This window comes from Hesperophylax consimilis, chromosome 30, assembly GCF_061612785.1.
Source record: "Hesperophylax consimilis isolate HC1 chromosome 30, BYU_Hcon_1.0, whole genome shotgun sequence".
NCBI lineage: Eukaryota > Metazoa > Arthropoda > Insecta > Trichoptera > Limnephilidae > Hesperophylax > Hesperophylax consimilis.
Window position 1 is genome coordinate 13,261,112 of NC_142865.1, and position 487,587 is coordinate 13,748,698.

At 34.3% G+C, this 487,587-nt stretch overlaps 1 protein-coding gene, 1 long non-coding RNA gene and 2 other non-coding genes across 5 annotated transcripts; all 4 read right to left on the bottom strand.

Annotated features, from left to right (window-relative positions):
• Positions 1-22,617: 22,617 nt before the first annotated feature.
• LOC149409661 (uncharacterized) lies at positions 22,618-485,816 on the bottom strand. 2 transcript variants are annotated; one of them, XR_016305149.1, is made up of 3 exons: positions 485,690-485,816; positions 462,661-462,774; positions 22,618-22,656 (listed from the first exon to the last, which is right to left on the bottom strand). It is a non-coding gene; the product is annotated as an uncharacterized LOC149409661 (long non-coding RNA). The 2 variants fall into 2 exon arrangements; XR_016305148.1 differs by lacking the exon at positions 22,618-22,656 and adding an exon at positions 78,579-78,679.
• Positions 129,891-129,964, bottom strand: TRNAN-GUU (transfer RNA asparagine (anticodon GUU)). Its single transcript has one exon. It is a non-coding gene; the product is annotated as a tRNA-Asn (tRNA).
• TRNAA-GGC (transfer RNA alanine (anticodon GGC)) lies at positions 157,129-157,200 on the bottom strand. The gene has a single exon. It is a non-coding gene; the product is annotated as a tRNA-Ala (tRNA).
• LOC149409664 (uncharacterized) lies at positions 198,255-250,445 on the bottom strand. Its single transcript, XM_089649435.1, has 3 exons — positions 250,036-250,445; positions 249,257-249,519; positions 198,255-198,432 (listed from the first exon to the last, which is right to left on the bottom strand). Exons 1-3 carry the CDS (start codon positions 250,177-250,179, stop codon positions 198,255-198,257), a joined length of 585 nt encoding a protein of 194 aa, XP_089505561.1. The 5' UTR covers positions 250,180-250,445.
• Positions 485,817-487,587: the final 1,771 nt, after the last annotated feature.

Below are 487,587 nucleotides of genomic sequence, written 5' to 3' on the forward strand. Positions count from 1 at the left end.
AAAAAGAGGCGAACAATCAATAAAGCTATAATAAGCGATTCATAAATATAAATTTGAAACAGAAAAGTCAGAAAAAGATACTGCCTTGCCTATTGCCTTGCTGGGGCACTTCCTGGGTTCAAGTCCTAGATGTGACCGTGTCTCTTTGTGTTTCAAGTTTTCGTTTATGAATCGTTAATATTGTCTTCAATAATTAAGTATTGCAATTTGAGGTTTTTACTAATTAATTAATTCCAAAAATAAAACAATAATTATTAGCAGTCCCGATTAATTCCCGTCGGCGGCACTTATTTTTTCTCGGAAGATTTTTCAATTTATATATAGAGTTTAGCCTAACCATTATTGCTTATAATAATTCGTTATCTTGTGCTTTGCTTAAAAACCTTGTCTTGTAATAACATAATTTTATTTTTAATAAAAAATAATCAATAAAGGCATTGATAATTTTATGGAGATATATTTTATGTGCGGAGTCTCTTATTTGTATTATTTGAAGACTTATTTATTATTTGTCAAGACGGGAAGACTTATTTATTATATGAATTATTTATTTGTCAAGACTGGAAGACTTATATATTTATTTGTCACGACGGGAAGACTTATTTATTATTTGTATTATTTATTTGTCAAGACGGGAAGACTTATTTGTTATTTGTATCATTTATTTGTAAAGACGGGAAGACTTATTTATTATTTTAAACAGCTTCACATTTATCTTTTTTTAATCCAAGCATATTACCTTTTACTACGGTAACCAAAATAACATAATTTTTTCCTGTATTTTCCAAGTAAAATATTCCGATCATTGTCATAACGATGAAAATAAACGGCCTTTCGTCGCAGTGACAGAATGATAAACTTTCGACCTACATTAAAATTCATAATAGAATATTTTCTCGTGTACCCGAATCCCCCTCCGTGGTTTGCTGCCGGCGGTACAAATGACTTTGTAAACACTGCTAACCGACCAACAGAACATATGTTCACGTCAAATTTCGGAAATATCTCGCACGCGTTCAAAACCCTCACTAAAATGTGTAAAAACTCAAGAGCGAAAATGTGTAAAAATTGAATTGACATAATATAATGTACAAGGCGGCATTTTTAAAACGTAATAATAATAGCATATCATTAAAATAGAAGACATTAACAGAAGGTGTTTGTGGTAGTCGATCATCCTTGTTGATCCTGTAGTGAATCAGTGTTATGGTATGTTAGTTATTTCAATAATATCATTGAAGAAGAAGAAAATACTAATAAACCTAAACGAAACATGAAACAGAACAACACCCAGAAAAATAAAAAGGTAACGCTCTCAACTGGGAATCGAAGCCAGGATCTCCGTCTTACTGAGACAACGCCTCACTCAAACGAGACACTCTCTAGGTTAAAAAATAAGTTGTAGATGAAAGAGTTAACTCTGACGAGTGCTTAGTAACTCGAAGCACTTGGGGGACCTTTCTAAAAAATAAGTTGCAGATGAAAGAGTTAACTCTGACGAGTGCTTAGTAACTCGAAGCGCTTGGGGAACTTTTCTATAAAATAAGTTGTAGATGAAAGAGTTAACTCTGACGAGTGCTTAGTAACTCGAAGCACTAGGGGGACCTTTCTAAAAAATAAGTTGCAGATGAAAGAGTTAACTCTGACGAGTGCTTAGTAACTCGAAGCGCTTGGGGAACTTTTCTATAAAATAAGTTGTAGATGAAAGAGTTAACTCTGACGAGTGCTTAGTAACTCGAAGCGCTTGGGGGACTTTTCTATAAAATAAAAATATGTTTCTAATTTTATAAACATCTTTATCACAAAATAAATAATATTAAATAGTACAACATCTATCGAAAAATAATAAACTAACTAACCAACACGCCGTTTCCCCGCAGGGGTAGGCAGAGAGGACGGACCGCTAAACAACTCGGTCTTGACACACAATCCTCGCCTCATTCACATTCGTACATCGTCAAATACATACTCTTCTATTATTCTGATTCTTGACACGGCCTGACTCAAGTATCTGATTCACGTGATGTCTTCTTCGGGCGTCCCCGACTTCTGCTACCCTTAAATATATTTTATATTAACTGAAGTCCTCAGCTTTGCCCGGGATGTACAAGAGGTTTTTCGAAAACAGACAGACACTTCAACTGACCTTCCTCTTGTTTTGAAGGTCAAGTATAACCTACATCATGTAAAAACATTGAAATTACAACTAATAAAAATAAAAAATAAAATTCAAAAATTGTGCCAAATTTCGTCAACCTCGGAATACCAGCCCGCAACAGACAATCTTCATTATATAAATAAAACAGAGATATTTGTACTTACATACCTTTTTTATTGTTAAAATTTATTTATTGTACGATAAAAAAATAAATATTAACGATCGATGATCGTTGACGTTGCCATCATAATATGATTATGAATATATTTTATAAAAATCATAATACTTTTCATTAGAATTTCTCATTCAGCAAATAACACGATCAAAGTAAATGCATTTTCAATTATGACTTTTTGTAAACATGGGCGACCATTGTTTATTTATTAATGAGGAAAAACAAAACGGAATAATGGGCACACAAGTGGAAAAACGCAATAGCGAATATGTTTATTAGATCCACGAATAACACAGATGACCGCTGTGGCGCAAAGGTAACTTTTGTTGAACCTTGACACAGAGGTCGCTTTTGAAATATGGCGAGAGCAAATTAATTCAGAAATAGAATTTACAAACCAAAACATTTTTTTTTAATTATTGCACGACAGATTATTCCAATGCAGTTAAAGCACCACATTAAAACGAAGTATAGCAACATAAGCATAACGTCTAGTTCACCTTCCAGTATATACCTAAATATTGTTTGAATTGGCATCAGCCCTCATAAGTGACTACATCTAATCAGCCAAGAGAAATGGACCATCAATAGAGTTAAACACCATGTTAAAACGATGTATTGCAAGATATGCATAACGTCTAGTTAACCATCCAGCATCGAAATATTGTTTGAAATGGCATCCTTGTTTAGTGACCAGATGATCAGCCACGTACTTCTCAAATTTTTCTATACCTTCACAACTTCAGCCTTAGATTACACAATAATTGAATATAGGTAGTTGGAGCGGTTTCTTGCGCGGATTACATAAAACAAACACATCGCGAATATTACGCGAAAACAATTTCTTTTTCAAAAGCATAAAATTCAGTTAGCGCGAAAATAATATAAATCTCGCCCTCAGCCGCGCGCCGTCGCATTAATTGCCAAACACAACTTGTAAGGTGCGTAATAAATCGCAGTTCCGATGCGTGTACCCGACGCACATACAAACGCAGTTAATAAGAGAACAAATAAATAAATAAACTTCACGCCCCCTACCGAATTTCACGGGAGCAATGCCCCACGTCGGGCGCCAAAGTGCTTAGGAAAAATATACGCGCGGAACATTACAATTTAATTCAAATGCAGTTTTTCGCGCCGCAAGATTGTAAATCTTGTCGCGTACACCATTCCGAATCATTTCTCGGAGAAACTCCGAAAGAAACTTCACGGAGAGTGTTCTAGATTCTGGAAGGCTGTACGTCAGCGAAAGATGACGTATTCGGATGCAGTTGATAGAGCTGGCAATGTGTATGACGCGAAACGGAATTGTGTCACAAACGCAATGAGAAAAATGAAAACATATTTTCAATGACGATAACACCGTGCAACCAAAAAAACCACTTAGTAAACAATTACGTTATATAGGTGGCATACAGAAGTATCAGTAATTTAATCAACCCGAGACAGTAGAGTAGCGCTATCTCCAGGTTATTTGTTCCAGACTGCAATCGGGAGGGTGAAAATTGCCCTAATTATAGCCAAGTTCCGATAGGAGGGATCCAAAAGAAGAACACCTTCTCCAATTGGCCGAGAATACCACCTATTGACGTGAGAATATAAACCTTAGCTTTATAGAATATACAGACCTTTTCACTGAACACAACTACTGTTAAAAAGAGAGTTCTTCAGATTCTAGTCGCGCGTCTTCCGACCACCTCAATATATTCTTCATAAAGCCAGCAGACAAACACAAGTATGAATCCATTTCCATAATCACCCAGAAACAGTAACACGCCACAGAGAGTAACGCATTTAGTTTGCTTTCAAAGGCAAGACTATAAACTAAGCATATTAGTAGGATAAAATTCCATGTTTGTCAGTTTTTGGTAGACCCGTTCAAGCTGTCGTCAAATTGGCAGACGCACACATGTGTCAATGAATTACGGCGAGAAAAACACTTGTGCTTATTTCTCGAAGAATATAAAAGCGCTGTGACTCAGATAAAAAAATAAAACACAAGAAGCGTGGGCGGCAGTTCTCTCGGAATTAGTCTATTTCTCGCAATAAACTAGACGAAAAACGACGAAACTCGGAACTCACATAAAGAGTCCATAAAAGAAAGTTAAATTATATTTTACTTGATTTTATCTTTAGTTGATGATGACGAAGGAAAAAAATACTATTGAAATATAAATGTTTACTACGGCTGCGAGGCCTTTTACGGCTTTGAGGTCTATCAACGCTATATCTAAAGATCTCAGTGGAAGAGCAGATTAAGATCAAATAACAATGAATCCTTTAAGTTTGTTGATATAATACTTTTTTTAATATTCATTCAGGATTGCTTAACATGTAATGTAGCGTATTAAATAAAGTATTTTATTAAATGGTTAGGGGTTTATCAACTCCACGACTCGTTTGCCAAAAAAATAACGAAAAAGCCGAAAGGTCAAAAGTGTCGTTGGCTTTGCAAAAAGGAAATAAATCCGACTCAGGAAGACATCCTTGCGGTACGCCATATTTCTTTCATTCCTGGTCATAAAAGCGAATGAAAACACGTGTAATGATGCAAATATAAAGCAATATTTTACGTTTTTCTCTGAATGCATTCAACCGAACGAAAAAAATAATATAATGGAGTAACAGAGGGAGGTACATTTCAATATTATTATTTGTGTACCTAGTATTGGTGTAGTACAGGATTTTCCAATAAGAGGTGTTATTTTGAATAGCCCGCTATTTCGGTAGATGTTACTTTTGAAGCTGTCATTTTTTGAAATTTGACAAGAAGAAACTACGCCATTGATAAAAATTGAACGATACACGCTTCAACAACGCATTGAAATTATTAAAATTCACTTGAGTGAATCAAATGCAAATCATCTTGAGTGATGAGGCCCATTTCCACCTTTTTTCCACAACAAGCAAAATTGTCGCATCTGGGGCTCGGAAAACCCAAGAGTTATTATTGAAAAGCCTCTCTATCCTCAACGTGTGACTGTTTGGTGCGGTTTATGGTCCGGCGGAGTCATTGGATCTTACTTTTTCGAAAATGAGGCTGGAGCAACAGTTACGGTGAATGGATTGCGCTATCGAGAGATGATTAATGATTTTTTATGGCCGGAATTGGATGGTATTGATCTGGACAACGTTTAATTTCAACAAGACGGCAATACGTGCCACACAAGCAACGAAACCATTGATCTTTTACGATTGAATATCAAAATAACACCTCTTATTGGAAAACCCTATGTGTGTAACCTAGGTTTTTTTTACATTAATACTACAAAGGAGGCCCTGAGAAATATAATTCATCAGTGCCTGTCATCTTTGGGGTGTCATCAGGGGATGCCGTGCTGTGAGGGTATTTTTAGGGAAAATAAGGAGAGGAAGTTCAGGGAAGGGAAAGGTATGAGGGGTGGGTAGAAATCTAGGGATCAGCGTGTTCAGGAGTGACGGACTAATATTAATCCATCCCGCTGCAGCGCAAGGCGATGGATCAAGAGAGACCAGTTGGAGAGGTGAAAGGGTCTCCCCAAACCGGCCTCTTCACAGATCCGGCACCACACGCAGCTTGTGGGGAGGCGCATCCTGAACACACCTCACCCGATGAACCCGGGCAACCCTGTGACCGAGGTAGAAATAAAAAAAAAATCAATAAAATAATGCAAAAAATATATAATGTCAGTTCAGGAGTAACATAACAAAATTTATAACCTTAGATGGATACCTCACATCAAACAAATCACAAATAAACTTCTCAAAACAATACACATTTTCCTAAACATAAGAAACATATATAAAATAAAACAATTGAAAACAATATATTTTGCACTTTGCCAATCATTAATAGAATATGGAATTATTGCTTGGGGAGGAGCAACAAACTCGGCTATCAATTACATAGAAACCGCACAGAAAACGATCTTAAAGATAATACTAAAAAAACATAGACTGACTGATACAGACCAAATATTCAACAGCTGTGACGTACTAGATATACGCCAATAATACGTTAAAACACTACTAAACTACATTTTTGACAAAAAAAATAAATTTCAACATACACAAAATAACACTAACAGACCAGTTAGACAAGCGTACAAAGAAAACATAAAAACTCCGACAGTAAATTCAAGCTTTGGACAAAGACACTACCAATACCATGCTATAAAAGCTTTCAACAGTCTAAAAATTGAAATTAAAATTGAGGAAAATAAAAATAAATTCACACACAAAATTACTAAATGGATTAAAGAACAAAAAAGACAATTTTACCAAAATTTCATAGCATAAAATAAAAATAAAACCTACAAGTACACACAAAACCAATATAAACACACATCACTCACAAACACACAAGATTATAAATATATTAAATGTATTATTTTATCTTATATTGAAGTTTGTATTTAGATTATATTTTCATATTATAAAATGAAGGCCTCAGCACGGGCAAGCCAGTGAGGCCAACATTACTGGAAAACTTTGAAATGTAAAAAAATATTGTACCAAATAAAATACCAAATAAATAGCTCCATTAATTATTACGCCATTCCCGGAAGGGGTTTGAAGATAGGATAGAACACCTTGTAACTTTGTTAGGGGAGAAAGAATTTGAATCGGGAAGTCACGGTCTCAAGGCGATTCTTATTAGTCAGAATAACGGATAACTTTAAGAAGCGAGTGTTTTTTCTATCCATCACTACCTGTAGTCCATCACAAATGTAGATAGATTTTTTCTCTTATTTAGAAAGGCAAGTGTCAAAATTTCATCAAGAATCAAAATTCTGTTTTAAGGTATGGGAAAGGGGGACGGGGTGGTTTTATGAAAGCTCATGTAGACAGTGATCTTCATCTTGTTTGAAGGTCAAGCGTGCACAATTTCATCAACTTCAGAATAAAACTGTAGATTTGTATAAAAAAATCACGCCGCCCACCACAATGTCACTTATTTACATAAATAGATGAAAACGCTAATCAGAACAGTTGTGACTGAATAGTAATGAGTTAACTAACTAACTAACCATCATGCCGTTACCGCAGGGGTAGACAGAGAGGACGGCCCGCCAAACGCTCGGTGTTAGCACACACTTCTTGCCACATTCATACATACTCTTCTATTATTATGACTCTTGACATAGCCCGACTCAAGTATCTGATTCATGTCTTCCTCGGGCGTCCCCGACTTCTGCTACCATTCATACTTATATTCTCCTTATACTCCTTTATTCGCTCATTCGCTCTACATGGCCAAACCATCTAAGCGTCCCTCTCTTAATCTTAATGAGTTAATGACCATAATATTAAAAAAAATATATACATAATATTTCCGAGATTCACCAAATTGTACAAAAATTTCGGACGACATAAAAACATGTCCCAAAAAAGTATAAGCACTAATAATTTAGCCAAATACCGGAACGACAATAAATTGCCATGCTAACGATGATCTACGCTTTCTACAAATGGATCCCCTTTTTCGTCTAAAAGGCCATAAACTCGGCGGAGAGGATCTGTGGACCGAAATGGTCCCGTTACGGATGCTGCAGGACACGTGTTCGGTGTTCGCACCCGCTTCTCTGAGAGCCGCCCACTCTGAGATGATTGGCCACTTTGTTAAATGACGTCTGATTTATAATTATGTCGCTGGGTTTTTCAAAGTAGGAAAGGTTTTAATAAATTTAAAGGTTTTTTATTTATATGTTATTTAAAAATAATTATTTTAGTTCCACTAATCAGCTTTAGGACCTGTCAGCTTTGGGGATGCTGGGTTGGATGAAAGCTGCTATAGTATGATTTTATATATGATCTGACAACAGCGAGGGCATAAGTGAAGTGTGAGGTGAATAAGTTATAAGGTTTCATTTTAAAACATTGTGTAAATTAGGTCATTTTCATTATCCAATTTGTATGTAGGCCGTTGTGCAAAGCTACAAAAAAAATTTAAAAACAACATCGAGTTAAAATTACATAAAAAAAATAGGTTTTTATTTTATTTTTGGAATAACTTAATGAGTAAAACCTCAAATTGTAATATTTATCTTGCATAAAAAGTCAATAGATGTCACACATTAAAATAGAAATAAGATATATTCTTCTAAGACACTATCTAGATTGCATTTAGTTCGGGTTGAATCTTGCGATCATACATTAAAAAAAATGTGCGGTGAGAAAATGAAGACAATGTTCTTATTCGAAGTATGATGCAATTAAATATGACCGAAGGGGATAGGGTCCCATTAGCTCAGTTGGTAGAGCGGCGCCCCGGTAATTTATTTATTTATTTATACGCCCATTGGGCTTTTACATATAAAGTTCATAAAAAAAATAATATTCTGAAGATTGCAAGTTCACAAAAGTAATAGTAAAAATACATATAACCATATCCATTTGACATATTATAACAGCAAGTAAATAGTGCAAAAATAAGAATATTCCTACTCCTAAGTTATACAGACTTAAATTAGTTAATAGGAAATGTAAAGTTTATATGTAAATGCTAGGTAGTGGCAGCAGTAACATGATACAATACGACACATAGTGTATGAGGCCTTTGAGTTAGAAAGTTAATGCAAAGTATAAGACCGTATATTTTTCTGTGTCAAACTTTCGTTCAGGAATCGCTAATTTTGTCTTCAATAGTAAAAATAAATAGCTTTCCAGAATTAAGTACACAGTAGTTAACAACAATAATGATTTATGAAAATACGAAATTACGATCATTGAAATTAAACACTGGAACGAAGTGCAAATTTTATTCATCTATTTAAATATATTATTCTTCTAGCGACAGGCAGTAAGCCGAAAACAACTGAGGAACTGCATCATTTAGATCAGTGGTTCCCAATTCTGGCTAGAAGGGGTAAGCTAGTTTGGGCTCTTCATGAAAAACTACTACTACTTGGGAACAACTCATCTAGATACGAGATTTAAATAATAATAATTATTATTTTTATTCCAGAATGTGGGGAGGTTAGTGCAATCCCACACGTCCCATATATATACAGGGTGTATCGGCACTAACCCGACAAACTTTAACCAGCTATTACTTAGCACATTTGGAGTAAAAAATGTTATGGGAACTTTGCTGTCCGGTAGCATTTTTTTTTCAATTAAAAACAAAAAAATTAAAAATTTCCACACTAAATCACTGTCATTGGCATTGCTTTTCGTGTTCAACAGCTGTTATAAGCAAGTATGTCGAAAAGCGTCTTCGCTCTTTCGCACACACTAAATAATAATAGTTAAAAATGAGACGAATGGTGCCGTGCCATTTCGTTGCGATTGTAAAACTGCGCCAATGTAGGTACACACGTGCATTATTCAACGGAATTCGAATAAAATATTGCCAGATGGGTTTTCAAACTTTGACAAAGGATAAAACAGTGGTGACATGTGTTGAAAATATGAATATTAAATTTTTTATTAAAAAAAAACTTTACCGGACAGCAAAGTGCACATAAGATTTTTTACTCGAAATATGCTAAGGAATAGCTGGTTAAAGTTTGTCGGGTACGTGCCGATACACCCTGTATATATATATATATATATACATATTTTTTGTGCAGTAGGTATGTGAAAAATGAAAAAAAATATATGACAAAGAATAAATTAACAACAAAGTAATTAACAACTATGCAGGGCGTGGTCTTGAGTGAGCTTGGGCCCAGCGCTCACTCAGGAGTGGCGCTTGGTGCTGGTAGGCTGCGGTCACCAACGTGTTGGCGGAGGCCATTAGCCGCATCCTGGCTCCAGTGACCCGGTGTCTCATCAGGCCGGCAAATCCATTTAGTCTTAATTCTGTGAACATTGTCGATGCGCTGCTGTATCTTCGGTATCCAAATAAAATGAGTAAAAATCTTTTCTTGTATACGCCTTGATATTAAGATATATTTAGAAAATAAATCTATGCCCATCGGTTAACAATTTTTCACAGAAATTTTTTAAATACATTATAGGTAAAAGCGCCCCTGAGGTGATATCTCACAAAAGCGGCGCTATACAAATTGTCCAATATTATTATTATTATTACGTAGTTTATATTACACCAAATATAAATTTATGCAAACTATCGTCTATAAACCGGTCCCAAAATATCTCTCCCGCCTGCCGTAAGCCATTATCGTAAAACTCGACCGAAAAAAATGTGTAAACGATATGTTTTCATGTAACAAATACTAAATAGTGCTCGGTCGGCCGCCGAGAGATACGGCGCGTGCGGGCCGGGTAGGTGCAGGTGCAGGGCACCTTCAAATAGTCCCGAAGACGAGAAGCTTCAGTCTCTCGAAACATCGTTAAAACCAAATGTTTACATTATTATTATTATCTGAGAGAAAGCCGAACGGATATATAAATAATTATTCCAAGCTGACGGTGAAGAGATGAACGAAAGAAGCCAATATGATTTACGACTAATTTATAAATATTTATTAAATTATTTACACATGGAATAAACAATATAATTTCCCGTCTTATTTTTCGAAGAATATTTATAATTTATTATTATATTTATTTTTGGTTTGAAAATTTGGTCGCCTAGAAATGTTTCAGATGCTTTAATTAAATACTGCGAGTAGAATACATCTTGGCCTTTGAAATGATCGAGTATTTTTTAGATAAGTCTTTTTATAAGCCCAGAAAAAAATAGTGTAAAGGCCTATGAAAACTGCTTTAAAGTTCAAAATCTCCTACTTACGAACCCATTTTCGGTTATGATTTTATTGTATAATGTAGCAAATTAAGTTATTTATAAAATGATCGAAAAAAATTAAATATTTATGCCTGAACATCCACAAAATAAAATAAAAGGCACTTTTTGGCCATGTTTTTTTCATGCATAAATCAAAACAGGTGGATGGTTAGAAGCGGGAATTTAAGCCTCATCGCCATCTACGTAAGGGTGTTGATAGCACCTCAATTTAAAATATTATACGACGTAGTCCATCGCCTTAAAATAGTGGCGTTGACCTAGAAGTTCCTGTCAGAAACAGCTGTGCAAATTGAACTTACCAAACACGATGGTCAAAAAAATACCTAATTAATTTATTTTTCATTCTGGATACGTGATGATCACCTTCGATGATCTTTATAAAAGTAGCTGCACAGCTGTCAAGGACATATATATGGATTGGTTTGTAACAGAGTAGGCCAACGCATCGGGTTCACGCTCAAGCGTCGCGGCTTCAATCTTTTGCTAACTAAGTCCTCAATCATTGCAAGAGCAACAAATTCCCACCATAATAACCCGGGAAAGTTGGTAATTCTTATAAAAATAAATGCATTGATGTACAGAAAATAGTGTAGAGAAGCAATAATATGATTTTGGCGGACGAATCAGTGAAACGAAACAAACAAATAAATGAAATTATAAAAAACGAACATGTTACAATTTCATTGTTTGGTAAACAAGCTCTTGGTGGAATCATTTTTTTGTATCTTTTTATTAAGTAATAAAAAAATACATTTTTATATCTAGTATAAACCTTTTAAAAACTTATTTCTATGACATTAAGAAAACTTTAAAATACACCTACAACTTATTCTTTATAGTATTTAGGCATAACCCACGAAAAGCAGCATAACATCTGTCGGTAGTTCATTAAAAATTTTAAATCCTTTAAAATAGAGATTATTTTGGGTTCCCGACAAATTTTTGAAGTTTTTGGAAGTCTTAAAATCTCCACAATTTTTTTTGAGAAAACAACAAATCTTTCGGACATAATATTAGTATATATTCTTATTGGGTACAGTAAAAAGCAAACATTTAGTTTCTTATTCGCACGAAATCTGTAGCGAAATAACATTTTCATATTATTATTACCCTTGTGATTTTATTCTGTTCGAGGAAAACGTTTTCATATTTGAATTGGCAGTTGCTTCGCCTAGGAAATTGTTTGCCATAAAAACCCAAGCGGAGCACCATTTGGAATCTGCTTGAATCCAAATAAGTTTGACTTCGTTTAAGCGTGTTTCTATACCACGTAATTCTGGCGAATCAGATACTTGAGTCTATAAGATTAGTTAGTTAGTTATACTCTCAAGAATAGGAATTTCAGTCTAAAAATAAAGAGAAGAAGCAAAAATTTGTTTCATAGCTGTCATAATACAAAACTTTTCCTTTTTTATTACGCTATACAAAACGTTTCCGACTTTTATGACGAGGCATTAAAAAAGTCACATTAATTCTCTATTAATCGTGGGTTGAGAGAATAAAGAAGTTGGAAGAAATCAAGAAAGAGCTCGAGAAAAATCGCGAGGGAACATTTCTGCCGACAGGTGTCTCCGGAGCGTACGAAGAAATTGTATTGAAAATGAAAACACTCATACAACAAAATAAAATAATAAGTTCATTTTCCTGTACGTGACGGTTGTCGCGAAATGTCTGAATTTTGCAACGACGTGACACCATCTGATTGCCATTGCAGGTCAGAATCAAAATGAAAAATCGATATTATTGCGTAAATATGAACTGATAAAAAGTCATGTTTTAACGAAAATCTTAAGGGGAACGATTGCGCGGCCTTTTTCATACAAAACTTTTGGATTTGAAACCAAAATACCCAACCAAACTGAATAATTATTTTTTTAATCAAAGGGTGTAGCAAAAACCTAGTACGGATATATGCTACATTATTTATTTGTGTTTCAAATTATAAAATATGGGCAACTAAACAAATCGATCTTTCACAAGAGAGGAAACTATAGTTTCATAAAAAAAAAATATATTAACTTAACTATTATGCTGTTTTTGAATTTTGAATTTTCAAACGACTGATTTATGTTGGAACTCAAATTTGTGGTATATATATTTAACATTCAGACACAAAAACGCCATATTTAAAATGTTTTATTATTGTAGAAAGTGGTTTGACATATTTAATAAAATAAAATAAAATACTTTTTGTTTTAAAACCACGAGTTTTTAATAATTTTTATCACCGGCCGGTTTCGCTTTACTCAAGCATCTTCAGGGTACAAATTATTACTAATTACGAGTAAAGCGAAACCGGCCGGTTAAAAAATTATTAAAAACTCGTGGTTTTAAAACAAAAAGTATTTTATTTTATTTTATTAAAATGTTTTAATTTAAATTTATATTTCATTGTATTTACGAAGTAGGTTGCGAAAGATTAATTTTTAATAATTACAAAAAACATTCTCTCCTTTCTTTCCTCAAAAAGACCCTCCACACAGCATCCCAAAATATGAAGTCCTGAGGGAAAGTATTTTCCTCAGGGCCTGCTGTGTGGGGTTAATGTAAAAAAAGCTTTTTATGAAAAACACAATAACGGAAAAATAGACATATTGGATAGTGCCAAAAGCGAATTTAGTTCTAGTCGTTATCACGTGACACCTTCAGTCCTTTAATCTGTCAGTTCGGCCGTTCCAGTCGGTGTCGTGTCAGAGCGGCGCACAGTGGGCTGAAAATCGCCTTTCATAGACATAGAGACTTGAATTTTCAAGGGTATTTTTTTGGCTAGAAATGGATTCTGCTGATCATTACTATGCTATAAAATTTCGTACGAAGCAATTTCGTGTACAAATGAAGGAGTTATCATTTTTTAAAGAAAAATTTGTATGGCACTGACATTAAAAATGAGGCTATCTCTGGAATCATAAGGTTGGCCATTCTATCCATACACACAGATATACTACTATTTATATGTAGTTTTTTGACATACATACTTCGTATTGTGGCGCAACTTGCGATATATTTTTTTTAAATCCTCAAAGTTGAAAAAAAAATTTAATGTTGATGATTCATTTTAATGCTTAATGATCAGCAGAATCTATTTCTAGCCAAAAAAAAATACCCTTGAAAATTCAAGTCTCTATGTATATGAAAGGCGATTTTCAGCCCACTGTGCGGCGGGTGTCAGAGTCAAGCGTCAAACATCGCCCGTCAGTCAGACTGTACGACATACGTCAGAAGCCGGCCAGCGAGCGCCGGAACGCTCGACCGACATAACTGCAAGCGCTGATGTGACGGTTTTATACTTGGTATAAGTTATATTATCAAAGCTTATTAGATGGTGTGACAAGACTTGAGTCGCAATGGTTGGGAAATTGTAAATTCAAGATATTAATTTACCTTCAGCGTGCCAATAATTCCATTCTTTTTTAGTAATAAGCTCACCGCACTTGCCTTGACTTTATGGTACGTTGTTGGTATGTATGGTATCCGTGGATATGCTCCTAGACGGAGATGTGCAAAATGGGTACCCAAAACCATTTGAAATGCAAAATGGATATGGGTCAAAACTTTTCCATTTCATAATGCAAAATGCAAAATGGTTTTTAGAAAAGCATTTCAAATGCAAAATACCTATTTTGAAAATGCATTGAAAATGCAAAATGGTTTCTCATTCAAACAATTAAAATAATTACAGAATTTTTAAACAATTTTGTCATTTAATAATGGACATCAATGTAGAACAAACATATTATGATGGTAAATCATTTACATGATGTTAAATCCAAAAACACCACGACTACAGATTATGAAACCACAAAAAAATTGCGCGGGACTAATGTTGCCAACGAAAAAACATAGAAACTACTATCTAACATTTAATATTACAGCTTCATGGCCCCATGTTCAGTATTTGAATCAGTATTTTTTGTAATGGTATCACTCAATTGCCAGGGCTCCTACCAGGGAGCAACTTGACAAATATAAATTATCTCTAATAGCGAGGTTGAGGACCGACTGATATTTGGGGCTTATGAAAAAAAGATGAGTGGAGAAAGTAGGAAGAATGTTGCAAAAAAGCATTTAAAATGCAAAATGGTTTTTAGAAAAGCATTTAAAATGCAAAATGGAAAATACCCATTTTGCATTTTGCATTTCCATTTGAAATGGATTTATTTGAAATAAAGCACATCTCTGCTCCTAGCACACTAAAATATATTTAATTCGCTTGGAAAGCAAACACTGAATCCTAATATAATTCTAGCTTGTCGTTTCGTCACTTGCAAACATATTTATTTTATCTGTGAAAGAGCCAAAATTTCATTTCAAATGTCATCATTTCGATTTTCATTTATTTACAGGAAATCCTTATATGACTTATTTTTATAGTGAAAAACAATTATTTTGCCGAAAATTTTTACAATATCATTAAAGAATAATTATAATAATAATAACATTAAGGAGAAACAATTTTTCTCTAAATGTAATTAGCTACCCTGGGGAAAATTTAGGATAAATATATAAAATTAATAAATATAAATAAATCAACTCATTATCTGGTAAGATGATACAATTTAAAAAAAAACATAATTTAATAAAACATAGTGGTTTCACAGAAATCGTTTTACATTCCTTAATGTTGTGCGGAGAAATATGATATAAACGGCGTTAGAAAGAGAAAAGACCATGCTTTATATTCAAATCTAGAAGTTTACCACAGAAAAATTCAAATGTGCATCTTTACAAAACCAAAGGTATCGACCATAATTTGAAAAAAATGAGAAATTTGTAATAATTTTTTTTATATGAAACGGCAAAAAAATAATATGACTGTAAAGTTTGAAATATATTTGTCTAAAAAAATGTGTTTTTTAATATTTTTTCACTATCAGTAATTTGGGTTACAGAAAACGTAAAATGAGCCATTTAATTTTATTTTTTATGCTCGCAGTAAAAAAATTTACATTGAAAAAATATATGTTTATTTCTAATAATAAAATATGAGAGCGTATGTCATCACCTTTCTAAAACTGTTTTAAGTTTTCGAATACGTTAAGAAATATTCAATTTATTTAGTTTTTATTGCAAAGCCGAAAAACTCTGACCGTCTGACAGAACATGACAGGCATGAGGAGTTTGAATATTTTTTACTGAGTAGATTTCAATTTTCTACAATTACCTACAGTTGTGACAGACAGTTTATAATCTATTTTGGATGCCTTGCACTTAAATTAGTGCATCTCATTGCTAATGTACATTTTTGTATCGTGTTTAATTAATACATCTCCCAATAATCGTTTGGTGTAAACGGCAAACCTCTGAGTTCAAGAAAGGTTGTAATAAATATTACATTTCACAATGGCTTTGTTTGACCCGTCGAACAAAAAACAAGAAAGCCCGCTCGGCAGCCGTACGTAATTATTGGGTAATTAGGCTACTGCCATTTTACACATTAAACGCGAGTACAAAGGGGAAAAAGTACGGAGCAGGAGCAGAGTGTAGGAAGAACGAAGTTGATGTAATTATCAAAGTAAAAGGGGGAATTGAAAACGAAGATCAAATTTTTACATTTTCAGAAATTGAAGTTCAAATATAAAGACGCGGAAGGACAAGAATACAAATGTCATAGGTGTGAATGATTTATACCCTCTTCTGATTTGTTTTTATATGAATAAGTGTAATAAGTTGAGTATTTAAGCGATAGATGGCGCTAGTCATAAAGCTTACTCCAGAGTCCGTCAGATGTCGCTAGAGTGTAACAGATTGTGAGGTTATAGTGACAGGGAACAAGCTTCTCGAACGAGAGAATTACCAACCCTCAGGTAATGAACAGTGTAGCTAAATCCAGACCTATTATTACTAACGTAAATAAACACAATTATAAGTAGAACCTTTTACTTTTTAACAAAGAGTTTCCAACACTTAAATCTGCAAAGTAAGGCAGATATAACAAGTTACAAGAGTTCAGAGTCAGTAGAATGATGGCATCCCCACATGGGGAGTTTTATGAGGATGAAAGGAGCAGGAAGGGAAGGAGATAGCGAAAAGAGCGTTTGGAAAGTACCTGGCTATTCACAACCGGTGACTAAACATAACAATTTTATTTTATTTTATTTTATTTTTATGTGAATACCGCTGCTCGCAACCGTCTGGAGCCAAAGATACTGTGGCCTCCCCTATTGGGTTATGTTGTGAAGCTGAAGGTACTGGGGAGAGGAAGAAAGTGGGGGACTACCTGCCTATTCAGATCTGATCACCAAACACAGCTCAAGCCATTTTAAGCAACGTTTCAATTCTGAATTGTGGTCTTACAACAACGCGATACTGAGAGTATCTTCCACTCTAGAAAGTGCCGCAAATATACCATATATTATTTTAAATGATTTAATCGTGAAATAACACATATTAATAAAATAAAATTTACTTGCGCACGCCCATATAAACCAGCGACCCCGGGATTTCCAGTCGAGAACCTTACCCTCGACCACGGAGGCCGTCGAAATAAAATAAAAAAGTAATTTTAATCAACGTTTCAATACTGAATGGTGGTATTTAACCATTTAACCAAAAAACAAATTGCTGGGTTTCAAACTAGTCACCGATAGGTCCATTATTATAATTTATATTTGAAATAATTCGAAGATTACCGTTTTCCCCAAAAACCCAAGCAAAAGCAAAACGTTCATCGATTCTAAATTGATAACTAGAATCATTCTCAACTCCATCTCCCTTAAAATAAGAAGTGACAATATAATCCCCAATCAATAAGATCCGATAATTAAATGATCCTATAAATAAATGATTCGACGGAAATAAATTGATCCCCGCGGTAATAACAGTGTTTCTTCGACAGTTGCGCTGTTTGCAATCGTTTAAATCAGTGGTTTCCAACCTAGGCCATATCGACCACGAATGAGCCATTTAAGCCGCCTTTGGGGCGATCAAGAGTAAAAAAAAATGCTCTGATGGGCGATTTTAAAGTGATTTTAGGCAATGAGCATACTTTTTGCGCGTAATTTATCATAAACATAGTAGATAATTCAGAGCATTTTTGTTGAGATCTATTTACGTTATGTATGTAAGGTTGAAGATGTGTTCGGTGTTGAAATTAAACCATGTATTATTTTATAATAGATTTATTCTGTTGCCGGGATAAAACAACCGTGAATAAATTTCAACAATATTTTATATATCACACAAGTAAATAATTAATCACAACAGACAGAGCAAGGATTATTTAAGTAATCGCGGCGCGAAAGGATTAAGTTGTTTTGATTAGGGCGTTAAAGATATGTAGAAAGTAGACTGCCTGAGTACCTTCCCGCTGAAGCTTATATAAGGTGCGAATGCATCGAGAATCATCCAGCGGGTAGGTAGATGGGCAGTACCTACGGTGTTCGCTAGTAGGTTCCAATGCCATTCATGTTGCACCTAAGAACGTTCCCTAACATTCTAGTTAATATCGCTACAATATGTTGCCGCCCGTAACGCTGAAGATTCTAGCGGTCGCCAAATGCCTGTAGGAATAGCATGGTAGTTTCCGGTACCGTACGGCTTGACCTCTAGGCAACGGCCGAAGTGTCCAGTAGGTTCTACGACGACTTAGGTACCTAGTAGTGGCGTACCACTACAGATGCAATTTTAAATGTGACTTACCGGACTATAAGAACGAACAGCAAGTATTGGTTTGTCCTTGGGTCAAGTAAAAAAATCATCTGCGACGCTTTCTTTGTACTGGCTGCGATCAATAATTTGGATGGTTTGCGTTTTATAGGAGATGTGCTTCAAAAAAATTGGAAACCCCTGGTTTAACTAACGATACCTAGGAAACCAACTGATCAAATATTTACGTTGGCGTAATTATTATTACGGATTTCACCGGGAGAGTACCCACCAACGTATAAATGAAAACGTGGTATCGGGATTACCGAATACCTACTACAGAATAACAGTATTGTCAGGGATACTGCTTTTTCCAGAAGTAAAATGTTATGGAAAGTTGCTCCCCAGAAATTATTTAAAAAAACACAAACAAAAAAAAGATAAAATTATCTTTCGGTGTATGCATTTAAAATAAACATTACTATTTATAAATAATTTAATTTTTAATATCAAACGAGAAAAATGTTGTCAAAAACGCTAACCACATTTTTACTTAAATTTATACTCCAATCATAGAAAAAATGAGAGAACTCGATATATCGAAAAAACGTTCGTTTTGTTTGGGGAATTTGTAAGAAAACTGTACCTTCACTTGTATCTCGTTTTTAAAGTTAAACTGATTGTTACGGTAGCGCCGAGAAATTTGAATTATTTATTCACTTTGGTTATTTTTAGGATTTTATTAATGGATTGCAGTTGAGGCAATTTGGAAAGAACTATTATTTCTCTTTTTAACGTCAAAAATTAAGTATTTTTACATGAAAGGAAAAAAGATAAAAATACTTTCATAAAATATGGACGCCTGGTCATATTTGACCCTCAAACGCTGGAGGGGTTAAAATTGAAATAAATTGAATAAAATAAATAACGACAAAAGCTTTACGCAAGTCAAACGCAAACGCACAACGCTTCACATAGATGCCAACGGAAATGAAATATTAAATTAACATTACTTCGCAAAACCAAACATCAACCCGAAAACCCGTTCTTATGAGACCGTAAAGCAGATTTTATTCGTCCGAGTCGCTTTTAATTCCGTGAATCTTTTATGGAGAAATAATAAGAGTAGTACTAAGGGTTGTGCGCAAGGGAACGAGATGTTACTGCATAATACATCCGAAACGGATTAACAAGTCATTATGGGCCGGTGATTGTTTTCGGGGCTTCATCACGACTTCGTTAATTTATCACGAAGGGAGATCGTGGGTTAGGAGAAGTGGGCCGCTAAAGAGTGGCGAGAGGAATTTATTTAAGAGTTAGTCAAATTCATGTAGGAACCTTGCAAGCTCGTCTGGACGAAATCCGCTTGTCCGCACAACGCACGTGGCATATACATAATTTAGCAGTCAAAAAGGGCAAAATAAAGTGTATAAAATTTAGTTATGACTATGAAGACAGAATATTATATTCGGTGTCCGGACAAAATAGACGTAGTAATGAATATGAATTATTTGGTGACCGGATAAATCATCAAAATTATAATTCATCACATCTTTAAAAAGTTATATAGAGTCATCAAAAAGTGATGAAACAAAAACTTTATTAACTGGGTTAAGTAGGTTAGGTTAAAAAAAAATTTTTTTTCATCGTTTTTAATGACTATATACCACTTTTAAAAGTGTGTTGCATAGTCCACTGTGTTGAGTTAGCATGGAACCGAGTTATTTATTTATTTTATTTTAGTTATTTGTACATATTTAAAGTTTACAAATTACTTACAATGTAGTTTTAATGGTTTCCGGCGACCCATTATAATATTTCATCACTTTTTAGAATGATTTGAGTACTGGCCTAGTCCTTTTTTGGTAGTCTGATTTCTTTGTACGTCCTCGTGCTATGTCTGTGAACGTCGTTGCTGTATATCATTCTGTTTGAAAAGTATTTTGGTAACAGGTTATATATTATTTTATGTATAAATATCATCGCGTTCAAGGTCAGCATCTGTTTCATCTGTTAACCAATTGGATACTCTAACATTGAAGTTACTTTTGAAAATCTATTTCTCCTAAGTATTATTCTCATGGCTCTATTTTGGAGAATTTATTTAGGGCGATGCACTACGTCGTGTAATATTTAGAATCGAGCCGCTATCAATAACAACCCTTACGTAGATGGCGATAAGGCTTAAATTCCCGCATCTAACCATCCACCTGTTTTGATTTATGCATGAAAAAAACATGGCCAAAAAGTGCCTTTTATTTTATATTGTGGATGTTCAGGCATAAATATTTAATTTTTTTTCGATCATTTTATAAATAACTTAATTTGCTACATTATACAATAAAATCATAACCGAAAATGGGTTCGTAAGTAGGAGATTTTGAACTTTAAAGCAGTTTTCATAGGCCTTTACATTATTTTTTTCTGGGCTTATAACAAGACTTATCTAAAAAATACTCGATTATTTCAAAGGCCAAGATGTATTCTACTCGCAGTATTTAATTAAAGCATGTGAAACATTCCTAGGCGACCAAATTTTCAAACCAAAAACACATGATTTTGCATTACTACGTATGGCATCGCCTTAAACACTGTACATACAAAACATGATAGTGAATATATGCATAGTAAATTGTATTTCTTAGTCCTCCTCACTAGGGTGACATGTGCTGAGGCGGATTAAAGTTATTCATTTCTGTTTTATTAGTTTTCTATGTATTTTTAATGTTTTTTTCAGTTTTTTTTTTCATTAATCTCTTTCAGCCGAGTTTTTATTCTTGATTTGTAATCATTCAAATTTTCTATTCGCTTTATATCTAAAGGAAGGATATCGTGGGGTTTTGTCGCAAAATAAATGTAGTTTCTTTGTCCGAATGTGGTTTTATGACTTGGAATATTTGTAATGACATTGTAATTTGATCTAGCGTAATGAATACGCGATATTGCAGAGGATTCAGTATTTTAGTTTTGATAGTATATTTTTATCAGATATTTGTTGTACATTTGGTACATCAAAACTATCGAAAATTTCATTAGAAGGCGTTCTTATGGGTAGTTAAAAAATGGAGCAATAATTTAGAGTATATTAGTGATTGTAGTTTTTCTGGAAATTTATAATTTAAAATTTTAATATTTTTTCCGGAGACAGAGATTTTCTTTTGTTTTTACTCAGTCCAGTTTAATCTAGTATAAATCCTAAGGACGGGTTCTTTCACAGAATTTCAGTTCAAAGTTACTTCTCAAGTTTCGTAAAGGTTATTTTCAAGATATGTTATTATTTCAGTTTTATGAAACACCTGGATAGTAATGATATAATAACAGAACTGGAATAGAAAAATCACACAACTTGAAAATCAACTTTAAAATTTGATGAATTGTTCAAATTCTGTGAAACAACCTATCCTAAGTATTTCATCGTATCAGTAGCATTTTCAATTATAAATTAATGTATAATACCTAACATGCAATGTGTAAAAAACGTACCGTACCTATGAGATGGACGTCGTAGAAATCAAACTTAGTTTTAATATACTGCAAAAGTTTAGTATAATGCATCACTTAAAAAAATATACATATTTATGTAATTAAAACCTTAATCCAATTATCAAGATATAATACGTATCAATGAATAAATTCAAGTTAATTGTTAGAAAAAAAAATAATGTTAATACCTTTGGGTATATTAAAAAATTGTAAAAATGAGAGATTTCTTACAATCAAACTGAATTGTACTGAGTTTTGTAAGACACTATATAAAATACAAATGTAAAAACAACTGAATAAATAAATATTTAAAAAAACATCGATTTTAATTTTACGTTCACTGCATGTCTTATGCTCGACTAAACATTTTGTTTTTATTTTTATTTAATTTAAGCTTATTTATTTGAAGCCATTTTGAAAATTTTTCCAGTTCCAGGGTGTTTAATCTCGAAAATATTGTGATGTGTGTAGTATATATTTAAAAAAATATATTAATATCGTGAAACTTACCAAATCGGAAGGTGAATTTAAATAATCTTAGTAAAGGTTGGGAAAACTCACCTGTAACAAAAAGAAAAATCATGAATTAATAATAATATCATTTTTAATAAATGTATTAATAAAGTTTATTATAAAACCTATTAATAATAATTATATTCTAATAATAACATAAACTTTATAAAACAGTACATATTTAAAAAAAACATCGTAATATTATAGTGACAATTACAGGATAACAAAAGCATCACTGAATAGATAATGAGAGAAGATAACAAGAAAATAGAAGACCTTATGAAATAGAACTTAATAATTATATATAAATTGCAAAGATATACGAATATATTCTATTTTTTATGAAGCTAAATAAGTAATCTTAAAAATAAATAAAAAAATTATATGAGGCTTTCCTGTAAATAAATACACATTTTTTACTTTCACCAATGTGGCGAAACGAGATATTGGAAAAATATTATGATACTTGCACTCCTTGCCAATAAATTTCCTTGCTAAATAAATAATATCTAAATACGCCATTAAGTTACAAAATACAATAAAACCGGTGTATATCGGCACACTACGGGTACACACGTCAGTAATCCGCGGTGGATTTTTCAGCACACTACGGGTACAAACGTCAGAAATCCACGGTGGATTTCTTGGCACAGGGTTAATACCCACATAAGTAGTTCTGTAACTACTAACCCCATATAATATCTAGAACCGCATAGTTTCTCCTCAGCATCCTTGTTATAACAAGGAACTAGAAGCACATTGAGATCAAGATGCACGGCCGGGCACGTGCCAAGTGCCAAGTGCCAAGTAGGGGGCAAAATTGAATTTTGGCGAGGAACGGAAGTGGGATCAAACTGGAGTAGCAGATATCTTCAGTCTGTATACAAACACATAAACTTACACACATACACGCAAACGGGAAGGCGGGAAAACGTGACACTTTTCCAAGATGGCGCAGATGGGCTGATGATCATTTGGGTAGAAATAGTAAAAATAATAGTTAATATAGAATGGCAGAGACTTCATTATAACTAAAATTTCAAAGTTTGTTCCTACTAGTGCCAGTGTTATTTAGAGAATGATAGAAGTCGGGGACGCCCTAGAAAAACATGGATAATACAATCTCGAAACATTGCCGAGTCCTCTAGTAATTATTAATTAAAGTATCATATGATTTTTTTTATTTTATTCTATTTTGTACACGGTGTCCGGAAACTCGTATTACGTGCTGGAAACACACTTGAAGTCGATTTTGTGACAAAATTTTATTTTATTAAAGTTTATAAATCGAGCCTCAAGTTTAAATTGTCAATGTCAGATTTGAAAAAAAAATCGGTTGCTAGGGAGTTAATACGAGCTATTGTATTTTAAAATGCTTCGAAGAATAGCTCCCGAATTGGACTGAATAGTGAATTGTATGACGTCACGAGACACCATTCAACACGTTCACCTTGAAAAGTTACCAAAATTCACATTGAAAGCTAATAACTTCTTTATTTTTGGATTCATCGAAAAACTAATAATTTTCCTGGCTCTCAACTCTTTAAATTAATATGATACATTTTCATCAAAATAAACAAACAAAAAATTGACGACCTAATTCAGACGTGATTTCTCTAGCATAAACTGAAAATTGCGATGTTAAAACAAAGTTAATGAATAATAAAAACTTACGAAAGAACGATCAAAAATAATTCTAGATACAATAGAATTTACAACACGAATGAAAAGAAGAAAAAAATCAACGAAGCGCTTACAAAATATTCAAATACTTTCACAAGAAAAAACTACCCATCATAATATTTCATTCGGTTAACGCCGCAGATTCAATTCAAGGGATGAGAAAATGTTTTTATTTTATTTCTTTAACGCGTTATTTCTATTATGCAAATTGTATCGTTTACCGCAATTGGGATTCGTGGCAGTCCCCATTAGAGTGGTCGGTCTGCAATTTGTACTCCATTACATTGTATTCAGTCATCCCTTGCGGGGTATCACTCATGTTCAACCCCTCATGAAGAAGTGCGGGTAGAATATAATGTATGTATTCAGTGTAATGACGGTACAGAATAATCTCAGATAATAATGATAACACTACGAAGAGCTTGAAATGAATTTTACATTATGTACGTATGTCGTATGTATATAGTCGTACAATAAGCAAGAACTTGAATAGCATGCAGAATATTTATTTATTTTTCGGAATAACTTTATTGAGTAAAACCTCGAATTGTAATATTTAATTATTGAAGACAATATTAGCGATTTCTAAACGAAAATCTGAAACAGAAAAATCAGAAAAGGATACGCTCACATCTAGGACTCGAACCCAGGACCCTTGTCTTGCCGGGACACCGCTCTACCACTGAGCTAATGGGACCCTATCCCCCTCGGTCACTTTTAATTGTATCATACTTCGAATAAGAACTACCAACATTGTCTTCATTTTTTTTCACCTGCAAGACAAGGGTCCTGGGTTCGAGTCCTAGATGTGAGCGTATCCTTTTCTGATTTTTCTGTTTCAGATATTCGTTTAGAAATCGCTAATATTGTCTTCAATAATTAAATGTAGAATATTTGGTTACATTATACGAATGCCAATATTCATCTCCAAACCGGGATTGTAACTGCCAATGCCTCGAAAAATTAAATAAAAACTAACCTTTCACATATTAATAATACCAAAAATATGATTCGTAAATCTATATACTTTTTTCAAACATATTTGCAAGTTCCTCAATATAAAACTTTTAAAATCGGTATATTTTTACTCTCTCTGCCAATCACACATAAAATACGGAATTAAGGCTTGGGGTAGTGCGTCCTCTACCGCCCTCGATCCCATCATTACCTCCTCAGGCCTCTGACATACTTTGAAATAAGATTGGAGTATTTCCGCATAGCAATAAAATCTAAATAAGCAATAGCAATAAAATCTTTTGGACGAAAAACTAAGTTTCACCAATCATATCCATCAAATTGTGAACAAAGGTATGAAAACACTAGGCTTCGTATTAAGAACAACTAAAAACTTTAATTCTTTACAAGCCATTAAACAATTATACGTATCTCTAGTAAGAAGTCTAATTGAATATAACTCAGTAGTTTGGTCTCCATCTTACAAAATTCACATTAACAACATTGAGCGAATACAAAAAATATTTCTACGTTTTATAAATTTTAAATTAAATATCCCTGTCGCAGACTTAAAATACAATTTTTTATTAAATACTCTAAAAATACATACATTAGAAGATAGACGTAAAATAAACGATTTAACGTTCTTATTCAAAATACTTAACTCTAAATTCGACTGTTGTGAACTCCTGCAACTTATAAACATACATACACCCACAGTAACAACACGACAAAATACAATATTCTACAGCAGCACACATAAGCGTAACTACATTGCCCACTCTCCGATACAACGGCTTCACACCATGGGAAATCATTACTTGGGTGATGTTGACATATTCAATACCAACTTGGCAAGTTTTGTGGATCATTTAAAACATTTATTTCAACAATACTCCTAAACACATCATGTAAACCTACAAATAGCTGTAATTTTCTGTTTTTTTGTTTCTTGTGTTTGTATGACTTGTTGCATAGCTTTTATCAAATGTAATTTTATTCTTATTTTTTATGTTTCAAAGTATCTTTCAAATTAAAATTATACTACCAACCATGTAAAAGCCCTCTGGGCGTTAAATAAATAAAAATAAATAAATAACTAGAATATTTCTGACGTATCTTACTTTTGGTCCTTTCGTATTGAAATAATTAATGAAAATATCACCAAGTTTCAAAATACTTTTTCAAATTGCTTTCGGAACGTTTGGTTTCATAAGGTGGACATTTTTATTCTTCCGTGGTTTTTTTTGGTGTTTCTTTATCCATAAAAATTTGCAGTTTTTTACATTATTATTACAGTTTTTTGTGGTCTACAGCCACCATACTAGGATCATGCCCGTATTATGGTAGCAACTTCTGGATTTGAATATAAAGCGTGGTGTTTTCTCTTTCTAACACCGTTTAGATCACATTTCTCATCATGACAACGATTTCAATGAGATCGATTTCTATGAATTGTTACCAAAAGCGAACAAGTTAGACTGAAGGATTACTAACTACTAAGGCACCAAATAGTTCTGAAACTTACTCTTTCTGTCAGCACTGATAGGATATTTAACACTATTAACGTTGTGGATATACAGCAGAACTTTGCTCAAATACATTCTGGTAAATTTGCACAAAACACAAATAAAATCAAAGAATAAAGAGCTTTGGAAAGAATTAAAAAAAATATATATTTAAGGTATGTAAGTAGTAAGGTATGTAATATAAATTTTATGATTTTAAAGTAAGATTAATTTACAAACATACTTTATTGGAAGCGAGGTCTATTACTGTTCAAGTTGATTTGAGAAATAAACTACTTGTCTTGAAAATTCGACAATTTGATCACAAGCAGATAATAAAGTAAACTAAATAAGAAGAAAACAGAAAGAGGCATAAGTTTTTCCTTCCGAGTATAAATTGCCGTTTCATGGGCTAGCCATTCACCCCCTAATGATCTGCCTTTCACGCCGCAGGCTGTACTACCCTAAGAGAAAGGAAATTTTATATGGTAGCAACAGTGTTAAACAGGGTGGCTATTTGAACCTTATGAATATAGGACCTCAAAGCTCGGCTGTGAAAAACAAACGTTACCTAGATTGAAAACCTACAAATAATTTATTTATTTTATTGAACAAGAAGATAACTAACTAACCATCACACCGTTTCCCCGAAGGGGTAGGCAGAGAGGACGGACCCCCAAACAACTCGGTCTTGGCACACACTTCTTCCCTCATTCGCATTCATACATCGTCTCATACATACTCCTCTATTATTCTGACTCGTGACATGTCATATATTCTCCTTACACTCCTTTCTTCGCTCATTTGCTCTACATGCCACAAACCATCTAAGCGTCCCTTTAATAATCTTACTCATTACGCTTACATCAGCCTTGCACTCTTTGCGGATCTCCACATTTCTCACAAGATCATACATGGTTTTACGACACATAAGCCTCAGGGATCTCATTTCTACAGCATTCACTCTAGAAGAAGAAGATAATACTTGTAAATCTAAACAAGACATGAAACAGAAAAAGACAAAGAAAAATAAAACAACGGTTTCAACTGGGAATCGAACCCAAGATGTCTGTCCTGCCAGGACAACGTCTTTATCTACTCGACCATTGGGACCTAATAATTACACGTCATTTTGTCAAATATTTCGAAATTCGACTTGGATGTGCAGACGCATTAGCAGCCAAGATCCCGGGCACCCACGCTAGGTCACCAAACCAAGAGAACTTGGGGTGAAATTTGGCAGAGGTGTTGATTATTGAATAAATGGTTGTGAAATGAATTTTGATTATTTATTAATTATCTATGTTTATTTATTTATTTACTGGACAATTTGTATAGCGCCGCTTTTGTGAGATATCACCTCAGGGGCGCTTTACAGTTGATGCAGGTATTACAAAAAATATAAATATTGCAAAAATAAAGTGAAGTTAAGTTAAGTAAAATGAAGTACAGGAACAGGTGACAAGAAGACTCTGCAGCGAAAGAGTCCACCGCGTCCACCAACAGTGCCAGCACGAGGTTCGTCATCCGTCCAGGTATGTGTCTGCTTGGCAGCACCGCTGTGACGTTCGACGAAGATATAAAATGGAGACTCTGCAGCAAGAATCCTATGTGGTGAAGAAACTGGACCAGCTGCTGCAGCGAGAGAGTCCACCGCGTCCACCAACAGTGCCAGCACGAGGTTCGTCATCCATCCAGGTGTTTGTCTGCTGCTTATAAAGCGCTAACACCTCACATAGATAAGAGACCCTGGCGGCACTGCTGTGACGTTCGGCAATTCCGTCATTCATCTCCATGTAATCCTGTTCCTGGTGATTGTTGAAGTGGTGCATTCTGTCCGCAATAAAAAGCGACGGTCGGGATAATAAATTACCCTGGGCTTATCAAAACACTTGCCTTCAGAGTTACCGAGAATTCCGTTGAAAATATCTGGGGTGCATTTACCGATCGACGTTCGTTTCGAATGACGAATATTTTGGAGCAAAATTTCCGAATATTCACTTTCCAAACACTGCACTCAAATCACATATTATAAAATTCAAATAACTGGTTGTTAAGTTTATTTTTATTTAAGTTAAAATGTTGATTAATTGATTTTTAAAAATAATTTCAAAGGGATGTTGCCTCATTTCCCTTAAAAATATTTTTAAAAAAACACAAAGCGGTTGGAGGACGCGTTAGGACGCGTCCGTCTGCCACGAAGGGCGCTATACATCTCTAAGCAAATTTATTTATTACACCACTTAAAGCCAAAATAAATCACTTTCAACATAAATGATTTAAAGACAGAGAAAGTTATTTAAAATTTCAACTAGTAAAAGTAACGGTTTTATCTCCCCTTAAGCTTATTCAATTTACTGAAATATTCTCTCTTGTAACAAAATGTAAAAACTGTAAATGACGAGCGCTTTAAAACTAGTGTAAATTTCACTTCACTTCCGAGTTTATTCGGGTCTGTGTTCTGCACACAGGAGAGACAATTCCTAGAAGTTACCTATAATTATCTATTGAAAGAACTTGACTTTTGAAAATTTACATAAAATCTTTAGAAGCACCTGTGCTTTAGTAATTGACCATCTGCACAAGATAGAATTCGATATTTCGACACACGGACACGTCAACAACACATTTCAGTAAGTGTGATCTATACCGATTGAAAGGAAAACATTTATTTTATGTACACACACTTTTAGAATAAAAATTTACATACGTAAAAAATGTTTAAAAAAAATAAGTTTAGGGAAACCACAAAAGGCACTACTGCCTGTGCGTGGGTAAAATACAAAATAAGAAAAATAAATAAACTTATTAAACAAAATAAAATACAAAATCAAACGAGTTGTAATGTAAATTTACGTTGAATTAAAGTAAAGTTACGGTGTAGTAATGTAATATTGTTGTGAAGAAGTGAAAATATTTACATGGTGTTTATAGTGCAGTTGAGTGGTTTCGGTTTCAGTCTGTATTTTGGAGTCAGTATTTTATCTATTTCTGATCTCCCTACGTTTTGTATCTAGCTTTTTATTCGAGAGTTAAATGCTATAATATTTTTGTAAGTTTTGAACAAGAGTGGGATATTGATGTAGAGTTTATTACCATAATTTTTGGGAACATTTTTTCCCAAATTTTGTATTTATAGTTGCTTGTTGGATATGTTTTTGACCGTGAGATCTAGTGTTTCTAATATACATGTTAGTTGTTATTCCTTGTTTTTTTTTATATATTTATTTATGAATATTAAAGAGTATAAAGTAAGGGAAAATAATTGAGCTTACTTCGGGGAAACGGACGGTGGACACACTATAAGTTTATCTGTCCAGAGGTTCTACAGATCCCGTAGTTAATATCTTACTGTCGGAACAAGCGACTAGTACCAAAACCTCCTAGATCCCAAGGCTGGGACACTCATTCAAAGCAGCCTCCTAACTTGTATAAGATTTAAGAAATACTTTCGTCGTAAGTTTTTTTGTTCAATTTATTAAAACATCTTAAAATGTATAACAAATAAATAAAAATACATTTTTGAAGGTTTCCTCACAAGAAGGAGGCTGATTTGTTCAGTGTCCCGGCATTGTGATCTGGGGGGTTGTGCTAGTACTACCTGCTACTTACTCTGCGGGTAAATTTAATAAAGAAAATAATATAAAACAAGAACAAAGAAATTTCACTTTTATATTTGGCCTTTAAGGAGTTTTTGAGAGACGAATCATCAAGATTAAAGGGTGTTTGAAACACGTTTCAAGATGGTTTCGCGTCTCTTCTTGGAGTGTTTCATTCAGAAAAAAATGTAACTACAATGGAAAGTATAAAACGTTACTAGGGGGATGATAATGCCGATGGTTGGACTGTTCCATAATTGGGTTGCCTAATAATAAGAAAATATATTGTCAGCCGAAGGGTGTAAGTATGGCTTTATTCCAAATTTATGGGAATATTTTAAAGAATTTGCAATGAAATTTAAAGAGACTGTCTTGAAAGTTTAGTAAGATAATACGCGAGTAAAGTTAGTACTTTTTTTAAGATCTCTGGTATAGGATTGTTCACAATCTGCATAAACAAAATGAAAATTAATTTAATTTAAAAAATAGCGCGAAATATTTATTTGTAGGGTTAAACCTAAAAAGATTATCATGCTAATTTCGGTAAGAGGTAGAAGTTATTTGGCCTTACTTAATACAAAGATAAAGCGAATAGAAATATGGGATAAGGATAGGAGGTTCTCTCGATACATTCTATACTAATGCATTAATTTGTATGTCGTTAGTTATACATGTGGGCAAATGATGAAGTTGCTCATTCTTCCCTTCGAAGACTTGACATAATTATTTAATTAAACAAAAACGTACTCGATATGAATAACCTATAAATATACACATAAGAGTATATCTTCATTTTGGCTTAATTTTGCGAGACAATTAACTTATCTATTTGTATTGTAATGTCATCTACCAATAGGATGCATGATCTGGCAATAAGTTTGGGGGGTACTATTGACATATTTATTGACTCCATTTATAGAATTAAGCGTAATCAATACCAACACTTTGTTGAATCTTACAAATTATAATAGCGTTGGTAATTTAGTTTTAGTCATTTTTCTTATATGTAGTATTGTTCTAGTATCTATATTATTAATGTTACTGTTACATGTTTTAAAAATATTATTTTATACTCATTAGATTTAATTTTTTTTTTTGTATAATTTTCGATATGCTACTAGATACAATTCTGTTTTAAAATGCAGGTAAAAGGCTGGGCGTTATACCTAATAAAATAAATAAAAATAAAACTTGTAATTAAACTTCTCCGTCATTTACAATCTGTATGTAGATAATCATCGATATACATCGAACGTATAAAAAATGGACTAATGAAAATTCCTCTATCAGCTTTGAAAATTAAATTTGCTTCCGGCTCAAATCTGATATTCAGGAGTATTATGATTGCAGAGAAGGTATTCACTGAACACAACTGAAAGGATAACTGCTAATTCAATCATTTTTATTCGCCCGCCTTCAATACGATTTATAACGTAATAATAATCAATGCGAGCGTGACGGGAAGAGCAGGCTGAGTACATACCCATTGAATGGGGAAAGAGACAAAACTAGGGAAGGAGCAGAGGGAGAAAACCAAGATTACTAAAAGTGAATATTTTGTTAAACATATATATACATATGGGTTTTAACGGATGTACTTAACATACTTTAAACAGTGATTCCCGGCATTATTGGAGTAAAAAATGTTAATAAAGTTTTAATGACTTTTGTACGTATATATTTTTTTATTCCAAATGTTGTCACTAGTCACTCAGCCAAGTAGCAGCCCAAACCCTCACTCCGACCCCAACTGTCCAACGCCTACTGATTTTTTTAAATATTTGAAGAAAAAAATTATTTCATGTACTTTTTTTACCCCGAATAATGTCAGGAATCACTGGTTAAAATAAGTAAAATGCGTCTCTTAAGACCCCGTATATACCGTCATACACAGTGATTCAGGATCATGCCGCGAAACTTCGGCGTGTGATTGATTATTCATAAAAAAATTGTGTTAAAATTTTTTTTCCATCAGTACCAAAATAAAAAAAAGTTATGATAAAACGTCTTCACCAAGCGTTCGTATAAACGCATCTTTATAATTATTATTTCTCCGCGCTCGGTCAGATGTTCTAGTGTTCTGATTTTGAATTTACCATATTTTAAACAAAAATTGGAACATGCTTTTAGAAATGAATAACCGCTGTTACTAGGCACGTACCAAACGCTTCTCAGATGTTATCCGAACACGTGCTTACGACTCGCAAAAGTAAAGCTGCGATGACAACAGATAATTTCTATTACAATTCTTCGTTATGATTTTTTTCTTAGATTATTATGAATAATCAGCCCCCACAGTTTCGCGGCATGAGCGTGGAACACATAATACATCAGCGGTGTCAGGACAACATTGCACAGGCGTGACCAGTGATAGAATTGCATACGGAGAAAATTACACGCGGACGAAAGCTCAAGTGGAGGGAATTCCTCCCACTAAAATAACACATCACATATAATTCATCCCACTAAAATACATCTCACTTATAATTCCTCCCACTAAAATTACACATCACACATAATTTCTCCCACTAAAATTACACATCACACATAATTTCTCCCACTACAATTTCACAACACACATAATTCATACCACTAAAATTACACATCATATTTAATTCATCCCACTAAAATACACCTCACATATAATTACTCCCACTAAAAATACACATCACACATAATTCCTCCCACTAACATTACACATCACACATAATTTCTCACACTAAAATTACACATCACACATAATTCATCCCACTAAAATTACACATCATATATAATTCATCCCACTAAAATACACCTCACACATAATTCCTCCTACTAAAATTACACCTCACATATAATTTGTGTGCTAAATAAATTTCATATTATTGGTTGACTTTTAGTTACTTTCAAAAACTTTTGATAAAATCAATGACAAAAAAATTCGAACGCTTTTATAAAATTAACCTCTTTTATGTGAAACCCGCATACCCAAATTGGGGTATGTGTGAGGCTGAAGATAGTGGGGAGGGGAAGGAATGGGGAAGAGGAAGCTAAGGAAGTACCTGGCTATTCGGATATGGTAACTTAACACGGCCAAAGCCATTTCTGAATGTTGGTTTTACACCAGGGCGATACTGAGAGTATCTTCCACTGTGGAACGTGCCGCAAATATACTATATATTATTTTAAATTGTGAAATGACACAAATTAATCAGTTGAAATTTACTTGCGAACGCCGGGATTTGAACCCGCGACCTCCGGCTTGCTAATCAAGAGCCTTACCCCTCGACCACGGAGGCCCGTCAAAAACAATCCTTGACAAATCAGTTCCAATTTTGAAAATAAGCCAATAATTATAAATAATTTTCAGTCAAATATTATATTAGAGGTACCTAGGTACTGCATTCTTCAGATTCACACAATCAGTTTCAATTTTGAAAAAGACACTGAAATTCGAAGCAAATTTGAGTTAATTGAACCACATTTCACACAGGACTAACTAAATTTGTAGCACAGACAACCGTCATTAGTATTGTATCAATTTTCAATCGAACCTCTTTATATAGTTTCAAGCTCGGGGTTGTCGACTACTGGCTTAAAACGTAGAGAAAACTGTGAATAGAGAGCCTGCAAGAGTAATTAGTGATAATTCCAATGTGAAGGATGAATGCGCCCAAGGAATTTTAATTAAGCGCACAAGTAGGTTATTAAAACACGGGAGTAGACACTCTAGGGAGTACCAGCCCACTATGCCTACCACTGAAGAGGAAAACTGCTAGAAGTGCGGCCGTGAGCCTTAAGTAGACCCAACTTTTCATTACATCTTATCTCTCTTATTCCTCACAAGTGGCGGTTTTCTTTAGGGTGCGTCTGTGCAGTGAACTCCAATGTATATTAAAATTGTTATTTCAATTTCTACAGCGTTTTCGAATAAGAGGTGTTATTTTGAATAGCCCGCTATTTCTGTAGATGTTACTATTGAAGCTGCCATTTTTTGACATTTGACAAGTAGAAACTACGCCATTAATAAAAATGGAACGATACACGCTTCAACAACGCATTGAAATTATTAAAATTCACTTGAGTGAATCAAATGCAAATCATCTTGAGTGATGAGGCCCATTTCCACCTCGGTGGCTTCGTCAACAAGCAAAATTGTCGCATCTGGGGCTCGGAAAACCCAAGAGTTATTGTTGAAAAGCCTTTCTATCCTCAACGTGTGACTGTTTGGTGCTCTTTATGGTCTAGCGGAGTCATTGGACCTTACTTTTTCTAAAATGAGGCTGGAGCAACAGTTACGGTGAATGGATTGCGCTATCGACAGATGATTAATGATTTTTTATGGCCGGAATTGGATGGTATTGATCTGGACAACGTTTCCGTTCAACAAGACGGCGCTACGTGCCACACAAGCAACGAAACCATTGATCTTTTACGATTGAATATCAGAATAACACCTCTTATTGGAAAACCCTGTACATAGTCAATTTATTGGTATTTTAAACTTTTACGTAGACCTCTCACGTGTAAGAATGTCAATTCATAGAAAATCTTAGACGTATGAGCCAGTGTTTGTCGATTTCTTATTTATTGCATTATCAATATCGGTCTAGCTATCAAAAGCGCGCCCGTGGTCGTAAAATCAGTACAAATCATCGGTAGTTACACCTATCAATACGATATTGTAAAGTTATCGATTTTATCGTTCTAGATCATCTGGACTCTAGGAGGAATCGAAAGGTCTTATATAAACTGCCGACAGCAGTATTTTTCATACATTGCATTATCAATATCGGTCTAGCTATCAAAAGCGCGACCGTGCTTAAGAAATCGGTATGAATCATCGGTAGTTACGATTATTTCTTCGTGCTAGACACCCTGGGCTCTAGGAGAAAACGAAAGGACTTATATTGACCTGCCGACAACAGTATTTTTCGAAGCGGGATATATCACATTCCCAGGGATTACGTGTTCAGTGTTGCCTGTGTGAAGGTAGTGACGGTAGGTGAGGGTTGGTTATTTTAATATGAAGCGATGCTTTCCAAACCAGACGCGATTAAAATATGATATAAATTTAGAAGGGATGGATTTAGACTGTCACTTTGAGTCGTAATTAGAAAGGTGGAAGAATTTGAAATTGTCAAATACTTTGCCAGAATTTGTTGAATGACGTGAGGCTTCATTTTGTCGTTTGGATGAAGAGGTTGTCTTCTACAGACGATTATATTTTAATATAAAGGACGCACAATTTATACTATCTACATAGCTATAAAGGTATTTCAAATTAATTTGTAGGTTTGAATATTATCCCTTGACAGGATGCAGAGACATCCACCGTAGATTTATAATAATGTATCTTAATATTATTCTGGATTGTCGTTACGTCACTTGCAAATATGTTTATTTTATCTGTGAAAAAGCGCTAATAATTTTCATTTTCAAGTCACAGTACTGTATTTATTTACAGAAAATACCTCAACTTTTTTTATTTTAAGGAGCGCTTATTTAAGTGGATAATATAATAAATCTCAAAAATTTATTCGTAAGTCTTCATCACATTACATTTTTTAAACATTTCCCTGAACATGTAAACAGCTATCCTGGAGAAACTAGTGACTGGATAACTCATAAAAATGACAATTCAACACATCTTCAAAAAGTGATATAAATTAATGAAAAAAAAATAGGTTAATTAGGTTAGGTTTATAGGTTATTTTTTTTCATCGCTTGTTATGGCTTTATAACATTTTTTAGGCCACCTCTGTGAACTCTTCCTTGGCGGAGCGTTCAGGGAACAAAGGGGGTTTGGAGAGGATATATATACACTGTGGAATCAGAAGACAAAGCCTCATATCCAATGACAACCCTGATGAACTTCATAAAAGGGACCGGACGACTGTTTATTTATTTATTTAATATCAACGGTATAAATATACCATAAACAATAAATCAAATACAATGACATCAGAAAGTATAAAATGATAGAAACTCTATAATGATATTAAAGTAAGAGATGCAGGTACACGCAAAACTACAAAAAAGTAGACTTTCTAGGTTTAATTAATATTTATTGAAAATATATGATGCAGTTAAATAGATTCGCCACATCTGCTTATCTATTACTTTGACGGCCGGCGTGGTCTAGTGGTATACGCTTTTGACTACAGATCCGAAGGTCGCGGGTTCGAACCCGGCGTGCGCAAATAAATTTTATTTGATTAATTTGTGTTATTTCACAATTAATTAATTTAAAATAATATATAGTATATTTGCGGCACGTTCCAGAGTGGAAGATACTCTCAGTATCGCCCTGGTGTAAGACCACCATTCAGAATTGAAACGTTGCTTGAAATGGCTTTAGCCGTGTTTGGTGACCAGATCTGAATAGCCAGGTACTTCCCCACCTTCCTCTTCCCCATCTCCCTCCCCTCCCCAATACCCTCAGCCTCACAACATACCCCAATTGGGGATGCCATAGTCTCACTGGCTCCAGACGGGAGCAGTTGGGACTCTTGTGCGGTAATACTGTAAAAAAAAAAAAAAAAAAAAAAAAAAAAAAAAAAAAAAAAAAAAAAAAAAAAAAAAAAAAAAAAAAAAAAAAAAAAAAAAAAAAAACTTCATGTAATTTAGGTATAAGTGAGTATTTTCAATGCTCAACCCTGGTATTGATACATTTAAACATTATTTTGGAACGAGTAGCTCGCGCAAGTACATGAAATTCATTGAGGTTAAGTAAATTAGGGCTGCCTATACTACCAATTACGATTTTGAACATTTTAAAGGAATGAGGAGATAGCACAATGGGCATTTGGCCTAAGTGTTCACGGGAACTATTTATATGTAAACCGTCTCCGCTCTATTATAAAAATATATATATTTAAAGAGGTATGTTGAATTGTTACTGTGTTGAGTTATCATGGAAACATTACACAGATTTCCCAAATACAATACCTTGACATCTACCATAAACGTACATTTTATCTAAAATCAATTCAACCCAGAAAACCCCTTTTCCTGTAATCACACAACAATTCCCATAGTAGTATTACAATACAATATAATTTAAATTACTAACCTTAACAAGATAGTAAATCATTCCATACACCGATATCAACATTAAACAGATTTCCCAAATACAATACGTGGACATTAACGTACATTTTAATCGGAAAATGAGTTATTCGATATCACTACCTAACTACCTTACCTAAACTATCTTACCTATTCTGTCGGGGTAATTAATTTACAAAGTTCGTCGGGTCGGGATACACCTACCGAACCTGTGGTAATTTAACGTATTTATATCAGGTATATAATAATTCATCACGTATCGACACTAGGTAGATACGTTTTAAGGTTTCGGCACCCTGATACGGCGATTCGAAGATAATACGGAGCGTTTGCGGTAGAATTGCGGAAGGGATTCGCTGAAAATATGTAGATATTTATAGACGAAACACAGGTACATATTTATGACGGCTCTTTCATACGATATAATTAAGTTACTGAGGGAATTTTCTTCAATTACTCTCTGATCGTAGTTTTTCTTCGCTAAAATTCTTAAATGATAAAAATTATCCCTGATCACTCTCCACAATTGACACTTGCGGGAAAGGATAAAACTGAATACCAAGGGGGGAAAAGGGGTCAGTTAAAATCCTAAATTGAAGAAACAATGTTATCTAGTGCCATTACTATGTATCTTTCATACTTCAAGGTTGTTTTAGCATCAACCATTGATATCATGAACTGTGACGGTTAATTTGATTGTTTATGGCAGGCAAGAATCATGGGGGTTCGAGGGCAAATAGACGATTTTTTTTTCATCGCATAAAACATTAAGGCGATGCCATACGTAATAATGCAAAATCATGTGTTTTTGGTTTGAAAATTTGGTCGCCTAGAAATGTTTCAGATGCTTTAATTAAATACTGAGAGTAGAATATATCTTGTCCTTTGACAAAATCGAGTATTTTTTAGATAAGTCTTTTTATAAGCCCAGAAAAAAATGATGTATAAGGCCTATGAAAACTGCTTTAAAGTTCAATATCTCCTACTTACGAACCCATTTTCGGTTATGATTTTACTGTATAATGTGGAAAATTAAGTTATTTATAAAATGATCGAAAATTGTTTTTGATAGCGGCTCAATTAAAAATATTACACGACGTAGTGCATCGCCTTAACAACGAATGTCATTGGCAAAATACAGACTTTAAAATTTAAATTCTGATTTTCGAAATTTTTTCTTCAATAATTCAAATTCCTTGCTTTTCGACCAATAAGAACGCTTTATTATTTTATCATGGTCGCATAGCTTAGTTCAAAATAATAGCACACTGTAGTTCACCTTTTCTAACCATGTTTCCTTAGTTTGACTCCACCCCCATCCAAATCTACACCCCTAATATCAAAACTGCTAGTAAAATTTTACGTTAGTTTTACAAACGCTAGTTATGGCTACGCAGTAAGCGTTCAAAAAGAAGAAGAAGATGGTTTTAAAGGTATATTTATACATAAGTGAATACAAAAGTTAGAGGAAACGTGCTAATATTAAAATAAAACGATAGTAATTAAGCGAAAATTGTGAATAAAACACGACTGGTTTAAAATAAAACAAAAATCTCTCGACAAATGCCTAAACTGAATTTTTCATACCTATAACATTTTAACACCTTTTCTGTATATTTTATCCTGTTTAAATCAAGTGCTTTCTATTATTGTAGCATTCTATGCCTTAAGAAAATTTCAGCTGTATCACATTCAATGTCGTTTTGTATACATATTGTTGTGTTTTTAAATGTAATACTAATATTCGCCTATGTACCACTTGTGTACTTATAATCTCATGTGTCACATTATTGTAAAAGCCTTTTATGGCGTTTAATAAATAAATAAAAAATAAATAAAAAAAATAACATGTTAAATAACGGATAAAAGCGTTTTTTATAAACATTTTATAGCATTCTTTGAGATTTGTTTTCAATCGTGAGAATTTCGTATAATTACCGTTTCGGCTCTACAAATGTACAGATATTATCTTCAAAAACAATATAAGTATATATGTTTTTAGGAACTTAAAAACTTAAAACGTCTTTCTCATAATAGATAATACGGGAGGGATCGTAACAGGTTAATAGAAAACGTAGCACATAATCACGCATTATGTAGAAAACGGCCGTAATACCACAGTATTAGTGGCTGGCAGATTTTTAAACCCCCTGGGATTAGGGAAGTATTACTATCGTATTAAGACGGAGATCACGGACTTTGTTAACAATCTGCTTGATTTGACAAATATCGATCGCTCGCGCAATGAAAATGTAAAAAAGCAGTAATACCCATTGGCAGCACTATCAGATGTATAATTTAAATTGAAATATCTATTTAGCAAAGCAAATACAGAACGCATAATCAAATTGGCCAAATTTCGAAGATATTCAAAGCAGACCGGGTCAGAATCATCTAAAGAATCGTGAGGTTAGCAACTAAACGCGAAATGCAAAAATGACCGTGTTCTTGAGGATTGGAACAAAATGATGCGAGCCTGAAATTTTTTGCATTTTGCATTATTACGAGTAAATATTTTAACCCTAGCAGTATACGACCCTCTTCACCGTTATGGCAGCGCTGCAGCGGCGTATTAGGGAATCTTTATAAGAACTGAATGTGTTCAGCAAAAATATGTTATAAATCGGTAGAAATTCGGAATGCGGGGGCTTAATGACTCGGACGAACGTGCCTAAATCGGCAGCACATTATAAAAAGTAAGTAATAAATGTACATTTATAAATTAAACTCGTCAAAAACAAAATACAGGGTTTCCAATAAGAGGTGTTATTTTGATATTCAATCGTAAAAGCTCAATGGTTTCGTTGCTTGTGTGGCACGTAGCGCCGTCTTGTTGAAAGTAAACGTTGTCCAGATCAATACCATCCATTTCCGGCCATAAAAAATCATTAATCATCTCTCGATAGCGCAATCCATTCACCGTAACTGTTGCTCCAGCCTCATTTTCGAAAAAGTAAGGTCCAATGACTCCGCGGACCATAAACTGCACCAAACAGTCACACGTTGAGGATAGAGAGGCTTTTTAACAAAAACTATTGGGTTTGCCGTTTTCCGTTTGGGTCGAGCCCCAGATGCGACAATTTCGCTTGTTGACGAAACCACCGAGGTGGAAATGGGCCTCATCTCTCAAGATGATTTGCATTTGATTCACTCAAGTGAATTTTAATAATTTCAATGCGTTGTTGAAGCGTGTATCGTTCCATTTTTATTAATGGCGTAGTTTCTACTTGTCAAATGTTCAAAAATGATAGCTTCAGAAGTAACATCTACCGAAATAGAGGGGTATTCAAAATAACACCTCTTATTGGAAAACCCTGTAGTACAATAAGCGCTACTGAATGTAAAATATGTAAATCAACCATTTCAGGAAAGAGAAAATGTATCATATTGATTTAAAATGAGCCGAAAACCGTAAGGGGAGAGGTATTATTTCAAGTCAAACCAATTTTAGAAAATATATTACTATTTTCGCTGGAAAATCCCCATTATTTAAGAAATGTGCGGAGTAGTGCGAAGTAAGAGGCATTTCCACGAGCCTAATGAAATCTGGTAATTTGCAGGGAAAACAGATTATTCATTTGTAACTGCGAAGGCTGGGGCCGTAACTAAATGATTGGAGGAATGAACAGTGTAAGGTCATTCAGCATTCTAATGGCCCACCAAAAGTACTTACTACTTGAAATAGCACATACCGTTAACTCTTGACTCCGTAGGTATTGCAGCGCTACTGAAATATTCATGAAGGAGCAAGTGGATTCTTTTAGAACACTGCCGCAACCGCGAAGGAAACCTATTGCGCAGACTATAACGAAAATAGAACAGTTTCACTAAAGCAACAAAACTTTATAACCGACAGGTCTGGCGCCATGAAATTTGACAAACCCTAAACTCTACTTCTGTCATGTAGTGTAATTTTGTAATGTAATTATGTAATGTAATTTCATGCTGTAAGACGAACTACCAAAATAATTCTATATACAGGAGTCCGGGGTAAAATGCGCTAACTTCAGGGGGTGATTCTACATGATAGCACAAGTAAAAAAATGATAAATCACTTTATTCTAAATTCAAACGTTTTAAGGTAGTTTTTAAGTAAAAATGTTGAATTCTTTGTATGGGAAAATAAATTTTCTTCTATGGAAAAATATTTTTGTATGGGAAAATAAACATTGGAATTTCGTATTATTATTGGAGTTATTATGTTTTTTCCTTCTACCATTATAGAATGACCTCCCGAACTTAGCGCACTTTATGAAATGTGTAGGTATAATTCTTTTATTTAAAATTTTATTTATTTATTTATTACACGCCCTAGTGGACTTTTCTTTAAAAAAAATACAAGCATTTTGTATCAGAGTAAACACTTAAAAATTAATACAATAAAGCATTATTTAAACGTAATGACAAAAATGAATCCTCACGCATACAATTGAGTTTAAAAGATTCAACAAAACAAAATAGTAGAAGCGGAGAAGTTATATGGGTACATAAGTCTATTTGTGTCTAGAAAAATAAAAGTGATAGAATATACAACATTTATACTTATTAGTTTTCAAATGAAATATATCACCCAGATCAGAATATTTGTTTCCGAGATTGTGAAGTCTCGGAATCGGAGAATTTTGGTAAGCTAGTGTCCTGGTGTTATTGAAGTAAAAAGGTAAGAAATGGCGGCATGATATTTTGGGAACATGGATATTGATACATTGAAGTAATTCGGGACAGTCAATTTTAAAATGTAGTATTCTTTGTAACAGTATTAAATCTGTCCTTATTCTTCTTTCTGAAAGTTTCAATAGAGATATTTTATCCAAGAGGTAATTGTAATTTATGTTTTGTATAGGAATATGCAATTTATAATTTATAAACCTTAGAAACTTCCGTTGAATCTTTTCAATATTATCTGAATGAATATTGAAAAATGGAGACCATAACGTAGAGTTATACTCAAGTTGGCATCTGACAAGGGTTTTATATAACATAATAAATGTTCCTAAATTATTGAAATCTTTTCCAGCTCTCAAAACAAAGCGAAGAGTCTTTAGGGCGAATTTTTGACGAATGTCGTAATTTTTCAACTTTACTAACGGTTTGTTATTTGTTTTTGGGGTGTTATGCCGTGTTGCGCTAACTCCTTCTTTAGCCAACGTTTCGGACAACATTGCAGTGTCCATCATCAGGGCAGATGTGTTATTGTACAATAACACATCTGCCCTGATGATGGACACTGCAATGTTGTCCGAAACGTTGGCTAAAGAAGGAGTTAGCGCAACACGGCATAACACCCCAAAAACAAATAACAAAAATACTTTTGGCCGTGAAAATCTTAAATCATATTTTACTAACGGTATTCATTTGAAATGTATATTTCTGATCGTCTATAAATTAAATACGTTTGTTTTCGAAAGGCAATGATCCTGAGAAAAATCTTTATTTTTATAAATACTTTCAGCTTCACAAATCCTACAATTTTTGTAATATCCCGTGATTTATAGTAGCAAATAAACATGTAAGAGGTGACATTATTGTGTCATGTTACGTTGAAACAACAAAATATTAATAGCAAAGCAGAAGTGTATATATAAAGGTCGGTTCCATGATAACTATTCAATATGACTATGACTATTCAACACACCTTTAAAAAGTGATATAAAGTCATTAAAAACGATTAAATTTTTTTTTAAACCTAACCTAACCTAACCTACTTAACCCAATTATTAAAGTTTTTGTTTCATCTCTTTCCATGACTTTATATAACTTTTTAAAGATGTGGTGAATTATCATATTGATAATTTATCCGGTCACCAAAAGGTCATGGGGCAGTTCACCATTTTGTGACTGCATCAATAGATAGTTGCTAAACTGTAAATTAACTTTGAAATTTGATAAATTCTGTGAAACGATTGGTCCTTGGTTTATCTCCCTGGAATAGGTAGCTGGGGGCTTTACAATCCGGACACAGCGTGCGTTTTTAAATGGTATTTAAAGTCTTATCGCTGCGATCCGATTTGGCCGGGGAAGCTGGCTGTGACCGTATCAGTATTGTTTGGCATCCACCCCCGGACGACAGAAGAGATATTACACTAAATAATAGCACCTGGGATGTGGCATAGGCAACGTTACGTAACGTGTGAATTAAAAAAAAAACGTTAATTCCTTTCGACAAAGGCAGTAGTCCCACGGGTCGGTAGTTGGTAGGGGATCGACAAAAACCGAGTGTCGTAAAGACGCGATGTATGTTGCATGATCCTCGGCACACGGCAGATAAGCTATGTAGCTTGTACTTTGGAAAAATGTCGGTATTGCAGATTTCTGTTTTCGCATTACCACCTTCACACTAAATGTCATTATCTTAATAAGATAATGATAATTAGAGACCGGATTATATGCAACAAAAATAGCCCAAAATATGCATGCAAATATGCAATAAAAATAGCTAAAATATGCACGAAAATCCATAAAAAGGGTCAAAATATGCAACATGATGAACATACAGGAAGTCGTATTTTTACATATTTTTATTTTATTTTAGTAAGCTATTAGTTCTCAAGGATAACAATTATATTTTCGAAAATATCAATTATAAAATATATTTAACAATAAAATTTAGAATTTACCTTTAAAAACGTATATGACTAAGTACAGTTCTAAATGTTCTGTAGACAAATTGTGTCTACGATCGCTTAATATATTTTTGTAAGCGGAAAAGGAACGTTCTACGTCTACTGATGTGGCTGGACAGAATTTAAATTTGGGTGCGATTTTTGAACTTATTGTTCCGGGCAACATTTCACCTGCCCCGTTGATGAAGTTATCAATTTGGCACAAAGGTTCAAACCCTGGGTTATTATTCAGTATGTTTTCAAATTTTTCTTTGAGTTTACTCGGGAATAGCTTTGGCAACGAGGAATTCATGAGGCGAATTTCCTTCATAACCTGAATAGATGCATTCAACGCCAATCCATGAGTTTCAAGCGTTTTTATACTTGCAGGTATGTAGGCGAAATGAGTGGTAATCATAGCTAGGTTTTTTTTAATACTGGCGTCGTCAAATGATTCTTTGCACTGGAAAACTGCCAAAGCCTCTGCACTATCGAAGTCATTGATAACACCCTAGATGGCTTCAAAATGTTCATGGTAAAACATCGCAGCTTCGATCCATATACCCCAACGTGTTATTATTGGCTCAGGAGGTAAAGGGATATTTGGCAGTTTTAATTGTAGGCCTTTATATGAGCAGGCGCCTTAAAAGACACTTTCTTTGCTGATGAAATCAGGTTATTTACATTCGCAAACGTGGATCTCACTTCTTCGGCGAGTCTGTGAATTCCGTGAGCAAAACACGTCACATGAATCAAATTGGGAAAAAATACTTGGAGGGCTTTGCCTGCTTTGAACATATAGGGGGCAGCATCTGAGAGCAACACATACACATTTTCATCCGCAGAAGATTCAGGAAATATTTTTTTTATACCCTCATTTACAAATCTGGCGATCGTAGAATGATTTGCCTTTTCAAGTTCTCTGCAGGCCACCAAATAGGAAGGTGAAGGTTCAAGTTTTAATGCACCAACAATCAAATTTGCAATGTAACGGCCGCAAGTGTCGGTGGTTTCGTCAGCTGAAATCCATATGATGTTATCCTTGAGTTCATTGCGTATTTCTTCCAGCACATGTAGATAAATTGATGGTATGTAATTTTTACGTAAAGTAGATTCATCCGGTATATTTTGATTAATGCAATATTTTCTGAGAAAATCCTTCAAGGCAGGATTTGTCAGTTTGTATAAAGGGATATTGCTTGCAAGAAATGCTTCACATAGATCCATGCTAAAGTGATTTTGTTGTTTACCTTTGGAGGTTACTTCACTGTTACTGCTACTTGCCACTGTAAAAACTTGCTGTCGTGGGCCCTTCTTCTGCACTCCTGCGATATGAACACTGGTTTTGACATGCTGGTCTATTTGGAACTTTTTTGTGCTAGAAATGTTTTTCTCGCAAACTCGGCAGTATAAAACTTTTCCGTCGTATGTAAATATTCCAGGATATCCACGTATGGGCACTTTTTTTATCAGGGGGCATGGTTCACTTTCACAATGTGCAAACAAACAAAACACTAGACGAAACTCTAAAGAACAGCGCGTGCGACCAGTCAAAAACAAAATTCGCAATTCACTGAATTACCATAAAAATATACCAAATCACCCCTCATACGAATGAATGAATTGTTTTCGGCAATTAGCCGAATTAAGCCGAGTAGGCGCGAGCGCAGGCGAAGATGAGAGAGGTTCCCCCCCCCCTCCGGCCGCCGGCCGTAGCGATCAGTAAGATCAGTTATCAGTTCTTCGCTCAGCTTCGCTGGCCGCGCGCCTTGCTATCTGACGTCTATAGTGTCGCTATGTGAGGCATCTGAACGATATCAAGCGTAAATATGCAAGATCTCAAATTATTTGCTAAAATATGCAACTACCGCTGAAAAGGGTCTAAATATGCATTTGCATATGCAAATATGCAAATGCATATAATCCGGTCTCTAATGATAATAAATAAATAATATAAAAAATAATGATAAGTAAATCAATTTGACTATAATATAGTCAAATTGATTTACGAGTGCTATTGTAATAGGTTATTTAATATTTGAACATAAATTATAATTTAATACGTGAAATATCACGGATACTTATAATTCTAATTTTTAAAAACCCAGATAAAATAATTTCCTGTTTAAATATTATGTTATAGGTAGGTACATAATTTATTTCGTGTCTGAATCCTTTACAAAATGATATACAATTTTGAAAATGAACTTTCAATAAAATATTCAAAGCATATCCGAGTTATAGAGTTCATCGAACCAGAGTTACAGACAGACGCACAAGCGAAATAAGTATTTTTTATAATTTATGAGCGGCCGGCATTCGTCTGTTTTCGTCGACCCATTTAGTTGTCATTTCTCCTAGTTTCATTCACATTCATAGTTTCTTATATGCAAACTTCTGTTATTTCGAATATACTATACTTGATTATAAAGCATATATTTAAAGAAACATTTTTTTTAAATTTCAAACCAAAAAAATACACACATAACTTGTGGATATATATAGATCTGTGGGCTCTCGGAATAAAGCAAACGGTTTTTGTCGATACTTTACCGACCTGTGGGACGACGCTCTTAATGTGAAGGATTTAAACAGGGCAGGCTTTCAACGATTTCAAATAGTAGAAATTACAAGGGAATTTACACATCCTTTGTTTAACAGTAAATTCTAGAAGCACATTTCCATGTTTATCTAAGAATATAATTGTTCTGTGGCGAATAATGAACTTGAGCATGATAATACTATACTATTTTCATTACACATGAACTTAATATTATAATATACGCACAGTACATGACGTTATCAACTGAAGTTTCGACATAATGATATAAAGCAAGTTAGTACAGCCACTCGTACCTACGGAGTTCAATATACAAAAGCTAACAGAATTCCGAAGACTCTTCGGAGTTACCTAATTAGGAATGCTGAACATGTTTACAAACAAGGATAACATTATAATACGGTTTAGTAAGAGAGAGTCTAGGAGGAAAGGATTTGTTCTATTCCTAGAAGTCTAGAGGATGCTGCGAACGTGGCACAACAGATGACCGCTGGAATTACAAGATCATGGAAAAGGCATCATTGGAATTAGCAGAAGACGTCCACAAATGAGATGACTACCTGAAAAATGGCCGGCTGTTGCTTTTTAAAGTGATTACCTCACAAACAAGATTATTGACGGACTCCGCGGGCGAGGGGTAAGGCTCTCGACTACTAATCATGAGGTCGCAGGTTCATATCAAAAATTATTATTTTTTTTATATTTTTTTTTATATTCTAGATAAAAGAAAATTACATTTTTCACTTATTTAACTAGAAATAACATATATATATTACACATAAATATATTACACACTGATATTATTCACTTTCATTGTTTTGTTGATTGAGCATAAAACTGAACAATTTTTTTTTTAAATGTACCTATACTTTTTTCATTTTTAATTTCGTCTGGGAGGCAATTGTATATGTTGCTCCCCTCGTAACCAATGGATTGCTTGCCATAATGAGTATGTATGGTGTTTAAATGTATTTTATCGTGTTGCCGTGTAAATTGTGTGTGTACTTGGGACGTTTTAATGAGTTCTGTATTTGTATGTATGAGTTTATTATTTATTTTGTAAATAAGAAGACATGTATTATATTCATATAATTTCCTTAATTTTAATAGTTTTGTTTCTATTTATAATTTTTTTGTTGATGTTCTAGATTTGAAGTGAAATAGTTTTTTGATTACTTTGTTTTGTGTTACCTGTAGTTCGTTTATATATGTTTCACATGTATTTCCCCAGATTTCAACCAAGTAGTTTAAATGTGAGTGTACGAGGCTATAATATAAACCTTTTTTAATTTTATTTGGTAACAGATATGATATCCGTCTGAATACGCTAATTACGGGGTGATTTTATCTTTAATATCTTGAATATGCTGTTTAAAAGTTAGGTGTTTATCAATGCACAGTCCAAGATATTTCTCCTGTATCAGGATTTGCAGGTTGATTAATAGTATACATGCTGTATGCTGTAGACGTTGACTGAATAACTATAGAAGTAGATTGAATGCTATATAAATGAGATCCCTGAGGTGTATGTGTGGCAAAACAAAAGCGTAATGAGTAAGATTAAGAAACGGACGGTTAGATTGTTTTTGAATGTTGAGCGAATGAACAAAGAAAGGAGTGTAAGGAGAATATATGACACGAATGTGAATGGTAGAAGAAGTCAGAGACGCCCGAGAAAGACATGGCACGATCAAGTGAACCAGATACTAAAATTACCCATCAGAACCCCCTCAAAAGATATTTTTAAGTGTGACATTCTAAATTTAAAACAAAATATGCCAAGAATATTTTAATACATCATTTTAAAAACAGAAAATCTTCTAATGAAACTCGGATACATGATACAAGAGCCTCAAAAAGGGATATACGAGATGTTCCAAAATTCAAGACAAGTTTTGGCCAAAGAAACCACATATATCTGGCAACCAAACTTTACAACATCTTTCCTCCAAGTTTGAAAAAGATAGAAAAGATAAATAAGCAAAATCAAAACATGGGTGAAAGAAATTAATGCAGACATACTAGAAAATGTATTAAAAACATCATAGAAACTAAATAACAGAAAATCAAAGAAATCTACCAGTCCGCCTCAGCACAGGACTACCTAGTGAGGAGGACTAAGAACAAACAGATGAAATATTATAGATTATCATATATTGTAACTCTCATCAAACCTGTAATTAAATAGACACTAATAAAAAATAAAATAAAATAGTAAAAAGATACTTGGGTCAAGCTATATCAAGGGTGGAATATCAGAAGAGTATGTATAAGACGATATTTAAATGTGAACGAAGCAAGGAATGTGTGCCAAAACCGAGTTGTTTGACGGTCCGTTTCCTCTGCCCACCCCTGCGGAGAAACGGTGCGACTGTCAGTTAGTCATATTTGCGACACGTTCCTGAGTGGAACTCTCACTACCTATGGCTAGAGATGGCAAAATTTCGTTTTAACTAAAAACGCGAAAAAATATTTATGTTTCGAAAATAGGGCATTTATAAGTTTTCTTTGCGTTTCAAGGCATTTGAAAGTGTTTCCAGTGATTTCTATTTCGCGAATTAACGCGAAAAACGTGATTTTGGCCGTATTTCAGCTAAATTATTCTATTTAGCGAAATTGGCGCGAATTTCCCGAAAATACCGGGTATTAAAATAATATGTGAGAATTTCAAAAAATCAATATGTACATTACGATTTTTTATAATTTTGTTTTTTTTTTTTTTTTTTTTTTTTTTTTTATTAAATTTAATATAATTACATTTATTACAATATAAGATATGGGTAGTCCCACAAAGCTGTGATAATCAGCTTGTCTGTAGGTTCTACCATTTAATGTTATAACATAATACACATTAGCTTAAGTTTAAATATTAATACCAAATATAATGTTTAGGATAGATAAACGTTTTGTTCATTTATTAACCACTTTTTTGTCAGTTTAGGGCAGGGTTCCTCATTATTTTTCAAGTTAAAGTTTTCGTTAAATTTGTTATAAATCACAGGTATCAAATAGTCAAGTGTTCTGCTACCATACTTATTTGATATTATATTTACTATTTTATGTGTAAATATTTAATATTTTTGTACTGTAGGCTAAAATTGCTTTTTGACATTACACAAATTGTGCGAAATAAATTACGCCTATTGATGTTAATCGCAATCTGCATTTGTTGTGTTTGTGTTCGACCCGTACTTAGAGTTTCCTTCCTTATTAATTTAATATTAAAATTAATTATTTATAATCTTTCACATGGAAATACTTGCAAATGAAGGTAAACATATATTTTACCAAAAATACTTAAAATATGCGTTAAAAACACTCAGGAAATACATTTTTTTTCTATATTGCTGCAAAACGCTAAATTATGCCTCAAAATGCTATAAAACGCTAAATTTCCAATTTTTAATGCTAAAAAATCTGAAAATTAATGCTAAATTTTGCCATCTCTACCTATGGCCCATTAAAAATGGAAACGTTACTTGAAATGTCTATCGTGTTTGGTGACCAGATCTGAATAGCCAGGGACTTCCCCCATCTCCTTACCTCCCCGCTACTTTAAGCCTCACAACATACCCAAATTGGGGATGACATAGTATCATTGGCTACAGGTATTAACATAATTTAAAAATAAAACAAGAACGTTTTGCAGATGGCCCTGATGTAAGCCAAAATTCGATAGGAAAGGGCACTACAAAATTCCCGACTGCTAGTGGAGATCTTTGCTTTAAATTACCTAAGCCGTTTTATTTTTATTTTTTTTATTTATTTCTATACATACATTACAGTGTCTACCAAATATTTACATTTGTATATAATACATAAATTTAGAACTGTTGTTAATAAGGTGGTTATGTTTACATGGTACATGTATTTATTTTCTTATATAAGTGTAAGTTGGGATTTTAAATTTTTTAATGGTTATTGTACATTGTTATTTAAAGAAAAAGGAAAAAATATTTATTTATATGCACATATATACATACACCCATGTATACATGCATGTACACTTACACAACCAGAAAAGAGAGTTATGTATTTGATCTTTTCCTGCATAATAGCATGTCTTAGACTTTTAAAAAAAAAAATTTTGTTTTTCTTTTATTTTTATTTCTTCTTTATTCTTTTTATTTTTTTTTGTCTTCTGCTTTCTACTTTAACATTTTTATATTTTCTATTTCCATTATAATTCATTCTAATATAATCTTTCATACTTTAAACATGTATAAATATTTAATTCATATATTAACACTAGACCTCACATACTAACTATATACCACTGGTCGCCACGAGACAGGCAGTCGCCTAGTGTGGTGATTTAATGAATCACATGTAAGAAAATGTATTATTGTATTATCATGTATTCTATAAATAAATAAATACACATACATACATAAATACACATATATGCATGCATACACACATATAAATAAACACATGTATACATACATACGTTCACATTCATCCATGATTATGTTTGGTTTGGTGTTATAATGTTTTGTATAAAGTGGATATCTTGTTTGTTGATCCAGGCTGTGATCAGTTTTTTGTGGAATGTTTGTGTATGTATTTCCCATTACTAGTAGTTTCAGAGTGGTGGGCATACAATTAAAAAGTTTTGTAGCGTTAAACTTGAAGTGTCTTTGTCCGTGTGTGGTGTATGTTATCGGTATGTATGTTTGATGACTAGATTTTGATAACCAGGTGCTTTACAACTATCATCTAACTCATCTTCTTCCCCTCCACATCTCCTTAAGCCACCCCCATGTTGGGACTGATTTTTTTTTATTTGAACACAAACGCATAATAAATATAATGGTAAATAATGAATATTTATTTGAATGAGCAAAACGGAGTTCCCACTCAGTGTTGGAAAAAACGTTTCGAATATGTTTACATCACGATACGTATCGGAAAACACAGAAAACAGACGGGAAGGCGATAAGCGGAAAATGCGATACACAAAAATAAAACAAAAAGCCTGCGACATATCGCCGCGAGGCAAAAATAGAAAAAAGCAAAGGGGAAAATGTGAGAGAAAATTTCCATAGAAAACCTCCCATAAATATAAAAATTGCGACGGGCAACGCTAATCTCTTATCAACGGACGGGAAATTCCCAGATTATACCCGTACAGGAAAATCGCAGCTGACAATAGAAACTTTTTCCTCATATTTGGGGAAATTTTATGAATATTTTGCAGGGACATATAAAGATGCGTATCGCAAATTTATGAAGGGATGGTTGTGATTTTTATTAACAGATAAGGGACGTAAATAAGCCAAGCTTAAACAAAGATAAATGGGATGTCAGATTTCAATATTAAACAGGACCCTTTGAAGCCGTTACATATATCTCAATTGAATCAGCAGAGAATAAAATCCTATAAAGGAATAATTTATTTTTTAATGGTGCGCTGTGGAGTTATGAAACCAAACCAGATATATAATAATTATTAACTGACCGTAGAGAAGCCCTGTTTTAACTCAACCGTTTTAATTTCAATTTGTTTGTACGTTCCGTTTCCGTTTCAAATTGGTGGCCGTTTTAATAGTTCAGTAGAGATTCTTTTTTCAAACGTGAAATCGTCGGGTTTATTTGGACTCTTTCATTCGCATTTTTTCAATATTATGGTACTTACCTCTGCCAGAAGAAAGTTTGGAGATAGAATTGTCATTGCAATAGTGACGTTCCTTTAGACAAATTATATAACTCCTTATTTGAAATTTAAAAAAATGTTACATAAAATATATGCTTTATATTCGGAATAACAAAAGTTTGTATATAAGACACTATGAATGTGAATGAAACAAGAAGAAAGGCGTCAGCCTCACAAGATCTCTTTTGTCTACTCTCAGTAAATTATCAAAAATGCAAATTTTGGCTGTGCATCTGTCTCTAGCTCTGGTTCGATGAACTCTGGAACTTGAATTTTTTTTAAATTGGAAAGCATTATGCTCCTTGGTTCGCCCCCATCTTGAATATGCTTGTGTTATTTGGTCTCATTTTTATGCTGCCCACATTCGACGCATTGAATCTATTCAACATCGGTTCTTAAGAGGGATTGCTAGGAGGCTAGGTTTAGAAAATGGCAAATACTCATACGATGAAATTGAACTAACTCTAAACCTCTCTCCTTTGGAAGTCCGTCGGGAAAGAAATTACCTCATTTGCTTCTTCAAAATTATGGTACTCGTATTATTGATTCACCTACTCTACTGCAACTCATTCCCTTCAATATCCCCTCGCACAGACTCAGAAATAATAAACTGCTCTTCCTCAACCATCATTCGACAAATTATGGATATTATTCACCACTGTCCAGAATGTGTAGACTGGTCAACTTAAGTCAAAACCTTAACTTTTTGGGATAAGTCTTAATGATTTTTGCCAGTCGCTAAACAAATGACGGAATATTTAAGTGTCCTGTGTAGGGTTGCCATCCGTCCCGATATATCGGGACTGTCACCTTTATTGAGCTATCTGTCCCGACGTCCCGAAAAAAGCCTTAAATGTCCCGATTGAAATTACGCAATGCAAATTTTAATTTTCCGTACGTCCCATAGCCCAGAGACTGTGGAGTCGATTTTACAGTGTCAAGTCAATTATAACATGACTTGTACAGAGTTCTACAATTATGTTGAAAGGTACCCAGAATTATTGAGAAAAGCGAAATCTTCTGAAAAGTATGGCCAGCCAAGTACTTCTGCTAGTACCAATTAAAGTAACCTATAAAACAAACATATTTACTTACTTATTATAAAATAAAGAAATTGTTTAAGTATTACAACATTTTTATTTGCTCCATCCTGAAACGTCCCGACGAGACCCTGGCCGAATATGGCAACCCTAGTCCTGTGGTCCTGACCCACGGCGTATTCTTGACTTGATTCGACTTGTCACTTTATTTTATTATACATATTATATCTGCCTTATGTCTTTGCTTTCATGTACCTTTGTCTACTCCTGTATTTTTCTTTTTACTTTATTCGTGTTATTATTTTGTAATTTGGACGATGACCGTTAGTAAATAAATAAATAAATGTCAAGTATTCAGACAAGAAATAAATTAGGTCCGTACCTATAACATAATATTTAAACAGGAAATTATTTTAACTGGGTTTTTCGAAATTGTAATTGTAATATCCCGTGATTTGTCACGCGTCTGCGCTAGAAAATAATCAAACACACAAACTTCGGCTGTCGATGCATGGGTGCATGCGTGAAGCAATGCCTGCATATTCCCACGTAATGCGTAAAATTATTCAGTTCAATGAATTTTCCAAATATAAACTGAATCTGAAGTAAATCATATCAAACAGTTTTACTTGGGTTATGTCTCAATGTTGTGAAGTACAAATATTAGTACGTAGAATAGAATATTCTTAAAATATTGAAGACAATATTAGTGATTTTTAAACGAAAATCTGAAACAGAAAAATCAGAAAGGGAAACGGTCACATCTGGGACTCGAACCCAGGACCCTTGTCTTTCCGGGACAATGCTCTACCAACTGCGCTAATGGGACCCTATTCCCCTCGGTCACTTTTAACTGTATCATACTTCGAATAAGAACTACCAACATTGTCTTCATTTTTTCACCGCACATTTTTATTGGCAACTATCTTTATGCATGATCGCAAGATTCAGATTTTTCTGTTTCAGATTTTCGTTTAAAAATCACTAATATTGTCTTCAATATTTAAATATTACAATTTGAGGTTTTACTCAATAAAGTTATTCCGAAAAAATTAATAAGAATATTCTTAAGTAGTTTTAGACTAGATATAAAATGTTAAATATTATAACTACATAAAATATACATTAAAAAAAGACAAGTGACACAGTACGTGCCAACATTACTTTATTAATTCAAAGTTCTTTATTTGAAACGTGTATTTCTTTTGTTCAAATTTTTGACAGATGTCGTAAGTTACTGACATTCGAAAGGTAAATTTCTTAAAATATTTTTTAATAAATACTTTCAGCTAATATAAATTATAATATCACGTGCTTTTCACGGGTCTACGCTAGTAAAACACATAATTATGAAAAGCCTGCATGATTCGGTAAACACCGTTAAATCATCATATTAGTCACTCCCTAATGAACCAAAGCTTCTCAAAACTCGAAGCATAATCCTTCACACTTTCAAACAACAAATAAGGGCGAAGAAGAGGACTACTACGAATTATAAGTGCGTAATTACTTCAACAGAGTGGCTACAATTATTCAACCTGACAAGACGAGGGATGAGCAATGGTGACGAAAAATAAGAGCGAAAGTCAGAGGCGGACTAAGAATCAAATTAGGCCTAAAATATAATACAGAGACCAAAGCTTTTGAAGTTAGGGTATTTTCTAGAGGGGAGTATGAAAATTGGTCTGGAAGAGACCAAAGTTAAAGGAAGGACGAAATTCAAAGGTTTACGATACATTTAGAGAATGTCAAGAGCTCCATCCTGACACAGTAAAGTGTTAGCAACGCGTTACCTAGAAATATGTCCGTACTTAGGACTGAGGCCAACGGAAGTGGCGCCATCTGTGATCCGATACAGTTTTATTCACTCACACGTAAAAATCGTCCGAAATTCGCTCTACTGAATAATATGTTCACTATGATATTTTTGACGCGTGTGTCAAACCAGTCATGGGCATCTTCATTGAAGGCGCTGGTCGTAAGTGTAACTAAAAAATGTAGCTTCGGCCTACTTTCAAAATGGAGGCAAATATTAAATAATTACAACTTCTGCGATTATGATAGTAATTGTGTTATTGTCATCCACACTCCAGATACATCTGACATGTATTATACCGAGTTACATTGAGAGTCAATGTTATAAAGATATAAAAAAGGAAAAAAAATGATTCCTGTAGAACTGAAACATGCGAAATTTGATAGTACATTAATATTAAAAAGAGATTGGTCCAACTGTCACAACCACAAATCTTACATAATATCACATCACCCAAGTATTGACTGTCTCCATTCGCGCCCTTGTTAATAATCGTGCATTGTACCTAATTGACGCGGGTCCATTGAAACCTGATTGTCCTGATTTAGTGTAGTAAACTGATATTCTTGATTGTTGATTATTGCAGCCCGAACAAATGCAAGCCCGTCGGCACTTCCATATTCTGTCGCTGGTTCAATCCGCCCTCGTCAGAACCGTACCAAGTCACATCCTAGTAGTTGGAGAAGAAACGGGGGGGAACACGAATTAGCGAGTATTAATTATGACGCGGTGAGGATCACAATCTGTCACTCGTATGACAGCCCCTGAAAACACTGAGTAATAATTCACCGGGGAAAAGCGCCCGCGCCCGTGGTTTGAGTGCCCCTGACGAAAAGTGGCACTTTCAAAGCCATTCTATTGAATTGAACTTGAGATATGTTTTGAATGGGAATAATATTATACAATACAGAATAAGACATATTGATTCAAGTTTATTTATTTAGCAGAACCACTATCGTATAATGTAAGGACGAATTATTCAACGTAGGTAGTTCACTTTTAGGATTATCTGTTGCGGGAAGATCTTTGAGTCTTCGTCGGTCCTTTGAAAGCCATCGAATTGAATTGTACTTGAGATATGTTTTGTCTGTAGAATAAAAGAGATTTGATACAACTTGCGTAATGTATAGGTAGGCTTTTAAATCCATCAAGATATCAACTCAGCTTCGTAGGTCGATGTTTAAATCGAATTGAACCTAATCCACTTTCAGGACATTATGATTCGTTGCGGGAAGACCGTTCAGTGATCGGCGATCATTTGAAAACCATTGAATTAAATTGTTGTTGAGAAATGTTTTGAAAGCGATGTTATTGGAACAATATGCGAAGTTATTATAACAGGATTAATAGAATTTTATTTATTTAGCAGAAATCATATCGTTCGACGAATACAAGGACGGTTTTTTTTTATAGAATTTGAACAATTCATCAAATTTCAATGTTTTCAAAGTTCTGTGAAAGTCCTATTGAAGTTCTGTTGCTATCCGAGTACATACTGTGAAACAAGCGGCACAGGATGAATTATTATTAATAATAATAATAAATTTATTTCACATAAAAATCATACAATAAAACATGCGGAAACTTTGACTAGCCAACTAGGAATGGATCCTGTTTTAGGCCAGTCAAATTGACAAGTTTAGTTCATATTATAATTTAGCACTTAATATAAAACAAAACCGGTAGAGTAAAGTAAAAAAAAAAACAGGAGTTATAAGGTAGAAAAAATGGGAAGGGAAGTTTATAATATAGTTGGATGATTAGAAAATAATCGATAGCATTGATAAATAAAGTACAGATTAATACAGAATTGACAATTGTGTTCGGAGGTGATAAATATGTGTTTTTGTATTGTATGGACTTTAAAAAATTATGTATCAGTGTTTAACTTTAACTATGATTTTTTTAAATTCTGTGAAACCACCCGTCCTTACGTAACATAGGTTGAATATTTATAAAACTAATTGAACTTTGCAGGGAGATAATAATTGAAACTTCAGCATCTCAGCTAAGAGATGATGATGCTGATACAATACAAAAAAAAATCAAGTTTTTTTTTTTACGAAGATGTAGATTTTTTTAGATAGATGGATTGAGAAAGGAGTGTGTATGAATCGTAAGAAGCAGTTCCAAGAAATATAGTCCAGTCAAGATGTACATCCGTGCTTGCAAAAGGTCCAGTCATTCTGAATTTTTTATATGTTGTTAGGACCTAAACCAGTATTAAAAAAAAAAATTTGCAACTTCGAAAGTGCTGTGCGAGCGGCGGTGGACCTAAAAAACCAGGAAATTTTCGGATTTTTTTCAGTTTTTGCTCAATATCTCAGTAAAGGAAGGGTCTGACCGGTGTAGTCTACATATATACTTTTAAAGAAAACTAAATTTGCTATAATTTGAGACCAAAGCAAGCTATATAAAACCATTGGTTTTCAAGATACAGTTCTTCAAAAATAGGCAATTTTTTCGAAATGGTCACTTATTTTGTAAAATAATTTCTAAAATTCGCATCTCACGTCAAATATTGTATGAAATAAAGTTGTTGTAAATTTAATAAGCTTTTATTTGAGACTAGATTGATATCTGTAGACTAAACGGTTCTCTCAAAAATGGCAGATAACCAAAAACAGTCATAAGTGGGTTTTGGGTGAAATGCAAATAAACTGTTCTCGCGTCTTTTTATGGTTTTATTGTGCTGCGAAGTAAATCCATTAATCATCGTGGGTTTATCCTAGGGTTATAATATAATTACGACTATTTCAAATTTTAAGTACCCATCAGTACCTATACCCATGGGTACCCATATGAATGGGCACGCATATTCACGAGCTGTTCGAGCCCACATTTTGGCAAACCTCACACTGGCCAGCATTGTTTTTTATCAGGTTGACATAACTCTTGAGGAGCGAGACGAGACTGCAAAATTGCTGCGAGACACTGAAAGGTCTCTCACTAAATCAGCAGAAGAAATTGATACCTACCAAATACTAAAGGCAAAATTTAAAAGTGCCTTAGAGAAAATTAAAGCGAATGGTCCAACATTACAGTTGTGGGTCCAATACTTTCGTATGACCACTTTGATAAAACTACTCATCCAGGCAGAGCGTGCTGGTGATTGGAACCTTCATTTGTACACTGTCCACAAGATGCTCCCTTTTTTCCACGCAGCTGGACATTTTTTGTATGCCAAGAGCGCGCACCTCTATCTTCAGGATATGATGGCTCTATAAGATCGGATGGATAAAAGTGAATACGACATGTTCACAAAAGGATCCTTCACCATTTGCCGGTCTGACAAGTTTTGGTCTGGGCTGTGGTCAGACCTAACAATTGAGCAGAAACTGATGCAATCCATGAAAACCTACGGTGGGTTGACCCAAGGAAGAGGAATCTCCGAAAGTGTTCTGGCAAGGTGGACAACAGGAATGGTGTTTATGTTGAACATTTGTGAAGAACTGGAAAGTTTTTGCAGCTTATCATGTCATACTAGAGAGCAGCATGTAGACATGAGACCTTCTCGAATCATCCGAGATAATAGTGATGTGGAAAAACTAAAAAACTGGTTTGCTCTCCACCCTTCATTTCCCAAAACTGACAGTTTAATTTCTATCAGTAGTGGTTTACTGGCAGGTCCTGAAATTAATTGCCACACAGCCCAGAGAGTTGGAACGGAAGGAGTAATGAAAATTGTGGGGAAAATGTACGACAAGGTAGTAATAAAACGGAAAAAAAAGTTACCACACTGGCATCGATCACCTCAACCGTTAAACTGCCGGACAAAAACAGAAGAGTGGCTGTGGATCCGCTCACAATTTTCCAGCGAGTGTATATTGCAAAGAAATCTGAATAGGATTTACAGGATGACCTTAAGTATGAGTTGGCCCCGTTCCCGATGTCTCTGTTCAATGAACAAGGGATGCGCAAGGGCACAAAATCTACTCTGTACTCTGCCTTTACTCCTCTTTCCAGCCACACGCCGATAGATGCCAGCACTCACGTCATTTTGGATGTTGGCTACCTCTTGCACAAGGTCGTGTGGCAGCGGAAAAGCACGGTTCGAGCACTTTTGGCGCGTTATACCACCTACGTCCAAAACCACTTTGGGAAGAACGTCTCCATCGTTTTTGACGGCTACCCCGAAGATGCTACCAAAAAAAACACCAAAACAGCGGAACGACTCCGGCGCTACGCAGCTCATTCCAGCTACGAATTCACTTTCGATGAATCCACAGTAATTCAAATTGCTCAAGAGCATGTTTTGGGCAATGAAAACAATAAGAGACGCCTTATAACTCTTCTCTGTGACGCCTTTCAGAAGGAGGGAGTAGAAGTGGCTGTTGCCGAAGAAGATGCTGATCGAGAGATCGTCATGAAGGCGTTATCAAAAAGAGCAGATGCCAATCGGGTCGTCATAGTGGGAGAAGATGTCGACCTGCTCGTGCTTCTCAATGGTTTAGGCGCTGAAGAGACAAACGTCTATCTTCAGAAGAGCACGAAGGGTGAAACTGGTTGCTGTCACTACTCTACGACCTCCTACAACAACCAGGACTCCCGACAATTACCAGGAACGGTACTATTTACCCACGCGTTTGCCGGGTGCGATACCACCTAAGCACCGTTTGGCCAAGGAAACACCAAAATCAGCACACTTCTGAGCAAGAGTGAACCACTTGCTGAGCAAGTGGAGGTCTTCCTTCGGCCAGACTCTACCCCACAAGCCGTGAGTGAAGCAGGCATCAAGTGCTTCGTGGCTCTATATGGGGGTGACATCGCGAGGGATACTTTGGATTTCCTGAGGTATAAGACGTTTGTCACTTCAACAAACATAAACCTCGCCCGTTTGCCACCGACGGAAGATGCTGCAGGCCACCATGCAGCAAGGTGCTACCTCCAAGTGCAGAAGTGGCGGGGAGTCAACTTGAATCCCACTGAATGGGGGTGGAAGCTGTCTTCTCAAGGACTCACCCCCATCCCCACCACGATGGATCCCGCACCACCTGCCCTTTTGCGAAAAATTTCGTGTAAATGCAATAAAGGATGCTCTGGGAGCTGCTCGTGTAGAAAGGCTGGGCTCCACTGCTCAGTCCTCTGTCAGTCATGCGGTGGCAAATTTTGCATTAACGTCCCGGATGTGGAGCTGAAATGCTCGGACGATGAAGATGACCCGACTACAGACTGGGCGCCTCTCCCAGCTAAGATAAAAAGAAATACATGATTTGGCAACCAAGACACAATACCTACATGATTTATATTAGTTTTATTTTTTGTGTACATGTAATTTGTCCTTATAGTAGGTACCATGATGTTTGTACAAGCATTTTGGTATGTAGGTATATAAAACAATGTTTGAAGATGACGTAATTCCCGATAGATGTAATATCTTTTATTTTTTTCATCAAAAATCTGTTAACTGTTTGATAAATAAAACCATAAAAAGACGCGAGAACAGTTTATTTGCATTTCACCCAAAACCCACTTATGACTGTTTTTGGTTATCTGCCATTTTTGAGAGAACCGTTAAGTCTACAGATATCAATCTAGTTTTAAATGAAAGCTAATTAAATTTACAACAACTTTATTTCATACAATATTTGACGTGAGATGCGTATTTTAGAAATTATTTTACAAAATAAGTGACCATTTCGAAAAAATTTCACTTTTTGGAAAAAATTGCCTATTTTTGAAGAACTGTATCTTGAAAAACAATGGTTTTATATAGCTTGCTTTGGTCTCGAATTATAGCAAATTTAGTTTTCTTTAAAAGTATATATACCAACTACACCGGTCAGACCCTTCCTTTACTGAGATATTGAGCATAAAATGAAAAAAAACGAAAATTTCCTGGTTTTTTAGGTCCACCGCCGCTCGCACAGCACTTTCGAAGTTGCAAAATTTTTTTTTTAATACTGGTTTAGGTCCTAACAACATATAAAAAATTCAGAATGACTGGACCTTTTGCAAGCACAACCCCCTTTTCATGTTTAACTTGACTGGACTAATAGTCATGTGGCGGTAAAATGAACAATAACGAAAAAATTTCAAAATAATACAAAATTAAAAATACGTCCGAACTGGGGTAGATATCGGAATACACATTCATGGAGATAGAGGTCATCCCCTCGTTACCATTTAGCCCTAAATTACTCCGTTACCTATTCAGTTCGGTCCATCTATTTTGGATGTAGATATCTCAATATATATTTGGATCACCCAGTATACCGAAGTTCAAGTATACCAATTAGATATTCTGTGTGGAGAATAAATTATCTGGAATTCAATGTTTTTTTTTTATCTGTTTCGAATACCAAAAACTTCAGCAAAATTAAATTATCCCGATACTAGTAGAGACTTTCTGATCTTAATGAATGTTTTATAAAATTTGGGTCCCAACGCCTGTGTCAGATTTCGATAATTTAAGTTAGAATGTATTATGAAATATGTAAAATTTAAAGCTATAAATACCTACAAACCCGTTCAAGGTTGATAAAAATGTGTCCTAGCTATAATGTGTATATCAAAATAATTTTTCATCATATCGTAGGCCAAGGAATCGACAATTGCCTTTCGCGAAAAGATCACATATTTGACACTTTCTAGAATTGATATTAATTAGCATGTATCATTTTCAACGCCCTCGAGGTGATTTTAGACGAAAACGGCCAAATAAAAAATAAAAAAAATTAGCGAAATATTATTATGAAAATCTTGACACTTCTCAAACAACAATTGATAGGATATTTTACTAACGCCTTTTATCACGCCGTGTTCCCGATGGGTAGGCAGAGAGGACAGACCGCCGAACAACTCAGTCTTGGCACACACTTCTTGCCTCATTCACATTCATACATACTCTTCTATAATTCTGACTCTTGACATAGCTTGACTCAAGTATCTGGTACACTTGATCGTGCCATGTCTTTCTTGGGCGACCCCGACTTCTTCTATCACTCACATTTGCGTCATATATTCTCCTTACACTCCTTTCTTCATTCATTCGCTCTACATGGCCAAACCGTCCCCTTCTTAATCTTACTCCTTACGCTTTTTTTATTTTTTTTTTTATAGTGTCACCTCACAAGAGTCCCAACTGCTCCCGTCTGGAGCCAGTGAGACTATGGCATCCCCAATTGGGGGATGTTGTGAGGCTGAAGGTAAGTGGGGAAGGGAAAGAGGAAGGTGGGGAAGTACCTGGCTATTCAGATCTAGTCACTAAACACGGCTAAAGCCATTTGGAGCAACGTTTCAATTCTGAATGGTGGTCTTACACCAGGGCGATACTGGTAGTATCTTCCACTCTGGAACGTGCCGCAAATATACTATATATTATATTTTAATTAATTAATTGTGAAATAACACAAATTAATCAAATAAAATTTATTTGCGCACGCCGGGTTCGAACCCGCGACCTTCGGAATGGCAGTCCAATGCGTTACCACTGGACTATGCCGGCCGTCACGCTTACATCAGCCTTGCATTCTTTGCGGATTCTCCACATCGTAAATGGTGTTACCACACATACGCCTCAGGGATCTCATGTCTACAGCATTCAGTCTACTTTAATCCTTCCTCCGCCAGTTCCATGTATTACTGCTATACATCAGGGTAGGTACCAGCACTCCACTGTGGACTACTAGCTTCGATATTTTAACACATCATTTTCTAGAGTTAGCTTTAAAAACAGGAAAGTTGTATAAAATCCATTTATACGTTAACAATATTTAGGATTCGAAATGCATGTACCAACCAGCAACAGAATCTAGTCGAATCATTTATTTTTATACTTTCGTTTCTTTGAACCATAAAATCCAAGAATCTTATGTGTTAACACCACTTTAACAAAAGGCAAAACAAAATAAATCATTCATAAAATCCTCGAAATTCCGTAACTCAAAAATAAAATCTTTGTATTCTTGGTGAGCCGATACATCGTCCTTTTAGGGCTCGCAACGCCAAATACACGAAATGCTAAAATCCTGAATTCGCACGAGTTATTCGACAGTCACTAATGCGGGGCCGAGGCACGCAAGAAGCAGTAATAATAATAATAGTAGTAGTACTAATGCAGAAGAACAAGAAGGCTTTGAATATAAATACGGAGGCCCGCACGATTGATGCCGGCCCATGAAATAATATGCAGGACGGAAATGTTGCTTCGCAGTAGACTCGGCTCGCAAGCGCTGCGTGCATTGGGTACAGTGTTGCCAACTCAACTACTTCAAAATATGCTAGAGTGATGGGAAAAATATGCCAGAAAAATGCTAAATTACTTTAAAAAATGCCAAAAAGAAGCTAACATAAATTTAACTTAGAAATAAAATATCAATATCTTCATCTTCTTCTTCTTAATTAACAGCAGCTGATGTGGAAGGCTGAGAGACGGAGTCGTAACTTTCTTTGGTCCCAATGCAGCGTAGTACTTCGTCAGGAACAGTGTAAGAATAACAGCACTTTCCTGCTCTCTTTAGGCCATATCTTACGTACAAAATGACATTCAGGGTTCTCACCGCCAAACGATTTCGGAGTTTTGTTTTTATAGTATAGAGAATCAACAAACGCCCGAAAAACTGTTGTCCATAGTGCAAGTGAGGTGAGGAGACCGACAAAGTTATCGATATCATTTTTGTTAGTTAAAAAATTGGTTTTTATTATTTTCATGTTTTTGTAAAAATAAGCCAAATAAATATATATGCTAAAAGCATAATAGTTATGCTAAACATGGAGTAATTATGCCAAATTTAGCATATAATATGCTTACTTGGCAACACTGATTGGGTACGTATTGTGCTACGTATACATCCGCGACCCGAACTGCCGAACTGAACCGCAACTTATGGGAAAGAAACGAAGCAACCGCAAATGGCGCGAAACCAGTAAACGCGAGCCGCTTGCAGTTGATTCGTTCCTTTCCCGTAATTCGTGGTACGGTTCGCGTTTCGGTTCGCAAATGTATACGTACCTTTGCAGAATCATATTAATGCTTCCACTTCCAACTCTCGACGGTTGCAATTCCACACACTTTTAAAAAGTGATATAGTCACTAAAAGCGATGAAAAAAAAACTGACTCGTAGACTTAACCCGCAACCTATTGAACCTGGTTTTTTATTCATCACTTTTCATGACTTTTCACACCTTTCAAAAGTGGGTTTCGACCCATTGTTGCCATTGTCCCGATTGTCCGATTATTCATAATAATAATAATATATAATATGAAAGTTATAATTGGTAAGAATAATAATTTAAATACATTAAAATTCAGCTGTATATCTGTAACGACTGTGCAATCCAATTTTATCCTAATTTGCGTAAAAAATAAAACTACAATATATTTTGTCGAATTATGGTTTTATTATCTAGAGTTCTAGAGGAAGAAGGGAAAATAATAAATATAACGAAGTAGATTACCACAATCTCAAATTTAAACAATGTTCTAGTCGCCTCTATCTTTCTACTTAGGTATTAAGCGATGCGATACCATACGAGTGTGCTACCCCAGCCAGGAGCAATAGGCTCAGCCACACGTACACTTCGGAGCGGCGGTACCACGCGGCACTCCAGGCCGTCACGCAAAAAAGTCTCAAAATAGACTGCTCTATACTTAACTTTCCTGCGCGGTGGCCAGGAGTGGCGCGTAGTATCGCCGCTCCGAAGTGTACGTGTGGCAGAGCCCGTGCTAGTATTATACAGGATGTATCGGCACGTACCCGACAAATTTTAACCAGCTATTCCTTAGCATATTTGGAGTAAAAAATCTTATGTGCACTTTGCTGTCCGGTAACGTTTTTTTTTAATAAAAAATTTACTATTCATATTTTCACCACATGTCACCACTGTTTTATCCTTTGTCAAAGTTTGAAAACCCATCTGGCAATATTTTATTCGATTTCCGTTGAATAATGCACGTGTGTACCTATATTGGCGCACTTTTACAATCACAACGAAATGGCACGGAACCATTCGTCTCATTTTTAACTATTATTATTTAGTGTGTGCGAAGGAGCGAAGACGCTTTTCGACATACTTGCTTATAACAGCTGTTGAACCCGAAAAGCAATGCCATTGACAGTGATGTAGTGTGGAAATTTTTAATTTTTTTGTTTTTAATTGAAAAAAAATACTACCGGACAGCAAAGTGCCCATAACATTTTTTACTCCAAATGTGCTAAGGAATAGCTGGTTAAAGTTTGTCGGGTTAGTGCCGATACAACCTGTATAAAATATGTCATTCAAGTAGCTTGCGTTGCAAATTCAAAGAGGATAAATAAATTGCTTTCAAGTTAAGAAAATTTGAAAGCAGCGAACATTAAGATAAATAGGCCTAGTCTACTTCTCGAACTGCAGAAGTCCATCATTTTCCCATCGTTCAAGGCGGACACTTGTTACCACGAGGGGTGTGGGAGAACGACCCCGACCCCGAGCGACCGAAGGGGGCGGCGGGAAGGAGATGGGGAGGGTAACGGGATGATTTACGACAGTGGAGAATTTCAATAAGGCCATCCTTTGAGCTGGATGAAATTTTTAAAAAGGACACTTAGTAACGCAGCCATTAGCTCCGCAAAGAAACCGTGAATTAGCGTTTTTCTACGGAGCATAAATACAGTGAGGCGAAGCGCTGTTGCTTATTTATTTATTTTATTTATTATGCGGTCACAACAGAAGGCGCGGAAGCTAGGAAATTTTATGTTGAGGCTCGATGTATTTTATATACTAGCTAGATATATTTAGCTCGTTTGATGCAATAACGACATAAGCCAAACATAACCAATATATTCATATAATGAAATAATGACTTATTTGGTCAAAATAAACTATTTTTATTTTCCTTTTACTAGTAGGACTACATACCTGAACTACCAAAAGTAGACGCAAGACAGCAGTAAGGACGGGTTGTTTCACGAAATTTTAACAATACATTAATTTTCTTAAAGTGTGCCATTCAAGTTCTGTTATTAAATTATTATGGGCCAATTGCTTCACAGAACTAAAATGATAACACAACTTGAATAGAACTTTTGAAGAACTTGAAAATTAATTGTGAAATTTGATGAAATGTTCAAATTCTATCCCAAGTGTCCGTATTGTTTTACAATTACTAAAAATATTTAAAACCTGTTTTCGTCATTATTGCAGCAAACGAGCGATATTTTGAAAGGGAAGCCAATACATAAACATGATGTTAAAAGAACACCCCCTCAAGTTTTGTCCGCTGGAGGCAATCGTCTATATTTTTCGAATATGAAGGGGTTTACCTACTCGTAGATAAATCTTAGAAAATCTTCAAATCAACTTTTTTCTTGTATTTTTCTTATAAATAACTTGGTGATCGCCTTAACTATCAAGATTTTAAAGTTCTTATTTGTTTCGTATGGTGTGGGGGTTCCGAGGGGAAGATCTAGGTCAGTGAGCCAGTCTAGGGCCTCAGGCTTCGCCCTGTGGACTTCATCAATCCCCCCGAGGAATTAATGCGGCGAGCATTCTTTAACCACGTGTCCGGTGGTCTGTACCGCACCGCATTCACACATCGCCGACTCTAAGGCCCCACATGTGCATCATGTGGGCACAGCGGCTGTAAGAGAACCTTATCCTATTGATGGCGGACCAGAGTTTACGAGGCAGTGAGAATCCAGGGTGCCTCGTAATGGGATTTTTTGAAGTAAAGTTTTCGTTTTCTAATACTTGGGAATCTTCACTTTGGTGTCGTGTTTTGGTGCAATCCTTATTCCCGCGACAAATATCACAAATACAGTGACAGTCCCAATTTTGGTGGTCTTGCCTTGTTTGAGAACCATTATTATTATTAATTATAATTTATTATTATTTATTTAATTAAAGGCCCATTGAGCTCTTACATACATATACATAAAAAAGTAAGGAGTATAAGTGGGTATACGAGTATAACAATATCATAATAACAAACCGAGGAAATTAAGGATTAAAAATTGAATATATCGAACGAGCATGTATTATTCCCCAGATGATGTACAAGAATTGTGCATAAAATTGGTGCGATGAGCAACGACATGAAATGGAGCATGGAGTATAGTGTTGAATTTATTGGATATACGATAATTAATTATGCTCGTGAGATCAGGGATGTCTAAACGTCCAATAATTATTTTAAATTGTTAGAAGTTTTCTTGAGTACAATTCTTACGTCTGGAACCCACATTACAATATTTAAGGAATAGCTATTACAAAGAATACAAAATAAATTCTTACGCTTCCAAGGACGGGTTGTTTCAGAGATTTTAAACAATTCTTAAAATTTAAAAGTTGATTTTCAAGTTCTGTGAAAGGTCTGTCAAGAAACTGGCCTATTATGATAGGACTGGCCTATTGTGGGGAATCCAGTACTGAGTGAGCAATACCCCACACAAAAAGCATTCTGAAATTTAGGGAAATATAAAAATTTCGGGCATAACATCACTGCTGATGTAGCACCCATAAATATTTTGACGATTTACCGATTTTTATATCTAATTTAGCGATATTTTTCAGCCAAATCTACCGATTTTCACTCTCGCGGTATGACATCACTGGTCCCCAGATCACAATGCATTATGTCTCATTGTTCATTATCTTGTTATAACTTGCATAGTCACAACCAAGACACCTGCAGCTTACTTTCAAAGGATTTGGCATAAAACATACATTTTAAGAAACAGTACCGCTGTCTCTGACGTAAATACAACATCACTTAAGAAATTGACTTAGCTCTTTAAAGCGTTCGCGTTGCATAAACACAACTATGGCATATTGAAAACAGTAATAATTCCTACAAAGTGTGCGGAACCAACACAATGTTTTATGTTGCATATTATTTTACGTTTGTTTGAGCTTTACTCTCAGAGAACAAAGGATAGTTACGATTTAGCAAGATTTTAACTGTTAGCCTTCGGACGACTGATTTTTGATGCTACTAAAACTTCACCAGTGTGGAGCAGGCATTATGTTATTTCTTCTCACGAAAACACATATAGCCTGACGAATTTAATTTTTCATGCGGCAAAAGAGAAACAACAGAAAGAACTTAATTTTTTTGGCAAACGTTTTTATATCCATAATATGTACAGTGAGTGATGCCCCCATGTATCGATCTGTACCTTGATTCTCAGGACTCTGAAGTGTATGTTACAGGTATCACAGGTATGTTACAGGAGTTAGGTTGAATACAGCACTTACTTGCACAGATCCAACGCTTGCACAGCATTTGTCAAACATGTTATTCGACTTCTAAAAGAAAGTTAAAGAGAAAATTGGAAAAGGTTATTTTAACAATGAAAACAACACGCTGTATACCTTTTCATTCTTCGATGATCGCATACTAAGTGAACTTGTTGTACCTTTCTAGCTAAAAACAAAAAGTAGACGTTAGAGCCCGTTCTCACGGCAGTACGTCTTTAACGTATCACCGCACGTCACAGACGGATACGTGATTTGCAATCCGTGAAGAAAAAATATTATTCCCTATCAGCCGAAAGAGTCCAGTATCTATACTAACTTTGTAAAATCACCATCGGAGGAAAACCAGAAGATACTGGGTGCGTTCACTTCACGACGAAATACGAAAGACGAATCGCAAAAAAACACAGGTTCACTAATGTGAACTCGATCATATATCTTCGCACGTTTTCAAAAACCGGATACGTCTTCTTTTGCTGACAAAGACGTATGTCGCGAAGTGACGTAATGCGTCATTTTTCACGACACGTTATTAAGGCGATGCCATACGTCGTATAATATTTTGAATCGAGCCGCCATCCATAACACTCCTTACGTAGATGGCGATAAGGCTTAAATTCCCGCTTAACACCATCCAGCTGTTTTGATTTAGGCAAGAAAAAAACATGGCCAAAAAGTGTCTTTTATTTAATTTTGTGGAGGTTCAGGCATAAATATTTAAATGTTTTCCGATCATTTTATAAAGAACTTAATTTGCCACATTATACAATAAAACCATAACCGAAAATGGGTTCGTAAGTAGGAAATTTTGAACTTTAAAGCCGTTTTCATAGGCCTTATAAATTATTTTTTCTGGGCTTATAAAAAGACTTATGTAAAAAATACTCGATTATTTCAAAGGCCAAGATGTATTATACTCGCGGTCAGTGGCGGCCAGCTAATATGTGCTCCCGAGCGCCGAACAACCAACAAGATTTCCGACATGGCTAATCACAATACGAAACTCGGTTCGTTTATAATATCTCATTCAAAAGGTACCTACTTATTAGGCGCGCTTAACTTGCAGACCGACTTTGACTTGTGCCTATGTTCGTAGCAGTTCGTTTTCGATTGCGATCCAAAATTTAACTGCTTTGTCGCATATTCTGTGGAACAGTCGAAAGCGTGGGTACATACCAGTGCATACTATTCTTTGCAAATAATACCATATCATGGACGGCGTTCGGGGTTTTACCACCACATCAGAAGGAACGGTTTATTCAGTAGAAAGTTAAACTAAAACGCGTATGTTTTATATTAAACTTGACACTGTACAAAACATGATAGTGAATATATGTATAGTAAATTGTATTTCTTAGTCCTCCTCACTAGGGTGACCTGTGCTGAGGCGGACTAAAGTAATTCATTTCTGTTTTATTAGTTTTCTATGTATCTATTTTTAAGGTTTTTTTCAGTTTTTTTTTTCATTAATCTCTATAGAAGTTTTTAGGCCACTAAAAAATCTTAAATAAATAATGATAATTTTTTTATTATCTTCCTTTTTGTGTAACAAATAGAGATAGTGATATCCTCACTGGGATCTCCGTTGCGAAGGATTTCATTTATCTATTAGGAGGATGGATAATCACGGTGTTTTTTTTATTGAAGGTTGAGTGGTTTCGGTTTCAGTCTGATCTGGTGTTAATATATTTTATATCTCCGACTCCCTTGTCTTGTGTTGCTTTTATTTGAGATTTAAATATTATAAAATTGTTGTTTAGTACCACAGTAAAAGAACTTTTTTTGCCCAAAATAACAAACTAACTAACCATCACGCCGTTTCTCCACTGGGGTAGGCAGAGAGGACGGACCGCCAAACAACTCGGTCTTGACACACACTCCTTGCCTTATTCACATTCATACGTCGTTTCAAACATTCTCTTATATTATTCTGACTCTTGACATGGCCTGATTCACTTGATCGTGTCATGTCTTCCTCAGGCATCCCCGACTTGCTGCCATTCACATTAAATGTTTGCCCAATAATTACGTTAAATACGTACTGCCGTGGGAACGGGCTCAAAGCAATGCAAAATACTGTTTTTGAATTACGTTTGAAAAAAAATAACTATCGGAATTGTGGGTATAATAACACGGGCATTAGCCTAGTATGGTAGTTAAAAATGTCTAAAAATGTAACATGTAAACATTTATTAAATAATAAAAAATAAAAAAATAAAATTATGCACATTTTGTGTATTGACACACAATTCTAAGATTATGTTGTTTGAATCAACCCTAATTATTACGCGAACTGTGTCTTACAATGGTGCTCATTATATTCAACATTGGCATTGGTCTCTTCTGTGGTTTAAAATAATTTTGCAGAGTGTATTTCATCTAAAAATATAACACAGGTATCTCATGATTGAAGGTGGTAATATTCAGTAAAAATAACCCGGAAAATTGCTTTTCATCCAAAGTGCTCAGTTTAGTAGAACAACCTCCTGGGAAGTTTCGTAATTTTCTTTAATTAAAATTAACTCCTTGGCGTTGAAAGAGCTACTAGCAGAACCACCGATTATTATCATTGTTAGCAAAAAAATCATACGGGAAATGCTAAACAAACAATAGAAGCCTTTTTAAAGAACGCAGTTGTTGTTTTGTATGTCAATGCATTAATTATCAAAAAATAATAGTTCAATTCAGACTTTAATTAGTGCATCACTACAGTCGAGTTTCGGCATAAAAAGATATAAGAAAAATGTGATCGTATTGATGATAACAAACTGTGATTTACCATTTATTTATTTTTATTTATTTTATTTGGTACAATATTTTTTACATTTTAAGTTTTCCAGTAATGTAGGCCTCACTGGGTGGCTTGCCCGTGCTGAGGCCTTCATTTTATAATATGAAAATATAATATACATAATACATTTAAAGAGAAAATAATACATTTAAAATTAAAAATACATAATAATATATTTAAAAATAAAAAAAATAATACATTGAAAATAATCTTGTGTGTTTTTGAGTGATGTGTGTTTATATTGGTTTTGTGTGTTACGTGTAGGTTTTGTTTTTATTTTATGATATGACATTTTGGTAATATTGTCTTTTTTGTTCTTTAATCCATTTTTTAATTTTGTGTGTGAATTTATTTTTATTTTCCTCAATTTTAATTTCAAATTTTACACTGTTGAAAGCTTTTATAGCATGGTATTGGTAGTGTCTTTGTCCAAAGCTTGAATTTATTGTCGGAGTTTTTATGTTTTCTTTGTACGCTAGTCTAACTGGTCTGTTAGTGTTATTTTGTGTATGTTGAAATTTATTTTTTTGTCAAAAATGTATTATTAAATGTATCAATATTACCTATTTGCCCCTAAAATCAGTAAAAATCGATGTTTTTAACCCTTCAGGCCAGTGGCATATTGACCGTTATATTTCTATATGCTGTCCTAAAGACGGAGAATTTGTGGGTATTTCTGCTTTCAATAAAATCCAAATAAATGGTTTATTTTATGATGTATTCGAAAACTAAATACTGTTTTTGAAATGAGAATACGCTTATTATTAGAAATAAAGGATCGTTTTTAAAACATTAAAATTTTAAAATTAAACATAAAAAAGTTGATATACCTATATATAAACTAAAATAACTGAAAAAAAACACGTTTTATTAGACAAATGCATCATAAACATTACTGCAACCACATTTTTATTTTCATTTCATGTAAATTTTAATCATTATGTGATTAACTTCTATATTTGAATATAAGGCTTGGTGTTTTCTCTTTCCAACACCGTTTAGTTCATATTTCTAACTATGACGGTAAGGGAGACGCAACGATTTCTGTAAGACCATATGCGCTGTTCCGAAAATCTAACAAATTAACTCTACGGGTAATAGCGGTTTATTTCCAAAACCGAACAAATTAACCTGAGAAATTAGTGGCATATAGGTACCTACATTAATTAAAAAAAAAAAACTATTAATAAAAAAGCACGTATCCGTACTATATATTTGATATACCTTATGATTAAAAAATATATATGCTGTTAAAATATGACGCACTGTTTGGTGCGGTTTGAGGTCCGGCGGAGTCATTGGACCTTACTTTTTCGAAAATGAGGCTGGAGCAACAGTTACGGTGAATGGATTGCGCTATCGAGAGATGATTAATGATTTTTTATGGCCGGAATTGGATGGCATTGATCTGGACAACGTTTACTTTCAACAAGACGGCGCTACGTGCCACACAAGCAACGAAACCATTGATCTTTTACGATTGAATATCAAAATAACACCTCTTATTGGAAAACCCAGTAATAAGTATTGTCTGAAAAAGGCCGCGCAGCAGGAACAATCAAAAACAGAACATCATCAAAATATTTTCGACAACTGCGGGAGCCTTTCGTTCTTTCATATCCACCATTACTTTTGTGTTCCCCAAACGAAGTCCACGATGAAAAATTAATTGGAAACGCCGGAACCGCAGAACATAAAACACATAGAAGGGTGATCTATACCGATTTGAAAGAAAACCTAGGTCTAAAAAGACCTTTCGATTTCGAGCCTTCAGACAGGCGAATAAAATTGATGTTCTGTTCAGAAAGGACTTAGATATTTATTTATAATCATTAAAGGTACATTTTGGCTGTCCGTGCGTGGTTGTTTGTGCCCGTGAAATCTGCTTTGAATTAAAATGTCACTTCATAAATTGGAACTGATTGTGCGAAGAAAGCAGACAAGCTATAATATAACCTACATATTATATAAAATTTCAACAAAAACATATTTTAATTGCATTTAAATTTTTAGTTATCGTTTTCCGAATTATAATAATATCTCGTGACTTTTCACGAGTCTGCGCTAGTACATAAATTACTAATTTTGTTTGTATATGATATGCGTTTGTTAATCCTGCATGATATATCTGGTTCAATTAATGAATTTGCTGTGAATTTAAGTATCATTCTCAAAATTGGAAATGATCGTTTGAAGTCCTCTGAAAAGCGATAAAATAGGTTGAAATTATTTTAACGGTCATTTTCAAAATCGGAACTGACTCACAGACTCTCTTCAATCTTGTGATTTTCTGCGCTAAGAATAATATGATAACAGTTCATTTCAAAGCGCAGTTTTGTGAGCTTTGAAATTTGTTCATGAATTTCATCCGAAGTGGAATAAAATTTATCTTTCTTCTGTCACACGGAAACGTTCACAACACACTTTTGTCAATTGTCTTCAGTGGCCGAAACATTGCATCGACGTGCATTCAATTTTCTGTGCAGTTTGCAATGACACGTAGTCTGAAAATATGGTCACGCCTCAACCAACCGTTGTTGTCCAGTTGGAACAATGACCAATTCTAATTGAGCGTATCAGAATAAACCGGGGATAGCGTCATAACAGCATTTTTCAATTACAGGAAATTCTATGAAATTTTCAATCGGTGCACGTTTGCTGGAAATGAAATTGTGTTTTGTTTACGAAAAGCGTCCAACGCAAGCAATTTTATTTTATCACTAGCGCAGACTCATGAAACATAACTGGATTGTCTGAATTCTCGCCATATCAGTTCCAATTTTGAAAATGGAAATTAAAATAATTTTCTGTTCATAATATTAATTTTCAAATACGTGTATTATCGCTTTTTTGAACTCTTCAAAGAGACAGATCCAATTTTGAAAATGTAAGTGTCATTTCGTGTTGTTTCTCAGAATTTGAACAATATATTTCAAGGTAAAAAATTCATGTTCTATTGCAATTCTGTTAATATTTCATCAAGGGTCGACTGTTTTACAGTAATTACAATAATAACAGAACTTGAATAGGACTTTCAAAGATCTTCAATATTAATTCTGAAAATTGATGAATACTTAAATTCTGTAAAACAATCCGTCCTTAAATTCATAGCAAATTTGAGTTCTGGAGTTCATCATTGAACCAGAGATACAGACAGTAACTCAATATTTTAGACTTCAATTGTAGTTCAATTTATGAAGTGTTTCTTAATACGGAATTGTGAATACGGCACAAGAGTCCCAACTTCTCGGAGCCAGGGGGACCATCATCAACCGAGGTATGCTGTGAAGTTGAAGCGTGCGGGTAGGGGGAGTGAGATAAGGTAAAATTAAGTATGAGGCTATTTAGATCTGGTTACTATACACGACTAAAGCCATTTCAAGCAAGGCACGTTTCGATTTTGAATGGTGCTCCTTCACCGGGGCCACATAAATAGTATCTACTAAACTTGAGCATGATGAAATAGGTCATTATTTTTTCAGCACATGCTAAGTCATTTAAAAATTAAATCACAATTTATTTTGTTACAAGGTAATTCCGAAAGCTTTCAAATTTCCTTCGCTAACGAATTTCAGCAGGTGTATCGTAAAATATTATCAGAAAACGTATACCAAAACAAGTCATAAACCATTCTCAGTTAATTAAACCTTCATATATTCATTTACGGCTCGTTTCTATAAGGGTGGCTATATTCCCGCGGGGGCTGAGAGGGTATTTGGAGAGGGAAGAGGTTGTATACAAAACGCTTACAGGAAACGGATAAGTTAAACAATTACGTTCGTATCCGAAACGGAAACGAATTTATATTCAATGGACGAGATTAGAAGATATATTTAGCATATTATGAATATTTTATTAAGATTTTAGTAGTTGGATGAAATTCTGCCCCAGGTACTTGTAGTATTGTATATTTGTATGTCGTTCTTTGTTCCAGAGTGAAAGTATAAGAAAATGTTTTGAAAGGGTGATATACAGGGTGTCCGGAAACTCGTAGTACAAGCGGGAAACTGGTGAATCTACATCACATTTGGAGTCGATTTTGTAGTATAATTTTTTTTTATTTGAGCTTTCGTTATCGAGTAAATCGAGTTTGAAGTTGATTTTTTTTTTTTTTTTTTTTTTTTTTTAATCAAATTCTTATAAATTATTACTGAAGATCAAAGTACCCAACTAATTAAAACTATTTGAAAGTAAAACAAATGAAGAAACTCGGATTTGAAGCATTATTTTGAAATCACCCTTCATTTAACCCGGTGTAATCATAAAATATTTCTGCTCTGCAGGGTTAAAACATCTGTTATTCAACCCTAAACACCAGAAAAAACTTTAACCCTAAAATAGCCGAAAAATTTTTTTTTTTGGTTTTTTTTTTTTTTTGAAAATGCTCAAAAAAAAAAACTTTATGTTTTTTTGGGTTCCCCATGTGGTGTAGATTCTCCAGTTCCCCGCTTGTACTACGAGTTTCCGGACACCGTGTATAAAGAAGAATGTTAGAGGGTGCGAGCTAGTAAAAAAAAGATTATAATTAATAGGCGTAAGCGAAAATACTTAATAAAGCATGACTTATTTAAAATTAGCATTTAAATAAACACTATGAATTTTTCATAACATTTTAAATAAAATTACCAAATGTGGTTTACGTAATTTTCGGAGCATACTTCGCGATTTTTTTCTATAAAGAGAATCTGATATAATTAATTACTTTTTCAACTCAAATAAATAAATAGATTAAAAAAACACACAATTTTTAAGAGCTTAAAAAATTTAAATGTTTAAAGGGAAATATTATATACATCGGTAAAATTCGGAATAGTGGACAAAAATTGATATCGCTGCAATCGTTTAAAAGATTTTATTTTTTGCAAGGAAGATAATTTATTAAAAGGAGATGTTTTGTGTATCCATCCGTCAGACTATAAACTACAACATTATTTTTGTATTATTGCAGATTGGATAATTTTTGGTAAAGTTATGATGCCTGGTTTTCATCGGTAGTCCATTTACACCCGTAAAAAATGATGTTAATATTAAAAGTATTTTTTCTTCTTCTTACAGTTGAAAAGTTATAATATATTTTTGAATTTACTCGGTTTTCAGTACGCTCGTCAGTCCTTAACTTAAAACTAATTTTAATTAATTTTAACCATTTTTTTTATTTTTTTTATTACAAGATAATACATTATAAAATGATAACAAAGTTATAATGTTTTATTCCCAGTGAGTTTATAAAACTCATTTCGGGAAAGACAACATTAGATGAAGAAAAATAAAGAAAAAATAATAAAACAAGAAAAATACATAAAATACATTAAAATAAATAAACGCAGATGTTATTATGGAGTTCCAGAGAAAGATTGTGTTAGTCATTAATGAAACTGCTAAGGAAATAGCTTTTAAGAGCTTTTGCCAATGATTTTTTGTTCGTTGCCGGAAGTTTTAAATTACTAGGTAATGCGTTATATTGCTTATGAATTAATAAATTTATTTGAATTTATAAATGTTAACTCATCTTGATAATTTAATTTAAAAAAAACTTTTTATAATAATTCAGAAAAAAAACATCACACACTCTGGCAAAAAGGGTAGGTACAATTTACTTTAATGAATAAATTATATATACCATCATCATGTCACGTTTGAAGGTTCGTTCAAAAATAGCCACAGCACTAAAAATAATTGAATCGATTTCTAAAAGGCAGCCGATAAGTATTAGCAAGTAATCGACCCCTTTCCGTTAATTGAAGCGGATGTAGGTTAGCATTTAATTTAAGGCCCTCAGGAGTCGAAGTTCGAACTGATGGGGGGAAGTGTAAGGGGTGGTAACGGTGGCTGTAGTGGGGCGAGGAGGTAATTCGATTAAGTTCGACGCCATGTCTCGTTGGAATGAGGTTGAAACAAGGATAGATTTCTGAAGAACACAATAAGAACGATTGAATCTTTTATTTAACTTCTAGGAAAGACACCAATAAAATAATAACACGAGTATATTTTGTAAACTAGTAACTTCGTTGATAATCTTTTTTTGTAAAACGCAAAGTTGTTTAAAAGTTCATATTGTATTTATTTATTGCTAAGCCTGTATCGAGGTTGACAATTTGCATTTGAGTGAAGCAAACATAGCGTAATCACAAACATAGAGTAATACTACATACAAACACAAAATATTTCAAAGGGAAAGAACATAAATATGTATTAGATGAGTCACCAAATGGGTAAATTGACAGTATATTGTAACAATATTTGAACCATAACTACTTATTATTCATTATTCCCAAGAAGAAACAAATAGATAATAAAGACAGCTAGGGTGACTCAGTAATTCAGTTATTAGCAAATGGAAAAAAATCGGTCGATGTGATAAATAATAACAATAATTGGATAATTTGTACAGCGCCACAAACTAAAACTTATGTGGGTATTCCTTATAATGTCTCCTAATCTAATCCTGAGATTACACAAAGCTTTTACACAAGCATTTTTGGTCACCAGTAAAAGGGGTTATTAACGGTAAGTTTTTGTACCGTAAAGGTCACTAATAAATGAAACGCGGTAACATTATAATGTTTCATTGTTGGGGTGGCGGAAAACGCGTTTTCCACATTAATTATTCACATTTATGCACTGCGCGTAACAAGTTAATAAATAATGAGTACAACAAGTTAATAAATAATTAATACGACGCCAGGACGTACAGCGTTGTGTCCTTGCTCCGAACATACCAGGGGTAGATAATAATTTGTCACAATATAGCCATTTGTCAAGAGCATTACGATTCACCCAATAGTCTCCCGATCAGATGCGGCTCATGACTGAAATCAAAATGTATCTAGTATCTAATATAGGTTAAGCGAATTAATTAATACAGAAACTGCAATTCATTCACTAAGATGCATTTATACAATAATTCTACATAGCCAGCTTTCGCAAAATCATCTCGATGGTAAAGTACACGTAATTCATCGCTGAAAATCTCGCGAAACCCTTTAAATTCACCGCGCACGAGTGCCAATGTGTGAATGTTATGGCGCTAACATTCTAAACTTATTATTCCTAAACGAATTCCTTCCAGAGAAACGCATTGGATTACGCGTGACCAAAGTGGTGCAGAATTAAGTGGCCTTTGCGTATTCGTCGGTAGAGCACGGGATGAGTTATATACCTGGACTGCTCCAATAAGTGATTTGCCGTTATGAGCGCAGTCTGTCTCGCTCTTGTCACCTTTCGGTGGACCAATTTGTCTCGATGCCGCCCGAAGTTGTCCCCCGTGTAGAGTGGTAAAACAAAGTTTTGTGTGTAACGAAATATGAACGACTCGTTTTCGCTAGCGCGGGAGTCGTGTACTAGGAGATAACTCAAATAATGACCTGAAGATATCAGATTTTAAACAAGTAGTATTTCGTGTAATAATCGTTGATTTGATCTCGCTCTTCGACGGTATATTTGAACAGCATTACAAAGGAAGTCTGTATATATTTTTTAAAATTTGGCTGCAGCTTGCCGACCAATGCAGAGGGTAGGGGGATGATAACAGCGATATAATACAACTTACGGATCGATGATGAAGGGTGGTTTTCGTGGGTTGTCAATGTTGAAATTACTAGCTGTAGCGTAGAAATTTAGGGGATGAAGACTTACCTGTGGAAAAGAGAGAACAATACATTAGATGGTTCATCATTTTAAAAGAGAGAAGGCAATAAAAAAATCGATTCGTAAAAAGTAAACATAAATTCTGTCTTTCATTTTCAAACTGAAGCACAATGGGCGAAATGGTGATTCTAGCTGTAATTACGATCCTAAATCAAAGCCCGCAAATTCCAAGAAAAATTATTCAGTGTTAAGTGCTGGTTGGATACATTGGTGTATCAATAAGGGATTAGAGCACGTAGTCATTAAAAGTAAGCCGATAAACAAGCAATTTGTTGAATGTTTTCTATGAGCGTGTGGTAAGACGATTCCAAAGTATACATATCATAAGTATAGGATCAAAATACGAATTTCACGTATTTAAAATATTTTTTTATGGATCATCGCGATTTTTTAAGGAAAGTAAAAGATTTTCACATTTCATTCGCATACAATTGAAATTGCATTCAAATCGCAACCATAGAAAGACAACCCTTCAAAGAGTTAAAACATATGTAAGAACGGAGAGAGTAATAAGAACAAATTGATAACAAATTAAATTGTATCAATTAAAGCGTAGGTAGGTAAGTAGATTTATTTACAAGTTCGTATTTCATTTGGTTCATTCACAAATATACTAAAAAAACGTTACAAATTCTATAAAAGATATTTTATTTAATCAACGCTAGAATCGATATTTCAATCCGTGTGCGAATATTCTAATATACAGTACCTATCCCTAAACCTACAAAGGATAGTAATAGGTATGAATCTCTCAACTTTTCAATCATTTTTAAGGGTTGTTTTGGATTTCAAACAATTGGAAATGCCAACAATAGAAAACCAAACCTAAGCAGAGAATAAGAAGAAAAATGGTTTATAAATCAAACGGAATCCAATTTACGAGAATAATCAACTTATGTAGTAGGTATACAAGAATGAATTTTGTATAACAAGGAGGTACATACTTAGGGCGTCACACGTCGTTCGTCAAACGTAAGTACGCGTTTTTGTCAAACGTCAGCCAGGCATAAAACACGTCTTAGGGTGAAAGAGCTGTGGAGGGTATTTTGAAAAACAGGTTACCTGGAAAACCAATGTTTTTAGAAATCGAGAAAATTCTGAACGATGATTTTCAATTTGGGAGGCGGGTATAGGTGACGCCGCCCCGGGAATCATTTATTGGATAACCAACACCTCTGCCATAGATCACCTCAAGTGGTTTGCTAAGTTTAGTGACGCACGTTCAGGTAAGCAGGGTTCCCGGGTGTTGTTTTTCTAGGTCTTGGCGGCGGATACGTCTGCCCACTTGACCATTGAGACCATTTGACCTCTCTTTTTCAATCCATCGCCTTGAACCGCAGTGGGAGGGATGGATTCATACGTCCGCCATTTCTGGACACTCTGACACCTAGATTCCTACCCAACCCTCATACCTTTTCCTTCCCTAAACTACCTCTCCTACCTTTCCTTGAAAAGACCCTCCACACGGCATCTCTAAGGATGATATAGGCCGTGAGGAAAATAATTTCTCTGGGAGCAAAAGTAAAAGTCTCTGAATTTGAGGCTTACTGAGCACACCTTGCAACCGCTGAAATCACGGCTTAAAAAACCAGGAAAAGATTCGGTCGCATCTAGGAAATGAACTCAGGACCTCAGCCTTGCCGGGGCTTTGCTTTGCCACTGAGCTAATCCAACACTATTCCCTTCTAACTTTATCATACTTCGAACAAGAACTATCAACAGCATCTTCATTTTCTTAACTCATCCATCTTTATATATGATTGCAAGATTGTTTCAGAACTAAATGCAATCTAAATAGTGTCATGGTTTTCATTGTTTGGTTCATTGCTATTAAATAATCTGATCCTGTTCCTCACACCCTACGATTAAATAATCTACCAAGACGAGATTTCCTAAATACGAGATCACCCACCTCCTCCCCACCGGCAGATTACGCTCGTGGTAAAAGCAATTTAAAAATCTGCTTACCGCGGTATATAATAATGTATTGTGTAATACTTTGCCTTCGAAAGAAAATCTACATACGCAATATTATTAGAAATGGTACAGCACCGCGAAGGACGTAAACTAGGAGGTAAACACAAATAAAAATTCCTTAAAATAATGGTTTTGGAAACTTTAAATAAATTATGAAGAGTCCTCGCCTACCTCTTTTCGATCACATTGCCTCCCCAACCCCTCAGTCTCCGCAACATACCCCCATAGGGGATGTCTTAGTCACTAAAACATCCCCGATGAACTAAGACTTAGTGCAATAAAATCCCCCCTGAATTAAACATAAAATCTTGTAATATTTACTACATAGGCCCAATAATAATTAAATGGTTGATTGGACTGGGCAGAGGAGAATCTGAAAAAATGTTAAAAAACGTCACATAATAAATAGACATAGTATAGACATAGACTAATCACACACTATATGTATCTTCCACTATTCTAATTATTGCTCATACACAACAGCTCAAGTTCGATTCTATCATAAGATTGTAACGATTAAACATCACAAATTAAAACATTAATGAGATAAATTATAGACACAGACAAATCACACACTTACTTTCACATATTTTTGTTCCTTGGAACGGGCAATTTGCCTAGTTAGGAAACAATAATTTCGACCTGATAAGGTACAATAATCTATAATCACTAAAAATATTTTAATTATATCTTGTATCATATTGTACTGTGTGTAAATCCAAAGGAATAAATAAATAAATAAAATAAAATTGTAAAACAACTGACTGCGGTGATTTGGGAGCAGATGGGAATCTTGTGTGGTATTTATACAAAACAAATCTTGGCACTGAGGACAATTCTTTTATGTGAAAAAGCAACAAATTACATTTTGTTAGTGCCTAGGGGATGCTTTATTAAATTATAAAACGCCTACAAAAAATATAAATTTCAGAAAGTTAATTATACTCTCATTGGCTATTTTGTATGAATACCGCACAAGTCCCAACTGCTCCCAATCGGGTACTATCGGCTACTGTCGGGTATAGGTAAGTATATGTTCCGAATAATTTCTAAGGGTATAACATGGGTTGTATTTTTTCTAAATAAATGAAAATAAGGGTATAATTTTGCTGATTTATTAAAATCAGATTGCAGGCCGTTTCCCGTTAAACTTTTAGCACATTCCAAACACATTGGAACAAGTATTTCTGCACCTGCATTTGCCCTAATAATATATAATGATGAACTGCGAAATTTTTAATGTTTAATGTAAAATATTCTTCTTCTTACAACATGTGTAATTGTAATTTGTTGTTCTTTTCTACCAAATATATATAGTATGCAATGCAACGAACAGTTAATGTTTTAAAACTTTATTATTATATTTTTCCGACTTTATGTCCGGGTTAAATCTTCCCCATAGGAAAAACTAAACCCTTCCACACACTTTTCCACAAATGATCATCTAGTCAATCCACATTATGCATTATATAAGCAAAATAAATACAAAACAATACAAGAACAACACGTCAACTCACCAGAGATCAAATGGTAAAATAATTCACCGACTCCAAATATTTTCCTATCAGAGGGTTCGGCTCGGTAGAACTCCTAACAGGGCCTATAAATCCTAATGATCCTTCAACATGAATATTTAAAAAATCTTTCGTAATCCTACATCTCTTTAAAATGACTGATTTTTGCATTTTAATATATAAATTTTTTGATAGATCTAATACGCCTAAATTTTTAATGAGAGAGCTAGCTATAATGTAAGTAGCCGAAATAACAAATAACAAATCTCTAATTTTATTATTATTATTATTTTAATTTTCAAAAACTCTTTGAGTATTAAACTATTTTTTGTTTTATTCTTTCTATCTCTTTCTTTTTTCACTTTAGTTGTACAAATATGTATGTTTCCTGTTTTCAACAGGATTATCAATAATTTGAAGAGATTCTCAATAAATTAGTATCCACACTCATACTACCTCAAAGAGACAAAAGGAATGTCAATAAATAGACCATTCAAACGGCATAGCCAAAGATGACATAGGCCCTGAGGATTTTTTTTCTTCAGGACCTCCTGTTTGGAGCTAATGTAACAATCATTTCACAAAATATCCACTATATGAATGCTTCAATAATATTACTCAAGGAGTTAATACGGTAAAGAGATAAATAATACATCGATATTGGCCTAAATATCACTAAAAACAAACTAGAAACACTATTTGAAACCCTGAACAAACTTAAAATCGTGTCAATACAAAACACGAAACAGAAAGCTAATAAATCATAGGCGGGACCCTTATCAGCACGGAGCACACGACCCACCAAAGTGGATTAGAATATAAACAAAGTACTGTGACATTTAAAGAACATGAGCGGGGGTTTACCTACATGAAAACATCACATAAGCAAGTCAAGTAACCCCGAAAGTTAAGCAATGTTTATGTTAGTCAGATATTATCGGTTTATAATTTTGACTATATCGCAATATAGTCTTTTTGGCGTCTTTTTCGTAATTCATTATTTTATTTTATTCAGGAACCGTACAGTATACTCGTATAATGGTGAATATAAAATAAACAAGGTTTTTAAACATCGGAAAATTGTATTTTTGCACTTTGATTCAATAAAATAACAGTGTTGACGAGATTCTAACATTTTACATAGTGTTTTTCGATGTCATAAGCGGGTAATCTTAACACTCAGTCCCAGTGTTAATTCAAATTAACATGAACTTAGTGAATTTTTTTACCGTAACGATAGCGATTTAGAAAAGCCATGTTTTTGTTTTCTTAAAGCTTGTAATCTTATTCCCGCCACAACAACGATAAATATTTGTCATCTGCTGATTGCGAGTTTCTGCCGTCATTGGTTACTTAATTTAAGGTAAGATATCAATATTTTCTACTCGAATTACAAATATTTTAACGCATTAAGATGTGTTCTATGTTCTATAATAATAACATCAGTTCAATTCACTGTTCACGGTAATTAGCCATAATATTGTAAATGAATTTCAATGTTCATTCAAATTAACACTGGTAGTGACGGACATGTGTTCGACTAGTATGGCGAATTTTTAAACATTTATTATCCTAGATTATTTCTTTATTTCTGAATTATTTTTAGTTAAAATGTTATTTGTTTGTACCTTAGAGATTATCACTACATAGTAAATGTGCATTTTTGACATGAAACAGTTATTTATATTACTTTTTTGTTATGTTTATTTTACCTTACTATTTATAAAATACTCTCTGACGTCCAATGTTAATCCAAATAAAAATAGAATAATTAAAAAAAAAATTAAATATCAAAAATTTTCAATGATTTTCTGAGGTATTATCAAGCTTTACATATTTTATATATGAGTAAACAATAATGCGGGTGTGAAAGGGTTAAGAATAAAAAACGTCTCCCATACAAAATACAGCACCGGTTGATTAAAAAACATAGGCCGACTGGTGACTTGTGACGTCACGGGTCACGTCCATAGAGTGTTTTTAAGTGACAAGAAAATTATTTTAACTGTAAAAAATATAACAATAAAAAAAATGTAAAAAGGTTTTAAGTTAGACGGTCATTATTGATTAAAACAAAAAAAAAAAAAAAAATGGACTGCAGTTCCTCATTACAAGATTATCCAACTAAACTGTTGTTAGTGGGAAGATTTGTGTAAGACGTGACAGAAGAATACTTGATTGGTACGAGCTCAGTTATAGGTGAAGATTGCCTCGATTATTGCTAAAAAGTTGAGCCATGAATATTTTTCATTCATTCAAGACCTTGCCTTCAAGCGTACATCTGATTACAGATAGATTCATGGTTACTTTTCTACAAGCCATACAGAAAAAAATATAACTCTCAGCGCAAAACCATAAAGCGTTTATATTTGAATATAATACTATTTTTTTAAATTAAAATGCTTTAACGGTCGTCACAAAAATAATGGAAAATTTACAATTGCTGTTAAGAGCAATCATTTAACTATAATAATAAATTAATATGGCAGCAATTTGCGATAAGATTAATAATAATTATTATTTATTACCACTAGCCGAATGCCAACAGCAATATTAATAGTATCGTTATTTAGTTTATTTATTAATCCCGCCAACAATGAGTATCGTGAAATAAAACAAAGCGAAATTAATTTGCCGGCTTTGATTTGAATATTGTTTTAATGCGCTCGGAACAATGAGTTTCAATTCGGAAAAATAAACAAGCGGTCTGGACTTTAACAAAACAAGTTATTATTAATTTATGAGTCGAAATGTACAAAGGGTTATAATTTCTTACGAGGCAATGGTTAAGAAATTGGCAACCTTCGTGGTTAAAACACCGAACTTGGAAGGTGACGATGTTTGGATCGATTCCACTCGAAATTAATAAAAAATCATTGCAAACAATAAAATTCCAAAAAAAATCTCTTCTTTTTACTAATGTTTAGAAAATATAGTGTACAAGGGGTTTAGCTTTTCCCATTTACTTCTTTTTTGAAAACCCGTTTGAAAAAAAAAACTGGAATCTAGAAAATTTAATTTTGAACAAAAATAACATTCGTTAGGGTGGCCACCCCAGATAAAGGGCCGCGGACCCGATCTAAGCCGCAGTTGAAATATAAATTTTAATGGAATACCAACGGGTATTAAAAACGTTAGATTCAAAATCAACGACAAATACTTAATAAATAACCAAAAATATATCCGGTTAACAATAACTTTATTAGCTATCCCGCAGCCAAGTGGGGGGGAGTAGGCAGAAGCCAAAATTACTATCCTCCTTATATTAGCTTAAATACTTGACATATCATTTTAGTATTACACGTATTCCTGCGCAAATACATAAGTTACCATTAATAGTTGGGATTTCTATAGTTTAAAAGCCCATAAGACAGAAAAATCATTTTCAATTTGAAAATCATGAACAATTTTCAAATTTCGAACATGAAATTAAAGTTCTGTTATTATTTCATCATGGGCCGGTTGTTTCACAGTACTTGGAATAGGACTTCCACAGAACTTGAATAATAAGAAATTTATATGTTTGAAATTTAAGCCTCCGCATTTCGAATTTCTATTTCACATTTCTCTTGAACCCGATTGAAGATCATGTCTGTACATTTGTAGAGCCGAAACGGAAATTATATGAAATTGTGCTCCGAAAATTATTAAAAACACATTGTGTTCTGTTATTTAACATGTTAAAGGTATGCAAAAAATCAAATTGGAACTTTAAATGCAAATTTTAAGATATTTTTGCTATATTTTAAATCGTGTTTTATCAAACATGTTCACAATTTCCGCTTAAGGCGATGCACTACGTCGTGTAATATTTTAAACTGAGCCGCTATCAATAACAACCCTTACGTAAATGGCGATAAGGTTTAAATTCCCGCTTAACACCATCCGCCTGTTTTGATTTATGCAAGAAAAAAACATGGCCAAAAAGTGCCTTTTATTTTATTTTGTGGATGTTCAGGCATAAATATTTAATTTTTTTCGATCATTTTATAAATAACTTAATTTGCCACATTATACAATAAAATCATAACCGAAAATGGGTTTATAAGTAGGAGATTTTGAACTTTAAAGCAGTTTTCATAGGCCTTTACATTATTTTTTTCTGGGCTTATAAAAAGACTTATCTAAAAAATACTCGATTATTTCAAAGGCCAAGATTTATTCTACTCTCAGTATTTAATTAAGCATCTGAAACATTTCTAGGCGACCAAATTTTGAAACCAAAAACACATGATTTTGCATTACTACGTATGGCATCGCCTTAATTATTATTATTTTTAATACGAACGCACTCCCTGTAACATTCGTATTTTCATATCTCTCTTACTTCTTCTTTTTGAACGCTTACTAAGGAGCCTTAATGAATTTTTAAAATTCTGTGAAACAACCCGTCCTAAGAATTACACACTCAGGGTTCACACCCTTCGCAACGTGGGCCCTCTTTAAGCTGCTTATCGCCTTTTTAGTACTCTCTGGCCGTAGTTGTAATTTGATTTTCATTTTAGAGAACCTGGTTCAGATTCAATATTAACCATAAATACTTGAATAAAAAATAATAATGCTATCAAGAATTACATATTATAGGTATTGTTTAGGGAGGTCCCTCCCTACCTCTATTTTCGGACCCCTATATACAGGGTTTTCTAATAAGAGGTGTTATTTTGAATAGCCCGCTATTTCGGTAGATGTTACTTTTGAAGCTGTCATTTTTTGACATTTGACAAGTAGAAACTACGTCATTAATAAAAATGGAACGATACACGCTTCAACAACGCATTGAAATTATTAAAATTCACTTGAGTGAATCAAATGCAAATCATCTTGAGTGATGAGGCCCATTGTCGCATCTGGGGCTCTGAAAACCAAAGAGTTATTGTTGAAAAGCCTCTCTATTCTCAACGTGTGAATGTTTGGTGCGGTTTATGGTCCGGCGGAGTCATTGGACCTTACTTTTTCGAAAATGAGGCTGGAGCAACCAGTTACGGTGAATGGATTGCGCTATCGAGAGATGATTCATGTTTTTTTATGGCCGCAATTGGATGGTATTGATCTGGACAACGTTTACTTTCAACAAGACGGCGCTACGTGCCACATAAGCAACGAAACCATTGATCTTTTATGATTGAATATCAAAATAACACTTCTTATTGGAAAACCCTGTATAAGCCGCTTACATTCTTTTCAGTACACACTGGTCGCAGAGTTGTAATTTAACCGAATACGAACACAATGAGCTGTAAAATAAGCACAAAGAGCAAACATTGATTCGAGGAGAACGAATGAATGAATGATAAGGTGCAAAATTATTTTGACGATTGGTAAAATATAATAAATTAATTAATTCTAACTTGTTTAAACGCCACCTTGGTAGAATGAACGATTCCCGCAGTCAAGCGGTTACGACACGTGGATGCATCATATAAAAGCTACAACAGCATAATCTCTGTAATAGAAAACACTATAAACCGAACCTACTTATCCGAACCACCGGTTGACAGGTAAATATCAGACGCGTTATCCATTTGAGATATTTCGGCAGCACGACTATAAGTCAGCGATTTAACTAACTCTCTTCAATATTGTTTTAAAGTTAAATGTCTTATTTTCGTCGATTGACAGCAAATACTATTAAACAAGCAATATTTATTTGATAAAATTGCGCCGCGAAACGGCGCTTGTGGTTGCCTCCTTTCGTTCTTTTTGCATAATACGTGGTTCGGTTCGCAAACGATTACATATAAACAAACACACTTTGCTCGATCAAAAGGAAGTACAAGCATTTGATTTAATTAGTATACGTTTTTTCGATAAAAACAATGCACGACCTTTGAACTTAAAAATAATACTGATATGAGTGAGGTAAATAGCTGTCGTATTGTCACAAATCGTCGGGCATTTACCGAGCATCCGAGCCCTAAAAAATTTTCCGAATGGATAACACGTCTGGTATTTACGAATATGCTGACCCCGGTGGGTGGTTGGAAAACAAAAGATGTTAACCATTGAAGAAAATCGTGTATTCTAAAGACATTAGAAAGTGGAAAGAGTTGTACGAAGTTAGCAAGGAATATAAAATTGGTAAAACCAACGTATCCGATTAATAAGAAAAAAATGATAAAATTTCGACTATTTACGTAAATTTCTCAAATGTTCCGAAAATCCAGCTGTTTCTTAAAGATTTCAGTAATCCGAAAATTCTTTAAACCGAACGGGCCACATTTTTAATTATTCGGATTATTTGGACTAAACTTCACCTACATATATGAAGAATGAGTTAATGGTGAATGTAAGTCTAAAGTCATGGTGTTTGAAAGAGACAGTACGAAAACAGCGTGCAATATAGTTGTGAATGAGGAATACTTGGAGCAGGTGGATGAGTTTGTGCATTTGGGCGGTATGTTTACGAGAGATGGAAAGGATGACAGAAATATTGAAAGAAGGGTAAATGCAGGTAACTACATTAATGGAGGACTGAAAGCAGTTGGCGCTAACAAAAAATGGTACGAAGAAGCGAAGCTAGAAATTCCCAATGGAGTGCTGGTACCTACCCTGATGTACGGCAGTGAGGCATGGAACTGGCAGAGAAAGGATGAAAGTAGACTGAATGGTGAAGAAATAAGATCCCTGAGGCGAGTGTGTAGTAAAATCATGTATGATGGTGTGAGAAATGTGGAAATCCGCAAAGAGTGTAAGGCTGATTTAAGCGTAATGAGTAAAATTAAGAAAGAGACGCTTTGATTGTTTGGGCATGTAGAGCGAATGAGCGGAGAAAGGAGTGTAAGGTGAATATATGACGCAAATGCGAATGGTAGCAGAAGGATGCCAGAGGAAGACATGGCACGATCAATTTTATTTTTGGACATTGCTGTAGTTTAAGGTTATTTTGTGTGGCATTTCCACCTTCAACATTTTTCTGTATGGAATTTAATAAAACAAAATCACTATGCAAACAATATAAAATAATAATTACAAAACGAAAAACAGCATAGTATATCCGAGTTAATGTAACTTGAAAACTCGTCTATAAATTCAATGAAGTGTGTGGGCATAGAAATATCCGTCTGAAACAGTAAAGTATAATAAGAGGATTGCAGTAGGATGAGGATAAGTAGATATTCCATAGGTAGCAGATCATGAATAAATATGCTTTTCCAAAGTTCATTCAACTGATAAAAGCCAGAAAAAGAAAAAATATTCAAGTTGGAAAGAAAAATGTGCTGGTTATAGTACCAGGGTACATTCCTTTGAACAAAAAGCCGATGGTTCCTGAAACAAACAACTCAAAACAAATAACTACAAACCTTTACGGTAAATTCATTTGGCCTGAGTGGAATGGGAGAAACGTATAACGTTGGCCTAATAGAAATGCTATACGTTTCTAAAACTATACGGGTATTTTAAGGTATGTTTAACCATTTGTTACCCACAAAGTTTGCAATGGAAAAATTGGATTGGAAAAAATATATTTATTTTCATTTAATGGATATTATCAAAAATAAAATACTGCAAAAAAAAACAACCCACAAAAAACAATGTTTTTTAAATCATAAATACATCTATTTAAAAATGACTTTTAAAAATTAAAAACCAAAAATAATTGGTTTGAATATTGACTACTGTAGGTGATTTTCGCCAAAAGAGGATAGAATGCATTGTTATCAACAACGAGGGTACCTGACGACTTTCAGCTCAATTGGATGTCGGAAAGTGTGTAAATTTGCGCTTCCAAGATGTGCATTCATTCATTGCAAATAGATGTATTTAAAAAGGAAATAACCGACATTTTTTTACTGACGTATTGCGCAGTTGTTGTACGAGTCACTATTGGCTACAATATCCCAGTAACCCCCTCACAACACTACCCTTACAAGGCGTTGGTTAGCATTAACATTAACACATAAAGCCGACACGGCGTAGTGCAGAGGGTGTGACTCGAAGAACGTTTTCAATAGTAAACAATGAAATATCTCACTACATGAAAACTTTCTTGTATCCATTTTGACGTTTTACAAACTATTGCGAGTGGGTAACAGGTAAAAATTAGGGTAAAACCGCACGAGTCGCCTGCAGGGCACAGCAGAAACAAGAAAACAAGCTAAAGCCATCTTAAGCAACATTTCGATTTTAAAGGGTTGTCATCTATAAAGCAATTAAACATAAGTATATTGATTACTTCGGGGCTAATATTTAAGACATCAAAACATTAAAGCCATTAAGACCACCCCTTTATTTATTATAAAGCCTTTTTAATGGCATTCTAGGACGGTCCTAACACATTATAATATTTCATCAGCGACATGCTGGATTTATTTCCTCATTTAACAATACCATTATTATTTTTGTATCAGCAAAAAAAAAACATTTCAAAAGAAATATTCCGTACGGCCGGATGAGTTTCGTTTTAGGGAATATGACTCTAATTGCTTTTTAGATAAATGTTCAACAAACTTTCGTCGGGAGAATAATTTTTAAGAAATTTTGAAATACATTTTGAAAAGAAAATCTGAGAGCATCACATTTATCAAATGAAGGTATCTGTTTACCTACTTGCAGTGGCATTTCGGAGATTTTATCACTAAATATAACCCGTAAACGGAAATAAAAAGTGGCACACTATTTATATAAAACTGACCAACACCAACGTCAACTTTAGAAAAATGTTTTTCTATCATAATTATTGTATTGTATTGAATTACCTGCAATAGTTTATTTATTTTTACAGTTTGGAATAATTCTCAAACGAATGTTTGAAACAGGAAAATCAGAAAAAGGTCCTTAGTTCAATTCCTAGGTGCGACCGTAAGTTTTTCATTTGAGAATCGCTAATATTGTTGTCAATGATTTGAATTTTATTTATTTTTATTACAGATATGAATTATTTAAAAAAACAGTTAAAAACCCTGCTCTATATTTTATAGGTAGGTACACACACAGTCAATTTCTGATTTTTACTACTTTAAACGTGTAGGTATTTATTTCAATGAGTGCCTAAATCTGTACTCATCTGCCCCGATGAAGATACACTGTGCTGTCTGAAACATTGAAGGGAAGCAGGGCAACAAGCACAACAACCCAACAATTATTCAGGATAATACTTTTGGACGTGAAAATCTAAAATCATATTTAACCAAACATTCATTAAGCACACACGAACAATCCATAATTTAAATCCATTTAAATAAAAATTAACTTGTGTAATTCTCTCTGTATGTAATTTTCTATAAGTGTATTTGCCGTCTATGTGTCATCCTGACAATGTAATCAATACCAATGTACGTGAAATTCACGCCAGTGTAATTTCATCGCACCCTGTATCTGTATAATATAGAGGAAGGAACATTGACTATATCATGCCTTGTACTCTGGAATATAAACGGTTCCCATTATAAAGATGAGTCCTATATTAAATCCCCGTCATTGCGAGGAATTTTCCTCTTTTTGATACTACTTTCTATCCCATTGTCAAAATTATATTTTCATTTTAAGTTATTAAGAAAAAATCCTCTTTATCAACGAATAAATTTTACATTAAATACTAGCAAAGACTCGTCAAAAATCAGGGGATATTATAATAAGATGTGTGAGCTGAAAGTATATATATAACATATTTGCCACAGGATCATTTGCTATGAAAAAAATTATTAGACGATCAGAAAGTTACTTTTCGAACGATCTCTTTAAGTAAACTTTAAAGAATAAAGATATTGGAGAAAATTAAATCAAGTTGTTAATTACGTACCATCTCCCCCTGCTGGGTGTAATATATCTAATATATCTCACTTATCTTAATAAGGTGTTCATTAAGAGGAAGCTACAAGCCAACAATTTGTATATTCTTGGTATATCTTATATCGTAGGTAATAGGCATTAAAATCGCTTGACAAAAGGAGTCTAGAAACGTTCGATTTCAAGCAAAAAACTGTTTTTTTTATTTATTTTGTAAATAATTTTATAAGAAAGCAAAAAAGTTAATCAAGTGAAACAGTCACAGATAATCTGGATATAATACTGTATTTTTTTTAAATTGTTTCCTTTACGCGTTCGTACATTTCTATTTGAAAAAATATTTTGTTAGTAGTTTGCATTTATTGAGTTTTTTTTTGAGTAATTTATTTTTTATTTGTATTCTACTCGAGCGAAGCGATAGGAAAACCTTCAATTTATCTAAAGCATATTTTTTTGTATCCATAATGTGCACCAATTCGTTATAAAGATTAATAAAAATAGTGATTCGGCATTAAGCCTCGTCTTAAGGAGTTATTTTCACAAAAGTGTTTTTATGTTTATGTTTTTTTCTGTATGTAACATGAATTTTATGTGGAAACTTTACTAGATAATGCAAACACGTAAAATTTAATTATTTATACAAAATTGTAAAACTGTTTGACAATGCAGGAATACCTAATATGAAATAGCTGTTTAAAACAACAAACCAAAAATAATTGATGGAAGATTACAGTTTAAAATAATATTGTAAACAATAAAAATATGTACAAAAGAGTAAAAACAGTACCTTTCAATCTGCTAAGTGATGGTGTTCACAAAAAATACCTTGAGAGTAAGTATCCATTACTTGAATTCGTACAAAAGGGATCTTACAGAAATCATTACTTTCATAATATCTCCAAGCGACCGAACACTCTTAGTTTTATGAAACGATGTTGTAAGCATTAAGAGGAACGTCTGCTCGGTCTTTTTCAAACAAAACTTAAGTTTGGATTTGAGGTCGAAATACCCAACCAAATATGTAAATAAAAATTTTAAGGCGATGCACTACGTCGTGTAATATTTTAAATTGAGCCGCTATCAATAACAACCCTTACGTAGATGGCGATAAGGTTTAAATTCCCGCAAAACACCATCCGCCTGTTTTGATTTATGCAAGAAAAATACATGGCCAAAAAGTGCCTTTTATTTTATTTTGTGGATGTTCAGGCATAAATATTTAATTATTTTTCGATCATTTTATAAACAACTTAATTTTCCACACTATACAATAAAATCATAACCGAAAATTGGTTCGTAAGTAGGAGATTTTGAACTTTAACGCAGTTTTCATAGACCTTATACATTATTTTTTTCTGGGCTCATAAAAAGACTTATCTAAAAAATACTCGATTATTTCAAAGGCAAAGATGTATTCTACTCGCGGTATTTAATTAAAGCATCTGAAACATTTCTAGGCGACCAAATTTTAAAACCAAAAACACATGATTTTACATTACTACGTATGGCATCGCCTTAATGTTCGTTTGTTCAAAATCTTAAATCTCGGAAAGTTCTTTACCGATTGCTTCGGAATTTTGACACAACTTTGCTTTCGAATACGCATGTTTTTTAACGTACCTATTTTATATAGATGTCACCTGCGACAAGATGTTTACAAGTCTGTTTGATGTTTACAAGCCATTAAACTATTATACGTATCTCTAGTAAGAAGTCTAATTGAATATAACTCAGTAGTTTGGTCTCCATCTTACAAAATTCACATTAATAACATTGAGCGAATACAAAAAAAAATTCTACGTTTTATAAATTTTAAATTAAATATTTCTGTCGAAGACTTAAAATACAATTTCTTATTAAATACTCTAAAAATACATACATTAGAAGATAGACGTAAAATAAACGATTTAACGTTCTTATTCAAAATACTTAACTCTAAATTCGACTGTTGTGAACTCCTGCAACTTATAAACATACATACACCCACAGTAACAACACGACAAAATACAATATTCTACAGCAGCACACATAAGCGTAACTACATTGCCCACTCTCCGATACAACGACTTCACACCACGGGAAATCATTACTTGGGTGATGTTGATATATTCAATACCAACTTGGCAAGTTTTGTGGATCATTTAAAACATTTATTTCAACAATACTCCTAAACATATCATATAAACCTACAAATGGCTGTAATTTTCTGTTTTTGTTTCTTGTGTTTATATGACTTGTTGCATAGCTTTCATCAAATGTAAATTTTTTATGTTTCAATGTATCTGTCAAATTAAAATTATACTACCAACCATGTAAAAGCCCTCTGGGCGTTAAATAAATAAATAAAAAATAAAAGCAACAAACGCTTTTGTTTCTCTATCTGCACAGACACTGGGCCACAACAATAGATGGACAGTTAGTCAAATAATATACTGTTTAATAGCAAGGTATAGCAAATATCTAGTACAGATATGTGCTATTAATTTAAATGTTTCAAATTATAAAAAACGCTATTAAAAAAAAATCTTTAGGTATTTTAGAAGCAACTTTGGCATTTTTGTGAGTAATGTAATTATTAAAAAAAATGCTCTATTTGCCATAAAAATATGATCAAATGTAAATTTAAAAAGCGTTTTCAAGAGCGTTAATTTAAATTACAAATGACCGATTTAGGTTTGAAAATAAATTTGCTGTATGTATATAAATTTTAAAAAATTTACAAAAAAAACCGCTTTAAATACAATGTTTTAATTTGAAATTTTATATTATCACGTATTTTTTTTAATAATTACAATTATCTCACAAAAACTGCCAAAGTAGCCTCTAAAATCGGTAAAAATCAAATTCTTCTTTCATATCCCATATTATATCATAATTCAATACACACAAAAAAAATAGCACATATCCGTACTAGATATTCGCTATTCCATTTAATAAAAAATGATTATTTAGTTTGTTTGGTTATTTTGGCTTCAAATCCAAATTTAAATTTTGTATGAAAAAGGTCGAGCAGCCGTTCCTCTTAAGGTTCAGAATTCGATGGTTGTTAAGACGTTATACTTTATGTAGCGAGACAATAAAAGCACGAGATTTTTCCCCGTCAACATTATCCGAAATCCGACCGAGATTTCGCCTCTCGTTGAGCCGATGCGCCCTTTTAGGACCTTATCTCCTCCGCTTCGACATGACCGTAAACTGGCACGCTTTATGCCCTCCATTACCAGGGCAGGTTTTAAAATTCGAAAATTCGAGCAGAGAAATTCAGGTGCATCACGCGAACCCGAAAATCCTAGTTCCTTGATTATGTAATCATAATACGTGTTGGAGATTTGGGTCACAATAAAGATTGTAGTAACAAGTGCTACATCAAAACTAAACGCAGAAAACACTTAATTGAAGATTGACACTGTAACGCTATCCGAAATCCGAGGTGGATAGCCAAACATTGTTAATAAATAAATAAATTTCTCATTAACATTCACACATCATCTCATACGTACTCTTCTACTATTCTGACACTTGACATGGCCCGACTCACACACACACTTTACACGGCAACACGATAAAATACATTTAAACACCATGCATACTCATTATGGCAAGCAATCCATTGGTTACGAGGGGAGCAACATATATAATTGCCTCCCAGATGAAATTAAAAATGAAAAAAGTATAGGTACATTTAAAAAAAAATTGTTCAGTTTTATGCTCAATCAACAAAACAATGAAAGTGAATAATATCGGTGTGTAATATATTTATGTGTAATATATATGTTATTTCCAGAGATGTGCTTTATTTCAAATAAATCCATTTCAAATGGAAATGCTAAATGCAAAATTGGTATTTTCCATTTTGCATTTTAAATGCTTTTCTCAATGCATTTTCCATTTTAAATGCTTTTTTGCAACATTCTTCCTACTATCTCCACTCATCTTTTTTTCATAAGCCCCAAATATCAGTCGGTCCTCAACCTCGCTATGAGAGATAATTTACATTTGTCAAGTTGCTCCCTGGTAAGAGCCCTGGCAATTTAGTGAAACCATTACAAAAAATACTGAACATGGGGCCATGACGGTGTAATATTAAATGTTAGATAGCAGTTTCTATGTTTTTACGTTGGCAACATTAGTCCCGCGCAAATTTTTTTGTGGTTTCATAATCTGTAGTCGTTGTGTTTTTGGATTTACCATCATGTAATATATTTGTTCTACATTGATGTCCATTACTAAATGACAAAATTGTTTAAAAATTCTATAATTATTTCAATTGTTTGATCTGAGAAACCATTTTTCATTTTCAATGCATTTTGAAAATAGGTATTTTGCATTTTGCATTTGAAATGCTTTTCCTAAAACCATTTTGTATTTTGCATTTTCAAATGGAAAAGTTTTGACCCATTTCCATTTTGCATTTCAAATGGTTTTGGGTACCCATTTTCCACATCTCTGGTTATTTCTAGTTAAATAAGTGAAAAATGTAATTTTCTTTTATCTAGAATAAAAATATAAAAAAATGAAAAGTATCTGATTCACTCGATCGTGCCATTTCTTCCTCAGGCGTCACCAACTTCTTCTACCATTCACATTTGCCTCATATATTCTCATTACACTCTTACAATCTTAGCGTCCCTTTATTCATCTTAATCATTAAGCTTACATTAGCCTTGCATTCTCTACACTTCTCACACGATCATACATGGTTTTACCCACAGACATAGGAATTAATAGACGAGAAGATAATGGCGAGGGGTAAAATCAACTGTTGAAGAACGAAGGGAGTGAAGCTGACTGTGATTCGTCAATAAATCAATCTGACAGTAAATAGGCATCTCGAATTATAATATCACCATTTACTTCTTAAAAGTAAAACCTGCTTTTGAATGAATAGACATTTTTACATGGGAGCGCAAATTACTCGCCACGTTATGAACAAATTTGCGAAGTCCAAATTCGGCAAAAAAATTCGGTTCTATTTTCAGAGTCGAATATTTCGCTTAAGTATTTAGTTAAGACACTTTTATAAATGTTCATAATTTACTTCCCAGCAACCAACCAGCTTTGTGTTTCGCGTCCAGACGTTTCTCGATGTGTTAGTAACAACTGATTCATATTATACGATGTGAATATGCTTAAAATAAAGTAAAATAATGCTTATATATGGAATGTAATACGAAAATTGGGTTTATTCTCTTTTTCACATCTATTTTTACAAGTTTTCATAGTACAAGTCAACATTTTGCCGTGTTATTTCGTAAAATGAACCGATGATGCCTCGACCATAGTTCGCACAAGAATGATGACGTCACGTTTTCAAATTTCACTTGAGGCCATACGCGAGCACAGCCGGCGCCAATGGAACCGGTATGGGGAGTGGGGATAATACGCTTTTAATCACTTAGGGCAGGTCTACTAATATTCATATGTCTATGGTTTTACCACACTCACGCTTCAGATATCTCATTTCTACAGCATTCAGTCTACTTCCTTTGCGAGTTCCATGCCTCATGCCATACTTCAGGGTAGATACCAGCACTCCATTGTAGATTGCTAATCTTGCTTCATTGGACCATTTTCTGTTCTGTGCCAACCGCATTCGGAGTTACCGATACAGTTTTCGACAAGGCTCGCTATTCATCAAGGAATTACCAAAAACTGATAACGATTATACTTTTGGCCGTCAAAATCTGAAAACGTATCATATTTAAACCACTTCAAATCGTACAATATTCAAGATGAATCAACAATCTAATCTCGTGCATTCATTAGTTTATAAGACAAGGTTTTTTATGCATAGCACACAAGATAACAAATTATTATAAGCAGTAATTAGGCGCTTGAAATATCCATATAAATTGACAATATCTCCCGAGTAAAAATATTGGATGATGTATAAAAAATTTGTATGGATATTTCAAGCGACTAATTATTATTGCTTGTATTATTTTTTTTCCTCGTCTTATAAATATTAGTTTATCATTAAAAAAATAATAATATTTGACAAGTCAAAATATTTTACCAACAAATGAAGATATATTATGTCTCGACGTGGGAAATTTAGCACTAACAAAGCCTTTCCTACAAAATAAAATTGGTTGTTTACAGGTGAAAAAAATATAATAAGCAGTAATATTGTTGATTGAAGTTCTATTGCATATTGAATTATTTGGCGTGTTGGAAATAAGCCGACGTAGCTTTGTGGTTCAGAGCACCTGACCGGACATCAGAAGGTGTGGGTTCAATTCCCGTCGGCAGCATTTATTTTTACTCGGGAGTTATTTTCAATTTGTGTGGATATTTCAAGCGACTAATTTATTGCTTGTAATAATTTGTCGTGCATTAATATTCTTATTTTTATCTCTTCTGTTTTATAAAGTTTAATAACTAAGTACTATATTATTTAAGTTATATTTTTATTTTCAGTTAGTTTCTTTCTTATACTAATGATATTTGTAATACGTTATTTATTTAAGTAAACTTGACCATCGGGACCTATTTATTAAACGTGATATTTGTCAATATAATATTTCAATTTTAGCATTAACAATATTATCTTGCAACTAATCTTTTTATAGTTATATTTCTGTTTGGTGTTGATGTCATTTACAGAAGTTTATTATATTTCTCTTCGGTTTTGTACAGATTATTCGCACATTTCAGAACACCTTCGTAACCTTCACTGGCTCAAGTGCCCTGAAAGAATCCAGTACAAACTGTGCTGGATGGTGTTTAAATCCATCAATGAAATGCCCCCACCCTACATCTCTGAACTATGCGTCCCGGAAAACACTGGTCTGAGGCAGTCAACACTTAGATCAGCAACATCATCAGCTGTAACCTAAACGCAAGCCAAATACTAAGTTTGGTGATCACGCTTCCGGAGTATCTGGGCCGAAGGCTTGGAATAAACTCCCTCCGGAACTAAGATCCATAACAAGTCCAACAGAATTCAGGTCTTAACTAAAAACTTACCTTTTTAAGCTGTCATTCCCTTAAATTAAATATACTATTCCTAAGAGAAAGTCCAGTTATTTTCAATTTTCCAATTATGTCCTAAATCCTGTATCTAAATTTTGCTAATAAACAATTAGATAATGTTAATTAAGTGTTAATCTCAAGTGACCTACCAGGTAAGTATGTTACCTACTGTATATTATCTTCATAAATAAGTATATTATATATTTGTACAGCGCCCTTTAGGTGATTTTGCACAATAAAAATCATCCAAATATTATGAGTAATAGTAAGAATCGTGGCTCCCTTATCAGGCACAAGAGCTCCTCTTTTCTGATAAGGTATACATGACCATATATGAACCTTAATATTATATTTTGCAAAATATGTATGTATTAATGTAACCCATATGATGTATATTAAAATAATAAAAAAAAAAAAAAAAATATTATTATTATTTATAAGTTATGAGTTATGATGCCAAAAAAATGAAGATGAAATAAATGTTCCATGTAACAAATAAATCACTTCTACATTGAAAAATAATCACATTTAGACCACTTCAAACCATGATATTTACATTATACACATTATTACAAGTATACAAAGACACTCGCGTAAATTGAAGAGAATTTTCATAAAACTTCTCCTCTCATTACACTCAAACACTTAGTTCCTGCGCATCATCAGAATAATTTATTCATCTCGCTGACAGGAGTCGAGAAGTGGTTAGTCGACGGTGAGCGCTTTGGGAGAGGAAATAGGGATATTATGTGAGGAAGGAAATCCAGGACGTAATGTAGGCTGGATAAGGACACGTCTTTAGAGGACTACAGATTGGCGATAAAGTAAATACGAAATTAAATTAAATACGTGAGTACTGCACACGAACATGATATAAAGTATTGCTAATGTATTAAGAATCTCTTCAAATTATTCGTAATCCCGTTAACAAAGGGACTGCAGGCCATTAACGAATGAATTGATAGGTTTCATAAAAGTATTTTTTTTATAGGTTTGATAGGTGTTCTAATAGTTTAGCATGTGTTATCACGATATCGGAACACGTGTTCACAAAAATGATAATATTTCCGCATTTCGTCATTGTATATTATCAACACAAGTGCAGGTGCATGAAAACGTGTTCCGATGTGTTAGGAATTTACTAAAAGTTTATCAGGAAAGGCCTGCAATCTCGTTTTTAACAGGATTACAAAAAAATTAAATATATTTTCAATAAATTAGAAATACTGATTTTTATCTGTGCACAAGAGTCCCAATTGCTAGAGACTGTGGCACTCGCAATTGCAATATATCTAAAAGTCCGGCAATCATAGATCCATGGGAATATTCTAAGGCTGAGCTGGGGAAGAGGAAGTTAGGAAAGTTTCTGGCTATTCAGACCTTGTGACCAAAAACGTCTAAAGCCATTTAAAGCAACGTTTCGATTCTAAACGGTGAAATGACTTTAAGCGCACTTGAAGTGAAATGACACTAAACTGCGCTATATAAATGGTATATTATTATTAAGGGAGAAAACGATTTCTATGAGTTGTTTCCAAAAGCGTTCAAATTGACTGAACAGCTGCAAAACCGAACAAATTAAGCCTTGAGGGTAAATCTAATTGATTTGTCAGTATTTTCTATAGATTTCCTTATATATAATGAATAATTTTCTCTTCTATCAACATAATAATCTTAACAATCCTTAGATTTGTTTTGTGTCGCTCTCTCGCGTGGGATTTTGGCATAATTTACAAAGTACACGGTGTTCTTTAAGTGTTAATTTGTTTTGTTTTTTATTTAATTTGTGTTTTATAGTGCGAAATGTTTATGCAAATTTCAGTGGGTATCGTGATAAAAAAATTCTCGGAGAATTTTGAATTTTACTACCTCCTGTTTATTGCGTGTACACTCATTAAGATTCTCGCGTTGTAACACTTACGTGTTTAATTAAATCTAATCCTTGAAATGCTGTCAACTTTTGTTAAATTTGTCGGCGATGTACAGTTCTATGTCTGCAACTATTATTATTATGCAATTTATTATTCTCCAGCTTGAAATCTGTGATTATTGTTAATTTAAAAATTTTAACTTAAAAGTTTATATCGACTTGCTTACACACAAATTTAGAATAGTCGCGAACCAAATGAAATCCTTAACTTTACTAAAAATGTATGTCAAGGCGATGCACTACATCATAACCGAAAACGGGTTCGTAAGTAGGAGATTTTTAACTTTAAAGCAGTTTTCATAGGCCTTATACATTATTTTTTTCTGGGCTTATAAAAAGACTTATCTAAAAAAAACTCGATTATTTCAAAGGCTAAGACGTATTCTACTCGCAGTATTTAATTAAAGCATCTGAAACATGTCTAGGCGACCAAATTTTCAAACCAAAAACACATGATTTTGCATTACTACGTATGGCATCGCCTTAAATTATTTATTTAAACAGAAAAATAATAGGACTTGAAGACCTCCGTGGTCGAGGGGTAAGGCTCTCGTCTAGCAAACCGGAGGTCGCGGGTTAAAGCCCCGGCATGCGCAAGTAAATATTATTTGATTAATTTAGTGTTATTTCACAATTTTCTCATTTAAAATAATGTTCAGTAAATTTGCGGCACGTTCCAGAGTGTAAGATGCTCTCAGTATCGCCCTGGTGTAACTAACTAACTAACCATCACGCACATTCCCCGCAGGGGTAGGCAGAGAGGACGGACCGCCAAACAACTCGGTCTTGGCACACACTCCTTGCCTCATTCACATTCATGTAAATCCTCGACTTTATATTGCCGTTAAATAAAAAATAAAAATAAATAGTTGTCTCCATTAGATATTTATGTTGAAATCAGGTATTTTGTAAAGAGCCTTTGCATGCAGCGGAATTCGATTATTTTTATTATTTTCAGATTTTAGACAAGTAAAGAAAATCAGGTAACTTGCCATCGGTACGTGCCAAGGGTACGGGATCGTTCAATAGTGTTAAATATTAAAATGAATAATGCAACTCTTAACCTATAATTAGCGCTATCCGGCAAGTAAACGATCAATAAAATAACAGTTAAACTAATTGGCACTGAAAGCCTTCTTTATCCTCTAATTAGCGCTAATGTCGTGAAAAATTAGACAGATGTGAGAAATGTAAAAGATAAGGGTTCCGACTGTTCGGAGCCAGTAGGATTATGGCATCGGGGTGGAGTGGGTGGACAAGGAGATGGAGAAGAGGACGGCGGTGCTAAGTTTAATAGTTAGACTAATATACTTAATAGTTAGTTAGTTAGACGGCTACACCAGAACTAAACGCCGAAAACCACATTAAGAGGATTAACGCTTGCAAAACGGAATCACTTCTACGTACATAAACACACTTCACCACAAATCTGATGAGGCTGTCAATATGACTACTTAACGCACGGAGAAAAATGAGAAAGTATAGCTAATTTATTAAGAATCTCTTCAAATTATTGCTAATCCGGTTAAATACGGAATTGCAGGATTTTCAAATGGTCAGGTGATCAAGTGTCAAGTGATCAGGTTTCCTCGTAAAATGTTAGTAAATTACAAATATAAAACAAAATGCAAAAATATTGGTATTTCGTGAGCACGTGTTACGACATGGTGTAAATATATTCATAATTCACTAAAAGTTTATCAGGAAACCTGTCAATTCCTACAAACCCGTTTTTAACCGGTTAAATAATTTTAAATAATTTAGTTTACCAATAATTTGAAGAGATTCTTAATAAATTATCAATACTTACTTCATTCTTCTTCATCATTTTTCTCCTTGCGCTCTCCGAAACGTTGGCTAAAGAAGAACGAAGTGCAACACGGCATAATAACCCAAAAATGAATCACGATAATACTGTCTAATCGATAATCTTAATCATATCCGGAAAAGAGGAAGTTTTAGAAGATGTTTTTACTTATGGTGATATTCATTTTTCGGGTATCATGCCGTGTTGCGCTACCTCCTTCTTTAGACAACGTTTCGGACAGCATTACAGTATCCATCATCAGGGCAGATGTTTTCACTATACATTTTTAGTATACTTACTTATTTTGTCAATTGTTTGTGAATAGAGTAGGAATAATAATCCGAGATGAGAAAACAAAAATATTGTTTCGATTTTTCGACCGACAGATGCAAATAATGCAGAAAGGGAACATTGAACAAGTAAGCCAAGGACAATACTTTGTAGATTAAAAAGTGATACAAAAAAGACCATTTCACAAACAAAAAGAGAGAAACTTTTAAGAGTTCAATTTCATTTGCATTTTGAGTGGGTATAAATAGATTGGGCAAAAATATCTTGACAACAAAAGATGCACAGCTTCCAACAGTACAATCCATTCTCAAACAGAAATACCTAATATACTCCAGTTTATTCCGTTACCGGAATAATCATACTCGAATAAAACCCGCCTCTCCGAGAGAAGTAGTTCTAACGCGAATTTATGCAAAAGAGAGGAATGTGAATCCTTCGTTTGTACTCCCGCCTGTGTGAGAGACGAGCGGAACGCAAGCAGAAAGTAGAAACGCTTGTAGCTCCCGACAATCACTTTGGAGTGTCGGCGGCACGGTACTGCCAAAGTGCAGTTCAAGCTCTCTTCGGGGTGAATCTCTCGAGCAGACGTTTATTAGAATTATTATTCTTCAATGCTTGTTTTGAGATAACTTTGTGTTGTGGAGGTTTGCTCTGTTGCTTTGGTTATATTACATAATTTGTTTAATGTTGTGCGTATTAATAGTTTACAGTAACATACCGGAATAAAAAATAAAATTCATAAAACTTACGCGAGATCTATGACTCATTGAAAGATTTAAATCCAAAATCAATTTCTTTTTTTGGATTTTTCGAGACTACAAAAAGCCCAAACAAGACACTCAAAATCACTTTTTACTAAATTTTATAATGATTTTCCTATTAGAAACATCTTCTCTAACCTACAAATTTGTACCTATGCAACACACATATACGTACAAAAATCGCCTAACACGTAAGGCATTCCCACATTCAATTTAAGCATTAGTGTTTCATAAGGGATGACAAATTGATTATGTTTAACACCTCTGGTCACGTAGTGCTTTGTCACGAAACATCAAGAATCGCTGAATCACGCTGTGCTATATCTGTCACCAATAGATACGTCCTCACGACCTCATAAAACTCGTTCTTCTTTTTTATTTAGGTTAGACAAATGGTGTAAAAAGCCTTAGAAAGAGAGAACACAAAGCTTTTTCTTTGAATTTAAAAGTTATCCATAAGTATACGTTAAAAAATTTGACATTGAAATTCAAGCAAGAATATTTCTAAGTAAAACTCTAATCTGACATTTCTAGACCCTATAGATTAACGCTTACGAGGGGTTAAAGAACACTGATGACAAATAAACAAACAAAACTTCTATACAAACTAAAAATAAAAATAAAAACATAAATCTAAGAAACCGTACTAAATAATGATTGAACAATGTCCGTCAGCTATCCGTCACCACCGGAAGATGTCAGGAGTCGCCGTTAAAACATTCATCGTTCTATTTTCAAATCCATCTGCGGCACTTCAGACGGCCAGACCGAAGTGCTGCTCCAACTTCTCTACAGTATAGACCAGGGTTCGGCAAACAACGGCACGCGGGCCAAATGATTTACAGAGGATACATACCGCCAAAAAATTCGGTCTTGGCAGATACTCCTCGCTTCATTCTCATTCACACTATTTTGACATTTGACGTGGCCTGACTCAAATAAATTGATTCACTTCCTCTGGAGTCCCCGAATTCTACCATTCACGTTCGCGTCAAATATTCTCCAAAGCAAAGAAAAAATTAAAATTTCGCACTATAAGAAAAAAGCCGATAGTACATTAACCAAAATATCTTAAAAAATGTCATTTATATCAAAACAGCCAGTGTCCAACTCTCTGTGAAACAAAAGAAACAAAAAAATAGTTTGACATCTCCGTTCCATTATTTGATCTGCTGTCTATTTATCGGTGGCTGAGAGATTTAAGTGTCACGTTGTTGGTAGGCAAATCCGGACACGTCATGTTGCATAAGCTATCTGCGTCTCCAGTCCTCAAGTTCAGTCCTGTCCACTTTTCTCTTCTTTCATCCTTAATTTCTCAAATTCTCATTAGGATGAAACAATAGGAATTGGAATTAGGAACTTTTATGTCAACACAGACAATACATAAAATATAAAATTTTGGACTGACTGTGAATTATTTTAAGTAAATACATTAAAATCAATCAATTGCCTTCTAATTTTAAGTGTATCAATGTTGTAATATTTAGGGTGTATGACCATGAAGATAAGATGGTCATAAAGATCATAATAAGCATTTTTTAAACAGATTTTAAGCTATTTTCATAGTGGCTTTGATTTGCAATAACGCGAATTCCAAATAGTGCTTCCACATTCCAGTTTACTAATAATTATAGCGTTGTTAACCCTTAATATGCCAAGAGATCCACGGTGGATTTCCTAATAGCTCACTGCACTTGCTTTGATTTTATGGTATTTAGAAACATAAGAGCTGTAATAAACCTTTGTTTTCGCTTAGCGAGGAAATAATGTAGGTATATAATATTTATTAAGATTATTCTAGCTTGTCGCCTCGTCACTTGCAAATATGTTTATTTTATCTACGAAAAGTGCGTGGCAAAATTCCATATCAAATACCATATTTTTATTTCATTACATTTCCTTTATAACATTAGAGAGAATTTTTTTTCTCTAAATCTCTAAATATAAGAAGCTCTAGGGAAACAACACAGGATTGACATATACTCTTTCAATAAATAATCAATATAACACATTATCTGGTAAGTCGTTCATATTCACAAAAACATAATTTTGCAAACAAAAAATAAGTTATTACGAAAATCGTGTCAGCCAGTGTGCGGCTGGCGATTGGCATTTAATCCCCTGTATACGAAAGGTTACATCAAATAAATGACTTTACAAGAGTTTGTCGAGCCCTGTTTAGACTCCACATTACTGATTGCTGCTTTTCTCTCACTGAATATGCGATTAGCTACGGACTACGGACGGAGAGTGACTGGAAATAGATCTGGAGGAATGTTAGCGACGGATTGTCAGAACTATTGTTGTGTTTGATTTATTGTGGTGATATTTGTATTGTGAATCACTCAATATGTTATGCTCTTTGATGCGAATCTTTCAAAGCAAAAACGAATTTATTAGCAAGCGTTTTGCTTACTAATTAAGAGCAAAATGTAAGGTTTGCCCAGTTGATAATCGAGGGGAAGGTTAACGGAAGACGTCGCACTTCATGGCTTATGGGTGTTTTACACTATGCTTTTATTCATACCGATCCCCATATGGAAACTATTTTGGGACTCATATGTATAATCTTTCCTTTCCTCGATCGTTATTTCCATACTTGCAATTTCATATAGATAGTTGCCATCAGTGGCGGCACGTGACTTTTGAGTGTGATAATGTGCTAAAGTTTGAAATATTCGACATTATTGATGTTGTTTAGTTCAAACCAATTTGTTTTTTTTATTTTTTAATAATTTTTTTGTTGAAAATTTTGAGGAAAAACGAATTTTCGGAAAAAACCCTAGTACACACAAAAGTCACGAACCAGCAGTTGCCATTAGAGAAGAAAATTTATTAAATAATATTTTGGGACGGTACTAAATTTTCAAAAAATGAGATTTTGAACAAAATTATACTATATCACACAACATCTGTCAGTTGCTTTTGCCTTTGCAGTCAATAAATCATTTAAAAAACACAGAGAATTCATAAAACAAGTTCACAATCATTAATAAACACATATTATAGTTTTGTTTAATCGTTATCGAGTTTAATTTGTAGAACTCCATTTTAATTATATGTTTTTCTTTTATATTAACATTCAATTTATAACACAAAAAACTTTATTAAAAAACAATTTCTGTTTTTTTAATAAAGTAATAAACGTAATAATTATCATTATTACGGTTGACATCTGTTAAGCATTCTGAAGGCATTATCAAACTGCCAGTTATTCCGTCATTATCAGAAAGAAAAATCACATTGTAATAATTTTATCAACATTTTAAATATAAAACGAATTATATTTTTACTACAAAGTGTTAGCGTATTGACATCATAATGAGGTAATTTATTATACCTGCACGTTTCGACGCTTAAATACCACTTTACAACTTTATTAAGTCTTTTTTAGTAGTTTTTACATATGCATCGTAAAAATTATAAATTAATACAGTATATATTTACTATACATAACTAAACAATCTCAGTAACAATCTTTTGTATTTGTTAAGTAATAAATTAAATTCCACTGACTCAGTATAATTATTTAAGTATTCTGGGCAATGAGGAATACACATGGGAGTACCAGAATCTCTGCACTGAAATAAAGACTTCTAGTATTACGTAGTGGAATCCGAAAGCTTATCAAATGCATCATTTAGAATGGTATATATAAATACCAAGTCAGTGATAATACTTATGTGAGTCAATTTAAGCATATTCATTTCATTTAAAGGAGTGTTGTAGTTCAACAAAATTGCTGGAATACCATAGACATATGAATATTAGTAGACCTGCCCTAAGTGATTAAAAGCGTATTATCCCCACTCCCCATACCGGTTCCATTGGAGCCGGCTGGGCTCGCGTATGGCCTCAAGTGAAATTTGAAAACGTGACGTCATCATTCTTGTGCGAACTATGGTCGAGGCATCATCGGTTCATTTTACGAAATAACACGGCAAAATGTTGACTTGTGATATGAAAACTTGTAAAAATAGACGTGAAAAAGAGAATAAACCCAATTGTCGTATTACATTCCATAAGTAAGCATTATTTTACTTTATTTTAAGCTTATTCACACCGTATTATATGGATCAGTTTTAGAAACAAATACTATCACATCACAATGTAGCGATTCTCAAGTGTGCTCATCGTTGTTTACTGGGGTAAGTAAATTATGAAACATTTGTAAAAGTGTCTTAACTAAATACTCTGAAACTAACTACGACTCTGCAAACAGAAGAAATTTACTTTGCCGAATTTGGACTTCGTAAATTAGTTCATAACGTGGCGAGTAATTTGCGCTCCCATGTAAAAATGTCTATTCATTCAAAAGCAGATTTTACTTTTAAGAAGTAAATGGTGATATTATAATGCGAGATGCCTATTTACTGTCAGATTGATTTATTGACGAATCACAGTCAGCTTAACCCCCTTCGTTCTTCAACAGTTGATTTTACCCCTCGCCATTATCTTCTCGTCTATTAATTCCTATGTCTGTGTGGAATACCAATTTTAAAACTTACAAAACATAAGAATTTATTTTGTATTCTTTCAATAGCTTGTACACGAACATTGAAATGTGGGTTCCATACGGGAGAATTGAATTCATGTTGACTTCCAACAAAGGCAAAATATAACAGTTTAATACACTTAGGACGGGTTGTTTTGGAGAATTTGAAGAATTCTTTAAATTTCAAAGTTAATTTTCAAGTTCTGTGAAAGATTTTTTCAAGTTCTGTTATTATTTCAGTTCTGTCAAGCAACTAGCCTATACTGATTTAATAACAGAACTTGAATAAGACTTTCACAGAACCCGAAAATGAACGTTGAAATTTGATGAATTGTTCAAATTCTCCGAAACAACCCGTCTGTTTTTGTTGAAATTTCTAGTTAACGTAGTTATAAAAACCAACATTTGTAATCCTAAATATTGTCTCTCTTCCACTCTGAAACAAGGTGCAAATTAAAATACCATGTTTTATTTAAATTTCCCATATGGAATAAATAACGCTTACCCGCTTACCGCTGAGCCATGGAGGTTGCCGATCAATTGTATAATCTCCTTTTTTTACAACAAAACCTTCAATTTCCACAGCAGTCTTTCAGAAGTTTAATAAGAGGATCTAAAACTTACCTGCGAACAAGAGAAATAAAGACGTTAGATATCTTGTAAATAATATCCGACACAAGAAGCTTACAATGGTTGACTTAACAGTATTACGTTATCAGTAAACATTTCAATGTCCTCAGACAATCGGCTTATACCAAGTAAGCGGTTAACATGAGATTTTTGAATACATTACTACTGAAAGGACTTCTGCATAAGTCAATGAACTTATAATACCCAGACTTATTCTAATGCAAGGCCAGCAGTATATGCACGGTGTCCGGAAACCAGTAGTACAAGCGGGAAACTGATGAAACTATATCACATTATTTGAATTCGATTTTGTGGTAGGTATAACTTTTTGATTTGAACTTTCTTTTTCACCAGTAGATTCACCAGTTTTCCGGTTTTAGTACGAGTTTCCGGACACCGCGTATTGAAATAAATATTCAGAAATTATTATTCAAGAAAGCGCCCTCGAGGTGATTTTGCACAAAAACGGCGTTAAACAAATTATCCAAATATTATTTTCGTGATTCGTAAAACGATGAGCAGATTATTTTATTTATTTATTTCTAACAAAACACATTTGGCAAAATACATATATTTAGACAATAGATAGGTAGTCCCGCGAAGCCGCATGGCTGCTTGTCTGCAGGTTCTACCTCAATATAAATCCATTTATATACAAAGATATACATACTTTCAACGGTACAAAAATATTTTAATAGCCTTCCCGAAGAATAAAATAAAAAAATAACATATTTGGTATCATTCAAGAAAAATGTCAAATTATTCTTAAAGTTTACAACCTCACCTTTTTTATAACCTATACAATTGCACGCTCTTTTCTAATTAGCAGCAAAAATTTATGGTGTTCTGCAAAACGCGTTGACCATTGATAAATAAATACATTATGCACTACAAGCGACTGATTTATGGGAATTATCTAGGTACTATACAGCATTTTATTTAAACAACCATGGCGGCTACGTAGTCTATTCCACCCAGCACCAAAGCTATCGAGTGGTTTACGCGACAAATACACCTACGTCATTTTCAAAAAAGACAAAAAATCTAAAAGTTCTGGAGCTAAATGACTGCACAGTGCACATCCAATATAAAGTAACAGAGCCATGTGGAGTGCAGCCAAAGATCTACTGAAAACATAAGTCGTTCCACCAACTTGATTGTACCTACATCTTATACGTTTTGTTAATCTGTCGGAGATAATAAAGAAGTTGGTACAGCGGTGGAATGTTTCTTGGCTCGCCAAGATGCTAGGCCACAATGGTTTCGAGTTGCTATCTTGTGTAAATATATAAGGCTGTTTGTTTATCAGTGGAGGCAATTTCAGCATTAATAAAGGGAGATACTAAATCTAAGATGATAATGAATCACAGTGAGTCATAAATATGACCATCATCATTTTTTCAGACTGATTCGTGGATGGTTTGAAAACTCGGTCATCATGGAGAGCATTAATTTCTATGTTCCCGATGATTATCTCCGTCACCGACAACATAGACTATTTAATCTCCCGGCCTGCAGAACTAACTTGCCAATGGTCATGCCTGTGGGGAGAGCAATCTTGCTGTTGAACAGAATCAATTATTTAGCAGCAATGAAGCTGCCTTTAAAAAGCAAGCTATATTATTACTAGTATAGTTGATAGGTATACCCCTGTTTATATTAATGTAAGAATTTTTATTACTGAATGTATTTTAAAAACGCAATAAAATCAACATTATTGTAATGTTTTTAAAATGAATAAACTGAATTGAATTGAATTGAATCATGTATCGGTCAGCGATTTCTTCAATTCTTCCTAATCGACGTGCCATTTCTTGGCGTAGGTCGGTGATATTCATTTTGAAAGCAAGTGCTAGAAACAATGGATGTTAATAATAGCAGCAGTATTCTGAAATACTAATTGCCCATACATAAATATTATGAATAAGCGACAGAGCATTTAACGCGCTGGGTTCAAATTCTTAGAATGACCTGCCATTAAGTCAGAGGTCAGAAACTAGCTTTGAAAACAAGAGCAATTCGCAAGCACTGACTAGCACGGCTAGCAAGCCGAAGGTTGCGGGTTCAAGTAAACACAGTAAACCAGCGTGCGCAAGTAAATTTTATTTGATTAATTTGTTTTATTTCACAATTTATTAATTCAAAATAATATAAAGTATACTTGCAGAACGTTCCAGAGTGGAAGATACTCTCAGTATCGCCATGGTGTGGTAAGACCACCATTCGAAATTGAAAATTGAAATGGCTTTAGCCGAATTTGGTGTTCATTCAGGAATAGCCAGGTACTTTCCCATCACCTTCCCCTCCCCATTACATTCAGCCTCACAACATACCCCCAATAGGGGATGCAATAGTCTCACCGGCTCCAAAGGGTCGGGAGCAGTTGGGACTCTTGTGCGGAATTCACATTGAATTACTACAGACATGTAGCACTAAACATCTTTTTCCTTCTTGAGTAAACTTTGGAAAAAAATTCAAAGTTACTATTCAAGGTTTGTTATTATCCAAAAACCGGCCCATGATGAAATAATGACAACTTGAATAAAACTTTCACAGAATGTAAATTTCATCATTTAAATTTGATGAATTGTTCAAATTCTGCGAAACCACCCGTTATTATAGTGTTCATCATGGAATATATTATGCAGAGAAATGTAATTCGAATGTGTTGCACTGAGGGGATGATTCAGGTTCTACTTAAGGATGGACTTGACCTTAAAATTAATGACGAAATGGGCGTTTCAGGTTCTACTTAAGAATAAGGAATTGTCCTTAACCTAAAAATTAACGACTGAATGGGCGATTCCGAAGGATAGGAAATTGTCCAAAATCTTCAAAATCCAGTTTTTTCGGATGACATCGAAAAAGTGGTTAATTTTAAGGAGAAGGACAATACCGCAATAATTAATCCTCGATAATAAATATTGTTTCAAACTAATAATATAACCTCTCTAAGTTGAGCCCTATTTTTTTAACCACCTTGGTTGAGGTTTTAAGCCTGTGACAGACCACGCTATATTTTCGTGGGCTGGCCTGTTTCAGCGTATCGCTCGCTATACATTCGCATTGGTAGTGTATCCAAAATGATTTTTTCTTTTGTAATTTCGATTTTTTATTTCAAGATTTTCAGGAAATTTCAGTTTGACTGAAATTTGATTTCCAGAAAATCTTCATACAAAAAAACGTATTTTCGAAAGAAAAAAAAATCCTTTTCAGCTACAACATTTTTTGAAATATTTAGCACTCTAGTACATCCAAAAGTCGCGAGCCACCACTGAGTGTATGGCGAGAGATATGCTTAAATAGACTAAGCCATGATGCGTAATGTATCGTCTACCTATTTCTCAGAAAAAAAACTTATTTATATCACAATACATAACTCGAAATGAAATTTCTCCGTATCGGAAGAATTATAACAGAATTACAAGATTATTTTCCGAGTTTCTCCTCTATACAATTACACGATGCGTACAATATTGTAAGCTCTTAGCAATCATATTACTTTCAGTTACAATGGAATCCAAAAGCTTTGAAGAGGGCTTGCTGAATTATTCTGCGCAAATAGGTTGCTGCGAAGGCTCTTGTACAATAAATAAAATAATTATATCGGGAATGGAAAACGATTCTTTCGCGAAAACTGAGTCGGAGAATGTTTTTTAAAATTGTACTTTGTACTCCGAGGAATTTAAGGAAGGCTTACCGATAAAAATACATGAATATTACAAAAATTGCTGCAGCGAAAACTTTCATTCGAGAATCAAATTTGTATACTTCGTACGAGGATTTTTCGTTTACTTTTGTACTAACCCTTTAAAACTGTGGGAAAATAGATACCACATATTTTCATAATTTGCTAACGTGCTGAGGGAGGAGTATCATTACCACAAAATACTACAGAACATACATATTAACAGTCAAAAAGTGTATATCATGTTTAAAAAAAAATTAGAGTGACAGCTATCAATGTTATTCTGTGTCATTTGCGCAAGTTTGTCGTGCTTTGGAGGAAGTTTTGTCCAGAATTTTTGCAAAAAATCCGGTAAATGCTTTTTATGGAGTAATTTGTATAGTTGAGAGTTGATCTCTTAGTGAAAGTTTTTTTTTTTTTTTTTTATATATTTACTCCACACAGGAGGCCCCGAAGAAAATAATTTCCCTCAGGGCCTATGTCATCTTTGGGGATGCTGTGTGGAGGGTCTTTTTGTGGAGAGGAAGGAGTGAACATGGGTCTTGAAGAGTCCCATGTTGTAGGAGGGAGGAAACACAGAGGCCGGCAGTTCGTTCCACAGCCGAGCTGTTGAACTTAAGAACGAATCGTAGAAGCGACCCGTTCTCATGTGACAAGTGTCAACTGTGTACAAATGTTGGGCGCGCGTTTGGCGTGTATCCCGACTACGCACCGGTGCCGAAGGGATCAATGACGCTAGTTCCTCAGAGCATCTTCCATTGTAATACCGATAGAACAAGGACAGCATACCTACCTGACGCCTGTGCTCTAAAGATTGCAGTCTGTTTGTTAAGATTGGGGAATCTATCAAACGGACCGCCCGTTTCTGCACAGAGTCAAGGGTTTTTTTCAGGTATTTTGGGGCTCCAGACCAGAGATGGCTGCCAAATTCGACAGTAGGGCGCACTTGCGATTTGTACAGGGTGAGCAGTTGTGTACTATTAAAGTATCTGCGGGCCCTGTACAGTACGCCCAGCTTCTGAGAGGCCAACTTTACTCTGGCTTCGATGGAGCCCCCGTACCTGAGCTGGTCACTTATAGTTACACCAAGCATATCAATGGAAGGCCTGTTCGGAAGATTGCTTCCGTTGAAGGAGACTAGATTATCATTTGGATCCCTTTTAGACGTAATCAGACAGGATTGGGTCTTTGAAACATTAAATTCGACGAGATTATTTTTACCCCAGGAGGAAATACTCTCGAGATAACCGTCCATTCTCTGCTTCAAAGCCCTCCGAGCCGTTGGAGTTTGTGTGCCCTTTGGGGGCTTGTCAAACAAAAAGTTATCATGAACTGTACTGTCATCCGCGTAACAATGAATCGGTGCACATGTCAAAAGGTCATTGATGTGCAACAAAAACAAAGTCGGAGACAGAACCGATCCCTGTGGGACGCCAGCATTTATAGAGTGCGAGGAAGAGGTGAAACCGTCAGCAACCGCCTGAATCGACCTATCCCTTAAAAAGTCAGCAATCCACGTACACAGGGATGCGGGAAGTCCGTAAGAATGCAATTTGTTGACAAGTCCTCGGTGCCAGACCCGGTCAAAGGCCTTGGATATGTCTAGTGCGACCGTTTGGGTCTCACCGTGACCTTCCAGGCACCGCCCCCAAACATGCGTCACATACGCGAGAAGATCACCGCACGAGCGGTTCCGCCGGAATCCGTATTGACGGTCGTTGATAATTTTGTTCTTCTCGAGGTATGTGAGCAGTTTGTCGTTGATCACTCGTTCCATCACACAAATCGAAAGTCTACTGATTGTAATATTGTGTATTGTCCTAACGGGATTCTGGGAGATTATGTACCACATAATTTACCAAAAAAAAGGTGGTAAAAAATATGCACGTTTTCCTTATCTCATCAGGCCTTCCAAAGAACTCCAGCAAGGAGGGTTTAAGGCCCGTCAATTTTGGCAAATGTAGCGTGGATGGTTTTATTAAGAGATATTGAAAAAGGGAAGAAAACAGAGAAGTCGGTAAAGCATTCCACAGCCGTTGAGCATAATAACTTCAAATCGATGTGGAAAATTACCGTTAACTGCGCACACAAGGCTCGCGTTTAGCGTGTCTCCCGGTGTAAAAGGTTTCACAGTGTTCCTTCGAAGCACCTTTAATTAAAATAACCATATAATAAACACTTTAATTTCATCAGACATACCTATATGTTGCGCATTCCGTTCGTTTATTTAGGAGAATCTATCAAACAAATTACCATGTTAAACAAAAATTTATTATTTTCAGAGTCTTGAATTCAAAAGAAAAAATACTTAACGATAAAGTGTTCACTGTTCTTTTCATCTTTGATACAGGGATGAAGATGGTTCTAAGTGTGTATTTTGTCGCATGGTATTTATTTGTGATAATGTAAGATAAAAAATACTGTCACTGAGCAACAGATATTGACAATAGTAACGAATTGGAAATACCCAATCATATTTCTGTGCTCCTGATATTTCGTTCAAGCTGTGAAAATTTTACACAAAATAACTACGTCATTTCTGAGCCCCTGATATTTTGTGCCTGTTGATAAGTTCACGTTTTGAGGTTTATTTTATTAAAAAAATACATAGCGCAGACCCGTGAATATTTACGGGATATTATAATCTCAAGACCATTAAAATAATTTTCTGTCGAAATATTACAATATTAAGGGCAGATAATACAATCCCATCTGAATTATTGTACAAGTGTAATTTTTCTGAGTAACAAAACACAAATGAAGAGAATGTAAATAATCCAGAAGAGAGGCATGAGGTCAATACTGTGTTGTAGCAGGTACACCAGGATAAAAACCATGCAACGTCAACTCAATCCTTAAAGTTTGTGGCAACGATTAGTTTATAATACCTAAGTGTTTATTTACAAGTTAAAAAATAAAATGTTACCTGACTTTATGTCAAAGAATGTTAGAATTAATAGTACAGTTCATTTAAATCCTATGAGAAACTGCAACGATTTTAGGCTTCCTAAAACACATTAATCGGGAACACAAAACAATATTTATTATAAAGGTTTTAAAATGTTCAATGAACTCTCGGTAATTGTTAAGGAAGCTAAAGTCTTGCAGTTTTTCGTGGATTATGCCTTAATGTGTGAAGTCCAAATTTTAGTATGTAAGTAGTAAATAATAATATAGTAGTCCTAGAAAATAATATATTAGGAATAAGATGTAAAATTTTATAACTAAATAAAATGTACAATAAAAAAAGAAAGTGTACTTTATTTCGCGTCTGAATTTTTCACACAATCAGTTCCAATTTTGAAAATGATACTTAAATTCAAACCAAAAATTCATTTGAGATTGAGAAATTAGTATTTTTGATATCTTCGTCGGATCTTAAAAAAAAGAACTCGGTAAATTATTTGCTAAATTTGCTAAACAGAAAAAAATAAGAAATTACAGCGATAGAGACGTAACTCCATTTTACAGATTGTATTCCAGTTTATATTTAGTTAGATACATTCCTCCCATTCTGGGGTGGTCAGTAGCAGCCAAAGATATTAGAAGAACGAGATGTGCTATGAGCAGTTCATACTGTGTGGAATTGTTTTGCCGAGTGTCGCCGGTTTTGTTCACCAATACTACTGCACACCTTCGCTTACGCTAAGGTATCCGCACTAATACATACAACAGATTTCTGTGCGTACACGTCCCGATACCGTTCAAAGTACCCTAATTAGGTAGTACTCCGCCTACGGTCCAGCGGCCAACATAGCACATCTCGTTCTTCTAATATCTTTGGTAGCAGCAATAGTTTCACTAAGGGTGGGTATTGAAACAACCCTTTAAATGTTAAAGTTCAACAGACGGGGCGGGAATTAGGACAACAATAGACAGTGGGCGAGCCCGGCCAGCATCTTGGAAATACATCCAGATTGTTCCACATTCATTTATACTGCGGTACTAGAAATCCATGAAGGAATTTTGTGGGCGAATTGAACAATATTGGAACAATTATAAGATAATATTACGAAACCTATATAAAAAGAGATTCATGATTTCATTGAATTTATTACAATAACTTTTGAAGGTAACATCACATCAACGTAATATTTGATCATGGTAGAAGAAATATACATAAATATACCACCTTGGATTTTTCTATAGACCTTTTTAAGATATACAATTCCGTAGCACATTACTTTAAGGCGATGCCATACGTAGTAATGCAATATCATGTGTTTTTGGTTTGAAAATTTGGTTGCCTAGAAATGTTTCAGATGCTTTAATTAAATAACTGCGAGTAGAATACATCTTGGCCTTTGAAATAATCGAGTATTTTTTAGATAAGTCTTTTTATAAGCTCAGAAAAAAATAATGTATAAGGCCTATTAAAACTGCTTTAAAGTTCAAAATCTCTTACTTACGAACCCATTTTCGGTTATAATTTTATTGTATAATGTGGCAAATTAAATTATTTATAAAATGATCGAAAAAAAATTTAATATTTACGCCTGAACATCCACAAAATAAAATAAAAGACACTTTTTAGCCATGTTTTTTTCTTGCATAAATCAAAGCAGGCGGATGGTGTTAAGCGGGAATTTAAACCTTATCGCCATCTAAGTAAGGGTTGTTATTGATAGCGGCTCAATTTAAAATATTACACGACGTAGTGCATCGCCTTAAAGTGAAAACCCTATCAAAATCCGTTGGGTACTTAAGAAAAAATAAGCGCCAAGTCAAACACGGGGATAGCGACTTTATTTTATACTATATAGAGATTTATTACGACGTCAAAGTTAGAAACATTACGACTCAATAACATCACTAATTATTTCGAACCGTCGAGCCACGTTCTGAGAGGGTAAGCGGAGATGATGGGGCTCACGACAACTCATTTAGATCACCCGACTATTTCCCTGACAACTTCGCACTCGGACCCATCAATCATTTTAATGAGGTGCACCACACTCAACAATGGACCACGTAACGAACCGAAAAAACAACTAAAAAATTAACTTGTAAATTTAACTTGTTAATTTGCATTCTACGAAAAACGCTGCAAAAATAATACCTACAATCAATCATTATAATGATCTGAAAACTAAACAATGGTCAACTGAAGAAAGTTGAAAAATTGGTGGCGGAAAAAAATTGAATAAATTGTAAACTATTCATAAGGTACCTTACCAAGGAAATATAAATGTACAGAAGACTGCAAAATATATTTAACAAACGCATCAAACATACTAATTTCGGAAGTGGGTCTATCTGTGAGTTGTAATGCTCGAATTTGTTTTGAATTTAAGTGCGAGTTTCAATATTGGAACTGATTGTAATGATGTACATACTTCTTTAGCCAACGTTTCGAATTGCATTACAGAGTCTATCATCAGGGCAGATGTGTAGATGTGTGTGTTCTAGAGTTCATTGAACCGGAGCTAACAGACACACATCCAAAATTAGTATTTTTGTGTAGACTGTGGGAACAAACACAATATCACACCTGCCCCGATGATGGACACTGTAATGGTGTCCGAAACGTTGGCTAAAGGAGATAGCGCAACACGGCATAGTATCCAAATAAATCACTATAGTACTTAATTTAATAAAAATCTCAAATCATATAAGAAACTGATTGTGTTAAGAATTCAGACAAGCGATTAAGTACCTGACCTACCATTAATATAATACTATTTTAATTCTATATTTGAAATGTATATTCTTTTGTTTAAATTTCTTAGGGTTAACCTTAACGAGTAAAGTACGATTTCGTGTTTGTCGTTATGAATATGAATAAATAATTTGGTCCGTATAAAAACAATTACTTTAAGAGAGGCATACAAATAAAATATTGGATTGGACCACCGATATAACATTGTATTTGTCTGTTTTTCTTGAAAGAATCGAGTTTTTACACGGACAAAAACTATTAATTAATATTCTAGAGGCGCAAAAAAAGAATTGATCTTAATATTTTGAAGCATAACTTGCGAGTGTTTTTTTCTAAAATAACTAAATTGGCGACATATAAAAAATAGCAGTTTATGAATAATTTTATGTTTACCCTAAACATTAGCTATAGGTTGTTTTTTTAGATAGGATAAATGTTATTTATATTATAGGTAGAGACACCCATTCATAGCTTTAATTTTTAAGAAATGCAGCATTAATTATTGAAAAAATAGCTTTTATAGCTTTAATTTTGCATTTTCATAGCGTTTGTAGCTAAATAGGAAAAAGTCAAGGAATGGGTGTCGGCAAGGGGGAAAAACAATTAAATTAGCAAAATAACTAACATGATTATTATATTATTGATTGAAACTCAACATGGCACATGTTTCTACAATAGAGCGTGTCATGTTCGTTCTACGATCTGTCAATACAAGATTATAGCGACTAAAAAATCTTTTTTATTGTCGCTAAAAACACCATTTATCGCTTTAATTCGCGAAAATATCGTTAATGCTATGAGTGGGTGTCTCTATCTACAGGTAGGTTTTTTAGCTAGGTTAGATGTTAGCTATAGGTAGGTTTTTTAGCTGGGTTAGATGTTAGCTAAAGGTAGGTTTTTTAGCCAGGTTAGATGTTAGTTATATATAGGTTTTTTAGCTAGGTTAGATGTTAGCTAAAGGTAGGTTTTTTAGCCAGGTTAGATGTTAGTTATATATAGTTTTTTTAGCTAGGTTATATGTTAGCTATAAGTAGGTTTTTTAGCGAGGTTAGATGTTAGTTTAAAGTAGGTTTTTTAGCTAGGTTAGATATTAGCTATAGGTAGGTTTTTTAGCCAAGTTAGATGTTAGCTATAGGTAGGTTTTTAGCTAGGTTAGATGTTAGCTATAGGTAAATTTTTAGCTAAGTTAGATGTTAGCTATAGGCAGGTTTTTTAGTTAGTTTAGATGTTAGCTATATGTAGGATTTTTCTGGTTGTTTTGATTTTATTTGGACAACCTACAACTTTTAATGGTTTCTTATTAATTATTTTATCAAGACACTGAACGATTTTTAAAATAATGATTTGTTTACATTAAATAATGGAAATTTAAAAAAAAACTTGTGACGTCGCGATTTCACAATTGTACACAACAAAAACATTATAGGTATATTTAACGTTCCAATATTTCTGCAGCTGGCTGGCGGAACAGAACAACAGTCATAAACAAACATAAGATTCTTATAATAATGCGCTACATAATGCTTACAATATTTCAGCAGAACTGACGAAATTCAACAGGTGGATATCGTTAACTTTATTTCTATTACAAGAGATATCCTCTCGTTCGTCTCATTTTTTACAAGAGTATCATTAAAATGACAGCATTATGCTACGTATAAAGAGGACAATATTTCCGCGAGCCGAGCCACGCTTCAAGCCTGTGACAGACGACGCTATATTCTCGTGGGTCGGCTTATTTCAGCATATCTTTTAATCAATTAATCCCAATGGGAATGTATGGCGAGCAATATGCTTAAATAAGACAATCCATGATGCGTTTAGCGAAATCTGTCAGCCCCATTGTGAGAAAGGAACGAAACAACCGCAAACCTTAACCTTACAAGCTATAAATTATTATCTTTTTGGTAAACTAATGTTTAAGACAAGATTTTTTTATGCATAGCACAAAGGGTAACAATTATTTTACAAGCAATAATTATTCGCCTGAAACACTCATCCACATTGAAAAATCTCCTGATAAAAGATACATAACGCCAACGGGACACATATAAAATAAAGTTGGTTGTTTCAGGTGGAAAAAAAATGTAACAAGTAGTAATTGTTGAATGAAACACTAGTATATATTGAATTCTTTCGCGGATAAGAGATAAGCCCCCATAGCTCAGTGGTCAGAGCTGTCGACCGGTCTCGTTGGCGTCATGTATCTTTTATCAGGAGATTGTTCAATGTGGATGAGTGTTTCAGGCTAATAATTATTGCTTGTAAAATAATTGTTACAAGCTATAATCAAAAGACGCATATGATCTTATGATAGATATCCTGTCTTTTATTATACTACAATATTCTGTTTTACATAATTCTGATCTGTTCATTCTGTCCATTTCTTAACACAAGGCGGAAAACTATAATTGGTTGTATTTTTTGTATAATGTAAGACATGATAATATTCAACAGTTGACATCAAAAACAACATCACAAAGATAACTAAATAAATAACGTTATAGTGATTAACTTCAGGTTAGCGTGCCTCCTTCTATGGCCAACGTTACAGTGTCCACCTTCAGGGCAGATATGTAGATTTCCAGTCACGACGGATACTGTAACGTTGCCAAAACGTGTGCAAAAACAGTTGTGTGGTGGTTTATGCTCTCTGTCCACTCCTGCGGCGAAACAGTGTGATGGTTAGTTGGTTAAAAGTTAGTTCGTTAGTAGGGGTGCCAACGAATTAACGCTGTGTATTTTTGTTTGTTGCTGTCTGTATCAGTGTTTTTAAAACATTGACAAGCGATCTGCGAATGTCAATGTCAATGTACCCCTAAATGGGAAGGTTGTGATAGACTCAACTAAAAGTCGATAAAATTATCTTAAAATTTAAATTTAAGGCGTCAAAAGTACAGACGACAGTCACCAAAGAGTTAAGCAGGCTACGAGTTTGCCAGTAAACCACCTCAACCAAGGTCGGGACACTTAACCAGGGTGTTGAAGTTTGAAGTTGAAGTCACTTGACTTTCTTTAACCAGTGATCCTGACATTATTTAGAGTAAATATAATATACCTTCCAATTCCTGTTAATTAAACTTAAGAGGAAGCTACAAGCCAAAAATGTGTATATTCTTGGTATACCTTATATTGTAGGTAATAGGCATTAAAATCGCTTGACAAGCGGAGTCTAGAAACGTTCGATTTCAAGCACAAACTGGTTTTTATTTATTTTGTAAATAATTTTAAAGAAAGCAAAAAAGTTAATCAAGTGAAACTGTCACAGATAATCTTAGCTATAATACTGTATTTTTTAAACGTTGTTTCCTTCACGCGTTCATACCTATTGAACAAATATTTTTTTTAGTAGTTAACATTTATATTTTTATTTGTATTCTACCTTAAATTTTTCAAAAGCATATTTTTTGGTATTCATAATGTACACCAATTCGTTATAAAGATTAATAAAAATAGTGATTTAGCATTAAGCTTCGCCTTAATACAAATCATGTCAAATTCGTGTTGAAATAAGAAGCCATTTGCAAAAACTAAAGAACCTTCCGATAGGGTGATGAATTTAAATAAGAGGCCAACGAGAATCATCCTGGCCTGGGTTGCGATGGTATTGCTGCCAGTCTCGCGTCCAATGGACCAAAACCGTTAACGATCCCTGGGACCCGAGAGACCAATAACGTGTGTCGCGTTGGGACATTAGGCCAACAATGACGGGACAAGACAAAGAGAGATTATTAGGAGGTAAGACTTCGCAGTTAATAATACTATTATTATTGCGGATGTAATATTCGTAAGCAGGTATACTAGATTGTTTGGCTGGCATCAAAGAACCATTTTAATGTACGTAGACACATGAAGAAAATGAGTGTTGCTAATTTATTAAATATCTCTTCAAATTATTCGTAATCCGGTTTAAAATTGTATTGCATGCCCTGAACATAAATTGAAAGGTTTCCTGATAAAATTTTAATAAAATACGAATAATTTGAAGAGATGTTTAATAAATTACCCACATGAGTGTTGCTAATTTATTAAACATCTCTTCAAATTATTCGTAATCCGGTTTAAAATTGTTTTGCAGGCCCTGAACATGGATTGAAAGGTTTTCTGATAAAATTTTAATAAAATACGAATGTATTATATATGTTCCTAAAAAAACAAATATTTCGTCTCTATAAATCGTCACTTTGGTTAGACAAATTTCTAACTGAACAATACCTTATTCTGAGTTATGGGGTTCCTAACATTACACTGTTAATTTCTCATAACGTCTATAACAAATGCTGAATTTATGGTTTGATCTAATATATAATATTTTAGTTCTCCATTGTAAACTAAGAAATTTTTAAATTGCGTGTTTATTTTAGATTCTAGAACTTGTGAAGTTAGAACCTTGTTCGACCAGCAAGGACACAATATTTCACTTTACAAGTTCTAACGTTACTTGGAACCTTATTCAACAAGTCTGAATAGTTTTTGCTGCTGTGATACTATGAACTGTAAAAATTAAAGTACGCATTATTGGTGTAATATATTTGTATTGAAAACTAGATTACTTAAAAATTTATTTAATTAATTTATTTATTGGAGTCTTTTCTTTTCTTTCGAATTTTATCTTTCGTTTTCGAGTAAATCGTGCCCGAAGTTGGATTTTTTTACGTCAAATTTGATAAAAAAATTGTTCACCATGTGGTCACTATCTGCTGTTTATAGTATTTTAAAATGTGTTGAAGCACAGACCCGGCTCCAAAACATAACCGTTCAGTTGCGAAAAAAGGAATAAAATTGAAAAAAATATAATATATCGGAAAGCTAATATCGAAAAAGAGGTTTTCTTGGGTTCTCCGTGTGATATAAATTGTAGATGTTAGCACTAGTTGACGGTTGATGCTGAATTCCCAGTTTCTGTAAAGTGATCATCGTCATTTCGTCATTATATATTATCAAAGCAAACTCAGGTGCATGAACACCTGTTCCGATATATTAGGAATTAACAAAAGTTTAAATATTGAAGACAATATTAGTGATTTCTAAACGAAAATCTGAAACAGAAAAATCAGAAAAGGAAACGGTCACATCTGGGACTCGAACCCAGGACCCTTGTCTTTCCGTGACAGTGCTCTACCAACTGAGCTAATGGGACCCTATTCCCCTCGGTCATTTTTAACTGTGTCATACTTCGAATAAGAACTACTATGATACAGTTAAAAAGTATGATACGGATAAAAATGACCGAGGGGAATAGGGTCTCATTAGCTCAGTTGGTAGAGCACTGTCACGGAAAGACAAGGGTCCTGGGTTCGAGTCCCAGATGTGACCGTTTCCTTTTCTGATTTTTCTGTTTCAGATTTTCGTTTAAAAATCACTAATATTGTCTTCAATATTTAAATATTACAATTTGAGGTTTTACTCAATAAAGTCATTCCAAAAAATAAATAACAAAAGTTTGTTAGGAAACGGCCTGCAATCCCCTTTTTTACAAGATTACCTACCAATAATTTGAAGAGATTAATATTATTTTTTAATAAAGATAAACTTATGTTTACAAGACAAGGTTTTTCATGCAAAGACTATTATAAGCAATAATTATTAGCCTGATTCTGAAACACAGAAATACCTATAAATTGAAAAATCTTCGGAGAAAAATAAATGTCGACGACGCACAGTGGGCTGAAAATCGCCTTTCATAGCCATAGAGACTTGAATTTTCAAGGGTATTTTTTTGGCTAGAAATGGATTCTGCTGATCATTACTATGCTATAAAATTTCGTACGAAGCAATTGCGTGTAAAAATGAAGGAGTCATCATTTTTTTAAGAACAATTTGTATGGCACTGACATTAAAATGAGGCTATCTCTGGAATCATAAGGTTGACCATTATATCCTTAGACACAGATATACTATTATTTATTTGTATTTTTTTACATACTTCGTATTGTGGCGCAACTTGCGATTTTTTTTTTAAATCCTCAAAGTTTGAAAAAAAACTTTTTTATGTTGATGATTCATTTTAATGCTTAAATGCTTTACATATGAGTATGCTTTGTCTAGTTTAAAATATGTTATTTATACTGCAAGCCTAAAAAAGCGACGGGAATTGAATCCGCACCCTTCTGATTGCCGGTCAGTTTGATTTTTGACAAATATTTGAAAATTCGACGCATGAGGAATGCAGTTATCCTTTCATCGCCTCACTTTTTAACAGACAGACCATATTTTACGCTTTTAATTAAATAATTATTTTTAAATTTTCGGTGTTTTTTTTTTGCTTATGTGCTAATTTAAATTGTATGTAATTTGATTTTTATTCATCAGTGACCGCACCTGGTAAACTATTTAATGGTGTTTAAAAATATGCATGACATTTTCATCGGTTCAAATGTGAATGTGGACTAGAGGTGGGTCCTATGAGTAGGTACTTTTCGTTACTGGGTACAATGAAATACCGGTGACAAAATACTCAAAAGTATTTTTAATACCGACCTGAGGATTGATTCGGAATAAGTCCTGAATTCTGTCCACATATTTCCCACAATTTTTTCTACGTAAGCTTGATTCCCCCACTAATTGTTCGAAATCCATGGGGGGGGGGGGGGTTGTTAGAGAATTTCTGTAAAACATAATATTAAAAATATATATATATATATATATTAAAAAAATTAAAAAAAAAAAACATAAATCATATTTACTGTTAGTTACTATCACTACAGAATTTCATTGTATAACATTCTAACTCATATTCACGACTGTTTGTTGAATTTACATTCGTATTATTATTTTTCTTATTTGCTGCTTTATTCTGTTTTTTTTCCTATTTTTATTAAATATTCTAGTTTACAGGTTATTTTTATGTTTCTAAATATCCATCTGTGAACATTAATAATTGGTCTGTTTTTTTGTTATACTCTTATGTATATTGTATTACTAAGACTGTTTATGTTCCTCAAATAAATAAATAATTCCCCACTTGTGAAATTATGAAAATGAAAAAAATTTCCCCACAAACAAATATTCATATGTGAAAAATACCCGTCAAAAATACCAACTAAATATACACAACTAAATATACACATCAAAATTACCCATCAAAAATACCTGGTAAATGTACCTATTAAAAATATTTAGTCTCGGTATAAAATACTTGTAAGTATTTTGGAGATTTGTCACAAGTACAAAGTATCGCATGAAAATACCCGGTACTTTTACTGGGTAAGATAAATACGCCTCACCTCTAATGTGGACCAGAGTTGTCAATGCATATGAAATGCATATGAAATATCCACAAGAGATGAAGAGATGTTCAAATTCCCCACAAGTTCCTTTACCTCCAAAATGAAAAAAAATTGTATTAATACTAATGATAAGAGTTTATTCCAGAATGTATGCAGGGGTAGTGCAATGCAATACATTCTATATTTAACTTTTGAAATTAGAATTTATTTTTTATTATCTAGTCATTTTCGGATTTTAACATTTACTTGCGCACACCGTGAAATGAACCCGCGAACTCCGGATTGTTCAGTACGATACAGTACAATACAGTAATACCTATTCACATAGTGGTCACCTTCCGAAATCGTTAAATCCATGTGACGGAAACTGCCGAACATAGTCGAAACGTGCCGAAGTCTAGTCTCCAACTGTCGAACATAAATCATTGGAGCACTGTCAGCTCCCTGGTGAAATGACTGTGCTATGACGGTTCCGGAGCGCGAAGTCCAGCGATAAACAACTTTCTGTAGCTTATTTAGTAGAAAATAAAAACCCGCTGTCGTAGTTTGAAAACTTCAACGGTTCTTTTTGAAAATAACAGAGGGCGCCACTTCCGTTTACAACAATCGTAAACTATACAGTCATTAAGAAAATAATAATCATATTATTAATAACTTTTAATTATTCGGAATCTAAAAAAACATACATTTTTATATCAAATAATGTATCATGTTTTAACAATGCGTATTTAACTATATATCTACCGTAAAACATTAACCCTTACCACTCCATTATTTTTTTAATATTTTTTATTAGCCAACTCCAATTTAAATAGTGGCAAAACATTGATTTATTGATAGGCAGTTACAAAAAAATCCGTTAAAAACTCATTCGTTATGATTTATACTTCAAATAAAAAAACAGTTTACAGAAAACATTATGGACTAATTATATTTTTGCATAGTATGGTACTTTTTAAAATATTCTCCAGGATGGAGACCAGGTTTTCTGGAACAGGTCTCACAAAACCACACTGTTTTGCATCTTCCTTCTGTGCTGTTAACACTACCATCATCAGGATCTTCAAAATCACAAGCAACAGGCTCGTACTCACTTTTTTTTTTTTTTTTTTTTTATAGTGAATACCTCACAAGAGTCCCAACTACTCCCGTCTGGAGCCAGTGAGACTATGGCATTCCCAATTGGGGGATGTTGTGAGGCTGAAGGTAAGTGGGGAAGGGAAAGAGGAAGGTGGGGAAGTACCTGGCTATTTAGATCTAGTCACTAAACACGGCTAAAGCCATTTGGAGCAACGTTTCAATTCTGAATGGTGGTCTTACACCAGGGCGATACTGGTAGTATCTTCCACTCTGGAACGTGCCGCAAATATGCTATATATTATTTTAATTAATTAATTGTGAAATAACACAAATTAATCAAATAAAATTTATTTGCGCACGCCGGGTTCGAACCCGCGACCTTCGGAATGGCAGTCCAATGCGTTACCACTGGACTATGCCGGCCGTCACTGTAACTTTTATAAGATTCATCTTCCGAAAACACCTGCTATTCACATAACATATCACGCCAAGGTCCCGCCATTTTAGCTTATGTGAATTTGCATCTTAATTAACCCTTAACACTCTAATATATATATTATTAACCCTTAACACTCATTTGTCTGATGCCAGCCGACATCACTATTTGTACGCTTCAACTCAGTTGTCGGCTGGCGGCCGACAAGATAAGACGTGCGCGCGCGGTGTATTTTCGTGCGTAAAACTTTACACGTGACGTTGTTTCTTGTGATTATTCGATAAAAAAAAATTAATTCAGGTTTTCATAAGATTTTGTCGGGTGCCAGCCTACATCACTATTTGTACGCTTCCACTCACTACAAGATAAGACGTGCGCGCGTGGTGTATTTTTGTGCGTAAAACTTTACACTTGACGTTGTTTCTTGTGATTATTCGATAAAAAACATTTAAATTCACGTTTTCATAAGATTTTGACTGTTTTCCGTTTTTATTTTTTATTTTACTACAAAATATCCTTTGCAAATTCACATAACCTAAAATGTCGGGAACTTGGCGTGATATGGCATCTGAATACCAAGTGTTTTCGGAAGATGAATCTTATGAAAGTGACAGTGAGTACGAGCCTGTTGCTTGTGATTTTGAAGATCCTGATGATGGTAGTGTTAACAGCACAGAAGGAAGACGAGAAACAGTGAGGTTTTGTGAGACCTGTTCCAGAAAACCTGGTCTCCATCCTGGAGAATATTTTAAAAAGTACCATACTATGCAAAAATATAATTAGTCCATAATGTTTTCTGTAAACTGTTTTTTATTTGAAGTATAAATCATAAGAATGAATAGCAGCTAGCAGCCTTCGGGACTTGGGTTGTGCACCACTGTCCTAGCACCATACATCACACGAACCGCCTCAACTTGCTCCATTGTTCGTCCGCCACTGCCGTGTCACTCCGGGCGCCGTATTGTTGTCATGTTGCTATGAGAGGCATTAGTATGAATATAATATTAGGTACAAGAGGTGATCTCGAAGATGATGACATGAGGCGGCCGGACTCTTGTACTCTTAGAACTGTGAAAATTAATACAAATTGTAAATTGCGGAAATAACTTGCAGAATAAGGAGAACAAATGAAATCATTGCAAAGAGTCCCTCTTCAACTAACAACTAATGTAATTCCACTTAGAGATTTGTTTTACTCTTACTAAGGCAAATAAATACATATTACTAAAAGATTATTCATTGGATGAGATGATATTGATATATCTAAAAGAAACATGAAACGGAACAACACACACAAATTTAAAAGTGTTTCATGTTTTGATTAGATTTATTAGTATTATCCCATTCTCCAATGATATCTTTTACATGGATGGGTATAACCTAAGAAAAGGTTGTTCCTAAATAATTATTTATTCAAAACATCAACATTTTCACAATTGATAGGAATACAAGTTAGAGAAGTTATTATCTATTAAATATTGATTATTGGATTATTTTTTCACACTGTGCACCACAACATCAATATTCAGTCCCAATTTGGGCCCGAAATGGCTTTTATATGAGGATATATATTTTAAGTAAATAAAATTCATTGATAAAAAAACTATAAAAAATATGTTTTTTCCCATTTTTAATTTTTAAATGATTACTGAAGGGGTTAAGAATTATACGTATAATAATATTTGGCTAATTTATATAGCGCCGTTTTCATGGGAAAAAAACCTCAAAGGCGCTGTACCAATATATTTCTTTAATAGTAAATAGTAGGTTTAATTAATGAAAATAAACTCTTTTTTATTTTTCGAAATAACTTTATTGAGTAAAACCTCAAATTGTAATATTTAATTATTGAAGACAATATTAGCGATTTCTAAACGAAAATCTGAAACGGAAAAATCAGAAAAGGATACGGTCACATCTAGGACTCGAACCCAGGACCCTTGTCTTTCGTCCTGGGTTCGAGTCCTAGATGTGACCGTATCCTTTTCTGATTTTTCTGTTTCAGATTTTCGTTTAGAAATCGCTAATATTGTCTTTAATAATTAAATAAAATAATCTCTATTTTAAAGGATTTAAGATTTTTAATGAGCTACCAACAGAAGATGTTAAAGAAGCTAAAAGCCTTACTGCTTTTCTTGGGTTATGCCTTAATAAAGAAGAAGTTTTAGATGTATTAGATATAAAAATGTAATTTTTTATAAATAAATAAAAAAAATAAAAATTATGATAACTGGTACCTATCAAATTCTTTATGGGTTAATTTGATAAAGTAGGTAATATTTATCTAGCAATGAGGAAAACTTATTTATTAAATAAAATAATTAATTATTTTAGCGAAGCCTTTAACAATATCACGAAAGAATCAGAAATTATTGATATAAAAGAAGAAAAGAAAAAAATCTTTTATAACTATGGTAAAGCGTAATAATTATTTCCTTAAATAATAAATTAATTCAACCTATCTTTGAAACGCTTTGATACGTAGGTACTTGAAACGCTATAAATAACCCACATGTATGTATAAAAAAATAAGGTTGTACGTTGTGGGTTATATTCATTAGTAATTTTACTTCAGGTGCCCGAAACTAGAAGTTGAATTAATAAAGTGTCGTAAAAACTATAGGCTTAAACAAAAAAAGAAAGGTAGTTATTTCATAAAGAGAGGAACATAATCATTTCAATAAAGTGGCAAAATGTCAACACGGAATATTTGTTTTATCAAAGACTAAAGTAATTGCTTTCTTCGATAATTAAATAACAATTTATTAAAAGCATGTACATAACTGAAACTTCATTTATATTTGCAATTTATTTATAATTAGTAATACCAATTTGGTTCATATACCATAATACGTTATATTAAAGAAGTTATTTAATGAAATTATTCTAATAGTTGGAATCTGGTGATGTTGATTTACTGAGAAAAAAAAAATCAAAAAAATAAAAGTTAGTAAGATAAAATTAAAAAGATAAAAAAAATTAAAAAAAGCTAAAAAAATATCGCCCCCGGGTGGACTCGAACCACCAACCTTTCGGTTAACAGCCGAACGCGCTAACCAATTGCGCCACGGAGGCCATGCAAGCTAGCGACAAAATAAGCGTATTTATACCAAGGCGCTCTCAGATAACCGCGCGCTAACGAAAATAAACACGCATACGTCATACTTTACAAGCGTCGATTGCTTCACGCATAATTTATTAATTATTAATAAGTGATCATTTTTTTTAATAACCCATTTTAATTATAATAATATGAAATTTTTCAATAGGTAGAACGATTTTTAAGACAAATAAAAAAATATTTATGGATGTTTTAATTTTTTTTTCATATTATTTTTTTTACTATTTATTATTACCTTATTAAAAAATATTATTTAAAATTTACGGAAGTATTTTTAAATTAGAGTAGCATTTTATTCATTAATAAAAATAAAAATGCGTCAGGATTGTTAAAAAAAAAAAATGGCGGATTGAGGATTCGAACCTCGGACCTCTGAGTTATGGGCATACGTCAACCGTTCAGAACAAAATTGTATAATTTGAAAAAATGTTAGGCGTTATTGGTTGAAATTTAAATGGCTTTAGTGTTTTTTTATGTAGGTATATGTGTATTTAATATAAATAAGTATTTAATGTGTATCATTTTAATTTAAAGAAACTTAACATTGGATAGTAAATAAAATAAAAATGTATTACCTTTATAATTAAAAAAATAAAGTTATATGAATTATGGCTAAAAGTATTAACACATTTGAAGATTTATTAAGGCCCTTTTTAGGGTTTTTACATATGAATAGTAAAAAATATTTGCTATAGATAACTAAATTATCTCGGTAACTATTGTTGTTATCAAATTTAATTTGTAGAACTGCGATTTAAAGTTTTTCTATTATATATTTAACAGTTTTATTATTTAGCTTATAAAAAAATCTGTTTATTTGTAAGCAAGTCATGCTGTGCAATAATAATTAATTAAATAATAACATTATTCATTTTTATGTATGATTTATTTTATTTAGGAGAAATCAACAGTTTAATGGCGATTTGTAAAAGGGACAATCCTTGGAAATTTTAAAGGGTATTTTTCCCGTGTTTTAGACTCAGTTCCATATAGGTAAACCACCCAAGGTGTAACCTAAAAAACAGATCAACAACCGCTGCACATTTCATACAGATAAAATAAAATAACATAACCTGTGTAAAAGTATACCTAGCCATAAGTAGATAAAATAGGACAAACTAATTTAATATAACCACAGCAAATTGCACATACATAACAATACAATCTAATCTAACCATTGCACATTGCATAGATAAAAAATAGAACAACCTAATGTAATATAGCCATAGCGAATTTTAGGTAATTGAAATTGGACAATCTACTCTAATCATTGCACATTGTAGGTAAGTATATACGATGAAAAATGAGTATTACTAATTTATTAAGAGGAAGCTACAAGCCAAAAATGTGTATATTCTTGGTATACCTTATATCGTAGGTAATAGGCATAAAAATAGCTTGACAAACGGAGTCTAGAAACGTTCGATTTCAATCATAAAACTGTTTTTTTTTATTTATTTTGTAAATAATTTTATAAGAAAGCAAAAAAGTTAATCACGTGAAACTGTCACAGATAATCTTAGCTATAATACTATTTTTTTAAGTTGCTTCCTTTATGCGTTAATACATTTCTACTGAAAAAAAAAAATTTTTTAGTAGTTTGCATTTATATTTTTTATTGAGTAATTTATTTTTTTTATTTGTATTCTACTTACGCGAAACGATAGGAAAACCTTCAATTTATCTAAAGCATATTTTTTTGGTATTCATAATGTACACCAATTCGTTATAAAGATCAATCAAAATAGTGATTTGGCATTAAGCTTCGCCTTAAAAATCTTTTCACAATATTGGTAATCCGGTTAAAATCGGGATTGCAGGCCGTTTTCTGTTATTTTTTTCAGTAAATTCCTAATTTATCGGAACACGTGTTATGCACCTGCATTTGTCTTGATAATATTTAATGACGAAATGTCAAAATATTTAGATTTTTGTGAACACGTGTTAGTACAAATAGTTTCTCAGGAAATCTATTCATTCATTTGTTAAGGGCCTGCAATTCCCTTTTTAGCCAGATTACCAAAAATTTTAAGATATTCTTAATAAATTAGCAATACTCATTTTTCTATGTGATTCCTATGTCTGTGGTGTAGGTACATAAATATGACAACCTAATCTAACCACACATTGCAGTAAGATAGAATAGGACAACCTAACATAATATAGCCAGCAAATTTTAGGTAAATAAAATATTACAATCTATGCTAACTATTGCACATTATATGTAGCTATATAAAGTAGGACAACCTAATCTAACCACACAACGCAGATCGATAGAATAGGATGACCTAACTTAAGCCAGCGAATTTTAGGTAAATAAAATAGGACAATCTATATTAACTAATGCACATTATAGGTAGATATACAAAGTAGGATAACCTAATCTACTTGGTGTAACTATAAGTGACCAGCTCAGGTACGGGGGCTCCATCGAAGCCAGAGTAAAGTTGGCCTCTCAGAAGCTGGGCGTACTGTACAGGGCCCGCAGATACTTTAATAGTACACAACTGCTGACCCTGTACAAATCGCAAGTGGACCCTACTGTCGAATTTGGCAGCCATCTCTGGTCCGGAGCCCCTAAATACCTGAAAAAAACCCTTGACTCTGTGCAGAAACGGGCGGTCCGTTTGATAGATTCCCCAATCTTAACAAACGGACTGCAATCTTTAGAGCACAGGCGTCAGGTAGGTATGCTGTCCTTGTTCTATCGGTATTACAATGGAAGATGCTCTGAGGAACTAGCGTAGCGTCGTTGATCCCTTCGGCACCGGTGCGTAGTCGGGATACACGCCAAACGCGCGCCCAACATTTGTACACGGTTGACATTTGTCACATGAGAACGGGTCGCTTCTACGATTCGTTCTTAGGTTCAACAGCTCGGCTGTGGAACGAACTGCCGGCCTCTGTGTTTCCTCCCTCCTACAACTTGGGACTCTTCAAGACCCATGTTCACTCCTTCCTCTCCACAAAAAGACCCTCCACACAGCATCCCCAAAGATGACATAGGCCTTGAGGGAAATTATTTTCTTCAGGGCCTCCTGTGTGGAGTTAATATAAAACAAAACAAAAAAATAACCACACATTGCAGGTCGACAGTATAGGACAACCTAACTTAATATAGCCAGCGAATATTAGGTAAATAAAATAGGACAATCTATGCTAACTATTGCATATTATAGGTAGATATATAAAGTGGCACAACCTAATCTAATATAGCCATAGCGAATTTTAGGTAAATGCATCTTGTAGGTGGTAGGTACATAAAATAAACCATTGCACATTGTTTCAAGTTGTTAGATATCTGATATTCTAGTGTTGGCTCAGTTCTAGGATGGTGATAAGGTCACAGAGGCGATAAAGACCGCATTGTCAGACTGGAAGACAAATTGAAATTCAAATAATTGAGGACAAACTATCTAACAGTGTAATTATATTACTACAAGACAAGTGTCAATTCGGAGAATGTCACAGACGGAAGTGCGGGTTAAATTGAATCTAATTAAAATGATTGCATAACACTTGTTAGAATATAACATTACAATAATTAATGTTATCACCTTGGCAATAGTGCAGAGCCGGGCAAACAAGAGAACGCACTGATGGCTGATGTGCAGAAACAGAATTTGAAAACATTACCAATTCAAGATTCTCGAAACATTCCGAATAACTTCGGTAAAGCTGCGCAGTAAACGAAGGCCAATGCACATTCTTTAGTTTTCCAAGCTCTACAGATCGACACATGCCAAAAAAGTATTGCCACTAAAGAAATAATGTTATTTGTTATTCAACTGAACAATACTTTAAAATCAAACTGTATCGATAATACATTCGGAAGGCGGCACAGCTGTCACGCGTAATAAAAATTACACAGCAGAACTTGTTTACAGTAAACCATTTTAAGGTTAAACTCAACGCTCGTTGTATTCTACGTGTTCACAGATGGCGTTAATTAATTAATTTTGTTTAAATACGCTTTTGAAAGGTATTGCTTTACAATATTAAGACAAATCATTTGTTTGCGCCCGTATATACGCAATATGAATATGAATCAATAGTTTTGTTCGTTAAAAGACTTAATTCTTTCGAGAAAGGCACACAAATACAATATTTTACCGATGATTCAATCCAATATTGTATTTGTATGCCTTTCTCGATAGAATTGAGTTTTTATATGGACAAAACTATTTATTCATATTCATATTGCGTATATGAGGGCGCTAACAAATAATTTGTCTTAATACTGTAAAGCAATACCTTGCAAAAGCGTATTTAAACAAAATTAATTAATTAACGCCATCTGTGAACACGTAGAATACAACGAGCGTTGCGTTTAACCTTAATCTCTAAATAGTATAAAATAAAGTCACTAACTGCGTCTGTTTGTGCGGTTAGGATTTTGATAGCTATCCGGTAACATTTTTTTAATTAAAAATTTATTATTCATATTTTCACCACATGTCACCAATGTTTTATCCTTTGTCAAAGTTTGAAAACCCGTCTGGCAATATTTTGTTCGAGTTTCGTTGAATAATGTACGTATGTACCTACATTGGCGCGCTTTTACAATCACAACGAAATGGCATGGCACCATTCGTCTCATTTTTAACTATTATTATTTAGTGTGTATGAAAGAGCGAGGACACTTTTTGACACACTTGCTAATAACAGCTGTTGAACACGAGAAGCAATTCAAATGACAGTGACGGAGTGTGGATTTTTTATTTATTTTTTGTTTTTAATGGAAAAAAAATGTTACCGGACAGCAAAGCGCACATTACATTTTTTACTCCAAATGTGCTGAGGAATAGCTGGTTAAAGTTTGTCGGGTACTTGCCGATACACCTGTATACATACATATAATCCATGCAGATTATAATTATAGAAAGTGGAGAAAAATCGACGTTTTTCACAGAACTCCGAGCAACGACGGGTACGTGTCGGCTTTTTTTTATTATTATTATTATTTTTTATTTTTTTTTATTATTTTTTTTTTTATTTTTTTTTTTTTATTGAATAAATAGTTAATACGTATCAACAAACAAGTCCTGCTAAGCCAATTGAATTGGCTTGTCAACAGGTGCTTAAAGTTTAGTTACCTACATATACATTTTTATAAGTTATAATTTACATCTTATATCTACAGAATCAACAATTTTTTCATACGATTTTTCATACATATTAAAGTAAATATTTTTTTCCGATAGCCAATTTTTCACCATATATTTAACCTTATTAGTTAATAATATTCAATGCCCAGACTTGCGGCATAAGATTCAGTTTAATGTACTCGCGCGCTCCTCACGCTTTTCTGTCCTATTCAAAGTAGATCGATGCAAAACCGTCTAGTCAATTTAATTTAATTTACCTATTTCAATGTCACCATTCACAAACAAAATAATATCATAGGTAAATTAATGATATCGACATTTTTAATGTAACTAATTCGATGATTAAAACATACTAAAATAAAAAAAATTATATTTAAGATATTATTTATGAAAATATGTTTCAGATCTTTAATTAAATACTGCGAGTCGAATACATCTTGGCCTTTGAAATAATCGAGTATTTTTTAGATAAGTATTTTTATAAGCCCAGAAAAAAATAATGTAAAGGCCTATGAAAACTGCTTTAAAGTTCAAAATGTCCTACTTAAGAACCCATTTTCGGTTATGATTTTATTGTATAATGTGGCAAATTATTGATTATAAAATGATCGAAAAAAATTAAATATTTATGCCTGAACATCCACAAAATAAAATAAAAGGCACTTTTTGGCCATGTTTTTTTCTTTGCATAAATCAAAACAGGCGGATGGTGTTAAGCGGGAATTTAAACCTTATAGCCATCTACATAAGGGTTGTTATTAATACCGGCTCAATTTAAAATATTACACGACGTAGTGCATCGCCTTAAAGATTTTTTTTTTTGCAACCATTTTGTAATCAAAATTGTAAACATTTACGTAATGTAAAAGCCCCCATGGGCACATGATAATATTATTTACCAACCAATAGATTTCTCAACCAACCGATAGATTTTCTCAGGAGAAACATTTAACCTATTTCGATTATTTTGAAGTCGAGTCTCGAGCAAAAGCGATTAGAGAAAAGTCAACAAACAAACGCTTTCGGTTTGTACATTAAAAATATTATGATTGAGTAGTAATTATTTTTGCCTGTGGCGCGTGGCCTCTTGTGTTTACGCTGACGCTTTTCAATTACAGCAGAGTAAACAATAAAATTATTTTTATTTGAATTCGGAACATTCCTCTACTCGAGATAACGCATATCTACCGTTACTGCTACATAAACCAATTTCTTTATTGTCTTTTTAAAAAACGTCTATTTAAATTTCACTTTTGTTTTCGGTAATAAATTAATGCAAATCTTGGAAGTGGAATTTAACCCACTTCAAGACATCCAATCGAGCTGAAACTCAGCAGATAGACTCGTTGTCGAAGATACTTGGTGGTAATAGTACGCACACGCAGTTTTCTACGCGTTTCTCTGAAACCGGATGACATTATAGCAGTTAACATACAAAAAAAAATGTCGGTCCTATCCGATCGGCATTTGGCTCAGTTGGTACAGTTGTCGACACCAGTTCCTGGGTAGGAAAGTTCAATACTCAGTCAAGCCAATTATTTAAGTTTTAAAAGACACTGCCCTCACCCAAATTCGAAATTATTGATCCAACAAAAATATTGAGCGATTATATTATAATATAAGTGTAGGTATAATCATATGTATTTAAATTAACTTTTAAAATGACCCCACCTTTTTCCAATTGTTAATATGTATTCGGTGACCGGATAAATCATCACAATGATAATTCATCACATCTTTAAAAAGTTATAGTATAAAGACATGGAAAGTGATGAAACAAAAACTTTATTAACTGGGTTAAGTAGGTTAGGTTAGGTTAAAAAAAAAATTTCATCGTTTTTAATGAATTTATATCACTTTTTAAAAGTGTGTTGAATTGTCACTGTGTTGAGTTATCATGGAACCATGTATTCTTGGTTATAGTTGCAAATTTCTTAAATAAAGATATTTTCATTATTATTATATGGTTATAAAAAAAAATATGTTAAAAAAAACTTTGTTCTTACGGGTTGATTTTTTATACTGTGAAATAACATATAAAACTTTAATTTTAATAATTTGCGGATGTCCTGCTAATCCGCGATTTCTGGGTTCGGAGATAATGAACTTAATTATGAAGAAGATAGATACTAATAAATGTAAATGAAACATGAAATGAAAAGACATAGCTATAAGAGCTATTATAAAACTTTACTAATGCTTTTGGTTTAACCAAACCTCCCCCTCTCATCTTCTTTCCCTCCCTACTTCCTGCAGCATCACAATACTTCCCAAAACGAGGAGCGTTTTTTTTTCAAAACTCAACAACGCTGGACCGAATATTTCCGTATGTGAATACTAGGCAACATATTTTATTTTTATTTTTTAGACACCCCTGCCATAGGTCACCCCAAGTAGTTCGTTACGTTTGGTGACTTAGTAGGGGTGCCCGGGTTCATGGGGTGATGTTTGTCTAGGTCTTGGCGGCAGATGCGTTTTCCAACCTACAGAGGGGCGAGTCGGATCGGGAGACTGGTTGAAGGAGATCTTTTGTCCTCTCTATCCGGACTCTCTCGATCCATCGCCTTCCACCGCGGTGGGAGGGATGCATTCATACGTACGTCACTCCTGGACACCATTGACCCCTTGATTCCTACCCACCCCTCATACCCTTTTCCTTCCCAGAACTTTTCCGTGGGCAGTTGATACGTTTGTGCGGTATTCTTATGAAAAAAGAATTCATTTCTTTTCTTTCATCCTCAATAAAATACCACTTAAAAATACAAGTAACATCGAACGAATTAAAATGTCAACAATTCGCTCTAAAATTACCTATACTAAATTTAATCACCATAGTTGATGGGTTAATGGTAAATATAATAAAAATTATGAGGTGGCAACACTGAAATGGTTCAACCTACTTCATCACCATTGTTTACACATGTGCAAACTGTTTTATGAATTTTATGGAAACATTATGATGTTTAAAGTTTATTTGATTTATCGTATGATTCGCTCGTTTGAAAGAACGCTGAAGAACTACTACACAGAGATTTGCAATCAAAGAAATAAGCAGATATGAAAGCCGAATAAATTGTTTACCGGGTCAATGGAGTGTATATCAAATGTGAGGTTTTGATTTCGTACAAACAGAGTAAATTTTGATAATATGTAATATAATTTTGGTTAAGTCTGCACAAAATACTAGACTATCCGTACTAGTTTAGTATCCGTACTAGAGATATTTGCTATTCGTGCTAGATATTTGCTATCCGTACTAGTTTAGTATTCGTACTAGTTTAGTATCCGTACTAGATATTTGCTATTCGTACTAGTTTAGTATTCGTACTAGTTTAGTATCCGTAATAGATATTTGCTACACATTTTGATTAAAAAAATAATTAATGTAATTGGAATTATTATTTATATATATTTTTTATTATGTTTTCAAAGATATGTCCATCAATGTAATATATCATTAAAGAAGAAAATAATACCAATAACATCTAAACGACATATCTTATCAAGAACTTGGAACCTGTTAGAACTTATGATCTCATTTCAAATCAATTCACTAATCACGATTCTTAATCTTCTAGTACATAGTAAGTTAGTCAATGGTACCTGGCTATTGGAAGCGCCGCAAGGCAGCGGAGTCAAATCACCCGATGAAACACGTGCCTGAATACCTGAGTTTGCAATTAACCCCAGAATCAAAGGGGCTTTGGGTAGCCGTCGCTCGGGACATAAGTCGCATAAGGACCCCGTGAACTCTGTGTCCTCTGATTGAATGTCAGCAACTGGAAGACTTAACCACATCTTCACATCAAATTGTAGGTATAAACCATAGATATCCAAATTAATATACGAGCCAATCAGGGAAAGGGGAACAAACCAAATTACGCGGTGATTTATAAATACAATTAATTAGGTCCCATTAGGTCCTCGAAAATAAAAACTGCTCACGAATTACTAGTCCTTTTTAAGATGGCGCGCAAATTGCTGGCTGCGTAAAAAAACTTAACTACTACATATCCCAAATCGGGTAAACAAAAGTTCGGGCTTGTTTTAAAAACTTTATATTATAATAATTAAAATAAAATAACTTTGTTTAAATACCACTTTATAATTATGTATACCCACAAAGTGTTTGCTACAAGTGAAAAAAAAAAAAAAAAACTTTATATTATGTTCCACTGTTTGGTTAGCCACTGACAAATGTGTAATAATTTACTGACCTCACTCAATTTTAGCGTCGCTATGCCAAATGAAAGAACATTCAGAATCTGCGTAGAAAAAATCCACAACAGACATACTTGATATGTATATTGTATATTATACTGTGAAGTATTTACCATTTCAAGTAGGTATCGAATGCGTTGGTATTTTGCCATTACTTATTAGTTTTTTTTTCTTTAGATACAAGAGACATTTTTTTTTTTACTTTATTTATTTTCATTTCTTTACACATATTATACATATTAATAGATAGTATAAAATAACATAATATATAATACCAAATAGTTTACAAAAAGAAATGAAAACCCACTAAGGCACTGACTGCCTGAGTGTGGGTAATATAAAACGATTACTATTTTTCAAGTACCTAAAGTATAATATACATTAGTAGAAAAAGTTTTTTTGTTTGTTTATAGTTATTATAAAAAGTAAAGAGAAAACATTATGTACAATAGTTTATAAAGTTTCAGCAAGTGAGTTGTAGAAAGGATAAATAAATTTATAGTAAAAGCGTTTCAATATCTGCGTCAATCAGCCATAATTTTACCTCTTTAATATATTCTATCTTTTTATTTATCATTTGAGTTTGTAGTGGTAGAAGGTTAAATGTACGAGGACCAATGAAACTGCTATGCGTCTGCATTAATTTAGTATTGGTTTGGGGGGTGTAAAATATATTATTTGTTCTTTTGCTCATTCTGTTTTCATTTATTTTGAAATTGTTTTTGTTTTTAAATAGATATTTCATAGTTTGTAATATAAATAATTTACGAATGTTAAATAATTTAGATTCCTTGTATAATAGGTCGGTCGAAAATGTTTTATTTTTGTTATATATGACTTTAATTATGTGCTTTTGAATTATTTGTAGAGGCTTAATAAATGTATCAGGTGCACCACCCCATCCTATTATGCCATACGTGATTGCAGATTGCACCAGGGAGAAGTAGATCATTTTCAATTTTTCAGCGTTTAAAATTTCCTTGAGTCTATAAAATATGTAGGTTAGATATCTTAGTTTAGAGGTGGTTTGATTAATATGAGATTTCCAATTAAGATTAATATCTATTGATACTCCTAAATATTTTATATTTTTGACATTAGCGAGTTCGTTGCACAGGAAGCACATTTCTTGATTGCAAGTTGTATTATGGATTCTAATTTTAAGGTTGTCTTTTGGTTTGTTTTTGATGTTTTTATAAAAAGGTAAGTAAAATGTTTTGCTGTAGTTTAAGACAAGTTTGTTGTATTTTAACCATTTTGAAACAAGTGAAATACATACAGTTGCATTCGAAAAAGATTATTTTACTTCTTTCTTTTAAACTTCTATTTTATAATACATATCAGTATTTTTATATATATTTATTTTTTATATACCTTACGAATAAATTATGGTCTTACTGGTTTGCAACAAACATGAAAAATTGTATGCATATACAAATGTACAATGTACATACTTACTTTATATTTGAAACTTTGCTTTATTTACAGTATGAGTTGTTATTATTTGGATTTGATGTTAATCTTAGAATTATAATTTGATTTTTTTTTGTATGTAGTTATGCTATTATCAATGTACAGGGTTTTCCAATAAGAGTTGTTATTTTGATATTCAATCGTAAAAGATCAATGGTTTCGTTGCTTGTGAAGCACGTAGCGCCGTCTTGTTGAAAGAAAACGTTGTCCAGATCGATACCGTCCAATTCCGGCCATAAAAAATCATTAATCATCTCTCGATAGCGCAAACCATTCACCGTAACTGTTGCTCCAGCCTCATTTTTGAAAAAGTAAGGTCCAATGACTCCGCCGGACCATAAACCGCACAAAACAGTCACACGTTGAGGATAGAGAGGCTTTCCAACAATAACTCTTGGGTTTTCCGAGCCCCAGATGCGATAATTTTGCTTGTTGACGAAGCCATCGAGGTGGAAATGGGCCTCATCACTCAAGATGATTTGCATTTGATTCACTCAAGTGAATTTTAATAATTTCAACGCGTAGTTGAAGCGTGTATCGTTCCATTTTTATTAATGGCGTAGTTTCTACTTGTCAAATGTAAAAAAATGACAGCTTCAAAAGTAACATCTACCGAAATAGCGAGCTATTCAAAATAACACCTCTTAAAGGAAAACCCTGTATTATTATGTTCAGTGGTGTAAGGATAACCGATATCTGTTATAATATTGAATGATTAATAATTCTGAATCTAATTCAAAATTATAAAAAAATCAACCAAAAAATACGTATAAAAGTTGTTTTATCGACATTCTTAATTAACCCTTCCGAAATATCGAACCGAAGAAATGCGTACATCACAAATTAATGCACGAGAATAGAATGTATCGAGAGCATCTCCTATTCCCCATCCTATCTTCCTCTTCCTCTCTCTCTTCCCATTACCTTCTTGTTAGTTTAATATAAAATAAAATTCCTCTAACAAATATTAGCATAAGAAACATTTTAGGCTTAACCCTATTCCACTTATAATAAAAGCTACTAATAAATAATGTCAGAATTTAAAAACCACTCGGAAAAAAGCAACCCACAAAAAACAAAGTTTTTTGTTGAATGCTTTAAAACTTTAAAAAATGGTGTGACTGAGGATTGAACCTACCTACCCAGGAATGAGGATCGACAACACTACAAACCTCGACAATTATCGATCGGGTAGGACCGACATTTATTTGGTATATTTACTGTAGCAATGTAATCCGATTTCAGAGAAATGCTTATAAGTCATCCACAACAAGACTACCTGCCGAGTTTCAGTTCAATCCGATGTCAGGAAGTGGGTTCATTTCCGCTTCCAAGATTTGCATTCAGTCACTACCGAAAAAAAAATTTAAAAAATTAAAATAGGCGTAATTAAAAACACCGGCTTGAGTTTTGAAGGTCCTAGTTTTACTTGCCGGCTTCCTCGTGATTTAGGTTCTTGCATAATATATTATTATGACTCGCGTAGTCAAAGAATTTGTAGTTGGAACCAAGATAAAAACAATTGTTTTCTTAAGGCGATGCCATACGTATTAATAATGCAAAATCATGTGTTTTTGGTTTGAAAATTTGGTCGCCTAGAAATGCTTCAGATGCTTTAATTAAATACAGCGAGTAGAATACATCTTGGCCTTTGAAATAATCGAGTATTTTTTAGATAAGTCTTTTTATAAGCCCAGAAAAAAATAGTGTAAAAGCCTATGAAAACTGCTTTAAAGTTCAAAATATCCTTCTTACGAACCCATTTTCGGTTATGATTTTATTGTATAGTGTGGAAAATTAAGTTATTTTTAAAATGATCGAAAAAAAATTAAATATTTATGCCTGAACATCCACAAAATAAAATAAAAGGCACTTTTCGGCCATGTTTTTTTCTTGCATAAATCAAAACAGGCGGATTGTGTTAAGCGGGAATTTAAACCTTATCGCCATCTACATAAGGGTTGTTGTCTGCAATAGCGGCTCAATTTAAAATATTACATGACGTAGTGCATCGCCTTAATGAAGTAAACGACATTTTTGTCAGTTCAAGAAAGATTTCAAAGCTTATAACGAAATTTATGAAAAGATGAAAACGTTGAGTTGTCCTGTGGAGTAAATTTCAGAGACAAAATAAAATGTGTAAGTACATATTTTGTATAACACCAGAGCTCACCGATCAAGAGTTTTTTACTGCTTCAGACGATATGATTTATAGATTCAATTAATTTAACAACATTAGAATAAAATGTAAGGAATTGAGGGAGAAAATGTTGTGTTGTAAAGAAGGCCAGCAATGCCTCATCTGGGCTTTGTCCCATCTATTACCAGTCGCCCTCTATTCACAAGTTAATTGAAATTGAAATTATGATAAATCCAGGGGCGTGCCGCAGCAGAATCACTAGGGTTGCCAGATGTCGGGTTTTGGACCGGACAAAACGGTTTTTTGAACGGCTGTCAGGTCTAGAAAATTTCGGAAAACCGGTCAATAGAATGTCCGGTTTTTTTTAAATACACGACATAATATACCTCACTCGCGAGATAATTTACAGAGCAAAAGCCGTGAGCGATTCTGGCGGGTTGTAGCAAGACTTGCTCAAATCTGTTTGAAAATGGTACAATATGTGTGCAGTGTTCCCGTCTCCAATGCCTTCGTAGAAAGAGTTTTTAGTGTAATGGGTAATGTATGGACTGACGAAAGAAATCTACTATGTGTGAATACCGTAAAAAGCGAATTACATGTTTCCTTCAATTTAATTTTTTTTTGCCATTCTACAAATAATTCAACACTCCTCACACACCAACAGTAAACCAGTTTTTAATTCTGACATACACCAGCACAAAACACGAACACAAAATCAAATACATTTATCGTCATCTACTTACACGACCTAATTTGGAATTAACTCCTTACAATACTTTGCACATAAACAATATAACGCATTACCTAGAAATGTAAAACTTCCGGCAACGAACAAAAAAACATTGGCAAAAGCTCTCAAAAGCTATTTCCTTAGCAATTTCATAAATGACTAACACAATCTTTCTCTAGAACTCCATAATAACATCTGCGTTTATTTATTTTAATGTATTTTATTTATTTGTCTTGTCCTTAATCTAATGTTGTCTTTCCCGAAATGAGTTTTATAAACTCACTGGGAATAATACATTATTGCTTTGTTTTCATTTTTTAATGTATTATCTTGTAATAAAATAAAATAAATGTCAGTTGCACTGATTTAAATATACAATTTCAGGCAATAAACGATTATTTAAAGTACTAGCATCTAGTGGCAAATATGTTAAAAAGTGATTGTATGCTTACCAATAGCAATAATAAATATAAGTTTTAATGTTTACCAAGTGTTTCATTGTGTTCATCCTCAGAAATTTTCGGTAATTTTCTGTGTTTGTTTTGGCCAAAATCAAAGGGGTTTATGATTATCAAATGACCCTTTGATTTTCGACAGTAAAATGATTTTCGATAAAAAATGTTCGGTTTTTTTATCTGGACTATCTGGCAACCCTAAGTAACACCAGCGGCTAGCATCTGTCCAGGGGCGTACCGTAAGGTTTGCCACCGCCAAAGTGAGTAGGAAGGAACCAGTTACTTGCATTATAACCGTCTGCGCTAGTCTTAGAGAATATTGCCGCTACAGTTTGTAATATTGAATTTCTAATTTAATTAAGACGACAGTGGCCGAGTGGCGGCAATACTGGGGATTACATACAGGGATGTTTATAACTGTTTGTAGAATTTATTAAAAGCAGATACGAGCTTCATTGGACTAACTAATTCAGTAAGAAATTGTGAAATAAGAAATTGGCACCATTAATCATTGATATTGAATTTAGTGGAATAATTCTTTTAACGTGATTTATTTATTTATTCAAACGCCATATAATGGCTTTTACAATACAGTGGTAATCGAATTACAAGCGTACAGTGATAAACAGGATAATAATAGCAATAAATTAAAGAACAATTAATGTGTAAACAAAAACACCATTGCAAGTGATGCAGTTATTAATATAAGTGCTGTAAGACAATGCATAATTCAAAATAAATATATACCAGTGTAACTATAGTTGGAACTACTTTATACTAGGTTTGTATAAGACGAAGTATGAGGTGTCTATGATAATAGTCAGTAGTGAGTTTATTGTTACCCACAAAATTAATTGTAATTGGAACTCAACAAAGAGTAGGCATCGAATCAACATAATATTTAATCCCTAAAGCCTCTGACATTTTGCCATGCTCTTACGAGAAGTGTCAGAATATATTTTCACGTTACATTTGATTCCCGATAAATGCGTTATTTCTTACGTATTTCAAAATACAATACTGTTCCTAGAAGCAGACTCTTTCAGATTTTAGCATTAAATATTTATTGTTATTAAGTTTAATTTGTAGAACTCCATTTTATTTTTTTATTTTTTATATATACAATAATATTATTATTGGGTTTATAAAAACAGTTTATTTTTAAACAAGTTCTGCTGTGTAATTATTATTACGCGTGACAGCTGTTTCGCCCTCTGAAGGCATTATCAAACTGTCAGACTGTCACAGTTTGATAATGCCTTCAGAGGGCGAAACAGCTGTCACGCGTAATAATAATTACACAGCAGAACTTGTTTAAAAATAAACTGTTTTTATAAACCCAATAATTTAGCATTAAAAATCAACGTCAGTATTTAAAAAAAATATTAAATTCAAACAAAGATAAAGTTTTTAAAATCACTTAACGATGGTTAACTAAACGAATTTAATTGGACAAAGGCTTTATAAAAGTTATTGTCACTTCTCTTGCTTTTCATTTAATATAAAATATATCTCTTAATAGTATAAAATAAAGTCGTTCTCCGCATCTGTCTGTTTGTGCGCTTAGTTCTTCTAAACTACGCAACGGAAATTGATGGGGTTTTTATCATTTAGAGAATTTCTTCCGGAAGGTTTATATAATAATAATATATTTATTTAAGAAATTTGCAACTATATCTAAGAACACATGTTAACAAATGGAAAAAGTTAAAGTTTCTCATAACCTGCCTCACTAGGCTAGCGGCTAGCCTGTATCGAAGCAGCCATTTTAAAACTTAATTTGCTGTCATACCCTTAAATTAAATATACCATTCCTAAATCCTGTATCTAAATTTCGCTAATAAACAATTAGTTAATGTTAATTAAGTGTTAACCTCAAGTGACCTACCAGGTAAGTATTGTACTGTATATTATCTCCATATATAGTTAGTAATAACATAGATCATTGTAGAAACGTATAATATATTTGTACGGCGCTATACAAATCATCCAAATATTATTATTATTATTATAAAATACATATGAGTATATCTACATTTATATTATAATATAATCGCTCAATATTTTTGTTGGATCAATAATTTCGAATTTGGGTGAGGGCACTAGTAAAGGCCCTATTATTATTTTTTATCCAAAGTATAATGTTCTTTTTGAAATTTGTTTGAGTATCACATTTTTTGTGTTCTCTGGAAGAGTATTGCACAATCTTGTTGCAATAAACCTAAAATTCTTTGATCGAAGCAGTATGCATAACAGGAATTTTGAATAAATCTTTGTTATTGTTTCGAGTACAGCGAGTATTTAAACTGCATATTATATTCATAGAAAGTAGAGAAAAGACGGTGTTTTGTAATCAAGTCATAAAAAAATATTTTCTGAAGCTTACATTGCTAACACTGGGTAAACCTAATGAGATACCTTATAACAATGTGCTACGGAATTGTATATCTTACAGTCTACAGAAAAGTCCACGGTGGTACATCCTAAGGATAACCCCCAGCCACGCCGGGTTTATGTCAGCTTGTTTATTTAAAAAAAATAAACCTTCACAAATATATTTCAAATGTATTTTTAATGCAAACTGAAAGCGCGGTATTGTCTCTTTCTAACACTGTTTAAATTATATTTCTCACCCTAATACAAAATGAGATGGCAAAACTTTTACGAGGCCGTACCAGCCTGGAATATATCTCAAAAAAAAAATGTATCTCGTCTGTGAAGAATATCTACCAGAATTGTCCAAGGGGTTGATCATTGATCCCTTCGGCACCGGTGCGTAGTCGGGATACACGCCAAACGCGCGCCCAATATTTGTACACGGTTGACATTTGTCACATGAGAACGGGTCGCTTCTACGATTCGTTCTTAAGTTCAACAGCTCGGCTGTGGAACGAACTGCCGGCCTCTGTGTTTCCTCCCTCAGGGTGGCCACAAAAAACGGATTTCAAAATTCCCTGATAATTCCAGGTTTTCCAGGGCAGTTTCTATATTTTTCCCTGATATGTTTTATTTGGTATAAGGACATATCGTTCAAAATTTTATTTTTGAAACACGATTTTCATCTACGCCAGAAAATTAGAACAGATACATAAATAAAGGGAATTCCGTCATCTAAAGCATTTATTATTTCCTTGCACCACAATGATCTATTCAAAACAAAATACACTTATTACAAATTTATGATATTTCGCCTGAAGACAATTTGTGTACAAATGAAAAGACCAGACAAAAATAGACAAATAAACAAAAGTAAGTACAGTAGAACCCCGATAATTCGAAAAAACGCGTAATTCGAAATTTTAGCCAAAAAAATTTCCGCAGAAAATTTTTTTCATACAATTTTTTTTTTAATTCGAAATTCGTTAGTTCGTAATTCGAAATTTATTTTTGTCCGCGCACGAAAATTTGTTCGTGAAATTCGAAAAAATTTGATTTTTGCGAAAATAAATCATAATATTTCGTAAATCTGAATCTAAAAGTCAGCCGTGGCGGTAAAACGCCGAAAAATTTTTACGTGGTTATACATCGTCCTAATTAGTATTATTATTTTGTAAATCTGAATCGATTTACACTGGAATGTTGTATTTTTTCAAATTTATTTCGAATATCCGAGTTTGAAGGGCCGAGAAAATACGTTTTACGCGGATATATGTCATATTTTTACGAGTTTACACCAAATATCTGTATTTAAAGGGTCAGCCGCGACGAAACTCGGCCGCGAAATTTCGATTTACGCGTAAATGTATCGTATATTTACGAATTTATTTCGAATATTTGAATTTAAATGGCCCGCTGCGACGGAAATCGGCCGCGAAATCTCGATTTACGTGTAAATATATCGTATTTTTACGAATTTATTTCGAATATCTGAATTTTAAAAGGCCCGCCGCGACGGAAATCGGACGCGAAATTTCAATTTACGCGGAAATATATCGTATTTTTACTAACTTTACTTCGAATATCCGAGTTAAAAAATACGGCGCGACGGAAATCGGCCGAAAAATTTCGATTCACGCCGAAATATGACATATTTTTACGAATTTACTTCAAATATCTGAACTTAAAAGGCCGGCCGCGACGAAAAACTGCCGATAAAATTCGATTTACGCGGAAATATTTCATATTTTTACGAATTTACATCAAATATCTTAATTTAAAGGGTCGGCCGCGCATTCTCGATTTACACGGAAATATATCGTATTTTTGCGTTTTTTTTTCGAATCTGAATTTTAGGAGCCGGCCGCGACGAAATACGGCCGCGAATTCTCGTTTAACGCGGAAATATATCGTATTTTTACGAATTTAAATTCAGATATTTGAAATAATGGGCCGGCTGCGACGGAAAATTACCGCGAAATCTCGATTTACGCGGAAATATATAGCATTTTTACGAATTTATTGCGAATATCTGAATTTAAAGGACCCGCCGCTACGGTAATCGGCAGCGAAAATAAAGAAATAATTGGTATTAATACGAATTTACAACTAAAATACCACCCGGATTTGAAGAGGCGGCCGAGAAAATCGATTTTCGGCGTATTTTTTTTTTTTTTTTCATAAAAATTCGAATTACGTGGGAATTCGTTAATTCGAAATTTGATTTTTGATGTCCCGTGGATTTCGAATTTACGAGGTTCTACTGTATTGACGCTTTGTAAAAATGTTGATAATGATGATCTTTAAATTTTATTACGACCGTACTGGGTGTCCGACCCTTTTGACACTTTGTTGTAACTTTGCTAGCTTTTTCTTTACAGATTTCGCACCTACATAGTATAGGGGAAAAAAGGCGGGTGGTTTACAACATGATTGTGTTGCAAGGGCTATTTACGAAAATAATAATAAAAAATACCTACTTATCTAGTTTGTCTTTGTCGGCATATCTTTTGTTACACACGCCGCTAGTAAAAGTAATAAAACACAACTTTGGGACTTCACAAATCGTAAATAACGAATTTCGTTTTATTTTTGGAATTCCCTGATATTTTAAGAATATTTTAAAATTCCCTGACATTTCCCTGATAATTCCCGGTTCGGTAAAATTCCCTGATAATTCCCGGTTTTCCCGGTTTTCCAGGTCTGTGGCCACCCTGTCCCTCCTAGAACATGGGACTCTTCAAGACCAATGTTCACTCCTTCCTCTCCACAAAAAGACCCTCCACACAGCATCCCCAAAGATGACATAGGCCCTGAGGGAAATTATTTTCTTCAGGGCCTCCTGTGTGGAGTTAATATAAAAAAGGGGTTAATCGTTTAAGATACTGATGATTTTTTTCCTATCCTAATGGAGGTTGGCTTACACCAAGAAAATCTTCACCCAGCAAACATCAACTTGAAACACTGACAACAATCTTCCTCGGTTTAATTAAAATCCACAACACATAGTTTCTGGTGCTCCCCTCCTGTGGTCATTCCCGTTACCACCCTATACATTCCAGCCGTATTAACATCCCAGTATTATTCAGTGACGTTACACAATTTAGTGTATTATAATAATTCGCTGAGGGGGGGTTTAATATACTTCCCTTAGCGTGGTCTTAGCTTTATTAATATGCTTGAATTAGAAGTTACTGTACCACACAGGCCAGACGAAACAGTGTTGAGCAGAGACTGAGTGAAAAATAATCCTTAATTAGCAAAATTTATGTTAATTTTATCTAATATTGCGGCACAACGTTGGCGGGATTTTGCAAAAATTATTACAGCAATCTGTTCTCAGCGGAGAATTTTTAGTAGAAATAATGTACCGCACTTGCTTGTTATTGAAACAAAGTTGACATTACTGATCGTTTGGTAACGCGGTTAAAAATAGCTGTAACGAAATGGGTAAAATGCACAATTCAATTGAAGAGTGATTTTCATATATCTATATCTACATAATACTGAATTACCATGTTATATCATTTGTATCAATGAAAGTCCGTATACACGGTGTCCGGAACTTGCAGCACAAGCGGGAACATCACATTATTAGTAGATTTTATAGAATAAAACTTGTTTGATTTGAGTTTTTAGTTTTCCAGTGAAACTTTTTTTAATTATTGAAGACAATATTAGCGATTTCTAAACGAAAATCTGAAACAGAAAAATCAGAAAAGGATACGGTCACATCTAGGACTCGAACCTACGACCCTTGTCTTTCCGGGACACCGCTCTACCAACTGAGCTAATGGGACCCTATCCCCCTCGGTCACTCTTTTAACTGTATCATACTTCGAATAAGAACTACCAACATTGTCTTCATTTTTTCACTGCACATTTTTATTGACAAAAATAAGATAGGTTTATCTAAAAAGACGCTGTCTAGATTGAATTTAGTTCGGGTTGAATCTTGCGATCATACATAAAGATGGTTAAAATATTGTATCTCCAAATTTGAACGAAAAAAAGGTTATTGAAATTTACTTGATTATAGCCTATAATTTTTTGGGTTCAAACATTGCACCTTTTAAACCTACAGTCCCATTGTAAATCCTCCAGACAATGATTTTATAATATTTAATATTTGGCTAATTTATATAGCGCCGTTTTCGTGAGAAATCACCTCAAGGGCGCTGAGCACAGACATTGTATTACCTTTACAATTATATATATACATATATATAATTTATATTTACATTTATGCTAAACGAAAGTCTATGCCAAAATATTGTATTTACATCAGACACTGTAATATAGAACTAAAAACTTATTTTTATATTACACAATGTATTTTTTTAAGTTCTCCAATCATTATGTTAGTTTTCTCATATATGGTATGATGTACGGTTATACAATATTTTAACTCTAAGTCATCGAAAAAAAAACCAGTGACATTATTGTTTAATCATTTAAGTAAATTTTAATTACTTAAGTACCCAACTACCCAATACGTTTCTAGTTAAATTCAAATCACACTCCACGAGTTTTACATTCCGTACGAATAATATTCAATTACTTTCCACGAAATCTTATTCATATTTTGCACGAACGTGCAACAGCAATAATATACAGGGTGTCCGGAAACTCGTAGTACAAGCGGGAAACTGGTGAATCTACATCACATTTGGAGTCGATTTTGTAGTATATTTTTTTTTGATTTGAGCTTTCGTTATCGAGTAAATCGAGTTAGAAGTTGATTATAAATTATTACTGAAGATCAAAGTACCCAACTAATTAAAACTATTTGAAAGTAAAACAAATGAAGAAACTCGGATTTGAAGCATTATTTTGAAATCACCCTTCATTTAACCCGGTGTAATCATAAAATATTTCTGCTCTGCAGGGTTAAAACATCTGTTGTTCAACCCTAAACACCAGAAAAAACTTTAACCCTAAAATAGCCGAAAAATATTTTTTTTTGGTTTTTTTTTTTTTTTTTGTGAAAATGCTCAAAAAAAAAAATTTTATGTTTTTTTGGGTTCCCCATGTGGTGTTGATTCTCCAGTTTCCCGCTTGTACTACGAGTTTCCGGACACCGTGTATACGTGTTATAATAATAACATGGGACGAATAACTCACTCACACGTGAACAATTACCACTGAAGATATAAACCGACAGAGGTGTGTTGTGGGCGTGTTTGTTCCCGAAGTAACGGTCTCCATGGACGGAGGGTAAGACTCTCGACTAGCAATCCGAAGGTAGAAGGTTCAAATCCCAGCGTGCGGAAGTACATTTTATTTGATGAATTTGTGTTATTTTACAATTTATTCATTTAAAATAATATACAACATACTTGCGGAACGTTTCAGAGTGGATGATACTCTCAGTATCGCCCTAGTGTTAGATTGATATATTCAGAATTGAAAAGTTGCTTGAAATGGTTTTAGCCGTGTTTGGTAACATTTCGCCGGAGTCAGTTTTACTGACTCCGGCGGTTGGGAGCAGTTGTGACTCCTCAAACGAGCTGCCGGCCTCTGTGTTTCCTCCCTCCTTCAACACGGGACTCTTCAAGACCCATGTTCACTCCTTCCTCTCCACAAAAAAGACCCTCCACACAGCATCCCCAAAGATGACATAGGCCCTGAGGGAAATTATTTTCTTCAGGGCCTCCTGTGTGGAGTTAATATAAAAAATAAAAAATAAGAAAAAGCTGAAGCGTAACTTTAATTATTGAAGACAATATTAGCGATTCTTAAACGGAAATTTTGAAAATCTCCTTCGGTCATATGTAAATGAATCACACTTCGAATAAGAACTACCAACATTATCTTCATTTTCTCACCGCACATTTTTATTGACAACTATCTTTATGTATGATCACAAGATTCAACTCGAACTAAATGCAATCTAGACTATCGCTAATATTGTCAGATATTGTCTAAACAGATAATTCACTGGACTGTCTGGGGCCTAGGAGTCGGTGGAATCGGTGTTCAAATCGGTATAGAGATACTTCTAGATATTTTTTATTCAGTGTCAATTACGCATTAAAGTCACGATTCCACAGATCTCAGGTCTGTTTTGTGGAACGTTGGATTTAAGACTTTATTTTCTTCCACTGGTGGAACTGATAGAGAAGTAATCGCATTGCTTTGATTTCAGCCAGAAAATAAGGCGAACATTATGCCTAACAGTGATATCGCGTAATGGAGCCCATTGGAACAGAGCATGCAAAATTACCGATAAATCGATTTAAATATGAATATCGGTAATTTAGTCATTAGTTTGTCGGTAATATTAAGAGGCATGATAAATGCAAGATTACTCAAATAAAAATAAATGATAATATATGTGAAGATTAATGTTACAGAAGAAGACGTCGCATTTCATGGCTTCGTAATCTAGGTGACTGTTACGAGTGCAGTTGTTCGGGGCTGCAGACTGCAGATTGAAAATTGCTATGATGTTAGTCAACTTACGATAGGAGAGAGCACCAGAAGGAGTTAATTTATAAGTAATTTTTGTATTTTTTTACAAATTTCACTTACCCGATTTCAAAAATATAATGTAATATATCTGGAACTTACCTGGAACAAAAAGAGAAGAGAAAATTAACAAAAACATTTAGAAGTTTTCAAGTCAATTAAAAACACTTTTAATTGCGCTTATAGTGGATAGTTATTAATTTATTAATTTTGAGTTAACCATCTATGGACCCCATCCCCACTTTAATCAGTCTCAAGCAATTTTCCAAATTGAGGAAGCCCTAGACCCACTAGCTCCGGGCAATTAGTAATCTTGCGCGGCAAAACAAGAATTTAATAAAAAATTTGCTACTCTTAATTTAACTCAAAACCGTGAATGAATATTTCAAAAGGAAATAATTTCTGATTATTGAAGACAATATTAGCGATTTCTAAACGAAAATCTGAAACAGAAAAATCAGAAAAGGATATGGTCACATCTAGGACTCTAACCCAGGACCCTTGCATTGACGGGGCACCGCTCTACCACTGAGCTAATGACCCCCTATCCGCTTCGGTCACTTTTAACTGTATCATACTTCGAATAAGAACTACCAACAATGTCTTCATTTTTTCACCGCATGTTATTTATTGGCAACTATCTTTATGTATGATCGCAAGATTCAACCCGAACTAAATGCAATCTAGACAGCGTCTTTTTAGATAAACCTATCTTATTTGATATAAATAATTTCATTTCAACCACATCTAAAATGACGTTTTCTCCAACTTTTTGATTTTTGGCCGCTTTAACCTACAAAATAACCTTTAAATATTCTAAAATAATCACGCGAAAACACGAACACATACACTTAAACAATTTGCAAATCGTTAAACAATATATAAAACAAACTCTTCAGTAAACCCAGATACCCCCACGGAAAAACTATGCCAAGAAATGAACTTATAGAAAATTAGAAAATTGTACAAATATAACATAATATGCCTTTTAATTACGATCACTCGTTATTTACATCAACTAAAAAATTATGAACTAATTTGGCTTTGAATGTGTCAAAATTAAAATCGAAAATATCAGTGACATCTATTACTTCATTACCTACTTTATGTATTATCTCCATAACAGAATTGAACACGAAGTTATTGTTGGTAAATAATATATTCTATCTAGTATGCTTCGGAGGTACGTACAGGTAGATTATAATGACAACAAATTAAAGTATAAAATATATTCCATCTAGTATGCTTTGGGGGTACATACAGGTAGATATAATGACAAAAAATGTAAGTATAAAATATATTCCATCCAGTATGCTTCGGAGGTACATACAGGTAGGTATAATGACAACAAATGTAAGTTTAAAATATATTCCATCTAGTATGCTTCGGAGGCACATACAAGAAGATATAATTACAACAAATGTAAGTATAAAATATATTCCATCTAGTATGCTTCGGAGGTACATGCAGGTAGATTAAATGACAACAAATTTAAGTATAAAATATATTCCATCTAGTGTGCTTCGGAGATAATGACAACAAATGTAAGCATAATATCAATCTTAATATTATTACAACAAATTTTCAAAACTCTCATGTAAATAATTTTTTTAGGAAAGACAAGTGACGCAAGGATGAATTTTATCGGCGATGATAAAAATAAAGCAACCTTCAAGTAATGACAATCTGTCATGTGTTGGGAGTGGGATAAACCCTCAACAAAAGGATTATTTACTACCCCTAAAATCCGAAATCAAATAAAACGGTACCACATGCAAAAAAATAACTGAGTGCGGTTGACGTGTGTTTCGGATCAGGCCAATCTACGGAATAGATAGGACTTCAATATACTTTTTCTAAGACATTGACGAACGTTTTGTATGATTCACAAGAAAGATAAGAAAAGATAATTCAAGTTTTAACGTAACACATGCTTCTTTAGGGTAAATATTATTACGTAAATAAACGGTTTTAGAAAATTAATCTAATTAACCATCACAAGGGTAGGCAGAGAGGATAGAACGCCAAACAACTCGGTCTTGGTAAACATTGCTTGCTACGTTCACATTCATACATTGTCTCATGCATAACCGTAATGTACCAATGATTCAATCCAATATTGTATTTGTATGCCTTTCTCGAAAGAATTGGGATTTTTAACGAACAAAACTATTCATTCATATTCATATTGCGTATGTACAGGCGCAAAAATATGATTTGTTTTAATAATGCAAAGCAATACCTTGCAAAAAGAGTATTTAAAAAAATAGTAATAATAACGCCATTTATGAACATGTGCGTTTGACCTTAATTTTTAATTAATTTAATTATTAATCAGGGAAAATTATTCAAAATTTCAAAATGGTATTTACAAATTTGAGAAAAGTGTGTTGTATGGATGTAGGTAGGTACCTACCTGCCTAGTAGATAGTAGTAAATCAAAGTATACAATAAAAAATACGAATATTAATAAAAGATTATTAAAAAATAATCGTAGAACAATGATGAGTGGTTTTACGGGTATTACAATAAAGCCTGCTCACCTACGCATCAGTGCACTAGCGGAAACTCGGCGGACAAGAGCGGAACACCCGTTCACAGTTGACGTCGGCACCACGAGAACTTTTTCATAATACGGCACGCGTGTGGAACAACTATTTACAATCTTCTTTCTTATTCATTTTACAGGTAACCTCTCTCACAACTTCGGCCGATCGGATGGCGATATAGTTCCCCTGGCTTTACACTGCACAGAAAGAATGGGGAACGCTTCCCATTCCCATTTTATTCTTAAGCATTCATACCTCAATTTGTCAGAAAGTCTGACAATTGAAGAGTATTTCCGCTTCTCGATTAAATCTAAATAAATGGTAACGAATTATTAGAAGCAATAATTAGTCGTCTGAAATATTCATAAAAATTGTAAATATCTCCCGAGTAAAAATAAATGCCGCGGACGGGAATTGAACCCGCACCTGCTGATATCCGGTCAGGTGCTCTGGACCACTGAGCTACGTCGGCTTATTTTCAACAATCCAAATAATTCAATATGTACTAGTACTTCAATCAACAATTACAGCTTATTATATTTTTTCACGTGTAAATTACAGCTTATTATATTTTTTTCACGTGTAAACAACCAACTTTATTTTTGTAGGAAAAGCTTTATTAGTCCAAAATTTCCCACAAGATGGCGTCGAGAGATATTATATCTACATTTGTTGGAGAAATATTTTGACTTTTCAAATATTATAATTTTATTATGATGATAAACGTTGGCGGCATTTATTTTTACTCGGGCGATATTTTCAATTTGTATGGATTGCTTATAATAATTTGTTATCCTTTCTGCTATGCACCTTGTATTATAAACATTAGTTTATCATTATAGAAAAATAATAAATAAATGGGATATTTCTAAACGTATTCGAAAAATAAAAACTGTTTTTGAAAGGTGATGAAATAAGCTTTCAAATTGTTTCATTCAAAATAAACATTTCATTTTGAAATCAAGCATAAAAAAAGTTTAAAAATGGCTCACCTTACATTTTTTCGTCTTAACATTGAAATAAAATTACTGATTTTAAACACATATTTTATCAGACAAATGTATTATAAACATTATTGTTACATCAGTAATCAGAGTGATTAAAAAATTAAATGATCATTTTTAAACAATCCTCGCATTTGAATAATTTAAAAGTAAATGTAGCATAACATTAACTATAAATCAATAGTTACTTCAGTAAAAAAAAACCAGTAATACCCTACAAAGAAAAAAATATTGTCGAAGCAGAAAAGTGAAAAAAATTTTTAAACGCTTCTTTATAAAAAATGGCATAGATACGGTTAGGTTAGGTGCTTGTAGATAATTACGCTTGGCGGAAACATGAAAAATAAATCGGAGAGATACAGAAGTGCAATTCTCTGTCTAATAAAATACAAAATACGTTACATAAGTCATTACCAAACTGCAGCAGATAATAATTATGCACAATGCCTGGTTTTCACGATTGGCCATGCGAACATTGGGCGCAAATTGCAGATGGAGACGATTTAATATAATCATATATTATCAATTATTGAAGACAATATTAGCTATTTCTAAACGAAAATCTGAAACAGAAAAATCAGAAAAGGATACGGTCACATCTAGGACTCGAACCCAGGACCCTTGCCTTGCCGGGGCAACGCTCTACCACTGAGCTAACGGGACCCTATCCCCCTCGGTCACTTTTAACTGTATCATACTTCGAATAAGAACTACCAACAATGTCTTCATTTTTCACCGCACATTGTTTATTGGCAACTATTTTTATGTATGATCGCAATTTGAGGTTTTACTCAAGAAAGTTATTAGTTATTACAAAAAAATAAACATATATTATCAGTTTGATAATGAATTTTTAGAAAAAGCTGTCACGCGTAGTAATAATTAAAGAGCAGAATCTGTTTACAAATAAACTGTGATTTTGTAAATTGAATACTAACATTATTGGATATATAAAAGAAAAAAAACATAAAAGAGAGAAATCTTCCTGTTTCAGAATCAGAGATGTGCTTTATTTCAATTAAATCCATTTCAAATGGAAATGCAAAATGCATATTTTCCATTTTGCATTTTAAATGCTTTTCTCAATGCATTTTCCATTTTAAATGTTTTTTTGCAACATTCTTCATACTTTCTCCACTCATCTTTTTTTCATAAGCCCCAAATATCAGTCAGTCCTCAACCTCGCTATGAGAGATAATTTACATTTGTCAAGTTGCTCCCTGGTAGGAGCCCTGGCAATTGAGTGATACCATTACAAAAAATACTGATTCAAATACTGAATATGGCCATGACGCTGTAATATTAAAAGTTAGATAGCAGTTTCTATGTTTTTACGTTGGCAACATTAGTCCCGCGCAAATTTTTTTTGGTTTCATAATCTGTAGTCGTAGTGTTTTTGGATTTACCATCATGTAATATGTTTGTTCGACATTGATGTCCATTATCAAATGACAAAATTGTTTAAAATCCTATAAATATTTTAACTAAGCATTTTGAAAATAGGTATTTTGCATTTTGCATTTGAAATGCTTTTCTAAAATCCATTTTGCATTTTGCATTTTCAAATGGAAAAGTTTTGACCCATTTCCATTTTTCATTTGAAATGGTTTTGGGTACCCATTTTGCACATCTCTGAACAGAATCAATTCGTATATCGATATAGAGTCAGTAAAGTTGATTTTAAACGACAAGCCTTGCTGCTGCTAATTATATTTAAAAGATTTAGTTTATTTTATAAATTACATACTTTTGCATTCTACATGGAGAAAACTTACTGATATTGTTAACTAGCTGTACCCCGCCACGCGTTGCGGTTGCTCAGTCTGACTTTTTTTATTTTTTATTTTTTATTTTTTTTTATAGTGAATACCTCACAAGAGTCCCAACTGCTCCCGTCTGGAGCCAGTGAGACTATGGCATCCCCAATTGGGGGATGTTGTGAGGCTGAAGGTAAGTGGGGAAGGGAAAGAGGAAGGTGGGGAAGTACCTGGCTATTCAGATCTAGTCACTAAACACGGCTAAAGCCATTTGGAGCAACGTTTCAATTCTGAATGGTGGTCTTACACCAGGGCGATACTGGTAGTATCTTCCACTCTGGAACGTGCCGCAAATATACTATATATTATTTTAATTAATTAATTGTGAAATAACACAAATTAATCAAATAAAATTTATTTGCGCACGCCGGGTTCGAACCCGCGACCTTCGGAATGGCAGTCCAATGCGTTACCACTGGACTACTCGCCCTTCCCTGTGCAGATAGGGAAACAATAGCGCGTGTCACTTTAACGTCCAACAGAAGGCGCTGTTTTTAAACAAAAAAAAACATGTTTTTACCGGTCACATATTTATAATATAGGTATATAAAAACACACGCGTGTTGTGTAAAAATTTCAAAGCAATCGGTGAAAAATTTTCAGAGACTTAAGATTATGAAGAAACGAACATTTACATTTTTATTTATATTTATATAGATTTATTGAGAAACTCTTAAAATTATTCGTTTTCCGTTTAAAAACGGGATGGCAAGCCCTCAACGGATGAATCGATATGTTTCCTGATAAACTATTAATAAAATACCAATGATTTGTCACGATGTCGGGACACATGTTCATAAAAATCCTAACATTTCAGCATTTCGCATGTGTCATTATTATATTATTAATAAAAACATGTTCCGATATTATTACAAATTTACTTTAAGTTTGTCAGGAAGTGGCCTGCATTCCCTTTTTCAATACATCAGCAATACTCATTTTTCTCCGCGTATATTTCATATTGCTTTTTAATATGATTTAAAACGCATTAAAATGTAAATTTTGTAACGTTTTAAAAATAATAATATTAAACATTTTATTGAAATATAAACCCGACTTACGTTATTCTCAGCATTTTGAATCGGAAATATGTGTATATTAACAAAAAAAAAATCAAGATATAATCGTTACACCTGGTACCAGAGTCAACTTGTTACATTTCCAATATCAAACATTAAAAAAAAGGTAATCGCAAGTAATTCTGAAACATATTACCGTGTAAGGCAAATTCAATAATTTCCATGCGTGGATACAAGCCGTTTGCACCGTGCAATGTGAATGTTTGGAGAAATGCACGCTGCATTCTCTGCACTGGTTGCAGTAGTATGCACCTACCAGTTGTATTAATGCCGTTTACCTTCCCAACAGCCCACGTCCATTTTAAACTGGCTTATATTATGATACTCGCACATGTAGCATGGGCGCAGCGAACGAAAGGGCAGTTTGGGTTAACGCATAGGAATCTTTCCTGCCAGGGGTCTTACCAGACAAACTTTCCTCCCTATATACTAGTTCTCAATTAGGGCGGTATTAATTAAATAAACAGCATAGAACTTGTTCTTTTTTTGCATTGCTTATATGCCCTACATTTTTGTTTTATATAAATTTAACATTTTTAAATTTTTAACCAGGTGTCTAAAAACGTACCGTTTTTTATCTTATTTTAGACAATACACACTAAATTAATGCTTCTCCAACAATATTTATCTAAATTTAACATTTCCTAATTTTCTCTCAATAACATGGCAATGAAATATGTTTACTGTACATTCCTGTCACCTACCTTAGAACAGGTCACACCTAGTGAGATAGATTATGTAAAACATACAATTAAATTATATAGATAATTACTTATGGTAACTTCTAATCATGTTAACCTCTTATTTTATGTAAAAAGATAAGAACTGTTTTTCAAAAAACGCCGATTTATAAAAAAAAAAAAAATTATATTAAAATTATTATTAGTGTATAACCTTTTCCCCGCCTTGCAATACACGTATTCGTAAATCTTCATTAAAATTTTTTTTTATGTATAATTTCTTATTTGTTTGTAATCTAAAAGAAATTTAATAAGGAAATTATTAATATTCATGTTTAAATACGAAATCGACCAAATAATGTGCGTAGCTCATGATAGATATACTTATGACAGCAGATTACAGCGTTGAAGTAAGATCATTTTACAGTTTCCAAATAGTAAAGTTAAGTTATCTCACTCCATACTTCATTGATAAAAATAGTATAAATATAAAACTACATATAGATGATACGAAACAATGAAAGAAAAAAGAATATAAATAACGAGTTATAAATAGTGATTTTTGGCATTGACATGCCTCTTGAATTCTTCAAGGCTACTATTAAAAATATCGATAGTCTTGGAGGCGTTGTTTAACAGCGCCATACCTCGTGTCATGCTAGCCGAGCCAGTATGTCCGTTCTGCCAAGTGGCAGAATCTAATCCTCTTGCTACTCTCTGTGAGAGTTCTAGAAGATTAGAGACGGTGGACTTATTTGATAGAAATCCGTGTTGGTTTCCTCAAAGAAACGGTTTAATTTGTTGTTTAGCTTTTCGCAAATTATTGTTTCGAATATTTTTGGGAGTATTGACAAAACCGCTACTGGTCTATAGTTCTGGACGTCCGTTTTTGTTCCAGATTTATGTATCGGGCTAACCTTGGTAAGTTTCCAGGATTACTCCGGGCAAAGAGAGGGGGTCAATTATTTAATTAAGTCGATTGCCCAGGGGCTGAAAAAGTCTCGAGTACGCGACTGGCGCAGAGTACAGTGGTAGCCACGGTCCGCTGGGCCATTGCATATTTAATCCGGATCTCACCGATGCTGCAGTTGGGTCAGAATGCAAATTGCACTAACGGGATGAACGAACTTGCTTCCAAAAGGATATTGGCGATGCTGTAGTGGAATAGTGAAATTCAACAAAACAACTTATTTCACAAAAAATATTTTACTATTAAATATAACACTGAAGAAGAATATAATACTAATAAATCTAAACGAGGAAGACACACAAAAAATAAACAGATAACGGTCACAACTAGGAATCGAACCCAGGATCTATTGTTAAATATAATGTCAAGCAATTTCATTAAAATTGGTTAATGTGCACTCGTGTGTGTGCATGAGTGCCACCAAAGGTTTATAAATGCATTGTCATTGACAACGAGTCGATCTGCCGAGTTTCAGCTCGATCGGAAGTCGGGAAGTGGGTTAATTTCCACTTCATTTATTCATCAAAACAAAACAAAATTGAAATTAAAATAGATGTATTTAATTTAATTTAAATATATTCATTCTATTTTAAGTATCCATATTAAAGGTTTAGTATAATATATTATATATACATTTGAGTTGTCTATGGTTTTATTTAACTAATTTTATTTTAGCAATTTTTTAATCCATTTAACTTTGATTGTTTTCTTATGAAAACGTTAGCTGAGCGAAATATTGTAAATTCTACAAGATAAACCTTTAAACAAAGATTACTTTGTAACTTGACAATGACTTCTTAACAATAAAGGATTTACAATTTAAAAGTAGTTATCGAACGTCTTACCAAATTTCCACAGTAATAATTAAATCTGTTACCTATTGAATAGTTTCAGATAAAAAGTTCGTTGGAACTACGTCGCAAAAACCATTACCTTACTTCTTTAAACATAATCGATTATAAAAACCCCATTAAGTCTGGTAAACTTTTAAATAGGAGTTTAAACCGTAATCAATTTCCAAAGTTTTATTTGTTTTTTTTTTCTTAAACAACGTTATTGTAAACAAGTATTATTCTTGAATATCAAACAGGAACAGAGTTGATGATAGATACAAACCGCCATACTACGTGGCAACATTAGCTAGGTGTAAACTAATAAACATACATTAATCATTATTTGATTTGCCATCATATCGACTGCGGAAAATTATTTTTTTCGGCAAAAATACTTACCATTACTAGTGATGGGTAAATTCCCAGGAAATTATTTTTAGGGAATATTTTCGACACTGGGAATATTGCGGGATTTAAAAAAAATCTAAATGGTGAAATCCCTGTGACACAGTTGTGTCTCGATTGTATGCGTTTTACCTAAATTCACTTTGAAAGCACATAACTTCGTCATTTTTAGAGATATCGAAATACTAATTTTAATGTGGTTATTAACTTTTTGAATATAATACATTTTCACAAAAAAGACAACATTCCCGACTTTGGGGAATTTACATCAGGACGGGGAATATTCCCGGTTGCACATCACTAACCATGACTGAAACAAACAGGTCTCCAAATACCGGTAAGGGCCCGTATTATGATATCTAGATGTTGTGGCCGATAGTAGAAATTCCAAGATTCCGAGACCTGCCAATTTAGTTATCTGCCCGCTAAGGTGGTTCTATCAGGAATAATAAATTATTAGTGGGAGGTGAAGCTGTCAGATAGGTTACCTGATAATGGCAGATGGTACGCATAATCATTCCTAATTGGAGGAAGAAAATTTGCAAGTATCGCATTGAAAAATGCTGTTATTTATAAAACGTTAATTCTACAAATTCGTGAATGTTTTCGTTGGCTGATTTAATTTTTTCATATTGGAATAATATGGTTCTATCTTCTATGTGATAGAGCACTGTTATGATATAATCAAATATAACATAGCTTCCTATAGAGCACATTATCGCATAACATCACTGTGATCCAGATGGAGCCTTGCTAATCTAATGAAATAATAATAATATTTAATAAAAATAACAGCATGTGCAACATGTCATTTAAGATTTAAAAAATATATATTATTCAAAGGTAGCGATTGTCTTGCTATCTGTGACTCGATATCTAATCGTTGCAAACATACATGGCTCTTTTACAGAAAACAAAAATAAGTAAAAAGAGAACTATTGCATTCTTATCTGCAACTTACAACACCTTTTCTAAGTATGTAAAAAAACGACTTAAACTATTAAAATTCAATATCATTCAAAAGAACGAAAATCAATATATTTCTCACATTACACAATAAAGGCAAGCGTTTGGTAAAGAACACTTGCTTTTATCCCGACTAACAATATTCAGGACAAGATTTGGTAATTAGAACTCTAATTGTGATACTTTTACAAGCATTCAAAGAGAAACATCTTCCACCGGTTTACTCAAAACTCACAAAGTAGGGAACAATGTATAATATAAAAAGAATTCCATACAACAGTCACTTAACAGATAATTCCTAGAATTGTGATCTAAACCGAATTGAAAGGAAACTGGTGTCGCCAGTTTACATAATATAATAATATTAGAAGCACAATGGAATACAATAAGAGTACAATACAACAAAGATCATAGATAATTGTTTCGGTTACCGAGGTCGTGGGTCGAGGTCGTGCATTGCCAGCAAGATGTTTACGTTTAAAATCAATTATTTTTATGCTACAATGAGGCCATAAAATGACAAATTAATTTTTTCAAATTTTATAAAACTCCCAAAATTCGCAATCCGTTAACACCCCAATATAAAACAAATGATAATTCAAAATCCCCATGAAGGGCGATGAACTTACGGCGTAATTTATTTATCTCCTGCCATGTTATGTCAATATGGATATATTGAACACTTAAATAAAAAATAAATACCAACTTTACTTTCGCCAATAATCTTATAATAAATGTTACATCAATAGTTATTTGTAGCTAGGTACCTACCATTCTCTTCGTTCGTTTTTACTGTTTTCCAGTTCGTATTATATTCTTTGTACTGCGTTATAAGATTATAGTATGTAAACGAATGATAAATATAAAAAAATATCTACCTATCTTCCCCAATTTACTTTCTTATAAAAAGTGTGTTTATCTGAAGTGGCCAGATAAGTTTGTTTTCTGATAGAGATAGATATTAGATAGAGCTCAGGAAATCAAAATTGTACAGCGCCCTAATGGTGGTTTTTTACAAAAATTGTGCTATACAAATTATTATCACTGTTACATTGTACAATACTTGCATGTAGCCCTGAATAATAATAATAATAATATTTGGCTACTTTATATAGCGCCGTTTTCGTGAGAAATCACCTCAAGGGCGCTGTACAAATATATTTCTTAAATATTTAATAAAGGATTAAAGGAATAAAGGATTAATAATTTATATATTTAGAAATAACGGCACAAGTGCGAATGATAGTTATTGACAGCCATAGTACAACAAAGAAAGAAGAAAGAAAAGAAAAATGATAAGATTATATAAGTTTAAAAGACAAAAAAAGAAAAAATAATATACATGAGAAAAAAGTTAATGAACAAAAATTAAGAAGAAACAAAAACAAAACAAAAAACCCGATATGCAGTGACCTCATTAAAATATGCACTTATAAAATGTTTAATTATTAAAGCTTTATACATTAATAGAGGCATATTAAAAACATCAGCTAACATAGCATATGAGATACCAATGGTAAAATACCAATCTATTAACAACAGAATTGTAGCCAAAAACCGTAGTTTAATTGTGAGAATAATACATACTAGGGAAACATTGATCTAAGGGCAGGAAATTGAAATTAATTAATATTATTATATTGCGTAACAACAGACTTTGCGACTTTCAAAATGATCGTTATTTAAAAAGTTTGATCAATTTCACCAGAAGTAGGGGAAACTTGATCTTACATCTGTGTCTTGAACACATAGACACGGCCACGAGACATTTCTATCGGTTTATTTCTTCAGTGTATACAGTCCTACATATTGAGAAATAATGTAAACGTTTTGGATGGATACCATACTGCATGAAATTCGGTAAAGAATAGTTCTATATCTGTTGTGATGCCTGGCACGCTTTGCATTGTAACATTCTAAGTTTTAAGGTTAGCATTAGGTATTTATTATTTGTAGACAAGAAGAAAACGTCTCGCTCCAGTCAAGCGGCACTGAATTAAAAAGCGCATCGGATAGGGGAACACCGACTGTAATACATACTACTTGCATAAATCAAAATGTAAAACAACTTTAGTAAGATAATTAGATGACAAGGTAACTAAAGATGTAACGGTTAATTGTAGTGACGGTAACGGGCCTTAAAGATATAGTTTTTTTAAACTTCTTTGTGGTGAAATACTTAACCTGGTTAAAGAAATAGACCCATAAATATCAATAAGGGTTCACACTTATTATGTCCAGATAAGGTTGCAGATAGAGGAAGCAACGAAGATGCAAAAACCTACAAATATCTTTACTAGTAGTTCTGGGAACAATAGACCTCGCGTCCAAAAAAGTGTGTATCTAATTTTATCTTATTTCACAAATCAAAACCAAAATTTCCTTTGAGATCATAAAAGCTGTAAGTACAGGGTTTTCCAATAAGAGGTGTTATTTTGATAAGCCCGCTATTTCGGTAGATGTTACTTTTGAAGCTGTCATTTTTAGACATTTGACAAGTAGAAACTACGCCATTAATAAAAATGGAACGATACACGCTTCAACAACGCATTGAAATGATTAAAATTCACTTGAGTGAATCAAATGCAAATTATCTTGAGTGATTAGGCCCATTTCCACCTCGGTGGCTTCGTCAACAAGCAAAATTGTCGCATATGGGGCTCGGAAAACCCAAGAGTTATTGTTGAAAAGCCTCTCTATCATCAGCAATTACATTGCGAACTCCCCAATACAACGGTTTCACACTATCGGAAAAAAATACTTAGGTGATGTCGATAAATTTAAGATTAACTATGCGAATCTTGTGGATCACGTAAAAGACTTATTTCAACACTATTCCTAAATGGACGTCGTATGTTTGTAAACCAATCAAATCGCTGTATTTTTTAATTTATGTTCTTGTTCTTTTTAATTTTGTTTTTGTTAATTTTATTTTTATTATTTCTTTCTCATGTTTCAAAATTGTCTGTCATCAAAATTGTACCACCTACATGTAAAAGTCCTCTGGGCGTTAAATAAATAAATAGATTAACATTAGAGAGAGAAAAAACTGCACACATTTTTTATTAATATATAAACGCATTATCTGGTAAGAAGTTAAAATTTATAAAAAATCATCTTGCTAAAAAAAAGTTATTACGAAAATAGTGTCAGCTGATGTACGGCATCCTAAGGGTTAAAACTAGCATAGTCATAGTATTGCTAAGCATTCGGTTCTTAGTAATTATGAGTTAAATTTGAGAGGAAAACTGGACCTAAGTATACGAATGAGTTCATTATAAGTTCGCTCAATTCAATTGGTGAAACCCGACCAGTGATATCTATAAACTGCGGTCAAGATGCAAAGGAAACGTCGCATCTTAATTAATCGAATCGTTAGTCACTACAGCAAGAAGGTAGTTTGGTAAAAATAGCAAATGCTCTTTGATCGCTACAGAACACTGAACGGTATAAAATACTAAATCGACAACGTTTGGCAGACATTATATTGTCCAGCATACAGGGTGACTGGAATTTAATATATTAAAAATACAATACCAAAACAAACAATCGTTTTATATTATGTCATTAGGTCTCGCGTTCAAACAGGATATTTTTAATTTTCTCTCATTTAATAAATCAAAACCAAAATTTCCTCTGAAATCATAAAATTTGTAAGTACGTGTTTGTACTTAATACTTAATTATAGGCAAATCTAACATTTAACGTAACATTTTTTTTGTATTCCAAATAAGCAATCATATAATTTTTTTCAAAGAAACCTCACTATCTCAAAGACAATTCTTTTTTCAAACTACAGGGTTTTCCAATGAGAGGTGTTATTTTGAATAGCCCGCTATTTCGGTAGATGTTACTTTTGAAGTTGTCATTTTTTGACATTTGACAATTAGAAACTACGCCATTGATAAAAATGGAACGATACACGATTCAACAACGCATTGAAATTATTAAAATTCACTTGGGTGAATCAAATGCAAATCATCTTGAGTGATGAGGCCCATTTCCACCCCGGTGGCTTCGTCAACAAGCAAAATTGTCGCATCTGGGGCTCGGAAAACCCAAGAGTTTATTTATTTATTTTGTAAGAAACAAACAGCTTTTATATAATATGCAGTGATAGATATAAATATACAAGTTAATTAAAGTCAAGCCACAGAAGTTTTTTATGTTAAAGTGCATTAGAAATGAGGTTTTAGTTTCTTAAAATTAATTTGGTGTTAAAGGAAGGGGAGAGGAAGAGGAAAATAGGAAGAGGATAGGAAGAGGAAAATAGGAAGAGGATAGGAGATGCTGCCGATACATTCCATAATCTCATATTAATATTAATTTATTGTTGAAAAGCCTCTCTATCCTCAACGTGTGACTGTTTGGTGCGGTTTATGGTCCAGCGGAGTCATTGGACCTTACTTTTTCGAAAATGAAGCTGGAGCAACAGTTACGGTGAATGGATCGCTATCGAGAGATGATTAATCATTTTTTATGGCCGGGATTGGATGGTATTGATCTGGACAACGTTTACTTTCAACAAGACGGCGATACGTGCTACACAAGCAACGAAACAATTGATCTTTTACGATTGAATATTAAAATACCACCTCTTATTGGAAAACCTTGTATCTTCAGGCTGGTAGGTAGGTACCATAATATTGAAAAATGAGAATAAGAAAGTCCAAATAAACGCGACGATTTCACATTTGAAAAATAATTTTTATTGAATATTAAAACGGCCACGATCTTGAAACGAAAAAGGAACGTACAAACAATTATTATTTTTATTTTTAAGTGGTGACTAGTCATTATTTTTTTCACACCGAGATTAGTTATTTACAACACATCGATATTAGCACATTCAACTTTACATATTATAGCTGCCACATTTTAGACAAAGACCTAAAATACGCAATATTAATTTTCAATGAGTTCAGATGAAATGAGGTCCTGAGGAAAATAATTTCACTCGGGCCTTTGTCATCTGTAAGGATTCCGTGCATTACATATACAATAGATAATACACACCATTAATGCATTCCCTGTATTTGAAACAAAACTGTTGGGAGGCGAGTTAGCTAAGAGCTTCACAGATGCACTCATAGAGGGCAGTGCAAAGAGCTTGCTTGAAAGTCCGCAAGATGGCAGCTAGTAGCCAGTAGTCGCCAGGGCCAGTTAGGCTGCTTCCTGACAAACTTGGTGTTTGCAGATCTTATTTAGCTAGCTCCTAGTTAGGTCGACCATCGAAGTCACTCTTGTAATACGCGAAGTATTGAATTGATTTAATATGAAGAACTTATTCTCTAAAATCTCCTTCCACGACGTGTTGGAGAACTGTTTATAAGTCGGAACTGACTTATACCTGTGATTCTTGCCTATTTAGTAACTATGCGCTCTCCATAAAATATCATAATGATAATGAAACACAGTTTTGTATTGGAAATTTAAGGCCCGATTGGCCAGACTTTTGGGTCTGTGATCTCCTATACGCGCCTTAAATATTATACATTAAATACCAAACAACCTGTATCTGTATAGTGTATTCCAAACGCGTGCGTGACCCGAACGCTCAATCACAGGCGAGACGAACAAAGAAAGAAGCAATGATCTACGAACAGAGAAGATGAAAATTCTGCGCTATATTTAGCGGCCGCCGATACTTGACACACAACACAACACGGTACGCATGGACGGAGTTCCGGCTAAGCACAGTACAATTGTACATACACTGAACGAACTATAAATACTGCCATAATATCGACGGTGAGAAATACAAAAACGTAAGTACAGGGTTTTCCAATAAGAGGTGTTATTTTGATATTCAATCGTAAAAGATCAATGGTTTCGTTGCTTGTGTGGCACGTAGCGCCGTCTTGTTGAAAGTAAACGTTGTCCAGATCAATACCATCCAATTCCGGCCATAAAAAATCATTAATCATCTCTCGATAGCGCAATCCATTCACCGTAACTGTTGCTCCAGCCTCAATTGTACATACACTGAACGAACTATAAATACTGCCATAATATCGACGGTGAGAAATACAAAAACGTAAGTACAGGGTTTTCCAATAAGAGGTGTTATTTTGATATTCAATCGTAAAAGATCAATGGTTTCGTTGCTTGTGTGGCACGTAGCGCCGTCTTGTTGAAAGTAAACGTTGTCCAGATCAATACCATCCAATTCCGGCCATAAAAAATCATTAATCATCTCTCGATAACGCAATCCATTCACCGTAACTGTTGCTCCAGCCTCATTTTCGAAAAAGTAAGGTCCAATGACTCCGCCGGACCATAAACCGCACCAAACAGTCACACATTGAAGATAGAGAGGCTTTTCAACAATAACTCTTGGGTTTTCCGAGCACCAGATGCGACACTTTGGCTTGTTGACGAAGCCACCGAGGTGGAAATGGGCCTCATCACTCAAGATGATTTGCATTTGATTCACTCAAGTGAATTTTAATAATTTCAATGCGTTGTTGAAGCGTGTATCGTTCCATTTTAATTAATGGCGTAGTTTCTACTTGTCAAATGTCAAAAAATGACAGCTTCAAAAGTAACATCTACCGAAATAGCGGGCTATTCAAAATAACACCTCTTATTGGAAAACCCTGTAGGTTTGCCTGCATAGAAACTCAAATCTCTCAAATAAGGCATGCAAATACAATTTTGGATTGAATCACCTATACGATATTGTATTTGTATGCCTTTCTTGAAGAATTGAGTTTTTATACGCACAAAACTATTTATTCATATTCATATTACGTACGTATTCATATAACATCTACCGAAATAGCGGGCTATTCAAAATAACGCCTCTTATTGGAAAACCCTGTACAAATAATGAGCTTTTAAGTTAATAATTCTATTCGTAACACAAATATGCTCCCCACATACTACGGGTAATAAAATAATTTAAAACTTATCTCATTATATGAATGTAAAAATAGAAATACAAGAACGCATCGTCTCTTACATTTTTAAATATTATGATGCTATGCCGTTTGTCTTGTGAAAGATTAGAAACACAAAAACGTATTTTTTTAAATAATAAACTAATGTTTATAAGACAAGGTTTTTTATGCATGGCACAACGGATAAAAAAATATTATATGCAATAATTATTCGCCTGAAATATGCATAACAATTGAAAATATCTCCGGGGAAAAAATAAATGCTGCTGACGGGAATTGAACCCACAGCCTTCTGACTGCCGGTCAGCTACTCTGAACCTTTTACTCGGAAATTAATAAAAATTAAAAAATATATATATATATATATATTAAAAAAATATTTTCAATTTGTATGGATATTTCAGGCGAATAATTGTGGCTTAAAATAATTTGTCACAGACGAGGTATCATGGGCTTAAATTTTTATTGTATTAGCGGCGGCGTTTATCGCAATAATTTTATTGTCGAATCATTAGTTTTCTCCCTTTTTAACCAGTAGTTTAAACAATACAATTTGTTATTAATTTAATGATATGAATACTAGGAAGCAACTGTCGGGGATCAATTGTCCGAGGGATGAACTGTCCGGGGGATAGTTTGTCCGCGGGAACGGGGAAGAAGTGTCGAGGAATCAACTTTACTATCGGGGGACCAATAATCGTTTCACCGGAAAAACTGTATGTCAGTAGAACATGTAGCATTTTACAACAACATTTTTTTTAGCCTAGAGAAAAGATACGTATTTTGCTAGGTGTGAAATTAGGCCAAAATGTGATAATCCTACTCGCGGTAGATACGCACTTTAACAAAAAAACAAAGCATACAGATTAAAAGGATTGATTTTGAATGTATCTAATAGAAGGAGTTGCATTTTGGATACCGACACGTTTTACCAAAAAAATACCAATCACATTATGTTAAATCACAACGAAACTAAAGAAACCCGCAGCTCTTGCAAGGGAATACTAAAATTAAAAATAAATAAAACACAATGAAAACCCATCCAAACTTCGTTATTTTCCTAGCTCATTCATTCCGGCTCACATTCGTATTTAATTACAAAATTATCCAGCAAAAACAGACCGAGCAGAAACCTCAAATTTTCAACAGACCCTTCCCTAAAATAATAATGAGCCCGTGTGTTACGGCCAACCCCGAACCCAACCTCCGAACCAAAAAGAACTGAGTAACGCATAACACTTTTTCTCTGCACTCGTACGCTTGAATTTCTTCCATGTTAATAATTCAGAAAAGAAATATGCTATGTTCTACGTAAGGATTTAAGAATAAAATTGCAAAACAGAGCAAGAAGATGACTTTTAAAGTGTGATAATCCCGACTGCTCGAAGCCAGTGGCAAACCAATCGAGGGGAGCTTTGTGAAGATGAAGAAAGTAGGTTAGAGGAGAAAGGGAAGAGGAAGGCTGAGAAGTACCTGACAATTCAATTCTGTTATATTTAGATTTATACATTATATGTAAGATCAGTTATTCCAAACATGCGCGTTATCGCCCCTCCCCCAAGAATAGGTATCAAATAATTCAATATGTACTAGTACTTCAATCAACAATTACTGCTTATTATATTTTTTCACCTGTAAACAACCAACTTTATTTGTCGTGTTGGGAATAAGCCGACGTAGCTCAGTGATCCAGAGCACCTGATTGGACATCAGGTGCGGGTTCAATTCCCGTCGGCAGCATTTATTTTTACTCGGGAGATATTTTAAATTAGTATGGATATTTCAGGCGACTAATTAGTGTTTATAATAATTTGTAAAACAATATGGCGTCCAATCTTATTCCAAAACCTTATATCTTATCATAAAAAGATTTTGTGGACTGAAAACAGTTGCGTTGGCCTAGAAATTCCAGACAGAAAGAGCAGTGCATTTTACCCGGAACCAAAGTTATTTTGCCGCTTCAAACTAATATATATTTTTGAGTTATGTTTTTGCATTGATTCTTCCCTCTTTTGGGTGTTATAGAATCACCTTTACATACAATTCCTACGAACCACAATAACTGTCCCTTAACGCACAAACCCAGAGAACAAGAAAATAAACAGATTTGAAAATAACAATCACTTGGCTTTGAACACTAGAGTCCTCCAACAAATCAAACGCAATCTTTCCACTTGACAGAACCCTGTTATTTTTCAGTATGTATGTTTTTACGCAATCCAATTCGTGTCTGGCTTGCTTTCGACTTGAAAAATACATGTTTATCTGCCTACCCGTCAGACGTGCGAGGCGCGGGCCACGGAGTTAAGTGGAAATGTCTAATTCAAATAGATCATAAAAACCAATGGCACTATTATTATTTATTGAAGAGCATTCCAAATGAGGAATTCTAATGTCTGTCCATCATCAGTCTAATTATACATTTTTTAACAGGGTAAAACCGCCGTTCCACTAGGTCGGTATTGGTAGGCAATCGACATAAACCATAAGATCCTGCATAGAAAATACCACACGTTGACCGAAAAAAGTGGTACTAATATGAAACAAATCTATATTAAGGCGATGCCATACGTAGTAATGCAAAATTTTGTGTTTTTGGATTGAAAATTTGGTCGCCTAGAAATGTTTCAGATGCTTTGATTAAATACTGCGAGTAGAATACATCTTGGCCTTTGAAATAGATAATAATAGATAATCGAGTGTTTTTTAGATAAGTCTTTTTATAAGCCCAGAAAAAAATAATGTACAAGGCCTATGAAAACTGCTTTAAAGTTCAAAATCTCCTACTTATGAACCCATTTTCGGTTAAGATTTTATTGTATAATGTGGAAAATTAAGTTATTTATAAAATTATCGAAAAAAAATTCAATATTTATGCCTGAACATCGACAAAATAATATAAAAAGCACTTTTTGGCCATGTTTTTTTGTTGCATAAATCAAAACAGGCGGATGGTGTTAAGCGGGATTTTAAACCTTATCGCCATCTACGTAAGGGTTATTATTGATAGCGGCTCAATTTAAAATAGTACACGACGTAGTGCATCGCCTTAACCCTTTAGGCCTCGGAAGGACATTACAACCACAAACATCATATGCCATTATAGCTTCTGAAGGTCAGATCTGACCGGGGCGTCAATACATTATTAAAGTATTTTAATCTTTTTTTCTGTAATGCGTAGATAGGTGATTTGTTCGTCATTGGAAAGATAAATAATTATTCTTCACAGTGTGTATCAAATATTTATACATTATTACATGAATAAAATTTTTTTAAATTGTTTAAGTCATAATTACGAATTGGCGGCATTTTTTCATTGACTGTCTAAAAAATGATTATTTTTTTTTAACATTTTGAACAGAATTTTTGTTATTTTCAAAATTGGAACTGGTTGCGTAAAGAATTCAGACCATCGATAACTTATGTATAATTTCTACACATAATATAACATTTTGAACAGAAGATTATCTTAGTCATTTTCAAAAATGGAACAGATGTGTCAAGATTTCAGACAAGCGATAAAATACCAACCCACGTAAATTTCTGTGAAACAACTGGGCCTAACTAACTAGATCTCTAAACATAATATTCTGTTATTTTTCAAGGGTCTGCGCTAGTTATGCATAAAATTGATAAAATTTCGAATGGGCTTCTAAACCCTAAACAACCATGTTTTTAACCATATTCAACATAACCACGCTTCTCCCAAAAAGGTATTTAAAGTTTCTTAGCAGGTGGATTAAAAAAACCCAAATAACATTTAAATATAATTATTACACACCATTGGTAACTCTTATGCTATGTTAGCTGATGATTTTAATACGCCTCTATTGAAGTATAAATTTGTACTAATTAAACAATAAAATTAAGCGGTGCACATTTTAACGAGGTCACTGCATAACAGATTTTTCGATTTTGTTTCTTTATTTCTTTCATTAACTTTGTACTAATGTGTATCCTTTTTTCTTTTGTCTTGTTTACTTATGATTAATATTGAAACAGTCTTATGATTATTCCAAATCCCAGTTCCTACTCAAATTGCCCATTCTCTTTTTTTTCGTTCCAAAAAATCTCACCTTGGAAGCAATCAAGAAAAAAGATTTGAAAAAAGACCTACGCCAGTATCATTTAGTTTTAGGTTTAAATTTTCGTTGTCGTTGAAAAGTCCTTTTTATTTTCGCTCCTCGTAACAATTAATCTGAGTAAAATAGTGTAAATTATCATTACCAAGTTAAATACATCAAATAGTGTCGTGCGGTGATTGTAAAAGTGTTCGTATTGTGGAAATCCATAACATGAATGGTTCTTATGAGATGTCCATCTATGAGCAATGAGTAACGTACAGAATCTTCCAGAAACCAACAGGACCCCAAAAGAAACAAACATCATTCACAAGGTTAACGTACAGAATCTTCCAGAAACCAACAGGACCCCACAAGAAACAAACATCATTCACAAGGTTAACGTACAGAATCTTCCAGAAACCAACAGGACCCCACAAGAAACAAACATCATTCACAAGGTTAACTTACAGAATCTTCCAGAAACCAACAGGACCCCACAAGAAACAAACATCATTCAGAAGGTTAACGTACAGAATCTTCCAGAAACCAACAGGATCCCACAAGAAACAAACATCATTCACAAGGCTAACGTACAGAATCTTCCAGAAACCGACAGGACCCCAAAAGAAACAAACATCATTCACAAGTTTAACGTACAGAATCTTCCAGAAACCAACAGGACCCCACAAGAAACAAACATCATTTACAAGGTTAACGTATAGAATGTTCCAGAAACCAACAGGATCCCAAAAGAAACAAACATCATTCACAAGGTAAAGGTCTCCTTTTCATCACTCCTAATATTCCTTGCGATAAATAATCACTTTTTCTCGTTAAAATCCAATCCATTACAAGTACCAATCGTCAGGTACGAAACAACTTATATAAAAAAAAATGTAATCTTATAATTTTTTTTTCTTTCATCTTTCTATATTGTACTATGACTGTCAACAACTATCATGTATGTAAATGGCAATGTGCAGTTAAGTCCAAATAAATAAATAAACAAATAATATTATTATTGTCGGATGTGATAATTGTCCATCATAGGCATTGAAGCACGTTGCATTTTACGATAACACTCTACTTTGTACCTACTTTTATGTATGTTAACATCGCTTCATGACAGTATTGGCATCCCGCCACGTCAACTACTATTCCGTCTAAATACTACTAATTTGATAAACTCCCATCGGCCTGTCAAAATTAATAAGGTCGAATGGTCTGACCAATGGGCTGATTCCACGAAGGGGCAGACAGGCTAGGTGGGATGCCACGCCTCTAGGTCTTGGCAAACAATTTATCTGGGTAATTTTACATTCATACTTTGTGAAAATCAATATAATGTGTTACATACATACCAGAGACAATGCTGACTCAATGTGGCTGAATAAACATATTGTAAGTTGTACGGAGCATACATTTATTCATTTATTAACGCCCTTTTTAGGGGTTTTTACATAGGAATACTAATGTTTGGTGGATGGTTTTTACCCATGGCTGTTTCCAACAGCAACTATCTCGGAAATGCTGGGTATCTGGAACCCAAAAGCTTTTCAGATATAAGCAATATTCGCTGCCGCTGTGGGTAGCGGAAAACATCAAGCCGGATTCCGCCGGGTATTTGTATGAGCTTTCGCGGCTAACGCGAAATTGGAACTCCACCAATTCCGCTTGGATAGGCGGTATATTTCCCTCAGGGCCTGTCATCTTTGGGGATGCTGGGTGTCCTTTTCCACGAGTCATTCACCAAATTTAAGCACAAAGTGTTCTTTAATTGTAACACGTTAACTTTTTTCGTACTATAGTTTTGGTTCCATAATATTTCATCAAAATGAAAATTCAACACACCTCCAAAAAGTGATATAGTTTTTTTAAATTTTTTTATTGAATAAATAGTTAATACATATCAACAAACAAGTCCTGCTAAGCCAATTGAATTGGCTTGTCAACAGGTGCTTAAAGTTTAGTTTTATATACATTTTTATAAGTTATAATTTACATCTTATATCTACAGAATCAACAATTTTTTAATACAATTTTTCATACATATTAAAGTAAATAATTTTTTTCCGATAGCCAATTTTTCACCATATATTTAACCTTATTCATAGATTTACATTGCTTTATAGTGTCGGGTAATAAATTAAATATCTTCGGTAAGTTGTAATGAAAAGTGATGAAACAAAAACTAGGTTTAATAGTTACCTATGTAATCTATTTAACCTAGTTTTTGTTTCATCACTTTTCATGACTTAATATCACTTTTTAGAGGTGCGTTGAATTGTCATTATGATGACATACCCGGTCCCCATACATAACTGCTTCAGTAAAAATATTTAGTATTTATTTAGTGATAAATTTAAGAAAATAAAAATAATAAAGAAATTACTGACTCTGTATAATTATTTCCTTCGGAGTTTAGGAGTACATAATATGATAGAGAAAATCCTTCCGTCCGACCAACAAATAGTTAAATAAGAAAATCTTTTTTTTTTTAAAAGGTGAACAAAAAGTGACAATATGCCCCAGTGGCATTATGCCCCAGTCAGTAACAACTTACCCAAGTGACAATGAGAGACGAGGTAAGTAGTCCCATTTTCCCTGAAAGGAACAACCCGGACGACGTATTTACAAAGCCTATAACTAGTAGACGTTGTACAAGACGGAGACCTAATGAAAAAAATGTTTTCGGCTTCGGCAGACTTCCTGATCTTAGTAAAATATCCAAAAAAAACCGCGAATTTTTTTACATGATTGTTTACTTTTAAAAAATACCACGTTCCACCCTCTCTTCAAATGGCATCAGATTTTTTTTATTTATATACTCGTACATACAGTTTACAGGTAAATGAATGGTAACTGCGAGTAATACAAAAATGTTCATCATATAAAACATGGTAGTAGATTGGAAAATATCAGCAACTGTGTGTAATGTTTTGTGAATACCTCATTAGGAGAACCTGTGATGAGGTATTTACATGTTTTGGTAAAGTGTTATTGTATATTAGGTTAGTAGCAGTTAAATTAAGTTAAACTTTGTAAATAATGTTGTACAAACAAAACAATAGGCTTTGCAGATGATTTTGTACAAAAATAGCTACTTTTTGAATTTTATTTCAAGTATATTTCTAAAATTTAAAATCTATTCTTAAAGTACTATAAAAATATTCTATTACCTACGTACTAATATTTGGACTTAACAATATTGAGACATAACCCCCAAGACTTATGGCTTCCTTAATATTTAAAGGGAGTTAGTTCATTGAACATTTTGAAAGCTTTATAATAAATATTGTTTTGTGTTGCCGATAAATCTGTCTTAGGAAGCCTAAAATCGTTGCAGCTTCTCGTAGGATAGCCTTGGACTGTACTATTAAATTTACTATTTTACTATGTCAGTCGTCACCGCTACTGAAACGGTATAGGCTTTGTAAATATGCGCCCGGGCGAAGAAAGAATGCGATGGATCCCGGATAGCAGATTGAAATCTATCCAACTTTCTAGATGGAGAAACTTCCTTGGTCCTCCCGACAGACACAAAGGCGCCGCGGGAAGCTGGGAAAGTTTTATAGATTCGTTTACGAGATAAATGATGCATATTCTCGGCTGAGATGATATTGCTCAGCCAGCGAAAGCGCGGTGAAATATTATTTCTTTGAGTGTGCAGGACACCTGTATGCCACAGGTAAAATCGAACTTTGTCATGTAAACTCCATTCCCGGTCCGACTGTTGCTCCCAATCAGTGAAACTAGCAAAACTTAACGCGTTTATGAACTGCGAGAAACGATGAAACAATCGCAAACTATTCGCGCTATTTGCAGTTGGTTCGTTCCTTTTCCATGATTCGTGGTTCGACTCGCAAGTGTATACGCGCCAAAATACAACCTGTTTTGCAAATCTTTTTTCCAACCTGCCTTCAACTCCAGCAACAGTGTTACAAATAATAATTCAACTATTCTTACACACTTACATACTACATATGATTATTTGAACAAAATATGGTCATTCGGTTCCATTGATTTAACCGTCGGTCACTTAAAATCTTAAAATTATTAAAAAATATTTTTTAATTTACAGACCAACACGTCTTTATCACGAATTCCCGTATCGCGGGCACCCGATCTTTCTATTTCCCTCCCCACTTTATTCAGCAGCGCAACACATCCCAAATTGAGAAAAACATAGTCCCATTGGTTCCTGGTATGAACCTAGGAACTCTCGTGCGGTAATTACATAAAAAACTTAATTTAATATTAAACGAAGATCTAACAAACAATAATATATAATACAAACCACATTTCTCGTAGGCAGACCTATATTCAATTCCGTCTGTGCAGCTTACGCATTGAAGCAGTTTATTAAGTGTTTTCACTAGACGACATTATCGGTTCGTTGATGAAAGGGGAGGAAATGGAGGTGTAAGAAAGAGTGTCAATATTTTTATTTCATTTACTAGTGAGGGGACAGAATTTCTTGATATAAATGCTACTTTTTTATTTTTTCTGCCCTCCTCTAGTGATATCTTTTCTATGTAGATGGACGGATGTACACTAGGGTGGATCGCCATTGTATGGAATTTTTTATTTTTTATAAATTAGTTTTCGCGGGGTGCGGAATAGATGCTCTAGGTACATACAATGAAGCAAACAAAATATCAATTTAAATTTTTGATAGCAAGTACTGCCCCAAAGCAGTTGAATTTTTTAAAATCTGGTAAAAAATTGTCCCTTTATAAAACAGTTGTGTGTCAATATTAATACTTTAATTTTTACTTTTACATTTTATAATGAATAAAAATTGCCGCGCCTTAAATAATAATATTAAAAAAATGCGATAATATATATTTTCCCGCGAAAATTTGACAAATTGCCGAGTCCACTTTCTCGCGCCTCGCTCGCGCACCGCGCATCTTTAGATCAACCGTCCATATCTCGCAGTACAGTTTCAAGTTTTACTTACTTTGATCTTCCAACTGACCAACATTACTTTGCTTCATCTACTCCTTCTTCTTATGTAATAAATCCAACAGACAATGGACTATCTGTTGTATCCAGAACATTGGATCGATACAGTATTTCTGATCAGGCAGGTGCTGACATCGTCTGCGCTACATTGCAAGATATTCGATTAGTGACAACAGACAACAAACGTGATCGATCGTAATAAGATTCGACGTGCTCGTGCCAAAACTAGGACCACACTGACTGTCATCAACCAGCCCCATTTTGATTTGTGCATTTGCATATCGTTTGATGGTCAAAGGATAAAACATTAATCATGGAGGATGGACGCAGAAAAGTTGTGATAGAAGAACATATCAGTCTATTGAAAGAACCTAGCTCACAATACATTGACCACATGGGCGTTAAGTTCGGCGATGCTAAAACAATAGCTCACAAATTGTGTGCATATTTTGTGGCAAAATCCATTGATTTAGCGTGCATCGTGGCTATCGGATGTGACGGAACAGCAGTTAATACAGGAACTAAGTCTGGCATTATTCGACTTCTTGAAGGAAAATTCCATCATCCACTTCATTTCTCGGTCTTTCAGTTACATGCTAAAGAGTTAAGTTTGAGACACCTTTTCGAATACCTTGATGGATTGACAACGGGTCCTAGAAGCTTTAGCGGCCAACTAGTAAAGTTACTCAAGAACTGTGAACATCTTCCTGTGATAGAATTTCAAACAATATAATGCAACTTACCTATGAACCTTACTTATGAAATAACAAAATCCCGTGACGACCTTAACACAGACCAGTTTTATTTATTGGAAATGTGCCGAGCAATCACCGAAGGACAATGTAATGAAACCTTAGCGAAAAGAAACCCGGGTAAAATCTGTCATTCGCGTTGGTTAACAACAGCCAATACTATTCTTCAACTTTACACATCGACCAAGAATCCGACAGAAATCAGGTGATATTGACTGAATCTGTGCTAAGAGTGTATGCTCCGATGTGGTTTAAAATAAAAACACAACCTTCGAGACAACCAAGAGCAGACTTCAACCGGCGAGATACCTCCACGAAACGATAAAATTGTCTCGTTATCTTCCAGAGCTTTTGAAAAAGGTGGTAGATCCCGTAATTCAACGCATCGGGTATTTTGGCCAAGTAAAAATATACTTATTAGTATGTTAAATGACGAACGAAGACAGATTAGAGAGTTGGCTCTCAGACGGATTCTAAGTATCCGAGAACTTACGTTGGGGTTCTCTCCAATAAGAGTATTTAAGCTACTTACTTTAAATTTCAACACAGAAGACTATATTGTCTTGATCTACTGGGAAAAACCATGAGAAGCACCTCTTACAAAACTGATATCTAGCGAGACAATAATTGATGCCACTGTAGACCACGAAATTATCGAATCCAACATTTTGTTCAAGTTCCGATTGATGCCCTGTCACATGCAAGCCACGGAAAGATGCATCAAAGTGGTAACGGCATCATGCTCTGCTGTTTGTGGCCATGAAAGACGTGAAGGGTGGATACAAAACAAGCTAGAATCTTGTCGTATAATGCCAGTATCAAATTCGAAGAAGGACTATAAAATACAATAACTTTTATGATTTTTGACTATATTTTTTAACAGTGTTTGTGATTTTTTTGTGTAGCAATGGTACTTTTATTGTTTCTTAATTAGTAGATAATATTATTAGTAAATGAAAAGTATTTTTTTAAATATTTTAACTACTTTTATTGAGCAAAGATTAAACCCTTCTTTTTCTAGTTTCACGCTTTTTTTTAAAAATTTGAATTGACTTGGGGCAGTACTTGCACTCAAAATATCTTAATGCTGTCATAATGACTTTTAAAAGTATCCCCATAGAGCATCCATTCCACACCCCGCTGCTAAGAAAAACATAAAAACAAAAAATCGATCCACCCTAATGTACACAAGGGTTAAACTTATGGCTATTGATGTAAAATACAATAGGTTCACCTTGTTTTATTATTTTAAAAACAAACAATACATATGTATACTTTTCTATAAATCCAGCTAACACATTGGGCGCATTTTGCCCCCGTGTTCTAAAATTAATTATGAAACACCCTAATATTATAGAACTTCCGTCTTCTTCCGGCGCTAGTAAAATTAGAAAGAGTATTTATCGATGTATTTTTGATGTAAGTTTCTAGATATATGTCATTGAGACGGTAGTAGTTATAGACCTTAGTCGTAAGTAACTAGATATAAGTCCTAGATGTAAGTCACCAGTTTTAGTATTTATTATTTCATAATATATTTGTACAGCGCCATTGAGGTGCCATTTTTCACGAAAACGGGGCTATATAAATTAGCCAAATATTATTATTATTTAGGTTATCGTGGACTCTCACCTACCAGTGACGTGAATAAAGACTGAAAATCTGTGCCTACAGCAAGAAAGTAGTAAATAATATTATAGTAGTCCTAGAAAATAATATATTAGGTATAAGATGTAAAATTTTATAACTAAATAAAAAATACATAAAAAAACGAACCATAATAATAAATGTAAAGTTCTTTTGAAAAGATTTTAAAATTATTTTTTACAGGTTGATTTGCACTCTCATTTATTACGTTGGACACATCCGCACAAGATGGTAATAAAATAGCCGTATGTATATAATTTTATTTTTTTTTGTTCCACCAAATACCCTTAGAATAGTATACCTGTCATTGGCGGAATCCCTAATAAGATATGGAATAACTTCATGGGGACATTCAACAAAAACAAATCTTCTTTCAGACCAAAATGTACAATATTCTTTGGTAAAATTATTATTAAACAAAACTAAATACGAACAAAGACATGACGTGCCAAAGTCATTACTATACAATTTTGTAAATTTATCATCTGTTCGTGCTTTATTGTGGCTTAAAATTGCGAGTCAACATACATCTCAATCTGAACATAATAGAATAGTGACACATATTCATAATACAAGACAAATTGCAAACGATGGACTTGTAGTTCCCAGATTCCTGAATAAATACGGTCAAAGAACTCTAGAATACATCGTTCCAATAATTTACAACATGTTACCAAACTCAATAAAAAGCTGTGAATTGACTCACAAAAGGAAATGTATGTAAAAAATGGTTATGTGAAAGAATTTTTTTGTACTAATGTAATTATGTGTATATTTTATGTACTTGTTAAAATTGTACATGTATTTAAAAAGTAATTGTTAAAAGAACCCGTTGACAAACTGATATCAATCAGTTTAACGGGACTTAATTGTAAAAAAATGTATTTTTGAAAGTTAATAAATAAAAAGATGAAAAAAATTCAATGCACAATACATACATACCCGAAATTGTAAAACATACACACATTTTTGTTTACAGTGCAAGGCACGCTACTGATAAATACATAGGTTAAGTCATAAAAACATGCATAGTTTTAAGTCGCTAGCTATTAATCTTAGTTATAAGACCCTAGTTATCAATTTATTAATCGAAGTCTTAGTGATAGGGTTAAATGTATAAATTAACTTGTTAAACGCCCTTGGGGTGATTTTCTCCATAAAATGGCGCTATAGAAATAATACGATAATTATTTTGACTGTATTTAAAGTTTGATAATGACATCGAAATCGAAACGGCCCTAGGTACCCCACAAACAATGCAACAAGGAAATTAGCAAAACTTAGTAATCTTAATATATAAAAATCATATTTAAAAAAAAAAAATTACGTGTCACTGTGTTCGTACACGCTAATCTCCGAAACTGCCAACCCGATTTCAATGAAATTTTGTAAATGTTTATGGGTTGGTTTCAGCTTCAAATATATGAAAGTTTTGGACCCAATAGGTAGCGCTGTTGTTGTTGAGATCTAAAAAAAAATTCAATGAAAATTTTATTTTTTTTAAGAATTCTCATCCAAAAATACATCCATCCACAAACTTTAACTTCTCTACATAGAGGGCGGTCTGTGGAAGGACAACTTCTGTATATTGAAAAATACATTACAAATGGTTGAGTTAAATTCTAACTGGTTTCTAATATTAATATATAAAAAAAAATTTCAAAGTTTGTTCTTATTAGTGCCAGGAGTGTTTAGAGATGTTTAAATCGTAGAAGAAGTCGGGGACGCCCGAGGAATACTTAACGCAATATCTCTGCACTGCAATGAGATACGGAGTAGAATTAAAGTCGATGTAATGTAGTTTTTTAACAGTAACATTGTGGTATAAAGTAGTGAATGGTGAAAGAAGACGGAGGCGCCCGAGAAAGACATAAGTACACTAGTAATAATATATTTTACAAAGCTTGCAACTTTGACATTATTAGCGAGTTGGAGAAATTCTTAATTCAACACAAATGAAAGAAAGCAAACACTAACTACAGAATTTCATTATCTTTTAGTACCAGATAAATATTGAAGAGAATTCACCATGGGAAATCTCTACGTGGTTGGAGGAAAATTTACCCAGAAAAACCTTTGCATTATGAAGAAATAAAAATGAATTCAAATATTTCTAACAAAGCATTAACAAAAGTTGCAAAACTCTTACATAAAATTACATTATTATTTTTCCGTCTTCCATTTTTTTTTCCTTTTCTTTCTCTACAAGCAATGATAAAATAAGCATGAGTATTATAATTCAAAACGAGAGCTTTATAAAAACAAAACAATATTAGAAAATTTTCAGACTCGAAATGTAAATATACGGAATATAAAAATAACTTTAAGAGACCCGAAATTTAATTAAAAACTGTGAAAAATTCGTCCCCGTCAAAAAGCGAACAAAATCTTTGTCAAAGGGAAAATTAGCAAATGCTTTAATCATTAATTTCAACCGGTGGCGAAAAAGGATGCAAAAAAGGCTTTGACGGTGTATATTATTCCGTAAAAGTCTCCTTGAAACGGAAGCACACCCAAAGTTTCCACAAAGGGTTGGTTTGGGCATACGAACTAGGGTTGCTACTAAATTATAGTCGATGTTTGATACTACAAATATGTTGTCACCATCGTTGTCCGAAATCAATGAAAAAATTCAGGTATATTTCAGAATTCAATAGGTTATTTAATGTTTATTTCAGACGGTTAGTTATATAAAGTTAGTCGTCAAGTTTTGTATATTTTTTGTTTTTAGATAACTAATAGATAATATTTTCCACAGACACAATGATTTTAGCTACTTATTTCAGCAGTTTCTCAGTAATCAATGTTTTTGAATTTATTATATTATATTTGACCAAAGATCTCATATGTTTATACTACAAAATACCATCATATAAACACAATATGTAACACAATAAGAAACATAATAAACGCAGAATCAGAACGGTTCGTGGTTTTATTTTTTCAATTCTTCTTAATGATTTGAAAACCTATACAAGAATCAAAGGATTGAAACGAAAAACTACACTGGGTGAAAAATAATGTAGAACTTCTTTATAGAATTACTAAAAATATTCTAGAATACCTTTAACGGCAACAGACAATAATGTAAATAAGCATTGCATAGCTAGTCAATTAATTCAACGCTTCAAAAACCTTTTGAATCATCCAAATAATTCACAAAAGTTTATCTTAGCATTAAACTAAGCGTCCATTCTACACATTTCTCCACAAGTGAAGATTCGATGTTTCCCAACAACGATATTGATTTGAAACATCCTAGAATCGACACATCGATGTTCGCACTTCTAATATGGGCCCTATTGGACACCTACTATTTCAAGTTCTTGATTAAGTTACCTAGTCTTTGTCGCGATTGTCAAAAATTCTTTCTCGCATTGTTGGCGAGGAGATGAAAAAATGCCGATATTATAAATTGGATTTTTGTCAGCGACGGATAAAGTTAAGAAATATTATTATCGGTTTACTTCGTTATTGTTCATCGGAATGTATTGAAAAACTTTGCAATTTATTGGCTCTTTGTTAACAGCGAAATTGAATTGATAAAGAAATTGAATTAAAAGCCAATTTAATAGTAGGAATTTCAGTTTTTTTTTCTTTATTCACATAAATATTTTTGTATGAAGTTTTTCATGATTATCGACTACCAGACTAGACACAATAATTAACGTAGTTTTACAGATTGTAACAGCACGTACCCAAAGGATTTCAACCCATCAATTCTTTAGTACATTTGGAGTCAAATATTCATGTCGTTTTGCGTTCACACTGCTACACGTCGCGATGGAATCACGTGATACGCGCTCTGTCTCACATGTTACCGTGCAACTCGAACGAGACTAAGAGCGTATCATGTGACCCGCTGGACTGTACCCAACTACTCAGTTGCAAAAGTGTACAAAACTGGACACTTTTGGAAGATGCCTATGTCCAAAGCTTGACTCCAGAAGGTTTTTTATAAATTTAATATACAGGGTTTTCCAATAAGAGTTGTTATTTTGATATTCAATCGTAAAAGATCAATGGTTTCGTTGCTTGTGTGGCACGTAGCGCCGTCTTGTTGAAATTAAACGTTGTCCACATCAATACCATCCAATTCCGGCCATAAAAAATCATTAATCATCTCTCGATAGCGCAATCCATTCACCGTAACTGTTGCTCCAGCCTCATTTTCAAAAAATTAAGGTCCAATGACTCCGTCGGACCATAAACCGCACCAAACAGTCACACGTTGAGGATAGAGAGGCTTTTCAACAATGTCTCTTGGGTTTTCCGAGCCCCAGATGCGACAATTTTGCTTGTTGACGAAGCCACCGAGGTGGAAATGGGCATCATAACTCAAGATGATTTGCATTCGATTCACTCAAGTGAATTTTAATAATTTCAATGCATTGTTGAAGGGTGTATCGTTCCATTTTTATTAAAGGCGTAGTTTCTACTTGTCAGATGTCAAAAAATGACAGCTTCAAAAGTAAAATCTACCGAAATAGCGGGCTATTCAAAATAACACCTCTAATTGGAAAACCCTGTACTTGTACATATTACAAAACATTAAAAAAACACAGAAAGTTTAAGGCTAGTTAGTCAGGTTTTTTTTAAACAAAACTCCCCAATGCAATTAAGTTAATAAAATTAAAATAAAATAAAATTAAATTATTTCTCATGTATGAATTTGGGAGTAGCGCTATTATGGTTTATAAGTAAGAAAAAATACAATATTTGAAGTACACAAGTTTATGAAGAAGTAGAAGACTCGCACAACTCAACATACCGAGATAGACTTTAAAAGGCACAAATTTTTATGCTACGTAATCACTGATTCAAGAAATAAATTTTAGTATACAACCTTTGAACTCCATCAAATATTCACGTGCAATTTCGGAAAAGATAGACTGCATGAACACTCACCTGTAAGAAAAGAGAAATAAACATAAAAATTAGATTGCAAGTTAAATGTTTTTAAATACAAGAACAATAAAATAATGCGGAGGACACTTGATGATAAAGTGGTAGACAATTTTAATATTGCGCCGGTGAAAGGTCACTTAGGTAACTTAGAAGGGGTTTCCGAGTTCACGAGGTCGGGTTTGTCCAGGTCTTGGCAGCAGATGCGTCTGCCAACCAAGTAATGCATTGCAGTGAGATGGATGGATTTGTACGTCCGATTGACTGAATGACCCCCAGCCCTCATATAAGTTTTCGTCCCAGAACTTCCTCTCCCACTGTTTCTTAAAAAGACAATCCACACACCATCCCTAAGGATTACAAAGGCCATGAGGGAAATTATTTTCCTCAACACCATGAGGAGATAATGCAAAAAATTTGAAAGGTTCTTTGAAATAATTCCCTTAAAGAACAAAATCTGAGCAAAACCCACAAAACGCAGTAACACACATAAGATTATACTGTACCACAGAGGTTCCCAACCTTTTTGTACTATAGAGCACATTCTAAAATATCGGTAGGGTGGCGGGCACCACCTATTTTTAATCGACAAATTCGGGGCAGCAATCGCAATCAAAATGAAAACAACGCGGTTCCAGGCGGGGAATGCTATTTGCACATCACTCCTTGTACATGCCGAAAACCCGAAGTGAGCCGATGATCGTTTGGCTGTCAGTTTGGCTGTCGGGGCCATGCTTATTGCTTTCACTGACAGACAGAGCTGGCAGAGTGGTATACCATGTGTTTTGGCGCCTTCGGCGTTCATCGGCTCAGTTCGTGGCGTTCGTTCACTTTGGGTTTTCTGCGTGTACAAGGAGTGATGTGCAAATAGAACTCTCCGTTCCAGGCTAGCGTGAAGAGTGCTGTCTGGCTCGCCGCTAGACAGATTGCGACAAGTACTGTCAGCAAAGGAACCACTCATATATACAATATCGCAAACATACGAACGTATTTGATAAACCTAGGCACTCAAAAAATTAAAACTCTAACAAATAAATAAAAATAACTGACATTTTTAATAAATGTTTTTGAAAAAATTATTTCACTGTCGAATAGTGGCGGGCACATACGGATCGTTCCGCGGGCGCGATGGTGACCGCGGGCACGGGGTTGGGAACCCCTGCAGTGTACCACATAGTGGAGTATGGCTTACCCAGAGGCCAGCAAAGTAACGTCGTGTAGAGCGGGCCCCTGTGCGGTTACGATAAGGGAATAATAAACGACTGAAAAACCAGCCACCCTCATGTACATGTTAAGCTGACGGTCAAATGATAAAAGGGAATAATTCAAACGTATGAAAAAAGGTAGGTACAGCACAATCGTCTGGAGCCAGTGAGACTATGGCATATCCAAGTAGGGTATGATGTGAGACTGAAGGTAGTAAGGAAGGGAAGAATAGGGGGAAGAGAAATAATATAAGAGTAATACTATTAGTATCGTTATTTTTTAATGATAAACTAATGTTTATAAGAAAAGGTTTTTTATGCATAGCACAAAGGATAACAAATAATTATAAGCAATAATTAGTCGCTTGAAATATCCACACAAATTGAAAATATCTCCCGAGTAAAAATAAATGCCGCCGACCGGATTTGAACCCGCGCCGTCTGATGTCCGGTCAGGTGCTCTGAGACCACTGAGCTACGTCTGCTTGTTTTTATGTGACACCTCACAAGAGCGTCCCTGCCTGTGCAGTGTACAGACAGGGGAACTATGTCACCACCCGGTTGGGCGGCGTTGTGAGGCGGAATAAGGTAGGGGCTGTGGGAAGGGATTTGTTAATGCGGGCCTTGCTTATTGCTTACAATAATTTGTTAACTATAAGTATCGCCCTGGTGAATGACCACAATTACGAGTCGAAATTGCTCGAAATGACTTTGTGTATTGGAATCCGTGTTTGGTGACCAGATCTGTATAGCCAGGTATTTCTCTTCCCCGTCTCCTTCCCTTCACACTACCTTAAGCCTCACAACATACCATAATTTGATATGCCACAATCTCACTGGCTCCAGACGGTTGGATGTAGTTGGGACATTTTGTAAAATTTTATGAATTTGGGATACTCCTTTTTGCCTTTACATCGCCGATAGTATTCTAGGAGTGGTGTGCTGTACATGGGTTAAAAAATACCATACATTACACTTATATCAATTTTTGACCAAAGAAAGGACATATATCATTCGAGAGGAAAGCGGGCATTTGATAAAAACGAGCTCTGTGGCGAATGGGTGCGGGTCGTCGATATTTCATTGAATTGGTATCATGTTTGAGGGGCTCAATTGCTTTATGGCCACAAAATACTCTATATCAAAAATGTTTTTTTACGACAAGTAATTTCAGATGTAGCTTCCATCGCTTTGTGGTAGAAGAGTTTACTTAAGAGGAAGCTACAGCACAAAAGGGGTTTTAATTTTATTTTGTAAACAATTTTATAAGAAAGCAAAAAAGTTAATCAAGGGAAACTGTGACAGATAATCTTAGCTTTGATATTGTATTTTTTAAAGCTATTTTTTTTACGTTTTCAAACATTACATTTTAATTTTTTTATTGATGAAGCTTCAATTTATTATTATTATTTTTTTTTTATTATTTTTTTTTTAGTTAGTTACATTTTTTATATTATAATTTTACTGGTCTTCCATTAAAAGCCTTAGCTTGTGGATGGAAGAAGAGTTAACATATTTTGAGTTATCTAAAGCATATTTTTTTGGTATTCATAATATAAACCAATTTGTTATTAAGATTAATCGAAAATAGTGATTGAGCATAAAGCTTCGCCTTCAGAAAGCTTACGAGGTCTCACTAAATTCAAGGAAAATGGGGAAGCAAAATGACGTTGTTGGTCTTATTGAAAAAAACATATGATCAACAAATTATTATGAACAATAATTATTAGCCTATGAGTAGTATGTAGTAGTAATCGTAGTACGTTGCGAGGCCGAATGTAGCGTGGAGGGGAAGGAGATGGGCAAGAGGAAGGTGGGAAAGTACCAGGCTATTCAGAACTGGTCACCAAACACGTCTAAAGCCTTTTCAAGCAACGTTTCAATTCGGAATGGTGGTCTTACACCAGGGCGATACTGAGAGTATCATCAACTCTGGAACCTGCCGCATATATATTATTTTAAATTAGTAATTTGTGTAACAACACAAATTAATAAAAAAAAATTTTTTGCGCATGCCGGGATTTGAACCCGCGACCTCCCGTTTGCTAGTCGAGAGCCTTACCCCTCGACCAGGGAGGCCGTCATCTTCGAGAAAAATAAATGCCGGTCGGGTGCATTAAGACACTATGCTACGTCGCCTTATTTCAATTTCTCGCACTAGTTCATTTCTACGCTTTGTGATATTCTCAGGTTCGCCGACTGACCCACAATTATTTACTAAAAATGGCTGAGATTTAGATTTGTTTTAGCTGGATCTCTGTATAGCTTTGTTAATGCTTTTGACACCAGGTGCTGCGTTTGATATTTGACCAAACGATCGCTTTGGGTCAAATTTACGACCCATAAACGACCAGCTATATTTTTGTTATCCTACTTAATATAATACACAGGGTTTTCCAATAAGAGGTGTTATTTTGAATAGCCCGGTATTTCGGTAGATGTTACTTTGAAGCTGTCATTTTTTGATATTTGACAAGCAGAAACTACGCCATTAATAAAAATAGAACGATACACGCTTCAACAACGCATTGAAATTATTAAAATTCACTTAAGTGAATCAAATGCAAATCATCTTGAGTGATGAGGCCCATTTCCACCTCGGTGGCTTCGTCAACAAGCAAAATTGTCGCATCTGGGGCTCGGAAAACCCAAGAGTTATTGTTGAAAAGCCTCTCTATCCTCAACATGTAACTGTTTGGTGCGGTTTATGGTCCGGCGGAGTCATTGGACCTTACTTTTTCGAAAATGAGGCTGGAGCAACAGTTGCGCTATCGAGAGATGATTAATGATTTTTTATGGCCGGAATTGGATGGTATTGATCTAGACAACGTTTACTTTCAACAAGACGGCGCTACGTGCCACACAAGCAACGAAACCATTGATCTTTTACGATTGAATATCAAAATAACACCTCTTATTGGAAAACCCTGTAGTTACTCTTTCCTCTCCTTAAATTTAACATCCTCAAAGCTCCTCAAACTTCCTTAATATTAATAAATATATTTAAATTTAAAAAAACACGACTATTTCTCTCTCAACTCACTAAGTCTCTCTTCTCTCTATTCCTTGTCCTCCCATATTTCTCAAGTATTGGAATATTTAAATCTTAAAATTAAATTAAATTCCAAACTTTCAATGACGAAAAGTTTTCAATGATTTTGCAGGTATGTAATCTCGTTATAAATTTGTTCATCTTCTCGTCTTCATTTCCAAGGAGATCTGTAATTTGTGTTTATGGGTCCTTGAGCACTAGAAAATCTCATTTATTAAGATTATTATATTCCCCTTTTGGATATGGCTGTAGTAGACGAGTCCTGGGGGGTGACTTTTCTCTTTTTTTTCGCCAGAACCTTACAGTCGGTTACATTTTTTTCCTCCAAGTATCAGTTTCAATTAAATATTCAACTGAGAAGTTAATCTTCAAGATGTCTTTGAATGTTTTTAAAATATTTGATTGAGGTAATTTATACCCTTAGCATCAATAACGCGGCAAGTCTGTTTACACAAATTGTTTTATGCATCTGACCGATTTCACGTCAAAGTAGACACTGACTGGTATTTAGGCTGGAAATAGTGCCACGCGTACCGTAGATCGATCGACGACGTTATATTGACGAGCATGACCGATGTTATCTTCAATCGTTCGTCTACACATTACGGCAAGCAATCGACGTGCACGCAGCACTATTTACTTTGATGTTGTCGGCGAATCTGAGAATACCACAAAGCATAGAAATGAAATAGTACGTATTCATACATAATTGATTTGAGTTTAAAAACTTAAAACGGGTTTTTTCACGGAATTTGAACAATTCTTCAAATTTCTAGTTGATTTACAAGTTCTGTTAAGGTTCTATTGAGTTCTATTATTATATCATAGTTGCTTCAGTTAAACTGAAATAATAACAGAACTTGAATAGAACTTTCGCAGAACTTGAAAATCATTTACTTGCACGACTAAATTTGGAATTAACTCCTTACAATAAATTGCACAGAAGCAATACAATGCATTACTTAGCAATCTAAAATTTCCGGCAACGGACAAAAAACATTGGCAAAAGCTCTTAAAAGCTTTTTCCTCAGCAGTTTTATTATTTGGAACTCCAAAATAGCTTCTGCGTTTATTTATTTTAATGTATTTATCTTGTCTTATCTTTAATCTAATGTTGTTTTTCCCGAAATGAGTTTTGTAAACTCACTGGTAATAATGTATTATAAATTTACTATCATTTTGTAATGTGTAATAATAAATAAAAATAAAATAAAATAAGACTTTATGAAATTTGGTGAATTGTTCAAATTTTGTGAAAAACACATCCTCGGTGTTCAAGGGAAGTATGGTAAAGACGGTAAAAATTCTGAATGCGGGGTCAAAGTTCAAAGGCCAGAGTCAAAGTTCTCACCACTTTGCCACGCAGCTTGCCAATTCTTATCTGCATCTTAAATTGCTTTTGTAAAGTGATAATGTACCCCAACCCGACGAGTCTACAGTACATAATATATTTGTCTTCAGCCAACAACGACGAGTGAAAAATGTGCGGCGTCCCGACTACGATCATTTAATGAACTTACTTCTAGTTCGATCGCGTTTAAATTATGTGTCACCTTAACTTTTGAAACAGGGATGAGGAAACATTTTAACTTTAATTTATATTTCTTTATTTTTATCTATTTTTGTACTTACCAAAAATACACACATACACTTTTTGTTGTATAAACCGGTGACCGGATAAATCATCACAATGATAATTCATCACATCTTTAAAAAGTTACTTTATTAACTGGGTTAAGTAGGTTAGATAAGGTAAGGTTAAAAAAAAATTTTCATCATTTCTAATCACTTTATATCACTTTTTAAAAGCGTGTTGAATTGTCACTGTGTTGAGTTATCATGGAACCGTATAAACCATATCACGACCTCGTGATGAGCCTGTTTCTACGTGATAGAAATTTAATCATTTTTTGTACATATTAATAAGGAAATGAGAAGAAAAAAGAAATGTATAGAATTCAAAGAAAAAAAATAGAAAAAATAACGATTTTATTGTATTTTTTATTAATTTGCGTTAGTGTATGGAATTTTTATATCATTGATCAATAAAATAACTTCAGTTTAAGACTAAAATAAATAAATAAATAAAAACTATATAATATAAACAGTTCTAATAAATTGCAACCTACTCAAGATTAAGGGTGATTTTTTGTAAATATTTCTAAAGTACATTTAATCACGGAATGGGTATCAATGAAAGCAATAAGAGAAAGTGATGTTACTCAATCTAAACAGCTGAAAGCAAAAATAATAAAAAAACAACCCGTAAAAACAGTGTTTAAATAAAAAATTTCAACTATAATAAATCTACTTTTATTAATAAATTCGTAAGCAGATTTTATTTTCGATGGCTGTAAAGTGACATTACAACGCGAGTTGCCTATATACTGTCAGATTCATTTATTCAAAAATCGCAGAAGACGGAGACGGTTACACCGCCCCCGCGCTGTTTTATCAATTTGAATGTCTATGGGAAGATTCAACGAATTTTGGTAGAACTGTAGATTTTTATCAGTAGATTTATCTAAGTTTCTGTAGGAATTGCGTCACTCACTCAATTTGTTTTTTGTTATTGACAGAAAAGAATAGCAGCAAATAAATAGAAAACTTATAAAATAAGTACATTTTTTTAAATTATCCTGTTGATTATAAAGCCGAAAATCCATTTGTGCGTTAATTTGCGTGCAAAAACTCTTGACCTCTGGCAAATGACATTTAAACAGCTATTTCTGCCTTAGGTATATCGAATCAAATTAAAAATACACAGAGAAAACTTATTGATGTAAAATACAGATAATTTATTAAAAATCTGGTCAAATTATTCGTTTTCGTGTTAAAAACGGGATTGTAGGCCTTTAACGAATGAATTGTTAAAAAATATCTGTTAAAAGCGGATGTTTTTCATGCAAATATTTATATTGACATTGTCGCATTCCGTCGTGATATTTATTAGGAAAAGAACACATGTTTTCGATATATTGTGAATAACTAATAATTTATCAGGAAATTGGCGTGCATGATCATTTTTCCCTTGGACATTTTCAAGTTCAAACAAATTGGAAAATGCGCTATATTCAATAGATCAACGTGAAAAAGATTGCCAGGTAGTTAATCTTCTCTTGGGAGGACCGCGGGCCGTAGGCTGGCCAGCCCTTTTCCACACCCATTAGGCGTGAGTGCTGCGCTCACCCTCGCATTATAAGATACCCTTACCTAATTCGGGGACAAAACATTATTACGAGAATTCGATTGTTAATATCCAATTCAAAGGGCGAGAGGAGTTCGTTAAAAGCATTTTAAAATGTAATTTATTACAATATAACGTGACAAATTATAGGTATCGCGGCGAATATTGATGCGAACACGGTAAGCATTTAGATGCATTGCTTGCAGACAACATGTTTCGAACTTGTTATTCGAGTTCAGAAAAGAAAATTCCCTTTAAAATTATGTAAAAAATTTAGTTTTTTTTTTAATATTAGGTACTGTCTTCGTGTAATCCGGTCATAAGCAGTAAACTTTTGAAGTTAAACTTCTTTACGCGCGTCATGCATTTTCGAGGACCGGAGTAAAACCGACTCATGACCGTCACGAAAAACCGTGATCATTTGGTCGTGGGGGTACGGGACCCCCACCACCGCTCACCGTTCACTGTCGCTCTCTCACCGTAGTCGCTTACTGAGGTGAGGGAGCCACTGACGAACGTTCTCTCTCTCTCTCTTCTCTCTTTTCCTCTCTCTCTAGCCAACGACGCCACGCCAGGCATCAGCTGCTTGCTTCGTGTACTGCGCGATGAGTGTAATACGAGTGAAATACGTAATTGATTGTGGTTTATTCGATTTGGAACAGAGTTTTAGTGTCAAAAATGAGTAGTGACGAGATAGAAGTGAGAAAAACATTCGTGGCACAAGAGGAAATATCCCCTGAAAATCACCAAAGAAGAAGAGAGACTGATTCACACGGTGATGACATTAACGTAAGGTAAACATAACCAAGAAGAGTGGATAAATATCTCACAAAATAGTATTGTTGTTGTAATAGCATGATAGGATTGTTTAACATATTGGCGAGATTCGGATAAGAATGAAAAAAGAGAGAATGAAATGAAAAGAGAGAGAGAAGAATACTAAAAGTTTCACTTCCGTCGTGCGTAGGCTTGCCACACACTGTATTTTTATTTATAGTCCCAACTGCTCGCAACCGTCTGTAGTCAGAGAGACTGCGGCATCCTCCATTGGGCTGAAGGTAGTGAAGAGGGGAAGGAAATGGTGAAGAAGGTAGGGATACCTGGAAAGCACCTGGATATTCAGATCTGGACACTAAACAAGGCAATAGCCATTTCTACAACGTTTCAATTCAAAATGGCAGTCTTACACCAGAGCGATACTGAGAGTATCTTCCACTCCGGACGTGCTATACTGTACATTTTTTTAAATTAATACATTATGAAATAACACAAATTCATCAAATAAAATTTACTAGCGCACGCCAGAATTTGAACCCGCTACCTCCGGATTGCTAGTCGACAACCTTACTCAGTACCTTAAACCTTACATTAGTTTCTTTACTCCACGTTAGTGTGCGATCAAAATATATTTTTTAAATATCTCCGAGATTGTTTGAATGTTGTATGAATACTGTAGCAAATAAGAAAAAAAAAATTGTACCTAATATTTAAAACTGTAACTAATATATAATAATTTCCATATAAATAAAATTGTTAAATGTTCGTTAGTTCAAATTTTTAAGTCTCCAAAAATTCGTCAACGATTGTTTTGAAATTTTGACGCAATATTTGCATTCGAATACGCCTGTGTTTTTATATATATATATATTATATAGCGCCCTTGAGGCGATTTCTCACGAAAACGGCGCTATATAAATTAGCCAAATATTATTAAATATTATAGATGTCTCCATTAATGAATAACTGAACGCAGTTGGCGCTAACAAAAAATTGTCCAGAGAAGCGATGTTAGCAGTCCACAATGGAGTGCTGGTACCTACCCTGATGTACGGAAGTGAGGCATGAAACTGGCCGAGAAAGGATGAAAGTAGATTGAATGCTGTTGAAATAAAATCCCTGAGGCGTATGTGTGGTAAAACCATGTATGATGTGAGAAATGTGGAGATCCACAAAGAGTGCAAGGCTGATGTAAGCGTAATGAATAAGATTAAGAAAGGGGCTCTTAGATGGTTTGGGCATGAAGAGCGAATGAGCGAAGAAAGGATATATGATGCAAATGCGAATGGTAGCAGAAGTCGGGGACGCCCGAGGAAGAGATGGCACGACCAAGTGAATCAGATACTCGAGTCGGGCCATGTCAAGAGTCAGAATAATAGAAGAGTATGTACGAGACGATGTATGAATGTGAAGTGTGTGCCAAGACCGATTTGTTTGGCGGTCCGTCCTCTCTGCCTACACCTGCGGCGAAACGGCGTGGAGGTTAGTTAGTTTAGATGTCACCCGTGAGAGGAATAAAACATGCTATTTTTGAAATAGAGCAAATCTGTTGTGCGTAAAAGCAACACGCGATATTATTTCTCTACCTGCACAAACAGACGCCTCGCGTGGCGGGGCACAGCTAGTATCCTAATAATATTAACAAAATTTCCTTTTAAAATAGAAATAAGTTATTGGGTTTCTTAAAACCCACCTCACCAACAGCGTAGGAATTTGTCACCTCAATAATGCAGGGTTAACTTATTTAAGAAAGTACCTATAATACATAGGCATAAGCAGATAAATTCAGGGTCGCCAATAAACTGCATCATTTATAATATGTTATTTTTACTATTGCACCCGCATTACGGACCCGGGGTTATTACATGAATAAATGAGAATAAACAGGGTCCAAGGGTTGTAAACGTAGTGGAAATTGAAAAAGGTTGTCATTTGCTTTACGGAGGCGACATTCGTTTTACGGCAATTTTTATCTACTTTACAGCGGACGTAAACTGCAATATAAATGAGGTAGGTATACCGGCATTAAAATAATGTGTAATATTTTTAACAAGATACAGACTGACACCTAATGGAGACCTCGCCACCGACATCGATTCATTCACAGCGATACGGGAGAATTTTACAGATATTTCAGACGTCATTTTACGTATCCTTGGTTCGAAACCCGGTTTAATAAGGTTCGATCAAGTAATTAAGTTTGTAATCATGTACTTACATATATACACGTTGTCCGGAAACGAGTGGTACAAAACTGGAGAATTCACATCACATTTGGAGTCGATTTTGTGGTTTATATATATTTTTTAAATTTGATCATCGTTTTCGAGTAAATCGATTGCGAAGTTAAAAGTGGCTTTTAGGTTTTTTTTTAAATCAGTCGCTAGGCGGTTACCACCAGCCTTTTAATATATTTTGAAATGTGTCAAAGCGTAGAGACTGCTCCAAAAGTTTTTTGAATCTTTATTTGACGAAAAAAGAAAAAAAAAATTACCATGTAGGTGATGTAGATTTCATACTTTCCCGCCTGCACTAATATTTTCCGGATACCATCTCGTTCCGTATTGTAAATAATCTCAGTATCGTCCTTGTGACTGACCAGCATTCAGAATCAAAACGTCAATCTTAACAAACATAATCTCAGTCGTCTCCTATCCGTCCAACTTTATTATGTTACCGAAATTACGAATGCCATAGTCTAGTCTAGGTAGCAAAGGGCAATTGGGCCTTTTATTGCGCCAGTTCAAAAAACCTTTTATTTCGTACAGGTCTTGCTTTATTTTATGAACTTTATGTGAGGTTATACTGTCTTGTATAGGGTGAGAAATTTTGCGGCAACGACAGGTGATAAAGGTGGCAATTTGTGGCAAAAAATTGTTCGACAAAGGTGCGAATTTTTACGGCACTACACAGTTCTAAGCATTTTAAAGATTCCTTTGTAAAAACTCCCGACATTTATCTACAACAGCGTTCAGCGGTCGCTCGCAACATTAATAAAACTATTGTTCAACGGAAAGAAAGGAAAAAAAAAACAATAATTCCCTGCATAATTTAAAACGAATTATTTTTGAGGTGAAGTATAAAAAAAAGAAATTTAAAAGCAATATTAAGGGCTTTGGAATATGAGTAGGAATCGAGTACAATAAATTTGAGTGGTACCTTCACCACATCAAATGTGATCTCTGCTGACTTTAGGCTAGACGGGAAAATTGGGCGTAAAATCAGTTCGATAATTCAATACAAACGAATGCTTTATTCATTTCAAAGTACAAACATAATTCGTTCCATCACGAACAATGATGTACACCGTCTACTAAAGTCGGGAATATATTTATTTTTTACTAAGAAAGTTATTCTGAATGAGGTTGACTGTTTTTATGAAAATGTATTATACTTTTGGGGATTTGGCAGTGAGAAAATGAAAGAGGAAGGTTGTGATGTCACAGCGTTTATTTGAGTGAGTCAGTAGCGAAGGTTGTGAGATGACTCCGGACCGATGACGATAATATCAGGTGTAAGTGGCGATGACGACAGTGGAATGGTCGAGGCGGTAAAGTCGGTTCGACACCGCGTTGATGGAGACTGGACTTGAGGATGTGTTCAGCACTGGGGATGATGTGGAGTTTTCCGGGTACTCCAGGTACCGGAAGGATGAAAGTAGATTGGATGCTGTGGAAATTGGATCCCTGAGGCGTATAAAGCTATGTATAATCGTGTGAGAAATTCGGAGATTCGCAAATAAAGCAGGACTGATGCAAGCGCAATGAGTAAGATTAAGAAAGGGACGTTTAGATGCTTTGGGCATGTAGAGCGAATTAATGAATAAAGGGGTGGACGCCCGGGGAAAACATGGCACCAAACACTTCAATCGGGCAATGTCAATAGTCAGAATAACAAAAGAGTATATATGGAGTGAATGAGGCAAGGAGTGTGTGTCAAGACCGAGTTGTTTGGCAGTCTGGGTCTTCTCTGCCTACTCCAGCGTGTTAGTTAGTTAGTTAACTCGGTGGCGCCATGTCGAAGCGATGGTTCTCCGACTTGAACAGGACAAGGGGAAGAAGTTGAGATGGGGTGTGTCTGTAATAATAACTTAAGCCGTAGAAAGAATCGACCAATTCAATAGGCACCTCTACAAAACGGCACAGATACATCCCATAAATTTCTATAATCCATACTTCAGGTTTAGCGAACCACCCCTAAAACGTAAAGGGTAAAACCATCCACCACATTCATATAATGTAATAAAATATAAAGCCTTACAATAAAACACACTCTTTTAGCAATTCGGTATTCGATAGGGGAGAGAACACGCGAATAAATCCGCATTTATTGGTGTCGGATCGACCTTGCGACTCGGATAAGTTCGTTCCCAATACGGCCTCCGAGTGTACTTACCAACCACATTACCATACAAACTCTGCTCTCTTACAATTTTATTTACTCCTGGTAGATTTTTGAGGAAAAAGCGACGGGTAAGCTTATTTAAAGCGTTTTTACGGTGCGAAAACTTTGAACAATTGGCATGGAAACAGATTTTACTAAAATGATTCTAAAAAATGTTTTAATTAAAACTGGTGGTCTTTCCTATAAGAGGTTGGCTATCACCAGGACAATCAATGTGCCGGCTGCAAGCCCGGTTCTGCTGAACTATACTCGCACCAGTAGCAAGGTATTCAACCAAGACCCAGCACATTGCGTCAATTGTTGAAGCTCTGTTGGATATTTACATTCTTAGGCTCGACAGCTGTTCCGCCATACGAAAGCATTGTCAAATTGTAAAAACAGAGAACTTATTTGAGATTATGTATTATAAATTAATTTATCTGCGAATGTATATTTTATTTTAATTGCAGAAACAAACAGTACATAATTACATAGAGGAAAATAGTTACAAAGTTATACAAGTTAATACAATAATTAGTACTAATGACATGTCGTTAGCATATATACATATGTGGTATACTATATATTTTACTTAAGGCGATGGACTACGTCGTGTAATATTTTAAATTGAGGTGCTATCAATAACAACCCTTACGTAGATGGCGATAAGGTTTAAATTCTCGCTTAACACAATCCGCCTGTTTTGATTTATGCAAGAAAAAAACATGGCCAAAAAGTACCTTTTGTTTTATTTTGTGGATGTTCAGGCATAAATATTAAATTTTTTTTCGATCATTTTATAAATAACTTAATTTGCCACACTATACAATAAAATCATAACCGAAAATGGGTTTGTAAGTAGGAGATTTTGAACTTTAAAGCAGTTTTCTTAGGCCTTATACATTATTTTTTTCTGGGCTTATAAAAATACTTGATCATTTCAAAGGCCAAGATGTATTATTTTACTTGCAGTATTTAATTAAAGCATCTGAAACATTTCTAGGCGACCAAAGTTTCAAAACAAAAACACGTGATTTTACATTACTACGTATGGCATCGCCTTAAGTTAAGTTAGTAAGTAAGTTAGGGAAGGAGAGAGGTGTGAGTGTGTGTGTGTGTGTGTGTACGTGTGCATGTGGATGTGTGTGTTATGTGTGGGAATTCAGTGTGCTAAAAAAGTTTTTCTTGAATAGAGAATTTTTCTGGAGAGAATCAAAAAATATATCAGTATTTGTGCTTGTTTGAATTGAGTTGAATGTTTGAAGGATGCGAGAAATGGGGGAATTGGCTGCAGCGTTTGTTTTATTATATTATTAAGTGTTACAGCTTTTTCACCACCCAAAGGCAATTTTTAAACTGTAACTAAAAGAGACGTATCAGCGTAGTGCATCAATTCATTCAGCTCTAATGTTAATGTTTATTTGTTTCCACAAAATTTTATCTAAGAAAGGTTGATTTTATTTTTTCAAAAATTTTATGAACTTTAAAATCAAATCATAGTAGCCACCCAGTTACACATAACACGAAATTATTCGACCCAACCCATTTCAAAAGATATCCATAGAGGTACATTTGCGCGTAGGAAGAAATTAGGAAAAATAATAATAACATCAAACCCAGTGTTAGTTGTGTCCACTGTCCTTAAAATGGCAGCCGTATCATAAAATGTCCGCAACCTTTAAACCCTTCCCGCATTTTAAAGCACACAAAGAGCTTGGAAAATTCACGACGTAATTTTGTCTTGTTGGTCCCCTTATGAATTTCTGCAGTCCTGTTAAGGTTTATGGCGTGGAAAACTAGACACTAGACCAAGCTTTGACAAGAAAACATTTGAAATATTGGTTTATAAGAGCAACCGCAAGATACCCTGAATCGATAGAGGGAAGTTCTTCATCAAACGACACTACGGAGATTATTTAAACATTGTTTCAGGATAACTATACGTTAGGCCAATTATACGTTAAAACACTACTTAACTACATTTTTGACAAAAAAAATAAATTTCAACATACACAAAATAACACAAACAGACCAGTTAGACTATCGTACAAAGAAAACATAAAAACTCCGACAATAAATTCAAGCTTTGGACAAAGACACTACCAATACCATGCTATAAAAGCTTTCAACAGTGTAAGATTTGAAATTAAAATTGAGGAAAATAAAAATAAATTCACACACAAAATTACAAAATGGATTAAAGAACAAAAAAGACAATATTACCAAAATGTCATAGCATAAAATAAAAAGAAAACCTACACGTAACACACAAAACCAATCAAACACACATCACTCACAAACCCACAAGATTATTTTCAATGTATTATTTTTTTAATTTTAAATATATTTTTATGTATTATGTATTTTTAATTTTAAATGTATTATGTAGATTATATTTTCATATTAAAAAAGTATTATATTAGACAAAGAAACTCTGAATTTTTAGCAATAAAATTATATAATAAACTCCCTCTCAACATCAAACAAAGGAAAACGAAAAATAACTACATTGGACATCAAATCTTGGCTTAAGGAAATATCGGAAGAAGAACTAGCTAATATATTTAAAACATCATCTTAGTTGCTGAAAACGTATACTAACATATATAGTCCCCCTCAGCACAGGATCTCCTAGTGAGGAGGACTTCAATGATCTGTTTTAATTTTATATATATATATATATTTTATTTCATGTGCCATACAAAAATGTACCTAACTATTTAAAAAAATAACTAAAAATAAATACATAAATAAAATAAAATGAAGGCCTCAGCACGGGCAAGCCACCCAGTGAGGCCTACATTACTGGAAAACTTAAAATGTAAAAAATATTGTACCAAATAAAAAAAAATAAAAATAAAACTAACTAACTAACCATCACGCCGTTTCCCTGCAGGGGTGGGAGGAGAGGACAGACCGTCAATCAACTCGGTCTTGGAACACACTCCTTGCCTCATTCAAATTCATACTCTTCTATTATTCTGACTCTTGACATGGCCCGACTCTAGTATCTGATTCATTTGGTCGTGCCATGTTTTCCTCGTCCCTAGCTTCTGCTACCTTTCACATTTGCATCGTATATTCTCCTTACACTCCTTTCTTCGCTCATTCGCTCTAAACGCCCAAACCATATGAGTGTCCCTTTCTTGTTCTTACAAATTACGCTTACATCAGCCTTCCAATCTTTGCGGATCTCCACATTTCTCATACGATCATACAAGGCTAATAATTGTTGCATAAAAATAATACTAATATGATCGTTTCCTTTTTTGTGTGAAAATGTAAAAATTATATTTCGATAAGCGCCGATCTACCGGTAATAAACTGAAAAAAAAATCACACAAACACATCGGCTGACATTATACGTACCTCTGAGCAAAAACAGCGTTTATCCGCAATGTTCAACAATAAATTTTATTTAAAAATTCACTCCAAGCACAAAATATTCCACCCCCGTGAACCTAGGGATCCCAACTAAGTGTTTTCCAAATGCGTGGACCTCTAATATCTAAAAACAAAGCTTTACGTGGTCCATTAGAGTATCGTTTCCGTATACGGCGGCAATCTGTTGCTCCGGGTAGCAGAAGTGCGAGGAGATTTCAGTAGGCACACGAGAGGGAAGGAAAGAAAGTAGTATAAAGTTCTTGAAAACACTGCATTATTCAACGGGCGACCGCTGGGTATTGGGAACGTGCCGAAAAATAAAACAAGAAAAAATAAGCACATATTTTAACCCCTAGAGCAATTTTGGGAGATATTTCTCCCAGACAACAAACACCCTTAGTCTTTTTATGAGATATTTCTTCCAGCCTGATCCGGACTTGTTCATCTCATTTTGTTTCAATTTTATATTCTTTATGATATAACAGTCTTCATACATTCATTGACAGTGTTAGAAATGTTTACAACATTGGACCAATAAAATAACGACATTAAAAATTTTGGACTAGTTAAAAAAAAAAACCTAACAATATAGTACAGACAGTTTTGATAAATTACAACCACTTAAAGGTAAACAAAGTGTTTTTTGTAATATTTTATAGAAATAGGATGTAAACATGAAATGGGTATCGATAATAACAATGAGAGAAAGAGATGTCATTCAATTCAAGCTGCTGTTATTGAATTATGCTCTTATTAAAACACACTTCATTCAATTCAAACTGACAGTATAACAGGAAAAAGAAGGAAATGCGATGAAAAAAATATCAATAAAATAATAAGTTTTCTGACATATTCAACAAATGTAATTTTTTCAAGAATGTTATGAATTTAGTCGGGTTCGTGTTAAACAAATCGATGTCTGTTCATAGTAATTAAACATGCTATTTACGGTGAGATATATTATTTAAACAATGTTAGAAAAAGAGAACGCTTTAACATATTAAAGATTACCTTGGAAGCTGCCGAAAAATTAAAAATAACTCTATGAAAAAAACATTTTACATTCGAAAAATATTGGTCAAGATTTGCAATTTTAATATTTTTTAACATAAAATGAAAAGAGGCACTTTGTAATAATAAAATCCGTAAGAGTCTTTCTGCGTTAAAAAACAGCGAATTTATGGCAATCTAATGAATTTTATTCAAGAGAAATACATTGCAAAATATCAGAAACTTCAGGGGTTAAATACGAGAGAAATAAGATAAGCAGGATTTTAATACACGCGAAAGGTTCGGTGGGTCGTAAAGGGCGGTATTCAACAATAAACTGATTGGGAATTTGGTTATAAGAGGGTGGATATTGTGCGCATGCAAAATATAAAGAATCTAGTAAGAAAAGATGTAAGTAAACTTTAGTAAAAAACCTTTTCAAATTCTGGAAAGAGAAAAACAAACAGGTGTGAATGAATGTTTTCGAAAATCCTGTGTGCAAGTTTTTGGAGTCCCAATACGAGGATTTACGCCAATCACTTTGTTTTTATTGTGAACTGTAATCAATATTCGATGTAATTCGACGGCCGGCATAGTCCAGTGGTAACGCATTGGACTGCCATTCCGAAGGTCGCGGGTTCGAACCCGGCGTGCGCAAATAAATTTTATTTGATTAATTTGTGTTATTTCACAATTAATTAATTAAAATAATATATAGTATATTTGCGGCACGTTCCAGAGTGGAAGATACTACCAGTATCGCCCTGGTGTAAGACCACCATTCAGAATTGAAACGTTGCTCCAAATGGCTTTAGCCGTGTTTAGTGACTAGATCTGAATAGCCAGGTACTTCCCCACCTTCCTCTTTCCCTTCCCCACTTACCTTCAGCCTCACAACATCCTCCAATTGGGAATGCCATAGTCTCACTGGCTCCAGACGGGAGCAGTTGGGACTCTTGTGAGGTATTCACTATAAAAAAAAATAAATAAAAATTTGATATAACTAACAATTATTGCTTGTAAAATAATTGTTACCCTTTGTTCTATGCATAGAGTTGATCAACGGTCCCGTTGGCGTCATGTATCTTTTATCAGGAGATTTTTCAATGTGGATGAGTGTTTCAGGCCAATAATTATTGCTTGTAAAATAATTGTTACCCTTTGTTCTATGCATAAAAATCTTGTCTTAAACATAAGTTTACCAAAAAAAAATAATAATTTGATATAACTATTGAGGTAGCTGTGGTTAACAGGCAGGAGCATGATGTATTATCAAGGCAATGATGAAATATTTGGATTTATAAGAACATCCGTTCATGACAATCTGCGTTCGATTTTCATGAACACGTATTACTACATATATTATTTTTTTTTTTATAAAGAAAGACAAACATTCCCGGGTTACGAATAACCTGACAATATTTGAAAATCTCCTACTACCACCACAGTAAACTGAAAATGTTGCTTGTGTTGTGATGGAGGACTTAGCCAGCCGAGGAATTGAACACACTACGCCTGAGTGGGACCCAAGCGCAATGTCAACTCGGCCACCGACCGGTCGACATCATGATACTTAGGCGAAGCTTAGTGCTAAATTTAAATCACTATTTTGATTAATCTTTTTTAACGAATTGGTGTACCTACCTACCTACATTACGAATACCAAATATATGCTTCAGATAAATTGAAGGTTGTCCTATCATTTCGCTTGAGTAGAATAAAAAAATAAAAATAAATACTTAATAAAAAATATTAATGTAAACTACTAAAAAAATTATTTTTTCAATAGAAATGTATGAACGCGTAAAGGAAACAACTTTAAAAAATACAGTATTATAGCTAAGATTATCTGTGACAGTTTCACTTGATTAACTTTTTTTGCTTTCTTATAAAATTATTTACAAAATAAATAAAAACCAGTTTTGTGCTTGAAATCGAACGTTTCTAGACTCCGTTTGTCAAGCGATTTTAATGCCTATGGTTCCATGATTACTCAACACAGTGACTATTCGACACACCTCTAAAAAGTGATATAAAGTCATTAAAAACGACGAAAAAAAAATTAAACCTAACCTTACCTACTTAACCCAGTTAATAAAGTTTTTGTTTCATCAGTTTCCATGACTTTATATAACTTTTTAAAGATGTGATGAATTATCATTTTGATGATTTATCCGGTCACCCTACAATATAAGGTATAACAAGAATATACACGTTTTTGGCTTGTAGTCTCATCTAAATCCAGTTTTCAACCGGAATTAACAACAATTTGAATAGATTATCAATAAATTAGCACTAGTAATTTTTCTCCGTGTACGTTCGGGTCTTACATTCATCAGAGACATACGTTAACACTTATCCCATAGTCTTCGACCTACGTTAATTAAACCAATATTATAAGTCTACGCGTTTACTACTGCCTCTGAAAATCCATGATTACGTCATTTTTACAAGCGGTAAAAGGAAGCTAATCTAGCACGCTTAGCATGACCAGATTTTCTACACTATTCAATAAAACCCTTACGCAGGTAATAAATCATCACAATAAAACACACCGACAAAAGTGATGATAACAGTCGCCGATAAAACTTGTTTACAGCACGTACGAAAAGCACTAAAATATGTTAACTACCTATATTATTTGTGTCGACAACAAATAAGAAAACGTTAACATAAGATTCACTAATTTAAAGAACAAAAAAGTACGGTCGCAAACTGCAGGGGTTATGATTTATGACACGAAGAGATTGAAATCACATACTCGTGTTGATTCTTCGAATTGATACGCCTACGTGAGAAGTTCGATATACGGACCAATCTATATAAATAAAATTGTTCAAAATCTTAAATCTCCGAAAATTCTTCACCGATTGCTTTGAAATTTTGACAAAACGTTGAATTCGAATATGCGTGTGTTTTTATTTACCTACATTACATAGATGACATACGTGCCAAGTAAAAACAATCTTTTTAAAACAGCGCCATCTGTTGGACTTAAAAGCAACACTCGCATAGCGAGCCCTGCCAAGTGGGCTGCTGTTAAGTTCTTGCCAGTATGAAATGTTTAATTGTATAAACGAAAAATAACTACTTTTAATTTAAAAAAATTACGAATTCAGAAAAAATTATACCCGGACATCTTGTTTTTACGCGAATTAAATGTAAAATGTATTCAAGCACGCGATCTCTGGATTCGCAGTCGAGGATCCTAACCACTCGACCACGGAAGTCGGGTATACTTTCGAATTAAAATCCGAAATAAAGTCCTTAAAGTTATTTTAACCCTCAAACCGAGTTAAAAGTTTCCTGATGAAAGTATTCCGGTAGGTACCCAGAAATGGGGTGGTTTACAACATATATAAAAAACATGTAAAAAAAATAGTCTAAAATAAAACCGCTATCCGTGTCTGTCTGTTTGTGCGCTTTGTTCTTCTAAACTATTAAAAAATTATTTAAAACTGTTCTTATTTTTTCATATTTCTCGAGTAAAATTTTTATCTCTAAATTAACTTTCAACAAAAACTTTATATTGCGCTGATGCGATTATTCTTATTTTTATTTCTATTATCCCTAACATTATTATTTTTATTTGTATCCTACCTTATTTTAATATTTTTTTTATCTTTATTTTTACAAGATTCACCTACTTCAACTCCTTTCCTGTATGTAATCATCTACCTAATATTATATATTCAGAATTGGTTATTTATGAAGGGAAAGAACTATTTTAAAGAATGCCTGACAGCATTAAATTAAGTTCGTTTGCTTTATTATTCTTTTTTTTCATTTCAATGCTGTTTAAAATTTTTTTTTGAAATAATTAATTAATTTATCTTTATTTTCATCTCTTTCTTATTTTCAGTTAAACCTATTAAACCTATACCTATTTTACAAATACATTGCATTTCACAAAATAATATATTAACAAATGAAACATGTATTACATTTATACAGGGTGTATCGGCACGTACCCGACAAACTTTAACCAGCTATTCCTTAGCATATTTGGAGTAAAAAATCTAATGTGCACTTTGCTGTCCGGTAACGTTTTTTTTTAATAAAAATTTTACTAAAAATTTTTAATAAAAATTTTACTATTCATATTTTCACCACATGTCACCACTGTTTTATCCTTTGTCAAAGTTTGAAAACCCATCTGGCAATATTTTATACGAATTCCATTGAATAATGTACGTGGTACCTATATTGGCGCACTTTTACAATCACAACGAAATGGCACGGCACCATCCGTCTCATTTTTAACTATTATTATTTAGTGTGTGCGAAAGAGCGAAGACGCTTTTCGACATACTTGCTTATAACAGCTGTTGAACACGAAAAGCAATGCAGTGATGTAGTGTGGAAATTTTTAAGTTTTTAGTTTTTAATTGAAAAAAATGTTACCGGACAACAAAGTGCCCATAACATTTTTTACTCCAAAGTAATAAGGAATATGGTTAAAGTTTGTCGGGTTAGTGCCGATACACCCTGTATAATAATTTTAAAAGTTTTATTTAAAATTCTGATATATAATTATTTTTATGCGTGATAACTGTTTCGCTTTCAAAAACAATGGATTCAGAAGGAGAAAACAAATGGTGAAATAAATTGCGGAAAAATACAAAAAGGCCTTTAACTTAATTTGTAAGGCAGTATATGTATAAAAAAACAGAAGATATCCATTAGTAGCAATATTTTTGGCTTTTTAATAAATAAAAATATAACCGAAGAACGAAATGACTTCTAAATTTTTAGTCCAAATAAGCTTAGGAATCGCTAAAATCAATTAAAGTCTTTTTGTGTACACTATATAGATATATTGCTTAAAACAAAGCATATAATACGTAATTCAATTAAATTTAAACAATGGAATCCAACCCACAAATGAAAACTTTCAAAAACAGTAAATAATAATATTAATTTCAATTTCAACGGGATTCGAATCCGCAACTTACATATCGGGAGAATGGGGTTTGTATTTTGTATAAGGGGTGAAAGGGAGAAGGAAGGCAACCCTTCGCCTCTTCGTTTTCATCTGCAGGGGATGAAACGTCGGCCCGCCCGCGACTAAATTGTGGGGCGCATTTCCATAATAATGCCCGTCCATGAATGCCAATGGGCGGCCCGCCCACACCCCAATTCCGCCCTACACTCCGCCCGATAGTACGATATGGAGAATGGGAAATTGAGGATGTAGTATTTAAGCGGATAAATTGTACAAGTAAAACATTATAATTTTATCATTGTATTATGTGTGACGACTAAAAGATTTAATAGGGCGGGGAAATTCCTGCAGCTCGATTATCCAATTCAGATCGCTCGCTATTGCGATCGAGAGTACGTTCATTGGTCGACTTTCTTATTCTTGAGTCTGGTCGAAGGTACTTAGACGCCGAACGTTATTCCGCTCAAACAACGAGCGGGTCGAACCAAACGACACCAACGTAGTTTTTAGTTTTTGAGATACATGTATTTGAGAATGCACGGAGAGTACCCGCGATTCATGCATCACGAAGATTTGCTTGCCGAAACGCGCTACCAAAGTCTCCACTCGAGGAGGAGTGGGGCCCTTGCAGTAACGGCGTACAAAATTTTTAATAATTTAATAGATAGCCCATACCTTCTGGAATGCTATAAGTTGTTCGTACCGAACAACCACAGCCAGGGACGGCACCATGATCTGATATGTATCCCACGTGGCAGAACGGACGTACTGTCTCGGCATAGCATGACACGAGGTATGGCGCTGTTAAACAACGCCTCCAAGACTATCGATATTTTTAATAGTAGCCTTGAAGAATTCAAGAGGCATGTCAATGCCAAAAATCACTATTTATAACTTGTTATTTCTATTTTTTTTCTTTCATTGTTTCGTATCATCTATATGTAGTTAATGTTACGTGTGTATTGTAAATGGACACACAGTCTGTAATACACAAGCAAAAAAAAAACTTGTGATCAACGGCTGTCAATATCTAGTCTATTGTATCCTAACATAAGGCGATGCCATACGTAGTAATGCAAAATCATGTGTTTTTGGTTTGAAAATGTGGTTGCCTAGATATGTTTCAGATGCTTTAATTAAATACTGCGAGTAGAATACATCTTGGACTTTGAAATAATCGAGTATTTTTTAGATAAGTCTTTTTATAAGCCCAGTAAAAAATAATGTATAAGGCCTATGAAAACTGCTTTAAAGTTCAAAATATCCTACTTACGAACCCATTTTTCGGTTATGATTTTATTGTATAATGTGGCAAATTAAGTTATTTATAAAATGATCGAAAAAAATTACATATTTATGCCTGAACATCCACAAAATAAAATAAAAGGCACTTTTTGGCCATGTTTTTTTCTTGCATAAATCAAAACAGGCGAATGGTATTAAGCGGGAATTTAAACCTTATCGCCATCTACGTAAGGGTTATTATTGATAGCGGCTCAATTTAAAATATTACACGATGTAGTGCATCGCCTTAAGATCGTATCCCACGCGCTCCTCGAAGGACAAGCATCGTATATTTTTACAAAGTTCTTATAAAATCTCATAAAATGGCCGATTTACCGGCGATGTTGGCTTCAATACATAATGTAGAGCAATCTGAAGCAGCTGCTTTGAGACTAATTTGACAGACGAAGACCCTGTCACGAATTATAAGCTTAAGAAAGCCTTAGCACGTCGGCTGGTAGTAATTGTGTCTCTGTTTATACACCCCATCCCGTCCTTCAGCTCTAGATGTCGAAACTAAAGTGAGCACAAAAATGACGCGGTGACGTTTTGTTTATGACATTTAAAACTATCACCAAAATCATATCAACATAGAAAATAAAAAAACTCCAGAAACTTGGACAGTATTCACAGAGCTGCAAATATAACCATCTCGTCAACCCTTCGACATTCAAGAATACTTATAAACGAAATATTCGATAAATTTCGTCGAGACGAAGGGAATTTTTTCGTTCGTTGATGGCGCACAACGAATAACTCTTGATCGCTATTGGAGTATCGAGCCCCAGTAAATAAAGTGGTTCAGTTCACTCTCAACGGAGTAACACAATATTTTAACCAAGCATAATATATTATATTCATTTGTTTATAGTAACTAACTAACCACCACGCTGTTTCCCGGCAGGGGTAGGCAATAGGCATAGAGGGTAGACTGTCACACAACTCTGTCTCGGCACACACTCCTTGCTTCAGTCACACCCACATATCGTCCCATACATTATCTTCTGTTATTCTGTACGTGTTTGTGTTGGTGTTACCTCATGATTTCTTCATCTTCATGTTTGTCAACCTGATCTTAGTGTGTTTTAATTTCGTCATCTTCATGTTTGTTGATTTCCTTATCTTCAAGTTTGTCGACTACAAGTTGTGTTGGTGTTACATCATGTTTTCATCACCTTCATGTTTTTCTACCTCATCTGCGTATCAGTTGATTTCCTCGTCTTCAAGTTTGTCGACCTTATCTTCGTGTGTTTTGATTTCGCCATCTTCATGTTTGTTGATTTCCTCATCTTCAAGTTTGTCGACTGTAAGTTGTGTTGGTGTTACATCATGTTTTCATCACGTTCATTTTTTTCTACCTCATCTTCGTATTAATTGATTTCCTCGTCTTCAACTTTGTCGGCCTTATCTTCGTGTGTTTTGATTTCGCCATCTTCATGTTTATTGATTTCCTCTTCCATCTTCGTGTTTGTAGACCTCATATTTAAGTTTGTTGATTTCCTTATCTTCAAGTTTGTTAATGTAAGCTGTGTTGTTGTTATTACTTAATAATTTGATGATCTCCTCATCTTAGTTTTTACTTTGTCATAGTTTTGGTGTTGAATTAAATATCCTTGGTATTTTTGATTTCATAGCAATTAATAATTAATACTGAGAGTTTTTCCACAGCCAATTTTGAAACAGCGATTATAGGTTCTAGAACGAACGCCGAACCAGACGTAGTTCCATTATACTAAAAAGTCCACTATTACGATTAAATGTCACGCATTTTTTAAAACAAGTCTTATAGGGTTTACAGAACGATCTTTTGCAGAAAGTAACAAGAAGTGAAGGGGGATTTCAAAGGTAAACGAAACAAGAACTTGATATAATTGGCCCAACCAAAGAGTATGGATACTAGAGAGACAGCATGTGAAGTGTGCCCGCGCGCTCCAAGTGTGAATTTTGTGGAATTTTACGGAGACGGCTGACATTAGCTTTTACACCTCGGTCGCGTATTGAGCTCCTAGTAAAACGTTGATAAAACATAGAAAAATGGTCAACTGCGCCGTAAAATTGTGTAAAAGCAATTCTGTGAAGAAAATTAAGAAGAAAGACGGCCTTACCTTTCACATATAAGTATTTAAACACCGCTCAATTAGACATTTTATAGTTAATTTTTTGACGAGTTCATTTCAACCGCCATCACGCCAGCACGCCATCTCGGAACCACGTGGCGGACGAATGTCAATGGGCCGAATCAGTCAACTTATTTTATAATAATTAAAAATTACCAATAAACCTTTATTTTTATTTATTATAACACACGTTTATAATGATTTGTCTTGTATGGTGACCTGATAAATCAACACAACGACGATTCAACACGAATTTTAAAAGTGGTATAAAGTCATGGAAAGTGATGAAACAAAAACTTTATTAACTGGGTTAAGTAGGTTAGGTTAGTTAGGTTTTTTTTCCTTCGTTTTTAATGACTTTATAATGTACTTTTAAAATGTGTGTTGAATTGTCGATGTGTTGATCAGGGAACCGTCTGTATATATATATACCTAGGTCGTACTTTAAATCCTAGTTTTGTGAACAATCGCGCATGTGCGCGCGTCGGTACGACGAGATGTGTGTCACTATTTTAGGTTTTCGATAAATAACTCTTAAAAGTTCACTTGTATCACATTTTATTTTTTTCCGGTGTAGATAAATATTCTAAGATATTCCGTGTTTTTTATCGTATTTTTGGAACCATGGATTGATGTTTATATTTATTCATTTTGTATCATGCCTATAAATTGTGTTTATAACATAATATTTTATTAATTATTTAAAATTGTTATTCATGTCTCCTGTACTTATCTTTAATTTGATTTTTTTTCTTCTTTTTTTTGTTATCACTGTAAAACTGTAGAGTTTTTTTCTTATATTATTTACGACCACTCCTTTCCTTAAAGTCAAGCACCAGCTTCCATAGGGAAATTGTACTATGCAAATCTGTTGATAAAATAAAATAATACTACCTAACTCTATATTATCAAGTTATTCGTAATCCGGAAATTTTTGTCTTTCTTTGAAAATAAATCTTTATATATGTATATATAAGAAATCTCGTGTCATGGTGTTTGTGGTCGCACTCCTCCGAAACGGCTCGACCGATTTTTATGAAAGTTTGTAAGTATATTTTTTAGGTATGAGAATAGGTCGTAAAGTATATTTCTTACCAATAGGTGATTATGTGTCCCTATTCAGAAAAAAATAGGGTGTCCCTATCTAAAAATAATTTATATGGCAGAACAACGTTTCCGGGTCAGCTAGTATATATATAGTTGATACACTGTAACACTGTAAAGTTATTTAATTTGACTTTAATGTCGTTTTTAGTGTTTTTATTAGAGTTTTTTCATCCAACTCTTTCAGCCAGATTTTTATTTTTTATTTGTATTCATGAAACTTTTCCAATATTTTTTTTATCTGGAGGAAGGATGTTGTCAATTTTTGTTACAAAATAAATTAAGTTTCTTCATCGCAATATGGGTTTATAACTTGCAATGTTTTCTGTCTTTTTGATTCGTCTAGTGTGATGGATAAGTTTTAAGTTTTTTCTTATATTATTAACGACAACTCCTTTCCTAAAAGTCAAGCACCAGTTTACATTAGAAAAGAATATAATAATGCACAAAATTGTACTCTGCAAATATGTTGATTATTTAAAATAATTCTATCTAATACAAAAAAAAAATCTATTCAAACTGATGAATTGCGCAATATTAGCACCAAGGAATGGCGCTGCGAGTTTCAGCAAGTTAATAACATTAGTTTTTCACCCAATTGCACTTGCTATACATTCCCTGAAGATTGATACCGATTTATTTGGACGCGCACTACACGATTCGATCATAATCTTGATTTGGCAAAAAAAGAGTTACGTGAAATCAGATTTAGGTAATTTACAATAACATGTATGGTACAATAAATAAATAAACAATATGTATGTCTTTTTTTACTTCCGTTTCTGCACTAGTTAATTTTATATCTTTACCAACATTCTTTGTTTGGCAAATAATGCGTAATGCGCTGTATGCCCAAAATGTGATAAAAAATTAAGGATGTTTTTTTAATAAAAAATAAATAAAATAATGTGCAGCCCGTTCACAGTTCGGCCCTTAACTCTGACCCACGGCCCCCTCCGCGCTCGCTTACCGCTCTTCCCCGTCTCTATCCCCTCCCACAAGGGCGTTGAAAATTATGGGAGCTTCATTGGTTTTGCGTATTATTTAATACATCTCGACAAATTATGCCGCTTCCATTGATCCTAGTTCCATGGGCCCAACAGAAAAGTATCGTAAGTCAGGTAAAATTTAAAAAAAAAACAGTGCAAATCGTAAATACAGCATTTTGAAATAATTCGATAATTTTTTTTACATCTAAAAAGAAAGACAAACATTTCGGGGTTACAAAAAACCTGACAATATTTGAAAATCTCCTACTACCATCACGGTAAGCGGAAAATGTTGGCTGTGTCGTGATGTCGTGGAGGAGATAATTAGCCAGATCTCAGTAGCTCAGTGGTTAGAACGTTGGCCTGGTAGGACAGAGGTCCTGGGTTCGATCTCCAGTTGCGACCGTTACCTATTTTTTATTTACTGTATTTTTTTCATGTTTCATGTAGATACATTAATATTATCTTATTCTTCAATCATTAAATATTATTATCAGCACCCTTGAGGTGATTTTTCACGAAAACGAAAATTATTATTTATTATATCAATCATTAATAATTACATTGATTTGTACATCTAACCTCTAAAATATATTCCAATTAATTAAATGAAAACAAATCTTTAAACGAAGTTTCAATATCCTATTGAAGATATTGTATTTCAATGGAAGATGTTCAGGTGAACTGGCATCATTGTTCCCTTTGGCACCAGTGGCAAACATTTGTTAACAGTTGATATTTTTGTCAAAAAACGGGTTGGTTTTACGACTCGTTCGGGTTTTCAACAACTCGTCTGTGGGATAATTTGCTTCTGCTTCCCTCCTATACAATATGGGTCTCTTCAAGACCAAGTCTCATTCATTCCTGTCCTCAAAGAGACCCTCCACACAACATTCCCAAAGATGACACACAGGAGGTCCAGACGGAAATAATTTCCCTCGGAACCGTTGTAAAAAAAAGTGTTTTCTGATTTTTGTAAATTATTATAATGTTGTTTTTTTAAGACTTGCATTCCTATTCCAGTGTAGTCTTTGAAATATCAGTGTATTAAGTATCCGTTTGTACACCGGGCGGGCACGTTGCCTGTCGAGTGGAAAATTGCAAAATTGCATTCGGGCGCACTACTCACGAGGGCGGCACATTCCGTCGTGACGGGCGGCAAAATATCGCACCGCACACATCGCAAAAAGTCGCACAGCGTACAGCTGCCGATATTAGCACTATGGGAAACCAATTGATATTCATAGCTGAATAAATACAAGTCCCGATATGTGCATTGCACGTATTGTTAAGAGTTGAAAAAAAATCTAATTTGTTTTTGAATATAAGAGATGGCAGCACTTCAGTTTGCAGCTAGTACGTGGAAAGAGTGCATACGAAGGACGTTAAGGTATTAATACATATGGAATGATTTGAACAACAATAGATTGGATTTAATTTTTCGATTTTTTTAAAATTGATAGATTGGCCCTACCACTTTCCACTCAAGTGGAATATATTGCTTAAGTGTTAAAGGACTTAGCTAGCAGACAATTAAACCTGCGATGCCTGGAACCCGACGCATTTGTCCACTCAGCTACTAACTTCACTTTCCTGAAGAAGTTATCTTCCCAGTGTAAACCTGTTTTTGGAACCTAACCTGACTTTTCAACAAATCAAAATAAAATAAATACTCGCAGGCAAGTACCTACCTACATATTTCTTAGAATAATATAATATATTTTTAAACAAACCTCGAGTTCTCTGGACAGTGCATTTGAATGTTGTTGATGAGATTAAATACTGGATCGAAACTTACCTGTGAACAAAAGAAATACAAACATTAGATTTCATGTACAAAAATATTCATAAGAAGTTTATTATATAGTCGGTAAAATCTGTAAAAAATTTAATTTCTTCAGTCAAATCAAATTATGAGAGAACTTATCATCAACAGCGAAGCAAACATGATATTTTAAATATTGACCTTACTAATATTAGAACTTCAAAAAGAATCAAAAAGAAGAATGTCAAAGCCTTTTAACGTACGGTTTATCAGCCTGGGGGGGAGCCGCTGACAAGTTTTTTAAGCCCCTCAACACAACTCATAAAACACTAATTAGGATTATGTTCAAAAAACCATATATACATACAACGGAAAATCTCGTAATTACAAATAATATACTAGATGTTAGGAAAGTATTCATTAACCGTTTGGGTGCCAATCGTCGATTTTCGTCGATTCGTGTTTTAACGAAGATTGCCGATCGTCGATTTCCGTCGATTGCGTCAGTCGTGTTCTGATTCGCGCGAAAAACCTCTGTGCGTAAAATTCTCATTTTTTCGAAACGCCTGGACTTCGGGATCCTCCTCCGCGTGATTCTAAACCAATATTCTTTAATAAAACACCGAAAAAATCATTGAAATCCTTGAAAATTCAAAGAATTTATGGGGTTTTAAAAAAATATATAGTTTCATAAAAAAGAATGTTTTTTTGGTGGCATTTTACAAGCAACTGTATGAATTTTTTTGGCACTCAAACGGTTAAAAAGATCATTCAAATAAACTGCATAAAATCCTCACCATGCCACGTAAATCACCCACATAACACAAGGGCAAAATCACGGAATCATTTTTAGTGCCAAAAATTAATTCAACCTTTGTCAAAAAGCACGAATCCTTCCTAGCACCTTACATCTTCAACACCTTCCTAAAAGAAACCACTTAATGCAACACTCATAAACACCCAAACAGTTTACTTAAACATTTCAACTCATGTTTACTACACAAAAAAGAGCATGCATCAGCAAATTTCTAGCAATCCCTTCTTAGTCTAATTTTCATTCCTTATTTACATACATGTGTTATTTACATTTATAAGGATTTACTCTTTCTTATTAAAACTGCTTATGTTTTACACATGCCTAGTTTATCAATACCTAAATCTGTTGTTTAAACTATTTTTTCATATGTTATTATTATAAGATTTAGACGCTACCATTTTGTAAATTCAAAGTTCCTACGAAATTCCTGTTTTTATGTAACTATGTATGTATGTAACTATATATGGAATGCTCCATGTATATATTGATATATATTTGTATAAATGTATGTATATGTGTAAGCAAATATAATAATATTATGTACCCGCCTCAGAACAGAAATCTTCTAGTGAGGCGGGTTACTTTCATGTTTGTAATATTGATCATGTTATTACAATAAACGCCCGGGTTGCCGGCAATTTAAAAAAAAAAGTGTTCTAAAAAGAGCTGTACCTCATCTGCTTATGCTTGTTATATCAAGAACAAACTGTCCTGAGATTTATAATGATATCTACTACCAAATACTGTTAAATAGTCAAATAAATCAAGGAAAAGTCTGAATTCTTGATTGTTGACAAATAAGTTCCAATTTTTTAAAATAATTAATTATTTTGTTATAGGTGGGTATTTTATCCCTTGTCAGAATCCTACACGCAACTGATTCCAACAATGAAAATGATGCTTAAATTCAAAGCAAATTTGAGAACCAGATATCACGCAGGACTAACTAAGGAACAGTAGAGACATCTGAAACAAGTACGTTTGATAATATATACACAGATTATCTACCTACTTAGTGCAGTTAACACCTGTCAAAATATCTCCCGACCTTTAGTTGAAATTGAAGTTATTTAAAGTTTTAAAATAGTGCAAAAACAAAAAAAACAACAGTAGAAGTGAACAAAACAGTGTTTCCCTGATAAATTCAACATAAATAAAATAAAATAACAATTAAAAACTCTATCTAACTACCTAAAACTGATCAAGAACATTATCTAGTGTCAAATAGTGTTTTCATATATTAAATAGACGCAAAAAGTGATTCTCAAGGAAAATTCATGTGATTTTAAATTATATTCTGATACATTCAACAACAATATAAAAAAGCGAAACTTAAAAAATTCATAAATTATTCGTTATAAATTTAAATAATTATTTAAATATTGTCGTACTACACCATCTATCGACAAATGGACCAAGCGGAATCAGTCACCTACCGAGCAATATCTTTCAAAAACTAGAAGTAAGCCAATAGATGTCACTACAGTGTTAATTTAATAAAAATTTAATATGGAGGAATTAATAGAAAACATAAGAATCGATATTAATAAAATAACAACTGTAAAAGACTCAAAAATAAAACAAAGTATGGAAAACAATATTAAAAAGCTGGAAGAAGCAATAAAATGTGAACAATTAAAACTACAAAATAAAATAATTCAATTGCAAGACCAAATAATTATTAATAATGAAAATTACAGTCAAAAATTAGAAAAAATAATCACAACAAATCAAAATGTTAAAACATACGCTGAAGTTAGCGCGCAACACAAATCTCCGGTTTTATATCCCATTATTATAAGCTCAATAAACGAAAAAGAAGACATCAAGGAAATAATAACTAAGAACGTAAAGATATCAAACACTGGCGTTGGTATTGCTAGCATCAGAAAAACATCGAAAAACCAACTTATAATTAACCTTAATAAAGAAGAAGATAGGATTAAGACAAAAAACGAAATAGAAAAAATGAACCTAGAAGGAATAAACGTGGGCGATTTAAAAAAGAAAAGTCCTTGTATGATTTTCAAAGGAATCGACGAGAATTATAATAATGGAGAATTTATGAATGACTTAATCCTACAAAACGAAGACATAAAAACAATATATATGGAAGAAAAAATTAAAATAAAAGGAACAATCAACATAAAAAAATATAAACAAAAAAACATTATTATCGAATGCACTGGAGACATTAGAAATTTACTAATAAAAAAACAAAAAGTAAACCTGGGTTTCTCCCAAATAAAGGTGGAAGACTGCAACCCACTAATGCAGTGCTTCCACTGCCAAAAATATGGCCACACAGCCACGCGCTGTCTAAGAATAAATGAAAAACCTATTTGCCCTCATTGCGCTGGAGATCACGGCATTAGAGACTGTACAAACAAAACTGAAGTCCCAAAGTGCATAAACTGCACAAATAACAATATTTTGAAAAAAAGTTCTTTTCCAACAAATCATAAAGCAAACAATGAAGAATGCAAACAACGCATAAAAATGTTACAATTTGCAAAGGAACGAATCAATTACAACTAACATGGATGATTACATTGCAAAAAAAATTGACCAAAACTACAACATTGCAGAAGAAATATGCGAAAACGTTACCAAAATTAACAAATGGTGTCAAAATAGGGATTCTACTTTTTTAGTGCTGAATATGAACATAAGAAGTATCTCAAGAAATCTAGATGAATTATTAATACATATTAATAATTTAAATACATCACCGGTGTGCATAGGGTTAACTGAAACACACTCCAACAGCGATCAATACATAAGTGCGCTACCCAACTACCGAGGAATAGCAACTAAAAAATCTATAAACAAAAATAGTGGAATAATTATGTTTGTACGTGACGATTGTGAAGTGATAAACACAGAAGAAGTAAATATTGAATTTGTCAACTGTTTAAAAATAGAAATTAAATTTAAAAATTCTATTTATAGAATCATTTCAATATACCGCACACACAAATCAAACATAACGAATTTTACAAACGAACTTTATCTATACCTGAATAATTTAACAAAGATTTTTACGATTATATGTGGTGACTTTAACATAAATATTTCTAATAACCATAATTCTATAGAAAAAAATAACTTCTTGAACATGATGACTCATCTTAACTTCAAATCGTGCATCAACAACTATACCCGTGAAGTACCAAATCAAACGCCATCTTGTCTAGACCATATTTGGTGTAATGTAAACCTGAATTATATAAAAAATATCAAATCCTCAACCTGGAAGATAAATATAACTGATCATCACGCAACCCTTTTTAACTATGAAACAAAAAATAAAACAAAAAACCTACCTAAATCAAGTACCACAAAAACCACATTAAACTACCAACTATTAGAAAAATCACTCATAACCGAAAAATGGACTGAAATAATAAACAGTGAGTGCGCCAATCAATGTGCATCATTATTTGAAAAAAAATTATCAGAACACATTTTAAATGCCTCTGAAATTAAAAATCTGCATCAAAACTCTAAAACAAAGAAAATAAAACCCTGGATCACTATCGGATTAGTGAAAGCAGTTAGAAAAAAAAACAAACTTTACAAATTAGCTAATCAACCGACTGCCAAAAAATCAATTATTTCTTATTATAAAAAATATAAAAACATCTTAACAACTTTAATTCGAAAAACGAAAAACAGCTACTACTCCCAATTAATTCTAGATGCTAAAAACAATAATAAAAAAATATGGACTACAATAAACGAAATAATAAATAAGAATAGAAAGAACAGTTGTGTATCCGAAATTTCAGATGGGAAAAAAACGTATAATGTCCAACTTGACACCAAAAAATGCTGTAATATTCTAAACAACTATTTTGCAAATGTCGGTAAAAATCTGGCTAACGCCATCAAAACATGTCCCAACAGTAATAAAAAGAATCCCCACGCTTCCCAACACCAATATAATAATTTCAACAAAATAACAGAAACTGATGTCGGAAAAATTATCGATGATTTAAGGGGGGGTTCCACACCCGGTTATGACAACATAGATGTAAACGTATTAAAAACAATGAAACAATATCTAATTTACCCCCTAACTCATATAATAAATACAAGCCTTATAAAAGGTGTATTTCCTGATAACTACAAAAGAACAATAATAACACCGATTTATAAAGCTGACTGCCCAAACGACCCACAAAATTACCGCCCTATATCCCTTTTATCAAATATATCAAAAATATTCGAAAAAATTGTAAAAAATCAAATCTGGTCCTTCCTAGAACAACATAAAATTATTAATTCAAAACAGTATGGTTTCAAAAAAAATACCAGCACCCACGATGCTATTGCAAAAATAACAAATTTTATATATACCGCCCTAGACTCAAATGAAAAATGCATTGGAATATTTATTGACCTTAAAAAAGCATTTGATAGTATTTCACACACTAACTTAATAAAAAAAATAAAATTAATTGGAATAAATGGAACGGTACTATCCTGGATCATAAGCTTTTTGGAAAATAGACCACAGCAAGTAAAATTATTAAATGAATTAAGTGATTCCGAAAGTAATAACTTCTCGATACCACAAGGCACAGTTTTAGGACCACTTTTGTTCATATTATATGTAAATGATATATTTGAAGTTGCTAAATACGGGGAAATTGTCTCATATGCAGATGACACAGTGCTTCTTCTAAAAGCAAACACATGGTTAGAACTGAACAAAAAGGCTAATTCAGACATCAATGAATTGAAAACATGGTTTGACAATAACCTACTAACGTTAAACTCTAAAAAAACACACTACATACCATTTTTCATAAACAAACCAAATACGCCGCATGAAATAAACATTCGAATTCACTCTGCACCAAGCACTCAACAACACCACTGTAACTTACTATGTACTAATATTGAAATTAAAACTTCAACCAAATATCTAGGGATCACTATTGACCAATGCCTAAAATGGATACCACATATAACCATTCTCAAAAACAGAGTACGAAAATTAACCTTAATTTTTAGCTGCTTGAGACATATTCTAAATAAAGAACTACTGAGAATGACGTACTTCGCATTCTGTCAATCCATAATCCAATATGGTATAATAGGATGGGGGGGCGCCTATAAAACTCACACACAACCTCTTTACATTGCGCAAAAACTAATAATTAAAATAATATTAAAGAAATCATTTTTATATTCATCTGAACTCATTTTCAAAGAATTTAAAGTCAGAAAATTAAATACTCTTTTCCTGTATCACGCAACCTTACAAGTTTACAAAGATGATATCCTAAACAAAACCGTACCATTCAAAAACATAGCAAATCTCAGGCAAAAATACATGTTACCAATTCCGATTTGTAAAAAAACTTTGGGTCAGCAAAACTACAAATACTTAGGAACAAATTTCTTCAATAAATTGCCAGAAAATATAAGATCACTAAATGATAGTTTCAAAGAATTCAAAACACAATTAAAAAAATATACTGAAAACCTAAACTAAATTAAAAAAAAATAATAAATAAAAGAAAAACAAAAACAAAAAATTAAAAAATTAAATAAAAATCTAAGAAACTAAATAAATAATACCTCATCCCATACACACAAGCAATTGCTTTTTATGGGAGAACATTGAAAAATAAAAAATTTTAATCATATCATAATATCTTATCTTATTACTAGTGAAATATATATATGTATATCACACATTGTAAATTTGTTTATTGAATAAATTGAATTTGTTTAAAAAAAAAAAAAAAAAAAAAAAATATCTACTCACATTGAACTCTCAGCGTGAAGGACATTATACAATATACATTCTCTTGTACAATAAAAATATAATACAGTACAACAGGAATGCGAAATTTATAAATATAAAATAGATTCGTTCTATTATTCGAATCGAGTCAACCGTAAAGAATCACAAGACGAAATGCATCACGAGAATTATACATTACAGCGACACGTAATCAACATACAACGTGTTAATTAGTGAAATCAAAAACAAGAGATAATTAAACAAAATGTGCTATTTCTTGCTGGGCATGTTTTTACGAGCTTTGAGTACAGAGTGCCTACAAATGAACAGGAAATGTTTGATTAAAAATGATATCTTCGTCAGAGATGTGCTTTATTTCAAATAAATCCATTTCAAATGGAAATGCAAAATGGGTATTTTCCATTTTGCATTTTAAATGCTTTTCTAAAAACCATTTTGCATTTTGCATTTTAAATGCTTTTCACAATGCATTTTCCATTTTAAATGCTTTTTTGCAACATTCTTCCTACTATCTCCACTCATCTTTTTTTCATAAGCCCCAAATATCAGTCGGTCCTCAACCTCGCTATGAGAGATAATTTACATTTGTCAAGTTGCTCCCTGGTAGGAGCCCTGGCAATTGAGTGATAACATTACAAAAAATACTGATTCAAATACTGAACATGGGGCCATGACGCTGTAATATTAAATGTTAGATAGCAGTTTCTATGTTTTTACGTTGGCAACATTAGTCCCGCGCAAATTTTTTGTGGTTTCATAATCTGTAGTCGTGTTGTTTTTGGATTTACCATCATGTAATATGTTTGTTTTACATTGATGTCCATTATTAAATGACAAAATTGTTTAAAAATTCTATAATTATTTTAATTGTTTGAATGAGAAACCATTTTGCATTTTTAATGCATTTTGAAAATAGGTATTTTGCATTTTGCATTTAAAATGCTTTTCTAAAAACCATTTTGCATTTTCAAATGGAAAAGTTTTGACCCATTTCCATTTTGCATTTCAAATGGTTTTGGGTACCCATTTTGCACATCTCTGATCTTCGTACATTACTTGTGAATACAATGGAATTTAATCACTCTTAAGGATTCGACGTTTCACAGAATTTTAAAATTTCATCAAATTTCAAAGTGCTTTGTTAAAATATTTCATAATGGGCCAGTTCACAGTCCTTGGACAATAACAGAACTCGAATGGGACTTTCACATAACTTGAATATTAATTTTGAAATTTGATAAATTCTTCAAATTCTGCGAAACAACCCGTCCTTGATATTTTTAACAATTGAAAAATATATCTTAACTGGCGCAGATAATAGGAATATTATAATTCTTGAATTGATAATTGCACGTTAGCTAAAAAGCGCATACCCTTGAAAAATCATGAAAACTGAGTTTACCTGTCAAGAATAACCCTAAGAAATTTCAAACGAAATACAAATTTCAAATATAGAATTAAAATAATTTTCTGGTTAAAAAATATTTTACAATATGTAGGTCATCGCATGTCTGAATTCTCGACACATCAGTTCTCGAAGATTTTCGGTAAATCATTCGAAAAACTGTAACAATTTGTAAGGACCGTAGAGTTAAATTCAAAGGGGAACAGATTAATTTATGCACAGTGATTTTGCGACCACACGATTCTCGAACATTTATGAATAGTCCCGTTGCACTCTTCGATAAATTTAATCGTCCATTACTGTGACGTTGAGGGCGCAATTCGAATGATTTACAGCCGGGAAGCATTCCGTCTAAATTTATGTCGAACTATTACAGCTGAGGTTCACTCTGAGCTAAGTCACGCTGCGATATAATGCATTGGACAGTGCGCTCCGCTTTCTTAAACAGTCAAAAATGGCAAGAAAAATATTTTTGCACGCACTGTTATTTGTTCAATTTAATTATTTGTATTCAAAATTATTAAATCTCTAATGGACAGCCCTGAATTATTATCAATCACTTAAATGAATGTACCTGCCAGACTTACTGGAAGCAGACACTTTGAAATATAACAATAACCTCGATACCAACTACTCTACTTATTCACCAATTCCAAGCATTTTATCACCTTGCAAACAAACGCTGTTAAGGCGATGCACACGTCGTGTAATATTTTAAATTGAGCAGCTATCAATAACAACCCTTACGTAGATTGCGATAAGGTTTAAATTCCCGCTTAACACCATCCGCCTGTTTTGATTTATGCAAGAAAAAAACATGGCCAAAAAGTGTCTTATTTTATTTTGTCGATGTTCAGGCATAAATATTTGTTTTTTTTTCGATCATTTTATAAATAACTTAATTTGACCCAATATACAATAAAATTATAACCGAAAATGGGTTCGTAAGAAAGAGATTTTGAACATTAAAGCAGTTTTCATAGGCCTTATACATTTTTTTTTTCTGGGCTTATAAAAAAGACTTATCTAAAAAATACTCGATTATTTCAAAGGCCAAGATGTATTCTACTCGCAGTATTTAATTAAAGCATCTGAAACATTTCTAGGCGACCAAATTTTCAAACCAAAAACACATGATCGCCTTAACTTATTGATGTTGGGTTTTGATAATTTTGTGGCCCACAAAAGGCAACTAATTTCAGACCTATTTGCTCGTTATTAACTTTTATTATTTCGTGTCTTTTTTTCTAAATCTTTTCTATATTCCTTCGTACGAGTACATCGCATACTACTTTTTAGTTTTATTTTGTTTTAAGCACACACTTGCATGTATGAATGTATTTAACTGTATGCATGTACGAACATACTTGATTTATATATTCTTATTTTTTGTTGTTGTTTCTCTAAATCGTATAAAATAAAGTCGCTCTACGTGTCTGTCTATTTGTGCGCTCAGTGCTTCTAAACTACGCAACGGATTTTGATAAGGTGTTTTCAATCATTTAGAGAATTTTTTCCGCAAGGTTTACATACATACAATAATAAACAATAATGATAATAATAATATAATACATGCATATTCTATTTATAGAAAGCAGAGAAAAGTCGAAGTTTTATAATCAAGTCGTAAAAATATGTTTTCGGGTACGCTGTACACATTGTTAACGCTGGCTAAGCCTTATGAGATACATCAAAATAATGTACTACGGAATTGTATGTCTTAAAAAGGACTACAATCATAGACATATGAATATTAGTAGACCTGCCCTAAGTGATTAAAAGCGTATTATCCCCACTCCCCATACCGGTTCCATTGGAACCGGCTGTGCTCGCGTATGGCCTCAAGTGAAATTTGAAAACATGACGTCATCATTCTTGTGCGAACTATGGTCGAGGCATCATCGGTTCATTTTACGAAATAACACGGCAAAATGTTGACTTGTGATATGAAAACTTGTAAAAATAGATGTGAAAAAGAGAATAAACCCAATTGTCGTATTACATTCCATAAGTAAGCATTATTTTACTTTATTTTAAGCTTATTCACACCGTATTATATGGATCAGTTTTAGAAACATATACTATCACATCACAATGTAGCGATTCTCAAGTGTGCTCATCGTTGTTTACTGGGGTAAGTAAATTATGAAACATTTGTAAAGGTGTCTTAACTAAATACTCTGAAACTAAATACGACTCTGCAAACAGAAGAAATTTACTTTGCCGAATTTGGACTTCGCAAATTAGTTCATAACGTGGCGAGTAATTTGCGCTCCCATGTAAAAATGTCTATTCATTCAAAAGCAGATTTTACTTTTAAGAAGTAAATGGTGATATTATAATGCGAGATGCCTATTTACTGTCAGATTGATTTATTGACGAATCACAGTCAGCCTTACCCCCTTCGTTCTTCAACAGTTGATTTTACCCCTCGCCATTATCTTCTCGTCTATTAATTCCTATGTCTGTGACTACAATGGTACACATGTCTATCTCCCAAGGATAACCCCCAGCAACGCCGGGTACACGTCAACTAGTTAAAAATAAAAACCTTCTGTTGGCACTGTTATTACGCAGTAAATCATGTAAAATATGTATCATGCACAGACATATGAATATATAGACTAGAAATTAAAGGTGAGGGGTAAAATCAACTGTTGAAGAACGAAGGGGGTAAAGCTGACTGTGATTCGTCAATAAATCAATCTGACAGTATATAGGCATCTCGCATTATAACATCACCATTTAGTTAATAAAATCTGCTTTTGAATGAATAGACATTTTTACATGGGAGCGCAAATTACTCGCCACGTTATGAACAAATTTGCGAAGTCCAAATTCGGCAAAAAAAAATTTCTTCTATTTTCAGAGTCGAATATTTTGTTTACGTATTTAGTTGACACTTTTATAAGGGTTCATAATTTACTTCCCAGTAACAACGATGCGCACACTTGAGATTCGCTACATTCGACCGTTGTTGGCTCGATGTGATAGTATATGTTTCTACAACTGATTCATATTATACGACGTGAATAAGCTTAAAATGATGCTTACATAATATGGAATGTAATACGACAATTGGGTTTATTCTCTTTTTCACATCTATTTTTACAAGTTTTCATATCACAAGCCACTATTTTGCCGTGTTATTTCATAAAATGCCTCGACCATAGCTCGACGCTAGTTCGAACAAGAATGATGACGTCACATTCTCAAGATTCACGGGAAGCCATACGCGAGCCGATCCGGCTCCAATGGAACCGGTATGGGGAGTGGGGAATAATACGCTTTTAATCACTTAGGGCAGGTCTACTAATATTCATATGTCTATGATATCATGTAAAATTGGACAAAGAAGAAATGCAATGAAATGAAAATTGAAATTGATGGCGAAATTATTGAAAATGTTATCGATATTAACTACTTAGATTCCAAACTAACCTTTTAGAGCATGCTGAGTATACTCAAAAGAAAATCAGAAAGAAGGTTTCTTTTTTGGGCAGAACAAATCCATTATTGCTCAAACCTCAACATTATAACATTTAAATCTCAAATAAAAAGCTGGATACTTAATATAGGGAGATCTGAAATAGAAAATATACCGATATCAAACACAGACTAAAAACGAATCTACTAAACTGAACTATACAAAAAAACACTATCTTACTAAGGTAAGTTTTTAGATTCTCACGGCCAAAAGCATTTTTGTTGTTTGTTTTGGGGGTGTTATGCCGTGTTGCGCTAACTCCTTCTTTAGCCGACGTTTCGGACAGCGTTGCAGTGTCCATCATCAGGGCAGATCCGGTAGATCCGAAGATGTGATCCGGTAGATCTACCGGATCTGCCCTGATGATGGACACTGCAACGCTGTCCGAAACGTCGGCTAAAGAAGGAGTTAGCGCAACACGGCATAACACCCCCAAAACAAACAACAAAAAAAACTATCTTACTAATTTTAAAATTATTAAAAAAATATATATTATACATGATAAATGTTTATATATAATTCATATGTTACTTTGTTGTAATATTAATTTCTTATAATTAAATTATAATATGTAAATGAAATCCTCAGCACGGGAGATCCCAGTGAGGATATAATTATCTCTATATGTTTTCTAAGAAAAGAAGACAATAAATCATTATTATAATTATTTTATTTTAACTACTGCTCAACGATTCTTTTCTTATGTAATGACAGTAAAATAAACATATATAATTATTTGGCGGGTTGGGAATAACCCGACGTAGCTCAGTGGTCCAGAGCACCTGACCGGACATCAGAAGATGCGGGTTCTATTCCCATTGGCGGCATTTTAATTTAATAGGGATATATTTTAAATTTGTATGGATATTTCAGGTGAGTAATTAATGCTTATAGTAATTTGTTATCCTTTGTGCTATGCATAAGAACCTTATCTTATAAACATTAGTTTATCATTAAAAAATAACAAAATAAGTTGCTAATTCTCCAAAATAGAACTTAGGCGAAATAGATTTTCAAAAAGTAACTAAAATGTTAAAGAAACTAACTTGACTAACAGTGAAACAGATGGTGAACTTAAACACGATGAGATTTATACACAAAAAAATAAATAAACTTTAACCAAAATATTTTTCAATTAAAATTATGAACAACAAGTACATTCACAAACATAAATCAAGATGTGCAAGGAAATTAGGCTACCAAAAAAGACAAAGCCAATACACAATATAGTTTAATGTACAAATTAATACAATATTATAATGCGCTGCTGGAAAGTCTGCGGTAAGAGTCTATTGGTCTGAGGTACGAGAATACTTTTTGATATGTCGCTGTTTTGCTCGTTGCTCGATAATAATTATTATTATAGTCGCATTATGTTGCGAGTTTAAAATATGTGGGACAAGAAGATAGGAAATTGGAATGTTGGGAAGTTCCTGACCATAAATACGGCTCAGTCAATTTAAGCAGCGTTTAATTTAAATCAAAGCAATGCTTGAATTTGATCGAAGGGAACACAATTCTGAAACTTGTACACTTTCTTCGCCCAGAAATAAAACGTTAAACACAAAGGGCGAATATACTCTATACATACGGTGTCCGGAAACTCGTAGTATAAGCGGAAAACTGATCAATCTAGATCACATTTGGAGCCGGTTCTGCGGTATAAATTAGAGCTATCGTTTTCGGGTAATGGTGCTGACACATTACGCCATACGCATCAACGCAGGGCCTATATCACCATATCGCTCGCCATACAATACCATACAGACATGTCAGACCTGACAGATGATGTGTTATAAGTGCATGATCTGCTAGCCAGGCGATATTTGAAAACGATGTGACCCCCTCTCCTGCCGTAGGGAACTGTCGTGATTACGCGGCTGTCAGTTGTCAAGGTGACAGATCCCGTACAAATAAATGATATTCCGCGGAAGCTCCCCAATTGATCTGACCACCTCTCCTGCCGTAGGGAGAGGAAGGTTATAGAGTAGTGTGACACATTAAGATATAATCTTTATAGGCCACGCCCAAAAATGTGATGTAGATTCACTAGTTTCCGTTTATACTACGTGTTTACGGACAACTGCCTTTAAAACAAGATGAAGGTCAGTGTATAAATGCAATTTCTAAAAAGCACCCCCATCCTTATTCCTTAAAGCAAATAAAGTCCGGGCAACGTTGGGGTGCTTCAGCTAGTTGATAATATTTTTGTTGGCAGATGTGGCGTCACAATACTTACCAATTGATCACGATGGTCAATCAAGTGTATTTATCAATAATTTTAGCGATTTCGTAAGTGTTAGTTTTTTTGCATACTTTTGTTTACTTTTTTGTTGGGTTTCTCCACCTCCGATTGAAATGACATTGTTACGTCATATACTTTTTGATCATCACGTCACTACTCACGGGGCAAATCCGGCATAAATATCAAAGTGCAAACTAAAACTTATTTGAACAATTCATAAAAATAATTTAAAAAAAACTTATCCATTAAAAGTCTTTTGGAGGATTGTGATTATCGCCAATTTCAATGGGTTGTTGGCTGAATTATTATGCAAAAATGAGAATAGGCCACTTGCATGGATTTCATAACGACTTGGAAAAAATCGTGTGGATAGATCTTTTTACTAAGATTACGAAAATGTTAGTAAAATTTTGTAGAAATGTACATTTATTTTTATTTTTAAATAAATAAATCCATTATTTGGGCTCGTGTCGTCACTACATGAAAATGTCCCGTCTACTGAAAATGTTCCTATTAATTTTGTAAAATTCCACACTGATTTAATTTTTTTATATGGCATCACTTTGATTTCAGGCGAATTTTTTAATTCGTTCACTAGATTTATTGTTTTTTCTCTGCGAACTTTTCATTTGGTTTGAATTTTTGACAGATGTGAAGAGAACCCCGTACAATTTAGATGTCGATACGTGTTTTAGAGGTATAATGGTTATGGTGCTGATTTTATCAAAATCAAATTTTATAATATTCTTATTATTATTATAATTTACAAGTACAAGTATATTACATTGGATTTATTAATATAGACGTTGTACATTATAATGATTTATGATCAATAAGATGGATCAAGGAAAAAAATATTTATGAGATGTAATATTTTTGGTATGCCTCGTTATTCTGCTGTGTCATTCGTGTGGAAAACGTTCTTTTTTTAAAAATGATTTTCGGCTATTTAATCATTGTTTTTTCTCACCTATAAAATTATGTCCCGTCTTTCCGGTTTATAAAAAAAGGTCTGATTTTTCGGATTGAAATTTTCAAAAAATCCCCAGGGTTTCAAAAATACGATTAAAAAAATAATAATAGTACAGAATGTCTTAGAATATTTTCCTTAACCGGAAAAAAAATTTATAAAATATGATGCAAGTGGCCTATTCGGATATCTTCAATTTAGTTTTTATTTTAACAAAACTCACGTTACAATAATTTTATGAATAAAACAGATCGCGTACGTTAGAGGAGATTTTAGGGCTAAACCGGCGGCTAGACCACTGGAGATAGAATGAATTATTTGCCGCGCGAGGTATCGCGCGCAGGTTCACAGTGATACCAACCTCACAAGAATGTGGGTAAAAGTAATGTTGTCATTATTTTCGGGAGATGTAGACTCCCTATAATTTACCCTACAGTCTATTATTATGGTTTATGCTTGGAGAAATTCTTCAGAAAATTTAAAAAGTGTTTTTTTTCCGTCGGTTAATCAAAAAGGAATAAAATGATGGTCTTAATACTTAGAGCAGATGGCATAGGAAGCAGTGTCAGGAGAATATACTCACGCCGAGAAAGTGGACGATGGAAAAAGTCTACGACTTTGTAATAAACTCAAAAACAATATTAGGTCTGAGGCAGTCAACTCTTAGATCAGCAACATCATCAGCTGTAGGCAGACTGATGGAACCTAAGCGCAAGCCAAATACTAAGTTTGGTGATCGCGCTTTCGGAGCATCTGGGCCGAAGGCTTGGAAAAAACTCCCCTCGGAACTAAGATCCATAACAAGGCCGACACAATTCAGGTCTAAACTAAAAACTTACATTTTTTTTAAGCTGTCATACCTTTAAATTAAATATACTATTCCTGAAAGAAAGTCCAATTATAACAAATTTTCCAATTATGTCCTAAATTTCGCTAACAAACAATTAGTTAATTAAGTGTTAATCTCAAGTGACATACCAGGTAATTATGGTACTGTATATTATCTCCATATACTATTTCATCCACATACTGTGTGGATCAAATTCAACAATATTTTTATTTATATATGTGTTTTAATCAGTCATTTCCTGCACTATTTACGAGTATAATTTCGTAAATATTGTTATATATGTATGTAAAAGCCTTAATAGGCGTAAAATAAATAAAAAATAAATATATAGTTAGTAGATCATTGTAGAAATGTAGTATATATTTGTACAGCGCCCTTGAGGTGATTTTGCACAAAAACGGCGCTATGTAAATCGTCCAAATATTATTATTATAGCTAGATACTAAATGGAGCGAGAATAAATAAAAATACTAATTTCAGCTGTCGGTGATGAACGTTTAATTTAAAAGATTGGAACTACTTATTATCAATATCAGACAAGCGATAAAGTAGGTACCAATATAATTTAATTAATTAATAAGTATTCGAAAAGAGCATTGTTTTGTTCAAAAATGTTTGACAGGTGCTTATATGAATTAATAGAACGAAGATATGATTTTAATATTTCTTTTTTTGACTGGGCATGGTATGTGGTTTGGGCAAGTAGAGCGAATGAGCGAGGAAAGGAGTCTAAGGAGAATATATGATGCGAATGCGAATGGTAGCAGAAGTCGGGGACGCCCGAGGAAGACATGGCACGATCAAGTGCATCACATACTCGAGTCGGGCCATGTCAAGAGTCAGAACAATAGAAGAGTATGTATGAGACCATGTATGAATGTGAATGAGGCACGAAGAAGTGTGTGCCAAGAACGAGTTGTTTAGCGGTCTGTCCTCTCTGCCTACCCCTGGGGGGAAACGGCGTGATGGTTAGTTAGATAGTTAGTCTATTTTTGATACTGACAATTCGTGAAATTCCATTATATATCAATAATGAAAAAAAAATTAAAGTAGCCTACAAGTATTTAAATTTATTTATTTTTTATAATATTGATTACATTTTATGATTTTGACTGTCCATCTAGGAAGGATTCCCGTTTCAGGACAGTCAAATTTACAGGTTTCAAGTTATCCTAGACGAATACAGGATTTAAGACTAGCTAAAATAAGTATGTTAAAATGAAGATACAAAAAAAGATACATATAGGCGTTCGTGATTTCAAATTACATTTTTTAGTATCATTTCGGAATCAGTCCTGCCTAGATCCAACAACCATTTTGTCACTCTTGGACCGAAGGATGACAATTCACACAGTTTCAGCTGAGAGGGGATTTTATTATATATTTTAGGACCGAGATATGAGAATATTTTTTGATAAGCCGCTCTGTTGCTTGTTGGAACGGAAAGGTCATTCCTTCCTTAGAAGTTAGCTTCTGGTTTGAAGATTGTGTTCGGCTGTTTTCATTTTTTTTTTTTTTATGAACATGGATTACAATTTTTTTATATATATTAAACACCAATGGATTAAATTTTATTGGTTTGCTCATTGCTCATCTGTGAGGAGCTTATATTATCAAGTTTGAGTCATCAACGTTGAAAATCATCCATATCTCGTAATCCCCACTGAGTAGGTAATTCATAGAAGTGTGGTTTAAACCGATGTCGTCAATTCAGGTAAGCCCCAGATAGACCGATGAAATTGTTTATATGGTCATGAAAAAATTTCAATATTTTAAAAAGGAAAAAAAGTAAGCTCCGAAAATTATTAAAAACATGTTTTGTTTTGTTATTTAATATGTTATAGGCATGACAAAATTCACGGTGTATATTTAAATGCAACTAAAGCATTTGTCGAGAGATTTTTACTCTATTTCAAAGGAGTCGTGTTTTATTAAATATTTTCACCATTTTCGCTTAATTATTATCGTTTTTTTAATATTAGCTCCCTCTAATATTCGTATTTACATTTCTCCCTTTCAAATCATCTTTGAACGCTTACTACGGGGCCTTAATGTATAGTGGTCTAAAAATGTACGATGAAATGCCAGAAAGTCTGAAGAATGAATGTATTTGCTTTCATTGTTATTCTTATCGTAAAATATATAATACTACAAACAATGAAATGTAACCGCGCATATGCAGGGTTTTCCAAAAAGAGGTGTTGTTTTGATATTCAATCGTAAAAGATCAATGCTTTCGTTGCTTGTGTGGCACGTGGCACGTAGGTAAACGTTGTCCAGATCAATACCACCCAATTCCGGCCATAAAAAATCATTAATCATCTCTCGAGAGCGCAATCCATTCACCGGAACTTTTGCTCCAGCCTCATTTTCGAAAAAGAAAGGTCCAATGACTCCGCCGGACCATAAACCGCACCAAACAGTTACAAGTTGAGGATAGAGAGGCTTTTCAACAATAACGCTTGGGTTTTCCGAGCCCCGGATGCGACAATTTTGCTTGTTGACGAAGCCACCGAGGTGGTAATGGGCCTCATCACTCAAGATGATTTGCATTTGATTCACTCAAGTGAATTTTAATAATTTCAATGCGTTGTTGGAGCGTGTATCGTTCCATTTTTATTAATGGCGTAGTTTCTACTTGTCAAATGTCAAAAAATGACAGCTTCAAAAGTAACATATACCGAAATAGCGGGCTATTCAAAATAACATCTCTTATTGGAAAACCCTGTATTAGAAAATTAATATATGACATCTTAAAAAAAAAGAAGCCTCATGATATTCATTCGCATTTTCAAGCACCGAAGTTTATTTGATTATACAAGAGTGAGAGTTAGTAGTTTAGTACGTAATTATTATTATTGTGAGCAATTCATGATGATGAGGCAGTGATTTCCATCGTTACACACGTATCATTACTGTCGGGATATAGACACAAATATACATCACAGCAAACAGAACATTAATAGCGTAATACCTGTGGAGGAAAACTTCAGAAAGAGCGATGAAAGAGCGGTGGAACGGTTACATTTTGGAAATACTTATTAGGACCCAGACTTTCTACTGACATATTATAACATACTTCCATTGAACACTTGAAGTGTTCTGGCGTCCGAACAACTCGGGAAGTTTTGAGACAAAAAGTTGATCACCATGTCGAGAAGGTTCGTGCCTGGGGTACGGTCAACCTGGTTAGCTTCAACGTCTGAAAAACTCAAGCGTGTCTGATTTCGGCAAAGAGGGAGATCAATGACTGTCTGGTGCATTTGTTGGAAGCATCCTCCCCAATAAAGAGTCAATTGAAATGCTTGGAGTAAGTATATATAGTAATTAGACCAGCTCAAGTATTCCAAGTAAATCTGGTTTCCAACAAACTGGGAATCTTATATAGTGCTAGCAGATTCTTGAATATATTAATTTATAAAATATACAAAAACATAAAACGAGGACGTGCAATGAAATCAGGCTACCAAAAAAGACAAGGCGAATACTCAGAATAGTATTCTATATAAAGGGATGAAGGACTATAATGCGCTGCCAGAAAGTACCATCTGCACCAATTGGAAGGTTCAAGATGTTGCGTAGGAGCCATATCAAGCAGGAGAAAATATAGCATCTTAAGCCCGCTTGAACTTGATTCTGTGCAAAGGAGGGCGGTCCGTCTGATTGACGATCCGTTGACAAACCGATTGCCATCTCAAATGCACAGACGCAATGTAGGCATGCTGAATCTGTTCTACAGGTATTTTAATGGAGCCTGCTCTAAGGATCTAAAAACATTGATCCCGGTACACCGGTACACATGCGTGAAACTCTACAGACACGGATGATGCTTCATGAGAACGGGTAGTTTCTTCGACTCCTCCTTATGTAAGTTGACTCGTATGTGGAACAAGCTACCGGCATCTGTTTCTCCTCCTTCATATAATCCGGCCCTCTTCATAACCATTATATATCATTATATACCATTATATGCATTATATATCATAGTCATCATAGGTACTATGTAAAACTTTATCGGACTGTCAAGCAGTGTCGCACATTATTATTATACACGCGATTCTCCCATTTATTACTTTTGTTTCCTTTTCATATTATAATAGTATATATTTTATTCTTTTCATTTTCTAATAGTATATACCTTTCTAATTTTTTTTTATTTTATTTTTAACAAACTCTTATTGCCTTTCAGACATTTTATAAGCACTTCATTCTTGCTTATACTACTTTATTGTATATTATTACATATAATTTCTTACTTTGACTTAATACTATACTACAGATTGCTACTTATATTTTATTTATATCTCTTTTTTTCATACTTTTAACCTTAATACTATTTACTGATTATACCATTATACTTACATTTATATTGTTGCATTCCGTATGTTGCTGTACTATTCTCTATGTGAAAATAAATAACCCGCATTAATAAATCCTTTCCTACAGCCCCTAGCTTAACCGCCTCAAAACTTAGTTCCCCTGTCTTGACAATGTACGTACAGGCGCTATTGTGAGGTGTCACACTATATATAAATATTTTTTTTGCTCAAATATCATACTATATAAATTACGTTGTATTGATGGGATACTGGAGTGATTATTTTCTCGTTATTTTTTACACTCAAATACGACGACTATATAATTCAACGCGAATCGAAATCTCATGCAAACAGACGATATGTTTCATTTTTAGTGAAAATCATCTTGTTTTGGTTCCCTTTAGAATTGATTTCATACATTTTCTGTATCCAATTCATGTACACGGTCTACGACGTAATTCTTGCGTTAAACATCCCTTCGATTAGGGCCCGATTTACGAGTGTTTTCTCTGCTGGGCCGTTGCCTTCAGCCAGCTACCAAATGGCGAACGATTTCCGCAACATTTAATATGGAAATCGCTGTAAATAACACTGAACGAGAAGGGGAAGAAGATGGAGGGTTTGTATCGAAGCTTAACTAAAGGGTGAACAGAGAAGAATTATTTTCAAACATACTAATTATTACGGTTGTGGGTCTATCTGTGCGTGATTGTAACTCTTGTTCAATGAACTCGCATTTATCCTTGAAATTAAGTGTCATTTTTTAAAATTGGAACTGAATATGACGAAGAATTCAGACAAGCGATTAAATACCGACCTATATGATATAGTGATTTGTTTTTGGGGTATTATGCCGTGTTTCGTTACCTCCTTCTTTAGCCAACGTTTCGGACAGTATTGCAGTGTCCATCATCAGGGCAGATGTGTACTCTAAGGTTGTGTGCTTATGTATGAAGATGCGCTACCGTGGTGTTCACGTAGAATAAAAAAGGAAGTAGCGAAACACGGCATAATACCCCAAAAACAAATCACTATAATACTTTTGGCCGTGAAAATCTCAAATCATACCTATATGATATTTTAACAGAAAATTATTTCAATTGTAATTTTCAAAATTGACAGACAACACAATGTTTGGTTCGACAAATGATTTTGAATATCCTCATTCCTCGTTAAAAAAAATCTAACATAAAAATTTGGATGAAAAAAGATAATAGAGCTTACACCCCAAATTCGAAGTTATTGATTTAACCAAACCATAATTAGATATTATAAAATAATGCAAAATTATTGCCTCTTCACAGGCTTGCCTCATGAGGAGAGCCATGAGAAACCTCAACTAATTACTACGAGTTTCTATTATTTACATTTTTCATTTTATTTTCCATTGTTCATTTTATGTATCTGATTTATAAACCACTATTCACTATAATATATTGAAACTTTTAGTATGCCAAAACGTCCATTGTAGATTCCCTAGTAGCTCGACACACGTGCCTCGATGTTATGGTATTTTGAACCTTAATATTTTTTTATTCCTTTGGTAAGGAAATAATGTATCTTTATATTATTCTAGTCTGTCGTTTCGTCACTTGCAAACATGTTTATTTTATCTGTATTATTGTATAATGCATTATTTAGGTTTATTACATTTGTTCTACATCCATTTTTATACTCGTTACATAATTCGGCTTTTAAATTTGTTACTTCTGCTTTTTATATTTTAGTCTACATTCACTAAATACTTAGTTGCATATTACCAAATCAATCATCTGTGAACATTTATATGAGGCTTTCCTGTAAATAAATACAGTATAACTTTAAAAGAAAAAGACTAAATACAGGTCTAAACTAAAAACTTACCTTTTTAAGCTCTCGTACCCTTAAATAAAAAATATACCATTCCTGAGAGAAAGTCCAGTTATATTCAATTTTCCAATTATGTCCTAAATCCTGTATCTAGATTTCGCTAATAAACAATTATATAATGTTAATTAAGTGTTAATCTCAAGTGACCTACCAGGTAAGTATTGTACTGTATATTATCTCCATAAATAGTTAAGTAATAACATTTACTACTTACATCTAGAAGTAATATTGTTTAAATCTTGTGTTGTTTCTTTATAAATTATTTACCTTAATTAACATGTACATAATTGAACTAGAATTCCCTCGCCAAACACAAGAGCATTGTCTCTTTATGGTGAGGAAAGGCTACTTTAATTTCTATTGTTTTATATCTTTTTTTATCCCGTATACTTATCTATGTAAAAATATATTTTTTCAAATATTAAACAAACAAACAAAATTAAAAAATTGATCACTGTATTATAGGTTTGTACAGCGCCCTTGAGGTGATTTTGCACAAAAACGGCGCTATACAAGTCATCCAATTATTATTATTTAGTTGTATATTACCAAATCAATCATCTGTGAACATTTGTAATTGGTCTTTTTCTTTTCCATCCTCCTTTGTATATTAAATTAATATTAAGACTGTTTATGTTCCATAAAACCAATAAATAAATGTATGAAAAAGTGCGTCGTAATATTCCATGTCAAATATCAAAACTTTTCATTTTAAAGTTATACTGTATTAATTTACAGAAAAGCCTCATATAATTTATTTTTGTTGTGAAGAAAGTTTATTTAGCTAAATAATTGAGTAAATTTTAAGAATATTTTCGTATATCTTCAACACATAAGGCTGCGAATAACGGGACAAAATTTGTCCCGTATTTCCGCACCCTTTTGTATTTTTATAGCAGTAGAGAATAAAAATATTTCTCTGAATATAAATAGTTATTCTGAGGATATTTACATAAACATCAACTTGCAAAACACGAGTTCTTGCGAAAAAAGTAATTGGCATTTTACCCCCGGCATACTTAGATTATTTGTACAGCGCCGTTTTCATGAGATAATCACCTCAAGAGCGCTTAACAACTTAATGTATGCATTTAATCTATTCCTATCACTTATACTTAAAACTTATTACTAGTGGCTTATAACTTTCATTAATTTCTAGTGATTTACAAGTAATACTTTTAATTATTTTTATAAGCAATAATTATTAGCCTGAAACACTCATCCACATAGAAAAATCTCCTGATAAAAGATACATGACGCCAACGGGACATGAACCCGTGTCCTTTCGATTTCAGTGATGTATCTTTTATCAGGAGATTTTTCAATGTGGATGAGTGTTTCAGGCTAATAATTATTGCTTATAAAAATAATTGTTATCCTTTGTGCTATGCATAGATAAATCTTGTCTTAAACATTAGATTACAAAAAAAAAATAATAATAATTAATACTTTTAATGAGTAGGGTTAACATGCATTTTCAGTTATATTTGCTTATTAATTACAATAAAAATATTATTAATACTCTTTCACCAAAAACACATCGCAAAGATGTCATGAACAAAACCAAGATACAAAATTAGATTTAAATATTTTCGCAAATTTTAGCGGGTAAACACTCTGTATCACTCTGGAAGTAAGCGTTTTTGCTGAGTGAAGTAAAAATACATGACTCGAGAAAGTATGTGGTTAGGAAAATTTGGGTACGAAGAATTATTTCGGCAGATAGATAACTTTATACTCGAGAGAAGAAGCAAGTACGAGATGATTCTAATCTCACGGCGCGTAGTACCTACGCGAAACGAAGTTTTTGATGTCAGCTATAATATATTTACATATTTTTGCTGTTGTGTTTGAGACGGAAAAATGTTTTTGCGCCATGTCATGTCGACGTTCATTGGCGGATACGCAATCGTGCAAGTAACCCGCGACACAATCGGTGTTTGCCTAACGACCCGGAAACATTTAGAGACGGTGGGACCAACGGGAGTAAAAATAAATTGTGGGGAAGGGAGTTTTGTAACTTCTTGTAACACTTAGCGGGAATGGTAGTAACCGTTTTCACAATTTTCTAAAGCACGATGGTGATAAGGAGTATTCATTCCAATCTAATTCGTGAAGTTCATCAATTTTATTTATTTATCTACGCCATAAGATGTATCACACATCAATGTGTGTGTGCTCTAATGATGGTACAATCTTATAATATTAATAGTAGCTGGTTCGAATCAGGTGCGACCAAACTTGATTTTTGTCACAAGTTTTTTTAAAAACCGCGCCACTTACTGCTTATTATTTATACGACCGTAGATTATCAGACCGCTAAAATGTCGCTACCTACGTTCGAATCTTCGTGGGTCTCCGCTGCTCTCGTTCAACTCATAATTATTGCATTTAATTAAAAACCATTCAAAGGCTAATTTCACCACATACATTTTCTGGTCGATCATATCCTGTGCTACTAACCATTCATCCTGTGGTTATGTCTACGGTAACCGGATAAATCATCACAATGATAATTCATCACATCTTTAAAAAGTTATATAAAGTGATGAAACAAAAATTTTATTAACTGGGTTATGTAGTGAGGGTAGGTTAAATTTTTTTTTTCATAGTTTCTAATGACTTTATATCACTTTTTAAAAGTGTGTTGAATTGTCTCTGTGTTGAGTTATCATGGAACCATGTCAACATAACCTGTATGGGGGAGAAAGGAACCACCATCAGTGCTGGGGAAAAATGTTAAGTCGTTGATTCCAATATCTTATAATCAAAATATAGATCAAATATTTAATCTATATTTTGATAATTAAAGATTATAAGACATTAAGATAGACTTTAAATCCTTCTGACCACCTCAACATTTAAAAGAATCATTAGCATTCCACAAACTATCAACATTAGAAGACAGAAAAGATATTTCCGACAAAAAAAATTTTATTCTAAATTATCCACAACGCTGTTGACAAAGACTACCTTCTGGAAAATGTTAACTTCCACGGTCCAGTTCGGAACACACGGTCAAACAAACTATTCCACATCTCACACTCACCAACTAACTACACACACCATTCATTTTTCAGAAGTAAAGTTTTTTTACACCTTTTTTGCTTCTGTTTTGTTTGTTTTTGAACTGGTACATTTTAAATTATGTTAAATCTTTATAAAAAATAAAAAACCTGATGTTTTTAGTTTCATTTTTGTTAAAAAAAACCGAGTATTAAGTGGTTAAATCGTCAAATTCCTTGTGTAGATACATTTAAAAAGAATGTTAAATTATTTCTGCCATCCGAGGATTTTCAACATATTCTTTCATCTTTGTCCTTTTAAATTTTGGCATAATATTTAAAATAAGTTTATTTTTTCATCCTTTATTTTTATAATGTAAATTATTTTTTCTCTCTTTCTTTCTTCTCTATTTTAAGAAATAATAGTTTATTATAATTTTTCTTGCAATTAAATATCAAGGTATATCATGGTCACCCTAAATGTTTACAACACTATACTGTAATGAATAGGCTGATAGGTACCATGTAGGTATCCAATTCGTAGAATCGTCAATGTAACAATATTCTTATCTTAATATATAATCTTTGTGTTATGTTTTTATTATTATTTTGTAAAATTACTAACCTTTCCTTATATGTGGTGTGTACACTAAACTGCGCTATATAAATTCCATGTTATTATTATTATTGCTTCTAATAACTTTAATAACTCTATAAATATAATAAATTCTGGATTCAGATTTTAGGCATTCCTCCGTTATACATCTATGCACTGAATTAAAAAATAATATTTTACATTGTTTTCAAATTCAATTAAAAATCAGAGATTTTTGTTAAAAATAGGGAACAAATACACCAATACAATCAACCGTGTGATACTAATACGCGAAGAGTGTGAGAGGAAAAAAAAGAGGAAATGACACGCTATTGATGTCCCGCTTTAATTCGCTATGCGAGAACATGAGACATCCACACGTCTGCAGTTGTATTTTGATTTAGACCATCGATACCTACGACCGCACAGCTGTGTGCCAGCCTCTAGCCAGTTGGCCGCGAACCGTCGTTAAATGTGGACCCCTCGCACGTTTCTTTAGCATCTGCCGATGGTTTTTTCCATGTTTTCAGCAATTAAATTACAATTATTATCACTTTTGATATAAAATAAAATAAACATAATCGATTAGCAATGAATATTAATATTTTTCCGATATTAAATCGCTTATTTTGAAATGTGTATTGACTACACAGCACCGGAACGCGTGAATTTTTTTAGCACCGTAAGGAAAAGGTTAACCTCAATACAGGCTTGTCCTAGTGAGGTTAAAAACTCTAACCTAAAAAATTATAGATACAATGTAAAGATACGATAAATAAATAAATAAATTGAAACAATATTAAAAACTAAAGAAAATATAAAATATTTGATTGAGACGACACTCGAACCTCTACTCTATTTGGAAGTAACGAATTTACCAACCTTGATAACGAATTATTTTTACATTCCGCATTTTCATCAATCTCATAAATAATTATTTAAATTTTAAATACTAATTAGGTATCATCCCACAACGAAACGGCCAATTTTAATATTTTGCAATCATCCGACTGACCCAGTAATTCCCTCTACCCGTATTCGGAAATACGGGTAGAGGGAATTACTGGGTCAGTCGGATGATACCTAATTAGTATCATCGTTGTGGGATGATACTAATTAGGTATCATCCCACAACGAAACTGCCAATTTTAATATTTTGCAATCATCCGACTGACCCAGTAATCCCCTCTACCCGTATTCAGAAACCTCGGGTTATCCAACCCTCCCGATAACGACCCTCTAATAAAGAAGTCCGGCCATCCCTTAGCGGGACCTATCCCCAGATACCGGCACAAGGTGCCTGCCACCTAGCAGAGTTTAACTTGCGACTAGCTGCGCGGCGCGTGACTTGAATTCAAGGGAAATGTGGGTTATTTTCTTACGTATTATTTGATGCAAGGGTGAAATCTGTTGGAAGCATTACTATCTGGAGGATAACGCCTTATTGTTATAACTTAAAAGTAATCCAGTGCAAAATAATTCTAGACGACGTGTTTTTGTTTTGAAATTTGATCGCCAGGAGTGCTATTGATGCTATAATTAAATACTGTTAATTCAACAAGCCTTTCGTTAGCGGGTCATTTTTAAATAATAAAAAAACAATTTGAAATGAAAATTGAACTTGAAAAAATCTCCCATTTACAAAAGGTTGGATTGTACAGGGTTTTCCAATAAGAGGTGTTATTTTGATATTCAATCGTAAAAGATCAATGGGTTAGTTGCTTGTGTGGCACGTAGCGCCGTCTTGTTGAAAGTAAACGTTGTCCAGATCAATACCATCCAATTCCGGCCATAAAAAATCATTAATCATCTCTCGTTAGCGCAATCCATTCACCGTAACTATTGCTCCAGCCTCTTTTTCGAAAAAGTAAGGTCCAATTACTCCGCCGGACCATAAATCGCACCAAACAGTCACACGTTGAGGATAGAGAGGCTTTTTAAAAATAACTCTTGGGTTTTCCGAGCCCCAGATGCGACAATTTTGCTTGTTGACGAAGCCACCGAGGTGGAAATGGGCCTCATCACTCAAGATGATTTGCATTTGATTCATTCAAGTGAATTTTAATAATTTTAATGCATCGTTGAAGCGTGTACAGTTCCATTTTTATTAATGGCGTAGTTTCTACTTGTCAAATGTCAAAAAATGTCAGCTTCAAAAGTAACATCTACCGAAATAGCGGGCTATTCAAAATAACACCTCTTATTGGAAACCCTGTATAACGTGGCAAATTAAATTCTCTGGAGTTATCAATTTAACGTTCTTAATCGATTGGACAAAAACCGTACTAGTTATAAAAATACGAAAATTCTAATATCTTGATCATACTATGAAGAACGACAAATACAAAATAACCCAATTGATAATCACACTTCAAAATCGAAGTGACTGTACGAATGCAGTTCCGCAGAGTGAAGATTAGGTACCTCTTCCCTTAACAGGTATATCACGAATAAGATTGACGTGCGTAACGTTGAAAATACTTTAACCAGCGATATTAACAACAAAATTTTCTCTTTTGATTGACACATACAGCCTAAGATACATGGACATGACAAGCGACCCGTACGTTAATGCAAACTTGCTTTAAAAAGGAATTAACCCACAGCGGGAAGGATCAACAGACCTAGGCTTACATCAATTACTGTACAAACACCAAAAGCCTTTGCGCAAGGGGACAGGCAGGGGGCCTAAAATGTGTGGATAGCCTAAGACCTCCTTAATACAACCCGAGCGGATTAGAGGCTTTAGATACATCATTTTAATCCAGTATCATAACATTACATAGGACGACGAATACTGAAAAGGAATGTAATGTGCAAAAAAAAAAGCTGAAAAGTAACAACGACGTCTGTCCTTGAGGCAAGATATCCAGGAGTTCTAGCACGAACATATCTTTAAATTGACAGAGTACTTGCATAATTTTTTGTTTAAATTACTTTGCATAATTATGGTGTTTTTTTTTTTAAACCGCTATTTGTATTTCACTTTTGTTTTCGTGAATGAATGCAAACATTAGAAGTGGAAACCAACAAACTCCCGATTGAGCTGAAACTCGGAAAATATGCACGACTTGTTGTCGTGAATTCTATCAACTTTTGGTGGCAATCACGCACACACGCGCGGACATATAAGCGTTTCTTTGAGATTCGATGACATGAATGCAGTTAATATACGCAGTAAATGTAGGTCTTATCCAATCGGGATTTGGCTCAGTTGGTAGAGTTGTCGACTCCAGTTCCCGTGTAGAAAGGTTCAATCCTCAATTAAACTAAGTTTGAAAAGACATTTCAAATTATGTTTTATAGTACCTACAAAAATTTTGGTTGCTGTTTTATAAATAAAATATTTGCTAACCTAACTTATTATTTTATAATGTTTTGTTTTGTCACTGTTTTGTTTTATCCGGTTACCAAATCAAACGAATTGGATTGAGAATAAGAAGAACGGAACGTAACCTACCTTATTTCGAATACTTTATATAAGTTTATTACAAATAAGCCAGGAATTCCACAAGGCTCCCATTTGGGACATTTTTTATTCATTATTAAGCAGAATCCAAGCGATAAACTAAGTTGTCGATATTAGTATATCAATATCGGTAGCACGACTGGATCTGCATATATCGAGAATTTCATCAACATCGATTAAAAAATGACTATTTGTTAATATTGTTCATTGGGTATATTTACACTGTCCATGCGGTCATTCGGTGCTTTTCAATTATAATGACCACGACCGTTAATGATTTTAGCACACACTGGATCTTATTATATTGCGTATTATTTGTCTGCTCGTAATGTAATTGCAAGATTAAAAAGTTGGTGGCGAAAATGATTGCACGGCTGACAGAGTCATAAAGGTTATTGAAAAATAAATAACTAATTTGGAAAAAAAATATGTTCGGGACAAAGTTTAACTCCCACTAGGGAGTGATAAAAGAACGCGCGTAACACGAAATTTGGCAAATTTAATCATTCTAATGGACATGCCTCGATAACGTAATCCTGTTATACGTCTACTATCGGCGGAAAAACTCCCTGCACGGTACTATCCGCTACAGAAATATCCGATTAACTGGTCGATAGACCCTTAACTCCAGGCCTCAGGCCAATTCTGTCAGAAGATCGGAGTATTTCCGCTTTGCAATAAAATTCAAATAAATGGAATATTTCTGAACGGATCCGAAAACTGAACAACTGTTTTAGGAAGGTGATGAGATAGATGAGATTTAAGATTTTATTATTAGAAATAAAGACAAATATTATTAGACAAATGTTTTTTTTATATCACCAAGTTTTTAATCGTTTCATGTTAAAATAATTAATAAAAAATTCACAAAGTTATTTTCAAATTGCGGTCCCGACATTTGGTTTCATAAAGGTGCGCATTTTAATTATATTATTGTTCTAACTCCTATTTTTAACTCTGATTTTAATATAAAGCTAGTTTTCTAGTTTTCTCTTTCTAACAGTTTTCTAGCTAGTTCTTTTTCTAGCTAGTTTTCTCTTTCTAACACCGTTTAGATCATATTTCTCACCACAACAGTAAGGGAGATACTGATTTCTGTGAGATCATATGAGTTGTTCCCAAAAACCAACAAATTAGCCTGAGGAAGGCATTGGTAGTTAGTTAGCTGCTAGACGCATAAATACGAACTTTTCTCGAAAACAACTGTTAATTCTTACGCTAACTCAAATTATAAGACTATTAAAAGCGCAGACCAGTGAAAAAACACGGGATATTATAATTTTAATATTGGTCTCCGGACGTCCTTCCTTATCAAAATTTTTTTAAGAAATCACAAATTTACTATTCGAATCAACACGGTTAGTAAGCTTTAAAAATTATTGTTCAGATCTGTTAAAAATGTAAACAAAGGAAATATACATTTCAAAAACAGAAATATTTTTACTAATTATTAAAATAAAATAATTTCCTTTATCCATTTTTATTATTAATTTGGAAAATAAGAAGTTCATTGAACTTAAATAATTTTTCGAATTACGCAGATATACAGGGTGTATCGGCACTAACCCGACAAACTTTAACCAGCTATTCCTTAGCACATTTGGAGTAAAAAATGTTATGTGCACTTTGCTGTCCGGTAACGTTTTTTTTTAATAAAAAATTAATTAAACATATTTTCACCACATGTCACCACTGTTTTATCCTTTGTCAAAATTTGAAAGCAACATCGCAACTCTCGCGTGTTGCTGCGAACGAAGCCCGTATTACATAATCCAGTACCAGAAAAGAAATATTTTATTTAACAATAATGATTATTCACATTTTTCGTATGCGAATCACTGATTGTCTTCTTGTATTGTACACATCAGTTTTATTTTTGTATCTAAATTGTTTCACCTCTGGAATGCTTTGGTTTCACCTCTTACGCGTTTCACGTATTAAATAGTCTAATTTTGAAACTAAGAAACTAATTAGTAGATTTCCTGAATTTATAATCGAAGTCCAATAATTCTGAGCACTTTTAAAAACAATTTTCCTCACTTAGGTACTTATCAATAATAATAATTGGATTATTTGAACAGCGCCGTTGTTTTTTAAATCACCGTAAGTGCTCTGTCAAAATGTTACTTGCTAGGCTATCCTACAACGTATATTTTTTAATAAATTTAGTTATTTACAACTTCGCGGAATGTGATTTATGAATATTATTGCTTATGTTAAAAGCCTTCCAGAATTACCGGAATATAACGAGCAGCTTGACACACTTAAGTTTATTTCCACTAATTTGAAGGTACAAAGAATGTATAGTTTTAAAAACAATCCCGATGAATCAAAAAACGGTTCATATAAAACTGCTGCGCAACACACTGAGACAAAGGAAAGCACTCACACAAACGTCATGACTGCATTGGATTGACCACCTGCAAATGAATGCTGCCAGATTGCTAATTTATTTAAACAATAATTATTAAATTTTATTTAAAATATCGCAATTTTTTTAAAAAATCGACAATAAATTACAACTATAATTTAAAAAAAATATTCTTAACCCCACGCTTTTTCGTAATTGATTAATTAATTCAGAATTTAAACGTTGCTTGAAATGACTAGCCGTATTTGGTGACCAGATCTGAATATCCAGGTTCAGAATTTAAACGTTGCTTGAAATGACTAGCCGTATTTGGTGACCAGATCTGAATATCCAGGTTTAGAATTTAAACGTTGCTTGAAATGACTAGCCGTATTTGGTGACCAGATCTGAATATCCAGGTTCAGAATTTAAACGTTGCTTGAAATGACTAGCCGTATTTGGTGACCAGATCTGAATATCCAGGTTTAGAATTTAAACGTTGCTTGAAATGACTAGCCGTATTTGGTGACCAGATCTGAATATCCAGGTTCAGAATTTAAACGTTGCTTGAAATGACTAGCCGTATTTGGTGACCAGATCTGAATATCCAGGTTTAGAATTTAAACGTTACTTGAAATGACTAGCCGTATTTGGTGACCAGATCTGAATATCCAGGTTCAGAATTTAAACGTTGCTTGAAATGACTAGCCGTATTTGGTGACCAGATCTGAATATCCAGGTTTAGAATTTAAACGTTGCTTGAAATGACTAGCCGTATTTGGTGACCAGATCTGAATATCCAGGTACTTCCTCACCTTCCACTCCTTCCCTTAGCCATAAAACTTACCCCAATTCAACATAAAAATTGTTTAAATTATCGGATGTAATGAAATGCATAATAATTAGACCCCAAAATACTTAATTATTCAGGGAAATAAACCCCTGAGTCATCAGTTGGAAATACCAACGACATTAAGTGAAATTAACAATGCAATAATCCTATTATTGCATTGTTTAAAATTTCACTTAATTATTAGCATTAGCAAATAATATTGGGATTAGCAAATAATAATTTACGACAATTTACTCGGAAATCAATAAAGCCAGAATAATAAAAAAAGAAAGTTATCACTTACGTCGTCTGTAAGTGGCTTTACCAAAGTTTGATAATGCCGTCAGAAGGTGAAACAGCTGTCACGCGTAATAATAATTACAACTAGCAGAACTTGTTTATAAACACACTGTTTTTATAAATTTTTTAATAAGACTGTTAAAATAAAAAAAATCTCTAAATTGAAATGGAGTTCTACAAACTAAACTTAAAATCAAATAAATTTATTGCGAAGGTTCAAAGTACTGTACTGTAATATTATATTAAATAATTTTTACGTGTTTAATTATTGTTTAAAGTCAGATTAAAGCGATTAAAAAACCCACCTGGCAATTCTTATTCGAGTTTCGTTGTTTTTACGTATTGGCGCGCTTACAAGCATCAGTCGTCTCATTTTTAACCATTAATATTTAGTGTGTAGGAAAGAGAGAAGACGCTTTTCGACACACTTGTCGAAAAACTTGTTGAATGCCGACGGGCATACTCTTCTACAGATTTTATTAAATATTGATATGTAGGTAATATTGATGTGTAAATGAATGACATTGTGAGAATTTTACCAATAAATAATAAATGAAAATGCGGACATGTAGTTTATGTTAATTTTTTTATTGGAGCATTTGTTCGAAGTGACTACCATTATTTTCGATGCAAGCGTGTAGTCTTGTTATATTTTGATTATTTAAGTTTGCAGGATTTGCTTTAATTTCTGCAGCGGCTTCCATCACTCGTTCGAGCAGTTGCTCTCTTGAGGCTATTGGCTTAGCATACACTTTTTCCTTGAGAGCCCCCCACAGGTAGTAATCCAGGGGGGTCAGGTCGGGTGATCTTGGTGGCCAAGCAATGGCCGGACTTCCACGGCCTATCCAACGACCAGGAAACTCGACATCCAAGTAGTTCCGCACGGCAATCGAATAGTGTGGTGGGGCTCCATCGTGCTGGAACCACATTCTCCGTAGTAATTCGAGGTTCACATCTTCCAGAATCTCGCCCAGTTGCACTTGTAAGAACTCCAAATACATCGGTCCATTTAGTCTGGGAGGCAACTCGATTGGACCGAGTATTTGATTTCCCAGGATTCCTGCCCACATGTTGATGGAAAATCTGTCCTGGCTCGACGACTCCCGAACAAGCTTGGGGTTTTGTTCAGCCCAATGGTGCAAGTTGTGCACATTTAGCACTCCTGTTTTAGTGAACTGTGCTTCGTCGGTAAACAATATGTTTTTCATGAAGTCTGCATCTCTTATGACATTATGCAGCATTCTTCTGCAGTACACGACTCTGGAAAAGTGGTCATTCTCCATGAGGCCTTGGCAGCGCCTATAGTGAAAAGGTTTGAGCCCGTGCTTCTTCAGAACTCTCCATACCGCCATGTGTTCCCTGTGTCCTATCATCAGAGCGACCCGACGCACGGACAGCGTGGGGTCTTCGGTAATTAAGTTCAGGATTCTCTCCTCAACTGCCACAGGAACGATGTTGTGTCCTCCGCCGGCGCCTTCAATCCGTCCGATGCCACAGTCACGCAATTGTTGATACATCTGAAACAAAACAACAAATAACAACTGCTTTTATTATTCAGCTCAGTAATAATGTCAAATAAACAATCGCGGGCTTTTTCACTCATTTTATTTTTAAAGAACACTTATTTTAGGCACATATCAGAAAACTTACGTTTTCTCTTCATTTATTTCATTTTTTTATAGTAAAATGTATAACAAAGTGTTTTAAATTATAATTTTCTTAACTAGGTACGGTTGATATCTTGGATTCACAGGGGTGAAATTGAATTCAAGTAATTTAAATAATCCCATGGTGAGAAAGGGAGTGAATTCAATTGCAGTGAATGATGCATTTATTAGAGATTAAAATTAATTAACTTTTTAAAACGCCGTTTAGTGACCACTGAACACAAATCACCTAAAGTACAATTTACATTTTTAAAGTTGGTGGCCCCTTGTTATGTTTTTAATGTTCCCAGTTTAAATTTCAAAAGCGCTTTTTGGCATTATCAATGAATGTAAATAGTTTCAATAAACAATTGATAGGGTACAAACCTGGACAAAGGTAGCATGGTGTGGGACGCGTCTTCCAGGAAACCTCATGCGATACTCCCTTACGGCTGCTCGTGAATTTCCATTGCAAAATCCATAAACAAAAACAATATCTGCTTGCTCGGCAGGTGGATAATTGAGGGGCATATTTCAACAGTAAAAACTTAGATAACAAAACAAAAACGAAACTAGAAACTTGATGACATGCGAACTCCCAAAACAGCACTGACCACTGATACGAGACGGGGTGGCGGGAACCACACGGGACTTGAGACAGAATATGTGTGAAAGAGATGACAGTAGCGCGGCGTTGCCAATTATTTTACCCCTATACTGTGGGCAGTAGCGGAGTGTGGAAATTTTATTTATTTTTTGTTTTTAAAAGAAAAAAAATGTTACCGGACAGCAAAGTGTACATAACATTTTTTACTCCAAATGTGCTAAGGAATAGCTGGTTAAAGTTTGTCGGGTTAGTGCCGATACACCCTGTATTTCACATCACACATGCATGCATGCACCGACAACCGAGGTTAGCATATTTAATAAATAAATGAATAATCAGTAGCCGAGTGCGTCGGTTTCCCATTCAGGTTCAAATAACATTGTATATCAATGTTTCCCCTCTAAAATGGTAGTAGCAGGAGAAATTGTCAAGTCGTTAGTAATCTGAAATACTTTAAAAAACGAAATGAAGGAAAACGGTTGTCGGCAATTTACATAAGATTTTTCGACTCAAACGTCCCAGACAGGCCAATGAAATTGTTAATCTGTTCAAAAAAAAAATCATACTTTAAAATGTTTATTTCTGGGGCTTAAAGTTAAAAATGCTCATGTTGAATTTTGTAAATCGCACTTGAATGAAGATTGTTCATTGAATTATTGGCATATAAAACGTCGAAACAATATTTAGACTTCTTCTTTAGATAGATTGTTTCGTTATGACGTTTGTAATTTCTCTGGCATTATCAGTTCTGCTCCCACCAACCATAGAGCAGGAATTCAAACACCACGCTTGATTTTGTACACGGAACGGCACAAACCTAGGAAAAGGTTTGGCAAGTAAAACTTCAACCGTCATCGACTAAAGGTCGGAGAGAAAAACCGCCGTTTAATCTCATTATTCGTAGCACATTCTCGCCGAGTGTGTGCATTAGATCATGTGTAAAAGGGTGACTTGTGATTAAGCGAACGTTCTTCCCAAGTACGGGCCCCGCTGGACATCAAACTAAAGAATCACCAAACCTGGTAAGTGCAGAAATCTGGCGATTATTTTGTGTATTGGTTGGGGTAGCGCAATCTCCATTACAAATTACAAGACTCCTGGAAGAGAGAAAGGATAATGCCTTTCTATGTCCAAATTACGGTGACGCAATTCCAGCGTTCTCGCACATAGGTCACATTTCGTCAATCTAGAGACATATCTTCATAGCATTCAAATAAGGAACGTTTTAGAGTAACTTAGTTTAAGAGTACTTTCTGGGACCTAAATCAAACTATCAAAAACTGACATAGGCACTTTTAGCATCAAGGCGATAGATGTCGTCGTGTAATATTTAGAATCGGGCCGCCAACAATAACACTCCTTATGTAGATGGCGATAAGGTTTAAATTCCCGCTTAGCACATGTCGCCTGTTTTGATTTATGCAAGAAACAAACATTTGCCAAGTTTAGGGATAAATATTAAAATGTTTGGGGATCTGGTGAGGAGACACGCAATGAAAGATGTTGTGAAGGTCACAGTGTTGTATACAGTGTTGTATTTGAGTTAGGTCGCCGTATATGATTTGACTTGAGGACAGATGATGAAGACTCCGGATGCAGGCGGTGAAGTGTTGGTCAATGTGCGGGTCAGTGAGTCGACGCTGCTGCTGGTGACCGGACTCGTTGACGTAGTAGACTCCAGTACTAACAGGGAAGCCGAAGGTTCGGTGGACCTGGTCGGCGGTTGTGCGGGAGGTGTATAGACCGGCGAGGATGCCTCGTGGTCTAGGTGCGTGGATGTAGCGCTGGTCAGATGTGCTGGAACCATGGCGCTGTGATCCGGTGTGGCGCTGGCCAGGAACGATGGCCGGGGCCAGGGCGCTGTGATGATCCCGATGAAGTCCATGATTGAACCGTGCAAAGCCGGGTGTTATCGCCCGGCGCGCAGCGGAGGGGCGCGGGTTGTCAATCGCGAAGTCTTGTAAATTGTTGAACGACTGATGACTGACTGACTTACTAGTTCCTTCACGCTGTCGCTTTTATAAGGTGAAGAAGCTTCTCGAACATTTTGGTTGCTATGCAGATATTGCCAAACCGAAATAAAAAAAAAAAATAAAAGAACATCCAAGAAGCTTGTTTGGAAGAAAATCGAAACTTCTAAAATTACGTTCGAATCAAGTAGTGGCGTACCACTACAAATGTTTTGAGATCATTTTCTAAAAACACTGAATTTCCCACACTATACAATAAAACCAGAACCGAAAATGGGGTCGCAAGGGGAAGATTTTGAACTTCAAAGCAGTTTTTACAGACCAGATACTTTTTTTGAGTTTATAAAAACTTAGAAAAAACGGCTCGATTGTTAAAAAAGTCAAGACGTCTTCTACTACAAGATGGCATCTAAAATATTTCTAAGCGAACAAATTTGCATTACTTCGTAGTGCTTCGCTTTAACCCCATGGTTTAATTTCAGCTGCAGTAAGTAAAATTGCAATTTTTTACGACTACTTTTCTGTCTGAACGATTCCGTTGTCAGTATAAGACAAACGTTGAATCTTACAAAACCTACATGTAATTCTACAGGTGATAGTAGGCAGATACCTATATTTTTCAGCGATATCAAATTACATTGTTTGCGTTCCACAGCGTCGATTCGCCTAACGAAATGAAAGGCGAAACGGAGGGTCGGTCAACTGACTTTAACGGGCGGAATATGAAAATTATAAAATAAATTAAAGAAAGTCGAAACTACTGAAAATTGACATTGGTTGTCGCTATGGGGTGGTGTGACTGTACGCTGTACCTTGCATAAAATCAGCTGTTAAATGTGAGGAGATAATATGAAACGATGACAAAATAGAAAGTTAGGTTAGGTTAAGATAGACAATTGATGAACACACCTAAACTAACCAATTATATTAAATCTAAACAATTATTCTAAAACGAATTTTAGTTCCAACTAACTTACCCAAAGGTCTTCCAAATATTTTCATTCACCTTTACAAGTTTTCTTTATTTCTGTTACTATAAAAATATAAAGATGACATAGGCCCCGAGGAATATAATTTCCCTCAGTGCCTATGTCATCTTCGGAGATGCTGTGTGAAGGATTCATGTCGGTAAAATTCGGAATGTATAATTCATAATTTTTTATCCTCAAGTGCTTCAAAATTTCCAACAGAAATTTAATACAATAATTAATGTTCAGGTCGAATCGAAACCGGTTGTTTTATATATTTAAAATATACGTAGGTTAGAGTCATTCATGAATGAGCCGCAAAATTGAGCTAGCTCTTTTTAATGAGCCGTATTCGTACGACACCCGGCAAATCGTACCACGGCTCAATTGTACGTTTAGTACTCTACTTTATCTGGAGATGTTTTAGAAAAATAACGCCACTAAAATTATCAAATATATAATTAATTAATATTTTAATTTGGGGCAGAAAAATGCGTTATCCTTTCTGTTCCAGGATAAGGATGAGAAGTTTAATTTGAAGAGGAGATTGTGCTACCCCAACCAACGCACTAAGTAATCGCCAGATTTCTGTAACTACCAGCTTGGTGATTCTTTAGTTTGATGTCCAGCGGGGACCGCACTTGGGAAGAACGTTCGATTAATCACAAGTCACCTTTTTTTACATGAGCTAATGCGCACAATCGGCGAGCATTGGTGCCACGAATAATGAGAGTAAAACGGCGGTTTTTCACTCTGGTCTTTTGTCGATGATGGTTGAATTATTACTTGCCGCACTTCTTTCTGTGCGTGCCTGTCATGTACCAAAATCAATAGCGGAGTTTGAATTCCTGCTCTATGGTTGGTGGAAGCAGAACAAAGTTGATAATGCCAGAAAAATGACAAACGTCATTACGAAACACAGGTATTAATAGTTATTACATACTCAGAGACGTGCACATATGCACCTATACCTACTAACTACGTAGCATCTTATTTTCTACCAAAAATCATACGTATCGGGTGTAGCCGTGTAGCGGAGGAACCGTCGATCAAATGCGACGACTCCTTGAGCCGTACGAAAATATTGAGCTGGTACTGTAGCTCCCGTTCTTAATAAAAATTAGCCATGACCCATCGCTAATGCAGATATCAATAAAGTGGTATTCGAAGAACGTTATTTTATTCTAATGATAATCATGAATAACCCACAAAGTGATTGCCATATTTAGAAATAAGAGAAAACAGCTATCCAAAACAATAGTCCATATTTTGCAAGAGACTGTTCATTCTTCTTCATTTGTGAGTGTATTAATTTGAACGATGATTCAGCCAGTGCCAGTGGTGGTGGGTAGCACAGAAATAGCAGTTATAATTAATTACCATAAATCAATTTCAGAATCAGAAACCGCTCAGTTTAATGTTTAATGTCGGTTTTGTATGAATTCATAGTCAGAGCAGACGAGAATAATACATGGGCTGTGAACGGGCAGGGAGGGTCAAGCCACAATTATTGCAAAATACTATACAAATAGATCTAACCAGTCATTTTCCGGCTAGACCGAGGGAATAGAAGGCCGAACAAGTCTATTGTGACACATACTCCTTGCTTATTTAAACATTGCTAATAAGTAGTACTGTCCTGAATTTTCGCACTATATCATCTTTTCCTTATAATGCACTCGGCGTCACAAAATCGCACATCTTCGAAAATAAGTTTCAAGCGTTAAGTTTCCCCGAGCCAATATACAGGGTGTATCGGCAAGTACCCGACAAACTTTAACCAGCTATTCCTCAGCACATTTGGAGTAAAAAATGTTATGGGCGCTTTGCTGTCCGGTAATATTTTTTTTCCATTAAAAACTAAAAATATATAAAAAAAATCCACACTCCGTCACTGTCATTTGCCTTGTTTCTCGCGTTCAACAGCTGTTATTAGCAAGTGCGTAAAAAAGTGTCCTCGCTCTTTCGTACACACTAAATAATAATAGTTAAAAATGAGACGAATGGTGCTGTGCCATTTCGTTGTAATTGTAAATGCGCGCCAACGTAGGTACGTACGTACATTATTCAACGAAACTCGAACAAAATATTGCCAGACGGGTTTTCAAACTTTGACAAAGGATAAAACATTGGTGACATGTGGTGAAAATATGAATAGTAAATTTTTTATTAAAAAAAATGTTACCGGACAGCAAAGTGCCAATAACATTTTTTACTCCAAATGTGCTAAGGAATAGCTGGTTAAAGTTTGTCGGGTACGTGCCGATACATCCTGTATCTAAACCAAACAATATTTACATCAATTGAAAGTACATTTAATTACCTCTTAACAGAAAAATAGTTTCATTTCATAAACGATACGAATTTTCCGATTACGGGACGTTAAAAAAATGTTGTGCATATACTCCGTGCAGGTGCCATAAACTGTGTCATCTTCCTGGACTATAAAACGAGTAGTTTAAGTCAAATGTAGGTCATTCACTATCGGAAAGTTGAAGAGGACACACGCGAATAATTAGCGCTAGAAAAAAAACTCCTTAAAATGGACACTACTGCAATCAGGGATGCGACAGAGCGATGTTGCTTGGCAACTAAACATAAGCCGTTTTGAGGTTTTCCAGCAGTTTCAAGAGACTTGTGGCTTCATCCGGAGGCATGGATCAGAGCGACGACGCTGCACCTCCGAAAGAGACGCTTTATTGTCTCATAACTATAGAAACTACGTAGCTCTGTTTATCTTACCAAAGTTTTGTAATTTTCTTAGTATTATATTATTCCATCTTGCATGGTGGAGTGTCTAGTTTCCACTTTATTTCGTTTTGACATTGTTTTTGTTTAAGAGGTTGTGTTTTATTGGTGACCGGATAACTCATCAAAATGATAATTAATCACATCTTTAAAAAGTTATATAAAGTCATGGAAAGTGATGAAACAAAAACTTTATTAACTTTGTTAAGTAGGTTAGGTTTAATTTTTTTTCATCGCATCTAATGATTTTATATCACTTTTTAAAAGTGTGTTGAATTGTGACTGTGTTGAGTTATCATGGAACCCTTTTATTATGTCTTTTTTTTGATTTTGTTGTTCAAAACATTGAATCATCCACATTGAAAAATCTCCTGATAAAAGATACATGACGCGAACGGGACTCGAACCCGTGTCCCTTCAATTTCCGGTCGACAGCTCTGACCACTGAGCTATGGCGGCTTATCTCTTATCCGCGAAATAATTTAATATATACTAGTGTTCATTCAACAATTACTGCTTGTTACATTTTTTTTTATTTAGATGTTCTTTGTAAAAAAATAATAAAATAACATGTAAAAGTCCAGCCGGGCGTACTTAACTATTTATGGAGATAATATACAGTACAATACATACCTGGTAGGTCACTTGAGATTAACACTTAATTAACATTATCTAATTGTTTATTAGCGAAACTTAGATACAGGATTTAGGACATAATTGGAAAATTGAATATAACTGGACTTTCTCTTGGGAATGATATATTTAATTTAAGGGTACGACAGCTTAAAAAGGTAAGTTTTTAGTTTAGACCTGAATTCTGTTGGACTTGTTATGGATCTTAGTTCCGGAGGGAGTTTATTCCAAGCCTTCGGCCCAGATACTCCGAAAGCGCGATCACCAAACTTAGTATTGGGCTTGCGCATAGATTCTATCAGTCTGCCTACAGCTGATGATGTTGCTGATCTAAGAGTTGACTGCCTTTATTATAAACAGGTAAACGTAACCAGTAAGTTTCCAAGTTATCTTGTGTTAGTGCATGCAAAAATTTCAAAAACCCCGAGATCAAAATGATAAAACTTGCAACTTGCGTACTTATGAAAAGATATTACGGTGAAGCACGACGTAATTTTCTAAGACTTTAAGTACAATGTTGCCGGAAAATTTCCGCAACTTAAAACGCGGTACAGTTGTTAAGTGTAAGAAACTATCGTCGGAGCATCTATTTTACTTGCATTAAGTAATTATGTAGAACAAAGTTTTAACTAGCAATTCAGTCTTGCGCCAACCGCCGAAGCGAGCGCACGTCTTTTCAAAGCTACGCCGTGCTCGCGGGATTGGAAAGAGTATTGTCACCGCTTATTTTTTTGCAAGAAATAAGAAGTTTCGGTAACAATCTTCTAAGACGACCGTTGGGTAATTAACAATATTTTTTCTATGGTTGCAATGTCCCACCTTGATGGGAAGAAGGCTGAGATATCTGAGGAGTTAAAAACCATGTCGTGGAACCGAAAGGCATGGCCAAACAATCAAAGACAAATCTGAAAACCTTTATTTAAGACTACCATCAAAGGAATACGTTGAAACACGGGAAACAGCACATAATGGACCTATCTACGGCTGAGTGCTTACAAAAGCTATACCTATCAATAAGAAGGTAACCGGGAACTCAGAACAGTGTCAAATCAAGACACTCTTGAAAAGTGATATAAAGTCACGAAAAGTGATGAAAAAAACTGAGTTATACAGGGTGTATCGGCACGTACCCGACAAACTTTAACCAGCTATTCCTTAGCATATTTGGAGTAAAAAATCTTATGTGCACTTTGCTGTCCGGTAACGTTTTTTTTTTTATAAAAAATTTACTATTCATATTTTCACCACTGTTTTATCCTTTGTCAAAGTTTGAAAACCCATCTGGCAAATATTTTATTCGAATTCCGTTGAATAATGCACGTGTGTACCTATATTGGCGCACACTTACAATCACAACGAAATGGCACGGCACCATTCGTCTCATTTTTAACTATTATTATTTAGTGTGTGCGAAAGAGCGAAGACGCTTTTTGACATACTTGCTTATAACAGCTGTTGAACACGAAACGCAATGCCAATGACAGTGATGTAGTGTGGAAATTTTAATTTTTTTGTTTTTTATTGAAAAAAAAATGCTACCGGACAGCAAAGTGCCCATAACATTTTTTACTCCAAATGTGCTAAGGAATAGCTGGTTAAAGTTTGTCGGGTTAGTGCCGATACACCCTGTATAAGTTTACGTTTACACTCGGACGATTTTAGGCATACTATAGTAAGTTTGCAAAACGTTTTGATCGATAGCTTGCCATAATGTACCAAATTTATAAAAAACCTAAAAATATGGGATAAAACGTGGTGAACTCTAGGTGGATTCATTGGCTTTAAACCACAGTAAGCAGTTTATGTTTCGGCATTATTTCATATTTTGAGGAATGATATTAATTAAATCTAAAACTGAACACCCATCGCTACAGTGATTTTGAGGAATGATATTAATTAAATCTAAAACTGAACACCCATCGCTACAGTGATTTTGAGGAATGATATTAATTAAATCGAAAACTGAACACCCATCGCTAGATACAGTGATTTTGAGGAATGATATTAATTAAATCTAAAACTGAACACCCATCGCTACAGTGATTATAAGCTTATATAATCACTTTTATTGAATTGTACTTATCACGTTTCAACGTGTGTTGAATTGTTACTGTCCTGAGTCGACACGGAACCAATTCTACTACATATTATATGTGACATATTATATATGACATATTATATATGACATATTACATAAGACATATTACATATGACATATGACATATTATATGTGACACATTATACATGACATATTATATTGCACGCCAAGCGGTAGGATAAAATCGTCTACATGAGAGGCCGAAGACAAAAATTCCTGACGGAGGCACTGGATTGTTGTTTGTCCTCAAATATTTCTCAAGCAACGAAAAGTTTTCTTTGTAGACGGTAGATAAATACACTAAAGCATTGCGTTATTTCGCTCCACCTCACTAAAAGCAATAAAAGACAGAAGACACACATGCGCACATTTTAAAGATGGCGAAAATACTGGTACAACTAAAACTCTGAACAAATTCATCTCAATATAACTACAAAATAAAATCCTGTCTTGAAGTTTGCGATTCTTCCATTTTGCAAATTTCTTTTTAATTAAGAACCTTTGAAGTTCACGAATAAATAGGAAATGAATTAATAGCTAACAAGGCAAAACTTTCTACAATTACATCCGCAAGCACTCGATATTATTTTTTCTTTATTAATTTAGTACAGTGCGGAGAATTTGATGTCCTATAACAATACTTCATAGCGTGACCTTCGCCCGTTTATTTATTATTCACTCAGGGTATAAAAGGCGTAATTACATGGAAATGAAAAAATAATAATTTGCCTGCTAAATTGGAATCATTATGAGAATTATTGAGCTTAATTAAACTAATAAATTTGTAGAAAGTAGAGAAAAGTTGATGTTTATCGTAGAATTCAAATCCTCAAAATATTCTCCAAATCATTCACAACCCAGAGCAACGCCGGGTATATGTCAGCTAGTTTAATATAATTTTATACTAAATGGTGCTTTGAACGAACCGAACACCCCTCTTATCCCACAGTAATCACAATACAGTACACCACCACACAAGCAAGAATCTTTTAAGAATGATTCTACTGCACTACTGGTCAAAGAAAGTATTTTCGTGTGAAGCTTTTGGGAAGGATGCAAGAATATAGGAAGTTCAGAGAAGAAAAAGCTATTTGGATGTCGTCATTAAACATAGCTAAAGCCATTTTAATCAATGCTACGAATTATGAATCCGAATGGTGGTCATCACTCTGATATGTTGTTAAAATACGAAATTTTATATTTTATTTAAATCGTTATGCGAAATAACTCATTTTTTTTTAAATTATCTTACTCTCTTTGCAAATTTGGGTACAAATATACCTATAGCCAAGGAGCTTGCCGATCTGACATGGAGAGAGTAATCTCTAGTACCCACCTATATTGCAATTACGAATAACCCTGGCGAAATTGAATATAATAAAGTAAAAATCCATTGGTAGGTAGGTACTTCCCATTCAATATTTATTTATTTATTTATCGGTAAAGGTAAGAGACAAACAGCTTATACATAAAATATAAATATATACATGTTAAATACAGTCAAGCCAAAAAAGTCTCCTATATTAAAATTGATTGGAGATGGAGTTTTATTGCATAAAAAAAAAAATATATATTTTAGTTGAGGAGGGGAGGAATAGGAATTAAGGATGAGGATAGGAGATGCTCTGGATACATTCCATACTATTGTATTAATTTTCGATCGTACGAGTTATTTCTAATCGATAATTGTGAAGTGTATTGCTAAAAATGTCTATGTTTTGAAATTTAGTATTATATTGGGCACATATACGTGTGGAATTGGTGATTTTTTTCTAAAGTTAGTTCTATATGTAGGTAAATGAAACAAATGGGATTGCCGTGTTGATCTTGTTGGAATATGAATATTTATTAAATTCATTAGCTCTGGTGAGTCGAGGCCATTGTTAAGAATTACACAATACATATTCCCAATACCAAAAATGTCACAGAAACATCATTACAGGATACTAACATTGGTTGTGCGTGTGTACTGCGTAATTCTGGTTCAATGAATTCTGTAACTCGGAATTGCTGTGAATTTAAAAATCATTTTGGAACATTGGAACTGATTGTGTGAAGAATTCATAGTAGCGATCAAGTACCTACTTACAATACATAGAATAAAGAAGAAAAGTGCCTTCCGTAAAAATTAGAATGGAAACAAATGTTCCGTTTAGTGCAATAGCCCAGCGCTCCGCCTTACTTACACTCGCCTGACATCGTAGATGAATCCATCATAAACAAGGTTTTGCATTGGAAATTTAAGCCTCGATTAGGCAAATATTTGATTCACGAAACACCCCCACAAGACGCTTCTTGTGTATTATTTATTCCATGCTATAATATAATATTTTCATATAAGATTATTTTAATTGACATTTTCTAAATTGGAACTGATTTGTCAAGAATTCAAACTATCCCGTAGTTTTTCACGGTTCTGTGCTAGTCATCACAATAAAAAATCTTTATAAATATCTAAATACAGAAAAAAGTCACTAAAAGTGCTTCGCCTCTGTTTGTTTCAAGTCTGCAAAAGGATTGAATTGTAACTGTGCAATCAAATGCGCAAAAAGTTGAATTGTAACTGTGCAATCACGTGTGCAAAAGGATTGAATTGTAACTGTGCAATCAAATGCGCAAAAAGGTTGAATTGTAACTGTGCCATCGAGTGTGCAAAAATATTGAATTGTAACTGTGGAATCAAGTGCGCAAAAAGATTGAATTGTAACTGTGCAATCGAGTGTGCAAAAATATTGAATTGTAACTGTGCAATCAAGTGCGCAAAAAGATTGAATTGTAACTGTGCAATCAAGTCCTCAGGATCGATTTTCAAATTGATATCAAGCAAGGGTTAGATTTAGCCGCACCGCAAACAATAAAGGTAATAGAAATCATCTTAATTTAGCAGCGTCCTCTCCCCATCTCTCGAGACGCCGATTAAAATCGATCGCTGACGGAGCGGTGGAAGAATATAAAAATAATAAAAACCGATGGCAGATGAGAAGCCACTGCCCGTTGGAAGAGGCAATAGACTGAGATAGAAACTAGAAACCGAACCCTCGAGGGGTGGTTTCACTGAACAGGATAAACAGTAGAAGTGTGATGCGGGCGTGCCGTGTGACTGAAATAAGCTCAAATTTCAATTATTTATGTTAATAGTTAATAGTATACAACTGCTGCCCTGTACAAATCGCAAATACGCCCCACTATTGAATTTGGTAGAAACCTCTATCTCTGATCTGGGATTCCAAAATACTTAATTTTTCAACTTTATTTTAGCCATTTATACATAGTAGATAACAAATGTCTAAGTTATTATTAATTACATACATACATAAATTATTACATTTTTATTATTTTCTTTTGGTTAATATGGTTGCTACAATGAAGTTCCTACAATTATAATATTTCATTCCTTTATATGGTAAACCATTTTTGTATTTCCTTGGTCCTTTTTTTGGTAACCTAATTTCATTGCAAGTTCTTGTGTTCATTGTGTTTTATCTGTAAATTTCCTTGCTGAACACAATTTTCTTTGAAGAGCATTTTGGTAATAGGTGGTTTATTATTTTTTGTACAAATATCATCGCGTTCAAGGTGAGCATCTGTTTCACCAATTAGCCAATTTAGTTGCTTTAACCTTTTAATTACTTTCGAATTGCATTTAGTTACTTGAAAAACTCTTGACTGTGCAGAATTAGGCGGTCAATTTGAGAGTTTTCCCTATTTTAACAAACGGATTGAAAATTTTAGAGCACAAGGCGTCAGGTGGGAATGCTGTCCATGTTATGCCATATTTCAATCCCGAGGAACTATCGTCATTGATTCATTCGGGACCGGTGCAATGTCGGAAAACAATTTTTTTTTAATAGATGTTCCGTCACGCCGATTTGCTTTTGACAGGTCGTGTGCTGACCAATAGTATGGTCAGATTTTGAACTGTACAGTTTGAATTCACACACGTCAACTATAATCACGGAGTGCCGTGAGCCGTACAATCGCATCGAAACGTTCGTCTTGTCAAAACCAATGTGTGTACTATCGCCGGTTATTTATCGGAATAATCCCTTAAACGTATTTTATCGCAACACTCGCAATCCAATTCAACATAACGAGTGCTACCGTACAACGATCACCGTTCCAGTGCTGAAAGATGATTATCTAGATGCAGATTTCGTTCGCCACCCGGTAAGCTGACTGTGAATTAACCTTACAAATTGTGTTATCGCATTCGCTTGTCATAAGCCATAGGCTTTATCCATGCTTTATCTGTGTGGAATAGCCCTTTAAAATACGGCTATCCCAACCCTTGTTCGTTCCTCGAACAATGGATGTATTTATTTTTTTTGGTTTGACTGAGGATTGAGCCATCCATCCTCCTAGAGGTCTATTACTGCTGTGAACTTGAATGTTTTTTAAAACAAAAACTAAAAAAAATTGAATGAAGACTGAACCATGTTTTCTGGGGACTGAAGTCAACCGTGCTACAGCTGAGCCAAATTCCGATTTGTTAGACTGCTCTAATGTCATCCAATGTCGGCGCGCGGGACATGTCCGACCAATTCGCGGCCGCAGAGGGCAACATCACGTTAAGGGACAGGGAAAGGGCGTCGTAACGTCCTGGCTATAGGTACAGGGTGTGACGCTGGACGTTTTAAGTTATGGAGGGAAAGCGGATCCTTACCGCTGTTCCGCGAAATCATTGAAGCTACTCATATCCCCCTTTACAGAGAGAAAAACGAATCATATGCAAGACCTCAAAAGAAAGCACAATTCGCGATTATTTTCAACAGAATCAAAAGGGAAGAATTTTCGGTAAATTCGCGGCCGCAGGGGGGACATCGACGACTAACGATGCGGGCAAGTCCGCACGTCCGTCATTATCGCGTCACGGAACAGGGAAAGGGCGTCGTAACGTCCCGGCTATAGGGGGTGACGCCGGACGTTTTACGTTATGAAGCGGAACCTCTTGAACAGCGGTTCTTAATCGGTGTTGAAGAAGATTGAAGCGCATTAGCGGTTTTAGTTTTATTAAAAATGTTGTCAACCAACAGGTTCATTATCAAGAAGAAGATTCCGATTGATATGGTCAGAAGCGTAAAAAACTTTTTTGTAATCGTGAACTAAATTTAAGGATCAAAATGGTCCGTTGTTGTTTTATATATTCTGAAAGCTTAAGAAAGTGCTGTTTTACCTCGACCATTTGGCATTTCATCTGTCGATTTGTTTGTACATTTCTAAAATCTGCTGCATCCACTATATTATTCAAGCAAGCCTTACTTTGACTAAATGGCTATTATAGTACTACCTGTCTTAAGAATGTTTGAAGAGAGAATTGCCATCGAGAGTGACATTTCTTTGAAAAAACGATATAATTCCACATTTGAAATACAAAAAGTATGTATTACATAAAATTAAGTTGGCAGGTATTAAGTACCTACTTACAAATTTTGGTTTTATTTCATTAAATAAGAGAAAATTACTGTTCACGGAACGGCTCTAGTGGTAAAATTGTACTAGACGTAGAATGGAAAAAACCTCTAATATTAACGTTAACCAAGTAACGACGAGGAACGAAAAATAATACAACATTAGCTAACTAATAACTGATTATTCGTGCTACGTGGCTTAGAAAAGGTTAAGAACTGCTGCCCACGAATAAGGATTACGCTAACTATGGTACGGGTTGTTCCAAATTAAATGTCACCCTCACGCACCAGGGTCCGGCCTAACTACCGGTGTTATTGAACAAGTTTATTATGACAAGAATGGTTGGACCATTCGTTCTTACTACTACTTAGCACTTGAACTCGTGGAGGCTCAGAAGAAGAGTGGATGGTAGAAATGGACTTACCAGCAAGTTGTTGAAATTATCAAATCTTCATTTTATGTCTTCATCCTATATATATATATCGAGATTTTACCGAAGATTGCATAATTGAAAATGATTGGTATTAAGTATTGAACAAAGAAACGTCTGCACCCACGCGCCCTCCTGAAATCGCGGTTTGCAATTCCGCAGTCCCGCGGGGTTTTACCAAATTTGACCGTGCGGATTTGCACAATTGAATAAAAAATGAATGCTATTTTGATTTGCACACGCTTGGTATTAGCAATATTAGCAGTGTCAATATTTGACAGTGAAAGAGGAACTCATTCGGATGCTAGGAAGAGAGCATAGAACTGCATCTCGAGCTCGGAAACTTCAAGACCAACACTCTATTTCGAAGAAAGAGATGGTTCCTTAAGAACTAAGAAATAAATAAACCAAAATGTCTAAAACTCGCAAGGTTTGCAGTGCAAAGAAAGATACATCTTCACCTTTAGCAACCACGTCTGGCGCTATTGATTCACCGTCGGCGCATCAGTCAATGATTAACATTGACACTGACTCATTAATCAATTTTTTTGAGTCGAAACTTGAAATCATGCGCAATGAAAACAAGAAAGCAATTGACGCTGTTCAGTTAAAATTAGATGCGCTGTCTAACGAGTGGAAGGATCAATACACAAAAATTCTGGGATGTGTGAGCGTTCTCCAAGAAGAAAACTCAAACCTCCGGCAAGAAGTCCAGTCACTCCGAGATGCACAAGATGAGATGGAGCAGCGCAGCAGAATATGCAATGTAGACATCCATGGGATTCCCGAAGCAAAGGGCGAAAATTTGATGACATTAATAGAAAAAATAGGATCCAACATAAACGTCCCGCTTCCAAGTAGCTGTGTGGTTTCTGCGCATCGCGTCGCTCGCGGCCACTCCTCGCCCTCCAACCGTCCACGCAATATAGTCGTCCAGCTCTCCACAAAGCGACTTCGTGATGATGTCATCGCTGCAGCAAGGACTCGCCGCGGCCTTACCACGGAACAATTAGGATTTGGTGCTCCCACCACCAATTTTTATATAAATGAGCACCTTACATTGAAAAATAAAATCCTATTTGCCAAAACACGAGCCGCCGGAAAAGCTAACGGCTTTAAATACATATGGGTGCGGAACGGCAGTATTCTGGCGAAGAGGAACGATCTCTCTCGGGTTTTCACCATTCGCCGTGAAGGAGACCTTCAAAAGATAATCACACATGAAAACATGTGACTACAAACATGTTACTGCTGTCTTCGGTATCCGCTTTCTCACAGTATTCTGTATCCTGTAATTTGTTTCTTTCAAAGCTACTTTATATTTTTGTTTACCGCGCAATATCCCTATAACTTTAAACCAATACCATGTTTCTCACATATTCATTCACATTCTAAAATGTCAACATATTTCACATTCCTTGATCTAATAAGTAGTCTATGTTTTTTATATAATTTCGAAGCCTCATATGCCCTGCATAATGTATCACTCGTGCGATTGTGGAATATGTCAAACGGCACTCCTACTCTGGTAAAATGATCTCATCATCATCTATATCCGTTTATTACCAGAACTGTGGTGGTATTAGGACCAAAACCCAGGAGCTACTAATTAATGTATTATCGAATAACTACGACGTTATAGTTCTAGTTGAAACATGGCTTGTAGCAAGTATAAATACGGCTGAATTCATAGATTCGCGTTACACGGTGTTCCGACGTGATAAGGACCGTACACTCACTGGTAAAATGGACGGAGGCGGTGTGTTGGTAGCAGTGCGCAAGGAGCTTGCATCTTCCCGGCTCGATGACTGGGAAAATGGTCAAATCGAACAAATCTTCATTTCTATTCCGGTAAGGTCTTTCAATCTCATCATATGTGCAGTATACATACCTCCTGCCTCACAACCTACGGTCTATGATACGTTCTCCGAAAACCTGGAATCTGTATATTCATCACAACCAAATAATACTTTTTGTGTACTAGGAGATATGAATCTACCAACTCTGACTTGGTCATTTTCCGAAGACAGCAGTCAAGGTCTCGCCTCCTCAAATACGGCTGCATCGAAAACTTTGCTTCAAGCAATGTCATTGATGGACTTACTCCAATATAACTGTATACCAAACCATAATAAAAAATACTTAGACCTCGTATTCTACAGTCGCGAAACAAATGTTAAACGTAGCAACAACCCTCTCCTCTCAGAGGATAGACACCACCCAGCCCTTGAATTTGATATATCCTTCGTAATTCAACCAAAAATCAAAAACAAAATACAGCGTAGGCGCAATTTCAGGAAAGCTAATTATGCTCAGATTAATGAGGACATTAATTGTATTGATTGGTTATCTGAAATCGCAAATTTACCAGCCGAAAAAGCAGTAGATCGATTCTATTTAAAAATAAACAGTGTAATTGATAAGCTTATTCCAGTATTGGCACGACGAAATGACAAATTCCCCATATGGTTTACTCCAGAACTTATTAGGTTATCAAGGAAAAAAGATAAAGTCTGGCTCAAATGGAAGACATATAAAGGTCTTTCTGACTATCGTGAATTTTCCTTCTTACGTGCTACATACAAAAAATTGACTTATGAAACCCGAAGGTTATTTTTTGACAACATCGAAAGTTCATTCCAAAATAATATCAAAAGCTTTTGGTCATACATATCCTCATTAAAATCGTCTGATGGATACCCTGCTGCAATGTCCTTCGAAGGGCGCAAATCTAACGATGCCCAGGAAATTTGTGATATGTTCTCTGAATTCTTTAAGTCAACATTTGAACCTTCCTCTATCAATGACCCAATTATTAACATTGACCAACTCGAGGAAGTTCAGGACTCTGGACTTGCGCACATTCACACAATTAAACTAACGGAAAAAGAAGTGCAATCGAGTTTAAAATCGATAGACATAAACAAGGGTGCGGGTCACGATGGAATACCGGCGTTTTTCCTTAGATCTGCTGCGTCGTCACTGTGTGTGCCGCTTACCATAATATTTAATAAATGCCTGAGTGATGGGGTTTTCCCTGATAGATGGAAGTTGGCCTATATTATACCGGTCCACAAGGGTGACTCGCGTCAAAGAGTGGAAAACTATAGGCCAATATCCATTCTCTCGGCGATCCCTAAACTATTGGAAAGACTTGTCCATGACAATATATATCCCCAGCTTGCTGCCAAAATTACTGAACAACAACACGGGTTTGTAAAAGGCAAATCTACCACGAGTAATTTACTTATTTACTCAAATTTCTTATTTACTAACATGGATCGAGGCCACCAGGTAGATGCAATATATTGCGATTTCAAAAAAGCTTTCGACAAGGTTGACCACCTTATTCTTATTAAAAAAATTATGTACAACGGAATTAGAGGAAATTTATTACGTTGGTTTATCTCATATTTAACAAAAAGACAACCAGCCGTATCATTACGAGGACAGACTTCTACATGGGAACCAGTTACTTCTGGCGTGCCACAGGGGTCAATCCTGGGTCCGCTGTTGTTTATTCTTTTTATTAACACTGTTACTAAATGTTTCATGCATTGTTTATATCTTTTGTACGCTGACGACATAAAAATATTTGCCATTGTTCGAAATTTAAACGATTGTCTTCTCATACAAAGCGACTTAGTAAGGTTCGAAACGTTTTGCAATGAAAACAAAATTTACCTAAGTTACAATAAATGTAAACAAATAAGTTTTACTAAAAATCACAACGCTATCAAACACAATTATTGTATTGGTAATTATTTACTCGAGCGCGTTTACTGTATAAGAGATCTAGGCGTACTTTTTGATTCCAAACTCCACTTCGATGCGCACATAGATAATATTGTGAATAAAGCTTACAGCATGCTAGGATTTGTCATCAGAAACAGCCGTGAATTTCGAAAACCTGAAACATATCTTCTTCTTTACCACACTCTGGTCCGTTCTCAACTTGAATACTGCACCTCCATATGGAATCCACTTTACGATATCTATAAAGAAAATATTCAAAATATTCAAAAGAAATTTCTGCGATGCCTCAATTACAGAATGAGCGCACCCAAACGTGGGTACATAAATATGCTCTCGAGTTATAACGTCTCCACTCTATCTAACCGGCGAACATACCTTGATCTCATGACTCTGTATAAAATCTGTAACAACGTTATTGACTGTCCCGACTTACTGAAATTGATAAACTTCAAAGTACCACCCAGAGTAACAAGGCTTAACGACTTATTCCACATTAGCAGGACGCGTACAAATGCTGGTGTCAGGGATCCAATCAGAAGAATGTGCGAATCACTTAATCAGAATCAAAACCTCAAGGACTCTGACTTATTTTTTGATACACGCACCACTACTTTTAGTAGAAAAATGAAGACTGTTTTCCTACAAAGTTCAAAGTAAACAACTTAGATATACTTCGTTTAAATATATTTATATATTTTTTACTTTCTGTTTAACATTGTTTATCTATTTATATACATATATTTTTTTTTTGTTTTACCCTCTAAATTTTTTCAAAAATAATTTGTAAATTCTTAAAAGGATATTGCGCATTTCTTTCATATCTCTATTTGTAAAATAATATTCTTATGTATATATTTTTCCCCTATTTATAAGTGAAAATATTTGTAAATGTTTTCTGCTGTTTAAGTTAATTCGTGAGAAATAGTTTGGATGCAGGTGAATTCTCTAGTTGATGTTTCGTATATATTTTTGTCAATTGATATCTGTATCTGTTTTTTCTCCTTAATAAAAAAAAAAAAATAAAAAATAAAAAAAAAAACGGATAAATCCAAGGGAGATAACTCGTAGCTTCTTGATTTCAGTCGCACCAACTAGTGTGGAAGCGTTTTCCGCTGCTGGGTTTTTGTGCACAAATTTAATGTCCCTTTACAAATATGTGACAGGACTATGGTGTTTACGATCTTATTTTTTCTTCAAAGCCTTCTTAAATGACTAATTACTATTATGCACCGTGTCAATGTTTTTTTAAAATAATATTACAGCAAAGATGATTGATACCAAAAAATAAAAAAAATATTTATGAAATGTTGGCTTTATTTAATTTTTACACCTCTTAGCAAAAATCCCGCAATCCGGAGGGATTCGAAACGATGCGGGAATTTCAAATCCTACTCGTAATATTGGTGACAACTGGGTTCTCAATAGGTATTGCCAAATAACGGGATACAAATTAATTGAGATTTTAACACAGAATGACAAAGCAACAAAACAAACCAAAACCAAACCCTTATTAATGATTGTAGCGAAAACTAAACTGACTAAATCAGTCCAAAACGTTACAACGACAGGTGAGCAATAAATCAGTCTGTCGCATCCCAATCCCGGTGACAGAACACAGCCTTGTCTTACTCGACCGCGATTTCACCCATTCCCCTGGTCCACAATAGAGATCTACCAATCTACCACAATCTACTAAATCTACCACAGAGCCTCAATTGGCGCCAACAATAGAAACATTGATCCGTCTGTCTAAATGGAATCTTAGAGTACAAAAACCCAAAATAAACAATAGACTCTGAACACGTTCAATCCCCCGTTTAGTGGAAGAGATTAATTTTCATTAGGGATTTAAACTCGAGGCACCATTAACATCAATAACTCAATTCTAATTATGCAAGTCACACGGTTACGATGAAAATCTTAGCGCTAATACATCGGAGTGAAATTTAACTTTTAGCTGACTGATTTCGGTACACTGTTTTTGGCTACAGCTGAAGATATAATAAAGAAACTGATTAAAAAAATGAGATATTCGTTAAACTGTCAAACTGTCTTCATCTAGTGAATCTAGTCAATAGTCGACATAACTGACACAATCTCAAAAGATGAGCAGGACAAAATAAATGAAAGGGAGCAGCTTACAAAACTAGCCTAACCCTTATAGAAATTGTTCAAAAACCAATAATAAAAATAATTCTAAAAAAAACCTCCATAATTCCTCACTGAAGGCGTATTCGAAGAATTCATAGTTCCTACATTTAAACATTTATTTATGAAAAATTCAATTATTCAAATTATAAAAGAAAAATATAAATACTCATTCATAGCTGAAACTCGAACCAGACTTAAACATATATTTGCATGCCCTAAACTACACACTTCTTTTGCCCAGCACTATTATACCTTATACCCACCCACCAAGGAAAACATTTCTTTAATAAATTACCAGAAGAAATTAGAAGCATTAATGATTAAAAACAAATATTGAACGATATAAAAACATATTTTAGGGAAATCGGAAAACAAAAAAACTGACTCCCATAGTTTCACTTCAAAATTTCACAAATTATCCTACTATATTCTATTTATCCTCCATAATGATTTTTTTCTTCCTTCCAAATACAATAATTTGTATGGATTTTAATTTTGTAATTGTTTTTACTTTGTAACCTAGTTATATTATTTTTTCGCAAATGTACACTCCTCTTCCATCCACAAGCAAATGCTTTTAATGGAAGTGTAGTATAAATTAAAACAGTATGACTTGTAGATATATTTATTGTAAAAAACACAAATAATAAACAAATACAAACCTTGAGTGGGACTGCTGGAATTCCAACATCATGGGATTGCGTTTTTGAGAAAGAGAAATTAAATTTGCCACACACAAACGAGATGGACTTACGACCTAAAGAACACATTAGATGAAGGCATATGTCCGAAGCTATAAGCTAGAAAGTTAATTAAAAAAATTTGTAAAAGGGACCAAAAGGCTTTTTGAACTCATGTAACAATAACCAAATTAAATCTCCACACAAGGAGCTAAGGCTCACTAAGCCCGAACAATCTTTTGGAAAAGTGAACTTAGTGGCACATATAAGCATATGATACACAGATGGGGCTTGACCGGTTCGGTGCCAATCACTCCCATAGGCGGACCAAGCACATGTAATTTTGATGGTAACAAAAGCTTGTGTCAGCGAATGTGTTCACGGATTCCAAACTGTGTGAATGTGGAGAAATACAAACTAAGAACATATTGTATAAGAATATTCACTTCGTCAGGGTTCTAGAGGCACATCTGTGCTGAACACGTGACCCCGATGCCGTCGACTAGCTGATTGTTCATTATGACCTCCACCAACTCTTCAACATTCAAAGAAGAAGAATTTCATCACTAAATAAAATAGATGTGGGCATGCTGTGTCTGTTCTACAGGTATTTCAATGGGGCCTGCTCCAAGGAGCTAGCAGCATTGATTCCTGATGCACCGGTGCACGTGCGCGAAACTCGACGGACACGAACTGAACACCCGTTCACGGTTGACGTTCGCTTCATGAGAACGGGCCGTTTTTACGACTCGTTTTTGTGTAAGTCGGCTCGTATGTGGAACGAGCTACCGGCATCTGTTTTTCCTCCCTCCTATAATCCGAGCCTCTTCAAGGCCCGCATTAACAAATCCCTTCCTACAGCCCCTACCTTATTCCTCCTCACAACGCCGCCCAATTGGGTGGTGACATAGTTCCCCTGTCTGTACACTGCACAGGCAGGGACAGTCTTGTGAGGTGTCACATATAAAAAATAAAAAAAAAAATATTTTTTTTTTATTTATTGTAAAATAAAAATATTCGTCCGGTATCTAACGGGTCGGTCAATACACAAGAAAAACAAAGCCGGTCTTACCCATTTTCTTGGGTTTCTTTTTAGAACAAAGGGAGAAATTATCCGAATTAACGCGGTGCCCCCAACTCCGCTATATCGCCTATTGTTGTCCGGTCTTACCCCACCCGACCCTACAATGATCATTGCCATTATCATTAGTGAGAGCTAAACCCGTGCAGAGGTAGTATATTATCTATCTGAAAGTTTACACTAAATATTAAGGGCCAGTTATTTAACAGAATTTAAAAAATTCATAAAATTTTCGAGTTCTGTTATTATATCATCATGGGCCATTTGCTTCACAAAACTGAAATTATTTATTTATTTATCCATTCACGCCATCAAGACTTTTATATGTATACAATGTTTATAATAACAGAACTTCCCTTAACGGAAAAAAATGTGAAACAACCCGTCCTAACAGCCATATTTTATAGTGCTTGATAACAATTTTGAAAACATATTATTGTAAGATAAATCATGCATTTCTGACAGTTCAAAAATATTCGCAAAATTAAGCCAGGTAAGATTAAATTCATAGGCCCACTGTATAATATAGGTTAGACAAGAACGTCAATGATGAATAGATAGGTTAGACAAGAACGTCAATGATTAATAGATAGGTTAGACAAGAATGTCAATGATGAATAGATAGGTTAGACAAGAACGTCAATGATTATTGATGAATGTATGGGTTAGACAAGAACGTCAATGAATAGATAGGTTAGACAAGAACTTCAATGATGAATAGATAGGTTAAACAAGAACGTCAATGATGAGTAGATAGGTTAGACAAGAACGTCAATGATGGATAGACAGGTTAGGTTAGGCAAGAACGCCCGCGGTGGAAGATAGTTTGACAGAAGTAACAGAATCAAGGAAGATTATTGTCCACCGCATAATTCTTCGGGATTGTTCGTTGAGCATTGCCACGACCAGTCTTAATGAATCACAGGAACCACATTCATCATGTCGAAAATTAGAAGGCGGTAGGAAGAGGATATCATCCGTTTACAAGTCTGATATTATCTTGAAAATGGTGTCTGGTAAACCAATCACCCAACATAAATAGTAACTAAATACCCGCCATCGCCTAACAGAGAAAACGACACCATCCTTAAAATATTACTGCATTTAACAAAGGGTTGTTTAACGCGCTGTTAAAACCGTCTAGGGCCGTCTGTTTCAACGCTAGCTATAGTAAAAGTAAGAATAAAAGTAAATGCTATAGTTAAATTTCACCAAAATGCGTTTTTCAATCAATTTAACTCCTGGTTTTACGTCACTTTTAACTTTTGTTTTAACTTCCCGAAATCCGAGAGTTACTCGCGAGTTATTCGCGATTCTCGAGTTACTCCGCCATTTCGACATATTTGACAGTTCTATACGTATATAAGTAAGGTTCTTCTGTTGAGTGTTGTTACGAAACGATTATTAATCATGATTAATATTATCGAAGATGACAGTAGTGAAGATGAATTCGTCATGCAATATGTTTTACAGCGAAAGCCAAAAACATTTCGACCCCGTGTTAATAATATGGTCATTTGGGATGATTCCGAATTTTTGGCACGGTATCGCATGTCGAAAGAGCTTGCAAAATTTGTGACGGATCAAATTGAGGGAGATATTGCGACTACTGGAAGGTAAATTATATTTTTTTCCGTGTAATATCGTATATATTATAACAGGTCGTCATTTATTTTTAAATACTCACAGAAATATTTTTCTAGGAACAAAACAATGTAATAAAAATATATCTTTTTTCATAAACTTTGGTATAAAACTTATTATTATATTAAACCCTGTATATAATGTTTCAATATACATATTATAATTGAAAATAAACTATGTAATAAATATATAACTTTTTTTACAAAGTTTGGTTGGAATTATTAATCAAAGGAAACTAGCCCCTCCAATACTCTCAAGAAATTATTCCTAAAACTATAAATCGATCTTCATCATGTAAGTAAAAATTAAATTCTGAAATAAAAAATTCGTACACAATAAAAAACAATAAGTCAGAAGAGGTTATAATGACGCACAACAAACTTCTGTATTTTGACAGTCACTTAACCAGAGATCATATTTAATCTTCGGTGTGGCCGTACCAAAAAATAATGCCGTGCGTTTTTCCACGTAATTTCGAGGAATATTCTGCTTTTTAGACTGGCCACACTAGTAACTGTTACTTTTGCATAAAGGCACTTGAAACAGCGCGCGGTCCGATTTAACATTCTTGTTACTTTAACTGACAGTTGAATTTTTAACTTAGCTCACGATTTAGCATTCTGTTGAAACAGACGGCCCCTAGACGAATAAAAGACTATGAAGAATTACGTAGTTTCATTTAAACATAAAAAGAATAGAAAATATTAACGATCATTTAAACTTAGTACCCCAAACATTGATTTGAATAGTTTTCAGTTTGTATGTAAATATTAATTATTATTGCCAACAAAGAATATTTTGTAGAAATCAAAGCAAAAATAATGAAAACTGAATTCGTGTTTATTTTCGACTCACAAAACATAACACATTTATCACACAAAATATCGAGGAAAATACTAACAAGAGCAAACTACGTTAATTAATTCTTCGATCGATACAATTTTTTTATGTGAATACCGCACAAGATACCCAAGTACTCCCAACCGTCTGGAGCCAGTGAGACTATTACATCCCCAGTTGGGTTATGCTGTGAGGCTGAAGATAGGGGGGAGGGGAAGGAGATGGGTAAGAGGACGGTGGGGAGTACTTGGCTAAGCACGGATAACCAAATTTCAAGCAACATTTTAATTCCGAATGTTGGTCTTACACCAGGGCGATACTGAGACTATCTTCCACTCAGGAACTTGCCGCAAATATATTATTTTAAATGAGTAAGGGGGTATTTCACTATCTCTGATTATGTTCTGAGTAAGCACTAATCCGCGGATTAGTCATTTTTTCGTTTTCACTATATCTGAATAACGCTAACGCTCGGGTTAAAGTTCGATTTGACTAATCAGTGCTCGAACTTCACGTTAGGCGCTATTCCTCGAATCAAAGATGGCGTCAAAACATTCCGAGTTTGACAGCTGAGAAGTGAGTCGAATTTTGTTGAATGAATTTGAATGCTTGTATGATCCATCCTGAATTATTTGATTGTGTTCAAAATAAGAAACAATGTATTAATTCGACACGAATCTATCTTAAAATGACCTGATAATCAACATAACATAACCAAAAAAATGCACACTTCGCGGTGTGCGGACTGTGACGCATGACAGCCGTGGCAGTAGATGGAGTAACTGCAAACATTTTGCGATGTTGCCAGACTATTTCGAGTGTTATCTATCCGGAAGCTCGAAACAATGGTGAAACGGTCGCCGTTGAATAACGAAGTTATTCTGATCTTTAAAGCCAGCCAACGGATAGCTAGTCAGATATTTAGCCCGACATAGTGAAATACCCCCTAAATCGTGAAACAACACAAATTAATCAAACAAAATTTACTTGCGCACGCAGGGATTTGAACCCGCGACCTATGGCTTGCTTGCTAGTCGTGGCACTCGACCATCGATCGCAGAAATAATTTGCGTATCATGCTGAAAAACGAAGTTCTATACTTTTAAAAGATTGAATATTCAAACATGTTTAAAAGACTTACAAACGAGCGAATGTCGTGTTAAAATAAACTACTTACTAACTATGAACATATTTTAATCCGTAGTAAGTTTCTTTAAAAACTTCTATAGAAATATTCTTTATACGAGTATACCACCTGTCCAGGATCAAGAATAAAATATCTACAACGCCTTCTTTTCTTGAGAACAAATGGCAGATTACTTATTACTGACATTTACAGGAGGTATAACATACCAGTGTTGTCACCTCATTGTATCAGATGCATCGAAGAGGAAATAGAGAGGATGTCTTCGAGACTTACCTGAAAAGAAGAAAACAAACTTTAGATTTCACAAATCAATTTTAAAACAAGTCAAAATATCTAAAATGGATTACTTTTAACTAGCAATAATTTGGGAGTATGGGTACCACTGCCCCGGGGGCCATTCATTGGTCACAGGTCACTTGGCAGGGATGCCTGAGACCATGGGGTGAGGTTGGTCCAGGTGTTTTTTATTTATCTATTTATTGACGCCCTATTGGGCTTTTATGTACATAACAATTACAAATTTCATTTTTAACAACAGTATAAAACAAACAATAGAAAATCGAAATAAAATATAATGATTTCTCATACATTATTTACATTTAAAAAATGGTTGACTAATTTGGCTTTAAATGTAATGAAGTTTAAATTGAATATGTCAGCGACATCACTTAGTTCATTGCCCAACCTATGTATTCTTTCTAACACAGAATTCGTAGCGAAATTATTGTTGTAGAATAAAATATTCCGTCTAGTATATTTTGGAGGTATACGTAAAGATAGCAAATTTAAAGTGTCAGGGCAGTCCAACATTGAATGAACAATTTTATATAATAAAAGGAGATCAAATATTTTTCGCCTTTCAGATAATTTCGATAAGTTAAGTTTACTGCGTAAATTGACATAATTGATTTCAATAATAGGAATACCAATTTTGAAATTAATAAAACGTAAAAATTTATTTAGAATTTTTTCAATTTGTAAACAATGTGAGTTGAAATGAGGACACCAAATGGTTGAATTGTATTTAACCTGACTTCTAACCAGAGATGTGTATAGTAATTTTACAGTTTTTATGTTATTAAAGTCTTAAGCGATTCTGAGAATAAATCCAAGCATTTGTATTGGTAGCAGATGTGTCTTGTGAGTTGCGTGGCGGTCATCGCCAGTACCGCAGTGGGAGGAATGAATTCACACGTAACTCCTGAACACGCTGACCCCCGGATTCCTACCCACCCCTCACACCCTTTTCTTTCAGAGAATTTCCTGTGCTTTGTTTACTTAAGGCGATGCACTAAGTCGTGTGATATTCTAAATTCAGCCGCTAACAATAAGAACCCTTACGAAGATGGCTATAAGGTTTAAATTCCCGCTTAACACCATCCGCCTGTTTTGATTTATGCAAGAAAAAAACATGGCCAAAAAGTGCCTTTTATTTTATTTTGTGGATGTTCAGACATAAATATTTAATTTTTTTCCGATCGTTTTATAAATAAATTAATTTGCCACATTATACAATAAAATTATAACGGAAAATGGTTTCGTAATTAGGAGATTTTGAACATTAAAGCAGTTTTCATAGGCCTTATACATTATTTTTTTCTGGGCTTATAAAAAGACTTATCTAAAAAATACTCGACAATTTTAAAGGCCAAGATGTATTCTACTCGCAGTATTTAATTAAAGCATGTGAAACATTTCTAGGCGACCAAATTTTCAAACCAAAAACATATGATTTTGCATTACTGTGTGTGGCATCGCCTTAAAGGACACTCTTGTGTGGAGTTAACGTAAAAACAATTTAAACTGTGGTAATGCGAACATGCTAGTCAAGTTAGGATTAAAATATCGCAAATTGCTAAAATAAATACATCGGCAATTACAGTTCAAGTGATAATAATTTATCTGCCTATCTCATGTGAACTCGAGAATATAATTGAGCATAGAACAAACGTAAGATTCTGAAGGTCCCAAAGGGCTCGATAGTTTGGCATTCCCCAATATTGGAGGTGACATAGTTCCACTGGCACCAAACATTATGTAATGACTGTGCTGTAATAAAATAAATTAAATACTTTTTAATAACCTTACTTGCGGTAGGGCAGTGACTCGACACAACGTGGTGTCACACAAGTCACGCAAAGACTCGTTAAAGATAAGTATATAAAAAACTCAAATAAGATTAAAAAAAATATGTAAATGGTGTTTCATTATTGTTATCATATGATATAGGGCCTGGTGGAAGAATGAATCAACTGCAGAAATCTTGTACACTGTATCGCTGTCCGAAACATTGGCTAAAGAAAGAGGAAACTCAACAAGGTATAATAACCCAAAAAATCACAGTAACATTTCATATGATTTACGTAATAAATAAATTACTATTTTAACAAATAAAAAATTTGTACCTACTATATTTAAACAAAGTTCATACTATGAGTATCGTGGTGAATGACCACGATTCAAATCGTAGCATTGCGTCGATTGAAATGGTTTCAGCCGTTGTAAGTGACCAGAACCGAATAGCCGGAAACTTACCAACCTTCATCTTTCCCACTTCCTTCTTTCCCCCACTTCCTTCCAGCTCACCCTCACTTTGCCAAATTCTGAATGCCACAGTCACTCTGCACCGAGCAGTTAAGACTCTTGCGAAGCTAATTATTATTTTTCATTAAAAAAATATTGTTACTAAAAGTTATAACATGGACAGATTAATCATTAATTTACAGCATAAGATTTGTTATTTTAACATTTTTAACATTTGGAAGAGAGGTAAGAATTCTTAACGTTGGGAAGATATGCATGAATTCTTAACGTTTGGGAAGATAGGTAAGAATTCTTAACGTTTAAGAATATAGGTAAGAATTCTTAACGTTGGGAAGATAGGTATGAATTCTTAACGTTTGGGAAGATAGGTAAGAATTCTTAACGTTTAGGAAGATAGGTAAGAATTCTTAACGTTAGGAAGATAGGTATGAATTCTTAACGTTTGGGAAGATAGGTAAGAATTCTTAAAGTTTAGGAAGATAGGTAAGAATTCTTAACGTTAGGAAGATAGGTATGAATTCTTAACGTTTGGGAAGATAGGTAAGAATTCTTAACGTTTGAGAATATAGGTAAGAATTCTTAACGATGGGAAGATAGGTATGAATTCATAACGTTTGGGAAGATAGGTAAGAATTCTTAACGTTTAGGAAGATAGGTAAGAATTCTTAACGTTAGGAAGATAGGTATGAATTCTTAAAGTTTGGGAAGATAGGTAAGAATTCTTAACGTTTGAGAATATAGGTAAGAATTCTTAAAGTTTAGGAAGATAGGTAAGAATTCTTAACGTTGGGAAGATAGGATTGAATTCTTAACGTTTGGGAAGATAGGTAAGAATAAAAAAATTTAGAAACTTCATTAATCAGCACAAATCCTCTTGTCGTGCTTTGCTGTGCTAGAACATCTGTTCTGCCGTTTGGTATCTTGATGAAGTCGTGACGACGACTATTTGAGTACATTAAAAAAACTGAAAATGTCTCCGTCGGGTTTCGCTTATCTCCTTCCGTTACAATAATAAAATTCCCTCTCTTAAATCTGACACGACTACATTATATTTATTTAACTATTTCTAGACCTATTTAAATTTATGTATGATTATTTGCAAACAAAATGTAAATATAAATATTGGCGAGGATGGATTTTTTATAAACTATACTCGTTAGTATTTCTTGTACCTAAGGCCTAAATTTATTACAAAAAGATAATTTAAATACAAAGCTCTATATATATATATAGAATGTGTGGGAACTTGTACCAGACACCGCGATAAAATAAATGACAAGTAATCCTTATCTTAAGCTTATCATTATGAACACTTGATAATCATTATTTGCTTAGTACGAACCTGTTCTGGTTTAGTAACGTAAAAAGGTTTTAAAATATATTAATGCGATGTACTTAATTCATCGTCTTGTGTTTTTGGTTTGAAAATTTGATCGCCTAGAAATATTATTTATTTATTGTTTAGGAACATTTACATTATTTGAAAATGTTCACATCATGCACAGTTTAAGTGTCATTATTAGACATCGGATTATATGCACTAACAAAGTGCCAAAATATGCATGCAAATATGCACTAAAAAAGGCCAAAATATGCACTAAAAACTCTTGATTTGCCCAAAATATGCACAATCAAAATCAAAAAAAAAAATATATTTTTATATATTTTAATTAAAGACCATACAAAAACAGCGAAATATTCTTAAAATTATGCATAGTTTTTGTGACAATATACAACTAAGGACGGGTTGTTTCGGAGAATTTGAACAATTCATCAAATTTCAACGTTCATTTTCAAGTTCTGTGAAAGATTTTTTCAAGTTCTGTTTTTATTTCAGTTTTGTCAAGCAACTAGCCTACAATGATATAATAACAGAACTTGAATAGGACTTTCACAGAACCCGAAAATGAACATTGAAATTTGATGAATTGTTCAAATTCTCCGAAACAACCCGTCCTAAGTATTTTTCCAAAATTTCGAGCTCAAATTTGTAACGTTTGTCACCCAGTATTAATTTGTACGCCGAAAACGACCTCTCTACATCAACTGACGTCATTGGACAAAATTTAAAATTTGGCGCCATTTCTGGAGATATCTGTAGGCAGGGTATGACCTGTGCCGTTGATGTAGGCATTAATGTTCTTCATATCTTCAAGACTCCGGTTTTTAAGCAAAATAGAGTTTAACTTTTTACGAATCTTTTCTGATATTGAATTAGGAAGGGCGTTGGCGAATTCGATCATTGTTTCCAGTATTTCTATTGCTTTAATTAGAGGAAGGTTTTTTGTTTCCAATTTTTTTTATGGTATCTGGTAACTTGTGGAAATGTGTTGAGATGAGGGCGATATTCTGTTTAATGGATGCGTCTTCAAATGCTTGCTTGCTTGAATGAATTGCAATGGCCTCAGAACTGTCAATCGGTATAGCTTTTGTAAGGTGATTTATGCATAACAATCCCTACCGTGTTTCAGTCAGTCAGCCACCGCGCTCGTGCCCCTACCGTCCGAGTCACCTAGCTCCCTATACGTAGATGATACCTCCCGCTATTAAACGAAATATGCACGATTTGGGGAAAAGGCTGAAATATGCATTAACGTCGTAATTAGAGAGTTATATGCATTTGCATATGCAAATATGCAAATGCATATAATCCGATGTCTAGTCATTATACACTACGTATTAACAAAAAATATAAACAGCAAAACGTGACCAAAGGCAAAAAAAGAAAGAAGAGATATCAAAAACAAAACCTACAGATAAATATATGATCCAAAAAACAAAAGCAACAAAAATAAAACAGAAAACAGATAGAGTAAATAAAAAAAAACAAACAAACATTCACAATCTATTGCTACTTTGCTTTTTTAAATAAGCGAGACTATTTGCATATAATATCTATGTAGTTACACTCAATAGAATTGTACAGACGACACATTCGAGACAGTGGATTGAAGTATACAATATTGTTCTTAAATAATTCTAGATGGAATATATTCCGACTCCTTAGATTACGTCTATTAGGAACTTTAATAAGAATATTGCTCACACAATGAGTTGTTTCAGCTTGTCATGAATAATTATTATAGATTCTAATAATTATTGGGTGGAGAACAAACCTTGGCCCTCGCTTCAATTGAGCATTTTAAATAATTTATCAATAAAATTTGATTTGAAGTGCAAAATCTCCTACTTACGAACCCCTGTTTGGATACGATTTTATTGTACAATGTGGCAAATTATGTACTTCAGATTATGATCGGAAAATGTTTTAATATAAAATAAAACATGCATTTTGCGATGTTTTAATTTTGCACAACTGCCTCGGGGTGATTTAATCACTAAATGGCGCTATTCAAAGCTGACCAGTCAGCATTTTTCAAAAATTATTATTACAGGCCTATTTTGTAAAATACTATCTCCACCACATAGGAGGTCACTCTTACCAGTCACGTAGAATACAGATCCATCATCACTCTTACCAGCAATGTAGAATATAAAGTCGTATGCACTCTTACCAATCACGTAAAATACAAAGCCATTTGCACTATTACCAGTCGCCTAAAATCCTATCTCCACAAAGGAGGTAACTCTTACCAGTCAAGTAGAATACAGAGCCATCATCACTTTTACCAGCCACGTACAAAACGAAGCCATTATTTGCACTCTTACCAGTCACGTAGATTAAAGCCACAGTGAGGAGTTTTGTTCTACAACGACAATCTTCCCCTGGATTATCAGTTGGGTAATCCACATACTATAATCTTGTATAATCTATCTGCTACGTTCCATAACTCCTACAGGAATCCACAGATTACACATTACTGCCGTGTAACTAAAACTTATGACAGTTCAGCGAAGATGCGCCGAAGAAAGTTATCGAATGAATTTTACGACGGAAACTTTAGAAATTGCAGTCATACCTTGTAAGTTCAGTTCTTTGTGATGGATCGTCTCAGTTTTATAACGAATCGAGGAAACAATTTCAAAATGTAAACAAGATGTAACCGAACGAAAACGAAATACTTTAACTTTTCAATTCGTGAGTGCATTTTTCAGATAATCTCGGGTAAAATAGTAATTTAATTTCGGGATTATAATAATTTGTTATCCTTTGTGATACGCAAAAAAACTTGTCTTATAAACATTAGTTTATCATTAAAAACATAATAAAATTTACATTCTTAAACATGTATTTCGGGAGAATCTTATTTTTTAGCTTAAGTGTAAATATTAGGGTATTGTAAATTATTCGCTGCTTCACACTTAACATTCTTAGTATTTTCCGCATATCACTTACTACAATTCTATACTGCTCGCATGCCTCTAACGATATTTTATAATACAGGGTTTTCCAATAAGAGGTGTTATTTTGAAAAGCCCGCTATTTCGGTAGATGTTACTTTTGAAGCTGTCATTTTTTGACATTTAACAAGTAGAAACTACGCCATTAATAAAAATGGAACGATACACGCTTCAACAACGCACTGAAATTATTAAAATTCACTTGAGTGAATCAAATGCAAATCATCTTGAGTGATGAGGCCCATTTCCACCTCGGTGACTTCGTCAACAAGCAAAATTTTCGCATCTGGGGCTCGGAAAACCCAAGAGTTATTGTTGAAAAGCCTCTCTATCCTCAACGTGTGACTGTTTGGTGCGGTTTATGGTCCGGCAGAGTCATTAAACCTTACTTTTTCGAAAATGAGGCTGGAGCAACAGTTACGGTGAATGGATTGCGCTATCGAGAGATGATTTATGATGTTTTATGGCCGGAATCAAATGGTATTGATCTGGACAACGTTTAACTTCAACAAGACGGCGCTACTTGCCACACAAGCAACGAAACCATTGATCTTTTAAGATTGAATATCAAAATAACACCTCTTATTGGAAAACCCTGTACATCAAGCGATAAAGTACCTGCATATTCGTGAATATTTTTCCTTGATCATTCTGCAATAAATGTCCTTTTTCTGATGTGTTATTTACATAAACTTTCAGCTTCACAAATTCTATAATTATAATATGTCTGCGCTAGTTAATAAATAAAAACGTCAATAAATATGGTTTTGTCGCAAATTTGATGGATTATTTACATTTTAATTATTCAAATTGTGTCAGAAAGTAACCTCATAGAATAGAACCATTAATTTCTTCCTCGTTACTATTTGATCTATTTCATTGAATAAAAGCGAACGGCCCGAGCGAAGATTGCGCAAGCCGATAAATTTCCTTTGTCTTCCGAACCACAACAAATATTTTATGAAGCTATAAAAGCGAGAGGATAAAACCAGACTGGTGCACCGCGCGACCCCGTGATGGGAACCAAACAGCGAAGATACAAGATAATAATATTTACTTTGTTGATTTCATAACTTTTTCTGATCAGGGTTAAAAACACCCGGAGTCTTATTCTAACCAATGATATTAAAATTAGCCTTCGAACACAGAGGTCGCGGGTTCTTCTCACATACAACTGCACTCCACACCAGCAAACAAATTCTAGTTCAAACACAATCAGCCTTACTAAAATAAGTCATTTCAAAATAAATCGTTAAACATTTTTGTTACACACTGTAAAAGTTTAGATTCGAGTTGGTACTAATCAAAAAAATTTTAACTGGGCTCAGAAAGAACTGGCAACGTCGCATTTCAGCAGACTGATACTGAAAAAAAACACCCGGAGTCTTATTTCAAGCAATGATATGAATATTAGCCTTCGAAAACAGAGGTCGCGGGTTCTTCTTACATACAACTGCACTCCACACCAGCAAAAATATTCTAGTTCAAACACAATACACAATCAGCCTTGCTAAAAAAAAATAACTTCACAACCGTTAAACGTTTTTGTTGCACACTGTAAAAGTTTAGATTCGAGTTGGTACTAATAAAAAATATCTTTAACTGGACTCCAAAAGAACTGGCAACGTCGCATTTCAGAAGACTGATACGTGAAATTTCCGCCTTGAAAAAATTAGGACATTATTTTATAATTGACTGTTGTGACGCGTGAATAAGAATTCTATGAAAGTAGTGTTTTATAATATCATAAATGTTTTATATAATTTTAGATCTTGTAATCACAGGGTAAATATGACATAAAGGATCAGTCAGTCCAAAAGATTAAACTCAAGTCTACCCTTTCTTCTATATGTGATTAAAGTCATATTTATCCCGGTTCGTCTCCAGTTAGACAAAGTTTTAGCCGTTAACCCTGGGTGATAATATTAAACCCAAGTTACCGCTGCCATGAAGTACGGACCGCGGTAAGTGCATAACGCGGCTTCAGAATGAGGGTAGTTTTAAATTAAAACCACTGGACATTTTGTAATGATGTTTTAGTTCTATGAGACAGAAATTTGTAAGGGTGAAAACAGAGGTTAAAAACAACATACAAAACTGTAGAAATATTTATTTTAGAACAGGTTAAAATTTTTTTAATTAGGAAATAAGGTACATATAAAATAGTATTTAAATTAAGTTTTTTTTTTTTTTTTTTTATAGTGAATACCTCACAAGAGTCCCAACTGCTCCCGTCTGGAGCCAGTGACACTATGGCATCCCCAATTGGGAGATGTTGTGAGGCTGAAGGTAAGTGGGGAAGGGAAAGAGGAAGGTGAGGAAGTACCTGGCTATTCAGATCTAGTCACTAAACACGGCTAAAGCCATTTGGAGCAACGTTTCAATTCTGAATGGTGGTCTTACACCAGGGCGATACTGGTAGTATCTTCCACTCTGGTAGTTTGTACATATTACGAGATTACTACTCGTCTTGGAAGGGATAGCTTGCGATTGGAAGAAGAGTGTACAGTACATTAGTGTAGTAATTAAAAATATGATAGGTACATAAGGTATAAGTAATTAAAAATATGATAGGTACATGTGTTATGAGTTGTAGTAAGTACATTGCAGTAAGAAAGTAAAAAAATATATATTTCAAATGTTTGGTAAATGTGATACAAATTAAGTACTTATATGAAACTAAATATTTCATAACAACGTATCTAAAATATTTTAAACCTGTTTTCATGTAGTTACAACGTATAAATAGTTAAAAAAATGATATTATGTGCATATTTGGAGAAGAAAATGTCACTTTTGGAAAAGGAGTGAGATATAGGTGATGTTTTAAGATCAATTCATGTGGAAACAGTTGTCTTTAAAATATTTTTTTCATAGTGTTAAATGTTAATAATTTTTAATTTTTATGTGTACGATATCGCTAAAGGGCGCTTAAAATTAAGATGATTTCAAGTATGTAAGTGACTTACTTTGTTTGCATAAAATAATAAACGCTTAATTTTATCCCGCAACCATTATCGAAATTATAATTTCGAGAGTGCCTAGTAAAGAGAGTGAGAAAATATTAATATTTCGTGAAAGAAATAATATTTACTAATTACTTACTAAAAAAATAACTCAGTGGTTGGGTTGTGGAACCTCATTTAATAAGATTTTAACCGTTGACTTAAAATCTTGGTTTTCAAATAGATTCACTGGTATTTCAGTCAGCTATCAGCTAGGGATAAATTGTAAAAAGGAAAAAAAAAGCGTTTAAATTTGCACAATACTACAAAGATATGGAAATTTAATGATACAACATTTACATACGGTGAAGTGAACACATGGACACAGCGAAGGAAGCGGATAGACGTACTTAAAATTAGATTGATTAATCCTTAGATTGTATGAGAACCCTCCATATTTCATTAGTTAGAAGTGAAGTGGAATATAATTCACCTATTTGGTTCCCTTTGTATAAAGTTCACTAAAACAATATAGAAAGAATTCAGCACATTTTTCTTAGATACGTAAATTATAAGCTCAAAATTACAATTGAATATATTAATTATGTCATTTTGATGAATCAATTGCATCTAATAACGATGTCTGACAGGAGAATTACGTCAGACCAGGTTGTGTTCCACAGAGTCATTAACAACTTAATTGATAGTCCTGCCATCGTTGCCACTATTAAATTCCAAGTGCCGACTAGGAACACAAGACAACTAATCAACTTTCAGACACTCTTACTAACCAATAGGATGCAAGATCTGTGCAACCAGTTTGGGGATACAATTGACATATTTACTAACTCCGTTTATAGAATTAAGTGCAATCTATACCAGCACTTTGTTGAATCCTACAAATTATAGCAGCGTTGGTAATGCAGTTATAGTGATTTGTTTTATATGTAGTATTTTTCTAGTTTCTATATTATTTTATGTTACTTTTAAATGTTTTACTAATATTGTTTCATATTCGGTTTGTCAGTTTAACGTTATTTCATGCTTTAAAAACTTCTTATAATATATAACTTATTGATATTCTGTTCTTAAAATCCATGTAAAAGATCGGCCGGGCGTAAAACCGAATAAAATAAAACCAATGCTGGAAAAAATGCCCAGGATAACATGGACAGCCAGGCGGACTAATACATATATCCAATTTGGAAGAGCTTGGCATGTACAACATACACTCGACAACATACACTTCGTCAACATAAATCTCACATCATCGAAAACAAGTTTCCAGCGTAAGTTTCCCCGAGAAAATACATCTAACGCGAACAATATTGATATCAATTGAAAGTACATTTAACGACCCCTTGTCAGATTTCATAGTTTCATTTCAGAAACGATACAAATTTTCCAACTACGGGAAGGACAAATTTTGCGAATTTATTATACGACTCCTTAAAATGGACACCACTGCTGACGAAGCCGCTCAAGTGGTGGCACTACTGCAATCAGGGATGCGGCAGTGCGTCGTTGCTCGGTAACTAAACGTAAGCCGTATTGCCGTTCGACGGGTTTTCCAGCGGTTTCAAGAGGCTGGTGGCTTCATCCGGAGGCATGGATCAGGGGGACGACACTGTGCATCTGAAAGAGACGATCGCTTCACTGTCTCATAAGATTTTACAATAGGTGCTTTTTTTGTCGCCGAGAATACTATCAACTGTCCGCCTATAACATATACTGAGATACTTTGGACGCGTTACTCGTTAATAATAATAACGTAACATTTATATAGCGCAGTTTGTGTTATTTGACTTCAAATGCGCTACTGCGAACTGATTGAAAATTTAAGCCAAGTAGCCAAGTTGATGGCAGAAGAAGGAGATGAAGATAAATAATTTATTTATTTATTTAGACGCCGTAAAAGGCTTTTACAATATACATGAATTATGTTTACAGTGGTTCACAGGAGCGAAACAGTATTATGTCAAACAGAATAATTACTGAGAAATTATGTTGAAAATTAAACAAAAATAACATCTGGTATACATAGGTACATTAGCATTTTTATTTTCAATCCGTACAGTAGTTAAGTATTGAGGTTATTGTTACCTTCAATATTGAATTTGGTTGAATATGCTGAGAACTAAGAGTTAGCTCTATTGAATCAGGGCTGTCAGTAAGACATCTCATAACAATTTTGGGAAAAATTATAGTTTTGATTACGTACATATATAAAATTATTAGATAACACTCTTCTGTCTGATATCTGATGTAAGTGCATTGTTTAGGTTCTGTGATAACTTATGAATAGAATGGTATTATGCCTAATAACATTGATAATTACGACAGAGGTATGTTATTATAGCCTTCTTATAGCTATATTCCGTGCAGTTGAACACATCTACTACTTCTGAGAAAGCATTGCCAACTGCATGCAATCTAGGTATAAGGGAGTTTCTAAATGACGCAGTCCTGATATTGTTATTAAAATTAAAAAGAATTTTGGATCGAGTGGTTCTAGTGGGTATATGGAAGGTAATTAGGCTTAATATATCAGGGCTGTCTATAATACCATTGACAATTTTAAAAATAAAAGTCAAATCGGAAATAAGTCTTCTATCTGAGAGTTTAAGTAGGTTTAATTCTTTCATCAAGTGATTGTAATTTATTGATTCTATAGGTAGACCGAGTTTATAGTTAATGTATCTTAGGAATTTATGCTGAATTTTTTCAATAGAATCGGAGTGGATTTTAAAGTAAGGACACCAAATAGGAGAATTATATTCGATTTGACTTCGAACAAGTGAGGAATATAAGATTTTTAGTGTTGAAATATTTTTAAAGTCTCTGCCATTTCGGAGAATGAAGCCGAGCATTTTTAATCCTTTGTTGGTGACTGTTTCTACATGTGAAAGAAAGTTAAATTTTGAATCGAAAATAATGCCGAGATCGTTAATTTCACTTACAGAGGCGAGAGAAACATTGTTAATTTTGTATTGATAGTTAAGGGGTTGTTTTGTTCTGAAAAATCTTATAATTTGGCATTTACTAATATTGAGATAAAGTTTGTTAGTTTTGCACCAATCTTGAAGTTTATTTAAATTTATTTGAATGTGAATACAGTCATTTATTGTTTTTATAATTTTAAATGTGCCCCAAGGCAGTGTGTTGGGCCCACTTCTGTTTCTAATATACATTAACTCGTTATGCAATTTGGATACTGGTGGCACTATAATATCTTTTGCCGATGAAACGGTTATCATATTTGCAGATGAAAATTTGAATTCAACATTTGAAAAAGCAAATCATGGTATAAATGAAATAAAACACTGGTTAGATTCCAACCTCCTCACTCTAAATATTGAGAAAACTAAATACTTACTTTTTTCTATACGCAAACCTAATCTCCCTCAAAACTATCATAAACTTACCATACATTCATGTTCACAGAACTTCAACATGGCTACATCACCTCACAAAAATTGTTCATGCGATAACCTTATAATATCAAACGAAATTAAGTACTTGGGGGTCATTATAGACAATCAACTGCGATGGGAGGCCCATATAAATTCTACAACAAAAAGGCTTCGCAAATTATGCTACATTTTCTACTCTCTCAGATCTATCCTTAACCTACAAACACTAAGATGTGTATACTTTGCACTTTTTCAATCAATTACTACATATGGTATAGTGGGATGGGGAGGTTGTGCAAAAACGATTCTTCATCCCATGGTTTTAATTCAAAAACTGTTACTAAGGATAATATTCAAATGTAAGCCAACAAACCCATCAGAACCACTTTTTAGAAAACTCAGAATATTAGATATTCGACAATTATATGTTAAGACCATTCTCATATACATACGGAAAAATGACTTGGTGAATAAAACACAACAAAAAATTAACACCCGTTACTCGTCACACCTAAAATGTAAAATTCCCCAAACGAAAACAGCTTTCGCCCAGCGGCAGTTTTCTTATATTGCTCCCAAAATATTCAACTCGCTGAGTATTGATATCAGAAAATCAAAAACTCACAATTTGTATGTCATAAGTGTTCAAAATTGGTTAATTATAAAGGGAAGGAACTTTTTCAAGGAATGCCTGCCATCATTAAATTAAGCTCATTTTCTTTATTAGTCATTTTTGTTTTTCATTCAATTCTGTAAAGAAAAAAGTTTAATAATTAATTAATTAATCTTTATTTTCATTATTTCAACAAGTTCATTTTCATAATTTCTACTTTATTTTCATTATTTTAACAAGTAAAGTAACCTATTTATTTGCTGATTGTGTTCATTTTATCTCATTAATATCAACAGTTTAAAATACGGTTGATGTACACTTGAGCAATCTACTGAACTGGGAACCAGTAAAAGTGTCACCTATTATACACATACATTGCATGTAAGAAAAAAAATACTTAGATTAACAAGTTATCAAATATTACATTTATATAATTATATAAACCTATGTATATAAATTTCGACTACCATAATACGGGCGTGTGTCTAGTGTGGTAGTCGAAAAGCATGTAAAAACTGTACACATTAATATTTCATGAATAAAGAAAAAAAAAAAAAAAAAAATAGTTTAAGGTCATCGGCAAAAAGTAGCACTTCAACATTTTTATCAAATACAGTAACAATATCGTTTATGAAAAGGAGAAACAGTATTGGGCCTAAATGTGACCCTTGGGGTACACCGCTAGTAGCTATGAATTTGTGTGAAAGGTTAGAATTATTTTTTACTTGAAATTTCTATTTGTTAAGTAGCTATTTATCCATTCCAATAGTTTACCCTCAATTCCGATTTGACTAAGTTTATTGAGAAGAATTTTGTGGTTAACTTTGTCAAACGCTTTTACAAAGTCTGTATATATTGAGTCGACTTGGGTTTTGTTTTCGAGTGAACATGCTATAAAATTTTCATATAAGGAGAGATTTGTTAGTGTGGATCTGCCTGGCATAAATCCATGTTGATTAGTTACAATGATGTTGTTAATATGTATGGAGATTTTATCGAGGATAAGTTTTTCAAACAGTTTGGGGATAGTTGAGAGCATGCAAATGGGTCGGTAATTAGTGACATCATGAATATCGCCTTTTTTAAATACAGGTGTTAGATAGCAATTTTTCCATAGGTCGGGGAAGCAGCCAGAATTTAATGATTGGTTAAATATATGACATAGTGGATTGGCTATTATTGATGCACAGTTAATTAGAAAGGCAGGACTAATTTTGTCAGGACCCGCTTTTTTCTGTCGAGTGTTTTTATTTTGGGTATAACATCAGGAACATTTATATGTAAAGCGGGAATGTGGACCGATTTATTTGGATGAAAGGGTGGAAGTAAGTATAATCTCAAATGCGTTGGAGTGATCAATTATCACGTGCGTCCGGAACGTCAGTATCCTTGTACCTCCGCGCAGCGTAGTACTGCGAAGAGTGGTGAAGCCTTGTCCACCATTCTCCACTGCATTAGAGAAATACCATTCAAAATTTAAATTGCACGTAACTAAAATAAAGCATTCTAAGGGTAGGATATGTTTCCACTTTTTATTAATTTTTATCAACCCCTTTCCGCTACATTAAGCTCTGTTTAAAAGGGTGGAGAGTGCGAAGGGGGAGGAGGGGAGCGGTCGATAACCCCTTTTTTCTCTTTTCTTAAGCATTCGATGAACTTCCCAGAACTAAGTGCAGTAAGTTTAAACAAAGCATTTAAAAACAAGCTTTTTATCCGAGCTTTATTTCCCGCCAAAACCCCCAGCCCCTTGGAAAAGAGTGGAGTGGATTTATTCATATATTTACTAGGCTCTAGAAAAAGTATTCAATCTTATTATTATAATGAAACTTTTTTCCGGTTCAAATGAATAAATAGGGTCGCAGAGCACAGGTGCCAATGTGTATCGAAATAAGGTTCGAACATCAAAATAAAGCGATCCCTGGCGAACAAATCTATACTTACTATAAACTAGAAAACCGATTACAAGTAGCTCCAAAACTTCCAATAACAGTATGCTCTGTCATTAAATTTGGTTAGCTTTTCCTGTGTAGGTACTGCGGATTACATCATGAGCAATGTAGATTTAAAATTTCCAAATAAGTGTCAACATTATTTCTACTTGGGCAACACCGGGAATAAGTTAGTAAATTAATGATAATTTTTTTTTACTACCTTCCTTTTTTGTAATAAATAAAGATAATGAATGATACCTCACTGGAATCTCCCGCAAATAATAAAACATAATATGATCAATATATAGAAATCCTTTAAAAAATAAAAATTAAGATTATAAATATATTACACGGTGTTTTTAAGTGCAGTTGAATGGTTTCGGTTATTCACGTGTGGGGTATTTATCAATCATCAAACCTCACGGTAAAAAGAGAAATTACTGTTCATAAAGGCGAAACAGCAATCGCAGATTTTAAAAATAAAATAAAGGCTGTTGAGGGTTTATAAAACAAAGACTTGGTATTGCTCAATGAAAATAAACCATTTTTAATGCCATGTTTTTCATTCTAAACTGCCACGCACAACATCGACACTTCATTACCTTCAAAATAAAAACTCATTACGAAATACATCGATTTTCTAAAATAACTTTTATGACAGGAATCCCTTCAAAACGCTGTCAAATTTTCTTTTCTCCGCAAACAAAAGAAGGGCTGTAATCATTACGCGCTTTTTCCACGACGCCAGCGTCAGATGATTATGTAGGTAACTTAGCCATAGAAAAAGCGCAGAAACGTCAAAATTGACAGCTGTCAGATTTGACACATTCACCACTTAGGGATTGTCAATTTAGAAAACAAAAACTCAGCGCTTGTCTGAAACAGCTGCGTCATCATTCGCCAACCCCCATGCTCACGAGCAAATTTCAAAATAAAAGGTTTGACGTATAATACACATCTGAAGAAATAAAAATATTAACTATTATTGTAGACAGTTTAGCAGTAGACTATATTTCTGATGTTCTCTAATTTAATAAGCCAAAATCATAAGATTTGTAAGTAGGCATTTAAATATATACCATATATTTTATGTAGCATTTTTTAAATTCGAAAAAGGAATCATACAATTTGTCTAAAGAAACGTCACAATCTTTTTCTTTTTTTAAACTTTCTTCAGATATGTACCATAATACCTACTGATTATTCCTATCTGACAGATCTTAGTAGGGTCTACGTTTATGCGAACTCTGTCGGGATAACAAGGCAGTATCCAACACGGCCATTATCTTGAACCGGAACCGGAACGTACATTCATGTTTTCAAACAAACCAAAAAATCAATCCGTAAAAAAAAGTAGACAACTCTATCAACCTTGCCAAATGCCGATCGGGTAGGACCGACATTTATTTCATATACTTACTTCATCCTATTTCATAGAAATGTGTATATGTCCGTGCGTGCACGTGTTTGCCACCAAAAGTTGATTGAATGCATCGGTATCGACAACTAGACTAGTTGTCGAGTATCAGCTCGATCGGATGACGGGAAGTGGGTTAATTTCCGCTTCCAAGACTTGTATTAATTTATTACCGAAAACAAAAGTGAATTTCAAATAGATGTACTTAAAAAGCCAAAAAAGGTCCAGATATAAGATGGTACCTACGGGATTGATTGGTTTTAACTAAAATCTCTATAAACAAATGACTTGGACTTATTATTAAATACCTAATTTATTAGATTAGACAAGATTAGTCTCTTCAAGACCCCGGTTCACCACTTTCCTTCCTTTCTTCAGAAATACCACAGAATCCCTAAAGACGACATTCCTGTGTGGAGTCCCTACATATTACTTTAAAATCAATACATTACGCGATACAAATTTCGTCAGTTTAATTAAAAACTCAATATGTATTATTAAGTTGCCATCTTTTGCAACTTGTTTGAACAGTGATGAGATATTATTTGTCGGGTAAGCAAAAGTTGGAATGATGAATCATTAAAATATTCGCAGAATGGAATATTCGCAAAGTGATCAAAGCCGATCGGTAAAACTCAAAAGGTCGGTGATCTCTGAGATAAACCCAATCGGCTTTGGGTGGGATTACAAAATTTCACGTCGAATATGCTTAACATTTTAAATACAATCACGCAAAGCCAAAACATCCCGTGAAATTTTTAAGGTAAACTTAAAATAATTCATATTCTTCTCTTTCATAGATGGCGCTAATTTAGTTATGCTTTAAAATATTAAGATGAATTATTGGTTTGCGCCCGTACATACGCAATATGAATATGAATAAATAGTTTTGTGCGTATAAAAACTCAATTATTCAAGAAAGGCATACAAATACAATATTGTATAGGTGATATTTATTCCCTGCACTGTGCAGTCGGTTCATTACTGAATTTATTTCTGCTTTGGTACCTGCAATGTTACAATGGTAAGGTACCTTCTGACGAACCGTTCTACTAGGCACATGATCAGCCTAAGGAGTTCAGGGGAGTCAAACATGTTATTAACAATTTTGTAAAGAAAAAATGGATCAGAACATATTCTTCTATCTTTTAATGTGGCAAGGCCCATGACTTTCAACAGTGAGGTGTAGTTTATGTTTTCTATAGGAATTCATAATCTATAATTTATGTTTCGTAAAAATTTATGTTGGATTCGCTCGATGAATATTGTAAAATGGATTCCAAATGGTTGAGTTGAATTCTAAATGGCTTCTGACAATGGATGAATACAATATTTTTAAAGTTTTTAAATTTTGAAATCTTTTGTTGTTCTTAATATGAAACCCAACATTTGCATCGCTTTAGTGGTTATATTGTTAATGTGGGAGATAAATGTTAATTTGGTGTCAAATATTATCCCCAGGTCTTTTATTTCGGGTACAGATACTAAGACTTGATTGTTCATACAGTATGTGAAAATCAATGGGTTCTTCTTCCTATAAAATCTCATGACACAACATACCCCGATTGGGGATGCCATAATCTCACTGGCTCCTGACGGTTGGGACTCTTGTGCGGTATTCACATTAAAAAATCTTCAATCAAATTCAAGCGTCCCAACACAAACTTCAATAAAACCGTCACAGTGAATTCACAAACATCAAATCTAGACTATTTGTACACCAATTTATTATTCCGCCGAATATTTACAAGGCCCCATTTTTGTACTTCAGTCGTGTAACCCCACTGGGGGGAAGAGGATAAAGGATAATGGTAAGCGAGGGCGGCCCAATTCTCCAGGGAAATCTGAATTGAATGTCACAAGTTCCATCCATCATTATTTTAGTTTGGATTTGTTTATAACAAGTCAAAATGTTTCGCTGACAAATGTAGATATAATATGCCATCTAGTGGGAAATTTAGCACTAACAAAGTCTTTCTTCCAAAATAAAGTTGGTTGTTTACAGATAAAAAAAAATAATAAGCATGTTGTTGATTGAAGTACTAGTACATATTGAATTATTTGGCGGGTTGGAAATAAGCTGACGTGGCTCAGTGGTCCAGAGCGTCTGACCGGACATCAGAAGGCGCGGGTTCAATTCCCGTCGGCGGCATTTATTTTTACTCGGGAGATATTTTCAATTTGTATTGATATTACAGGCGACTAATTATTGCTTATAATAATTTAATAATATTATTGGTAAAAAATCCTAAAAATATATATATTTTTTAATTACGTTTCATCAGAGTGAAAGGGAATTTTTATCGTTGAAGTACTAAATGATAGGTTGAGATTGTAAAATTTTTTTTTAAAATGTGGTAAAAGTATGTTGTTAGTCCCACCAGTAAACAATCTAAGTTTTTGAAAACTTAAGACTGAGGGCCAGCTGTTTCGTTGAACTTGAATAATGACAGAACTTGAATAGAATTTTCACAGTACCTTAATATAAACTTTGAAATTTGATGGTATGTTCAAGTTCTGCAAAACTGCTTATAGACAAAGAAGTGTGTCAGCAGGTCAATTTCACAATAATAATTACACTATTAACACTAAAGCACAAATTTAACGAGAAACCACAATATATTAAAGTTGTGGAATAATAACATTACAAGTGACTAAAATGCGATAGATAGACATAGGTACTCATAAGCATACACACAACATACTCAAAGACTCTAAGCCATTTATTTTTATCGATTTATAAATACCTGTACAGGTATTTATACTAACACTACGTCTCTGTTTGCAGGAAGCGTTGCATGTACTAGGGTGAACGGTCGGTGGTTTTACGGGGTGGTTTGATATCACAAAAGGTGTTAAGCAAGCTGCGTAATATCGCCGTGGTTATTTAATCTATACATGGATAATTGAATGCAAGAATTACGAATTACTACCGGACGCGGGTTCCCTATATAAAGCAGCTACGTCGCTGTACCAAGTCAGTCTCAGACAAGATAAATAAGCAGAAGAGATATTCGACGTAAAGAATGAAGAACCTACTTCCTGGTTATATCCAATAATAGCCCATTTCGACATAATCTCTTCATACGATATGATACCAGGGGAAAGAGCTTTGAACTTTTTCATATTATAATAAAGATATAGGGAGATTGTTAGATCGAGGAGGGTTGCGAGGGAAGTAAGGTAATACATCGATGCCGCCCTGATAGTTAAAGCCATTTTAAGTAACTACCTCGGGGTAGTAAAATGAAAATGCAATAATAGTGAATAGTTCGAACGGCCTACTAATAGTGGCACAGTAAGCGATTTTTTTTTCTGAAAGATCTGAAATGCTTTTTAGATTTCAGGAAAAGCTTTTATTCCGAATGGTTGGGGGGGGGGGGGGAATTAATAGCGGAGCTATTAGCATACTAGATAAAGTCCCCGGCGCACAGTGGACTGGAAATCGCCTTTCATAGACATAGAGACTTGAATTTTCAAGGGTATTTGAGCTGTTTTGGTTTATAGTGTCAATAAAATATTGTAAACTATACAAAGCATACTCATATGTAAAGCATTTAAGCATTAAAATGAATCATCAACACAAAAAAGTTTTTTTTCAACTTTGAGGATTTAAAAAAAAAGCGCAAGTTGCGCCACAATACGAAGTCTGTCAAAAAATACAAATAAATAGTAGTATATCTATCTGTGTGTAAGGATATAATGGCCAACCTTATGATTCCAGAGATAGCCTCATTTTTAATGTCAGTGCCATACAAATTTTTCTTAAAAAAATGATAACTACTTCATTTGTACTCGCAATTGCTTAATACGAAATTTTATAGCATAATAATGATTAGCAAAATCCATTTCTAACCAAAAAAAATACCCTTGAAAATTTAAGTCACTTTGTCTATGAAAGGCGATTTTCAGCCCACTGTGCGGCGTCGCCCGGGCTTTACACAATTTTTTTCGATTTCAAATGTACACCGTACTTTTTTATTTTATTTGGAACGTGCGAAATAAGTATTCAAATTCTACCTTAATGGGTGGGGTGGACAGCAGTAGACAGTGACTCTCTTCTTGTTTTGATGATCAAATGTGCAAAAGTTCATCAATCTCGGAATAAACATGTTGATTTGTGTAAAAAATAAAATCCACGACGCCCGCCCGCCACAAACACCCTTCTTTATATGAATACGTGTTCACAGAAGGTCAACATGCAAATATATTATGGTGTGATATTACAAATGGCAAGAGAACAATGCAATTTTTAATTTCTCCAAATTTGGGTGAGAAGAAAAACGAAAAACGGCTACAACATTAATGTGATGAATTTTTGGGCTATTATGCCGTGTTGCGCTTCCTCCTTCTTTATTCAACGTTTCAGACAGCGTTACAGGGTCCATTATCAGGGTAGATGTGTAGATTGTGGTGAAATGTTTTGTATGCAAGAGTGTTGCTATGATGCAAGCGGTTATTCTTATAATGTGGTTTTCTGCTTTTAGTTTTGACGTAGCATACCGGTGTTTGACGGTTAGTTTACATATTACAGATGCATATCGAGACCAATATTTTAAAATTAAAAAGGTTACTGTATTATTGATATGTCACTGATTTCTCTTCTTATACACACCAACTTATATAACCAACTATCACCGCTATTTCATTTCTTATATAGCCGACCTATATACAGGATGTATCGGCAAGTATCCGACAAACTTTAACCAGCTATTCTTCAGCACATTTGGAGTAAAAAATGAAATGGGCGCATTGCTGTCCGGTAACATTTTTTTTCCATTAAATACAAAAAATAAATTAAAAAATCCACACTCCCGTCACTGTCAATTGAATTGTTTTTCGTGTTCAACAGCTGTTATTAGCAAGTGTGTCAAAAAGTGTCCTCGCTCTTTCGTACACACTAAATTATAATAGTTAAAAATGAGACGAATGGTGCCGTGCCATTTCGTTGTGATTGTAAAAGCGCGCCAACGTAGGTACGTACGTACATTATTCAACGAAACTCGAACAAAATATTGCCAGACGGGTTTTCAAACTTTGACAAAGGATAAAACATTGGTGTGAAAATTGTGGTGAAAATATGAATAGTAAATTTTTTATTAAAAAAAATGTTACCGGACAGCAAAGTGCCCATAACATTTTTTACTCCAAATGTGCTAAGGAATAGCTGGTTAAAGTTTGTCGGGTACGTGCCGATACACCCTGTATAGCATGAACTTTTGTATTTATTTTTTACTTGTTAATTTATAAAATAGACAACAATCTGGGGTTACGAAAAACCTGGTATTTCTATAGTTTCTCCCTACTCCCATCATCAAGAGCTAAAACTGTTGCTTGGGCTTAGCTTGCAGAACCCGTAGCGGCACCTGGAGGCGAACCAACGCCTTGGACCACTCGGCTACAAGCCGATCATAAATACATAGTAGAAATGTAATACACAGTTAAATATCGAAAACCTGGCGCATACATGTGTTAAGGCCAAGCTTAATGCTAAATCACTATTTTGATTAATCTTTATAACGAATTAGTGCACACTATGAATACCAAAAAATATGAATAGATAAATTGAAGGTTTTACTATCGTTTCGCTTGAATAGAATACAAATAAATAAATAAATTAATCAATAAAAAATATATATGTAAACGACTAAAAAAAGCCATTTTTTTCAATAGAAATGTATGGAGGCGTAAAGGAAACAACTTTTAAAAAATACAGTATTATAGCTAAGATTTTCTGTGACAGTTTCACTTGATTAGCTTTCTGTTTTCTTACAAAATTATTTACAAAATAAATAAAAACCACTTTTGTGCTTGAAATCGAACGATTCTAGACTACGTTTGTCAAGCAATTTTAGTGCTTATTACCTACAACATATGTTATACCAAGTATATACACATTTTTGGCTTGTAGCTTCCTCTTAAGTGCAGTTTTAAGTAAAAGAATTACGTGTTTTGAAAAGCATTTATGGAGATAACTGACTTTGTAAATAGACGTTTGGTGGGAAAATTAGATTACTTACTGCATCTAAAGTGTGTGAAAAGCTAATATTGCTTTACATACTATAATTAACCTGAAGTATTCTTATAAATTGAATTTTAAATTTATTTATTCAAAAAAACAGTTTTGAACATAAAAAACATACTCTGCACATCTCACTAGAGCATTCTTGATTGCCATCAATCCATATCAGCTGTATTAGCTCTGCAAGATAATCGAAAGTTGTCTTATCTTAAGGCGATGCACTACGTCGTGTAATATTTTAAATTGAGCCGCTATCAATAACAACCCTTACGTAGATGCCTATAAGGTTTAAATTCCCGCTTAACACCATCCGCCTGTTTTGATTTATGCAAGAAAAAAACATGGCCAAAAAGTGCCGTTTATTTTATTTTGTGGATGTTCAGGCATAAATATTTATTTTTTTTCGATCATTTTATAAATAACTTAATTTGCCACATTAAACAATAAAATCATAACCGAATATGGGTTCGTAAGTAGGATATTTTGAACTTTAAAGCAGTTTTCATAGGCCTTATACATTATTTTTTTCTGAGGTTATAAAAAAGCTTATCTAAAAAATACTCGATTATTTCAAAGGCCAAGATGTATTCTACTCGCAGTATTTAATTAAAGCATCTGAAACATTTCAAGGCGACCAAATTTTCAAACCAAAAACACATGATTTTGCATAACTACGTATGGCATCGCCTTAAATACAATGTATTTAATGTACTCATGCATTTAATAGGTGTATGTACAATTTTAATGCCTCTAATAATGATGTTCGTAATTACGCCATAAATTGTTTATGAGCATTCAGTAGTCAGACTCATCCAGTAAAGAGGTGAATGGCTGGATTTTATGGTATCGAATTAGCAAACATGGTACAGTACTGCTTTAATAAAGTACTTAATTCGGAGTTTATTATTATCTGTTGTAAGAGCTAATTTGTTCTTTCACAGCAAACGGTAGATTTAACAATATAACAAAACTTAATTATTCTATTAACATTGACGTAACAATGCATATTTAGACTTGCTATTATTTCACAGAATTAAGACTAAGGCCCATTGTCCACGTAACCGCACGTCATACGCACGCTTTCGCCAATTGACGATTGCAAGACGAATGCTTGCATCTTGCGTAGAAACAATGAAATCTGTGTCCACGAAGCGGCAACGTCACGTCAGCCGCTCGTCATGCGTTCGTAATGCGGTGCGCGCGGCAACATGTCACTACTCGACCGACTCGTCAGACGGACGCTTGCAGTATTCTGTCATCAGTGGTCCAACAGTAAAGACAAAATTTTGGTACTTATGTTTAGTCATTCGGTAAAATGATTGAAATACAGAATCATCTTCTGATAACTCTCTGGCAGCAACAAACAATCTACAATTTATATTTCTTTCGATGCATGGATGAATCCAGTACTTTCTTCGCCTGTTTCGCCGTCTTCTAATAAAATTGTATGCTATAATCACTTCATCATCATCACTTGACATTTATACGTAGCAAAGTAAGAAAACACCCTTATGTTACGTATAGGGTATAATATACGTGAGCCGAACTGACGAACTGAACCTCAACTTATAGGAAAGGAACGAAACAACCGCAAATGGCGCGAAAAGCCACTTGCATTTGTTTCGTTCCTTTCTCGTAATTCATGGCTCGATTTGCAAATGTATACGTACCATTACGCATCCAGAAATTTCTTAATTCAAACGTTATTTCATCTACGTCAAATAAAGGCAGACATTCAAAGAATATGAGTGTAGGACCGAAAAACGTGACCGAAAAACGTGACCGAAAAACCGACGTGGCGTTTTCGTATTTAAAAAATTGCGTTCATTACTACATTCTACATCAAAGGTGTAACTGAGGTGACAAGATATGTTTACTCGCTTACACTAAGACGAATACGGAATACTGTATGAGACCATCTACTGCTAGTAGGTTATATAGGGTTTTCCAATAAGAGGTGTTATTTTGATATTCAATCGTAAAAGATCAATGGTTTCGTTGCTTGTGTGGCACGCAGCGCCGTCTTGTTGAAAGTAAACGTTGTCCAGATCAATACCATCCAATTCCGGCCATAAAAAATCATTAATCATCTCTCGATAGCGCAATCCATTCACCGTAACTGTTGCTCCAGCCTCATTTTCGAAAAAGTAAGGTCCAATAACTCCGCCGGACCATAAACCTCACCAAACAGTCACATGTTGAGAATAGAGAGGCTTTTTAACAATAACTCTTGGGTTTTCCGAGCCCCAGATGCGACAATTTTGCTTGTTGACGAAGCCACCGAGGTGGAAATGGGCTTCATCACTCAAGATGACTTGCATTTGATTCACTCAAGTGAATTTTAATAATTTCAATGCGTTGTTGAAGCGTGTATCGTTCCATTTTTATTAATGGCGTAGTTTCTACTTGTCAAATGTCAAAAAATGACAGCTTCAAAAGTAACATCTACCGAAAAAGCGGGGTATTCAAAATAACACCTCTTATTGGAAAACCTTGTATTTCTTATGTGTTGCTACGTTCGCTATTTCACTTTCTCTAATGGCGCTGAAGATCTCCTGAAATAATAATAAAAAATTATTTCCGTGTATTTACGAATGAAACATTTCTCCTCGACTTCTTATATTATTTGACGTATGCCTACAACACATTCTCATCACCAAATACAGCATTTTGGCACTTTTTATGCAATTAGTCAGAGGTAACACACGACAGTACGATAATTAGCGTTTCTTTTGCTTGCCACTTTAAGAGCTCTACAACGCGTCTATATGTATTGTTACGTCATTGTAATTAAAAATATCTGTGAATTGTGATGATAACATACAAATATATAACAATATATCTTCGTGTCACCTGTTCCTGTACTTCATTTTACTTAACTTAACTTCACTCTATTTTTGTAATATTTATATTTTTTGTAATACCTGCATCAACTGTAAAGCGCCCCTGAGGTGATATCTCACAAAAGCGGCGCTATACAAATTATCCAATAAATAAATAAATAAATAAAATAAAAGCTATAAGCTATATTAACAGTTTTTTTTAAATACATTATTACAAAAACTATTGATCAAATTATCTTGATGGCAGTAAGGTTTCATAAGTAAACATCTTCGTTGCTGTTAAAAACTACAATAAATCGATTTGATTAATTAATTAATTCAACCCCGTATCTCATACCAGTGCCGAGATAATGTGTAATAATGAAACAACGTTACAGTAAGAAACAACCATAATATTTATGATGCCCCACGCACAATATGATACGATACGAATGACGGGTTTTAATAAATTAAAGTGGTGTACCTATAAGAACCCAGGGTTTAATGTATAAACACATTTTTTTATAAAGACCTAATTGCAAATTTATTTTTGAAATCGGGAGAGAAACGTAAACAGTTAAACAAAAAGCCACAGTTCAATTCGTCGGTCTTTTCGTTTACAACAAAGCACCATTCAAACAAAGTAACATAATAAAACATTTCAAATCAGCGTTAAATCCACAAGAACGCAAGTTTGAATAAGTAGCATCCATTCACTGAAGAGGAAAACCGGTGGAAGTTTATCGTATGCGTGTCCGTGTGCCCCTATTAATTTTAATTATTCTCTATTTCTGGTCAAATTAACAAGTCTTAAATATCGAAAATCTTTCGTTGACAAAATCATCAATTTCATTGGTCTGTCTGGGCCATGGCAGTCGTAAGGTCTTATCGGACAATTTCACGCGAGGCCGCCAATACAGACTTCTAATACTTCCCAGGTGCAGAACTAACTTACCAACTGCCTCGCAACTTTAAGCACGAAGTATCTTTTGACTTTTAATTTTGTGTACTTACACGTAACCTTTTTTTCTTACATTATCGACAATAACTATATTTTTTGTAATTTTCTAATCACTTTTACAATGTTTGCAAAATAAATATATAAATAAAAATATTAAATATTTTTTTAAATGTAAATCGGGGACACCGAAGAGTCAAATCGAAAAAAATGTGTTATGGGCGTTTCCGTGTGCCCGAAGTAAGTTTATTTTTTGCTTATTCTTACGCAAAGAATTCAAGACTGATGTAAGCGTAGCGGGTAAGAAACGCGATTTATTCAAATCTTTTTCAAAACTGGATAGCATGCCGTTTCCTAATAAACTTTAAGTACATACATAATATATCGGAAAATGTGTTCATGCACCTGCATTTGCCTTGATAATATACAATGACGAAATGCGGAAAAAAAAAGGATTTTTTCGAACACGTGTTCCGACATTGTGATAATACATTCGTATTTTACTCAAAGTTTACTAGGAAACCTATCAATTCATTCGTTAAGCGCCTGCAATCCCGTTTTTTAATCGGATTACGAATACTTTGAAGAGATTCTTAATAAAAAAGCAATATTCAAAATTAGTAATTTTTCTCCGTGTGACAGAAGCAAGGAATATGTGCCAAAACCTACTTGTTTGGCGGTCCGTCTTCTATGCCAACCCCTGCGGGGAAACTGCAGGATGGATAGTTAATTACTCTTGGTGAAATTGGTCAAACATCTCCAAATATCGAAGTAATCAAATTGTACATAAATTGGCGACATCCATTTTCTTTTGGAATATAGACAGTCACACTTGTAGGGATTATCTTTGTTCAGGATTGTTCAGTGGAAGTATCCATTGAAATCAGAGATTACTGAAGAAGGTTAAACTTTGTTATCATTCTTCAACTTCAACAGGCGAAAAGGGGGAGAGAAGGAGGTTAAGCAGGTGGTTGGTTTGTTGCTGAAAAGTGGAAAGGGCTACGTAGATAATTTATATCCGCTCGCCGACAAAAGTAATATTACATCGGCGCAAAACGACATTAATTACTAGACTCGAAAACGAAACAAACTAAATCAAATAAAATACACAGGATGTTTCATAATTTATTTATTTGTTAGATACTAAAAAATATAATTATACATTGATACAATAAATGTGCAATTAAAAATCTGAGTTGACATCGCGTTTGGGTTCCACCCAGGCGTAGTGTGTTCAATTTTTCGAAAAAAACACCTCTTATTGGAAAATCCTGTATTTATCTAATCTTATTTTTTATATATTTTTCTCACTATGCTACAGTAATATTAAAAGCTTTAAAATATTTGTTTGGACCTCTTAAAGCACGTAGCGTGGGCGTGCCGGGACCTTGTGCCTGATTTTCGCTATATCCCGCTAAAAGAATTTCGAATTTTTACACCCGTAAAGTTTTTGTTTCTAATTTTAACTTTTTCTAGAGAAATGTGCACAAAATACAAAAAGGTGGAACTTAAAAATTACAAGCACTTTTCGCTTTAAATTTAGCAGTTGCAAGTACAGGGTATTCCAATAAGAGGTGTTATTTTGATATTCAATCGTAAAAGATCAATGGTTTCGTTGCTTGTGTGGTACGTAGCGCCGTCTTGTTGAAAGTAAACGTTGTCCAGATCAATACCATCCAATTCCGGTCATAAAAAATCATTAATCATCTCTCGATAGCGCAATCCATTCACCGTAACTGTTGCTCCAGCCTCATTTTCGAAAAAGTAAGGTCCAAAGACTCCGCCGGACCATAAACCGCACCAAACAGTCACACGTTGAGGATAGAGAGGCTTTTCAACAATAACTCTTGGGTTTTCCGAGCCCCAGGTGTGACAATTTTGCTCGTTGACGAAGCCACCGAGGTGGAAATGGGCCTCATCACTCAAGATGATTTGCATTTGATTCACTCAAGTGAATTTTAATAATTTCAATGCGTTGTTGATGAAAACGATAAATATCCCACATCCCGACATCCGATCGAGCTGAAACTCGGCAGATAGAGTCGTTGTCGTTAAGGCGATGCCATACGTAGTAATGCAAAATCATGTGTTTTTGGTTTGAAAATTTGGTCGCCTAGAAAAGTTTCAGATGCTTTAATTAAATACTGCGAGTAGAATACATCTTGGCCTTTGAAACAATCGAGTATTTTTAGATAAGTATTTTTATAAGCCCAGAAAAAAATTAATGTAAAGGCCTATGAAAACTGCTTTAAAGTTCAAAATATCCTACTTACGAACCCATTTTCGGATTTGATTTTATTGTATAATGTGGCAAATTAAGTTATTTATAAAATTATAGAATAAAAATTATGTCTAAACATCCACAAAATAAAATAAAAGGCACTTTTTGGCCATGTTTTTTTCTTGCATAAATCAAAACATGCGGGTGGTGTTAAGCGGGAATTTAAACCTTATCGCCATCTACGTAAGGGTTGTTTTTGATAGCGGCTCAATTTAAAATATTACACGACGTAGTGCATCGCCTTAAAAATAAATAAAGTTGCTTGATTAACAGAATTATTTTATTTGTATGTAATACTGCACAATAATTCTAACAGTCGGAGGCCAGTGGAACTACGGAACTAGATAATGTTGCGAGATTCAAGAAGTGGGGAGGAGGAAGGTGGAGCGAAAATGAAAGGTTAGGATTACCTGACAATTCAGATCTCTGGTCATTACCTAACTGCTACGCCAGGTGTTTGCACAAAATATGAAAATCAAATAACTCTGTCTTGTAACACTCTCATTGCAAAATTTCATCGTCTCACACAATATAATTAATTTTCACAAACGATCCCGGGTTATGAATAACCTGAAAATATTTGAGAAACTCCTTCTACCTCTACAGTAAGCGGAAAATGTTGCTTGTATTGTGATGGAGGACTTAGCCAGCCGAGGAATTGACTCACAACGCCGGGGTGGGACCCAAAAGTCATCATCGTTGTTTTAGAAAATAGTGTATTTGTTAAAATAAGCACCATAAAAACACGAAACCCCGTGTGTAAGTAAATATAAAGCTCGTCCCACACGATGTGTTATTAAATTTAAAAGCGATGTATTTAGGCCACGTTTCGCGAAGCACTTTTCCCCAGGGGCGGGACAAATTTAAGCGATATTCTAGCAACCTTCTCCAGACAATGGGGCTTGTTATTCACAAACCGTGACACGGCGGCAGTGCCAGGGGAAATATGTATCTTCTGTTTATCTCAAGGTGCGTAGGGAGTTTAATAGGCAATCCATCGGGTTAGGTGTTTAGGCAAATTCTCTAAGTTTAGAGCTTATCTAAACTAGGGGCTTATCTGGAAGATATATATCGATATGAATTTCAGACTAGGAAAATTGCAACTTAAAATGCCAGTCGTGCTATGTAGGGTAACAATGTAGTTGGGCAAATTCTCGGAGCTAAGCTTAACTAAGAATCTCAGCTAACCTAATCCGTACATGTTTACATTTATGCAGGTAGATGTTTTTGACCAATAAGATTGTGCTTAATTGGATAAAACTGTCTTTATCTGTTTAAAAATTTAAAAAAAAATTGGTAGGTTGTGCATGGTTAAAAGAGAAAAAAAACTAAAAATTCGTTTACCATAAAAATGCATTCTAAACGATGTCGTGAGTGCTTCAAAACACCTGTAAATTACAAAAGTTGTTTGCTCGTTCGCAAATATCAAGAAAAAAAAACAATATTTATATTTATAAAATTGTTAATGGACAGACATATAGTAATGGATAGCAGCCCTGATATACTTAGGCTAATTAACTTCCACATACCAACGAGAAACACTCGATTAAAAATTATGTTCAACAACTATATGAGGACTGAGTTATTTAGACACTTGCTTCTACCTATAGATCGCTTGCATTTGACAATACTTTCTCAGAAATAGTACATGCGTTCAGCACACACCTTCTTGATGACAGTCCCATTATCTGGTGCAGAAGCAGAAATAGTGTTTTCCGTGTATATTTAAAAAAAAGTCTTCTTAAAATAGTTAGTATGTTACCCTTTCGATACCTTTTTAATAATATTACTTGTACCAAAGGTGACAGATACCAAATAATAAAAATTAAATATGATATGTTAGCAATATTTCTATTTAAAATCTCTGAATAAAAATCCTGTAGGATTTATAAATTCTAACTCACATCCCGCGGGATTTGAAAAAGGTGCGGGATTTGCAAACCCTAGCAGTGACGACAAGCGCCTAAGGGTTATTCCTGAGAACAAATGTTTTCCTGGATTAAGAAGTAGTGTAGCGTTGGCTTAGGTATTCACGAGAGATTCGCGAAATACTTGCGATACACGTAAACCTCACGACAAGTTCCAATTGGGCTCTAATCCAGGATTAGACAGGCGACAAAAAACCGGGCCTTAATACATTGGAGAGTAGGGTAGCTCATTGCTTACAACAGTTACAGTAATAAATGTAATGTTGTACAGTTAATCGAAGGGATTGGAATTAGTAAGAGCCTTTGAGGCAGAGCGGTAAGCTTCTTGGCTCCGGACCCAGACATCGAGGATTTCAAATAAAATATTTTTTTATGTAAAATTCAGACAAGTGATTTATTCTTGGGGTACTATGCCGTATTGAGCTACATCCTTATTTAGTCAACGTTTCGAACAGCATTACAGTGTCATTTATCGGAGGCAGATGGCTAAACGAAGATTGTGTGATTATGTAGATACCCGTATTGCCAGCTCCAATCCTCTAAGAGCTGGTATTACATTATAATTTAAAATGGTTTTCTCCGTTTAATTTTACCAAGAGCTATTGGGCTTAGTTCACATCTTCCCCGATGATGAACACTGTAAAGCTGTCCGAAACGTTGGCTAAAGAAGGAGGTAGCGCAACACGGCATAATACACCAAAAATAAATCACTAGGTAGTATAATACTAGGTCTGCGTTAGTGTTTTATAAAATTTTCTTAGTAGTGACACAGGTGTGATTATAGATTGAACAGATTTTACTCGCAATTTTAAACGCCCTGTTGTTACCACGGAATGAAAATGCTTAAATTTTCCTTTTTGAAAAGTTGTTAACTAATGACTCTATCCAAGTTCCACGGAAAAGGCGGACGGTGGAGTGGGTGGTGGTAGGGCGAGAGTGAGAGAGAGAGGATGGGGGAGAAGATCAGCAGGATAAATTCCCCGATTCTTCTGCAAAACCACAACACAATAATAACGCCTTTATAATATTATTCAAGTGATAAATGATTACGTCTTGTCGGCATAAAGCATCTAAGTGGTTGTTGGGAAATGTGATTGTGACTTCGGGGAATTGAATGTTGAATGATGGGACAGATTTGATCAAATGTACAATAATTGTTTGATATTGCCTCTTTCGAGGTTTGATTTGTTTCAATTGTTTGATATTTTGGAGTGGTCCAAAACGACGAGTTTGCCTCCCAGGCGTCGCACAGAGGGAGGAGAACTGTTCCTAGAAAATGAAGTCAGAATGTACGAAATTATTAATTTGAATAAAATAAAATTTTAACCTTCAAACCTCGAAAGGACATTACTAGCCACAAGCAAATAATTTTACATTAGAGCCGCTTTGGATCAGGTCTGACCCGGGGGCATAGGGAGGTAAAACCGACTCTTGCGCAGCAAGCATGGCAAGACGGGACGACGCTTTTGCCAGCCTCGTGCGCTCTTCCCGCCCGGCCGCCAAAACTCTGTGCGGTGTATTTTCTTCTATTCTCACTAAAATGTGCAGTGGATCTATTTATTCTAGACTAGCTGACGTGTACCCAGTGTTGCTGGGTGTTATCCTTGGGAGATAGATATATACCACCGTGGACTTTTCTGTAGTCCTTTTTAAGATATACAATTCTGTAGTACATTATTTTAAGGAATCTCATAAGGTTTAGCTAGCGTTAGCAATGTAAGCGTCCAAACATTTTTTTTGACTTGATTACAAAATATTGACTTTTCTCTACATTCTATAAATATAATATGCGTGGATTATTATATTTATTATATATAAACCTTCAGGAAAAAGTCTCTAAATGGTAGTGAAAACCTATCACAATCGGATAGCGACTTTATTTTATACTATTTAGAGATGATAATGAATCATTAATTGGTAAAATATTTCTTTGTGCAATCAATAAATAAAATCAAAATTATAAATACATGTTTACTTTCACTTTCACGTCAGCAAAAATCAATTTCGATGATTCACATCTGCAAGGCGTCCCTCTTTTTAAACCTTTTTTATGTTTGATTTAAAACTCTAAATATATCTCTGAACAAAAATATCCTCTCTTCTATATATTCTTTATCTAAAATTGCCCTCTTTAGTTCAATATTCATCCCACCTAAGTCTGAACTCGACTACAATCTTCCATATGATTATGAAATGAGCCCATTGAAATAAAAATTAACATATAAATTTGCCTTCCCTCTCTCCGTAATTTGAAATGATGGCCTAGAACACTCTTGAAAGGTGAAAAATTAAAATAAACTACGAAATACTTTCATGAACACTCTCTGCGGAGAATTTGCGTTGTGGACTGGTTTAAACTGACTTCGCATAACAAGTGCATTTTCAAAAAGCTTTGTTCGAGAAAAGAATTCATTGATTTATTGTATATAGACACCCGGAGCACAGAAGGCTCCACGGGTGAAGAATTTTATCGCTTTCAAACGCCTCGCTTTAAGTACGTATCGCAAGCTCTTACAACGACTGAACTTGGAATATAAAGCGACACAGCGATGTCGTTCCGCATGCGAGACACGTGCTTTGCGAACAGAAAATAAAATCGGACGTGAAGTTGAAAACTATGTCTTGCCAAGCAGTTATTATTATGAATCTGAACTGTACTCTTGAAATTTTGTATTTTTGTAAATTCCACTAAAAACTTGCGTAATGGTGTTTAACTTGCGAAAACAGAATTCTCTGCTGCGAATTTATCGTTCAATGGGACTAGTTCTGATCACAGAGACAACTCTCCACCCTAAGCTATTATTCCAGTCAGTGGGGAGTTTTGCCCTACAAAAGATGAAGAAGTAGCGATAATAAACATTTTTTTATAAGTCTATTGGGTAACGAGCTACAGTGGTAGAAAGATAATTTTTTCTTGATAAAATTTGTAAAGAAATTACCTCAGATTGTGTAAACGTATTTCCACGCCACAATATAATTATATAACAGTCTATGTCACTCAAAAAGGAATGCGCAAATGAACAAAATCATAATTTTATGGTGTTCACGAACACTTTTCAATAGTAGCAAAACTACAGGGTTTTCCAATAAGAGGTGTTATGAGTTTATTTATTACACTGTTATACGTGGTGGAATTATATAGTATTAAAATAGAAAATAAAACATTTTTTAACTTATTTCCACTTGTTTATTTTACCAGTACCGGTTTCGTCCTATTATGGACATCTTCAGGCTGGCAATTGAAATTCTTTTGTTACAGAATTTATACAAAATTAGGTAAATTATGTACCTACCTTGACATTGTGTACCTAATTTTGTATAAATTCTGTAACAAAAGAATTTCAATTGCCAGCCTGAAGATGTCCATAATAGGACGAAACCGGTACTGGTAAAATAAACAAGTGGAAATAAGTTTAAAAATGTTTTATTTTCTATTTTAAGAGGTGTTATTTTGAATAGCCCGCTATTTCGGTAGATGTTACTTTTGAAGCTGTCATTTTTTGACATTTGACAGGTAGAAACTACGCCATTGATAAAAATGGAACGATACACGCTTCAACAACGCATTGAAATTATTAAAATTCACTTGAGTGAATCAAATGCAAATCATCTTGAGTGATGAGGCCCATTTCCACCTCGGTGGCTTCGTCAACAAGCAAAATTGTCGCATCTGGGGCTCGGAAAACCCAAGAGTTATTGTTGAAAAGCCTCTCTATCCTCAACGTGTGACTATTTGGTGCGGTTTATGGTCCGGCGGAGTCATGGGACCTTACTTTTTCGAAAATGAGGCTGGAGCAATAGTTACGGTGAATGGATTGCGCTTTCGAGAGATGATTAATGATTTTTTATGGCCGGAATTGGATGGTATTGATCTGGACAACGTTTACTTTCAACAAGACGGCGCTACGTGCCACACAAGCAACGAAACCATTGATCTTTTACGATTGAATATCAAAATAACACCTCTTATTGGAAAACCCTGTACTTTCTTTTGCATGGCAAAGCCTTTTTTTGCCCTCACTGACTGGATTATATAATCCTTTCAAGTTTGCGCATAATACAACATTTTTTAAATTTTATTTAATCATTGAAAACAATATAAGCGACTCTAAAACTAAAATTTGAAACAGAAAAATCAGAAAAGGTCGAAAAGTGTCTAGGAATTAAACCCAGGTCCAGTCAAGTATGGGAAGAGTAATTTTTATTTTCGGAATAATTCATGAGTAAAACCTCAAATTGTAATAATAATTGAAAATTTGAAATATTTATTTATTTATTAACAGACATCGTCCAAATTACAAAATAATAACACGAATAAACTAAAATGAAAAATACAGGAATAGACAAAGGTACATGAAAGCAAAGACATAAGGCAGATATAATATAAGAAAATAAAGTGACAAGTCGAATCAAGTCAAGAATACGCCGTGGGTCAGGACCACAGGACCCTTATAATATTCCGTCACTTGTTTAGCGACTGGCAAAAATCATTCAGACTTATCCCAAAAAAGTTAAGGTTTTGACTTGAGTTAACCAGTCTACACATTCTGGACAATGGTGAATAGTATACAAAATTTGTCGAATGATGGTTGAGGAAGAACAGTTCATTATTTCTGAGTATGTACGAGGGGATATTGAAGGGAATGAGTTGCAGTAGAGTAGGTGAATCAATAATACCATTTATAATTTTGAAGAAGCAAATGAGGTCATTTCTTTCCCGACGGACTTCCAAAGGAGAGAGGTTTAGAGTAAGTTCAATATAAAAAAAATACGGTCACATTTAAGAATTTTTATTTATTTACTATTTTTATATGCCCATGGGGCTTTTAGATTGGGTAGATTTTTACAATTTTGTACATAAAGGTTACAAACAATGGTAGCAAATAATAATTTATCATCTTGCATTGTTTCACAATTGGATAAAATTTAAAAATTAATAACTGAAATTATCAGAAATAATTATTATCTTGAAATAAAAAAATATTGAGGTATGTTTTAAACATCGAAAATGTTTCATTAAAAATGTCGGTAGATATCATTGGTATATATTTATTTGCAAAACTATGCAGGCGATTTCGTATGTGAATGGTAACATTGAAATAGGTCCTCATACTAAGTGTGTCAAGTAGGTACTCTTAAATTGACCAGACTCGCAATAGTCTGCCATGGCGATGGGATAGCTTCACTCGTAAAATATATAATGGTTAATGATTCGTTTCTGCCATGAGAAATTATAATATTTGGAATTTTTCCTGGTGAACAAAAGAAAGGTGTCTCGACTTCGGTACTTTTGACCAGTTTGCGAATTTTCAAAACTCAGTAGTTTTGTTTTTAATTTAACGCCCGACTGATCCCAACCGCCTAGAGCCAGTGATACTTGTTGTGAGGCTGAAGGTGGTGTGTAGGGCAAGAGGAAGGTGGGGAAGTACCTGGCTATTTAGATCTGTTCACCAAACACGGCAAAAGCCATTTCAAGCAACGATCATGATGAAAGCGCTAGTAAGAAAATAAAAATGTTGCAACACCAATAAGTACCAACGAATTTAATGGACGGAGAAACAAAACACAACAAAGCAAAGGTATTCAATCACAGCATCGAGTTTGTTGTTTTGAATGGAATATACTCCTGTCGTTCTTAATAACAGTCTGCGAACCATGAACTATGCCAAAGCGATTTCCAATAATCGCTTAGGGCCCAATATTGACCGGCAAGATGCTCTATGAAGAAAACGTCATTATTAACGAGATATGAGTGAACAACTCATTCTATTCACAGGGGTGATTCATATTTGTAAAAGGTGTAGACACGTAAAGCTTCGATCTTGGTTGCGTTCAGGTATCAGACCTTAGATTAAATTACAAAACTATCGAGGATAGGTATATATATAAAAACGCATAGACGATAGATCACAGTCATTATCATGACTCGATAAACTACAAGATTACCGACGGTATGATACAGACGATTGGTCCACATCATGACGCGATACATTACAAGATTACCGACGGTATGATACAGACGATTGGTAACATCATGACGCGATACATTACAAGATTACCGACGGTATTATACAGACGATTGGTAACATCATGACGCGATAAATTACAATATTACTGACGATATGATATAGATTTATACACGATGGTAACATCATGACGCGATACATTACAAGATTAACAACGATATTTATTTATTTTTATTTATTTATTTAACGTCCAGAGGGCTTTTACATGGTTGGTAGTATAATTTTAATTTGACAAATACTTTCAAACATAAAAAATAAGAATAAAATTACATTTGATAAAAGCTATGTAACAAGTTATACAAACACAAGAAACAAAAACAGAAAATTACAGCTATTTGATATGATACAGAAGATTGGTTACATCATGAGCCGATAAATTACAATATTACTGACGATATGATATAAATTTATACACGATGGTAACATCATGACGCGATACATTACAAGATTAACAACGATATGATACAGAAGATTGGTTACATCATGAGCCGATAAATTACAATATTACTGACAATATGATATAGATTTATACACGATGGTAACATCATGACGCGATACATTACAAGATTAACAACGATATGATACAGAAGATTGGTTACATCATGAGCCGATAAATTACAATATTACCGATGATATGATATAGACTTATACACGATGGTAACATCATGATACAGACAATTGGTGACATCATGAGGCGATAAATTACAATTTTTTTTAAAGTTTCTTTATTCATTGAATTGTTTCTTACATGCATTGAGCATTTTTCGACCACCATGCTAGGCACATGCATGTGTTATTGTGGTCGTGGTCTGTACAATATTACCGACGATTTGATATAGACTTATACACGATGGTAACATCATGACGCGATACATTACAAGATTAACAAGGATATGATACAGATGTTGGTAACATCATGAGGCGATAAACTACAAGATTACGCAAATAAAAATTTATGGGAAGATAGAGAAAGACGTAAGGATTATAATCAATTCAAAAATAAAATAAATTTACTATCTTAAATAATTTAGCTAATTAAAATCAAGATGAGATCTCATTATATTATATTATTAAAAAATATCTCCCCATTTTATATGTTTAAAAATAGTTCTTCTCATAAACATATGCATGTTACGTTTTAACTTGTATTTATTTTTCGTTTACAAAAAAGTGTTAGACTCTCGTAAAGGTAAATATGTTTAATTATAATTTGATATACGAATTATTATGTTAATTTAAATAATTACCTTGTATGTTATAAAATTAATAAAAATTTTAAAAAAACGTCTTGACTTCATGGTTTTATGTGACTGGCACGATTGCAGTTCCGGGCTGCAGATTAATGGTGAAGATTGTGTTAATAGAAAATCTGAGAGGCACAATAGGAATGCTAACACGGATTGAAGACGATGGTGGATAAAGCGAAAAAGGATATAAAAAAATCATAAAAACAAGAGGTACTAAATATCTGAACAAAACATTAACAGTGAGTGACAGTATATTTTCGATGGCGCGAGTTGTTTGCTTTTGTAGGTTTGTTTGTTGTCAGAAGCCTATACAAGATAGTACCAACACGACGAAAGACATATGTGTTGTTGTTAAATAAAAAATACATAGCTAATGGGAAGACACACAAGCTCGTAGAATTGGTGGTTTACAAGACATTGTTGCCTAGGAAAGATTTTTTTTACATGATGTGTCATTTTAATGTCACAACATTGGTTTTTTGAATAATTTGTGTTTTGCAATTGAATAAATACTGTTTTGTTTGATTGCTAGTTAAAGAAAATATAACGATAATAAAAAACAACAAAAAATAACAATTCCGAGATTTCCTTTCCATACAGCCTTACTAAAAACGTGGTGTAAATATTACGCGACGCGTAAGGACATACCAGCGAAAAACTTGACTTATTATCATGGCGTTTTCTTGGTTAAAAATGGTCTTAAACCAGGCTCAAGGCCGGCTTTACCGCACCAACGTTGAACGGGCGTGCAAGAATCTAATTAGTAACAGCCTTACCGTCTTACTAATCAGATTCTTACAACGTTCTTTACATTACAACTTACGTCAAGTTTTTTACTGTTCTGACCTTACGCGCCGATTTTTACACCATGTTTATTGTAAAACTATTAGAGTTTAACCGAGGCGTAACATTTGTACCATTTGAGGGACTGCTAACATTCCAAAGGCAGCTATTTAAAAGATCGGTACGGAGGCTATTCCACACCCGCTCTATTATTTCCACACCATTCAGAATCTAAAAGTTCTCGGGAATGATAACAGCCGTGTTTAGTGGCTAGATCTGAATAGCATAGTGATTTCCCCTTCCCACCCCTTTTAGCCTCACAACATATGGAGATCCCACTCCTACAGTCATAGTTCCACACTATTCAGAATCTAAACGTTGTGTTTAGTGCCCAGATCTAGAATAGCCAGGATCTTCCCAACCTTCTTCCTCCATTCAACCACACAACATTCTCTAAATGGGGATGCCGTAGTCCCAATGGCTCCGGACAGTTAGACAGTTGGGAGCAGTTGGGACTCTGGTGCGGAAATTCAGATTTTAAAGATTCTCCTGACTTGAAATATAAATACTTCCAAAACATTGAGATATGAACGGAATATTTATTCGACACATCATTCAGCAAATTTAAACAAGTCATTACCCAATTTATTTCAGAAAGAATAACATCAAATTTAATATAATTTAACTATGGAAACTACGTAGCTATGTTTATCTTACCAACTTATCTTAGTACGTATTGTAATTTTTCTATTGTTATATTTTTCCATCTTGCATGGTGAAGTATCTAATTTCGATTTTTACTTTGTTTTTGTTTTAGAGGTTGTTTTTTTTTTTATTTTGTCTTCTATTTTCTTTTTGCTTTGATTTTTTTTATCTCGCTTTAAGGCGATGCCATACGTAGTAATGCAAAATAAAGTAGAGACACCTAGAGACACGTAGAGGTATTGCTTTGCTAAAATATTTTTTCCAACTAATAAACGGTCACTTATCTAATAATGAGATACTGGCCCAATTAATTTTTTTTGTACCAGAGTCTCACTCTCGAGAACGTCATCACAATCTTCTATATAGTAGAACAAGCCGCACTAATTTATTAATGAACTCACCTGTGGGGAGAGTTACGTGCTTTTTGAATGCGGTAGATAAAAAATTAGATTTATTTTTTGTGTCCTATAGCGCATTTGCGAGATTTTTGGCATTGCATATACACTGCATAAATGGTACGATTATAACGTCTTAGGCTTTATTACCTGTAATTGTTATAAATAAATGTACAATATTTTTATATAAAAAAATTTAAAAAAATCATGTGTTTTTAGTTTGAAAATTTGGTCGCCTAGAAATGTTTCAGATGCTTTAATTAAATACTGCGAGTAGAATACATCTTGGTCTTTGAAATAATCAAGAATTTTTTAGATAAGTCTTTTTATAAGCCCAGAAAAAAATAATGTTTAAGGCCTATGAAAACTGCTTTAATGTTCAAAATCTCCTACTTAAGAACCCATTTTCGGTTATGATTTTATTGTATAATGTGGCAAATTAAGTTATTTATAAAATGATCGAGAAAAAATTAAATATTTATGCCTGAACATCCACAAAATAAAATAAAAGGCACTCTTTGGCCATGTTTTTTTCTTGCATAAATCAAAACAGGCGGATGGTGTTAAGCGGGAATTTAAAGCTTATCGCCATCTACGTAAGGATTGTTATTGATAGCGGCTCAATTTAAAATATTACACGACGTAGTGCATCGCCATAAAAAAAACACGTAAAAGCCCAGCCGGTCGTGAAATTAGAAATAAATATTGGTAGAACCCTACCATTGATAAATGGAATTATAAGATTCCTTAACAAAATGTCAAGTCGCAACGAGCTTGTAACTACGTAAGCATTAATTCAATAAATAAATACAGTCGGCACTCGATTTGTAGAGATTCCATCGATACAGTTTGTTAGGGTGAAGCCACCCAGTTAACCGGCACCTAAGTAAAATAGAGTCAACGGCCGAGATGACATTCCTCGATACTGTCCTGTCATTCAATCGACACGCGAAATGTCGATTTCGATTTATGTTGCCTGAAATCAATTGTTTCCACGACAAATAATACTCACAGACAAGCCATTATGATTCCATGATAAGGCGATAAATTATAAGAGAAGTGTGTTAAATAGAAATCAACCGTACGTCATTTATATACGACCTGAAAATACGTCTGCAATCTTTCTTTTGGACGTTCTTAGACTTATACGAGTATATATATTGATACGTATTAATACTTCAATTAATTTGTATTCGACAAATTTTATAAATACACCCAAGGGGCGTATAGAAAGCTATAAAATAACAGGCTTATTTATTTTAGGATTTAGACTGACTTCAACTCCCTTCAAGACGTTTAAGTTTTGATCAAATTCTATTTAAAAATCTGAATTATGGCCAGGATTCGTCTGAGCTGAACAATTCTATAAAATTACGGGTAGCATCAAGACCAAACCGACTTTTTTTCGTTTGCCCTCATGCAAAACTAACCTTGGGGAAATTTCACCATATATGTTGGCAGTATAAGACATAATTTAATAATATTGACGTTCGTAATAATAACCTTCAGAAATATCGAAGTAATTCGTGCGATCACAAATGAATGCGCGAGTATATCGAGAGCATCTCCTACTCCCCATCCTATATTATTTTTCTATTTGCCTTCTTGTTAGTTTAATGTAAAATAAAACTCCATATCTAACAGACCTTGGCATAAGAAACTTATTGGACTTAACCTCGTCTAATCTCTCATAATCTAATCTCGACTCCGAAATCTGCGATAAAAATTCTATCTCCTATTTCCGATAGGCGTACACGAATTCGAGTGATCGACTTTTAAGAATAGTACCCCAGATCATGTAGTCCATGAGTTTTCGTACGTCGGATTTCGTAAAGGTTAACAAAGTATGTTTACGTACACGCTAAATATATATTAGTATTTAGCAAACCCCACTAACAAACATTTTACAAAAACTCGATTAGAGGTCACGCAGGCGATAGCCTACTAGAAATTCAAATTTCATGCAAAAAGACCACTTTGTTTTAGTTTCGATGACATATAATGTATTGCTTCATAAGGCTTTCCCACAGACGTAGTATTTTTATATTTTTTGAAGATAAAGAATGATTAATGATAAATAATTAATGGCAAACATTTTAAAAATCTCCTACAACACCACAGCAAGCGGAAAATATTGCTTGTGTCGTGGTGGAGGCGGAGGAGCCAGCCGAGGAATAGGGTACTAGGGTACACTGTCCGATCAACATAATCAGCTTTATGACATTCGAGAATGATTTGTCTACTATTCGTTCGTCTTTTCAAAATGACGGCGAAGGGAGTTTAAGAATAGGGCTCCATCCAGACCATGTAATGTTTCAGTAGGTCGAGACTAGGTACATTATAATAATTTAATTTTGTCTTAGCCGATTGAGAAAACAATAATTTAAAAAAAACATTTGTGTATCCCAAGTATAATTCAAATTTCATGCCGAAAAGAAACTCGTAGACTTTTGATCAGATTTTAACAAAAGGCATCAAAAGTGTGACATTAGAAGTGGAAAAAACTCGTTCGTCTTTGCAGAATAGTACCCCAGGATTTTCGATTCTCCAATCCAGGCCGCTCGCAATCGCCGTCGAAAGTACATACACTGGTCGAAGTTCTTATTCTTCAGTCTCGTAGAAGGTATATACTTACATTCACCAAACTTCTAAAGTCATTCCACTCTTACAACGAGTGGGTCGAACCACTCGTTGTAAGAGTGGAATGACTTCGTCGAGAATCGAGGCCTTGATCATTTTGTATTTCTGTGCGTCGATGTTCGTAAGGTTAACAAAGTATGTGTACATTACAATAATTTATTTTGGTATTCCGCATTGCCGACTGAAGGCTCTGCGGTAAAGGTGGAAGGACAAAGGAAACGAAAGAAAAACAGCATAGAGCCTCAAAAGAAAGAAGTGCCTCTTTACCTTCATAAATATGCACACACTTACAGCGGGCGGGGTGAAGACAGTCACGGGCAAAGTAAGGTAGGCAACTAAAATAAAGATTAGTTTTTATATTATAGACTAGCGCAGATCCGTAAAAATCGCGGGATACGATAACACGGCCTCCGTGGGTCGAGAGATTAGACTCTCGACCAGCAATCCGGAGGTCGCGGAATCATATCCCGGTGTGGACAAGTAAATTGTATTTAATTAATTTGTTTTATTTCACAATTTATTAATTTGAAATAATACCTATATAGCAAATATATTTTCTGCACGGCACGAGATTTGTCAAAAATTTCAAATATATATATAAATAAAAATGTAAATAAATTATTATAAGCAATAATTAGTCGTGAGTAATATCAACACAAATTGAAAATATCTCCCGAGTAAAAATAAATGCCGCCGACGGGAATTGAACACGCCTCTTCTGATGTCCGGTCAGACGCTCTGGACCACTGAGCCACGTCGGCTTATTACGACTAATTATTGGTAATAATAATTTATTATTATTCTTTTTGCTGTGCATAAAAACTTTGTCTTATAAACATTAGTTTATCATTAAAAAATATAAAAATGTAAATGTTCGTTTGTTCAAAATCTTAAATCTCCGAAAGTTCTTCGCAGATTGCTTTGAAAATTTGACACAACTTTGCATTAGAATACGCGTTTTATATAGACGTCACCTGTGACCTGTGACAAGTAAAAACATTTTTTTTAAACAGCGCCATCTGTTGGACGTTTAAGCAACACGTACTATTGTTTCTATATCTGCACATACAGACTGAGCTACGGCAACGCATGGCGGGGTACAGCTAATTTCAAATAAACATTAATTTAATTAATTTCAAAATGAACATTGCTTTGTAATAGAATAATTTTACGTATTACGCAAGAATACTTCACATTAATTCACGCATGCATCCAAGCACCGACAGTCAAAATTAGTACGTTTGATTTTTAATGACATAATTTCAGCACTCCATCATCAAATATGTTTTCGATACAAACAAGAAAATGATTATTGGGTTTATTTATTTTGTTCTTTAAAAAGAAAGACAAACATTCCCGGGTTACAAATAACCTGACAATATTTGAAAATCTCCTACTACCACCACAGAAAGCTGATAATTTTGCTTGTGTTGTGATGGAGGACTTAGCCAGCCGAGAAATTAAACACACTACGCCTGGGTGGGACCCAAACGCGATGTCAACTCGGCCACCGACCGGTCAACTCGATTTGAACTCAGTACTTTTGCTGTTCGTTGTCTGCTCTAATCAGCGAGCTATCGCGTTTATATCGTACCTATTCGGTACCAGACGTGTACACGTTCCTACTTTATAATACATGATGTTACACAGATGTGGCGAATTTCCTTACGGTTCCTATTTGAGTAAAAAGCAATGAATAAAATTACACAGATTACATTTAGGTGAGTATTTGAAGGATAAAAGCAATGAATAAAATTACAAACTTTAAACTTTAGTACCAAGATACTGTGTTAATCATTAAACTTTAATGGCACAGCATGAATTAAATCTCGATAAGCTTGCTGATAGTTTATAATTTGTCACGAAAAAAACTTGATTTAAAATTATACGGTACAAGTATATTTATAAAAATACAATAAAACATTAATTACAAATAAATATATAAAATGTAAACATACTATATGATTTATAATAAAATTATTCACAATCAGGATGTAGGAAAAAAAAGTTAACTAATAACTGTTTACAAAAACTATATGATTTTTTTTTAAAGTTCTTTAGGTGCTATAAAAAATATCTGCAACTTCTGCATATTGGTTACCTAAGGCAGTGTTCCGCGAACTTTTTGTGTTCAAGGTACACCTATCAAATCAAGAAATTTTAGAGGTACACCAAAGAAAAAAAGCAATATTTATTTATTAGTAAAATCAATATACCTAATATGAAAAGATGTTTAGTGAGAAATGTGAGCCTGTTCAACTGAGCACAGGAGATCAAAATTTGAAGCAATCGTTTATAAGGCTGCTCTCATCTCTTCATTGATCGTCCTCAGGCGTTCTCTTTTTTTATTTAATAGTAGTGAGTTGAAAATCCCAATTCGAATAAATAGGTTGTGGCAAATGGTAATATATTTTCAACAGCATGCTTTGAAAGCAGTGGATACTCATTTTTTATATGCAGCCAAAAATGTGTTAGCTCTACTTTGGAAAATTTTAGTTTTAATGTCCGATCAGTTTTAAACTCCATGAATTCTTTCTGCTCGTTTATCGGCAAGTGTCCAAGGGAAATTTTATCCGAGAGTGGATATAATTCGACAATTATTCGTAAATACAAAACCGTAATCTGGCCATCGAGAGTGAAGAGAGACATATTATAATACAATTCAAATAAATAAATAAATTAATTAAATAGTTTTATTGGTCATATGTATTGTACATATAGATTTGTATTAATCGACGAACCGGTGGACACTGTTAGCCATAAATTGTTAAATAGTTTGTCTAGACCAGGGGTTCCCAACCTTTTTGTACTCTAGAGCAGTGCTCCGCAACCGGTGTGCCGTGGCACACTGGTGTGCCGTGAGCCGGTTACAGGTGTGCCGCGGTCAAATTCAATGAATTTGACATTTTACAATATTTCATTACGTATTTGATACACAATGACAAAATATTTTTCATAATATTGTCTATTTTTTATTGTCTGCCGATACTGTTAAAAGACGTATTCACAATATATTAGGAACACCGATTAGAAAACTGTTATTGGCTGAAAAATTTGCGCTTCAGATCGACGAAACAACCGATATTAAAAATAAAGCACAGCTGATAGCTATTGTACGTTTCGTTAACGAGGACTTTATTAAAGATCATTATTTATTTTGTAAGGAGGTTCAAAACGAACTAACGGTGAAGAAATTTTTCAAGTAACCGATGATTTCTTCAAAATGTATAATATTAAATGGAGCGATTGCATTACTGTTTGCACGGATGGCGATGTGGCAATGACGGGTAGTAAAAAGGGTTTTGTCTCTTGTGTAAAACAAAAAATCCAACGTTACAATTTACACACTGCTGAATACATTGCGAAGCATTGATGGTCAAAAATTTACCGGAGGAACTTTTGAACACGATAAATGAATTCATTAAAATCGTAAACATAATTAAATCAAGAGCCCTAAACTCGCGAATCTTTGGAATACTCTGTGCAGAAATGGGAGTCAAATATGAATCCTTATTGTTTTATACTGAAATTCGTTGGCTATCCCGAGGCAAGGTTTTGGCTAGATTGTTCTAGCTTCTTCACCAGGTGCGTGAGTTTTTTTTAAATCAAAATACGCCCGAACTATATCAGCACCTCGATGATCATTACTGGATAGCCAAACTTGCATACATGGCTGATATATTCGAGCATTTGAATGAACTTAATAATGAACTATGGCAGAAAGAGTTGCAAAAAGGATGTTTGGAAATGTACCAAAGAACCAACAATAGTACAATTGAAAACAAACAATTAACTGTGGATCTGGCCCAACAACATTTAAATATGCTTCAGCAGAAATTTGGTCAGTATTTTTATTCCATTAATACCGAACAATACGATTGGATTCGAAATCCTTTTGCAACCAATGCAATAAATTCTACAGAACACTGCCTCTGCAAATTCGAGAGCAATTTACAGATTTTAATAATCACATGACATTAAAACTTCACTTCTCCGAAGATCCATTAGATGTTTTCTGGATTTACGTTAAAAAATAATATCCTCGCATTTCCGTCAAAGCATTCCATTTTCAACGACATATTTATGTGAGCAAAGTTTTTCAACGCTTGTATTAATTAAAAATGATAATCGGTCATGCTTAAAAGGTCTTGACCAAGAACTTCGGGTTGCGCTTTCAAAAATCGAGCCGAATATAAAACTTTTGTGTTCATGAAACAAGCGCAGGTTAATTTGACAATTAATCGCTCATTAATTTATTATTATTTTTAATAATTATTAAGATTGCTCAAAAATAAATATGTTATGGTTATATGTATGTATGTATACTTTTCAAATAAAAAACAAGAAATCAATTTAATACCTATATATTTTAGCTTTCGGTGTGCCGCGGATTTCTAGGAAGAAATTTGGTGTGTCGTGGGTGAGCAAAGGTTGCGGAGCACTGCTCTAGAGCACATTCTAAAATATCGGTAGGGTGGCGGGCACCACCCATTTTTAATCGACAAACTCGGGGCAGCAATCGCAATCAAAATGACAACAGCGCGGTTCCAGGCGGGGAATGCTATTTGCACATCACTCCTTGTACACCCCGAAAACCCGAAGTGAGCCGATGATCGTCGAACCGATCGGGACGGTACAAGCACGTGTCAGTTTGGCTGTCGGGGCCATGCTTATTGCTTTCACTGAGAGACAGAGCTGGCAGAGTCATGTGCCATGTTTTTTGGTGCCTTCGGCGATCATCGGCTCAGTTCGTGGCGTTCGTTCACTTCGGGGTTTTCTGCGTGTACAAGGAGTGATGTGCAAATAGAACTCTCTGTTCCTGGCTAGCGTGAATAGTGCAGTCTGGCTCGCCGCTAGACAGGTTGCGAAAAGTACTGTCAGCAAAGGAACCACTCATACATACAATATCGCAAACATACAAACGTATTAAATAAACCTAGGTTCTTAAAGAAAATTGAAACTCTAACAAATAAATAAAAGTAATTCACATTTTTAATTAATGTTTATAAAAAAATTATTTCACTGTCGAATAGTGGCGGGCACATACGAATCGTTCCGCGGGCGCCATGGTGCACGCGGGCACGGGGTTGGGAACCCCTGGTCTAGACTATAGTTAGTAATAAGATAGAGCATTATATAAATTTATTATATATTTATTTGTACAGCGCCCGTAAGGTGATTTTTCACAAAAACTGCATTACAAATCGTCCAAAAATTATTATTATTTGTTCGAGTCTAATAATTTGATCATCACTGTACGTCTGGCAGTTTATTGATTGTGATTCTATCTATTGAAATCGAAGTACCCATGTAACGAAGCGTATAATAATTACACGGTGAGAACTAACAGGTGTACTGTTGTATTCTTGAACAGGTGCCACTAGGAAATATCCTTTATGGCTTACGAAATGTCCGAAAACATGTCAATTACAAACATAATTATTACATCAAAAACGATTCAAACCGTATAAAAAAATAAATATAATAATGTCTGTAAGAATTATGACACTAGGTATTTTTTAAATCAATTTCCTGACACATTGCGCGACTGTCCACGGATTGGTTTATCGCAAGTAACAAATAATATTACAAACTTAGGGTGAAGTTAAAATGTCGTAAGTTCGATATTGAATTTATAGATTTGTGACATGGATGTCTTTTTTGCACAAATTTTTTTCAATATAGAACTTTTTAAGTGTAAAATGAAGTATATCTCACTGGGATATTTCTTGTGTCGAGAGTTTACGTATTATGTATGATATTTTCCACATGTCCTACAACGTATTTAAACGTGAAATATTATTATTCAAGACTTAACATTGTAAATCTAAATTTGAAACTTTTTTCTTTGTCCCACTTGTAAATGTATTAGTTATTCACTTTTTTGTAAATTTTAATCATCGATATTGCAATGTTCTGGTTCATACTGTTTTTGCAAATAAACAAATTAAAAAAAAAAAAAAAACTTTCGAATAGAACTCTGGGGTCAAGAAAACACTTGGGTCATTATTTGTGATACATAAACAATTAGCTCTGATTAGTCCTGTATTACCGACAGCTATGTGCCATCTACGGTTAACCTCTTAAACTACTATCAAGTGCCATCTATGAGTAACCTCTAAAACTACTATCTAGGATATCATAGTACCAAAGAATTAAAAATACTAATTTCGGTTGAATCCGTCTATATGTCTGTAACTCCAGTTCAATGAACTCTATGATCGTTTTCAAAATTGAAAGTATTTGTTTGTAGGATTCAGACAAGCGGTACCTATACCTAAAATATAATATTTTTGTGTGAAAAATATATTAATTCTTATTTTCGAAATTGGAACTGATTTGTCGAGAATTCAGACTATCCGCGATTTTTCACGGGTCCTGCGCCAGGTATAAATAATAAATGTGAACCTGTCGACAAGAACAAAATACCAGGAGCACAGAAATGTAATATACCTTCAGTATGGCTAGATGGAAGGAAAATGGATGTTAGTCGTAGCGTCAAATACCTGGGACATTATCACAGACGACCTGAAAGACACCGAGGATATGGAAATGCAAAGAAGAGTGATATCCGTTAGAGCAGGTATGCTGTCAAGGCGTTTTTACTTTTGCAGTTATTATTATTATTAGTTACTATTATACTATTCAACGAATTCTGCACTTCGTTGTACACGTTAGAACTGTGGTTGGAGTACACTGCATCCCAATGGTATAAGCTAAAAGTTGATGACAATAATGTTTATCGCCAACTATTCAGCCTACCGAGATACTGCAGCGCTACGGAAATGTTCTTGGAGGAACGAGTGCACTCTTTCAGAGCGCTTCTCCGCCACCACATGGGAAGCTTATGGCGCAGACTACGCCAATCAAATAACACAATCATCACCACCATGGTTGCGTTGATGGAGTCCCCCCTGATGGCCCTCTGGAGAAGGGAGATATCCAAATATCCTCCAAAATTCCGTGATTGTTTATCTTTTCTCACTTAAATTCCGCATTTTTTGTGCCTATGTATGTATTATTATTTTTCTTATTTTATATGTTATTTTAAAATATGGAATGTATTGCATTCCACTATCTCTGCATACATTCTGGAATAAATTCTTATTACTATCTATTTATTTATTTGTAAGAAACAAACAGCTTTTACATAATATACAATGATAGATATAAATATACAAGTTAACTAAGTCAAGCCACAGAAGTTTCTTATGCTAAAGTTCATTGGAAATGAAGTTTTAATATCTTAAAATTATTTTTTTGTTAAAGGAAGGGGAGAGGAAGAGGAAAATAAGAAGAGGATAGGAGATGCTCCCGATACATTCCATACTCTCATATTAATAATCGATCGTATGCATTACTTCATATCGATATTTCTTTAGGTTATTACCAAAAATGTCAATGCAGTAAAATTTTGTATTATATTGTGCACATATACGAGGAATTGGGGAATTTTTATTATTATTATTTATTATAAGGTAGTTAGTGTTAACTTCCGCAGTGGCGCACATAATATACAAAATAATAATAAACGTCAAAATGTGAACCTCCGGCAAGAACAAAGTACCAGGAGCACAAAAACATGATTGGGTATTTCGATTTCATTATTATCATAAACTTGAATTGCTCAGTGACAAGTACCTCTATCTATGCAACTTAGTTATAAACCTTAGTTACAAAAACATGATTGGGTATTTCGATTTCATTATTATCATAAACTTGAATTGCTCAGTGACAAGTACCTCTATCTATGCAACTTAGTTATAAACCAAAAGTAATTAAGTCTAAGTGTTCAATGCATAAATTAACTTGTTAAGCGCCCTTGAGGTGATTTTCACACGAAAACGGCGCTATATAAATAATCCAATCATTATTATTATTTATTATTACCTAGTTGTTAAAAATCTCATGTCAAGGAAACCATTAACCTGTTAACCGGGGAGTTCAGTTTTGAATAACGCAGCATATAACGGGCGCGAACTCTTTCACTAGGACGTATCAATACGTCACGCCCGGTGGATGTTAATTTTTTTTTTTATTTTTTTTTTTATTTATGCATCAAAAAAAGTGAAAACATCGAATTAAAAAAATAGAATATTTACAAACAATTATAAAGATTACAAAAAAATATAAAAAAGTTATAATTACAGAACAATAAATAAAAGCACACAGATAAAAGAGAAACATTGAGTTTAAAAAATAAAAATATTTAAAAATTAAAAACTCAATTTCCGTGTGATATGTTCGGAAATATACGTCCCGCTCGTTCCAGGGCGCAACATATATTTCAAGGACGTATTTATACGTCCTACCCGTACCCGATACTGTTTACATTTGACGTATATATACGTCCCGCCCGGTTAACAGGTAAATATAAATTTTTTAAAACCTTTTTTCATTTCAAGTGATTTTTAGCGGGTCTGCGCTAGTTCTTAATAAAATATTAAAAGAATATTAGTAAGCAGTATTATTGTAAATTTATAATTAAAAAGCTTTACAAGAGAAGTTGCAGTGAGATATTGTGTTTAACTTTGTATGTGTACCTACTTAGTTTTTGATACAAACGGCTGATTTATCAGACCCAAACAATTTAACCCCTGGTCAATTTTGGGAGATTTTCTTCACCGACAACCGTAGTCTTTTTGGGAGATAAGTACCCCAGCCTCACACGGTCTCATAAAAATCGTGCTATCTCATTTTGTATTACGGTGAGAAATATGATTAGAACAGTTTTAGAAATAAAGAAACCCGCGCTTTAGTTTGCCTCGAAAATTTATCATGAACACTCAAGAAAAAGTGAAATAATTGTTCGAAACTCTGTGGTCTAGAAGTGGGATCTTTAAATCGGTTCCATGATAACTCATCAAAATGACAATTCAACACACATATAAAAAGTGCTATAAAGTTATGAAAAGTGAAAAAACAAAAATTGGGTTAAATAGTTACATATGTCACCTATTTAATCTAGTTTTTGTTTCATCACTTTTCATAACTTTATAGCACTTTTTATAGGTGTGTTGAATAGTCATTTTGATGAGTTATCCGATCACCCTTTAGATCATATATAATTTGGTTGTCCCTCTCTAAACAAATATCCTCTCTTAATCGAGCCTTATCTAAAATTGCTTCCCCTCCATTAAACTCCTAATCTCTTTTGTCTGAATTAGACTCCGATCTTCCATACAATTTTGAAATTTTCCCATTTAAACAAAATTGATATATAAATTCACCTTCCCTCTCTCCATAATTTGAAATGATGGCCTAGAACGATGAAAGCCAGGAAAAATTGAAAAAAAAACATTGAGCATTAAAATGAAAAACAGTGAAGTGACAATAATTTACTTGAGTTCAAAATATTGATATTTTCAATTGCACATGTCGATTGTAGTACTAAAATTTGAAAGCCTTTCAAGAGGCTGCATCAGGAGGGGGGTACAGGAAAAACAATATTAAGCTCGTTTTTAAAGGCATGGAAATCTATTTTACGTGTTATTATAAAGAACCCTTTCAGATATTCAAGCGGCGCTCTTTTCATGAAATTCAATGTACTCGTTTTATAAAAAAAGATAATAATGCATGTTCATAAAAATATAATCAATACGAAAACCATCAAACACAAACATCAGACTAGAAGTATGGAAAGAAATGACATTTTTGTTCCAAAGAGCAACACAGCGACTTATCAAGGAGTATTCTCGTGCCTCGGACCAAAAATATATAATAAAATCCCTTCAAAACTTAAATTGCGTGAATTGTCATGCTTCAGTATAAAAATAGCAAAATGGTTATTAGATTTAGGCAGGACAGATTCGGAAACACAATTAAAAAATGACATTACATTAAATATGAATTAATATGATATATATTTTTTTAATTAAAATTTGATATTACGTAAAAAACAATAAAAATTGATGCCGTGATTAGTTTTTTTAGAACAGGTACTGCCTAGTTAGAAACAAATGTTGACTGGGCCATAATAATTATTTGGCCTAATATGTTACTAATAAATTTTCTGTACCAAATGTACAATAAAAAATAAATCTGTTTTCAAGTATTTCATTTTGAAATAGTTCAAAAACAGCGAATTTATCCGGAATCAATGGTAAAGTGAAAATATTATCCGCGGAATCTGTATTCTGGCAGTTTTCCTAAGAGAAGTACATTGCAAAATGTCAGAGGCTTTAGGGTTTAACACGTTATTTGGAAACACCTTTGTCAAACAGGGCTAAAAAAACAGTTCGCAGTTATTAATTTACATCTGACTGTACAAAATTCTATTCATAAATAAACAGAAAATTCAAACAGTCACACGGCAAAATACAAACAAATAATTTATTCCCCCTTCCTATTATTTATGGGCTGTTGGTTAGTAGGTTTGTTAGATTGTTTATGTGAGTTTTCCAGGATACCGCCGTCGGTAAACATAATGTTAAAGTTACAAACTTTCATTTGTACTGTACACATTACGATAGTGTCGTTAAGCGGGACCTAAAACAGTACCCTGTGGAATGCCTCGGAATAATTTAAGATGGATGTTTTTATGACGTTAATAAGTTTTTGAGAACTAATCTACAGTGTCTACAGAAATAGTAAATAATCTTTGCAACAAACACGACGTACAACGCTATTTCACACAAAATTACAAAATAAATGCAGCATCTAATTCGCCAATTAACCACGCTCTTCATATTTTCTATAATATTAAATAACATCGACTCTTTTTCGGATTCACTGCCTATATTTAAAAGGAGCATCATGTCAGTGACACACACAGACACACCCTCACATACACTCACACACACTCACACACACATCTATACACTACACACGTCACCCGGTTATTACTAAATTTACAAACCAAAGACATTACAATAAAACATCAAAGGTACCATCAAATATTTAATATCTTTAAATTGTTTAACAAACACTATACTGTAACCAATGTATTGTTTGTTTTTTGTAATATAAAATTTAATAAAAAAAACTGCACGGAATATAATTACAAGAAGGCTATAATGATATACCTCGAATGTATGTACGTACATAAACTAGTAATAATCCCGTGAACACGATCAGAACCTGGCGAAATGTTTCCCAGCTGTACAACAGTGCAGAATTGATCAATGACGATGACCACGGGGGAAAAACAAGAAATGCCCGTTAAAATCCCAAATTGAATTAACAATGCCCTCTGACATTACTGTTTTCACTTTTTTTCTTGTGTGTTTTTATTTTTATATCTAGTATAAACCTTTACTAACCACTAACAACTTATTTGTGATGATTCCTATGACATTTAGGCACACTTTACAATACATCTAAAACTTATTCTTTGAGACATAACTTATTATATCATTAAGGCATAACCCACGAAAAGCAGCAAGGCTAATTAGCTTCTTTAACGTCTGTCGGTAGTCCATTGATCATCCTTTAAAATAGAGATTATTTTGGGTTCCTGACAAATTTGTTTTCGGAAGTCTAAAATCTCCACAGTTTCTCGTGGGGTATTTGTGTTTGATTGTACAAGAAAAGGACACTAGAGCAGTAATTTAAATGAGATGCTACTATACTATTATAAATCAATTTACTTGTATTTACATCTAATTTATTCCATAATAATTGTTCTTAAAAAATTTATCTTTTTTGCCATTTTCTTATCTAATAATTCAAAGTTAGAGTTGATTTTCTGTTATAATTGCTTAAGGGTTTGCAACAAACATCGCTGTCAAAAACTATAGAGATTTATTTGATTATTTATGTGAGGGAAGATTCATGAACGTCCGCGCGCAAATAGACAAAAATCAATACTGACGATGGTGGTAAAATAATTTTAACAATGAATGTCAGTGAAAAAATACCGAAATATAACTGAAATGGCATACAATAATGTTTTTTAAATCATTTTAGCACGCAAATATGTTTTTATGAAATAATGTGTAATAAGGAAATCTATTATATTTGCGGAGAGAAGGAATTATTTTAGTCCTTGAACATGCTCGATACTTATATATATTTTATTACGAATCCTTCAAGGTGCAATTTCATTTTAAAAGCCGGTGTATGTATGTGTATAAAATAAATATATAAGCCCAAGCTGAAATCAATAAATAATATTGCCGACATACAATCCTTCTTCTTACTTAACCGAAGTATTACTGTACCTTCGTCAGTGTTTCAATCACTCTGTGTTCTCGACATCATTTATCAATACAAATTAAACCTTTCCCGGCGGTCGTGCTTACGTGGGATTACATGCCCAAACCTTCTAACCTCCCTTAACCCTTTACAAAACTACTCTTCCAGGAATTACTCGAGTGACAAGATTGAGACAATCACCCGCAGACAGCCTTCACAGATAACAGTCGAGAAAGTATCTACATTAATTTGATGTGAGTACTTTTCTAGCAGAAAGTGTGGCTGGAGCGAGTTGACAAGACTTTAAACAAGATAAAACGCTGGGACCAATCTCGAGTTCGATACAAACTGTAGTAGTCCTTGACATAATTAATATGAACTATCAGACATGACGTGACATACAAATATTCAAGAACAATACGGCCTATTTAGTGATTATTCATCCAGTATATTTCCTGACCTAAAGTTAATTAAATCAAATTAAATTAAAAGAAAGTTATTATGAATTATGGTGTCTTGCTTAACGAAATTATTTTATATTTAAAGAATTAATAAGGACAATAAAATTAGTTTTTTGATATCTCAAAAAATGAGGAAGTTATGAGATTTTAAGTAAACTTGAGTAAAATGCTTTCATAATTCGGCAATCATCGGAATTTTTTGTCGTACGACCACAACACGCAAATGTGTACAGTAAAGAGTATGTTGGCATTTCTGACAACACATATATTATAGGTAGCTCAATTAGAGGGCAGGCGAATTAACACAAACGAAGGATTTTGTGTATTGGTGCGTACAGCTGATAAACAACTTTTTTGTCCAATTTACTTCTACTCGTTGTTTCTAGCGAGAAAGGAGTAAAAAGTGTATAAAATCTTCGAATATGAATAATCGAAGATGTTCTGTTTAATTATTTAAAAAATCAACTTTTTTCTAATGTCGAATAACAAGATCTAAACGCATCTGTATTGTATTCTGTTCGGGTAGCAATACTTATGAAACGATACGTTGAATGTCAATCAGAATTATATATTACTAAAGTATCGATAAAAGTTCGATTCCAGTTTGATCATTCAATATTGTTTCTTTACATTGTATCTTTTTTGACGTTAGAATTTTAAACCTCACTAGGACAAGCCTGTGTTAAGGTTAATAATTTAAAAAAATAATAAAAATGACACAAAGATTATATATTAAGAGAAATTATTGTTACATTAACGTTTCTACGAATTGGGTACCTGTATGGTACCTATTAATCTAATTCCAGCCAATTCATTACAGTATGATGTAGTAAACTTGTAGGGTGACCATGATGTACATTGATATTTGATTGCAAAAACAATTCAACAAACTATTATTTTAAAAAGGAGAGAATAACAATGATTCGTTTAATAAGTTTTACCTGCCTTGTATATCGAGTTCTCAGCAATATGTCTATGTGACCGCTAATAAAGTATCCGGTAGTTTCAATTCATCAGCATTGAACGGTCGGGGATTAGTTTGAATCACTTCAGATTGATTCGATCGGTCTTGGAGAAATTGGCGTGAGAAACTTACCTGAAACAAGAAGAAAGGGTACAATTAGAAATTTTAAATTTTAAGACGTGGCTTATTAATAAAAACGTCCAAAAACATGTGTAATTAACATTCTTGAGGCAATATTTTCCGAAAAACGACGCTAGAAGAAATGGCTAAATGAATCGAAATATATAGACAAGACAATATTCGGGAGAATGGAAAAAGTTAGTTGGTGTTAGGAGGTGCTGCTGGAATAAGCCCTACGCAAGACACACGAAGGACCAGTTCCAAACTATGTTAAGAGGAAGCTACAAGTCAAAAATGTGTATCTTCTTGGTATACCTTATATCGTAGGTAATAGGCATTAAAATCGCTTGACAAACGGAGTTTAGTAACGTTCGATTTCAAGCACAAAACTGGTTTTTATATATTTGTAAATAATTTTGTAAGAAAGCAAAAAAGTTAATCAAGTGAAACTGTCACAGATAATCTTAGCTATAATACTTTTTTTTAGTTGTTTCCTTAATGCGTTCATACATTTCTACTGAAAAAAAATATTTTTTAGTAGTTTATATTTATATTTTTTAGTAAGTAATTTATTTTTTTATTTGTATTCTACTTAAGCGAAGCGATAGGAAAACCTTCAATTTATCTAAAGCATATTTTTTGGTATTCATAATGAACACCAATTCGTTACAAAGATTAATCATAATAGTGATTTGGCATAATCAAGCGAAACTGTCACAGATAATCTTAGCTATAATACTGTATTTTTTAAGTTGTTTCCTTTACGAGTTCATACATTTCTATTGAAAAAATGTTTTTTTTTTGTAGTGTACATTTATATTTTTTATTGAGTAATTTATATTTTTATTTGTATTCTACTCAAGCGAAACGATAGGAAAACCTTCAATTTATCTAAAGCATGTTTTTTGGTATTCATAATGAACACCAATTCGTTACAAAGATTTTAATCATAATAGTGATTTGGCATTAAGCTTCGCCTTACGTTATACATCAATCCACCTGGCCTGGGGTATTATTTTATACGGTTCCATGATCACTTCCATGAACTCCTCAAAATGACAATTCAACACACAAAGTCATTAAAAGTGATGAAACCAAAATTAGGTTAAATAGTCACATTTATGTAACCTATTTAACCTCGTTTTGTTTCATCACTTTTATTATAACACTTTTTATAGATGTGTTGAATTGCCATTTTGATGAGTCACCATTTTACATTTAGCTCTGATGAGATTCAAAAGCGCATAATGTCACTTTATTGAGATCCTGCAACAATTATACCGGTCATGGTGATATTTTGGGATGGGTATATTGCGTAGGTAAGACAATTGCAGGATTTGAGAATTCTTATCAACTAAATATTCTTATTTTTGAACGTTTATAACAGAGCATTAAGCACTTTTTTGACGTAGAGAAAATTTCTTCTTGTGGCGGGTATATTAACATACGACAACACAAATGTAAGTTGAAGCTAAAAGCCAAATGACACTAACCAGATCTAAATAACCAGGTCTCCCCCATCCCATATCGCTGGCTTTAGGCAATATTATATAAGACACCATTAAAACAAAAAAGTATATAGTAAAAATCACTCAGCAGAACTTTTCACATCTACTTAGAAGAAGATTACTTCTGCCGGCAAACGAGCCGTGGCCGAAACGCCTTTATATTTCAATTTCTCCAACATTAGGAGTTCGAAAGCAACTATGTATATAGATACTGTCCGTCGAGATGGTGAAGACACCGTAAAAAAATTAATACAACTAAATCAAAAAAATCCATCATATTTGGATAGCTTTGTTCTGTAATTTCTTGATTTTTGCATTTTCTAGGTCAACGAAACAATTTTCAGGTCGCAATGCTAATTCCATTGTTAGGAAATGAGCGTACCTACCTAACTATATCAAAAATAAGACAAATATTAAATAGCCTTATTTTAGTTCTAAACTTTGCAATACGAAAAATATTGTTAAAATTGAAATCTACTGCAAAGCGAAGAATCTGGTTCCCAAAACTTAAGTTGATAGTTATTTATAAATCCAAAGCATCATCCTTTAAAAAAACAAATATATCGTCTTAGCTGAAAATAACTGTTAGAGGATAATAAATAAAAACAAATATTAGAGATCTAAACATAACCTAGCATCGTTATGCCTTTCCTATTGATTTCCTTGATTTATTGTTGTCCACCTACCTAATTCCCACCTCCCATGCCGACTATGTGCGGGTAGTTCAGTTGAAAATCACAAGTTATCCTAAACTGTGTCTGATTACGGAGCCCCCCCTAGTTCGACAATGTCGAAACTGTAAGAGCGGGAGCACACAGAGAGCGGTCAGAGTTCTGCGTTCTAGTGACCGTTGACCGCTCAAGAGTTCCAAAGCACACAAGCGGCGTTCAAATTCTCGCGTTCTAGTTTCGTTTGGGTCTTTGCATATGCAACATGTCACTAGAAAGTTCATCATCCGATGAAGAATTATTGCTCTTGTGGAGCTTAGCAGCTTCTAAAAAGAAAAGGAAGTATTGGGTGCACCCAATCAACACAACGCGAGAAGAACAAGGCGAATTTACTAGTATTTTTCAGGATTTACTTAAAGATGAACAACGATTCTATATTTATTTTCGAATGTCGATTAATAGTTTAAATGGATTGTATAACATCATACAACCCGATATCGAAAAACAAAATACTAACTGGAGGAACTGTGTTTCATCAAAAGAAAGGCTGGCTGTATTTTTAAGGTATGTATTTATTTATTAAGGATAAGAAAAGACATTAGAATATTTAGAAATAATAACAAAATACACGAATAAATAATTTTACATCACTTAAATCGTATAATAAACTCCTTTCCCCAACCAATTCAATGAACTTTTCCGTGTTTGTAACCTCAGACATCGCGGCGTTCTGGCGTTCTCTGCCTCGGCGGGAAAATAACTCTTAGAACGCGACGTTCCGTTTTGGCCGCCGCGGTCTGACTGCCCGCTGTGTGCGTTGTTGTTATAGTATCAGTACATTCTAATGAACGCCGAACGCGGAACTCGGAACTCCTGACCGCTCTCTGTGTGCTCCCGCTCTAAGGCCGTAGTCAGCTCGCGAGTTTGTGGTGGTGAAAAAAGTGCATTGTATTTGAACCAGCGCAATTGACAAAAGCAGAGGAATAACAGAAACAGTAAGTCGGCATTCCGGAATTCCAATCCTCTTCTATCCGCCGTGCGACGGTACCTTGATTCTGTCCGCAACAACAGGAATCTGTAGGTACAAATGTGAGAAGACTGAATAAATTACATAAACCACAAAAATTGTTTTTCTACGTAAACCTTCTTTCACCTGTCCGTATCGGAAATGTACAAGGTAGTGAAACGAAATTGGCGAAGGTGATGAAATCACTTATCTGGTGGACGGTAGATACGAAAAGATCTTAGTTAGTTGTAATTGCCATGTCAACAACAGACAGCAAAGAGATAATAAATGTATCAGCAGTCTTCACTACTTTGGTGGATAGCCCATAGACATCCACAATACTAAACTTCTTCTGATATCTACCATCGGACTTAAGTCTTTAGGAATAACAACAGTAGTAGACTCGTGGGTCCGGAAAGTTCGGAGGGTTGAGAAAAGGAATGAGGGATGAAATATAAGGCAGCAGATTAGGCCGAGATAAAAAAGAGGGTCAGGGTCCAGCAATTTTAAAGATTTGAGGATTCAATAATTTTAAAAAGTTATTTTCTTAAAGTTAAAGTAAATGATCATTTTTATTTAACGCCGGCGGGTGTGAAGCCAGGCGATCGTGGGTTAAAACAGGTAACCTAGAATTACCTAGTAAACAAAACGATCCTTTTGCAAATCACTAGAGACATGAGAATTTCGAAAATTTATACGCCAAATTTGTAGCCGGGATTAACATAGATATTACACAAAGTGTTACGAAAACTTTGATGGAATAATTGTCTTTATAACCGTTAATATTAAAAAAAGATATTACACAAAGTGTTAACGAAAACTTTGATAGAATAATTGTCTTTATAACCGTTCATATTAAAAAAGATATTACACAAAGTGTTTACGAAAACTTTGATAGAATAATTGTCTTTATAACCGTTAATATTAAAAAAGATATTACACAAAGTGTTTACGAAAACCTTGTTAAAATAATAGTCTTTATCACCGTTTATATTAATAAAGAAATTACACAAAGTGTTTACGAAAACCTTGTTAGAATACTTGTCTTTATCACCGTTAATATTAATAAAGAAATTACATAAAGTGTTTACGAAAACTTTGTTAGAATAATTGTTTTTATCACCGTTAATTTTGGTCTAATTTTTAGAGTTAGTTAGATATTTTTTCATCCGAACAATTTTTTTTTCTAAGAAGATAATACTTATAAATCTAAACGAAACATGAAATAGAACAAGACACAGAAAAATAAAAAAAGATAACGGTCCCAACTAGTAATCTAATCCGGGAGATCTTGTCTTACCGGGACAGGCATCATAAACCACTCGACCATTGGTACCTATTTATTAATCGTCATATTTGTCGATCTCATAATTCAAATTCAGAATTAACAACATCTTGCTACTAATTTTTCCCATATATTTGGCATCTACCTTTTTTTATTTTCAGTGTCTTGTTCTATTTCATATGTCGTTACAATTGAATAGTATTATCGTCTTCTTATAGATATATTACTTTGATGGGTATAGGGAACCTTCAAAATAAGTTAAAGAAAAAGTTGTTTTTGAAAATTATTTTTTATATTCGAAATATCAAATATCAGCATTAGAAGTGAAATGACACTAAACTGCGCTATATAAATGTAATGTAATCACTTATCAGTTCTATAAAATTTAAAACACGTTTATTAGTAGGGCTCATCGTAATTAATTAACAACGCTGCAGTGCAAATATTAGAACACCTTCATGGGTCAGTAGATCTAACTGAAATCAAAAAATTCTAACAAAATAAATGTTTAATTTCTTTGAATTGGATTATTTGTGTACATTACAACTCTTCATGATTTGTAATTCACATAGTACCTACGTAGAGATGCGAGACAAATCGGCGGTAAACTTTTAAGCGGAGAGTCACAACTTCACAGGCAGCCATAATAATATTAGCTAATTAAATTACTCAGGGTTCGCGCGGAACACCCGAGACAGTAAAAATATCATTCATATGTCCGCGGCATTTAATTAATATTAAATCGGTATGTACGGGTGTGTAGTATTAGCCCGTTTAGCAAAGTAATGAACACGTCTGAGGGTTAATTGAAAACATACAAATTGAAATATTATTATTCTGCCAAAGTTGTGTAACATTTTGAAGCAGTACATTGTACCGATTGTCAACCATTGGTTAGAGAACATATACACAATATTTTATTTTCAACTAGCTGAACCCCGTCACGCGTAGCTGTGGCTCAGTCTATCTGTGCACATAGAGAAACAATAGCGCGTTTTGTTTTTACGTCCGACAGATGGCGGTGTTTCTTTAAAAAAAAACATGTGTTTACCTGTCACATGTGACATCTATACAGGGTGTATCGGCACGTACCCGACAAACTTTTACCAGCTATTCCTTAGCACATTTGGAGTAAAAAATGTTATGGGCACTTTGCTGTCCGGTAACATTTTTTTTAAATAAAAAAAATATTATTCATATTTTCACCACATGTCACCAATGTTTTATCCTTTGTCAAAGTTTGAAAACCCATCTGGCAATATTTTGTTCGAGTTTAGTTGAATAATGTACGTACGTACCTACGTTGGCGCGCTTTTACAATCACAACGAAATGGCACGGCACCATTCGTCTCATTTTATTATTTAGTGTGTACGAAAGAGCGAGGACACTTTTTGACACATTTGCTAATAACAGCTGTTGAACACGAGAAACAATGCAAATGACAGTGACGGAGTGTGGATTTTTTATTTATTTTTTGTTTTTAATAGAAAAAAAATGTTACCGGACAGCAAAGCGCCCATAACATAAATGTGCTGAGGAATAGCTGGTTAAAGTTTGTCGGGTACTTGCCGATACACCCTGTATAATACTAGCTGTACTCCGCCACGCGTTACCGTCTGTCTGCGCAGATAGAGAAATAAATAGCAGATTGATGGCACTTTAAAAAAAACTTGTTTTTAACTGTCCTGTCACATAAAAACACTCGTGTATTTGAATGTAACATTTTGTCAAAATTTCAAAGCAATCAGTGAAGAACTTGAGGAGATTTATTTATATTTATTTTTAATTAAACATTAATGTGTAATGTTTGGAACGAGCCCATTTTCAGATAAATTGATAGTCTTCAGAAAATAGAAATATTTAATTACATTAAGGCTTCGGAAAAACAAACCTCACCTAAAAGTAAGTTACTCAACCCTCGGGACTCTTTAAGTTTTTATATTTAGTTTGTCTTAAGATGTCATTATCTCCTTACAATTATTTTTTAAAATTTTCTTCAGGCACGTAACGTACTGTAACTCTGACGGGATAAAAAGGTTGTAATCCAATATGGCCAACATTTTGAATCGGAACCGGAACTTAACAAACACATTTAAAGACAGATGAAATGCCAAAGGGCACGTATGGACGAGAGAATCAAAAAATTGTGCCGGTAATGGTTTGTGATATTCCATCCACAGTGCAGATTTTTTGTTAAACTACAAAAATCAATATGTCCTTTATCCGAAGCTCGCTATGCTATGACATTTTTCGTAAAAAAATGATGAATTTGATCAAAGGAAGGTTGGGAAAAGTTCCAACATTATAAAGGGTTTTCCAATAGGAGGTGTTATTTTGATATTCAAACGTAAAAGATCAATGGAGTCGTTGCTTGTGTGGTCGTAGCGCCGTCTTGTTGAAAGTAAACGTTGTCCAGATCAATACCATCCAATTCCGGCCATAAAAAATCATTAATCATCTCTAGATAGCGCAATCCATTCACCGTAACTGTTGCTCCAGCCTCATTTAAAAAAAAAGTAAGGTCCAATGACTCCGCCGGACCATAAACCGCACCAAACAGTCACACGTTGAGGATAGAGAGGCTTTTCAACAATAATTCTTGGGTTTTCCGAGCCCCAGATGCGACAATGTTGCTTGTTGACGAAGCCATCGAGGTGGAAATGGGCCTCATCACTCAAGATGATTCGAATTTGATTCACTCAAGTGAATTTTAATAATTTCAATGCGTTGTTGAAGCGTGTATCGTTCCATTTTTATTAATGGCGTAGTTTCTACTTGTCAAATGTCAAAAAATGACAGCTTTAATAGTAACATCTACCGAAATAGCGGGCTATTCAAAATAACACCTCTTATTGGAAAACCCTGAATTATCATTTCCAAACATAGCCAAAGCTATATCGGGAAGTCTATAGCCGCAGAGCGATGCAGAGACGATACAATTTAAATTATTTTCTAGTTTTTAACCTGCGACTTCTGCGTTAAAATTTAAATCACAAAAAGCACCCTCACAATGTTGAAATCAACACCAAATATAATACAGTGTTCGATGCCACGTGTATACCGCCCCTGTTTTTCCGAGTAAAGTTGGTTGCGGAACCGCAAAGGGCCCCGTCACGTAAACCCGGCCGTATGAAAAACAACAAGCTCCGTACGAGGCGGCCGGCCAGCGGGCCCGGAGTTAAGTTGTTATTTGTTTCCAGGTCTGGGTGTACCGTATACACTGTGTTTTATAAACTATATACATACACGGCGTTGTTGAACTTGCTCTGGCGAGGTCCGAAGTCAATTTTAAAACGAGGGGAGGACTTATCTGGATATATTGTAAATAGATAGATGTCAAACTAATAAATCAATCTTATCTTATTTGTGGGTGTGTGGTTATGTTTTATTTATGCAAATCTACCATTGATGAAATTTTGCACACTTCACCTTCAAAATCGGAGGAAGGTCACTGCCTACGTGAGATTTCAAAAACTACCATCATCCCCTTTTCTCAACCCTTAAGGCAGAATTTTAATACTTCTTGGTGAAACTGCACAATTGATAGTCAACGATAGGGTAAAAGGTAGAAAATTATTCTCTACACCTGATTTTGAAACTCTGCGTAAAGCCCAGGTAACACCGGAAATTTCAGCAAGTCTATTTTTTTTTTTTTTTTTTGGTACAATATTTTTTACATTTCAAAGTTTTCCAGTAATGTTGGCCTCACTGGGTGGCTTGCCCGTGCTGAGGCTTTCATTTTATAATATGAAAATATAATCTACATAATACATAAATATAATCTTGTGTGTTTGTGAGTGATGTGTGTTTATATTGGTTTTGTGTGTTACGTAAAGGTTTTATTTTTATTTTATGCTATGACATTTTGGTAATATTGTCTTTTTTAATCTTTAATCCATTTTGAAATTTTGTGTGTGAATTTATTTTTATTTTCCTTAATTTTAATTTCAAGTTTTACACTGTTGAAAGCTTTTATAGCATGGTATTGGTAGTGTCTTTGTCCAAAGCTTGAATTTACTGTCGGAGTTTTGATGTTTTCTTTGTACGCTTGTCTAACTGGTCTGTTAGTGTTATTTTGTGTATGTTGAAAATTTTTTTTTGTCGTAAATGTAGTTTAGTAGTGTTTTAACGTATAATTGGCGTATATCTAGTACATCACAGCTGTTGAATATTTGGTCTGTATTTTTTTAGTATTACCTTTAAGATCGTTTTCTGTGCGGTTTCTATGTAATTGATAGCCGAGTTGTTGCTCCTCCCCAAGCAATAATTCCATACTAGAAGGGTATCCCGGTGTGGCTTTGTTTTTGATGGACATACATATTTTTAAATAAATTATCACCCCATAAAGCAGAATAAAGCCCGGTCAACGCTGTGTGCTTCAGTTAGTTGGTTATTAAAAATTAGAAACATACTTTCTTGGACGCTAGGTCTACTGTTTATTTTAAATTTATTTAAATGTTATCTCACTTTCTTAATTACGTGTCCAACGAAACGCTTTGTAAGTAAAAACACATCCTGTAATCCAGATTCTGTGCAAGATTGCTAGACTGCAAGACTTTTCAACCCTTACAGGTCGAGGGATCGCGAAACCAACATTGTGTTGAATTTGCATAATTCCATAATCCGGTTGAGCGAAAGTTTCACCGGGTAGGTTGGTGCACGCCAAGACTCTCAGTTCCTGTTCACAGTTTACTTTGGACACCCACCAGGGGAGCAGAAATCGCAGGAGATTCAAAATTCAACCACCAACTTTGAAACTTGCAAAACTCATCAGTTTACCTGTTCGTGCCAATTTGGGACAGTTCCCCATACGATGTCCTATTGGAATTCATTTGGTAATTTGACACAGATTAATTTCCCCCAGTTATTATGCAGTAAATATCTAGAAACCGCAAACCAAGGAAAGCGTGGTGCATACGGAGCGCAAAATAACTTGGTTGACTTGCGATTAAAGATCGCCAGTTAGAATTTTACTACACCTGCCGCACAATCTTGACATAAATCCCTTTATGAAACATAGGTAGGTAATAACTTCGGTAGTGGGTTTGTCTGTGATTGATTGTATCTCTGGTTCAATGATCTCCGATTTGTTTTGAATTTAAGTCATTTTCAAAATTAAAACTGATCCGAGTCAAGAATTCAGAAACCGATTAAGTACCTACCTATCTTCTTCTATATAAATAAAAATATTCAGAAACCGATTAAGTACCTACCTATCTTCTTCTATATAAATAAAAATATTCGTTTGTTCAAAATCTTAAATCCGATTGCTTTGAAATTTTGACACAAAGTTGCATTCAAATAGGAGTGTGTTTTTATATACCCATATAACATGGGTAAAATATGTCACCTGTGACAGGTAAAAACATGTTTTTTTTAAAACAGCGCCATCTGTTATTCTTAAAAGCAACACGCGCTATTGTTCTCTATCTACAGACAGACCTGGAAATAGGAACGCGTGGCGGGGTACAGCTAATAAAATATTTTTTTAGTAACCGGGCAACCCAGGACAGAGGAAATTCAACACACTCGAAAATTAAATAAGCTCATAAAAAGTGATGAAAAAAACTAGGTTATATAGATTAGGTTATAGGCAGTGGCGGCTTGTGACTTTTGGGTGTAATAGAGTGCTAATATTATAAAAAATGGCATTGGTGATGTTTTTATGACTGGAAACGGTTTTTCGAATATTTTTTTCAGGTACCACATCAATAATATTAGCACTCTAGTAACCCAAAAGACACGAGCCGCAACTGGTTACAGGACATTTTTTCATCACCTTTCAAAAGTGTGTTGAATTGCCACTGTCCTGAGTTGCCACGGAAACATTAGTTTAATTCTACATTTGAAATGTGTATTTCCTGATGTTCAACGGTCTGTGCTTTTTCATTTTTTAATTTACTAATTTCAAATGCCACGGAACCTTTAGTTTAATTTTACATTTGAAATGTGTATTTCCTGATGTTCAACGGTCTGTGCTTTTTAATTTTTTAATTTCCTAATTTCAAATGTAGAATTAAACTAATAGTTGACACGGAAACATTAGTTTAATTCTACATTTGAAATGTGAATTTTCTGATATTCAACGGTCTGTGCTTTTTTATTTTTTTATTTACTAATTTCAAATGTAGAATTAAACTTATAGTTTATAATTCTACATTTGAAATGTGTATTTCCTGATATTCAACGGCCTGTGCTTTTTCATTTTTTTAATTTGCTAATTTCAAATGTAGAATTAAACTAATAGTTGCCACGGAAACATTAGTTTAATTCTACATTTGAAATGTGTATTTCCTGATATTCAACGGCCTGTGCTTTTTCATTTTTTTATTTACTAATTTCAAATGTAGAATTAAACTAATAGTTGCCACGGAAACATTAGTTTAATTCTACATTTGAAATGTGTATTTCCTGATATCCAACGGCCTGTGCTTTTTCATTTTTTAATTTACTAATTACAAATGTAGAATTAAACTAATAGTTGCCACGGAAACATTAGTTTAATTCTACATTTGAAATGTGTATTTCCTGATATCCAACGGCCTGTGCTTTTTAATTTTTTAATTTACTAATTACAAATGTAGAATTAAACTAATAATTGCCACGGAAACATTTGTTTAATTCTACATTTGAAATGTGTATTTCCTGATATTCAACGGCCTGTGCTTTTTCATTTTTTAATTCACTAATTTCAAATGTTGAATTAAACTATTATGCCACGGAACCATTAGTTTAATTCTACATTTGAAATGTGTATTTACTGGTATTCAACGGTCTGTGCTTTTTCATTTTTTAATTTACTAATTTCAAATGCCACGGAACCTTTAGTTTAATTTTACATTTGAAATGTGTATTTCCTGATATTCAACGGTCTGTGCTTTTTAATTTTTTAATTTCCTAATTTCAAATGTAGAATTAAACTAATAGTTGACACGGAAACATTGGTTTAATTCTACATTTGAAATGTGAATTTTCTGATATTCAACGGTCTGTGCTTTTTCATTTTTTTTTATTTACTAATTTCAAATGTAGAATTAAACTTATAGTTGTCACGGAACCATTAGTTTAATTCTACATTTGAAATGTGTATTTCATGATATTGAACGGCCTGTGCTTTTTAATTTACTAATTTCAAATGTAGAATTAAACTAATAGTTGCCACGGAAACATTAGTTTAATTCTACATTTGAAATGTGTATTTCCTGATATTCAACGGCCTGTGCTTTTTCATTTTTTTATTTACTAATTTCAAATGTAGAATTAAACTAATAATTGCCACGGAAACATTAGTTTAATTCTACATTTGAAATGTGTATTTCCTGATATTCAACGGCCTGTGCTTTTTCATTTTTTAATTTACTAATTACAAATGTAGAATTAAACTAATAGTTGCCACGGAAACATTAGTTAAATTCTACATTTGAAATGTGTATTTCCTGATATTCAACGGCCTGTGCTTTTTCATTTTTTAATTCACTAATTTCAAATGTTGAATTAAACTATTATGCCACGGAACCATTAGTTTAATTCTACATTTGAAATGTGTATTTCCTGGTATTCAACGGCCTGTGCTTTTTCACTTTTTAATTTACTAATTTCAAATGTAGAATTAAACTACTAGTTGCCACGGAAACATTTGTTTAATTCTACATTTGAAATGTGGATTTCCTGATATTCAACGGTCTGTGCTTTTTCATTTTACTAATTAACAAATCGCGTGATTTTTCACGGATCTTTGTTAATATATTTGTAAATATTAGTGAAAAGATAAAGAATTCTAAAGAACGACAGAAAACAAGTGTGCTCGATTTGAACTTGTATTACTTTCCTGAGCGATGCCATCATAATAATAACAACTCGCATAAATATTCACGCATAAATTAACCTTTATCGGTACATAATACATTGACAAAGTGCCTAAATACTAAATAATCGACCAGAACGCAATTTATGCAAAGTTTCTTAAATGTAATTTACTAATAGCCACTTTCACAAATAAAAAATGGCAGCGAAAGCTATTAAAAGTACACCCTTAGCGGGAAAACTAAGAACTTAGAAGGATTACTTAATTAAATTTCAGCTACATTTTTAAACCAAACGTTCGCTCACTGCCAAAAGACATAAAAAATATACTCAAAGTAAATGTTTAAAAGATTTAATTAACAGAAAAGAACCACGAAAATAAGAAAACTTTAATATCTTGGTAACATCAGACGGGGCGAAAAATACAAGACTACCCAAATGATAATCCAGGGGAAAATGTATTTAAGACGTGGTGGAGAAAAACGCGTGGCATCGAAACTTGCGTGACTGGTATAAGAGAAATAGATTATTAACGGGATGCAGAGCTAGTCGTGTTCGGTGACAGATCTGAACAGCCAGGTATTTATTGGCCTTTCTCTTCCCCACTCCACGCCCTTATGTACGCGCACGTGGTCATAAGTAACCAGTTATAAATCTTAGTCACTAGCTATATGTCTTATGCTGCCAGTACACGTTGGGCTAATGCGCTGGCCCAACGTATAAAGGACGACTTGGTGTATATTGGCTGTTGCACCCGTTGGCCGCCAACGTTGGCCCAATCGTCTGAAGTCAGTGCGACTATGGCATCCGCAATTGGTGCTATGAAGCTGAAGGTAGTAAATAGGAAGGGGAAGGAGATTGAGAAAGAGGAAGGTGAGGAAGTACCTGGCTATTCAGATCTGGTCACCAAACACGGCTAAAACCATTTTAAGCAACGTACCTTGAACTAGAAACTGTCGTTTTCAAAATTGGAACTGATTTATTGAAGAATTCAGGGAACCTATAATGCGTATAATTTATTTATTCATTTACGCCCTGATGGGCTTTTACCAAAGTAGTTAACAAGTAATACAGTTGTGTTACATAGTTTACAATAAATTATGATTTTTAATTAAATTAAGGTAAATTCCAATTAATAGTGTGGATTACGGAAAGCTAAATATGTTTTGTTTTTTTAAATTTTTTTTTTTTTTAATACTTTTATAGTGACGTATTGCCCATCTCTCTAGGTGTGGAACGCCTGTGTTGTGATGGCAATTTTTAAAGTAGTTGTTAATAAAATAAAATCAGTATTTTTTGTTTTTTTTTTATTAAAATTATACAATTCAAGAATGAATGTAGAAGGTGGAGGCGAAGCAATAATAATTTTAAGTAATTAATTAATAAAGTTTAAGTATTAAGGAACATATAAAAACAAAAGTGTATTCACTACGGAGTTGTGAATTCATACATCTCAGTAAAATGATGAAGATTTCGTTTTATAACTAATACGGAATATTTAAGCATGTCTACAATATTCCCAAATTTATTGCCAAAATGATGTAGTCTATTTATAGGTGTATGAGCTTCATAGTTGGTTTTAAAAATGTCACAGAAAAATGTAGCACTTTGCCTCGTATTTCTAGTCGGTACATAAAATTTTATTTTGGAGAGAATTTCAGGGTTGACAATGGAATTATTAATAATTATATTTAAAAGTACAAGGTCAGAGATGATCCGCCTATCTGATAGCGTTATTAAGTTAAGTTGTTTCATCAAAAGAACATAGTTTTTTTTTTTTTTTTTTAAAGTGAATACCTCACAAGAGTCCCAACTGCTCCCGTCTGGAGCCAGTGAGACTATGGCATCCCCAATTGGGGGATGTTGTGAGGCTGAAGGTAAGTGGGGAAGGGAAATAGGAAGGTGGGGAAGTACCTGGCTATTCAGATCTAGTCACTAAACACGGCTAAAGCCATTTGGAGCAACGTTTCAATTCTGAATGGTGGTCTTACACCAGGGCGATACTGGTAGTATCTTCCACTCTGGAACGTGCCGCAAATATACTATATATTATTTTAATTAATTAATTGTGAAATAACACAAATTAATCAAATAAAATTTATTTGCGCACGCCGGGTTCGAACCCGCGACCTTCGGAATGGCAGTCCAATGCGTTACCACTGGACTATACCGGCCGTTTAATATTTTGAATTGGAATATTCAGTTTAAAGTTAATAAATCTTAGAAATTTGTGCTGTACCCTTTCAATATTGTCAGAATGCGTTTTGTACAATGGGGACCAAATAGGCGAATTATACTCTACCTGGCTTCTTACTAAAGAAGTGTACAATGTTTTCAAACATTCAAGTGACTTGAAAACAGAAAAATATTATAATTGCCTTTTTAAACTGATTTATCGAGAATTCAAACTATCCAGTAATTTGGTCTCCGCTTGTATTTTAATAATTTGTAAAAGTTCTGAAACTGAACCAACATTAAATGGCTTTAGCCGTGTTTAGTGACGAGATTTAAATTAGGGATGCGATGGTCCCACTTACTCCTCCGGCCAATTGGGACAATTATGGGGTGTTTAAATAATTTAAAAAAAAATACACTTTCCACACCCTCAACTTCTACCAGCTTCTTCTTTCCTCTATCGTTATAATTATCAAAAATATATTCTCTCTTCTCTCCCCGCCAAAGCAAACCAACCCTTTCACGCCCGACCGGCGGGATTGATGGAGCGGGGCTAATGGCTTCCCGTTCTTCCTGAGTATCCGCTTAGACGCGAGGGGGTTAGGTCGGGTGGCTAAGGTGGCAGAGTATCTGCCCGAAGTCTCTCTTGAAAGAAATTTAAATGCGTTATAAAACTGACGGAATAAAGAATCTTTTGTAGAAAGATGGAGTACTAAATTTGAAAGATGAGCGAGTGTCCTCATTGTAATATTTAATCATTGAAGAAGATATTATCAACAACGCTCAATGAAAATATGAGTACATAGTGAATAACAATAACAGTCACAACTCGTAGTCGAACACGGATCCTCTAGTCCAATGGTTCCAAACGGGGGGCTGTGCCGACCCCCCAGGGACCTTGGTCTTCCAGGAGGACGGTGGTGCCCTTGAGGGAAAATAGGGGGCGGTGAAAGGCTACAAGAGGGCGGTGAAAGACTGAAATGATTTTTTTTCACGACATGTTTTGACATAATAATATTAAAATAGTTTTTGGACTAGTTTTTTTTTGCCTATTTTAGGTTCTCAGGTTCTAGTTTGGGTTAAATAAGAAAAGAAAAACTAACCATTTAACTTTGACATCTATAACAATGGCCTTGATTTTAATTTGAACGAAGTAAATACTAAAATGCATTATTTTCCATTTTCGGTTACTGAAATAGTTGTTCCTCATTTGTAACAACTGATACAAAGTGTTTCAAAAATAATATGTGCCTGTAAAGGACGCCCGCTACAATGTATCATAACATGACCGTGCTATGACCGAGCCGCGAATTGCAGGAAAGGAACAAAGCAACCACAAGCTGCGTTTGTGGTTGCTTCGTACATACCTTTCCCATATTTCGCGGCTCGGTCATGGTATGATACGTTGTAGTTTAACCGTGTCCGCTTTTTCTGTATATTACATAAGAATACCCCTGATTTACTTAGTACTAAGTACTTTACAAAGATTAATCTTAAAATAAAAGCCTGCTTATGTTTGTGCTAGCAAAACGTGAAAAGTAGTCGACCGATGTCGCTGAAATTTTCAATGTTTGTTCTTATTAGTGTCCGGAGTGTTTAGAGAGTGGTTTAAATTGTAGAAGAAGTCGGGGACGCTCGAGGAATACGCAATATCACTTCACTACAGTGAGATACGGAGTCGAATTGAAGTCCATGTAATGTGTATTTTTTGAACATTGTGCTATACAGGAGTGAATGGTGAAAGAAGTTAGAGACGCCCGAGAAAGACATTAGCAATAGCGAAGCACTGCGGGGTCGACTAGTGAATAAAAAGAAATTGAATATCTATATTTTATGTATATAATTTCTATGAATATAATTTTCAATTAAGGCGATGCCATACGTAGTAATTCAAAATCATGTGTTTTTGGTTTGAAAATTTGGTCGCCTAGAAATGTTTCAGATGCTTTAATTAAATACTTCGAGTAGAATACATCTTGGCCTTTGAAATAATAGAGTATTTTTTAGTTAAGTCTTTTTATAAGCCCAGAAAAAAAGAATGTAAAGGCCTATGAAAACTGCTTTAAAGTTCAAAATATCCTACTTACGAACCATTTTCGGTTATGATTTTATTGTATAATGTGGCAAATTAAGTTATTTATAAAAAATTAAATATTTATGACGGAACATCCACAAAATAAAATAAAAGGCACTTTTTGGCCATGTTTTTTTCTTGCATAAATCAAAACAGGCGGATGGTGTTAAGCGGGAATTTAAACCTTATCGCCACCCACGTAAGGGTTGTTATTGATAGCGGCTCAATTTAAAATATTACTCGACGTAGTGCATCGCCTTAGAAGTGTTATCTACTAAACAGTGTTCATCTCAAGTGACTTCCCACGTGAGTACGGTATATATGTTATCTGCCTGTACAGAATATAAATAAATAACAATATATGTACATTCTAACGCACCATCACGTTCATTGGTCAAATGCATTGTACATATAGTTTTGTAATTGGGATCGACGTTGACTCAATAGCTTTGTATTAGTGATCGACGAACCGGTGGATGTAATTAATCTAACGCCCGTTCGTGACCGGAGGGGACCCAGCAGCAGCGTTTGGGGCGCATTGGATGCCCTCTCCAGCCGGACTCTCCCAGCCTATCGCCTAGCACCGCAGTGGGTGGGCTGGAACCAAACGCTCATCACTCCTGGACAGCCTGAACCCCATATTCCTACCCACTCCTCACACCTTTCCATTCCAGACCTTCCTTTCACTTCATACCCTTAAAAACAAAAAAAAAAACAAAAAAAACAAAAAAATTAAAATCATGAATATACATAAAAACAAACATAACATCTTTACAGCGGCGAGTAGCAGGCGTCCCCGGTGCGGGCCAAAACTGTTGGTAAATTTTGCCAACATTCGCGGCCTGCACACAAATTTAAATTCCGTCCATCACCATCTTTTGTCCCAACGTCCCAACCTTCTTTTCCTATCCGAAACTCAGATAGCCGAGCCGTCAGACTCCTCCTATCTGGACTGTCCGGGCTTTACCCTCGCAAGCAAATTCCGACTGAAAGGAGGAGTCTGCCTCTATAGTCGAGCTGACGTCAACTGTGTGCGACTATTGAGTCTGGAAAACTCCAGATTCGACGTAATGTGGGTGCGCGTCAATCTTGCCAGTACGGCAAGATTCTACGCATGTCTATACCGCTCACCGAACCATAGCGAATCAGACACTTCCGAGCTCTTCAAACATTTGAGCGATACTATTGATGATCTCTTGCCCCGCTACCCTTCGGCCGAGTTTGTTGTTCTGGGGGACTTCAACGTTCATAACGAACCATGGTTGAAGTTCTCAGGCCCAACGGACTCGGCTGGCCGACAGGCGGAATCCTTTGCCATTTGCTACGGATTAGAGCAATTGGTTCAGGAGCCTACAAGGGTTCCTGATGTCCAGACTCACCGCTCCAATCTGTTAGACCTATTCTTAACTACTGTGCCACACGGTTATAAGATTGACGTCACAGCGCCTCTGGGATCATCTGACCACTGCCTAGTGACGACATCAATCCCCGTTAGCCTCAGACCAACCAATGAGAGGCTGAGGAGAAAAGTGTGGCACTATAGGTCAGCAGATTGGTTCGGTATGCGGGCCCATTTCAATTCTTTTCCGTGGTCAGCTGTTTGTTTTCGGACTTCGGACCCTTCAAGATGTGCCCAGGAGATTGGTGAAGTCATCAATTCGGCGATGGATGGCTTCATACAATCGACTACTAAAGAAACTGGTGTGGGCTCAAAGCCGTGGTTCAGTCGACAATGCTCCGAAGCAGTTCGACGAAAAAACGCGGCTTACCGAGCCTACAACACATCTCGAACGCCCGAAAGCAGATCAGCATACAACAAATCGGCAAAGGAATGCAAGAGAATCATCAATAGGTCAAAATTCGAACACGACCTGCAGATCAGCAAAAAGCTGGCTGCCTGCCCGCATGGCAGCAGAGCATTCTGGTCGCTTGCGGGCTCAATAGGTCGAAATTTTTGCAAACCCAGTTTGCCACCTCTTACCAGACCTGACGGCTCACTAGCAAACACCGCCACCGAAAAGGCAAACCTTTTAGGGAAAATGTTTGCGGAAAACTCGACCCTCGACGACGGGGGTGCTGTTCCGCCGTCGGTTCCTCACTGCGGCTTCTATATGAAAAAGCTGAGGATCCGGCATCGGGATGTACTCCACGTCATACGGGGGCTCGATGTTAACAAAGCTAGTGGACCTGATGGAATACCTGCCCTGGTATTGCAGAGGTGTGCTGCGGAAATAGTTCCAGTTTTGACAAAGCTCTTCAAAATGTCCCTGAAGTGTGGCACTGTGCCCTCTGGTTGGAAAAAAGCGGTAATTCACCCTATTCCCAAGAAAGGTGACCGCTCCAACCCGGCCAACTACCGCCCCATAGCGATCACATCAGTTCTGTCCAAAGTGATGGAACGTGTGATCAACGACAAACTGCTCACATACCTCGAGAAGAACAAAATTATCAACGACCGTCAATACGGATTCCGGCGGAACCGCTCGTGCGGTGATCTTCTCGCTTATGTGACGCATGTTTGGGGGCGGTGCCTGGAACGTCACGGTGAGACCCAAACGGTCGCACTAGACATATCCAAGGCCTTTGACCGGGTCTGGCACCGAGGACTTGTCAACAAATTGCATTCTTACGGACTTCCCGCATCCCTGTGTACGTGGATTGCTGACTTTTTAAGGGATAGGTCGATTCAGGCGGTTGCTGACGGTTTCACCTCTTCCTCGCACTCCATAAATGCTGGCGTCCCACAGGGATCGGTTCTGTCTCCGACTTTGTTTTTGTTGCACATCAATGACCTTTTGACATGTGCACCGATTCATTGTTACGCGGATGACAGTACAGTTCATGATAGCTTTTTGTTTGACAAGCCCCCAAAGGGCACACAAACTCCAACGGCTCGGAGGGCTTTGAAGCAGAGAATGGACGGTTATCTCGAGAGTATTTCCTCCTGGGGTAAAAATAATCTCGTCGAATTTAATGTTTCAAAGACCCAATCCTGTCTGATTACGTCTAAAAGGGATCCAAATGATAATCTAGTCTCCTTCAACGGAAGCAATCTTCCGAACAGGCCTTCCATTGATATGCTTGGTGTAACTATAAGTGACCAGCTCAGGTACGGGGGCTCCATCGAAGCTAGAGTAAAGTTGGCCTCTCAGAAGCTGGGCGTACTGTACAGGGCCCGCAGATACTTTAATAGTACACAACTGCTCACCCTGTACAAATCGCAAGTGCGCCCTACTGTCGAATTTGGCAGCCATCTCTGGTCTGGAGCCCCAAAATACCTGAAAAAAACCCTTGACTCTGTGCAGAAACGGGCGGTCCGTTTGATAGATTCCCCAATCTTAACAAACGGACTGCAATCTTTAGAGCACAGGCGTCAGGTAGGTATGCTGTCCTTGTTCTATCGGTATTACAATGGAAGATGCTCTGAGGAACTAGCGTCATTGATCCCTTCGGCACCGGTGCGTAGTCGGGATACACGCCAAACGCGCGCCCAACATTTGTACACAGTTGACACTTGTCACATGAGAACGAGTCGCTTCTATGATTCGTTCTTAAGTTCAACAGCTCGGCTGTGGAACGAACTGCCGGCCTCTGTGTTTCCTCCCTCCTACAACATGGGACTCTTCAAGACCCATGTTCACTCCTTCCTCTCCACAAAAAGACCCTCCACACAGCATCCCCAAAGATGACATAGGCCCTGAGGGAAATTATTTTCTTCAGGGCCTCCTGTGTGGAGTAAATATAAAAAAAAAAAAAAAAAAAATAGTTTGTATAGTCTATACTAAGTAATATATTATACAGGGTGTCCGGAAACTCGTAGTACAAGCGGGAAACTGGTGAATCTACATCACATTTGGAGTCGATTTTGTAGTATATTTTTTTTTTATTTGAGCTTTCGTTATCGAGTAAATCGAGTTTGAAGTTGATTTTTTTTTTTTAATCAAATTCTTATAAATTATTACTGAAGATCAAAGTACCCAACTAATTAAAACTATTTGAAAGTAAAACAAATGAAGAAACTCGGATTTGAAGCATTATTTTGAAATCATCCTTCATTTAACCCGGTGTAATCATAAAATATTTCTGCTCTGTAGGGTTAAAACATCTGTTATTCAACCCTAAACACCAGAAAAAACTTTAACCCTAAAATAGCCGAAAAATATTTTTTTTTTGGTTTTTTTTTTTTTTTTGAAAATGCTCAAATCAAAAAACTTTATGTTTTTTTGGGTTCCCCATGTGGTGTACATTCTCCAGTTTCCCGCTTGTACTACGAGTTTCCGGACACCGTGTATATTTGTGCAGCCCTCTGAGGTGATTTTTCACAAAAACGACGCTATACAAATCATCAAAATATTATTACATTAAGGTCACCTTGTAAAGGTTGCCAATCATTTAGAAAAAAACAATAAATATCTCTAAAAGCTCTAACGACTGTATCACCGCGCACAATTTCATTGTTCTGCTAAATAATGCATTCACAACTAAACGAAAGATTTTTTACTGAGATAATTTTAACAATGGGGTAGAAAGTAGAATCAAATAGGTAGAAATTTATCACAAGGACGGGGATTTAATCTAGGACTCATCTTCATAATGGGAACCGTTTATATTCCAGAGTAACGAATGATATAGCCACGTTCTGTTCTCTATACAGGGTGTATCTGCACGTACCCGACAAACTTTAACCAGCTATTCCTTAGCACATTTGGAGTATAAAATGTTATGGGCACTTTACTTTCCGGTAACATTTTTTTAAATAAAAAATTTACTATTCATATTTTCACCACATGTCACCACTGTTTTATCCTTTGTCAAAGTTTGAAAATCCACCTGGCAATATTTTATTCGAGTTTCGTTGAATAATATACGTACGTACCTACATTAGCGCGCTTTTACGATCACAACGAAATGGCATGGCACCATTCGTCTCATTTTTAGCTATTATTATTTAGTGTGTATGAAAGAGCGAACACGCTTTTTGACACACTTGCTAATAACAGCTGTTGAACACGAGAAACAATGCCAATGACAGTGACGGAGTGTGGATTTTTTTTATCATTTTTTGTTTTTAATTGAAAAAAAAATGTTACCTGACAGCAAAGTGCCCATAACATTTTTTACTCCAAATGTGCTAAGGAAAAGCTGGTTAAAGTTTGTCGGGTACGTGCCCATACTACACCCTGTATAATTACAGATACAGGGTGTGACTGGACGTACCAGACTTTAACAATTTCCAAACTTATCTGAAGTTTAAAAAATAAACAAATGCAATTATGACATTAAAGTAGACGATTGTACACGCTGCTTACAGACTATAAGAAATGCCTAGAACGTTTCAAATTTCTTTTTGAAATTATAAATAACCTTGTAGAATCTTCCACATTAACCGTAAAGGAACGCATTACATTTGCGAAACCGAAACGCGAACCGTACCACGAATTACGGGAAAAGGAACAAATCAACTGAAAGCGGCGTTTCGCGCTGTTTGCGGTTGCTTCGTTTCTTTCCCATAAGTTTAGGTTCAATTCGGCTCGCGGATGTATACGTAGCATAAAATCAACATCAATCACTGTCTACTAAGAAACCACGAAACTTTCCATATTCCTTTTCAAAGAACCAACTTAACCTTCTCATTACCTCTTGTGTGAATGTGTCGACTATACACGAAGTCCATAAATTCGCAGTACAAGCGAGAAACTTCCAAAGATGGATTTTTGAAATAAGAAGTGTTTTTTTTTTAATTGGTCAAAAAATTCCAACTTCAGACTGGATTTACTCGAAAACGAAAACTCGAATCAAAAAAATTATTCCACAAAATCGACCACTTACCATTTGTACTACGAGACACATTCTAAAGAAAACATTCACTGTAATTTCTCGAATCTCTTGTTTTCACTTGACCCAAATGTCTTTTGGTTTTTTGTCGTTGTCTGTTTTAATAGTAGATTCTGTGTTCGTATTTTTTGAAGGAATCAAAATTCAAAAAAACTAAGGCCAACATTTAAAATTATAGATGGAGGGTGAAAATATTAAAGATCTTGGGTACCCCCGTTGGCAACGGAAGGGTTAAGTCCACCGGGAACATCCTGAATAAATATATAACATTATAGATGGATATCGGAGAAGGGGTATTCTATCCGACCGCAGACCAGGCGACCATCTATCATTGATTCGGAGCAACGCTGAACCGGTGGTTGGTTGTTTTGCAACACTTCATCGGTGTCGGGTCTATTGTCATTATTTAGAGTAGGAGATATCTACAAAAAAGGGACAGCCTTGGTGAACACCCTCCATTAGGGATACAATACCAGAATGGCAAGGTTACAACACCACCATTGGCGTAGCGACAAAAGGTACCTGGCAAGATTGTAAACTAAGAACTCACCCTACATAATTCATAGTTGAATAATAATAATAAGCTTTTTTTCTCAAATGTTGTGTTTGTACAGGGTTTTCCAATAAGAGGTGTTATTTTGAATAGCCCGCTATTTCGGTAGATGTTACTTTTGAAGCTATAATTTTTTGACATTTGACAAGTAGAAACTACGCCATTATTTAAAAATGGAACGATACACGCTTCAACAACGCATTGAAATTATTAAAATTCACTTGAGTGAATCAAATGCAAATCATCTCTAGTGATGTGATGAGGCCCATTTCCACCTCGGTGGCTTCGTCAACAAGCAAAATTGTCGCATCTGGGGTTCGGAAAACCCAAGAGTTATTGTTAAAAAGCCTCTTTAGCCTCAACGTGTGACTGTTTGGTGCGGTTTATGGTCCGGCGGAGTCATTGGACCTTACTTTTTTTTAAATGAGGATGGAGCAACAGTTACGGTGAATGGATTGCGCTATCGAGAGATGATTAATGATTTATTATGGCCGGAATTGGATGGTATTGATCTGGACAACGTTTACTTTCAACAAGACGGCGCTACGTGCCACACAAGCAACGAAACCATTGATCTTTTACGATTGAATATCAAAATAACACCTCTTATTGGAAAACCCTGTTGTTGGTTGCTAGATTGTTTTTGACCCTGAGATCTAGTGTTTCTAATATATATTATATGTTAGTCGTTATTTCTTGAGTTTTGTATTTACGATTGTAAAGGAGTATTGTTTTAGAATAGAGTTGTACTTACAGGGATTTTCAGAATAACTTTCATTATTATTATTTTTTTAATAATAAACTAATGTTTATAAGACAAGGTTTTTAAGCATATCACAAAAGATAATAAATTATTATAAGCAATAATTAGTCGCCTGCAATATCAATACAAATTGAAAATATCTCCCGAGTAAAAATAAATTTCCGTTGGCGGCATTTATTTTTACTCGGGAGATATTTTCATTAACTTTAATTATAGTTTTTTGGGTTTTAATGAGTTATTTTAGGATATTGTCATTTTCACTTCCGCATACTATAATACCGTAGTAGAACTACTAGCACGTAAACAGTGTGCGTGGCGAAAAAGCGTATTTAAATTGTAGGAAATTTTACGAAAATTATTTTAGTTACGAATATTTTGTTCGAAAGTTGATAGTTTTTGAGGTATAGTAAAAAAAACATTTTTTTGGGGTTTTTTTTGTTAAAACTCAAATTCCAACCAACTATTTTGTTTGTTGGCAAAACTCGGATTCAGTAATCAGTATCACCGCAAAACACATAAATGACGATAAACTCAGGATTTATTTTGTCACAAACTGTCTATTGAGCTGGACTATATTGGATCAAATTATCAACACAATATTGTATTTGTATTCCTTTCTTGAGAGCATTCAGTTTTCATAAAGACAAAACTGTTTATCCGTAGGTACTCATATTGCGCGCGTACCAACAAACAATTCATCATAATATTTTAACTAGCCATGTATGTACGCGAAGATTACAATTTGAAAAACTTGTCTCATAGCACAATTCCGGATTATTTTGAATTTTTTTAAACTACCTACAATACAAATATAGAGAATATTAGAACAGTAATGAGGTGCAATAATTATTTTAAAAATTAGTTAACTTGCCATTTTTTAGCATTCTTCCTCATCCCTCTTTAACCCCGAAGAAAACGGTTTAATTGTTATGAAGTATATTATAATTTTTAAATTGTCGATAATCTTGATAATGTATCCGAAATGTTCTCGAAATTTCCGAATACGAAATCCCGTCGCGTTTTTCAAGAAGCGTCCTCCATTTTCCGACTCATTAAACGAAATTTCAAAAGAGTAGTAGTTTTTTATGTCGTTTTTAAACGTAAATTTTAATGGTGCTATTTCATAGGTCGTTAACATTAACACGTAAATATTTTCTTTTCAATCCCGAATAACATCATCGTAAAGCATAGTTTAGGTCATTAATGATGATTTGAAAAGAGTAATAGATAATTTTTAAAAAAATAATTGGTTCAATTGGAAAGTCGAATACCATTGTGACCGGTGTAATGTACAGACTACGTAGATTGCTTCCCACAGCCATACTGCGATCATTGTACTATGCTATGATTCACTCCCACTTGGCATATCTTTCGAGTATCTGGGGCTTTGCTACCAAAAAAATGATATCGGAGGTGCAAATAATCCAAAATAGAGCCATGCGTAACATTTTTGGCTTGCCTTGGGATATACCTGTTAAAGATATTTACCGTCACGCACTTGTTTTGCCATTTAAGATGGTTCCTAGCTTTGAGATAACAAACACCATTTTAAATATTATTCAGTGTAACACCCACACAAATATAAATCTGAACTATAACAACGATGTTCACCAATATAATACACGACAACACAACAAACTACATATATCAAAAATACACTCAACAAAGTTCGGACTGAAATCATTAGAATATATTGCCTACACTAACTATAACAAATTGCCTGAAGAATTAAGACAGGTATATATGCCTCTAACAAATCTCGAAACGATATATTGAAATCCTATTTTTTCAAATGTTATTTGGAAAACGAGTCATAAGTACGTACAAACTCTGTTCTGATTAGCCGTCTTAATTATCTCCAAATACCAAACTTTGTACATCCAGAGATGATGAGCTTTTTTAATCTTCTCATGTATTTCGAATGTAAAACATCTTATATTAGGCCTGTTTATTTTTGACCCCGTACTTTTTAATGTATTTTCCTGATTTTGTTTTTATGCATTTATATAGTCCATCATTGAGGATACTTTTTCAACTTTTTGACACCAACAGTACATAAATCAAATGAGTGATTATAAAAATTCATAAAGTCTTATAAGACAATTTTTTTTTTGTAACATATCTGTAAAGTGATTATTCATATGTTGTGTCTGTATGTTGCTTCTGTGAAATGTTTTGTGAATGTTTTCTTCGTACATTGTGTCTGCACATTGGGTTGGGTTGGTTATTTTTAATTTTTAATCTAATTTTTCTGTACAAAACTCTTTTTTTAAATTTTTTTACTCTTCTATTTGAAAACTACCAATTGGCGATCCCTTAATGAGTTTAATAACTCATGGGAATACAACATCGTTTGTTGTATGTTTAAAAAAAAAAAAAAAATTAAGGTTTTCTTTATGGGAACAATGCATGCTAAGTCAGTAGGATTGTAGTTAAGTATAGCCCCACAAAAAGATAATTTTAGATAATTAAGAAAGAGGGAGGTTGGGAGGAATGTATCTGGCAATTTTTCAATAATGGTTGTATAACATGACATGAATAACATGACTATCCTTCCGTTTTGAAAGGAACCGTCCTATTTTGAAAGGAACCTTCCTTTTTTGAAAGGAACCGTCAATTTTGAAAGGAACCGTCCTATTTTGAAAGGAACCTTCCTGTTTTGAAAATAACCGTCCATTTTGAAAGGAACCGTCCCGTTTTGAAAGGAACCTTCCAGTTTTGAAAATAACCGTCCATTTTGAAAGGAACCGTCCCGTTTTGAAAGGCACCGTCCTATTTTAAAAGAAACCGTACCTTTTCGAAAGGAACTGTCCCGTTTTGAAAGGCACCGTCCTATTTTAAAAGAAACCGTACCTTTTCGAAAGGAACTGTCCCGTTTTGAAAGGCACCGTCCTATTTTAAAAGGAACCGTCTTGTTTTCAGGGAACATGTACCGTTGTCCCGAAGGAAAGCGTCTGGACGCGGAAATGTCCCCTTTTCACAAAGCTTCGTGACATCAAATTGAGAACAAAAGATTATCTCAACCTTATTAGAGTCCTAGAAAAACAAATAGTATTAGAAGAGTGAACTATACCGATTAAAATAAAACTGATGTCGCCAATCAGATAAGCTACTAAGACCTTTCGACTCCTAGGCCCCAGACAGACACAGATATTTGCACATCTGTTAATGTAGGATTAGTTGGAAGAAATCGACAGCCAATAATTAATTGCTGTAAATCCTCACCTTAATTAAATAAGTACTACACACATTGCAATTTCTATTTTATAATTATTATTCTTTTTTCCAGTACGATTCGGTCTTTGTCCTCACGATAAATTAACAGGCCTTATTAATGAAACATCAGTTTGAGAATGTTTTATCGATTTGCCTTAATAATAATATTTAATGACGATACAAAGATTTTTCGGATTTTTATGAGCACGTGTTGCGACATCATGATATTCGTAATTTACTAAAAGTTTATCATGACACCTGTTAGGTAATTCATTCGTAAGGCTTGCAATCCCGTTTCTGACCGGAATTATCAATAATTTAAAGAGATTATTGATAAATTAGCAGCAATTTGTCTCCGTGTACTACGAACTACATGTCACTGATAAAAACCATTCATAACATGCATTAAAATAATATATGTCAGTTAATGATTTTCATTAAAAAAAATAAGTGATAAACCTTTCACACATAAGTGAAGACTAAAAACCGCAAGAGAAATCTTGCTTCTAAAACCGGTTGGAAAGGATATAAACATGAATATTATTAGTTGGTAGGTACCTAATTGTATAGGCAGTCTGCAATGAACAGATAATCTCTAGAAGTATGATCTATACAGATTTGAATGAAAACTGACGTTACCCATTTTCCTAAAGCCCGCCACAGATAGATGCACACGGCTACATTTCACACGTGGCTTAAGCTTTGTGCACTATGAACCACTATACATCAACACAGCGGGCCACACGCATGTTACGCACGGCTGCATGGGTATGTGACGTCAGAGGCAAACGCGAGGGTTGAAGCGGATTCGCCGGCCGAGCGAAGACATAGGCACGTTGCGAGTCCATGGCAGCCATGTTTCTTCCCCACTCTCCCGCTAATAAAGACATACTGATATAATGTCACTAAATACATAATAATTTTCACTAAATCAAATTCGTCTTCAGATTCTTCATTTGATGAACTATCAAGTAAAAATATTAACATTTTGCCGGCAGACGGGCGTTGTCGTGGCGCACATCAGCTGGCAATGTGTAGATACATAGCCCTGTATCTAAATTTCGCCAATAAACAATTAGATAATGTTAATTAAGTGTTAATCTCAAGTGACCTACCAGGTAAGTATTGTACTGTATATTTTCTCCATGAATAGTTAAGTAATAACATAGATCACTGTAGAAATGTATTATATGTTTGTACAGCGCCCTTGAGGTGATTTTGCACAAAAACGGCGCTTTACAAGTCATCCAATTATTATTATTATTATTATATCAAGCCACGTAGCTCTCGTGCAGCATCGTGGCAATCTATCAGTGGAGAGCTTAAGACCTTTCGATTCCCAGGCCTCAAGGAAAATTATTATGTATTCAAGAAAGAATTTAGAAATTTCATCAATTATCACAAGAAGGAAGGGAATATTGCCCTTAATTCTGGAGAAGACAGCACATACGAGACACGCCTACACTTATACACATATACTTCTATCGGGTTATCTCTTCGGTGGTGGCTGTCTGGAAAACGATTCCACGGAGAGCAGAAAGCCATCGAGTCTGCAAATAACGTAGCTTTCTTACGGTAATGGGAATTGTACATCAAATGGCAATGCAGTCGTCTCAAACCATTTGAATATGATAGCCAATAATACTAAAACTAGACCCGGTAAATATCACCTCAAAGCCGATTTACTAAGCTAGAAGATATCTTATAGTAAGGTAAAAATATATAATAATAATACAGAGTGCAATAATGATCAGACATGTTGTAGTGATCTTAAAAGTGGCAAGCGAAAGATACTGTAATTCCATTGATTTACTAAATTTAGACGAGACATAAAGCGAACAAATAGGTTCCGCTTTTTGACGTAGGTACAACACTCTCAACGCTCTAACTAAAACTACCGATTCCTGACTACATGCACCGCTTATCGCGTTATAATAGTGGAAGTTTTGACGAAATATTAGTAAGCAGTGGCGCATCCAATTTAGCAGTTTTATAACTATTTTTTATGACTTTCAATTTTGGGGCTCCCCAGGACTTCAGGAACAAATCTAAATGAATGCCCGAAATTCACAAAAATCCCGTAAATATTAATAGAGACCATGGAGCTACGCTCAGTAGTTCTTGGTATCCGGTAATTGACGGCTACACCAGAACTAAACGCAGAAAACCACTTTAAAATTATACGTTGATATCAGCTCTTAGAGTGTTGGAACTGGACACGGTATCACGGTATTCTTCATACATAAGCACACATTTCACCACAATATGATGCTAGACAATGCAATGCTGTCCGAAACGTTGGCCAAAGAAGGCGGTAGCGCAACACGGCATAATACCCCAAAAACAAATCACTATCATACTTTTGGCCGTGAAAATCTCAAATCATAATTATTTAGATTTAGATAGCGTTTTAACGAGATAGCGAACGCAGTAACACTAAGGTATAATTTTGTTGTTTGAAGATTTTCAGGAAATACGTGCGGCGCACGGCAAAACTGAAATTTCCAGAAAAGGTTCACACACAAATTTTTTTTTGTAAAAATAATAAAATAGTTTTGGACTAAACAGCAGCATCAATAATGTCGATTTTTTCTAACTTAGCACTCTATCACACTCAAATGTCACTAGCCGCCACGAGTCATACCGCGTTCCGTATTCATCTTATGGTACATAGACATCCGCGAGCTAAACTGCCGAACTTTACCTAAACTTAAGGGAAAGAAACGAAGCAACCGAAAATGGCCGAAACGCCGCTTGCAGTTCATTCGTTCCTTTCCTGTAATTCGTGGTACGGTTCGCGTTTCGGTTCGCAAATGTATACGTACCCTTAGTGTTAGCGTTTCTTCTCTCTCAACCACATTAACCACAACTCGCTGCATCTTTTTAAATAGGAAAACGCTTCCCGGTCCAATACCTTTTCGTTCATCTACACATTTTCTGTGAATGTCTATCTTTGTCATACATGGAACAAAAATGTGTATATTCTTGGTATACCTTATATCGTAGGTAATAGGCATTAAAATCGCTTGACGGAGTCAAGAAATGTTCCATTTCAAGCAAAAAACTGGTTTTTATTTATTTTGTAAATAATTTTATAAGAAAGCAAAAAATTTTATCAAGTGCAACTGTTACAGATAATCTTAGGTATGGTACTGTATTTTTTAAAAGTTGTTTCCTTTTTGTGTTCATACATTTCTATTGAAAAAAAATATTTTTAGTAGTTTGGCATTTATATTTTTTATTGAGTAACTTATTTTTTAATTTGTAAGCGAAACGATAGGAAAACCTTCAATTTATCTAAAGCATATATTTTTGGTATTCATAATGTACACCAATTCGTTATAAAGATTAATCAAAATAGTGATTTGGCATTAAGCTTTGCCTTAAATTAAGAATTTACTGGAAACAATAGTTTTTTATGATTGCTACATTTTCTGTTTCTGTCTAGATGTGTTGTAAAGCCATTGTTCAAGTTACTTCAAAATGCTCTTGGTTGTTTGGTAAGCATCTTGCACCTGGGTTAAGAGGTCGCAGGTTCAAAACCCGACAGGGACCAGCGAAAATTAATTTAATACAAAATGTTTTAACTATCTATCTTTCTATCATCCTCACAACAAATCCAAATTGCCATAGAACCACTGGCTTCGGGTAGCTCTGCGCTATTCACATTAAAACAAAAACCTTTGAAACTAGTATAAGTAATGGTTACGATGCATCGCGATCGTGATAATATCTTAATTAGAAAACTAAATTGATTAGTATAAACTGAGTCAATATTAGATGCAACTGGTTGGCAAAGTTTGCTCAGGAGTAAGTATATAGAGGCTGCGGGTTTACGGATGCAATCTCTCGAAGCAACCAAGGAGAAGTAGTTTTACATGAGATCCGGTATTTATGAGTGACAGTGTACGGTAAACCGATTTCAATTTTAGTTTAAGACCTTTCAAAGGATGTTAAAAATTATTGTCAGATAAATTATGTGATTCAGCACAAGAGTTCTGACTGCTAGTAGCAAGTGAGACTATAGAACCCAGATTTGGAGATTGTTCTAAGGATGTAAAGGAGATGATTAAGTGGAAGTAGGTTGTGGTTATTTAGATCTAGTAACATAAAACTTAGAGTGGTCATTCAAATAAATTTTCCATATATAAATTCTCTTACTAAGTCAGTACAATAAACAAAATTTATTTTTATTTTTATAGATATATATTAAAAACAATACGTAACAAAATGAACCTTTGTCTGTCCAACTGGGAAGGATTCCCGTTTCAGGACAGCCAAATTGTGTATTTAGTACATAATATTCTTACAATGGAATGGTGATGCTGTCAAAACAAATTTTGGGAACATTGTTGATTGCATTCGAAGTGACAGGATGGTTTCTTTATCCTTGAAAGAATCGCAAAGATTTAATTTATTACCAGGGTCAATTTGGATAAAATTAGTAATTACATTCAGAACAGATGAATGGTTTCTTTCGGCACATCACAAGTTTGAGATTCTTTTCAGGGCATTTTGGAGAACATTTACAATTGTATAGTTAGAATTTCCACATTTATAAATCAGTATAAGACATATGAATCCTATAGTACTTTTTTAAATTAATTTTAATACATTCGACACGATTGTAGGTCAGTACAATAACCTAAATACATTTAATATATACGACACGATGGTAGGTCAGTCCAATAACTAACTAACTAACTAACCATCACGCCGTTTCTCCGCAGGGGTAGGAAGAGATGAACTCGGTCTTGGCACACACTTCTTGCCTTATTCACATTCACACATCCTCTTCTATTATTCTGACTCTGGACATGGCCCGACTCGAGTACCTGATTCCTTACACTCCTATCTTCGCTCATTCGCTCTACTTGCCCCAACCATCTAAGCGTCCCTTTCTAATCTTACAATAACCTAAATACATTAAATACATACGACACGATTGCCCCACAATTGACTGCTCTGCAAATCGTTGCCTTTACTTTCGACGTCGTAGATTATTCAAAGCATTCTCGAACCCTCGTGGTGCCAAAAATATGATCACGTCGTTTGTCTCAAGCTCGTCGAAATGATACCTGGATTTCATGATAGGGCAAGTCTGTATCTACTGGAGTCGGTGCCTAAAACATTTTTAGACGCATTAATTTATTTACCATCGCCGGTATCTGAAATCGCTCTAACTCGTTAACCTCTAGGCCCAGAGACAAGGATCTTACTCTACCACGTGGGTCGAAAATTGATTATTGATCCACAAAGGAGCAATTTTGTCAGGCCCTTTCTCAGAATTGAGTGGCATGCACATCATTATACCCACCACTAAATACTACCCTTAAAACGTTGTTCACATAAATTCTCTTCCGCCCTTATTACAGTTTAGCCAATCAGGTCTTCATTAAATCTGTGCTACAAATATAAACAGAAACCGAACATATAATCCCTAGGAGTGTGGTATTTACCGATTTGTTTGAAAACGGAAATTACAAAAGAGTTTACAACTGTTCTCAAGCAAATTAAATTGATTATATCTGTTCTAGAGATATGAAGAAAATGTGTGATCAGTTTCAGCAGAAATGCATCTTCGCTTATTTGAGGCCCACACCGCAAAACACCGATTTAAAAGAAAACTGATCTTTCGACCCACAAGGCTCCGTAGTAAGCATACATACGAATGTTAAGAGAAAGAGCGATAGTATATTAAAAAAAATAACGATAATAACTAAGCGAAAATTGTGAAAATATTAATTTAAAATAGAGCGAAAATCTCTCGACAAATGCCTCTAGGTTGTATTTAAAGCTAGTGTGATTTTTTTCATAAATATAACATAGTAACAGTGTACAATAGATGATTATAATATAGTGTAATACGTCTGGTACTTAGTCCAAAGCTAAACTCGATAACAACGCGCAACAACTTCTTCTACAGGGTTTTCCAATAAGAGGTGTTATTTTGATATTCAATCGTAAAAGATCAATGGTTTCGTTGCTTGTGTGGCACGTAGCGCCATCTTATTGAAAGTAAACGTTGTCCAGAACAATACCATCCAATTCCGGCCATAAAAAATCATTAATCATCTCTCGATAGCGCAATCCATTCACCGTAACTGTTGCTCCAGCCTCATTTTCGAAAAAGTAAGGTCCAATGACTCCGCTGGACCATAAACCGCACCAAACAGTCACACGTTGAGGATAGAGAGGCTTTTCAACAATAACAACAACATTTTGCTTGTTGACGAAGCCACCGAGGTGGAAATGGGCCTCATCACTCAAGATGATTTGCATTTGATTCACTCAAGTGAATTTTAATAATTTCAATGCGTTGTTGAAGCGTGTATCGTTCCATTTTTATTAATGGCGTAGTTTCTACTTGTCAAATGTCAAAAAATGACAGCTTCAAAGGAAACATCTACAGAAATAGCGGGCTATTCAAAATAACACCTCTTATTGGAAAACCCTGTAGTTTAATTGAATATGGAAGGCCAACTTGGGTTGTGTAGTTAGCCTAATGGTTAATTATCTTAGACTCCAGAAAAGTCAGTAAAATTGACAATCTGTTCAAGAAACAATATCAATTTTTGAAAATGTTTAATCGTTTTCACGAGAAGTCAGAAGGAATTAAGCCGACATCTGGTACAAGGACACGCCCACAATGCACTCTTATCGTTTTATCTCTTCAATATGTCCAGAAGTCCATGATGACAATGTGGTTAAATACGTCTGGTACTTAGGACAAAACTAAAGCCGATAATACGACGCTCAACAACTGCTTAGAGTTCAATTGAATATGGGACAGCCAACATGTGTTGTGTAGTTACTATTAGTAATGTATTTAGCCAAATTAATGGTTTACCATCTTAGGTCCCAGATAAGTCAGTGAAATTGAAAAAAAAAATTGATTTTTGAAAATGTTAGATAATTTTTACAAACAGTAAGGAAAAATTTAATTGACATATGGCACAGAGATGAGCCCACTATGTACTCTTAAAGTTTATCTCAAGTGTGTACAGTAAACTATGATGATAATAATAGTTCTAATACGTCTGGTACTTAGTCCGGAGCTAAATCCGATAAGACGGCGCTCAACAACTGTTTCTAGTTTAATTGACGTGGGGCGGCCAACATGTATTGTATAGTTACTAGTAATTTCAAAATTGTTTTCTGTCTTAGGCTCCAGAAATTCAGTGAAATTGATTATCTGTTCAAGAAAAAAATTCGTCCAGAAGTCAGAATTTCTTGGAAGTGAGAAAAATTGAGCTTATTTTGGGAACACGCCCACAGCGCACTTCTACCGATTTATCTCTTCAGTGTATACATTAGTAGACCATGATGATAATATGGTGTAATACGTCTGGTACTTAGTCTAGTACTAAAGCCGATAAGACGGCGCACGGTACTCAACTGGTTCTAGTTTCGCCCAAAGTGAATAACATGGGGTAGCCACGTTGGTCAACTTGTGCTTGTAGGTACGCGATAAGCTTATGTGTTGTGTAGGTACAATGCCAAATGGTTTATTGTAACAATGTCATTACTGTAAACTCTACAAAAATGCCGTGTATTTATATGTTTTACCAGAAAGATTCACAAATTGAAGCGTTTACAACGTTTTTAAACGGAAAAAACCAAACCATATCCAACCTATACACAAACATTTGAGTTGTTCACACGGCAGTAAAAATTAATAAATAAATTTCGGTAAATGTTAGGATTTGCCAATTTTCGGGTTAATACATAACCTTACACAACATAATAATAATAATAATATTTGGCTAATTTATATAGCGCCGTTTTCGTGAGAAATCACCTCAAGGGCGCTGTACAAATATATTTCTTAAATAGTTAATACTAGAACTACTGACTTATCTCTAAGACTTATATCTAGTGACTTACGACTAAGGCCTATAACTACTATCTTTACGACATATATACGAGTATTTACATATTTAGCAACTTACAACTAAAATTAATATTAACAATCTAATCTTACTAACGCCAGAAGAAGAAGGAAGTTCCATTATATTAGGGTGTTTTATGGTTAGCTGGATATATATGTTAAATGAATGAAATTAATGAATAAAATCAATCGTCAATCTTAAACGCATTTAGATGATTCATCTGCCAACAATTAAACCGATTGACTTGTTATGTTCCCGCTGATATTATCCATTGTCCATTGGTAGGCAAGTTAATAGAAAAATTGAATAAACGGAATCGCTAGATAATGTAACAATTTCAGTATAAAAAATGAAAAAATATATATATTTGGATAGAATGACGGATTTATGGAAATGAGTGTCTGAAAAAGTGAGTTTTTAGTTTGGATCTAAATTCTGTTGGGCTGGTTATACATCTCAATTCCATAGGAAGTTTATTCCAAGCCTTAGGGCCGGATACTCCAAATGCACGATCACCAAACTTAGTGTTCGGATTTCGCTTAGGCTCTTTCAACCTTCCAATTGCAGATGATTTCGCTGATCTAAGACTTGACTGCCTTAGACCAGTATTTTCCGGAATGCATAGCTCAGTAATATACGGTGGCGCCATTTCGTTGATAGCTTTAAACACCATCCAGCATAGCTTGTACTGGATCCTTTCAGGACACTTCAGCCAGTGAAGATTTCGGAGGTGCTCCGAAATGTGCGAAAACTTGGGTACCCCGGTGATAAGCCTTGCTGCGGCGTTGAACACTGATTGTAGTTTATCAGTTTCGCATTTAGGAAGATTTGCATAAATGCCGTTGCAATAGTCAAGACGTGATACTATATATGAGTTCACAAGTAATTTAGTTGCCTCTGTTGAAAGGTTCCTACGAACTGATTTAAGTTGTCTAAGGTAGAAGAACCCCGTGCTAACGGTCTTATTTACCTGACTTTTTAAAGAAAGGTCTGAATCCAGATAAACTCCCAGAAGTTTGACGGTTGTTTTAGCAGTTACGTCGTTGCCGGAAATAGCGATTGGTGAGTTTTCTATTAAATGTTGGCGTCTATGTGTGGCTGCCCAGAGAAACTCCGTTTTTGAAGGATTTAGCTTAAGTTTATTTGAGGACATCCAGAGATTGATTGCTTCTAGACACTCAGCTGTGCGAATTTTTAGGCCGTCGATCTCATTTGGTGAGCAGTAAAAGTATATTTGCTGATCGTCAGCATAACAGTGAGATAAAAGACCAAATGACTCGATAATTTTTGCGACGTCATTTGTAAAAAGAATGAAGAGAAGTGGACCCAAAACGGATCCCTGGGGTACCCCTGAAGAGAGTTTTGTGAAGTTGGACTGTTTATTTCCAACCTTTACTGCTTGCGAGCGATTGGATAGATAGGATTCTAGCCAATATTTGATGTTAGAATGTAAACCAAACGTTACTTCTAGTCTCTTAATGAGAAAGTCGTGGTCAATGGTATCAAATGCAGCGCTCATATCCAAAAGTGAAATAAGTGCTAACTTACCTGACTCTATGGCAAGGGTTATATCTGACAGGACACGAAGTAATCCGGTTTCTGTTGAGTGGAACCTCCTATATGCAGATTGACGATTGGTGATTAATTTATTCAGATTTAAGTGGGAGATTATTTGAGAAGCCACAATTTTTTCTAGGAGTTTAGCTACGAAAGGCAGATTTGATACAGGTCGATAATTACCCAGGTTGTCAGCATCAAGTTGTGGTTTTTTAATAATTGGAGTAACTACAGCAGACTTAAGTGGCTCCGGGAAGTCACCTGTGCTTAGGGACTTATTAAACACGTGAACTAGGAAAGGGGATAACACGCTGCAACATTTCTTGAGAAGCCACGTTGGGATAGGGTCAAGAGTACATTGTTTGTTTGGCGAACTAAGGATCAACTTTCCTACTTCTTCCAGCGTTGTAGGTTCAAAAGATGACAGTATCCTTGTGGAATTGGCTGTAAATCTTGGCGGAGGGGCAGAAGATGTGGAGGCGCGTATGGTTTCTATTTTTTCACAGAAAAACTTAGAGAAGGCCTGCGGTGTAATTTCTGTAGCAGTTGGAACAGTATTACCAGCGATGATAGTTTTGATCGAGTTCCAGAGACGTCGTGGATTTTTCCGCTCAGAGTCAATTTTATTGATCCAATAATCTGATCTTTTGGCACTTATTCTGCTTCTGTACTCATTTTGTGCATTTATCCACTCATCTCGTGTAGTAAAATCGGGGTTTCTTCTGTATGACCTCTCTAGTTTCCTCATTCGCCTTTTCTGGCTTCGGCACTCTTCGTCGAACCAGCCGTCAGACTTCCGAACTTTCCGCGTTTTCGAGGTGGTTGGAGCATATTTTATTAATAAATTTGAAAGAGTGGTGTTATACTCCTCGATGAGATCTGTCGTCGTCTTAATTTCCCAGTTGCTTTCTTTGCATAGAGAAGAATTTTTGAGATCTTCAAGGAAATTTTCCAAATTAAATTTACGCCATTCCCTCGATTCTATTGTTTTATATGACACTTTTGGCGGGTTGAAATGAATTTCGGTGCGGACAAGTCGATGATCTGATAAGCCTATATCACAGACTTTAGCGATCAGTGGTGGGCTATTACACATGGATACAAAAATGTCTATAATTCCACCAGCATCATGAGTTGGTTCGTTGACCCATTGCCGGAGTCCAAAACTATCCAGTAAGTCGATGAATTTGATAGCGTTGGGTGATGTCTCGCGCTCGAGGTGAATATTTATATCACCCGTGATGATGAGAGTTTCGGAAAGACCCACTGCCCATTCCAAAAAACACAAAAACTCCTTAAAAAATTCTACACATATCGTTTTCGAACCGGGTCGGTACAGTGTTAATAGTATAAATGACGATCCCGCAGAAGAAACACGGCAGCCAATGTACTCAAATGTACTGAATGTGCCATTTTCGACCCTGGTAAGCCGCAGTCCTTGTCGGGCTATTATCACGACACCCCCATGATTTACATGTGATATATTATTAGAGTGTTCCGTAGCTCTGGGTCGAGCCTGCTCCAGAACGACATACCCAAGAGCTTGAAGTCTTTTGATTGAATAAGATTCACTGTTTTCATGCCAGCTTTCTGTGATGGTGAGTATGTGGAGTTTTTGATCTTTAAAAACATCATCCACCTCCTCTAACTTGTTGTTCAGAGAACGTGCGTTCCAGGAACCCACCGCAAGCCGTCTGCTTCTAAAATTCACATGCCGTTCTGATCGAATTTTATTCAAGTTCAGATTGTCACATTTATCAGAATCGCATAAGGCTTCAGAAGCTAGGATGCTCCGTTTGTCAGTTGGTATGACCACTTGAATACCCTGTTCTGATAGAGAGTTAATATTATTAGAGTTATTGTTAGTTTTAAAGTCTTGTTCCTTCCTGCATAGATATTTTTTCCTGTTTTGTCCTCCACGACAACCCCGGTACCTAGCTTTCACATTTGGGTCACGCACAAGGTTGTACAAGGTTACTTTTGCGGCAACCAGAGGGTCCAACAATACACGTTTATTTTTAAAACTTAATAGTGTTGCCCGATTATACACAATAGTAGTGTTTATATTATGCATTGCATAACAAAGTAAACATCGTAAATCACTGCACTACAAACTGAACACTTGGGATTAGTTGCAGGGTCCAGCCACGTGCGGTATGCACATGTGTCCAGTTGACCATCGGATGGAAGCGGATTGTGTTTTAAGAAACGAGAGTTTTTAAAATAATATATGAGTTATTTTATTAAAAGTTCAATTAAGCTAGAAACTGCGATATTAAAATTATTTTGATTATGTACACTTAACCTAAAAATGATTACGGTTATTTTTAGATATTTACACAATTTAACAAACAAGGACTTCCCAATATTTTCAAAATATTTCTAGGAGCGATAGAAAAAAGCAGCCGGCAAGCTTCGAGAGCGCCAGAGAACACATAACATTACATTACGTGAACAGTAAACCTCGCCACCAAAAAGTTAAATAATAACAAACCAAAATTTTGTTCTGAAATCATAAGTTTGTAAGTAGGTACTTAAATACCCACCCTACTTAATTATATAAAAATTCAAATAATGAATAATTAATTATACAATTTAGCGTCATTATCTCAATGACAATTCTTTTTTTCAAACTTTCTTATGTAGGTATGATAATATTAAATAAAATGCGAATATGAGAGTCCAAATAAACACGACGACTGAATAAAGAATCTTTACGGAACCATCAACTGTTACATGGGGTGAGATTTGTCCAGGTCTGCTTGGCGGGCCGAATCGGGAGGGAAATATTTATATTTAATTCCTCATTATATATTATGAAAGTAAGTGTACAATTTGCGTGTCTCTAAAAGTCAGCTTTACAGCTTAAAAAGGTAAGTTTTTAGTTTAAACCTGAATTCTGTTGGATTTGTTATGGATCTTTGGAGATCAGGAGAGAGGCACGAAATGAAAGAAAGTTGTGAAGGTCACATGTGTTTATTGGTGAGTCAGTTGCCGTGACGAGGAGATGATGTAGGACAAATGTTGAATACTCCGGTTGCTGCGATGATGTGGTGGTCGAGCGCGGGTCAGTGAGTCGACGCCGGGCGCTGGTGACCGGGACTCGATGAAGGTCAGGCACTGGCGAAGAACGTAGGTCTTCAGGCACTCCAGTGCTGTCGAGACGGCCGAAGGTGCGACGGACCTTGTAGGCGGTTGAGCGGGAACGATGTAGACCAGTGAGGATGCTGCGTGTCCTCGTGGTGGTCATGGTAGCGTGGAAGAAGCGCTGGTCAGAGACACTGGAACCAGGGCGCTTGTAATCCGAGTAGCGCTGGCCATGGACGTGGCCGAGGCGCTATGGTGGTGTCCCGATAGAGTCCATGATGGTACGGGCGAAACCGGGAATATTGTCCTTTGCGCTAGTAAGAGTAGCGCGGGTTATCACTCGTTGAGCCTTGTAGACTGACGGCGGAATGATGACTGACTGACTGACTCGCTGCGTCGGGCTTATTTATACTACACGGCCGACGGCGGCAGTAGGTAGGTGGATGGCAACTAAATCCTAGGCACTCGCACAGACTGTATGTTTCAGGAACCTTCGATAGCGTGGCAATTATGCATAGGCGGCAGACTCGCTCCTTCTGGCGAGTTCTCGTACTGTGTAAGACGGCCCGTGACGTATTGTCACCTGGTAGACAAGTAGGTCTTGTAGTACGTAGGTTACTTTGTTTACGTTGCGATTTGAATTGCAGGTACATAATTCGGGAGTAGGTACTAAGTAGGTCGAGCGGTTTATTATTAATTATTCAATGGATTATTCTCGACGCCACAGATCTTATGTAGTTCCGGAGGGAGTTTATTCCAAGCCTTCGGCCCAGATGCTCCGAAAGCGCGATCACCAAACTTAGTATTCGGCTTGCGTTTAGGTTCCATCAGTCTGCCTACAGCTGCTGATGTTGCTGATCTAAGAGTTGACTTGCCTCAGACCAGTGTTTTCTGGGACGCATAGTTCAGATATGTAGGGTAGGAGCATTTCATTGATGGATTTAAACACCATCCAGCAAAATTTGTACTGGATTCTTTCAAGGTACTTGAGCCAGTGAAGGTTACGAAGGTGTTCTGAAATGTGCGAATATTTTGAAACCCCGGTTATGAGCCGCGCTGCTGCATTAAACACTGATTGAAGTTTGTCAATTTGATATTTTGAAGACTAGCATAAACTGCGTTGCAGTAATCGAAATGTGAGACGTAAGAGTTGATAAGTAGTTTTGTTGCTTCTGTAGGAAGATTTCTTCGGACAGACTTGAGTTGTCTTATGTGAAAAAAAAACGGTGCTTACAGTCCTATTTATTTGACTTTTAAACGAAAAGTCTGAATCTAAATTGACACCGAGAAGTTTGACTGTTGTTTTTGGGATGATATCGTTCCCGGAAATAGAAATAGGTGAATCGTCTATGAAATGTTGACGTTTGTTTGTGGCCGCCCAGAGAAACTCAGTCTTAGATGGATTCAGCTTCAGCCTGTTTGAAGGCTTCCAACGAGTTATTGCTTCTAGACATTCAGTTATACGGATCTTGAGACTGTTGATTTCGTTTGGAGTGCAGTGAAAATAAACTTGCTGATCTTCAGCGTAGCAGTGAGACAAGAGACCGAATGACTCGATTATTTGGCGACTAAAATAATAAAACAAGGTGAACCTATTGTATTTTATATCAACAGGCATAAGTTTTTCTCTTACATACATTGGTAACTGTTTACCATTCATTGTATCTATGTACTGTGTGCTTATAAAACAATAAAACAAGGTGAACCTATTGTATTTTATATCAATTGGCATAAGTTTTACCCTTACATACATCCATCCATCTACATAGAGAAGTCAGATTACGTATAATTACATAGATAAAGTTCACCGCAGTTTAACCAGTAACCGACGGTCGAAGTTTTAATAGTAATCCTAACTTAAACATAACTTAAGTTTGCCTTTCCGGCTTTGGTTTCATAGTTCGTCGCCGCGGCTAAAGCTACTCTGCGAAACTTACAAGGTTAATAATACTCATATATCGATGGCGAACAAGAAAATGATATTTTTAATTACCGATGAAATCTTCAACAATTTTAACATAATGTCAATGAAACAACTCTATTCTAAAACAATACTCTTTTACTTTCATAACAGGTAAGTATGGTACTGTATATTATCTGCCTGTGCCAAGTGTAAATAAATAAGAATAATAATATATGTACATTCTAGCATCACGTTAATAGTGATTGACGAACCGGTGGATGCAATCTATTAACTTATTAACAATAATTGATAATAGTTTAACCAGACTATAGTTAGTACTAACATAGATCCTTGTAGAGATGTATTATATATTTGTACAGCGCCCTTGAGGTGTTTTTACACTAAAACGGCGCTATACAATTCGTTCAAATATTATTATTATAAATATGAACACACAAGAAGAAATCTGTAGAGATGTTGGACTTCCAAAAACAAATTTGTCGAGAACTCGAAATAATCTCTATTTTAAAGGATTTAAGATTTTTAATGAACTACCGACAGATGTTAAAGAGGCTAAAAGCCTTCCTGCTGTTCGTGGGTTATGCCTAAATATTATAAAAATGAATATTTTTAGATGTATTGTAAAATTTATTTACGCCCTAATGGGCTTTTACAAAAGTAGTTAACAAGTAATACAGTTGTGTTACATAGTTTACAATAAATTATGATTTTTGATTAAATTAAGGTAAATTCAAATTAATAGTGTGGATTACGGAAAGCTAAATATGTATTAAGGAACATATAAATATAAAAAACAAAAGCGTATTCACAACGGAGTTGTAAATTCATACATTTTAGTAAAATAATTAAAAAGATTTCGTTTTATAACTAATACGGAATCTTTAAACATGTCTACAATATTCCTAAATTTATTGCCAAAATGATGTAGTCTATTTATAGGTGTATGAGCTTCATAGTGGGTTTCAAAATTGTCACAGAAAAATGTAGCACTATGCCTCGTATTATGCATTTAGTCGGTACGTAAAATTTTATTTAGGCTGAGAATTTCAGGGCTGTCAATGGAATTATTAATAATTTTATTTAAAAGTACAAGGTCAGAGATGATCCGCCTATCATTCAAATATTAAGTTAAGTTGTTTCATCAAAAGAACATAGTTAATATTTTGAATTGGAATATTCAGTTTAAAGTTAATAAATCTTAGAAATTTGTGCTGCACCCTTTCAATATTGTCAGAATGCGTTTTATACAATGGGGACCAAATAGGCGAATTATACTCTACCTGGCTTTTTACTAAAGAAAATGTTTTTAATGTCGTAGAAATATTTTTTTAAAAGGTTTATAAGATATAAAAATGTATTTTTTTTAACTAAATAAAAACACGCATATAAGAAAGTTAACCTCCAACAAGCAACTACGAATACAACATTTGGACAAAAAGCTTCTTATAATTTGTTACTGCTCTAAAACAAAATCCCACTCTCATTCTAACACAAGTCAAATAAAGCTGGATACAAAATAAAGGAAGATCAGAATTTCATTTTATTTATTGCAAAATAATATAACATTTCAAATTATTATATGATGTTTTTTTCCTAATACTACCACTCCATAAGGTGAGCTCTAGGAGCTCGTGTTTATGGGAGGAGAATTTACATACAAAACCAAATTATGCTTAAAAGGCGATATGAATATAATAATAGTCAAAGATTTAGGTACATAACTACAAACGTAATTCAACGTACTAATTAACATAACTCAATATTGAAACTACAAACAAACGTAATTCAATATGCACAGTTTAATAGAATTAATAACAATAGCCAACGTTTTTTTATTAAATGTTAGATAGCATATATTAAGCAAACGTACATTAAGGGTAGGATTTATCGTTATCCAATTTCAGAGAGTTAATTTGCTTTTTGAATTGTTCATATTTCAAGTTTCGGTTACATTAATTTTGTTTTTGGACAATAATACAGGGTTTTCCAATAAGAGGTGTTATTTTGATATTCAACCGTAAAATATCAATGGTTTCGTTGCTTGTGTGGCACGTAGCGCCGTCTTGTTGAAAGTAAACGTTGTCCAGATCAATACCATCCAATTCCGGCCATAAAAAATCATTAATCATCTCTCGATAGCGCAATCCATTCACCGTAACTTTTGCTCCATCCTCATTTAAAAAAAATAAGGTCCAATGACTCCGCCGGACCATAAACCGCACCAAACAGTCACACGTTGAGGATAGAGAGGCTTTTCAACAATAACTCTTGGGTTTTCCGAGCCCCAGATGCGACAATTTTGCTTGTTGACGAAGCCACCGAGGTGGAAATGGGCCTCATCACTCAAGATGATTTGCATTTGATTCACTCAAGTGAATTTTAATAATTTCAATGCGTTGTTGAAACGTGTATCGTTCCATTTTTATAAATGGCGTAGTTTCTAATTGTCAAATGTCAAAAAATGACAGTTTCAAAAGTAACATCTACCGAAATAGCGGGCTATTCAAAATAACACCTCTTATTGGAAAACTCTGTATATTGTGAGATTTCACTAACACCAAATACTGAAACGGAAACAACTCAGAGCACCAAAAAAATCACAACATAATAATATAGTTTTATTTTTTTTTATTTTTTATTTTTTATATATACAATAATATTATTATTGGGTTTATAAAAACAGTTTATTTTTAAACAAGTTCTGCTGTGTAATTATTATTACGCGTGACAGCTGTTTCGCCCTCTGAAGGCATTATCAAACTGTGGGTAGCCCACTTACAGACGATACATTTATATTATTTCTAGGTAGGTATTTTAATTTCATTTACTGATTTCTTAATTGATTTCTAAGTAAAATATTAAAAATTATTAATGGTTATTACCCCAGCAAAGTTTCCCCAATTAGTGTAAAAGTCAATGAATATCAAAGTAATACAAATACGGAGTTTTATATAAAAACTATTAACCTATCAGGTGAAACTTTTGAAGAGGATGAAATAAATTTACTAGATAAAGGCTTCAAATATAAAATAAATTCGGATATCACTAAAAAACAAATTGAATGTTTGGCAATCGACACAGAAATTTCTCTGTCTAAAATAAAAAAAAAAAAAATAACGGCTTACCTAAACAAATAACAGCGGATATATTGAGAAAAACTTTGAAATCAACCAGTAAAAATAAAAATAAATTCAATATAAAAGAAACGGAAATTTTAAATGATATTAAAGCCAAAATTAAAAATAGCGACCTCACAATTACTAAAGCGGATAAGGGAAATTCCGTCGTTATATTAAACAAAATTGATTACTTAAATAAAGTAGAAGCATTCCTAAAACTGGAAGACTTTGAAATCTTAAAAAAGGACCCAACGGACAAAATTTCAGTAAACGTGCGCAACCTAATAAATAATTGCCAATCAATATTCCCAAATAAATTCGCTAGAAGAAGTGCAATGGTGATGAATCCAAGGGCTCCTGCATTATACGGACAACCTAAAATTCACAAGGATAATATCCCCATACGTCCCGTTGTTTCTTTTATAAACGCCCCAACGACAATACTCGCCAAAAAACTTAACTTTCTTTTCAAACAACATACTAAATTCTACCCAAAACATAGCGTTAAAAATTCTCTCGAACTTGTAAATAAAATAAAAAACATTAATCTACCGCACAATTGCCAGTTCATATCTTTAGACGTGGTCAGTCTCTTTAGCAATATCCCTATTCAAGAATGCCTTAAAATCATTGAAGATATTTTAGACGAATCTAATATAAACCCAGTTACTAAAAAAGACTTATTCGATCTATTTAAAATTTGTGTTGAAACTAACTACTTTGAGTTTAATGATAAATTCTATCAACAAAACGACGGATTACCAATGGGATCGCCCCTCAGTCCACTTCTTGCAGAAATATTCATGGATTACATTGAAAAACAAATTTTAAATTCAATCTTTAGCAAACACATAATATACTATGTTCGTTATGTTGACGACATTTTGGTCTGTTGGAAAGGTACCAACAGACAATTAGATCTTTTTGTCACATTTGCTAACTCCATCAACCGTAAAATCTGCTTTACGGTTGAAAGAGAGTGTAATAATAAAATTAATTTTTTAGACCTAACTATCGGTAGAGAAAATAATAAACATACGTTTGAAATTTTCCGTAAGCCTACGTTTACAGATACGACCATTAATTATAAATCTTTACACCCATGGTCACATAAATTATCTGCCTACCACTCAATGGTACATAGGCTTACTAATATCCCACTCGACAAGAAAGCATACGAGAAGGAAAAAAATACAATCCTAACTATTGCTAAAAATAATGGCTTCAAGGGTAGAGACATTGAAAAAATAATTAATAATAACAAACACAAAAATAACCTTAAATTAATTTATCCAACGACTAATAATAAGACGAATAATAAATTCGGGTGTTTAGAATTCATCGGACAGACATCTAATAAAATTGCCAAAGTCCTCAAAAAGTGTGGTTTAGATATTGCCTTCCGCACAAATAACAACTTAGGATCATCTCTTAAAAACTCAAAAAGTAAGGTACTCAAATTACAAAATAGTGGCATTTATAAACTCCAGTGTGACGAATGCAACGCTGTTTATGTTGGACAAACGGGCCGGTCCTTTAACACTAGGTTTAAAGAACATATAAGATCTTTTAAAAATAATAATAAAATACAATCTCAATTTGCCAAACATCTCCTAGATGAAAATCACTCACTTAATGATAATAATAAACCAACTCCGTTACACGTACTAAATAAAGGCCGTAAACTGAATCTTTTAGAGCAATTAGAAATTAACAAAAACTCTAATAATCCGAAAGCTATTCTAATTAATGAACAAACAAATATAATTCGTTCACCCCTACTAGATATCTTCAAACCTAATGCAAATATGAGTGCACTATGAAGTACTTAATTATGCTATTAAAATAACCCTATGAGTCATCGTTTGGGAATAACTAACATAAAGACATTCAGTCAAATTTAAACATTACACTAATTGGGGAAACTTTGCTGGGGTAATAACCATTAATAATTTTTAATATTTTACTTAGAAATCAATTAAGAAATCAGTAAATGAAATTAAAATACCTACCTAGAAATAATATAAATGTATCGTCTGTAAGTGGGCTACCCACAGTTTGATAATGCCTTCAGAGGGCGAAACAGCTGTCACGCGTAATAATAATTACACAGCAGAACTTGTTTAAAAATAAACTGTTTTTATAAACCCAATAATAATATTATTGTATATATAAAAAATAAAAAAATAAAATGGAGTTCTACAAATTAAACTTAATAACAATAAATAATAATATAGTGATTTATAATTACAGAAATTCGTTTCGGTATCTTTATAAATTTCATTTCAATCAAACATGATGGCGATATACAATGTCAGGCAGTGCAACAGAAGACAGATGGGCTAGAATCTAAGTACTAAGTCAGTGGCGACAAGGGTTTGCATGTAAATCTACATGGAAGGCATTTCTAGTGTGTATTATCTATTCAGTAAGGAGATGGCATCGTCACAGGTGATGAACTTGCGGTCGTATCTTAATCACGCGTCTGCTGTAAAGCGCACAGCACACAGCCTGCGAGCTGCGGATCTGGTGGTTTCCTTCCGTCGCACAGCCTTAATCCACCCACCCAACAACCCCCCACGCCCCTCCTCTCTAGGAGATATCTAGCAAAGACGTGAGAAGAGATCGGCAACCTGTTACGGGTAAAGGTTGACGCGAACAAAAACTGACGGAATAATGTGTGACCACGGACACCTAATAACATATTTGTTTCAAGCTTTCATACTGTTCGTTTTTGAACGCAAACAGTTTGCATCCATGTAAATATATTAGACTGAGCGTAGAGAAATCCCGTTCTGACGCGACAACTAATTTTTCTTTTCTTTCATTCAACGTTTATTTTACCTTTACAATAATTTTATGTCTTCCCGGTCACTAAACAAATGAAAGTCCTTATTATGGTGTCCGAGAATTGAAGCATAGGTAAAGAAAAATATAAATCAAATCATAAAATAAAATACTGCTAAAGCCATTTTAAACAACACGGAGAAAACTAACTGATATAAAATATTGTTAATTTATTAAAATTCTGGTCATATTATTAATTTTCCTAATGAAAACGGGATTGTAGGTATTTAGCGAATGAATTGACAGATTTCATAACAAACTTTTGAGGATTGTGATTATCGCCAATTTAAATGGGTTGTTGGCCGAATTATTCTGTGGTTCTCCAATCCGCAGAATCCAAGGTTGCGTGATTACTCTCGGTGTGTAATAATGAAAATCGAATATTTTCAATTTAGTTTTTATTTTAAGAAAACTCACGTTACAATAATTTTACGAACAAAACAGATCGAGTACGTTAGAGGAGATTTCATGCTAAACCGACGGCTAAACCACTGGAGAGAGAATGAAATATTTGCCGCGCGAGGTATCGCGCGCAGGTTGACAGTGATACCAGTCTCACATAAATATGGGTAAAAGTAATGTTGTTATTATTTTCGAGAGATGTAAACTCCCTGTAATTTACCCTATTAAACTATCAGTAAAGCAAGAATACGAAATGAGATAGCGGAACACGTGTTCTTAAAATTTATATTTCGTCCATTATATTTATTAGGACAAGGCCACCTGCATGATTGACTAATAATTTACCAGAAAATGGACATGCAGTCACATTTTAAACAGTATTTTGATAAATCATCCATACTCATCTTTCTTCTTGTATTCTGCGTGGCGTTTTTACATCAGGGCGGCACTGAAAATATTTAACACATTGGAAAGTGCTGGATATTGTTACAAATAAATAAATAATATTATGAATGGATAAATAGTGAAATAATAAATTAATTAAATAAAGTTGATGGATGAACCCGCGACGTACGGATCCGTAGCCGAGGATAGTAACCACTGAACCACGAAGGCGGTACAAGAGGTTTTCCACCCCTCAATAACAGCCTTCCTTCCCACATACATCATATTCCGTCGTTAACTGATAAGAAACTATGTTCGTACTACAAATACTCATACTAGGTGTGTAATACATATACCTAATACGAGTATCTTCAGGAAAGTAAACATATCTCCCGACATAATGATCGTTTAACAAGATCTAATCTCGAAGATGCTGTAGTTATGCCAGGTTTCGGTGATTTCAGGGTTGTTGTCGCGCGTATAAGCAGCGAACGAGATAAAAAATACTGTTTTTTTATCGACATCCGACATATAAAAATTTGGGTTAGAATATGATTTTTATGAGAAATAGAGTGAGCGATATCTGAAATTATGCGAAATCTATATTCCAGCTTGGGAAAAATCTTCACGTGAATAATAAATATAACACAAGTCTAGTAAACGGGGCCATGGTCAGTGGTACTATGATATGTTATATAAGATGGAAGATAATGTATTTGAAATGTGATTCAGTGTGTGATGAATCTGGTTATTTCGATCTAGTCACGAAACAGGCCCAGTTCAAATTGTGGTGTCCGGGTCTGGAGTGAAGATCAAGGATTATTAATATATTATACAGGGTGTATCGGCACGTACCGACAAACTTTAATTAGCTATTCCTTAGTACATTTGGAGTAAAAAATGTTATGGGCACTTTGGGCTGTCCGGTAACATTTTTTTTTCAATTAAAAACAAAAAATAAAAAATTTCCGCACTCCGTCGCTGTCATTGTTTCACGTGTTCAACAGCTGTTATTAGCAAGTATGTCGAAAAGCGTCTTCGCTCTTTCGTACACACTAAATATTAATAGTTAAAAATGAGACGAATGGTGCCGTGCCATTTCGTTGTGATTGTAAAAGCGCGCCAATGTAGGTACATACGTACATTATTCAACGAAACTCGAATAAAATATTGCCAAATGGGTTTTCAAACTTTGACAAAGGATAAAATAGTGGTGACATGTGGTGAAAATACGAATAATAATATTTATTAAAAAAAAACGTTACCGAACAGAAAAGTGGCCATAACATTTTTTACTACATATATGCTGAGGAATCGCTGGTTAAAATTTGTCGGGTACGTGCTGATACACCCTGTATATCAGCACACATATATGTATATATATATATATATATATATATATATATATTTTATATTTTACATTAACTCCACACATGAGGCCCTGATTCTCCGTGGAGGGTCTTTTTGTGGAAAGGAACGAATGAACCTGGATCTTTAAGAGACCCATGTTGTAGGAGGGAGGAAACACAGAGGCCGGCAAATCATTCCACAGTTGTGCTGTTGAACGCAAGAACGAGTCGTAGAAACGACCGATCTCATGCGACAAATGACAATTGTGTACAAATAGGCGCGCGTTTGGGGCTCCAGACTAGAGGTGGCTGCCAAATTCAACCGTGTGAGCACTTTCGATTTGTAAAGGAGGGAGGGGTATTCGATACGCTATAGCGTCAACCTTCCTCCCTCTTCATAAAGCACTATTGAGGTGATTTCTCACGAAAACGGCGCTATATAAATTAGCCAAATATTATTATTATTTTCCTTCCGGCAAAAAATATTTCCAAATTGGGGTGCCGTAATCTCACTGACTCTACAGTTGAGCTAGTTTATAATTCATTAATATTTATTAAGTCAAACTGAAACCTAAAATGGTAATAATAATATTTTCGAGCCACTCCCTGATTATTATGTTTTAATTGAAGAGAATTATTAATACTAATACGTCAAGTTTAAGGGCTCAATCAATCAATAAGTAAGTAAATCTATTTTTACCCCAACAGCGAATGAATACATAATAGACAAAGCATCGAAACTGTTCGTAGAATCAAAATGCCATGAAAAGCAGTATTGTATGTAATCCACAATTCGTTATAAATTATACACACCTACATAATAAATGACTTGTACACAACTACCGAAGAATCTATGATAGAATTAAGGTATTTTCAGTGCTGATTGTCAATTTACTAAATGCATATTAGAAGAAACCAAGGGTAATTTTTTTTAAAGAAAGAAACATTCCCGGGTTTCGAATAACCTGTCAATGGTGATGTTGTCGCACAGTGGGCTGAAAATCTCCTTTCATAGACAAAGAGACTTGAATTTTCAAGGGTATTTTTTTTGGCTAGAAATGGATTCTGCTGATCATTGCTATGAGTTGAAAGTTGCGCCACAATACGAAGTATGTCAAAAAAATACAAATAAATATTAGTATATCTGTGTGTAAGGATATAATGGCCAACCTTATAGTTCCAGAGATAGCCTCATTTTTAATCTCAGTGCCATACAAATTTTTCTTAAAAAAATGATAACTCCTTAATTTTACACGCAATTGCTTCGTACGAAATTTTATAGCATAGTAATGGTCAGCAGAATCCATTTCTAGCCAAAAAAAATACCCTTGAAAATTCATGTCTCTATGTCTATGAAAGGTGATTTTCATCCCACTGTGTGCCGGTGGGGAGGGCAATCTTGGTCACTGGTTCATGCAACCATGTAATTTAAAAAAATAAAATATGTACAACTGTTTGTTACTGTACAACAATAAAATAAAATTAGAATGCGTAGGACTCAGGTCTCTATGTTCCTGATGACTACTTTAGCGTCATTATAGATTATTCTATCTTCCTGCCTGGATAAATGGGAGGAATATATTGCTCCAAATCCTCGCCTCACTGACCATTTCGATTCCACATTTCCATCGCTGTCTCTGCCTTAGAAGACATGGCACGATTAAGTAATTAAGTCAGGTCATATCAAGAATCTAAATAACACAAGGTTATTGTATAAGACGATGTAAGAATGCGAAGTGTGTGTCAAAACCGAGTTGTTTGGCGGTCCATCCTCTCTGCTTACACGGAGAAAACTTTCTGATATAAAACATTGCTAATTTATGAAGAATGTCTTCAAATTATTCTTAATTCGGTTGAAAACGGGATTGCAGGCCTTTAACAAATGAAATGACAGGTTTCCTTATAAACTTTCAGTAAAACACGATGTGTTCCGAATACGTGTTCATAAAAATTCTAATATTTTCGCATGTAGTCATTGCAGGAAAATGTGGGTGCATGAACACGTATTACGGTATATTATAAATTAACTAAAATTTTAACAGGAAATGGCCTGCAATCCCGTTTTAACCGGATTTTAATATATGAGCAGTATCTACTCATTTTTCTTCGTATACCACTGCTCAGAAACGGTTTGTTAGTTAGCTAGTCATAAAATTTTGGTATAATTTAAGCATTATAGCCCCTGAAAACATTCAACAGGGTAGTTTGTCAGCATTGTATACTCACGCACAATATTAAACGCAACCCTCAAAGGAAATGCGAAAAAATCACGAAAGACGTCCACCCCCCTTACCGACAGCCATTTATCGAATATCGGTCACGAATACGACATTAAATTAGAAATTACCGATGATTTTTCAAAGAACCATAACTCGAAACGATCGCCCGTTAAAAGCTGAGGGCGATTACGTCGAAACAAGAGAGCGCGAGGCACGCTCCGAGCGTAAAAAATAAATACACAGACCGGAACACAATCCGCTTTTGCTGAGTGTATTGATTGGTATCTGAAAATACTACAACTATTACTGTTTGTGTATTGAACGGGATCTAGTCCAGCGCATTAAATCGTTATAGGAACCAGCGTCTTGTTTCAGGAAACTTGTCTGTGAGTGTTGAGGTAAGTCCTGACACGATAACCTCAGGATAGAAAAAAATGTGTAAAGAGATAAAAGTTTGGTACTAGGCTAGTCAGTTTCTTTAAGAACAAACGCAAAAGATTTAGAGTGGCTGTATCGACATGCTCACGATCGCAATTCATCACATCTACCCCAAGAACTTTTTTATGTTTTATATCCATCATCAAGGCAGATGTGTAACGTTGTCCGAAACGTTGGCTAAAGAAGGAGTTAGCGCAACACGGCATAACACCCCAAAAACAAATAACAAAAATACTTTTGGCCGTGAAAATCTTAAATCAACTTTTTTCATCCCTTCATTTGTCGATACCCTCATGCACATAATTGTGATGTTGCGTGTTGTAATTTTATACGATTTAATAAAAGTCCAAAAAATGTAATTGTCCCGAAAAAAGCACGATTTAAAATGAAAAGCTCCTGTCAGAAAAACTTACCGACAGAATAACGCCCAGAAAGAAAAATGTCTTGCCAAAAAACATTTCAACTCTACATTTTGAAATTTATTTTCTCAAGCGAACTGGCAAATATTTTTGCATTACATTCGATCTCAGATAGATTCGTCTTTTCAAAAAAAAAATACTGGAGGCAGATGACAGATTACAAATCGACTATGCAATTAAAAATATTAAATTTTTTATCGCTCACCGATGGTTTTTGTCGTGCGAACGTAATAACCACTTTACACGAAACTAAAAAACTTATTTAATTAGACAAAGTAATTTTTTTCGTTAAAATAAAAATATTTAATAAAAAATTAGCAAAAATTGACATATTTGAAATCTTTTTCAAACGCTAAATGTTGTTTCATTGAATTATGTCAATTTTTTCAAAAAATATTTGGCAAATATTTCATTCTCTCTCCAGTGGTTTAGCCGCCGGTTTAGCATGAAATCTCCTCTAACGTACGCGATCTGTATTAAATGAAAATACAAAGCGTGGTGTTCTCTTTTTCTGAAATTGTTTAAATCGTACTATTATATCTCACCGTAATACAAAATAAAATTGCATTACTTTTATAAGACAATGTCAGGCTGGGAGCAATATCCCCCAAAAAGACTGATGTTTGACGTCTAAGAGAAATATCTCCCAAAATTGCTCAAGGTGTTAACAGAAGAGCGACTTCATAGTTTGGCGCAGCTTCGTGAGTATGAAAGAAGAACCAGTCTTTCTTACGTTACGTAACATTATGCAAATAAATGAAAAATAGAATCTTTGTGCTGTTATGTGGAAAATACGTGTAGTGTTGAAGTTAAAAACGTCAAACAGCTCATATCACGTACAAAATGACCTCAAAACACTATCCCGTTGGTTTTTAATAACCCTTTCAAAGCAGATTATGTAAAAATTCGGCAGCGAAAAATATTTTATCGGGTAGTTTCGAAACGTGAACGCTTCCGTTTTCACGTTTCTCCCCTGCGCTGTAACGGCATCATATTTCTCTTGTATAAGCAGAGTAAAATAAAAATAAAATAAACAACGACGAAATGTGACATTGGATTTAATCGCGGCATTGTCGTATCGTAATACTAGATAGAACGCAATCTAACAATTTTGATCGAATGAAGAGGATAACGTTAAATCTATAAAAAAAAAAATTAAATTTGTTCCACTTAATTATTTACATCACATTGATTAAGTACTGCGCATGTCCCACTAGGAAATCCTGTATTGAGAGTAGGCGAAGTTTATAACAAAAATAAAAACACAATATTACATTTAAAAGTCAATCAGCATCGTACCATTGGAAATACATAATTATAACGAGTGGAGAAGCAGTCGACTTAAAATTAGTTGGAATTAAATTTTAAAATTAAAAATCAAAAATAATGGACAGAAGAGACATCTCTGGTCAGTTTTGTATAGATTTTGCTCTGCAGGTGAGTGATAATGAATTACAGTCATCTTTGCATTAATCAGATGGATTCATCCGAATTATATCGTTTGTCAAAAGAGGTCAATTTAAGACTAAAATGATTAAAATATTTTTTGTCACAATAATGTGACAGTACGTTAGAATTACAATGTGTTGATTCTTTTATTATTCTAAATTTCACTCTCTTGAGAGCTGGTGGTGACAGATTAAAATTTCATACTGCGAATGCAAATATTATTGTGCCGATCACCAGTCCGCTGCCGAATTTGAAGATTAATGAGCTAAACTCAATGCGAGTGATATTTCTGGTGAGTCTTCTGTTTTTATGTAATTGGTGGTTGGATTATAAGTTGTTACTTCTCCTGCAGAGTGAATTTAATAATCAACCTTTTTTCATAGGGAATTAATTTCCCTGATGGTCTGTGCTACTAACAAGCCAGATCATCACCAACGAGGTTTTAGTAAAATGGTTCATGTTTCATCTGTCTTTGTTCATGATCCAAGACTTGCGGTCTTACAAAAAAAACATGGTGAAAATAGTATACAATTGATAACCGACCGTGGGCGAAAACCTTACTAATTTTATTTTATTTTATTGATACATGAAAGAGAGTACATGTGGTTTTTTGTGATATTTCACCCTCCATGCTAGGGATTTTTCATGCTAGGGATATTTCACCCTCCATGCCTGTGTTATGGCGGGTGAATTTTACAGTTTGCGGACATAGAATCTATACATTACTATAATATAAAATAGAGAAATAAGAAAAATGATGTATAGCTAGATTGGGTTGCGAGAAGAGGATGGAGAAGTTAGAGAATTTTAAGAAATTATAACTGAAACATAAAATAGAAACTGACATAAAATAGTTTATGGAAAAATACATAAGATGTATTACATTGCTTATCCAGTTGTATAAACTTCAAATAATAACAATTTCTCATCGAATTTCAAAATTTTTAAAGAAAATTATTTGTACTGCCATTTTCAAAATCGGAAACGACTTGTCTAGAATTCAGATAATCCTTGATTTTTCACGGGTGAAATAATAAAAAAGTAAAAACGTTTACCTGTCGTTAGGAACAAAATACGAGGAGCACAGAAATGTTGTAGGGTAATTTGTGCAGATTTTCACAGTGGCTCTAATGTCGCAATTAACATGTTATAAATATTAATATAAATCAAAATAATAATAAACGCCAAAACGTGAACCTCCGACCAAAATAAAATACCAGGAGCACAAAAATATGATTGGGTATTTCCATTCGGTTATTACTTTAAACCTTTATTGCTCAGCGTCAGTAGTTGTTTAAAATCACAAAACGAAGAAAACATTTTATATTTAAAAAAAATACACTTTTTTTCACGTTCATATACAATATTATCGAATATTCCCAAAGCTACGTTCAATGTATTAGTAATCTCCGTGTCTTTATCCAACTTCTTAACAACACTACGCAGTAAACATAAATAATCACTCCCTTATCCCTTGGCCATTTCTTGCGATAATATATTCCGAATTACCCATCCAGCTCGCAACTCAATCGAATCGGTAAACTCGAGCGGATTAGTCGACAAAATATCGACTAAGACCACTGAACGAAAAATACCTGGAAGTGTAATCTATTACAACCCATTTGAAAGAAAACTGATATCGCCAATTCGGTTCCATGATAAAATGGAATAAAGAAGTAAAACGTGTACCCGGCGTTACTGGGGGTTATCCTTAGGATATAAACATACACCACCACGAATTTTTCTGTAGGACTTTTTAAGATATACAATTCCGTAGTACATTATTTTGATGTATATCATAAGGTTTAGCCAGCGTTAGCAATGTAGTGCTCGAAAACATATTTTTACGACTTGATTATAAAACATCGAGTTTTCTATACATTATATAATTACAATATGCATGTATTATACAGGGTTTTCCAATAAGAGGTGTTATTTTGAATAGCCCGCTATTTCGGTAGATGTTACTTTTAAAGCTGTCATTTTTTGACATTTGACAAGTAGAAACTAAGACATTAATAAAAATGGAACGATACACGCTTCAACAACGCATTGAAATTATTAAAATTCACTTGAGTGAATCAAATGCAAATCATCTTGAGTGATGAGGCCAATTTCCACCTCGGTGGCTTCGTCAACAAGCAAAATTGTCGCATCTAGGGCCCGGAAAACCCAAGAGTTATTGTTGAAAAGCCTTTCTATCCTCAACGTGTGACTCTTTGGTGCGCTTTATGTTCCGGCGGAGTCATTGGACCTTACTTTTTAGAAAATTAGGTTGGAGCAACAGTTACGGTGAACGGATTGCGCTATCGAGAGATGATTAATGATTTTTTATAGCCGGAATTGGATGGTACTGATCTGGACAAGACGGCGCTACGTGCCACACAAGCGACGAAACCATTGATCTTTTACGATTGAATATCAAAATAACACCTCTTATTGGAAAACCCTGTATATGAAAACCTTCCGGAAGAAATTCTCCAAATGATAGTGAAAACAATCAATATATGTTGCGCAGTTTAGAAGAACTAAGTGCACAAATAGACAGACGGGGTTAGCGACTTTCTTTTATACTATTTAGAGTTGTATTAAAATACGTATTTTAAAACTTATATGTCCACGTGTGTATGCGTGATTGCCTTGTCGAATGCATTGTCATCAACAGCCAGTTTCAGTCAGAGTTTCAACTCGATCGGACGTCGGGAAATGAATTAATTTCCACTTCACATTAATATATGAGGACTATTTGTTTTATCTCACGTCTGCTGAAATTTAACCAACATATTTAAATATCGCAATTATTTCACTTTTTTTTAAATCGGACTAGAGTCCTTCCAACTCTGTGGAGCCCATCGGACTATGGTGTCCCTAATGAAGAAGCGTTCAAAATTCTAAAATTGCTTTACCAAGTTCCGCATGTTTCGTATTATTTATTTGGTTTTACTATTAAACTGTTGATACATTAAAAACTGTTAAGCTTCTTGTAAATTTTGAAATCATATTTTTTAACAATAATATCTGAGTTTTATTTGTAAATACATCTATTCTAATTTCGATTTTTTTTTCGTAACTTTTTACTAATGTATATCACTTTTTCTTTGGTTTCATTTACTTTCTTATATTTTAATTGTACTATGACTGTCAGTAAGTATCATGTATATAAATGGCACTTGTGCCGTTAAATCTAAATAAATAAAATGAGCTGACTTCGGGCTCACGGACACGCCCCCTATACATTTCTATGGGTTTACTCTTAAGTGTCCAAGACCCCAAGTTTCATAAGACTACAGAGTTTCCGGAGCGCCTTTCGCGCGAGAGAGAGGGCGAAACTTTTTAAACTACTCCTTCTCTTCCATCTCCTTTCCACCCTCTCTCGCGCTCTACACGTAATATATTCCCCGTCATTCTCTCTGAATTCTCCGGTTTTCTCACACAGTTCAACAATGCGAACGTTTGCCCAACAGAAGAGGCGAGCAGTAGGGGTGGAATGTTCTAATAAGCATCGATATCATATTGGAAACATCGCTTCGTAAGCGATTAGGAGTCATTTTCACAATTGAAAACCGAAACAACGAACTCCATTCGGATTAACCCTTTCACACTTAAATGCATATTTTGACAGAACTATAAAGTGCTATTGTATTATATCGCCTATAAATTTGTTTGCATTCAAAATATCACCATACTTCATATTGTCGCAGACAAAAAAGATAACGAAAATACATATAGTTTTTTAATAATATATTTTTACAATTTTTTAAAATTATTTTCCGTATTTTTCCAAATGTCACGCATAACACTAATACTATTTTAAAATAATTTTTTTTTGTGTACATCAGTACAAATTTCATAACTCTTCTTGAAAACCATATGTTTTGGTAATGTTTATTATATATTTTATTAAATGCAAAACATGATTTTTATAAAATGATTTTTAGCTATGTATGTATGAGCCGGAAGTACGGAAAATAATAATCGTGTAAAGCATTTTTTTTTTCATATGGGTCCCGAAATAGTTTAAACTGCCTCCGTGGTCGACAGGTAAAGCTCTCGAACAGCGATCCGAATTAAAATTCCGGCGTGCGCAAGATAATTTTATTTGATGAATTTGTGTTATTTCACAATTTATTCATCTTGCGGCACCAGAGTGGAACGTATACTCTCGGTATACATAATACCAACATTCAGAATTGAAACGTTGCTTGAAATGTCTTTAGCCATGTTTGGTGACAAGATCTGAATGGCCAGTTACTCCTCCTCCTTCATCTTCCCCATCTACTTCCACTCCCCACTCTTTTTTATTGATATATTATAAGTATTTTTTTATAAAATATAATTGGAAATGTGAGCCTCAATGGGTGCTTTACCCGTGCTGAGTCTCCCATTACCTTCAGCCTTTCAACATACCCCAAATGGGGATACCATAGTCTCACTGGCATAGATACCATTGTCTCACTTCATACGGTTGAGAGCAGTTCCCATATGGGGGATCGGTGTGAAAAAAAACATCGTGTAAAACGCCCACTATGCCCTAAAGTTATTTCAACCTCCGTTGTTTATTAAATTATATTTAAAAAATAATAACGAGAGCTTGTCTTTCCGGAGCCTAAGGCCCATTGTCCACGTAACCGCACGTCATACGCACGCTTTCGTCAATTGACGATTGCAAGACGAATGCTTGCATCTTGCGTAGAAATAATGAAATCTGTGTCCACGAAGCGGCAACGTCACGTCAGCCGCTCGTCATGCGTTCGTAATGCGGTGCGCGCGGCAACATGTCACTACTCGACCGACCGCATTGCAGTATTTTTTCTTCGTATCAGTGGTCCAACAGTAGAAACTAAATTTTGGTACGTATGTTTAGTCATTCGGTAAAATGATTGAAATACAGAATCATCTTCTGATAACTCTTTGGCAGCAACAAACAATCTGCAATTTATATTTATTTCGATGTATGGATGAATCCAGTACTTTCTTCGCCTGTTTCGTCGTCTTCTAATAAAATTGTATGCAATATTAGTGATTTCTAAACGAAAATCTGAAACAGAAAAATCAGAAAAGGAAACGGTCACATCTGGGACTCGAACCCAGGACCCTTGTCTTTCCGGGACAGTGCTCCACCAACTGAGCTAATGGGACCCTATTCCCCTCGGTCACTTTTAACTGTATCATACTTCGAATAAGAACTACTAACATTGTCTTCATTTTTCACCGCCCATTTTTATTGGCAACTATCTTTATGTATGATCGCAAGATTCAACCCGAACTAAATGCAATCCAGACAGCGTCTTTTTTAGCTAAACCTATCTTATTTTTTATTTTTAATGTGTGACATCTGTTGACTTTTCTGCAAGTCTAGAATGAATATTTATTTTTCGGAATAACTTTATTGAGTAAAACCTCAAATTGTAATATTTAAATATTGAAGACAATATTAGTGATTTCTAAACGAAAATCTGAAACAGAAAAATCAGAAAATCTTGCGATCAAAGATAGTTGCCAATAAAAATGTGCGGTGAAAAAATGAAGACAATGTTAGTAGTTCTTATTCGAAGTATGATACAGTTAAAAGTGACCGAGGGGAATAGGGTCCCATTAGCTCAGTTGGTAGAGCACTGTCCCGGAAAGACAAGGGTCCTGGGTTCGAGTCCCAGATGTGACCGTTTCCTTTTCTGATTTTTCTGTTTCAGATTTTCGTTTAGAAATCACTAATATTGTCTTCAATATTTAAATATTACAATTTGAGGTTTTACTCAATAAAGTTATTCCGAAAATAAAAATTGTATGCTATAATCACTTCATCGTCATCACTTCCATTTTCACAACAAAATACGTGCTTTCTCGATGCTAGTTGAAAGAAAACTGTGACGTTTTGTAACGTGACTGACTATTGCATTAAGCAGCGTGGACATAACAAATATGCAAAATACGCCTATCTTCTATAAGATTTGTAGGTTACATGCATCCTACAAAAGACGACTGTGTGGACAATGGGCCTAAGAGATTACCACTCTGCTGCGGATGACGTCATTGATAAATAAGATATAATTTGAAAATATCGATGCTTACTTGACACCCCTAGCAGTGGTTGGGAAAATACGAGTGAAGGAACGTGGCTTCGAAAGGGAAAATAAAATGGAGTGGACGATATTGAGCGAAATGAAATAATACTAATAACGGAAAGTTTTTAAAGACTCCTCTCGTAAGCGATCCTTCGGGGAAAATATGAAGCTTCGGGACGGAATATCCTAAAAGAATTGGTAATTAGATTTTTTGCCTCGTTTTTTCTTTTCAGCGTGTGACAGGAGAAATAAAATTGGCTAGATTATACCAGTTGCTGGTCACGTATAAAAGTAACTTAATAGAGTTCTAGATGAAGAAAAAAAAAATTTGTAAATGTACTATGTAAGTTTAGTGTCACGTTGGTATTCGTCAATGATAGGATTTTCGTATAAACGATCGATACAAAATGAACATCACTAAATCAATTATATATAAAAAATACTAATTTCAGTTTTGAAATTTATGTTTGAAATAATTTTTTTTTAAATTTCTGAGGGTCTAACTTTAAACATTTTCAAGAAAACGTTAACTAGATGTAATAACACAATATGACCGGTCGAGTTGACATCGCGTTTGGGTCCCACCCAGGCGTAGTGTGTTCAATTCCTCGGCTGGCTAAGTCCTCCATCACGAAACAAGCAACATTGGTGTTAACAACAACTGTGGTGGTAGAAGGATATTTTCAAATATTGTCAGGTTATTCATAACCTGCGAATGTTTGACTTTCTTTTGAAAAAAAAAATAATAAAATAACATGTTTTTTCACAGGTCAACTAACTAACTAACCATCACGCCGTTTCCCCGCAGGGATAGGTAGGCAGAGAGGACGCACCGCCAAACAACTCGGTCTTGGCACTCACTCCTTGCCTCATTCACATTCATCCATACTCTCATACATACTCTTCTATTATTTTGACTCTTGACATGACCCGACTTAAGTATCTGAATCACTTCTGCTACCATTCACATTTGCGTCATATATTCTCCTTGCACTCCTTTCTTCACCAATTCGCTCTACATACCCAAACCATCTAAGCGCCCTTTCTTAATCTTACTCATTACGTTTACATCAGCCTTGCACCCTTTGCGGATCTCCACATTTCTCACACGATCATACCTTGTTTTACCATAAATACTCCTCAGGGATCTCATTTCTACGGCATTCAGTCTGCTTTCTTACTTTCTCTGCCAGTTACATTTCTTACTTCCTTACATCAGGGTAGGTAACAGCACTCCATTGTGGACTACTAGCTTCGCTTCTTTGGACAATTTTTTGTTAGCGCCAACTGTGTTCAGTCCTCCATTAATGGAATTACCTGCATTTACCCTTCTTTCAAAATCTCTGTCAGCCTTCCCATCTCTCGTAAACATACTTCCTAAATACACAAACTCATCCACCTGCTCCAAGTATTCCTCATTCACAGCTATATTGCGCACTGTTTTCGTACTCTCTCCTTCAAACACCATTACTTTAGACTTACTTACATTCATCATTAACTCATTCTTCATACATACTTCGCGCGCTGGTAAATAAAAACCTTATAGATAGTGTTCCGTCAAAATAGTTTTGAATCTCAAGCTGAAAGAGATATTACTATGTCCTTTTCCAATAGTGACTTATTTAAATGCTTCTCAAAAGTTTTGGTCACGTTTTTGGAAGTGAACGGATGTTTAAAGTAGGCACAATCAGATTTCAGATAAATGGTTGCACGTTGCAAATGCAACTGCTGATGATGTCATAAAACTTTAAGAAATAAAAATTTACATACCAAATATCTACATACCAATTGACCATTGATCTCCCGGGGACGTGTAAAAGAATTCTTGTTAACATTGTTAGACTTACCTGCAAAGAAAAAAAGAAGATATTTAGTAAAACAGAAATTAAATTGTTCAAAAAATACATTTTTACAATTTATGTAGGAACCTAAGGAATTCATATATATATGTTTTGTTATGTGAATACCGCACAAGAGTCCCAACTGCTCTCAACCGACTAGAGCCAGTGAAACTATGGCATCCCCAATTAGGGTATGGTGTGAGACTGAATGTGGAGGGGTGGGGAAGGTGATGGATGTGAGGGAGGTGGGGGAGTACCTGACTATTCAGATCTGGTCACCAAACGCGGCTAAAGCCATTTTAAGCAACGTTTCAATTCTGAATGGTGGTCTTACGACAGGGCGATACTGAGAGTATCTTCCAGTCTGGAACGTGCCGCAAGTGTGCTATATATATGATAAAAAATGAATATATTGTGAAACAACACAAACTAATCAAATATAATTTACTTGTGTACGCCGGGATTTGAACCCGTGACATTCAGCATGCTAGTCGATAGCCTTAACCCTCGACCACGAAAGCCGTCATAATATTAATAAAAATATACATAACATAGTAATATAATGTACCAACTCTAGTTCTGTAAACAGAAGGGTTCCATGATAAATCAACACATCGACAATTCAACACACATTTAAAAAGTGATATAAAGTCATTAGAAACTTTAGCTGGGCGTACTGTACAGGGCCCGCAGATACCTAGATTTAATGGTACACAACTGCTGACCCTGTACAAATCGCAAGTGCGCCCTACTGTCGAATTTGGCAGCCATCTCTGGTCCGGAGCCCCTAAATACCTGAAAAAAACCCTTGACTCTTTGCAGAAACGGGCGGTCCGTTTGATAGATTCCCCAATCTTAACAAACGGACTGTTATCTTTAGAGCACAGGCGTCAGGTAGGTATGCTGTCCTTGTTCTATCGGCATTACAATGGAAGATGCTCTGAGGAACTAGCGTCATTGATCCCTTCGGCACCGGTGCGTAGTCGGGATACACGCCAAACGCGCGCCCAACATTTGTACACAGTTGACATTTGTCATATGAGAACGGGTCGCTTCTACGATTCGTTCTTAAGTTCAACAGCTCGGCTGTGGAACGAACTGCCGGCCTCTGTGTTTCCTCCCTCCTACAACATGGGACTCTCCAAGACCCATGTTCACTCCTTCCTCTCCACAATAAGACCCTCCACACAGCTTCCCCAAAGATGACATAGGCCCTGAGGGAAATTATTTTCTTCAGGGCCTCCTGTGTGGAGTTAATATAAAAAAAAAGGTTGAAAAAAAAATTTAAACCTAACCTACTTAACCCAATTAATAAAGTTTTCTTTTCATCACTTTCCATGACTTTATAAAACTTTTTAAAGATGAGATGAATTATCATTTCCTTGTATCCAAAAAAGTATGTATCTAATTTTCTCTTGTTTAATAATAAAACCACAATTACTTCTGAAATTATAAGATTTGTAAGTAGGTACTTAAATACGTACCTATTTAATTATAAACCATATATTTCAGGTATCATTTAAAAAATTACAAATATGGAATTAAACATTTTGTCCAAAGAAACGTCACTATTTCAATGACAATACTTTCTTCATAATATTGTAAAAAGTTCAAATCAAAACGACGATTTTACATCTTTACTGAACCAAACAAATTATCAGACAGACGAAATGCAAACGCTACGCTCGGTCAGCAAATTGTTAGGTCGTTTCACCGGAGGGGTAGGCAGAGAGAACAGACCACCACACGGATATACACTCCTCCGCTATCATACTGTTAATTTATAATAAAAAATCCTGTCAAATTATTCGTTTTCAAGTTTAAAAGGGCTTGGTTTAATGAATGAATTGACAGATTTCATAACAAACTATCAGTAAAGCTCGAATATGTTATGAGAAAGTCTGTTCAGATAAACGTTATATACAGGGTTTTCCAATAAGAGGTGTTATTTGTTATTTAATCGTAAAAGATTAATGGTTTCGTTGCTTGTGTGGCACGTAGCGCCGTCTTGTTGAAAGTAAACGTTGTCCAGATCAATACCATCCAATTCCGGCCATAAAAAAATCATTAATCATCTCTCGATAGCGCAATCCATTCACCGTAACTGTTGCTCCGGCCTCATTTTCGAAAAATTAAGGTCCAATGACTCCGCCGGACCATAAACCGCACCAAACAGTCACACGTTGAGGATAAGGAAGCTTTTCAACAATAACTCTTGGGTTTTCCGAGCCCCAGATGCGACAATTTTGCTTGTTGACGAAGCCACCGAGGTGGATATGGGCCTCATCCATAGACATATGAATATTAGTAGACCTGCCCTAAGTGATTAAAAGCGTATTATTCCCCACTCCCCATAACGGTTCCATTGGAGCCGGCTGGGCTCGCGTATGGCTTCCCGTGAATCTTGAGAATGTGACGTCATCATTCTTGTTCGAACTAGCGTCGAGCTATGGTCGAGGCATTTAACGAAATAACACGGCAAAATGGTGGCTTGTGATATGAAAACTTGTAAAAATAGATGTGAAAAAGAGAATAAACCCAATTGTCGTATTACATTCCATATGTAAGCATTATTTTAAGCTTATTCACATCGTATAATATGGATCAGTTGTAGAAACATATACTATCACATCGAGATACATCTGGACGCAAAATACAAAGCCGTATGCATAAGAATCAGGGATGTGCCTTTGCCTTTTGCGCTTTAGGTACCACGTGTTAGGTACGCGCTTATTTCGTATGTACGGTACTGCTGGAACGAGAAGGAGTGCATATCACGTAATGCGCTAGGTTATACCTAGTGGCGATGTGTGATAGAAAACCATGTTTTTTGTTTTTAATTGAAAAAATGTCATCGGAAGGCAAAATAATGTCCAAATTTTTACTCCAAATACTCTTAGGAATCGCTGGTAAAAACTGTGTGTATATAATTTCATTTGTTTTTTAGTTGTTTTACTTTTCTTTCTTAAAGATTTCAATATTTTATTATTAATAGGAACGTAGCGGTTGTGACAACCCTCCAACATTGGTCGAGGGTAGAATGTAGAGATTCCCAAGTGTGCGCATCGTTGTTACTGGGAAGTAAATTATGAACACTTATAAAAGTGTCTTAACTAAATACGTAAACAAAATATTCGACTCTGAAAATAGAAGAATTTTTTTTGCCGAATTTGGACTTCGCAAATTTGTTCATAACGTGGCGAGTAATTTGCGTTCTCATGTAAAAATGTCTATTCATTCAAAAGCAGATTTTACTTTTAAGAACTAAATGATGATATTAAAATGCGAGATGCCTATATACTGTCAGATTGATTTATTGACGAATCACAGTCAGCTTTACCCCCTTCGTTCTTCAACAGTTGATTTTACCCCTCACCTTTAATTTCTAGTCTATATATTCATATGTCTGTGGCCTCATCACTCAAGATGATTTGCATTTGATTCACTCAAGTGAATTTTAATAATTTCAATGCGTTGTTGAAGCGTGTATTGTTCCATTTTTATTAATGGCGTAGTTTTTACTTGTCAAATGTTAAAAAATGACAGCTTTAAAAGTAACATCTACCGAAATAGCGGGCTATTCAAAATAACACCTCTTATTGGAAAACCCTGTAGATTATACTATTCAGTATTATGCTTTAAATGATTAAATTAACATTCATTACACAACAAAGGAACGACTGCATAAATCTATGAATGAATTATGAACAAGTGGAAAACGCACACAAGTCGTATTCCATAAAATATTTTATCTAGGAAAATGAATGGATTAATAAATTCCACCGTTTCGGGTCTATTTCCACGCTTCGTGAAAGAGGGGAAGTTTTCATCAGAAAATGGGGGACACGCTCAAAAATAATCATACTTTCCCGAAAGTTACGTCGCGGAGATGGCGTCAAAATTCCGTAAGGGCGGTTTCAAGGCTTAGCTACCAATGGAACGGCCAAGTATGATTTTATTCAAGTCACAGGGGAATATTTATGCAAGGAACAATGTTATTTTGTGAGTAAGTTAAGAACTTTTTAAATTAATATAAGAATAATAAAAATTCAAAAATATATTGTGAATACTCGTATATATGCATACATTATGATTATTACTCGTTATTTACATTGATTTATTTGGCTTTGAATGTGTCTATATCATACGTATCCAGAATTATGTAAATTAATTACGTAAAATTCAAAAATACACCCTGACCCCGAAATATTTAGATACCGTGTCGCCGACACATTAAATATATTTAATTAAATTAACTCTCTGAAATAATATGCCATACGTAATAAGTAAAGAGATAAGATACTGATATAATAACAAATCCTGAAACACATCTAAATAAACATCTATTTCTTTACCCGGAACCACCAGACGAGGAAGTGACCATCGCGATGAGACTGTTTCATTATTTACGTTGCCCCCCTCCACTGTTCACCGGATGGAATTCGCACTCTCAATGGCCAAAACCTACAGCCAATAACAGCAAGGGAGCATAATTACGAGTTCAAAATAACCATTTCGGATAACGTCAGACTAAATTACGGGAAACTGGTAGTAATTATGACCGGGAAATAAATATCAACATCAAAAAATGACTATATGCTAAAATAACAACCTGAAAACTTACACTTAACTGTATTTTTTGCACTTTGAAAAAATTTTGAATCCAAAAATGACAAGCATCAAAGCCGATATGTAAAACTGTATATTTTATTGTAAAATAAATAAACGAGATTTAGGGTGATGGTTTAGGTGAGTTGAACTGACCTATTTAGAGGTATTGCCCCATAACGTTGCATCCTCCTCGGACTTTCACAAATAATCCCGCAAGATTCCGTCATACAATTGTATTTTTAAGTTAAATTCATTTACCACGGAAATAAAAATAAAATTGGTTGAGCTTATTTTTTTCCTTAGTTCAGAATGGACTCGCGAATTTCTGGTCTTTCTATGAAAGTGTGAAACGTGAAAGAAAAATGAGTGCACATATTCGAAAATAAATGACAAGCATACTTTAAACATAAAATATTATTTTAAAAAAAAACCTTGCAAATATTTGTTCACACACCATATTTAAATTTACTATATACTAATGAAATGTCGGTTTTATCAGCACACTCAGAATAATCCTCCCCCTAAAAGCAGTTGACTATACAACATTCATTACTTATCTATTCTATTTTATTCCGACCAAACAGAATCATTGAAGCATAGACTCCGCCGATAAGCAGTGCTGCAGAGCAGGGACTCGATTCTCGAAGAAGTCATTCCATTCGAACAAGGAGTGGTTCGACCCACTCGTTCGAGTGGAATGACTTTTGACGTATGTAAGTTTGTACCTTCGAATAAGAACGTCGACCAATGTATGTACTTTCGACGGCGATTGCGAGCGGCCTGGATTGGAGAATCGATACCCTGAGCGCAAAAAACGTGGGAACGTTGACGTACAATTCGCCAGTCGCACAATCAACGCTCTCATTGTAGGAGATGAATGGAGGCCAGTGCATCCCCTAAAAACACCACCCGCCCCCTCACTCCTTCATTCAACAACAACAATAATTCACAACACACCCAGTAAAGCAGAACGGGCCGTTGACAAAGGAAACACGAGATGAGTAATGAGATGTTTAGGAATTGATATTTTTACATTCATATAAAAATATAATATACTATTATAAACATTTGCATATATTTACACCTCATTCAATGCGGTGTTTTTTTTTTTTTACTTTGAGTATAAATAAACTGGTTAGAGACTAGCATTGAGAGCAAAAAAGAAGCTACGAATGAAAATTTAAAGATGTGTTAACGTCTGTGCGGATTTTTTCATACAAAACTTAAGTTTAGATGTGAGGACAAAACACACATAGATCTTTTTAAAATCATAAGTTATATTTCTAGGGCAGTTCCAACCACAGGTCTATCCAATACACCAGTGCCGCACTTAGCATATTTTTGTGCTTCACTTCTTCACTTACTTCGTTAAGATTCTGATGTTATTTTAGGTTATTGTCTCGTCTCAAGAGATAGTTTGTATGCGGAAAGGTCATGGATGAATTTCCGTGTCCAGCGGGATATAATCTCGAAGAGAGAGGCGAATAAAACGAAATCGTACGAGTAGTGAGATGTGAAATACACACACACTTTACACGGCAACACGATAAAATACATTTAAACACCATGCATACTCATTATGGCAAGCAATCCATTGGTTACGAGGGGAGCAACATATATAATTGCCTCCCAGACGAAATTAAAAATGAAAACAGTATAGTTACATTTCAAAAGAAATATTCAGTTTTATGCTCCATCAACAAAACAATGAAAAAGAATAATATCCACGTGTAATATATTTATGTGTAATATATATGTTATTTCTAGTTAAATAAGTGAAAAATGTAATTTTCTTTTATCTAGAATAAAAATATTAAAAAAAAAATGAAATGAGAAGAAGGCGGAAGAGAAGGTATTTTGAAAATTATGTAAAATTCAACAATACTATCTCCGAAGTACAGCGGTCTTCTCTGTATGTGTGTTGTGTAAATATCATGTGAATCGAGTGTATATAAATATAAAATGATAATAATAACTTATGATATTCATCATCAGTTAGATTACAAAACGTTGGTCTGCCAAAGAATAAAAGACTACAACATAGGTAACATTGTCGACATGATCCTCAATTACCAATCTTGTATCTGTTGTGTCTATGGCACGGTGTGAAGTGAATTGAAAGTGACAAAGAACACCTGTGAATGATAAAAATAAATGAGTATCTCACTTCACAGCTTGTTCACAAGAGTGTTGTGTTTATCTGTTTAGTTTGGGAGTAATAAATAATAAATGAACAGTGATATTAAATTTCCGTAAGTGCGATGAAACTCAGACGAACTCCGTAGCAGATTAGTAAGAGCATTGTTTGTCAAACTGTTAATGCCGCGACTGTAGCTGCAAAAAAAAATTAAATAAAACTTCGACCCCCTCCCTATATTTTATAAAATTTACATTACTAAGATTTTAGTTGAGACTCAAAACCAACGAATTAAATATACATAATTGTCTTACTTCTACATATCTCTCTTAAGAGGACGCTACAAGCCAAAAATATGTATATTATTGGTATGCCTTATTTCGAGACGAATATAGGTAATAATAATTAAAATCGCTTGGCAAACGGATTCAAGAAACGCTCGATTTCAAGTGCAAAAGTGGTTTTTATTTATTTTGTAAACAATTTTATAAGAACTCAAAAAAGTTAATCATGGGAAACTGTCACAGATAATCTTAGCTATAATAAAGTAATTTTTTAAAGTTGTTTCATTTATGCGTTCATACATATATTTTTATTTTTTTAATAAAGAAATACAAACATTCCCGGGTTACGAATAACCTGACAATATTTGAAAATCTCCTACTACCACCACAGAAAGCTGAAAATTTTGCTTGTATTGTGATGGAGGACTTAGCCAGTCGAGGAATTGAACACACTACGCCTGGGTGGGACCCAAACGCGATGTCAACTCGGTCACCGACCGGTTTATCTATTGAATAAATACATTTTTTAGTAGTTTACATTTATATATTTTTGAGTAAATACAATTTTTATTTGATTTCTACTCAAGGGAAACGATAGGGAAATCATCAATTTATCTAAAGCATATTTTTGGTATTCATAATGTAAACCAATTCGTTATAAAGATTAATGGAAAATCACTATTTAGCATTAAACTTCGTCTTAATATATAATAAGCCGGGAATCGCATCGATAGGACGCCAGCAAACCTGGTGTTACTCAATAGAGAACTTTTAAGTGCCTAAGTAATTAGATAATAACATTAATTCGGCAAAACAGCACTTCGACGAATAACTAAATGAGAGAGACCCATTTAACTAAGTCGTAAAATGAAAGCAAGCAGACTTTTTAAAATAACTTTATTTTGAAACGGGTCTGAATTAAAACAATAAAAAAACTTTTAACAGAACACACTTTTTTGATTAAATTATCCAAACCCTTCTCGCAATGGAAATGACAAAAAAAAAATTTACGCGAGTCCTTTGAATTTTTCTAAAAATAAAATGTTTCGTGCATTGAGCTACGCATTCTTTTCAAAAAGAGGTAAATGAACAATTTTTATGTTCAAGCGCAATCCAAACCTAATCTTGTTTCTAAGCACTTGTTAAGGCGATGCACTACGTCGTGTAATATTTTAAATTGAGCCGCTATCAATAAAAACCCTTACTTGGATGGCGATAAGGATTAAATTCCCGCTTAACACCATCCGCCTGTTTTGATTTATGCAAGAAAAAAACATGGCCAAAAAGTGCCTTTTATTTTATTTTGTGGATGTTCAGGCATAAATATTTTTTTTTTCAATCATTTTATAGATGACTTAATTTGCCACATTATACAATAAAATCATAACCGAAAATGGGTTCGTAAGTAGGACATTTTGAACTTTAAAGCAGTTTCATAGGCCTTATACATTATTTTTTTCTGAGTTTATAAAAATATTTATCTAAAAAATACTCGATTATTTCAAAAGCCAAGATGTATTCTACTCGCGGTATTTAATTAAAGCATCTGAAAAATTTCTAGGCGACAAAATTTTCAAACCAAAAACACATGATTTTTCATTACTACGTATGGCATCGCCTTAATTCAAAGCGTTTGAAATATTAAAATGCTTCTTTTTTTTTTGTTATTTGTTTTTGGGGTATTATGCCGTGTTGCGCTAACTCCTTCTTTAGCCAACGTTTCGGACAGCATTGCAGTGTCCATCATCAGGGTCTGCCCTGATGATTGACAAAATAACACATCTGCCCTGATGATGGACACTGCAATGCTGTCCGAAACGTTGGCTAAAGAAGGAGTTAGCGCAACACGGCATAATACTCCAAAAACAAATAACAAAAATACTTTTGGCCGTGAAAATCTTAAATCATATTTTTATTAAAATGCTGTCAGACCGAATAAGACGTGCCCTGACACTAAATCCGGGTATCATTTGAACGAGCTGGAGGCAAACCACGTGACCATATTTTTGGCACCGGGAGGGTTCGAGAATGCTTTGAATAATCTACGACGTCAGTCGTCCGTTGAACGCCGAGGAGCGCACGTTGTAATAACCAGACCCTGAGCAGAAAAGCAAAGTTCGGTAAAGCAACGCAACGTTTTGCAGCGCAGTCCATTGTTGGACTTTTCTGTGCAATTTTCGTAAAAAACGTTAAAAAAAACCCGAAACATCTTCATAACGTAAATACCCTTAGAACTCTTTACTGCTCCTTAGTTCGCCCCCATCTTGAATATGCTTGTGTTATTTGGTCTCCTTTTTATTCTTGTCCACATTCGACGCATTGAATCTGTTCAACATCGGTACTTAAGACGGATTGCTAGGAGGCTAGGTTTAGAAAAAGGCAAATACTCATATGATGAAATTGAACTAACTCTAAACCTCTCTCCTTTGGAAGTCCGTCGGGAAAGAAATGACTTCATTTGCTTCTTCAAAATTATAAATGGTATTATTGATTCACCTACTCTATTGCAACTCATTCCCTTCAATATCCCCTCGCAAAGACTCTGAAATAATGAACTGCTCTTCCTCAACCATCATTCGACAAATTATGGATATTATTCACCATTGTCCAGAATGTGTAGACTGGTCAACTCATGTCAAAACCTTAACTTTTTTGGGATAAGTCTAAATGATTTTTGCCAGTCGCTAAACAAGAGACGGAATATTATAAGTGTCCTGTGGTCCTGACCCACGGCGTATTCTTGACTTGATTCGACTTGTCACTTTATTTTCTTATATTATATCTACCATATGTCTTTGCTTTCATGTACCTTTGTTTACTCCTATATTTTTCATTTGACTTTATTCGTGTTATTATTTTGTAATTTGGACGATGTCCGTTAATAAATAAATAAATAAATAAATAAATAAATAAATATCGGGTTGCGTAGCGACGCTCAAATGATTGAGGTGGGTAAATCATAACAGATTTGTAAAAGTATACAACTAAATAGGGTAACAATATATTCAGTTTTGGAAACAAACCCGAACTTGTGTTTTGAACGCGATTTGGGATCAGTAGTTATTTTTTTTACGCAGCCAGCTATTTGCGCGATATTGAAAAAGGGGCTAGTATTTCGTAAGCAGATTTTATTTTCGTGGACTAAATGGTGATATTACAATGCGAGTTGCCTGTATACTGACAGATTCATTAATTGAAAGGGGGACGGTCACGCCCTAAAATGGTGTCTCCCCCCTTCCCTAATGGGCTAGTCCATTAATTTGGATGTCTAGGTGTTAGACAATCTACCAATTTCCTAATTATCTTTATGCAGTCAAATTTCAAGTGCAATGATTTTTATAGCGTTAGTTTGTGATTTCGCGCTTTACGATGATGCGAACGTGACTATTAGATGAATTCAGGGACGCCCGAGGAAGACATGGAACGATCAAGTGAAACAAATGTTTGCGTCAGGCCATGTCCAAAGACAGAATAACAGAAGGGTACGTACGATGAATGCTAACGAAGCAAGTAGTATATGTCAAGACCGAGTTGTTGAGCGGTCCATCCTCTCTGCCAACCCCCGCGGGAAACGGCGTTATGGGTAAAAGATAATAATAATAATAATAAAAGTGTTTATTCCGGTATGTGGGGAGGTTAGTGCAGTCCCACACATTCCATAGAGAGATACAAAAAATATTTTTTTTTTTTTTTATTGAATAAATAGTTAATACATAATATCAACAAACAAGTCCTGCTAAGCCGATTGAATTGGCTTGTCAACAGGTGCTTAAAGTTAGTTTCAAATACATTTTTTAAAGTTATAATTTACATCTTATATCTACAGAATTAACAATTTTTCATACATATTAAAATAAATATTTTTTTCCGATAGCCAATTTTTCACCATATATTTAACCTTATTCATAGATTTACATTGCTTTATAGCGTCAGGTAATAAATTAAATATCTTCGGTATGTTGTATTCAAACGTTCTATGTCCGTATTTATTATTAAATTTCGGAACTATTAACCCGTCATTGCGCGTGAATCTAGTACTGTATTTATGTTCTAATTTTTCTTTATGCTGCGGGGTAAATATATACTGAATTATTATTTTTTGCCATAGTATAGCCTTAACAGGTAAAATTTTGGCACTCTGAAACAGCAACGGTGTATTATGTCTCTGTTTAAAAATATTAGGGACGACTAGTAATTTTACAATTGCGTTTTGTACAACTTGGACTTGTTTCAGATTGGTTATACTAGTATTTCCCCATATGGTTAATCCATATCTTATAATAGATTCTGCCATTGACATATAAATTATTTTAAGTGTTTCAATTGATAGGAAAAAAATTTATGTGTACATTCTGCCAGCAATTGATCTGAGTCTTTTACAGGTTTTTTTAATATGTTTGTCCCATTTGAAAAAGCAATCTACTGTAACACCAAGATAGACATATTCTGTAACTAATTCTAAGCTTTCACATTTACAATTAGTCGGGATATTTTTATGGATGCAATTAAAACTATGAGAAATAATATGAGGATTAAATTGAAATCTGGCATTAGGTGATCTTATATGCATAACTTTGGTTTTTTTTAGCATTTATTAATAGTCCTGCATCATGTGACCATTTACAAAGTTGATTAAAGATCAAAAAAAAAAAAAAAAAAAAAAAAAAAAAAAAAGAATAAATTGACAATAAAATAGAATAAAATGATAAAATAAATAGAATAATAGAAAGTTGAAGCCTTTAGGGAGCCGTGACTATATTAGGCGCTAGTTTTTTCTCCAGTGTGCGTCAATGCTGGAGGATGGAGTGAGGCGGGCTTCCATAGTGAGGATATTTCCAGAGCTTCTTATCCTTTCCCCCATTCCTGCCACCCTGGATCTAATAAGGGCTGCATATCCGGGAACTCGCCCCTCCGTGAACATACGGGAAGCGCTGCAGTATCTGGGGAGACATAACATTGTGCGGTAGGCGTTGTTGTATTGGACCCGTAGTCTTTCTATACTACTCTTTTTGTAGTTTGCCCATAGTTCGCACGTGTACAACGTTGCGCAGAAGGAAAGGAAGAGTCCTTTTTACTGCGGTACTGCAAAGGCGAAATCTTCTACTGATCATGTTTGTTTTAACGCTGAGAGCTCGCCTTTGTCTATCGATATCATCATCGTCCATCAGATTACTGGTGATTATGTGTCCAAGGTATTTAGTTCCTTCGGTCACCTTCAAGTTCACACCGTTCAAGGTAGCTGGAGGAATATTTTTCGGGCGTTATTTTATATCAATGAGCATGGTAACACTTAGAGTAACAAAATCTAAAAAATATTTTCGCGGAGTGAAAATTTAGCGTGCGGATAAAATAACAGTGATATTGCATTTATATTGCATCTAGTGAAGTCCTTACTAAGATAACCGTTAAGCGCAATATTAACCGCGAACGAAGCTAAGCTAAGCTAGTCAAGGTATCACATATACATAAAAAAGGATATGTCTATCCAAGACACTTTCTAGGTTGCAAACCAATTTCGTCAGAAACTTTGTTTTCATTTAAAAAGGTAGATGCCAAAAAACATGGGAAAAATTAGTTGCAAGATAATATTGTTAATTCTGAATTGAAAATATGACGTTTAATAAATATGTCCCAATGGTCAAGTTGGTTAAGACGTCTGTCCCGGTAAGACAAGATATATTGAGTTAGATTCCTAGTTGTGACCGTTTTCTTTATACTTGTCTTTGTCTTGTATTGTTTCATGTTTCGTTTAAATTTATTAGTATTATCTTCTTCTTCAATAATATATTACATTGATGGGTTTCAAAATAAGTTAAAATGAAAAAGTTGTTCCTGTATATTAAATTCATTGGCCATTTTACTACAAAGGTCGTCCTGTCTGTATACGATACATTTACAAAGCTTTATACAAAATCATACTACATAACATATTTAAGGCTCCGAAAATTTTATAATTAAAAAATTCAACCCTCTGCCCCGTAGCTTTTGATCGCACGGTGGGAAGCTGGGGAGGGGGGTGGATTTTGCAGTTGGGAGGGGGGTGGATTTTGCAGTTGGGTGGGAAGGGTGGTGTTGTGGGTGGTGTAGGGAGAGAAACTTTTTCTTTGGCAAGCAGGGACAATGGGCTTATTCGCCGTTCCGTGGGCTTTGACCCTTGACAACGGACGTGAAGGATAATCAGTCAAAGACCTGAATTAGAGATAACATGTGCAGTTATAACCAAAATACAACTACATCACTGATTAACAAACCACTTGGGGGCAGTTGTTTCGCGGGATTTAAACAATTCGTCAAACTTCGAAGTTCATTTTCAAGTTCTGCTATTTCACATAAATTTTGAAATGATAACAGCACCTGAATAGAACTTTCACACAAGTTGAAATTAACTTTAGATATAACAAATTTGTAAAATTCCATAAACAACTAGCCCTTAGTAAAACTATGTTCATAATTAAAAATTTTGTTTAGTTTATATCATTTACAAAACGCAGTCTTTTTGAACCAAGTTTTTTTTTTAATTTAATTTTAAATAGATATCGGTTATAACTTTACTGAACTTTAGGTCACCGACAAATCTGTCTTCTATCTATTTATATAAAGAAGAGCTTCTGTGGCGGGCGGCGTGGATTTGATTTTTATACAAATCTATAGTTTTATTACGATATTGATGAAATTTTACACACTTGACTTTCCAAACAAGAAGGATACCCCCATCCCTTAAAGCAAAATTTTGATACTTCTTGATGAAATTTTGCAGAGTTTCCGTTCAAAATAGGAGGAAAATTACCGTCTAAATCTGATTTAGAGAAAATCGGTGTAAAGCCCGGGCAATGCCGGGGACTTCATCTAGTAGAACATAATAAATAATAACAATATAACAGAGCCCAGGTCATTGATAAAAAGAGATCGGGAGTACCACAGATCCCTGTGGTACTCCCGATGTTGCAACGGAATGGAGACGACTCGTTCTGATTAATTAGTACTATTGTTTTATTTTCCAGCGAAATATTTTAGCCATCGAAATAAGGCCATGTCAAACTATTTTATCAAACTTTTGAAGTAAAATCTAATGGTGAACCTTCATCATGAGCATAAGGCTTCTGGCATCCAGCTTTGGAGATAGGTCTCCATATTTTTTTTCGGCTCTGTATCCGAAGCAATATCTCATCAAATCTTAAGCCAATCTCATCTGAGGGCGACCTCGTTCCCATCCTTTCCAATTCTTTGGTAAACTTTATCGATTGTTATTCATAAAAGCAGTCCCTTTAAAATCATACCACGTCAGAAAAATCGTTAACCCGCACGTGGTGTAATCCGCAGAATTCTTACTTACTGACCCATTTAATTAAATTGAATCACGTTTTAAGGGCTTTATCGTCAAATTAGCATGGCGCATTTTTCGAGACCGGAAAAGTAATTATAAACATTATTAATTAAATCACCATTGTTCTCCGCGGTACTCGCAAGCAGACCGTTCTTTTGAAAGGGATCGTAATATGTATATTAAATTTTGGAATGTGCGGTTAAACGAAAAATGCTACATTTAAAACAACCAAATGGGAAAATGAGAAAGCTTCGTTATAGATGTATATATTATACTTAATTTATATTCAATGGTTTACCCTTTTGAATCGTTAGACCTTTTCTGTAAGTCTTTATGAAATATCAATACATACAACAAAAAAGGGCATGTACGTGTTATATAATCGAAAAATAGTCGATTTAGGTCCTTCTTCCACCCAAGTATCCGACACAAGTTGCCAATATCTTGGCGACTACAGCCGTACATCTGCACGGAGGTTCTTACATACACGTTGCAGATTTTTTGTAAATTTGTCCGCGATACCAAAGTCCCGCGACCAGCCGGGCGAGGTTCTCAAAACGAAACTTCAAACATGACGTCACTTGTGTCAGAAATTTTGTTTTCACACAATGGATGTGCTTTTGGATTAATGCTAGGAACAAAACAGTCAACAAATAATGACAAGATATAAAATGTTAGCCAAACTAACAACAACAAGTCAAAAACTGTTTTGGAGAAATTAATTATCAAATTAGCAGAAATATATTTTCAGACACAGGGAATTTACACCTAACTGGGAAATTTCTATAAACCAGTGAGCTGTCGTAGCAACCTTCAGACCTGCCATAATCTTCCGCTATGTGAACATGTTTTTCAAACTGTACAATTTAATTAATGAACCAGGAAATTGACGGCCTAGGTGGACGAAGGGTAAGGCTATCGACTAGCTATTCTAAGGTCGCGGGTTCAAATCCCGGCGCGCGCAATTAAATTCTGTTTGATTTAAAATAAGATATAGTATAATTGCGGCACGTTCCAGATTGGAAGATACTCTCAGTATCGACCAACATTCAGAATTGAAAAGTTGCTTGAAATGGTTTGGCCGTGTTTGGTGAACAAATCTAGACATAGCCAGGTACTTCTCTCACTTTCCTCTTCCCCACCCTTAAACCTTCAGTCTTACAGCATACTCCAATTAAGGATGCCATAGTCTCAGTGGTTCGAGACTCTTGGGAGCAGTTGGGACTCATTTTAAAAAGAAGAAAACATTTTGATTCGTAAAATGGCGATTACTTGACCGGTTAGTTGCTGAGTTGAGAAATGCGTTTGGTTTCCATCCTGGCAAGGTGCGTTAATTACTCTTCTAGATCCTCAAATTGAAATAAAAAATAACTATTTACACAGCCTTAATGCCTAATTATATTCCAATATTGTTTATGAATCCCACCATCTCCTAGATTCATGATTTGTGACGAAAAACATTATATCAATATTTTTACTTGAATCTAAAACAAAAAATACTTGAGACTACGAAGCTAAAAGTTATAAATCCGAGTTTCCGAGTATGTGTGGGAGTAATGGCCATAGAAAGCAGAACCCTATCAATTGTTCAAACAAACCCGCATGAAAACGAAAATAATCCTTGTTATTCTTACGTTCGGGCATTCGATGAGTTGGACCGTTTGTTTGCCCCTGTCCAGGCGAACGATGTTTGATTCGGAAATATCGTCGTTAGGTTGACGTTTATTGCCCTCCCCAGAATGAAATCCATCGAGTATTTAAAGCACTGACTATTTTAATAGTATGACCTGCTTAGACTGTAAGTAAATTATTAATAAACGCACATAACCGTTAAGACGTTAAAACCAGTCAAAACGAGAAAAATTAGTATTAATAATTTATTAAAAATCTGTGTAAATTATTGATAATCCGGTTAAAAACGTGAATGCGGGCCGTTTCCTGATAAATTATGAGTAAATTCCTAACACATCAGAATACGTGTTGATGCACCTGCACTTGCCTTGATAATATACAATGACGAAATGCGAAAATGTTTTTTATGAACACGTGTTCCCACATCATGATAATTCGTCATGAATTCGTCATTCGTCATCACGTTCGTATTTTACTAAAAGTTTATTTGGAAACCTATACCTACATTCACTCGTAAAGGGCCTTCAATCCCGTTCTTACCCGGATTACAAATAATTTGAAGATATTCTTAATAAATTAACAATATTCAATGTTAATATTTTTTCTCCTTGTGAACTTGGTTAAAACGTATGCAACGCTGTCTTGTGACGTCACACGAGACACGATTCTGTACAATTCATTATACGAATGACGATGCTGCAGTACCGCCGTGCATCTACAGTGATGTCACACACTTTTTGGTCTTATTTATACGGCTTAAATCTTCGGTATCTTCAAAAAGTTCTCTAAACAGCGTGTTCTAATTAATATGATAAATTTGTAAAGAGCTTAATGAAAAAAACATTAAAAACGATATAGAAAACAAATAAAATAGAAATGAACAACTTTAGTCCACATCAGCACAGGTCACCCTAGTGAGGAGGTCTAAGAAATACAATTTACTATACATATATTCACTATCATATTTTGTAGGTACAATGTTTAAATAGTCGCCATAAAAATATATGAAAAAAATTTGAGTGCAGTCGGAGAATTTGAAAACGAGCTTGTGCAGAATTCCCACAAAACAAAATAAAAAAACATCTTTCAAGAATTACACATCAAAACCTCGTTCATCTTTTCTGAAAAGCTTGTAGGCATAAATTCTGCAATTCGTCAAGAATATAATCCCGGTTTTCTTAAATTAATTGTAGATATACATCCAGGTGTCCTGGTCCCAGGTCCACGACTTTCCCCAGAATGCAATCTCGCGTGGATTTACAAGGGCGAACGGAAGATTCTAGCGGGAGACAGAGCTGGAACATTGCACGCGGAGCAAACATCGAACAATTCCCGTAGGCTATAGAGAAGCGGAAAACCATAATACATTATGTACTGTGAGGTGGAGTGGATTGGCAAGCGGCGGTATGCAAGAGCGAAATGAAACTGAAAAAAATCATCAATTTTCCAATCACAATTTATTGCTGATCGTAAATCGGAAGTTTGAATGAAGTAAAGCGCTGTCCAGATACTATAGGCTACAAGTGTTGATGTAGTTATATTGGTCGATGGCTACAGGCCCTAAAACCCAGGATTTTCATGTGTTATGAACCAAGACCATGGAATTCGTGGCACATACCATAAGAAAATGAAGTCTATAGACTTAAAAACTACTGGAGTTATTTCGCTGAAAATTTTATGTTTGTTCTTATTGTGTGACTTAATCAAAATTTACATGGCTCTCTGCCAATCACTGTTAGAATACGGTATTATCGGATGGGGCAGTGCAAATAAAAATATACTAAATCCACTAATTAAAACTCAAAAAGCCATAATGCAAATTATACTGAAAGTTCCTGTAAGAACTAGCACTTGACGAAATCTTCACCAATCTTAACATCATGTCAATTAAACAACTATATTCTAAAACTATACTCAATTACATTCATAAGTACAAAACCCAAGAAATAACAACAAACACGTACAATAGAAACACTAGATCTCATGGTCAAAAACTTATCCAACAAATAACTACTAATACAACTTTTGGGCAAAAAAGCTTCTTATATCATAGTATTAAACTCTACGATAAAATACCACTCTCACTCAAAAACCTCAACATTATAACATTTAAATCTCAAATAAAAAGCTGGATACTTAATATAGGAAGATCTGAAATAGAAAATATACTGATATCAAACACAGACCAAAACCTAATCTACTAAACTGAACTATACAAAAAAAAACACTTTCTTATTTTTTTTTTTTTTTTTTTTTATAAGCAATAATTGTTCGCATGAAACACTCGTCCACATTGAAAAATCTCCTGATAAAAAATATCAGGAGATTTTTATTTTTTATCAGGAGATTTTTTCAATGTGGATGAGTGTTTCATGCGAACAATTATTGCTTATAAAAATAATTGTTATCCTTTGTGCTATGCATAAATAAAATCTTATCTTAAAAACATTAATTTATCAAAAAAATAATAATTACTTTCTTACTTATTTTAAAAATGACTTTAAAAAAAATAAAAAATTATACTACATGATATATGTTTATAATTAAATTCATATGTTACTTTGTTGTAATATTAATTTAATTATAATATGTAAATGAAATCCTCAGCACGGGAGATCCCAGTGAGGATATCATTATCTCTATATGTCACTAAGAAAAGAAGACAATTTTTTTTTTTAAACTTCCGATTTAGTTGTCCGGGTTAAGTCTTCCCCAAAGGAAAAACTTAACCCTTCCACTCACTTTTCCACAAATGATCAGCTAGTCAATCAACACTATGTAAGTGCATTATATAAGTAAAATAAATACAAAACAATACAAGAACAACAACACGTCAAATCACCAGATATCAAATGGGAAAAAAAATACACCGTCTCCAGATATTTTCATATCAGAGGGTTCGGCTCGGTAGAACTTCTAACAGGGCCTATAAATCCTACTGATCCCTCAACATAAATATTTAAAAAATCTTTTGTTATCCTACATGTATTCAAAATGACCGACTTTTGCATCTTTATATATAAATTTTTTGATAGATCTAATACGCCTAAATTTTTTAATTAGAGAGCTAGGTATAATGCCAGTAGCCGAAATAACGAATGGTAATATTTTTATAGTCTGAGAATGCCAAATTCTTTTTATTTCATTTCCTAAATCTGTGTATTTTCTTATTTTTTCACTAACTGATTTTTGAATATTACAGGAATTTGGAATAGCAACATCAATGATATAAGTTATTTTTTTTAATTTTGTCATGTAAAACTATATCGGGTCTATTATGACTAATCGCTCGGTCTGTTAGTATAGTTTTATCATAATATATTTTATAAAATTCGTTTTCTAAAAATGAATTTGGTTCGTATTCATAGTATGGTACTATATTACGGCAGTCAATCAAGTTATGTTTAATTACCAAATTTTGGTGAATTATTTTTAAAACTTGATTGTGCCTAAATGTATACTCGGACGGTGCTAATATAGAACATCCAGATATAATATGTTCTATAGTTTCCGGAAAAGCCAAACATTTTCTACACAAATCATCAATTTGATTTGTATCTTTGATTATATGCTTTCTATAATTTTTAGTATTAATGACTCTATCCTGAATGGCAAGCATAAATCCTTCTATTTCTGCGCTCAACTCTCCAATACTCAACCATTTGTTTGACGAAATTTTGTCAACATACGTTTGGTTGAGATAATAATTATATTATTATTATTATTAGTGTTAGGATTATTAAGGGACGACCGAGGAAGATTAAACGCATTTAAACTCTGCACCGGAATGAGATCCGAATGAGCCGAATAAAAGTCGATATAATTTAGTTTTTTTAATAGTAGATGTGAATGATGGAAGTCGGGGACGCCCTAAGAAGATTTTTCACGATAAATTGAAACAAAAACTTGTAAAAAACATCGATTTTTTTAGAAAGATATTATTTTCAAAAATAGAAGCGCTTTTGAGGTACACTCGAATTATCAACTTCAAAACATTACTCAAACCATTTGTAACCCCAAGCAAAGCCGGGTACACTTAATCTAGTTATATAATAAAATTATTTTGAAAATCGGATCCCAGAGTGCTGAAATTATATTAACATATATATATTTGTAATCATTGACGAAGATAATGTCAAGCAAGAACTGTAAACGAAAATATGATTATTAAAAAGGTAGCCGTCGCAAACATTTTTGCACTATTATGTAAATTAGCATTTTTTTATATTTTTTAATTCTTTACACTTCATACCACAAATTAGAAACTTTCCAAACTCTGCGAAATCTAAAAATATTCATTTTACAGGACTTGGTAAAAAGTAATACTCGAACCTGTTTAACCGGACGAGAAACATATAAACAGAATTTCGTCTGTGGCGCATTAGAAAACTTATTGTACACAGAGTGTATCGGCACTAACCCGACAAACTTTAACCAGCTATTCCTTAGCACATTTGGAGTAAAAAATGTTATGGGCACTTTGCTGTCCGGTAGCATTTTTTTTTCAATTAAAAACAAAAAAAAATAAAAATTTCCACACTACATCACTGTCATTGGCATTGCTTTTCGTGTTCAACAGCTGTTATAAGCAAGTATGTCTAAAAGCGTCTTCGCTCTTTCGCACACACTAAATAATTTTAGTTAAAAATGAGACGAATGGTGCCGTGCCATTTCGTTGTGATTGTAAAAGTGCGCCAATATAGGTACACACGTGCATTATTCAACGGAATTCGAATAAAATATTGCCCAGATGGGTTTTCAAACTTTGACAAAGGATAAAACAGTGGTGACATGTGGTGAAAATATGAATAATAATTTTTTTATTAAAAGCAAAGTGCACATAAGATTTTTTACTCCAAATATGCTAAGGAATAGCTGGTTAAAGTTTGTCGGGTACGTGCCGATACACCCTGTATATATTACTTTTATTTCATTTATTTGAAGATACGAGCAAACGCGAAAGTATATCTAAAAACGGACTCCGGACAAATAAAGGCCAGTAAGACAAAACGAATACCACAGCCATGAAAAAATACTATAATTACACAAAGCTGAAATGTTCTCGACCCCTGCTACATAAGTTTCAAAGGACGATGATATTGCGAAATATCTTCTGCCTTTATATCCACAGAATATAGGAAGGATCAGCGCTGTGATAGATGGATCTAACATCTACAGTATCTACGATATCTACAGCATCTACCGTACCTACGGGAGCTACGGAATCTAAGATACCCACGTTATCTACCGTGTCTACGGCGTAGAGAGCATTGTTACCGTAAATATCAATCACCGGTTGATCCCTCCGTAGCGTGCTACGCCAATCCCGTATGCAGTGAACGACACTCATGTGTGCATTTCGTCTTAGTTAGGATTATTGTTTGAAAATCCCGCGGGATAGAATTTATTAATAATAAACAATGTTATTTATTAAATAATTAATCAATTTACAGCATAATAGTATTACAGAGTATAATCAATAATGTTAACTAAAATAATTCATACAATTAGTTTTCACTGCTTTTGATTTTTTAATGTTCCTCTTCTATAGAAGCTGGCACTTGTGTCTAGAAGAGTGGTGAGCATCAAGATTAAGAGTATTTAGGGTTTGTAATTATGAATGTTAAATTTTATAATTACTTGAAAAAAAAACAGTTTCATCATTTTGGTATTTTTACATTGAACTTCTCTTTAATTGCTTTTAGTGGGTGTTTATCGTTTTCTATTGTTCTGATATTTTCGGGTAGTCTGTTGAAGTATTTTTTTCCTAGATTTATGTAATGGATGTTGAGCAAAAGTGGTGTTAAATTTTTCTGTTGGAAATATATGTTTTAGACGAGTACGACTCTCAGTTGAAAAGCTGTGATTTTGTTTTACTTTTATTATTTGAGTTATTATGTTTTTTTTTGACACGATCATTAAATTTGAATACTTTAAATTCTTCAAAAATTATGTGTGTTGGATAATCTCTTATTTTTTTCAGTATTATTTTTTTTAATTAGACGTTGTACAATTTCAACAGGGAGTAGATTTGTTTTGTATGCAGCTCCCCAGCTGATTACAGCGTATTGGAGATTTGATTGTACTAAAGCGTGGTAGACTGAAGTTAGAATTTCCAATAAGAGAAAATTACGAATTTTCAAAAATATTTAAATTAATTTTCTTATTTTGTTGACGGTTTGGTTGATTTGATCCTTCCAGTTTAGGTTATTGTCTATTATTATTAAGTATTTAATTTTATTTGAAATTTTCAATGTGAAACAGTTTATTGTACAGTTTTTATGTTTTTTAAAATTGTCGTTTATAATTATGTCAAAATTTTGTGGAACGTCATTTGATTTTATTGCAAATGGTAAAACGTGAGTTTTTTCGCTATTTAGAGATAGTAAGTTTATGTCATTAATCCGGTGTAATTTTATTAAGGGGTATTAAATTGAAATATTGCGAACATTTCGTATTTCATATTTGATAGCAATCGTCTTTGATTCTAGTATGTTGAACAAAGCAAAACAATATAGGAAAAGTTAATTAAAAGATCTGAGTTTTTAATTAACTTTTCATTTATTTATTTGCTTTGTTTAACATAGTAATATGTTTCCTTTTAGACCAATTTTGCTTTCTAATTTAATTTTTAATTTATTTATTTAGACGTCCATTTGGCTTTTTTAATCCATAACTGATCATTTAAGTAATACTGCATATGAAATCGACGATTGTCATAATTCGCATGAAGACGAAAAAGAGAAAAGATACTAGAACGATGATGCCACCTCTTTCTGGGACAATTATATTTTGCATTTTAAAGGAATCCATGTTACTGGAATTAAAAATCAAGAGAGCAAGTTTTATTCCACACACGATGCAATTTTGTTAGAAAGCTGTCGAAAACTGGTTGAAATCTATTGTTACTGGTAGCTTTACTAAATCCTCGTTCATACTTGCTCAGATATAGGTAGATAGAACCTTATTTAGCCAACATTTAGGACAGCGTGTCCATCTGCCCTGATGATGGACACGCTGCTAGAAATGATGGTTAAATGTGAACAGGGATTAAAGGTGGTGTTAAGATTTGTTTGGGCTTGATGAAGTCTTCAATAACAGACGCATGGTTTTTTTTTTGTTTTTACTGCACAAACTGCATTTCACTTTATTTAATGTTACAAAGAGTTAAATTATTCCCGACCCGGACAAAACACTTTTACTAATGGCCTGTAGACCATAATGACTGCTTGTTACTATTTTATAGGAGAGCAGAAGAAGGAATCCAGTCGGCGAGGCTTTTTATAATCTAACCAAGTAAAACACATTGACAAGCTAATTGTAAACAAACACTGTCAAAGAAAGCCAATGGATAAGGCAAAACATCTGTTTTATCTGTTAGCCCTAGTTTTACCTCTGACCGCTAGGTGCTAGGCAGGAGCCTGTAAAGTAACTGGTGGTGAACTTTGCTAATGGTTCGTACATTTTTAACAGGTGGGATAATATATTAAATAAGAACGCTTATAAATTTACTTACAAGTATATTTACAATCAGTTAACACTCATAAATTAAATATTGACTTTTTATCAAGAAGATGGAGAGCGAACGCGGGAGCACTTCGCGAGCCGTTGTAATCTCTGACATAACGCCAATCATCACGTCCGCTATCGGTGGACGAGCCGCCAACAGAAGATATTCTATCGGAAGGTCGCTGCTGTGTTTGCTTCCCACGGAAGGAAGCGCAACACGGCATAGTAACCCAAAAATGAACCACGATAATACACTTTCGGCCGTGAAAACTTCAAATCATATTGGGTTGGAAATAGTATGATACGCCCGACCGCAGTCCCCTCTTACTCCACAGTAGTCCTAAGATACAACAGACCACTACACAAGCAAGAATCTCTTTAAATTTATTCTACCGTAGGTATGTGGTTTTAATTAGTTCATTATTTTATTTTTTAAATAAAACATTGTTAAATATTTGTAAAAAAAATCTATTTTAATTACCCATTGACAACTTTTATCACATGGATGGTGACATAGAACAAAACGGTCCTCGGAGACTCGGCGTGGCTCGGCGTGGCTCGGCTAGGTAGTGTGTGCCCCTAATTTAGACTGCGTCAAAAATGGATTCATCCAAATGACTCGGATCCAAACAGTTCTGTGTGTGTCCAGCTTAACCCTTCAGTACTTTCAACACTTGTGTTCAGCTTGCAATGTTTTCTGTGTATTTCAAATTCGCTATATACAGGGTTTTCCAATAAGAGGTGTTATTTTGATATTTTTCCCGAAAAAGATCAATGGTTCGTTGCTTGTGTGGCACTTAGCGCCGTCTTGTTGAAAGTAAACGTTGTCCAGATCAATACCATCCAATTCCGGCCATGAAAAAATCATTAATCATCTCTCTATAGCGCAATCCATTCACCGTAACTGTTGCTCCAGCCTCATTTTCGAAAAAGTAAGGTCCAATGACTCCGCCGGACCATAAACCGCACCAAACAGTCACACGTTGAGGATAGAGAGGCTTTTCAATAAATTATCTTCAATAACAATAACTATTGGGTTTTCCGAGCCCCAGATGCGACAAATTTGCTTGTTGACGAAGCCACCGAGGTGGAAATGGGCCTCATCACTCAAGATGATTTGCATTTGATTCACTCAAGTGAATTTTAATAATTTCAATGCGTTGTCGAAGCGTGTATCGTTCCATTTTTATTAATGGCGTAGTTTCTACTTGTCAATTGTCAAAAAATGACAGCTTCAAAAGTAACATCTACAGAAATAGCGGGCTATTAAAAATAACATCTCGTATTGGAAAACCCTATACATAATATTTTTTCATTTTTCCGTAAAAACAAATACAGTTTTCGAAACTAGATACAATTATCTTTACAATTTCAAAATAATTCAATTTTAATATCAAACGTGAAAAATGTTGTCAACCACATTTTTACTCCAATCGTAGAAAAATTGAGAGAACTCGATATTTCGAAAACACATTCGCATTGTTTGGGGAAATCGTAAGAAAACTGTAACTTCACGTATATCTCGTTCATATAACAAAAATATTTTTTATAGTTTAACCGATGGTTACGATAGCGGCGCGAAACGTGAATTATTAATTTTGGATATTTTTAGGTTTTTATTAATGGCATTTCAACATCGGTTCTTAAGAGGGATTGCTAGGAGGCTAGGTTTAGAAAAAGGCAAATACTCATATGATGAAATTGAACTAACTCTAAACCTCTCTCCTTTGGAAGTCCGTCGGGAAAGAAATGACCTCATTTGCTTCTTCAAAATTATAAATGGTATTATTGATTCACCTACTCTACTGCAACTCATTCCCTTCAATATCCCCTCGCAAAGACTCAGAAATAATGAACTGCTCCTCCTCAACCATCATTCGACAAATTATGGATATTATTCACCATTGTCCAGAATGTGTAGACTGGTCAACTCAAGTCAAAACCTTAACTTTTTGGGATAAGTCTGAATGATTTTTGCCAGTCGCTAAACAAGTGACGGAATATTATAAGTGTCCTGTTGTCCTGACCCACGGCGTATTCTTGACTTGATTCGACTTGTCACTTTATTTTGTTATATTTTATCTACCACATGTCTTTGCTTTCATGTACCTTTGTCTGCTCCTGTATTTTTCATTTTACTTTATTCGTGTTATTATTTTGTAATTTGGACGATGTCCGTTAATAAATAAATAAATATTGGAAAGAATTATTATTTCTCTTTCTAACGTCAAAAAAATTACGCCTTTCCGCATGATGGAAAAAAGATTAAAATAATATCATATATGATCCTAAAACGCTGGAGGGGTTAACGAAAATGCATCTCAGACAAAACCGCATTATTTAATAATCACACTAAAAAAAACCATAATGTTCAATTCTTTCTCAGCTGTTTTGACGAGACGTTAAAACAGGAACAAACTATGATACGAATAACTCTTGTCAAGCTCCAAGAACAAATTATATTTTCCGACGAATCTCATTTTACGCGATTCCTGACAGCCAGTTTTACAACATAAATAATAACTTACGGAGAAATTCCTCTACAACTCTTCTTGACACTGAACTGAAAATATTAAGAAGTGTGATCTATATCGATTTGAAAGAAAACTGATCGCCAATTTACGTAAGACCTCTATACTCCTAGACACCAGGCAAGCCAATAAAATTGATTACCTACCCAAGAAGGAAGTTGAATAAATGATTAATTTTTATTACCCATAAAAATTCGCGGGATATTATAATAGTAGTATTTGTAAAACTGATTGGCTTTATAAAAAAAATATTTTCGTCTTTCAAAAGAAATTTACCTTTACAACGTGATGTATGGTAATAAGTTGGGTATTCAAGCGATAGATGGCACTAGTCATAAAGCTTACTCCAGAGTCCGACAGATGTCGCTAGAGTGTAGCAATTGCCTGTGGGATATTGTTGACAGACAACAAGCTTCCAGAAACAGAGAATTACCGACCCTCGGGTAATGAACAGTGTAGCTAAATCCAGACCTATTTATTGTACGTAAATAAACACAATTATAAGTAGAACCTTTTACTTTATCAAAGAGTTCCCAACAGAGTAATCTGCAAGTAAAGCAGAGACATAACAGTAAACTTGAAAATTTACGACATCTATCTAATGACGTTTAAAATGCAATTAAAAAAATGTAGCACCGCTTATGAATAGGATGGCCTATCAAATGAAATAGCTATATTAACAGCCCGCTAAAGTGTGTCCACTGGACCTAGTTCAGTGAAACCATGCGCGTTGAATCAGCAACGTACCTTCGCTATGTTCATTCATGTAAGTATCTGTCAACAGAATAAAAATAAATACACAATTCAATTCAAATCTATATAAATAAAAATGTAAATGTTCGTTTGTTAAAAATCTTAAATCTCGGAAAGTTCTTTACCGATTGTTTTGAAATTTTGACACAACGTTGCATTCGAATACGCGTGTGTTTTTACATATTAGCATATTACCCATACTTAAAAGCAAAATGCGCTATTGTTTCTCTATCTGCACAGACAGACTGAGCCACAGCAACGCGTGGGGCGGGGTACAGCTAGCAAATAATAAAAATATTTTTAAATAATTTTGATACCTACTCAATCTTTTGTCTGATATTCAAATTAAGAAAATTAAGGACGGGTTGTTTCGGAGAATTTGAACAATTCATCAAATTTCAACGTTCATTTTCAAGTTCTGTGAAAGATTTTTTCAAGTTCTGTTTTTATTTCAGTTTTGTATGTTGGCCGCCGGACCGTAGCCGGAGTACTACCTAATTAGAGTACTTTGAACGGTATCGGGACGTGTACGCACAGAAATCTGTTCTATGTATTAGTGCGGATACCTTAGCGCAAGCTAAGGTGTGCAGTAGTATTGGTGAACAAAACCGGCGACACTCGGCAAAACAATTCCACTCAGTACGAACTGCTCATAGCACATCTCGTTCTTCTAATATCTTTGGTTTTGTCAAGCAACTAGCCTACAATGATATAATAACAAAACTTGAATAGTACTTTCACAGAACCCGAAAATGAACGTTGAAATTTGATGAATTGTTCAAATTCTCCGAAACAACCCGTCCTTAAAGTACATTGAACTTGAATAATTGTATGCATTACGCAAGGAATACAATTTCAAATCACGCACTCATGCACCGATAAAGATAAATTAGTATGTTAAACGATGAATTTCACTAGATGTAAGGAGAAATTAAGAAGCCTACTTCAGGCACACGGAAACGTCCAAGACATACGTCTTTCGTTATATCTGTTCTGTGATTTCTGAACACCTCGCTGAAGGAATCCAAAGAATTGATTTACGATGGGTAGGAATTAAAAAAATCCTCGCAGAATGCCAAGAATGTTTATGCCCACCTTTAATATTTCTGAGCGATTGAGATTTAACTAAATTGGGTGGATTTACCAAGAGATAGCGGGTGGTTAAGGGTTTCTATAGTAATGGATAAATACCTGAATAAATAATCACTGGAGTTAAGAGTTTAAAAGTACTAGATTATTCAGCAAGGTGGAGGAGTATATTATTAATACAACAATTTGAAAAATACGGGATACAGTCCACACATAAATATTTCAATGAAATGAAAACAATACGAGATAATTTTTTTTTTGAAAAAGACAAACATTCCCGGGTTACGAATAACCTGACAATATTGGAAAATCGTACCACCACAGTAAGTTGAAAATGTTGCTTGTGTTGTGATGGAGGACTTGGCCAGTCGAGGAATTGAACACACTATGCCTGGGTGGGACCCAAACGCGATGTCAACTCGGCCACCGACCGGTCAAAATTCTCCATATGACTAATAAAGGAAAACGCTTTGATAACTTAGAAATAACGAAATTTCTTATTAATAATAATAAATATAGTAGTAAAAAAAGAAAAACCATTATCTTAGTCTCATCTTGGATATTACGCTCCTATTTACCATCCGTTCTTGTCTAATTTATCTCCTGTACATTTCACTAATCTCTAGTCACGCCTCCACCCCCACTTCAACACCTAATAATATATGTTCACCATTATTTTGTAATGTTTCTTTTAGTATATATTTTTCCCTGGGGACGGGACGGTATTTAATAAAAATTATTGACATGTTCCAAACCAAAGTTCATCAGCATACAAAGTATACTGAAAATTAAGGCATAAGAATAGACAAATAATCCCAGACAAAAATTTTGTATTTATTAATTTCATTTTTGCCTACTTGTACATCCAAGTTTACAAATGTCTAATTTATTATAACTTACATACAAACATTATTACATTTTTATCCAGCTTGAATCCATCAATTGGTGCAGACTTTATAGTTTCATAAATATTGCATTCCTTTGTATAGTAAACTGTGTTGTGTATTGGCTATAATATAACAACTTTAAATAAGAATAATATATTAAAAGAAGAATTAAAAAACGAGCTTAGATGAATTGGACATAATATACACTGAATTGAAGGAGAAATTAGTATCAGGATATGAACATTGTATGAATGAGAATTAAGCAAGGAGTGTGTGCCAAGACAAGTGGTTGCACTTATCTCTGCCTACTGCTTCGGGAAAATGCAGTGTTGGTTGGACCTATAAGCTCTCTCAATTTTTGGGTACGCACGGATAAAACTGATAAAATATTGAAACTCTGATCAAATTATTCGTATTCCTGTTAAAAACGAGACTGGAGGCCTTCGACGAATGAATTCACAGATCTCCTAGCAAGCTATCAGTGAAAAACTAATGTATTATGAGGATGTCGGAACACGTGTTCATAAAAATCTAATAAATTCGCATTATATTTATCAGAATAAACGCGGCTATAAGAACACGTGTCGCGATATATTCTGAATTTACTCATATTTTGTTAGGAAATGGCGAGACATCATCTCGTTTTAACAGGATTTTAATAAATCAGCAATACTCATTTTTCTCCATGCAGGATAACATTTTTACTTTTCCCATCTTTTCTTCGTTATGCAATATAAAGAACCACTCGATCGTAATAATTATAAAACAAATGGCCCATGTAATCACCCACAGAATCCCACAGTGAAACACCCCATATAAATACGTGGTATTTATTCAACCCCCTCCCTCGGGGTAGTTTTCATCGTGACCGTTTCGTGGATCATTAGCATAAGGTTTATTTCTTTTCCTTCGTTTTTTTGTCGACCAAGAGCGGAAAGCAACAGTGACTCTAAACATTATTCTTAAGGGGATTTGGCAGACGAGGGAAGAAAAATAAAGAAGTAAAATAGATCCATTATGAAAAGCAGGCTTGTCTGCCTGTCTCTTTAATCTAGTAAAACAAATAATAACAAATAACAGTGAGACCTGTGGAAAGTTGACTTTCAACGGAAATTAATGATCGAGGGTTCCCTCTGGGTTTGGATGCCCTGAGGAGGATTTTTTTAAAGGAAATATATGTGTGAACTTGTTATGAATGGTTCTTGACGATAAAAAATAATTCACAACAAAACACCAAGTATCAATTTAGACTAAAAGCTCTTCTAATCAGGAACGCGTGGGTCTAGCACGGCCTGGAGGCTAATATTGTTTCTATTATGCTCTCAAAATCTCTCCGCTTCGCGAAACCTCACAGTTCCACTACCTTGGTACACCCACCATGGAGGGGCGACCCTATATACTACCGAAATCTGTCGGATAAGTCTATAAGCTTTAAGGCGATGCACTACGTTGTGTAATATTTTAAATAGAGCCGCTATCAATAACAACCCTTACGTAGATGGCGATAAGGTTGAAATTCCCGCTTAACACCATCCGTCTGTTTTGATTTATGCAAGTAAAAAACATGGCCAAAAAGTGCGTTTTTTTGTGAATGTTCAGGCATAAATATTTAATTTTTTCACGATCATTTTATAAATAACTTAATTTGACACATTAAACAATAAAATAATAACCGAAAATGGGTTCGTAAGTAGGAGATTTTGAACTTTAAAGCAGTTTTCATTGGCCTATACATTACTTTTTTCTGGGCTTATAAAAAGAATTATAAAAAAATACTCGATTATTTCAAAGGCCAAGATGTATTCTACTCGCAGTATTTAATTAAAGCATCTGAAACATTTCTAGGCGACCAAATTTTCAAACCAAAAATACATGATTTTACGTTACTACGTATGGCATCGCCTTAAGATATACCACTAGAGCCATCTATGTCGTTTAGCTCGAAATGTCACAAACATGCTGCTGTACGGGGGAGAAAATACAGAGGGCCACAAAATATTCGTAGTATTGAAACCATCCGTTCGGATGTCAGTCATTTTTTGAGATGCTATGTGCATGGTTTTGTTAAAGACAGGAATTAGTGAAACTGGGCTTAAAAGAGACATGTTATAGGAATAAGCGAATAAGTCGGTAAATCATTCCACAACTGAGCTTTTGTCATAAAAACGACACGATATCACGAGGCGAATGTCCACTATGTACAGACGTTGAACGTGGATCTATAAAACTCATAAAACTAGTTCTTCGGAGCACCTTCCATAGAAGTGCCTGTAGGACAAGCACAGCGTTCCAACCCAACGTTTGTGTTCTAAGACTCTGCAATTAGTCTGATAAGACGGAAAATTATTAAACGAATTTCTGCAGAGTCAAGAACATTTTAAGATAACCTAGTGGTTGTCAAACTCAACAGTGGGATTTTCGCTTGCGATCTATACAAGGTCAGCAGTTGTTCACTATTGTAGCATCTTAACAATATTTCAAAGGTATTTTTGGCACACTCTGAATATTATTTACTTTACCACTTACTTTATTGCATGAATATATCAATATTTACTTTTAAACGGTAGATAGTTAATTTGTTTCTTATTTCCTTTTTACAAATATCACAAAGATATCGTTCAATGCCAGTGATACTAAAAACGTAGTTTCGTAGATGGTGACTTTCGGTGGATGGCAGCTAGCCAAAATATTATTATGGTCTTGTTTTTGTTTGGATGTATGTGGTAACGATTTGGGATATCATAATATGAAATTGGATGATTCAATTTTGGTTTGGTCAAGCGGTAAGTTAGTTTGATAATAAAATGTACTGTAAACATCGCTGTGGGAGTTTAAATTGGAATATCGCCTCTGAATAGGTTATGTTATTTAATTATTGAAGACAATATTAGCGATACTTAAGCGAAAATATGAAACAGAAAAAGATAACGTCACATCTAGGACTTGACTCCAGGACACTTGCCTTTCCGGGCACTTCTTGGGGCGTTCCCCTTTTCCGAGGAATCTTGCGATCATATATAAAGATAGCAGCCAATAAAAATGTGCGGTGAGAAAATGAAGATAATAAGTTCTTATTCGAAGTATGATACAGTTAAATATGACCGAAGGAGATAGGGTCCCATTAGCTCAGTTGGTAGAGCGGTGCCCCGGCAAGGCAAGGGTTTTGGGTGCAAGTCCTAGATGTGACCGTATCTTTTTCAGAGGTGGCCACTGGATAGCTTATTCAACTTTCGACAGCAACGGGTTGACAATATCAGTAATCAAAACACAAAATAAATTGTACAGACTAATCACGAACGTTTGTGGCTACCGCCCACATGTAGTTGGTACACACCAAATTCAACTACCTATCGAACTTAAGAACTTGAGATTGGCTACTCTATAACACAATTCAAAGGTGTTGACCAACCTTGTAGTTATAAGGTTTCTTTACTTTAGCTTAGTTGGTAGCATCCTCGAGAGGAGATCTTAGGTATGGGGGCCAGATACTAACAATGGTCGAGAAAATAATTTTTTTAAATAACTCTGCATCAGAGAGTTCGGTTTTACCCGAACATCTCTAGGAGGGATGTCGCATTTCTGATGATGGCTTATAATCTTCTAAATGGTTTCTTATCAATACTAGACATTCTGGATAAAATAGGATTCTATGTTTAGGATAATTTCACGTGAGACTGGCAAAAAAGGCTTGTCATACTTTCCAGGTGCAGAATTACCAATGCTGATGCCCCTGTGAAGGAAATATGAATATTTTCCGCATGTCCTTCCACATGTTTAACTCTTGACAGGCCAATATGCCAAACAAAACGTCTGTAACCAAGTGGGTCTTCCGACGACCCCATGCATTTTTTGTCTTATGGGCTTTTAAACTACAGAAATCCCAATTATTCAGTCAATTATTAATGGTAGCTAATGTATTTGCGCAGAAATACGTAAGAATACTAAAATTATATGTCAAGTATTTAAGCTAATATAAGGAGGATAGTAATATTGGGTACTACATACTCCCCCACTTGGCTACGGAATAGTTAAGCCCGAAATGTTATTTAACATTAAATAATATGTACCTACGTAAGCAAGTACCTTTTTGTCCTACAGGTAACCCTATATATATCATATTTTTTGGTAATTTGATTTGTCCCTTTTGCAATGTATTGGTTTTTATACTGTTTTTGAAAAAGAAAATTAAACACTTACATGAAATGCAGTGTCAAGAAGTTTAATCAATAATTGATGGGGCTACAGGGTTGACATTCGCGAAACAACAAGGTACAAAATTGTTTTATAGTAAAATGAGATGAAAATGCATGAAAATTTGATATGAAAACGTATGTGTCAAATAGTTTCATAAAAAAATTGAGGTATAGTGGCAATCTGTTACAGGGCTCGGAACCATAACATAAAACAAATAAAAAAGTAACATAAAAAACTTGACTTGTTAGCGAAGCCATAAACCATTAACTCAGAAATTGAACGATAAATGGGGGCGGTCCACTGTTAAACTGAAAACACGCCATTCGATAGTAATATTATATGCCACTTAGTATCAGTAATGGTTTCCACAAGAAAAAAGATTGGGGTAAAAGAAGTGTACGGTAGAGCGGTCACGAAACATATCGATTGATGCAGCAATAAAACGTTTGATTTTACTTAAAACGGCACCAACATTAAAATAAATAGTAATCTGAAAACATTGGGTTGATACATAACAGAACACACCCCTGGTTAAAGATAATTACATATACATAGATTCAATCTAATACACTTGCGCGCTCCACACGCTCTTCTGTTCAATTCAAAAATGTTCAATCTATACAAATAAATATCTAAGGACGGGTTGATTCGAAGAATTTGAACAATTCATCAAATTTCAACGTTTATTTTCGGGTTCTGTGAAAGTCCTATTCAAGTTCTGTTATTATATCATTGTAGGATAGTTGCTTTAAAAAACTGAAATATAAACAGAACCTGAAAAAATCTTTCACAGAACTTGAAAATGAGCGTTGAAATTTGATGAATTGTTCAAATTCTCCGAAACAACCCGTCCTAAATGTTCGTTCGTTCATAATCTTAAATCTAAGAGAGTTCTTCACTGATTACTTTGAAATTTCGAGAGGACGTTGCATTCGAATAAGCGTGTGTTTTTATATAACTGTATTATATAGATGTCAGCTATGACAAGTAAAAACATGTTTTTTTTAATAGCGCTTATATTGGACGTAAAAACAACACGCGCTATTGTTTCTCTATCTGCACAGATCAACTATTAACATTGGCACAGACAGATCCGTGGCAGGTACAGCTAGCGCCATAGACATATGAATATTAGTAGACCTGCCCTAAGTGATTAAAAGCGTATTATTCCCCACTCCCCATACCGGGTTCCATTGGAGCCGGCTGGGCTCGCGTATCATTCTTGTTCGAACTAGCGTCGAGCTATGGTCGAGGCATTTTACGAAATAACACGGCAAAATAGTGGCTTGTGATATGAAAACTTGTAAAAATAGATGTGAAAAAGAGAATAAACCCAATTGTCGTATTACATTCCATATGTAAGCATCATTTTAAGCTTATTCACGTCGTATAATATGAATCAGTTGTAGAAACATATACTATCACATGGAGCCAACATTGGTCGAATGTAGCGATTCTCAAGTGTGCGCATCGTTGTTACTGGGAAGTAAATTATGAACACTTATAAAAGTGTCTTAACTAAATACGTAAACAAAATATTCGACTCTGAAAATAGAAGAAAATTTTTTTTGCCGAATTTGGACTTCGCAAATTTGTTCATAACGTGGCGAGTAATTTGCGCTCCCATGTAAAAATGTCTATTCATTCAAAAGCAGATTTTACTTTTAAGAACTAAATGGTGATATTATAATGCGAGATGCCTATATACTGTCAGATTGATTTATTGACGAATCACAGTCAGCTTTACCCCCTTCGTTCTTCAACAGTTGATTTTACCCCTCACCTTTAATTTCTAGTCTATATATTCATATGTCTGTGGCTAGCGCAAAATAAACTGTAAACAAAATTCTTGCTTGAACAATGTAATAATTACAGTAAAATTTTATCAAAAGTGGACATATTTAATTGCGAGCTAAATAAATACTTAAAAAATTCATAAAAGGGTGTTTTTCAAACAAAGTACTGAGTAACCTTTCTAATGTTTTAAGTCTTGTTTTCAATTCAAAATTTATTTTATTGGGGAAACAAACAGTTTATTTAATAATAAAAAAATCATTTAAGGCGATGCACTAAGTCGTGTAATATTTTAAATTGAGCCGCTATCAATAACAACCCTTACGTAGATGGCGATAAGGTTTAAATTCCCGCTTAACACCATCCGCCTGTTTTGATTTATGCAAGAAAAAAACATGACCAAAAAGTGCCTTTTATTTTATTTTGTGGATGTTCGGGCATAAATATTCAATTTTTTTTCGATCATTTTATAAATAACTTCATTTGCCACATTATACAATAAAATCATAACCGAAAATGGGTTCGTAAGTAGGAGATTTTGAACTTTAAAGCAGTTTTCATATGCCTTATAGATTTTTTTTGGGCTTATAAATAGACTTATCTAAAAAATACTCGATTATTTCCAAGATGTATTCTACTCGCAGTATTCAATTAAAGTATCTGAAACATTTCTAGGCGACCAAATTTTCAAACCAAAAACACATGATTTTACATGAATACATATGGCATCGCCTTAAGCGAGTAGCTGGTGCTAAGACAGAATCGTATAGCGGACCATTCTCTCTGCCTACCATATTGGGAAAAAAAACGTTTAGTGTGAATTCGCATCTCTCTAAAATATCTGAATAAACTTCAAAGTTCTCCGTCTGAAAAGTGTTAAGTAGTTAAAAAGTAATAATAATTAATATTTGCATAAGTGAAACAAATTCTTCTTAATTTAACGTGCCACCATCTCTTTTGCCCTTCCCCAAACCGAGAACACGCAATCTTTGATTCCGATCAATATTAATAAGCGAAACTTTCCAGCTAATGATTTCGGCAAAGTTATATTGCGGAGAGGAAGTAATGCTGCGAAGATGTTATCAGATTTACCCGTGGAATAAAATTATAACGTTCATAAGTTGAATTATTCTTGATTCTCGCAATGCTGATTTGGCATTTCTTGATTGTGTCGTAGATGCATCTTTGAGCCACATCGGCATTGACGATTCCTATAAATAAATAATGTATTTAACAAAAAAACAGCATCAGACAGGGTTTTCCAATAAAAGGTGTTATTTTTAATAGCCCGCTATTTCGGTAGATGTTACTTTTGAAGCTGTCATTTTTTGACATTTTGGCAAGTAGAAAGTACGCCATTAATAATAATGTCACGATACACGCTTCAACAACCCATTGAAATTATTAAAATTCACTTGAGTGAATCAAATGCAAATCATCTTGAGTGATGAGGCCCATTTCCTCAATTTGGGCATGTTGTGAAATTGAAGGTAGTGGAGGAGGGGTGGAGATGGCGAAGAGAAAGGTGGGGAAGAACCTCGCTATTCAGATCTGGTCACCAAACACAGCCAAAGCTATTTCATGCAACGTTTCAACATTGAATGGTGGTCTTACACCAGGGTGATACTGAGAGTATCTTCCACTCTGGAAGAACGTGGCGCAAATTTACCTACTATCCAAAATTAATTAAATTTGGAAAGCTAAAATAATATTTATTTATTTGAGGAACATAAACAGTCTTAGTAATACAATATACATAAGATGATAACAAAATAACAGACCAATTATTAATGTTCACAGATATATATTCAGAAACATAAAATTAACCTGTAAACTAGAATATTTCATAAAAATAGAAAAAAAAAACAGAATAAAGCAGCAAATAAGAAAAATAATAATACGAATGTAAATTCAACAAACGATAAACCTATAATATGCCTACAATAAACAGCAATAAATAAAAGTGATTAATAACTATACTTAAATAGACTTGGGTTGGAACGGGAAAGGGGAGGAGAGGGATAAGGAAAAGTTGCCACGCAAGTAATATTAAAATATTAGGTACAATCAATTTATCAGTCGTTAATATGAGTTAGAATGTGATACAATGAAATTCTGTAGTGATAGTAACTAGCAGTGAATGTGTCAGCACGAGTGTCAATGTTTGCAAATTTATTATTACAGTAATTAAATGTCCTTTGCATAAATTCATTTTGATTGGAATTGGTATTGCATCTATCAATGTAGAAAAGGGTATTTTGTCTGCTATATATAATCTCTAAATAATATAAAATAAAGTCGCTATCCGCGTATGTCTGTTTGTGAGCTTAGTTTTTCTAAACTACGCAACGCAATTTTGATAGGGTTTTCACTACATTTAGAGAATTTCTTCCTTAGGAAGGTTTACATATATGACCCATGGGTATTATATTTATAGAAAGTATAGAAAAGTAGATGTTTTATAATCAAGATGTAACGCTGGCTAAACCTCATGAGATAAATCAAAATATTGTACATCTTAAAAAGGTCTACAGAAAAATTCGCAATGATATAAATCTATCTCCTAAGGATAAACCCCAGAAACGCCGGGTATATGTCAGCTAGTTTATACAGGGTGTCCGGAAACTCGTAGTACAAGCGGGAAACTGGTGAATCTACATCACATTTGGAGTCGATTTTGTAGTATATATTTTTTTGATTTGAGCTTTCGTTATCGAGTAAATCGAGTTAGAAGTTGATTTTTTTTTTTTTTTAATCAAATTCTTATAAATTATTACTAAAGATCAAAGTACCCAACTAATTAAAACTATTTTAAAGTAAAACAAATGAAGAAACTCGGATTTGAAGCATTATTTTGAAATCACCCTTCATTTAACCCGGTGTAATCATAAAATATTTCTGCTCTGCAGGGTTAAAACATCTGTTATTCAACCCTTAACACCAGAAAAAACTTTAACCCTAAAATAGCCGAAAAATATTTTTTTTTGGTTTTTTTTTTTTTTTTTGAAAATGCTCAAATCAAAAAACTTTATGTTTTTTTGGGTTCCCCATGTGGTGTAGATTCTCCAGTTTCCCGCTTGTACTACGAGTTTCCGGACACCGTGTATATATAAATAAATATATAAATAAATATCTAAAAAAGCGATTTAATATGGTTTTAGCAGCATGGATTTTTTTTACGTGTAGTTTACTGAAAATCTTAAGTTTTGATTACTAATCAACTTGGGGAGAGTGCGGTCCTCAAACACAATTATATTTTATCTCAGGATTTAAATAAATTATGCTGATTAAAGGCTGGGACAGGTCCTTCATCGTCCTTGAATCAAAATCAAAAACAGACACGGATATTTTATGTAAATCTCTCTCCGTTCATCTTCAGTTCCCCTTAGCCTTTTCGCTAATACGATGACATTTATAAATTTAATGCCGGACTTTTTGAATTTCAAAGGTGTAGGTTCTACTCTAAAGGAAAATCGGTGGCTGACAGATAACGTAACAGTTCGTGACAGAAGTGTCCGAAATAAACAGCCTCCGGGTTTTTGGCGAAACCCTTTAAAGTTTAAACCTTGAGAAATTAATAATATTATGGCAAATTATAATACAGGTACTTCACAGGAAAATTGTAAAATAAGCAATTCTCGTTGTTCAGGTATTTGGAGTCGGTAATTTATAATATACGGTCTAGTTTGTTCGCTTTTTATAACAACTCACTTAGGTCTCATAGACATCTTTGTGTCTCCATTACTGTCATGCTAGGAAATATGATGTAAACGGTGTTAGAAAGAGAAAACACTACGCTTTATATTCAAACCTAAAAATGTACCCCAGAAGAACTTAAGTGTACACCTCTATGAAACCAAAGGTTCCGATCGTTATTTGAAAATTTTTATGAAACTCGTAAATTTTTAATTAATTATTTTATACGAAACGACAAAAAATAAGGTGGCAATAGCGATTATAACACAATTGTTTAATAAAATAAATGTGAATGTTTTTTTTACTGTCAGTTATCTTAAATAGAAAACAAAAAGTAAGATGAGCCATTTAAAAAATATATATATTTTATGTTTACATTCAAAATTTTTATATTTCAATAATGATACGTTTGTTTATAATAATACAATTTAAAAGCGCATTTAATCACCTCTCAAAACCAGTTTTTAGTTTTCGGATACGTTCAGAAATATTCCATTTATTTAGATTTTTATGCAAAGCGGAAACAATATGCCAGAGACCTGAGCGGTTAATAGTAATAATAAATTGGCCAACATTACGAAGCGCCAATGATACCCTGAAGGCTAACAAACGAATTGGATACGGAGATAATATTTTTAAATTAAGCCCTTGAAAATGTTTTTTCACAAATGGACAATATTTAAAAAAAAAATCATTTTAATGCAATTATGTAGTGTGACATTCTAAACGCCGTTTCTATTGCAAACCACTTTCTTAAACAATTTAGCACCTCCTTTCCTCACATTCCTATAGCATCTTTTGGCACAACACATATAAAAGCATTTCTTTGTCTCTTCCCTCCAGCTAAATGCGTCCGTCTCTATTCTCTATTCATAAAAACCTATTAATTACGTTTTTTTCCCATCTCTAAATCACTACAACATGTCTCCTATACAGAGCATTATTCTGGCAAAGATAAAGGAACGGATTTTATAGGCTCCTAAGCGTCTGGGAAACGGAGTTGTTTTTTTGTAACTGTTACAATATTTCATACGGAACTGTTTGATTTACGATGCTCCTCTTTGAACTATTAAATCGCTTTTTTCTACCATTGTTAGTTGTTTTAGTGTCTCTTTTAATTGTTCCATTTTTAACGATCATTAAAAGTTCATATCTGCATTCCAAGACGCATATAAAAAATATACAGTAATTCAAGATCATGTGTGTAATTTTATCACAGCAAAGAAGGGTAAAATCATGTTTTTTTAAAAATTTTATGCTTCAATTAGCCTTTGAAATAATCTAACATACTGAGTGTTTTTTATAAGCCCAGGAAAAAATAAGTACCAGACCTATAAAACCTTTTTTATTGTTTTTGTATTTAATTCGTAGAACTCCATTTAATAAAAAAAAATTATATTATTATTAAGTTCTGCAAGTATTTTTTGGTTTTTGTTATTGATACAGCTGTTTCGGCTTTCAAGGCCATTTTAAAACTGTTGTAACAATAACAAAAACATTGACATTTTTGGTAATAACCTAAAGAAATATCGATATGAAGTAATGCGTACGATCGATTATTAATATGAGAGTGTGGAATGTATCGGGAGCATCTCCTATCCTCTTCCTATTTTCCTCTTCCTCTCCCTTTCCTTTAACACAAAATTAATTTTAAGATATTAAAACTTCATTTCCAACGAACTTTAGCATAAGAAACTTCTGTGGTTTGACTTCAGTTAACTTGTATATTTATATTTATCATTGTACATTTTGTAAAAGCTGTTTGTTTCTTACAAATAAATAAATAAATAATAAATGTATTATAGTCAACATTACTGTACTTACGAATAAAACATTCCACTCGGGGGACATATTAACGAAATCTTCAAATATTGGTAGACTTACCTGTAACAAAAGAAACATTTATTTAGTAAAAAAAATAAATTAAAACTAAACTAATAATACATAAATTTTATATGCATATGATTCTACGTGATTGGTATTGAGATTTTAAAACTTCGCTAATAATACATGTACCATATCATTTTATAAACTGAAAAAAAAATCAATTTAAACTCCTCTTCCATTCACAAGCAAATGTTATTGCATCTCACTCAACATAAATAATGTTTCTTCTCATAAAAATCACTCACTAGGACTAAGCCTGTATCGAGGATAACAATTTAAATTTGAGTGAAGCAAACATAGAGTAATCACAAACATAAAGTAATACTACATACAACACACAAAATATTTCAAAAAGAAAGAAAAATATGTATTAGGTGAGTTACCAGATGGGTAATTTGACAGGATATTGTTACAGTATTTGAAGCATAACTAATCGTTAATCATTATTCCCAAGAATAAACAAAGTAGATATTAAAAACAGCTAGGGTGACATTCAGTTTTTAGCAAATGGGACTTACTTAAAATCTTGATGGAAGAGTAGTAAAATATTTATTAATTTATTGATATCATTTTTATTTTGTTTATCTCCTTTTAATTTAAAGTTGTTCTTTTATATATTAAATAATATTATTATGAATGTATAAAAATACAGTTCATTCATAAACAAGTTCTGCTGTGCAATTATTAGTGTTGCGCGTGACAGCCGTCTCGCCTTCTGAAGGCACTATCCAACAGTGATGAAGCCACTTACAGAAGATATATTTATATTACTTCTATATACTTATTTGTAATGAAAATAAAATTTTCCAAATTAAAAATTCTAACGAATAAATTGTTGGAAATTATTGAAGGTTAATAATAAGCACGCGCAGTTATAGCGAAAAGGCTGTCACGCGTAATAATTATTTCACAGTAGAATTTTTTTTACGAATTAACAGTTTTATTTCAAAATGAAATAACAATATTATTGAATACATTAAAGATTAACTTAATTTTTTTATTATAATACATATTTTTTAATGTTTCAAGATTTCATGAGAAACCGACTTAAATTATGCATATTTGATAATCTCCTATGTACTCTTTCTTCTTCACGTACAGTGACTTTAGGGTTTTCCAATAAGAGGTGTTATTTTGAATAGCCCGCTATTTCGGTAGATGTTACTTTTGAAGCTGTCATTTTTTGACATTTGACAAGTAGAAACTACGCCATTAATAAAAATTGAACGATACACGCTTCAACAACGCATTGAAATTATTAAAATTCACTTGAGTGAATCAAATCCAAATCATCTTGAGTGATGCGGCCCATTTCCAGTATTTCCACCTCGGTGGCTTCGTCAACAAACAAAATTGTCGCATCTGGGGCTCGGAAAACCCAAGAGTTATTGTTGAAAAGCCTCTCTATCCTCAACGTGTGACTGTTTGGTGCGATTTGTGGTCCGGCGGGGTCATTGGACCTTACTTTTTCGAAAATGAGGCTGGAGCAACAGTTACGGTGAATGGATTGCGCTATCGAGAGATGATTAATGATTTTTTATGGCCGGAATTGGATGGTATTGATCTGGACAACGTTCACTTTCAACAATTCAACAAGACGGCGCTACGTGCCACACAAGCAACGAAACCATTGATCTTTTACGATTGAATATCAAAATAACATTTCTTATTGGAAAACCCTGTATGTAAGTACCTACCCTAAGCTTACCTTTTCCCAGACGATTTTTGTTTGAGTATCAAATGATGGCAATTCATAAGCAACTGAAGGAAATCGGATGGTAATATTGATTGGGTAAGTAAACGACCCCTAAAATTGAAAATACAACTCTAGGTACATACCGTACATTGGTCGGTTACATAAATTCAGAAAACAGGACAAATCGTGAATTTCATTCAATTTCCACCGTACAAGACTTCACACCGACAGTTTTCCGGCTTTATAGTTAAGATCATTATTGTGCTCGAAACCTTCAGTGGTAGATTTTTAGATGCTGTGTGGAGGGTATTTTTAAGGAGAGGAAAGAGTGAATATGGGTCTTGAAAAGACCCATGATGTAGGAAAGAGGAAACACTGAGAGCCGAGCTTTTTAACACAAGAACGAGTCGTAGAAGCTACCCGTTCTCATATGACAAATGGCGAACGTGTACGAATGTTGGGAGCGCGTTTGGCGTGTTTCCCGATTAAGCACCGGTGCCGAAGGGACCTATGACGCTAGTTCCTCGGAGCATCTTCCATTTTAATACCGGTAGAACAAGGACAGCATACCTACCTGACGCCTGTCCTCCAATGATTACAATCCGCCTGTTAAGATAGGTGAATCTAACAATCGGACAGCCCGTTTTTGCACAGAGTCAAGGGCGTTTTTTCCAGTATTTTGGTGCTCCGGACCAGAGGTGGCTGCCAAATTCAACAGAGGGTCGCACTTTGTACTATCTGCAGTATCTGCGGGCCCTGTACAGTTATACAGTACGTCCAGTGAGGCTACCTTTACTCTGGCTTCCATGCCTGAGCTGGTCATTTAGAGTTACACCAACCAAGATGTTTTATTACATAGCTTTTGAGTCAATTCCACCCTTCGAATTACCAAATTTGAGTAAGTACCCGAAATCCTGAATAGAAAAAATTGTGTAAATATCATACTCCAGAGTTCAGCGTTCCCTAGTTTCATTTGCTTACAAAAATATTTGTACTTTACATATAAGATAAATCTTATTTATTCGAATACCAATTTATCGTTTATCTACACAAAATAAAATTTAAAAAACAAACTGAGACGCAATGATAATCCACCAAAGCCTGATACATTGAGCCCTCGGCAGACCGATTACGTAACCCCACAGCCCAAAAAAAACACAAACGGCATGTAACATGGACCGTACAACGCCGGGTACGTAATCGCGTAATCCACGATCTGATCAAATTGTCAGATATACATAAAAGGGAAACAGTTCAGGGAAAGAAATAGAAAAAATGCGGAAGTCGTGGATTTTTAATTTGAGCGAATCGTGATCAATTCAATGTTGTATTTCTTATGAGAATACTGCACAAGAATCCCAAGTGTTTGGAGCCAGTGGGACCACAGCATTCTCAATTGTACTAGGCTCCACTTCTATTTAATAGCCATCCAGATCACATTAAGTCGTCGAATTCAAGAGAATTTACAACATATTCTTTAATCTTTGTCCTTTTAAATTGTGGCATAATATGCTTATATGTATATTTTTTCATTCTTTTCCTTTTATGATGTTTCTTTCTCTCCTTTTAAAAATAATAGTTTGTTTTGCGACCTTCGAATTGCTAGTCGAGACCCTTACCCCCTCGACCACGGGGGCCGTCAATGGTTTGAAATGGTTTTAACCGTGTTCAGTGACCAAATCTGTATATAATATAAGGTACTTCCAAACCCTCCTCTTCCCCATCTCCCTGTCATCCACATTTGCTTCAGCCTCACAACATACCTTAATATTATTGTTACTAAGTGTATTAAACTGTTTGCCGTTGTCAGAAGTTACAATTCTCCCGTCTAGAACCCACTTTATAATATTCATATAAAAGCTATTGAAAGAATATTAAATAAATTCTTGCGTTTCCTAAGTTTTAAAATGAAAATTCCAGCAATTTCGTTAAACTAGAACAATCTTTTAAATTAAATAAATATGCTTATATTTGACTAAGGATTTTCACTGACTTTGTATTTCTATATAAAATTCTAAATGATGCATTTGAGAGTCCAGAATTGCCTGCATTGATATGCTTTCGGATTACACTACGTAATACTAGAAGTCGGGATTTATTTCAGTGCAGAAATTCTGGTACTAACTACCATATGTATCCCTCATTGTCCAAAATACATATGGAGGCAAATAATTTTACCGAGTCAATGGACATCTTTGAATTATCACTTAACAAATACAAAATTTTACTGAGGCAGTTTAGTCATGTAATTACTGCTTTAATTTTTATGTATTGTAATGATTTTTAGTATTTATATGTAAAAGCCCCTAAAAGGGCGTACATAAATAAATACATAACAATTTATATATAAAAATGCAAAAATCAGTCATTTTAAATACATGTAGGATAAAGAAAGATTTTTTAAATATTTATGTTGAGGGATCAGTAGGATTTATAGGCCCTGTTAGGAGTTCTACCGAGCCGAACCCTCTGATATGAAAATATCTGGAGTCGGTGAATTATTTTCCCATTTGATCTCTGGTGAGTTGACGTGTTGTTCTTGTATTGTTTTGTATTTATTTTGCTTATATAATACACTTGCATAATGTTGATTGACTAGATGATCATTTGTGGAAAAGTGTGTGGAAGGGTTTAGTTTTTCCTATGGGGGAAGATTTAACCCGGACATAAAATCGGAAATATAAATATAGTAAGTACAAATCTTTAAACCGGCGCGTTATTTTCCTTAAATTAAATTGGCAGTTAGAAATTTGTTCACGTGTTTTCGCTGATTCCAGCTTTTGTAACAAAGTAATTAAAACTTTGGCAAACTTATTGAAGTTTCGAATCAGTGGATTCACAAAATCGGACCCCTTTAGTGCTTAGCAAAAAAATGACCATTTCAAATTTTAATTATTGTCGTAATCAAGATATGCCGACCTCTGGGCCGAGGGGTAGTTAGGGTGGGTTGACACAGGGATAATTCGACCAATCCTGTCGAAGCCGGAAGGTCGGCCATCGGTCATCTGGGATTATCCCAGTGATCTAAGGGATTTACTACCCCTGCCAAACAGGGGCGTAACGTGATTCAGTTACGACTTATAGAGAAAAATAATGAGTGTACATTATGCATTTTTTTTAAAATCCGTACAAATTTAACAAATGCCCACGTAGGAACTATTAATAATCTCATTTTAGGCACTGGAAACATTTTGTTATTCGCACACTGGGACGCATGCGCGTTCCAGCAAACCATCCAGTGCGTTTTGAAAGTCCTTGTCGGAACTTCATCCTGTTTAGAGTGGCTTACATTAGCTTATTACATTTGCAATATATTGGGTTCACATCTAAAAGCTTAGCACCCAAGAGGGTCTATCTATAAACTAAAAAAAAATTATAAATTCATTGTTTATTTGTGAAAAACGGAGATTTTATTATATCAGTTGCGATGTAGCATCGTGTTAAAAAATACTTATTTTAATCATAAATTGATTGAGGTTTGACTGAAAAATGTCCATCTCGAAAGGAAGATGGTTTAAAAGCATAGTCATTCTCCCCGTATGGCATGATCATTGGTAGTTTGGTCCTCCCTCTTGGAAAAATAAAAAGCCTGTGCTGCCTAGCTCTGGTGAAGTTAACGGGGAAATAAAACGTAATACGTTTCAGAACATCAGGATTGCAAATGTGTGCATTGAGCAGTAGAAGTGAGTCGTTCGCGAACGAGTCGGCTCAGTGAACCGGATCTTTACACCGATCCGTAAGATCCGGTTCCCAAATCATCCGCTCACTCGTTCGCGGATCGGTAGTGACTCACCCGTTCGGGAACGGTGAGCCGGTGACCCGGTGACCCGGTGATCCGCTTCACTCGTTCGCGAACGAAGAGCCGGTGAGCCGGTGAGCCGGTGACCCGGTGACCCGCTTCAGTCGTTCGCGAACGGTGAGCCGGTGAGCAGGTGACCCGCCAGACCCGAAGAGCCGACTCACCCGTTCGCGAACGAAGATCCGCATACATCGTTCAACGGATCTCACGGCTCGCGGGTCACTACTGACGTACTGACCGGATTGATCATATATATGACATAATAATACTGGTATTCCCGCTTGCATAACATTTTAGTTGTTGTGTCGGCACTTATTTAGTTTATTATAACAGGAACAAGGAAGAGTTATATTATGTTCATGGTTTATTTTCAGTTAATCATTGATATCGAAATAATCGTAAAAAAGTAATGTTGGCATTGAGTACTTACATGAACGACGTTTAGCTATCATTCTCACACCGAAGTATTTTGTTTCACAACACAATTTTTATATTATTATTGCACTTATTTGGGACAGAATTAATTTAAAATAGATTTAAGTTTATTTTCATTGTTCTATATTTTGATTCCATTCACCAATTGATTTTTTTAAACTTAATTTGAAGAAATTTTTTCAATATTATTGATATAGATTATAGATTTTAATTTAAAAATAACACATCTGACAATTTTTGTGGCCACAGAAAAATGATTCCAAATTTCACTCTTTTTTCTTGTGGAAATCATGGTAAATTTAAATTAAAGCTATTAAAAAGTTCGTAATTATGTTTTCCGGGTAAAAAAAAACTAAAAAGCGATAAGAAACGTGATTCAACGATTACCGTACGATTGAAGTTTGACGTTTTGTACCAAAAACCTAACAAAACAAAAGATTTCTCGATTTCATTTTTTCATTCTAATAAAAGGGTATTCCAATAAAATTGGGAATCCCCTTTGAATGTAATCATAAATATACGATATATTGATCGATTTTTCTGGGCAAAATTTTGTCTTCGAAATATATAATATTCCCAAAGAAGCAAAAATGTCGGAATGTTTCCTCACGATAGCAAGGTCCCATCTGACGAAGCGCAGTCCTGAGAAATGACCTTTAAAGCATTTATCTTTTCAGCTCATTCTTCCGGAGGGAGCTTTGTCAGACGCAACCTGTTATGAAACATCATAAAACCCTAAAAATATTTTAAGTGCAACTTTTATAAAAGAAAAATGAAATCTCATGGTTTCATGTTTAAATACTTTTATTTTATAAGCAATAATTATTAGCCTAAAACACTCATCCACATTGAAAAATCTCCTGATAAAAGATACATGACACATCTCTTATCCGCGAAATAATTCAATATATACTAGTGTTTCAGGCTAATAATTATTGCTTATAAAATAATTGTTACCCTTTGTGCTATGCATAAAAAATCTTGTCTTAAATATTAGTTTACCAAAAAAAAATAATAAATACTTATAATTTCACCAAAACATAAAAATAGCACATTGTATAATAAACGATCCAATTTGATTTCGGTCACAATGTACAATTAAAATAAATTTCACTAGCGAATCTTAAACATCTTAGGACACTGTAGAGTGTAGAACACATGTCGATTTCAATATCTGTACCATTGTATAATATCGACGACTACACGTATGTATTCTTTTATCGCGAAGAACTTTGTTTTTATTTTATTTATGGAGGGGGGGGGGGGGGGGGGGTTCAATCGAGCCGGTTCACTGAAGCGGATCTTTCAGGTGAACGGGACCCAGTGAACCGGCTCCCTCAACTGAGCCGCTTCGCCCATCTCTATTGAGCAGGTTATGTGCTACTAACATCATTGCATTTTTCTCTTAATGTCTAGACCAGTCTTTCTCAAAGTGGGCGATAACGCCCCCTCGGCGCTGGAGGCTTTCGGGGGGGCAGTAGAAGGCTCAAATAAAATTAGGGGTCGTTAAAGAAATCTAGAGGGGCGACGGCAGAAAAAATCCATATTTATAAATCCGACGGAATCTAGCTCAATTAAATAATAATAGTTTGTTTTACTTCCTTATAACAAAACATTTTGTTAATTAGTTTTAGATTAATTAAAACACTAATAATGGAATGAAATTTTTTCTATCACCGTCATCGATTGCTTCCTCAAAAATTGTATGCAACTGTAACGGACCATCCACCTTCAGTTAGACTGTTTTTAAGATACGCAACAGATGGTAATGTAAAAAGGTAAGTAAAAAAAATATGGGGGCACTAGAGTTTTGTTTTTAATCTCAAAGTGGGCGGTGGTCGAAATAAGTTTGAGAGCCTGTGGTCTATACGATCTAGTCCTAGCATTCCAGCGAGAAAGTCAGAGGGTCTCCTCACATAACTAACTAAATAGCTAACCATCACGCCGTTTCCCCGCAGGGATAGACAGATAGTATGGATCGCCAAACAACTCGCTCTTGACACTCCTTGCTTCGTCCACATTCATGCATCGTCTTACATAATAATCAATTATTCTCGAGCTTGTGGAAGAGTAGTCTAAAGTTAAACATTTCCGTTACTTCATCAAAGCACAAGAGTCAATCTGTTTCCTCCTAAATAATAATAAAATAAATATTGGACAATTTTTATAGAGCCGCTTTTGTGAGTTATCACCTCAGGGGCGCTTTACAGTTGATGCAGGTATTAAAAATATATAAATATTACCAAAATAAGGTGAAGTTAAGTAAAGTAAAATAAAGAACAGGAACAGGTGACATGAAGATGGAAGATGGAGACTCTGCAGCAAGAATCCTAAGTGGTGAAGAAACTGGACCAGCTGCTACAGCGAGAGAGTCCACCAGCAGTGCCAACACGAGGTTCGTCATCCATCCAGGTATGTGTCTGCTGCTAATAAAGCGCTGACACAATATCCTCACATAGATAACAGACCTTGGCAGCACCGCTGTGACGTTCGACGAAGATAGAAGATGGAGACTCTGCTGCAAGAATCCTAGGTGGTAAAGGAACTGTACCAGCTGCTGCAGCGAGAGAGACTACCTGTAAGAGTCCCATCTATAATAATAATAATGATGATTGGATCATTTCTATAGGGCCGTTTTCGTAAGAAAATCACCTCAGGGGATTTACATTTACACTCAAACTGATTAAACACCCTTTAAGCAAACACATGACTCGCATTCCCATTCCATTTAATTTACTTAATTAAAAAATCAAAAAGCTTTGTACTACAATAATTATTATGTATTATGACGTGTACCCGAGGTTGCTGGGGGTTATCCTTAGGAGACAAAATTTTAATATTTCAAAAATTATATGATCAGAAGTTTTTTTATTTTTTTTTATTTGGTATAATATTTTTTTTACATTTCATAGTTTTCCAGTAATGTTGGCCTCACTGGGTGGCTTGCCCGTGCTGAGGCCTTCATTTTATAATATGAAAATATAATCTAAATACAATCTACAATATAAGATAAAATAATACATTTAATATATAATCTTGTGTGTTTGTGAGTGATGTGTGTTTTTATATTGGTTTTGTGTGTTACGTGTAGGTATTATTTTTATTTTATGCTATGACATTTTGGTAATATTGTCTTTTTTGTTCTTTAATCCATTTTGTGATTTTGTGTGTGAATTTATTTTTATTTTCCTCAATTTTAATTTCAATTTTTAGACTGTTGAAAGCTTTTATAGCATGGTATTGGTAGTGTCTTTGTCCAAAGCTTGAATTTACTGTCGGAGTTTTTATGTTTTCTTTGTACGCTTGTCTAACTGGTCTGTTAGTGTTATTTTGTGTATGTTGAAATTTAATTTTTTTAGTAGTGTTTTAACGTATAATTGGCGTATATCTAGTACGTCACAGCTGTTGAATATTTGGTCTGTATCGGTCAGTCTATGTTTTTTTAGTATTATCTTTAAGATCGTTTTCTGTGCGGTTTCTATGTAATTGATAGCCGAGTTTGTTGCTCCTCCCCAATTGGCAGAGTGCAAAATATATTGTTTTCAATTGTTTTATTTTATATATGTTTCTTATGTTTAGGAAAATGTGTATTGTTTTGAGAAGTTTATTTGTGATTTGTTTGATGTGAGGTATCCATCTAAGGTTATGGACAATTACGATTAATTTTATTGTGCAAATCGGAAATACTTCTGACGGAATATGCCAGAGGCCTGAGGGGATAACCCTCCTAATTGATCGCATGATCACTTTTATTATCTACTAGGAGTCTCATCTCATCTTGATACGTCGTGTCCAGTTTCCGTGCCGAGTTTATTTGTCAAATACTCGCGTATCAGTTTAGTATCAATTCGAGCACGGACAAGTAGGTACCGTGTCTACTTACACGTATCTTTTTAGCGAAAGGTTAATTTTTTTCTAAGAACACTTCAAATAAAAATGTACTTCGTCATGTGTGCACCATCCCATAAAACGAGGCAACCTTTGTACATAAATAAAAAAAAAATAGTAAGTACAATCTGGATTGTGTGGCTTAAAACTTATTTCACAAGATTGGCGGTATAAAAAGCCAGGAATTTAGGAAGCATACCGACATCATGATGACTATGCGAAATCTATTTTTTTCTTACTGAACAAATAAAACAACGCTGTATCTTGTTTTTTTGTTTGTTAGCTAAATGGTATATTATTCCAAAATATGAATACCGTTGTAGATATGTGGAATATTTAAAGTATATTTTTGTGATTCTTATCATCGTACTAAAAATGTGTAATTTTAAAAATCGCAAATTCCGAAACGGTTCCAAGTGGCTAGAATTAGAAAACGATATTCGGTAGTTGGCGGGTGTGACGTCAACAACGCCTCGAACAAAAACAACATGTCAAATAAAATAATAGCACATTTCAAAACGTTATGGAGATTTTATTCGTCGGAATATTTTTCGAGTGTAAAAAAACAGTGAAAATATTGATTAATCAAATAACATCATATAAAAATGATTTCGCAAACAGGAATTTTTTTTTAAATTTGATAGTAAGGAAGGGGTTATTCCAAAATTTTTTAACAATTCATCAAATTTCAAAGTTGATTTTAAAGTTACGTGAAGGTCCTATTCAAGTTCTGTTTTATTTGAGTTTTGTGAAGCAACTGGCCAATGATAATATAATAACAGATGATTTTTTGATGAATTGTTCAAATTCTGTGACAAAACCCGCGTCCTTAGAATTTGATAGTTAGATTTTTTGTTGGTTCAGAAAACATATTGTCCGCTAATAGTTATCGTAATAATGGTCTCATTTTGTTTATTTATAAATTTTCATCCAAGTTTCATCAATTATTATTCAGTCCCAAAACCTAATCTAGTTCCATAATTAATCTCTTTTCTTACCTGGAATCGAAGTATTATTACCACTTTCTTTGCAAAAAGAGCATTACATGCGAGAGAGGGGACGACAAACAATGACCCTCGTTCGGCAAAAGGCACCAAACGCGTAAAACATCCAATCTTTGAACAATTTTTTCACATTACTATCGGTGTGAACTTAATGAACACCAAAATTCACAAATCTATTCATGGCGAGTGGATCGAATCAAAAACTTTGATTACAACTACAAAATTATCACTATTTGGGAGGTGGGCATGGGTACCGCCGCCCCGGAAACCATTTACAGGATAACCGACACCTCTGCTTAGGTCACTCAGAGCGGTTCCCTCCGTTTGGAGACCAAGCAGGGGTGCCCGGGTTTATGGGGAAGAAGGATTGAGGGAGACCTTTTGACCATTCCAGAATGATTCTCTCGGAACATCGCCTTACACCTAAGGGATGGATTTATACGTCAGTCACTTTTGGACATAGTGACCCCAGATTTCTACCTACCCCTCATACCTTTTTCCTTCACAGAACTTACCCTTCATTTCCTTAAAAGACCCTTCACACAGCATACCCAACGATGAAAGGACCCGAAAGAAATTAATTTTCTCTCTGCCTCTTATGTGGAGCTAATAAAAAAATCACAATAACTTATTGACCTTTTAAGGTCGGGTGGAGTCTTTAAATACGATGTGTGCGTAGGTTGTATTTATTTATTCCTTTAGATTTACACACAGTACAATATGATACAAGATATAATTAAAATATTTTTAGTGATTATAGATTATTGTACCTTATCAGGTCGAAATTATTGGTTCCTAACTAGGCAAATTGCCCGTTCCAAGGAACCAAAATATGTGAAAGTAAGTGATTATACTATAGTAAGTATACGATTGAAATTAAAAGTAATTAGATAAAACTTTTATTTTATCAATAATACATTACCCATTTATTTTCAATGTACCTTCGACTTGTACCGGATTAGTTATACTCGATTAAAAAAATGGATTATAACTAATGTTTTTATGTGAATACAGCACGACAAATTGCTCCTAACCGTCTGGAGCCAGTGAGACTATGGTATCCCCAATTGTGGTATGTTCTAAGACTGAAGGTAGTAGGGATGGAAAGAAGATGGGGAAGAGGAAGTTGGGAAGTACCTGGCTTTTCAGATCTAGTCTCATAACGCGACTAAAGCCATTTCAAAGTATTACATCAAGGTGATACCGAGAGTATCTTCCACTCTGGAACGTGCAGCAAATATACTAATATATATCATTTAAAATCATAAGCAATTAGACTAATAAAATTTACTTGCGGACGCCGGGATTTGAACCCGTGACCTCTAGTTTGCTAGTAGAGAGCCTTACCTCTCGACCACGGGCGCCGCCCAATTGTTGTGAACGATAAAGAATATTCGTTCATATGAACGAATATACACGAACGGACACTTTGCTGGTATAGTATCGTCGGAAAGACTCAACCAGGGTAACAGGGCACGATGACACGATTGAAATCGTAATGATGACATAAAAAACGCCGAGGGTTGAAATGAACGTGTACATTATACACATACACCCTCAAACTTAGCAAGGGTGTGTGCAGAGCCATAAATATTAAAGACGGAATATTCCCGAAACTTCTATGAGATTTCAAATTCTACTCAATCAGTATCCTATCAATTTTTTTAACATATTGTCTATGACATTAACATTGACATTTTTTCGGATTCACTGCCCAAATTCAAACGTGGCATCATGTCAATAATTTAAAGAATTCAATGCGCATACATACAGACACACACACACACCCTCTCACACGTCACACACACACCTATAAACTATACAAGTCACCTGGTAATTAAGGAATAAACATACCACTTAGCAGACATTACAAGGAAACATATCATAGGTACACAACATGAAGTATCTTATTCCTGTATATTGTTTCATCTCTGTAAATCATGTACTGTTTGTTTCAATAATATAAAATAAAATAAAAATATGGTAGACCTGGTTGCATTACATATAGTCATTAACAACTTAATTTACAGCCCTGCCATTGTCACCACTATTAAAGTCCACGTACCGACTAGGAACGCTATCAGACACACTCACTAACCAATAAGATACATGATCTGGGCAACAAGTTATAGAATTAAACGTAATCCGCACCTGCACTTTGTTGAACCTAGAAAATATGTACCTATAGTATTGTTCTAGTTTCTATTTTATTTTATGTTACTGTTACATGTAATAATAACTAATATTGTTTCATATTAAGTTTATCAGTATTGTCATGCTATTTTCATGCTTTAAAAAATGTACGTTTTCGATAGATCACTATGTACATTCTGTTATTATAATCGAGGTAAAAGCAAAAAATAACAATAAAATAAAAATTAGCTAACAAAAAATAGTTTTTAGTTATATTTCACATCCTGATGAAGCTCGACCGTAGCGAAACCGGTAGATGTAATAATAATAAAGTCGTGGTTAATAAACAAAGTGTTTTATTTGATTTAATATATAATGTCTAACCACAAAGTGATTGCTTCCTACGAAAAAATAACAACCCTTACGTAGATGGCGATAAGGTTTAAATTCCCGCTTAACACCATCCGCCTGTTTTGATGTATGCAAGTAAAAAACATGGTCAAAAAGTGCCTTTTATTTTATTTTGTGGATGTTCAGGCACAAATATTTAAATGTAATTCGATCATTTTATAAATAACTTAATTTGCCACATTATACAATAAAATCATAACCGAAAATGGGTTCGTAAGTAGGAGATTTTGAACTTTAAAGCAGTTTTCATGAGCCTACACATTATTTTTTTCTGGGCTTATAAAAAGACTAATATAAAAAATACTCGATTATTTCAAAGGTCAAGATGTATTCAACTCGAAGTATTTAATTAAAGCATCTGAAACATTTCTAGGCGACCAAATTTTCAAACCAAAAACACATGATTTTGAATTACTACGTATGGCATCGCCTTAATATGAAATCACTATTTTCGATTAGTCTTTACCAGTGGCGGTTCGTGGTCTTTTTAACAGGGGGTTCAGAAATTCAAGAGAAGATAAACATATCTAATTAAAATTTACTTACTGTTGTCCTTCGTCAAATAGTCGAATACGGCAGCAGTCACACAACTTAAATAAAGTTAGTGGGAGGGGTACCTACATACTATTGTTTTTAAATCACTTTACACTAGACACAATTATTAGATAATGAGAAAAGTTTTATAGGAATTAAATTGTTTAATTTTTTATAGCACTCAATGTATGTTGCTAATTATTATTGTCTTTTCGAGAAGAATAATTTCGTAGAGTATATAATAGATATTTTAAAACATGGGGCGTTTGCCGAAACTTTCGCAAATATAATTAAGGAATATAACGACTTATATAAAAAAAAATACGAAAACAGAAATCAAAATCGGTCTACTTCAATAGGTAGTAGATTTACAAATGCCATAAGCAAACGGTTGGAGAAATGCAGAAACAAGAAAACAAAAATATGTACAAAAATGACTACAAAGTTAAATACCATAATATAACATAAAAAATAACACTTAACTTGCATCCCTATGGTTCAAAGGTCAAACGTCGGCCGGTTATTCCGCGAAGTTTTCGGGTTTCTTCGGTTACATTCTTCAATGTTCGGAGGTCACGTGATATCATAACGCGTGTTCGACGCACACACTTTGTCTTAATTTTGCAAAGAAAGACCAAATTTTGTATATGTCACCCGTCATAGGGTCTGTACCGGCTAAGATTCTTTTGTATGAAGAGTTTGGAGCGGATTTCAACTCGCACAAACATGGAATAGGTATTGTATTTTTCGGTGGCGCGGGTATTGAAGGCGAAATTTTAATAACGTGCTATCTATAATGTGCTTATATTATTATAAAACGAGTTTGTTTTATTTTCTCATCTTTTTAATGGGGGTTCGCCGCACAAACGCACTTTAGAGAAAACCGCCACTGGTCTTTACTACGAGTCATTTTGCATTATGAATACCAAAAAAACATGCTATGGATAAATTGAAGCTTGCCCTGTCTTTTCGCTTGAGTAGAATTGAAATAAAATTGTTACTTTAATTAATTACTTTACAAAAAAATATAAGCGTAAACTACTTTTTCATTATAAATGTATGAAAGCATAGAAGAAACAATATTGGAAATAAATACAGTTTTATGTCTAAGATTATCTGACAGTTTCCCTGGATTACGTTTTTTTTGTTTCTTACAAAATTTTAAATAACCACTTTTTCGCTAAAATAGACTCCGTTTGCAGCGCAATTTTTATGGGTTTTACCTATATTTGTAGTAATATAAGGCACACTAAGAATATACACTTTATATTTTCTACTTCTCGCTTATTGTCCTAAATTTAATAATGTGCCATCAAAAAAATTGTTATGTTATTGATTATTTTTTTACAGTTTTTGTGTACGCAATACCAAATGCCCTGAACATTATATAATACACTTATGACAGATATCTTATATATATAAAATATAAGGCCACGCGGCGTGGGAGCATCGGGCCGTGACAATAAAGAGTTGCCATTCGTATAAAAAACGTGATCGCCATAAAAAATAATCCTGGGTGGTGGGTTGTTTTGCTGACAGCCCATTGGTACTACTATTGGTAGGGGAAGTTTCACGAAACATAGGGCTGAGAATTGCAAATATAATAAATCAATAATGAATAAAATACTTCGCAATACTAAATATCGGCAAAGTCTGGCAATAGAACGAAAGCTTTACTGCAGTCTTAAAATTTATGCGGTTAATAATAATAAGCGGTTCCGTAGACCTTTATGTAACTTTAATTCCGAGTATTTCGCGGTGTCAAACTTGGACGGTTCCATGATAACTCTTCAAAATGACAATTCAGTGGTAGTTACATATGTAACCTTTTTAACTTGGTGTTTGTTTCATCACTTTTCATAACTTTATAACACTTTTTATAGGTGTGTTCAATTATCATTTTGATGAGTTATCCGGTCACCGTGATGATGGTTTTGTTATCTTTCGATGCAATGAAATATAAATTTCATTTGAAATACCGTAACATTCTTGAGTTACGCAAAACGCGACTTACTTAAATTGGCAGGTACTTAAAAATGAAATGTCGAAATATAAAATCTGAGAGGAGCTACATAACATTTTACACTTAATTTGTTATAACATTTTGTATGCGTAAATGGCATTGTCCATCAAAACTCATCAAAATGACAGTTCAACACGCCCATAAAAAGTGTTATAAAGTTATCAAAAGTGATGAAACAAAAACTAGGTTAAATAGGTCATATGTGTAACTATTTAACCTAGTTTTTGTTCGTTGGAGTTTTGCCGTTTGTATGCAACATATTATTCAAATAAAGACGACAAACTAAGCCATTCAGGCATTTATAAATTAAATTGTAATAATTGTGCGGCATTTTATATCGGTAAGACAACACGTAATGTTAATATAAGGATTAAAGAGCATCTTCGTTGTCTCAATAATAACGGTTTCTCTGAATTTGCCAATCATCTGATTAGTAAAGATCATTCTTTCTGTCATAACACAGGCGCTAATATTTTACATACAAACGGGCATAGTAACAGACCCAATAATCTTGAAGCACTGGAAATAAAAAAAGCTGTAAAAACCCAAAAGTCCTATTCTTAATAATCAATTAGATATATCAAGTACAGTGGTGCCTCACACAACGAACGCCTCGCACAGCGAATGCTGCACACAACGAACTTCCTTTTCGTTCATTTCACGATTCATACAACGAACTTCGCTTCACACAACGAACTTCGCTTCACACAACGAAGTCGCCCGATCTTCTACGATCACTGCCGATTAATTGCATCCTCCCGCGCAGGCAGTCGTTAGACTCGTTAGTCACTGCGTAGTACGCTTAACTTACGCACGTATCGCAGCAATCGTTCTTCATTACGAATTAAATCGCACACGTATCACGGCAGTCGTCCCTTTAAGATAAACTCAACATTTTTTTTATATGATGGGTTCTAAAAAAAGCAGGAAGGTGATTTCTCTTTTGCGCACCATCGGCGGAAAATGGATGAAGATGTGCAAGATTCGATTATTTCTTAAAATTAAAAAATGTGTGTTTTTTTCATTATGTTTTTAGATGTATCTAAATAAAAATAATAACAAAAAATTTATCTTTTTTTTATGTCATCTTACCATATTTTATGCTACAGAACGAATTATTTTTTTTAACATGTATTGTTATGGGAAAACGCGTTTCACATAACGAACTTTTCGCATAACGAACTTGCTCCTGGAACGAATTAAGTTCGTTGTGTGAGGCACCACTGTAGTCCAATATTAAGTATGTTTCCAATAAACCATTAAAAAATGTCCAAGTTCTCCTTATCACCATGTCAGTTGATGCTTTGTTTCTCCATATATATTATTATAATCCATTAGTCTACATAATTATCTTTCGGTTTTTCCCATGTATTTTGTACTTGTGTAAATGTATTGTACGATTTCTCTGTGTTTGTTATATTTATATCATGTTGTCTCCCTCAACATTTTTTTTATATATAAGCTCACACTTTGTACTTCTTGTCTAGTAATAATTTGTACCCTGAAAATGCTTGAGTAAAGCGAAACCGGTCGGTTATAAAAATTATTAAAAACTCGTGGTTTTAAAACAAAAAGTATTTTATAGTTATTTATTTTTGGGGTATTATGCAGTGTTGCGCTACCTCCTTCTTTAGCCAACGTTTCGGACAGCATTACAGTGTTCATCATCGAGGCAGATGTGGGACTTCCTACACATCTGCCCTGAAGATGGACCCTGTAATGCTGTTCGAAACGTTGGCTAAAGAAGGAGGTAGCGCAACACGGCATAATACTCCAAAAATTACATTAAATACAATGACATGTTCATTCATGAGATTCGCCCGAAAATCTTTCCGAAACGAAAAGAAAAAAAGAAGAAAATAACACATATTATTATTTGTGCGATTATTTAAAACATACAATCATTAGAAGTCGAAATATTTCAAAAACATTGATCGGATACAATACAACCGAGATTTTATCGTTATGGTTTCGTGTTGTATCTTTTATGTAACAAAAATGACCGTCGTTATACGAAGCTAATATCATGTTTTTTAGAAAAAAAATCCAGAATTATGTCCCACGTATTCAAAGCGTAATTCGATTGATAACGTGCTTGGACTCCGTCCATTATCAATAAAAACGTGCCTAAAAAATAACCCTTTGTGTGTTTGACAACCGTTTAACGAGGGAAAAGTGTTCAATTTTTAAACAAAAGCCCCCTTGCATATGTATATACTCGTATATAACCGCGGTGTAAATAATATTACGCGGTGATACTGAAAAACTCGACTTATTAGCACGGCGAAGGTATGGATACCCGGGCCTTAAACCGGGCTTATGGCCGGCTTATACCAACGCACCAGAACATAATAAAGGCGGAAGGTGCATATTATTTAACTGTATTGACGATTTCGAGAAAACCGATATATTCACCAATTTCATTCGTATAAATAAATTAACCCGTAAAAAGTTTTTTTATTATAAGACATATATTTTAAAACTATTATAATTGAAATAAATTGTTTTATTGAGGATTAATCTTTTCTACCTAGAAACTGGAGTCGACAACTCTACCAACTTCGTCAAATGCCGATCGGGTAGAACCGATATTTATTTGGTATATTAACGGATGTAATGTTGTCAGATTGCAGTGAAATGCGTATATGTGTGTGTACTTGATTGCCACAAAAAGTTGATAGAATGCATTGTCAATGACAAAGAGTTTATTTGCTGAGTTTCAGCTCGTTCGGATGTCGGGAAGTGGGTTAATTTCCGCTCCCAAGATTTGAATTCATTCATTACCGAAAATAAAATTAAAATTAGTCCAATCTTGACTTTCTTATAACATAGTATGCTGAGGATCATTTCTGAAGTCCAATGTTGAACCACTAAATATTACTCAAAAATTGATCCTTAAAGTGATTTACAAAAAAATTCTGTTCTCCATCCAACCTACTTTATAAGGAATGTAATGTTATGTGTATAAAACAGCTATATATCACTCAAATACTTTGTCGATTTTTTATCAATATTAAATTTGCTGAAAGAACACAACAAATGCGGACAACTAGAATTTAATTAGCTCTACATTGAACTTTGTGGCGGTACATACTAAAACTTCTTTTGGTCAAAAATCAGGCACTACTTATGTTTAATATTCTTCCACATCATATAAAGTCTACCAATTCCATAGTTAAATTAAAAAAAGTTAATTAAGGTTTTTGTATTGACAGACGATTGTCTTAATATTTTTTCATCCTTGTCTTTTCTTAAATAATAAGATTTTATATATGTCCCATTTGCTAAAAACTGAATGTCACCCTGTCTGTCTTTATTATCTACTTTGCTTTTTTTTAATAATGATTAGTTATGGTTCAAATATTGTTACAATATACTGTCAAATTACCCATCTGGTAACACATCTAATACTTATTTTTTTCTTTAATTTTTAAATATTTTGTGTTTGTATGTAAAATTACTTTATGTTGGTGATTACTCTTATATTTGTTTAACTCAAATGTAAATTGTTAACCTCGATACAGGCTTAGTCCTAGTGCGATAAAAAAGTGTTTTATGTATAGTAAGATGCAATAAATAAATAGACGAATTTAGAATTTAATATCTACATTCATCGAATAAATAGTAGATCTAAATTGCCGTTAAAATCCTTTTAAAACCGATGAAATAAAACACTCGCACCGTTGGGGATTAAAGTTCAGATGAAAATTACGGTTCATTTATCATCAGTCGAAATTCCAGTGCACATTTAGGCTGGACAATGGGCTAGGGCGGTTGCGGAAATTTAAATTCTGTGGAAACTGCGAACTAAAAAAATCACGTTGTAAGCTGTAATCGATGGAATAGAATTAATGGGATGGGACTGTGCGGTTAAGAAAATGAAGCGGATCGGTTGGTCTAGCGAGCTTTTAATTTTTCATATTAACTCCACACAGAAGTGGAAATTAATTCCCTCAGGGGCCTATGTCATCATTTCGAATGTTACGTAGTCTTTTTGAGGAAAGGAAAGAATGAACCTAGGTAAAGAAAACATTGAGGCAGGAGAATCATTTCATGGTCACACATAGTTCACTGTACAGGTTTTCTCAAGAGGAGTGTAAGGATGATATACAGGGTTTTACAATAAGAGGTGTTATTTTGATATTCAATCGTAAAAGATCAATGGAGTCGTTGCTTGTGTGGCACGTAGCGCCGACTTGTTGAAAGTAAACGTTGTCCAGATCAATACCAACCAATTCTCATCAATAATTCGACTACCATAATACGGACATGTGTCTAGTGTGGTAGTCGAAAAGCATGTAAAAAACATGTATCCTAATATATTTTTATGAATAAAGAAAATAAAAAAAAAAAAAAAATAAAAAATCATCTCTCGATAGCGCAATCCATTCACCGTAACTGTTGCTCCAGCCTCATTTTCGAAAAAGTAAGGTTCAATGACTCCGCCGGGCCATAAACCGCACCAAACAGTCGCACGTTGAGGATAAGGAGAGTTTTCAACAATAACTCTTGGGTTTTCCGAGCCCCAGATACGACAATTTTGCTTGTTGACGAAGCCACCGAGGTGGAAATGGGCCTTATCACTCAAGATGATTTGCATTTGATTCACTCAAGTGAATTTTAATAATTTAAATGCGTTGTTGAAGCGTGTATCGTTGCATTTTTACTAATGGCGTAGTTTCTACTTGTCAAATGTCAAAAAAATGACAGCTTCAAAAGTAACGTCTACCGAAATAGCGGGCTATTCAAAATAACACCACTTATTGGAAAACCCTGCAGATAATTAAAAATCAATGTACATGAACTAATGTTGCGCCTTATACAATGTGTTCCACGCTCATGCCGCGAAAATTTAGGGGTGATGGGGTTATTCTTGATAATCTAAGAAAAAATTCTATTAAAGTTTTTTAAACAAAAAAATTGGATTTACCAAAAAATTATAAATTAATTCTAGGGCATTTCCCACGTTGGCCGTTTGCCACTCAAGTTTCCACCTATCTTCTGGGGTGAGAGGTAATCGGAGGAGCCTCTCTCCTTCCGCCCAGAAGGGCTATCGGGACTTCAAGCAGCATGCCGGATGGGAGACGACATCTTCGTGCAAAGGTATTGCGCTTCTATGTTTGATATTAAAAAGTATTTTTTGGAAAGATCAATGTTTTTTCAATCGATGCAAAGATTTCAAAGATAATTTAATTTAGTTTCTAAAATAGTATTTATTTTAACGACAACTTCAAAAAGAAGTAATATGTAGCACATTTAAGATACCTCGGTAGCATTCGGAAATTCCAAGAAAATTCACAATATCGTTGAGACTTGCTGGTAAAAATATTTAAAACCTGAAGGGTTAAAGGATATTTTCTAAGAAGCTTAATTAACGGGTGATACCATCTTTCTTTGGAATTCTCTAATTTTTGTATATCATTTTTAATATATTTACGAAATATTTTTCAATTAACTGTCTGACTACCTAGTCTGTTTTAAAATCTATTTTACTAAGATTTATCTAACACATTTAATCCCAATGGCAGCATTAGTGCATTTAAGCGTACAGCGGAGTTAAACCATTGTGCATTGTAAAGTTTGAATGGTAAATAGAAGCAGATTACGATGCGGATTAAAACCAAACACAGAACGTGGAGAGATTGCAATCGGATTACCTTTATACACAAAATATAGACGAAATACCAACACGAACTAACGATTACAATTTAAATTATTATCACAAACAAACAATTTGGGAGGCGGGTTTGGGTACCGCCGACGCGGAAACCATTTATTGGATAACCAACACCACTGCCATAAGTCACCCCAAGTGGTTCATGGATGACATGTTCAGGATGCGCCTGCCCTTCAACTGCGTGGCGTGCCAGATCGGAAGAGGACGGTTTGGGGAGATCCTTTGACCTCTCCAACTGGTCTCTCGACCCATCGCCTTGCGCTGCAGTGGAAGGGACATATTCCTATCTCCGTCACTCTTGAATACACTGATCCCTAGATTCCTACCAAACCCTAATACAGGGTTTTCCAATAAGAGGTGTTATTTTGATATTCAATCGTAAAAGATCAATGGTTTCATTGCTTGTGTGGCACGTAGCGCCGTCTTGTTGAAAGTAAACGTTGTCCAGATCAATACCATCCATTTCGGGCCATAAAAAATCATTAATCATCTCTCGATAGCGCAATCCATTCACCGTGACTGTTGCTCCAGCCTCATTTTCGAAAAAGTTAGGTCCAACGACTCCGCCGAACCATAAACCGCACCAAACAGTCACACGTTGAGGATAGAGAGGCTTTTCAACAATAACTCTTGGGTTTTCCGAGCCCCAGATGCGACAATTTTGCTTGTTGACGAAGCCACCGAGGTGGAAATGGGCCTCATCACTCAAGGTGATTTGCATTTGATTCACTCAAGTGAATTTTAATAATTTCAATGCGTTGTTGAAGCGTGTATCGTTCCATTTTTATTAATGGCGTAGTTTCTACTTGTCAAATATCAAAAAATGACAGCTTCAAAAGTAACATCTACCGAAATAGCGGGCTATTCAAAATAACACCTCTTATTGGAAAAACCTGTACCTTTTACCTTCCCAGAACTTTCTCTCCTTCGTTTCCTTAAAAAGACCCTCTACACAGCAATCCAAAAAAAAAAAATAGTTTTGCACTGCATAAAAACATTTGTAATGTAAAAAAAATAATTCATTGTATTGTACTATTTGACTACAGTTTGCTATTTCTCAAAATGTAGGAACAGGAGGAATGAAGCGCGAGCAGAACCACGAAATATGGGAAAGAAACGAATCAACCGCATTTTCCCTGTTTATACGCAGCATTATGCACCGAAAGTAAAATAAATTATGAAATACACGTTCACGGAACGAGAAATGCATAAGATTCTCAGGAAAAAACCAAGCAAAGAAAAATCACTTTTGTGTCGGTACATAATATGGCGACATGTTATGTAAGTGCAATGCATCTTTATAATGATACATGTACTGGCTGACGTTTAACCGGTCGAGCAGCGGAAATTTTTCCGTTTTTATACAATTAAAAAACGTAAGGTGGTCGCGGTAGAAGTGGATGGTGAGAAGCGGCCTTTTGATTTATTTCACTTGATCGCGCCATTCTTCCTGGGACGTCCCCGAACTCTTTTACCATTCTCTTCAAAATCATATAATTTCCTTACATTTCTTCCTTCTGCTCTGCATTACCAAATCATCCAAGCGTCCCTTTCTTAATCTCATATATTAAGTTTTCATCATCTTGCAAAAAATGGAAATAAAATAGATTTAGTATGCTGGGAGCATTTTTTAAGGTCCAAAATACCATAAAATCAAGGGAAGTACGGTGAGCTACCAGCAAATCCACGGTGGATTCGTTGGCACACTACGGGTACAAATATCAGAAATCCACGGTGGATTCCCTGGCATACTATGGCTACAAATGTCAGAAATCCAGAATGGATTCGCTGGCACGCTACGGGTACAAATGTCAGAAATCCACGGTGGATATCTTGGCACACTGCAGGTTAAAGAATCAAATTAAATTATATCTATTCCTTAAGTAAAACATTGCCATGAATAACATCGGGAAATTAAAAGCAAATATCTTTCCGACTGATTCGATGACTTTTTTTCCATTCAATCGGAAAAAAATCCACAAGCGGAGGGTATTTTATTCCCCGATAGCGATTGGACCAGAGGTGCCGTAAAGTCCCAATGAATTCTCACATCAAATTAGGTGACTCGACAGAATCAGCGTGCAAAGTTAACCCCCAGGATACGAGAAAATTTGGTTAAAGAGTTGTGAAGGATACAGAAATATAAAAATATCCATAAACCGTGGATATACGTGAAACGAAAACGAATAAAAGAGATAAATTTCGAAGTGTAATAAAATATAAATAAATACAGAAAATGCATAAGGAATTAGATAGTAAACGTTAAAATTTTTATCTACGAAGTTCTTAACAATTTACTAGCAACTTTCTTTAGAGACAAACTACATTACAGTAAAGAATTCCACACGCACCATACAAGACAGAAAGAAAGCATTCTAAAAAGGTTGAACAAATAAAAATAAAAACAGAATTGTTTACTGTATAAAGACATTCAAATGTATAGCTAAGTTCTCAGTGAAATTAAAAATGTACCTATATTAAGCATATTTAAATAAGAAAGAGTAAGTATTAGAAATATATAAGCATGTGTAAATTAAAATGTCTATATACGAGGGTGGGTCAATAAGTCCTTAGAAAAGCCGACAGGTGACGCGACTAGTACTGTAAGCGGTTTGTTTTCATGCAGCGGCACTACCGATTCAGTATGCTGCGAAGTTTCAAGCAGATTGGTCGGGTTGTTGCGTGTTTCTCGTACATTTAAAAAAAAAAATTGCTTGTTTACAAAAATGGAGAAAATTGAGTTTAGAGCTGTTATTAAACATTTTAATATAAAAGGGTTAACAGCAAAGAAAATAAAAAATGAGTTGGATTTAGTTCACGGCACATCTGCTCCTTCACTTGCAACTATTTATAACTGGTTAAATGAATTTAAACGTGGTCGTACATCAACAAAGGATGAACCACGCTCAGGACGTCCTGTAGAGGTGACTACACCAGAAACGATCAATAAAATCCACGATATGGTGTTAAGTGACCAAAGATTAAAGTTGAGTGAGATAATTGAGGTTACAGGGATCTCAAAAGGTAGCGTCATTTCTATTTTACATGACAAATTGGGCATGAAAAAAATTTCTGCAAGATGGGTGCCGCGTTTGCTCACAGTCGATAATAAACGCAATAGGGTGGTGGCCTCTAAAGCCCTGTTGTCGCTCATGCAACGCAATCCGGATGAATTTTTTCGTCGCTTTGTGACTGTAGATGAAACATGGATACACCACTATACTCTCAAGACGAAAGAACAGTCAAAGCAGTGGATTGCGAAAGGCGAACCATGTCCAAAGAAGGCGAAAACCGTAAAATCAGCTGGTAAGGTTATGGCTACTGTATTTTGGGATGCACGTGGAATTATTTTCGTTGACTATTTGGAAAAAGGAAAAACAATAACAGGGGATTATTATGCATCTTTATTGAACCAGCTAAAAAACAAAATTGAAGAAAAACAGCCTCATTTAAACAGGAAAAAAATCCTCTTTCATCAGGACAATGCCCGTGTTCACACATGTTTACGATCAATGGCTAAAATTGAAGAATTGAAGTTCGAATTGGTCGACCACCCACCGTATTCGCCAGATTTAGCCCCCAGTGACTTTTTCCTTTTCCCAAACTTAAAAAAATGGCTAAGTGGACAACGTTTTTTTTTCAAATGAAGAAGTCATCGATCGGACAAATGCTTATTTTGAGGACCTTCCGAAAACTTATTTTTCTGACGGTTTAAAAAAATTGAGAAACGTCTAACCAAGTGTATTGAGCTCCAAGGAGATTATGTTGAGAAATAAAAAAAAAATACAAAAATACTAACTGTTTTAATGCTTTTTTCTAAGGACTTATTGACCCACCCTCGTATCAGACCACATGACGTGGATCTATTTTAAGTTTGATTATTAAACAAAAATAAAAGATTTTTTCAAACAATGCCAATTTACGTAACAATATGATCGCACCCAACACTTCAAATTGTATTGGGCACCGGCTTTAACATTCGGGAGCCTCATTCGATATAATGTCGAGGTATTGCAAAAGACAACACTTGAAAAGTCAGCATTTTCTTCTCCAGAAGGTCCTCTCCCATTTTGGGACGACTAGCAGAAACATGTCCCTTGCCCGATTTAGGGTGCGAGCACTATCGGAACGAGATTTGGCAGAGGGAATAGTCAGATAATTTCAGCAGTTAACTTGGTGGGCGAACAGTTTGCAGATAAACAAAATATGCCATGACGTGGTGTTATTTATTGCGTGCGCCAAGATGAGCGATATACACTGGGATACACGTATAACTATAATAAAACTTATATAAATTCAGGTACGAGTTGTCTCGATACAGGAACTGCTCCCAGTGAAAAAAAGGTGTAACAAAAAATACTAATAATAAATAAATATAAGTTTCTAATGTTCTGAGGCACTTCTGCGAATTCACTTTGAAAATTTGAGAAATCGCTTTCCAAATAATATAATTACATCCAGATAGGTAGTAAATGATTTTTATAAAAATGCTTTCATTGAAAACCACTTTACTGATACTGATAAACAAATACATATAAAACACCAACCGGTTTCGGTTTAGCCTGAACCTTTCTCAGGGCAGTAAATATATACTAAAATTAATACAGAATTAGAGAAAATTAAGAAACATATAAGAGGGGGATAGAACATCAACTATGGTAGTGGGGGGAACATGGTTGATTTTTTTGTTTGTTTATTTGACATTTGCAACTGACTGCAAAATAGAACTAAGAATTTAAAAAAATTCTAATAAACGTTAATCGAAGCATGTTAAACATTTCCAATGTAGTTTTTTCATCACTTGTGGAGTAAAGTGTCCCCAGCTTGTAATTTGCACTGAGGCACATAGTTTTGTAATCGCGACGATCAAAGTTACGCAAGCCAGCCAGAGTGCCGCCGCTGAACCATCGCCCAAAGTTGTTCCTTGAACAAAGTTACCTCTGCATGATGCAGATTTTTAATTAGTTTTCAGAGTCAAAAAGGTCTCGATTGCGTTTTCAGAGGTTTATACGTTTATGAAGGAAATTGAGTTCCCGGACTATTTTATACAATACTAGAGCAAACTAGTGAAATATCGAGGAATGTTATAATTGCAGGATGTGTGAAGCTGAAAGTATTTATAAAATATTAATTATAAGTAATAAGTTCAGATCACGCACCCATGCACCGACAACCGAAATTAGAATGTTTAATTTCGGTAACTGGGCAACTCGCTACACTTATGAAAGGGGATATAGTCATGAAAAAAACTAGGTTCTTTTCTTCAATTGACAGTCCTTAATTTTCATTAAAAAAATATTTTTGCGACTACATAAAACATTGTACGTACAAAATATTACTTAACCGCCGCACTTTATAAATCATGGCACAAGTATAGATCATGGAAATTACCTTACCTAATCTAACCGCCGCACTTTTAGGTTCAGATCATGGAAATTATTTAACCTAACAGTCGCACTTTGAGGTACAGATCATGGAAATTACCTAACCTAACCGCCGCACTTTTAGGTACAGATAATGGAAATTACCTAACCTAAACTAACCGCGATACTTTTAGGCACATATCATGGAGATTACGCTTTGTTTCAACAATTTCTTCAAGAATCAACATGTACATACACAAAATTAGGTTCTAAGAGTTGGGTTAATTGAGCATTTATGCATATTTAGATTGGAACAAAACTTTGGCAAGTGTCATTCCGTACAAAAAAAGTCCAAAATTGCGGCAAAGGGATCGTCTTATAAGGTGAATTTTGAACTTTGATTGAATAAAAATGGAATTATTATGAATATTTTACCAAATAATTTTACGTAAATCGTTGTTTCTTGTAGTAATTAAGTTGAAACGAAACGTGATTTCCGTAATACGTGTCTATTAAAAGTGCGGCGGTTAGTGAAATATTTGCCGATATTTCTTAGTCCTCCTCACTAGCGTATCCTGTGCTGAGGCGGACTAAAGTTATTGTCGTTTTTAGTGTTTTTTTGTTGACCTCTTTCAGCCAGATTATCATTCTTGATTGAGTTGGCATGGAACCTTAATTTCATTGATTTAGGGTTGTCCCAAAAGCTGTTGCTGTTTTAACCGTTTTGCTTGACATTTAACTAAGATCTTATTTTAATTTATGCCACTTTAACTAATCCCAGGTATACCCACGCACTGGCTTTGTTATGCATCGCAAAAATCCACCCCTCCGTACGATAAACGGACTCCTAACGAAACAGACGTGTTGTTATTTTATTCTACTCAAGGCGCTGAGGCGACAACCAATGACCTAAGGCAGAAGCAGAGGAGTGCTACACCCGTATGGTAAACGGACTCTTCACGAATTGTTGTTCTACTTAAGACGCTGAGGCGGCAACCGATGACCTAAGTAAGAAGGAGAGGGGTACTCACCACAGTGATGGGGTAGGCCGGATTGACTATGCTGTAGAGCAGGATGTGGTTGGGCCTGGCGGGCACGTCCGCCCTCTTCCGTCGAGGCTCGCCGCCGAACGCGCCTCCGTTACTCTGCAAAGGTTAAAAACAAACATTCTATTGAAAAAATATTACATGGGATTAAAAAGATCATTAATCCCTACAGAGTTCTAGGGTCATATATGACCGAGTGTGGGGCCGTTCAAGTATTATGTAAGCACTATAGGGGGGCAGGGGTGTCTTTGCTTTGCTTATTTTTGATGACATGGGGGGGGGGGGTCGAGATAGTGATTACGTCAGCACTGCTCAGCAGTAGTTATTTATTTTTACACATTGGCAACCCACACATTATCTATGTTTGAAAACCGAATACATATTCGGGGATTCCCACATATAATTAATACGTTTAGGTACTCGCTTAAAAAACAGAATACATTAACAGAAAAATGCATATAGGTACCAATTTTTACGTAATCATGGGAGGGGGGGGTAAGAGCTTTGCTTACTTTTGGTGGCAAGGGGGAAGAGGGGGTAAATAATTGTAATAAATCTGCTTACGTAATACTTGAACGGCCCCTGTCCATATTTTGCAAAAGTTTATATTTTTTCTATCATGCGGAAATCCGTATTTTTTGACGTCAGAAAGAGAAATAATAATTCTTTCCAGTTTGCCTCCAATATTTATACTGAATGCGATAAATAAAATCCCAAAAATAACCAAAATGAATCATTCATACTTCATGTCGCCATCGTAACAATCGGTTTATGTTTAAAAGTTATTTCTTATTTTTTATTATATTCGAGATAAAAGTGAAGTTACAGTTTTCCAAATTCCTCACACAAAACGAATGTATTTCGAGTTATCTCAATTTTTCTACGATTGGAGTAAAAAATTAAGTAAAGATATGGTTAGTGTTTTTTAGAACATTTTGCACGTATGATATAATTTTTTTTTTAAAATATCTTTTTCTCCTTTCTAAAACAGTATTTGTTTTTACGGCAAATTTGGTCAATGGCTAAGTTGTCATCGCGTTTGGGTCCCACCCAGGCGCGGCGTGTTCGGTTCCTCAGCTGTCCAAGTCCCGCATCACAACACAACCAACATTTTGCGCTTACTGTGGTGGAAGTGGGAGATTTTCAAATATTGTCGGCTTATTCGTAACCCGGGAATGTGTGTCTTTCTTTTTTAAATACAAAAAAACACTTTGAGGGTGGAAGAAAATAAATCAAATATCGCAACTCCAAAACAGTGGGATATATTAATTAACCCTTCGGGCTTTTAAATACTTTTACATACAAGTCCCAACGACGACGGTGAAATTTCTAACGTAATTTCGGAATGCTACAGAGTTGTTTATTAAAATTTGCTATATATTCTTGGTTAATATTATATATTAAATTGTCGTAAAAACAAATACTTTTAGAAACGAAAAAAAATATCAGATGTTTGCATTAGAAATAAACGTTGATATTCCTTTAATAATAAATTTTCAATATCAAAAACAAACAAACTCGAAATGTCAATAATTTTTAAAGAATTCGGTATTTGAAAACACATTCCTTCTGCGTAGGAATAGGTAAGAAAACTGTCACTTCAAATTTTATGCCGTTTGTACAATTAAAAATATATTTTTACTGTCAATGAAAAAATAGCCCCCAAATTATAAGATTTTGTCCATGGAATCGAGTATAAATATTTTATTATAATGGAGAAGAATAATTATATTTCTTTCCAACGACGAACAAATCACATATCTTCGCGCTATATAAAAATATACTTTTATAATGATAAGATGCCCCGGTCAGATCTGTCCTTCAGAGGCTCTGAAGTATGAATATGATGTTTGTGGCTAGAAATGTCCTATCGAGGCTTGAAGGGCTAAGTAAATACTTTTCGTATATATTTCTTGTTTTGTAAATTTTTCGTTTCATGTAATCTTTTGATTTGAATAATTTTTTTAATTCATATTCCTTTCTCACATATTTAATTAACTTATTCCATGTTATGCTGTCTCAGTAGAGGTAAAGCCACAAGGAGGAAATCCATAATTGGTTTTATTTTACTATATAATACTTATGTACAAACTGATTAAATGTAATACTGTCGATTTCCCGAAAATTAATAAATAAATAACATTTGATCAACAGGTATGTATATCTCAGTGATGCTCTGAATAGCCAGAAACTTCAATACTGAGATTTTAATTTTAATCCAGTCATAATTTTTTTATTACAGTGGATAACCAACACCTGCCAATCTGCCATAGGTTACCAATCTACCAACAACCAATCTACCATAGGTTACCCCAAGTGGTTCGCTACGTTTGTTGAGTTAGCAAAGGTGCCCGGGTTCATGGGGTTAGGTTTGTCTAGGTCTTGACGGCGGATGCGACTGCCCACCTGCTATGTGGCGGGCCGGATTTAGAGAGATTGGATGCGGGAGATCTAACTCTCCAACAGGACTCTCTCGACCCATCGCATTGCACCGCGGTGGGAGGGGTGAATTCAAACGACCGTCACTCTTGGACACACTGACCGCGAGATTCCTAACCCACCCATCATACCCTTTTTTCTTCCCAGATCTTCCACTCATTTCTTTCCTTAAAAAAAACTCTCTACATAGCATACCAACCAGAGCAAAAGATGAAATAGATCCTGAGGTTAATTATTTACCTCATGGCCTCTTGTGTGGAGCTAATGCAAAAAATATACTTTTCTTAGATAATATTTGGTCAACAGCAAATCTCAGTGTTGCTGTGAGTAACAGGAAAATACAATACTGAGATTTTAAGTGCAAAAGAGGCTTTTTACGCGATATTTCAGTGATTTATACTCAAAAGCAATTTTTCAGAGATATCATCTAACTATGTATATTTTTTCATCCTTGTCCTTTTATCCTGTATTTCTTTTTTTTCTGTTCTCTGGTACTTTTTAAAATAATAGTCTATTATATTTTTTTTATAATTAAATATCAATGTATATCATGGTTACCCTACATGTTTAACTATATTATATTGTAATCAGAGATGTGCTTTATTTCAAATAAATCCATTTCAAATGGAAATGCAAAATGCAAAATGGGTATTTTCAATTTTGCATTTTAAATGCTTTTCTCAATGCATTTTCCATTTTAAATGCTTTTTTGCAACATTCTTCCTACTATCTCCACTCATCTTTTTTCATAAGCCCCAAATATCAGTCGGTCCTCAAACTCGCTATGAGAGATAATTTCCATTTGTCAAGTTGCTCCCTGTTTGGAGCCCTGGCAATTGAGTGATACTATTACAAAAAATACTGATTCAAATACTGAACATGGGGCCATGACGCTGTAATATTAAATGTTAGATAGCAGTTTCTACGTTTTTACGTTGGCAACATTAGTCCAGCGCAAATTTTTTGTGGTTTCATAATCTGTAGTCGTGGTGTTTTTGGATTTACCATCATGTAATATGTTTGTTCTACATTGATGTCCATTATTAAATGACAAAATTGTTAAAAAATTCTATAATTATTTTAATTGTTTGACCTGAGAAACCATTTTCCATTTTCAATGCATTTTGAAAATGGGTATTTTGCATTTTGCATTTGAAATGCTTTTCTAAAAACCATTTTGCATTTTCAAATGGAAAAGTTTTGACCCATTTCCATTTTGCATTTCAAATGGTTTTGGGTACCCATTTTGCACATCTCTGGTTGTAATGAATTGGCTGGAATTAGCTTAATAGGTACCCAATTCGTAGAAACATTAATGTACCAATATTGTTCTCTCAATATACAGGTTTTCCAATAAGAGGTGTTATTTTGAATAGTCCGCTATTTAGGTAGATGTTACTTTTGAAGCTGTCATTTTTTGACATTTGACAAGTAGAAACTACACCATTAATAAAAATGGAACGATATACGCTTCAACAACGCGTTGAAATTATTAAAATTCACTTGAGTGAATCAGATGCAAACCATCTTGAGTGATGAGGCCCATTTCCACCTCGTTGGCTTCGTCAACAAGCAAAATTGTCGCATCTGGGGCTCGGAAAACCCAAGAGTTATTGTTGAAAAGCCTCTCTATCTTCAACGTGTGACTGTTTGGTGCGAGTTATGGTCCGGCGGAGTCATTGGACCTTACTTTTTCGAAAATGAGGCTGGAGCAACAGTTACGGTGAATGGATTGCGCTATCGAGAGATGATTAATGATTTTTTTATGGCCGGAATTGGATGGTATTGATGTGGACAACGTTTAATTTCAACAAGACGGCGCTACGTGCCACACAAGCAACGAAACCTTTGATCTTTTACGATTGAATTTCAAAATAACACCTCTTATTGGAAAACCCTGTATAATCATTGTTATTTTTTTTTTTTTTTTTTGTAAAATGTATTAACCTCAACACGGGCTTGTCCTAGTGAGGTTAAAAATTCTAACTAAAAAAATATTTACAATGTAAAGAAACAATAAACTGTTACTTCGGGGTAGCGATGTGTATCTATTTTTCATCCTTAACAATTTATAGTAAAATCATTAAAATGTGGACAGACGCTGGGTTAGCCACACATGCCGTATCCTTTTTCTCACCGCCATTACATTATGTATTTAAATAACTCGCAAATCAGGATTCCGCTATGCCTCCCCTAAGGTACCACCATGCAACCGTTGTCTTCCCAGTAAGGCTCATACAACATGTAGGAAGCAGCTCTCTTAATAATAAACCGACCTCGACGGTGAATCGTAGGCACTTTAGTCCTGTGTAGTAACGTAGTACCTTCTCACGCAGTGCTTATTTTTCTCTGGAGAATATTTTTACAAAAGAGAAAGCTCGTCTGATGAATTTATTGAAAACATCCAAGAAAATGGTTTTTTTTTGGCGGTATATGAAAGAATTAAAAATTCATGAAACTGTTTTTTTGTGCGTGTTTTTTTCTTCACCCTTGATAGTTACGATGAATAATTTACTGCACTCCTCCCATACCTGATTTAGTCTCTTAGCAGCTTTCGCCAATTAAAACTGAGCGAATGCTAAGGTTAGTAAAATTTATATTAATGCATTACTAAGGACAGGTTGTTTCTGAGAATTTTAACAATTCTTCAAATTTTAAAATTAATTTTCAAGTTCTGTAAAAGATTTTTTCAAGTTGTTGTTATTATTTTATTTCTGTCAAGCAACTATGATACAATAACAGAACCTGCATAGGATTTTCACAGAATAAGAAAATGAACGTTGAAATTGGATGAATTGTTTAAATTACAAATAAATTTAAATTACGCCCAACATTTGTACACAGTTGACACTTGTCACATGAGAACGGGTCGCTTCTACGATTCGTTCTCAAGTTCAACAGCTCGGCTGTGGAACGAACTGCCGGCCTCTGTGTTTCCTCCCTCCTACAATATGGGACTCTTCAAGACCCATGTTCACTCCTTCCTCTCCACAAAAAGACCCTCCACACAGCATCCCCAAAGATGACATAGGCCCTGAGGGAAATTATTTTCTTCAGGACCTCCTGTGTGGAGTAAATATATTAAAAAAAAAAAAAAAAATTCTCCGAAACAACCCGACCTTAGATTTAGACGTTTCAACCATCTTTGTCATGCCATTATGATTGTTTAACATTTGAAAGTCTCCGTAAAGTGTCGATTTTCAGCCCGTTTCAGCATTTGATCAAATTGTGATCTGCCGTCTAGCGCAACAACTTTACCTCTATGCTTAACGGCTAGTCGAAATTCCATCACACTGAAACACCGAAACGGGCCGAGAATCTGCGTTTAATAAAGACCGGTCAAATGTCAACTTTTTAAAATGGCGCTATCTAATATGACGAAGTTTGAAAGAACCGAACCTAAGCGAAAATAATTATCCAACTAAGCCCGTTATCACAATCAACATAAACCAAATACTGTAAGACCCTGCGCAGAATTGAATTGCGCCGAAGACCTTACTAAAACGAACTTAATTTTCTGCGCAGGTTCTTACAGCACTCGGTTTATGTCGATTGCTTACCGACCCGTGGGACGACGGTCTAACATAAATCACTATCGTATGTAATTTATTCACAGGTTATTTACTACATTAGGAAAATGTGTCACATGTGAAAAATCACGCGATATATGAATAAAAAATAATTGTTTTTTTTTTAAATGCAATGGCCTTGAAGGTAACTAAACTGACCATTACACCACCGACTAATATAAGAACGGCGGCATAAATAATATGTACTGAAAATAAAAATTAAGTTTTTTTAAATTTTAGTATGTTACCCACGTAGCGACGCAATTAGCCAATTATGAGAAACTTCCGAAACTCGATGCAATTAGGAAACTATTATCCATTTTAGGGTTGCCGAATCGATTTATTTTGAAAATCAGTGGTAGTCGGAAGCGTGTATATTGGAAAAACGTCCTAGATCAAGAAACACAAACACACTACAACAGCTTTGTTGTAGTGTGTAAGCTGTAACCTTTGTAAAACCGGGTGTTTTAAATAGTTACACAAGGACAACAGTACTAAAGAGCGTAGAGGGTGTAACAAGATATATGTATCGTGCACATCGCGGACGTAATTCCAGCAAGAGAGCTCAGTTCCGTGGAAATGGATATATTAAAAATTCACAAGTCAGATTTGCTGAAACAAATTGAGCGTTACCCCTCCACCGGTGCAAAACACACCAACGTGTGATTTTTTTTATTAACTTCTACGTTGTAAAAAGCGTAACTGTTAGAAATACAGAGTTTTCCAATAAGAGGTGTTATTTTGAATAGTCCGCTATTTCGGTAGATGTGTCTTTTGTAGATGTCATTTTTTGACATTTGACTAGTAGAAACTGCGCTATTAATAAAAATGGAACGATACACGCTTCAACAACGCATTGAAATTATTAAAATTCACTTGAGTGAATCAAATGCAAATCATCTTGAGTGATGAGGCCCATTTCCACCTCGGTGGCTTCTTCAACAAGCAAAATTGTCGCATCTGGGGCTCGGGAAACCCAAGAGTTATTGTTGAAAAGCCTCTCTGTCCTCAACGTGTGACTGTTTGGTGCGGTTTATTGTCCGGCGGAGTCATTGGACCTTACCTTTCGAAAATGAGGCTGGAGCAACAGTTACGGTGAATGGATTGCGCTATCGAGAGATGATTAATGATTTTTTATGGCCGGAATTGGATGGTATTGATCTGGACAATGTTTACTTTCAACAAGACGGCGCTACGTGCCACACAAGCAACGAAACCATTGATCTTTTACGATTGAATATCAAAATAACACCTCTTATAGGAAAACTACTTCACAAGTGAATTGATTCGAGCTGAACACAGTTGCATAAACCCAACAACTCAACACAGAAAAAGCTAAGTGAATTTCATGACACCATAGCTCATAGTTCAAGAGTTTTTCTACGGGCCAAACACACACAGATTATCTGCTTAGAGTTATTCAACATTATTACTGCACATTATCACGTTTGGTTATTTAAAAGAAACAACCAAATTATATAATAATTAAACCTGGTATGTAAATTTGATTGTGTACACAGAGTTTAATGAACTTAAAAATCTCACGTCGAAATCTGCTAACATTGCCAGTGAAATGATTAACGATTGAGACCAAGAACTCAGCGTGTTTAATATTCAAATAACGATTACTCTTATAAACACTGTCTTAGAAGCGCTGAACAGGTAATACCTAGAAGTAGAGATGCAACGAATTTATTTTTATTTTTTATATTAACTCCACACAGGAGGCCCTGAAGAAAATAATTTCCTTCAGGGCCTATTTCATCTTTGGGGATGCTGTGTGGAGAGGAAGGAGTGAACACGGGTCTTGAAGAGTCCCATGTTGTAGGAGGGACGAAACACAGAGGCCGGCAGTTCGTTCCACAGCCGAGCTGTTGAACTTAAGAACGAATCGTAGAAGCGACCCGTTCTCATGTGACAAATGTCAACCGTGTACAAATGTTGGGCGCGCGTTTGGCGTGTATCCCGACTACGCACCGGTGCCGAAGGGATCAATGACGCTAGTTCCTCAGAGCATCTTCCATTGTAATACCGATAGAACAATGACAGCATACCTACCTGACGCCTGTGCTCTAAAGATTGCAGTCCGTTTGTTAAGATTGGGGAATCTATCAAACGGACCGCCCGTTTTTGCACAGAGTCAAGGGTTTTTTTCAGGTATTTAGGGGCTCCGGACCAGAGATGGCTGCCAAATTCGACAGTAGGGCGCACTTGCGATTTGTACAGGGTCAGCAGTTGTGTACTATTAAAGTATCTGCGGGCCCTGTACAGTACGCCCAGCTTCTGAGAGGCCAGCTTTACTCTGGCTTCGATGGAGCCCCCGTACGAATAGTGATTTAGCCGAATACCGAATATTCGACTGCGCTCTCGGCCGAAGCGCGTGTCTGCGTATGTTTATGCTCGCAAAACTCGAAAAGTAGTTGACGGATTTCGATAAAAATTTCAAAGCTTGTTCTTGGTTTGTTTGGTCGAGGGATAACGTCCTCAACTACGTATCCGGGGGTTGCATGTCGCGGAGTCGAATGGAATTACTGCCGCGCCAGTCATATGTACTGTACATAGGGTAAATGAAATAGTTAAAATTTAATTATAATTCGATTTCTAGACTATGTAGACGAGGATGTGGCGAACTTACTTCATAATTTGTTTATGAACGATGACATTGAAAAAGGTCCGTATGCCTAGTTTGTCGAGTAGGTACTCTAATATTGACTAGACTCGGGAGTTCGCAACACTCGGGCTCCGAATTAACAATTATATTTAAGGCGATGCACTACGTCGTGTAATATTTTAAATTGAGCCGATATCAATAACAACCCTTACGTAGATGGCGATAAGGTTTAAATTCCCGCTTAACACCATCCGCCAGTTTTGATTTATGCAAGAAAAAAACATGGCTAAAAAGTGCCTTTTATTTTATTTTGTGGATGATCTGGCATAAATATTTAATTTTTTTTCGATCATTTTATAAATAACTTAATTTGCCACATTATACAATAAAATCATAAGCGAAAATGGGTTCGTAAATAGGAGATTTTGAACTTTAAAGCAGTTTTCATAGGCCTTTACATTATTTTTTTCTGGGCTTATAAAAAGACATATCTAAAAAATACTCGATTATTTCAAAGGCCAAGATGTATTCTACTCGCAGTATTTAATTAAAGCATCTGAAACATTTCTAGGCGACAAAATTTTCAAACCAAAAAGACATGATTTTGAATTACTACGTATGGCATCGCCTTAAGTGTTGTTTTTAAGGTATTTAGTAAAAAAAGTGTAGTTTATTGTAGAAAGCATTTTTTATTACAGGCATACATAGTACTTGATTATTATTCCTGAATTCTTATTGTTCCTTGCTTAACTCACATGCATACATCAGCACATACATATAATAATTATCTATTACGTATTATGAATATTTACATGACTCGAGTGTGTATTTAATTAACTCCCAGACTTAGCTTAACGGGCTAAGCTCTAATGAAAGTCGCATGCAAGGACTAGCGGTAAAAATCCACGTCAGCGGGATGTAAGCAACTAGTTATCGTAAATGACATGACGGTAAATATCCTCAACAAAGGTCACGAGCTCGAATCTCGTCATCCACAAATCATTGCATCATTTTTTTTTTTTTTTAAACTTCCGATTTAGTTGTCCGGGTTAAGTCTTCCCCAAAGGAAAAACTTAACCCTTCCACTCACTTTTCCACAAATGATCAGCTAGTCAATCAACACTATGTAAGTGCATTATATAAGTAAAATAAATACAAAACAATACAAGAACAACAACACGTCAAATCACCAGATATCAAATGGGAAAAAAAAATTCACCGTCTCCAGATATTTTCATATCAGAGGGTTCGGCTCGGTAGAACTTCTAACAGGGCCTATAAATCCTACTGATCCCTCAACATAAATATTTAAAAAATCTTTTGTTATCCTACATGTATTCAAAATGACCGACTTTTGCATCTTTATATATAAATTTTTTGATAGATCTAATACGCCTAAATTTTTAATTAGAGAGCTAGGTATAATGCCAGTAGCCGAAATAACGAATGGTAATATTTTTATAGTCTGAGAATGCCAAATTCTTTTTATTTCATTTCCTAAATCTGTGTATTTTCTTATTTTTTCACTAACAGATTTTTGAATATTACAGGAATTTGGAATAGCAACATCAATGATATAAGTAATTTTTTTAATTTTGTCATGTAAAACTATATCGGGTCTATTATGACTAATCGCTCGGTCTGTTAGTATAGTTTTATCATAATATATTTTATAAAATTCGTTTTCTAAAAATGAATTTGGTTCGTATTCATAATATGGTACTACATTACGGCAGTCAATCAAGTTATGTTTAATTACCAAATTTTGGTGAATTATTTTTAAAACTTGATTGTGCCTAAATGTATACTCGGACGGTGCTAATATAGAACATCCCGATATAATATGTTCTATAGTTTCCGGAAAGGCCAAACATTTTCTACACAAATCATCAATTTGATTTGTATCTTTGATTATATCAGGGTGGCCACAAAAAACGGATTTCAAAATTCCCTGATAATTCCAGGTTTTCCAGGGCAGTTTCTATATTTTTCCCTGATATAAGGATATAACGTTCAAAATTTTATTTTTGAAACACGATTATCATCTTCGCCAGAAAATTAGAACAGAGACATAAATAAAGGGAATTCCGTCATCTAAAGCATTTATTATTTCTTTGCACCACAATGATCTATTCAAAACAAAATACACTTGTTACAAATTTATGATATTTCGCCTGAAGACAATTTGTGTACAAATGAAAATACCAGACAAAAATAGACAAATAAACAAAAAATATTAACATTAAAAGAGATACTAACAAAGTATCACATGAAAGAAGCAACAATATTAGGGAACAGTTTAGAATATTAATAATTTAAAAAAAAACAATATACCCTTTGGGTAAGCAGTTGGGACATTAGATAATACAAATAAAAATATGGTAATAGAGAAAATTGAACCATAGCATTTGACTAAAGCTTAGAAGGTGATTTATTATGTATTTACACGAAACTATGATATAAATAGTGATGCAATGTCATTTTAGAAATACTAAAATCCATGATTTAAATGTTAAAATACCTATAAAAAACACACACACCAATTAGTTGACAGATCGTGTATAGGTATCATTATTATTAATAATAATAAGAACAGATAGATGTAAAAGAAAGGGTAAAATTTCCACAACATACAATATTGTAGTGAAAATGAATAAATGTGAAATCAAAATCTATGCCTTCTTTTAGCAACAAGATAGAAGAATTACTAACTTAGAATGGAAATCATCAAACATATTACATATACAGAATTTTACACCAAGAACAAAACTAAACCATTACATTAGAACCCCGTTAATTCGAACCCCGATAATTCGAAAAAACGCGTAATTCGAAATTTTCGCCAAAAAAATCAAAAAAAATTTCATACAAAACGGTTATTTAATTCGAAACTCGTTAATTCGTAATTCGAAATTTATTTTTGTCCGCGCACGAAAATTTGTTCGAGTAATTCAAAAAAATTTGATTTTGCGAAAATAAATCATAATATTTCGTAAATCTGAATCTAAAAGTCAGCCGTGGCGGTAAACCGCCGAAAAATGTATTTTTACGTGGTTATACATCGTCCTAATTAGTATTATTATTTTGTAAATCTGAATCGATTTACACTGGAATGTCGTATTTTTTCAAATTTATTTCGAATATCCGAGTTTGAAGTGCCTAGAAAATACGTTTTACGCGGATATATCTCGTAGTTTTACGAGTTTACACCAAATATCAGAATTAAAAGTGTCGACCGCGACGAAACTCGTCCGCGAAATTTCGATTTACGCGTAAATGTATCGTATATTTACGAATTTATTTCGAATATTTGAATTTCAAATGGCCCGCCGCGACGGATATCGGCCGCGAAATCTCGATTTACGAGTAAATATATCTTATTTTTACGAATTTATTTCGAATATATGAATTTTAAAGGGCTCGCCGCGACGGAAATCGGACGCGAAATTTCAATTTTACGCGGAAATATATCGTATCTTTACTAACTTCACTTCGAATATCCGAGTTAAAAAATAAGGCGCGACGGAAATCGGGCGAAAAATTTTTATTCACGCCGAAATGACATATTTTTACGAATTTACTTCAAATATCTGAACTTAAAAGGCCGGCCATGACGAAAAACTGCCGATAAAATTCGATGTACGCGGAAATATATCATATTTTTACGAATTAACATCAAATATCTGAATTTAAAGGGTTGGCCGCGACGGAAATCGGCGGCGCATTCTCGATTTACACGGAAATATATCGTATTTTTGCGAATTTATTTCGAATATCTGAATTTAAAGAGCCGGCCGCGACGGAATACGGCCGCGAATTATCGATTTACGCGGAAATATATCGTATTTTTACGAATATCTCAATTTAAAGGGTAGGCCGCGACCGAAAATATCCGCGAAATCTCGATTTACGCGTAAATATATAGCATTTTTACGAATTTATTGCGAATATCTGAATTTAAAGGGCCGGCCGCTACATAAATAAATAAAGAAATAATTGGTATTAATACGAATTTACTCCTAAAATACCACCCGGATTAGAAGAGGCGGCCGAGAAAATCGATTTTCGGCGTATTTTTTTTTCATAAAATTTCGAATTACGTGGGAATTCGTTAATTCAAAAATTGATTTTTGATGTCCCGTGGATTTCGAATTAACGGGGTTCTACTGTATTTACATCAACAAAATGTAAAAAATAAAAGACAGTCAATAAAACAGAACTAGAATAAAATATGGTACCACGGGACAAAAAAAAACACGTCTTGATTTTCACTGAGAAACTGATCCAACTTACTGCACCGAGATTTACTTTTTACTTCCCTTATGATCATAGAATAGATATACCACATACCATTCTGTATCCAGCTGAGTCCAGGAAGTACCGATTTTAGTAAAAAAAAGTAAGTATTGACACTTTGTAAAAATGTTGATAATGATGATCTTTAAATTTTATTACGACCGCACTGGGTGTCCGACCCTTTTGACACTTTGTTGTAACTTTGCTAGATTTTTCTTTAGAGATTTCGCACCTACATAGTATAGGGAAAAACCAAGGCGGGGGGTTTACGACATGATTGTGTTGGGCTATTTACGAAAATAATAATAAAAAAATACCTACTTATATAGTTTGTCTTTGTCAGCATATCTTTTGTTACACACGCCGCAAGTAAAAGTAATAAAACACAACTTTGGGACTTCACAAATCGTAAATAACGAATTTCGTTTTATTTTTGGAATTCCCTGATATTTTAAGAATATTTTGAAATTCCCTGACATTTCCCTGATAATTCCCGGTTCGGTAAAATTCCCTGATAATTCCCGGTTTTCCCGGTTTTCCAGGTCTGTGGCCACCCTGTATATGCTTTCTATAATTTTTAGTATTAATGACTCTATCCTGAATTGCAAGCATAAATCCTTCTATTTCTGCGCTCAACTCTCCAATACTCAACCATTTGTTTGACTTAATTTTGTCAACATACGTTTGGTTGAGATAATTGAAGTGTTTTGCGTGTAAAATTTTATTTGACCAGGAATCTAATAATTCCTGGTTGGGATTTATAAAAATGTTGGCATTCTCATCGTATAAATTTAAAGGTGTAATATTTCTATCTGCCTTGCAAATTATTTTGTGCATTTCTGAGCTATGAGCTTTCCTATGGAAAAAAGTTCTTAGCATTTCTACCTGATTATGTTTCAAAGAAGTTATTTTGACTATACCTCTACCTCCTAAATTTCTTGGTAAATTAACTCGTTCTATAGCTGAATTTGGATGATGGCAATTAAACTTTGTTAGCGTAGTTCTAATTAATCTTTCTAAGTTATCTAAATCTGTATTAGACCATTTAAATATTATTATTCGATAAAATATAAAAATTGTCTATATTTGCATGACTTTAAAAACATACGGATGTCATCAAATTTTTGATATAAATTAAATACACTAGATCAGAGGTCGGCAAAGTGCGGCTCCGGAGCCGCATGCGGCTCTTTAGCCTCTTAAGTGCGGCTCCCGCGCAAAAGTTCACGGAAAGGCGCGCAAGACGCGCCGATGGTATCAGCGGGTGACGCCTGTGGGGTGCGCGGTGCGAGGGAGACTCTTCTCGCGTTTCAATAAGTCTGGTTTTCGTTGGATAGCAGTCACCTCGCCAGTCACGTTTGTCGCGCACGTGTAACAAGGGTTTTTTTCCATCCAGCTGCACATTCTACATTTTTATATGATAATCATTTATATTATAATGTTATTTATTTAGTGTTGGTGTCGGAAAAAAATTATATTATAATATGGTAGTTATTTAGTATTGGTGACGGAAAAAAAAATTTTTTGGGATTTTTTTATAGGTCCCCTATTTCACATGACTTGTTGAGTTGAGTGGACCGAGACTTTCGCGTTTATTCAAAACTTAGATGGCCTTCCGACATGTCTTATTTGTAAGGAAAAATTGGCGCATAACAAGAAGTGAAATTTGGGGAGACATTTAAAAATAAACACACTTCATTTAGCAATAAATATCCTGTCGGTAATGCAAGGAAGAAAGCAGTTGAGGAACCGTACACAGACGGCGAATACATTAAAAGTTTTTTGTTGTTGTTTGTTTTTTGAAGAACTATTTCGGGATTTTAAGAACAAGGCAGAAATTTAAAAAAAAATTAAAGAGTTCCGTTGTCTGCCAAAACAGTGAAAGATAGAACACTTAAAATGTCTTCGAATATAACCATCCAGCAAATCGAAGATCTAAAATTGGTTTAGGCTTTATCAATAGTAGTTGACGAGTCTTGTGACATAAATGATACAGCGCAAGTTTCGATTTTTGTAAGATTTATTTCTCATTCAGGTCCTAAAGAAGAACTTTTAGGATTATTGCCACTCAAAGGTCAGACGAGTGGAGAGGATATTGCAAACGCTGTAATTGGATGCATGGATAAACATCAAATTTCTCTCGAAAAAATTGTGTCGATTTCAACAGACGGGGCCAAAAGTACGACCGGCCACAGAAAGGGGTTTGTTGCTCTTTTGAAAGAAAAAAATAATCACGAGATACTTGCTTACCATTGCATCATTCATCAAGAAGCGCTTTGTGTGCAGACATTTCCAAAATAAATTTGTAAGGTTATGGAATTGGTGATTACGATTGTTAACTCCATTTTAGCTAAAGCTCTTAATCATAGCCAATTCAAAGAATTTTTAGTTGAAATTGAGAGTGAGTACGGTGATCTTCTGATTCATAACAAGGTACGTTGGTTATCAAGAGGGAACGTTTTAAAGCGTTTCAAATTGCTGTTTACAGAAATCAAAGCATTTCTCCTTGAGAAGGGTGTTAACTATCCAGAACTAACAGACGATAAGTGGATTCAAAACTTTTATTTCATGGTAGACGTTACGTCTCATCTAAATAAAATCATTTTTTTCGATGTTAGAAGAAGTCGTTTTATTTGAAAACAAATTATCCCTCTTTGCTGAAGATTTTGCAAGGGAAACATTGTTTCACTTTCCGAGTCTGCTGAAGCATCGCCAAGAAAATAATTCTTTCATTGACAAGCACTACTAAATATGGAGCTCTAAATTTGAACGTTTTTGTGTTGATTTATAAATACTGGAGAAGAAAAAATGTGAGCTTAGTTCACAACACAAGTGGTCTACCTTGAAAGACCTAGAGAAGGAAGACATGATCATATTCAACGCTTGGAATAGTATTCCCAACTCTTATGACCAGCTGAAAAAACTCGCTTTTTCTGTACTATCCCTTTTCGGTTCTACATATTCATGCGAACAATCTTTTCAAGCATGAACTTTATCAAGAGTAAACTGAGAAGTCGTCTTATTGATGATAACCTGGAATCGTGCCTAAAATTAGAACAACAACATACAAACCTGACTTACTCAAACTTTCGAAGGAGATGCAAGGGCATGGTTCGCATTAAGTACTTATTATGATTGTCATTGTCATGGTTTAATATATATTATTTTTAATATGTTTTTTAAATTTTTCTTTGTACAATATTTTACGTTACTTAAATCTTACAAAACTGATCAATCATTTTGATTGTAAGAAATTTCTCATTTTGCCTGTTTATTCGTTTGAAATAAAATAATTATATCTCAACTTAATATTTGAATAGGTAATACATCATAATTACGTAATAGTGTGATACTGTATATTAAAATACTTAACTGATTATTATAATGCTTTTATAATTGGCTCTTATTTTTTTTTTAAATCGTTGTATTGTACATATTTGGCTCTTTGGCAAATAAGTTTGCCGACCTCTGCACTAGATGAACACTAAATGAGGCCCTTTTTGTTTCTTTTGTAAATAATAATCTCAACTTCCGTAGTTCCTATTTGGGAGGCGGGTATGGGTAACGCCGCCCCGGGAACCATTTATTGGATAACCAACACCTCTGCCATAGACCACCCCAAGTGGTCCGCTGCGTTTGTTGATTTAGATATAAATACAATAATAAATATACATTTTATATTTATTTTCATCAGAGATAATGTTTTATTTATTTATTTTTATTTAAGTACATAAAACAGGCATGGTGCCCAAAAATTTACATACATGGATGTTTAAATACATAATAATAAAAAAAATAGTAACAAAATGAATAAGCTAAATATGCAGAAGTAAATAACAAATAAGAATGGATAAAAAGGTAAATACAAATATGTTCATAAACGATTTGTTATTGTCACACCTGTACTGGTGAGACACTGATTAGGTAGGTACAATGTTGCTTCTCTTTAAATAATCGGCTTCATCACAATATGATTAAAGGTAATACTTTTTTTTGAAGTGTTTAAATTGGTAATTTAAAATGTCTATGTCATTATTAGAGCCATGTATAATGTTATAATTTCTTAATGTTCGCGGTACAGGGGAAAAATATCCTGTATTTGTGTGGTAGGCTTTAATATAGAAAATGTCTTTCATCCTCCTTGTTAATTTTCTTGATGGTATATTGATGTTAATTTGGAATAAAATGTTTGGTGTATCAACTGATGCATGTACAATTTTGTGTAGAAGCAGTACGTCAGAAAGTTTACGTCTGACCGTCAGTGAGTGTAGTTTATAGTGTAACATATTATGTAACACAATCTAACAAGGCTAGCATTTTGAATATGTTTTATAGTGTTTTTTTATTAAATATATTTCAAGAGCGCTCGTGCCGCGTTTCAATTCAATTCTGTTTAAAATAAGGACAATTAGTAATAGTATTCACGATTTTATACAGAAACATACATAAACCAACCATCTACATAAATGTTCATTTGTTTAAAATCCTAATCTCCGAAAGTTCTTCACCCATTGCTCTGAAATTTTTACACAAACGTCTGTTTTTTATATACCTACCTACATTATTTAGATGTCACCTGTGACAGGTAAAAACATGCTTTAAAAAAACAGAGCCATCTGTTGGATGTAAAAGCAACATGCGCTATTGTTTCTCTATCTGCACGGACATACTTAGTGAGGTGCAGCTAGTATTATATAAACTGTTGATTTCCCAAACCTTAAATAAATGCAAAAATAATATTTTATTAAGTTTTACAATACGTACATCAAATACAATAAGCAAAATGACAAACAAAATGCTTCCATTTAAACCTACTCGATAGCCGTTAGACAATTTAAAAATCATACAAATACAGGTTTTCCAATAAGAGGTGTTATTTTGATATTCAAAGAGAAATGCCATTTTTTAATATAAATGATCGGATGTTTATTTCATTATAAAGAGGAAAGTATGCCGTTAATAGTTTAAAATAACATCAGTCAAATGACCACCACGACCACGCCTACAGGACCATATCCTTTTCATGAAATTTTCCATAACCAAATCGCAAAGTGGCTGCCTTATGTCCTCGATAGCCTCACGAATTCCATCTTTGAGGTCTTGAATCGACGCTGGGCTGTTGGCATAGACCTTCTCTTTCATATGGCCCCAAGGAAGAAGTCGCAAGGTGTTAAATCACAAGATCTCGGTGGCCAATTGTGATCACCTCTTCGAGAGATAACACGGTCCGGAAACCTTTCCCGTAAAAGATCAATGGTTTTGTTGCTTGTGTGGCACGTAGCGTCGTCTTGTTGAAAGTAAACGTTGTCCAGATCAATACCATTCAATTCCGGCCATAAAAAATCATTAATTCATTAATTAATATTCAAAATAACACCTCTTATTGGAAAACCCAGTACTAAAGCCGGTATAATTAGTATAGGCAAAATGGTCAAAATCTCTATACTAGCTAAGAGTGATGATTTTGGATCACCCATGTTGTCGCTTATGTAATTATTCCGTGTGGGAGCTCTGTTTCGATACAATCATTATTTACTTACTGCGCATGTACTTATTTACTTGTAAAATAACTTTTTGTTATTATGATTTCCGATTTTATGTCCGGGTTAAATCTTTCCCATAGGAAAAAATAAACCCTTCCACACACTTTTCCACAAATGATCATCTAGTCAATCAACATTATGCAAGTGCATTATATAAGCAAAATAAATACAAAACAATACAAGAACAACACGTCAACTCACCAGAGATCAAATGAGAAAATAATTCACCGACTCCAGATATTTTCATATCAGAGGGTTCGGCTCGGTAGAACTCCTAACAGGGCCTATAAATCCTACCGATCCGTCAACATAAATATTTAAAAAATCTTTCGTTATCCTACATGTATTCAAAATGACCGACTTTTGCATTTTTATACTATATAAATTTTTTGATAGAACTAATACGCCTAAATTTTTAATGAGAGAGCTAGGTATAATGCCAGTAGCCGAAAAAACAAATGGTAATATTTTTATAGTCTGAGAATGCCAAATTATTTTTATCTCATTTCCTAAATCTGTATATTTTCTTTTTTTTTAAATTTTGTCATGTAAAACTATATCGGGTCTATTATGACTAATCGTTCGGTCTGTTAGTATAGTTTTATCATAATTTGGTCCGTATTCATAATATGGTATTATATTACGGCAGTCAATCAAGTTATGTTTAATTACCAAACTTTGGTGAATTATTTTTAAAACTTGTTTATGCCTTAATGTATACTCGGACGGTGCTAGTATATAACATCCCGATATAATATGTTTTATAGTTTCCGGAAAAGCCAAACATTTTCTACATAAATCATCAATTTGATTTGTATCTTTGATTATATGCTTTCTATATGTTTTAGTATTAATGACTCTATCCTGAATGGCAAGCATAAATCCTTCTATTTCTGCGCTCAACTCTCCAATACTCAACCATTTGTTTGACGAAAATTTGTCAACATACGTTTGGTTGAGATAATTGAAGTGTTTTGCGTGTAAATTTTTATTTGGCCAGGAATCTAATAATTCCTGGTTGGGATTTATAAAAATGTTGGCATTCTCGTCGTATAATTTTAAAAATGTAATGTTTCTATCTGCCTTGCAAATTATTTTGTGCATTTCTGAGCTATGAGCTTTCCAATGGAAAAAAAATTCTTAGCATTTCTACCTGATTATGTTTCAACAAATTCTTTTGACTATACCTCTACCTCCTAAATTTCCAGGTAAATTAATTCGTTCTATAGCTGAATTTGGATGATGGCAATTAAACTTTGTTAGCGTAGTTCTAATTAATCTTTCTAAGTTATCTAAATCTGTATTGGACCATTTAATTAAGCCAAATGAGTACGTTAATAGAGGTATTGCCCAAGTATTTATTGCTTTTACTAAATTTTTAGCAGATAGATTGCATTTTAAAATTTTCCTGATCCTAGTTTGAAATTTAATCCTAATATCATTTTTAATACTAGTATGTTCTAATCTATTTGATTGTGGGTATCCTAAATACTAAAACCTCATCCCTTTTCATATTAGTAATTTGGAAATTTCTAAATATATTCTCTCGTCCCCATCTACAATTTTGCCTTTCTCTATATGGATCGTTCTACATTTATCTAAACCAAAAGTCATTTTGATGTCATCTGAAAAGTTTTTAACTATTTCGATCATTTTCTCTAAATTTTGTTCAGAATTTGAAAATAATTTTATATCATCCATAAACAATAAATGCGAAATTGTACTACTCTCCCTTGTATTATCATATATTAATATCTATTTATTATTATTATGCACTTATTACGTATTAATAACGAATTTAGTTTATTCTTATATATGTAAATAATCTGTTGATTTTCCCAAATAAATAAAATAAAATTACCTACTATCTACTTCATTCTTGTATTATTATTTACTTTAATTATTATCTAGCTAATTTGTTTACCTATTTTTATTTTTAATATTATTTACTTACCTATCGGTTATTATTAACCTATTTTTATTCAGTTGTTTTATTTTTTCTTATAATTTATTATTCATACTATCCATCTTGTAATTGTTAGTATGGCTACCCTACGCTTGTGTCTGATAAGCCAGCACAGGTACCTTGTACTTAAGTTAACAGAAGAATATTATTGTTGCCAACTTACTATAAACGTACTGCCCAATGCTTCTTTTGTGAAAAAAAATTTTTTTTAGTAGTTTACATTTATATTTTTTATTGAGTAATTATTTTTTTATTGGTATTTTACTCAAGCGAAACGATAGGAAAACCTTCAATTTATCTAAAGCCCATTTTTGGTATTCATAATGTACACCAATTCGTTATAAAGATTAATCAAAATAGTGATTTAGCGTTAAGCTTCGCCTTAAATGCTTAAATTGATGTACGGGCGGTTTTTCACTGACTTGGTATTTCTATACAAAATTCTAAATGATGCATTTGAAAGTCCAGAATTGCTCGCATATTGATGGGTTTTCGGATTCCACTACGTAATACTAGAAGTCAGGATTTATTTCAGTGCAGAAATTCTGGGACTAACAACCATATGCATTCCTTATTGCCTAAAATACTAATGGAGGGAAATAATTATACCGGGTCAATAGACATCTTCAATTTAACACTTAACAAATACAGAATATTGTTACCGACAGTATCAATTATGTATAATAAATACTATATAATATACATATGTAAAAGCCCCTAAAAAGGGTGTTAATAAATAAATAAAAATTAAGAGAAATACGAACGGACACGGGACGAGAAATGCAAAAATAATAAAAGTTGACTAATACGAAAAATCAAACCAAACAATTAAATTCCAATAGAAGTGAGTCACATTTATAAATAATATAATTTAATTAAGAAAGTTTGTTACCAAATGTATATCAATCTATAATATGTAGGTAGGTATATAACTTATCAGTTATTTACACATAATAAAAAAAACACACACTTATAATTTTAATCAGATATAGGGCGTTAATAAATAAATAAGAATTATGAGAAACACGAACGGACACGGGACGAGAAATGCAAAAATAATAAAATTGACTAATACGAAAAATCAAACCAAACAATGAAATTCCAATAGAAATGAGTCAAATTTAATAATATAATTTAATTAAGAAAGTTTGTTACCAAATATACATCAATCTATAATATGTGTATAACATTACATATGAGTTATTTATACATAATAAATAAAACACACTTATAATTTTTAATCACATATAAGCTTTAATTTTTTCTTATCACTTTTTGTAAATATTAAGATAGTATTATTTTGATACGGAAGATAGTTACTAACTAACAATTACGCCGTACTCTAGGGGTAGGCAGAGAGGATACACCGCCAAACAACTCTACATTTTGGCAAACATTCACTTCATTCAAATTTATTCATTTATATAAAACTAATTTTAAATATTCAAGAAAATTTTCTTTATAGGTTGGTGGTTCCACGCTTTATTTATGAATCATTTAATTATAAGAAAATAGAATCTAATAAGAATTGAACACTAATTTTACTGATATTATCGTTGATAAGTTTTGGGTTATAAGTTCTTTATCTAAATTCATTAGATAATATTGATTTCAACATTGATAACTGTCGTTCGCACTATTTTAGATTATGAATTGATGTGATTTGAGCATTTGATACGAGTTTTACATCGATAATTAAACATTTAATATTTATTTTAGATTATTAATAATCGGACAAGTGCTTTTTAAAACTAATAACGTAATTTGATAACAGAATAACTTCGATAATTTTAACTTCACATTACGAATCTTTTAGGCAACGAATTCTACGAGTGTTTACATCACCAAAAAATAAATCAAATTGTGTTAATATAATAACGATATTGATTGAAATAATTCGATCCTAATTTTAAAAAAAACTCATTTCGTTTAAAATATTTTCACTGTTTAAGGTTATGAATTGCACTTACTCTAATTTTGGGCATAGTTTTGATACTTGTTGACAAATAATGGTAAAATACAATAAAAATTGATTATAATGTTATATTAATTAATTAAATGCAAACTACTTAGGTGTTTATAACCAACAATCACATTTTAAACAAACAATCCCGCTTCGACACGTGACCGACCCATTGTTTTGTTAACAGGTAGCATGTTTAGAATTAACTACTGACTTTGCAGACAGATTGTTACGTAAAGAGGGTATTTTTATAAAACACGAAACAAATGAACACATTTCACTCTTATTATTATCAAACCGCCTCGTTAAATTATGTACATAATACACCGCCACCAAACATGTATCACTGATAAAAAACAATACCTCTTCACAGAGGATTTTTTGATACAAAACTTGCACTTAAATTCACAATTCAGGGTTTGGGATGAGCACACGACAATTGCACAAAAATTAAAGGGTAAAATCGTCGATAAATACTGAGTATTTCCTGAAAACATCGAGCGTAAAATCTGTGTGTACTAAACTGAGAAACACTACGGCCATTTTTTTCACGGCGGCTCTTGTCAAACGCAGAAATTTTTCGGCGGTAGGGTGTCATTATAGGTAGTTTTTTGGTGTTATACTTACGCGTTCGACGTCTATTTCGCTTCCCGTGCACAATCTTTTACTTCCATTGCCGTTATACGCCATTTTACACGCGAGATATAAGAAACGCGCACACAACCGTAACTTTACCGTGGTTCGGGAATGACTGAAGTCGCGACCGGCTGGTACCGGCTGACGACTGAGCCCGCGCGAATCCACTTGGCCTATATTTTTAAGTGTTGTCGTAGTGTAAAAAATCTGCTCACTTTGTGCAATAATTAAATTGCACGTTGGCTGTTGATTACACATTTTTATATATTTGTTTCTGTTTACACGTATAAACTTAAGCCATCACATCATTTCTCCGAGTGGGTGAGTAGAGAGGATGGACTGCCTATATTGTTTCATAAATCTGCTCTTCTGTTAAATATATGTTATATACGGAAATGAAAGCTAAATTGTAGCATTGACAATTTACAACAGAAGTACGGTAAATATAATCACACTAATAAAACTAGACGAAGATTGAATAGTAAATAACCATACTACGCGTCATATTGAACACACTGCAAACTTTATGACGCATCTAATTGACTAAAGATGTATACGGCGCTATCAAAACCGTTCAAATCCCAACAGAAATCATTGTCTTACTATGTGTTTTCACTGGCAGTGAAATTTGAACAGCTAATATTGTAACATGTTGAAAAAATAAATTGACAATGAACGTATGAAAATACTAACAAAATTGAAACAATGAGAAATGTATTCCCCCCTTTGGTCGATTTCTAAGACATAGAAATTGAAGATGAGAAATTCGTGATGAGTATTTGCACTTTTTAGTAACTACTAGAAGAATGAATATGAAATATCACAAATTCATTCTTATATAATCAATACATTTCAATTTGGGAGGCGGGTATGGGTACCGCCACCCGGAAACTATTTATTGGATAACCAACACCTCTGCCATATGTCGCCCCAAGTGGTTCGCTGCGTTTGGTGATTTAGCAGGGGTGCCTGGGGTTCGTGGGGTGAGTCGTTTATGAAGGTCTTTGCGGCGGAAAAGTCTGCCCACCTACTGCGTGATGGGTCGGATCGGGAGACACTGGTTGTAGGAAAACCCTTTTACTTCTCCAACAGGACTCCATCGACCCATCGGCTTGCACCCAAAATTTCTACCCACCCCTCAAACGCGTTTCCTTCCCAGAGATTCCTGTCCTTATTTTCCTTAAAGAGACCCCCCACACAACGTCCCCAAAGATGACATAGGCGACGAGGGATATTATTTTCCTGAGAGCCTCCTGTATAGAGCTGGTGTAAAAAAAACATATTACCACCATGCTTTTACGTTCATTCATCACGCTTCCAATACAATTTATTCATAATTGTAAAAAGCATTCACTTTGTGGCTCATCATAATTTACAATAAAAATACATAAATTTGTTTTATATATTAATCTTTATTGATCAAGTCAAGCACTAGTTCCTATATCTCTTAAAATCACAAGAGTTAATAACATATTATTCATAGGCAACGTTTTCTTTTGCAATATCCATCTAGTGTTGAAATAGAATTATGCGCTATAAAATATGCCTGTTAAAAAATTCAAAATGGTCACACTCACCAGAAAAATGTTCATTTTTTAAATATTTACGCATAAGATATATTAGGAAAGGGTTAAATGTAAGAAATATGAACAAGATAATCCAACCATCTTGCCGGGAAAATAATCGAATCGTGGAGTTTAGGAGCGAAATCGTGTAATGCTACGTTTACATACGCGAGCCGAACTGTGGAACTGAACCTCAACTTATGGGAAAGGAATGAAGCAACCGCAATGGCACGAAACGCCGCTTGCAGTTGTTTCTTTGCTTTCCCGTAATTCGTGGCTCGGTTCGCGTTTCGGTTCGCAAATGTATACCTTACCATAATAAAA

Excerpts from the sequence above, each read along its gene's own strand:
- LOC149409664 (XM_089649435.1), bottom strand. The coding sequence starts at position 250,179 with ATGCCCCTCAATTATCCACCTGCCGAGCAAGCAGATATTGTTTTTGTT. Across the intron at positions 249,520-250,035 it reads ACCATGCTACCTTTGTCCAG|ATGTATCAACAATTGCGTGA; the intron begins GTTTGTACCCTA and ends GTTTTGTTTCAG. Across the intron at positions 198,433-249,256 it reads GACCACTTTTCCAGAGTCGT|GGATCCAATTTCCACAGCAT; the intron begins GTACTGCAGAAG and ends TATACGCCTCAG.